The sequence below is a fragment of the Pan troglodytes genome, chromosome 10 (genome assembly GCF_028858775.2).
Source record: "Pan troglodytes isolate AG18354 chromosome 10, NHGRI_mPanTro3-v2.0_pri, whole genome shotgun sequence".
Classification (NCBI taxonomy): Eukaryota; Metazoa; Chordata; class Mammalia; order Primates; family Hominidae; genus Pan; species Pan troglodytes.
In genome coordinates this window covers 107,477,285-108,054,000 of record NC_072408.2, presented here as the reverse complement: position 1 = coordinate 108,054,000, position 576,716 = coordinate 107,477,285, and the positions used below count along the sequence as shown (strand labels likewise).

General features: G+C 39.3%; 2 protein-coding genes, 1 long non-coding RNA gene, 1 other non-coding gene and 1 pseudogene across 22 annotated transcripts; 3 read left to right on the top strand and 2 right to left on the bottom strand.

Annotated features, from left to right (window-relative positions):
- The first annotated feature begins 14,679 nt into the window (after positions 1 to 14,679).
- Positions 14,680 to 75,980, top strand: SLC5A8 (solute carrier family 5 member 8). Of its 2 annotated transcripts, XR_008538332.2 has the most exons (16): positions 14,984 to 15,421; positions 20,349 to 20,414; positions 22,706 to 22,757; positions 36,681 to 36,748; positions 38,063 to 38,217; positions 41,234 to 41,374; positions 44,321 to 44,450; positions 47,613 to 47,701; positions 48,913 to 49,025; positions 51,731 to 51,798; positions 63,636 to 63,722; positions 65,105 to 65,310; positions 69,731 to 69,834; positions 71,027 to 71,150; positions 73,446 to 73,525; positions 74,372 to 74,793. XR_008538332.2 is itself a non-coding variant. In XM_522508.8 (15 exons), exons 1-15 carry the CDS (start codon positions 15,071 to 15,073, stop codon positions 74,492 to 74,494), a joined length of 1,833 nt encoding a protein of 610 aa, XP_522508.2. In that variant the 5' UTR covers positions 14,680 to 15,070; the 3' UTR covers positions 74,495 to 75,980. The 2 variants fall into 2 exon arrangements, 1 of the variants encoding a protein (XP_522508.2); XM_522508.8 differs by lacking the exon at positions 71,027 to 71,150 and having other exon boundaries at positions 14,680 to 15,421; positions 74,372 to 75,980.
- On the top strand, positions 25,523 to 25,629 carry LOC112205061 (U6 spliceosomal RNA). The gene has a single exon (XR_002938926.1). It is a non-coding gene; the product is annotated as a U6 spliceosomal RNA (small nuclear RNA).
- Positions 75,981 to 97,856: 21,876 nt separating the features above from the next.
- Positions 97,857 to 511,263, bottom strand: ANO4 (anoctamin 4). 18 transcript variants are annotated; one of them, XM_009426095.5, is made up of 30 exons: positions 510,959 to 511,263; positions 494,629 to 494,712; positions 488,346 to 488,597; positions 326,834 to 327,028; positions 306,393 to 306,497; positions 289,310 to 289,446; positions 286,238 to 286,396; positions 257,375 to 257,475; positions 253,879 to 253,923; positions 241,152 to 241,283; positions 208,602 to 208,708; positions 191,035 to 191,090; positions 188,110 to 188,231; positions 184,505 to 184,639; positions 183,338 to 183,434; positions 178,575 to 178,635; positions 147,230 to 147,312; positions 142,699 to 142,839; positions 139,685 to 139,849; positions 132,150 to 132,186; positions 129,794 to 129,905; positions 128,731 to 128,788; positions 128,494 to 128,591; positions 126,720 to 126,862; positions 115,945 to 116,097; positions 114,791 to 114,938; positions 109,704 to 109,823; positions 105,897 to 106,002; positions 99,421 to 99,620; positions 97,857 to 98,638 (listed from the first exon to the last, which is right to left on the bottom strand). In XM_009426095.5, exons 1-29 carry the CDS (start codon positions 511,071 to 511,073, stop codon positions 99,429 to 99,431), a joined length of 3,459 nt encoding a protein of 1,152 aa, XP_009424370.2. In that variant the 5' UTR covers positions 511,074 to 511,263; the 3' UTR covers positions 97,857 to 98,638; positions 99,421 to 99,428. The 18 variants fall into 18 exon arrangements, with proteins under 18 accessions (XP_009424370.2, XP_009424369.2, XP_009424373.2 ...); XM_009426094.5 differs by having other exon boundaries at positions 99,425 to 99,620; XM_009426098.5 differs by lacking the exon at positions 142,699 to 142,839 and having other exon boundaries at positions 99,425 to 99,620.
- LOC134807592 (sorting nexin-5-like) lies at positions 157,691 to 158,759 on the bottom strand (annotated as a pseudogene).
- LOC107967614 (uncharacterized) lies at positions 368,997 to 376,082 on the top strand. The gene is made up of 2 exons (XR_001708215.3): positions 368,997 to 369,340; positions 375,677 to 376,082. It is a non-coding gene; the product is annotated as an uncharacterized LOC107967614 (long non-coding RNA).
- Positions 511,264 to 576,716: the final 65,453 nt, after the last annotated feature.

Below are 576,716 nucleotides of genomic sequence, written 5' to 3'. Positions count from 1 at the left end.
AAGGTAAAATATGTGCTCAATCTGCCACACTGTTTAAAAAAGTGGTTTTCTTTTTAAATTACCAAATATATGCATACAGTTTAATATATATTATAAAGTTAATGATCATTAACCAACACTCAAATGAAGAAATAAACATTGCTAGCTTCCCTAAAGCCCCCCATATGTCCCCACCTGATTACAACTAGTTCTCTCCCTTTAGATGTGACACCATCCTACCTTTTATGATTACTGCTTCCTTCTTTTCCTTTATAGTTTTACCACCTATGTATCCATTGTGAAACAACTGAGTTTAGCTTTGCCTGCTTTTGAATTTTATGTAAATAGAGACATATGGTGCATATTCTTTTGTGTTTGTTTCTTTTACTCAGCTCAGTAAATTCAACCACATTGTCATTACATACATCCACTTTGGTTAGACACGGATACCACAGACTATCCATGTTACTGTGGATGTACTTCTGAGTTGTTTCCAGTTTGGAGTAAATCTTAATTCTATGAATATTCTTGTACACACTTTGTGCACATATACACACATTTCATTTGGTATGCCACAAGAAGTGGAAATTCTGTGGCACAGTGCATAAACATCTTCATCCTTCTAGATATTATCCGTTGTTTTCCACAGTGCTTGTACCAGCAGTCTATGCAAGTTCCCAGTGCTCCACGTTTGTGCCAACATTGGTATTGTCTGACTTCAGTGGTGGCTGTACAACCTAACGTGTTTAGCTGGAAATACCTTGTTAAGTTTTCCATGTACCTTCTATCGCTTCATCACCGCACTTTTAGAAAGAGCTTCTAAAACTCCTTTCTTATAGAGGGCAGACCCATAAGGCAACCTACATGTTCCATTGTTTTTTCTTAGAGAAGATTTCAGGTAGAGCTTCTGACAACCTGCTCCAATCGGGACTAGCTGCTCACTAATTCTGCCTCGATCATCCGTTTCCTGAATCTCATGTCTTTTTTTTTTTTTTTTCTGCATTTTTCCCCTGTTTTCATAGAGCACATCTTCCAGAAGCTTCATGAGAAATGATGTGTAAGGAAATACTATTTTTGAGACCTTGCATATTTGAAAATATCTTTATTCTCCACTCATAGTAAATAGTTTGGGTAGAGAATTTTAGGTTGGAAATAATTTTTCATAAAAAACTTTGAAGGCATTTTTATTTTCCTCTAGCTTTCAATGTTGCTGTTGAGAAGTCTGATGCCATTCTGATTTCTGATCTTTGTATATGAACTATTTTTTTTGCCTCTCTATGGAAGCTTTTAGGATTGTCTCTGTGTTTCTGACATTTCACAACAGAAGTGAATTGTTAAATTCACTACACACTTGGTGAGCACTTTCAGTATGAAGAATATGTTCTTAAGATTTTTGGAAATTTTCCTGAATTGTCCTTTGATAATTGCCTTCCCTCCACTCTTTCTCTAGAATTCCTAGAGTCATGTTTTCAACCTCCAGCATTAAACCTCTAATTTTCTTTTCTTTCCACTTTTATTTTTCATCTCTGGGTATTTTTGTTCCACTTTATAGAAGCTTTCCTCAATTTTATCTCCTAACCCTTCCACTAATTCTGCTCCTATATTTTTTAGTTTCCAAGAGCTCCTTCTTATTCTTTATATGTGACATTTTAATAGGGAACTCTTCACATTTAATGAAAGCAAAATTGTCCTCCTTTTTTAGAAAATGATAACTAGTTTTAAAAGGTTTTCTTTTGCCTCTGCATTTACTGTTTTCTTAATGTTTCTTTTACAGTTTATTTTGGACTCTGTCTCCTATGTGAAAGGTTTTTTCCAAGTGGCTAGTGATCCCTAACTGACCAATTCATGTGAAGGGGAGAGGCACCATGAGCTAATCAGAAACTTATGCGGAGGGGGGACATACAGATTAGAGGGTCTCACTTTAGGATAACCAGGTGGGAGCCCTGTCTTTTTATAGCCTCTAAATGCCAGTTTTTGTTTTGTTTTGTTTTTTGTCTATTCTTTTGGGCTGCTTGGTTTTTCTAGAAAGGAATTCTCTCCAATCCTGCCTAAAATAGTGTAAGTCTGGTATTTAGCATTCTGGAAGCCTGGTAGGGGAAAGGGTGGATGGGTCAGGGATGGTGGATGGGTCAGGGATGGAGGAGTGTTGTCTCACTCTTCATTAGGCAAACTTCTCTAATTTTTATTTTCCAGTAAAATGCCTTGCTCTAGCCCTTAGCTGTGACTGGTGCCCTTAAGCCAGAGTTTTTTGGTTTTTGTTTAGTTTAACCTCTCCAGAAAGGGTATCTTTAGTTTTCTGTCAAGAAGAAGGGAGGAGCAGTTACCTGGCTGCCCAGTCTAGGAGAGGGGAAAGGATGTGGTCTCTAAGAACTCCGTATACGAGTCCTTGGGTTTTTCATTCTACCTCATATCTCTGCCTTTAGAGGTATACAGCATATCTGATTTTGGATATTTCTTAGGGTGTGTATTAGTCCGTTTTCACGCTGCTGATAAAGACATACCCTAGACTGGGTAATTTATACAGAAAAAGAGACTTAATGGGCTCACAGTTCCACGTGGCTGGGGAGGCCTCACAATCATGGTGGAAGGTGAAAGGCAGGTCTTACATGGCCCCAGGGAGAATGAGAGAGAAAGAGAGAGAGAGAGAGAGAGAGAGAGAGAGAATCAAGCAAAAGGGGTTTCCCCTTATAAAACCATCAGATTTCTTGAGACTTATTCACTAACATGAGAACAGTATGGGGGAACTGTCCCTATGATTCAATTATCTCTCACCAGGTCCCTCCCACAACATGTGGGAATTATCAGAGCTACAATTCAAGATGAGATTTGGGTGGGGACTCAGCCAAACCATATCAGGGAGCACTATAGCACAGATTGTTTTGTTCTTGTTGCCTTTCATCTTTTATGGTATTTAACAAATGAAGAAAGCTAAAATTGAAGTCAATTTCCACTTGTTTGTCTGCATTCATTCTTCCAAAATTGTATTGAATACAGTCGATAAATTGTATTTATCTGCAGTCACCCCTTGTCTCCTTCTCTTTGTCCCTATAAGCTAAACACCTTTTTTATTCCTTTAATGCCATTTTAGTGGAGTATATACAATCCATACATTTTCCTAGGTATTTTTCTTTCTTCATTCATACTTTCTATATCCAAAAGAGGATTTGAGCTTGTTGCAATAAAATATACATATGCAAAAAAGGTTGAAATTTGGGAAAAGTAGAAAATATCAAGTAGTAAAAGAAAGGAAACACCTGTGGTGGAAATCTAGGCTAAGGATATAGGCCGTGACTGTACAAAGGTTGGCCCTTACTAAACACCTTGGCAGTTCTGCTAAAAGGAGGAACAGGAGGAATTTCTCAGCCCTCATTATCTAACAGGAAGCACTCCAGGGCATCAGATAAAACTTCTGCTAAGTTTACTGAGTGAGTTGATTCTGTAACTGAATAAAAGTTCTTGGTGCTCCAACTTGGAATTGATTCTACTGAAGAGATTAGAGTGAGACCCAGATAAGAAAAATAAGTAAATAAAGATAGATGTGAGGGGTAGGGATGCTAAGTCTTGATTGATTGGCATCTTTCCCAACTCAAGCACTGTGATGACACCATCTGTTGTTACTCACTCTATATTCCCAATTTACTCAGGGTTTCTAGGTGGAAGGACATTAAGAAAGTACCCTGTAGAGGAATTCTTATAGTCTTCTCTTTCTTTTCCATTTCAACAGGATATTCTCAGAGCCCTCTAGCAACTGTGACTGTGATTTCAAGGCAAGAAGTAAACAGACAGTAGGGAATTATGTTAGGAGTATATATTCCTTTACTTTTCCTCTCAAAGAGAGAGAAAATAGGCTTTTTTTTTTTTTTTTCCTGATAAGAAAGTGTATGAGTAAGCCTAGATTCAGGGCCCAATAAGATCATGCTCAGATTTTCAAATTACAGTTTTAGAAATTTAGGGGGAAATTCTTGATGCCAAAAGGCATTGTGAAATAGTATCAATACAATTGCAGGTTTAGCATTTCCTTTATGCAATAAATAGTACAGGGCTCTGGGGCTTTACAAAGATGAGCAAGCAACAGTCCCTTTTCCCAAGGAGCTTACAGTGTCTCACAGGACATAATAAAATGACACAAGTGATTAATAGAGGAGAGAGCTTCAGAATGTCTAGCCAGCTACACATGTCTAGCCACCTGCCTACATAGAGACCCAGTCCCCTTTTCCCACCCACAAGGTGAATCTGGGAAGCCACAAACAGGAACCCTGCCCTTCTAACTGCAGCTGATTAAATTAGAGGTCAAGAGATACGTGACCTAAGGAAAACCAATTGGATTTCCTCTCCAAAAGATTTAAAATTAGAATTCAAAGGTGCTAATCAGTCTCTGCTGTCCACTGATTTAAGGGCGTAGAAGCACTGGCTTGGATATTTCTGACCAGGCACCAGTGGCAATGCAGAGAAAACACATCTGGAGAGAAAGAGGCATGCAGAGTGACTTTCCAGTCCTGCTTTTGGCCTCATGGGATCCATGAGATACTCCCATATTAAAAGTTTTGATTCAAACAACTGTAATACAATACTACTGTGAAGACTACGAAATATATGCTAAGGGGGCTCAAAGAGGGAGAGAAAGCACATATTATTGTGGAGCAGGTGGGATTAGAAATAGTGAAATATTACATGAAAAATTTTTACGACTGAGTTCACCTTAAATGATGGGTAAGATTCTAACAGGAGGAGATAGGTTGAGAGCATTAATTAGTGAAAGAACCATATGGGGGAGAGAGAAACCAGGTGTGTATGTTCCAAGGTGCCTGGGGGTAGTTAGGTTTTATGATGAAAATTAAATAGCTCTTGGAGTAGATTCTATCTTTGCATCAGCTATGACGCAAGTCAGCATATTCTAGGTCCTTTCTCCACTTGGAAAGAATTACTGCCAATTATCAGTCCATTTCCATCGGCTTCCCTCTAACTACTTTGCTTCAAAAAAAATGAAAAGTTCATTTATTCCTATAGTTCTATAAAAGAAATCTACTCAAAAAGATGTGAAATGACTTATAATGCAATACTGTAATTTTTGATATAAACTTCATCTTTGTTTCCTTGTTACAGGATAAGTGGTAAGTAAATATTGCCTAGTAATGTGACATGAGTAACAGAAAATACAAATTTATTTTCGCCCTAGGGAAGCCTGCTTACTTTTCTTGACCCTCTTCTCAATATCTATCTATAATCTTCAGATATAGCAAAGGGCCAGCAACCACTTTTCTGGGAAAAAAAGATATTTTGCCAAACTTTGAAAACACACCAAAATATGAGACTGAAAAATAGTGCATATATATCTATTGAGTGCAGTGGTCTGATCATAGTTCACTGCAGCCTCGAACTCTTGGCCTTAAGGGATCCTCCTGCCTCGGCCTCACAAAATGCTGGGATTACTGGTGCCTTGCCCTATTGTTTAAACTAATATTTTTCATAAAATACTAAATGTGAATATCTTCCAAAACTTGAAAGAACTATGCAGTTATAAAGCATTATAAAAATAGGCATATTAGATATTTTTATATGTTTTTAAGTTCATTGATTAGCAAGAGGAATAAAACTGAACTCAGTAGAAAAGTTTTGGAGAGAAACAAAAAAGTGAGGATTTTTACCTTATAGCTAACATTATCTACCTTATTTAGAGAAGGATCTTGTTTTTATACTATAATCCTTTTAGACAACAAGCCAATGAAATTTTAAATTCAAAGGCAACTCAAATGATTCTTGACAAGGGTGACAAGACTTTTCAATGGACAAAGGGTAGTATTTTAAGCAAATAGTACTAGGAAATCCTGAATATCCACATGCAGAAGAATCAAGTTGGACCCTTACCTAACACCGTATACAAACATTAACTCAAAATGGACCAAAGACTTTTTAAGACCTAAAATGATACAATTCTTAGAAGAAAACATAGGTCAAGTCTTGAAGATATTAGAGTTGGCAATGATTTCTTGGATATGACACCAAAGGAACAGGGCACAAAAGTCAATAAATTGGATTGCATAATGATTTAAAAATTTTGTGCATCAAAAGACACTATCAACAGAGGAAAATGATAACCCACAAAATGGGAGAAAATATTCACCAACCATATACCTGATAAGCGATTAATATCCAGAATATGTAGAGAAATCTTACAATTCAACAAAAAACAATTTAAAATGGGCAAAATACTTAATAAACACTTCTCCAAAGAAGATATGCAAATGGCAATAAGCACATGAAAAGGTGCCCAGCATCACTAATTATTAGTGAAATGCAAATCAAAACTACAAGATACCACCTCACACCCATAGGATGGCTACTATTTTTTTTTTAAAGAAAATAACAAGTGCTGACAAGGGTGTGGAGAAATTAGAATGCTTGTGCACTGTTGGTGGGAATGTCAAATGTTACAGCCACTGTGGAAAACAGTATGGCAGTTCTTGAAAAAAAAAATAGAATTAGTGTATGATCCAGCAATTCCACTTTTAGGTATATGCTCAAAAGAATAGAAAGTAAGGATTTATGAAACATTTGTACATTCATGTTCTAGCAGCATTATTCTCAATAGCAAAAACATGGAAGTAACCGAAGTGTCCACTGACAGATGAATGGATAAGCAAAATGTGGTATATCCATACAATGGAATATAACTCAGTCTTAAAAAGGAAGGAGATTCTGACCTATGCTACAATGTGGATGAATCTTGAGAGTATTATGCTAAGTTAAATAAACTAGTCACAAGAAGACAAATGCTGTATGATTCCACTTATATGAGGTATTTTGAGTATTCAAAACCACAGAGACAAAGTAGAATGGTGGTTGTAGGGGGTTAGGGGATGGGGCAATGGAGAGTTAGTGTTTAATGGATATAGAATTTAAGTTTTACAAGATGAAGAGTTATGGAGTTGGACGTTGGTGATGGTTGCATGACATTATGAATGTGTTTAATGCTACTGAATTGTACACTTTAAAATGGTTAAGATAGTAGATTTCATCTTATGTGTATTTACCACAGTGAAAAATATTGGGAAGGCCAGGTGCAGTGGCTCACGCCTATAATCCGAGCACTTTGGGAGGCCGAGGTGTGTGGATCACCTGAGGTCAGGAGTTCGAGACCAGCCTGGCCCAAATGGTGAAACCCCATCTCTACTAAAAATACAAAAATTAGCCAGGCATGGTGGCAGGCACCTGTAGTCCCAGCTATTTGGGAGGCTGAGGCAGGAGAGTGGCTTGAACCCGAGAGGCGAAGGTTGTAGTGACCCAGGATCGCACCATTGCACTCCAGCCTGGGTGACAGAGAGATACTCCATCTCAAAAAAAAAGGGGGGGGGAAAGTAAGTCATATTTCAAAATATACTCAAGAAATATTTTCTTCAAAGGATCTGAGCAACCAAGTAAGGGGCAGTCCACTGTGTCAAGATGCCATACCGTTCTGGTGCACTGTGTGTCTCTCCATTCTGGGTCTGCCTCTGCCTTCCACTTCACCGTGCTTCTGCCTCAGTGGTCCTGGTGCCAGTGGTCTTCTCAGTAGCTCCCTAGAAGAGAACAGCTGTTTGCCACAACAAGGGAAAAACTGGAGACTATCAACTTGAAGTAGAGAAGGTAACAGTAGGAACTGGTTATTGTCATAGTGTTTTTAAATCTGAGAACTTTTAACTTTGCCAATTAAGGATGATTGATGGGGAAAGAGTAAAATATCTGGGAAACTGGTCTCTGAGAAAGAAATTTGTTCGGTGGAGGTTGTGGGTGAGATGGATGCGGCAGAGACTGCTACTATCCCCTAGGTTCCATTCTCTCCTTCTTCTTTAGAAATAGGACCTTCAGTTTTTAGTTCAGCATGTGGTCCTCTGGTACAAAGGCTACATTTCCCAGTCTCCCTTGCAACTACATGTGGTCATGTGACTAAGTTTTGTCCAATGGGATGTAAGTGGAACTGCCTTGTAAAATTGATGGTAAAAGTTCTTAAAGGGCATAGCTATGCCCCATCAGCCCTTTCCTTTTTCATACTACAGTGGAAGTCCAATGTGAGGATAGCAGAACTGTTAAGAGAGGAGTTTTAATCCCAAACAACTTTCTATGGCCTCATCCCCTGACCTACTCCAATCCTGGGCTACCTATTTCTGTACTTTAAATTGAAAGAGAATACATTTGCATCTTGTTTAAGCTATTGTTATTTTGGTTTCTGTCACTCAGCCAAACTCAATACTACTTGATAAAATTGGTAAAAAAAAAAAAAAAAAAGATAAATTAGAAAACTGCTTTATGTCTAATGAAGCTTTAAAATAAAAAGTACTTCCTCATATGGGTTCTCTGTTTTTCCTCCAAAATGTCTATGAAGACACAGAAAAAGAGGAAATTTACAACATTAGAAATTAGGACCAGTGCAACTTAGTTGAGAGAATTTTCTAATAATTCCTTCTTTTGTCTATTCATTTGTTCAGCATGTTTATTAAAAAGTACCCCTCATGTGCTAGGCTGTTCTAGGCCCAGGGAATATAGTGGTGAACAAAACAGATAAAGTTCTTGTCTTCATGGACCTTCTATTCTAGTGGGAGAACAGAGACCACCATCAAGATAAAAAAAAATAAATATAATGTCAGTTTGTATATGTAGATGAAGAAAAACAAAGCAAAGGAAAGGAGTAGAAAATGATAGACACAAATTGTGAATTGAGTGGTCAGAGAGGGCCTCTTGGAGGAAGGTGACATCTCAGCAGACCCCTGAATGAAATGACAGTGGGAGTTCTGGTGATATCTGGAAGAAGAGCATTCGAAGCAGCGAGAACAACATGTGCAAAGGCCCTGAGACAGAAACAGGCTTGGCAGATTCCAGAAATGGTAAGGAAGATGATGCGCTTAGAGAAGAGTAAGTGGAGGAAAAGAAGTGGTAAGAAGAGATGTCAGAGCTTGTCAGGGGACAGACAGTGTAGGATAAATTGACAGGAGATAAGTTGATTAAAAATCATACTTTGTGTCCACTCTGAAAAGAAAATGTTGTGAAATGATGGGAAGACCTCTTGTCCCTCCATTACAATCTACACTGGGTTCAGAATCATAACACCTACTCTCATGAGAGAGATGGAGTATTAGTCCATTTTCATGCTGCTGATAAAGACATACTTGAGACTGGGTAATTTATAAAGAAAAAGAGGTTTAATGGACTCACAGTTCCATGTGGCTAGGGAGGCCTCTCAATCATGGTGGAAGGTAAAAGGCATGTCTTACATGGTGGCAGACAAGAGAGAATGAGAGCCAAGTGAAAGGGGTTTCCCCTTATAAAACCATCAGATCTCATGAGACTTTTTCACCACCACAAGAACTGTATGGGGGAAACCACCCCCTTGATTCAATTATCTCCTACTGGGTCCCTCCCATAACACATGGGAATTATGGGAGCTATAATTCAAAATGAGATTTGGGAGAGGACACAGCCAAACCATATCATTCTACTCCTGGCCCCTCCCAAATCTCATGTCCTCACATTTCAAAACCAGTCATGCCTTCCCGAGAGTCCCTCAAAGTCTTATTTCAGCATTAACTCAAAAGTCCACTGTCTAAAGTGTCATCTGAGACAAGCCAAGTCCCTTCCGCCTGTGAGCCTGTAAAATCAAGAAGCAAGTCAGTTACTTCCTAGATACAATGGGGGTACTGGCATTGGATAAATATACCCATTCCAAATGGGAGAAATTGACCAAATAAAGGAGCTAAAGGCCCCATGCAAGTCCAAAATCCAGTGGGGCTGTCAAATCTTAAAACTCCCAAATGATCTTTTTTGACTCCATGTTTCACATGCAGGTCACACTGGTGCAAGAGGTGGGTTCCCATGGTCTAAGGCAGCTCCACCTCTGTGGCTTTGCAGGGTACAGCCTCTCTCCTGGCTGCTTTCACAGGCTGGCATTGTCTGTGGCTTTCTCAGGCACATGGTACAAGTTGTTGGTGGATCTAAAATTCTGGGGTCTGCAGGACGGCGGCCCTTTTCTCACAGTTCCACTGGGCAGTGCCCCCGTGGGGACTCTGTGTGGTGGCGTCAACCCCACATTTCCCTTCTGCACTGCCCTAGCAGGTGTTCTCCATGAGGGCCCTGCCCCTGCAGCAAACTTCTGCCTGGACATCCAGATGTTTTCATGCATCTCTGAAATCTAGGCAGAGGTTCCCAAACCTCAATTCTTGACTTCTGTGCACAAGCAGGCACAACACCACATGGAAGCTGCCAAAGCTTGGGGCTTGCACCCTCTGAAGCCATAGCCCAAGCTGTACCTTGGCCCCTTCTAGCCATGGCTGGAGCAGCTAGAACACAAGACACCAAGTCCCTAGGCTAGACACAGCAGGGGGTCCTGGGCCTGACCCACAAACCATTTTTCCTCCTAGGCCTCTGGGCCTATGATGGGAAAGGCTGCTGCAAAGTTCTCTGACATGGCCTGGAGACATTTTCCCCATTGTCTTGGAGATTAACATTTGGCTCCTCATTACTTATGCAAATTTCTGCAGCAGGCTTGAGTTTCTCCCCAGAAAATGGGTTTTTCCTTTCTATTGCATCATCAGGCTGTACATTTTCCAAACTTTCATGCTCTGCTTCCTTTTTAAAACTGAATGCTTTCAACGTCACCCAAGTCACCTCTTGAATGCTTTGCTGCTTAGATATTTCTTCTACCAGATACCCTAGATCATCTTCCTCAAGTTCAAAGTTCCACAAATCTCCAGGGCAGGGGCAAAATGCCATCAGTCTCTTTGCTAAAACATAGGAAGAGTCACCTTCGCTTCAGTTCCCAACAAGTTTCTCATCTCCATCTGAGACCACCTCAGCCTGGATTTCATTGTCCATATCACTATCAGCATTTTTGTCAAAGCCGTTCAACAAGTCTTTAGGAAGTTCCAAATTTCCCCACATTTTCCTGTCTTCTGAGTCCTCCAAACTGTTCCAACCTCTGTCTGTTGCCAAGTTCCAAAGTCTCTTCCACATTTTCAGGTATTTTTACAGCAGCACTACACTGTACCAGTACAAACGTACTGTATTAGTCCATTTTCACACTGCTAATAAAGACAAACTCGAGACTGGGTAATTTATAAAGAAAAAGAGGTTTAATGGACTCACAGTTCCACACGGCTGGGGAGACCTCACAATCAGAAGGAGAACAGTATGGGGGAAACCACCTCAATGATTCAATTATCTCCCACTAGGTACCTCCCACAACATGTGGGAATTATGGGAGCTACAATTCAAAATGAGATTTGGGTGGGGACAGAGCCCAACCATATCAGTTGGGCAGCCAGCCGTCTGTTGTTGGGTGATTTTTACCAAAGTGCATCTTTCTCTGTACAATCAGAGGCTGCCACCTCCAGAGAATGTGTTATCTTAATCCTCTGGCTGGATGCTTATGAGGATAGAGTAAACTGGCAATGCGCAGTGAATCTTGGGAGGGGTCATCCTTACAAATAAAGCACTATAGTTTGGTAGAGATGGAAGAACTTCAGATGCAGTGGATGCTGTAACCGATGGCTTTTATGATGATATTTCATGGTGATAGTGTGAGAACGCCAGACAGAGGGAACAGGTGACGATATTGTCTCTGTCCAAAAGAGTCATAGTAAATGCAAATCTGCTTATCATGCTATTGAGTTAGGTACTAAACTTTGCTATGCCATCCAGTTGTAAAACCTAGAGCCCCAAAGAAGAGAATAATAAGATAGAAAACAACACAACTGATCTTTTGGCTAACACTAAGTCTGGAAATTACCCTTCCATTTGAGATGATTGCCAGAAAAATCATCAATATATATCCTATGAAAAACTGCTGAGGGGCAGAGGAATGGGATCAATGCTTCAAAGACTCAGAGAGAGAAAATCACTATAAAAATTATTTGCTCCTAGAATTTAAAAAATATTTTAAGAAAACTGCGTGGCATTCTAAAGGTGAAAAGACTTTAGAATGAGATAAAAGGGAGAAGATTACTTTTAAAAATTCAGCGACATTAAAAATGTAATGACAGAAGTAAAATCTACATCGGGAGTAGGAACATAGACTCATGTAGCATTACTATGACAGACACCAGAGTCAATGACATGAAAGACAAACTTAAGATCTCTTCAGGTATGTGGTAAAAGAAAAAAGGATTCAAGTGAATGATATAGAGGACTGGGGCTGGGCATGGTGGCTCACGTCTGTAATCCCAGCACTTTGGGAGGCCAAGATGGGAGGATCACGAGGTCAGGAGATAGGGACCATCCTGGCCAACATGGTGAAACCCTGTCTCTACTGAAAATACAAAAATCAGCTGGGCGTGGTGGTGTGCACCTGTAGTCTCAGCTAGTCAGGAGGCTGAGGTAGGAGGATCGCTTGAACCTGGGAGGTGGAGGTTGTAGTGAGCCAAGCTTACGCCGCTGCACTCCAGCCTGGGCAACAGAGTGAGACTCCATCTCAAAAAAAAAAAAAAAAAGAAGAAGAAGAATATAGAGGACTGGATAGATTTATTTAAGAATGATACATTTCTGAGGAAGGTACTAGAAGAATTAGAACAACAATGATTAAAGATACCACTTTAAAAAACAAGACCTGACTATTCAAATTGAAAGGACTCACCATTCTAGATGATAGTAATGAAAAGAGGGCTATTCTAGAAATACCCTGGCAAAGGTTTGGGAATGCAAGTATAAAGAAAAAAATCACATCTATTAGTATTCTGTCATAAAGCAAGTAATTTATGAGGAAACAAAAATCTAGCTGTTCTCAGATAGCTCTCCAGTAAGAAATGCCAGAAGACAACAGAAAAAATACTTAAAATTTTTTGAAGAAAAAGACTATGACCTAAGAATTTTCTCAGCTGAATTTTTTTTCTCATATGTGAAGACAACAAATGAACAATCCCATATATTCAAAGGCTCAGGAAATAGAGCATTCATGTATTCTTCATGAAAATATTATTTGGAGACATACATCAGACACCCGAAAGATGTGAAAGAAGAATAGGGTATGGATTACACATAGTTCATGGCATTATGTAAATGTTATAAAGCAAGATGACATAGCTTGGGAAAACAAAAGCTGTGTCTAATAGCAGTACTTCCAAGCCATAACTTATAGTAGCCCAATTCTCAATAAATTGGAAGGCAGCTAAACAATCATACAGTGCTAGTATTTTATAGTGTCAGGGTCTATTCACATATAATCTCATTTAACCCATTTTAATTCCGTGAGATAAAAAACAATATCCCCATCTAAGATATGGGAAACTAAGATGTAGAAGAAAGCACTTGGCTAAGATATGGCTCGTAGGTGGCAGTCAAAAGGTCAGTTTGCAGTCTACAGATTTAACCTCAGACTATTCTGCTTCTAACATGACTATAGAAATGTATTGATCATTAGCTGCCTGAAGTTCTGTTCTTAACTCTAGGTGTCCAAAAGAAGATGAATTTTGTTTAGATAGCATTTTCCCATATCTAGGGCTGTTGGCTTTAAAGAAGTTCCCAGAAGTGAATCCAATTCCCAGAAGGATCAAGCTGGATTCTTTTGTGTGTTATTCTAACAGGTTGCTTTATATATATATATAATTTCTATAATATACACATATAATTTATGTATTATATATAAGTATGTATAACATCATATGTAATATATAAATATAGTACATTTCACACTGGTAGAACATAATTCCAAACCACATATTTGTTTAACCAATTGAATTACTTGGATTTAGCTTCTATTTCCCTCTTTATTTCCTTCTGAAAATATTATACAAATAACATCAGTTTACAAAAAATAAAATCTGATATAGCTTTTTTATCATACACTAGGCTAGACTAAATGCATTCTGTGGATTGTTTACCTAGGACCAGATGGTATATTATAAAGTTGTATACAAATGAACAAGGACTGCCTGAAATGGATTGATAGCTGAGCACATTTGGCTGGAGCGTCTATTTTAGAAGGAAAACCTGAGAATCATATTATTTGAGTGTGATTCATGTGTTAATAGTATTTCAAGACAAGCCACTTAAAATATGTCCTGAGTGGTGATACTGGAAATGATCTTTTCTTCAGTGCTTTCAAGTGTCTTCATTTAAGTGTACACATTTTGCCTACCTATAACACTTATCTACACGTCGTGATTAAGAGAGCAAACTCTGAAATCAGACCTAGATTAAAGATCTTAATCTCTGCCAGTTGATTGGGCAAGTGACTTAATCATTCGACAGTAATTTCTGCATTTGAAAATGCCTATCTCAAGGGTAATGAGAATTACACTGGTTCACCAAAAGAATTACACTGACTAATATAAAACGTGCCAAGCATGTATGTGTCACATGAAGGCTCATTAAAAAGAGGTATTATTGTTAATCTTCCAATAACTACTATTTCCAACAACAGGCTGAAGGGGCTCAGAAACGTTTGTTGAGTAAAAACACAAGGAAACAGTAGCACAGATTTCCTGCTCTCCTTTATGATCGATGACCTGTCTAAGGACTGTGATCTCTGTTCACTACAGATTGTCACCTGCATTAATCTACTGTCACCCATTAACCTATCAAATAAGGCAGTCTAAAAACTCCAGGCGTCCCTTTCCGTAAGGACCCGGACTGTTGAACTGGAAAGCTAAAATTCAAGGCGTGACAATTGCCCTTTGTCCCACATTCCTCCACCGGTCGCCTGCTTATTTAAATGGTGCGTCCCCTCGGGTACCACTTGAACAAAACCTGCCCAGAGCGCTCCCTGTGTAGATTCGCTGGAAGCAGCTGGAGGCTCCAGTTCTCATTTGCTCAGGTGTCCCCCGCGCCTTGGCGAACTCGGCCACTCCAGTTCCTCACCTGGTGAGCACTCAGGGCACCGGGTCGATTTTCCGAGGTCCCATACCTGGGTTTGAGGGGCGCGGCTCGCAGCGGCGGGTGCAGGGGCTACTGCCAAGCCCTCACCCCGCCTCGGGGTGCGTTCGGAGGCCGACACCTGGAGGACGCCTCCAGTCCCCGCGGGACGCCACGCCTGCGCGCCAGGGATCGGGGATAAGAAGTGCGCGCCGGGCTCCGGCTGCGCGCCGCGGGGCCACCAGTTTGCGCGCAGGGCTCAGGCGACCGTGCGGCCATGGACACGCCACGCGGCATCGGCACCTTCGTGGTGTGGGACTACGTGGTGTTCGCGGGCATGCTGGTCATCTCGGCCGCCATCGGCATCTACTACGCCTTCGCTGGGGGCGGCCAGCAGACCTCCAAGGACTTCCTGATGGGCGGCCGCAGAATGACCGCAGTGCCCGTGGCGCTGTCCCTCACCGCTAGCTTCATGTCAGCCGTCACTGTCCTGGGCACCCCCTCCGAGGTCTACCGTTTTGGGGCCATTTTTAGCATCTTTGCCTTCACCTACTTCTTTGTGGTGGTCATCAGCGCGGAGGTCTTCCTCCCGGTGTTCTACAAACTGGGAATTACCAGCACCTACGAGGTAAGGGGCAGGGTGGGCTGGGACCATGCAGGGCGCGGGGGAAGGGGACTCTGCAGACCTCTGGAGGCGTTTTCTTGGGGGCAGACTGTCACTGCCACATCGAAATCTCTCCCCGTCCATCGTCATCATCACCCTCCCTTCACTCCTCCCCGTCCCCCGATCTTCACCTGGCATCTTTCCCTTCTACTGAGAGGCGTCCTCTAAGGGTGAAAAAATTCTTGGGATTTACTCTCCTGGGCTTAGTGAAAAAAAGAGGCTTCCAAAGTGAACGGATTGCAACAGTAGTGCTCGCTATGGTCCTTTCTACCTTTAGCATCTTTGATTCCCAGGCAAGAGGAAAGATTTTTGGGGAAGGTAAGTTCTTCAGGTCTCAGGCCCTGCTTCTTGAAAGGAATACTCTTGTTCCAGGTCCTCAGCCCCATTCACTCTTCCAAGATAGTTGGTAAAGAATTTGTACTCCCCTTCCTTCCCCTTCCACACCCACCCCCTTTCCACTGAAACAGGCACCCAAGTGGCTAAGGTGTACCAGTACCTGTATTTCGGACCAGATTCTACCACTTACTAGCTGGGTGACCTTGGGTGACTTACCCAACCTTTTGTGCCTATTCCTCAAAAATAAAATAATATCACCTACCTCATCCAGTTGGGAGGATTAAATAAGATGATGCAAGGCGTAGCATTTAGAATAGTGTTTGACACAGAGTAAGTGCCAGATAGGTATTGGCCATAATTACTGTGGTGGTGCTAGTTGTGATGGTGGTAGTTATCTTGGGATCAGTAGGAAAATTAGGCAGCAAGGTTCTCAAACAGCTCTGCCTTCTCTATGGAAAGACAATTAAGGAAAACTGTCTTTCCTCTATTGCATAGGTCCCCTGGCTATAGGTTTTCTCAAGTTGTCTGCAAGAAAGGGCTTTGAAAAGATGATGCACGTTTAGTATAAAGAGCTGTTGAATGGGAGGTGGGGGCGGGATCAAAGCTCAGGGGAGTGGCGGGGCCCAGTTCAGTGCCTTCAGTGGTCTCCCTCACCCAGCACTGGTCCTTGAGCTACATGGGACAAGCCTGCAGAAGTTTCCTCTCTATTAGGCCATTACCCAGAGGACTCCAATCCTGAGATTCTGGCAGGTGGTTTCCTAGTGAGGCTGGTTCAACTGGTGCTGGGGACAGGGCCTTAATGGCACAACAAACATTGGTGACACACTCTGCCTGGGCTCTAGTGACATCTTCCAGGGCGAGGCACCCCTGGGCAGCATTGCCTTCCATTCACTCTGGGGCTGTGTTTGGGAGAGCTCAATAATTATCCCAGAAGTGAGCAGGATGCAGTTTCTCAGGTTTGCTCAGAAGTGACAAACTGGCGAAATTCCCCAAACCAAATTCAGTTCTCAGTCTTTTTTTTTTTTACTTCTCCTTATAGTGAGAAGAAATAAAATATAATTTCAGACTACGACTTCTTTCGAGAACTCAAAAGGCTGGTAACACTGGGCCCATGCTCCCTGTGGCCACAGGAACTCAAGTTTATAGCTATTGCTCTCACTCTCTATTAAACTTCTATATTGAGGTCTTATCTTTGTGTTTTCATTGTTACTGTTTTTTTGGTAGAGAAATTTTTATCTGCATTTATGTCTTTATCAAAAAATGTGAAAGGCAAAATGGATAGGGGTAAAGGGATCTCTTGTTTCCAGGGAGATGTAAGAAAACATATATCTTAGTGGGTGGGAGGAATATTCCAACATGTTAATATGTGAACACCTGGCCACTGTCACTTATGTATGTTACCTGATGGAACCTGGAGGCATCTGAGTCTGTGAGCTGTGATCTATAGCTAACCAATTCCCAAACTTGGAAAGGGTTTGAAGAATCTGGCAGGAGGACTTCAGTCCCCACACATGAATGCTGCTCTCATAACCACTGACCCATGCCTCTTCGGGGCTACAACATTAACTCAACCAGAAACAGATTTCCCTCATGCTTGCAGTGGTAGAGGCTAAGTTAGCAGGGGTTCCAGCTAAAAATGTCAAAAAGCAAAAGTTCATTGAATGCTGAACACATGCCAGGCACTGGGCTGCATTGCATGTTTTACATACATTATCTGACTCACATTCAGAACAATCCTTGTGAGGGAAGTACTATCAAGAGCCCCATTTTGTGGACAGAGACTCAGAGTAAGTTAAGCTACTAGGAATGTGAAGCAGCGTAGACATATGCCTAGCAGCATACTGGCTGCTTCTGAAGGCTCTGATGAGTCTGTTATAACCCCAAGCAATGCTTACGCCAGTGCAGAGAGAACAAGGGAAGCAATACAGGACGCGTGAAGTTGTGGGCACACTGCAGGCATCCACCTCCAGGGTGCCAGGCAGTTGGGAACAGGGAAGTTAGGCAACATGCTAAGACCCTCCCAATTGGTCATGGCAAAGACTTTCCTGTGGAGTATATTGTTTATTATTTTATGCTGAGAGGTACAGAATCTATACAGAATATGCTGTACAGTGTTGAGTGATTGATACCCTGGCATTCTTGCTCAAGTATGAAATCTCTCCCTGTTGACATTTCTTTAGTGAAAATTAGCTGTTCACAAGCATTTTTTTTCATCCATCACTGCCTTCAAAATGTAGTCCTGATAGGTGTTTAGCAACTTCCAGACCCAAGTATAATGCAGGAATCCAATTTAATCCACCAGTTCTTCAAGATCCTTCTGGAGCCAACTAAATCCGTGTTTAAATTGAGTTGCTTAGACCTTATGTTTCTTTGTTATTTATATATTTATTCGTATCAACAGAAGCGATTCAAAGTTCTGAGGACCACGAGAGATCTTGATTAATTTAGGCACCTATCATTACTCTGTAATTATGTCTAGAAATCTTACAAGTATTCCCTAAGGCTGCTGCACAGTGACTTGGGCATCTGGTCCAATCTCCGGGTATTTCTTCAGCAGCCTAGTAATTGATGGCTGAGATCGTAATAGACTTCTTGGTTCTGTCTTGAGTTGGTCCTTGGGCTTAAATCACAGGTTTCCCTGGATCAGTTGATCAACTTACTTGCTTCAGTTTGGTTCAATTTATTTGGGTCTCCAGCAACTTGGATTCATGTACCTAGAAAAAACAAAGACTTCTCTTCTATTGATGTCCATTCACATGTTTAGTGATTCATAGAGATTTACAAAACAAACAAACCAAAAATAAACTTCTAAAGAAATATAATAATACTGCCTTGTTCCCAGACTTAATAAACTTCTCCAGTCTTCTAAAAAGGCTTCCAAAATATCCCTGAATTATTTTGACACTTGTATTTTATTGAGATTCAATTTTATTCAGGCCCATTGATTTGGATACCACTAAGTTCTTAATATCTTACTTTTTGAGTTTACATTTCCCCACCCATTTATGTCACTGAATAGTCTCCAAACCCTGCAAAATGAGAGGGAAACAAATTATTATTATGCCCCTCATTTTAAAGAGAAAGAACCTGACATTTGGAGAATGATTGCCACAAGCTGATGGAGTCAGGCGTGGGACTGGGTCAAGGGCTGGAACTCTTCCTCCAGTGTACTACAAGGCACTGTGTATTTGTCACTGATCAGTGATCTGGGAGTGGGGTCTTACTCTGTGTTAGTTTCACCCATTCACTTATTGAGTCTTAAATATGTAGTCAGATTATTTACTTATATATGCAGAATAATGTGCACAGATTTTGGCATCAAAGGTTTTAAATGTGTACTGTTGCCATGGCAAGTTTGCAAGGTTTTCATCTTGATGTTCTATCTGAGGCCCAGTGTTCTTGTCTCTAACATGGGTTTATACACAGTACCTGGCTCATAGAGTTGTTGGGAGGACCATGCATACAGCAAGTACTCTGTATGTGTTAGCCGTGATCACAGGGCAAAAATATCGGATGTCTTTTCCTCTGATTATTACCTAATGCCAGTTTTTCCTTCCTCTTCTTTTCTGCTCTATGAAGATTGTTGTCAGCCTTAAACTTCTTAGTAATTATATTCAATTTAAAGAAAATCTTAGCTCCCAGCTCTGAAATTCTATGATCCTAACTCTGTAATATGTATATTATAATACATTATATAACATAGTAGACAAGCAGACTATGTTATAAGACATAGCAGATTTCAAGTAGAATAGGAAAAATTGGCATGGTCATTGGCACTGAACAGAAACTGATTTGGGTGATTTAAGTTTAAAAAAACAATTGTTAGAAGGACATGGGGGTAGCTCATAGAACAGAGGGACAAGCTGAGTAAGCAAGCCTTGGAAAGGACAGAAACCAGGGCAGCCTTTTCAGGCCACTCTGTCAGGATCAGTCATTTTTTGTCTTTGTATCCTGCCTTTAAGATTCAAATACCCAATGGAAGGAAAAGCTGATTGGCTGAGCTGGGATCATGTGATTTCCTCTTGGTCAGAAGAGGCAGGGCAATTGGCTGACTATTCCATCACAATAGTCTGCAGTCAGAAAGGGTTGATGCCCCAGGTGAGCCAAGAAAAATGTATGGAGTAGATACCAAGAGAAAGAGAACAACAGATTGCTCGCTCTAAAAATACAGAAAGTAATTTCATTTATATGACATTCTGGAAAAGGGCAAACTAGAGAGGGAGAGCAGATCAGTGATTGCTAGGGTTTGGCGGGGGAGAAGAGGGCTTGATCATGAAGGGGAAGCCCGAGGGAGTTTTCTGGGTGATGGAACTGTCTTGTGTCCTGATTGTGACAGGGGTTACATGAATCAGTGTGTGTTAAAATCCATTGAACTGTACTCTAAAACAAGAGTCAATTTTGCTGTGTATAAATAAAAATAATACTAAAATAAAAATACAGAATACAAATCAGTTATGAAGTTGCTTTACATTTCTAAATTTAAATTTTCTTCTTGAGCTGCTGATTTTAAAAAAGGCATCCAGAGGATTCGCATAATTTTTTTTTTTTGCAACAGTATTTAGAACTTCGATTTAACAAATGTGTTCGTCTCTGTGGAACAGTCCTCTTCATTGTTCAAACAGTAAGTAGCTCTCCATTTATTTTATCTTTTGTCAGCTAAAATGTTTTTAACCATGGCATCTGGATTAAGCTTACCTGGGAATCACATAAAAGACAAAAAAGAGATGTTGAAAAAATGAGGGAACAAAAAAGGAAAAACACTTGTCACTGTACAGCATCAACCCTTAAGATCATCAAACAGTGTTTCAGTAAATGCTTTACTTCCTGGGATTTAAGTGAATGTTAAATATTATACTGATAAAGCAACAGTCGGAAAATATGCTTCCCTTTATCTGACCTCCCTTCACCTCCACCAAGGTGACAGGAAGGGCATTACTACATGACAAAGATATTTGTTGCTGACAGTGGGAATTCTAACAAAAGGAAAACAAGTAGCATGTTCACAGTATTTCTGTAACATATTAATAGGTATGAAAAAATTAACTTCCATAGGAAGACAGTAGGAAATAATTTTCTTTGAAATCGTACTTTAAAAGTCAGTGCTCTTTTAAAAATTAGACTACAAGAACCAACTAAAGCAGTCCTTAGAGTGTAAAACAACAGAATCATAAACTCTGGAGGACTCTTTAAAGCCAAATACTCAATCCAGTAATTCAAGAACATGCACTTATAGATCTACTGATTGACACAAAGGGAAAGCAAGGATTTGCCAAGTGGTCAGTGACAGAGAATGCTTTCCACTGTTCACCGTGCTTCTGGAAGATTGTAATGATCATTGAAATGACTATTTATATACACATTTTCCTTTTGTCAGTTAAGCACTTTAGGGCTGGGTTTGCTAATGGAGGTTGTGGAAGAGATTTGCATTCTTGTCTTTAATTGCAATTCCACTTCTCCAATCAAAAGCTACCTAAGGGCCAGCCGCGGTGGCTCATGCCTGTAATCCCAGCACTTTGGGAGGCCAAGGCAAGTGGATCACCTGAGGTCAGGAGTTCAAGACCAGCCTGGCCAACATGGTGAAACCCCATCTCTACAAAAATACAAAAATTAGCCAGGCATGAGGGCAGGTGCCTGTAATCCCAGCTACTGGGGAGGCTAAGGTGGGAGAATCACTTGAACCCAGGAGGCAGAAGTTGTAGTGAGCCGAGATCATGCCATTGCACCCCCAGCCTGGGTGACAGGGCAAGACTCTGTTTTAAAAAAAAAAAAAAAGAAAAAAAAGCTGCCTTAGGATTTGCTGCAGTGAGACAGAGTGCCTTTGTAAATTATGTAACTTGACTCCATTTTATATCTTTGCAAATTATATAACTTAAATTTTATCAGTCCTTAACAACTGCAGTGTAAAAGGAAGGAATCCTTTGGTGTCTCTTAGAGACTTGAGCCTGGTAGCTTGCATTCACCAACTGTTCAGAACCTCATTGGATCTTTGTTAGAGATGCCAACAGAAATCAGAAGTAGGGATAAGTGTTAGGAAGGTGGCCTGTGGTCATGTTTTTAAATCTTCAACTTGGACAGAATAATGACTGTGGAAAGTTAGTTCATTTTTGCAAAAAGAGGGGAGCTTTACCACCTCCCATTTGAAGGACTTCATAGCTCTACTCATGTAATATAATCAAACATTCAAAGGTACTGAATAGATTTTTATTTTCATAATATGCTTTTATGGAATAATCATGGAATTTGCTTTTATGGGATATATTTGAAAGATCAAGTGCAATCAAAATTATATTTTGAGAAAAAGGCTGTATTTATCTTACTCACTACTGTACCCCAGATCAATAAATAGTTAAGTGTATGAATGAAAATAATGAATAATATTAAAAAGATTGAATGTGGTTTTCATTGGCTTTCAGGATTTTTTTTAGTGCAAATTTATACTTTTGTTTAATTTATGAACAGTAAAAGTTTAGAAATAGGTTTTCCAAATTTTTACTATTTTCTTGATTAATTATGCAGGGATTAACAGTTTGAAGACATAATTGAGGGGTCATCCTCTTTTATATTATTATTCTTTATTTTTTTCTAATTATTTTAGATGTAAGAAATTTTATTTCAAGCTTGAGTTGGTGGATCAGTGACCATTTGCACTAAGCACCATATAAAAGTCCGTATTTTTACATAAGCCGGTCACAAAAAAATATTTGTAACTTATGACCGGTCATACCATAAACAGAAGAGTCAACTTTACTTAAATATTTTGCAAGTTACAAACAAATTTTATTAGGTGTTTTGAAACTGTTGTTTTAAGTCATAATTGAAGTTATAGGAAAACAATCAATATTTTATAACTCAGATGTAATTCATTAATTTTATAATTCATATAATTCATTTGGCTTTCTTTCTCCCCTCTAGATTCTGTATACTGGAATTGTTATTTATGCCCCTGCCCTGGCTTTGAATCAAGGTACATTTTAGAGTTGCCAGTTAGGTAACTCACATTTTGGGGTTCACTTTCAACAAGCCTTATTTTCTCCTTGGGGAGATGGGGAGATGGAGGAATGCTTCTAGTAACCTGCATCAGCTTTACTTAGCGGGGCAGGATGGGTTCAGTGTCTACACTAGCTTCTTTGGGTTTTTGGATGGACAGCTCCAAAGTGTCTGTAGACCACAGAGGTGGACTTCTCCAGGTGGTACTTCTCTGGGATGTGCCCATCAGCCCATTCACTCCTTTAGAATTAAAGCTCCCTGTAGCCAAAGTCAGGATTGACGGCATCCCCTCCTGTGAATCTATAACCTGGAGCCCATCTCCAGGAAGCTTCCCTGTAATTCTGCTCAGGCCTGTTGTAAAATCTGGCAGGGAGAAAAGCTTTTCTTCTCCACACTTCTAATAAGGCCCAAAATGAAAGAGAAAGAGAGCCATGTGATTTGAATGATCAGACTGCTCCTAGTGACAAAAGGACAGATGTCTGTAGTGCCCTTACAAATAAATTTAGGAAGATTGTGCTGCTCAACAAAGTATCTATACTCTCTAGATTTGGGAAGATAAATGCAGTGAGGCTGGGATAGTTTACTGAAGCAAACGTTCATGCTAGTCATAGTTTCAAAAGGCTTTGGGGAAACACCATGCCCTTTGAATTCTTATCTATTAGAAGTGAATTTCTCTAAAACGTCCTTGTAAAATGGACATGTGGACTCTGTGATGGGAAGAATGTGGTACAATTCCTGGGGTTAAAATGACATGAAGAAAACCTACTAATTCCACACTCTGTTTTCTTGATTTTATGATAGACATGACAGTAGTTACCACCTAAGTTTCTGAAGTGAACAATATTATTACCAAGAGGAACTTCATGTGTAAGGTGCTCTTGAACTCTGAATTCTGGGCATGTTCCACATCGGTATTACCAACATCACAAGTGGATCATCTCATTTGTCGAGAACTGAGTTATAAACTTCATAAGTTACCTATTTAGGACTTAAGTGTAATTGAACATATTATGGTTTTAAAGTGCAGTTCCTGGAATTACCAGAGGACTGACTTTAATCTGTGAAGAAATCAAGCATTCTGTTCTTATCAGGCTCAAACCACTCCCTGAGAGTAAATTAGAATGAAAGTGAAGGTGTTTTGATGACTAGAGTGTCAGTTGTGTGTTTTACTGTGACCAAAGCTGTAGGTACAGGCATAGACACAGAACTTAGTGTGCAATAGATGCTCAAAAAAGCTTATTTAACTGAATTGAAAATTAACATTCTCTAGGTCTAACCTCTTTTTTTCTTTTTTAAATTTTGGAAAACCTCAAACAAATACTAAGAGAGAATAGAGCCCCTTAATGTGCTCATTCATCACTCTATGTTAATATTTATCAACTCATGGTCCATTTTAATTCACTCCCCCTTACCTCTAATAGATTATTTTGCTGCAAATATGTTATGTCATTTTATCTGTATTTCAGTATGTCCTTTAGAAATAAAGACTTTAAAAACCATAATCATACCATCATTGTACCTAAAATATTAATATTAATTTCTTAATTTCATATCAAGTCAGTGTTTACATTTCCCTGATTTTTTTTCAGTGTTTGTAAGAATCAGGATCCAAATAAGCTTATGTGATTGCAATCAGTTGATGTCTCTTAAGTTTCCCTTTTCTGCTTTTTAAAATTGAAAACCAGTTTTTCTTTCTTTCTTTTTTTCCTGACCACCTGATGCCTGTTGAGAAAACTAGTTTTTATTGAGGTATAGTTAACATACAATAAAATGCACAGAGCATGGGGAAGTGTACAGTTGGATGAGTTTTAGTAGTTGCCTAATAGCTTGTGTGACTACCACCCAGCTCAAGATATAGACTATTTCTGTCATCCACTCTCAGAAATTTTCCTTGCATGTCTTTCTAACAAATCTCCTATGGGCCCAAGAAATCATTTTCTGAGTTATGCTACCATAAACTAGTTTTCCCTGTTGTTAGATTTTATATAAGTGGAATCATATAGAGCCTTTTCATGTCTGGTTTCTTTTGCTTAGCAAAATGTTTTGAGATTCATTCATGCTGCTACATATATATCAGTAGTTCATTCCTTTTTTTTTTTTTTTTTTTTTTGCTGGTAGTACTTCATTTTATGCCTCTACCAACATTTTTTTATCCATTCTCTTGTTATAGACTTGGGTTGTTTCCAGTTTTAGGCTATAGTGAAGTAAGGGTGCCAAGAACATTCTTCTAAAGGTTTTGTGCATTTTGTTTTTCTTTTTCACACCTGTTTTCACTTCCATTGGAAATGAAATACATGGATGTAGTATAAAATTAAAAATATAATTCTATTTGGACCCAGCTGAGGATAGAAATATGTGCAAATTTACAAGAAATTGCCAAACAGTTTTTCCAAGTGGCTATATCGTTTTACATGTCCACTACGCAATATGTGAGAATTCTAGTCATTCCACATCCTTGCCAGCATTTGATATTATTCTTTTATATTTCAGTCATTCTAGTGGGTATTATCTATTATTTTATTGTTGTTTCAGTTTTCACTTTCTATATGACTATTATGGCTTAGCTTATTATTAGACTATTATGGCTTAGCTTATTGGCTTCTGAAATAATAAAGTGAATAAAGACAAATAACCTAATAAAAAGTGAGCCAAAGACTTGAACACTTCACAAAAGCAGATATTCTTCTAATACATTACATGATATATCTATTCATTTACCTAGGCCTTTAAAAATTTCTCTTAGTGCTCACTTTGGCAGCATGTATACTAAAACTGGAACAATACAGAGAATATTAGCATGGCCCTTGCACAAAAATGATATGCAAATTTGTGAAGCATTCCATATTTTTTAAAAAAGGAAGAAAAGAAATAATAAAATAAAATAAAATGTCTCTTAGTAATGTTTTGTAGCTTTGGATGTTGAGGTCTTTTACTATTTCTTAGATTTATTCCTAGATAATTGATGTTTTTTATGCTATTGCAAATGTCATTGTTTTATTTTTCAATTATTCGTTGCAAGTGTATAAAAATACAACTGACTTTTATATGTTGATATTCCATCCTGAGAACTTGCTGAATTTGCTTTTTAAATCAAGCAGATTTTTGGTGATCCCTTAGGATTTTCATGTTGTTTATGGATAGTGACAATTTTACTTCTTTTCTAATCCTTATAGCTCTTAGTTCTCTTTCCTGTCTTATTGTAATGTTAATGTGGAAAGTTACATTGACTGAATTTTGAACATTAAACTAATTTTTGCATTCTTGGGATAAACCCTGCTTGCTCATAATGTATTACCCTTTTTATATATTACCGAATTCGATTTGCTAACATTTTGATAAGGCTTCATAAATGAATTGAAAAGTGTTCCCTCCTCCATTTTCTGAAATAGTTTATATAAAATTGTGTATTTATTTCTTACATGCTTGGTAGAAATCACCCTGAAGGCATCTGGGCCTACTCTTTGTTTTTGTAGAAAGATTTTGGTTTATGGATTCAGTTTATTTCATAAATATAGAGTTATTCATATTTTAAAAGACTTGTTGGGTCAGTTTTGGTAAATTGTATTTTTTAGGGAATGCTTCCATTTGGTCTAACTTATCAAATTCATTAGCATAAAACTGCTTATTATACCCTCTTGTTATGCTTTTAATGTTTATAGTATCTATAGTGACATCCCTTCTAATTATTCCTAATATCGATAAGTTTTCTATCTTCTTCTCTTGATATATCTTTCCAGTATTCTATTGATGTTTTAAATTTCTTCTAAGAATCAATGTTTTGGCTCATTGATTTTCTTTGTTTTCTATTTCATTAATTTGTGCTATTTATTGTTTCTTTTCTTCTAATCACTTTGGGTTTTCCAGCTTCTTTTTTTTTTTTTTTTTTTTAATTCCACAAATATTTATTGAGCAGTGAATAAGACCAAAGATCCTACCTTTGGGTTGGTGCCATGCACCTATAATCCCAGCTACTAGGGAGGCCAAGGCAAGGGGATTGCTTGAGCCCAAAAGTTCAAGACCAGCCTAGGCAACACAGCAAGACCCTTGTGATGGTTCATACGGAATGTCAACCTGATTGGATTGAAGGATGCCAAGTATTGTTCCTGGATATGTCTGTGAGGGTGTTGTCAAAGGATATTAACATTTGAGTCAGTGGCTTGGGAAAGGCAGACCCCTCCTTAATCTGGCTGGGCACCATCTAATCAGCTGCCAGTGCGGCCAGGATATAAAGAGGGCAGAAAAACCTAAAAAGGCTAGAGTGGCTTAGCCTTCCAGCCTACATCTTTCTCCTGTGCTGGATGCTTCCTGCCCTTGAGCATTGGACTCCAGGTTCTTCAGCTTTGGGACTCGGACTGGCTCTTCTTGATCCTCAGCTTGCAGATGGCCTATTGTGGGACCCTGTGATCATGTAAGCTAATACTACCTAATAAGTTCAGATATATATATATATATATATATATATATATATATATATATCTGTCCTATTAGTTCTGTCCGTCTAGAGAAACCTGATGAATATAACCCTGTTTCAACAACAAAAAATAAAACCAAAGATCTCACTTTTGTAGAGTTTATATTCTAATTGTCATTAACTGATTATAAAATCCACTCAAGAGGATTTTAAAATTAAGCTTGTCAACGATCTAACATGGTGAAAAAAAGACTGATGCTTAAAGTATAAATTCACTAGTTTCCCAACATGTTGGATGTGAAGTGACTTCAGGTGTTGAACTTTTTTTTTTTTTAATTTTTTTTTTTTTAGTATTAATTTTTTTTTTTAAATTATACTTTAAGTTTTAGGGTACATGTGCACATTGTGCAGGTTAGTTACATATGTATACATGTGCCATGCTGGTGCGCTGCACCCACTAACTCATCATCTAGCATTAGGTATATCTCCCAATGCTATCCCTCCCCCCTCCCCCCTCCCCACCACAGTCCCCAGAGTGTGATATTCCCCTTCCTGTGTCCATGTGATCTCATTGTTCAATTCCCACCTATGAGTGAGAATATGCGGTGTTTGGTTTTTTGTTCTTGTGATAGTTTACTGAGAATGATGGTTTCCAATTTCATCCATGTCCCTACAAAGGACACGAACTCATCATTTTTTATGGCTGCATAGTATTCCATGGTGTATATGTGCCACATTTTCTTAATCCAGTCTATCATTGTTGGACATTTGGGTTGGTTCCAAGTCTTTGCTATTGTGAATAATGCCGCAATAAACATACGTGTGCATGTGTCTTTATAGCAGCATGATTTATAGTCATTTGGGTATATACCCAGTAATGGGATGGCTGGGTCAAATGGTATTTCTAGTTCTAGATCCCTGAGGAATCGCCACACTGACTTCCACAATGGTTGAACTAGTTTACAGTCCCACCAACAGTGTAAAAGTGTTCCTATTTCTCCACATCCTCTCCAGCACCTGTTGTTTCCTGACTTTTTAATGATTGCCATTCTAACTGGTGTGAGATGATATCTCATAGTGGTTTTGATTTGCATTTCTCTGATGGCCAGTGATGATGAGCATTTTTTCATGTGTTTTTTGGCTGCATAAATGTCTTCTTTTGAGAAGTGTCTTTCATGTCCTTCGCCCACTTTTTGATGGGGTTGTTTGTTTTTTTCTTGTAAATTTGTTTGAGTTCATTGTAGATTCTGGATATTAGCCCTTTGTCAGATGAGTAGGTTGCGAAAATTTTCTCCCATGTTGTAGGTTGCCTGTTCACTCTGATGGTAGTTTCTTTTGCTGTGCAGAAGCTCTTTAGTTTGATTAGATCCCATTTGTCAATTTTGGCTTTGTTGCCATTGCTTTTGGTGTTTTGGACATGAAGTCCTTGCCCACGCCTATGTCCTGAATGGTAATGCCTAGGTTTTCTTCTAGGGTTTTTATGGTTTTAGGTCTAACGTTTAAATCTTTAATCCATCTTGAATTGATTTTTGTATAAGGTGTAAGGAAGGGATCCAGTTTCAGCTTTCTACATATGGCTAGCCAGTTTTCCCAGCACCATTTATTAAATAGGTAATCCTTTCCCCATTGCTTGTTTTTCTCAGGTTTGTCAAAGATCAGATAGTTGTAGGTAAGCGGCGTTATTTCTGAGGGCTCTGTTCTGTTCCATTGATCTATATCTCTGTTTTGGTACCAGTACCATGCTGTTTTGGTTACTGTAGCCTTGTAGTATAGTTTGAAGTCAGGTAGTGTGATGCCTCCAGCTTTGTTCTTTTGGCTTAGGATTGACTTGGCGATGCGGGCTCTTTTTTGGTTCCATATGAACTTGAAAGTAGTTTTTTCCAATTCTGTGAAGAAAGTCATTGGTAGCTTGATGGGGATGGCATTGAATCTGTAAATTACCTTGGGCAGTATGGCCATTTTCACGATATTGATTCTTCCTACCCATGAGCATGGAATGTTCTTCCATTTGTTTGTATCCTCTTTTATTTCCTTGAGCAGTGGTTTGTAGTTCTCCTTGAAGAGGTCCTTCACATCCCTTGTAAGTTGGATTCCTAGGTATTTTATTCTCTTTGAAGCAATTGTGAATGGGAGTTCACTCATGATTTGGCTCTCTGTTTGTCTGTTGTTGGTGTATAGGAATGCTTGTGATTTTTGTACATTGATTTTGTATCCTGAGACTTTGCTGAAGTTGCTTATCAGTTTAAGGAGATTTTGGGCTGAGACGATGGGGTTTTCTAGATAAACAATCATGTCGTCTGCAAACAGGGACAATTTGACTTCCTCTTTTCCTAATTGAATACCCTTTATTTCCTTCTCCTGCCTGATTGCCCTGGCCAGAACTTCCAACATTATGTTGAATAGGAGCAGTGAGAGAGGACATCCCTGTCTTGTGCCAGTTTTCAAAGGGAATGCTTCCAGTTTTTGCCCATTCAGTATGATATTGGCTGTGGGTTTGTCATAGATAGCTCTTATTATTTTGAAATACGTCCCCTCAATACCTAATTTATTGAGAGTTTTTAGCATGAAGGGTTGTTGAATTTTGTCAAAGGCTTTTTCTGCATCTATTGAGATAATCATGTGGTTTTTGTCTTTGGCTCTGTTTATATGCTGGATTAGATTTATTGATTTGCGTATATTGAACCAGCCTTGCATCCCAGGGATGAAGCCCACTTGATCATGGTGGATAAGCTTTTTGATGTGCTGCTGGATTCAGTTTGCCAGTATTTTATTGAGGATTTTTGCATCAATGTTCATCAAGGATATTGGTCAAAATTCTATTTTTAGGTTGTGTCTCTGCCCGGCTTTGGTATCAGAATGATGCTGGCCTCATAAAATGAGTTAGGGAGGATTCCCTCTTTTTCTATTGATTGGAATCGTTTCAGAAGGAATGGTACCAGTTCCTCCTTGTACCTCTGGTAGAATTCGGCTGTGAATCCATCTGGTCCTGGACTCTTGTTGGTTGGTAAACTATTGATTATTGCCACAATTTCAGCTCCTGTTATTGGTCTATTCAGAAATTCAACTTCTTCCTGGTTTAGTCTTGGGAGAGTGTATGTGTCGAGGAATGTATCCATTTCTTCTAGATTTTCTAGTTTATTTGCGTAGAGGTGTTTGTAGTATTCTCTGATGGTAGTTTGTATTTCTGTGGGATCGGTGGTGATATCCCCTTTATCATTTTTTATTGTGTCTATTTGATTCTTCTCTCTTTTTTTCTTTATGAGTCTTGCTAGCGGTCTATCAATTTTGTTGATCCTTTCAAAAAACCAGCTCCTGGATTCATTGATTTTTTGAAGGGTTTTTTGTGTCTCTATTTCCTTCAGTTCTGCTCTGATTTTAGTTATTTCTTGTCTTCTGCTAGCTTTTGAATGTGTTTGCTCTTGCTTTTTTAGTTCTTTAAATTGTGACATTAGGGTGTCAATTTTGGATCTTTCCTGCTTTCTCTTGTGGGCATTTAGTGCTATAAATTTCCCTCTACACACTGCTTTGAATGCGTCCCAGAGATTCTGGTATGTTGTGTCTTTGTTCTCGTTGGTTTCAAAGAACATCTTTATTTCTGCCTTCATTTCATTATGTACCCAGTAGTCATTCAGGAGCAGGTTGTTCAGTTTCCATGTAGTTGAGCGGCTTTCAGTGAGATTCTTAATCCTGAGTTCTAGTTTGATTGCACTGTGGTCTGAGAGATAGTTTGTTATAATTTCTGTTCTTTTACATTTGCTGAGGAGAGCTTTACTTCCAACTATGTGGTCAATTTTGGAATAGGTGTGGTGTGGTGCTGAAAAAAATGTATATTCTGTTGATTTGGGGTGGAGAGTTCTGTAGATGTCTATTAGGTCCGCTTGGTGCAGAGCTGAGTTCAATTCCTGGGTATCCTTGTTGACTTTCTGTCTCGTTGATCTGTCTAATGTTGACAGTGGGGTGTTAAAGTCTCCCATTATTAATGTGTGGGAGTCTAAGTCTCTTTGTAGGTCACTCAGGACTTGCTTTATGAAGCTGGGTGCTCCTGTATTGGGTGCATATATATTTAGGATAGTTAGCTCCTCTTGTTGAATTGATCCCTTTACCATTATGTAATGGCCTTCTTTGTCTCTTTTGATCTTTGTTGGTTTAAAGTCTGTTTTATCTGAGACTAGGATTGCAACCCCTGCCTTTTTTTGTTTTCCATTTGCTTGGTAGATCTTCCTCCATCCTTTTATTTTGAGCCTATGTGTGTCTCTGCACGTGAGATGGGTTTCCTGAATACAACACACTGATGGGTCTTGACTCTTTATCCAGCTTGCCAGTCTGTGTCTTTTAATTGGAGAATTTAGTCCATTTACATTTAAAGTTAATATGGTTATGTGTGAATTTGATCCTGTCATTATGATGTTAGCTGGTGATTTTGCTCGTTAGTTGATGCAGTTTCTTCCTAGTCTCGATGGTCTTTACATGTTGGCATGATTTTGCAGCGGCTGGTACCGGTTGTTCCTTTCCATGTTTAGCGCTTCCTTCAGGAGCTCTTTTAGGGCAGGCCTGGTGGTGACAAAATCTCTCAGCATTTGCTTGTCTGTAAAGTATTTTATTTCTCCTTCACTTATGAAGCTTAGTTTGGCTGGATATGAAGTTCTGGGTTGAAAATTCTTTTCTTTAAGAATGTTGAATATTGGCCCCCACTCTCTTCTGGCTTGTAGGGTTTCTGCCGAGAGATCTGCTGTTAGTCTGATGGGCTTCCCTTTGAGGGTAACCCGACCTTTCTCTCTGGCTGCCCTTAACATTTTTTCCTTCATTTCAACTTTGGTGAATCTGACAATTATGTGTCTTGGAGTTGCTCTTCTCGAGGAGTATCTTTGTGGTGTTCTCTGTATTTCCTGAATCTGAACGTTGGCCTGCCTTGCTAGATTGGGGAAGTTCTCCTGGATAATATCCTGCAGAGTGTTTTCCAACTTGGTTCCATTCTCCGCATCACTTTCAGGTACACCAATCAGATGTAGATTTGGTCTTTTCACATAGTCCCATATTTCTTGGAGGCTTTGCTCATTTCTTTTTATTCTTTTTTCTCTAAACTTCCCTTCTCGCTTCATTTCATTCATTTCATCTTCCCTTGCTGATACCCTTTCTTCCAGTTGATCTCATCGGCTCATGAGGCTTCTGCATTCTTCACGTAGTTCTCGAGCCTTGGTTTTCAGCTCCATCAGCTCCTTTAAGCACTTCTCTGTATTGGTTATTCTAGTTATACATTCTTCTAAATTTTTTTCAAAGTTTTCAACTTCTTTGCCTTTGGTTTGAGTGTCCTCCCGTAGCTCAGAGTAATTTGATCGTCTGAAGCCTTCTCTCAGCTCGTCAAAATCATTCTCCATCCAGCTTTGTTCCATTGCTGGTGAGGAACTGCATTCCTTTGGAGGAGGAGAGGCGCTCTGCGTTTTAGAGTTTCTAGTTTTTCTTTTCTGTTTTTTCCCCATCTTTGTGGTTTTATCTACTTTTGGTCTTTGATGATGGTGATGTACAGATGGGTTTTCGGTGTGGATGTCCTTTCTGTTTGTTAGTTTTCCTTCTAACAGACAGGACCCTCAGCTGCAGGTCTGTTGGAATACCCTGCCCTGTGAGGTGTCAGTGTGCCCCTGCTGGGGGGCGCCTCCCAGTTAGGCTGCTCGAGGGTCAGGGATCAGGGACCCACTTGAGGAGGCAGTCTGCCCGTTCTCAGATCTCCAGCTGCGTGCTGGGAGAACCACTGCTCTCTTCAAAGCTGTCAGACAGGGACATTTAAGTCTGCAGAGGTTACTGCTGTCTTTTTGTTTGTCTGTGCCCTGCCCTCAGAGGTGGAGCCTACAGAGGCAGGCAGGCCTCCGTGAGCTGTGGTGGGCTCCACCCAGTTCGAGCTTCCCCGCTGCTTTGTTTACCTAAGCAAGCCTGGGCAATGGCGGGCGCCCCTCCCCCAGCCTCGCTGCCGCCTTGCAGTTTGATCTCAGACTGCTGTGCTAGCAATCAGCGAGACTCCGTGGGCGTAGGACCCTCCGAGCCAGGTGTGGGATATAGTCTCGTGGTGCGCCGTTTTTTAAGCCGGTCTGAAAAGCGCAATATTCGGGTGGGAGTGACCCGATTTTCCAGGTGCGTCCGTCACCCCTTTCTTTGACTCGGAAAGGGAACTCCCTGACCCCTTGCGCTTCCCAGGTGAGGCAATGCCTCGCCCTGCTTCGGCTCGCGCACGGTGCGCGCACCCACTGGCCTGCGCCCACTGTCTGGCACTCCCTAGTGAGATGAACCCGGTACCTCAGATGGAAATGCAGAAATCACCCGTCTTCTGCGTCGCTCACGCTGGGAGCTGTAGACCGGAGCTGTTCCTATTCGGCCATCTTGGCTCCTCCTCCGGGTTTTCTAGCTTCTTAAGGTAGGCGCTTAGGTCATTGATTTTAAATATTTCTTATTTCATAAAGCAAACATTTAAAGTTATTAATTTTTTTGAAACACTGCTTTATCTGCAGCCCATATATTTTGATACCTTGTGTTTTTATTTAGTTCTCAAAATATTTTCTAACTTCTCCTGTCATTTCTTTTGCCCATGGGTTATTTATAAGTGTATTGCTTAATTTTCAATATTTGAGGATTTTTCTATCATGTCTTTTTGTTATTTATTCCTAAATTAATACTGCTTTGGTCAGAGAACTAATATGATTTTAATCATTTGAAATTTATGGATTTGTTTTATGGCCCAGGATCAGGTCTATCTTGAACATTCCATATGCTCTCAAAAAGAATGTATATTGTGTGCTTTTTGGATGTAATGTTCTATAAGGTCAAAGGTTTAGTTGGCTAATAGTGTTATCACATCTTCGATATCTTTACGGAATTTTTTTTACTTGTTCTATCAATTGCTGAGAGAAGGATGCTAAAATCTCCAAATATAATTATCGATTTTTCTATTGCTGCTATTTCTCTGTCAATTTTTACTGAATGTATTGTGAGGCTCTTTTAAAGTCTCTTTTTAAATTTACAATCTCCCTTCTATTCCTTTTCATTTAAATTGCAACATATTTGCAGAAGAAACTGGGTTATTTGTTCTGTCCAGTTTTCCAGATTCTAGGTTTAACAATTACATCTGTATGGGGTCATTTAATATTTACCTTTCCTCTGTATTTCTCGTAAACTGGTAGTAGTTTACTGGTAGTAGTTAGATCTAGACTCTTTTTCAGACTCCACTTCAACTTTTTGGAAATCATATTTCATAGGCAGTATCTATAAGTTTATTTCCTTCAGGAGTCCCAGAATGTCATTTGAAAAATTATCAGCAGCTATTGATGATCATTCTAGATTCATTATTTCATTGAGGCTTATAAAATGGAGTATTCTAGTTCTGTGAATTCTTCTTCATTAGTTAGATGGAATACTGCTATAAAGAGAAACTTCCTCTTATCAACTATTTGCTTTCTCTGAAAAATAGTTTGTATAGGAAAGGGAGGATAAATGTCAGATTTTTCCCCTTATGAATTTTAAAAATAATAAATTGGTTTCCTACTATCCCCCAAGGGTGACTGAGATTTTAAAAAAATTCTTACGAACTCGTGGATTTAAAGGTTTGCTGTTATTTCATAGCATTATCGTTAGTATTATTATTGATGCTCAAATTGTCCCATTTTTATCCAGCCGGAGCCCCCTTAAGTTCCTCCTGATTTTAGCCTTGGCTGCATATTGGATTCACTTGCAGGAGGGGGCTTTCAAAAATACCAATACCTCAGTCGCCATCACCAGAACTCTGAGTTAATTAGGCTGTTGAGTGGCCCAGTTATCAGGATTTCATAAATTTCCTTTGTTGATTTTAATGTGCAGCCACAATTGAGAGCCACAGGTGTAATAGTTTTAGAATAGCAACTCTAAGCCATAATGAATAATATAATGGCCTAACACAGTTAAAAATATTATTCTTTGTTGTTCTTTTTTCTTGGGTGTATCTCAGTAGGAATGTATGTTAAATTACTGTGTTAAATATTTTGTGACATGTTTCCTCTGTGTGGTAATGTCACAAACTTGATATACAGTTAGGTTCCATTTATTTCATTTTGCAATTGATTTTGAGGAGTTTTTTTTCTAATTTAACTTTATAATTATGTGGAATATTTATGCGTTCCAAAGTGAAATCTATACATCAAAATATGTTTAAAGTAGCCTGACTTGTATCTCTGTCTTCTCTACCCTGTTTTCTCCCTCTCCTAGGAGTAATTTTTTGGCTTTGATTTATCCTTTAATTTTAGTATATGTACTGCTGAAACAAGCACAATTCTTTTCTTTTAAAAAAATGAAATAAAGTCCCCACTTCTTAGATAAATAGGAGCAAATTATAAAGACTTTTCTCCATCTAGATCCCATTTTGGTAGCACATATCTTAGTAACGCCTTCTTCAAGGACTGGTGAAATTGTGTGTTTACATGGACACACAGAGGAGAACGACACACAGTAGGGCCTATTGGAGGGTGGAAGGTGGGAGGAGGGAGAGGATCAGGAAAAACAACAAATGGGTTAACGGGTACTAGGCTTGATACCTGGGTGATGAAATAATCTGTACAAGGAACCCCCATGACACAAGTTCACCTATGTAACAAACCTCCACATGTACATCTGAACTTAAAAGTTTTTTTAAAAGCATTACCGGCCAGGCGCGGTGGCTCACGCTGGTAATCCCAGCACTTTGGGAGGCTGAGGCAGGTGGATCATGAAGTCAGGCGATTGAGACCATCCTGTCCAACATGGTGAAACCCGTCTCTCCTAAAAATACAAAAAATTAGCTGGGCATGGTGCTGCGCGCCTGTAGTCCCAGCTACTCGGGAGGCTGAGTCAGGTGAATTGCTTGAACCCAGGAGGTGGACATTGCAGTGAGCTGAGATCACACCACTGCACTCCAGCCTGGTAACAAAGCAAGACTTCGTCAAAAAAAAAAAAAAAAAAAAAAGGAATTACTATTACCTTTATTAAATTTCTGAAATCAGATCCGCAATCTGCAATGTTATAAAGATTACATTTGAATCCTTTCGTGTTGTCTTCATTTGAATCTATACATGATAGCAATTTGATATTGTCATTATATTGTCAGTATGATACATTATCCTCAAATTCAGGTATTTGCAACATTACATAAAAATAGAGTGTTTATTTGAACCGTGTCTAATCGGGATAGAGATAAGAAATACCCATCACAGTATCAAGGAGTTTCTTAGCTTAATTACAATATAAATGCCTTTCCATGTATTGAATTAAGCCAGTGTCAGATCTGTGTGTCTGAGAGTAGAAAATTATCAAATACAATTTTAAACTCCATTTGTTTTTGAGACATTTATGAGATTTGGAGCTAGTTTTAGCTTTAGGCAAGTGGGTATAGAGGAAGGTGCCTGATAAATGGTATAGCTTCCTTCTCTGATGATTTTTGAGGATTATTTTTATTGTGCATATTTCACAATTATATATGCATTCTATTTTTTTCTACAGTCACAGGATTTGATCTGTGGGGCGCGGTAGTGGCAACGGGGGTGGTCTGCACATTCTACTGCACACTGGTACGTCCAGGACATATTTCCCTTTTCACTCTACCCACTTGCTTTGCAAAATTGAAAATTCCAGTTGTTGTATACCGCAATCTCGTTTGTCCACACCTACTCTCCTATTCCCGACCTCCTGCAGTGTAACTTTTTGTGTGTGAGAAATAATCTGTAGTATAATTTGATCCTTTGTAGAAAAAGGAGCATAACTGAAATTTTTTCTTCTATCTGATCCATTGCAATGGTTCCTAATCTTGTCTCTTGATTCATCTGTACTGTTGCCAAGTTATTATATTTGTGCTCATACTATTCCTCAGCTTAAAAACCTATCATAGGTCATAGGCACAGTGGCTCCCACCTGTAATACCAGCAATTTGGGAGGCCGAGGTGGAAGGATCACTGGAGCCCAGGAATTTGAGACCAGCCTGGGCAACAAAGTGAGACTCTGTCTCTACAAAAAAACAAAAAAAAAATTTTTAAATTAGGAGGCATGGTGGCATACACCTGTAGTCCCAGCTACTCGGGAGGCTGAGGTGGGAGGATCGCCTGAGCCCAGGAATTTGAGGCTGCAGTGAGCTGTGATTGCACCACCGCACTCCCGCTTGGGTGGCAAAGAAAACCCTGTCTCAAAACAAAAACAAATCTGTGATAACTTCCCCTTGCTTATAGGTAGGGGTGACAAAGTATGCAAAATCAGTATGGCATGGCACTGATATTATTATGTGTGCTGGTCCTCAGCGTGAGAAAATCTTATGGAATCCTTGACACTCTATGTCTTAACCCTTTAGGTGCTGGATCTTGTAGAAGATGGGGCCCTCAGCCAGGTGCTGGTTCTGCTTAGGTCATAGAGAAACTTGGGAAATTTCTTGTGGTGGCTAGTACAGATCACTTATAGTATATAACAGTGGAAATGACCATCTGAGTGAAAACCAATTAAATATCACCTCTGCCTGTAGGATAAAATTCATATTATTTACTAGTAATTTGACTTGGATTTTTCTTCCCAACAATCTCCCGACACCACTCCACTTCATTCTGTGGAATGTATCTGGCCACATTCAGCATGCCATGTAGTTTCACTCCTTTATGCTTTTGCCCATGCTGTTTTCTCTGCTGGGCGGAACCTCCATCTTTGCCTCTGCTTTTGTTTGAAGACTTGATTTAAATATATCCTTCTGTATGAAGATTCTCCCAACCTGACTGTTTCCCTTGAGTGCACTTCTTGGCCAACATTCATGTTTATATCATTTTTGTCCAGTATAGTGTATAAGTGTGTAGACGCTTAATAATGTCTAATAGAAGCATTAATCCTAATATACTTTCCCCTCAAAGGGTGGTCTTAAAGCAGTTATCTGGACAGATGTTTTTCAAGTTGGGATCATGGTGGCTGGATTTGCATCCGTGATTATACAGGCTGTGGTGATGCAAGGTGGAATCAGCACTATTTTAAATGATGCCTATGATGGTGGAAGATTAAATTTCTGGAAGTAAGTGTCTAGTACTTGGGTAACTGAACACATCTTTTGTATTCTATAAAAATAATCTCTTTATTGAAATAGTAGATTTACATTAAAAAACAAACCAACAAATTGCTAAGGATGTGGTAGAGCAAATTGAAGCAGAGAAGTAAATATGTAAGGAGCCTCCCTCTGTTCTTTAAGGGATTAAACCTGTCAGATGGTACTTAGCTACATGGTGCTTAGAGCAATGTTTCCTTCTGAGAAGGGACTTAAAGCAAAAAAAGTATTTTCTTCTGGGTATTAAAGTCCAGAATAGGTTGAAAAGTGGGACAGGGTGATAAGGAAAGAGACAGTGGAAAGTTAAGAAAAGGCAGCTTCTGGCCAGGCACAGTGGCTCACACCTGTAATCCCAGCACTTTGGGAGGCCAAGGTGGGTGGATCACCTGAGGCCAGGAGTTCGAGACCAGCCTGGCCAACATGGTGAAACCCCATCTCTACTAAAAATACAAAAAATTAGCCAGGTGTGGTGGCAGGCACCTGTAATCCCAGTTGCTTGGGAAGCTGAGGCAGGATAATTGCTTGAACCCAGGAGGCAGAGGTTGCAGTGAGCCGAGATCACGCCACTGCACTTCAGCCTGTGCAACAGAGTGAGACTCTGTCTCAAAAAAAAAAAAAAAAAAAGAGAAAAGGTAGCCTCTTAAGAGACAAACACTAGCATATTGGATTAGCACCTGCCATAAAAAAAAAAAAAAAGAGACAGAGACAGACACTGAAAGACAGTGATTTCATTTTGACAATTCTTTGTTTTAAGCAACTTTGAGAGTTTCTCTTTTGATATTGCCCTGGCAATCTATAGTATATTCACATAGTAGCTTATGATTATGTATTATAATTCTATGTATGTGTATGTATTCTATAATGAACATTATCTAATATGAAGTATTATTTCTAGAGAATTGACTAGGAAAGTTACAGTCTATGCTTCAAATGACAGTACAGCACATGATGTAACATGTTTTAAATAGTCATTCAGTTTTCCTAAAGAAAGAACAATGAAGAGACTAGATATTTCATCCCAAGTATATCACACAATTCAAAAGAATATTGAAAACGCCTTCCGTTTTGGATCAATAGTGTTGTCCTTTTGCAATATGGAAAGGACAACCCATGTTGTCTTGAACTAGCCTATCTTCTCTTTGAGATCGCAGCCCCGCTTTAACATAGGCAGTTTGAAGAAAAAAAACCCATTTTGCACTTGGTGGCTCTTTTCTGGTCTTCTGAAAATAAGCACCAAAGTTTGAGAAAAAGCTTTTTCAGAAATCGGACAGGGTCAATGTGTTAATTTACAGGAATAAATTTTAGTGAATCAACTTCAACTATTTTCAATATTTCTTTCCTTCTTTTAGCTCAAGATTCAGATTCTAAGGAAAAGAGTCTCTAGTTGCCTAGCTTGGACCATGGTTCCACCCCTTGGCCAGGGCAGAACAAGATATTTTGACTGATCGTCAATTGAGACTATTTAATGGAGAAATGGTAGTTTCCCCAAAGCAAACCTGGGTTGCTTTTACCAGAACAGGGAGAGGGGAAGTCCAGGAAGTGGAAACAACCAATGACTACTCTTGATTGCTCCCAAATCTCTTCCTGGTAGGCCAGGCTGAGGAGAGAGGGTATGGAACCAATCATTTCTCTGCAAGATAGCTGTCACTTTATATGAAGGATACATATATTGGAGCACCGAAGTGATAGCTTATGTACATTAGTAAGAGATTTTAAAAAAAAGATTAGACATTTTTATGACCTTAGTTTTGAAAGTCATTAAGTAACAATAAAAAGCCTTATTTGTGTTTCATACTTTTCAAGAGTATCCCTTGTTATTCTGATATGTTTTGAGAATATGATAGACAAAGTATTGCTCAAGTTAAGATAAATGAAGAGAAGAGGGATATTGTATTGGTATTTTCTGTGTTGTCTGCCATTGGCCTATGTATTCTGTATGGCCTAAACCACTAAAGTGAGTGTTTTAAATCTTGTCATACTTCCCTCAGATAGCTTACTGACTCCTTTTGGCTCTTCAGTTAGCTAATATAGTAGCTTCTCTCTCTTGGGGAGAAAGGGTCAACAGTCTTGAAACTCTTACACTTTGATATGAAATGTTAGACATGAAATACAGGCTCTCAGATTTCCATAAGAATGCCAGAATACGCATACAATTAGAGCACTTAACTGATCTCAAATATAAGATTTGAAATGAATTTGCAAAATTTCATAATTTTAAGGAAGTCTCCATGAAAGCTAACTTTGCAGAAAGTTTTCTAGCTCATATTGTATATCAGAGATGAACAAAATCATTCCTTCCAGTAAAAAAGATTAAAAGATCTTTCAAACATGGAAGTTGAGCTTTCTCTGTGACAATGTTTTGGACTTATGTACATGATGTCATAAAGTGGCTTTAAACTATTAGTATTTAGCTTGCACGCACAGCATTTTAATAAAGCATGATTACAATGACATGCAGTTTTTAGAAAATGCAAAACTTTAAACTGCATTAATTGACTGATTTGTTGAACGTGAATATAGATTAGAACTATGATTTCATGTGCTGGGAGAGGAATTCTATACATAAAATGTGTTGATTTCGTGTTCATTTTAGTGCCATCTCTTCTGCTGTGGTGCACTTAGGAATGTTTTTCTCTTTCTCTTTCTCTATGTTTCATGTTCTTCTCTGATTGTATCATGTCAGATTTGTTTAAATGACAGTTTCCTTAGATCACAGGAGAACAATTTATATAAATGCTCAGAATGATTGCAACATTCATTTCCCCCAGTCTCTTCTAGTATTTCCAGATCTCTGAAAATAGTATTTTTTATTTCATTGAACTTAAGTTGGAAATATTTCTACCTTTTAAATTAATTAATAAATTTTTACACATTTATGTATGTGTTGTGTATATAAATATACATTGCTTGCTTCCAAATATAGTCTAAGAATTTTTTTTAGTCTCTGCTAATAGTTCAGATTTGTTTTCTGTTTCTTGTCATTTAGTTTTAATCCTAACCCTTTGCAAAGACACACCTTCTGGACAATTATTATAGGAGGGACCTTCACATGGACCAGCATCTACGGTGTCAACCAATCCCAGGTGCAGAGATATATTTCTTGTAAAAGCAGATTCCAGGCAAAATTGTAAGTCACACACCATGGTATATGAAACATTAATAACCATGAATTGTCTTTATGGAGACTCTTTCATAAGTCACGTTTAGCTCCTTTATGTCTTTTGTGTCATGAAATTCCAAGAGATAAATGATATATTTGGTTACAAAAGGACCAAGAACAAATTGTTACTGTATGTTTTAAATCAGCTATTTGAAAATATTTATAGGAATTATTAGTGAAAACAAATCAGCATTTATGGTGCATCTGTTTGCATAAGAACCTATGGGGGATAAATATATATGGCCTTTGTCTGAAGAAAGTTAACCTCAAATTAGGAAAATACATGCAAGTATGTGAAAAAATAAAATAATACTGGAGATATATAACAGTTTCATGAAACAATATAACAATGGAGAAAATGTTCCAGAGTATATATAGTGCTTTATATTTCATTTTCAGACACAGTCATGGATTTATAACCCTGCTCTAATATTTGCTACTTGAGTGATCCCTGGCACATTCTGCAGTCTCTTTGAGCTGCAGTTTCTAAACTTGTAAAAGGAGCATAAGAAATACGATACACCTCATGGGAGGTGTCGTAAAATACTGTGTTTGGCATACGCATGGTAAAGTCCTAGTAAATGTAAGTTCCTTTTTCCACTTCAACTGATGTGATGTGAAGATGGAGGATGGATGAGAGATTCATATGGAACTGGCAGAATGAATATGAAGAATGATCATAATTTGGGCAGGTGGAGAAGAGTAGGAAGGCATTCTAGGTAGGTGGAGTGATTTGGATGAACGCACAGAGGTAGGAAGGGCAGCATGGTCCGGAACTCTCAGCCCATCTTGGCTTGAGCAAAGAGTGTGGAATGGTGGCTGGTTCCTTCTCTGGAGGCCTCACGTCACTGCAGTGCTCACCACTCCCTGTGCTGATAAATAGGCTGACTCTGCTCACATGCTTTTAGGGGCTTTAAAGCTCTAAGGAGATTGAATAAGAGTCCGGGGTGGATAGAGTGAGGGAAGGAGGGACAATTCTATTTCTATTTAAAGGAGAAAATGAAAATATTGTGATGTCATATGTCAGAACTCAATATATTGAGAGTAAATTGGTTTAGTGATTACCTAAATCTTTGAAGAACTCACAGTGAAAAATCTATATGAATATGGATATAATAACTGGATATGGGATCCCCCAAAATGAACTTAGGAATTCTGGTATTTTATGGAATATTGGAGGAATGTAATTTATAGATAGAGTAGTCTATTGTACTTTTAAATCTATACTAGAGCTGATACCTCTCCCAGAGTAATTGTGGACAAGCTCTTCTTCTCTTCCCTTGGGAACATGAAACCCAAAAAGCCCGACTTGATAACTTAAATAACAGCATTAGAGCTTTCTTGAGAAAAATCAATTCCCATAAGCATAGTGGATCTCCTGCATGAAGCAGACTCTCGGAACCCAGGGGACTCATTTTCATCTGCCTTCTCACACTTACGCTATGGTAAGAATGAATCCCTGCTAAAAAACCAAGACCTACTGATATTGATTGACAAAAGACAGTATGAGATGTTGATAAGTGGTCAATCTGAACAGCATCAAAGTGAAATAAAACAATATATTAAACTCATATATAAGAGAGAGGAGGTGTTTGGGCAAGAGAGTATCTGGGCATAATTTTCTGGTGATTTGGAGATGAGCTAGCAATAGCAAAACATACTGCAATGTTAGTCAATTCAAGGGAGAAGGATAAATCTGATAAATCCACCTTTGGTTCTTCTGGAAGCAGACTCTGAGGTTGAGGTTAGCATGGAAGAGTTTATCAGAGAATCGCTATATGTAGAAGGGAAGAAAAGGAAACAGGATTGACGAGAGGGAGACGCTGGACTGTAATGCAGTCTGAACAGAGGCCTCAAAGGGAGCTCTAGAGCTAGGGTGGCTCTTCAGACTAGTCCCATGTTAGGGTGAGGGGACTGGGCCTTTAAACCTCTGAATCCGTTTGTCATTGGATGCAGACTTCCTGCGGGTGTTGGGAAGAAGGAGGCATGACTTCAGGGATGGTACCTCTTTTCCACCTAGGGCAGCTCATCACTGTCCACTACGGCACCAGTGGAAAAAATATGTAGCCATCTTAGCAAGAGAAATGTTTGCTATTCAACTGACTATTAAGACATAGGATTCAATAACATTAACACTAATATCAATAACTAGTATTTAACAGGGGTTTATTATGTGTAAGTACCATGCTATATGATATATGCTGTTTTCGTTTAGTTTTATAACTTTGTGACATAGGCTTTGCTATCCTATGCTTCAGTGAAGAAACTGAAGATCAGAGAGGTTGAATTACTTGCCCAGGGTCACTTATGGTACAGCCAGGATTTATGCTCAGGACTGGCTCCAGTGCTGTGTGTAAACCTTTATTCTCTACTGGAGCACACACAGTATATTACAATGCTGAACATTGTTTGAGAAGATACCTGTCCAAGGAATACAGATTTGCATTCCTACTTAATGTATGGTCTTATAAACAACATTTAAACAAGTTTCATGAGTTACTGTGTAAATGTTAACAATGTTCGCAGTTTACAATTGCATTACTTTTAAAAGGAAAATGAGTAATAGTTAATGCTCGATTGATTATTAAAATCTTTATTTCATGACAAGAAGACCTGAAGTAGTATAACTAGGTACCTTTATAAAGCTAACAATGCCCCTGGAGCTCCGACCACGAGCATACACTCTTTCATGGGGAAATCCCATCCATTCAAATATTTCCAAATACACTGTCGATTGGTATCGTAAGCAGAATATTAGGCTAGAATAAAATAAGTAGAGTTTTCGATAATCAAAAGATAATGTACATTTATTGAGTCTAATCATGAGGGTCTCTTTTGATCATGTAACAGGTTTCCTAATCTTTGGGACAGAAATTACAGTTGTCTTTTGCTGGTTTGTTTTCACTTCTTTAGGTCGCTCTACATCAATCTTGTGGGACTCTGGGCAATCCTCACATGCTCAGTGTTTTGTGGGCTCGCCCTATATTCCAGGTACCGTGACTGTGATCCTTGGACAGCCAAGAAAGTGTCTGCACCAGACCAGGTTCAGTACCATGTCTTTCTTACAGGTGTATTAATAATATTCAAAAAGCTTATTAGTTGAGAGGAAAGAGCATTCATATTCTTGTAGAGAAACGGAAAGTGGACATGCCATCATCATCTTACATTTCTATAAAACTTTGTTAAGAATTTATTTCGGCAGATATAGCAAGAATGAAGAGTACTGCATCTAAAATGAAAATATGGAAATACCAGGAAAAAATCAAGTAGAGTGTTAAATAGGAATAGCTCAAGGTTGGGAGTAGGAATGTGAACACAGTTTTTTGTTGTTGTTGTTGTTGTTGTTTGTTTGTTTGTTTTTTAAACTACACAAACCATTGTACTATAGAACATTTTATGGGTGTTTGTAAGAGCATTCATTTATAAGCAATTTATCTTCCAATTTTTTAAATGATGGAGAGATGGATCCAATAAGTGAATATTTACTGAGTACCAACTATGTGGTGAGATTCTGTGCCAAGAGCTTAACATGCTTAATTTAATTCTCACAACCCTGCAATCCTGATTTTACAGATGAGGAAATGCTTCTCAGAGAGGTTATATAACTTACCCAAGGTCACATTGCTAATAAGTAAGAATAGCTATGAGCAGTTATCAAATACCCACCATGGGCCAGGCACTACCATAATGCTTCATATAAATTTCAACTTTTAATCTTCACAGTCACCCTCTGATGTAGGTTCTATGATTATCTGCCTTTCAAAGATGAGAGAACTCAGGCCTAGAGAAGTTAAGTGAATAACTAGCTAGTAACCTGGAACCAGGATTTAAAACCAAGCAAGCTGCCACCAGAGTCCTAACTTTGAACCTCTGTGCCATTTATTGTCTTTCAAAAAGGGGAACTAGAACTCAAACACAGGATTGCCCAACCCTAAAGCCTGAGTTCTTGCCAAAATTATTTTCTAAGACTCGCTTGCGGAACAAGTTCCTAGGGGATTCATTAGAATGAAAATAGATTGAATTTCTGTTGATGCAAATGCATCTCATGCTCCCAGAAAAATACAACTTGGTGGGCCGAGAAAATAAAAACACCCTGGAGCTGTTTCTCAACCCTATCTTAACTTATGCCCTCCTTTTGATAAACACACCCTCTCTGTTCTCTCAGAGAAGGTAAGAATCACGTTTACTATGAAGATGGAGTCACTCTTCTGTTACATCCCTTCTAATAAAGAATATTTTGTGACTGTTATCAATCTGTATTGTCTGTAGTTTGTATCATGAAGACAGTAAGGACTTAAAAAAAAAAGTTTTTAATATACTTTGCCTGTACCCTGGGCAAAAAAAAAAATCCCTACAACTTCCTACCTTTGAGACATCTTGTAGAATACATTCAGGGTGTCTTGCCTGCACACGCTTAGGGAGTCCGTGAAGGTTTCTCCCCAACTGATATTTCCAGGACTGTGTTAGTTAACAAGTTAATTCAATTAACATTTCACTGGGGATACCATGCAAATAAGACAGTGGAAGATTGTGTCAAAACCTTATCCTCGCCCAGTCGCAGTGGCTCACGCCTGTAATCTTAGCACTTTGGAAGGCTGAGGTGGGCAAATCACTTGAGGTCAGGAGTTCGAGACCAGCCTGGCCAACATGGTAAAATCCATCTCTATTAAAAATACAAAAATTAGCCGGGCGTGGTGGTGGGCTCCCGTAATCCCAGCTACACAGGAGGCTGAGGCAGGAGAATTGCTTGAACCTGGGAGGTGGAGATTGCAGTGAGCCAAGATCGAGCCACTGCACTCCAACCTGGGTGAGAGAGGGAGACTGCCTTAAAACAAACAAACAAAAAATACAAAAAAAACCCTTATCCTCAAGAGAGCAAGGATATGTTTCTCTATGCTCTGCTGGCATTTGCCCAGAAGAAGCAGGCCAGTTTCTAGATATAGTTTTACTATTTTCCTCTCCATCAATCCTATTTCATTGGTTCTACCTATACTTGAGGGGGCCACTCAGATATGAAATAATTACACCGCAGATTTTTGAGAAAGTTGAAGATAGGATAGAGGATTTTGGACCTTTTTATAACACTATAGATGGAACCTACTTTTGCTATTTGTGGGACATTGTTTAAAGTTAAACCTTTATGATAACTTGGAAAAATTGGGTCTTGATCTCATATAGGGATAAATGCTATCCCGTTTTTCTGAGAATAAAGATTGAGTAAGCTTTGGAAAAGTGGAGAACACAGTCCTAAAAGAACTGAAACAATCCTACTGTTGAAACATTTCTTTTCAACAGTGGAGGAAGTTCTTCCATATCCCATGAGCACACTATTGTTAAATGAAATTGAAGAGGCTATGGAAGCCAATAAAATAGGACATGTCATCTACTCTGTACTGTGGGAGAAGTAATCAATAAGGTTTTAGTGCAAATGAGAGGACACTCTTCGAGAAAATTGTCCACTTAGGACTCTTTTGATTCGGAAACTGATTTTGTAGAAAAACTGCCATGCAACAGAGTCCTGAAGTCACACACTTGATTATCCTAATTTGATATTTATTTTTTAAAATATAAGTTATCAAAAAGCAAGTTAGTATCAGGAAGTTTTTTAAAAGAAGCAAGTTTAAGGGATTTCCTGAAGTCATTCTCCACCCATCATTATGTCTCGTACCTGATGCACCTAAAATTACATCTTCTGTCCTGGGCAGTGACTGAAGTTCACAAAATGGCCTTGCGTCATCAAGTAAAGTTAAGTGGATGCTGCTTACTTAAGCACAGAGGTGTGTCAAATATTTCCTTAGAGACAACTTATTATTCTCAAGAATAGCAACTACTTTGTTTTGAGCATTTATTATATTCCATATACTATACTATGAGTTTTACATAAATTATCTAAATTAACTTTTACAGCAACTCTGTGAGGTTAGTATTATTACAACTATTTTATAGATGAGGAAACTGAGGCTCAGAACTTCAGTTACAAAAGCCATATCTGTGTGAATCCAAAGCCTCTTTACTTAACTACTGTGCTATTCATTTGTCTAAGTGTTAGTAGTTAAAGGGTTTACTTTTAGGTATTTGAAAATTTCAGTTGTGTGGAATAGCTCCTTTCAGTTCCTGAAGGAGACAAGATAAATGATAAACTAGGCATTCATTAATTTTATTCAGTAGCAAAAAGTACTTGGAAATAAATTTTGGAATTTTTCAGCTCATGCCTTATTTGGTACTGGACATTCTGCAAGATTATCCAGGACTTCCTGGACTTTTTGTGGCCTGTGCTTACAGCGGGACGTTAAGGTATGAACTATGACTCTAATAACATATGATTTCCCTGTTGGGATCTTTCTTTTATTATTACATACTTTAGCGGGATAATGTGGAGTTCTGGGCACAGATACAGATGGCCCAAAGTAGGCAATCTGCTGCATGTGTCCTCTCTGTGGTCTGACTTATCTCTGTAGACTAGCGTCCTGTTGTCATCGGCTCCACTTTTAACTAGGTCCCTGCTCTCTAATACACCACCATACATCCTATGATGTGATACTCTATGGTCACAATAATGACGATCGGTTGATGGTAGCTTTCACTGGTGATCAAAAATGGGTGCCACAGTCTTGATTGAAAACACACATGGGGCTAAAGCATGGTCAACTGGAAAATTAGAATGAAATCTTCCATTTACATGTTGAATAATATATACTGCCCAAAGAATCTTACATTTTGTGATCTATCATTGCCCTTTCTTCTTGTGTTTGTTCCAGAGAATTGTTATTATCAACATGTACAGTGTGTGTTAGTGGGGATTCAGGAAATTAATATTGTTGATATTTACAGCACATGGTAGGGAGGACTTACGACAGTCCTTTCTATGCACAAAGAAAAATATGTTTTAAAGTTGCTATGCATAGGAATATGGAGTAATCTATGTAGACTCTTTTAGACACTGAGAATTAACTGCAAGTGGAAGCAACACTAACATATCCTTTCTCTTTTACTGTCAAACCTGTAGATATTGCCTGAATATCATTTTTGGATGATAACAGTTTCAAGAAAGACAGTGCTGTGATTATTAAAAATAGCATAGTAGAGCCTGGCGTAGTGGCTCACGCCTGTCATCCCAGCACTTTGGGAGGTCGAGGCGGGTGGATCATGAGGTCAGGAGATCGAGACCATCCTGGCTAACACAGTGAAACCCTGTCTCTACTAAAAATACAAAAAATTAGCCAGGCGTGTTGGCGGGCGCCTGTAGTCCCAGCTACTTGGGAGGCTGAGGCAGGAGAACGGCGTGAACCCGGGAGGCAGAGCTTGCAGTGAGCCGAGATCATGCCATTGCACTCCAGCCTGGGCGACAGAGTGAGACTCCGTCTCAAAAAAAAAAAAAAAAAAAAGCATAGTAGAAATCGGGTTATATTTTAGAAGTGACAATTTGTTTCCCCCTTTCTCATTCCCACTTAAAGTATTATTAAAGGTAAAATATTATAAATCAAAAGTTTTATTTTCCCTTACAGCACAGTGTCCTCCAGTATTAATGCCTTAGCAGCAGTAACTGTGGAAGATCTAATCAAACCTTACTTCAGATCGCTCTCAGAAAGGTCTCTGTCTTGGATTTCCCAAGGAATGAGTAAGTTTCTGTTTTCATAATTCCATTTTAGCTCAGAGAGATGATTTTTTGAGACACAAAAAATTCTTTTCCACTGAAGCTACAGAGGAAGAACCTCTGAGTATGACTGGATATCCACATATGTATGCCTATGACAATGCAGATTTTTAAAAAATGTTTGTATCAATGTTTAATGTTACCATATCTGTAATCAAGATTTGGGAGACGCTTCAAATAATTAATTGTCAGTGAACCACAAAGGACAATTTCCAGGGGACCGATTTAGCTGTCCTTTTTTCCTGTGCCTTCGCCCTATCCTAAATTTGTGTTAAAATTCTTAGCCACACACACAAAAACATTCAACTATTTTCCTTTTCAACTGTAGTCCGCAGTTCTGAGAAATATCCCTAGTTTGCAACCAAGAGCCACAGTTTTTCTGTTACCTAAGAAGGCACTGTCAGTTTCAGTTACATAGTCTTCCCATAAACGCTTCCCAAATGTTTACAGAGGATTAGATTAAATTAGATTAATAGATTAGATGAATTGAAGATAAAGAAACAGAGTGTTACGAATTTTGACTCGTCTTAGTTATCTGTTCTGTCTGCTTATGTACACTGTCCTGGAGATGAACTATAAATTTGTGCAAGAAATTCTCAACTTCTGTTCTGTTCAATTGTAGAGCCTCATTAGGGGTTAAATACCAGCTTGAATAGAGTGGTTTAAGCATCTTCAGTTCCTAGATGTCTCAAATGTAATATCCAACTCAAAGAAATCTTGCCAATGTACTGCATTCTTCATTTTGACACCTTGAAATGAATGACTAACAAATTCCTTTTCGAGAAAGAATCTTTAACCTCAACACAATAACATTAATAGACTGTCAAAGAAATAGTAAATTATACCCTATTAGGAGCCATAATTCTATGTAAAATTGCCACACCTGTAGCCTGGAATGAGTCCTTAATTTATATCCTTCAGTCTTCCCTAAATTTAAATAGCAATGCATCATTTTATTATGTACCCAATTTTAATCCTGGAACATAATTTCAGAATGATGCAATGCTTCCTAAAGGGTTTTTAGACTGGTTCATTATGGGATTATTGAAGCTGTGTGGTTTAGTAGAATGAATAGATGAATAGATGCTTTTGAAGCCAGACAAACCCAATCTTGCTTTGTTAATTTACTAGCTGTTAACCTTGAGAAAATCCAGTTACCCATACAAGCCTCTATTTCTCTATATAGGAAATGGGCACACAAATGCTTTGCAGAATTGGGTTTTGAGATAATGCATACAAAACGGGAGGCACTGGCTGGTGCTCATGGAATGATGTTGATGAATGACAAATCAACTCTGCTAATATAGACGAGACTTTCATTCATTTTAAAGGGCACTATGAAATCACAATCTTGAAGTATATGCAGTAAGGACATAGAGAAGAATGTGGCAGATGATTTGAATGTGTTTCCAATAACTTTGAATTCCCAAAATTATAATGGTGACTATTCATAACCTATCAAATGGAGAATCAAACCAAATATATTGAAAATATTATTTACATTAAAATTGAGAGGCGTAAAAATCACAGCAATGAGAACTCTTCAAAAAAATCAATTTAAAATTTTTCATTCAGATGCATTATTTACTCAATACATTTAACAAAAGCATGAATGCTAAAATAAGATAGAAATAACATAAGGAATACATAAATTTTATGATGGACAAATTTCCCATTCATTTTTTTTCTGTATATTGAGTTTTGCATTTGGGAAATTACATCAACTGATTTCAGGTGACTTTTGCTGAATGGAAGTATTAAAACAAAGGGGTTTTTTTGCATGATATTTCCTATAATTTAAAAGGTAATACATGTACCTGGAGAAAATTTGGAAAATACTGAAAGTCAATAGAAAAAAATATTCCACAATCTGACCACCAGTGGTGGCTTGAAAACTTTTATAAAGAAGTTTGGGCTGAGCGTGGTGGCTCACGCCTGTAATCCTAGCACTTTGGGAGGCCAAGGTGGGAGGATCACTTGAGCCCAGGAGTTTGAGGCCAGCCTGGGCAACATAGCGACACCCCGTCTCTATGAAAAAAAAAAATTTTTAAAGAAGTTTGGGGAAAACAACTTAGCATTAGGGCAGTGTGCTACTTATCCAGAAGTTGCCTTTCTTTGCTAGTTTAATAGGAAGGGCTTGAGGATACTGATGGAGATTATGAGGGGGCTAAAAGTCGTCCAACACCCCATAGTGTCCATTGCCACTTCCCAAGGGAAATGAATGCTTAAAGTCAGAAGAGTCTAATTTCTGTTTATTACTCCCTCTCTCACCTCGTACAGAGCAGAGCTGAATAGTATTCTATTTTTGGCAAGCTGAAAACAGAGACCTGAACCTTTCTTTATATACAAATGTTTGTGGATGATTAGATTAATAACACAATATAGTTCTTAGTTTTAAATCCCTATAGTTTATTCCAGGAATTCTTTACTTATATAACCTACTGTTGTAACTAATCCTGGGACACAATGTAAGGGCTTCGTCCTCTTGCAACACTGCAGATCCTAGAGGAAAATAGCCATTTCCTTTATTCACTGGCTCTGATGTGTGTGGCCATTCTTCACCACAGTCATATTATCCACTTTGAATCAAAGGTGTGGTGGATTATTCTATTGAGAATTCTAATTCTCTGGGTGTGGATTTTACACTGGCTTTTATGTTGTCCATTTAGGTGTGGTGTATGGAGCCCTGTGTATTGGAATGGCTGCGCTGGCGTCACTTATGGGAGCTTTGTTGCAGGTGAGAGCTGGCCCCTGGAGGTTTAAGTCATAAATCACTAAATCTTTTTTCAGTGTTGATGGGACCATCCTTCCAGACTTCTCTCAATATATACCGACACCTGGACATATCAAGTGGCAGGGATGACTACACTTTTTAATTTTTTTTGATTAAACTTTGTGTTTTGAGATAATTGTGGATTTACATGCAATTGTGAGATATAATACAGACAGATCTCATATACTCTTTACTCAGTTTCCCTCAGTGATAACATCTTGCAGTGGTAACATCTTGATAGTACAATATCAAACTCATATATTGACATTGATATAGCCAAGATACAAAACATTTCTATCACTACAAGAATCCTTGCTGTTGCCCATTTGTAGCCACAACCACTTCCCTTCTGCCCCCACTCCCTCCTTAATCCCTGGCAACAACTAATCTGTTTTCCATTTCTATAATTTTACCAGGTCAAGAATGCTACATACATGGAATTACATAGAGTGTAACCTTTTTCACTTGTCATAATTCCCTGGAGATTCATCCAGGTTGTTGCATATGTCAATAATCTGTCCTGTTTTATTATCAGATAGTATTCTCTGGTAGGGATGTATCACAGTTTGTTTACCTACTCAGCTGATGAAGGACATCTAAATTGTCTCCAGTTTTTGAGTATTACAAACAAATCTGTTACAAACATTACATAAATGTTTTTGTGTGAGCATAAGTCTTCATTTCCCTGGGATAACTACCCAGGAGTGCAACTGTCAGGTGATTGCTAAATGTCTACTTTTAAAAGAAACTGCCAAACTATTTTCCAGAGCATGTCATTTTTATATCACTAGCATAGACAAATGGCCCAGTTTAAACCTCATTCTTTCCATCATTTAGTGGTCTTTTTTTTTTATATTAGCCATTCCAATAGGCATATAGTGATATCTCATTGTAGTGTTAATTTGCATTTCCCTAATGGCTAATGATGTTGAAAATGTTTTTCAGCAACTTATTTTTCATCTATATATCTTCTTTCATACATTATCTCATAATGTCTTTTGCTCATGTTCTAATTCAATTGTTTGCTTTTTTACTGGTGAGTTTTGAGTGTTCTTTATGTATTCTGTATACTAGCTCTTGGTCAGATGTGGTTTACAAATATTTTCTTACACTGTAGTTTGTCTTTTTATCCTCATAACAGGGTCTGTCAAAGTGCATTTTTTTTTTTAGTTTGGATAAAGTCTAGTTTATCAATTTGTCCTTTCATGGATTGTGTTTCTGGTGTAAAGTCTAAGAACTTTACCTAGCCCCAGCTTTTGAAGATTTTCTTCTATGTTTCTTTTCAAAGAGTTTTAGAGTTTTACATTTTATATTTAAGTCTACAATCCCTTTGGAGTTAATTTTGTATAAAATGTGAGACTTAGGTTGACATGCTCTTTTCCTCTATGGATGTGCAACCAGACCCATTTGTTGAAAAGGCTATCTTTCTTCCATTGACCTGCCTTTACACCTTCGTAAAACGTCCATTAGGCATATTTGTGTGAGTCTATTTCTGAATTCTCTGTTTTCTTTCACTTATTTATGTGTCTGTACTTCTGCCAATACCACACAGCTTTATAATTTGATTATTGTGATTACTGCAGCTTTAAAATAAGTTTCAAGATCAGGTCGATCGATTCCTCCCACTGTATTCTTATTTTTCAAAATTGTTTTAGCTATTCTAGTTCTTTTGCCTTTCCATATGAAGTCTAGGATAATCTTGTCTGTATCTACAAAAAAAATCTTGCTTAAATATTGATAGCCTGAAAGCTGTTTATCCATTTGAGAAGAAATGACATCTTTACCATGTTGAATTTTCTAAAACATGAACATGGTATGTCTCTTCATTTATTTAGCTTTTCTATGCAAATCGTATTTTTTATGTTGATGTCTATGTGTTCAATGCTAAAATATAGAAATAAAATTGATGTGTTTATATTTATCTTCAATCTTGTGACCTTGCTGAGCTCACTTATTAGTTCTGAGAATTTTTTGTTTCTTTGTTTTATGTTTTGGTTTGTTTTGGTATATTCCTTGAGATGTTCTACATAAACAGTCATATCATCTTCGAATGGGGCAGTTTTATTTGTTTCCTTCTGATCTGTATGAATGCCTTTTATTTCCTTATTGCACTGGCTTCAACTTCCATATCATGTTGAATAGAAGTAGTGAGAGTGGAAATCCTTACCCAGTTCCCCAGTGTGAACAGGAAACTCTCTATTCCTATTCTCTATTCCTATTTTTTTCTGAGAGTTTTCACCATAAATGGGAGTTGAATTTTTTCAAATGCTTTTTCTGTAATCAATTTATATGATCATGTGATCTTCTTCTTTAGCCTGCTTACAGGATGGATTACATTGATTGGTTTTTTAATGCAGAACCAGCCTTGCATACCGGGAATAAACCTTGTTTGGTCATGGTGTGTAGTTATTTGTATATATTGCTGAATTATATGTGCTAATATTTTATTAAGAATTTTTACATCTATGTTCATGAAGGATATTGATCTGTAGTGGTGTGTGTGTGTGTGCATGCGTGTGTGTGTGTGTGTGTGTGTGTGTGTACTGCCTTTGGTTTTGATAGCAGGGTTATACTAGCTTCATAAAATAAATTGGGAAAGATTCTGTTTTCTATTTTCTAGGAGAGATTGTCTAAAATTAGTGCTAATTCTTCCTTAATTATTTGGTAGAATTCTCTAGGGAAAGCATCTGGGCCTGGATTTTTTTTTAGTTTCAAAATTATGAATTTAATTTCCTTAATAGTTACAGAGCTATTCAAATTATCCATTTCATATTCAATGAATTGTGACAATTTATGTTTTTGAGGAATTGTTCCATTTTATCTAAGTTTGCAAATTTATACATGTATAGTTGTTCATAGTAGTTCTGTACTATCCTTTTGATATCTGCAGGACCTGTAGTGATAGCCCCTGTTCCATTCCTAATATTGGTAATTTGTATCTTATTTTTTTCAGTCTTGCTACAGGTTTGTCAATTTCATTGATGTTTTCAAAGAACCAGCTTCTTTTTTTCATTGATTTTTCTGTGTTGTTTTTCTGTTTTCACTCACTGATTTTTAACTTTTATCTTTATGATTTCTTTTCTCCTTGCTTTAGGTTTTAATTTGCTGTTTTTGAGGTGGGATCTTAGATTATTGATTTGAATCTTCTCCTCTTTTCTAATGTGTGCATTTATTGCTGAAAATTTCCTTCTTGGCACCAGTTTAGCTGTGTTCCACAACTTTTGACATCTTGTATGTTTGTTTGCATTCAGCTGAATGTATTTTTACGTTTTCTTTGAGATATTCTTTTGATTTATGGATTATTTAGAAGTATGGTACTTAGTTTGCAAGTATTCAAAGATTTTCCTGTTTTCTTTCTGTTATTCATTTCTAGTTTGATTCTATTGTGATCAGAGAACACGCTCTTTATGATTTCAGTACTTTTAAACTTGTTGAGGTCTGTTTTATAACCTAGGATATGGTATTTTGGTATATGTTCCATGAGCACTTGAAAAGAATGTGTATTCTTTTTTTATTAGGTAGAGTGTTCCATAAATATCAATTACATTCTGTTTGTTGATGGTTGCTGATTTTCTGTTTGGTTGTTTTATCAATTGTTGAGAGAGGGGTGGTGAATTCTTCAACTATAATTGTGTATTTGTCTATTTCCCTTTTAGTTCTATCAGTTTTTGCTTTGCTTCATGCATTCTGTCTTAATGAAGGATTAACCTTTTTGTTATTATATAATGTCCCTATCTGTCTCTGAGAAATTTTTTTGCTGTGAAGTGTATTTATTTGATATTAATATAGTTACTTCTACTTTCCATTGATTAATGGTCGCATAGTATATTTTTCCATTTTTTCACTTTGAACCACCTATGTTGCTATATTTGAAGTGAGTTTTTTTGTAGACAGCACATAGTTGAGTCTTTTTAAAAAATCCATCCTGTCAATCTCCGTCTTTTCATTGGTGTACTTAGACCATTCACATTTAATATAATTATTGGTATGTTATGTTAGGGCTTAAGCATCAGTTTTTGGTTTTCTGTTTGGTATTTCTGTTTTTTGTTTTCTGCCTTCCTGTGAGTTGTTCTGTGGTTCCTTCTTTCTACCATTTCCTTTCTGTTTAGAAAACTTCTTTTAGCCATTCTTTTAGCGTTCCTTCACCTGAGAATGTCTTGAGTTTCCCCTTTATCCCCAAAGGATATTTTTGTTGGGTATATGATTCTGAGTTGCTAGTATTTTTTCCCCCAGGAGTTAAAAAATATTTTGCTACTTTCTTCTTGTCTCTATCATTTCTGATGATAAATCTGCTACTATTCTAATTGTTTTCCCTTACAGGTAAGGAGTCATTTCTTTCTGAATGCTCTCAGGTTTTTTTGTTTTGTTTTGTTTTTTCTTTAGTTTTCAGAAGTTTAATTATGATGTATCTTGGTGTGTATTTCCTTGTTTTGAGTTTTTGATGTGTCTTGGCATGTGTTTCTTTCTTTTCCTATTTTTTTAGGGTTACTCAGCTTCTTGAATCTTCAATCAGCTTCTTTCATAAGTCTGAAAGAGATTTATGTCTCTTATCAAATTTGAGAAGTTCAGACATTAATTCTTTGAGTACTTTTCCACCCCATCTTCTTTCTCTTTTCCTCTGGGACTCTCATGACATGAATGTTAAATTTTTTTGTTATAGTTCTACAGATCCCTGAAGTTTATTTTATATTTCTTCATTTCATTTCTCTCTGTTGTTCAGTTTGGGTTATTTCTGTTGTTCTGTCATTCAGTTCACTGATCTTTTTCTCTGTTCCCTCTATACTGCTGTTATGCCCATTCATTTAAAATTTTTTATTTCAGTTATTGCATTTGTTCAGAGTAACAGTTTCATTTGGTTCTTCCTAATATCTTCTTTTTTTCCCTGAGATTTTTCTCTCTATATATATTTTTTCCCTCTATTTTTTCATTAGTTTCAAGTGAGTTCTAATTGTTAAAGCATTTTTTAAATCATGGCTGTTTTAAATTTCTTTATCAAATAATTCTGTTTCTGTAATCTTTATATTTAGTTTGAGATCTTCCTGGTTCTTTCTATGAAAAGTTAATTTCCGTTGAAACCTGGGCATTTCAATATTATGTGATGAGTCTTTGAATCTTACCTTCTGTTTTAGCCAGCTTTCTCTGACACTACGTCAGTAGCATAAGGGAGGGTGCTGCCTCATTACTTCAGGTGGAGGTAGAAGTCCAGAGGGAGGAGCTCCTTGTTATGCTGGATAGGGGTGTGTAGTATACTATGAGACATATTGTGGCTATAAGATTAATGATAGTGCGTAAGGCCCACTGAAATATCTTGCACGGCTGATACTACATGTCATGTAGGAATTTACAACCCTGGCTCAGGGATTTCCAGGAAAAAAAAAGCCACCTCAGCACAGATGCAGCTTTCATAAACCTTAGAACAAAGCTTACTTTTACAATAATAGCTTAAATACCCTTTATGAAAGAAACACCTGGTAACTAACCTGGACTAAATACAGGTATAAGAAAGGGAGAAGGACCCCCAAAGTCTGACAATGGTCTCTGGATGAAGACTCTCTGGTCAGTTCATGATCTGACCCCCTGACTGTATCTGGCCCATGACACCAGCTTATTCTCACTATCCATCTTCTAAGAGTGCTGCCAGAATAAACCGATTGAGCATTAGATGGTGCCTAAGACTCATCTTTGATGTGAGGTGAACAGAAAAGGAGACATCGCCCCTGGGGAAGCTGGTTAACTAGGTCCACCTACAACCTCTGAACACAACTGGCATTGAGGATAGGATAAGTAAGTGAGCAAGTAAGTAATGGCACCCATTTCTAAGGAAGGACTGGGAAAGGGTGACTGGGGACTGGTTCTGATCAAGAAGTCAAATGAAGCCCTCCAGAACACTCCATAGTGTGTCTGGTAGTTTTTATTTTACTTTGTGTCCTGTTGCTGCCTTCTACATACTTTGTCTGTGCCTCTGTTGTGAAATTGCCACCGTGAAAAACCTGCCAAAATTATTCTTAAGACCACTCTGGTCCCCAGTAACTGGGGACAGGCTCTAAGGAGGAGGAAGCAGAGGTGGAGGATGTCCCGGCTTGAAGAGCTAACCACTGGCTGGTGTGTCTCTGGCTCCTGCTGTGGGAGGGTTGCTCCTTGCCCCCAAGGATCTTGGCATTGTGATGCCACAGACCAAGAAGGCAAAGGTGAAGCTTACCTGCTGAAGGGTTATGTGCTGTTGCCCACCAGGTAGGGACTTAGAAGCATATTTCCCAATAGATCCTTGGACTAACACCACCAGTGAAGTCCACAAGAATCATCAAAGGGCATGTCGCAGCTGTTCCCAGCCCACCATGCACTCCAGCTGAGACAGCGTGGCTTCTCAAGGGGTGTGCCCCAGCCTGTGATGCCTGCTGAGTGTTGCTGGCAGCAGCCCACAGGCAACGTGCCCAAGTCACGCGGGCTCACCTCAGAGTCGTGTCATTCTGTGTGGTCGATCCAGAGCCCTGTGAGCTGTGGAATGATGATCCTGAGTGTGCTGGCTTACCGCTGGCCACACCACAGGTGTCACCAGTCATCACCTGGGCTGAGAAAGCCGCTGCCACCTCCACAGCTGGCTGAGATGAGGAAGTGTGTGCTAGACACCATACGGTCCATGAAGAGGTTCACCCCTGATGTGGACAGAAATTCAAACCCTGCTCAAAGACCTGGTGCAGGAACCCAAAGAGAAAGGCACCACCTGGCTGTGCTGTGCGTACCTAAGAGGAAGTGCTTTGCAACTCGTAGGCTGAGAAATACAAATACAACAGCCAGCGGCTATCTTTAAAGATAAGAAGATCATTTCCTTATTTCAAGACCCTGTCGAGCTTATCCAGGCACAGAGTAGAGAGGGTAGACGTAACTGTCCCTGCAGTCCGCTGCAGTGGCTATTCAGGCCTGACGAATAGCACCCCCAGCATGAGCCTCTATTCATCAAGGGCTGAAGGTGGCTGGTGTACACTGAGGAAGCAGGGGAGCTACTGTGGCGCTTAGGCATGCTCCAGTGAGTTTGCACAGCCGCCACTCCCATGGGACAGGGGCACAACTGGGAGACCTTGGAACAGGCCACCTTGCACCCAGATGGCTTACAGATGTTTTTAAGGAGAGCCCATCATAAGCCAAACCAACTCTCCTGGCCCTGATGGCCACAGTCCCTGAAGTTAATTGAGCTCTGTAGGTCCTCACCACCCTGGAAAATGCTGAAGAATAGCTAAGAATCCCTAAGAAAACTTAGGGAACTCACCCTGTACCACTCTTCAGGTCCAGGGTCCCTAGCGGGCTGCCTTCTTTGCACCTTTCAGACAGAACCATCCAACAGTGTTCGCAACAGCTCCTCGCTCCCTACCCACCCCCCAGGACCTTGCAGCCAGAGGTCTCACACTGGGCTCTGCTCTCCCTGGCCTTCTCACACCCATCACCCACGGGATGAGGCCCAGTCCAGCTGTTCACAAGGGCAGAGTGACCTCTACTGGCAGATACGCTGAAGGGTGCTTCCAAATTGGCTCCTGTCTGGCAAGCCTCATGAATTCCTGCAAACTCTCCTTAATACCAATGTCGCCCAGTCATCCCACCCACTGACCCACCACCCATCTGGATGGCTGAGCATCAACTTTCACCTTTGGGAAGATGTCTTCACTGCTAACATTCCTGCCCTGTGTCCAGGATGACCCACCTGGACTGTCCCACCCACCCTACCTATATCCCTCCCTGGCAAGACCTTTACTGGTATATTTGCCTAGGGGTCTCTTGGGCCACCACTGTTTCTGCAGCCAGTGCCTCCTAGAGACACTTGGTGCCCCAACTGTGCCTGACAGCCATCTGGAATAGACAACACCTTGAACTTTGGCTTCATCGGGCTGTGTTCAAGATCACGATTTTGGATCTTTGACAGCACCTCAGCACACACAGTGTCCCCAGACCTAATTGCTTAGTTCTGTGTCCTCCTTATCCTTCTGTTCCATTTTCACCTGTCATTGCTCTGTAATCAAGCAACTCTAAGCCTGCTACCACTGAGTCCATTCAACTCCTTTTACCTGCTCATGTAATCGTGTTTCCAAGCCCGTGTGCCCATGTTCTTTTGCTGCTACTCCGGGTGGCCTGACTTTCTACATCCAACTGTGGCTTCTCCAGACCTATTCATCGATTACTTGGCACTGAGGTCACTGACAGCCTCCACCACATTTTGGCCACCCACTGAGCAGCCAACCTTCCAGCCTGCTGGGCACACCTTCATTGGCCTGCCACACATCCATTGCTTCCCGTCCAGACTTGGTCGCTACCTGTCCTCCACTCTTCCCTCATCATTGGTGAGTCTGCCCCAAAGCCACAGCCGAACCCCATTCTCATGATCTCCCCTAACTGCTCAGCTGGACACTAGATCTACTGTATCCTCTCTGTGATGATACAGTTCAATTCCAGATTTTTCCAAGGGCGCCACCAACTCCTACTCACCGTCCTACAGAAGATCCATTTCTCAAGATTTGACTGACCATGGAGCGCACTTTCAAACTTGGGCAGCCTCTCAATTATTGACCCCCTCAGGGTCAGGGGTGGAGTGTGGTATACAATGAGATATATTATGGCTATAAGATTAATGATAGGCATAAGGCCACTCAAGCAACTCAGAGGGTCAGTCCTATCTGTCAAACTTAGCAGTATGAAGCAACCTGACCGGGGATTTCCAACCAGATTTCCAGGAGACCAGGTCACCTCAGCACGATGCAATTTTCACAAACCTTGGAACAAAGCTTACCCTTACAAGCATAGCTTAATCTCTCTTTGTGAACAAAACACCTGGTAACTGACCTGGACTGAATACAGGTATAAGAAAGGAGGAAGGATCCCCTAAACTCTGACAATGGTCTCTAGATGAAAACCCTCCTGGTCTGTCAGTCATCTCACCTGTGACTAAATCTGGCCCACGACACCATCCTGCTCCTGCTATCCTTCTGGTAAGAGCACTGCCAGAATAAAATGCATGAGCATCAGACGGTGTACAAGACTCAATGATGATGCAAAGCGAACTCAAGGGAAGAGGCTTCCCTGGGAAGCTGGTTAACTAGGACCACCCGAAACACGCGAGCACCACAGGGTGGAATTCACTGACATCATGGAGGAGGTGGCTTTGTCACTGCTGGGCCATGGTGAAAGTCCCGATTCTCCACTAGGCCTCCCATGTCATTGCCAGCAGGGAGGCAAAGGGTGCCTGGTGACAGTCTGGGGGGATGGAATCTAGGCTGGCATGGGTGTGGGTGGGGTGAACAGATTATTCTGTGGTGTTCGGATGGAATGGAGTGGTTGGGGTCTAAGAGTTTTCTATCTTCCTAGGCTGCTCCTTTCCTGGCCCTGTGTCTAGAGAGAGAACAGAATTTTGTGAGGGCTTTTTATCTTTTTTAATTTTTTTTGCTTGTGTCTGTTGCCATTTCCAGGCTGGCTGGCTTCTTCAGTTCTCAGGCTGGGATACATGAAGCAAAAAGAAAACTTAGGGAACTCACCCTGTACCACTCTTCAGGTCCAGGGTCCCTAGCGGGCTGCCTTCTTTGCACCTTTCAGAGTCTTCTTATGTTTATTTTATATGGAATGTCAGGATTTTTAATTTTATTAGTAGGAGGAATAGAGAAACATATGTTTATCTTCTCAGAAGTAGAAATACTTCATTAAAAAAAAGAATTTGTTTATTTACCTGAAGGGTCTTTCACCTCCTGTGGCGTTTGCTCTTCTGATTAGAGAGCATTTTTGTGTTGGAAAGCTCCCTCCTGTTCCTGTGGAGCTGTGGGCCTGGAGAGGACAGACCAATCTTTACAACAGTGTCTTCTTCCTGAACCCTGCGGGCACCTCACTGTCTTCAACACGCAGGCCTTGGCATAGACTTCTCCCTCTGCCTGCAACACCTTCCTCTCTACCTGGTCCACTGCCTAAGCCTTAGTTATTCTTCAGTTTTCATTTTAACACATTACTTATTTAAAGAGACTTTTCCTATTACCTGGATACTTTTGCATTCCCTTCTGCTAAATGTTTCTAGAGCACCTTGTACTTTCTTTATCATCTCCATTATCAAACTGTATTACAGTTATTTATTTAATGTCTGTTTTACTGAATAGCCTGTAATTCATGAAGGTGGGGAAGATGACTTCGTTGTTCAACCCTGTATCAAATATCTGGTTCCTACTGCAGTGCCCAGGACAAAGCAAGACATTAACAACTTTAGCTTGAATATTAACTAATAATGTAGTTAGGCTCATAAATATCCTATTATCTGATGACCCCAAGTGCTCCCTGAAATTTCCTTGGCCACTTGGGCTGCTCCTCTGGGATCCTGGACCTCCCCTTGACCTAGAAACTTAAAGGCTAATACTGGCAAAGCAGGGGTCCTCCAGGATCTTTCTTCAGTCCTAAGGCTTGGGGCCATTCTGGTTGGTTGTTGTTTAGGACATAGCAGTTGTTAAAATAGTTTGACCTCATCCCTGATTATATGAATGAATGAATTAGATCCAGAAGCTCCAAGCCTGCCCAGCACTCCTAAACCACAGCCAGTCATACAGAATTTGCTTTCTTCATAGTCTGCATTAGTGCTTGGAGCTCTTATTGTGGTTGATTCCCCTTTTTCCATATATCAGCTATGGCCTGATTATATACAATGACATGTTCTAGCAAAGTCATCATAACTCCAAGCCAGTTCATCCTTGCTTCATCTCTAGCCAAGGTCTTATTTCCTCTTGTAAATCTTTTTTGGGTGTCTTTGTTATGTCTCCAAAACTGCTCACAGATCACACAGTCATCACTTGCTTTGTGGGTCATATGACGTCTTGCAGTGAAGTCTATCTCCCTTCTGACTGGACTGTGTGTAAACTGACTCAGGATCACATCCTTGAGTCCACATCCTTTTAAACACTAGTTCTCCTCTCTACTCAGTACCACATCCTTTTCTTCTTCCATGAAGTAGGCCTATTTAAAACAACAACAACAACAAGAAGCACTATTTCCTCTAATATTTCCCTGACTTGGTATTTTCTCTTTGATTCATTCATTCTGCTCTATTAATCCCCTTTACTCTCTGGACAAACCAGTGATTCCCTGCTCTTCTTTTATGGTTCTGTCCATTCTTAAGAACAGGGCATTAGATTATTGGGAACATATATCTCTTGGAAGCTTCATTTAGTTGCTTTGCCTCATGCGATGTTTGCACTGTACATCTTTTTTACTATCATGGATTTGGTATCTCTACATCAAAGCAAAGGTTGCAGTTATCTAATTAGATTTTAAATCTATTTCTACACGATTTGATCAGTCTTTTTAAAATCATATTTCTCATTCTAGTTTCATCCTTAGGGAATCAAATCAGGAATGGCAAATGGGTTTCATCCTCCTCTCTGGTCACATAGGAGTACTCGTCCACAGTTATGAGAGGATTTTGAGATTATTAAAGCACAAAGGAGTGCTGTGATTTATAAACACCTGCAAGAGCAATGCTAAGAGGAGAGGTATCATTCATGATTTATACATTCACATAGGCACTACCATTGTCGCAGACCTCTCTATCTTCTTTGTATTGTGTGGCCTTTTTTGAGGCTACTTGCAGAAACAGATGGATACTTGAGACTGAGATGCTGAAACTTGTAAGTTCTAATGACTTCTTTTCCAGTGATAAGGCTATCATGACTGAAACTATGATTTTCAGAAGGAGGCTGAATACTTTAAGTCATTATCCTGATGAAATGACTTTGAAATATTTGAGTTTCGATTTGAGATTGCTAATTGCTGACGTTGTATTATTTTTGTAGGCAGCACTCAGCGTATTTGGTATGGTTGGTGGACCACTTATGGGCCTGTTCGCTTTGGGCATTTTGGTTCCCTTTGCCAACTCAATTGTAAGTACAAAGAATGAATATGCTTGAGGATTACTTTTTGAACTATACTAGCAGCTCTACACTTTTTTCTCAGTTGGTTCCTTTGAGATTTGTCATTAGCTACTTGTCTTGATGACTTAAATTATTTCTGTTGACTTTGGTGGAGTGTACAAGGAAGTACTATGTATGGGGACCCTAAATGTGTGAAGCTCAATGGAAACTTCCAGAACCATATAGGGCAATTTTAAATATTCATAATATAACTAAAGGAGCAACATTTTTATGCACTTACCTACTTGCCCTTCTCAAAAATTAACAGCTAGGATTTAAAAGAGATCAATAGGCTCAGAGATGAGAGATTTAAGGGCAGAAAACTTAGGATTTCTGTGAATAGCCATAGCACAGCAAAGAGAAGGAACACAATCTTACCACCTTGGCCAGGAATTTTCTACTCCTGACATTTAAAGCTGTAGCTCCCACAATATGATTTAGCCCCAAAGGGGTGATCATAATTGGGAATATTTTCCAGAAAGACGTAATATCTCTGTCCTTCTACCTAGACATATCTGTGCTTAGAAGTGCTAACTTCTGTTTGGAATAAATGAGCTAGAAATTATTTCTCTGAAACCAAGAAGAAAGTCCACTGGTTCAGTCTGGCTATAAGATGTAGTTCAGGAAAAACTGATAATGTATGTGCAGTTGCTTCAGATATAGAATAGCCATAGAACTCTGACTTCATATTTGGAATTCTATTTTCCTTATAAGGCATTAGGAATTGGTAAGGCAGATATTAATAAGGACTATTGTGGTTATTATTTATTATCCTCAATGAAATGTCATATGAAAAGCTGCTTTTGTAGGAATTAATCACAATGAAAGAGATTTGTTTGTGTCCACCTCAGAATGTTGAAGCTTGGATTAGATTCTTTGCATGATGAAATGCATTAGTTTGTTAAGTATTAGAAAAATGTATTTAAAAATCAACTTTTGATATTTGGCATTTGTTGCCAGCGTGTATTTCCTCCGGAAGAGCTGTAGCTGACTAAGCTAACATGTCCTTTTCTGGGGGTGGTAACGGAAGAATAACATACTATTCTTCCTGCCACAAACAGTATCTTTTTTTTTTTTTTAAACCATGTCCAGGTTTTTCACCAGCAGATTATCTGCCTTCCTTAAAAGTGGCCTTTCTCACTCCTTTTTCTCTCCCTGCCTCAATACCTTTCATTCATTTATTCAATAGATTTTTATGGGCTGAGCACTATCTTGGGAGGAGAGAGCGTTGAATGTTTCTGCCCTTGTGAGTTTTATAATTTTGTGCCATGTTGAACTTGGCTTTCTAATATTAATTTTGACATCAAAGCAAATTGTATTATTTTTCTTTTAAATGCATTCTTGTTTTACAGGGAGCGCTTGTTGGTCTGATGGCTGGATTTGCCGTTTCTCTATGGGTTGGAATTGGAGCTCAAATATATCCTCCACTTCCTGAGAGAACATTGCCATTGCACCTTGATATCCAAGGCTGTAACAGCACCTACAATGAGACAAATTTGATGACAACCACAGAAATGCCATTTACTACTAGTGTTTTTCAAATATACAATGTTCAAAGGTATTGAATTAAGTTTTATTACATTATACTTTAAAAAATTTACGCAACAAGTAGAGAACCCGACTTGCTTTTTGTCTTGATTACAACACTGTGATTTTGCCTAATTCTGAAACGAGTAAAACTCATGTGGTTAGCTATAGTATTTTCTGCAGCAGTAACAAAAAATGTCATATTTTCATAATTTCTCTAGAAATTTCTGCCTTGTCTACAGATCTAAGAAAACTTAAATATTAATGAGAAAATTCTGTTATGTGTAAACTCTCCTAAACACCAGCTCTTAGCTGCATGAAGAATTGTCTTTGTCTTGGAAAAACTTTTAAAATGGAAAGCACAATTATAAAATAAATGTTGCTTATATAGTCTTTGAAAGATAGATTTTACTGACCAAAAGCTACAAATATTTAAACATGTTAAATAACTGCCATTTGTTCAGTTGAAGATTCCAAATCTTTAAAGCATTAGAAGTCATTGCAGCTGTGATCTTCATGCTACAGATTTCAGTTATGCAGTACACTTTGGAGCCTCTAGATGCTGAAGTTGTCTGATTTAACGTACTGAAATAGTGGGTAGAGGCATGCTTTATTGTACAGTGAATGTGAGGTCAAGACTTTCTTTAGTGGATATATAAGTGTCCAGCTTTAAAGCACAAACCCTGTGAATACGTTCAAGGAATGCAAAGATGATGCCATTGCCCCTAGAGTATTGCCCCAGTGCCAGCTTATCTGGAATGACATCAATATAGTCATACCTTTGGGGTCAAGACACGGCATACCCCTCTTAAAATGGACACACTCCTGAGAGAAGGAACGTGATCATACATATAGCCATTATTAGCAATTTGTGTTCTGGAGAGAATTCAGCTCTGAGAAAGCTAGCCAGTGGGACTTCCAGGGGCGTTCCAGGCAGGTAAGCTGTGTATGGTAGAGTGGAAAGGTAGTTCCAGAGCCTGAGGCGTATTTGAGGGAAGTTTTACTAGGTGAGGTGCTGTGGAGAGAGGGGCAAGGACATGTGGAGAGCAGTCTGGACAGGCATGAAAGCACTAATGGGAGGGGACTGGGAGAGTCATCAGAGTCAGAAAGGGAGAAAAGATTAATTGAAGGTTAAGTGAGAAGACACAGGATGTTCTTCTTGTTTTATGATTTTGCTTAGCGTTTTCCTAATTATGTAAATATTTGCCCTTAAAAGTCTAAGGCAAAATGGTTATTTGGATTCCTGAAACAAATAAATTAGCTGAAGTTTATTCTATGCCTGGTACCATAATAGTTTTATATGTTAGTTTACTTATCAAATATTTCAGCTAATAAACAAGAATTTTTGAGCATGGACTATGTACCCAGCACTGTGCTGGCCATTTATTTAGTATCCATGGAAGAAAATCTTCCTCTCCCAGCCACTGTTTCCTGCCTTCCAGAAAATTCTAATCTAGCAGGAGGGAATGTGCAAATATACGCAAAACAATAAACTCTGTAAGCATGCTAAGTATAAAAACTAAGACATAGTAAATAAAAAATACTTGATACATTTTTGTTAAAAGAGTGAGTACAAAGTTGGAGTGTAAGTTAGCATGAAGACTTCAGAGATATACTACTACTTCAAGAATGCATAGGTTTGGCTAGATGAAGGGGAAGATCTGGAAAGTCATTCTTGTCACAGAAAATGACCAGAAGGGAAATTGGACAAGAAAATAAATTAAAACATGCATTGTGGTAAGTAATATTCACAGGATATCATGGGAGCCAGAAGGAGGAAGTCTGCCTGACTGGAGTCAAGGAAACCTTCTTAGAGGAGAATTGCATGGGCTGGAGTTAGTCAGGTAGCAGGATTGAGCACAGGGACACAATCTGTGTCGCAAGGAAGGAGGAGTATGTGTCACAGAATGAAGAAACGACCGGTGCAAAAGCATGAAGAACTGAAGAATCAGGGCATCTTAGGAAATCATCCTAGTTCCATAGGGCTGGAGCACAAGGGTTGTGAGCCACCCAGCTGAAGGTTGAATGTGTGACGCTTTGGTTGCCTAGATACAAATTGTTTCAATTGCCTAGATTCAGTTTTGATTTTTTTAAGTTTACAATATTTGATGGTTACATTGGTAGCTTGCTGTGGTTTTAATTTGTATTTCCCTTAAGATTAATGAAGTCAAATACATTTTCATTTGTTTGTTGGCCATTTGGATATTTACTTTTGCGACTTAGTTATTGAAGTCTTTAGTCCATTTGAAATGGATTCTCTGTCTTTTTCTTACTTACATAGGAGTTCATGACATATTCTAGATATGAGATATGTTTTGAAAATGTTTTTCTCCCATTCTATGGGTTACCTTTTTACTCTTTTAATGATACTTTTTTTGTCAGTCAAAATTTCTTAATTTTAATTTATTTCTGTTTCTCAGTTTTTTCCTATATGGTTAGTCCTTTATGTGTCTTGTTTAAGAAATCCTTGTCTACCCTGCAATCATAAAGATATTCCACTAATTTTTAATTTAAAAGCTTTATTGTTAACCATTTCCATTGGGGAAGCGTAATCCACTTTGGAATTGATTTCTGTGGGTGGTGTGATCAAGATTATTTTTCCCCATGTGGATACTCAGTTAACCAAACACCATTTATTGAAAAGACTCCCCTTTTGCCCTATTGAATGCACTGGCAATGAAAGCGATGTTAACCAAGTAACTATTTTTCTGTGGGTCTATTTCTCAATTCTCTACTCTGTTCTATTTTGTCTGTCTTTGGCTCAATATCACACTCTCTTAATTTCATTAGCTCACCTCAATGTGTTCCCCTTCTTTCTGGGCTCTTGCCACCTCAAGTTCTCATTGTTTTGTTTTTGTTTTTGTTTGAGACGGAGTCTCGCTCTGTTGCCAAGGCTCGAGCTCAATGCAACCTCCACCTCTGGGTTCAAGTGATTTTTGTGCCTCAGCCTCCCAAGTAGCTGGGATTACAGGCATGTGCCACCACACCTGGCCAATTTTTGTATTTTTAGTAGAGATGGGGTTTCACCATGTTGGCCAGGCTGATCTCGAACTCCTGACCTCAGGTTATCCACCTGGCTTGGTCTCCCAAAGTGCTGGGATTATAGGCGTGAGCCACCGCCCCAGCCAAGTTCTCATTGTCTTGATCTCTCTGATAGCTTCAAAAACCTGCCTCCCTCCCCATGCCCCAGGTTTTATATATTGTTCTCAGCAGAATGATTGGTCTAAATCAAGCACCTATCAAAACTGAAAGTGGAATCCTAGAGCAATCATTGTAGAAATGATCATAGAATGTTCATGTTACTCTTTCACTTAAAACATTGCAATGAGTGCCATTGCCTATAGAGTAAAATTCCAACTCATGCCCGGTCCCACAAAAAGCCCCCTGCCTATCTTTCATCTTGCAATCACTGTCTTGCTCACTGTGCCTCAGTCAGCTGGTGTTTAGTCTCTGAGATGTTTTCCTCAAGAACATTTTGTTCTCAGATCTCAGTTCAAATGTCGTTTATTCCCAAAGATTTTCTCTGACCACTCGTAGTGTAGTTCCTTCCTCTTCACCCTGTTAATAGCACATCATCTTGTTTTACTTTCCTTACAGCGCTTTCTACTAGTGGAAATTATTATATTTATTAATTTGTTTATTGTATTTATCTCTCCATTAGAGTATAAACTTTACGTGAGCAGGAATCTTATCTACTTTATTTTTAAAAAATAATTTCAACTTTTATTTTAGATACCTGTGCAGGTTTGTTACTTGGGTAAACTCTTGCCTGTCTCCCTTCACCCTCTGGTAGTCCCCAGTGTCTATTGTTCCCTTCTTTGTGTCCATAAGTACCCAACGTTTAGCTCCTACTTATAAGTGAGAACATGTGGTATTTGGTTTTCTGTGCCTGCATTAATTTGCTTGGATAATGGCCTCCAGCTGCATCCATGTTGCTGAAAAGGACATGATTTTGTTCTTTTTTCATGGCTGCATGGTATTCCATGGTGTATATGTACCACATTTTCTTTATCCAGTCCACCATTGATGGGCACCTAGGTTGATTGCATGTCTTTGCTGTTGTGAATAGTGCTGCGATGAACATATAAGTGCACGTGTCTTTTTGGTAGAACAATTTATTTTCCTTTGGATATATACCCAGTAATGGGATTGCTGGGTCAAATGGTTTATCTACCTTATTTATGGATGACTGTCCAATCACAAGAGCAGTGCCTGGGACATCATGCAGAATTGAATGAATAAACATGACCTTCAAGTATTTTAGTATATAGTCAAGGTGACGTTTTGCTTTTGATTCCTGATCTGATAAGATAAAATTAGGACAGCAGGTTATGACATTAAAAACATTATTAAGTGTTATATTTTGACCTTGCCATGAGAATCACTGGTATATACTGGTAGTTGCTAGTGGCATTACATGAAATCTTACCATTGTGTTTTTGCTCTCTTAGGACTCCACTGATGGATAACTGGTATTCTTTATCATATCTGTACTTCAGCACTGTTGGAACTTTGGTAACATTATTAGTGGGGATACTTGTCAGTTTATCAACAGGTAACTATCTAAAATTAGTATTGTTGTATTTACGTCTATATCAGTTTTTACTGTATCTGTTTTATAGCTATTTGTGTTATTTTACTATGATCCTATTGACAACTAGTTTAATTATTTCTTCTGTTTTACTCATGGGAAATCTGAAGGCCTAGACTTGAAAGCAGAAGACTCATTTCTATTTGAATCTTGGTTCTGCCCTTTAGGGGCTGCATGAACTTGGGCAAGTCACATAGCTACACTGAGCCTCAGCTTTCTTATGTATAAAATGAGGACAATAATAATCGACCTGCCCATCTCACAAGTTGCTGTAAGACAAAAATAAGATGCTTGAAAAGAACTTCATAACTGCTATGATGTTAGAGATTTTACACATATTTTTACAATAACCCAATATGCTGTGATCTTTACATGGTCCAGTGTTCATTCTTTGTGAACTGTAAAGAAGCATACACAGGTTATATCTAAACATAGTGTGGAGGCTTTTTTTTCAGATGTTTATCATTTTTTTAAAAAGTGTGTTCATTTTTAAAAAATCAAATTGATACACATAGTATATAAATTGCTCTCTGGGATTGCTATAGAATGGTTATCCTGGGACTCCATTTTGTCCTCATTCTATGAATTCTCTTAGCCCCTGTTCCTGTGTTGGGTTTTCTACTGCCTATATTCATTACTTCTCATTCTCATTTACTCGCTTAATTGAATGAAACACATCCTATAGCATATTCTCAAGAATGAGTAGACAAAAGAAGAGGTTTTGGAAACTTTGTGTGTCTGAAAAAAAATTATTTAATCTATCTTATGCTTGATTGATTGTTTGAGTAGAAATTCCTAGGGTTGAAAAGAACTTTTCTTTTTTCTGAGAGGATGTCTGAATTTTTTTCTAGCTTGCTATGTTGCTGTTGTGACAGTGCTCTGCTACCAGCTGACACTTTGCGTGTGTCCCATTTTCACAATGACTGCCTTGGCCTAGGCCTTCAGTAGGGCCCATTCAATCTGAAGATCCATGTCCTTCAGTTCTGGACATTTTCTTTTTTGTTTTCTTTTCTTCCTTTTTATTTCTATTTTTAATAATTTTCTGTGTTCTCTCTCTGAGAACTCCTATTAGTCAAACATTTGAATCAGAATCATGGACAGTTCCTCTAATTTTCTCGTTTTTTTCTCTCTTATTTTTCCTCTCCGTGTCTTTTAGGTCTACTATGTGAGATATTTTTTCACTTACTTTTCCAATAATTCTCAAAGGAGTGCTCTGATCCAATTTTGAGAATAGTCTGTAGGGGAACGAGGGCAGGGAAGAGGCTATTGCAGTAACCCAGGTGAGAGATCACAGTGCTGGGGCCGGGGTAGTGTGGAGTTGGTGAAACATGCTGGGCTCCCTGACTCCCTACATCCCCTCACATGTATGCATCCATAGCAGCCACACCAGGGGAAGGGTGCAACTGTCTCCTTCAACATGTGTTACAACTAGTCATGTTCAAGGATGTCTGATGTCTTTGTTTGCTCCATGCTACAAAGCTGCCAGCACTGTGCCACTTTACAGAATCCTGCTATCATTTTCTGTTTTTTTGGCACTGAGATAGCACCGTCTCTCAAACTTCTGTGACACTTGTATTTATAATTATAAAATTTGTTGCTATTCATTATTTCTCAGTTGTTGGAAAATATTCTTTCTTTTCCAAAAGGACTGTGCTCTTTCTCAAAAATAAAATTCCCAGTACAGTAGGTTTATTAATTTTTTTGGTCCAGTTTGATATGTTTTCAGACAGATTTTTGTTGTTGTTGTTGTTGTTGTTGAGATGGAATCTCGCTCTTTTGCCCAGGCTGGAGTACAGTGGTGCGATCTCAGCTCACTGCAACCTCTGCCTCCTGCGTTCAAGGGATTCTTCTGCCTCAGCTTCCCGAGTAGCTGGGACTACAGGCACGCACCACCACGCCCGGCTAATTTTTGTATTTTTAATAGAGATGGGGTTTCACCATATTGGCCAGGCTGGTCTCGAACTCCTGACCTCAGGTGATCTGCCCACCTTGGTCTCCCAAACTGTAGGGATTACAGGCGTGAGCCACCATGCCCAGTCTTAAGACAGATTTTCATCTTTTCCCAGCAGTTATTCAGTTGTTCAGGTCTGGAATACACCTAACCAGTCTCCCTGTACTATTTGCCCTTTGGTCCTTATTTAGCTCATTTTTTAAAAGAAAGTGGAGTATCAGAGTAGCTCCTTTGAGTACTCCTTTTTTTCTTTTAAATGCTTTGATTCTGAAAAACCATATACAGCTATATCTTTTGTTTCAAGAAGTAATACTCTACCTCAGTGACTGGGATCCAGTAATAGAAAACACTTCAACTTCATTAACTTCACAAATAACTTATTCCTACTTCACAGAAGCAGTGAGTACCTTGAAAACTATGAGAAGCACACACAATTTTGATGCTCCCTGGGAAACAGATTTTAAAACCTATCATAGTATACTAAAACTCCCATAAGAGTTCAGGCCTTACAGACTTGGTTGGCGTTTCAGCACTCCCCTGATTTTTACTATGCAGAAGGCTATGTTTTCATCAGGAAAATGGGGGCAAATAGTTTTCTAAGTAGATCACAAACTGTGGGCATAGAGATTGTTTTGTTTCTCTGTTTCTCTAGCACCTAGCAGCATCTCCAGCTCACAGTAGGTACTCAATAACATTGAACGAATTCATTTAAAATTGATTCTATCTCCAGAACAGCAGAAGTTCCCATAATTAAAAGTCTAGTATCTGTACTAAAGTAGTGGTTCTTAAACTTTAGAGGGCATAAGGATCCTCTTGGAAATTTTATAAAAATCAGGCTTCAGGGGTCCTACCTGCAGAGGTCCTAATTTGGTCAGTCCAGGCTAGAGTCTGGGAATCTGCATTTTAAGTACATTCCTTGAATGATTTGGGGAAGGGTAGTTTGAGGACCACTCTTTGAGATACACAATTTTTAAAAGCATCCTCTTTGATCCACAAAAAATACCAAAGCAAAATAGAATTTTTTTTTTTTTTTTTTGTAAAGAAAACCTTAGGGAAGAGGATTTGGATCAAACGTCAGTCAGCATACTAATTTTCATTTAAATAATTTATTCAGCAGTTCCGAATTTCCTGCATTTCTTCATAGACATGTATATTTGTAGCCAACAAAGTGGGGAAAAGCAGCTCCACTGTCTGAAGCAGGGGCAGATGGTTTGATATTTTACTGATGGCATGGACGGTGCTTTTAAACCAGTTTTCCTACCAGCATTGGGCCAGATGACTGTTTCTCTAGTTGAGTACCAGATGAAGCAGTTGGCTTGCGTTTAAGCTCTATCTCACACACATATATATGATACATATATATATATATATAAAGAATATGTATATATATATATATAAAGACTCATATTTATTATAGTGAGAGGCTTTCAAGACCTGGGGCTAACTAAGGAAAGGGGAATTGTGGGCTAAGTGATCAGTGCTTTTAAGTTTCCCTTTCTCTTTGTGTTTTTTGAATGTATGGAGTTGAACGTGAACAAGTTAAATGCCTGTATAATGGAATGTCTCTGTGTAGTTACTGGTGTCCTTTTTAACAACGTAAGTCATGTACATTTTTTTTTTCCAGGAGGAAGAAAACAGAACTTAGACCCCAGATATATACTAACCAAAGAGGACTTTTTATCCAATTTTGATATTTTTAAGAAAGTGAGTTGGCTTTCATTTACCTTGAGTTAGGAAACTGGGCTTTATTACCTGGATAGAACACTAATTAGTTCTCAACCTCTTTCTTGAAAAGTAATGGACAAGGAAGGTATAGACCCTATATAATCTGATGATCTATATATGTTGGATAGCTCTCTATCCTATGATGATCTATATCTGTTTTATAGCTCCATATCCTCTGATACGCTATACCTATTGCTTATCTGTCTATCCTCTGATGAGCTATATCTGTTGCATATCCTCTTTCCTTTGATGATCTTTATCTGCTGTATATCTCTCTATCCTCTGATAACCTATATCTGTTGTATATCCCTCTATTCTCTGATGAGCTACACCTGTTGTATATCTATCTCTCTCTATCCTCTGATAACCTATATCTGTTGTATATCCCTCTATTCTCTGATGAGCTATACCTGTTGTATATCTCTCTATATCTGTCTATCCTCTGATAATCTATATCTATTGTATCTCTCTCTATATCTGTCTATCCTCTGATAACCTGTATCTGTTGTATATCTCTCTATATCTGTCTATCCTCTGATAACCTATATCTGTTATATCTCTCTATATATCTGTCTGTCCTCTGATATTATAAATCTGTTGTATATCTATTATCTGATGGGCTATTTTGTATCTATCTTCTGATAACCTGTGTCTGTTGAATATCTCAGTATCCTCTGAGGAAGTATACCTGTTATATATTTCTCTCCCTCAGTAGATTAGAAAGCTGATGCAGAGAAATAAAAATAGTAGAAACAATTATTTAGAATTACATGAATGAAGAGCTTCTTTTTTCCCCCCAATAACCATGTTAACATTTTCTTTTAGAAGAAGCATGTTTTGAGCTATAAATCGCATCCAGTGGAAGATGGTGGAACTGATAATCCTGCTTTCAACCACATTGAATTGAACTCAGATCAGAGTGGCAAGAGCAATGGGACTCGTTTGTGAAGCTGCTCTGATACTAGATACCCTTAAATGATGTTTCAATTTTATATGTTTTCTAAGATAATTGGATCAGGTTTTCTTTGTGTGTGTGTGTGTGTTGTATCATGAGTGTTTGGGGGATAAGTTTTTGTTAAAACAAAGTCTGGACTATCTTCATTTACTACATCATTAATTGATGTTACTCTGGAGTTTAGAATTCTGGCATTGACATTTCCCTCTCTTTCCTTTATTTCGATGAAGCTATAATTGTGAAAATTGTAACTACATAGATGCTGAAAGGCTAATACACACATATGCACATGTATTTGATTGTCAAAGGTATATTCTTAAATTTGGGTATTATTGAAAATATTTTCCATGCCTTGGTGCTAGCATATAAGTTTGGAAGTTTGCCAACATCACAATCCATCTTGAAAAGAGCTTTTTTCCCTCCTACCACATACACCATTCTTGGGGAGCAATGAGGTAACAGGTCTGTGTTGTCTCGATCTTTGCTTTTTATCCCCCTATCAGCCCAGGGCATATACTAACCTGCAAACTGATTCTGAATCAGGAAGGTGGTAATCAATAAGTATTCTGGCTGGGAAAGACCATGGGCCCAATGATCAAAGTCTTCTTGGTACTGTTCATTAATTCTTGTGCCTTTTGGCTTGTTTTGTAGAGTTTCTGGACTTTGGCTGCTGATACTGCCTTTCTTAGACTGTAATTTTTATCTGCATGCCCAGTTTCTGACCTATCAACTTGGGTTTTGTTGTGCACTCTAACTGAGCTTGTCTTCATAATTTTCTGTTTATTGCCCTGGGCTTGGATATGTCTCAAGACACTCATGTGAATCATGCCACCCCAAATCCTGGCTTATCAAGTCCCAGACTATAAATTATGAACTCCCATTAGCTTGGTACTAACATATACTTGATGTAGGTATTTATGGACTTGATGATCCAAGAATATTATATTCTTCAAAATGGTTAAGCTCCATGGAGTGAGATGACTACACTTAATGCTATTAAGTTGAACTTTTGAATGTCAACTAATTTGCAATCAATTAAAGATACATATGCCTAGAAATTTTGAAATTTCGGTATATTTATCCAGTTAAAGAGCTAAATTATATAAGCAAACACTACTTTTTTTAAAATGTCTGGACTCAAAAAATGCTTTGTTCCATGTTTTAAAATTTTTAAGTAGCAGTCTCAAAGTTGCTTAGCTGTTTATTTTGCTATGTTCCTAGCTAAGAGTTTGGTTATAGGAGTTCATCAATAACTTATTTTTTGTACAGTTCCCACATTAGATACTGTTTAAAAGTTCTTTTTTAAACTCAAAGTTTTAGCAACATAAGAGAAATATTTAGATACATACAAATGTTTTTATGATTAAATAATTTTATGCTTATTTTCTGATACGTGTTATTTAGGTAATCATGCCCTGTACATTTAGAGGTTGCTAACTGACAATGTTAAGAAATTAAAAAAAAAAAAATTGACTTGGCGATGCGGGCTCTTTTTTGGTTCCATATGAACTTTAAAGTAGTTTTTTCCAATTCTGTGAAGAAAGTCATTGGTAGCTTGATGGGGATGGCATTGAATCTGTAAATTACCTTGGGCAGTATGGCCATTTTCACGATATTGATTCTTCCTACCCATGAGCATGGAATGTTCTTCCATTTGTTTGTATCCTCTTTTATTTCCTTGAGCAGTGGTTTGTAGTTCTCCTTGAAGAGGTCCTTCACATCCCTTGTAAGTTGGATTCCTAGGTATTTTATTCTCTTTGAAGCAATTGTGAATGGGAGTTCACTCATGATTTGGCTCTCTGTTTGTCTGTTGTTGGTGTATAAGAATGCTTGTGATTTTGGTACATTGATTTTGTATCCTGAGACTTTGCTGAAGTTGCTTATCAGCTTAAGGAGATTTTGGGCTGAGACAATGGGGTTTTCTAGATATACAGTCATGTCGTCTGCAAACAGGGACAATTTGACTTCCTCTTTTCCTAATTGAATACCCTTTATTTCCTTCTCCTGCCTAATTGCCCTGGCCAGAACTTCCAACACTATGTTGAATAGGAGTGGTGAGAGAGGGCATCCCTGTCTTGTGCCAGTTTTCAAAGGGAATGCTTCCAGTTTTTGCCCATTCAGTATGATATTGGCTGTGGGTTTGTCATAGATAGCTCTTATTATTTTGAAATACGTCCCATCAATAACTAATTTATTGAGAGTTTTTAGCATGAAGGGTTGTTGAATTTTGTCAAAGGCTTTTTCTGCATCTATTGAGATAATCATGTGGTTTTTGTCTTTGGCTCTGTTTATATGCTGGATTACATTGATTGATTTGCGTATATTGAACCAGCCTTGCATCCCAGGTATGAAGCCCACTTGATCATGGTGGATAAGCTTTTTGATGTGCTGCTGGATTCGGTTTGCCAGTATTTTATTGAGGATTTTTGCATCAGTGTTCATCAAGGATATTGGTCTAAAATTCTCTCTTTTGGTTGTGTCTCTGCCCGGCTTTGGTATCAGAATGATGCTGGCCTCATAAAATGAGTTAGGGAGGATTCCCTCTTTTTCTATTGATTGGAATAGTTTCAGAAGGAATGGTACCAGTTCCTCCTTGTACCTCTGGTAGAATTCGGCTGTGAATCCATCTGGTCCTGGACTCTTTTTGGTTGGTAAACTATTGATTATTGCCACAATTTCAGCTCCTGTTATTGGTCTATTCAGAGATTCAACTTCTTCCTGGTTTAGTCTTGGGAGAGTGTATGTGTCGAGGAATTTATCCATTTCTTCTAGTTTTTCTAGTTTATTTGCATAGAGGTGTTTGTATTATTCTCTGATGGTAGTTTGTATTTCTGTGGGATCGGTGGTGATATCCCCTTTATCATTTTTTATTGTGTCTATTTGATTCTTCTCTCTTTTTTTCTTTATTAGTCTTGCTAGTGGTCTATCAATTTTGTTGATCCTTTCAAAAAACCAGCTCCTGGATTCATTAATTTTTTGAAGGGTTTTTTGTGTCTCTATTTCCTTCAGTTCTGCTCTGATTTTAGTTATTTCTTGCCTTCTGCTAGCTTTTGAATGTGTTTGCTCTTGCTTTTCTAGTTCTTTTAATTGTGATGTTAGGGTGTCAATTTTGGATCTTTCCTGTTTTCTCTTGTGGGCATTTAGTGCTGTAAATTTCCCTCTATACACTGCTTTGAATGCGTCCCAGAGATTCTGGTATGTTGTGTCTTTGTTCTCGTTGGTTTCAAAGAACATCTTTATTTCTGCCTTCATTTCGTTATGTATCCAGTAGTCATTCAGGAGCAGGTTGTTCAGTTTCCATGTAGTTGAGCGGTTTTGAGTGAGATTCTTAATCCTGAGTTCTAGTTTGATTGCACTGTGGTCTGAGAGATAGTTTGTTATAATCTCTGTTCTTTTACGTTTGCTGAGGAGAGCTTTACTTCCAAGTATGTGGTCAATTTTGGAATAGGTGTGGTGTGATGCTGAAAAAAATGTATATTCTGTTGATTTGGGGTGGAGAGTTCTGTAGATGTCTATTAGGTCCGCTTGGTGCAGAGCTGAGTTCAATTCCTGGGTATCCTTGTTGACTTTCTGTCTCGTTGATCTGTCTAATGTTGACAGTGGGGTGTTATAGTCTCCCATTATTAATGTGTGGGAGTCTAAGTCTCTTTGTAGGTCACTCAGGACTTGCTTTATGAATCTGGGTGCTTCTGTATTGGGTGCATATATATTTAGGATAGTTAGCTCTTCTTGTTGAATTGATCCCTTTACCATTATGTAATGGCCTTCTTTGTCTCTTTTGATCTTTGTTGGTTTAAAGTCTGTTTTATCAGAGACTAGGATTGCAACTCCTGCCTTTTTTTGTTTTCCATTTGCTTGGTAGATCTTCCTTCATCCTTTTATTTTGAGCCTATGTGTGTCTCTGCACGTGAGATGGGTTTCCTGAATACAGCACACTGATGGGTCTTGACTCTTTATCCAAATTGCCAGCCTGTGTCTTTTAATTGGAGCATTTAATCCATTTACATTTAAAGTTAATATTGTTATGTGTGAATTTGATCCTGTCATTATGATGTTAGCTGGTGATTTTGCTCGTTAGTTGATGCAGTTTCTTCCTAGTCTCGATGGTCTTTACATGTTGGCATGATTTTGCAGCGGCTGGTACCGGTTGTTCCTTTCCATGTTTAGCGCTTCCTTCAGGAGCTCTTTTAGGGCAGGCCTGGTGGTGACAAAATCTCTCAGCATTTGCTTGTCTGTAAAGTATTTTATTTCTCCTTCACTTATGAAGCTTAGTTTGGCTGGATATGAAATTCTGGGTTGAAAATTCTTTTCTTTAAGAATGTTGAATATTGCCCCCACTCTCTTCTGGCTTATAGGGTTTCTGCCGAGAGATCTGCTGTTAGTCTGATGGGCTTCCCTTTGAGGGTAACCCGACCTTTCTCTCTGGCTGCCCTTAACATTTTTTCCTTCATTTCAACTTTGGTGAATCTGACAATTATGTGTCTTGGAGTTGCTCTTCTCGAGGAGTATCTTTGTGGCGTTCTCTGTATTTCCTGAATCTGAACGTTGGCCTGCCTTGCTAGATTGGGGAAGTTCTCCTGGATAATATCCTGCAGAGTGTTTTCCAACTTGGTTCCATTCTCCCCATCACTTTCAGGTACACCAATCAGACGCAGATTTGGTCTTTTCACATAGTCCCATATTTCTTGGAGGCTTTGCTCATTTCTTTTTATTCTTTTTTCTCTAAACTTCCCTTCTCGCTTCATTTCATTCATTTCATCTTCCATCGCTGATACCCTTTCTTCCAGTTGATCGCAGCGGCTCCTGAGGCTTCTGCATTCTTCACGTAGTTCTCGAGCCTTGGTTTTCAGCTCCATCAGCTCCTTTAAGCACTTCTCTGTTTTGGTTATTCTAGTTATACATTCTTCTAAATTTTTTTCAAAGTTTTCAACTTCTTTGCCTTTGGTTTGAATGTCCTCCCGTAGCTCAGAGTAATTTGATCGTCTGAAGCCTTCTCTCAGCTCATCAAAGTCATTCTCCATCCAGCTTTGTTCCGTTGCTGGTGAGGAACTGCGTTCCTTTGGAGGAGGAGAGGCGCTCTGCATTTTAGAGTTTCCAGTTTTTCTGTTCTGTTTTTTCCCCATCTTTGTGGTTTTATCTACTTTTGGTCTTTGATGATGGTGATGTACAGATGGATTTTTGGTGTGGATGTCCTTTCTGTTTGTTAGTTTTCCTTCTAACAGACAGGACCCTCAACTGCAGGTCTGTTGGAATACCCTGCTGTGTGAGGTGTCAGTGTGCCCCTGCTGGGGGGTGCCTCTCAGGCTGCTCAGGGGTCAGGGACCCACTTGAGGAGGCAGTCTGCCCGTTCTCAGATCTCCAGCTGCGTGCTGGGAGAACCACTGCTCTCTTCAAAGCTGTCAGACAGGGACATTTAAGTCTGCAGAGGTTACTGCTGTCTTTTTGTTTGTCTGTGCCCTGCCCCCAGAGGTGGAGCCTACAGAGGCAGGCAGGCCTCCTTGAGCTGTGGTGGGCTCCACCCAGTTCGAGCTTCCCGGCTGCTTTGTTTACCTAATCAAGCCTGGGCAATGGCGGGCGCCCCTCCCCCAGCCTCGCTGCCGCCTTGCAGTTTGATCTCAGACTGCTGTGCTAGCAATCAGCGAGACTCCGTGGGCGTAGGACCCTCTGAGCCAGGTGTGGGATATAATCTCGTGGTGCGCCGTTTTTTAAGCCGGTCTGAAAAGCGCAATATTCGGGTGGGAGTGACCTGATTATCCAGGTGCGTCCATCACCCCTTTTTTTGACTCGGAAAGGGAACTCCCTGACCCCTTGCGCTTCCCAGGTGAGGCAATGCCTCGCCCTGCTTCGGCTCGTGAACGGTGCGCGCACCCACTGACCTGCGCCCACTGTCTGGCACTCCCTAGTGAGATGAACCCGGTACCTCAGATGGAAATGCAGAAATCACCCGTCTTCTGCGTCGCTCACGCTGGGAGCTGTAGACCGGAGCTGTTCCTATTCGGCCATCTTGGCTCCTCCCCCCGTATTCCTGCTTTTCTTCCACTGTGAGAGTTACTTAAAGCTCGGCGTCCCTGATGGTCTAGGGGGCTTCCGAGGCGATCGGGCAGTGTCTGTCTTCAGCCGCTAAGCCGAGAAGATCTGGGAAGGAGTCGGTCAGAGAGCCTTGGGCCAGAGTTCCAGGGGCTCTGGGAGTGGCTGCCAGGTGAGTTGAACAGTCCGATTTTCAGTGGGGTCCCACACAGATGGGACAGGGCTTAGGAGGAATCCCAGGCTGTGGGCATTCCTTGGCCCAGTGGCCAGATTCGATATATGTTATTTTTAAATCACTGTATTTGTAAGCAAATATCAAATTTAGGGAAGTCTTTCTACAATGTTTTAATAAGTAGAAAGATATGTTTGTTTTACATGAATGTGTTTTGAACTATGGTTATTTGTTTAATAATTCTAAATGCATATGTGTGTAAAATGCTTCAATTTTGGAAATCAAAGTCAGGTCATTTTTTTGTCTTACCTGATTGCCAGGGAGTTACGCCATGTATTCTTAATGAGAAACATGATGTTTCCATTCTTGTTCACTTTCCTTTAGACAGAATATATTTTTGTGACATTTAGAACTATCAATATTTTAGTTTTATAAACACAGGAGAATGCCTGATAGAATTCTTAAGAAAGCAATGTAATAGTATTAGCTCAAAATAATTTATCTTAATTTCTAAATTTTTAGATAAAACCAAATAAGGGTTAAATGTTAATCCATTTTCACTTAAATTACATAATCTGCTGCTCTTAGTTATTTTGAATGACAAAAACACCAGTGGGGGAAAAGCCGTACAAGTTATCAATGTCTGTTTTGCTGTTGACAAGTTATATACCCTTGAATTGACCCCTAATCTCCTCTAACAATGGTACATAGCACTAAGCTCCTACCTACCTCACAGAAATAATGTCAGTAGAAAAGATCAGGTTGAGTTCTTTGGCAGAATAGCACTTTACTAACTCAAATAGTGTTACTGAATATTTCAATATGATTGGGAATCAAAGTTTGAGACAAAAGTCATTTGCCAGTTTTAAAAAATAGAGCTGTTAATTTGCAATATCATGATGTAGAGATAGTGCCTTCTCTTAAAAACGTGTGTCATGGAAATAGTAAAATATATTCAGGAGTCAGCAGGATTATTCCAATAGAGGGAATGTAAACTTTAAAGAAAAATATGATTTGGGAGGCTGAGGTGGGTGGATCATGAGGTCAGGAGTTCGAGACCAGCCTGGCCAACATAGTGAAACCCCGTCTCTACTAAAAATACAAAAATTAGCTGGGCATGGTGGCACACACCTGTAGTCCCAGCTACTCGGGAGGCTGAGGCAGGAGAATCGCTTGAACCTGGGAGGTGGAGGTTGTGGTGAGCCGAGATCACACCACTGCACTCCAGCCTGGGCAACAGAGCGAGATTCCATCTCAAAAAATATATATATTTTTTTGACATATATAATATATATATGTCAGTAATATTCACCCCATAGAAAATGAAAATTTTATAGGAAAGATGTAAAACAGCATAAATTCACATTCATCTAATTAGTTGCTTATGCAGTCATTTTCTCTCCAGATCATTGGTTCTCAAAGGGGACAATTTTGCCTCTCGGGATATTTGGAAATGTCTGGAGACATTTTTGGATGGCGCTAGTGGTATCTAGTAGGTAGAATTTAGGGAAACTGGTAAACATCTCCTGAGGCCTGCAAGGGTGCTCTCCTCCTCCACAACAAAAAATTATCCAGCCTAAGATGTCCATAGTGTAGAGTTTGAGAAACCTTGCCCTGGAGAATAAGGTTGATTTTCTTGAAGTCACACAGCCTGGTTGTGTTTCTATAGGGAAACGGCCTGAAAATTCTATCTGAATGTTCTCATCTACAGGTAAGGATGAAAATGCCACTGGCATATCTAATGTTATGATGCAGAACAATGACCATGTATTTTCACAGCATTATGAAATTATTAAGGACCATAGAATTGTGAATAATTATTTAAAGAAGTCTTAGGACAGTTTAGATTCTCCACATGACTTCTAATATTGACACACATTAGGATGAAGGAAATATTAAATACATACATGTAAAGATTTTGAATTTTTTTTCAACTGAGCGTCCATGATATAAATACAAGGAACAGGGAGGGGGTTGAGATGGGGGAAGTAACTCTGTATTGATTCTTATAGGAAATTCTGAGTTTTTCCATAAAGACAAAGAGTTCATTGAGTACATGAGCATTTAGTTACTGAAAATTCACTGTATGCTTTTCTGTTTAAGTTTTGAGCTTATTGTTTATGAAATGCTTGAGGAAGTTGAACATTTCAATGTAAAAACATGGTTGTGAATCTGAATTTTCAACTTGCTGATTAAACTCCCTACAAGTTTCTTTGCAGTTGTCTGTTTTGGGGGGATAAATGTCAAATTGAATACAGTTAATTTTATCAGCCTTTACAAAAAGATACTTCCACCCTATTTACAACATAAAGGACTATTCCTAAGTGCTGTCTGTAGATTACAAAAGGTATAAACATGTAGAATTTTTGTCACAGAAGACTATTTTGTTTTTTAATGAATTAACACCGTATTGAAAAATAAAAAGTACAAAAAAGTACAAACTTTTCTGTCCCAATACATTATAAAACGTTTTATTTTAATAGCTTTAGAGGTACAGTTTTTGGTTACATGGGTGAATTGTATAGTGGTGAAGTGTGAAGGTTCAGTGCACTGGTCACCTGAGTAGTGTACATGGTGCCCAATAGATAGTTTTTCATTCCTCTTCCTCAGCCTCCCCACCTTCTGAGTCTCTAATGTTCATTATACCACTCTGTATGCCTTTGTGTACTCATAGCTTAGCTCCCACTTACAAATGAAAACATGTGGTATTTGCTTTTCCATTCCTGACTTATGTCACTTAGAATAATAGCCTCCGGTTCCATCTAAGTTGCTGCAATAGACATTATTTCATTCTTTTTTATCCCTGAGTAGTACTCCATGGTATGTATATATATATCTCACATTTCATATATATCTCACATTTTTTATCCACTCATCAGTTGATAGGCACTTAGGTTGATTCCATATCTTTGCAATTGTGAATCGTGCTGCGATAAACATGTGCGTACAGGTGTCTTTTTGACATAGTGACTTCTTTTCCTTTAGGCAGATACCCAATAGTTGTTCCAATCCAATTTTTAATTGGGGTAATTTAATCTTTTAAAAGTTGGTCCAAGTTAATTGTTGATAATATCAGGACTTTAAAAGAGAAACAGAAGTTCTTAACCTGGGTGTTTTTTCTTTCTTTTGAAAAAATATCAATTTGAAGTTTTAAATTTCTATTTTATATCTCAAAGCTATAGTTTTGCTTGTGGGGTATAAAATTAAGTGGACAACTAAGACAGAGAACTTAGGTGCCAAAGATGACCATGTTTATACTCAATCACCCAATTTGGAGCCACATCATCAAAGAAGCAGTTGCCAGTGTTCCCCCTAGCGTGAAGTTTCCACTTCTCTCATTTAAAGCACCTGTCTGTCTGTCATCTCATTTAAAGCACCTACTTACTTCCTACCTATTCAAGTCTTGATTAAGCAAAATGCAGATTTTCCATATACAGGAAATTTGGCATAACCTTTCACTTTAAAGGTCAAATCAGGCCTCCGTCATTTAAATTCATCAAAGAAAGAATATTTTGAAGTTGTTGACTTTGCTACTCATTCCCATTTTGCAATCATGTATTGTTATTCCCTTCTTCATTTAAAAAGGCTTCTTTTACCCCTTACCCTTGTTTAGGCTGCACCACCAAAGGTCATTGGATATCAATGGATGGGATTCACTCCTGGAGCTCCAGACCCACTCACACATGTGCATCAAGGATTCAGGATTCTCTCCATTTCTGCTTTCCTTAACTTTCCAAAGCCAGACCTTTATTCTCTTCTGTATTAGGATCTGGTCTGTCACTGGGCTTTTCTCATTCTATTCTAGAGCTTCTTAAACTTCAGTGTTCATCAGAAGCACCTGGAGGGGCTGGTTAAAACACAGATTGCTGGGCTTCACCCCAGAGTGTCTGATTTAACAGCTCTCAGGTGGGTCCTGAGAATTTACCTTTCTCAAAATTTTCCTGAGGATGATGGTGCTTCTGGTCTGGGAGTCACACTTTGAAAACTACTGTTCCAGTCCACAGTTGTCTCTTTGGAAACCGAATCTGATGATTCACTCCTCTGCTTGAAGATCTCTATGACTACAGAATAAAAGCCCCATCCCTTAGCCTGATGGGCTTCTCAGAAGTATTTATTGGTACCCTCCTTCACATGTTACATAGGCTTGTCACATTGAGCTTCTCATATGTGCTAAATATACCACTATTTTCTTGCCTTCTTGTTATTTTACATGCTATCCTCTTTGTCTAGGCTACCCATCCTCTGTCTACTTCTCAGATCTTTGAAAAACACCTGCTCAGTTGTTAGAACCCAGCTTACCTATCACTTCTCTAACTCTTGACACATTCCATGGGTGATCGTGATCTTATACTTACCTCCGGCTCTAGTCATTTTGTTGTACTGTACGTGTATTAATGTACACAGCTATCTCTTAGGTGGCACATAGTCTCTATTCCTGATGTTTCCACCCGGGTGGATGAACTGTCCATTAGAGTAACTTTCTGGATCTCTCTCTGCCCCTTTCCTGCTTATTCTCCCTATGTAAACAGGAAGTGACTTTTGTGATCAGTAAGTCTGAGAGAGGAATCAGACATGTATATCTTAGTCCATTTCTTTTTGGCATCTGCCTGCTTAAAGAATATGCATGATCTGTGCCTTACAACTCCTTGCTCCCATGATCTCTTTGACCTCTATTACTCCACACCAGGTCTTGCCATTCCTTAAAAACATGTTCCCACCTCACGGTCATGTGCATTGCTTACAACACCCTACTCAATATCCATTTGGCTCACTCTTTCAGCTCCTACAGGTCTTTATTCAGATGTCATCTTCTAGGTGAGGTATTCTCTGATCTCTATTTAAAATTGCAACTTTCCTCCGCCATGCACCCTATCCCCCTTGCTTGCTTTATTTCTCTCCCATCTCTATTATCACTGAACACACAATATTTTACTTGTTTGTTGTATGTCATTCCCCAATAAAATAAAAACTCCAAGAGGTGAGGATTTTTGCTGGTTCTGTTTAGTAATTTCTCTAGCAGATGTAGAACATGGAAGGCACTCAATACAAATTGGAATACATGCTTTTGGTCATGAGATAAGGGTTAGTGATAAAAATAGCCTGCTTCCATAGGGATGGTTGGGGTCTTGACACCAGCCTGTGACTAGATGTGTGTAATTCTCAGATTTAGTGTTAGGGAAACTTTGTTGACTTGTAGTTAGTCATGTCTTCCAATCATCCATTACCAATAATATTAGTAATATTGTAATAAATAAGAGACTCATCTCTACCATCACTGAGTTTATTGTCTAATACAGAAAATGGGCAAAATACAAGTAGTTACAGTAAAGTGTTGTAACCTGAACACAGATGTGCCTGCTCGCCACTTGAAAACTAAAATAAAGAGAGAAGAGAGTTGGTGGGAGGAAACGCAGGTTTATTTGGAGAACCAGCAGACCAAGAAGATGATAAACTGTTGTCCTAAAGTACAATCTTAAGTCAGTACAAATTGCAGATTATTTTTATGTTAAGAGCAGGGGGATGGAAAGGTGGGTGGGATCAAGAGGTGACTGACAACTGCAGACATCTGGGCACCAACAAGGGTCTGAGGAGGTTGAGAACTTCTATTTCCTTGGTCAGGTCACAATGCTTCTATCAATATTTAACAAAACAGTTGTTTACATACTTTCCCTTTAATCACGGAGTTAGTTTCGAAAACTACACGATTGTTTCTTTGCATATGATATGGTTTGTATTTATGTCCCCACTCAAATTTCATGTGGAATTGTAATCCCTACTGTTGGAGAAGAGGCCTGCTGGAAGTTGATTGGATCATGAGGCCGACTTCCCCATTGCTGTTCTTGTGATAATGAATGAGTTCTCATGAGATCTGGTTGTTTAAAAGTGTGTAGCACCTCCCCTTTTGCTCTTTTGCCTCCTGCTCCAGCCATGTAAGATGTGCCTCCTTCCTCTTTGCCTTCTGCCATGATTGTAAGTTTCCTGAGGCCTCCTCAGCCATGCTTTCTGTACAGCCTGCAGAATCATGAGCCGATTAAACCTCTTTGCTTTATAAATTACCCAGTCTCAGGTAGTTTCTTACACTTAATAGCAATGCGGGAACGGACTAATTCAGCATATTATCTCACTGCTCTAAAATAATCCTAACCTACATGCAGGAATGGGTAAAGGCTCCTTAAACAAAAATGGAGTTAGATATGTTAGTTCTTTTGCTGTTTCACTGTTACAGTGTGGTAAGTATTGCAATTGGAGCATTGCATGTGCTATAATCCAAACATGTGCTAAGTGACATAAGTATCAAACAAGGGAGTAACAGGGATGGACAAAAAGGGACCAAATCCAGCTATAGAATACTTTCCTGACTAGATGAGGAATAAGCTCAGATTTGAAAGATGTATAGTCATTAGCTAAGCAAAGGAAAGGAAAAGAAGAAGTGGTTTAGGCAAAGGGAACCACATGTTCTAAAGCCTAGAGGACTGAGGGATCATGGTGCATAAGAAGAGTATGTATATAGGGTAGAGTGAATGATAACATGGGCACCAGCCAGACTGTGGGAAGTCATGCTTGAGGTTTTAGACTTTATCCTTATGGGGATAAGAAACCACTGAAGAGTTGTAGGAAGAGATGTACGATATGATCAAATTTGGATTTCTGAAAGTTCAGTTCACCATAGCTATAAAGTGAAGAATGGACAGGTGGAAGGGAGTATGCCTCAGGATCAGGAGACTATTTAGGAGTCTGTGTTGTAGTCTTTGTGAGAGAAAATGGTGGCCTAGATTATGATGGTGGTAATGAGGATGAAGAAAGATAGATACATGTGAGAGGATTGAATTGACAGGACTTGGTATATTATTGGAAAGAAAGATGTCAGAAATTACTTATGTTTTTCTGCTTAAGCATTTTGGGTGGACATGGAGCCATTCAAAAGGTAGTTACCATAGAAAACTTGGTGTAGGATAGGATGCTCAGTTTCAGACCTATTGGGTTCCAGCAGCAATTCTCAACCTAGGGAAGTTCTTAAAAATAAAATAAATTAAATCTGTGAGTTATTAGTGATATTAAAATCATAAGCAATTTGTAACCATTCCATTTATCCTTTTCTTCTCCTTCTTCTGCTCCTTCTTCATCATTGTCCTCATCTCCTTCTCCTTCTACTATTGTTTTATTCATGTTGGGGTTCCACAGACTATTAGTAGCTGATTATTTGTGGGAAGGGAAGGTATTTGAGTGTCTTACTCGTTTTCTTTTATTAGGTTGGTACAAAAGTAATTGCAGTTTTTGTTAATATTATTTTTCTGACATATTTTCCAGAAACTTCAAATTTTCTGCTAAATTTTTCAGAACATTTGTTAATCTGAAAATATTAGATTAACTCTCATATGACAATTTATCTGGTTAACAAATTTTAGTTTGAGAGTTCACCCAACATTTTTAGATATTCTTCCATTATCTTTTAGTATCTATTCCTGATGTTGAGATGTTTGCTGTCTGCCTAGTTGTTATCCCTTGGAGATACAGTAGCCTTCGATATACGTGGATAATTTGTTCTAGGTCTCCCAACGTAACCAAAATTTGCATATACTCAAGTCCTGTATTCAGCCCTGCAGAACTCGTGTATATAAAAAGTTGACTCTCCATATATGCAAGTTTCACCTCCTACAAATACTTCATTTTCTGGTGTATTTTCGATCTGCATTCATTTGAAAAAAAAATCGATGTAAAAGTGGAACCTTCCAGTTCAAACCTGTGTTGTTCCAAGGGGCAACTGTAATCTCTCTTTTCTTTGTGAAAGCATTTAAAATTTACTCTTTATTGTGCTTTTTCTCTAGTTTTGCCACAATGAGTCTAGGTATGAATTTGTTTTTATTTCCTCCTTGGGACTTTCGTTTCTTCAATCTAGAGTCATACCTTTAATATTGGAAATATTTTTGGTATTATGTCTGAATATTTCCCCTTTCCCATATTTTTTCTATTCTGTACCTCTTTAATTCCTGTTAGATGTATGTTGTACCTTTTAAATCCTGTCCTTCATATCTCCTAATTTGGTTCATCTTTTCCATCTTTTTGTATTTATGTGATGCATCCTGGACAATTTTCTCAGATATTCTCTTTCATTCCCCTTCCCAGCTGTTTCTAATCTGCTATTAATTTGTCCATACAGTTCTCCATTTCAGTGACTTAACTTTTTTTCATTTCTAGAGTTGGATATGCTTCTTTTTCAAAATTTGCTATTCTTTAATTCATAATATTGGATTTTTTCATTATTATTTTCAATCATTATTTTATTACTTCAATAATTTTAACCATATTTATGACCCCTTAATTTTGTTATATTATCTGAAGTTAGTGGGGTGCTAGTTCTTTTATTTGTTCATTTGCACACTCTCTGTCTTGGTGGTTCCTTTTCTTATGTAGTTGATCTTTTTCATCTGGGAGTTTATCTTCAGAAGAGGCTGCATTTTTTCTAGCGACAGTTCCTTGGGCTGTGGTTAATGAAAGAGTCCCTACGTAGTTTTAAATTAGATTTTGCTGTGCCCTAGTTGTTTCAATGGCCTTCAAACAATTTTACATTATCACCTCAGGTTAGGGCTTTTCTCTTAGGTTCGTAATATAAATTTGCATCCTAGACCCATGGCACAAAACTTAAGCACAGGGCTTAAATTTTGATGCCTCAGGTAACTTTTGTTTGTTTTCCATCCAAAGAGTTGGCTAGAAGCAAACTTTCTTAATACTTAATTAAGCCTTTTGGTATGCTTTTTAAAATCCCCTTTTAAGTGATCAGGCAGTTCTTTAAGATATCAGGCTTTTGGTGATACCTGGAATCAAGTTCTAGCTTCTTTACATTCTGTAGGCAGAAACCTCATTTTTCCTCCCATGAAAACATAAGAACTCAGCGATCTACACCTGCACTTATTCCTCAACATCTCCTGGCTTCATTTCTTTGCTTTGATTTCCTTTTCAATTCTGGGATTGGAGCTTTTCTTTTATTCTTATAAATTTGACTATGCATTAAAATGTTTATTTTGTGACATTTTACCCAGAATTTCAATGGTTTTGTAGCAGCCAGGAAAGTCTAGCTCTCTGTTATGATTCTTTTAACTTGTTCAATCCTGGGTTATGGAGGTATGGGAGCTATCCATCACACATGGCAACTTCAAAGCAACATGCAAAATACAATAATATAAGTGGAACACATGAAAGCTGGAGGACAGTGAGAGATTTTTGTTTTTGCATAATAGCTTTACTGAGACATAATTAACATGCCATACAACTCACTCATTTATGTGCAACTCAATGGTTTTTGTATTCACAGAGTTGTACAATTATCACCACAATCTTAGAAAATTTTCATTACCCCCAAAAGAAACCCCATATCCATTTGTATTCAGTCTCCATTTTGTCCTATTCACCCCCTTTAGCCCTAGGCAACCATTAATCTACTTTCTGTCTCTGTAGATTTGTCTATTCTGAACACTTCATATACATAAAATTACATTCTATGTGGTCCTTTGTGATTGCCTCCTTTCATGTAGCATAATGTTTTCAAGGTTCATCCATGTAGCATGTATCAGTATTTCATTCATTTTTATGGCCTAATAAAATCATGCACCACATAATGACCTTTTGGTCAATGACAGACCTCACACTTGACAGTGGTCCCATAAGATTATAATGCAGTTGAAAAATTCCTATTGCCTAGCGACATCACAGCCGTTGTAATATCATACAGTCATAAAGCAACTCATTACCTTTTCTGTGTTTAGGTACATACATATTTACCATTGTGTTATAGTTGCCTACAGTATTCAGTATAGTAACATGCTATACACGTTTGTATCCTAGGGACAGCAGGCTATATAGCATATAGCCTAAGTGTGTAGTGGGCTATACTATCTAAGTTTGTGTAAGTACACTCTATGATGTTCACACAATGATAAAATTACTCAACGATTAAATTCTTAGAATGTATCCCAATTGTTAAGTGACATATGATTGTATTCCATTGTATGGCTATCCTATATTTTATTTATGCATGAATCAGTTGATGAACATTTGCGTTGTTTCCACTTATTGGTTATTAAGAAACATGTTGCTCTGAACATTTGTGTACAAGTTTCTATGCGAGCATATGTTTTCAGTTCTTTGGGAGATATATTTAGCAGTGGAATGGCTGGGTCATATGGTAATTCTATGCTTAACCATTTTGGGAACTGCCAGACTATTTTCCAAAGCAGCTGCACCATTTTACATTCCTATCAGCAGTGTATGAGGGTTCCAATTTCTCCATATCCTGGACAACACTTATTATCTGTATATTTTATTTTGGCCATTCTAATGCATGTGAAGTGGTATCTCATTGTGACTTTGATTTGCATTTCCCTGATGGCTAATGATATTGACCATCTTGTCATGTTTATTGGCCATTTGTATATCTTCTTTGGAGACATGTCTAATCAAATCCTTTGCCCATTTTTAAATTGGCTTATTTGTTTTTGTTAATTATTGAGTTGTAAGAGTTCTCAGAAGTCTTATGTTTAAGACTTGCAATTAATATATTTAAGATATAATCCCCTTAGATACATAATTTGCAAGCCTTTTTTTTCCCATTCTTTGGGTTGGAGAGGTTTTTTTTTTTTAATTGAAGTTCTCTGAGTTACAGAGAAAAGTCACAGAAGTAAAATATAATGGGACTTTTGAAGTACAGAAATATAAAGCCTCCTATTCATCCATTTAAGTCGCAGTAGAAACATGACATTTTAGTAAATAAGACATACAAAATACAGTGCAATTTATAACAGGACCAGTTGTGGAAGTGGACAGAGAAAAAAAGGAAACAGATGAGAGAGGTGGAAAGTTAAGAGGAGAGATAAATGCATAGTTCTGCCTTTTTGCTCAAACCAAGGATGGCATCATTATATAACACTGGGTGGAAGCCAGGATACCCAGGAAGAGCAAGACTGAAAATAAATGGTAGGAGAGATTCAAGGAATGCCTTGTTTTATATGCCTTTGGAGAGGCAAGGGTCTGGCCCAATGAGGTGCGAAGGGAGTCTACAAGGGAAGTGATCAACCAGAGAAGAGTGTGAGAGGGTTCAGAGGAAAGTATAGTGGTGGGATATTCGGAGTATTAACCAATGATCCAAAGTCTAGCCTCTTATGTTGACAATAATAAAACAGCTTGGGTGGTAGGAGCTAGGTTTCCCAACCCCAAACTGGAAATAGATTTCCTGTGCTGGGAAAGTTGGAGGGAACAGGTGAGCACCAATGTATTATCAAGTCTCTGAGGCCTATATCCCCACTGGTTCTTTGTGTCCTAACACCATATGCTGAGCTCTGGGATGGTGGCAGCAAACCACCATCGATTTGTGGAATTTAAAAGCTGACAAAATCTGTTCCCCATCTTTTGGATAGAGCTTACAGTCACAAGACCCCAGGAAAGACACAGCTGAGTGGTGTTTCTAAGCAAACATAGGGCCTTGGAAAGTTAGAGAGACTTTACCATGTTTGGTGAGCATTAGAAGAAGAAATTGCTGCCTGAAGTATCCAGGGGAATAGGTCTCTAAACAGCCTCACAATTTTCCACCACCCATGGTAGTGGAAAAACAGTATAATGACTTTCAAGCTCCCAAGGGCAGCATGGAGGTAGGGAAGGAAACCTGCATGGCAGTAAAGCTCAATCAGGCTGAGACATGCTTAGGAAATCAAGAATCTGTGGTTGCAGAATAGAACATGAATATTATAAACTGAGGCAATTTTAAAAAGGCGGATGGGGAGTGGTGATGAGAGGAAGAGATACTATTCTTTTATTCTCTTTTTATATCAAATAGTCAATCAATACTGTACCTAATGATTGATTTCAACCTTAATGCTCTTCCTAATTGTTTCCCTTCAAGTTAGACATCTGTGTTCACTGCTGTATTCTTAGCATCCAGAACAGAACTGGCTAGCTCAATAAATATTTAATGAATGAACGAATTCATAGGATTCCCACATCTTAGAGTTTTTGTCCACTTTTTAAAAAAAATTAATGTTGCAGGCTTGATTCCCTGGGAGGCAGACTCTAATAGGGAGGGTAGTGTGCTTAGCATTTATTTAGGATCAATATCTATGGAAGAAAGAAGAAGGAAGCAGGTTTGGGTAGAGGTGGAGGTTGAGCTACAATGCAGGTTCAAGCAGAGTCTCCCCACAGAGAGCACTGAAGTGAGGGAGCCCTTCACAATTGTCCTAATATTGCCAGGCTTTCGTATTCATGCATCGATTAGTCATTGACATGGGCTGCCACAGAAAGGGGCAGGTCTCGGATCAGGTGACCCTCTGCAATGAAACAGTCTTGAGGAGCCTGACAGCTGGAGGGAGTCTACCAACAGCACTCCCAAAAGCTTGGGCAAGACATCTTTCATTGAAGAGGGACCTTGGCAGCATACCATGGTGTCCACCCCATGAAGCAACTATATCTTAGAAAACTTAAGTCCTTTGTCTTACACCTTGGATCCAAACTTAATTTTGTCTGACTCCAGAGCCCATAATCAGAATAGAGTTTCTCTATTGTACATGGTGATGTAAACTCAGTCCTAAACTGGCGAGGGTGCTGGTTGGACTTGGGAAGAGTTATTCTCAGTGTTCTGGGTTAATGCAAAATGCAGGCCAAGGTGAAGGACCTTTGTGTGGCACTGACCCAATCCATCAAGATGAGTTCATGTCCTTTGTAGGGACACGGATGAAGCTGGAAACCATCATTCTGAGCAAACTATCGCAAGGACAGAAAACCAAACACCGCATATTCTCACTCATAGGTGGGAATTAAAAAATGAGAACACATGGACACAGGAAGGGGAACATCTCACACTGGGGCCTGTTGTGGGGTGGGGGAAGAGGGGAGGGATAGCATTTGGAGATATACCTAATGTTAAATGATGAGTTACTGGGTGCAGCACACCAATATGGCACATGTATACATATGTAACTAACCTGCACGTTGTGCACCTGTACCCTAAAACTTAAAGTATAATAAAACAAAACAAAACAAAAGAAACACCCTATGCTCCACTCAGCTGGGAGGCCTGCACAGCAGTGATCTGTATTGAATGGTATGATTAACTGATAATTGCTACTGTAACTAAGATTACAGTTTGACATTGCTGCCCACCTGCCTTTCTACCAGGGTGGTAGTTCACTAAAATATTATACAATCAGATAAAATGAATTAAACTCAGCTTGAATTGTAGAGTATATTAAAGTGATTCAAATTATGGCTATAAGATATTGATTAGATCAGTAGTTTGCAGAATGTGGCCCCCACCCAATAGAATCAACATCATCTAGGTACTTTATCAAAATTGAAATTTCCTGGTCCACCATATACTTACTGAATCAGAAACGGTGGTGGTGGTAGGGCCCAGGTGATTCTAATGTATGGTAGAGTTTGAAGAATACTGGACTACATGAAAATTAGTAGGAAAAAATAAAAATTGGGTTTATAATTAGCAAATAAATGTTAAATAAATGATTCTTTTAAAAATGATTTGTAAAATGACTACTCAAGTCAAGAAATAGTACATTGCCAGCACCTTGGATGCCTGTTTATCCCTTCTCACTCACACCCCAAAGCAAACACTTCGTTTTATTTTATGCTTTTAATATCTAGGAATACATCCCTGAGTACAAGTTTTTGAAGTTTGTGTTAATAAGCAAAATAGTAATAAATATTAAAAAATGATTGAGGCCACACGCAGTGGCTCACACCTGCAATCCCAGCACTTTGGGAGGCAGAGACGGGCATATCACCTGAGGTCAGGACTTCGAGACCAGCCTGGCCAACATGATGAAACCCCGTCTCTACTTAAAATACAAAAAAACTAGCCAGGCTTGGTGGCAGGTGCCTGTACTCCCAGCTACTCGGGAGGCTGAGGCAAAAGAATCGCTTGAACCTGGGAGGCGGAGGTTGCAGTGAGCCGAGATCAATCGCGCCACTGCACTCCAGCCTGGCCAACAAGAGCAAAACTCCATCACACTCACACACACACACACAAGATTGGACTATTTCCTTTACTTTGTTCATAGAACTTGTTTTGCATAACGGACCTCAGGCTATCCAAATGATCACAACTTCCTAATTAGGAAGGTCTGAATTAATGAAGGTTCAAGATTGCCTCCTTGGGGGCTAATGTGTATGCAAGCTGCGACCCCCTGGTAACAGCTTTACTATTTACTCTTCCCTGCCAGGGGATTAGTGGAATCTAAATTGAACAGTTAAGTATTTAAAACCACTCATGTGGTTTTAACCACTATAAAGGGTTGTTAAGCAAGTCTTCTTTAATTTTTTTTTGTTGAAAATATTATAAAATTGGTGTCTAAATGCTGACAGTCAATGGGCAACTTGGGAAATTACTCAATGTCTGTTTTGGGAAAACAGTAACTGGCACTTACATATCACATGTGATCTGAGTAGCGTTAACTCCTTCTCTAGAGTACAGGATTGTATGAAGTTGAGGTCCTACCCTTAATTCTTTCACATTGAAATATATAGTTACAGGAAAGTGAGTTTAAATTGATTGCATGTTACTGTCTCCCTTTTAGAGTCATTTATTTTAAGAAGCACTGAAAGGCCGGGCGCGGTGGCTTACGCCTGTAATCCCAGCACTTTGGGAGGCCAAGACGGGTGGATCAGGAGGTCAGGAGATCGAGATCATCCTGGCTAACACGGTGAAACCTCGTCTCTACTAAAAATACAAAAAATTAGCTGGGCGTGGTGGCAGGCGCCTGTAGTCCCAGCTACTCGGGAGGCTGAGGCAGGAGAATGGCGTCAACCCGGGAGGCAGAGCTTGCAGTGAGCTGAGATCGCGCCACTGCACTCCAACCTGGGCGACAGAGCAAGACTCCGTCTCAAAAAAAAAAAAAAAAAAAAAAAAAAAGCACTGAAAAAACTTGCGTAAAGGCATCACACTCTGTTGGGCAATGGGGAAGGGGAAGGTGGGTTTCTCGCCCTCTGTCACTGATATGGTTTGGTTGTGTCCCCACCCAAATCTCACCCTGAATTGTGATAATCCCCACGTGTCAAGGGCAGGGCCAGGTGGAGATAACTGAATCATGGGGGCGGTTTCCCCCATATTGTTCTCATGGTAGTGAATCAGTCTCACGAAATCTAATGGTTTTATAAAGGCCCCTGCACAAGCTCTCTTGCCTGTCATCATGTAAGATGTGACTTTGCTCCTCATTTGCCTTCTGCCATGATCACGAGGCCTCCCCAGCCATGTGGACCTGTGAGTCAATTAAACCTCTTTCCTTTATAAATTACCCAGTTTCGGGTATGTCTTTATTAGCAGCATGAGAACAGACTAATACAGTCATTTACAAGCTATCTGGGGCTATAAGAAGGATATGCATGTCCTGGGTGAGGAATACTGCACAGGGGAAAGAGTCTGAGTGAGTAGAGCAGATTGTGCGATGTGAGGCTTTAGGGGATCCCAGGGGACAAGACTTGGGAGACACATTTGTAGAAAGGTTGGAGTTTTACAGTGATGCCACTGAATTATCAATGGAAGGATATGATTTCCTTCGTACAAGAAATCTGGAAAGTATATGGCATTTATAGACAGGTTTCCACTTCAAAAAATCAGGCAACATATTATTTTGCCAGTTTAAAAGTTAACCCTGCTTGCTTTTTGTTTTGTTTTGTCTTGTTTTGTTTTGAGACAGTCTCACTCTGTCACCCATGCAGGAGTACAATGGCGCGATCTCGGCTCACTGCAACCTCCAACTCCTGGGTTCAAGTGATTCTCCTGCCTCAGCCTCCCAAGTAGCTGGGACTACAGGTACCTGCCACCACACCTGGCTAATTTTTGTATTTTTAGTAGAGGCAGGGTTTCACCATGTTGGGCAGGCCAGTCTCGAACTCCTGACCTCAAATCACCCACCTTGGCCTCCCAAAGTGCTGGGATTACAGGCATGAGCCACCAAGCCCAGCCTGGTTGCTATTTGGATAACTGTTTGGAATCACTACATTCCTGAGTGAGTGATTCAGACAACAGAGGTTTTTTTAAAAAAACTTTAAAAAATTTTTTATCTTAATAGTTTTTTTGGGTACAGGTGGTTTTTGGTTACATAGGTAAGTTCATTAATGGTGATTTCTGAGATTCTGGTGCACCTGCTACTCACACAGTGTATACTGTGCCCAATATGCAGTCTTTTTTCACTCACCCTCCTTCCACCGTTTCCCCTGGAGTCCACAAAGTCCATTATATTATTCTTATACCTTTGCATCCTCATAGCTTAGCTCCCACTTTTAAGTGAGAACATATGATATTTGGTTTTCCATTCCTGAGTTACTTCACTTACAATAATGGCCTCCAGCTCCAACCAAATTGCTGCAAAAGACATTACTTTGTTCCTGTTTATGGCTAAGTAGTATTCCATGGTATATATACTATTTTCTTTCTTTTTCTTTTTTTTTTTTTTTGAGACAGAGTCTCGCTCTGTTGCCCAGGCTGGAGTGCAGCGGCGCGATCTTCGCTCACTGCAAGCTCCACCACCCGGGTTCATGCCATTCTCCTGACTCAGCCTCCCTAGTAGGTGGGACTACAGGCACCCACCACCACGCTCAGCTAATTTTTTTGTATTTTTAGTAGAGACAGGGTTTCACCGTGTTAGCCAGGATCGTCTCAATCTCCTGACTTCGTGATCCACCCGCCTCGGCCTCCCAAAGTGCTGGAATTATAGGCGTGAGCCACCGTGCCCGGCTATATACTACATTTTCTTTATCCACTCCTTGGTTGATGGGCACTTAGGTTGGTTCTGCATTTTTGCAATTGTTAATTGCAGACAACTGAGGTTTTAATGAAGATTATAGTGTTGAAGTAGGATATTTCTAATATTCTAGTCTTATGAGGACTTATAAAATTGGGTAGATTATCAAATCCTCAAATTATGGCATATTCATTTTGGCTTATATTTAAAATATTCCACCATCAAGACTGGGGAAAAAAGTTCATCAGAAACATACACTGATATTTGGTTATATTGTTTGTTTTTGCATGCATTTATCCAATAAACATCTGATTTCTTGCACAGTCCCTCAGATAGTCCCCTCACATTAAAGATTCCACTTATTCTGTGATTTCTCTTATTCTATGAGACAAAAATACAACAGAATGTCAGAAGAGCCAGCTGAAAATATTCCATGTGCAGAAATTTATTTTAAATTTTATTGCATCACATTATACAAGCATTAATCATGGCTTCATATTGATGACTATTTAAATGTGAAAATTCACTCATGTCAGTACTTTTTGGCTATTTACAAGTAAGGAATTTCTATGTACTTTATATATCTCTGTATTTGTATGTACATATGCAGGAATACATGACTATACATATGTACACACAGAAATACATCTATGGCCATACACATAGCTATAGATATGTCATATATAATAATCTTCTCAGAAAGGTCTAAAATTAAAAAAAAGGAAAGAAAAAGTTGTAAACAGGGTCTTGTCTGTGTTGTTGGTGACATGGAATTAGGACCATATGATGACATTCTAGGAATGTGTGTCCATGTGTCTGAATACCCTTTTTAGCCCAGTGTCTGTAAAATTCACATGGGATAGAATGCAAAAAAGGTAGCAAACAGGCTGAAAAAACAGGCCCAGTATACAAGTTCCCCTTGATTTTAAAAACTTGAGAATGTAACTGCCCATAATGTGCATGCTTGCTTGGTCAAGAATGGTCTATGGATAGATAGCAATTGTGCGCTGGACTGCAACGTGATTTCACAGCAGTGTGACTCCAACGCCAGTCCTCTACTGGATGCTGCCCCTCCTGCGGCCACCGGTATCTGCAACATGCACTGCGGTTGCATTTTTAGTCATTCACTTGAGTGTGCTTTTGCACAGCCAGAAGAAGTAAACAGAATTCAGGTCCTTGGCCTGGAAAGGGACTATTTTCTGGAAAGAGAAAAGAAGGCATAAAGATCTTATGCATACACAATTGCTTTAAAACATGAGGTGCAATGGTTTGTACTTACCATGCACCAAAGGCATTCAAAGAATTTGTAACCCCAAACGGAGTCAGGGATGGTATAAACATTTTTATGCTTGCTTTATGGGTGAACAGACTGAGTCAGAAGGGCAGTCTGAAGCAACATCACATCCTGCCAACTATTGGGGAAATAGAAACAGACAGGCAGATACTATGCTTTCAAGCAAAAATTAGAAATGGCCTTTTTGGGAAGAAAGCAGCCAGTAGTGGTGGGGCCAGAAGAAATTCTTCATCAGTTACTGGTCCTGCAGCCCAGGACAGCCCTGTTGCACCTTGGTCTCTGGCCGCTGAGGCTTTCAGGAAGAATTCTCTTTGCTAATGTCTGCCTCCCACCCACCTAGAAAGAAGGGGCATGTTTCCCTGGGGATATTAAAGAAAACAACCCGGCTGGAGGAAAAGAGAGAGGACGCTTTGTTTCAGGGAACTCCTAGGCCAATTCATGAAGACCTTGACTGATAGGCCAGAGTCTGGCAAGAAGGCAGAGAAGTGTTGCAGAAGGTATGTGGGAGGGGAAGATCAAGCAAAACTTGCAACGATTAAAGTAAAAAACAAGCTTCTTTTGGATTGGGAAGCTTCTAAGGAGTTTATTTTGATCCCTGTTACTGCAACAATGGTAAGCTTTGCTTCAGGGAGTTTAAAGCACCCATTTAACCTCGGACTGGCCTCAGACGCTGAGCACACCTCTCACCTACATGGTCACGGCCACTCGTTGTGGTGTGCTTTTCCATTCTTCTTCCTCTCCTTTCGTTCCTTCTGGAGACGTTCCAGTTCTGCTTCATACATCATCTCCTGAATCAAGTACTTCTCTCTTCTCATTCGATCCCTTAGGTCTTTTGGGAGGTCTGGGATCAGATATGAAATGAGGTGCTTTATACAAAACACGAGGTGCTAAAAACACAGAGGAGAATGTAACAGCGTCAGGTCTACTGTGCATCCTGAATGAGGTTAGAGAGTTGGCTGAAGAAGGATGTGGACCCTCTGGGGTATGTGGAGAGTGCAAAGCGGCCAGGGGAAGCGTGTGTAATGCAAGATGATAGGACAGGTGAGGCCTGAACTGGTCTGATGGCACCACCTAAGGAATAGAAAGAGGAGTCTGGAAGGAAGGTGGGAAAAGAATGGTCAGATAATTAATTCAAAGGAGAGCCAGAAGAATGTATTGTGTGGAGTCAGAAAACCCAGGTTGAAGCGGGTAGCTTTCACTGCTTAAGGGCTGTCTGTCTACCTGAGGATGAATTATTTAATTTATCTGAGCCTCATTCCACTCATCTATAAAGTGAGTATTGTGAGAATTATGAGAAAATGTTTAAAAATGCCTTGTAGACTGTCAAGTGCTTTACAAATCTTGGTTATAAGAATTATCAGTGGGCCTAGGGAAATGATCATTTCAGGAAGAAGCTTTTTTCTTTTTGGTAAACAGTCACAAATTCTTTACTTGAAATACTAATAGCTGGAATTCTAGAGTCACTGTCACTTCTGCTCATCTATATAATGGTGACCAATAAAGTACTAGATGACAATTTAAGGGCTATTACAATTCTAAAGTATTAAATAGAGACTAAATCATGTTCAAATGATACTGCTAAGTATTCTTCATTTTATTTAAAACTTGATAAATTTGGTGATGCATGGATGGCACAAAATTAAGAAGTTTTTCTGCATAGTTCTCATATTTTCAAATAGTTAATAACAAAATATTAAAAGAAAATGGGAAATTCTATTTGAAAAGCCAAATAACTTAAGGCAGCCTTTTAAAAAGTTTTGTCTGACAGATTTACAGCAGAATTCTACCAGAGGTACAATGAAGAGCTGATACCATTTCTATGGAAACTATTCCAAAAAATTAAAAAGGAGGGACTCCTCCTTAACTCATTTATGAGGCCAGTGTCATCCTGATACCAAAACCTGGAAGAGAGACAACAACAAAAAAACTTCAGGCCAATATCCCCGATGAACATTGATGCAAAAAGCCTCAATACAATACTGGCAAACCAAATCCAGCAGCACATCAAAAAGCTTATCTACCATGATCAAGTTGGCTTCATCCCTGGGATAAAAAGTTGGTTCAACATATGCAAATCAGTAAATATCACATAAGCATAAGTAATTCATCACATAAGCAGAACTAAAGACAAAAACCACATGATTATCTCAATAGCTGCAGAAAAGGTCTTTGATAACAATCCAACATCCCTTCATGTTAAAAACTCTCAATAAGCATTCCCCTTAAAAACTGGCACAAGACAAGGATGCCCTCTCTTACCACTCCTTTTCAACGCAGTATTGGAAGTTCTGGCCCAGGCAGTCAGGCAAGAGAAATAAATAAAGGGTATTCAAATAGGAAGAGAGGAAGTCAAGTTATCTTTTTTTTGCAGATGACATGATCCCGTGTCTAGAAAATCCCATCATCTTGGCCCAAAAGCTTCTTAAGCTGATAAGCAACTTCAGCAGAGTCTCAGGATACAAAATCAATGTGCAAAAATCATTAGTATTCCTAACCACTAACAACAGGCAAGCAGAAAGCCAAATCATGGATGAACTCCCATTCACAACTGCTGCAAAAGAATAAAATACCTAGGAATACAGCTAACAAGAAAAGTGAATGACTTCTTCAAGAACTACAGACCACTGCTCAAGGAAATCAGAAAGGACACAAGCAGATGGAAAAATGTTCCATGCTCATGGATAGAAAGAATCAATATTGTGAAAACGGCCATCTGCCCAAAGTAATTTATAGATTCAATGCTATTCCCATTAAACTAACATTGACACTCTTCACAGAATTAGAAGAAACTCTTTTAAAATTCATGTGGAACCAAAAAAGAGTCCAAATAGCCAAGACAAGACTAAGCAAAAAGAACAAAGCTGGAAGCATCACACTACCCAACTTCAAATTATACTAAAAGGCTACAGTAACCAAAACAGCATGGTACTAGTACAAAAACAGACACATAGACCAATGGAACAGATTAGAGATCTCAGACATAAGACCACACATCTACAACCATCTGATCTTTGAAAAACCTGACAAAAACAAGCAATGGGGGAAAGGATTCCCTACTTAATAAATGGTTTTGGGAGAACTGGCTAGCCATATGCAGAAAATCGAAACTGAACCCCTTCCTTACTTACACCTTATATAAAAATTAACTCAAGATGGATTAAAGACTTAAATGTAAAGCCCCAAACTATAAAAATCCTAGAAGAAAATCTAGGCAATGCCATTCAGGATGTAGGCATGGGCAAAAATTTCATGATGAAAACACCAAAAGCAATTGCAACAAAAGAAAAAATTGACAAATGGGATCTAATTAAATGAAAGTACTTCTGCACAGCACAAAAAAACTATCATCAGAGCAAACAGTAACCTATAGAATGGGAGAACATTTTTGTAATCTATCCATCTAACAAAGGTCTGATATCCAGAGTCTACAAGGAACTTAAACACATCTACAAGAAAATACCAAGCAACCCCATTAAAAAGCGGGCAAAAGACATAAACAGACATTCTTCAAAAGAAGACATTCATGCAGCCAACAAACATATGAAAAAAATCTCAACATTATTGATAATTAAAGAACTGCAAATAAAAATCACAATGAGATACCATCTTACACCAGTCAGAATGTTGATTATTTAAAAGTCCAGAAACAACAGATGCTGGCAAGGTTTCAGAGAAAAAGGAACACTTTTACACTGTTGGTGGGAGTATAAATTAGTTCAACCATTGTGGAAGACAGTGTGGCAATTCCTCAGTGATTTACAAGCAGAAATACCATTTTACCCAGCAATTCTATAACTTGTATGGCAAAGGACACAAACAGATACCTCTCAAAAGAAGATATACAAGCAGCCAAAAATAATATGAAAAGATGCTCAGAATCTCTAAGGAGATTAGAGAAATGCAAATCAAAACCACAATGAAATATTATCTCATACCAGTCAGTATGGCGCTTATTAGAAAGGAATATAAATCATTCTATTATAAACATACATGCATGCATATGTTCGTTGCAGCACTATTCACAATAGCAAAGGCATAGAATCAACCCAAATGCCCATCAATGATAGGCTGGATAAAAAAATGTGGTACATATACACCATGAAATACTATGCAACCATAAAAAGGGATGAGATAATGTCCTTTGCAGGGACATGGACAGAACTGGAAGCTGTTATCCTCAGCAAACTGACAAAGGAACAGAAAACCAAATACCACATGTTCTCACTTATAAGTGGGAGCTGAATGATGAGAACACATGGACACACGGTGGGAAACAACACACAAAGGGGCCTGTTGGGGGTGGGGGTGGGGGAAGGGAGAGCATCAGAAAGAATAGCTAAGGGATGCTGAGCTTAATACCTGGGTGACGGGTTGATCTGTGCAGCAGATGACCGTGGCACACATTTACCTGTGTAACAAACCTGTATGTCCTGCACATGTACCCCGGAACTTAAAATAAAAAAACCCCAAACAAACAACAAGAAGTTTTAACAAGAAGTTTTGTCTGAAAAATTTTAAGACAGTGATGGGTTAAAAATATCTTCTTTAAAGAGAGAGTGTGCCATTGGTAAGATAATTTCCAGGGAAGAGCAGCTTAATATTTTCTTCTTTTGGTTCCCTGGACTGAAGGAAAAAGCAGTGATAGAATAGTCTTGAAGAGGTCTAGGAAACTTTAGATCCAAGCTGAGAGGCAACCTTGGCTTTTATTAATCCGGCTTTAATATATGTGACAAGAGATGAAATTTCCATTTATGACTAGAGTCATAGAAATGCAAACTATTTTTACAGCAATTTTCTTAAACCCTGAAAGAAAATAGATAATATATTTTTATTGACATATAATATAGACAATTGCTAGACAGATTTTACTTTATAATTCCATTTTGAGTCTTAGCTAATAAATATTTACTTGGATGCTTGAATATAAATAATTCCGTGATGATACACAACCAGAAATACCACTTGTAATACCCAGTCCCATTGGAAAATGCTTATGATCATGTTGGGAAATCCTGATAACTATTTGAAAATCATAAATTAACTATATGAATCAGTATATTTCAATATGTGTGGTAATGATGGCAATAATTGGAGACATTTAGAAAGAGTGAATCTCCAACTTGACAAAAACAAGCAGTGGGGGAAGGATTCCTTGTTCAATAAATGGTGCTGAGATAACTGGCTATCCATATGCAGAAGAATGAAACTGGACTTCTACCTATCATCATAAACAAAATTTAACTCAAGATGAATTAAAGACTTAAATGTAAGACCTCAACTATAAAAATGCTAGAAGAAAACCTAGGAAATACCCTTCTCAATACTGGCCTGGGCAAAGAATTTATGGTGAAGTCCTGAAAAACAATTGCAACAAAAACAAAAATTGCTAAGTCAAATCTAATTAAAGAGCTTCTGCACAGCAAGAGAAACTGTCAAAGAAGTAAACAGACACCGTACAGAATGGGAGAAAATATTTGCAAACTATGCATCCAATAAAGGTCTAATACCCAGAATCTGTAAGGAACTTAAACAAATCAACATGTAAAAAACAAATAACCCCATTAAAAAGTGGTCAAAGGACACAAACAGATACTTCTCAAAAGAAGATATAGAAGCAGACAACAATAATATGAAAAAATGCTCAGAATCTCTAAGGAAATTAGAGAAATGCAAATTAAAACCACAATGAGACACCATCTCACACCAGTCAGTACAGCTCTTATTAGAAAGTCAGGCCAAGTGCAGTGGCTCACGCCTGTAATCCCAGCACTTTGGGAGGCCAAGGCGGATGGATCATGAGGTCAGGTTAAGACCAGCCTGGCCAAGACAGTGAAACCCCGTCTCCACTAAAAATACAAAAATTAGCCGGGTGTGGTAGCGGGTGCCTGTAATCCCACCTACTCAGGAGGCTGAGGCAGAGAATTACTTGAACCCGGGAGGCAGAGGTTGCAGTGAGCCAAGATTGTGCCATTGCACTCCGGCCTGGGCGACACAGAGAGAGAATCAGTCTTAAAAAAAAAAAAAAAAAAAAAAAAGTAAACAAATTAACAGATGCTGGCGAGGCTGCAGAGAAAAGGGGACACCTGCACACTGTTGGTGGAAATGTAAATTAGTCCAACTACTGTGTAGTCTGGAGATTTCTCAAAGAACAAAGGGCTTAACTACCATTCAACCCAGCAATCCCATTTCTGGGTATATACTCAAAAGAAAATAAAGCATTCTACCAAAAAGACACATGTACTCATATGTCAATCACAGGACTATTCACAATAGCAAAGACATAGAATCAACCTGGGTGCCCATCAATGGTGGACCAGATAGAGAAAATGTGGTATGTATACACCATGGAATACTATGTGGCCATAAAAAAGAATGAAACCATGTCCTTTGCAGCAACATGGATGTAGCTGGAGGCCATTATCTTAAGTGAAATAATGTAGAAACTGAAAACTAAACACTGCAAGTTCTTATTGTACGTACTTAGAGTGGAAGCTAAACACCGGGTACACATGGACATGAAGATGAGAACAACAGACACTGGGGACTACTAGAGAGGGGAGAGGGGGAGGGGACAAGGGCTGAATAACTACCTATTGAATACTATGCTTGCTACCTGGGTGGTGGGTTCAGTCGCACCCCAAACCTCAACATCATGCAATGTAACTTTGTAACAAACTTGCACATGTACCCACTGTATCTAAAATAAAAGTTGAAAAAGAAAAAGAAAAAAAGAATGAATCTTACTGGGCTGATGTTTTCCAAATGTTTCCAAATTATGGTCCCAGAATGCCTATAGTCAGAATCATTACAGCGAGCTCATGAAAAACAAGCCACAGACATGGTATGTCAGAATATCTGGGAGTGAGGATGGAAAAACTGCATTTTTGCTAAAGTTTAAGAACTATGGCCCCAGAAAATTACATTTAGGAGCAACGAGTTCAGATTTGTCCATTAAAAACCAACTATGGACTTTCAAATATGTCTTGGATAAATCAAATACTTCAATTAAGAAAAAAGATCAAAAAGAGGTTACATAATATGACACTACTACTTCTGGAAGTATAGATAATCACATTCAAAATCCCCATCACTTATTTTTATTCATTACTCCTACTGACTTCATTATGTGAAAGGAAATAAAGAATTTGGCTGAGGAAACTTACCTCAAAGACAATGATAAAAGCTAATCGAGCAGCTAGGACATGCCAAAACTGCAGTGTGTAGCCATAGGGCACCAGTGAATGAGGCGGGTCACGGTAGTCCCGGTATCTATAAAGACACAGAAAAATGTTGCATTCAAACTATGATTTTTCTGATTCTCAAATCTCTTCCATTCTCATTATATAGTCCTCATTCAATAGGAGGGAAGTTTGAACAGTTTCTCTATACTAGATATCTGTTGTTTTGCTTGTCCAGCATTTTTCTTCTGATAAAATAATATCTCTTCTCCTCTGGGGAATCAGCTGTGTGGGTTGACTAGGACTTCCCCCTCCACCTGCCTGATCTCAGCTCAAAAGATGAGCCAGACCTGATCAGTGACATCATCAAGATGTCTGCCAGAACTATCACTTAGTGAATGATCACTAAGCCCACAGAAGGCAAAAGCCTGGGACTCCTGGTGGCCTTGTATGGAGAGAGAGAGCCTGCTTGAGAAGGAAGTCAAGAAAGCAAAGCAGAGACAGCAGAGAGGCAGCGTCCTGCTGACACTGCTTGAGGCCTGGGATCTGGCCATTACTGAAGCTCATATCACCCCTTGACTCTCCCAGTTAACTGAACAATTTTTTGTTGTTTAAGTCAGTTTACCCTGGATTTCTGCCACTTGCCACTAGAAGAGTCCTTCCTAATGTATCCTCCTGCTATCACTTTTGAGTCGGCATAAAGTTCCACAAATGTTTGCTGAATACCCGTTGGGGGCCAGGCACTATTCAGAGAACTTTAATCCATGTGACTCCATTAAAGTAATACTTTAATAATACAACATGCTCTCATAAATCCACTACGAAGCCCAATAACTAAAACATTACCAGGAACTTACATCAATTGCTTCCCTTACCCTGAATTTCATTTTTATCTTTAACTTATATATATATGCACTTGTCTGAATATGAATATAAACTAAATAGTTTGTTTTTGAACTTTATAGAAAGGGTACTATACTATATGTAGTTTGCTGGGGCTTGCTTTTTTTACTATTATGTCACTAAGATTCATTCACATTATTGCATGCAGTTTATTTTTATTGCTGTATAATAGACTCTAGTGTGACTATATTATGGTTGTTTTATATAGTATGTAAGTATACACTTACAGGCTGGTCATTCCTATATTTTCTTTTCTTTTATGTTGAGACAGAATCTCGCTCTGTCACCCAGGCTGGAGTGCAGTGGTGCGATCTTAGCTCACTGCAATCTCTGCCTCCCAGACTCAAGTGATCCTCCCACCTCCTGAGCAGCTGGGACTACAGGTGTGCACAACAATGCCTGACTAATTTTTTTTTGTATTTTTGGTAGAGATAGGGTTTTACCATGTTGCCCAGGCTGGTCTCAAACTCTTGACCTTAAGCTATCTGCTCACCTCAGCCTCCCAAAGTGCTGGGATTACAGGGTGAGCCACTGCACCTGGCCTCTATATTTTCTTTCACTTTCCCTAACCATGGAAAGCTTTGAAAAAGAAAGCTCCATCAATGATAGACTGGATTAAGAAAATGTGGCACATATACACCATGGAATACTATGCAGCCATAAAAAAGGATGAGTTCATGTCCTTTGTAGGGACATGGATGAAGCTGGAAACCATCATTCTCAGCAAACTATCACAAGGACAAAAACCAAACACTGCATTTTCTCATTCATAGGTGGGAACTGAACAATGAGAATACTTGGACACAGGAAGGGGAATATCACACACCAGGGCCTGTCGTGGGGTGGGAGAAGTGGGGGAGGGATAGCATTAGGAGATATACCTAATGTAAATGATGAGTTAATGGGTGCAGCACACCAACATGGCACATGTATACATATGTAACAAACCTGCACGCTGTGCACATGTACAAAGAAAGAAAAAGAAAGCTCCAGTCCAGTCACTTCAGCAAATTCCCTTTGGGTAAAAGTTAGCTGCAATGCTCTGTATACCACTTCTTTCTGCCTTAGAATACCAAATATTCTTCCCAGGTCATTAATGTATTTGAGAAGGTGTTTTTAAATTTTTCTCTACATGTTTATATATTTTCAGCCCGAGAGCTGATCCGGGTGCCTCACCTGCTATATGACTGAAAACAAACCTGAAAATATTATTTTACATGATTTTAATTAGAAATTTAAAAATGTTTTCTTCGGGGGACTTTTAAGAAAAATGCTAAACAAAACAATCATAATTTAACTTAATGGTGCCAGCATTAATACCTCCATTCACATTAATAATTTCTGGAATATACTTTTATGTTACTATGTGAGACAGGCAGGAAGGATTATGAGCCAGGAAGCAGAAGACGAGAAAGACTCTGTATTTTTATCTTATTTTCAAATGATTACAAAGTTTTTAACTCCAAATAATAGTTGGCATTTTATTTTGAAGCACTTCATACTTAGGATCCTGTATATGTCTAACAATGCTTGCTAAATAATTTCATGTATGAAATGGTCTGGACAAGCAAGTGGAAAATCTACGGAAGAAAGCATCAATTGTTGCTTAATTGCTTGCTTCTCCACCAGACCCCAACAGAGAGCAGCACTAGATTATATTCCAGCCAGTCTTTCTCCCCATCTTACTTGTTACTCCATGTGGGAAAGGAAATAAGCCATCTGATGAGATGTGACAGCCAGTGAGACCTGGGAACTTGGCATGAGTGTTTAAAGGGGTGGAGGGTATGCTGTCACTGCACAGAAATGGGGAGCCCCTGGCTTCTCTCACCCTCACCTTCTGTAAGATGAGGGACTGAAGTGGATCATTACAAAAGTCCCTATGTCAAAGCATCTAGGACTCCATGGCTGTTCTTCCTTGTGGCTTTGATTACAGGGAGAACATAGAATGTCATGATGGGAAATCTCCAAAATTCTTTGTTTTGTTTTTGAGACAAGGTCTATGCTCCATAGTTTGAATGCAGTGGTGCTATCATAGCTCACTGCAGCCTTGACTGCCTGGACTTAAGTGATCCTCCCACCTTGGCCTCCTCAAGTGCTGGGATTACAGGTGTGAGCCCACAAAATTCTTATAACGTCAAAGTATTAAGAGAAAAAGGTGCCATCTGGACTCTTCAAGAACTGTGCACAAGTAATCTCACTGAGCTTTTAGTGAATGGTTTTATCATTTGTCGGATGAGATAATATTGCCTAACTTAGAAGGCTGATGTGACGATTAAATGGAGTAACAGTTTCTGGCACAGAGTAGGTGCTCAACAAATTCTCCTTCATGTATGTTTGTATAGATACACATCAAGAGGCACAGTTTAATTTCCTTTTAGAGGGAGAGAAAGAAAGAGAGAATGAGCACATGTTGCAGAGGCTACTGTGGTGGAACCTGAAATGAACTGGGCCTCTTTCCACAGGCTTCTGAGTTGTTTAACATTTAGAAATGTGATGTGATATACTCTGGGCAAGAGAGAGAAGCAGAACAAAGACAAGTGCCCTCAACAGCTGTCACTCAACCCGCCTGGGGATTGTCTGTCCCTGAGTCCCTGGAGCAGGGGTATAACCTTCACTACTATATTTTTAGTTTTTCCCTTTAAGCCAGCAGTTCTCAATTCTGACTGCACCTGGTTTCTGAGTTCCACCCCCTGACATTCTGTTTTAATTGGTTTGGGTTGTATCCCGGGCAAGAGAAGGCTTGAAAATTCTTCACGTGCTTTTAATGCATTGTTGAGATTGACAGTCACTGCTTTAAACACACTCAGCCAGAAGGGGCCTTCGGAGTAAAACCTCCCCACAGTGGAGCCAGCCCAGCTCAGGCAGAGCCACGCTGGGTGCCACACTCACCTGCAGTACTTAAGAGGAGTCCCCGAGAACTCACTGCCATCAGATTCAGGCTCAGATCGGTTCTCAAAGTCAGAAATTCGAAATACAGACAAGCTGGCATTCACATAGCCAACCATGCACCTATAAGAAGAGGCACATTCTACCATTAGAACACTCATCACCTTCTCTGTATCCAGTTCCCTGAAGACCCTGCTTCCCAGACGTCCCTGCAATTGTAAATGCCTTTAACTGGCCCTTCCTTGTCAACCAGGACTCAGGTTGGGATACGCTGGAAAGCCCTGGGCATGTTGAATCAGGAACAAGTTGCTTGTTTTGGTTCTCATCCTTTTTCTGCAGAATCATCATATAGAACATCTCTACCCCAATTAATGTTTCAGTGAAATAGGTAAAAAGCAGCATTACATGATGGGCATAAATTGTATGTAAGCCACAGCTTCTTTTGTTGATGATACACATAAACACAGTTCCTCATTAATGGTTTCATATATATTTATAGATATTCTCAAAATGTTCCAAATATGATTGGTGTGCATATGATCCCCCCAACTCATATCCCATGCTACAGTCCTGTTAGACTATATTCCCTGAAAGCTTCTGATGTTTTCATGCCTCTGCTTGTTATCTTTTCTGTTAGAATTCCCTACCTCTTCCTTTACAAGTGGAAATAGTATTTATCCTTCAGCGGCCAACTGAAACACCACTCCTACTAGGAAGACAACCTAATCACTCCAGTCACAACATCTCACTCCTTTCCCTCTCTCTGTAGTGCCACCATACTTACTTAGTTCACCATTACCAGATCGCTTGTACTAGAGTTGGCAGCATATATGTATGCCCTCTCCTTTGGACTGCAATTTTTTGGGAGCAGAGCAGGTATCTTAGGTATTTGTGTATCCTATGACTTAGGACAGTCTTGTGCAGTGTAGGAATCCCATAAATATTGAATCGATCTGATTGGAGGAAACTAAAGCATGAGATTCTATTGATCATTCTAGATTGAATGGGTAGATAAAATCAAGATTTAATCATTCTGTCAATAATTCCATTCAAGAAAAAGCCCATTTTAAAAGTATCATAGCAAGTAGCACTCTTAGAAACATCTTTTCTCCAAGTCTCTAAACAGTTTTACATATTGAACATTGTGGTGAACACATGCACTTACTGAAATAACAATGTTTGAAACTTTGGGTGAAATTAGCACTTAGATACATCCTGTATACATTTTTCTTTAAATAGTGTTTTACATACAAAAGCTTGGGTTTTGGGGTCAAATCTTAGTTCTGCTGGTTTCTAGTCATGTAATATTGGCACGTTATATAACTTCTTACTTCTTCTTTTTTTTTCTGAGACAGGGCCTTGCTCTGTTGCTCATTGCTGGAGTGCAGTGGTGTGATCATGGCTCACTGCAGCTTTGACCTCCCAGGCTCAAACGATCCTCCCACCTCAGACTCCTGAATAGCTGGGACTACAGGCATGTGTCACCACACCCGATTTACGTAACTTCTTAAAGTGACAGAAGTTCCCACCTCATAGGGTCCTTGAGGGGATTATATTAAACAATGAATGTATAGCATGTGATAAGATCTTAGCCTATAAGTAAGATAAACATGAGTGGTGATTATTCATTTTATTTATTTCTTGCATCTAGCAGGGGGTCAATAAGTAATTACTGATTGAATGAATAAATCATGATCTTCAGATTCTCTTCATTAACAAGTCTGGCATGATTATTCCAAGCTGCTGAACACTAAACCAAAATGATGACATGAACACAGTTCTGAGAACACATGGGTTCTGCGTGTTATCGTGCTCAAGACAAATCACTGGCTTTATCATGGCCTTAAAAAAAATGAACCAAGCTGAAGGACCCATTTGTCAAGTCACTCGTGGGTGAAAACAAATGGTCAGGGAGTGTGTAACATGCCTTAATCCAACTGGCAGCAGGACTCCCCTACTGAAAGGGTAATTTGGAATGATGTCTCCCTTACCTAGGAACTGTCTAGACCTGGACATGAAAATAAATTAGTGCCTTGAGGATGATTAGCTGTCACAGAGAGGGAGTAAGTTTTAGCAGAGTCTTTCTAGAGATCTGAGCTGTGGGAAGGGAAAGGTGTTCTGGGAACTGGTGAAAAAAAAAGGCCCAGCACTGAAATGGAATATTCATAACCCCTCCTGCACTCTTATCTCACAGACCAGCCCCGAGGCTTTATCAAGACTAACGCTACTGTCCATTGGTTGTTTTGCTCAAAAACTCCATTAAGAAAATTTAAATTTAAATAAAACACCTGTCTCATGGACCTAATGCATGTAATGACAGTCATAAATCCAAGTTGAAAATGTGTCTTTAGAGGGTGGTTACTCCTGAGTGCAAAGCATTAAATGTGTACCTAGTACAGGAACACACAGTTATCAGCTGTGTACATCTTCCTTCCATATCATTTCCATAATGGGGGAAAAGATGGACGGACGGCTAGACGTTTCACTAATTCCTTTCACCTTTTGTAGACTGTTAGCTATTGTCAATATCAAATAGTGGAAGTTGTCATCAATTCAGGCAAGTGAGATTTATCACATTTTGCTGTATAAAATTCAGCTAGTGGCATGCAAGTGTCAACTCACTGACCCATTGTTATAGCAGGAAGGTCACAGGTAGTAGAGAGCCCATGTCTATCACTGGGTTTACTGACAGGAATGCTATATACCCTCACTGTGACCCACCACCAGCTCTCAATGAGACAGAGGGAGATGAGGCTACACTGATGATCAGGGAGAATTGAGAAGTACCAAGAAAAAAGTAACAGACGAAGGGTTTCCTGTGAATATAAAGTCAGTTTTCTTAAAGGAATGGTAGATGGCCTCTGTAGGCACTTCCAAGAAAGATCTAGAAAATGTCTTCTACAGGGTAGTGCCATTTGGATTAGGATGCATATCTCTTCCATGTAACTTCTGAGAAGACCACACACTCATTTAAATGTGAGAATTCTACCGTAAAAGCCACTCACCACTTATTATTTTCAATCCTTTAATACATAAGAAAGGGATGAGCCAGCAATCACTGTACTACCCTAAAGGCTTATGACTTTCTATACCTTGACAATTCTGCTACTCTTATGAGTTCAATAATTTCTAAAGCATTTCTAAATTGGAAAAATAAAAAAAAATCTGAAAAGTAATAGAGTGGCCAGTGAGGCAGAAAATAAGATTCATGAAGAAACATACATAAATTTAACTACTTGAAAACATGAAAAATGACTAATGGATTAGAAAACAAAAGGCAGATCTATAAATTGAAAGTGGCAGAAGGCTCCTAAGTCAAAGAGAAAGGTTAAAAAAGAAAGAAAGAAAAGAAAAGCTCCAAAGAGCCCAGTAAAATTGATACAAGGAGGCTATGAGATACGCTTTAATCACTGTGGACATTGTCTTAAATCTAACAGGTTGTTAAAATTCTAAATCTTTGATTCACTATCAATTGTGCATAAAGGTTCCCATTTTGTTTTTGGTTCCCCCTAAAACAAGGTAGATTTCACCATATTTGAATTTGGGAAAGAACTGAAACACCATTACGACGGAAAATCCAGGGGGTTTACTGTTAAGGGACAGCCTCAAGGGCTGTGAGGTGCAGGATGGAGAGTGAGTCGAGGCTCCACCTTCACATGGGCTCCCAGAGTTACTATGCCTTGTGATTCTGGACTTAACCTCTTTTAATCTCTTCCTGCTCCTCAAAGTGAAGATTATAATGCACATCCCACTCCCAGGGCTGTTTTGAGAATCAACTAAAAACACATGTGAAAGTGGTTTGAGTGAAAGTAAGCTTTTTCAGGCTAAGCCAAGCAGAGAATGTCAACGATAGTTGCAATTAGAAAGAAATGCCTGGGCAAAATAACATGTCTTTACATTTCTCTTAAAATGGGATGGTATGCTCACTAAAAGTTGCTAGATAATTAGTGTGTCATGGCCACATGCTTATAGTAGTCAAGAACTTTATAGAAGCCTTTTCAAATAACTGGATTGTGAGCTTTATGACATTCCTCAATCATCCACACCTTAGCCCATTTATGTAGGCTTCATAATGAATTGGACCTAGGCCAGGTTTGCATGAGTTCAGTTGATTTGCTTTGGTGGCACTTAACTCCTTGGGGTCGATCAGCTACAATGGCTGTAGAGGATGAATCAATCTGGCTCAGGCTAGTAAACCAGGGCTGCTTGTATAAGTAGACAGCAGCCCATGTAGGGTGATTTCTGGGTTATTAAGAAGACCCTGTGATCCCCAAACACACCTCACTCTGACCTATAGACATCAAAATCCCATAATAAGAGTTTAATTATTTTGGCTTTAACCAAACAGGGATTTTTAAAGCACGTTAAGACTTCTTGCCCTTTCTCCAAGGTACAGGAATGAAACTAGGGGATGTTAGAATTTTGACTTATCTTTATCTGACCATATATAGCGTGCCCTGGCTTTGCAAACCATTGAGGCAATGCCATAGAATTGATCCTCCCAAGGAGTTTAGTCCACTCAACTTGCTTGGGGTAATATAGGCATTGGTCAGGTCAATACCCATGAAAAAGTCATTCACTTACTTATTCCACGAATACTTATTGAGGACCTACTGGGTACTCAGTACCTAGTTCCGTATTTCCTATGTAAGATCTGCAGAGTCTACACATAATGACACAATGTAAATCAGATTGTAACTGTCCTTTTGCAAACTCATAAAATGATATAACTATATATACATCATATACTACTGTTTTGGTATACACATTAGCATATCACACATTTCTAAATTCATAGTGGGCAGAGGTCAGGGGTGGGGAAAATGATTAATTGCCACTCTTACATTGGATTCCATCTAAAACCTGTCTGACTTGTATGTCCTCCAACTCTTTGGTAGATGAGGACATGTTTTCTTTGGCTGACAGTGTTATTATTATTTATAATAAATCATAATTCCACCTCCCCTATCACAGGCCTCTCCTTCTGGGCATGTATTCCATATTCTCCAGTGCAGTCTTCTGTCTGAGTGTCCAACCTCAAAAAATGGCTAGGAAATAGAAACTGTATAGTGGTTTTATAGCAAACTTACTTTTGCCCAGCTTCTCCTTGGCCTGCACAAGGTCCATACTTATAAGCATACACCAAGCGAGGGATAAAGTCAGATGTTATCGCTATGACAAATGCATTTGTAATAACAGAGAGAATTCCAATGCCTTCAAGAATTCCATACCAAATTCCTATTCAAATAGAAGTGTTGTATTAGTTCCATACACAAAACAGAGGTGATAATTATGAAAAAATGGAATTAATTTTTAAAAGTCCTTTTCATGGGTCCTTTCTTCATCTTTCCAAATACTGACAGTTGCAACCAGGAGGAAAGATTTGTGCAAACAACTTGGCATTGAGGGAGTTTCTATGGGAGTGTCTATATGCTTGTGACTTAATAGTCAGGATCAGACATGAGGCAGAGAATTCTGGTTAATGATAAGGCACCAAAATACCATCTGATAAGATCAGCACACATAATGTCAAGTCCCACCAGACTGGGAGCTCCTTAAGGGTATGGATTTGGTCCCTTCTGTTCATCTTTGTGGGCCCTGCCAATAACACACTGACCCAGGGTAGGTGCTCACAGAATGTGTGCTTGTTTCATTTGGAGGTTAAAAGACGTCATTAACAATAACATCCACATGCAATTCTCTTCCACACATATTGGCTGGGTGACTGCCTGCTCTGTGCTAAGCACTGAATGCAGAAATGAATAAAAGACAGTCTTTGATCTCAGGCAGCTCTCATGCGAGCTGCATCTGATTCAACTTAGCATCTCTAGTCAAAGACCAAAGTTCATCTCTGCCATTAGAAAAACTGGATTATACTTCATGTAAATCAGGCAAACATTTAGGAAAGAACAAATCAAGGTTAAGCAAATGGAAGATCTATTTTAAAAAGGATATAAGTGATAATAAATCTAAATTTTAGATTCTAGAATCTTAAGATAGAAATAATCAAATTGAGACTCTATTTAAGCACAAATTCTCTAGCACTGGAAATTATAAACTTCCAAATAGGTAGCTTTATTTCTTGTCTAATATTATTTAAAACTAATATAATTATTCTTTGCAAAAATTAGGTGAATTATATTAAATGGAAAACATAATTAAAAATCTAAAGTTTGTGGCTTTTAAAATTTTATCCACCAGATGTTTAATATGTTTTTTAAAAACATACCCAAATCCAACTTACCTATGTCTTTGGCCCTTGAAGCTAAAGGTCTCCTCCACTGTGTGACAAATTTGTAAGCATCAAGTCGAATTTCAATTATGTTATTCAGTAAGGCCAGAAGTGGTGCTAGGGGAAAAGCTGCCACAAAGATAGTTGTGAATCCAAACTGAAGAACTAGAAAAGAAAAAAGGAAAAAGAGCAGAGAGTATTGGTTTTCCATTACTATTTTCAAAGGGATCATAATCTGAATATGTTATTGTCTTAAGTCCCATTTTTCCCAATACAGACGCACAGGGGATATCTCTTCCAGAAAGATGGCCAGGAGACTGGAAAAAGAGGCACTTCCTGGGCCTGGAAGCAACGGAATCCTGGGAGCTATGAGCACACCTAGGATCCAGATCTTGTTTCCTAAATATCATTCTCTAACCAAAGGAATCAGTGTTCCTTGGAGGACGGTTTGATTCCAGAGCTACGGTAGGGACAATACAAGAGAAGCCTGGGACATCTTGTGATGCCAGAAAGGAAGGAAATGCTCAAAAAATGATGGGGACGTGCCAATAGGACACAGAACAAACTTGAAGGCACCCCTAATGGCCAAATCTGGAAAAATTTATATGAAATAATATTAATAATGAAAGCATGGGATTATGACCCAAAGACTAAGTATCTAAGTCCAGACTGATGTAAATATATACTTACATAAATAAGTGATTAAATAAATAAATGGGAGATAAGGAGTGGCTCTTCCTTACGGTAGAATTCTAATCAACATAGGAGGAGTGATGAAAATTAAAAAATCACCATTAGTCAAACATCACAGTAATAATTTTTGTAGGCAAGAAATATCAAAGAATGCTAAAATTAGTAGGGGGAAGTGTATTGAAGAAACTAGGATATTTGTAGATTCTCAAAGTATCTCCTCACATAACTTTTACAAATTACAGAACAGAAACTTTTTAGCAGAGGAACCTGGAAAACATCTTTTTTGTTTGTTTGTTTTGTTTTTTGTTTTTTTTTTTGAGACAGAGTCTAGCTCTGTCCCCCAGGCTGGAGTGTAGCGGCACGATCTCGGCTCTCTGCAACCTCCGCCTCCTGGGTTCAAGTGATTCTCCTGCCTCAGCCTCCTGAGTAGCTGGGATTACAGGCGCCCGCCATCACAACCAGCTAATTTTTGTATTTTTAGTAGAGACAGAGTTTCACTGTGTTGACCAGGCTGGTATCAAACTCCTGACCTTGTGATCCACCTGCCTTGGCCTCCCAAAATGCTGGGATTACAAGTGTGAGTCACCGTGCCCAGCCGAAAACATAATTTTAACCAAGTGATCAAAGTAAATATCACCAGTAACAAGACATAATGATGTTACACACCCCGATATGATGCACTGAGGAGGGTATAACATCACTTAAGTGGTATTCTTGCCAAAAATGAATAACCCCAACCCAATTATGCAAACGCACGAGACAAACCTGAATTGAAGGAACTTTTCCAAAACTACTGACAAATACTCTGCAAATATGTCAAGATCATGAAAAACAAAGACAGACTGAGGAATTGTCATTGATTAAAAGAAACTAAGGAGACAACATATCTAAATGCAATGCTGGATCTTGGAAGTATTGTGAACAAGAAAAAAGTTATTACTGGGAAAATGCAAAATTCAAATAAGGTCTGCGGATTAGACAATAGCATTGTATTCTTAACTTTTCTTGTTTTAATAAATATGTAAGATGTTAACATTAGCAACAGTAATGTATAGAAACTACTCTTTTTGCAACTTTCAAAATAAAAATTTTTTTAAAAGGAGGTGGTTTCTGATGCAAAACAACCAGTCATCATAATGGAAAATAAAAAAATAAAATTTACTGGGCATCATGGACAAAAAGTATTTGGCTGTTTGAATGACTATGTATATATACATATATGACTGTAAAAATAGTAAAAAATATATTTACAAACTTTATTTTAGAAAGTAACAACAACAAAACAATGACTACACATATATAGCATTTTCTATGTAAAAACAGGCATTGTTCTAATTACTTCATATACACTAACTCATTTAATTTTCATGACAACCTTATGTGGTGGGTAGTACCATTACCTCATTTTACAGGTAAGGAAACCGACACACAAAGAGGTCAGGTAACTTGCCCAAAACAAGTAAGTAAGAAAGGACTCTAATCCCAGCATTGCAGCTCCAGAGTTCTGCAGAGTCCGTCTACCTCATCTTGGTTACACTGCCACCTCCAGGTGTCCCCTGTCTTTGGTCACATTCACACTTAGTGCTTGTGCTAGGTGGCTCTTTACCCACCAATAGATGTGGGCATTCCCTTCTGTTTAAACCTTGGTTTTATTTTTCTCCCGCCTTCTCTCTTTCCTTGGTAAGTCCATCTACTTCCATGACTTCATTATTATCTCTCTGATAAGGGTTCTCAATTCTCTATCGCTAACCCTGACTCTTTTCAGGGAATTTCCAGTTGTCTGTAATGCTACAGAAACAGCGCTCCCCAAACCAATCTCTGAACCTCATCCTTGAACGTATTTATCCTTTTATGTCCCTTCTCGTTTCCTCCCTTCAGAATCAACCTGCATAAAAACCAGGTCTCAGCTAGCTTAGCCTTCAGAACCATCAGCCTCCTACTCCTGACAATTACTCTTCACAAATGTCTCTCATTTCTCCCTCCTCTCCACTGTCCCCACTTGAGTTCAGACTCTGATTTTCTAACTGACTTTTTTTGCCTCCAAACTTTCAGCTCCCTTCCCTATCATTCTGCTGTCAGTGTGCCTAAAATGTTGGTTCAACCCCATCACTCATCTCCCTATACAAAAGGTTTCAGTAGGTTCTCATTGGCTGCAGAATAAATCCAAAACTTTTCACCATGCCATTCAAGGATCTCAATAAATTGACTCCAAGCAAACTTCCAAGCCTCATGTCCAAATACACCCCACAGAGAAAACAGGTTTCCCAAACAATCCTCTACTCTGGCCACACTAGTCTTCTGATTTTATGGGGATACAACATATATGCACTTAGTGTTGCTATGACTACTTTGATGAAGTAGTCATTCTACCTTCAAGAGTACTCAAATGTACCCTCTTGAGTCTTTCATAATTGTAATTAACTACTACCTCCTCTGTAGCCGCCACAACTCTGCTCACCACCATAAAACTTACTTTGTCTTGATTTTACGGTGTTTTGCCTTTTTCTCCTTTTGCAGTGAGCTTCATGAAAGTAGAAACAGCAACTTCTTTATGTTTCTTTTTCCTACATACTCACTACAGGGGTTTTGTGTATGGGAAGGACTTGTCAGGTACCAAATAATGCTGGTTCAATGACTGACATGTAATTACAATGAAGGCCAGAACACAAAGAAAACCTATCAGGTAGAAATAAAACTGACAGAGATAATTCTTACAATCACTAACAGTACTGGATGTTATGGACAGAAAAAGCAACTAGAGTTTAGTTCTTTCAGGTTGTATTTATAATGAAAATAACTGCAAGTTTAAAAAGAAAATGTGTTTAATTCATTGGTAGTTTTTGTTTATCTGACACCTAATGAGTTTCATTATCTAGTTAAATATTATGGCCTAAAACCAAACCAACCAATCATTTTTACATAGCACAAAGGTGACCCACATGATATTGGTCTTGAAGTGATTAATGCCCATTAACTGCTGCTTTTTTTTTTTTTTCAAGGGAAGAGACTTGTAGCATAGAGGTAGATTAATTTTTTAAAATTCTTTGGAAAAAAACTTTTAAATATTGGAAAGCATAAAGAATGATATAACAAACTTCCATATACCCATGGAAAAGTTAGTATTAACTCTTGGTAACATTTTGTCATACCTGCTTAATATCTTTTTATAAATAAAATAAATACTATATAGATAAAACTGAATTCTCCTCTATTTTCGTTCTTGAGTGGTTTCCTCTCCCTTCATAGAGACAATTGCTGACATGAGTTTTGCATGCATCCTTCCAGTTCATTTATATATATATATATATATATATATATATATACACAAACACATGAATATCCATATATCAATAAATTATACATAGTGCATATATCATGTAAATACTTTTTTTGTGCCTAAACTTTACATAATGATATCATTATTTATAATTTTTTTGCCCTGTTCATATCACATGATAATTTTGAGATATTATCTTGATCTATATAGACCTAGTTCAACTTTTAACTGTTTTATATTCTAATATATAAGTTTACCTCCTTTTAATTTACCCTTTCTCAGACATTACATCTTCAAATATCACTTTTTCTCATTCTTTATTCCTTTCTAGGACTTCTCTTACAAATATTTCAGCCTTTTTGGCTGTTTTGCATGTTTCTTATGTTTTCTGCTCTGTTTTTCTGTTCTTTTCTCTGGGCTTGTTTGGATTTTCTTTTTATTGACTTGTCTTCAAGTTCACTAATTTACTGTCTTACGCTAAGTCAATCTGCTCATTTTTCTTTTTCTTTTTTTTGAGACAGAGTTTTGCTCTTGTCGCCCAGGCTGGAGTGCAGTGGCATGATCTCAGCTCACTGCAACCTCCACTTCCTCAGTTCACCTGATTCTCTGCCTCAGCCTCCAGAGCAGCTAGGATTACAGGCATGCACCACCAAGCTAATTTTTGTATTTTTAGTACAGACAGGATTTCGCCATGTTGGTCTCGAACTCCTGACCTCAGGTGATCCACCAACCTTGGCCTCCCAAAGTGCTGGGATTACAGGCATGGGCCACCATACCCAGCCTCAATCTGCTATTAAACATATCAAATGAGTTCTTAATTCCAGATTTATATTTTGCAATTCTAGAATTATTTTATAGATTTTAATTCTCTTTCAAAAGTCTCAATTTTTCAATCATTTTTGTCAATATTTTCTTCGGTTTTTATATGTAAATCGTAGCTATTTGAAAGTCTCTGTGTGCTAAACCCAATTTCTGAATCATCTTTGGGTCTCCTTTTTCCTCTTGATTATTAGTCACATTTTCTTGCCTTTTTGCATACCTAGTAATCTTTTTATTGTATGCCACACATGTAGAGGCTCTAGATCAAGGGTCAGCAAACTATGGCCTGTGGCCAAATTTGACCAACCATCTGATTTTCTTTTTTAACCATCTGTGAGCTAAGAATAGTTTTTACATTTTAAATGGCTATATTTTAAATGGCTGTAAAAGTGTCTACAAAATAGCCTTGATTTTGCCATTGGCTCAAAAAGCCAAAATTATTTACTATCTAGTTCTTTAGGAACAAATTTGTGATACTCTGCTTTCAGTGATGTTCTTTTCTACCATAAAGAAAGAATTCCTCCTGGTGATGTTAGGCAGATAAGAGAAATCACTTAAAGCTGGTCACAGATTAAGCTGGGCTAGTGCTGGCATAGAGTGTTTGTAAAGCTTACTCCACCTTTGATTTGTTCTTGTTCCTTTGCTGTGATTGAGAAACTGCTGGGTCCCTATCTCCTTAGCTCTGAGAGGCAATAAGAGGCTCACTTCTGCCCTTTGAAAGGTTTTAAGGTTAGCTCTTCAGCCTCCTGCCCATCACATCCTCAAAGTGTTGCATTATTCAATAATTACTTTACATAATGATAAAAACATCAATTCAACAGTAAGTCAGAATAATCCAACTTGTATGTATATAATAACCCAGTTTCAAAATACATAAAGCAAAAGTTGACAGAACTAAAAATAGAATAAGACAAATCCACAATCATACTTGGGGATTTCAAGTATGTAACTAGTAGATAAGAGGCACAATATTTAACAAGGACTTAGAAGATTTGAAAAACACAATTAACCAATCTTGCCTAATTGACATAAAAATGTAGAACATTATACCAAACAACTAACTGCAGAACATACTTGAAACATATATCAACATAGATGGTATAAAGGAGCATAAGGTAAATCTTTATATATATATACGTATATATACATATATATACGTATATATATACATATATATATTATCAAAAGCCTGAAATAACATAGAGAATATACTCTGATACCAGTGTAATTAAATTAGAATCAATGACAGAGCAATATATCAAAACTCTTTAGATGTTTTGATACTAATGCATTCCTTCAAAATGCATAGTCGAAAATAAATTACAAGGGAAATGGAAAATGTTTTGCTAATAAAATCAATATATAAAAACTTGTGGGATACAGCCAAAGCAGTATTTATAGAGAACATTATAGCTCTGAATGCCTATATTAGAAAAAAAGAAAATCTGAAAATCAGCATCTTGAGATGCTGAGAAAAAAAGTGAAATTAAGCCCAAAGGAAGTAAAGGAAGGAAATAAAGATAAGAGCAGAAATGAATGAACCAAAAGGCAAATGTGTAGTAGAGAAAAATCAACAAAGACCAAAGTTAATTTTCTTTTGAAAAGATTAATAAACCTCTAAGGTACTGTTTTAAAAAAGGGAGAAAAGCACAAACTATGAAATTATAAGTGAAAGAAAGGGCATCACTATACACCCTAGATACATAAAAAGTTAATAAGGAGATATATAAACAATTTTATGCTACTAAGTTTGAAAATTTAGATGAAATGAACAAGTTTCTTGAAAAAATACATGACTAAAACACAGCTTATGAAAACAGATGCTAGAAGAAACAAAAAAATGAAATTGTCCTATATCTATTAAGTAAAATAAATCTATAATTAAAGTTCTTCCTGTGAAGAAAATTTCAAGTCCTGCTACTTCATTGTAAATTCTTCCAAGTATGTAAGAAAGAAATAATAGTAATCTTATGTAAACTGCTTAAGAGAAAAATAATTACCCAATCATTTTAAAGGGCTATCATAAAAATGATACCCAAATCTAAATGAAACATTACAAGAAAGAAAAACTACACTATAATATCTTCCATGAATTTATATATAAATATCATAAGCAAAATATCAGCAAATTGAACTTAGTAATTAAAAAAATGCATCGTGACCCAAGTGGGCATTTTTTCCAAGTTTGCTAGGTTAGTTTAACAACTTTTTAACAACAAAAAATAATCAATGAAATCCACCACATTAGTAAAATTTTTTAAAAATCACATAATCATTTCAATAGATTCAGAAAAATGACATGATATAATGTAATACTAGTCATGATAATAACTCTCAGCAACCTAGGGATATATGAAAACTTCTTTAAGGAAATAATAAAAAGTATGTACAAAACAATACAGCTAGCACCACACTTAATGGTAACATATTGAACACTTTCACCCTCAGGTCAGAAACAATGATGTCCAGTATCATCAATTTTATCCAGCATTATATAAAAGGTCTTAGTGCATTTAGGCAAGAACAAAAAGATATATATATAATGACTAAAAAGGAAAATGTAAAGTTATCATTATATGTGGATGATACAATTATGTATATATGGTAGAAAATCTCAAAAAATATATAAGCAACTCTAATTGATATTAGATGCTAGCAAGTTTGCATAAGCAAACATATAAAACAACAATATTTCTATATATTATTAGTAACAAAACATTAGAAAATAAAACAATAAAAACATCATTTGCAGTTGCACAAAGATTCCTAAGGTGCCTAGAAACTAATCTAAATTTTACAAAACCTATATACTAAAATCTACAAAAAGTATTGCTGAGAAAAATGTAAAAAGACATAAATAAATGCAAAGGTACACCATTTTCATGGACTGGGGAAACATCAAATATCTTCAAATTGATGTAGGAGTTCAATTTAATCCCAACTAATATTTCAGTAAGATTTTTATAGAAATTAGAAATCTGGTTCTAAAACTTATATGGCAACAATTTTGAAGAAGAATGAAGCTGAAATTTCTTTTCATTTAAACACACCATTAGAATGAGAAGTCAAGCCAACCACTGAGAAGTGATATTTAATTTTCAACATATATATCTGACAAATAATTGATATCCAGAATATATAAATAACAAATCACTAAGGAAAAGACAGATACCCACAAAAAAAACATGGGCTTGAATATAAATTCACAAGTTTATCCAAATAACTATAAGCATATGAAAAGGTGCTCAGCATTATTAGTTATCATAAAATTTCAAGTTAAAATCATGATGAGATACTGCTGCATACCAACCCAAATGGCTAAAATACGAACGCAAGTTTTAGTAAGTTTGTGGAATAACTGGAACTGTTCTACTATTAGCCAGAGTATAAACTGGCACAGCCCAGTTTTGAAGACTGTTTTCAAGTGTTTATTAAAGACAAACAAATGCATATCTATGGCCTCCTAACTCCACTCTTATGTAAATTCTTAATAAAAACATCTACGTATGTTAATCAAAATACATGTACAAAAATGCCGTAAAGGTATTATTTATAAGAGCCTAAATTTGGAAACAACACAAGTGTCTATCAGCAGTAGAATGGATGGATAAATAATAGTACATTCTTTTTTTTTGAGATGGAGTTTTGCTCTCTCTCCCAGGCTGGAGTGCAATGGTGCAATCTTGGCTCACTGCAACCTCTGCCTCCCAGGTTCAGGCAATTCTCCTGCCTCAGCTTCCCAAGTAGCTGGGATTACACACGCCTGCCACTGCACCCAGCTAATTTTTGTATCTTTCAGTACAGACGGGGTTTCACCACATTGGCCAGGCTGGTCTTGAACTCGTGACCTCAGGTGATCCACCTGCCTTGGCCTCCCAAAGTGCTAGGATTACAGGCGTGAGCCACCACGCCTGGCCAATAATAGTACATTATTATTCAGGAGCCTAGAAGATCTGCAAACTCACAAAATAGCTCATCTTTTGGCTCACTGATGTCTTCACTTCTACAAGTGAATTTGCCTTTTTTTTTTTTCCTGACTCAAGCTTGGCAGAGGCTTTGCTTTTGTTAAAATGCAGTTACCTAGCATATTATTATTTAGAGTGCTCAGGAGTACATTTCATGATATGTGGAGGGTTGAGGGATTGATGGTGATATGGGGGTCTGTGTGCTGTGTCATGGCAGCAGGGGACAAAGTTGGGGCTCATCTGGGAGTGGAAATGCAAACAAAACAAAACAAACAAACAAAAAAACCCACATGACTAAGGAAAGATGAGGGTGGGTGTCAAAGACAAACTCCTGTTTCGTAATTTGGCTCCTGGTCTACATTCTAGGAATACTATACAGCAATAAAATGAAGTTCTACTACCTGTAGCAAAATGGGAGAATGTTAGAAAGATGATGTTGAATGAAACAAGCCAACTACAAAGGGTATGTACTCTACAATTACATTTAAATGGAGAATAACAAAGGTAAAGTTAATCTATGGTGTTAGAAGTCAGGAAAGTGGTTAGAGAGGGTGTTATAAATGGAAGAGGGGACAAAGAAGTCTTCTTTGATATTGATAATATTCTATTTCTTGATCTAGCTCACTGGATAGCAACATTTTCTAGAAATAAAGAAGGCTTTGCAGACCAGCCACTTTCTGACACAACTACCCAACTCTACTGTTGCAGTGCCAAAGCAGCCACAAATAATATGTAAATAAATGGGAGTTGCTGTGTTCCAGTAAAACTTTATTTACAAAAACAGGCAGTGGGCTGAATCTGACCTGCAGGCAATAGTTTGCCAACCTCTCATCTACATATATTTGGTTACATTTGTGTGTAAATTTGCAAAAACTCATTGGTCTCTACACTTATATACACTTTTCCACTATTATACTTCAGTGAATACATTTTAAAGTATATAACAAAGTGGGGAAGTTATTAAGAAAATAGCAAAAACAAAAGAACAGAAGTGAGCAGTTAGAACTCATCAGTCTGCTTGTGATACTTCTGAGATTTGTTTTGTGTTGCAAAGATACTTCAGGATTTGGAGCACTACCAAATTCTAGCCACATAAAAGGTTCTTTTTAAGCACTCAATATACCAACATTATTGTTCATTGTCTTCTTTATGGGAGAAGAATCCATTAAGGATCTCAAAGTGGTTAGTTCTCTTAATGAATTCTCTTTATTAAGTTTTATTTTTAATGTCCAAATTGATTTCTTCCCTAGGTTATATCATTCTGCCATTCTATAATTGAAACTCTAAAGACATAAGTAGATACTTAGAACATAAGCAATTTAAGAAACATTAAGCATCAATTCTACTATTCCTTTAAATTTCTAATTTGACCGGAAAGAACTGCTACCTTTAGAAGAAATGGATCTTGCCCAGCCCTTCCCTCATTTCCACTCCTATGTTAGAGCTTAAAATGAAAGGAAATATATACATATTCAATTTAATAATGAAAGAAAATATATTCATACTTAATTTATCTAAGATATTTTATTTGCCTTTCCCTCCAGAAGACAAAAAGAATAAGAGAATAATAATGATATAAGTAACATATACCAAGTACATAGTGAGCTAGGCATTGCTCTAAGTCATGTTCATGCATTAACTAATTTAATCCACACAAAGACTTTATGAAATGGTTCCTCTTATTATTATTCCCACTTTAGAGATGAGGAAACTGAGACAAAGAGAGATTAAGTAATTGCCCAAAGTTTCACAGTTAATAAATGATAGGGCTGGGATTTGAACCCAGATAATTTACTTCCAAAGCCCATGGTCTTAGATACGTGCTAAGAGAAATAGCTTTGGTTTGATTCCAGAGAAATCTGATTCCTTAAATGTAAGTGTAGCACAGTTTAAGCAGGACATGCCTTCCTCTCTGTTTGGCTTAGGAATCCCTACGCACTGAGGACCTTGATGATAATGGGTATATGTTTAGTTGAATATACCTGGAGATCTAAAATTTATAATTAATAAGATAAAGTAGAATATTTCCATACTCATTTCTAAGTATTCATCGAAGAGTCCATAGGCATTCATCGGCTGAAGGTTATAGTCCTTTTCCCATTGTGGGAAACTTATTTTCCTTTCAGGTCCATGTTCTTGTCGTACTTTTCTTCTAGTCCACCAATTCTGAATTAACCTGGGCAAAAAGATCAATTTCTTACAAAAAATGTAACTGATCATATGACTTAGGTAATAAGAAAAAGGAGAGTTTGAATACAGAAACAATAGTTTGAAAAAATTCAGGACAGGCTATCAAAGAAATAAAGCCTCAGGTTAGGAAGAAAATAACAATGGAGTCTATACTTCAAGTATTTATATTTGCAAGTAAACAGAATGATTGATGAACTTGTTTTAATCATTCATGAAACTGTCTCATGTTGGGCATTGCCTATGAGGGTTGAATAGAGGACTGAGAATATCTATAAATGGATACCCCAGTACAAAGGCAACACCAAGATATCTTGAGGAATATCTGGCTTAAGTGGCTTGATTTAGGACCCTTGAGCAGTCTTGCTACATGGGTGCTGAGCTGTATACTCTGACATCAGGGGCCTAAAGATCTGCAAACCCACAAAATGCTTCCTCTCTTGGCACACAAACACCTGCAGTTCTGCAACTGGACTTGTTTGCTTTTGGCATGAGCTCTCCACAGGGACTCTGACTCCCAGTAAAATGCACCCGGCATTGGTAAGGTTAGCACAGGAACCCTTAGCAGTGTTCAGGAGTGCATTTTGTAATATGAGAAAGCATTGAGGAAATGACAGATTGGAGGCAGGTCTGTGTTCTGTACAGGACAAGGAAAAAGTTGAAGGATATCCAGGAGTAGAAGGGCCAAAAAACAAAACACATGGGAAATGAAGCAAATAAAGGGATGAACATCAAAGACAAACTGCCTACTTTACAATTTTGCTCTATGTCCTTATTACCAGAAGATAAAATATAATTCTCTTGATGCCTATGACATTTTAATTGTGATTTATATCTTAAAGTAGAATACAACGCTGATAATTTTTGTTTAATGTTTTATTTTTAAAAAGTTTTATAGAAAACATCAAATACTTGGAACAAGATTTCTAAAAATAAATCTAAGAACAGAAAATTACTGGCTTTGGTTCTGACAGAGAGCTAAGAAAGATTTTCTGAAGTGAACCAAGTTCCCACTAATCGTTCTGGCTGAGTGGTCCTCCCTGAAACCTTGAGTTTTCTTTGTCTCTACAGAGACATTGAGCTGACATGGAAACCAATAGGTGTGGAATTAAAGCAGAATAGAAGCATTGTTGATTTATGTCCCCATTAAAACTTAACTGACCATAACTGAGCAAACACAGCAGAATTCAAGGTCATCCTTACCAAGTTGATGCAAGGTTTTGCTCATTGTTGTCAACATCTTATCACCAGCCTTACCATGAGGATGGGAGAGTGGAGATGTAGTTAATGTGTCATACATAGCTAAGGACTTGCAATGCTGGAGCCCGAAAGGTCAGAGGTATTTAAAGTGGCTCACAAGCAAATATCCAATATTTAGGGGCCTAAAGAGTCTCCTTAAAGAACATTCACGTTTGTTCATGTGAATTGTGCTAAATCTCCCAGAAGAGCCAATGTTTATGATTTTCATGGCTGCCTTTGGATGTCTAAATGTGAGCACTTCGTTCCAGGTGCATGCACTGGCTTAACTGCTGAGTCTGCATTGCTTATCTTACTTGCCACACCTAGAAAAGCCAATAATGAGCAATGCTGCCTCTCAATTATTGATACTAAGGTACTTACGGGTAGCCAAGTTCCATGAAATTATTCCAGGTCTGCTTTAGCACCATTATAATACCCATTTGCATACACAGATCAATAAGGCATCCACTAGGGTGGCACTGCAAGGTAAGCAAACACAGAAATTCCAGAATCAATGGAGAGGAAGAAAGGGTGTTTGGTTTATAATCTACACAAAGTTGCCCTAAGGCTGTTTAATGCAAGTCTGTCGGAAACAAGGAATGATGGGAGAATACAGACCTCTTCTAGTCTCCACCTGTTTATCAGCCTCAAGTAGGCACCTGGGTGTCCTGTAAATCTTCAACACACAGAGAAAAACAAGCCATTAGTGCTCTAGGTCCAAGCTTTCAGTGAATATTACGTTTAGTTTAGCAAATTCTCCAATGTGAATGACTGCTACTATAAGTAGTAGGTCTGGGGGAATTAGGAAACCCTCCACAGATCTGTCATAACCATAGCTTCTGGAATTCTCCAGGGCACATGTCTCTTCTGGCCTTTCTGTCAGGCTGCCTAAAGCAGAAGCTAGTTCTTGCTGCTTGCTGTGGACTTTCAACATTTTCTGCTGCATATCAATTGCTCTGGCCTGTGTAAGCAGAAGTTTTACTCCTGGATTTAAACACATTTGATTTTTCTGAGTAATAGTCATGCTGTTAAAAAAATTATTGAACTATTTGCCTAGAGTTTTGTGCTGCTGGAATAGCTAGAAATGAAGGAGAGACTGCTGTGTTGATTTCACCAAAACCCTATACCTGGTCCTTCCCGGGTTCCCATCTCCTCTGAAATGCCTCCAGATGTAAGGGAATTCATGCGACATTACCACTACCCAGGGAATCTTTCCCAAATCCTCATAACTGCTGGATTTAAAAGTTACCCAGCATCCTCTGTATCCCGTTTTTGCCCCCTTTCCTGTCAGGATGTCCTTCCCTTTTAAGTGAAGTCAGGAATCCAGGACATGCTACAGCCCCCTCCCCGTTGTACCACCTGCCGTCATAGGTGGGAAAGCCAGGGGCCTGATTCAGGTGCAGACAGAGGCCAGAAGTTTTCAATGCATCATTCACATGCACAAACTATTTTCCTCTGCTTATCTTAGCAACAAAAGGTGCACAGACAGTTTTGAGTGGAGATGATTTCCCTGGGATGCCAGGTGGTTTTGAGATTTGGGAAGAGAAGGGAGGAGGATGCTCTTCCCTTTTTACACTTTGTATAAATCACCCTAAGGGAGGGCTTCTCTGTCCCCACGAGTCAGTGCCTTCTAAGTGTTCTGTCCTCAGCTTGGGGAGGTGTGCAGGGGTCAGGTTCTTACCTTCCGAGGAAGAATGCGATGTAAAATGTGGAGCTGTTCAGATTGACAAACTGAAAAAGAAACATTTTCAGGGTGAAGCTGTTCTCCCACTCAGACTCTGTGCGAGGCTGTTCTGTGGACAAAAGGTGAGCAGAGTTTGAAAGGCTGAATCTCATCCCCTCTCAACTCCCTCTCTTTCCCTCCCCACACACACAGGGTGGGGACGCAGGAGTCCTGAGGAGGCTGCAGGAGACTCCAGTTTACCCACGGATGGCGTGTGGTGGAACAGACCACTCATAGGATCCTCAAGCTCACAGACCAGACCCAACAAGGGTCTCATGAGAAGTGGCTATGGAAGAATCTGAGAGAATTGAATACCTAGACTGTTCCACTCTTACAGGATACCCGGAGAGCCAGCAGCATAGACAGCCAGGCTGTCGAGGCCTCATTCCCAGTCGTGGCTCTCTGCAGTAGCCTTTTCTTTTCCTCTTAATCTATGCAGGCTTAGTTCCTCCCAGCTCCAAAGAGTTCCTTGGTCTCAACTTCCAGTTCTCATATTATACCAACCTACTGCTTAAGAGGGAGTCAAATGCCTATCATAGAATGCTAAGAGCACTTGACTCATTTGCTTTTACCCTTATCCCCCATTTTCCATTCTCATGGACAAATATCAAGGAGGTGGCATCATCTTTAGAGCTTTTAATTCATATCACCATCTGTGTCTTATAATTTCCTGACCTCAGTCAGGGGCCAATCTCATCTCCATATATTTCAACCTCCATAAAGCAAATGCTCTCTGGACATAATGGTGTGAACCAAAACATGGATCCATTTGCCCCCAAGACCAAACCTCCAGATTTCATTCGAAATCTCATGTCGAATGAATTTATCCTTTCACAGGAGCTACATTCTATGAGCAAGCAATGTCTAAGGAAATGTATTTAATACAGTAGCATTTTGTCTGCTTCCACATTCCCTGAACTTCTAATTTCTCATTTAATACTTCACTTAATCAATTCATTTCCACAAATTATAACTCAAAATGCTTTTTGGGAGCATGTCTGAGAAGGGAAGGGAGAATGAAAGTAAATCTGATTTAAAATGGTTTAAAACGTCAGTTTTAGGACAAGGCCATACTGTTGTTGAGGGCCAAAAAGACACAGGATTCTTAAAGGGTTTTCTTAAAGTGTTTCACTTCTGCTACTGAACTCCTGGCTACATGGAAAGGTCTCCTGGTCACCAGCTGGGTTCCCAGGTGTCCCCACCGTGGATGGACCAGGACTGTACCTCCAATGGCATTTCTGCTAGCCTGGATCAAGCTACCACAGGGTACATTGTCTACCAATGGGCAGTTATCTCTTCCATGGACATAAACCTCTTTCTATCTTTTTGGGCAAGAACTGGTGGTGATGGAAGATTTCAATGACATTAAAAGAGATAAGGTAAAGTGCCTAGCTCTGTATCCAGCTCATAGAAAGTTTCAGTAAATGCTATCTGTTGTCATAATGATGATTAAAAATAGGAACACTTTTGTGAGTTTTTTCTCCTCTGGACAAGCTTCTTATGGAATGCATTAAAGCAAGTTGTGGATGGGAGCATGTAATTTTCTCAAACTGCATAGAGCACAATGACCAATACCTTGTTAATAAAATTGGGACAATTTCTTTATTTTGAAAATGTGATAAAAGTTATTACTGGTTACCAGATTGTTCTGGAGTGCAGTGGCATGATCATGACTCACTGCAGCCTCAACCTCCTGGGCTCAGGCAATCCTCCTGCCTCAGCCTCTGGAGTAGCTGAGACTACAGGTACGTGCCACCATGCCTGGCTAATTTTTTAAATTTTTTGTAGAGACAGGGTCTTGTTATTTTATCCAGGCTGGTCTTGAACTCCTGGACTCAAGGAATCCTCCTGCCAAAGCTTCCCAAAGTGCTGGGATTACAGATGTGAGCCACCATGCCTGGCCTTCCAGTCTTCAAAGAAACTAACTTTGCTGTGAGTTTATATACCATAAAAACTTGATACATTTTTAATTAAACAAAAATTATAGGCAATAGCAAATTAACACTTTCCTAAATTATACTGGATACTTTATACAAATGTACTTTTGTAATGCTATTTTTTGTGCATGAAGAGAAAATCTACCTTAAATTACATTAGCTCATGACAGATAATGTTTGTGACAGATTTTAAAGCTTTATATAGAAAAATTACTAGACATATTTAAATTATTCTGTTGAAGGCAAAGAAAAAACTTGTTGTATGAATTTTAAAATAAAGGGACTATTTCTTTCCAGCAGTATTAGAGAAAGGAATCTTTGAAACATACTCTCTAGCCCACAGTACAGTTCTATGAAATAGAAAGGATTCCACTCACCTAAATTCGTCAGAAGCAGGGCAACTTTTTCATAGAGCTGTAAAATAAATTTCATGCATTTAATAAATGAACTGCACGTATTATAAAATCTATAATCACAAAGGAAATAGGGAGTCAAATCACGAGTCAAAATAATTTCATTAAGCATCCATTGCTCAACCAATGAAAACATTGTGTATAGAAATCTCAGACTCTTGGAGTCCATTGGTAATGGAGATTAGCGTAATTTTCAGGGCAAGAAAGAAATGTACAAGGTCCTATCTAACTATTTATAAAATCTCACTTCTTATTTTGGGGCGAATAATTTTATGGCAACAAGGCTAGCTGCTATTCATTACCAGCTTTCTAGGCAGTGCTGGGCAGTCATAATATTGCTGAACCTCTGCATCTTGAACGTAAAATCTCTAAGCCCGCTTCTGATGGTAAGATCCTGCAATCCTATCCTTTATGGACTGCTGTAAACTCTAGATTACAGCATTCAAAAGCACTGAAGTGATTAAACATTGCTGGAAATTCCCAGAGCTTATGGTACTCCACTTTTCCATTGGTGGACCAGATGCCTCCTTAACTCACGCATCCTTAACTCACCCAGCCATCTAGTCAATAGATGGTTCTGAGGGTGGGGTACATGTATGCATGTGTGTATGTGTGTTTGTGTGTGCGTGTGTGTACCAAGGAGCAGAGAGTATAGTCTAGGGTAAATCCAGCTCTAGGAGATTCCCCAGAGTGGGTATAATTGAAACATCAAGTGCTGTTTCTAAAACAAAAGACGGTAAGTGAAAATGAAAAGGAAAAGTAGTTTAATAGACTGAACAATATGAAGATTAAGAACACATTTAGATTAAAGTAGTGAAAACACACTGGTTAAAATTGCCCAGGCTGGAATTACAGCTTGACCATCCAGCAAACTACAGGACTTGGGCAAGTTCCTTATCTCTTCTTCAGACCATCCTTTTCTTTATATGTGGGCAGGATGGGTATTGAACTTACTGACCTTCCTGTCCTGCTTAATTTTTGAATTCTCTTATCTGAGATTTCTGCTAATTACAGAAATAAACAACATAATCTGTATGTATGACTCCAAACTTTCAGCAACAACTATGGTTTGCTATATTAGGATATATTAATATGGCATAGGAACAAATCTTGTGTCTAGAAATCTCAGACTCTTGGAGTCCAGTGGTAATGGAGATTGGTGTCACTTTCCATAAGAAACCTTGTGACATAGGTTAGTCATACCCATTTGATCATAAAAACAAAATCCTAGTAAACAACAGATAAGAACAGATGTTCTAATCAAATATATTTTAATATTACAATGTATTACGAAGGCACTGTAACCTTACAATTATTTAATTATGTAATTATCAGGGAAAATTAATTTGACTGATGAGACAACCTTTCTCAAAAATACAATTCTTGATTAACTGGTTTATCTTTTATGTCTTTCACAATGATGTGTATGTGTCACAGTACCTCACTTTGCACACTTGTCTAAAAGGCCCTCGGAGCTGAGGATATGCCTTTGTTACATGGGTGTGAACACTGAAAACATTGTAATTTTAAAAAAAGGAATAACATAAGAGTCAACATATGAGTAATATTAACCTTGTGAAAAATAAGGTAAAACATACGGGGACACAGTAGGGATCCATGGCATCTGTGACTACTTCATATGTATGTTGAAGGATATATATATATATATATATATATATATATATATATATGGATATGGACTGTGAGACGTTGGACAGGATGCAGGAGGGAAGGGCACACACACAGAGGGACTCACAGCCGCTCAGAGATCTCCACGAGTGGTTTCTGGAAAAATGTCTGATTTCTCATTAGACGGTTGAGAGATAAACCACGGGAAGTTTGTTCTGCTAAGAGCAGTGGAAAATCTAAGTTTCCAAACTAGATGCTGCAAATTCTCATTGTGAATATCTGTAACCGGCAGAAAGCTTTCTGATCTTACAGATATGTCCAAAAGGAAGCTATGTGTACTTCTACTTTTATCTTGCCAGGCTGATCAATAAATGTGGACTTGCTCTGATGCAAGCTATATTATCTGGTTTACCTTTTTTTTTTTGGAAGATGAGATGTGTTTATAGTATAATTAAATATCTGATTCAGATTGGCATGGCTGGATAAAAAGGATGATAATAACTTTTTAGTCTATTCCTGGGATATAGCCTTTGTTGGCCTATTTGGCTTGCAACCACCATATTGGGATGTTTTTTGCTCACTAGTGAAGCAGAACAGAATTGAGACAATATGATCAGGAACAAGAAATTCCATCCTATTCACTTCTATTCACTCTATCTTTGAAATATTTATTTTTCAAGACATGGAATAAAATGTAAACTACTAAGTGCCCCTTAACCAGCCATTAAGAGGCATAATATTTCATTAGGACCTAGAGGGCTTTTGTAAAATAATATAAATTTTAAAGTAAATACTATATAAAAGTAAACATATATCATCAAATCTATCAGAAACTTGGCATCTGATAAAGATCTGTTATTTTACTTAGCACTGGACAAATCTAGCAAAAAGTCAGAAATGGGATATGTGATTTATAATAATTATATTATTAAAAAATCAGTCTTTAATCTAGCTCTCAAGGTTTTTATATTTAGTTGATAAAAATTATTAATAATTAATGTCTAAATAATGATTACCTTTGGAAGAAAAGTATGGTCAATATGTTAAGTAGTTGAAAACAATAGACAGCTGTAAAAAATCTATATTGGATCACGATAATATCTCACATTGAGTAATTTCAGAAGCCACTGGAGAGTTTACTTCTGAACTGGTCAAAGCTATATTACAACCAGTAGTCTGTCATCCCTTATGCTGATAGAAAGGACTTAAAATTTTTTAAAGATATTCTGATGAAACCATTCCAACTATATTACACATTTGGTTGCCCTCATAACGGTACCCACAAAACCTCAGGGGACAGGAGTGTAAATGTGTGTGTGGGGATGAGATATCATCACAGATAGCTGAGGAGAGTAAGGTAACTGGCCCCTGCACAAAGAGGTCCTGGCTGATGCTGCTTTTAGAGTTCTTATGTATATTTTTTCTTTTCTTTCCTTCTCTTTGCTATGGCTTGTCATTCCCTGTTCTCATCAGTATTCTTGCGTTAGCAACCTTATGTTATTCTAGTTTGATGTTGGCTGAAAATCAGAGTACCAAAGATGTTCATGTTACATCTAAAATAAATGAAAAACCACAAGGGCATCCCTAAGAATAATATGTGTTAGCTTTGGAGTGTGAACTCTACCTCATCCGTGTTGGCTAGTCTAAAACACTCTGGGAGACAAAAGATGTAAAATGCCTAGCAGCCTAGCTCCCAGCTTATAGCAGGTGCTTTGTAACATCAGCAACTACGTACTTTTGCCACTCCCTATGCTCCTGTCTTCGTTTTGAATTTGTTTACTTCCTCTTATCTAGGCTGTGTCTTGAAGTAGATATTGCTGGATCAATGATTTCCAGTTAAATGAAGTGTTTTACTCTGACAACACTGGCACCTGCTTGAAACATATGGGCAAGTGTGTATTTACAGATTCACTTCCTGTACATAGGCATTTCTTTCTTTCTTTTTTTTTATTTTACTTTAAGTTCTAGGGTACATGTGCACAATGTGCAGGTTTGTTACATATATATACATGTGCCATGTTGGTGTGCTGCACCCGTTAACTCGTCATTTACATTAGGTATATCTCCTAATGCTATCCCTCCTGCCTCACCCACACCCCCGGCAGGCCCTGGTGTGTGATGTTCCCCACTCTGTGTCCATGTGTTCTTATTGTTCAATTCCCACCTATGAGTGAGAACATGTGGTGTTTGGTTTTCTGTCCTTGCGATAGTTTGCTCAGAATGATGGTTTCCAGCTTCATCCATGTCCCTATAAAGGACATGAACTCATCCTTTTTTATGGCTGCATAGTATTCCTTGGTGTATATGTGCCACATTTTCTTAATGCAGTCTACCATTGATGGACATTTGGGTTGGTTCCAAGTCTTTGCTATTGTGAATAGTGCTGCAATAAACATGTGTGCATGTGTCTTTATAGCAGCATGATTTATAATCCTTTGGGTATATGCCCAGTAATGGGACGGCTGGGCCAAATGGCATTTCTAGTTCTAGATCCTTGAGGAATCGCCACACTGTCTTCCACAATGGTTGAACTAGTTTACAGTCCCACCAACAGTGTAAAAGCTTTTCTATTTCTCCACCTCCTCTCCAGCACCTGTTGTTTCCTGACTTTTTAAGGATCGCCATTCTAACTGGTGTGAGATGGTATCTCATTGTGGTTTTGATTTGCATTTCTCTGATGTCCAGTGATGATGAGCATTTTTTCATGTGTCTGTTGGCTGCATAAATGTCTTCTTTTGAGAAGTGTCGGTTCATATCCTTTGCTCACTTTTTGATGGAGTTGTTTGTTTTTTTCTTGTAAATTTATTTAAGTTCTTTGTAGATTCTGGATATTAGCCCTTTGTCAGATGGGTAGATTGTAAAAATTTTCTCCCATTCTGTAGGTTGCCTGTTCACTCTGATGATAGTTTCTTTTGCTGTGCAGAAGCTCTTCAGTTTAATTAGATACCATTTGTCAATTTTGGCTTTTGTTGCCATTGCTTTTGGTGTTTTAGTCATGAAGCCTTTGCCCATGCCACACAGGCATTTATTTGTTAAGAAGATGTATAAATTAAATTTTAAGACATTGGAGGAAATAGATGATAACAATATAGTAGGCATTAATTCATTGCATCCTAATGGGATGCAAAACATTTCACCTATGGCTGTTTGGTTAATTTCACTAGGAATCACTCTCCACCTACAATGTGTATTCCACAGTTAACACTGTGACCGAGTCCTGGTGGGGGGTCAAAAGGGGGAGGTACAGGAAGTGCTAACCATCTACTTTCAATCTCCACTTGCTAAGCTGTCACACAAACATCACGTCAAAATGATCAGCAACTGCTCTTTTTTTTTTTATTACTTCTGAGTCTTGAAACTTTTTTCCTAAAATAATAAAGATGTTTTATGTATTTTAATACTAATAATGAGCTACCTGCATTTAATTAGCTCATTGATTACTAGTTAACCTAGTGATCATAAATTAAGTTCTTTGTTATTGGGTAGGTTGAATTCTCTCAGGAATCACTCAAGTTTTATTGGTTATGGAACTCAGGATTGTTTAAAGAACTAGAAATGATAAGCTAAATAGATAAACCTGTATGGATAATAGTATTAAATTAGTTGGCCTTTGGAAAATCTTTTTTCAAAGATGTAAGCATTTCAGCATTATGGCCCAGATTTAAGATGCAGTATAAATAAGGATAGGGGAACTATAATTAACTGAACATCTACTCCATGCCTAACAACTGTCCTTGGCACTCTATGTACATTGTTTTACTTATTTACACTACAAACCTTTAAGGTCAGCTTTTAAAATTTTTTTAATTTTTTACAGGTCCTTGCTCTGTTACCCAGGCTAGGGTTCAGTGGTGCAATCATGACTCACTGCAGTCGTGAACTCCTAGGCTCAAGTGATCCCCCCATCTCAGCCTCCCAAGTAGCTGAGACTACAGGTGTGACACCTGGCTAATTACAAAAAAATTTTTTTTGTAGAGATGGGGTGCTGGGATTACAGGCATGAGCCACAGTGCCTGGCCATATTTTTATGTATAGGTTGACCTCAGCAGCCGACCATGTCAGGCACTACTTTTGTTCTACAAAAAATAGCAACAACAATTTACAGAGCATCTACTATGTGCCAGGCCCTGTTCCAGACACTAGGGAATAACAACAGTGAAAAACAAATAAACAAACAAACAAAATAAAGAAAAGCTTCTGCCCTTATGGGCCTACATTCCAAAAGAAATGGCAGATAAACAAAATAAATAAGTAAAATATATAGCATATTAGATGGTGATAAATGCTATAGAAAAAACACAGGCAAGCAGATGGGAAATTGCCAGATAGCAGGAGTGGGCTGCAATTTAAAACAGAGTGACCAGGGAAGCATTTACTAGAGCAGTGACATTTGAACAAAGACTGGAAGGAGGTGAGGGACTAAGCGATGCAGACCCTGTGGGAGGAAAAGGCTCCAGTCAGAACAGCAAATAAAAAAAGTCCTGGGGTGAGAGCATCAAAAGGACAAGTGCGGCTGGAGCAGGTGAATCACAGTGAGTAAAAGAAAAGATGAGGTCAGAGATGCCACACAGACCAGATGAGCGAAAGCCCGTGAGGCCACTGTGTAGATGTGGCCTCGCAGGCTTTTACTGTGAGAGAGAGGAAAGCCACTACACCTTGTGAACACAGGAGCCATGTGAACTGACTTACATGTAAGAAGCTCTCTCTGGCTTCCATGTTGAGCCTAGATTGAAGGGAGCAATGTGAAAGCTGGGAGACCAGTTAGGAAGCTGCTGCAATAATCTCGGCAAGAGACACTGCAGACTTGGACCAGGCTGGGACTTCGGGATGTGCAGAAAGTGATCAAATTCTGGATACATTTGGACAGCCAGAGAAATAGAGGAGTCCAGTAGAATGCCAAGACTTTTAGTCTGGGCAAGTACAATTAGGAAGGCTGTGGGAGGAGCTGATTCTGGAGGGAAGATGGGGAGTTGGGTTTGAAAGTGTTAGGTGGAGACGGTCAAGCAGGCAGTTTAACGTGTGAGTTTGGGGATTCAGGAAAGAAATCTGGGCTGAAATATGCTATCTGAAAAAGCCTGGAAATCAACAAAAGCAATATGTACCAGCTTGACGGTTTCCTTGCAGGGTTATATCAAGGAATGCTTTGGTTTTTGTTTTTGTGTTTTTTTGAGACAGGGTCTCCCTCTGTCACCCAGGCTGAGTGCAGTGGCCCTGTCACTGCTCACTGAAGCCTTCACTTTCCTGAACCAAGTGACCTTCCCACCTCAGCCCCACAAAGCAGCTGGGACTACAGGGGCACACCACCATGACCAGCTAATTAATTTTTTTTTTTTTTTTTTTTGTAGAGACAAGGTCCCACTATGTTACCTAGGCTGGTCTTGAACTCCTGGGCTCAAGCGATCCTCTGGCCTCAGCATCCCAAAATGCTGGTATTACAGGCATGAGCCCCGTACCTAGCCAGGAATGCTTTGGATACTGTCTATCTTCCTATCATTGATAATCAAAAAGAAACAGGAACCAACATTGCAATGCTGTGTCACAGGTTCTGAATGTTCTAAATTCTTTCTCTAAATTTACTTAAGGGGTGTACAATATAATCTTATTGGATAAATAAGGGAACTAATGTTCAGAGAGGTTATGTGCTTTGCTCAATCTTACACTGCAGAAAAGCCCGGAGTCTAGATTTGAATCAAGACTTTTAAGCACTCAGACCCAAGTGCATCTTCATGCCAGGCACTTTGCTGCCAGGACATCAGTGCTATGTGAATGGCCCACCTCTCTGAGGCCAGATCCCCTTAGCAACAGAAGAAAACTGTCACTTGCAGCCCACACATTTTGATCCGTTTGGCTAGCCACTGCAGCTCACTTACCACGTTCAGCAACATAATGATACAAAAGTTGATGCACACAGCAGTCCCTGTGGTTGCAACCTGAGAGTTATTCCTGATTAACGCCCATTTAAAGGCAGCGAAAGTGCTGACAGTCACCACACGGTAAATGACGATCCCGAACACGGCAGCAATCACCACGCAGATCTGGCAGGAAGACAAGACACCCGGTGAACCTCTTGGTGGAATGTTACAGGAAGAGGATTCACATTCCTGGAACATCCTCTGATGGGAAAAGGAAGTAACACCATGGCAGTACTGCTCAAGAGATCACAATCAAATGCATACTTTCCATTGTGGTTAATACTTTCTCTTGCCTTTTTCTATTTTTTAATTAAAATAAAAGAACTACATGCTTGAAAGTTGAGAATCTGTGTAAGCTATGGGACAACACTTTTTAATGCAGAATATACATTGAGCAGATGGACAAATATTCATATGGAAATCCTATCATGTCACTCTTCGGTTTAAAATTGTTTATTAGTTTCCTATTATTCTAGGATAAAAGCAAAACCTTTAGGCAGCCTGCAAGACCCTCTCTCTAGCCCCTTTGGGCACCATTCTTCCTTCCCTCTGGGGTCCCCACAGCTTCTCTCATTACATCAAACGGGCTAAGCACCCTTAATCGTCAAGACTATTTCCTTTGCCTGTAATACCTACCCACCCAATCTCTTGCCGAACACACACACACACACACACACACACACACACACACACACACACACACACACATAGCCTAGTTAACACCTACTCATCCTTCCTCACTTCTCAGCTCAAACACCATTTCATAATAAAAGTTCTTCATGACTCCCAGACTATTTGTTTTTCGTGTTGTCATGTGGTAGCCATACCATATGGTTACATCTTTTTCAGGACACTACTTATAATTTCTAACAATCTGTTTGACTATTCTCAGGCTCCCCTACTAGAAAGTAAGCTCCATAAGGACAGGGAAGGAGTCTTTTTTGCTCACATGGTTTCTACAGCACCTTACCATAATTACAGGTGCATAGTAAGTGCTCAGTTATTTGCTGTTGAGTGAACCAACTACGTGATAGGTACATATCTTGTTAATCCGATATTCACACAGACTGAAGCATGTTTCCCTGAAGATTTCATGGCATTTGAGAACAATACAGCATATCTTCTTTCTCTATGAAATGCAGTTGTCCCTCAGTATCCTCATGACAGATTGGCCCAGAACCACCCCCCAACACCATGATACCAAAATCCACAGATGCTCAAGTCCATTCTATAAAATAGTGTAGTATTTGCATATAACCTGTACACAACCTCCTATATACTTTAAATCATCTCTAGATTACTTATAATACCTGATACAATGTAAATGTTATGTAAATAGTTATACTGTATTGCTTAGGAAATAATGACATGCAGCTGTACATGTTCAGTACAGCTACAACTAACCATTTTTAAAAAAAATTTCCATCTGTGGCTGGTTGAATTCATAAATGCAGAACCCACAGACACATAGGGCTGACTTTAATGCAAATCTGAGACTCCAAAAAGTTTTGTGACTTTCATTAGGTGATTACCTAATATTAACATGTCTTAGAGACCTTAACCCACTTAATTATCAAAGGCTAGACCTTGAAGCCAGGCCTCAGGAAGGCCTCTGCTGATTTAGAGATTCCTTTCTTCACAAAAGTATTCCTGTTTTGCACATAATTTACTTTCTGCTTACTTTTAAGGGAGATATGTTCTAAAAGCTCAAGTACAAGTCCTAGCTCAGACTGGCCAAAATAACAATAAAATAAACAAAAACCTGTTCAGATCTTAATTGTAGTGCTGTTGATCAGGAGACAGGTAAAATCTATGCTGAAATTCAGACAAGGATGGCAATGAGGTAGGATGGACAGCTGGCTGGATTCAAAGTCAGAAGAGAGATTAGAGCCCTAGCTCAGCTATCACCCAGCAGTGTGACCTTGGGCAAGCTTGTCCTTTCCATAGCTCCAGCCTCCTGTGTTCCAAGTTCCCCATCCATAGAACAGGAAAAGCTTAATCTATGTCTACGGGTCTTTGTAAGAAACAATACAATAAATATGAATATGTACATAGAAGGCAAAGCATGACACAATTGCTTAAAAGCAGTATCTGTAGACAGGCATGGATTTGAATCTTGGTCTGAGCCAAGGAGTCTGGGTAAGCTGCCCAGCCCTTCATCTCCCCAGTTTCTTCACTGGAAAAAGGGAGTAGGCTGTCTGAATTTGCTATAGTCTTGTCCTTCCTACTCTAATGGTCTAGGCATATATTTATATACTCATCATTTGAAAAAAGGAAAGGAGGATCCTAATCATCCTTTACTGTTCTAAAATGACATTTCAGAAACATCTGCATATGTTTTGTTCAGTAATTAACAGTGTTAAAGTTAATTACTAAGACTGCTTTTTAGGAAAAGCTAAAAACTGAGGTCTGTTTTTCAAACTGACATGATCATTAGTGAGTCAGGAAATTAATTTTAGGAGGCTAATCTGTCATTAAAAATATACTATAATAAAACAAAATCAGAGCTTACGCATATTATAAAAGTGAGCACTGTTTTACTTACACTGTTTTATACATCTACTTGCTTGGCATATTCGGGGTTATGACAGAGAATATATTTCTTACTGTATGGGCATGGTGAAAAGTTTGAAAAACACTACTGTAAATCCTGTCTCACATTTTTGACTCCTTTCAGCATCACATAGTAGAATATGGCAAGAGGAAAGAATATCAGATTAGAGGGTCTCAGCTCTTAGCTACCTACTGGCTGACCTTGGGCAAGCCCCATAACCTGTTGGAGTCTCAGTTGTTCTATCTGTAATATGGGGATAGCAATACCATCCCTGACCACCAGACGAAGTTACTGTGAGGAATAAATAACAAAGTGCAAAAATATTTTGTAGAACAATGCAAATGCCCAATATGATTACTGTTATTATGCTATAGGTTTGTATTTTATGAAACAAATATTTTTTTTTAAAGTTTCAAACCATAAAAAATATTCCAGATGCAGAAACGATAAGTCTGCTGCATTTATCTGTAAATGCTTGATAAGGTTCTGGCTTTCCAGAAATTGGATTCATCCGCTCTTTCTTGGAATACTTGGCTTCAAACTGGGGTCGTATTTCTTCCTAAAGGACAAGCAGACACATTTTAATGCACTAAAGAGGTGCTCACACAATAAAAAAAGAAATATCATTTTACCCCACCATAAAACAGAGTCAACAGCTGCCACACTAATTAGTCAACCAATGAAGTGGGTTTGGGTGCCCAGGCTTAAATGTTTGAAAATTGGCCACTTGAAGAAAATCTAAAGAGTGAAGATCAAGATTTACTATCATCAAAAGCAAAGAAATTTGGACTAACAGTTACATTTATCTGTTATCTTATAAAACTAACCTTGAAGAAAAAACCACCCTGAGAATGGTATTTTAAAAGGGACAAGCTGTCCTGTCCTAATGGTTTGGAACAACTAATAAACTTTTACTTTTATTACCAGAGAGTGATAAGAAACACCAGGACAAAGAAGGCTTCTCTACAGGAAAATGTTCAAAATCCATTTTGTAAGTTATAATGACAATATAATTCTTAGTTTTCTCCAGCAATTTTTTTTGCATTTTTAGATTTAGTTCACTAAAAACATGGTGCATCTACTTTTTAATAAGTTCCTATAGGAGTCATCCATCTTTAACCAATAGACTTTAGGTATATTCTTAATTCTTAATTGAAAACAAGGTAAGCACCTTTCAAAACCAGTTAAAATCAAGGTTCCTCCAATTCTAAATCAAACTGAGATTTTATTTCATTTAGCTGAGCCTCCTGAATGTGAAAAGCTTCTGACTAAAAACCAATTATGAGATTAGGAAAAGGCAATCAGCAAGATGGTACACTGATGTGGTTCCCGTTAATTAAGCATGCATTATGTTTGAGAGTGTTGGGAGAGGATGGCAAATGAGCAGAAACTCTGCTGAAATGGAGATTGAGTTAATCCAGGCAGAAATGGTCAAGATTCGGATGAAGGTACTGACAGAAAGCAAGGAACGAGCTGACAGAAGAGAGGTCATGGAGAGAGAGCCCAGTTTGGCAGCAGCCTGCCCATGTAGCATGAAGGATGGCCTTCACATGGCTCAGCCTGGCTCCTGCCACTGAATTAGCCCAAGGCTGGACTTCCCTCAGGGGTAGGTCATGGGTAAGATCAGCAGGAGATACATTAGGAGCAGGCTCTGTCTTTCATTTATTTTAGGCAGTTATACTTGAGGAGATAAACATAGCAGACCTAGAATCTTCTGCTTCTTTGGGAAACTTTCAATTTATTGGGCCATAAGTGTCATCAAGAGCCCTTGAGCTAGTCATCCGAGAACTAAGGCCAATCATGGAGACAGGTCTGTGTTCCTGGATGTATCTGTCCATTTTCATACTGCTATGAAGAAATACCCAAGAATGGGTAAGTTATAAAGAAAAAGAGGGTTAATGGACTCACAGTTCCACATGGCTGGGGAGGCCTCACAGTCATGGTGGAAGGTGAAGGAGGAGCAAAGACACATCTTACATGGTGGCAGGCAAGAGAGACCATGTGCAGGGGATGTCCCCTTTATAAAACCATCAGATCTCAAGAGACTTATTCACTATCATGAGAACAGCACAGGAAAAACCCACCCCCATGATTCAATTACCTCCCACCAGGTCCAACCCCCAACACATGGGGATTATGGGAGCTACAACTAAAGATGAGATTTGGGTGGGGACACAGCCAAACCATATCACTGGGTGTTATAGGCCAAATTGTGTCTTGCTTCCCCCAAATTCATCTGCTGAAGTCCTAACCCGCAGTACTGAATGTGACCATATGTGGAAACAGGTTTTTTTTATAGTGGTAATTAAGTTCAAATGAGGTCATTAGGGTGGACCCTACTCCAATATGACTGGTGTCTTTATAAGAAGAGGAAATTTGGACACAGAGACACCCAGGGGGAAGATGATGTGAAGACACAGGGAGAAGATGGCCATCTATAAGCCAAGAAGAGATGCCTAGAACAGATCCTTCCCTGATGGTTCTCAGAAAGAACCAACCCTGCTGACACCTTGGCTTGAACTTCTAGCCTCCAGAACTGTGAGCATGTAAGTTTCTATTGTTGAAGCCACCCAGTCTGTGGTACTTTGTTATGGCAGCCCTGACAAACTAATGTGCGAGGTTGCCCCAGAAGGTCTGCAGCAAGTCTGGGTTTTTCTGCACAATAAGGTGGAAACCATGGGCTAGAAGTGAGGCATTTCCACAAGGAATCCCAAGCTGGGAATGGCTACGTATGTCGGCTCCTGTACAAAGGTATGCAGAGTGAGAGGACAATTCAGCACTCCACACTTTTTATCAGGGGCTGGGAAGACAGAAGGCTCCACACTTATAAGGGATACATAGGTTCCCAAGAAGGGTGCCCACATCAGGGGCCCACCACAAACGCCAACAATGATTGTAGACTGGTTTGGTCAAAGTTACTCAAATAGGGCCACACTTTACAGATAGAAGGGGAAAATTTAGTCCCACTTCTTTTCATTAGAGATTTTTAAAGTCCAATGAAGTAAATTGCCCAAGGTGATTCCCAGGAAAGAATATTTTCCACCCCACTGGGAACTGTTCCCATGAACACATGTAACCAGAAACAGCAGAATGGCACCACACAAGAGGAATTTCTGAATGCAGTCCGGCTGCTACCAATAGATGTCATAGTCAGCCTGGGAAGCTTCTTCAAACCTAGAATATATATGTATACACACACACACACACTCACATACATATATATATGTATATTTTTTTGACTAGGTTCTAGGTATATAAACACATATATATATGTTTGAAAATTGGCCACTTGAAGAAAATCTATCTATATATATGTATATGTGTATGTGTATATATATATATTATATATATATATATATCTAGAACCTAGAAAAAATATATATACACATTATTTATTTGAGACAGGGTCTCACTCTGTCACTCAGGCTGGAGTGCAGTGGTGCAATCTTGGCTCACTGCAACCTCCACCTTCTGGGTTCAAGCGATTCTTGTGCCTCAGCCTCCCAAGTAGCTGGGATCACAGCTGCGTGCCACCACACCCAGCTAATTTTTGTGTTTTTAGTAGTGATGGGGTTTCACCATATTGGCCAGGCTGGTCTCGAACTCCTGGCCTGAAGACACAGGGAGAAGATGGCCATCTATAAGCTATCCTCAAATCCTCCTCCTGGCCTGAAGTGGTACCCCTTCCTTGGCCTCCCAAAGTGCTGGGATTACAGGTGTGAGCAACCGCACCTGGCCTGGAGAATATTTATAAAAACATGAAAGAAAGCCTTATCAGGAGAACAAGGATTGCTGAAAATCTCAGTGTCATGTATCAAAACCTCCTGTTGTACACCTGAAGTACATTCAAAACCAAACCAAACCAAACCAAAAAACTACCCAAACATGTTCATGGGAGAAGGGGAACAGGCAGCCATTGAGGAGGCATAGTGTGAAGGAAACAAACAACAACAACCAAAATACCTCTCAGAATTACTTCCCCCACCAAGTCTACCACAGGGCTAAAATTCACATCGTTCATATTTCTGAAAGATTCTTTTTTATACATGAAAATATATACATGTGTTCCCTTCAAGGAAAACACATATTAATAGCCATGATCAAAAAAATATTACACATATGAGTGGTTTATCTGATTTACTGGCCCAGCAAGGCTCTGAGGAAATGAGACTCAGGAGGGGTAAGAGATAATGAACGAGAGGGAGGAGAGTGGGGCTGAGGCCTGGACCAACTGTCAAGGGAAGCAGGGTCCAAGAGGGGACCATGGTGACCACGCCTAGTGTGGGTACTTCAGACTTCCGACAGGAATAGGGGCAAGAAGAGAGTACTAGAACAAGACAGGTCAGGAGGAGAACAACGGACTGGCCTAGAAGACGCTGAGGGACAGTGGTGGGGCTGAGCCTGGCCCTCCTTGGCAGTTTTGTCTAGAGCTGGCCCTCCATTTAACCACGACTCCCAAGGTGGCCGCTTCAGAGTGGATTGTCCCCAGCACGGAACACTTGATGTCATACTTCAGAGCCTGTGCACACCTGGGCACGGTCCTGGGTGCTGCTCACAGACACACTGCCTTTGGGTAATTCTCTTGGAAGGATTGCTTCCATGTACCTGGAGATGTCAAATGAATGCTCTTTTTCTGCTGAAGTTAGAGAAAAAAGGATGATTTTTAAGAAAATGGAAAAAAAAAGCTACACCACCAATTCTTCTGGTGCCTCTACCTACAAGTGGAATTCTTCACTTAATCAAGGGATTTGATTCCACTAAGGAATCAAAAATTTACAAAAATTGTCAGTCCATTTTTATACTGCTTGAAATTTTCTGAAAAGGCAATTGAAAATGCTTTATGAGTACACCTGACTTCCGTCACAGAACAGAGAGTGACAATTTTGGGGGGGGTCGTGTGGTTCTGGGTGATTTGCTTTTTACAACATTCTGAGATAAATGATACAAACCTCCTCTTCTTCCCAGTCTATCAAATCCCAGTCATAAGCAATTACTGCTCGCCGTCTTTTCCAAAACTCCAGGAAAACTGTTGCTGGAACAAGCAGAGAAAGACAAAGACATTTTTGAATAAAAGTAAAACAAGGCTCTTAACTGTGTCACTGAATAATGAAGCCATTGCCAAGAATGACAGTTGTTAGTGTAAGCATCATCGAGTATCACAATTTCCAGCTGAACTTCACTTCACAAGGACTATTTTCTGAGAATTACTAAGCTTGTGTCAGACATAATGAAAAACGAGAGATTTCACTTAGAATTGAATTAAGCTGATTTACAAGTTGAGGCAGAACAGACTTATTAGAATGACAAATTCTTACATTCTGGGATGTCAGGATTCAGAAAACTGGGTTACCGACATCTATCTAATTGATACAGCATTTATTTTTTTTATCTTATTTTTTCTATTGCCTAAACATGGGTAAGCAAGCACTTATTTTTTAAAGTGAGAGGCAGGTAGGAGCAGAAAAGTCAAAATGAAACTTGGCAGTTCACATGTATTTGGTAGTGATTTCCTGTCCCTTCAAATCCTCCTCACAGCAAATACCTATGTAAAATATATTTTCCTGTTTTACTGGAAGGAGTCCTGTTGTTTCTCTTTTCTCCAAACCATTTCTTTGTTGCCACAATGAGGGTAAAAGTGGGTAAGTCTATTAAGAACTTTCTCCAGTAAGTGCAAGGTGGCTGGCCTCCCCATGCAGAGAAATCTGGGAGTTATCTTCATTCAGCCAAGGTAATTTTCTACTCAATTCAATGAAAGCATATCAACTTAAATGAATTATTGAGCATTATGCAATAAAAGAGAAACAGAGAGAAAATAAGACACACTCCTGCTGCCTTGGAAGGCAAAATGCAAATACAGGGGCACACACACACACACATGCATACAGAAACACACACACTCTCTCACACTCTGAGAATGACTATAAGGATATAACAGACATACCCTAGGAGAGAGAATGGGTGGATATTTCTCTTTTGGGCCTTGTCATGCAGTTAGACTTACAGAAGGTAACAATAAATATATATTAGGAATCCATTTCATGAAGGAAAGTAAATTATGTAAATGGCCATGTCAAAAAAATATAATTACTTTCTTCTTTTCTATTCTCCCTTGTTCACACATTACTTCCTCCTTAGTAGTATGCAGACACTGAAGACATATTCTTAAAATAAGTAGCTAGAAAGACAGTCTAGAGTGATAGATAAGAGTTCTCGGGCATGTAGCCTAGACAGTCCTAAATTTGAAATCCAGATCAGATACAAGCTGTGCTACTGTTGGCAAATCAATTAACTTTTCTAAGCCTTAATTTCCGGATAAGCAAAAGAAGGAGGGTAATACAGGTCCACAATCCCTTATCTGCAATGCGAAAATTCAAAATGCTCTAAAAATTTTAAGTGTTTTTCCCCTAAGTTTGGCAGAAACTCATCTGGTGGTGAGCCCTGACCTGGACTGATGTGAGGCTACATATAACCTCTATTTATTCTTCTTAGTGAGACTTTTCATGTATTAAAAGCAGCCATACTAATGTATTTGAGTACATTAGTATGTATTCCCCAGGCCTCCTGGGGCATTTAATAATATATGGTATATTCAGTGCCTTCCTAAAATCTGAAAGATTCTGAGTAGTTACAGTTGTTAAGGAAGATACACCTAAAATAATCAAATGTCTTATTCTGGAAGATAGAAATTAAAACAAATATATGTGTTTATCTGTGTCAATGCTGCGCAGCTGTTTTCTACTGGAGTCCTTCCAGGGAGTCTTGCTGTCTCAGGAATCCCCAAGACCATCCCCAGGTTTGATTTACTAGGAAGATTCACAGGACACAGAATACAGTTGTACTGATGGCTAAGATTTATTGCAGTGAAACACTATAAAGCAAAATCTGCAAAGGGAAAAGGTGCATGGAGCAAAGTAGGGAGGAAACAGGACAAGCTTCCAAGTCGTCTCCCAGTAAAGTCACACAGGATGTATTTAATTCCTCCGCAATGAGCTGTGACAACACATGTGAAATGCTGTTTGACAGGCAAGCTCATTAGAAACTCAGTGCCCAGGGTTTTTATTGGGGGCTGGTCACATAGGCACCAGCTGCTTAGCACGTACTAAAATTCCAGAGTTCCAGGGAGAAAGCATAAATTGTATTGTTGGCACATGTAGTTTATGCATCACGAGTTACCCTTAGCAGTCAGGGTGGTGGAAACTGTCTTGAAAGCCAAGTTCCCAGACACCAGCCAAGGGCCACCCTTGCAAGCAGGCCTTTCTAAAGCAGGCCTGCTGTGTTAACTCTTTGCTGCACACTTGCCCTCTGCCTCACCAAACTGTCTTTGCACAGAGTCCCTGGGATATTTCCTTTATCAGGTCCTCTAGCCCCTCAAGCAAATGCCACTTTATAAAGACTTTCCCTCCTTGATCTCTAGGGTCTCCCTGTTCTTGAAGAGACAAGTGGCCCAGCCCCTGAATATGTGGCTATTTTCCATAAAAATCACGAAGGTACCTCCATGAGCACAAAGACACTTGATGGGGGATCATTCTGGGACAGCCTCAGGCCATAGGATTCACATCCAGTCTGTCTCACTGGCAGCTGCTGCTCTCACTACGCCCTACCAACCCTCTATGGTTCTCATCTGAGGGAACTGACTTCTAAGATGAGCTGGTGGCTGTCACAATTATTCCATCACCCTTCTTCAGTATTCCTGCTGAATCCTGCCTGGAGGAAACAGAGATTCTAACCATTAATTCCCTGTGTTAGTCTGTTCAGGCTGCTGTAACAAAATACCATAAATTGGGTAGCTTCTAAACAATAGAAATTTATTTCTTACTGGTCTGGAGACTGGGAAATACAAGATCAAGGCACCAGCAGATTTGGTGTCTGGTGAGGGTTGCTTTCTGGTTCTTAGATGGCACCTGCCAGCTGTGCCCTTACATGGTGGGAGAGGTAGTTAGCTCTCTGGGGTCTCTTTTATAAGTACAATAATCCAACCATGATGGCTTTGCTCTCATGCCCTAATCACTTTCCAGAGGCCCCCCTTACTAATACCTTCACCTTAAAGAATAGGATTTCAACATATGAATTTGGGGGAACATAAATATTCACACTATAATATTCCCTTTTTTGGCTAATAATGCTCTCCCTTCTTCCATTATAGTACTCAAGAGGAAGAGAAGAAGAAATTAGCTGCTTGTGCAACTGCCATTCCCTTGTCGGTATGTTTGGGTGAAATGCCCATTCATTTGAGGAAGAAGAATCTGCCTCTATTTGTACCTATGAAACGTAGTCAAACCAAGACAGGTTGTCTCTTTTCAAGGCCAAGTTCCAATCCCTCATTATGCCATGGTTTAAACTCCCTCCTCTGAATACTCACAGCCTTGGGAGCCCCTGCACTTTCAGTGTGCCTAGTTATACACTGTCTTATGTCATGAGCTCACACTTTCTTGTCTCCTTCAAAGGCGGTTTATGCTATACATATTTTTGTTATATATATATATAAAGATATATATATCTTTGTTTTATATAAAGATATATGTATCTTTATGTTTTATATAAAGATATACATATATCTTTATGTTTTATATAAAGATATATATATCTTTATGTTTTATATAAAGATATATATATCTTTATGTTTTATATAAAGATATATATATCTTTATGTTTTATATAAAGATATATATATCTTTATGTTTTATATAAAGATATATGTGTGTGTGTGTGTGTATATATATATATTTCTCTTATACTACCTGGCACTATGATAAATTTGATTAAAAAGTGTATTTCTTTTATGACTTTGTTCTCAAAAGACGAAATTCCTAAGAGTTTTGTCAAGTGTTTTTTTTTTTTTTCTTTTGGCACATGGAACTCTTTCCACAAGAATTTTCTCAGCTAAAGCATCAGCATGTTTAGCCTTACTGCTGGCATTTTGAACTCCTTAGATTCCAATCTATCATTTTACATTGCTAATGATTTCTCTAAATCCAGATCCAACCAGGTGTCTTGGGAATCAGTGGAGCCACATCACCTATAGAATAAAATCTGTTAGCAGCTCACGATGCAAAGCTCATAAGCCCAACTCGCTCTGCCCTGACTTGCACCTCAGACTCCAGGCTAACTCACTAACACTTTCACACATGAGCTGTTTTATACTTTCTCAGTTTGCCCACACCATTTCCTTAGCGAGTAATGTTTTTCCCTATTTGGGTCCATCTGGTCAACTCCCACCCTCACTTTCAGGTTTAGCCCCGTGTGTTCTGTAACTACGCCCCCTGAATCATCCCTGTGCACCCATGCTGAGTTGTGCACACAACTCTAGGTCAGTGCTAATCACACCATTCAGCACTGTAAAAACAAAACCAATAAAAACCCAAACCCAGATCATATCTATGACTAGTTTGTGGAGAGCAGAGCTGTATCTTAGTTGTCTTTATACCTTCAGAGTCTAGCACAGCAACTGGCACGCAGAGAGGCTCCATAAATGCATAAATGAAATGCTGTCCTGAGAATGAAAGCAAATGTGGAAAACTATTCTTAATTTTCTAAATATTTTCATATGCTTATAAGAAATTAAGATATGAATTTGAAGAATATGCAGCTACACTTTCTGAATGCTTTACACACCAGGGCCTATTAAATAACTTAATAATAGTATCAACGTTTGAAGCTTATTATGCTTCTCTTTTGTCTTGCAATAAAAGTGTGATTCCGTTCTAACTATCACTCTCATTATTTGGTTGTATGGACCCTGTGGCAGAGACTACTGACTGTCCTCTAAGATTCTTTCTTGCTTTCCTCCACAATAAAATGATTGTTGCTGAGAATATGGTTGCCTATATATATTGTATTTTCCAGATACCCTTGCATTAGATGTGACCAAAGGATAGTTCTCAGCAGTGAAATATGAGCACAGGTGATATGATGTGTAGTACTTGCCTGTTGACTTCTTAAAACATTGTGGGGTGCTTTTTCCGTATCCACTTTCCCCTTCTGGATGGGTAGAACCCAGGTGACCCAGTGAGACCGTGAAAGTGATGACAGGCTCTGGGGTTATGGGAAACAGCTCTTTTGTAGGAACATGAGTCCCTGAGTGACCATGTGGAGTGGAGCTGTCTGCCAGCCTGGAATGCTCACTTCATACTTATACATGTGATAGAAATTAATTTCTGTGTTTTTCAAAGCCACTGAATGATGTTAGGCCTTTGTGCTACAGCGATCTAACCTTATCTTAATGAACATAGGCATTTTACCTTAATGGAGATGAAGTCACCTGGTCACTAAGACATTGCATTGAAGGCATGAAGAGGAAACAACCTGTCTACCATTTCCCTCACAGATCTTAGAAAAGGACACTCTCAAGCCACAACATCTGACACTCGATTAATTGTATTTACAAGACAGAGTTTTGCATGCTTTTTCTGCTCCATTTTCTACCTTCACCTCCACCATGTACCTACCTATCCACAAATAAAATCTACCCACAAATAAAAATAAAAATAAAAACCTACCCACAAATAAAGTTCATCTGAGGTGTTAATAAGGCCAATCCCAAATAGCAATCTTCTCACAACGTTAGTGGACATATTAGGAAAATCTGAGGATTCCACTCTCTAAGTAAAGGTAGGATCAGGGGTAGTGTTCAGGCAGGTTAGTGTTCAGATACCAGGACACTCTTGGTTCAGAATCACAGACCGTTGAGAAGGGTGTCTCATAAGGCCCATCACAGACACAAAAGGGACAGGGCTGAATGTTCTTCAGGCCACACCCTATTATTTTCTTTTATTATTATTATTATTATTATTATACTTTAAGTTCTAGGGTATATGTGCACAACGTGCAGATTTCTTACATATGTATACATGTGCCATGTTGGTTTGCTGCACCCATTAACTCGTCATTTACATTAGGTATTTCTCCTAATGCTATCCTTCTCCCTGCCCCCCACCCCACGACATGCCTTGGGGTGTGATGTTCCCTGCTCTGTGTCCAAGTGTTCTCACTGTTCAATACCCACTTATGAGTGAGAACATGCAGTGTTTGGTTTTCTGTCCTTGTGACAGTTTGCTGAGAATGATGGTTTCCAGCTTCATCCATGTCCTTGTAAAGGACATGAACTCATCCTTTTTTATGGCTGCATAGTATTCCATGGTGTATATGTGCCACATTTTCTTAATCCAGTCTATCATTTGGGTTGGTTCCAAGTCTTTGCTATTGTGAATAGTGCCGCAATAAACATGTGTGCATGTGTCTTTACAGTAGCATGATTTATAATCCTTTGGGTACATAGGATTTGACCCAGTAATGGGATTGCTGGGTCAAATGGTATTTCCAGTTCTAGATCCTTGAGGAATTGCCACACTGTCTTCTACAATGGTTGAAATAGTTTACACTCCCATGAACAGTGTAAAAGCGTTCCTATTTCTCCACATCCTCTCCAGCATCTGTTGTTTCCTGACTTTTTAATGATCACCATTCTAACTGGTGCAAGATGATATCTCATTGTGGTTTTGATTTGCATTCCTCTGATGGCCAGTGATGATGAGCATTTCTTCATGTGTCTGTTGGCTGCATAAATGTCTTCTTTTGAGAGTGTCTATTCATATCCTTTGCCCACTTTTTGATGTTTTTTTTCCCTTGTAAGTTTGTTTAAATTCTTTGTAGATTCTGGATATTAGCCCTTTGTCAGATGGGTAGATTGCAAAAATTTTCTCCCATTCTGTAGGTTGCCTGTTCACTCTGATGTTAGTTTCTTTTGCTGTGCAGAAGCTCTTTAGTTTAATTAGATCCCATTTGTCAATTTTGGCTTTTGTTGCCATTGCTTTTGGTGTTTTAGTCATGAAGTCTTTGCCCATGCCTATGACCTGAATGATGTTGCCTAGGTTTTCTTCTAGGGTTTTTATGGCATTTTCTTAAATAGAACAATTATTATCAATTTCAAATAAATTTTTGGCCGGCTGCTGTGCATTTACCAAAATGATTTCTTATCCTCCTAGGCATAGTTTGGTTATATTTTTGCAGCCTTTATCTCAGATGTGTCCACAAACCAAGTTTAGGCTAATAGAAAGTAAGAAGTGATATATGTCATTTTCGGACAAAGAGTTAAGAAGTAGGTATATCTTCCCTGTGCTCTCTTTATACTTTAGCTGAATGAAGAGAGAGAATGCTGAAGATCCAGAAGGGGATGCAGCCACAAGATGGAAGGAACTCATCCACCCATATGAAAGATCATAAGGAAAACCATCTGCCAACCAGGAACATCTGACTGGGCTCTATCAAACACCAGGTTGTGATGTTTGTGTATTATAGCAGCTAACTTTACTCATCCTAACTAATATAGAGTTTTTCTGGAAAACATAGCAATGGTTAACATTCTGCAAATAGGGAGGAAAAAACACTGAGTTACTATAATTCATCACGTTACTAAGGCATTTAGACAGACTTATACAGTTAAAAACTTCCCTTTCAGATGCATAGCTTAGGTTCCAAGGAAGGGTTAAAATGCTGTACCTTTTTTAATTTAATTTTTTTATTTGTAATTTTTGTGGGTACTTAGTAGGTGTATATATTTATGGGGTACATGAGATATTCTGCTACAGGCATGCAATGCATTATAATCACATCATGGAAAATCGAGTATCTATCCCCTCAAGCATTTATCCTTTGTGTTACAAACAATCCAGTTATATTATTTTAGTTATTTTAAAAAGTACAATTAAATTATTATTGACTATAGTCCCCATGTTGTGCTGTCAAGTACTACGTCTTATTCATTCTATCTCTTTTTGTACTCATTAACCATCCCCCCTCCTCTTCAGCCCTCCACCCCCAACCACACTATCTTTCCCAGCCTCTGGTAACCATCTTTCTATTCTCTACCTCCATGAGTTCAATTGTTTTCACTTTTGGATCTCACAAATAAGTGAGAACAACATGTGAACTTTGTCTTTCTGTGCCTGGCTTATGTCGCTTAACATAATGACTTCCAGTTCCCTCCATGTTGTTGTAAATGACAGGATGTCATTCTCTTTTTTTTTAACGGCTGACTAGTACTTCATTGTGTATAAGTGCCACATTTTCTTTATTTATACATCTGCTGATGGACACTTAGGTTGCCTCCAAATCTTGGCTATTGTGAACAGTGCTAGAGCAAGCATAGGAGTGCAGATATCTCTTCAATATATTGATTTCCTTTCTTTTGAATATATACCTGATAATGAGATTGCTGGATCATACAGTAGCACTATTTTTGTCTGTGAGGAACCTCGAAACTTTTCTTCATAGTGGTTGTACTAATTTATATCCCCACCAACAGTGTAGAAATGTTCCCTCTTCTCCACATCCCTGCCAGAATTTGTTGTTGCCAGACTTTTGGATAAAAACCATTTTAACTGTGGAGAGATGATATCTCATTGTAGTTTTGAGTTGTATTCCTATGATGAGCAATGATATTGAGCACCTTTTCATATGCCTGTTGGCCACTTGTAGGTCTTCTTTTGAGAAATGTCTATTCAAATTTTTGGCTATTTTTAAACAGTATTATTAGGTCTTTTTCCTACAAAGTAGTTTGAGCTGCTTATATATTCTGGTTATTAATCCCTTGTCAGACGGATAGTTTACAAATATTTTCTCCCATTTCTGTGGGTTCTGTGGGTTGTCTCTTCATGATGTTTCCTTTGCTGTGTAGAAGCTTTTTAACTTGATGTGATCCCATTTGTCTGTTTTTGCTTTGATTGACTGTTCTTGTAGGGTATTACTCAAGAAATCTCTGCCCAGTCTCATGTCTTGAAGAATTCCCCAATGCTTTTTTTTAGTAGTTTCATAGTTCGAGGTTTTATATTCAAGTCTTTAATCCATTTTGATTTGAATTTTTGTATATGCGGAAAGATAAGGGTCTAGTTTCATTATTCTGCATATGGATATCCAGCTTTCCTAGCACCATTTATTGAAAAGACTTTTCCCCAATGTATATTCTTGGCAACTTTGTCAAAAATGAGTTCACTGTAAGTGTGTGGATTTGTTTTGGGGCTCTCTATTCTATCCCATTGGTCTATATGTCTGTTTTTTATGTTAGTACTTGGCCTTTTTGGTTACTATAGATCTACAGTATAATTTGAGGTCAGGTAATGTGATTCCTCCAGTTTTGTTGTTTTTGCTCAGTATAACTTTGGCTATTCTGAGTCTTTTGTGATTCCACATAAATTTTAGGATTATTTTTTCTATTTCTGTGAAGCACATAATTGGTATTTTTATAGGGATTGCATTGAATCTGTAGATTGCTTTGGGTAGTGTGGGCATCTTAACAATATTGCTTCTTCCACTCTATGAACATGGACTATTTTTCCATTTTTTGTGTCCTCTTCAATTTCTTTTTTTTAGTAGCGTGATTATTTTATTATATACTTTATAAAAAAAAAACGCCAAAGACATACACCGTCCCCTCTCCCCCCATCACCTCCCACAGACACTATGGAAGGAGCTCATACTTTTCCTTATGTAGATCTGGCCATCTTATAAAGTAGACCACATTATCAGTTTCCATATATACCCGTAGATACTTTTCTCCCCTCAAATATTTATATCTCGATTTAAAAAAAGGAGGTGCAAAGAGTACATAAAGACAAATGAGATTTTCTTGCTGTTGTTATAGTACAAACACCAGATGACTACCAGGGGAGTAACAGGGGGCAAAACAAAAACACAAACCCCACCTTCAGTGAGGAATGGAAGGTCTGTTACCTGCCTCAAGTTGCTGAATCACCTGCTGTAACTGGCACCTCCCTGACATTCATGGGTTTGTAGGACATGGGCCAGATGATTGCTTCTACTTGTTTCCAGAAGGCATATGTCTCCTACATCCTTTCTTAGTAACTAAAGACATACTACAGAGGAACTCAGTATTTAGATTATTCCCAGAGGTATTAAATGCACAAGGAAAAATTAGTTATGTCCAAGTAGCAAGCAATAATATTTTTAAACCAACATGGTTAAATGTTAAGATTTGTAGAAATCAAAATATTTATTCACATAATTTTAAACTAAAGTTGAAGACAATAAATCTTCCGCTGGTAATGATTTAAGTGTGAAAGGAGCGGGGCACATTCCTCAGCCCCGGGCTCAAAACAAACAAGCCCAGTACAAACACATCCCATCCTCCCATCCCACCACATATCGCCATATATCTCCCAAACTTCCTGAGCCCAGTACAAACACCACCAGGAAAGTCTCCGATAAAGGGACAGCCATTCAAAGAGCGGGAACCAAAAGAATTCCTTTGTTCCCCTGTAACTTTCAGGCTATAAAAAGCAAACACTCGCCTTGTTCAGGGCCCTCTTGTATGCTGTGGAATGGAGGGACCAGGTTCGAACTTGTAGTAAAGATCCTTGCCGCTTGGCTTTGACTCTGGACTCTGGTGGTCTTCTTTGGGGAACTAACGGTCTGGGCATAACAAGTGCAAGTGATGCTTGGCTTTCTTTCACATTCATTTCTTTTCTTCAGAGTGAAGGCATATCAGTTATTCTTGAACAAGTCAATACAGCTCTGCAAAAGGGAGACACTGTTCCTCGCATGTTTTATTTCCAGTTCAGACATTTCAACTAGATTCTTTCTAAATGCTGCCACTTTCTTCCGTTTGAAATTTATCAGTTCTTCCTTTGCAGATTTGGAAAGCTATTCAAATTTCTGGCAGCACTCCTCCTAGTGTACCTTAGCCAACTTGACATCTTTGCTCTTTAAACTGGGCCTTATCCAGAGCTTTGTTTGATTTTTCATAGTCAATGAGGGCTTTGGTGCATCTGTGTAAGAGATCCTTAGCAGCTTCGATGTTGAGCATGTAGTATCGGAAGAGCTCTGTTAGCTTTAAATCTTCATCTGATGAGATTCAATCCTCTACTTTCCTAAGTTTTTCAAATAGCTCAGCAACCTTCAATAGATACTTTTTGATGACTGTGGGCTCTTCTAAAGCCAGGCTATGTAAGCAGGCTGCAGTGTGAATATAGTCATCGGCAACATTTTTATGAGATCTGGTCATTTTGTCAGCTTTCACACAAGAATCTTTGATCCTACTCTAATAGTTAATAACAAAGTCATTCTCTTGCTCAAAGAAGTCATCTACCTCCTTAACTCCAGTAAAAAGGACTGCATCAGCACTTTCACCACACTTTTGAAGAAGCCACCAAACATCTCTTTAGTATTTTTCCACCTAACACTTAGATTCTGATCATATTCCAGGAAAACATGAAAGTTGTGATCTTTACCGAGAACAGGGTGAGAAGAAAGCCACTAAAGAAAGGCTTCATGGGAGGACACAGTCTTCTTAAAAACAGCGAGATACTCAGCTTCCAGTTCTTATTTCATCTTGGCAAATTCTTCTTTGGTCAAAGACCCTTTACCTTCTCCCAGTTTCTGCATCTTCTCTCAAGGACCATTGAAGTCAGCCTTCGTAGGAGCAGGCGGAATCTGCAGCAGAGGCAGGAACTCATGAGCCTCTTGTCCCAGAAGCGATGTTTTCTAGTTGGTGCCTCGTTCTACTCTTGCTGGTCCACAGGAGACAACCACTCCACTCCTATGGGGCTATTTAAAAGTCAACTCCTGTTTTTTCTTAACCTTCCTTATTTCTTCTGGCCATTTAAAAGGAGGTATCTTCCTGTATTCACTTTGATGGCAATCATTTGCCCACTTTATCCATTACAGACAATCGTTCAGAGCACAACAGTGTCTATACTGCTTCAATGTTGGCCTAAAACTAGTACAACAAATGCTAAACACCAATGATTAGCCATCAAGATTATGAAGTCTCCAGTATTCCAAAGGATTTTTTTCCTAATCCCAAAGGATAATCAAGGACTCTGATTTTGAATGAACAGAACATATCTAAATATAAGCTTCAGTACTAATTTTGTTCAATTATTAAGAAATTGTCATTTGGACAGATTCTTCAGTCTGCATGGCAGGACAAAATGCATGGAAATCTCCTTTAAAATCAGCTAAGCCTCTGTTCCTGCAGCCAAGAATTAACAATCAAGGGCTGAAAACTGCCTCCTTGAGCACTTTTTTTGTTTTTGGGAGACAGAGTCTCACTCTGTCACCCAGGCTGGAGTGAAGTGGTGCAACCTCGGCTCACTGCAATTTCTACCTCCCAGGTTCAAGTGATTCTCATGCCTCAGCCTCCCCAGTAGCTGGGACCACAGGTATGTGCCACCACGCTCAGCTAATTTCTTATATTTTTAGTAGAGACAAGGTCTCATCATGTTGCCTAGGCAGGTCTTGAAATCTTGAGCTCAGTAATCCATCCACCTCAGCTTCCCAAAGTGTTAGGATTACAGGCATGGCCTCCTTCAGCACTTTTGAGAAATCTTATCACATACTATTACCAATACTAATGTTTCCTAGAAATCAATTCTACTGACATTGGAAAGAACATACCAGAGAAAAACCAAACCTAAAGGTAAATAAGACTAAAGTCATTACACTGTTTATACCACTTTACAACATAAATAATGTAAGCCTGTATGCATTACCTCAAAGCTGTAACACTATTCCTTCACATATTTTCCACTCACCCAATAGTTAGCAAATACTCTAGTAGGTAGATGAAATCAAAATTTTCACAATCCATTATAAAAAGTGGATATAAGTCTCTTTAAACTAAATGAATAGCAAGGCAGAAAGAACTAGCTTATTTGATTTTCTAAAACACTCACAATAAGCCCAGCATGGTCTGTTCTTTTTTTTTTTTTGTTATACTTTAAGTTCTAGGGTACATGAAGAGTGTCATGTAGTCACACAAAGTCCTCATGTTGCCTTGTAACAGAAAACTCTGGACTCTGAAATGTGGGCAGTGTGGTCTTTGTGTGCACTGTAAATTTGACCTTATCTCTCTCACTGAGCGCATCACGTATGTCAATCTGAAGTGAGGGATCAACATTCAGGTCCACAGATACAGATCTCAGCTTCCTGTGGTCCTCCTCCTGCTGCTGCAGCAACTCAGGAACTGTGGCCATGGCAACGCAGGACTCAAGCAGGTGCCACCTGACCTTGCTGTGCTCCAGGAGGAGGCCACCGACCGCAGGGCCACGATGGGGATGCGAAGCCATGGATACTCTCCCAGCAGGGCATCTCTAGAAAAAGCCTCTTCCATTTCTTTCGTCAGTGTTCTATAGTTTTCATTGTGGAGATCTTTTGCTTCTTTGGTTAATTCCTAGTTCTTTGATTGTATTTGTAGCTATTGTAAATGGGATTACTTTCTTGATTTCTTTTTCAGATTGTTCACTGCTGGCATATAGAAATGCTACTGATTTTTGTATGTTGACTTTGTATCCTGCAACTTCACTGAATGTATCAGCTCTAATAGATTTTTGGTGGAGTCTTTAGGTTTTTTCCAAATATAAAATCATATCATCTGTAAACAAGGATAATTTGATATCTTCCTTTCCAATTTGGGTGCCATTTATTTCTTTCTCATATTTGATTGCTCTAGCTAGGACTTCCAGTACTATGTTGAATAACAGTGGTGAAGGCGGACATCCTTATTATGCTCCAGATTTTAGAGGAAGTGTTTTCACTTTTCCCCACTCAGTATGATACTAGCTGTTGGTCTGTCATATGTGGCTTTTATTATGTTAAAGTATTCTCCTTCTACACCCAGGTTTTTGAGGGTTTTTATCATGAATAAATGTTGAACTTTATCAAATGCTTTCTTTGTCATCAATTGAAATGATCATATGGTTTTCATCCTTCATTCTGTTGATATGATGTATCACACTGGTTGACTTGCATATGTTGAACCATCCTTGCATCTCTGGGATAAATCCCACCTGGTTATAATGAATGATCTTTTTAATGTATTGTTGAATTTTGATTGCCAATATTTTGTTGAGGATTTTTGATTCAATATTAATCAAAGATATTGGCCTGTAGTTTTCCTTTTTTTGATGTGTCTTTGTCTGGTTTTGGTATCAGGGTAATACTGGACTCATAGAATGAGTTTGGAAATATTCCCTCCTCTTCCATTTTTTAGAACAGTTCAAGTAGGATTGCTATTAGATCTTCTTTAAATGTTTGGTAGAATTCAGCAGTGAAGCAATTGGGTCCTGGGCTTTTCTTTACTGAGAGACTTTTCAGTATGGCTTCTATCTTGTTACTCATTATTGGTCTGTTCAGATTTTGGAATTCCTCATGGTTCAATCTTGGTAAGTTGTATGAGTCTGAGAATTTGTGCATTTCTTCTAGATTTTCCAATTTATTGGCATATAGTTGCTCATAGTATCCTCTAATAATTATTTGAATTTCTGTGGTATCAGTTGTAATGTCTCCTTTTTCATATCTGATTTTATTTATTTGGGTCTTCTCTCTTAATAATCAATGAAATTTAGATAACACTATAATTAACAACAGCAGAATATACACTAGTCCCCTTTTATCCACAGGTAATACATTCCAAGACCCTCAGTAGATGCCTGAAACCACAGATACTAATGAACCTTATATATATATATTGCACAAATTTCTGTTTCCTTCTTCACAATTTCATGCATAGAAGATTCTTACCAACTGTAAGAATATATCTTACAGTTGTATATCTTAGCAACTTCAGTGTAAGATTTTTTCTTTTCTTCTTTACTTATTAAGTTGAGAACTTTCACCTTTTCACTTAAACAAAGCACTTTACAGCTTCTCTTTGGCATACCCAAATTGCCAGCATCACTACTCTTGCACTTCGATGACATAATTAAGTAAAATAAGGGTTACTTGAATACAAGTACTGTGATACAGTGGCAGTATCTGATAACCAAGACGGCTACGAAATGACTAATGGGCAGGTAGTGTGAACGGTGTAGATATGCCAAACAAGGAATGATTCACATCTCATGTGGGAGGGAGCAGGACAATGTGAGATTTCATCATGCTACTCAGATTTGTGCACAACTTAAAACTTATGAATTGTTTATTTCTGGAATTTTCCATTTAATATTTTTGGACCGTTGTTGATAGTGGGTCACTGAAACTGTGGAAAGCAAAACTGTGGAAAAGGGGGAACTACTAATCTTTTATTATTATTATTATTATTATTATTATTATTATACTTTAAGTTCTGGGATACATGTGCAGAATGTGCAGGTTTGTTACACAGGTATACATGTGCCATGGTGGTTTGTTGCACCCAATAACCCATCATGTACATTAGGCATTTCTCCTAATGCTATCCCTTCCCTAGCCTCCCACCCCTCAACAGTCCCTGGTGTGTGATGTTCCCCTCTGCGTGTCCATGTGGGGAACTACTAGTCTTTTCAAATGTGCTTGGAACATTTTCCAAGATATCATACTGTGGGTCATAAAACATTTCTCAGAAAATTTAAAAGAACTGAAACCACACAAACTATGTCCTTTGAATGAAGTTAGAAACTAACAGCAAGCGGAAATTTAGAAAATCTCCCAAGCATTTGGTAATTAAACAATACGCTTCTACATAGTAACTCACAGATCACAGAAGAACTCACAAAGGAAATTAGAAAATATTTTGGACTGATTAAAAATAAAAACACAATTTGGGGGATATAGCTAAGCAGTGCTTAGAGGAAATTTATAGCATTAAACTCATATTTGAAAATGAGAAAGACCTCACATAAATAATTAAGCATTTACCTTAAGAAATTAGAAAAAGGAGCAATTAAATGCAAAGCAAGCATGAGGAACAAAATGAAAGATAACAGCAAAAATCAATGAAAAATGAAACATAAAAACAATAGAAAAACATCATTAAAACCAAAAGCTGGTTCTTTAAAAGATCAATAGAACTGATAAACTTTTAGACAGAATGAACAGGAAAAGAGAAGACATTAATTACCAATTTCAGGAATGACCAATATGATATCATAACACATCCTATAGGAATTAGAAAGAAGATAAGAGAATATTATAAACAAATTTATGCCAATAAATTCATAAATTGACTCTTTCAAAGGCAAAAAAAAAAAAAAAAAAAAAAAAGATAACCTGGACAACCTTCCATCCATTAAAAGACTAAGATTGCATTAAAAGCCTTCCTGCAAAGAAAACTCCAGGCCCAGGTGGCATCACTGGTACAATTTACCAAACATTCAAGATGGAAATAACACCATTTCTACTTTCTAGAAGAAAGTACATTTCCTAACTCACTTTATGAGGCCAACATCACCTCAATAACAAAAAGACACTAGAAGTAAAAAGTTACAGGCCAATAACCCTCATGAAGATAGATGGAAAAATCCTGAAAGTATTTTAGCAAATCAAATATTGCAACACTCATAAAAGGTAATATATTATGATGAAGTGGGATCCTTGGAATGCAAGATCATCCTATTATTTCATAATGAATCAATTTAATTAATATATTGTCCAGCTTTTAAGAAACAGGATTGAGAACAGAAGATGGCCGAATAGGAACAGCTTCAGTCTGTGGGATCAGTGCAAAAGGTGGGTGATTTCTGCATTTCCAAATGAAGTGGTTAGACAGTGGGTACAGCCCACGGAGGGCAAGCCAAAGCAGGCTAGGACACTGTCTCACCCAGGAAGCACAAGGGGTCGGGGAACTCCCTCCCCTAGCCAAGAGAAGCCCTGAGGGACTGTGCTGTGAGGAATGGTGCACTCTGGCCCAGATACTATGCTTTTCCCATAGTCTTCATAACCTGCAGACCAGGAGATTCCCTCAGGTGCCTGTGCCACCAGGGCCCTGGGTTTCAAGCACAAAGCTGGGCAGCCTTTTGGGCAGACACCAAGCTAGTTGTAGGAATTATTTTTCATACCCCAGTGGTGCCTGGAATGCCAGCAAGACAGAGCTGTTCACTCCCCTGGAAAGGGGGCTGAAGCCAGGGAGCCAAGCAGTCTAGCTCAGCAGATCCCACCCCTACGGAGCCCAGCAAGCTAAGAGCCACTGGCTTGAAATTCTTGCTGCCAGCATAGCAGTCTGAAGTTGACCTGGGATGCTCAAGCTTGGTGGGGGGAGGGGTGTCCACCATTGCTGAGGCTTGAGTAGGTAATTTTCCCCTCACAGTGTAAACAAAGCCGCCAGGAAGTTAGAACTGGGTGGAGCCCACTGCAGCTTGGCAAAGCCACTATAGCCAGACTGCCTCTCTAGATTCCTCCTCCCTGGGCAGGGCATCCCTGAAAGAAAGGCATTAGCCCCAGTCAGGGGCTTATAGATAAAACTCCCACCTCTCTGGGACAGAGCACCTGGGGGAAGCAGTGGCTGTCGGGGCAGCTTCAGCAGACTTAAATGTTCCTGCCTGCCAGCTCTGAAGAGAGCAGCAGATCTCCCAGCACAGTGCTCGAGCTCTGCTAAGGGACAGACTACCTCCTCAAGTGGGTCCCTGATGCCCATGCCTCCTGACTGGGAGACACCTCCCAGCAGGTGTCGACAGACACCTCATACAGGAGAGCTCCAGCTGGCATTTGGGGGGTGCCCCTCTGGGGTCAAGCTTCCAGAGGAAAAAATAGGCAGCAATCTTTGCTGTTCTGCAGCCTCCACCGCTGATACCCAGGCAAACAGGGTCTGGAGTAGACCTCCAGCAAACTCCAGCAGACCTGCAGCAGAGGGGTCTGGCTGCTAGAAGGAAAACGAACAAACAGAAAGGAACAGCATCAACATCAACAAAAAGGATGTCCACTCAAAAACCCCAGGTGAAGATCACCAACATCAAAGACCAAAGGTAGATAAATCCACGAAGATGAGGAAAAAACAGCACAAAAAGGCTGAAAATTCCAAAAACCAGAATGCCTCTTCTCCTCCAAAGGATCATAACTCCTTGCCAGCAAGGGAACAAAACTGGATGGAGAATGAGTTTGATGAATTGACAGAAGTAGGCTTCAGAAGGTGGGTAATAACAAACTCCTCCAAGCTAAAGGAGCATGTTCTAACCCAATGCAAGGAAGCTAAGAACCTTGAAAAAAGGTTAGAGGAATTGCTAACTAGAATAACCAGTTTAGAGGACATAAATGGCCTGATGGAGCTGAAAAACACAGCATGAGAACTTTGTGAAGCATATACAAGTATCAATAGTCGAGTCGATCAAGCAGAAGAAAGGATATCAGAGACTGAAGATCAACTTAATGAAATAAAGTGTGAAGACAAGATTAGAGAAAAAAGAATGAAAAGGAACAAACAAAGCCTTCAAGAAATATGGGACTATGTGAAAAAACCAAACCTACATTTGATTGGTGTACCTGAAAGTGATGGGGAGAATGGAACCAAGTTGGAAAACACTCTTCAGGATATTATCCAGGAGAACTTCCCCAGCCTACAAAGACAGGCCAACATTCAAATTCAGGAAATACAGAGAACACTACAAAGATACTCCTGAGAAGAGAACCCCAAGACACATAATTGTCAGATTCACCAAGGTTAAAATGAAAAAAAAAAGTGTTAAGGGCAGCCAGAGAGAAAGGGTTGGGTTACCCACAAAGGGAAGGCCATCAGACTAACAGCAGATCTCTCTGCAGAAACCCTACAAGCCAGAAGAGAGTGGGGGCCAATATTCAACATTCTTAAAAAAAAGAATTTTCAACCCTGAATTTCATATCCAGCCAAACTAAGCTTCGTAAGCGTAGGAGAAATAAAATCCTTTACAGACAAGCAAATGCTGAGAGATTTTGTCACCACCAGGCTGGCCTTACAAGAGCTCCTAAAGGAAGCACTAAATATGGAAAGGAAAAACTGGGACCAGCCACTGCAAAAACATACCAAATTGTCAAGACTATTGACGCTATGAAGAAACTACCTCAACTAACAGGCAAAACAACCAGCTAGCATCCTAACGATAGAATCAAACTCACACATAACAATATTAGCCTTAAATGTAAATGGGCTAAATGCCTCAATTAAAAGATACAGGTTGGCAAACTGGATAAAGAGTCAAGACCACCCATCTGTGTGCTGTATTCAGGAGATCCATCTCCATGCAAAGACATACATGCGCTCAAAATAAAGGGATGGAGAATATTTACCAAGCAAATGCAAAGAAAAAAAAAGCAAGGATTGCAATCATAGTCTCTGATAAAACAGACCTAAACCAACAAAGGTCAAAAAAGACAGAGAAGCGCATTACATAATGGTAAAGGGATCAATGCAACAAGAAGAGCTAACTGTCCTAAATATATATGCACCCAATACAGGAGCACCCAGATTCATAAAGCAAGTTCTTAGAGACCTACAAAAAGACTTAGACTCCCACACAATAATAAGGGGAGATTTAATACCCCACTGTCAATATTGGACAGATCAATGAGACACAAAATTAACAAAGATATTCAGAACTTGAACTCTGCTCTGGACCAAGTGGACCTAATAGACATCTACAGAACTCCCCACCGCAAATCAACAGAATATACATTCTTCTCAGCACTACATTGCACTTATTCTAAAATTGACCACATAATTGGAAGTAAAACACTCCTCAGCAAATGCAAAAGAACGGAAATCATAACAAACAGTCTTTCAGACCACAGTGCAATCAAATTAGAACTCAGGATTAAGAAATTCACTCAGAGCTGCACAACTACATGGAAACTGAACAACCTGCTCCTGAATGACTACTGGGTAAATAACGAAATTAAGGCAGAAATAAATAAGTTATTGGAAACTAACGAGAACAAAGGCACAATGTACCAGAATCTCTGGGAAACTGCGGAAGCAGTGTTTGGAGGGAAATTTATAGCACTAAATGCCCACAGGAGAAAGCGGGAAAGATCTATAATTGACATCCTAACATCACAATTAAAAGAACTAGAGAAGCAAGAGAAAGCACATTCAAAAGCTAGCAGAAGACAAGAAGGCTGACTAAGATCAGAGCAGAACTGAAGGAGACAGACATGAAAAACCCTTCAAAATATCAAATAATCCAAGAATTATTTTTTTAAAAAGATTAAAAAAATACATAGACCACTAGCCAGATTAATAAAGAAGACAAGAGAGAAGAATCAAATAGGCACAATAAAAAATGATAAAGGGGATATAACCACTGATCCCACAGAAATACAATCTACCATCAGAGAATACTATAAACACCTCTACACAAATAAACTAGAAAATCTAGAAGAAATGGATAAATTCCTGGACACATACACCCTCCCAAGGCTAAACCAGGAAGAAGAAAAAGAAGAAGGAAGAAGTCGAACCCCTGAATAGCCCAATAACAAGTTCTGAAATTGAGGCAGTAATTAATAGCCTACCAACCAAACAAAGGCCAGGACCAGAAGGATTCACAGCTGAATTCTACCACAGGTAAAAAGAGGAGATGGTACCATTCCTTCTGAAACTATTCCAAACAACAGAAAATGAGGGACTTCTCCCTAACTCATTTTATGAGGCCAGATCATCCTGATACCAAAACCTAGCAGAGACACAACAAAAAAAGAAAATTTCAGGCCAATATCACTGATGAACATCTATGCAAAAATCCTCAATGAAATACTGGAAAACTGAATCCAGCAGCACATCAAAAAGCTTATCCACCACAATCAAGTCGGCTTCATCCCTGGGATGCAAGGCTGGTTCAACATATGCAAATTAATAAACATAATCCATCACAAAAACAGAACCAATGACAAAAGCCACATGATTATCTCAATAGATACAGAAAAGGCCTTCGATAAAATTCAACACCGCTTCATGCTAAAAACTCTCAGTAAACTAGGTATTGATGGAATGTATCTCAATATAATAAGAGCTATTTATGACAAACCCACAGCCAATATCATATGAAGGGGCAAAAGCTGGAAGCATTCCCTTCAAAAACCAGCACAAATAAGAATGCCCTCTCTCACCACTCCTATTCAACACAGTATTGAAAGTTCTGGTCAGGGCAATCAGGCAAGAGAAAGAAATAAAGGGTATTCAAATAGGAAAAGAGGAAGTCGAATTGTCTCTATTTGCAGATGACATGACTGTATATTTATAAAACCCCATCGTCTCAGCCCCAAATCTCCTTAAGCTGGTAAGCAACTTTAGCAAAATCTCAGGATACAAAATCAATGTGCAAAAATCACAAGCATTCTTATACACCAAGAACAGATAAACAGAGAGCCAAATCATGAATGAACTCCCATTCACAATTGCTACAAAGAGAATAAAATAGCTAGGAATACAACTTACAAGGGATGTGAAGGGCCTCTTCAAGGAGAATTACAAACCACTGCTCAAGGAAATGAGAGAGGACACAAACAAATGGAAAAATATTCCATGCTTATGGATAGGAAGAATCAATATTGTGAAAATGGCCATACTTCCCCAAGTAATTTATAGATTCAATGCTATCCACATCAAGCTACCACTGACTTTCTTCACAGAATTAGAAAACACTACTTTAAATTTCATATGGAACCAAAAAAGAGCCCATATAGCCAAGACAATCCTAAGCAAAAAGAACAAAGCTGGAGGCATCACGCTACCTGACTTCAAACTATACTACAAGGCTACAGTAACCAAAACTGCATGGTACTGGTACCAAAACAGACATATAGACCAATGGAACAGAACAGAGGCCTCAGAAATAATGCCACATTTCTACAACCATCTAATCTTTGATAAACCTGACAAAAACAGCAATGGGGAAAGGATTCCCTATTTAATAAATGGTGTTGGGAAAACTGGCTAGCCGTATGCAGAAAATTGAAATTGGACCCCTTCCTTACACCTTATTCAAAAATTAATTCAAGATCGGTTAAAAAATTAAATGTAAAACCTAAAACCATAAAAATCCTAGAGGAAAACCTAGGCAATACCATTCAGGACATAGGCATGGGCAAAGACTTCATGACTACAACACCAAAACCAATTACAACAAAAGCCAAAATAGACAAATGGGATCTAATTAAACTAAAGAGCTTCTGCACAGCAATGGAAACTATCATCAGAGTGAACAGGCAACCTATAGAATGGGAGAAAATTTTTGCAATCTATCCATCTGACAAAGAGCTAATATCCAGAATCTACAAGCAACTTAAACAACTTTACAGGAAAACACAAACAACCCCATAAAAAGTGGGCAAAAGATATGAACAGAAACTTCTCAAAAGAAGACATTTACACAGGCAACAAACATATGAAAAAAAGCTCATCATCACTGGTCATTAGAGAAATGCAAATCAAAACCACAATGAGATACCATCTCATGCCAGTTAGAATGGCAATCATTAAAAAGTCAGGAAACAACAGATGCTGGAGAGGATGTGGAGAAATAGGAACGCTTTTACACTAATTACACTTTTGGTGGGAGTGTAAATTAGTTCAATCATTGTGGAAACCAATGTGGTGACTCCTCAAGGATCTAGAACCAGAAATACCATTTGACCCAGCAATCCCATTACTGAGTATATACCCAAAGGATTATAAATCATTCTACTATAAAGACACATGCACACGTATATTTATTGTGGCACTATTCACAATAGCAAAGACTTCGAACCAACCCAAATGCCCATCAATGATAGACTGAATAAAGAAAATGTGGCACATACACACCATGGAATACTATGCAGCCATAAAAAAGAATGAGTTCATGTCCTTTGCAGGGACATGGATGAAGCTGGAAACCATCATTCTCAGCAAACTAACATAGGAAGAGAAAACCAAACACTGCATGTTCTCACTCATAAGTGGGAGTTGAACAATGAGAACACATGGACACAGGGCAGGGACCATCACACACTGGGGCCTGTTGGGGGATAGGGGGATCGGGGAGGGAAAGCATTAGGAGAAATACCTAATGTAGATGACGATTTGAAGGGTGCAGCAAACCACCATGGCACATGTATACCTATGTAAGAAACCTGCACGTTCCGCACATGTATCCCAGAACTTGAAGTATAAAAAAATAAAAGAAAGAAAGAAACAGGATTGTCTTAGTTAATACAGGAAAAGCTTTTGGCAAAGTTCTATACCCATTCATGATTTTTAAAACCCTCAGTTCCTAATAATAGAAGGAATGTCCTTCAACTTGATAACAGACATATATGAAAACCTGTGGTTTCTATCATACTTAATGGTGAAAGACTAAACACATTCCCCTAAGACTGGGCATAAGGCAAGGATGTCTAGTACATAACTTGTATCCAGCATTATTCTGGAGGTCCTAACCAGTATAAGGCAAGAAAAAGAAATAAAACTCATATAGATTAGAAAGAAAACTTATTTATTTCATAAATTTCTTAATCATCTATGTTGAAAATATTAAGGAATCTATAAAAAAGCTAGAAGCACTAATAACTGAGTTTAGTAAGTCACAAGATATATGGTCAATATACAAAAGTTAATTGTATTTCTATGTAGTAGCAATGAATAACTGGCAATTGAAATTACAGGAAAATACTATTTGTAAAAAACTCAAAAAATCCAATATATAGGCATAAATTTAACAAAATATCTGGAAGCCTTGTACATTGAAAATAATAAGACATTGCTTAGAGAAATTACAGAATATGTAAATAAACAAAAAGCTAAATGACACTCAATCTTTCCAAACTGACATTGATTCAACTTAATCCCAATCAAAATATCAACACTTTTTTTGAAGAAATTTAAGTGCTGATTCTACAATTTTTTTGGAAATGCAAAGAACCTAAAACAGCAAAACAATTTTTGAAAAGAAAAATATGATTTTAACAGTTATTATGCCATAATAATCAAGACAGTGGATTATTGCCATGTGTACACATACACATCAAACATAATAAAAATTCTGAAAACAGACCCATACATATATGGCCCATTGATTTCAACCAAAATGTACCAAGAAAATTCAAAAAGGAAAAGAACGATGTTTTTGACAAATGGTACTAGGAAAACTGGATATCTACATGGAAAGAAGTAAATCTGCCCCTTACGTTATGCCATATACAAAAACCAACTTGAAATAAGTCATAAACCTAAACATATGAGCTAAAACGATAAGCTTTTTAGAAGACAATATAGACGAAAATCTTAGAAACTTTGAGTTTGGCAAAGATTTCATAAATAAAACAAAAAATGAGTGCAGAAGAAAATTTAAATTAGACTATATAAAAAGAAAAAACTCTTGGTTTTCAAAAGGCACCATTAAAAAATAAAAATGCAAGACTCAAACAGGGAAAAAAATTTGCAAACACATGTAAGATGAAGCATTTCTATCTAGAATATATAAAAGTACTCTTTTAACTTAAAAATAAGACAGACAACCCAATAACAAATGGACAAATGATCTGAGCAAACACTTCACCAAGTAAGACGTGCAGATTGCAAATAAGCTCATGAAAAGATGTTCAACATCGCTACTCATTAGGGAAATGCAAATTAAAACTGCAATGGGATAATACTATATACCCACTAAAATGACTAAAATTATAAAGACTGACAATTCCAAGTGCTTGTGAGAATGTGGAACACCTGGAATTCTCATATCATGCTGATATTGACTACAAAACGATATGGCCACTTTGGGAAACAATTTCTTACTAAGTTAGGCATTCACTTATCACATGATCCAGCAATGCCACTTTTAATTATTCATCCAAGATGAATGGCTACAAAGGCTTTTATGAAAATGTACAAAAAAAAAAAACTAGAAGAGCCAATAGTTTCTAGGTTTATTTATAGTAGTTAAAAACCATACTGAACCCAAATATTCATTAACTGGTAAGTAGACGAACAAATTATGACATACCCAGGCTCTGGAATACTACTCTGTACTAAAAAGAAACCAGCTACTGACACATGCAACAGCATAAATGAATCTCAACAGCATTAACTGAAGTGAAAGTAGCCAGACACAAAATGCCATATATTGAATAATTTAATTTGCATGAAATTCTAGAACAGCTGAAACTACAGTGGTAAAAAGCAGGTTTCAGGTTGCCAAGGGACTGACTGCAGAGGCATGAGGAAACTTTTGAGAGGATAAAAATGTTCTCTTAGGCCGGGCATGGTGGCTCACGCCGGTAATCCCAGCACTTTGGGAGGCCGAGGCGGGCGGATCACAAGGTCAGGAGATCCAGACCATTCTGGCTAACACAGTGAAACCCCGTCTCTACTAAAAATACAAAAAAATTAGCTGGGCGTGGTGGCGGGCGCCTGTAATCCCAGCTACTCGAGAGGCTGAGGCAGGAGAATGGCGTGAAGCCGGGAGGCAGAGCTTGCAATGAGCCGAGATTGTGCCACTGCACTCCAGCCTGGGGGACAGGGCGAGACTCCGTCTCAAAAAAAAAAAAAAAGTTCTCTTATATATCGTCATTATGGTGATGCTTCCATGACTATATATATTTGACCTAATTTGTTGAATTGTTCACTTAAAGTTGCTGGATTTTATTGCACATAAATTATACTTAAAGTTGAAAAAAATCTTCCCACAATCCCACCACATAAAGCAAACCACCATTAATATTATGACATCATTTCTTTCTGTTTTCATTTACATTTAATATACTCAAAATCGTGTTTTACTTGTATACTTTATACCCTACTTTAAAAAAAAATTTAAATACAAGCTTTGTATTATCACATGCTTTGAAAGAGCAATTTATAATAGCTGCTTATAATTTACCAAACTGTTCTTCTATTGTTGGACATTTACGTTGTTCACAAATTTTGCATATTATAAATAACTAAAGCTAGGAAAACATTTTACACGTGTGGTTTTTATTCTGGAAATTGGATCTTTTCTGAAGCCAAGTTCTGCGTAATATTTTGACTGAGTACTAGAATGCCTTCTAAGGGGCCTGCCTGCCACCAGTTGGCCTCCACTCTCACCTCTCCCTGCACTGTTGCCAGAGTTATTTCCCAAATACAATTGATGATGTCCCTTCCCGGATTATAACTCCAGTTGGCTTTCTGTTGCTTACAGCGTGAAGCCATGTTCTGTTGTAGCACAAGTGGCCTGTGATAAGTAGCTCTCAGCCTTCAACAGGTACTCTGCTATGGGTTGAACTGTGTCCCCTCAAAAAAGGTCCCAGTACCTCACAATGTGACCTTATTTGGAAGTAGGGTCAGTGCACATGTAATTAGTTAAGATGGGGTCATAACTGGAGTAGGCTGGGCCCTTAATCCAATATGACCAGCGTCTTGAGAAGAAGATAGCCATGTGAAGACACAGAGACACGGGGCAAATGCCAGGTGAAGACAGAGGCAGAGATAGGAGTGATGCATCTACAAGCCAAGGAAGGCCAAGGACCATCAGCCATCACCAGAATCCAGGAGACTGGCATGGAACAGATCCTTCCCTCACAGCCCTCAGAATCCCACTGACACCTTGATTTTGGACTTTGAGCCTCCAGAACTGTTATGCAATAAACTATTGTTTTAAGCTACCCAGTTTGTAGTACTATGTTACAGCAGTCCTAGGAAACTAATACACACTCAACCTCCCTATCACTCTGAACAGCCAATTCTTCCTTTTCAGAGCTTTACAAATACTCTTGTCACCTAAGAATGTTATCTACGTCTCCCTCCAACCCCACTACTTTGCCTGGCAAAGCTAAGACTTCTTTCCAATATCTCTTCCTGGGTGAAACTTTTCTGCTTTTCCTTTTGCCTCAGGAAGTTGACTACATAAACCCTCATTGGCCTATTGTAAATTGGACTTGCCCTGTATTATAATTATCAATGCTTCTTTAATATACTGAGATTTTTGAAAGCAGAGATCACATCTAACTCATTTTTGTGTATGAGTTAATGAGATCTTAATTGACACACTTCACAGAAGATGCACAACATGGTGGACACACTTTGGAATGACTCTGGAGTGAAACAGACCAGATCTGGTTTAAAGTTTAGGCTCCACACCTTATCAGCTACTGGAATCCTGGGCAAGTTGCATAACCTCTCTGAGCCTCAGTATCCTCATCTATAAAATGAGGTTAGTAATTTCTTTCTAATGGGTGATGAGAAATTGATGAGGTATCCTATGCGAATGTACATACAAACATGGTAGGCCTTTAGTAAATGTGTACCTTTTTCAACATACAATTACCATTTTTTTGTTGAGCATGTAGATAAGACTATAAAATATAAAGTTAGCATAAATATCTAGAAACAAAAGGCTGATTCTTGCAAATTTCATTTTTTTAAATGAGACATACTTCATTCACCAATTACTAACAGGATCACACTAAATAATTACCATCTTGTCATTTTGATTAAAGAGCTTTGTGGATCTTGCTTGGTGTGTTTACTGGGGATAACTTAACTTTCGGCAATCCTAGAAGTAAAAAATGAAAAACAAGGGGGAGAGAGAGAAAAAAAACAAACCAAACCAGAAACAGAACAGAGGGAAATAATCTGCTTCCCCGACAGGTCTCTGCCAACATCTAGTTCCCTGATGACTCATTTTTTTCCCTCGGGAGAGGAGTTATTTAGTCCATAATCATTCTGCCCCTTGGACCTTTCTGAACAAAAATGAGCATTGAGGAATGGGCCACACTGTAAGTCCAGCCCAGACCCAGGCTCACAGCATACCTCAGGGATCCCGAGGGAGCCCTGCACTCACACAGACGTGACCTGAACAAAGGTAGTAGAGTTCTGTCAGGATTCCTAACCCAATGCCAAGGCCTTCCCAGTTGCTACAAACTGGTTACAGATGGAGCCTTATTATTTTTTTCCGGTGAACACACAAAGCAAAGGTAACAAAATGAACACGTCAAGCCCAGCCCTTCAGAAGTCTTGTAAACCACTTACATCTGTTCTCATCAGCTCCATATCCAGCAATTTCCTGAAAATAGAGTGCATTTGTTTTCTTTAATGCTGTAACTTGTCAATCATAAGAGATGATCCTGAGACCATTAAACTGAGCTCCATTAGAACTGACACATTTTTATAGAACATTACTGTCTCAAAGCAGGATAAATGAGGCTCAGGACAGGCATAGCAGTCCTTTATTTTAAGGTTCAGGTCTCTAAAACAGAAGGAAATGGTAACAAACAATACCTGATTCTAGCAGTAGAGCAGAGGAGCTCACACTGCCCAGTTTAACTCTTGGCTTTGCCACTTTCTAGCTACTGCTGCAGTTTCCTTATCTGTCATATGAGGATAAGAACAGTACCTTTTTAAAAGCTTGCTGGAGAGATTAAATGAGATGATACATGGGCAATGCTTAGGACTGCATTTAGTACATGGTAATCCCTCAGAAATGAATGCTATTAATATAACTGTTAATATTGTTGACTCTTTCAGATTTCTGCAAAAGGCATTATCTCTATCTACAAAGAAACACTTGGGGCAACTCATTCTTTTTCTCAAACTAGCACATTTCTGGGAATAATATGGGATTTAAGCAATAAGTTGTCATCTAAGACAAAGCAATTCAGAGGGTGAATTATTCCAGGCATGTCTTGCCTGGAATGGCCCTAAAATGTTCCTTTGTGCCCAAAGTTTATTATAAAACATCCATCAGAGTCTTACAAAGTATACTCCAAACCACAAGGGCTGTTAAATCTCCAATCCACCCACTTTCAACCTCAGAAACTTCTCAACTCCATGCTCCAGGCAGCCAGCACCAATCAGCTGAGGTTGGCAAGGGGATAAAACAAAACCTATTTGTCATCTATAACATAAAACACAACTTGCAAAGAGGGCATGCAATCCATTTTATAATGGAGGTAGTGGGGGAGAGTAATAACCTCTGCCTTATGAACAAATGTCATCATACCAAAATTTACTTCTATGTAGTCTCAGGAGGTAAACTGTGAGAAGAAACCATTATTTAATTCAAAGTATATTTGAAATTGGTGAAATATTGAAGTGGGTAAGAAAGTTTTGTGTTTTAATTCTTCCAGGATACCACTCTTATATAGAAGCATTAACTCATTGCACAGTAAATTAGCAGCCCAAGGCAGAACTTCCAAATGACTATGCCAGGAATAATAATAATGCCCCTTTCAACCCTTGTGGCTTCTGAGGCTAGGGTGTTTGGGACAGCCCTATCCATGGCCATGAGGAGGCTCCTCCATGTACAGCAGCATGCTGTGTAAATATTTTCATTTTTATGTGTGCTGTGACCTGAAAAGTTTAGGAAATGAATACATTTAGGTTTACAATATACATTTAGTATTTAGGTCTACAGAATACTATATACATTAAGGTTTACAGAATACATTTAGTATTTATAATACTGGTTTAGGAAATGAATACATTTCCAAAGTCCCCTCATTTGTGACCATGGCAAAGCTTAAGCATTATATGGCTTATCCGAATCATAGTGTACGATACTAATAGATACTAGTAAAACTATATACGCATTCTTTATCTGAGAGCTCAGGCCTGTAATCAAAATTCTGTTAGGGTTAGTTTGTTTGCAAGGGACAGAGAAGCATTAAGGGTAGCATGAACAGTGAAAGCTTTTCACAAGGTCCACCAAGGGAGGCAGGAATCCTACAGGAAAAAATACATGGCCTATTCAGAGACAGGATATGGAAGCCCGAAGCTTGAGAGAGGCCTCAGCCACAAGAGAGTCTGGGTCTTCATCCTGACACTCCACTAATAACATGACTTGGCTATATTCTCTCTTTGCTTCCCTCTGGTTGTCTTACATTTTCTCCCAGTTGGCTTTTTCGCCCTCTAATTTTTCCACTAGTTCTTTGCTTCTATCTATTTCTAGGTTCTGATTCTCATAACTTCAGCCTCCTAATTCCTCCTGGTCCCTACTTCTACCCAATGGTCAATTTTAATCTTTCTTTTTCTCCCTCCCTCCTGCCCTCTGTATTTTTCAGTGTCCGTTCCTGCTGCTAACTCCCTATTTCACTTTACATTTTCTAGTCCACATTCTGGAGAATAAGAATCTGGGTGGCCCTACCAGTCCTTGTCTGGGCAGAACCTCAGGCCTTTTCCCAGGCCACTCACCAACCTATGGTTTGACTGATCTTGGTTCAAATGCTTACTGGCTGAGAGGGACTGGAGTCATGGGGTTCAAAACATGTCCCTTCAACAGAGCTGTGATGGGTGGGACAATTTTCCTTTGACAGTCTCTAGGTACAAAAGACACAATATATAAAGAACAAGCTCCCTCAAGTGAACAAGGTTTTATGTTTCCACTTATCAAAAAAGACCTCTTAAATACATTCACTGTATCATAAATAAATACTTTTGGTAATTTCTTTTTCTTTCTTCTTCTCTTTTTCCTTCTTTCCTTCCATCCATCCATCCATCCATCCATCCATCCATCTATCTATCCATTGACCCACCCATCCATCCAACAGAAACTTACTGATTCCATCTATCTCAAAAAAAAAAAAAATGAGATCTCTGATAATCATAATGGTCCTCAAGGACCATAAATCTACTAGGCAAGACAAGTTATGTGTGAAAATAATTTTAAGTGCCCTAAGAACAAAATGCCATGGAAATTCAAAGGAGAAAGACATCTTTTGGCTGGAGCAGATGACATTTCAGCTGGGGCCTGAAAGATGGGGAAGATTCCAATATTCATAGCAGACATAATGAACAAGAGGAGCCTAAGTCTAAAGTTAGTAGAATTTTGTTACATCAAAATTCAGATTTTGGCAATTAAAGTTATAGGAGAAAAGTAAAATTGTAAAAAATTCAAACCAGACTAAAAATATATAGCATAAAGTTTGTCTCTCCTCGTTGTTCACTTACTCTTCCATGAATCTTCCTTTCCAAAGGTAACTGCCATTAACTGCTTTCCATGAATTTGTGAGATGTTTTTCTATATCATTAAATTGAAGCTTTATAATTATTTGACTATTATATATTAACCCATTTTACAAAGAGGTAGGTTAAATAACTTGCCAAAAATCACACAGCCTAGTGTGTAAAGGGAGTTGAGATTTCAATCAAGTCCTGTTACTTCCAAATATTTGACTGTTTCCATCACATCTTGTGTGATGGGGCTGTTAGCTTGAAATGATATCAAAAAGCTCAATCAGTCCTGTGAATAGACCTTGTTTTTAGGGGTAATTTTGTACAGAGCTAGAAGAAAGCTAAAGGTGGGTACTCACACATTAGCCACTTACAATAGAAAGTCCTATATATACTGAGATGGTGTTTCAGTTCTCCCCTGACCTAAACTAAAGTTGTACCATAAGCTTTATTTCTGTGTCCAACAGAAAGTAAATTCTACTCTAATAACAGAGTGCTAATGACATTGTTGAAGGTTTAAGAGAAATCAGACATGTCTCTCTTCTACAATATCGTTTAAAATAAACCCAATAAATTATTTACCAACTTCCTACTAATAGGAAAGCTAATTCCATTTACTCAAGCTTCTTTCTTTCACATCCAAAGTGAAACTTCTAAAGGAATATATCATAGGGCATATGAGGAAAACTCAAGTTTTATGGTTATAGAACACTTACCCCAGACTGCCATGAAAACAGCAAAGAAGACAGTGGCTCCATTGTCAAAAAGGTGGGTTACCTGTGAATAATAAGAATCGGTGCTGAGTTAATTTCTCATATATGATATTCCAATTCAAATTTTTTCAAATTCTGTAAAAATAGCTGTGATTATATGATGAGTTTTACAGGCTTTGTTTTGGGTAGGGGGAATATTCCTTTTGAACCATAAATAAGAAAAGGCTTCCTCTAATTGCAAGGTAGTTCATATATAGAGGATACAATTTGTTCTCTTTATGTGGTTATCATCTAGTTGAACATTTATCAGCATCCTCAATAGTGCTACTAAGAATTCCCTTTTGTGCACAACAAAACTCTTATACACGTACATATGTGTATGGATATAGTTATATTTAGGACCAGGAAGGTATTGTTAGTGCTGCTTTAAAGGTTTTCAACTTCCCAAGCACTGTTTTTAATGCCTCATTTATTCACTTTGAAAACATGGCTATTTTGTTTATGCAGTTTTGAGCAAACATTTTCTGGGCTGCCCTCTGGATTTCAGCCTTATAAAAAAGAGCAGAACCATTAACTAAATCCAACTCTACCCTTATTAAAGCCTTGGGTAATCACTATATTTACCTACTGCACATAACACAAAGACAACTAGCAATACTTTATTGCTAGAATAATATATTCTATTGCAAACACCACAGAAGAAAGCAAAAATATCCATTTTTACTGCAAAACTGCCAAGCTCATTCCTGCCTCCAGTATAAATAATACCAATGTCCACGACAAATTGAAATGATGACTGATAGGTTCATAAAGAATAAACTTTTTTGGGGGTACTTTATAGCTACCTATAAAGTATACTTTATTGTTCCTTCGAGAATGCACCAAATATAAAGAGGTTTTTCATGTTATATCAGAACGTGAAGTATTTCAGATTATTCCAGAAGTTTCTCTTTCTTTGAATAGAGGAGAGATGGGCAGCACTCAAATACCTACTGTGAGACAAATGTCTGAAGCTTATCTATTTCATATGCCAGAGGGAATGTTAAGCTGTATATTGGGCACTCAGTATCAAACCAAGCTTGAAGGTTCTAGTGGTATTTGACTGGACTGTGCTCTCTATCAGAGTTTGTTGTTGTTTGTTTGTTTGTTTTTGAGATGGATTCTGACTCTGTCACCCAGGCTGGAGTGCAATGGCGCAATCTCGGCTCACTGCAACCTCCACCTCCTGGGTTCAAGTGATTTTCCTGTCTCAGCCTCCCAAGTAGCTGCGATTACAGGCACCTGCCATCATGCCCAGCTAATTTTTGTATTTTTGTAGAGATGGGGTTTCACCATGTTGGCCAGGCTGGTCTCAAACTCCTGACCTCAGGTGATCCGCCTGCCTCGGCCTCCCAAAGTGCTGGGATTACAGGCGTGAGCCACCGCGCCCAGCCTCTATCAGAGTATTTACTGAGAGTTGCTAGAAAGTGTAGCTTGCACCATCAGTGTCCATTCTGGAATGGACTGCAGTTATCATTGTTTTGGCTACCCAGATCATCTGTCTTCCATTCTCCTTTCTCCAGGTAACTCCTGCTGGTCCCAAGGGACACATGGCTCAAAATAGAACCAATCAGAATACTGCCCTGGGGCTGATACACAAACATTTGGAGACAGACAGCTTTCTACTGCAGTTATCAATTTGACAATATATGAATGAGGAGGGGTAAGGTTATAGGGGCTCCGGTTCCCAATGAGATAGTCAGTTAGCTTAAGCTGATGACACCTTCTGCCAAAATCAGTCCTGGAGAAGCAAGGTAGTAGATTCCAGGAACTAACAAAACACAAAAACAAAAAACAAAGACCCTGAGAAACCTCAGGGGAGATGGGAGGTTATCTTGAACTGGTATGTGTGTGATGGTGGTGGTGTGTGGGGAGAGGTAGGTTGTAGATACCAGGTAGAGTGAGAGCACAGGTTAGAGAAATACATAAGCTCTACTCTAGCCTCTCTCCCTCAAATGGCCATTGGACAATTAGTTTCCCCTCCCTCAGAAATCAGCTAAGCAGGCCACACCACAGGTGCTGGTGTTCCTGGAGCAATATCAGGGAATGCTCAAAGTCCCGCTCTGTTAGACATGGGTGAAAAGCAGGTGCTACCTGGATAGCTGCCCTGGGGCATTCACTCCATAGTCCACCTCCTCTTAAACCCCAGCATTGGCAGATTATAATCAAGGGAAAGTGCCCAATTCTGCTTTGTTCTAAGCAGGTTTAAAAATGAAACTGACCAGAAAAGTCCTCTGATAGAGTAGTAGCACTCAGTCGTGCCTGGGGCACGCTGTCCTCTCTGTAACTCACCAGGACTGACAAACTTGGCCTTGGCCTCTGACCCTTACTCAAAGTGGCTGACGCCTCCAGAGGACAAGTACCCAACAGGCCAAAATAATGAAATATATGGGGAAGACAACAACCCCTCCCCTCCAAAGAAGATTCCCATAGACATACTGTAGCAGCAGACCAGGAGTTTAAAATAAGCACAAAAATCCACTTAAGGAGACAAGGGAAGGAAAACGTAAGCCTGGAGCCAAGGCAGCTGGTAGCCATCTTTTCTATTGTACAGAGAACTAGTCTACAGAATGATCATGTGGGCAGGGACACCGGGGTCCCTGGAGGAACAGTTCCAGGCTGTGAGGCCCTCATGATCCCACAGTGTGAGCCACCCCAGTATCTGTTCTGGCAAAATGTACCATTACATCACTTTCTGACTAAGCCAGTTGGAGTTGGGTTTCTGATTCTTGCAAACACAAGAGTCAAGGATACAGCATCCCTATCAGCACAACAGCCACTGATTGGACTAGATCCCAGCTCCAATCTGATTTAATATTTCTATGTATCCACAGTCCCATGAAATCACTCTGACATCTCTAATAAATATTTCTAAAGGAAACCCTGTATAACTCCAATTCTGTCATTCTAAGGCTTTTTATCTTTCATTTTACTAAGTTTCTAGGCAAGGCCAAATGTTAAATTCAGAATCTAAACATCTTGTGGCTCAGTAGGGCACAGTGGTAAAGAAGGCATGTTTTGCAGTGCAATAAACCAAGGCCCAGCTAGTTATTGCTGCATGACCATGCATGAGTAATTTTTACCTCTTTGAGTCTCTGAATAAAATGGAAATAATAACACCTATCTTGAAGTTGCTGTAAGAATTAGAAATAATCAATGTAGATTGTCTAGCTATTATTATAGCTGTAACTATTATAATTATTATTGTTCTAGGTCTTAAGTTAGGGAGAATAACTCCCAAAATAAGCCCCTATAAAATCTGAGCACTCATAAACTATTCATGATGATTCTTTAAAAGAATTATTAAGGATCTCCTAAAAAGAGAATTTTACTCAAGCATATCTTTCCACATTAAAAAAATACTAGGCTTCTGCTTTTGGGGTTTCCCCAGAAGCAGAATTTTAAAACCTGAGTCATTCAGGTTTATATCTGACCTTTAAACAAAATTATATTACTGACAAAGCTCTTGATGCTCACCAAATCTCTATGTCCTAAAGTCACTCTGTTAAATTTATCCTTATCCACTCAGGTCTATCTGAGTGTTTCCTAAAGATAGGGCTGAGAGCATTTTGTGCTTTTTTTGTCCCTTGCAACATAAGAGCTCAAATCTTTCTAAAACCACAGCTCACTGCTGCAGTCTGGGCTCCTCCCACACAGACCGGCCACCTGCAGTACTAAAGACATTATAGATAGGCGGGATCCTGGGTTGCCTATCAAATGTTCCCTTGTTTAAAATGAACAAAACTCTGCAATGCCAAGAGAGTAATTAGATAGATCCAGGCTTCAGTGATTACAAAAGCTGGATAAAAATCTGCCAATGCCATTTATATCTGAATCTGGGCAAGCCAAAAGGCAGTAGCTCTTGGAAAAGTCTTCGCAAACTCAAACTCCAGCTATTGTTTTGTGTTATGGACACCACCACCTAAGTATCAAAAAACTCTAGGAATGTGAGGAATATGTCTAAGAAATGAAGTAAGGCATATCACGAGAAAGAGGTATGCAATAACACATAATAGAAATAGTGGTGTCATGTATTTTTTTTTCTCATAGCACTTTCACATATATTCTCTTCTTTAGTCCTCACGTCATGCCAATAGGGTAGGACAGAGAGGACACATATTTCCTGTATTTTAGAGACAAGAAAGCTCAGAAGACTGAGCTTCTTTCTATGAAAAAAGAGTTTCTTAGAAAGGGGGCACATTTCAGGGCTAAAGAGGTAAGTGGCAGAGCTAGCCTTAAATGGAGGTCATTTTGACAATAATGATGATGAAGAGGAGGCAAATGATGATAGCTGTCATTTACTGAGGTCTATTTACCAAGCACTATGCTCAGTATACACCTTAACTCCGTGTGAAAGAAGCATCATGGTCTCCATTTTGCAGATGAGAAAACTGAGACTCAAAGAAGTTAAATATCTTATTCCCAGATAGAGAAATGGTAAACAGCAGAGTCAAAATTTGGACCTAACTTTCTCTGACTCCAGCACCGTGCTCCTCACACTGTGCCATGCTGCAGCTCCATGGATGATGTCTAGAGCCATGCCTTCCAAATACATGGACAATTAACAAAGATATGGGAATTAGAATACTGAATGATGGAGATAAGTCTATCCTACAACATTCACTTGAAAATCAAAGACTGGAAATGACAGAATAGAATTACCCACCATCCCTCAGGAAGGTGTATGTTAAATTCAATTCATCTAAAATGCTACAGTTTGAAATTACCTTGGCATATACACAGCTGTCTGACAGCCTCATGAATGGACAGTATTTATCACACACAGGACACATGATGATATCTGTAGCTTGGCAGACTTCTTTACTGGAAAAGAGAACAGAAAGGACTGCTTTTTGATGACATGGAACATTTTTTTCTAACTTCACCAGAATGTTCAACTAGTAAATAAGATCCAGTAGGTTAAATGTTTGCCCTTAGAAGCATCTTAGCTTTATCTGTTATTAATGTAAACAAGTTCTTGCCCATTTAAATAATTTGGTAAACCTACTTATGAGGCTGTTCCTTATCTTTATGTATTAATAAGTTAAACTCAGGAAAATACATGAAGCCAAACATTGATTGTTATATCCCAAATTATAGAAATGTCCTTCACTTTTCAAAGGTCTGAAGCAATTTCATACTGAATTAAGGGAGTAAGAAGATATATAAAGATACTTATCTTGATCTCTATGTGTATAATAAGTTAAAACTAATATGGAAAACAAAACATAAATGACTAGAGATTCTAGCCCTATCCTGGGGGAAAACTATATTTAAGTAACACATTAACAATTTCACCAGAAAGTAAAATGTTTTCGTAGGTGGGAGGCTTAATCACTCACTTTTATTTTTGCAATCACATTTAAAAGGCATATTTACAATTTAAGATCATTGTCCAGCCTTGCAACAAGATCTCTGTGAGTACCTTGACCTATATTCTGGTGAGACAACCAAGATAATGGTCATTGACACTGAACCGCTCCCAAGATACTAGCAAGCTGGTGAGATGTCTTTCTGGCTCAAGTTGTAAAAACACAGAATTCATAAGAGAGAATTGTTAGTTCACTATTTTGCAGTATCAGCTAAGAAAAAAAGTAAAAAATTAAAAAAAGAGAGCACTTATAGCCAGTGAATGAAGGTGGCTTGTTCTGTGGATATATAGTGGCTTGTATGTCTGAAAAGGTAACTTTTACTTGCATGGTATCTGAAGACCATGGCAGCAAGGACAATGGATGGAGAGGTCCTAGTGAACTGAAACTTTGAGTTTTTCCATGAGAGGGTAGGAAGTTTGAGTGAAAAGCTAAATGTCTCCACAATCTGTGAATACCCCCAAAGTGCAAACAGCCACCTCTAAGTACTAAACAAAGGCAAACGCATCCAAGAGCTCCCCGTACCTGACTTGGCTGTGATCCAGAGTGGTGACGCCATACAAAAAGACAAACAATCCAATGAAGGCAGCTGGGAAGAGCATGCCGGTGTACCAGCCCAACCAGGCAAAATATAACCCAATCTTCTCTCCAAAGTACCGCCTGTTAAAGACACAATGGCCTTGCAAATTACAGTGCAGTGTGTAAAGTTAAGCATTATGAAACTTCGTATAGTCATTTTACTTTGTAGCGGCCTTACGAGGTAAGCTGCAAGCAAGGTAAGCCAAGATAATAGAACATCCAATCAAATCTAGGATCTGGGCTTACATTTCTTCTACTACTACTCTATAGCAGAACTAGAATTAGCCCTTCCATAAAATAACCTGGTTGTATACAAGCTTATTCTGAGAAGACAGAATGGACTGGAAGGGGCCAGAGTGGGCAAAGGGAGACCAACTAGGCACACGGCTGTCATAGTCCAGGTAACAAGTGAAGGCAGTGGAAATGCTGAGGTGGGGCCCGATTCGAGAGATATGGTGGAAGTAAAACCTATAGGATGGGAACTGTTTAAGAGATGACATTCCCTAGATGCTCCACAACTTTCATTCTACTCAAGGCTTGGTTGTGCTTTTCATCCCCCTTTGTTTGCCCAACATAAATGCCACTGTTCTTCAGGGCTCAGCTCTCCAGAGACTTCCACAGGGGTGCTGCCACATCCGTTCTTTCCATTTTTCTGAATTACTGTAAAACTTATGGCCTCTGTCACACATTTTACCTAATTATGCATGGCCTTATATTTTCTTTTTTTTTTTAATTTTTTTTTTTATTATACTTTAAGTTTTAGGGTACATGTGCACATTGTGCAGGTTAGTTACATATGTACACATGCGCCATGCTGGTGCGCTGCACCCACTAGCTCGTCATCTAGCATTAGGTATATCTCCCAATGCTATCCCTCCCCCCTCCCCCCTCCCCACCACAGTCCCCAGAGTGTGATATTCCCCTTCCTGTGTCCATGTGATCTCATTGTTCAATTCCCACCTATGAGTGAGAATATGCGGTGTTTGGTTTTTTGTTCTTGCAATAGTTTACTGAGAATGATGATTTCCAATTTCATCCATGTCCCTACAAAGGACATGAACTCATCATTTTTTATGGCTGCATAGTATCCCATGGTGTATATGTGCCACATTTTCTTAATCCAGTCTATCATTGTTGGACATTTGGGTTGGTTCCAAGTCTTTGCTATTGTGAATAATGCCGCAATAAACATACGTGTGCATGTGTCTTTATAGCAGCAAGATTTATAGTCCTTTGGGTATATACCCAGTAATGGGATGGCTGGGTCAAATGGTATTTCTAGTTCTAGATCCCTGAGGAATCGCCACACTGACTTCCACAATGGTTGAACTAGTTTACAGTCCCACCAACAGTGTAAAAGTGTTCCTATTTCTCCACATCCTCTCCAGCACCTGTTGTTTCCTGACTTTTTAATGATTGCCATTCTAACTGGTGTGAAACTGGATCCCTTCCTTACACCTTATACAAAAATCAATTCAAGATGGATTAAAGACTTAAACGTTAGACCTAAAACCATAAAAACCCTAGAAGAAAACCTAGGCATCACCATTCAGGACATAGGCATGGGCAAGGACTTCATGTCCAAAACACCAAAAGCAATGGCAACAAAAGACAAAATTGACAAATGGGATCTAATTAAACTAAAGAGCTTCTGCACAGCAAAAGAAACTACCATCAGAGTGAACAGGAAACCTACAAAATGGGAGAAAAATTTTGCAACCTACTCATCTGACAAAGGGCTAATATCCAAAATCTACAATGAACTCAAACAAATTTACAAGAAAAAAACAAACAACCCCATCAAAAAGTGGGCAAAGGACATGAACAGACACTTCTCAAAAGAAGACATTTATGCAGCCAAAAAACACATGAAAAAATGCTCATCATCACTGGCCATCAGAGAAATGCAAATCAAAACCACAATGTATTTTCTTTTCTCGATGTTTCAAGTATGCGGGGCCTGTGTTGCTGAGGAAAACTGAGTTTTTCAGAGCCAGAGACCATTTGGCGTCTGTTTGGCTTTGCCAATAGTACTTAGCACAGTACTAGAAACACAATAGACAGTTAATTAATATGCATTGACTAACCAAAACTGCAAAATCTTAATCAAAATACTGTCATGAATGGGAAATGTGTTGCCTATGGCAATTATCTGTGATTTCTAATCAGTGCAATCCTGTAACATGGCACTGAGGCTGGGAAGAGAATTTACTTTTGTTTTCCCCCCCACTGTTTATCATACATTGAGTCTCACCAAAGGAAAATGATCTTATCTCAGAAAATATTTTCCATTCACTCAGATTATCTGGATTATTTGTTACCAACACAAGGAATGGATCACAATTCATCAATGCCCTTGGAACACTTGGTGATAAGGGCTCAAATATAAAGTGCATTGTCTTTTGTTTGTCCTCCCCTCTGGGCTCATTTTATTTTATGGCCCTGGTATTTAAGTGAAACAACACATCTAGCTAGTCTAGGAAATGAGACATGACTTTCTCTTTAATAAGGAATCCAGGAAATGTGGGTTGTTATTACCCAATCTTAACCAGCCTCTAAATAAATAATGAGATGTCAGAGAATAATGCTGCCAAGGCAGAAGGTTAGGCAGATATAGATGGTTAAAAAAACACACACACACATATTTACACACATATACACCATGGGATACTATGCAGCCAAAAAAAGGATGAGTTCATGTCCTTTGCAGGGACATGGATGAAGCTGGAAACCATCATTCTTGGCAAACTATCATAAGATCAGAAAACCAAACACCACATGTTCTCACTCGTAAGTGGGAGTTGAACAATGAGAACACATGGACACAGGGAGGGGAACATCACACACCAGGGCCTATGGGGGGTGGGGGGCTAGGGGAGGGATAACATTAGGAGAAATACCTAAAGTAGGTGACGGGTTGATGGGTAGCAGCAAACCACCATGGCACATGTATACCTATGTAACAAAACTGCATGTTCTGCACATGTAACCCAGAACTTAAAGTATAATAATAATAAAAAAACATACATTTCCACTTCACAATTATCATAGGTTAAAAGCTGATATACTTTTTGATCTGCAGATTAAAAGAATCTTTAAAGGTTATTAGTTTTGAATGAAAACTAAGCCTGAAATGTATTGGAATGACAGTACTCCATTTGTCCTATTTGCTAACACTAGTAAATATTTTACTTTGTCAGTAATATGTGTAAGCAGTGTTACCTTTGTACAAGATGGTTTGTCAATAAGACTCACATGGGTGACTCGCTTCTTACGAAGTCTTGTGACAGGCCTGGCTGATCTCACATGCCCATTCCTGGGCCCCTCTCTAAGACTCTTTTTGGGGGAAATTCCATCCTCATCAGAGCGATGGTACGTTTACCAAGAACAGCTGATGTCCTCAGATGAGTTTCCCCCTTGTGAAGAAGCCAGATATGAGTGAGAGCTGTACACTTCAGGCTCTTTTTGCTTCATTGAGAGCTTGTCCCAGATGACAGTCTGCCCTAATCATTCTGTGCAAGCTTTATATTTGCAGCTGATTAAAAACTCACCTTACAAGATCCAAAGGTTGGTATTTATACCACACGCCCCAGGAGGCCCAGCACTCATAGAGTAGATGTCGGTGGTTTTCTGCTCCATGGGTTCGAATGGAGTTTTTACTTCTATAACTTCCCTGGGATAAAAACACCACTGCCAGTGAGGTAGTACTCACAAAAGTCACAAGGAAATGCTGATGGTAACGTAAGTGTCTTACAGCAGGTGTTGTGATAGGAGTGGTATGAGAAAGAAATGAATCCTCTCTATTAAAGGGCAGGCAGTTTGATGAGTTATTCTGGACATTGTCTTGCTACTGCTGATATCTAGTAAAATGCACGTGCTTGCTATAATCAGGAAGGTTAGAACTGAGTTCAAATTCAATTCTGCTACTTTTCAGCTAGAAGATCCTGGACAAGTTCCCTAAATGCTCTGAGCTTTGTTTTCCTAATCCATAGTGGAACTAATATTTGTCCCATTTGGTTTCTTATGTGGTTTGAATGAATAAAGTGTCTGGCCCAGGGGCCATGCCCAAGACTTATTAGTTCTCTTCCCTACTTCTTTTTATTTATTTATTTATTTATTTTTTGAGACTGGGTTTCACTCTGTTGCCCAGGCTGGAGTGCAGTGGCGCAATCTCAGCTCACTGCAACCTCCAACTCCCAGGCTCAAGCAATCCTCCCACCTCAGCCTCCCAAGTAGCTGGGACCATAGGCATGTGCCACCATGCACGGCTAACTTTTGTATTTTTTGTAGAGATGGGGTTTTGCCATATTGCCCAGGCTAGTCTCGAATTCCTAGACTCAAGCGATCTGTCCCCCTCGGCCTCCCAATGTGCTGGGATTACAGGTGTGAGCCACTGTGCCTGGCCTCTCTTCCCACTTCTTTCAAGATAGGATAGTTGGTAAACAGCCATAGTTGTAACCTTGTCACAATGTTATCGACAAGAAAATTCTAGAATGTAAAAGCTGGAAGTCACTTCAGAATTCTTGTAATTCAAATTTAATTCAACCTCCTCATTGAAGAAGTGAGGAGACAAAGGGCCAGAGAGGTGCATGTTTTTCTGAGGTTAGTTTGTGGCAATGATAGTTTCACAAAGAGAAACGGTACTTTCTGGAGGCAAGCTAATTATTCATATTAAGTGGAGAAGCCCTTTCTTATTTATTTATTTATTTATTTTTGCTAGAGACAATGTCTCAATATGTTGCCCAGGCTGGTCTCAAACTCCTGAACTCAAGCAATACTTCCACCTTGGCCTCCCAAAGTGCTGGGGTTACAGGCCTGAGCCACCACACCTGATAAGAAGTCCTTTCTTAATGGAAAGAACACAGGGCTAGGAGAAAGAAACTCAGGTGAGTCTCAGATCAACCACCAACTCATTGTGTGACTTAAGGAGGTTTCACCTTTCTCTAAACCTCTATCTAAATCTTTAACGTGAAACAAGAGCAGCAGTATCTGACCTTCTGCCTTTTTGCCTCTGAGGTTAAATAATATAATCAAGTTAAACTGAGAGTAAAAAGTCAGAAAAGCAATGATGCAATGATTGCTGCTGCTATTACCAATTTGGAACTTCTCATGGAATACAGGGCTTTACTGAGATAGGAAAGTCATTGTGAAAGGCATGAGTCACTCTGTGGGGCTTTGTAGCTGCATCTCCTCAGACACCCCCATGCCCACCCACCCACTCCCCTGCACAGACGCTTCTGCCACTTACCATCTCAGACACTGCCCATACCATGAGCTGGGGCTGAGAGCAGGGAGGATGCAGTTCTCACAAAACCCTTTTCTGGGCAATGCCAACTAACAATGACATGATGAAGCCACATGATGTTTTGGGGAACAGTATGTCTTTAGAGTTCAGAAACACCTGCGTATGGCTCTAGCAACCTTTGTGTCAAAATGTTTGCTTCTGTCATAGTAAATGGAGCATTCCAAACATGTTTCCTGGCAGTCTAAACAGAGTTTCAGATGGCAGCTTCTGGTTTTCTTAATAAATAAGGTTCTGAAAATTCTACCTCATCTTTTGTACCCTCTTGGTGTTTAAAATTAAGAGAAGTACCACTGTAAGCCAAAAAAAAGTATGTTTTGGAAAGACTTGCCATTTACGGAGAGTTGGAACCGTGTTCCAAAGTCTATTGAGAAATTATTACCATTGTTTCCAACAGAAGGCTGTACTGAACATCAGCTAACAGTTGCTGCACATTGGCTACTTTGTGAGGTCCCAGAGGACAGAGGCTATGACATTTATCTTTGTATTCTCTGTGCCATAGAGTGACCACAGTAGGGGTGCAACACCATGAAAATGACAATAATTTCTCAATAATCATGAGGGATTACGTTCCTAAAAACCCAGGTGTAGGGGAATTCTGGATTAAATAATTCTGTGGAAAGTAGAGCTGGGGTAATTAGTTACACTTGCGAAAGTAATTTATATGATGGAGACTATGTAGGAAATAGAGTCACAGTATTTATACATCTTAGGTGAACAATGATGAGTACATTATTAATTTTTATTTGTCACCCGTTGGTTACCACAGACTTTTCAAGATGGCTTCCTCCCACTCTTTTAAGGAATAGCTATACATTTATTTGTTGCAAAGACTATATATTTCAAGAACATTCTTCTTGTGGATTTGGTGCCTCATGCAAATTGTCAATGCCTTTTTAATTTTATGACTTAAAGTCTCTAAGCCATTCCTATGAATTCATGCTGCATGACTACTGATTTAAGTATTCTCGCAATTACATAAAAAGATATATAGAAATAAATCTATGCTGAGGAAGAGATATAACAATTGAAGCAGACCCTCCCTAATTACCCACTGAACAAATTAAATTCATTCTGAGCAAATGTCAACAAATTCAATTATTGACTGTCTCTAGAAGCTGATTTTAGTAACAAACAATTGAAAGAAAGATAAGGATTAAAGACAGCACAATACCTCATGCAGGGGAAACGCAGCTTCATAGGAGCCATTGGTAAGCAAACGATTCAGACCTAAAACAGCAAATAAGTCCATTTGAATTAATACAGAGTTTGAATACTCACAATGTTCAAAACAAATGTAAGTGTGGTGCTTTTTGGAGGAAACAATCTAGGCTATCAACCCTCTTAGGGGCACCAAGAGTTAGAAAAAAAGCTCTGCTGCCGTGAAATTGGGATCAAGGGCTGGGAAATTCACTAAAAAAATTAAAATATTTGACCGTCAAATAAAGATCGAATATATTCAAAGTGTATAATGTGATGACTTGATATGCATATACATTATGTAATGATTACCACAATCACATTAACACATCTATCTCCACCCATGCTGTACATTAGATCCCCAGAACTCATTCATTTTATAAATGAAACTTTATACTCTTTGATCAACACCTCCCCATGTTCCCCATCCCCAGGGCCTGGCAACCACTATTCTACTCTCTGTTTCTAAGAGTTTGGCTTTTTAAGATTCTACATATAAGTGAGATCATGCAGTATTTGTCTTTCTGTGTCTGGTTTATTTCACCTAGCATGATGCCTTCCATCCAAGTTCATCCATGTTGCAAATGGCAGGATTTTCTTCTTTTTTATGGTTGAACAATATTCCATTGTATATATGTACCACAATTCCTTTATCCATTCTTCCATCAGGGGACACTTGGGTTGTTTTCATATCTTGGCTATTGTAAATAATGCTGCAATGAACATGGACGTGCAGATATCTCTTCAAGATACTGATTTCAATTCCTTGGGATATGTACCCAAAAGTAGGGTTGCACAGGATTGCTGTATCATACGGTAGTTCATTTTTTATTTTTTAAAGAACCTCTATATTGTTTTTCACCACAGCTGAACCAATTTACATTCCTACTAAGAGCGCACAAGTGTTTCCTTTTCTCCACACACTTGCCAACACTTACCACTTTTTGATAAGAGCCATTCTAATGGGTGTGAGATGATACTTCACCGTGGTTTTGATTTGCATATCTCTGATGATTAGTGATATTGAGCACCTTTTCATACACCTGTTGGCCATTTGTGTGTTTTATATGGAAAAATGTCTATTCAGTTTCTCTGCCCATTTTAACTTTTAAAATTTTTTTCCTTCTTTTATTTTAGGTTCAGGGAGTACACATGCAGGTTTGTGACATGGGTAAATTGTGTGTTGGGGGATTTGGTGTAATTATTATGTCACCCAGGTAATGAGCATAGTACTGACAGGTAGTTTTCCAATCCTCATCCTCCTCTCACCCTCCACCCTCAAGTAGGCCCCAGTGTCTCCTGTTCCCTTCTTTGTCCATGTGTACTCAATGTTTAACTCCCACTTATAAGTGAGAACATGTGGTGTTTGGTTTTTCTATTACTGCATTAATTCACCTAGGATAATGGCCTTCAGCTCCCTGGAATTACACCAGGAGCTCTTCTATTTTCATTCAGAAGCTTCATTATGGACAAACCTAATGCCTCTGCATTGGACTAGTGGTATGACTTTGGAAAAGTTCTCTTGTCCTCAGGACTCAATTTCCTCATCCATAAAATGGGAAGGGATGCGCAGATCTTTTTAAAAACAGCTTTACTGAGGTATAACAATCATACAATAGATAGCATAAGTTGTTTAATTAGATGTTTCGACATAAGTATATACTCATAAGACCATCAGTACGACTAAGAATCTAAACATATCCATTGCCTCCAAAGTTTTATCATGCCACCTTCTAATCTGCCACCCTTCCCCGTGCTATCTCCAGGGCAAACACTGATCTGCTTTCTGTCACTATCAATTAGTTTGAAATTTCCAGAGTTTTATATAAATGGAATCATATAACATTTACTCTTTTTCATCACTCAACATAATTTGAGATTCATTCATGTTGTTGCAAATTCCTTTCACTCAATATAATTTGAGATTCATTCATGTTGTTGCAAATATCAGTAGCTCATTTCTTTTTATTGCTGAGTAGTATTCCATCACATGTAATAATTTGTTTATCTATTCTCCTGATGATAGACATTTGGGTCCTTTATAGTTTGGGGGCTATTACAAATTAAGCTGTTATGAACATCCATATACAAAACTTTGCATCAATATATGCTTTAACTTTCTTAGCAAATACCTAGAAGTGATTCCACTAGATCATATAGTAGATGAACATTTAACTTTTTAAAAAACTGCCACACTGTTTTCTTAAGTGGTTGTATAATTTTACATTTCCATCAGCAGCATATGAGAGTTCAAGGTCCTCCACATGGTATGGTCAGTCTTTTAAATTTTAGCCACTCTCATGGGTGTGTTGTGATATCTCATCGTGTTTAATTCTCATTTTTTAATGTTTTAATTAAAAAAATTTTTTTAATGTTTTAATTAAAAAATTCTCATTTTTTAATGTTTTAATTAAAAAATTCTCATTTTTTAATGTTTTAATTAAAAAATTCTCATTTTTTAATGTTTTAATTAAAAAATTCTCATTTTTTAATGTTTTAATTAAAAAATTCTCATTTTTAATGTTTTAATTAAAAAATTCTCATTTTTTAATGTTTTAATTAAAAAATTCTCATTTTTTAATGTTTTAATTAAAAAATTCTCATTTTTTAATGTTTTAATTAAAAAATTCTCATTTTTTAATGTTTTAATTAAAAAATTCTCATTTTTTAATGTTTTAATTAAAAAATTCTCATTTTTTAATGTTTTAATTTAAAAATTCTCATTTTTTAATGTTTTAATTAAAAAATTCTTTTTTAATGTTTTAATTAAAAAATTCTCATTTTTTAATGTTTTAATTAAAAAATTCTCATTTTTTAATGTTTTAATTAAAAAATTCTCATTTTTTAATGTTTAATGTTTAATGTGTGCTGTTTGCCATCTGTATATCTTCTCTTGTGAAATGTCTGTTCATATCTTACGCTCAATAAGATTTTTGGATTCACTGAGTTTTGAGTGTTCTTTATGTATTCTAGAGGCAAGATATAGATGTCCTTTACTAGCCATATTTTTTGAAAACTTTTTTCTCCTAATGTGTGGCTTCTCTTTTCATTCTATTTATTTATGTATTTAAGTTTTGGGATACATGTGCAGATGTGCAGGTTTGTTACATAGGTATACGTGTGCCATGGTGGTTTGCTGCTCCTATTGACCTGTCCTCTAACTTCCATCCCCTCACCCCCCTACTCCCCAACAGGCCTATTGTGTGTTGTTCCCATCCCTGTGTCCATAGGTTCTCATTGTTCAATTCCTGCTTATGAGTGAGGGCATGCAGTGTTTGGTTTTCTGTTCCTGTCTTAGTTTGCTGAGGATGATGGTATCCAGCTTCATACATGTCCCTGCATAGGACATAATCTCATTCCTTTTTATGGATGCATAATATTCGACAGTGGATATGTACCACATTTTCTTTATCCACTCTACCATTGATGGGCATTTGAGTAGATTCCACAACTTTGCTATTGTGAACAGTGCTGCAGTAAACATATGTGTGCATGTGTCTTTATAGTAGAATGCTTTATATTCCTTTAGGTATATACCCAGTAATGGGATTGCTGGGTCAAATAGTATTTCTGGTTCTAGATACTTGAGGAATCCCCACACTGTCTTCCACAATGGCTGAGGTAATTTACACTCCCAAGAACAGTGTAAAAGTGTTCCTATTTCTCCACAGCCTCACCAGCATCTATTGTTTCTTGACTTTTAAATAATCGCCATTCTGACTGGCGTTAGATGGTATCTCATTATGGTTTTGATTTGCATTTCTCTAATAATCAGTGATGTTGAGCTTTCTTCATATGTTTGTTGGCTGCATGTATGTCTTCTTTTGAGAAGTCTCTGTTTATATCCTTTGCCCACTTTTTCATGGGGTTGTTTTTTCTCTTGTAAATTTCTTTAAGTTGCTTGTAAATTCTGGATATTCGATTTCTGTCAGATGGCTAGATTGCAAAAATTTTCTCCCACTCTGTGGACTGTCTGTTCACTCTGATGATAGTTTATTTTGCTGTGCAGAAGCTCTTTAGTTTAATTAGAACTCATGTCAATTTTGGCTTTTCTTGCAATTGCTTTTGGCGTTTTTGTCATGAAGACTTTGCCCATGCCTATGTCCTGAATGGTATTGCCTAGGTTTTCTTCTAGGGTTTTTATGGTTTGGGGTTTTACATTTAAGTCTTTAATCCATCTTGAGTTAATTATTATTGTTATTATACTTTAAGTTTTAGGATACATGTGCACAATGTGCAGGTTTGTTACATATGTATGCATGTGCCATGCTGGTGTGCTGCACCCATTAACTCGTCATTTAGCATTAGGTATATCTCCTAATGCTATCCCTTCCCCCTCCCCCCACCCCACAACAGTCCCCAGAGTGTGATGTTCCCCTTCCTGTGTCCACGTGTTCTCATTGTTCAATTCCCACCTATGAGTGAGAATATGCAGTGTTTGGTTTTTTGTTCTTGTGATAGTTTACTGAGAATGATGATTTCCAATTTCATCCATGTCCCTACAAAGGACATGAACTCATCATTTTTTATGGCTGCATAGTATTCCATGGTGTATATGTGCCACATTTTCTTAATCCAGTCTATCATTGTTGGACATTTGGGTTGGTTCCAAGTCTTTGCTATTGTGAATAGTGCCGTAATAAACATACGTGTGCATGTGTCTTTATAGCAGCATGATTTATAGTCCTTTGGGTATATACCCAGTAATGGGATGGCTGGGTCAAATGGTATTTCTAGTTCTAGATCCCTGAGGAATCGCCACACTGACTTCCACAATGGTTGAACTAGTTTACAGTCCCACCAACAGTGTAAAAGTGTTCCTATTTCTCCACATCCTCTCCAGCACCTGTTGTTTCCTGACTTTTTAATGACTGCCATTCTAACTGGTGTGAGATGATATCTCATTGTGGTTTTGATTTGCATTTCTCTGATGGCCAGTGATGGTGAGCATTTTTTCATGTGTTTTTTGGCTGCATAAATGTCTTCTTTTGAGAAGTGTCTGTTCATGTCCTTCACCCACTTTTTGATGGGGTTGTTTTTTTCTTGTAAATTTGTTTGAGTTCATTGTAGATTCTGGATATTAGCCCTTTGTCAGATGAGTAGGTTGTGAAAATTTTCTCCCACTTTGTGGGTTGCCTGTTCGCTCTGATGGTAGTTTCTTTTGCTGTGCAGAAGCTCTTTAGTTTAATTAGATCCCATTTGTCAATTTTGGCTTTTGTTGCCATTGCTTTGAGTTAATTTTTGTATAAGACATAAGCAAGCAGTCCAGTTTCAATTTTCTGCATATGGCTAGCCTGTTTTCGCAGCACCATTTATTTAATAGGAGATCCTTTCCCCATTGCTTGTTTTTGTCAGGTTTGCTGAAGATCGGATGGTTGTAGATGTGTGGTGTTATTTCTGAGGTCTCTGTTCTGTTCCATTGGTCTATGTGTCTGTTTTGGTACCATTATCATGCTGTTTTGGTTACTGTAGCCTGGTAGTATATTTTGAAGTCTGGTAGCGTGATGCCTCCAGCTTGTTCTTTTTGGTTACGATTGTCTTGGCTGTATGGGGTCTTCTTTGATTCCATATGAAATTTAAAGTAGCTTTTTCTAATTCTGTGAAGAATGTCAATGGTAGTTTGATGGGAATAGCATTGAATCTATAAATTACTTTGGGCAGTATGAACATTTTTACAATATTGATTTTTCCTGTCCATGAGGATGGAATGTTTTTCCATTTGTTTGTGTCCTCTCTGATTTCCTTGAGCAGTGGTTTGTAGTTATCCTTGAAGAAGTCTTTCACATCCCTTGTTAGCTGTATTCCTAGGCATTTTATTCTCTTTGTAGTGATTGTGAGTGGGAATTAATTCATGATTTGGCTCTCTGCTTATCTATTGTTGGTGTAAAGGAATGCCTGTGATTTTTTCACATTGATTTTGTATCCTGAGACTTTGCTGAAGTTGCTTGTCAGCTTAAGGAAATTTTTGGCTGAGATCATGGAGTTTTCTATACATACAATCATGTCATCTGCAAACAGAGAGAGTTTGACTTCTACTCTTCCTATTTGAATACACTTTATTTCTTTCTCTTGCCTGATTGTCCTGGCCAGAACTTCCAATACTATGATGAGTAAGAGTGGTGAGAGAGGGCATCCTTGTCTTGTACTGGTTTTCAAAGAGAATGTTTCCAGCTTTTGCCCATTCAATATAATATTGGCTGTGGGTTTGTCATAAATAGTTTTTATTATTTTGAGATATGTTCAATCAACACCTAGTTTATTGAGAGTTTTTAGCATGAAGGACTGTTGAATTTTATTGAAAGCCTTTTCTGCGTCTATTGAGATAATCACGTGCTTTTTGTCTTTGGTTCCGTTTATGTGAGGGATTACATTTATTGATTTATGTATGTTGAACCAGACTTGCATCCCAGGTGTGAAGCTGACTTGATCGTGGTGGCTAAGCTTCTTGATGTGCTTCTGTATTCGGTTTGCCAGTATTTTATTGAGGATTTTCGCATCGATATTCATCAGGAATATTGGCCTGAAATTTTCTATTTTTTGTTGTGTCTCTGCCAGGTTTTGGTATCAGGATGATCTGGCCTCATAAAATGAGTTAGGGAGGAGTCCCTCTTTTTCTATTGTTTGGAATAGTTTCAGAAGGAATGGTACCAGCTTCTCTTTGTACCTCTGGTAGAATTCGGCTGTGAACCTGTCTGGTCCTGGGCTTTTTTTGGTGGGTAGGCTACTAATTACTGCCTCAATTTCAGAACTTGTTACTGGTCTATTCAGGGATTCAACTTCTTCCTGGTTGAGTCTTGGGAGAGTGTCTGCGTCCAGGAATTTATCCATTTCTTCTAGATTTTCTAGTTTATTTGCGTAGAGGTGTTAGTAGCTTGTATTTCTGTGAGGTCAGTGGTGATCTCCCCTTTATCATTTTTTATGGGATTATTCTCTCTTTTCTTCTTTATTAGTCTAGCTAGTGGTATTTGTTGTGTTATTTTTTTCAAAAAAACAGTTCCTGGTTTTGGAGGGTTTTTGTGTCTCTATCTCCTTCAATTTTGCTCTGATCTTAGTTATTGCTTGTCTCCTGCTAGCTTTTGGATTAGTTTGCTCTTGCCTCTCTAGCTCTTTTAGTTGTGATGTTAGTGTATCAATTTGAGATCTTTCTAGCTTTCTGATGTGGGCAATTTAGTGCTATACATTTCCCTCTTAACACTGCTTTAGCTGTGTCCCAGAGATTCTGGTATGTTGTCTCTTTGTTCTCATTGGTTTCAAAGAACTTCTTTATTTCTGCCTTAATTTCATTATTTACACAGGAGTCATTCAGGAGTGAGTTGTTCAATTTCCATGTAATTGTGTGGTTTTTAATAAGCTTCTTAATCCTGAGTTCTAATTTGATTGCACTGTAGTCTGAGAGATTGTTTGTTATGATTTCAGTTTTTTTGCATTTGCTGAGGAGTGTTTTACTTCCAATTATGTGGTCAATTTTAGAATAAGTGCCATGTAGCACTGACAATGTATATTCTATTGATTTGGGGTGGAGAGTTCTGTAGATGTCTATTAGGTCCACTTGATCCAGAGCTGAGTTCAAGTCCTGAATATCCTTGTTAATTTTCTGCCTTGTTGATTGGTCTAATATTGATGGTGGGGTGTTAAAGTCTCCCACTATTATTGTATGGGAGTCTAAGTCTCTGTGTAGGTCTCTAAGAACTTGTTTTATGAATCTGGGTGCTTCTGTATTGGGTGCATATAAATTTAGAATAGTTAGCTCTTTTTTTTTCTTTTTTTTTTAGACGGAGACTTGCTCTTTCACCAGGTTGGAGTTCAGTGGTGTGATCTAGGCTCACTACAATCTCTGTCTCCCGGGCTCAAGCAATTCTCCTGCCTCAGCCTCCTGAGTAGCTGGGATTACAGGGATGTGCCACCATACCCAGCTAATTTTTGTATTTTTAGTAGAGATGGGGTTTCACCATGTTGGCCAGGATGATCTTGATTTCCTGACCTCATGATCCACCTGCCTCATCCTCCCAAAGTGCTGGGATTATAGGTTTGAGCCACCATGCCCAGCCAATAGTTAGTTCTTCTTGTTGAATTGTTCTCTTTATCATTATTTAATGACCTTGTCTTTTTTGATCTTCATTGGTTTAAAGTCTGTTTTGTCAGAGATGAGGTTTGCAACCCCTGCATTTTTTTTTGCTTTCCATTTGCTTGATAAATTTTCCTCCATCCTTTATTTTGAGCCTATGTGGGTCTTTGCACATGAGATGGGTCTCCTGAATACAGCACACCAATGGGTCTTTAGTCTTTATCCAATTTCCCGTCTGTGTCTTTTAATTGGGGCATTTTGCTCATTTACATTTATGGTTAGTATTGTTATGTGTGAATTCGATCCTGTCATCATGATGCTATCTAGTTATTTTGCATACTAGTTGATGCAGTTTCTTCATAGTGTCATCGGTCTTTATATTTTGGTGTATTTTTGCAGTGGCTAGTACCAGTTTTTCCTTTGCATATTTAGTGCTTCTTTCAGGAGCTCTTGCAAGGCCAGCATGGGGGTAACAAAATCCCTCAGCATTTTCTTGTCTGGAAAGGATTTTATTTCTCTTTCGCTTATGATGCTTAGTTTGGCTGGATATAAAATTCTGTGTTGAAAATTATTTTCTTTAAGAATGTTGAATACTGGCCCCCAATCTCTTCTGACTTGTAGAGTTTCTGCTGAGAGGTGCATTGTTAGTCTGATGGGCTTTTCTTTGCAGGTGACCTGACCTTCCTCTCTGGCTGCCCTTAACATTTTTTCCTTAATTTTGGCCTTGGACAATCTGATGATTATGTTTCTTGGGGTTGATCTTCTTGTGGAGTACTTTAGTGGTGTTCTCTGTATTTTCTGAATTTGCATATTGGCCTGTCTTCCTAGGTTAGGGAAATTCTCCTGGATAATATCCTGAAGTTTGTTTTCCAGTTTGTTTCCATTCTTCACGTCTGCTTCAGGTGGTACTCCAATCAATTGTAGGTTTGGTCTTTTTATGAAGTCCCATATTTCTTGGAGGTTTTGTTTGTTCCTTTTTATTCTTTTTTCTCTAATCTTGTCTGCATGCCTTATTTCAGTGAGGTGGTCTTCAAACTCTGATATCCTTTCTTCCTCTTGGTCAATTCAACTACTGATACTTGTGTATGCTTCACAAAGTTCTTGTGCTGTGTTTTTCAGCTCCATCGGGTCATTTATGTTCCCCTCTAAACTCTCTCTAGTTATCAGCTCCTGTAACCTTTTTTCAAGGTTCTTAGCTTCTTTGCATTGGGTTAGAACATGCTCCTAGAGCTCAGTGGAGTTTTTTGTTACCCATCTTCTGAAGCCTACTTATGTCAATTTGTCCATCTCATCCTTCACCCAATTGTGCCCTTGCCAGAGAGTCGTTGCAGTCATTTGGAGGGGAAGAGAAACTCTGTCCTTTTGGGTTTTCAGCATTTTTTTCATTGATTCTTTCTCATCTTTGTGAGTTTGTCTAGTTTCGACCTTTGAGGCTGCTGACCATTGGATGGGGTTTTTGTGAGGACTTCTTTTGTTATTGATGCTGTTGTTGTTGCTTTCTGTTTGTTTTTCTTTCACTGGTCAGGTCCCTCCTCTGTAGGGCTGCTGTGGTTTGCTGGGGGTTCACTTTAGGCCCTATTTATCTGGTTTGCTCCCGCACCTTGAGATGTCACTCAAGCAGGCTGGAGAAGGCAAAGATGGGTGCCTGCTCCTTCTTCTGGGATCTCTAACCCAGAAGGGCTCCAACCTGATGCCAGTAGGATCACTCCTGTATAGGGTATCTGACAACCCCTGTTGGAAGGTCTTACCTATTTGGGTGACAAGGGAAACGGGACCCATTTAATGAAGCATTTTCACTGTCCCTTGGTGGAGGGAGTGTGTCTTGCTGGGGGGCAATCTGGGCTAAGTCTGCTGGTCTGCAGAAACTGCAGCCACTCCTCCCACTAGGGGCTCAGGCCCAGGGAGATCCAGGTTCTGTCCCTGAGTCTCTGGCTGGAGTTATTGGAGTTCCTGTAGGGAAGCCCCACCATATAGGAAGTGAGGAAGGATATGTCAGTGCCTGAAGAGGCGCTCCTGTTGCAGTCTGCCACAGCCAGTGTGTTGAGCTGTGGGGGACCACTCTTGGGGACCAAGCCATCCAGCCTCCCTGGCTCCAGCAGGGGAAAAGCATGGCCTGGAGTTATAGAGATGGATGCCATCCTTTCCCCCACAGAGAGCTTAGCTTATTAGGCAGTTATGAGTCCCAGTGCTGGCTGCTGCCCCTCCCCCAAGGAGCTCAAATGGCTTAGGCAGCAGGCAGCAGGCAGCAGCAGCTGTGGCACTGGTCACCCCTCCCCCCAGGAGCTCTGCAGGGTTAGGCAGATTCCAGCTGAGAGGTTGTTGAGAATCTGTGCAGCTCTGGGGTTGGCATTCTAGGTCCCAGTGGCATGGGTTCCTGAGTGGGATCTTCTAATCCGTGGGTTGCACGGTTCCATGGAAAAAAGCACAGTTTCCCCCGCTGGGTACCACACTCACTCCCTGCCTCCCTTGGCTGGGGAGTGGGGGCTCCCCTGCCCCGTGTGGCTCTCAGATGGGCTGCCGCACCACACTGCTCTTCCTTCCTCTCTGTGGATCAAGTCTAGCCACCTAGTCAGTTCTGATGAGAAGATACCTTGGTTGCCAATGAAGGATTCACACATTAATGATGGTTCTTTTTGATGGGAGCCTCTGATCACTTCTGTTTCTAGTCAGCCATCTTGGCCCCACCCTTCTTTTCATTCTCTTGAAAACATCATTTGAAAAGGGAAGTTTTAATTTTGAAGTCTAGGTTATCCATTTTTTTCTTCTTTTATGAATTATGCTTTTACTGTCATATTTAAGAAACCCTTGGTTAACCCAAGGTAACAAAGATTTTCTATTTTCTCCTAGAATTTTTATGGTTTTAAATTTTACACTTTGAACTATAATCCATTGGAGTTAACTTTTGTATATGAGTTTTCCTAAATTCATTTTTTTGCATATGGGTTTGAATTCAGTATCATATGTTGAAAGGTCAATTCTTTACCCACTGAATTGACTTTGACCCTTTGTCTCAAGTCAAAGACTTGACTTTTTGTTCTTTTTCAGAGTTGTTTTGGCTATTCTAGGTCCTTTCATTTCCCTATGAATTTTTGAATTCATTTGTCAATTTTCACATATACACACACAAAACACCTTCTGGGAATTTGACTGGATTGTGCTGAATCTATAGATCAATTTGTTAAGACTGACCTCTTAACAATATTGAGTCTTCTGACTCATAAACATGGTATATGTCTCCATTTATTAGGTCTTCTTAAATTTATCTCAGCAATGTTTTGTAGTTTTCAGTGTACAATTCTTAAGTATCTTTTGTTTGATTTATCCTTAAATATTTAATATTTCATATTTGGGGGCTAATTATAAGTGATTTGGTTTTTAAAATCTCAGTTTCTCACTGTTTGTTGCAGATTGACAGAAATACAATTGAGTTTTTATATCAATCTCATTTTTTGCAACCTAGCTACATTCACCTATTAGTCCCTTTTTATGGATTCCATTGTGAGTTTCTTTATAGGTGATCATGTCATCTGATAATTAGGACAGTTTTAATTCTTTTTATTTTATTGCACTGGATAGTAAAATGAATACAAGTGGTAAGTGCAGACATACTTGTCCCATTCATTATCTTGGGAGGAAAATATTCAGTCTTTTATCATTAAGTATAATTTTAACTATAAGCATTTCATAGATGTATTTTATGAGGTTGAGGAAGATAATTTCTATTAGTAGTTTGCTGAGTTTTTATCTGTAATGGATGTTGAACTTTGTGAAATGCTTTTCCCATGTTCATAAATATGATCATATGGTTTTTCTTTTTTAGTTTGCTACTATGGTGAATTATATTGATTGATTTTCATATACTAAGCCAACCTTGCAGTCCAGGATAAATTCTACTTGGTCATGATGTATTACCCTTGTTATACATTGTTAAACTTTATTTGCTAAATTTTCTTTATGTTTGCAGGAGGAAAGACTTTTCTGAGTATTCTCCTCACTGCTCTGTGAATTATGAGGTGTTCCAGTCTTACTGGAAATTCTTTTGGATGGTTCTTTCTCTGGCCTTGGGTATTCTCCGGACATGTATGCACTGATCAGCACTTGCTGAATACTTGAGGGAGACCCTCTGCAGATCTTCAAGGTTCTAGCCCTGTGCAGTTCTCTGCTTTCTGGTACTTCTTTCTGTGAACTCTCGCTGCCTTCCGGTACTTCTTTCTGTGAACTCTCGCTGCCTTTGTTTCCCAACTCCTAGCAACAACTTCTCAACTTAGAGAGTCTTTCAGGTCCTGCCTACATTCTCACTTTTCATGGTGCTGTCTAGAAACTATGTCAAGGTGGTAAGATAGGGCCCAGCAGGGCTCATTTCATTTGTTTTCTGTCTCTCAGAGATCGTTGTTTTGGGTTGCCCAATATTCAGTGTCTTGAAAATAGTTGTTTCATATATTTTGTCTGTTTTTTCTTTTGTGATTGCTTCAGGTGGGAGAGTAAATCTTGTGCCTGTTGCTCCATCTTGGCCAGAAGTGGAAGTTTAACATGTTGATCTTTAAAGCTCCTTTCAGATCAAGATTTCTGCTACTTCCTAAAATACACCTCAAAGGAGATGATCATAATTTCTCAAGTGGCTTGAGAGGAATGCTACCTATGCTTTAGATCCTTACCAGAATCTAGAGGTTTAGCCTAACTGGAAAATGGCACATGCACTGATTCACTTCTCATTGATGGAGGATCAATCAATATTTAGATGCTTTTAATCATAGTAACACATTAATATGTTTTAAGATGCTTCACATTAATACTAAATATCTAAGAAAAACATTTGAAATCCAAATATCACAAGGCTTTATAGTTTGTCTAGCACACCAGAGGCCCTCAATAAATACCTTTGTAATGAATTACTATGTAGAAAGCTTTGATTCCCTGGAGTCTCTATTGGGAATTCTACGTATCTCATCAATAACTTTCAAACATCCCAGATGTTAGAAAAAATAGGATTCATAAGGACCTAATAAGAGACTCGCATGATAACTTTTTTTTTTTTTTTTGAGACAGAGTCTCACTCTGTCGCCCAGGCTGGAATGCAGTGGTGCGATCTCGGCTCACTGCAACCTCTGCCTCCCGGGTTCAAGCAATTCTCGTGCCTCAGCTTCCCAAGTAGCTGGGATTACAGGTGAGTGCCACCATGCTCAGCTAATTTTTGTATTTTTAGTAGAGATGGAGTTTTACCACGTTGGTCAGGCTGATCTCGAACTCCTGACCTCAACTGATCCACCTGCCTTGGCCTCCCAAAGTGCTAGGATTATAGGCATGAGCCACCGTGCCTGGCCTCAGATGATAACTTTTATAAGCTTATCATAATTTATCAAAGTCCTGCAAAGTGAGAAAGTAGCCAATATTTGAAATCTTTTTCACTTTACTAATTTCTCCTCTAAGCACTAAATTCAAAAATACAAATCAATTTCAAGATTTATTGTATGCACCCACATTGTTAAATAAATCTTTGTTGAGCTATTAAATGGCTCTATTTTGAAAGAGGGTTTCACCAGGTTTGATTTTTACAGTTGAAATAAATTCAGAGTGAAGTTGAAAAATGTACATAGTGGCAGTTTACATTCCACTAAAATATCCTTATGAATCATGTCTACAAATCAGTATTTTCATGTTATTTCTAATCGATGTTGGCTCGTGCAAGATGCCACTTTCAGAAAGAGTTTCAGGCAGAAAATAATACTGGATAAACATTAGTTCTATCAAGAAATTAAAATTTCTTCTAACATATTATTTCTTTTATTTACAAAACCAAAGATGATAATGAAATATTGAATCTACAGGCCATTATTAGTTTTGCTCCATGTTTTTCAGCATAATGCTTGGTTGTGGCTTAATAATTTACTATCTGATTGGTTATTTCTAATTAGATATGATTCCAGTTCATCATTACCAATTTTCTTTTATTATTTTCTTTTTCTTTGTTGTGACAGACTCCTGTTCTGTTGCCCAGGCTGGAGAGCAGTGGTACAATCTCAGCTCACTGCTGCCTTGACCTCCCAGAAGTAATCCTCCCATCTCAGCCTCCTGATAGCTGGGACTATAGGTACTCACCACCATGCCTGGGTAACTTTTTGTATTTTTTGTAGAGATAGGGTTTCACCATTATGCTCAGGCTGGTTTCAGACTCTTGGGCTCAAGCAATCCTCCTGCCTCAGCCTCCCAAAGTTCTGGGATTCCAGGCGTGAGCCAATGTGCCTGGCCCATTACCAATTTTCAACACATGGAGGTCTTTGAATAGAAAACTCCTTATTTCATCAAATGAAAGAAACTTTTATAAAGACCCTTTCTGACTAGCAACAATACTACACTTCCTGTGCTTCTTCAGAACATTTAAAAATCACTGTCTCTGTCCTTCTTTTGCTTATAAAAGCATCCCACGTTTTGAGATGCAAAATTAGGCACAATAATTTAAAAGCTTTTCAGTTCAGCACGCCTTTATTGAACTCCTACTATATGCCAGGCGCTGTGCTAGGCAGTGATGATATAAAGATAAATGAGGCAGTTTATTTACAGTTAAGGATCTTATTATCCAGATGAGCAGCATTCAGCTGCAGATTCTTAATACACTAGTGTCTTATAAAGAGTCGTTTTGAGAGGCCGACGCAGGCGGATCACAAGATCAGGAGTTTGAGATCAGCCTGGCCAACATAGTGAAACCCCGTCTCCACTAAAAATACAAAAAATTAGCCGGGCATGGTGGCGGGCACCTGTAATCCCAGTTACTCAGGAGGCTGAGGCAGAAGAATCACTTGAACCTGGGAGGCAGAGATTGCAGTGAGCTGAGATCTTGCCATTGCACTCCAGCCTGGGTGACAGTGCGAGACTCCGTCTCAACAAAAAAAAAGAGTCATAAGTTGTACTGCAAATGATAACACCATTATTAATGAAGATGCCATTTGGAGTTATTTGCATTTTATGAAGTGATTCAGAACAGCTACTGCAATAATAACTTCACTTTCACTCACTTGCTTTCTAGTATGTTTATGGTACAATGTTAACTGAAAAAAGTACGATAAAAAGGATGCATAGCACATCCTAAGTTTGTTTCTAAAAACCATATGAATGAATAAGAAATTAAGATAAAAAAGTAACTAAGGTAACATTTAAATTATTCAGTATGCAAATGTTATGAGTGGTTCTCTTTATGTGGTAGATTTTCATAATGTTATTGAATGTAGTTCAAGACAACAAAAGAAGAGTTGTATATGACTAACTATCAAATAGACTCCAAAAATAGTTGCCATAGGAATTCAGAAGAGGGAAGAATTCATTCAAGCTGGAATGGTCACAGAGGACTTTATTGAAGGAATGCGTTTCAAGGAAGGATGACTAATGCAGAGAAATGGGAATGTGTTTAACTAAAATCCATCAAAGTTAAGAAAGACCTAAATCAGGTTTGACTTCACCATACCCCCATACATTGACTCTCACAAAACATAATATTCCGGTTGTAATCAGATCTGGACTAGAAAGCTATCTATTTCTCCATGTGATATTTTAATTTATGCAGCTTGGGATCAAAGTAGGTGTTTTTTTTTTTTTTGGCAGAGTCATTATGCTAGTGACTCACACCAAGCTTGCATTCAGCTCAACTCTCAGATCTGTTCCTCTTATGATGTTGAGCAACATTTCTCCCACACTGTACCAAGGTAGTTGTTTTGCTGAATTTGACTGTAAGACTTTACCTTAAAAATTATTTTTTTAATTTTTTACAGTGATATTAATGTAAAATTTTATGTACTTCCTTTTCTATTCGAACAAATGTAAATGAATAAAATAAGCATTTGAAAAATCTCAAATCTCATTAATAACCAAAAACATTTTCACTGAATTAGTAAATATTTTTTAAAAGACTGAAAGGAAAAGAAAATACACATTAGAAATGGTCAACGCAAAATTATTAAATGTCATCTTGCTGGATTTGGCTGAGTGCCAGCTACTGAGTCTTGTCATTTAATGCAACCTTCTAGTTTCACCCTACCCGAAAGCTTGATGAGCAGGTCATCTGGGCTATGCACCAGATATTAACTTATTTCCCCTCAGCTCCAAATGCACCTTCATTGCCTGCTTTGCAATAATGTAACTATTGTAACTATTTCTCCTTTTGTCAGCTGATTCAATGTTAAGCTTTGCCAGCAGAAGACACTGGGAGGGACACTGGAGGAGGAAGGGGTTTCTCTTCCTGATACCAGTATGATATCTCAGCAGGCTTCTGCAGCACATACTTCTACAGTACCCAGCTCCTGCAGTGCGTGGTGGCTGGAAACACATGGTACTCCTCAAAGGCAGATTTTCAGTATCCCCTTGGGGGGCTTCACAGAGTAGTGCTGCTGATGTAGCAACTCCCAAAGAATGACTTCCTTGGAGCCACTCCAGGCAGCTTCCCCCAGTACTCCAGAGGGCAGATTTCTAGAGCCCCCAGCAAACTGCACTGCCATGGCTGTACCTCTTCCAGCAGGATCTGCAGCTTAGCATTGCAGCGAGGAGTCTTCTCAGGGGTGGTAGCTGCTCCTAACATCTGCTATTCCTGTATTCTTTAGAGTTATTTTTACCCTTGACTAGCCAACCCTCCATTACTCCAATCCCCTGTCACAGTTAATTATTTATATAAAACTTTCTCTGTTCAATTTACTTGTGCTTTTGTCTCCTGATTAGACCCTGACTGATATAGGTCATTATTAAAACTATTGATAAAAAACTTGCTGGAAAAAGAGATAAGAACAAAGCCACCCAACCCTTCCTGATATATAATAATCTGTTTAATAAGGCAGGAAATGTGTAATATAATATGGACACATTCTCATAAAAATGCCTAAAATATATATGGTAGAGGCTATTTAATGGAGGAGATGACTGGAGAAGTTGCTTTTGTGGGACAGCTCATCTCCGTGCTTACAGCTCCCTCTGCATGGAACATCCTACCCCTCGATCTTCCCACACTGGTTCCCCAGCATTCAGGTCTCAGTTCAAATTTCAGCTTCTCAGTGAAGCTTGCCCTCATCATCAAATCTCAGCTTGAACTCACTCCCACCTTTTACCAGCCTATCTCTGTATCATCATCCAGTTTAATTTCTTCATGTTATTGTATTTACTTATTGGTTTATTGTCTGCTTTTAATCTCTTGAACACAAGCTCCAGATCAGAACTATGCATATCTCCCCAACATCTAGTTCAGTGCCTGGCACACAACATTTTCTAAAATGAGAGAATTTCTCCATGATCTTAGACAAATGAGACAACATGCTATTTAAAGAAGATATTTAAGGATGCGACGAAGATTTTACACTTGTGAATTATTCATCAAAGGATTAGTTAGGGGTTTTATAAGTGACAAGCATTGCTAGAATTGATACAAACTTAATAAAACCAAGGGAAGAAATCTGTAATTCCCAAATGCCAAATGTAGTTTGTTATACTAACATACTACTTACCAATCTTGTTTTTTCCTTCTTCATATTTTATTCTTTGTAAAATGTGATGCACGATTCTACTTCTTGTGGCATTGTTGAAGAACGTTTCTTTGTTGTGTATGATGAAGCTGCATACATATATTAAAAATACAAGTTGAGAATTAATCAGAGGTGAAGGATCTAATTTTTGTTATAATTTGGTGTTGCTCAGATGCAGATGTCTTCAGTCAGTCATAGACAGGGTGTGTCTGGAACAGCCTGAGGGAGCCAGAGATCACACCAGGATAGTAGGCTCATAGGTATGAGTAGTTTTGGTTTTCAGCATCAACATCATTCATGCTAGGAAGGAGCTGGAGCTAAACAAAGTTAAGAAACCTAAAAATAAACTAATAGCAAGTCTAGGTCTTGTATCTTGTTTTTTCTCAGTAAGCTCATTATATTAATTCAACTAAAAATTCATTTTGTTTTTCTCTCCTCTTCCCTCCTACCTCAGGCTCTCCCATGGCATAATCAATGGATTTTCAGAAATTTTAAGATATAAAACTGGCTTGGGTGGTGGATATAGGAGTTAGGTAATGAGCTGTGGTCTGGCTCACAGGTGAGGTGAGAGGCCAGTCTCTGGAAATCACCTCTGTCCTTACCTTTTCCATGTTCTTTCGTGAATAGGATCTTTCTTCTAAAGCACATACTTAAGATTGAATTTGCCTCCCAGCAAGTGCCCTAGCCAGTCTCTACTTTGTCAAGGGTGCATGTGCAGGTATGTGTGTGTATGTGTGTGTGTGCACACACACACACACGGCTTTCCAGTAGGTGCTTGTACCCTACTAAGAGGTTTTCTAGGTAGCAGATAGAGCTTCCAGGTTTACATAATCCAGCATGAAATGGCCGTGTTTCCCCTTTTTACGAATGCAAAAAAATGGTAGAATATTAGAGATACTGTATATGTAACTCCTTCATAAATTATAAAGTTTATCAACTCTGCAAACTTTCCTTGGGCACCTCCTATAAGCTGGACATCATGCAAAGGCATATAAATGTAGGCATTTTCCCCAACACTCAGCTCAGAAGTCACCTCCTCCAGCAAGTCTCCCCAACCCTCCAACTACACTTCTGTCCCCCAAAGCATTCAGTTACTCCTTCCTTTGTGCTATTTCTTATTTTGCAAGCACATCAATTTACTGATCATTCCATATTGTCATTTTTTTTCATTTGTTCATCAAATGTTTACTGAGGATACTCTTTTAAGGTACAAATTATACAGTGGTAAACAAAACAGATAAAATCCTTGTCCTTGAGAAGCTTACAGTATAGTGGGGAAGCAAGAGCATCAAGGAAATGAATGTGAGTGTATGCCAGAGAAAGGCAAGGTCAACCTCCTTCTGCATGCCTTTCCTTCCATGTAAGACCATGAGCTCATTCAGGACAAAGGGCTGAATCATCACTTCTGTAGCCCAGGGATCCGGTGAGTGGCTGGTACACAGGTATGTGAGGGTCATGGTAATTTATGATGTGGAATTTGCTAAATGTTTTTCTTCAAGGAAATGAATTCTCAGGAGTGGTTCAAATAATGAGAGGAAGAGAAAAAATTGGCCTCGAGAAAGAGTAGTCCAAGCATGGGGTTTGGTTTGGAAACAGGGCTGGAAATGTGACTTTGGGATAACAGATAAAGGAAAGAAAGGCCAGGGAATATGGAGACAAAAAGTAAATCATGAGAACTGATTTACCGAAGTATTTTTCTCTCACTTTTACTTCTCTTGGATTCTCTTACTGAATACCGCTCTTGGAGAAAGGTAATTTGAGTTGGTGGATGAGCGATAAACGCTGTGTGGGTAAATGAGGATGCTGCAGCATTTATCTGACATTTATCTCTGAAAACATTTTACAGCATCAAAGAGGAAGAGGAGAAAACCGAGAGTCTCATTGAATGTGTTTCTTTGTATTTTATCTTCCTCTGCTTTTTCACCTGATTTGAGACAGGCCATTATATTTTAACACCAAGTAAAGATGTCATAAAGAAATAGACAATAAATAAAAAGCACATTTTGCCTCACAATTCTAGATGATAACTGAAAGCTGAGAAGCACAACTATGCTTGACAAGAAAATTCAAGGCCAAAAGCCCATGTCCGTCCTCCATTAAATGGTTTTCTGCTTCCTTCCCTTTTTATAGCATCACATTACATTTTCTGAGCACATGTAAATGTTCTCCATAATAAGCACCACAGACAAGCTTCAAATTTTTGTTTTTCTTTTCCTTACATCTAGGCTGTACCTGGAGCCTGGAGGTTCTGTAGAGGAATACACACACAGGGCATGTGCCAGACACTATTCTAAACAGTCTCAATACATGAACTTATTCAATCCCTATTTCAACCCATAAGGGAAGTAGTACTTATTAGCCACATTTTACAGGTGAAGAATCAGAGAGGTTAAGTGATGCATCCAACATCACTGAGCTAAAAAAGGGCTGAGCCAGCATTTGAACTCAGGCAGTCTGGCTCCAAAGGCTACCCCTGTGGTGACTCTGTTTGCTCGCTTGCCTCTGTCTGCCAGCTACTTCCTGAGGCCTGGAGGCTGGGTCTCCTGGAGGTCAGCTGAGAGTTCCTCTGTCCAGATTGCTCGTTTCCAGGTTTTTATTCATTTGTTTCCAAATCTCAGCTCAGGCCATATCTTCCCCAGAGGCCCTGGCTTGACTTCCATGCCCTCACTCTGAAATGCAGTGTGGTGCTTGATATGGTTTAGCTGTGTCCCCACACTCTTCTTGAATCACAGTTCCCATAATCCCCATGTGTCATGGGAGGGACCTGGTGGGAGGTAATCGAATCATGGGGGTGAGTTTTTCCAGTGCTGTTCTTGTGATAGTGAGTAAGTCTCATGAGATCTGATGGTGTTATAAAGGGCAGTTCCCCTGCACATGATCTCTCCTGCCTGCCACCATGTAAGATGTGCCTTTGCTCCTCCTTCATCTTCCACCATGATTGCGAGGCCTCCTCAGCCATTTGGAACTGTGAGTCCATTAAACCTCCTTTCCTTTATAAATTACCCAGTCTTGGGTGTGTCTTTATTAGCAGTGTGAGAACAACTAAAGTGATGCTATAAAGAGAGAAGGAAGCAAAGAACCACTGATGGAGGAGGAGGAGCGACTTTTAGCTCTGAGTATGCTCAACACTCTGATTTATCTCAATACTCTGCAGTCAGACAGACCTCAGCATATACTCTAGTAGTGCCATCTATGATGTGGTTTTAGGGCTATCCTTCAACTTTTCTGGGTCTTGGTTTCCTCATCTGTGAAATGGGGATAACACTGTAATCACCTTCACAGGGCTATTGTACAATTAAGTGAGATGACACGCAGTGCTGAGCCCACTGGCTGGCATTGAAGATGTTCTCAGAGTTAGCTGTCATCATTGCTGTAGTTTCTATTGCATTCCAGGAAAGCTGTCCGCCCACATGGCCCACTTCCTTGGGTGAGCTTCTTGAGGGCAGAAACCAGCCATGCTCATCTCTGTATTTCCAGCACAGGTAAAGGGCTTAGCACATGATAAACACTTAAAGTTGGATCAAATGAGCTGACCATCTGAAGAACACTAGCTAATGTTGGTGGCTGATATAGTTTGGATGTTTGTCCCCTCTAAATCTAATTTTGAAATGGAATCCCCAGTGTTAGAGGTGGGGTCTGGTGGGAGGTGTTTGGTTCATGGGGGTGGATCTCTCATGAATGTCTTGGTGTTACTCCCATGGTAATGAGTGAGTTCTCACTCTGGTAGTTTATGTAAGAGCTGGTCGTTTAAAAGAGTGTGGCTCCCCACTTCCCCCTGCCCCACCTTGCCCTTGCTCCCACTCTTGCCATCTGACATGCTTGCTCTCTCTTCACCTTCCACCACAATTGGAAGCTTCCTAAGTCCTCACCAGGAGCAGATTCTGGTGCCATGCTTCCTGTACAGGTTTATATAACTGTGGCCAAAATAGACCTCGTTTCTTGATAAACTACCCAGTCTCAGGTATTCCTTTATAGCAATGCAAATAACCTAACACAGGGGCTATGAAACTAAATCTCATCTCCTTATACCTTGGCCTCTGCTCTTGCTCTTGCCATCTCTTCCAGCTATCAGCTGAACTACTGCCTCCACACTGCATGTCTAAGGATCTTCCTGAGGGGTGTGGAGCACTTTCATTTTCTGGGTCATTCTTTCAAACTGGAGGATTATGAGAAGGAACAGTGATGATTCCCCATATCATGGTTCTCACAGTTAGCCACAGCTTTCTCCAAATGAAGTCTCTCTCTCTCTCTCATACACACACATATCCCCCATCCCCTCATGCACACAATGTAAGCTAAGCAACTCTGACAAACATGAGACTTGGGGCTCAGTCTCTGACCAGGGCTTCACATTGGCTTGTAAACTCATATCCACTCCCATGCACTGCTGGGGGGAGAGCAAACATACAAACTCTTTAAGGGCCATTTGGTCAGGTCTATCAAAACTACGCATATATCTTCACTACATACCATCTAATCTAGGGATTTCTTTTTTTAGAAATGTATTCTACAAATATACTTACCCGTGTGCAAAGTGACAGATGTACAACAATGTTCATTATGGCATGGGTTATAATAGCAAAAGCCTGGAAATAACCTAAATTATTAATCAGTGGGGGATAGGATAAGAAAATTATGGTGCAACTCTACAGTGGAATATTCTGCACCTGTAAATAGATTAAGGGCCCTTGGTGTAGATCTAAAAAAATCTCCAAGACAGGACAGGGAGAAAAGGTTCAAAACAGTCACACAGCTATTTGTGTCAGAGGAAAATGTGCACATATTAGGAAGTACATGCATATGAATATGTTGATAGGCATATTTGCTTGTGCATGCACAGAATGACTATGGGAGGACACATACACCTCGGGAAACATTGGTTGCCTCTGGGGAGAACTGGGTGGCTGGATAGACAGGAGGAAAACTTCATTGTACATACTTAGGAAATTTTTACCATGTGTAAGTACTATTACACAGTTTTTTAAAAACTGCAATTTTTGGCTGGGTGCAGTAGCTGATGCCTGCAATCCCAGCACTTTGGGAGGCAAATGCAGGAGGACCGCTTGAAGCCAGAAGTTCAAGACCAGGGCAACATAGTGAGACCCCATCTCTACAAAAAAAAAAAAAAAATTAGCTGGGTGTGGTGGTGTGAGCCTATAGTCCCAGCTACTCAGGAGGCTGAGGCAGGGCAATCCCTTAGGCCCAGGAGTTAGAGGGTATAGTGAGCTATGAACACAACACTCCAGTCTGGGTGATAGAGTGAGATTCTGCCTCTTAAAAAACATTTGAAATATTTTTAAAAAGAAAACTTAAAAGGAAAGCACATTTCTGTTTTAGGTTTGCTCTCACATTCCCCCTGAAATTCAGTGAAGAGGGGAATAAACTGCTGAATGGGTGTAGCATCAACTCTGTGATCAAGGCCTATATCCACACATCTCCTTATCCTGCTACTTTGACGGGCTAATGTAATTTGCCCAAAGTCACACAAACAGCAAGTGGCAAGGAGGAATTCAGAAACCATCTGTTTTGCTCCAAATTTTCTCCTGCGTTTGTGAAGGGAACTGTGAGGGGCCCAGGTCTGCCTGTGTGCATGTGTGTGAAGGGCTTTCTGCATATCTCCATCACACACCTTGAGAAAGACCTTGCTGGCCTGCTCATGAAGTAATGGGCAGACCAGGGCCTGAACTTCCCACTGACTCTCCTCTAGGCTCGACCTTTATGCTTTCTAGGGTAGTGAGCAACCTCGTTTTCACCCGGGGTGGTGGAAGATTGAGGTCCCAATATTCCTTTTGCTAGGAAGGGAGAAATGAGAAATAAATACGCTGCGCAATCGGGTTTTAGTTACAGACCTCCTGGAGTTTATTTGCTCTGATTGATAGGTTCTTCCTGTGGCCAACTGTCCACAGTAGTGTTGTAAAATGCTGTGATATGCTGGGTCATTTAACAAGTAAATATTATGTTTGTTCTGTGCAAAGCAATATGTATTGAGGGTGTGTATATATGGGCATGGGCATTGTATATTTATATATTTTGAGAGGGGAATGCAAAGGTGAAAAAAACCTAGTTTCTCTCCTCAGAGGAACCTACACCTTAATAGATAACATGAGAAACACACAAATATTCAAGGGTGTGAGCTGGGGAAAGGTGCTCATTAATGCTGGATCTAAAATCAGCTTATTATAAAATATGCTAATTTTAAAGCAGGTAACTTTCTTTTTTTCCTAAACTTTCCTCTTAGATCACAGCTTTTAGGATAAGACTACACTTTCTTCACAAATTAATATAACTGAAGGGAACATTAGATTAATCTAGACTCCAGCACTGTTTAATAGAAATTTCTGAGATCATGAAAATGTTCTTTATCTGTGCTATCCAATATGGTACTCATGTAACTATTGAGCACTTGAACTGTGACTAGTAAAACTAAGAAAGTGAATTTTAACTTAGTTTAATTTTAATTGATTAAAAATTAAATTTAAGTAGCTACATGTGGCTGGTAGATACTATATGAACAGCACGGATAAACAATTGCCTAAGTCATGGGTGACATTTTGAGGATGTGGCACACCCACTGCCTCCAGAATGGTATCTTAAAACCCTGCATCTCCCCTTGATTACAATAAGCAGGAGAGTAGAGGAGGGGTTAGCAATGCCCTACAGGACTATGTGTAGGTTGCCAGAAGACCTGGTTCAAGCCCTGCTCTTCCACTTTAGTTGTGTGTCCTTGGGTAATTCATTGAGTCTCTACTTGTCAGGAAATGAGGGTCCCCATGTCTTAGTTGCCCAAGGATAGGGTTAGATAGTCACAAAGAGAGACTATAAAGTATTGATGAGGCAAGTCATCAAGGCTTGCTGGTAAATGACTGAACTCCCACATTCAACTGCCTGTTTGACATCTCGCTTGATGTCTAAGAAAAAACTCAAACCAAATATTTCCAAAACAGAACTTTTGATCTGGACCGTTATAAAGGAAAAACCTGTTCTTCCCCTAGGCTTTTCCATCTTAAAAAAGGGCACTGCTGGGTCAAATGGTAGTTATGTTTTCAATGCTTGGAGAAATCACCAAACTGTTTTATACAATGGCTGAACTAATTTACATTCCCACCAGCAGTGTATGAGAGTTCCCTTTTCTCCAGATGTACCCTTGAACCTAAAATAAAAGTGGAAAAAAAAGGAACTGAAGTGCACCCAATTTCACAAGTCACAAACTTGAGATGCATCCTTGACCCTCTCTCTTATGCCCAACATCCAATCCATCAAGGTCTCTGGGCTCCTCTTCCCAAATATTATCCTGAATCTGACCCTTTCTCACCCTTCTACTGCAAAGTTGTTTCTAGGACTACTACAATAGCTTCCCTAACTGTACTATCTAATTTCACTCTCTCTTTTGTCCATCCTCTACACAGCAACCACAATGATTTTTTTAAAAAAATGAATAAGATCTTATGCTTTTCCACTTAAAACTCTTCAATGACTTCACCTTTCCACACAGTCCTTCATGGTTCCTGCCCATACCAATGACCTTATCTCCTTTCTTCCCTTTGCTCATTGTAAACAAGCAACATTGAATTTGTTTTCTGACCCTGAACAAACAAACCCAGACTGTTACTGCCCAGGGCTTTTGATCATGCTTTTCTTAGATTCTTGCACAACTTGTTTCTTCCCAACATTTTGTTCTCAAATTAAATGTCACCTCTTCATCATCCTAGCTAAGATAGTCACTCTCCTGCCCCAATAATCTCTCTTTCTCTCTCACTCTGTCACTCATTCTCTCTCCTCCATTACCCTGTTTTATTCTCTTATGTTTTACTCCCTAAAATTTTTAAAAATAGAGCTGGGATGAGGTGGGGATGTGTCTACATTTTTGTTGTCTGCCCCTCTCCCCCTACAGACTGCAAGCTCTGTGAGGGCAGGGCTTGGTCTGTCTCATGCTCTACTCTAGGCCCCAAGTAAATAAGTAAATCATGTGATTCCCATAGAGAACCACTGGGTGTTCCAGAAACCGTCAGGTTATATTATAGATAAATTTTAACTTTTTTTCTAATTTGAAGATTCTCAAAATCAGTATCATTTTATAATGATGCTTTGTATGTGGTACTACTTTTGGGGAAGTAAAGGCAAGGAAGATGGTTTTTCCATTTTTTTTTTTACATATATTATGGAATTTCTGAGGTGGGTCAAACAAACAAGTATTCTCAAAGGTATGAAAATCTGCATGGTTAAAAACTTCAGGAGGAAGGGGTAACTTTGTCAAGAAGCACTTAACTACCTACAGATGGTTTTGTACAATTATTTTAGAATTATAGTCACATTATTGACCTCTGTGAATCTAAAAATTTAAGGCATGTGGCAAAGTAGGAAACAGAAACAGATAACTAATCAAGGTAGGTTTTTTGACCCTGGAGTGAAGGAGCCTGAAGCATGTGACCAGCTGGGTTTCAGATTAATGTGAACGAGTGACTACTACAGTCTTCCTGTTGTTCCCCATGTTGAATGGCAGTACCTATTGTAATTATTCTGCCTCTGTTCCATCACCATGTGTTGGAATTGTAGGGAGCAGGTAACTTGTCTTTTTCATTCACAGGTCTCTGGCTCACAAAGAGTGTACACCTGAGGAGTTGTAGCCAAGGGTTTTCATCCTCAACTCACCTGATGCAGAGCATGAGATCTAAGACTGTGAACCTGATGCAATATTTGGATGAGACCCATGGAGATCCTGGAATGGGAATGAGAATATTTTCTATATGGAAAAAATGTGAATAAGTTTCAGCCAGACAGCAGTCTGTGGTAGATTGCAAAAAGAAAAAAAAGAAAAAAAGAAAAAAAGGCCATGATTCCTCCTATGTCTGTATATACACTCCTTTGGGATGTGAATTTCTTGCTCCTTCTATCAAGAGGTAGACTGAGCTGGATTTGTGAATGGCTTTAATCTACTGTATACAGCAGAAGTAATTTCCATGATTTTTTGGCATAGGTTCTGCAGCTTCCATTCTTGCCCACTTGGAATGCTGCCCCAAGGCTGCCAGGGTAAAGAAGCCCAAACGAGCCTCTTTGAAGATGAGCCATGTGGAGACAGAAATGCAGCTATGTGAATGACAGAGACCATTTTGGACTGTCCAGCTCATTGAGCAAAGGGACAACTGCAGCCACATGTTGACTCTAGGTGAAAGCAGTGGAAGAACTTCCCAGCTGAATCTAGCGCAAATTGCTAAAACAAAAGAATAATAAGCAAATAAAATGTTTAAGTCAGTAAGTTTTGTAGTAGATTGTTATGTAGCAATAGATAACCAACATACCAGTCTTTTCTGATGTTTAAAGTTGTATTATTCCATAATATAATAAGGGAAGGTTAATGCCTTAAAAATAAATATTTCAGGAAACTTTCTTAATTAGACTTTTAAATAGGTATTTCTTTTTTAACAAGGAGAAGCAAAGGTGATACAGTTAACTGTCACTTATATTATGTCCTCAAATTAATGAAAATCTAAGTAGGAACAAAGCAACCAATTAATTTTTTATGTGACAAGGCCTATTTTGAGAGTTTTCTGGGCCTTAGGCAACTGCAGCACAATATCTAACTTCTAATCTTGAGTAGACATTTTATGAGCAAAAAGATGAGAAGATTGTCAGGCCAAATATATAAGATTGAAAGTTCTGACTATTTGGTAAAGATTTTAAAGTTTCTTTTTTTAGATCAGGATGACAGGTTACTGAAATGTAAAGGATTGTGAGTCATTTTCCTTATTCAAATGGCCATTTCTAATTGTACTTCATGATATCATCTTCGTTATCTAAGTGTTAAATACAAATTAAGAAACATTTGCTCTTGAGCTTCCAAGTAAAGATGGAAAATTAAACATTTGCATACAATTTTTCTGTCTCTCTCAAAATCCCATGAAAATGATAGTAACATGCATAGTGGGTGTGTATGTTTAAATAACAGTAAGAACACTCAAAGAACAAAGATAGCACAAAACAACAGCATCAAAATGTTGGAATGTGCCAAGCAGACAGATCTATGTAATAATAGACGTAGAAACCCAGAAAAAACTGAATGCTAAACCAGTTCTGGGGAAAACCCAAGAACAATAATATTTATACTATGAAATCCCAGAAAATCTTAGAACTGGGGCACACAGTGACCTAAAGAAGTGGGGTGAAGGTCCAGAAAATAAATTGAAGAATTCTCCCAGAGCAAAAACATATAGATTATCAAAAAAAGAGGAAGATAAGCACATTAGAGGATCAGCCCAGGAAGTCCAATAACTGAAAAATAGGAATTCCAGAAAGACAAAAAAGGAATAAATCAGCTAAAACATTCAAGAATTATACAAGAAAATTTTTCTGAACCGAAAGACAAGACTATACACGTTGAAAGGGTTCACTGAGCATCCAGTAATATAAATAAACATAGAACCACATCAAGATACATTCCTATGATATTTTAGAACACTGAGGCCAAAGAGACAATTATATAAGGTTCCATAGAGGAGAAAGGTTACACACAGAGAATTAGGAATTGGAATGTTTTTGAAGTTCTCAGCAGGAATATTGAATATTAATTTTAGAAGTTAAAAGATCAAGAACTTAAAAATTGTGAGAAAAACAGATTTTGGTTTTATACAGAATTCTATACCTAGCCCAACTATCATAATGAGTGCAGTATAATGAACATATACTTCACTGCTTGGGCTGTCATAACAAAGTACCATACCCTGAGTGGCTCAAAAAACAGAAATTTGTTTTCTCACAGTTCTGGAGGCTGAAAGTCCAAGATCAAGCTGTCAGCAGAGTTTTTTCTTCTAAATTTTCTCTCCTTGACTTGTAGATAGCTGTTTTCTCTATATGTCTTCACATGATCTTCTCTGTGTGTATGTCTGTCTTTTAATTTTCTCTTATATAACAGCACCAGTCATAATGGATTAGGGCCCATCCTAATAACTTCATTTTAACATAATTACCTGTTTAAAGACCCTATCACCACCTAAGGCCACATTCTGAGATATTGGGGGTTAGGATATTAACATGTGAATTTTAGAAGGTCACAATTTGACCCATAACAGTATGCATGATCGCAAAAATAATATCATCCACGTAATCTTATTAGGAAGTCACTAGAGAATGCAAAATGAGGGTACAATAAAAAAAGTGTAAGAAATGATACACAGGAAACAGAAGATGCCACAAAAGTGAAAGACAAAGAGAATCCTAGGATATTGGTAAAGGAAGATACCAAGATGATAATTTATAACAGGAGCGGAAGGCAAGAGTTCAGATTGGAACTTGTCAGAAGGCTCCAGAGTAATTTTCTCAGGAAGATGAAATTGATTACATATGATGCATCTGAACATCTTGAAATTTAGACAATTTAGGTAAACTCTGCCAAATAACTGGCAGAATGTAAGATGGAATTAGTAATACATACATAGAAAATTTTGAAAATTAAAAATCAAGAGAATGAGTTACTCCAGTTCAAGCAAAAATAGCGCAAAAAAGGAAAATGATTCATATTGTACCATATGACCTAGCTCTGGGTAGCATTTGTATAGTCATTATGTAAATAGTGATCTACATTATGATAATGTAATTAAATTGTAATATAACTACGTTGAAAGGATAAGAATAGGTATCTACTGTAGTAAGAATTGTAGGGAAGAAACAAACAGCAAATTCTTATTCTCTATGGGGGAAGTAATAGATTCTGCTATAACCGAAAAACAGCAAAGTAATAATAAAATAGTTTATTTAGATATGAGCCATTAATTGCCAAAATAAACAGGTAAAAGAGTTGAAAGGGGCTGCTTCTTGGGAGGGGCAAATATAAAGGGTTGAAGCATGGGATTGCTGTTTTTCAAAACAAACCTTGTAGGGCTATTTAAAATGTATACATGTCTAATTTTAATTTAATTTATAAGGTGGTAGGAAAGGAAGGAAGGAAGGAACTCTTTGGAATAACATATTTGTCAAAGATAACTAACATTTTAAAAAATTGAATTATTTTCAAAAATAAAACATCCACGTTGAAATAAAGTCAGAATCTTCACAATGATTCTTATTGCTTTTAGGGCTCAGTATTTTATGCACTAGATTAGACTGACAAATACTGATGTTCCAGCTTGAAGGTAGACTTTTGAGGGAAGTCGCCTCATAGATAGAATTTACCTTTTGTGAGCCCAAGATATTGTAAACATGCGGGCAGCTCGCAATATTTTTTTTTAGAAACTCAAGTTGAGTGTGCTGGCACACACTTGTAGTCCTAGCTACCTGGGAGGCTGAGATGGGAGGACTGCTTGAGCCCAGGATTTCAAGGCTGCAGTAAGCTATGATCACGCAGCTGTGCTCCAGCCCGTGTGACAGAGCAAGACCTTATCTCCAAATGAAACAAAAACAAAACTCTGAGTTCTGGGTCACTCTTTTGCCCCCCAAATAATATAGCTAGGTTATATCTTATTGGTTGGAATGACAACATCTTGAAGGAATACAATAATATCTACTTTGTTGGTTAAAGAAAAAACAAACCTGGGTTAGAATCTTGGTTCTGCCAAGCACTAACTATTTGAATTTAGAAAAGTAACATCTCTAAGCCTTAGAATTCTTATCTTTCAAATGGGGACAACCATAACACCCACTTCAGAGGATGTTTGAGGATTAAGAGATACTGCATGCAGTGTGGTTACATACACATGATGCTCATAAATGGTAGTTTCATGATTTTTATTATCATCTATTTGTCACTTAAAATTTTTCATTTAAATGTTTTTGAGATGGAGTCTTACTCTGTCCCCCAGGCTGGAGGGCTGTGGTGCAATCTCAGCTCACTGCAACCTCTGCCTCTCGGGTTTAAGCAATTCTCCTGCTTCAGTCTCCCAAGTAGCTAGGCCTACAGGCGCATGCCATCACACCCAGCTAATTTTTGTATTTTTAGTAGAGACAGGGTTTCGCCACGTTGGCCAGGCTGCTCTCGAACTCTTGACCTCAAGTGATACACCCACCTCGGCCTCCTAAAGTGCTGGGATTACAGTCATGAACCATGGTGCCTGGCCCACTATTTGTCACTTTTTATAAGCTTACTGATTCTCATGGTTCAAACAGGCCCCCAGTGTATAAGTTCCTGCTATTTTGAAATAAGATCTTGTGAACATCTTTTTCTTTTAATAAAATATGTTTAAACATACAAAAATGCACTGGTGAATGACATCAAACACCTATATACCCACTAACAAACTTAAGAATCAAAAGTTTGCAAATATAATTGAAGTTTCTCTGTGTCCTCCTTTTTAATTGTATTCCCCTCCCCTAGAGGTAACCACTATCAGGAATGTTTTATAATCCACAACATGCAGGTATTCCTAAAAATACAGTATTGCATAGTTTAGAACTTTATAGAAATGGTATCATGCTATAATTACTCTTCTGCAAGTTGCTTTGCTTGCTCAGCATTGAGGTTCATGATGTTCATACAAGGAGCTCTAGTCCATCATGTTCCCTGCTGCTCAGAAGTCTACTGTATGGGACACTACAGTTTACTGGCTCATTGTCTTGCTAGTGGATACTTAGTCTATTTATAAAGTTTTATTATTATAAACAATGCTCTAATGAACATTCTGTAAAATGCACATGTGCAAGTGTTTTGAGGAAGTACCTACTTTAGGAAGAGCATTACTAGGACTAAGGGTGCATGTCCAATAGGACAGGTCTTAAGAAAGAAGCAATAGTCAAATTTTGGGGTCTTATTCACCCATGTGTCACAACATCCTAATAAGACAAAATGGTGAGGTGTGTATTTGACAGTAATGATGATTAGAATGCCAAAATTTGGGAATGATTAAAAAAAAAATCAGAATGGATTTAAGGTACCTTTATAATAGGATCATTTTACTCTCAGGTATTCTAACGTGCTTTCTGCAGGAACAGGAAAACATGAGGGAGCATGTTGCATAAGTAAAGTATCACAGTAGAAAAAGGCTGGGGAATAGCCTTTTTCTTTTTATTTATTGGTTGCCATCAATAAATATTTTAAAGAGTCAGTTATCTAACAAAAGGATATGCATTAATTGAGCCAGAGGTTGAAAACCTATTGATAAGACACAGTAGGCCAAACAGTACCTTTGACATTGGCTAGGTATACACAACCAAGAGAAATGGAGAGGTGGATAGCAATCTGGATAATTCTGGAAGAAGAGGAGGAGGCAGGAAGAGGAAATGACAGGGGAAAAGAAAGGAGAAAGGATGCTATAGAAAAGAGAAGAAAAAAGTAAGAGAAAAAAGTAATATCCTAGAATTGGGAAAACTTCCCACCAATCTTAAACTATCTACCTTTAAGACTGGATCATGAAAATCAGCATTTCTAGAATTCACATATACTAAAATTATCTATTTATATATAAGGTTCCACCAAAATTATCAACAAAATAAAATACCTTTATCGAACATACACCATAAGCACTGATATACTGTGTTGTTAATTTTCACAATATTATATGGGTATTTTTTATTATTTCCAATTTACAGATGAAGAGGTTGAAGCTCAGAATCACATACCTTACAAGTTACAGAGCTGGGATTGGGCACCCAGGCCCTGTGTTTCCAACCGGAGCTTGAGTGAGCTCAACCATTAATCCTTAAGGTCAGAAAATGATTCATTCATCTTCGTCCAGCTCTACACAGTTCTTGCCACAGAACTGGTACTTGATGCAGACTCAACTGAAATAGACACTCAAATATGAAAACAATGCAATATTCAAATTTATTAGAGATTAGTTTTATTTGCTATTCAAAAGTGAGCCAGAATAAAGAGGAAATCATTTTTTTTATCTATAAAACAAGTTTGGAAATGTTTCCTAATTAATCCTCAGACCAGAAAAATCCAATTTAGAATAAGCTAAGCTCTCAGCGTTCCACTAATTAGGGCAATACTGTAATTCAGTCAATAGTAAGGTTTTGCTTGAATTACCTAGGCAATTGTCCCTGCATAAGTTTATTATTCAGCGACTCAACCATGGCTCCCTCCATCTTAGTCTGATCTTAGTCATGGGTCTCATTTTTATATGAGCTGAGTTGTTCTGAATGTTGACCAAATGGACAGATCCATCTCTGTCCCTGCTGTTCATTTATATTGCTGGGAGCAGCAAAGTCCTAGAAACTCTGCCAAGCATCTGCAAAATCTGGAAGTTGGTAAAATTTATCTTCCATGATCCCCCTGTTTTCATTGCTCTTTTTTGGCCCTCCACCATCTTTGTGGCATTCTCTATCTGCCCCTGCTACGGCCAAAATACCTCATCTGTATCTCTTGCTTCCTCTTCTTATTTTCAATAAACTATTCATAACGGGGTGTCAATAAAGAAGGACATTAAAATTTTCATCTTTCCAAGGGACATTTTTATTTTAATTGAGGATGACTTTAGCCAAAGGATTAAAGTTCAAATTGTAAAATTCCAGGTATTAGGGAGTGTGCTGTCTATTAAGTTATCTCTGATTTCCCCTTCCTTACTCTTTTCTATAATACAATGCCAGAATAGAGACTCTGCAAACTACATTTCTGCATTGCTGTCTGTCTCTCTGATATGCTCTGTCAGTACAGGGCATGAGAGGGAGACTGGAAGGGAGAACAGGTGAAAGGACCTTGGTCCTTCTTGTTTGCCTGCCTGTTCCTGTCAGCAATGATCCTCTGACCTCACAATGGCAGCTGGTTCCAGTTTCCAGCTGAAAAGCAACACTCCCCAAACTAGGCTCACTCCGTTGCCCCATATCCTCGAGGGCCCAGCACCACAAGGGCAGAATCTCCTGCCCAGGAGTCCGAGGCTCAGCTCCACAGGGCCTCTCTGAGCATCTTGGTTCCGATAACCCCAACCTCTTCATTTTGCTCCCCCAACTCTAGAGGCAGTAGCTGCTTCACTTCCTGCAGTTATCATCTGCTTGACTTCAGTGTTTCCTTTGCGACACTATAGTTCTTCACTTCCCCACAGTATCCTTTTTTTTTAAAAATAACTGCCAGGTTTCAGTTTTCCTGAATGGAACCTAAGTAGTATAGGGATCTAGAGAAAGAAACATTCTTTGGAGAGGAGACCTCCTTCTCTGAGAAACTACACACCACAGAAGCACCCATCTACCTATCCTGCTTGGTAATCTGATAGGAATATCACCCAAGTATAAAGATAGATTTTTGATTTGGAATTTTCAAATATTCCAGTTTCAAGTGTGATTTCTACCCTACAGAGATCTCTCTTCTGCCCAAGTCTTTGTTAACTTGCATGGAAAATTCCTTTTCTAAAAATATGCTAGGTGTTCAGAACAAAACATTTACCATTTCTTTCTAATGAGAATATTCAAAAACTTCTCTTCTAGATATTTTGAAATATACAATACATGATTGTTAATTCTAGTCATCCTACTATGCAATAGATCACCAGAACTTATTCCTCCTATATAAATATGTGCAATTACATGTAAATCATAAAAAAAAGTATGAGACATCATCTGAGCCCCGTAAGCTCACAGACTGTTGTGCCATGCGAATGTGACAAAACAAAACAATATTAATACGAGGTATTCCTGAGCATACTGTCTTATTAGTCCCAATTTGCTGCTTTGAAAATATATCTCTACTCATTACCATGTTACTGACATTCTCCCTGCCTGGAGAAAGAGTATAATTCCCTACCACATTGATACTATGCTTGGTCATAAGGCTTGTTTTGGCACACAGAGTATGAGGAGATGTGATGTATGCCACATCTGAGCAGAAATTTCAAAAGTCAATGTGTGGTTGTGCCATTACTTTTTCCCTCTGCTATGAGAATGCATGTCTTACAGACTGCTTCTTCAGTCCAGATCCCATGATAAAGGAATCATGTGAGGCAGAGCCTCAGTTGACCCGTTGCTAATATGTTATGTGAGCTATAAATAAACCTTTGTGCAGGCCACTGAGATTTGAGGGTTTGTTGTATCAGAACCCAGCAGAACCTGGCTGACACAGTCTCTAACCCAACAATGATAATCCTGTAATTTATGGCTTCGCCTGAAGAAGATGAGTGTTTTCTTTTTTCCTGATGGAGAAGCTGTGGCAATCCATATAAGAAAGCAATAGGAGAGAGGGCTGAAGTTTGTGGGGAGGAGAGCAACATAGGAAGAGGAAAGAAAAACTGTATAGGCTAGGGCAGAGGAGGAATGCTTTTGTCAACAGTAGGAGGATGACGTTTGACTAAGGAAGGAGAGGAAAGGATGATAATAAATGGATGCTGAGGATATGGTTTCCCTTTATGTCCTTTGAGAAACTTAGTCTGGAGCTCCCTTTAATTACTTTTGGCTGCTGAATTGGGCTTTGTGTAGAACACAGTCATGAAAACAAGTAACTGTGATATAATAGTCAGTGCCATAATTAAAGCATTTACAGAGGCTAATGGGCCCAGAAGTCTAATGCTGCCTGCATGAGACATGAGACATAAGATGTTTCATAAAGAAGATGACACCTGAACTCGTTACTGAGGGAAGAACAGGATATTACCAAAGAGTGAGAGGAAAGAGAGCACACCTTGGGAAGAGGAAAAATAGTCATGGAATATTTAGGGTCACTTCCATTCCCATGCTGCAGGAGCACCAGCCCAAAAGGCTGGGGGGAGAAGGGAAGAAGCTAAAAAGGCAGTTTTGTGTGCCATGTGAAGAAATTTAAGCTTTATCCCAAAGGCCCTGGGGAATCATTAAAAGCTGTTAAGCAAGGAAGCAATGTTACTACACGTGGCACTACTGTGCATTATTCACTCCTGCAGGTGCACAGCCAAGGGCATGATGAAGGGTTGACCCTGTCCATACTCTGCTTGCCAATCCATGTGCTATGAATATTCCTAGAGGAAGGATGTCCTTCTTCTAACTGTGCACAGGTACTGTAGGAACCAGTGCCAGCAGCCTTGCAAATGTCCTGTGACATGAGTGGGATAGACAGATTTGGGAGTGAGGAAAGACAGAGGTGAAGAGACTGTCGTAATTGTTCATCTAAGTGGCTGCTTCCGCTAAGGCAATGGCAGTGAGGTTAGAAAGGAGGAGAAGGGCCGAAAGGATTTGGTGGTGATGGTGGGCAGCGAGGAAGATGGGAGCGTCAAGGTTGGTCAACACGCAGTGGTGAAATCACTCATCTACAATGGGAAACACCAAACTGATGGTGTGGGTGTTGTATCAGGGGTGAGGAAAGTGGGAAGTGAGAAGAATCAGGTTTTTCCCCACAGACAAAGACATTTCTAAGACATGGTCTTGAATTAGTGGTTATTTGAATAAACTACCATCTTCACAGTTTACAGGTTTAACAACTCCTTCTCCCCAGTGCCACTCCTGGATGTGAGTCAGAAGCAGGCCCAGAAATGACCCTCCCCCAGCTGCTCAGGGTGTTTTCCTACTTTGACCAACTGTGCAACTCAGGTAGGTGACTTACTCCTCCGTGTTCCATTTCTCTAAACGGAAATAACAATACCAGTAGCCTCCCAGGTAGCCCGGTGTCTAGTGGGCAGTCAATATATGTCAGGTTGTATTATGGAAGGAGCATGGGTTTGCAATGAGACAGATTTGGGTTCTAACTCCAAGTCTATTTGTTACTGGGTAACCCTGGCTTAAAGTATTTAATGTTTCTGAGTTTCTGCGCCTCCTTCTGTAAAATTATGTTTCAGGGTTTTTGCAAGGGTCAAAAAAGATAATGTGGAGGGCGTGCAGTGCACAGCCTGGCACAGAATACTGACCAATGGGGCACCAGAGTGTCTACCTGCCTGTGAAGCACTAGGTTTTCCTCACCTCTGCTCTTCCTTGTCTCCTCTCACCACTGTTGTTTCCTAAGACTTAATGCACAGTGTGACTACATACGTATACTATAGCAACAGATGGGATCCTAGTTCCCTTCCTTCCTCTTAGGTTAACCCCTCCCTATTTTACTGTACCTAAATTTGACAACTCTTTCCCTTTCCTATAGGTGTTTTAAATTGCCTTTTACCATTCTGATGAGGAAAATAGCCTCTTGACTATCGAACTTAACATACTGAAGTTAAAATTTTAAATGAAAATATACATGCACACATAAATATACATCAACATATTGTATATATTTTTCTATTATAGTACAATATGTGGCACATAATAGGCATTGAAAGTGTTTGTTAAATGAATGAACTGATAAGCAGAAAAACAAACTATGTATTTACAGATAGATAAATGTAATAAAATATTTCCAAGTGACTTATTCACAGATGTTCTCACAAATATTAAGATAACAGACCCAACTAACTACTGGGCCTCCAGATACCCAGAGGTATGCTTTTCCCACCTGATTAGGTGACCTCTTTGTCCCTTTAAAGTCATTAAATTATGTCCTACTTAAAAGGAGCTGTATGATCTTGAGAAGCACAAATCTCAAGATGCGTGGCTTTTTTCATTTTCATTTCAGTTTAAGACTTTCCAGAACATAGATATGTTTCCCCTGACTCTAAGGATCAATACAAACAAACTGAATATTGAGGATCCTAATGCCGAATAAGTAACTGCAATAAAACAAGTGTTCAGAGACTGCTTTAAGTCATTGAGGCACTAAAAGAACCTTAATCCTACGTAAATCAATCTTGGTACCTCTGCCTGAAGGATTCTCTAAAGATTTCAGGTCGATGAAAACAATAAAAAAAAACTCTCAGTTCTTTGAAACAAAAATACAGTAAAAGGCACAGGTTAGAAGAATGACTATCTTCCGATATCTATGCTGAGAGTTTAAAAGTAGTCATATGTTACTGACACATAAAATGTTAAATGGCAAAGTATCTGGAACACTGAGTAACATTTGGCTTAAAAGCAAAGCAATTCCAGTTCAGGTCAGTTATGAGCCTTTGCAAAATCAGTCTCTGTCACCTCAAACTTTCCCATTACACACCAACTGCAACTTTGCAGATTCTCCAAAGGATTCTCAGTATACTGCTGGTTTGTGGTAATAATGATAATGATAGCTATCATTTGTTGATTTGTTGAGTGCTTTCTATCTGCCAGGTACTGGACTAAGCCTTTTTTTTTTTTTTTTTTTTTTTAAGATGGAGTCTCGCTCTGTTGCCCAGACTGGAGTGCAGTGGCACGATCTCGGCTCACTGCAACTTCTGCCTCCCAGGTCCAAGTGATTCTCCTGCCTCATCCTCCTGAGTAGCTGGGACTACAGTCTTGCACCACCATGCCTGGCTAAAGTTTTTTTTTTTTTTAGTAGAGAGGGGGTTTCACAATGTTGGCCAGGCTGGTCTCAAACTCCTGGCTGCAAGCAATCTGCCTGCATTGGCCTCCCAAATTGCTGGGGTTACAGGTGTGAGCCATCGCGCCAGGCCCTAAGTCTTTTACATATGTCATTTCATTTAATGTCCCCAAATCCTATTGCCACCTTCCTCTCTCCCTCTCTCTCTTCTTTCCTTCTTTTTTCCCATCAAAACTTTCCTGTCCTCTGTCCCAACCCTTGGCACTTTTTGGATTGGCAAATTTGTACAGCTGTGATAGGCAATATTATGGACCTCCAAAGATATCCACATCCTCATCCTCAGAATGTTAAGCAATATGGCAAAGAGGAATTAATGATGCAGATGGAATTAAAGTTGCTAATCAGCTGACCTTAAGACAGGGAGATTACCTGGATTATTCAGGTAGGTACAATATAATCACAAGGGTCCCTAAAAATGGAAGAGGAAAGCAAAAGAGTCAGAGAAGAAAAAGATGTGAAGACAGAAGCAAAGTCAGAGTGATGTGATGTGAGAAGGACTCAACTACTGTTGCTGGCTTTAAAGATAAAGGAAGAAGCCATGGGCTAAGGAATGTAGTAGCTTCCAGAAATTAGAAAAGGCAAAGAAATAGATTCTCCTCCAGAAAGGAGTGCAGCCTTGACATACCTTAATTAGCTCAGTGTCACCCATGTTGCACCCTAGCCTTCAGAATTGTAAGATGATAAATTTTGTTGTTTTAAACAATTAAGTCAGTGATAATTTGTTATAGCAGCCATAGAAAACTAACATGCAATGTTAAAAAGATAAGACTGGGGCCAGAATGCTTGGCCTTGAAATCCAGGCCCTACCTCTTACCAACTGTTTGACATTGGATAAGTTACTTAACCCTTCTGTGCCCCAGTTTCCTCCTCTGTAAAAATGGGGATAATGACGATACCTTACTCACAGGACTAAATGAGTTTATAACCGTGAAGTACTTGGAACCCACTAAGCACTATATGAATGTTAGCTATCATATTCCTATAATAAATTTCATATGGTTCTATTGAAATGACCTTTTCTGAAATTGAGTTTTGAGAGGGGCCTCCTGGAATGACTGACTCTAATATTGACAACCTGAGTTTCCATAGCTGGCTAGTGTGAGAGAGCTTTCTGTGGGGTCAGATGTTTAGGTGACCATACAATCATGGCTGATGGGCAGCCTGTAGGCCTAGCTCTTGTGATATGATATAAAATGACCAAGGGCTTCATGCATTGACGTATAGAGATGTGTACCCACTGGTTAGCTTCTATTGTTTCTCAAACATGGAACCATTTTCAACTAGAACGTGATGTTATTTGCTTTTTGATCAGTTTTCAAATTTAGTTTTTAAAGAATATAGTTCAAACAACAAAGACAACTAGATTAGTTTGGATGTTGTATTAGTCAGGGTTCTCTAGAGGGACAGAACTAATAGGATAGATAGATAGATAGATAGATAGATAGATAGATAGATAAAGGGGAGTTTATTAAGTATTAACTCACATGATCACAAGGTCCCACAATAGGCTGCCTGCAAGCCGAGGAGCAAGGAGAGCCAGTCTGAGTCCCAAGACTTAAGAACTTGGAGTTTCGCGTTCAAGGGCAGGAAGCATCCAGCACGGGAGGGAGATGTAGGCTAGGAGACTAGGCCAGTCTCGCCTCTTCACGTTTTTTCTGCCTGCTTTATGTTCACTGTCAGCTGATTCGGTGGTGCCCACCCAGATTAAGGGTGGGTCTGCCTTCCCCAGCCCACTGACTCAAATGTTAATCTATTTTGGCCTCACAGACACACCCACGATCAACACTTTGCATCCTTCAATCCAATCAAGTTGACAGTCAGTATTAACCATCACAGGTATACTGCAGTATTTTGCTGGATGCCTTGCCTAAACTCTCACAGAAAGTTATGGCCATGAGCAGTTAAGTCTTCAGAACCATGCTGATGGGACTACCAGAAACAGCCTTCAGAAAAGTCCTGCAAGGCACCTGTGATAAAGAGGTTACCAGGGATACTGTCCACCATATCACTATTTCACTGTCCACTCGAATGACCCTGTGCAAGAATTTTATTTCAGAGTCAAAAAGCAACCCATTACCTATGGTATTGGTTTTCTTCGTCTCCGACAATCAGAATCACATGAGTTACTACGTTTCTCCCTTCTGCTTGGCCCCTTTGGTGTAAAGGCCAATTTTCTAGTTTATTCGTCAACCATTACAGATACACAGGCCACTGAGGCCTGCAAACCTGAGCCTACTTTTTCCCTGAACTTGAATGCCTACTTTAACTTATATTCTCCTTGGTTCAGAATATTCATTTATATTTTTACCATTTTATTTCATGTCTGTTTAACGCATCTCGAATGCTTTAACAATAAATTCCAAAGGAAATCTGATGTCTTCACATGCACAGGCTTATCCCTAGGGTAAGGCAGTTGAAAAATTGTATTTAGGCTCCATTTATGTGGCACCTACAGGAGGTGGCAGCACTGTGGAGAAAAGTCACTTTTTTTTTTTTTTTGAGACAGAGTCTTGCTCTGTCCCAGGCTGGGGTGCAGTGGCGGGATCTCGGCTCACTGCAACCTCCACCTCCAGGGTTCAAGCTATTCTCCTACCTCAGCCTCCCGAGTAGCTGGGATTAAAGGCGCGCGCGACCACACCTAGCTAATTTTTGTATTTTTAGTAGAGGCAGGGTTTCACCATGTTGGCCAGGCTGGTCTCAAACTGCTGACCTCGTGATCCGCCTGCCTCGGCCTCCCAAAGTGCTGGGATTACAGGCGTGAGCCACCACACCCAGCTGAAAAGACACTTCTTTCTGTTCACTCATCTAACAGTGACCAGAGCAACCATGAGCAAGTCACTCAGCCTCTCTGACCATCATCATTCGACCCTTACCCTCACAGACTTGTAATATACCTATGGTGTAACCCTGGAATGAAGGAGTTGTTTAGTAAACAGTGGTTGCTATCATTTTTTTATTGTTGCCATTGGTGCTACCACTGTTTGATTGGCTGATCCCTACTGGCTTTAACTTGCTGCCTTTTCTGCTGAGAACAGTCAAAAGATAAGAAGACAATCAAAGGGATGTTACAGAGAATCTCAGAGAATCTCCCACTCACTGTCCCTCCAGCAACAATTTCCCATTCTTCTCCCTGCCCCACTGCCTTTTGAGACGGAGTTTCACTCTTGTCACCCAGGCTGGAGTGCAGTGGCACAATCTCGGCTCACTGCAACCTCCGCCTCCCAGGTTCAAGTGATTCTCCTGCCTCGGCTTCCCGAGTAGCTGGGATTACAGGCATCCATCACCACGCCCAGCTAATTTTTTGTATTTTTAGTAGAGACAGGGTTTCACCATGTTGGCAGGCTGGTCTCAAACTCCTGACCTCAGGTGATCCACCTGCTACGGTCTCCCAAAGTGCTGGGATTACAGGCATGAGCCACTGCACCCAGCCAACATTTTCTCATTCTTACAAACCCTCCATGACCCCAGCACCAACATTTCCATTGTTAGTGCTTTTTCTTAGGCACAAAGAGCTATGTCATTTTGTTATTCTCTAGACTTTTTTCTTATGCCCTAGCTCACAGCATAGAAGCAGAAAAAGGCGTGCAAGCAAATTTTGTGTCAGGTGGTCTTTTTATAATGCCCATTTTGTATACTACACATCACACATAATTAAAAAGTGTGATGCATGAATTAGATATCTTAGTGTCAGATGTGAATCCTGATAACAGAATTTAATGGCCGTAAAATGTTTGATAGAGAAGATAGATTATCAGTTAGCAGAACTAAAGCCAAAACTGAATCAAGTCAAGGGAAAGTTCAAGTTGGACATGGAAACCACAATTGACCATTGTGGTTGACCGCATTTTTCACTTCTCTTCTAAATATTCTACAGTTTTTAGATGCTGCATCAAGATCAGAGAAGCTGGCTCCAGAGCCCTGGCTCTGTCCCCCAGCGGTAACAATGCCAATTCTGCCTTGCTCCTTTCCTGTTCTCTTTGGTCTCACAAACATTCCCTGGGTGCCCCTTGCTCCCAGGCACATAGCTCCTGCCCTCAGGTAGCTCACGGTCTAGTAGGAGATGAAAGTAGGAGTCTAAAGCCATGTGATTTTATTTCACATAAAATCTGTGCCTTTTAAAGGCAGACTTTATTTCAAGGGGTCTTTCAATAATATCTGTTTCATACATGCACAGTACACGAGTTAAAACATTTTGTGTACAACACAAAAGCTTTGCAAAGAAATGGGTCAATGCTGAGTTACATGTGGCATGTATTTTCATTATTGATTTTGAAAAGACAGAAACTTGAAAAAATATAAATACATCATGCTTCACACGGATGACTGCAGTTGCCAGAGCCGTCAGAATGACACTGTCAAAAGTTAAGTCAGACCACGTCATTCCTCTGTAAAAGCCCACAGGCCTTACAGGATCAGGCTCCCTCCCACGCCTCTAACTCATCACTATTGTTGTTCTCCTTGGTATTTCTGTTCCAGCCACAAGGTCTTTGTTCTCTTCCCCAAACACAATCAGAGCTTCTCCCAGATTAGGGCCTTGGTTTTGTTTTCTGTTCCCCTCTTGGAACTCTCTCTGCCCTTCTCACCTCCTGCAAGATTTTTTCCAATCACACCTTCTGTAGGAGGCCTGCCTTGAAGAACTGAAACACTGTCTTTTGGAAATACAACCTGCACCCCCACCCCCATGCAGTCCTCCCCATTCCCCTCACCCCACCCTCTTTTTCTCTGTTCCCATAGCATTTATCCCCTTTTCACTTGCTTTTAAATTGACTTCAAAAAATGTTTACCTCAGCACACTAATAGTGACTTTTGAGGCTGGATAATTTTTTGTTGTGGGGAGCTGTTGGGTGCATTACAGGATGTTTAGCAGCATCCCTGGCCTCTACACATTAGACACTAGTCGCAATCTCCACTCCTAACTTGTGACAACCAAAAATTTTTCTAGACGTTGTCAAATTACCCCTCACTGACAACTGCTGGTTTATAATTTATCACCAGTTACACCCAGCTACAATGTAAGCTCCAGGAGGGCAGGAATTTTTGCCTTTCTGTTTACTGTTGATCTCCAAGCACCCAGAGCAACAACTGGTATGGAATACGTGGATGAGTGAATATATATTTAAACATATGTGCACGTAGCATAGCATAAATTTCATATTCTTCTCTTAAGAAGTGGTATTTAATTTAACCTCAATTTTTATGGGCGTTTACAAAAATAAAATAATGGTAATGATAAAAATACAGAATATGCAGGGAAGAACATTTTTCTGTCTATATCTAGCACATTTTTCTGAAAGACAAGTAGAATTGATCTATTTCCTGAAAGAATGTCCTGTATATCTATTATAAAAAGTAACATGACTCTTTGTGCATATTTCCTTTTTTCTGTCTACCAGCAGAAAACCTTTATTATGGGTATTGACCTTAGAAAGTAATTGCCTCAAAGGTGTCATTGCTAATGCCATTTTAAGAACGAAGGGCAATGATACTTAAGCAGGGCAACATTCATAGGCACAGAGGTGAAGAGAGATAAATTAATTCTTAAATGGACTTGGCTGTCATAGTCATTAGATTCAAATAGAGTTTAATTTATCACAGAGAATGGGTGGCACTGCCTAAAGGGTGTCATGTGATGAAAGACAGTAGAACCATGGTTTTCAAGGCTGGAGGAAAGGGATGTGATTTTGTACCCATCCCACCACTACCACCAGGGAAAATTTGGCAGTGTCTGGAAACATTTTTGATTCTCTTACAACTAAAGGGTTGGGGAATGCTACTAGCATCTAGTGGCTAAAGATGCTGCTTACTATCCTACACTGCACAGGACTCTTCCCTACAACAAGGAGTTATTCAGCCCCAGTGCCATTAGTGCTGAGGCTGAGAAATCTCACAATAGAGCGTAATGCTTATGAGGGTGAGACCTAGAGCCTTCCTGTTCGAACCTGAATTCCTGCTCTATCACTCAGACAGACTGCGACTATTTATTCGGCAAATCTGCTTCTTTTTTTCTTCTGGGCACACAGGTAGACTAGTTATCCCAGCATTACTACATGACTAAGCTCTAGACTACGAAATGTGTGTGAAAGTGCTATATACCACTCTTAGGCCTGGCCCATAAAAATTTCCTAAAAAATCACTCATCTCTCTTTTTCCTTGTCTGTAAGGGATTTAGGGGATGGCAGAATAACAAGATAACAGTAGCCTAGGTACCTGAATGACTACATGAATCAGAGACGTATGCCTCCTTCCCCCAGAGTGACCCACACTAGATAGTGCTGTGAACAAGTAAACTTCTATGCTGTTCTACTGCTGATATTTGGGGGTTGTTTAGACAGGTAGCCTCGCCTAGGTGTACGACCTATAGCAGGTTCTTTGACCATTTTGTTCCTCACTTTTCTCATCCGTAAATTGGTGATAATAATAATACCTCAGCCCTCAAACTATTGTATTAAAGTTCTTAAATAGTGTCTGGCATACAATAAGAATTTTTCTACCTGTAGGCCCACCTTGGTAAGCTCATATAAAGTGACCAAGTAGCATTTGTATGTTGACTTGTACACCCACAGGTTTGCTTTCTTCCTCCTTAAATACAGATATATTTTCAAATGGAATGCTAGGCTATCTGTTTGTTTGCTTGTTTGTTTGCTTTGAGAGACAGGGTCTCGTTCTGTTGCCCAGGCTGGAGTATGGTGGCACAATCATAACTCACTGCAGCCTCAACCTCCTGGGCTCAAATGATCCTCCCAGCTCAACCTCCCAAATAGCTGGGACTACAGGCGTGCACCACCACGCCCTGCTAATTTTAAGTTTTTGTAAAGATGGGTGTCACTCTGTTGCCTAGGCTGGTCTTGAATTCCTGAGCTCAAGTGATCCTCCCACCTCAGCCTCCCAAAGTGCTGGGATTACAGGGGTGAGACACTGTGACTGGCAGGTATTTGTTTTTTAATTGATTCTCAACTTTAATATTTTTGTACGGTGCAGTTAAAGAATAAAGGTTTACAATTAGATTATTCTGTGCTGTCTTTCTGACTTCAATCCTCACTCCTTCATTTGAAGACCAGCATTGTGTGCCAATTTTATGCTAGGTATTGTGTTAGGTATTGGAGATACAATCATGGGCAAAAACAGATATGGCCTATGGCTCCACAGAGTATACCATTTACCTAGAGAGACAGGCATTAATCATATGCTACTCAAATAATTATAGCATTTCAATTGTTAAAAAAATGTTATCTAGGAAACATTAACTACAACAGTATAGAACAGAGACCCAATCTTTGGAAGGATTGGTGGGGAAGGAGAGGGTCAGGGGAGGCTTCCATAGCAGGAGTCTTTGGAGCTGAGTTCTGGAGGATGAATAACAGCATACTATGTGAAGAAGGAAAGAACTGGAAGAGAATTCCAGGAGAGGAAACAACATATGCAAATGTCCTGGGGCAGAGTATATCCAAAGAGCTGAGAGAGGAGAGGCTGCATGTGTCTGGATCACAACAAATGAAGGGTGGGAGGCAAGAAAGGCAGATGAGGCTGGAGAGGGGATGGCAGTGCAGGTAGGCATTTAAGAGCTTGTAAGTCATAGTAATAATTTTGGTGTCTAAAGTTTTTAAAGAGAATGAAGTGACATGATTAGATGCACATTTTGAAGACACCATGCAGTATGCACCTGAGAGAATGGATTGGTGGTGACAAGAGTAAAACCAGGGAGACCTGTTATATTATTTCTGAATTTCAAGTGAAATACAGTGACAAAGTCTGAAGTATAAAGATATTTAGGATGTAAAATCATCAATCCGTGGAGATGTATAACTTGTAAGAAGCAGAGATGAGAGAGGTGTCTAGAATAGCTTCCAGACTCCAGTTTCAGCAACTGGACAAATATTAGTGCTGTTTACTGAGACAGGGAACAATGGAGGTAGGCTACATTTGAAAAGAAGGTATCTTGGATTTGGTTTGAGATGAGTGTGCAGTCAGCTGACTTCACATCACCTTTATTCTTTACTTACGTGATTCTCCTACTTTTGTTTCTATCTATTCATTTATTTTTTCATTTAAAAAATCATTATTAAGCACTTACTATGGGATTCAAAAATGAGTGAGAAAGGCATAGTCTTTCAAGGAGTCTCTAGTCTTGGAGAAAGTAATTAAAATGGGTGGTAATATTGGTTAAGGAAAAGAAAAATATTACTAAAACATAGATGAGTACATCTCAACCAGAATTGGGGGTGGAGGTTGGAAAATCTCGAAAGGTTTTTCAGTGGGAAATGTCTCTGATGAAACACTTATTAAACTTTCAATGTTTTTCTCTTTTTTTTTTTTTTTTTTTACTATTTTCATGCCCTCCTCCCACCTCACCCCCTAACGAACACACTTACATTTCTATTATTAGCTTGTATTCCAAGAAAAACACAATATGAAACATTCTGGAAAACTAAGAAGTCACATGGGATTTTGGACTATATTTGGAAAGCCAGGAATATCATGCTATAATTCCCAGAGCTTATTAACCAGCTACTTCTGATTAATTTAAATCCATTAATGTCACTCTCAAAACATCCTTAGGGAATTCTTTTCTGATTGTACCCAACAATTGTTTCCAATTTGACAGCCAGCATTCTTCAAGTCATACTTTTACACACCCATCAGAGGGATGCTATCTATGTGACATGGCAATTTTCAAAGAGAAATAAATCCTCACTACTCATAATATTCAAGACACTTATTTAATTTTTCACCTCTTATTTACACGATAAAACTGCCTCTATTCTCTTGGTCCCACTGAGGTCTGGTTCTTTGGTTTGCTTCATTCCAGCTGTCCTCTGCTTTTTCTTCCTTGGTTCTCCTGTCTTGATATCTCATCTTCCATTGACCACTCTCTTTTTTCAAACAACACTAGGTCCTCCTCACAAACCTATGCTCTTACTCAGAGAAGGCTACTTGTGGTTCCTCAAAACACTCCATCCTATTTCACGCCTTCGTTCATTTATACACACGTTACTGTCTCCTCTTGGGATGCCTTTTGCCCCTTATCCACTTGGGCAAGTCTTATCCTTCAAGACCCACATCAAGCATTCTCTTGTGATCAATCCTCATCACTTACCAACCTCCCTCCAAATCTGGAGAATTGAGTATTCCCCCTCTTAAGTCACACCCATCATACTGTTTACAATTATTTAAAATAGTCTGCATCTTTACTACACCAGGGTCCAAACTGAGTATTGTTTATCTTTATACCCTCTGTACCCAGACAGTGCCTGGCAAGAAGTGAATACTAAATTAGTGAGTATTGAATAAATCAATTATTTGACAAATTAATACCAAAGCATGTCAAAAGGGCTTCTCAAATATGTGAGAGAGTTGGCTGAATATCCCTAATCTAATCATCCCTCATTTATTATATATTTTTAAATACTTCCAAAAATATGATTCTCAGTTCTAGTCCCTAGAAATTCTACTGGGTATCCAAGGGCTTCTGACTTTAAGAATCACGCTGAGAAGTATTGTTCTAAAGCAAGAACACCGTAGAATATATACAGCATGAAAAGAGGAGGTGGGAAACCCTACTCTTCCATACACCTATAACCCTTTGAAGTGAAACAAAATACCAGAGCACACATCACATACTTCACTAATTTATCCATCCATCTATCCATATATTCATTCATCATTTTTTTTTCCATTTACCTATATCTCATATATCCTCCCTTTGAAGTGAAATAAAATCCCAGAGTGCATACCACTTACTTCATTTATTCCTCTATTCATTTATACACCTACACAACCACTCCTATACCCATACATGTATCTATTCATCCATCTGTCCATCCATCCATCCATCCATCCATCCATCCATCCATCCATCCATCTGGTGACCTATCCATGTATATACCCATCCATTCATTCAGTGACCTATCCAGGTACACTATCTATCCATCCATCCATCCATCCATCCATCCATCCATCCATCCATCCATCTGGTGACCTATCCATGTATATACCCATCCATTCATTCAGTGACCTATCCAGGTACACTATCCATCCATCCATCCATCCATCCATATATCCATCCATCCACCCATCCATCCATCCATCCATCTGGTGACCTATCCATGTGTATACCCAACCATCCATTCAGTGACCTATCCATATACACTATCCATCCATCTATCCATCCACCCATCCATCCATCCATCCATCCATATATCCATCCATCTATCCACCCATCCATCCATCTGGTGATGTATCCATGTATCCACTCATCCATCCAGTGACTTATCCATGTATGTATCCATCCATCCATCCATCCATCCATCCATCCATCCATCCATCCATCCGTCTATCCATCCATCCAGTGACCTATCCATGTATCCATCCATCCATCCATCCATCCACCCACCCACCCACCCACCCAGCAACCTATCAATGTATCCATCCATCCATCCATCATCCAAAATTGGTGATACCCTTCTGCAATGTGCTAGGAACTCTATCATAAACAGGCAGAAGCACAGGGAAAACCTGCCTGTAAACCAGACATCATTCCAGAAGAATTAGGGAAACAACTCATTGTCTAAAAAACTTCCAAGATGAACAAGAGAGACATGGTAGGGGTTTAAATTAAGAATGGGAATGTATCAGCTTTTTTCTGTCTTTTTCTCTTAAGAAAACACCCTGATCTCTGAATTCACATTATGTCCCTTCCAGTTCCCACTTTCTCTTGAGGATCGAACTAAGATTTTGAGGCCAGTCTGTGAATTCCATGTTTGCTTCAATGACCCTTTCAAATGTTCACATACTGCAGCTGGGTTGGCTTTAATCTGACCTGTGGGGATCAGCTCGGCTATTTCAGAGGCGTACAGAGTTGCTTGCCCTGCATTAGACTGCTCTTACTGTTACACATTTTTGATTCAGAACATCTATTCTTTGATTTTTCTTTTCCCCTTTGCCCTGCAGAGCTCCACAGACTTTAACCGTTTTTCTGTTGCTGAAATATGTCCCCACCTGGCACTCCCTGCAACTTCTTGAAAACTGCCATTTGGCTTACCTTCGTTTTTTGTTTTTCTTTTTTCTTTTTTTTTTTTTTTTCTGAGACAGAGTCTCACTCTGTCACCCAGGCTGGAGTGCAATGGCACAATCTTGGCTCACTGCAACCTCCGCCTCCCAGGTTCAAGTGATTCTCCTGCCTCAGCCTCCTGAGTAGCTGGGATTACAGGTGTGCACCACCATGCCCAGCTAATTTTTGTATTTTTAGTAGAGACGGGGTTTCACCATGTTGGTCAGGCTGGTCTCAAACTCTTGACCTCGTGATCTGCCTGCCTCTGCCTCCCAAAGTGCAGGTATTACAGATGTGAGCCACAGCACTCAGCCTGGTTTACTTTCTCACAAAATCAGCAACCTTTTTTTTTTTTTTAAATCCATCACCCTTTTCTTCCCTCCAGGTAAGTCATTTTTATGCAGGCTGTCACTACTGCTGGAGCAAGAGGGCCTGGAATTCCTGATCTTGTTGCAAGGGAGGTGGGGCTGACCTGATCTCTGCCTCCACTGAGAGGCTGTGTTTCTCCTATTGTTTACAGTCTCCAGCACGCGGCAGGCTTTTCTGTCCTCCTGCCTGCCCTGCCCTGCATCCAGCCATCATTTCTTGTCATCTCAGAAGCTTCAGAGTAAATTCTCTTTCATTTTTGCAGTTCCTCACAGGCTCAGTGACTTAGCCAACTTGTTTTTCCTCCCCCCATGTCAAAAGTGACAAATAACCATTCTGAGACAGTCTGACAGATGACTCAGCAAGTGGGCTGCCAGGTGATGTGGCTTTTCCTAAGGCAACCCAGTGAACTGCTGAAGAAAGGGGAACTGAGAAGTGAACCAAGATAAAACAAAAACCGGAAAACAAAAAACCCTCTTTTCAATGGGAAAAGGTGTAGGCCACTCCTCCTGTCTGCTGGCTAGATGCAGATGAGCCTGCTGGGGGCTCCGTGCACAGGGAGTTGGCAGAGCAATGAGAATGACAGAGCCTGGGTCACTGCCTTTCTGTGGAGATCATTTACCCAACACACACATGAGCAAGCATTGTACCATCTTAAGCCACTGAGATGCAGGGATTGTTGGTTACAGCAGTTATCTTCCCCTGACTGAAATAAAAGGGATATGAACACTCACAAGACTTTTAGGGGAGAAGGGCACTATGCTGTTCCTTCCTCATGCCCAGGAATCAAAGGCGTGCAGGGTGAGGCTCTACCACAGCTGCACATCCTTAGTGAGACGGGGCTTTAACATGGAACACTCACTGATGGATCCTTTGCTGGCTGAAAGGGGCAGTGTAGCAGTCATTCTCCTCCAGGTCTGGCAGTGTCTCCTTGTCCAGCCTCATTGGCTTCTTAGGTAACCATCTCCGAAACCTGCTTATTTGTTTATCGATCCTGTGGTACATGGAAGGCAAGACCAAAGGGTACAGCATGTCAGCAATGCCCTGAAACACAGAAGGAAGGTCTCCGCAGAGCCACAACTATCATACCACACATTCCAGGCCCTCTCACTGCACTCAGGATATCCTTGTTTTATAGATGGAAAGAAGACAGCCAGAACTCTAGTGTTGTTTTGATTTCACCAAGTGGCCTCAATATTATTACTGTTTGTGAAATAGCAGCTGTGAGTTAGATGTTCACCCACATGCCAATAATAAATGACCAAGGATTCCAACAGTCCCTTAAGCAAGCAGCAGAGACCTTAACTTACATTCTGTAGGTTCTAAAAAATTCATTTGTGTTTGGAAAACATCTGAGGTCAGAGAAGAGCTCTAGCTGTAATTAACTTTGGGGAGGGGGTGCTGGCAGCACATCCTGGGAGTTGTGCACAGAGAGGTCCATGCCATGATTTGCTTCCTGCCTCTCCCACCTCCCCTGAGCAGCCTCTCAGCAGGCAGCCCGATTTTTGGCTTTCATTGATCTCTTTTTAAGCAGGCTCCATGGTTCTCATGGTGCTAGGGCATCGTGACACACATGTGTCACTCTAATGAAGCCAAGTCAATGAAAACAACAGTATCCTAAAAGTGGTTTTCAGCTACAGTTTTCTCTCTGGCTATCTCCCTAGTCCCTCGGTTCCACTGACTTCTGCTGATGAAAACATCTGGCTTCCAAGTGAACAGTTCCCAATCACTGTTCACAGAAAAACACCAGAAGGCGCAAAAACCACACCAAACTTTAAAATGATAGCACTACCTCAAGTGTGTATACTACTGGAAAAAATACCTTCTAAATTTATTAACTGAAAACACGTGGAATTTGGTCATGCTTTATTTTTTTCCTAATTAAAACAATATATTTACATGGCAATGTATTCTTTTCAGTGAATGTTATGGCTAATTTACTGTGTCAACTTGGCTAAGTTAAGGGATGTCCAGATAGCTGGTAAACGTTATTTTGAGGTGTGTCTGTGAGGTTGTTTCCTGAAGAGATCAGTGTTTGAGTTTGTAGACTTAGTAAAGAAGTTGGCCCTCACCAACACAGGTGGGCACCATCTAATCCATTGAGGACCTGAATAGGACAAAAAAGTGGAGGCAGGGTGAATTTGCTGTCTGCTTGAGATGGAACATCCATCTTCTCCTGCCCTTGGACATTGGCCTTCCTAGTTCTCAGGCCTTTACACTGGAAATGGGACTTACATCATCAGGTTTCCTAGGCCTCCTTCTTAAAAACTGCAGATTGTGGGACTTCTTGCCCTCCAGAATCTTATGAGCTAACCGTGCAAATCCTGGTCCAAGTCTGAAGGCCAGAGAACCAGGAGCACTGATGTCTAAGGGCAGAAGAAGAGAGATGTCCCAGCTCAAGCAGCAGCAAATTCACTATTCCTCCATCGTCTAGTTCCACTCAATGGGTTGGATGGCACCCACCTGCACTGGGGAGGATCAGCTTCTTTACTAAGTCTACTGATTTGAATGCTAATCTCTTCTGGAAACATTATCACAGATGCACCCCAAAATAATGTTTTACCAGCTATCTGGGCATCCTTTAGCTCAGCCAGGTTGAACATATAAAATTAACCATCACAGTGAAACTCTCAGCTGAAGATAATATTATTTATATAACCAATCAATTCCAAACTAAAAAATAATGGTAAACTTCTCTTTCACTATCTCCTTTATTCTCAGCATTGTTCCAGCCTCACCATGATCCCAACTCTGCTTGGTGGTGGCTGTCCTTCTTCAGAACTCCCAAAGGGTCAAACTGAAAAGAATCTCACAGTGGCTCTAGGACCCTCCTCCCCAAGAGAACCCTCCGCCCCAAAAGAAATATACTTAAAATATAGTGAGATGATGGGCTTTAGAGAAGCAGCATGACACAGTGGTTGACAACATGAACTATGGGGCTGGAATGCCTAGATTCAAATCCTGGCTCTGTTAATAGTAACAGCAAAACCTTGGGCAAGTGATTTAACTTTGCTGAGCCTCAGTTTCCTTATCTATAAAATGGGCATGATAATGATACCCAATTCGTAGAGTTGTGATGATGAACTTATTAATACATATATAAAGTCTTTAGAACTGTCTGGTATACAGGAAATGCTGGCTATTATTACTGTTTTTCTCTTTTTTCCAAAAATAAAAATATTGAGCAACCAGCTTGCCACTTAACATTTCTGTTTTTTGCTTTTTAATTCAAAGTTAATTGTGTTTCACCAGCATCTATCACTAGTCTATGCTCAATGATTTAGTCCTTATATGGACACATAAATTAGACTTCCTCAGCTAAGATGGTGGCCTTCCCCATGGCTCTTGGCTTTATTTCATTTGATCGCCTTAAAACTCATTCAAGAAAGAGGCCATTGGCCCAAAGGTTTTTTATTATAGAGCTTTTACCTCCCACACATCTCCAGTCTGCAGGACTAATCAGATCACACTTTGTAAAATTCACATTCCCACAGAATCTGGGCTCTGTGTGCAATGACTATGAATTGAATCCAGCTGGGTACAGTGCTCAGCATGGATAAAAACAAATAAAGCTGTAAAAAAAAAAAAATCAGGCATAACTACTCTATAGGAGTGAAATGGCAGCTTTCAGCAGCCAGCCTGTGGCACCACAATTTAATTGAAATGTGGAGATGATGAAAAGAGAGTAGAACAGGGTAATTAAAATGATTAATTAATTGAAATATGTGAAAAAGAGGAAGCAAGAAGGAGGCAAGAGGATGCTGCTTGGCATGGTAAAAGGAAGCTGAGATTTGTAACTGGGGTGGCTCTCTTGCGCCTCAGCTGTATGACCTTCCACAAGTTATTTACCCTTCAGAGCCTTCTTTTCCAAGGTTATAAAATAGAGGTAATAGTAACAATAATCATCATTATCATCATTATCATCTTACTGACCTTACAGAGTGGTTAGTGGGCTCGTAAAACATGGTGAGTATGAAATGCTTTGGAGAAGCTGCCAGACAGATAGCAAGCATTATTAATAATTTCTTAAGGACCACACAGGACTAACATAAAAGTGATGGAAAGCAAAGGAACTGGGCTTTTTAAAAAACTGTGGTGGAAGAAACACATTCAAAAGAACATCTTAAAAATAAAATCCCCGTGATCTGCCTGCCTCGGCCTCCCAAAGTGCTGGAATTACAGGCGTGAGACCAGCCTGGCCAACATAGTGAAACCCCATCTCTACTAAAAATACAAATATTAGCCAGGCATGGTGGTGTGCACCTGTAATCCCAGTTACTTATGAGGTTGAGGCAGGAAAATCACTTGAACCTGGGAGGTAGAGGTTGCAGTGAGCCGAGATCGCACCATTGTACTTCAGCCTGGGCGATAGAGTAAGACTCCGTGTCATAAATAAATAAATAAAATCCCCGAGACACTGGTTGGGCATGGGGGCTGGAGGGTGTGAACTGGCCTTCACTGAGGAGCCTGAGAAGAAGCAGGTGGACAAGGCATGTTGTCCAGGTTCCATTACACATGGCTGTGCATGCTGTGTGCACTTCACTACGACTAAACCAAACACTCAAACATGGTCAGCAGTTTGTGTCTTCCTCTGGTTACCAGAGTTGCCCCCACAAAGATGTACACACCAGAACCTGTGAATATGTTATGTTACATGGCAAAAGGGACTTTGGAGATGTAAGGAAGGTTACAGACCTTAAGATAGGGGGAGCATCCTGAATTACTCAGATGGGCTTAAGTTAACCACAGGAGACCTTTAAAAGCAGAACTTTCTCTAGCAGGAGGGATGTGGCAGAAGGAGACTCAGAGAGATTCAAAGTTTGAGAAGCACTTGACCCACCATTGCTGGCTTTGAAGATGAAAAGAGCTAGGAGGCAAGGAATGCAGGCAGCCTCTAGAAGCTGAGGAAGACTTTCAGCCAATAAAGAAATGGAGATCTCAGTCCTATGATTACATGAACTGAATTGTGCCAGCAACCTAAATGAACCCAGAAGCAGATTTTCCCCAGAGCCTCCAGATAAAAGCCCAGGGTGATCAACACCTTGATTGCAGCCTTGGGAAACCCTGAACAGACAAACCAGTTGAGCCTCCTCTCCCTGGACCTCTGACTTACAGAATTGTGAGCTAATACATTTGTGTTGTCTTATGCTGTTAAATTCGTCGCAATGCGTTATGACAGCAATAGGAAATGAATACACCTCTTAAAACACTCTCGGTCTGAGCCTCTCCTCAAGACCTGGCAACAGCTAGCCAGGCTCCCAATGTTAAGGCTGCCATTCCACATGCTCTTCTCACCTCCCAGTTAGGTGGCTCTCGGAACAAGAGTCTATCTCTCTGCGGCAGGATAATAAGTGAGTGCTCCCCTAGTCTGCTCTTCCACAAACACATTCCTGTCTCCAAACTTTGCCACACTCAGACTTCACTTAGGGCCCCCTTCAATCATGCAAGACAGAAGCACATAGTGCAAAAGCCACTAGGCTGGAAAGCATAAGACTCAAGTTGGACTCTTGATTCTGTGGTCATACATCAGTGTGGCCTGGGACAAGCCCTTTATCCTCACCTAACCTTAGTGCTCTCATCTCTAAAATGATGATCAGCCAGATATTCTTTAGATACTACAGGTTGTTGGTGATTTGGGTGATAATATCTTGATTATGTCACTTATGTGATTAATTCAAACTTGAATTAATGATAACCTTTAGTATACAATGTTAGATAACCTTTAGTATACAATGATGGACTTTGGAGTCAGCTGGAAGCTGATGATTCACATTCCAGTTTTATAGACCTTGTTGGGCAAGTAATTAAACCTCTATGAGCCAACAGAATCCATAGAACAAGGCAATGGTAAGGATTAAACATGATCATGGATATCAAGTGCTTACACAATGCCTTGGATGCACAAAGGGCTCGATTGAGTGACAGTTTCTAGGACGAAGAAAATTATGGTGACAATAATGATGAACTTCTACATAGATTGCTCTTTTCCCAATAAAAGTTCAAAATCTGTGAATCTCCCTAGTAGATTGATGTCTGTGTTCCCACCTAATAAACATCCCTAAATAGTTAACCCTGAAATTTACTTAGATATGTTAAAGTCTGGAAACCAACTAACCAGAAAGCACCCCATTTGTCTCTTCAGTATAGGAGTGGACTTTAGTATAGACTTTACTTAATGAAGCCTCCACCAATAGGGAATAGAAAAGAGAAAACATTGGCTTAATGATTTAGCATTGATTTTGGTTGGGTATGTTGTCACTTTGTTCCATTTTTGCTATTTACTGAGCAAAAGCCCTCTTACACACTACACAGGCAAATCAATAAAGGGAAAATGGATCAGACACTTGGGCATTTCTGGCCCTAACTTGTCAAGTTAATATCTGGACTACAAGGTGAGTTATTTTTATAGAAAGTTGTTCTGATGGTAAGCTCAGGTTTCCTTCATGCTGATTCATGATAGGTGAAATTCCGGGTACCTGGGAAGAGCTGACAATACAGTATAAGCAAATGGGCACAGACTTGCCAGCTCTGCGATGCCTTCCCAAGTTTGGTCTTGGGAAGGTTCTATTTGATCTCTTTGACCCTCAGTTCCCTCAGCTCTAAAGGGGAGATAATCCTACCCAACTTAGGAGAGGTGATGATTAAGGAAAAGGCCACATATGTGCAAAGGATCTTGCTCCCAACATGCTAACCTGTCAGGGGACCTTTATAAACTGCCTACAATGTACAGAGTGCCAACCTGCATGCTGTGGGCATAGCCTGAGGAAGTAGAAGAAAGGTCATTTCCCTTGAGCCACTAACAACCCAGGAGGGAATGGACACTAATGATAACCTAATCAGACTGAATTAAATGAAGCAGGCCTACTTTGAAGACACCTACTTTTCCCCAGTAAAGAATATTATAATAATAGCATCATGTTTCTAACAGATTACATTATCAGCGATGATATGCCTAGAGGGAACCTACAGATGAGCTTTCTTTTCTTTTCTTTTCTCTTCTTTTCTTTTCCCTTCCTTCCTCCCTCCCTCCCTTCCTTCCTTTCTTCCCTCCTTTTCTTTCTTTCAGTAGCGCACAGCTCTACATTACAGTAAATGACACCCTCTTGGAATGATAATAGACAGCAGGAGGCATGGATTTGTTTTTCATTTTCTTAGAGCCAAGTCTCCGGATTTACAAGCCTCTACCTGGATAGGATTTAGAGATCTTAGAAAGCTAATGTTATTCTTTTAGGTCACAGGGGTACTATTTGGAGCATAGCCTAAATACCTTATAGAAGACTCCAAAGGCTTTGGAACATTTACATGTATTAGTTTTTTAAAACGAGGATGAAAATACACAAGCCATTTTGTCCTTTTGCCTGTATGCTCATCTGATAAGTTGTGACTGCATTGAATGTATAATGCAATACAGTCCAGCATTCACACTGTCAAGCCTCACCCAGGATCAAGTCAGGCAGAATGCATATGGGGGGTGGAGGGAAGGAGTAGTAATGAGACTCCACCTACAAGCCACCCATAATAATCAGATTTGTTATTTTGTAATCATATCTTCCACAGACTATATTTGCAATATTTTGTGAAGGCAAAAAAAAAAAAGGGCAGCCAAAAGATGATAAATTCCTCCTTTTTATTGGATACGTAATTTATAATGGCTATAAGCCTGTCCAAAGATAAGAAAGAAAGCAGCATTTAATAGACCAAGTACATGGATAAAAAGAGCATTAACTCCAAAAATCCATGTCTGAACTATATGAGTATGCTTTATGAGAGTCAAGTGATTTTTTAAAATAAAGATATTATGAAGAAGTGCTCTATTTCTCTGCCTGCTCAGAAACCTTAGAGATATTAATTCATTTATTCTTAGGGAATAGGTTTGTTTCAGAGATGCTTTCATGGATTAATAAAATTCAATATCACTTATATAAATGAAACTCCAAGCTAACTTAAATATCAATATTTCATACGACGGGAATTTTAGGATATTGGAGGTCAGTGTTTCATTATTGATGTACTACTAGATGGCAAGTTGTATATGTGGCCTTCAATTTAGAATATCAGAGCTGGCTACAAAGAAAAAGACACTCTCCATCATCTAAATCAGTCTGTTCTGATGTGAAATGAAGAGTTAAGGTAGATGCAACATTTTCTGACAACGTGGATTTTAAATGTACACCATACACTGGGCTTCAGAAAGTCACACATCCCAGTGATATCAAAGACTTAATTCTATGTGGTATGCAATGAAGCCTATTTTGAGAGGCCATTCTGAATCAACTATCTTCACTGGGATTTCTTTTTCCTTTAGCTTGGCCCAGAGTCTTCCAGTACCTTCCAATGCCTAAATTCTTCTGTAGTTGTGATGTGTGCGCTAGAAGTAGCATCAATGTTTCCAGCCCAAAGACTAGTGTTTTGTAAGCCATTCCTTCAGCTTTAGAAAGAAGGATTTCTCGGCCGGGCGTGGTGGCTCACGCCTGTAATCCCAGCACTTTGGGAGGCCAAGGCGGGAGGATCACGAGGTCAAGAGATCGAGACCATCCTGGGTAACACAGTGAAACCTTGCCTCTACTAAAAATACAAAAAAAAAAAAAAAAAAAAGTTAGCTGGGCGTGGTGGTGGGCGCCTGTAGTCCCAGCTACTCGGGAGGCTGAGGCAGGAGAATGGCGTGAACCCAGGAGGTGGAGCTTGCAGTGAGCCGAGATCGCACCTCTGCACTCCAGCCTGGGCGACACAGTGAGACTCCATCTCAAAAAAAAAAAAAAAAAGAAAAGAAAGAAGAGTTTATTTCTCAAGCTCTTATTCACTCAAAGCCTCTCCTCTGCACACATGGAGAACATGTGATGGGTCACAAGGTCATAGTCTCCTCTGCCTTCCTCCTCTTGGCTCCTGTTTTAAATCCTGTCCCCTCTTTCTCCTTCCTCTACCATGAAACTTATCAAAGTAGCAGTGAACCCTCATTGCCTCTGATTCATCCAGCCCTCATCCTTCCTCCACTGGCTGTAATTTGGTTTCCATTATCCTCCACTCTATAGTGATGGTTCTCAACATGTGGTCCAGGATCAGTAACATCAGCACAGGTAACACTTGGGATCTTGATGGAAGTGCAAATTATCGAGCCCCACCTCAGACCTACCAAATCAGACACACTGGGGATGCGCCCAGTGATCCGTGTTTTTAAAAGCCCTCCAGATGATCCTGACACACGTTTGAGAACCATCACTCCATGGAGACTGCTGTCACAGAGATTAGTGAAACTTCTAAATATCCAAAATTGATTCTCATCTCTGATTGATCATCAGAAGCTGAAGCACAGCCCTCCTTGTGGAATCTCATTCTTGGTGCCTTTGACACCACCCTCTCTTCATTCTCCTTCTACTTCTCTAATTGTTCTTTTTCATTCTCCTCAGGTCTCCCCCATCCCATTAATGCAGATTTTCAAAGGAACTGCCACAGGCGCTCTTCTCTTCACCCTTTACATCTCCTCCTGGGAAATTCCATACACTCCCCTCGCTAAGGTCATGCTGACTCCCACACTGGATTCTCTAGCATTACCACTCTCTTCAGCTGCTTTGCCATCAGTTCCAAAGGCCTTTAAGACACCAACACCTAAGAAATCTACTGTTGAGTTATAATACAGAATCAATTTTAAAAAGTCAACTTCCTCACCACACCTGTATCTCCTCTCGATTTCCAGTCTTCTTTTACCTCCAACAGTATTTTCCCTAGCCCTTAGGTGTCAGAACCTCATTCTCCTCAACTCTGAATTTCCAAATAGCTGCTAAGTGCTAAGCCCTTTTGCCTATATTTCAGAATATTTCTCACATGCTTTGCCTTTTTGCTCTAGATTATTTTTTTATCCATCCAGGGGGCAGAACTCCAATCAAAGAGTGAAAGCTAAAGAGATAGAGATTATAGCTTATTTTAAGGAAGAACTTTGTAACAGTCACAGCTGCCCACAGATGGGCCAGGGAGTTTACTATCTCCAGAGATGTTCAAACATAGACTGGCTGACCAGAAAGCAGAAGTTTAAGTATCTGATGAATGGTTGGACTTGATGGCATTTAATATCCCATAAAACCTTGAGATTCTATAGTTCCTTTTATCACTGTTTTCTTTTAAGCCCTTATTGTCCATCCCACCCCCATTGTTTGAGCAAATGTTTTCATCCCAAGGCTGTGTCTGAAACTTTAGGCAGACCTGGTTTTTCTATGCTTCTTTTCTTCGTGATTTCCTTTCTCCCTACTCCAATCCTCATACACGCATGTGGAGATGCATTTGTTCATTCACTCCATCTCCTATGTGCTTGGTGCTGGAAATATAGAATTGAATGAGTCATCCTTGCCTTCAAATACCACCCAGGTAGAGAGCTAGACACCTACATCATAGATTACAGCACAGGGTGATGGGGCCATAGGATTCTAATGGAAAAGCAGAAAAGAGATCATTTGACCTGGGCAAAAGGCAAAAATGTGGACTGAGTTTTGAGGACTGAGTAGACCTCACCTTGGTGAACAATAAAGGAAAGGATCTTCCAGAAGGACCACTATATGCAAAAGCACATAAACCCACGTGAGCATAACATATGTTTGGAAATGATGAGCTCAATATGGATGGAGCAAAGAGTGGTGGGAGGGAAGTGATGGGCGAGGACAGTTTATAAAGGGCTGTAATTAAGCTAATGCTTTTAACCTTATTGTGATCACTCTATGGTAGCCACCAAGTGACAATAATCAGATTTGCTACTCAGGAGATGAATAGAAGAGAGTTTGGAAGGGGTCAGAAAGGAGGCAGGAAGATAAACTGATGTTTAGGCAAGAGGTGATGGGAGCTCAGCCTAAGTCAATGGCAGTGGGAATGAAGAGTAATATATAGACTTTTAGAAATATTCATCTGCACTTGCAGAATTTGAGAGACTGACTAGATGAGCAAGCAAAACATCCAAAATGACCCTTAGGTTTGGTTTTTTTTATTTACATTTTTAGAGATGGGGCCTCACTATGTTGCCCAAGCTAGGCTTGAACGCCTTGACTCAAGTGATCCCACTGCCTCAGACTCCCAAGTATCTGGGACTACAGGTGTGTGCCGCCACACCTGGACCGTTAGGTTTTAAATTAGGTGACTGTGTGGGAAGTAGAGCCAATGCCTGTATAGAGAATATAAATGGAGAAAATGACTACTTGGCAGATAAACTCAGAACAGTTAGTGGACTAGTTGCTAGAGGATAGAAGAAAGGAGAGACTTACAGATGGATAACAAATTCAGAAGCACAACAGAAAGAATAGAAGGATACCCTTCTGCAAAGACATAATTATTACATGTAATTATTAATTATTACATGTATTATTACATGTAATAAGTATTAATAGATACTATTTGTGCACATCAGCTACATACTAGGCACTAAACCTCACATAAACCATACAGGGGAGAAGTTAATATTATTTTATAAATGTGAAAAACTCAGGCTCAGAGAAGTGAAGTAACCTGCCCAAAGTCATCCAGTGCCAGCATAGGTTTTATGATCCCAATGTGCTCTGTTCCACACATACTGACCTTGCTGACTTGGCAAGTCCGAACAAGAATAAGACTTCTCCCAACCCTACATTCTTTTTAGAATCTAGAATACTGAAACAGTATCATGTACAAACTTGATATTTCCACTTAGCCCTCAAAGTTGGGAGAAACCTCTCTTCACCTTGCTGTGTTTCCTTCAGGTTTTCTTTGATATTGGTTTTTGTTTTCCTGTCCCATAGTCAGTCAAATCCATATTTTAATGAGAAGATGGAGCTTGGCCTATCATACAGACCAATGGTTTCCAAAACATCGTCCCATGACCAGCAGCATTAGCTGCAGCTGGGAATCCATTAGAAGTGAAAATTCCCCATCCCCACTGCAGATCTACTGAACAAGACACTCTGGGGTTGAGGCCTAGAAATCTGTGCCTTAACAAGGTGATTCTGATGCTGGCTGGAGTTTGAGAACTATTAATATAGGCTAAACTGTTATATCAGGATTGTACAGATGATTACAATGTGACAAGGTAGCAATCTAAATCATGGTGAATCCAAATGTCATGTCAACTGCTTAATGAAAGAACTGCCAATAAGCTTGCTCACAGGCAATTTTTGAGAAACAACGTTTTCACCTCTTTGGAGGTCAGTTCTCACACTGTACTTCACTGAGTAAACATGCATTTGAGTAAACCCACCATAATGTACCAACTACTCTTTTATTTATCACTCAACATAGCATATAAACAGAGGGAACCTGAATTCTAAATTTCATAGAGTTGAACTAACTAGGATTTTCAGAGAAATTTACTAGTTTCCCAGTTTAACCATCAGCTCAGCTCAGCTCAGGGTGAATGAAAACATAAGATCAATTAAGATTTTGAAATTAGATTCTCCAATGATCACAACAGAATCAAATTAGAGGACATCATCATTGATGCATTCCCCTTCTCCCTAGCTCCTCAAAAAACAACAAGGAAAAACAAGCTTTCGGAGGATACAAAGTATAGTAAATGCAATCTTCATCTGGTGGGGTTTGTTTTTTTTTTGGCAGAAAAGAGGGTAGGAAGGGCACCTGAGTGAGGCTATACATCTGCATATGTTATTAACAAAATATTACTAACATAGGAGGATCCCACTCATGAAGTCAAGTAGCCAGCAGCTAAGGATGACTATCTGCACTTCAAGCTTTCAAATTACATATAGTGGAGGGAGGAATTTTTGTAGAAAAAAATAACATTGGCCAGGCGTGGTGGCTCACCCTGTAATCTCAGCACTTTGGGAGGCCGAGGTGGGCAGAATGCCTGAGGTCAGGAGTTCGAGACTAGCCTGGCCAACACGGTGAAACCCTCTCTCTACTAAAAATACAGAAATTAGCTGGGCATGGTGGTAGATGCCTGTGATCCCAGCTACTCAAGAGGCTGAGGCAGGAGAATCGCTTGAACCCAGGAGGCGGAGGTTGCAGTTAGCGGAGATGGTGCCACTGCACTCCAGCCTGGGTGACAGAGCAAGACTCTGTCTCAAAAAAAAAAAGAAAGAAAGAAAGAAAAAGAAAAAAGAAAAAGAAAGGGAAGGGAAGGGAAGGGAAGGGAGAACATCTAAGCCAAAGATATTGGGATTTTTGATAATTTATCTAATAGAATGGGCTAAAAAGAGGGGGCGAGGGATGAAAGCCTGCACATTGGGTACAGTATACATTGCTCAGGTGATGGGCGCACCAAAATCTCAGAAATCACCACTAAATAACTTATCCATGTAACCAAAATCCACCTGTTTCCCAAAAACTATTGAAATTTAAAAAAAAAAAAAAGAATGGGCTAAAAAGCAATGGCCCCAGCACACTTGCAGATGAATGGCAATCCCCCCAAGTGGGAAGAAGTTACCGGGAAGACGCGGAGAGGGACGTTTTCATCTTTTTTTCTCCTCAGACTAATCAGACACAGCTGATTTTAAAATGTGCATGGCAGCCAACTTTCCCATGTGACACAGGCTCATCTTCCCCAGCTTATAGCTCCTTGTCATTGTTGGAGCACAGGGGCCAACAGAAAGACAAACACTGTCAGGACAGAGCGTGCTACTGACCTGCTCATGAACTTGTAACGGCGGGGCAGGTAATAGATTTTTCTCCTGGAAGAACAGCAAAAATGAAGCCAGTCGAGAAGAAAACCCATCGTCAGTTACAGTTTGAACTAGCAAGGAAGGAAAGGAGATTGAAGATAGAAGCCTGTAAGAGGTGAAGAAGAAAAAACTAAAAAGAGATTAACAGTGAGAAATACACTGGGAACACAGGGCATGCGTTTTTGAGTCATGAAATCTTATGAAACAGTTTCCATTGATATTTCTTCCTCTACCCATTACCATAATGTTTTTTTTAATGGTTGCTCCTTGCCTACAAAGCATGTGAAGTATGATAATTTGGAGTGACTGGTATTTGCACAGCTTCAGCTGAGGTCAGCTTTTTTCCCCAGGAAAATGCAAAGATGGATCAGAGGGCAACATTCATAATTTAGTGGGCACGCTATTATATTAACTAATATTTATATAGCACTTTAAGTTTACACAGGACACTTCTCTCATGGTATAGACAGGAGTAATATAAATATAAATATATATATATATATGTATTTCACAACCAGTATGGGAAGGACACTCACTTGTCAGCATCAACACCCAGCTGTACATAACCACACCGGGGCACACTGGCTAACCACTGGCCCTGGCTTTAGGTGAATTAAATAAGTAAAATCAAGGAATTCTGGAAACTATACAAAAATCAGACTTATTCTGTCAGATTGCTATATATCTATCTTTTAAAAATGTTAAAAATGAAAATTCTTGGTGTAGTTTGAATGGAGAATACATGTATTAGATTCTTTATTAAAATGCAACCTCACTTTCCATATTTCAGGCTTCAACCGAAACTGAATGGAATAATAATGAAACAGGTGCTTTTTATGTATATCCTGAACTGTTACTGAACTCTCTGACTTCTGTAAATGGTAAGTTTATATACCACCAATTTTTTGGCGTATTTGTGAAAGCTTTAAAACACAGGCAAAACTATAGAGACAATAAAAAGATCAGTGGTTGCCACAGGTACAGGTCGGGGGAGAAGGAAGGTGGTGAAACACAGGAGACTATTAGGGCAGTGCAGCTATTCTGTATGATCCTGCAATGGTGGATACATGATATGCCTTTGTCAAAACCCACAGAACCACACACACATAAGAGTCAACCCTAGAGTAAACTATGGACTTTAGTTAATAATAATTTATCAATATTGGTCCACCAACTTTAACAAATATATCACGCTAATGCAAAATGTTAATAATAAAGAAACTGTAGGCTGGGGGAGAAGGGGTATATTGGAACACTAGTATCTTCTCAATTTTCTATAAACCTAAAAATTTCTCTAAAAAGTAGGGTCTATTAGTTATAAAAAATATCCATGGACATATACGTATTTAAGAAGCAGGTTTTACTGTAATTTCTCATAAGAAATCTATTCCTATATTTCCTTTTAAACATTATAGGGATAAAAATCCATGGAGACTAAACTTGGGATTCAGAAGTACAGAAAATTATGAATCTACAGAAAATTATGAATACAGGTAAGATTCTTTGCGTATTTAAATTCAGCTAAAATGATGTTTGTACATTTTGTTGAAATGATGTAGTAGGAGAATTCCTCCTTTGGAAATGCATGTATCTCCTTAGACTAGAGTTATTTGTCTGAAACTGTGGACACAAAAATAGCAAAAGTTTTTAATCCATCAGGTTACAACAAGTGAAGCCATGCTTAGTAGGTAAACCTACATCAATATTAATGAGGTCAATTAGTGTCACACATTAACAATATTTTCTTCTAAAATTGTCCTGCAGGAATTCCTATATCTAAAAAGAAGATAATTGTTCATGTTCATTTTCATTTCATTGCTTGGTTCACATTCTCTCAATGCTGCATTAAAACAGTATTAATGCTGCTTGGAGGCAGCACATTTCTGCTATGTAGTAGGCATGCAGAAGTGTTATTCATGATGTGGCCAGGCCCTTCAGATATAAAATCCTTTGCAGGTAGTAAAAGAATTGGCTTTGCATTAACATTGCTCAAGTTTCCATCATCTCCCTGGGTTCTTTGTTACAGAAGTGTGTTCTGGCAGAAGGTTTTATGAGATTTATTTATACTGGAGAGGGGTGTATAAATTTCTATCTAGACATATTTTGTAGGGTTTTCTTTCTTTCTCTTTTGGTTCTTAGGTATAATATGGTATTAATCCACATTAGACACTTATTATATCATTGATAAATATTTGGCTTTAACTATTATAGTATAAAAATTTTCAGTGGAATCTAAATTGACATTCCTTATCTCTCCCTAGTGGATATATATATGTATTCCTTTTTTTAATCCTTGAGTTCTCAGATTTTCTTTTTAACAGTTAAATACAAAAATAAATCATAAGATCAGAACTATATTTATTATCCATTTTGAGAATTTTGCCTCCAGGAAAACAGATGCTAGAAATCACAGCCTCTATTTTGACTTGGTATTAGGACATACAGGCCAATGAACAAAGAAGATAAGATGCACCAGGGAGATACATTACAAGCCTGTGAATGGAAATTGCCTTTCTCTAAATGAGTCCCTAACCCTTCTCTCTGTCTCTATAAATGTTCTTTGTCTCCACAACTTTCCACAGCTCATTAAGAGACAGACTGTAGAGTTGGTACCAATTTGCCTCATTTCTGTCACCTAATGTGGTCTTACTGGCAAATTGCAAACCAAAAGTACATTATTCTTTGAGTCCCCTCAGAACTGTCCTTGGGACTACATCCATCCATCTTTTTAGCAGATTCCATTACAAAAGACCCACATATCTTGGCATTTCTAATTTGAGGTTTAATATTTTATTTCTGTATAGCAAATGCAGATCACTTTTCCATAATCCATAGGGAAAATAAAAATATTCATTGTGAAATGAAGGTAAATTAATCCTTTTAAATAACTAAGGAATACAAAGTATTTTCTATTCCCCTTGGAACAAATATCAATATTCGTGTTTGCAAAGTATTTATGACTTTTTAAAATTAAAAAAAGTGTTGTTTTTTTTTTTTGTTTGTTTGTTTTTAAAAAGAAGATCACACTGTCATGAAATTTCTTGCACTTGTATCTACAGAAATACATTTTAATGTTTTTCTGGAAGGGACTAGTCAGTAAAGAACATGAAAACATGCCCCTGTGCAACTGCTGCCTGTGGTCTGGCTGTTCAAAGCAGCAGTACACAGGACTTCTAAAAATGGCACTTTGGAAATAAAAATGCCACTTGGAAAATGCTTCTTTATTACAGGCTCTAGAAATATCTACCTGCTAAGAACTAAATTAGCCAGAATTTTTCACAAAAAGCCATGAAATCATTATTGGCCATGAAGGCTTATTTGCATATCCTAAACATTTGAAAGATTCCCTCCTCTAATGGCCTTCCAATCTGCATTTCAGTTTTATTTGTTCTGAGAGAGGAGAACATTAGATTTACAGTGAAGCAGCAGAGAGAGTGGAATAAAATACATTTCCACCTACCTGAAAGGCATTCTTACATTCATTTGTTCTGCATATCTTCCAAGGACTTCCCATGGGGCATGCAACTTCACAAAGATAATGTCACTATTTATTAGAGAGGACTGAAACAGAAAAAAGAAACTAAATTGAAAAGTATATTCAAGGCTCCCACAGTTTAAGTTGAGTTGGAACTTAGAACGCATGGACCTGGACAGAGTTTATGATTTGGGGCATTCCTCACCAATAGGCCAGACCCTTACAAGTGCAAGTATTCATTTAACAAACATCCCACTGTGTGTGTGGCACTCATGTCAGCTGGAGACCCAGCTGTAAACAAGGGAGGTATGAATAACATTTACATTCTACAAAAATGTTAAAGAAGATAGGCAAAAACAAGTTGAAAAGCAAGGATAGGCCAGGCGTGGTGGCTCACGCCTTTAATCCCAGCAGTTTGGGAGGCTGAGGCAGATCACCTGAGGTCAGGAGTTCGAGACCAGACTGGACAACATGGTGAAACCCCGTCTCTACTAAAAATACAAACATTAGCTAGGCATGGTGGCAGGTGCCTGTAACCCCAGGTACTGGGGAGGCTGAGGCGGGAGAATCGCTTGAACCCGAAAGGTGGAGGTTGCAGTGAGCTGAGATTGCGCCACTGCACTCTAATCTGGGCAACAAGAGGGAGACTCTGTCGAAAGAAGGAAGGAAGGAAGGAAGGAAGGAAGGAAGGAAGGAAGGAAGGAGAGAGGGAGGGAGGGAGGAAGGGAGGGAGGGAAGACTCAGATAATATTGAGTGTTCTGAAGATAAAGTAATGACAGAAACAGTTATGGGAGGGGGCTACATACTCATCTGGACAAGGGGTCAAGGAAAGTCTCCTCTGTGGAAGTGACATGTGAGCTAAGACCTAAGGAGGAGAAGGCACCAGCTGGGGAAAGAGCATGGGATGAGCGCTCTGGGTGCAAAGGCCCTGAGCTGGGAAGCTTCCTGGTATGTTGAGGGAGAGAAAGAAGAGCAAAGGGCTAAGGCATACTAAGGAGGGAAGAGTGGCATCAGAAGAGGCTGAGAAAGTGAGCACAAGACAGGACGTGCAGCGGACTTTATTCTAGGAACACTGGGAAACCACTTTGATTTAGGTTGTCAAAGGTCACTGTGGCTGTTTCATAGAGAATAAATGATGAGGGAGAAGAAGGAATGTTCTCAGTCATCCAGGCAAAAGCAAAAGTTGGTGGTGGTGGAGATGAAGGGAGCCAAAAGATGTGAGATTGCAATCTGGGTGGGTGACTGGCAAAGCTTTTTGAAAGAGCTGTGTTCTTTGGACAAAGACCTTTGCCTCCTTCAGGGCTTTTTATCAACCCAGAACATAGGGAAGTAAAATTAGGACTTCACACCCCAGTAACCATCCAACAGATTTTGGTCTATGCCTCTGGACAAAAGGACATGAAAAACCAATTAGGAGATTTCTCTTTGGAAGTCACTTTCCACAAGGAGGGATCAGTTGTAGAAGGAAAGTGAGAAAATATGAGCCAAGCTAGTTTAAATTAGTAAAGTGGCCAATTACTTATCCCCATCTTTCTCATAGAGGATTGATCTGGACTGCATGGCATTTAAGTTTTTATAGTTTAGGAATGTTGACAGATATGTTAGGATTTTGTGCTTTGTGGCTAGACTTTCCTTATACTAGTATTGTATAACAATCCTTTGTTGTTTCTTCTTCTTGTTTTTGCACAACTGACAAAAATAGAAGCTCAACTTTTTCCTCTAGCTGGGGTAAATCTGCACTCCGGGAAATTGTTTTCAAATTGCAGATGGATGTAAAGTTGTAATTCATTTATCATACTTTAATTCAGAGTCTTTTTGACCTGAATTATAAACATTCAAGGGTTATAAATACTCTACGCAAATCAACTCATCAAGATATTATGAAAATCAAACTGGCATCAACTGCAGTGTTCTCAGAGACTGGTGTGATGCTGAATTTCCTAAGGGTAGGAAGGCCAGGGCCCATCAGTAGTGGGAGGCACTCTCTAATATTGGTCTGAAAAGTCTAACTTTCTGGCAGTTCAGGCTGAAATGAGGTTTTATCTTCTGGCTTGGGACAAGTAGTGTCCTGAGTATAACCCTCCTGAGAACAAGGAATATTTCTGTTATTCATAGTTGGATCTTTTGGGCCTAGCACAGTGCTTGGCACGGAGGGACCACACACACAATATTTGTCTAATCCATGAACATGATTAGCGAAATGTGGGCCGTTAGACCTGGCCCAGGTGGATATTGTGATTCCTGTGAAGCAGGAAGTGACTGTCAATGAAGTGACTCTTAGAGTGAACACTGCAGGTTACTGCAAATGAGGTGCCTGTCCAGGGAGTGGACAAACCAGTAACAACTGAAAATTTGATGGCCAATGCTTTGTCTCTTTGTAAACACTGTTTTCTTCTATTGAGTAACCTATTATGGTCAGTCCTCCCGGCACAGCTGCTTAGATCAGAGCTAAGTAGTTAGGGGTATGTGAATGAGCTCACAGGCTGCGATGCCCATAGAGAACACACAGAAACATCACACACACACAGTCAGTCCTGCCCCATTTCACGCCTGTGGATGCAATGATGCCTTGGGGATCTGAAATGGTCTCACAGCTTTTCAGTTGAGCATTTGTTGGACTTCAGAAAAGATTGCCGCTTGCTTTTCAATACATAGTACAGTTTTCCAAGTTATAAAGCAGAAGAAAGACTGTATTTCCTAAAAATAGTTCTTTTTCTTTATATGAAGATATACTTCAGATCTGGGAAGGCTTTGTGGCTTCCTAAGTTGGAAATTTTAATCATGATAATGGGATTTATTTAAATTCACTTAGCTTTCCTATAAGGTTCTATATTCACTCATCTTCCTATGAGAGAAAGAGTAAAATTGTGCAACACAGAAGACACTATATGGAAATGTGATAGAGTCACTGAATTAAACAAACGATTTAGAGCAGAATATAGTGCTTAGAGTATACTCTCTCCATAGATTTACTATAATTGTTAGGTCTTACAGAAAATAAACAATCTAGTGGGAAAATAATCATTCGAAGACTTTTCATAAATGTATGTAAACATTAAAAATATATTAAAATATTCCACTCAGAGAACAATATAAATACCACATTTCTATATGTAGAAAAGCTAAGTTCATTATCTGAACACATACTGAATCAACTAAAATTCTGATTTGGGATCTCAACCATTTTATGCATAAAAGGATAGCTGTTTTGATTTATTCATCCGGATAAAAATCACTTATTATTTAAATAATAACAATATTATTTATTTATTATTTATTTTTCATGTTTTGCCATTGTCAAAGCACATTCACATGTTACCCCATCTTATTCCCATATGAACCTTGTGAGAGTGGTTTTCCTTCAGTTTCTTAGAGGAGGAGAAAGAGAGGTGACAAGTGGCTCACCCACAGCCAAACTGAATGTTTACCCCAGACAGAGCTGATTCCATACCCTCACCTTTTAACTTCCTTTTGAATTATACCTGATAACTTCTGAAGTTTAAATAAATCCATGGCTTTGCAAATGCATTTAAGATGCATAGACTGAATTGTTGCTTTATCAGTTTATACAAATTCATCTTAAAAGAATTTCATATTTTAGAAAACAAAGCAACAAAAATAAAGAGGCTTTCCTTCATGTAAAGCAAAATTAAGTTACTAATGAACTGAGATTTTATTTGGGGCTATTAAAGGTTTTTTTGATTATCTTGAGACAAAATATTACCTGAATTCTCTTGAATGGCGATGAATATCTATGAGTCCTCTCTCTCTCTCTCTCTGTGTGTGTGTGTGTGTGTGTGTGTGTGTGTGTGTGTGTGTGTCCTCTTTACATACTTAAGGGAAAATATAGTGTATGGGGCTTATTATTTATATTCAGTTTTTCAAGGAAGAACTGAGAAGGCATTACCTACTGCTTGTTACTGAATGCCTTCTGAACTTCAGCCCTGAGAAATAAATGAGAAACAGATGATTGCTAATTATATGGCCCATAAATCATTCTTTTCTCTACTGCCAAATGATTACACCGCTGTTTCTAGATAGGTCTTTCCGTATTATTAAGTATTCCTTGCCACATAAATCCAAGTGCACAAGAGCCAAAGTGAAAAGAAATGAAAATGATTTTTATGAAACATAGAGTTGTTTCATTAATATACTGCAATACAAATTCCTGGGAATAAAACCTTGGGGAGAGAAAAATTACCACTTAGAGAAGTTTGGGAAAATATTCTTAGAAAAATGACTGAGAAAATTAACGAGTATCATGGGAAATTACCTGGAGTAAAAAGAGATAAGATTCACATACAAATTTTTTTTTCTTTTGTTCAGCAAGAACATACTGAAAACCTTCTATTTAATAAATTTTGGTCCATGCCTTGGTATGTAACAGTCACGGTCCTTGCAACAGTAAGGCAGGAGAAATGCCATGCCACTATCTAATCCAAGCAGTCCATCTCTCAAAGGAGTGTGTATGCATATATGTGTGTGTGTGTGTGTGTGTGTGTGTGTATGTGTGTGTGTATATATGTGTGTGTATATATATGTGTGTATATGTGTGTGTGTATATATATATACGTGTGTGTGTATATATATATATAGTATAAACACACACATCTCCACATCTCATGATTCCTGTTGCCATTTATTGAGAAGAGGAAATAGAGACAGACCAGGTTTGGGCATGGGGGATGGGGGTACAGAGGTAGATCATAAACTCAGTTTTGGAAAAGTTAAGTTTGACATGCCCAGGAGAAGATGTCTGTGGGTAGTTAGACAAATGAGTCTGGAGCTCAGGGTAGAAGTCTGGGCCAGAGATACAAAGTAAGTGTGTCCAGGATAAACATGATATTTAAAGGGCTGGTAGAGGCCACTATGGGAGTATAGGTACAATGCCATGTGGGCATCTGTGCCTCAGAGGTTAGCAATTCGGACTTTGAGTTTGGACTTCACATATTTATATTCATTTATCTACCTCTTACCAGCCCTGTGATCTTGAACAAGCTATTTAACTTCTCTGTGCCTCAGTTTGTTCAAACGTAAAATAGGAAATGATAGCAATACATATCTTATTGAATTGTATTAAATGGCATAATGCCGGTAAGGTGCTCATAGTAAATCTAAAAATATGCTTGTTATTATCTCCAAGAGGGGCCACATCATATTGGTGGTGTGGTGAAAAGAACACAGCATTCCTACTCACTCAAATTATAACCTGAGAAGGTAATAAATAAGAAACCAGTATTTTGGAAGGATTTATCAGTCTTTGATTACAAGCCCCAACCACCAGAAATCCTGAGATCCAAGCACCCAATTCCTGTCTTTTTTCCCTCAGTATCTTCAGGGTTTCCTGCAGGTTCGTCTATGACATTCATTCAATAACACCCAAAAATGTTCATTAAGTGGCTACTCTGTGTCAGGGACTCTTCCAGGTGATGGATATACCACAGTAGATAGGATTTACAATCTAGAGTGGGAGACAGACATCAGACAACAAATAAGCATGATTTAAAATTATGAAAAGTATTTAAAAAGGAAAAGAATATAGTTCTGTGGCAGAAAAGAACTGGAGGCACCTGATTAAGATTTGCTGGTTGATCTGTGATTAGGTGACATTTAACCTGAAATCTGAAAGACGAGATGGTGTTAGGCATAGGAAGAGTCAAGTGAGAAGCGTTCCAAGCAGAAGAAACAGCAAGAACAAAGGCCCAGAGATTGTTCCGGGAACTAAAAGGCTGGGGTGATTGAACATTGTAAAGTGTGAGGTGGAGAGAGTTACCTAAGATAGGATTAGAGAAGAGGGCTGGGAATGACCATGCCAGGCCAGGTACAATGTGGTAAGAAGTTTGGATTTATTTTCCAAGGCCAATAGGAAGCCGCTAATGAGTTACAGGCAGGGATCACTTGTTTCCAAAAGTGTGTGCTGCATGTTTTGCAGAGAATGGCCCACAGGAAGCATAGGAGTGGGAAGTTCAATAAGAAAGTTATTCTAGTATCCAGGTGAGACAAGATGGTGGTTAGAACCAGAACGAAAGGAGACATAGACGGACTTGAGATCTAGTGGAGGTAGGTGTGAAAGAACTTGGGACTGAACAAATAAGGAGGGTGAAAAAAAAATCCAGTGCCTAGAATGATGAAGAGGTTATTTGGCCTGGGGAACTGGACAGATGGTAGTACTCTTAACTGCAGTGAGGGGCTGGAGCTGTCCAGTTTGTCCCAAAGTTGTGTAGGTGACAATGCACCTGTAAATCATGGTGGTCTTTGCAGATAGCCATGAATCCCATTGTGTGAACTGTAACTTAGCATTCACTCACACATCCACTCATCTATTCTGCAAATCTTTACTGATGGCCTATGACGTTCCGGGGCCTGTCCTAGGTGCTGGGAATACAGCTGTGAACAAAACAGACCAAATCCCTGCTCTTGCGGAACTCAAGCTCTAATGGGGAGACAGACCCTCAATAAATAGACATGTAATACTTCTGATGATGTGCTTTGAAGAAAAATAGAGTAAGAAAATAGAAAGTAATGGTGGGAAGGAGATGCTATTTTAGATAGAGTGGTGTGGACAAGCCTTTTGATAAGGTTACATTTGAACAGAGACCTGAAGAAATTACTCAGGGAGGCTGTTCTATTACACAGGGAGAGGGCATTCCAGTCAGTGAGAAGAGTAGAAGACAAAGGCCCTGAGGCATAAATATGCTTGACGTTTCAATTTACTGAGCGTGAAGGATCAAATCAGGTTAGCCACTTGCATCTGCTCTGTATCCCCTTAGGTAACTATCTGGGCATCACTTTCTCATAACTACACTGTTAAGAGGACAAAGCAAAACTCTAAAATTCTGGGGCTAGGAGGAGATATTAATTTCTAATTGGAAACTCAGATAAGCCTTTTGGATTAAAAAAATCATAGTGAATGCAAATGAATAGTAATGGTAGAGACGGGACCAGCTACATAGTGCCACTACACGTTAGGTGGTGTTTTAAAGCTTTTGCATACATTAAATCATTCAATTTTCACAGCAACCCCGGTATTATTATTATTCTAATTTATTGCAAATGAGGAACTAAAGCACAAAGAAGTCTGGTACCTTGGCTAAGTTTACTCAAGTAAGGAATGGAGCCTGGTTCTCATCAATGCAGTCTGGCTTCAGAACTGTTTCACAAGAAGAAAGCTGAGAGGCTCACACTATATATTTGCTCATGAACTCAATTCCACTGTAATTTTATTTTTTGAAGGAATGCTTAATTATATATTACAGTCAATGCACAATGTATACAGTTGGCTTTAACATCCTAAATATTAATGTAAGGCCAGTAGTAAGAGCAAATTTCAAGCTTGGTTCTGCCATCTGTGGGCACATTACTCAATTCATAAGCCTCACTTTCTTCATTTGTAAAATGAGGAAAATAATATCTGCCTTGCAGCATCATTCTGAAGCTGTCATGGTTGTATAGTACTGGTTCAATAAGTGAGAATTTCTTTCTTCCACTCACAGGTACTGAATGCTTGGGGGACATTTGGGTAACCCCCAATAGCTGATACTAGAATTCCTTGATGTTTCTGGAATCTAGCCTGTGAAACTGATGGATAAATGTACATTCCTCGAGGGTTAAAGGGCTCCTTTCACTCCTCTCAGTGGGGCTATCATCTAGCCAACTGTGTAGCACTGGGCAAATGACTTGTACTTTTATGAGCTCCAGTTTTCTCTAAAAAATGAGGGCATGTGTCTCTAAAAAGAAATTTTTTGCATCTGTTATTCTTTTCCCTTAGGGACACATTGGAATTTGTGAGTGTAGTTTACAAATGCTCTTCAGCTGATTCGGATGCAATTTCCTCTCTGCAACACATACACACACACACACAGACATACACACACACACAGACACACACACACAGTGTCCTGGTGGAGACAAGCCTCTTGAAGTACTATATGTTCCTAAATGATTACAATATTCATTCCCTGAAAGTGACATTAGTAACAGCAACAAGAAATTGGTGTGTGTGAAATTGCCACTCCCTCCCCCTTAGTAGACCTTTAAGTGGAGGTCCCTGAGGACTTTATCCAGGCTCTAGTCTCATTCTACCTGTCCTCCCTGGATGATCTCATCCCTCGTAATGGCTTTAGATGTCACCTATTAGCTGATATCTCCAAGACTCATATCTTTGGCCCACACCTCTCTTCTGAGCTCCAGATCAGTGTAGCCAGTGGTCACTGTGGCACCTGGTACCTGGTGTCTCACATCAATGTCTATAATGGATCTACTTCACTGGCAAAATTGCTCTTCTTCTCAGTGTCCCCAGACCAGGAAATGGCACAATCCATCCTCTTAGTGGCTCAAGTCCAGGAGCCATCTTTAACTTCTTTTTTCCTTATGTCATATCCAACAAATCACCAAGTCTTATTGATTCTACCTTTTAAACTTCTCTCTAATCTATCCACGTCTCTCCATCTCTACTGCCACCACCCTCCTTTAAGCAACCATCATCTCTCTTCTTGAATACTGCAACAGCCTCATGGCTGGGCTCCTTCCATTGCAGCATGGGTTGGGCCGAATGCATTAGATGAGTCCTTAAAAAAGAGCCTAGAGGTCAGAGAGATTCTCCTGCTCGCTTTGAAGAAATAAGCCACTGTGTTGTGTGAGGGTCTCTGAGGGGTCTCTAGAAGCTGAGAACTGTATCTGGCTGAAGGCCAACAAGAAAATGAAGACCTCAGACCTACAACCACAAGGAAAACTAAATTCTGCCAATAACTATGTGAGAGGACCTTGAGCTGCAGAAAAGAATGCAACCTGGCAGACACCCTGGGGTGGCCTTGGAGGGATCCTGATTAGAGGACACAGTTGAGCTGTACCCAGACTCCTGACCCACAGAGACTGTGGGAGCATAAACATAGGTTGCTTGAAGCCTTGAAGTTTGAAGTAATCTCTTCAGCCGCGATATAAAACTAATGCAGGTCATATTCCAGCTAATGAATACTCTAATTATAGATTTCATTGCTGTCTTTGTGAGACTGTACACTTCTCCACAGTTGTATTCCCAGCACCCAGCATGTTACTGAGCACACGGTCATTGAGAAGGAATGCTTCCTAAATGAATTTATGAACATCTTGCGATCGAGACTTCGAGTAGCTTTCTCACATTATTGATTACCTTGTTAAAACACTATTATCAGGCAGAAAAAAATTCATCCTCTTACCACAGAGGTTTCAATGTGGCTAAATTTATGAGAAACTAAAGTAAACTCTCCTCTAGGCCACAATTAGGAGATGTTCAGTGCTGAGGGGCTGAGCACAAATCTTCAAACATTTCATTAGAGGTTCTCTATGTTGCCATAAAGTGAATCCCCTGATGCAACATACTCTTTGTCACTTTGTACCAACCCTGGTGATCCCCATGTCAAGTCTGGAAGACTTACTTCATCAGGGTATCCAAGGAAAATCAATGTTTAGTGTAGCAGTCAGGATGGGCTAAGTTATGTTGCAGCAACTAATAACCCCCAAATATCAGTAACTTCAAACAGCAGAGCTATACTGGCAGTACAGTAGGCACCTGGGGCCATTAAACACTTAAAATATAACTAGTTCAAATTGAGATGTGCTGACTGTGGAAAGTACACACCAGATTTTGAAGACTTAGCATATATACAAAAAAAGAATGTAAAATATCTCAATAATTCGTATGTTGATCATATGTTTAAATGATATCTTAGATCTATTGGATAAGCAAAACTATTATGAAATTCATCTGTTTATTTTTACCTTTTATATGTGGCTCCCGAATATTTTAAATTACATTATTTCTATCGGCTAGTGCCATGATAAAGGTTTATTTCTTGTTCATGCTACATGTCTACTGCAGGTCAGCTCATTGCAGTGATTTAGTGGTTCATGCTGATGGGTCACTCTGCCAGAGGGAAGGCAGAGCTCAGAGGGCCTCATAAGGATACATAACACTTCTGTGCCCAGCCCATTGAACAGAAGTAGTCATATGGCTACATCTATCCACAAGACCACCGGCAGTGGGAGTATATCTGATACTGCTAATTAATACACACTGATATAGACAACCTTCTTCCATCACCTTCTTAGATCTATTATGAAAAGCAAATGTTTTATCTGCCTCACAACACAATGACTCATAAAATCATTCAGCAAACACCTAAAGATGATTTAACTACTGTGCACTGTGTTGCCTAGTGCATAGGCCCTAATTGGACCCTCGGGATACAAAGAAGGTTAAGACATAGTTCAAGATCTCAGGGAACTCAAAATTCAGCAAAGCAATGATGACCCTAATTATAAATAATGTAATTAGTATGAACAGAGGTTGGTCTAATATCTATTGGGAGAGAAAATACTTCCTTTGTAGGTAATCCCAGCACTAAATCTCTCCTTAGAAGTAAGCAATGTCAGTTCTGATCTATAAAATTCCGAACGTCCCTTCACTTCTTACAGACCATCATAATGTTTTCCCTACTCTTCTAGATGGTATATGAGATAAACTGAACTTGGGGACAACTTTATCATCACAGTATACTTTTTATTATCACAAAACATCAACCCACTGACAGCCATTCACAGCTATGACCCAATCAGTAACCCATGAATCGCTATGCCCTTAGTACGCTGCAGAGATTAACAGCCATGAAATAAGCAAGACCCAGAAAAGACAGAAGAATTTGGTGTCTTCTGCTAGTGAGGAAGCAATTTAACTTTGCAAATACTTTCTTTTTTTACTATCTGTCTTTTTATTTTTTTTTAATTTTACTTTAAGTTCCAGGATACATGTGCAGCATGTGCAGGTTTGTTACATAGGTATACATGTGCCCTTGGGAAGGGTTATGACATCCCTCCTCAGTCTGTTATATTTATGTCTTGGTGAAATGCTGATCAAAATTAGAGGATGTTACAGGGCATACAGCGGTATAGTCTATCAAGTGTTTTTACCTAAAGGTTATACAAAACTGTCAATAAATGGGGCTCTTATGATTTTTAATAACAGAGAAATCTGATAGGTTATACCTCAACTCATATCACTTCCTCATTGGTATAATGCTGATATAACTACCCTCACCTACTTTATAGGGTGTATGTGTGTGCATGTGTGTGTGAATATGTATGTACATGTATATATAAAGTACATTTGAAAACATTTTCTGTGGGGGTCACTAGTGTGTCCCTGGCATTGGTTCTCCTCTCCTTCAGGCACAGGGAAATCTGAGCTCCTTGGCCCACTAGGATAGGCAGGAGCCATATGATGGGCTCTAGCCATTGAGCTGTGAGCAGAGCCTTGAAGTCTGGTGTGTGATTTGCGTTTCCCTGCCCCTGAGGCAGGTGTCTGGATGCAGCTTCTGTTATTTGGGTCCCTGGTCGCAGCAAAGAGCATTCCTCCTCCTCCTCCACTTCTGCCATCCTGAGATCAAAAACTAAACCCTGCTGCCTGAAGCCTCTGAGATGACAAAGCCTCGAGTGACAGGCAGAAGCTATATAAAGCTATGGAACTGGACAAAATTCACAGGAAGATGGAGATACAGAAAAAAAGGGGACCCAGGATCAAGTCTTAAAAGACTAATATTTGAAGATCAAACAGAAGAGAAGGTGAGCAAAGGGGATTGAGAAAGAGCCAATGAAGAAGGAAGCAATCCAGGAAAGCATGAGATGTCACCAAAGCCAAGAGAAGCATGTTTTTCTCAAGGAAGGAATGACTCACCATGTGGAGGAAAGCTGCTGGTGAGGCCAGTAAGATAACAGAGACGGCATGACTGCTGGATTTGATCACAGGCCACCTTTATAAAAGGGGTTTCTGTGAAGTGGTGAGGGAGAAAGCCCAAACTGAGAAGTTTGAAAACAGAATGGTAGGTGAGGAGATGGAGACAGGACACTAGACAAATCTTTCAAGAAGTTTTCTGTGAAGTGTAGAAGAGAAACGGAGTGGTCATTAGAGGAGAGTATAGGGGTCAAGAGATTTTTCATCTTGTGAGTTACGGGGGCATGTTTGTAACAACTGAGTAGAGAGGAAAAATGATGATGCAGGAGAGATAGAGGAAGACAATTACAGGAGCAAAGTCCTTGAGAAGGTGAGGTGAGAGGGGATTCAGCGAATAATAGGAGAGCTCCCGCGACAGCACACACAGAGTGGTGGTGGGAGGGAAGGTTGAGGGTGGGGAGTCACAGAAGATCCTGTCTGAGCATTTTCATTTTCTATCAGAGTATAGGCAAGGTTATCAGCAGAACTGTGTGTGTGTGTGTGGAGGGGGGTTGAGAGGGATGAGGGTGCAGAGAAAACAGGTGAGAAGGTTGATTGGGCAGAGAGAGGGCAGTGTGAAGTAACAGTGGGCCAACTCCCCCACCTATTCGAGATCTTGGTCAAACATCACCTTCAGTGAGCCCCCACCCAACACCCTATTGAAAATGACTATCCTTTTCCCTTAGTGCTCTCATACCCACACTCTGCTCTGGTTTTTCTTGTGCCATGTCATTTATCACCTTCTTTTCTTTCTTTTTTTTTTTTTTTTTTTTGAGACAGGTTCTCACTTATTGCCCAGGCTGGATCGCAGGGGCGCAATCTTGGCTCACTGCAGCCTCAACCACCCAGTCTCAAGTAATCCTCCTGCCTCAGCCTCCCAAGTAGCTGGGACTACAGGCATGCACCAATACACCTGGCTAATTTTTTGTAGAGACAAGGTTTCACCATGTTGTCCAGGCTAGTCTTCAACTTGGGACTCAAGTAATCCTTCCACCTTGGCCTCCCAAAGTGCTGGGATTACAAACATGAGCCACTGCACCTGGCCCTCTATTTATCACCTTCTAACATACTGTATTATTTACTTATTTATTATGTTTATTGTTCACGGTCTCCCTCACTAGAATGTGAGTTTCACAAGGGTAGGGGCTCTCTGATTTGTTCACTGATGTATCCCAAGTGCCTTGAATTGTGCCAGGCACTATATGATTATTTAATGATTGAAATTTTAAAATTGAATCAATGAAAGAAAGAAGCAAAGAGAGAGAGAGTGAAACGGGAAAAGAGGGAAGAAGAAAGTTACTTGATTTTTATAGAGAGGACGAAGCAAAAGTACCAGGCTCACTGAGCATTCTCTGGTACCTGTGTGAGACTGTGGTCATGATGTAAAGTGAACCAGTCAGCATGTTTTTTCCAGCAACATTAAATCACTCAGGGGTGGGCATGAACAAGATGCAGTTTAACCAAGGTCGGGGCTTTGCCCGGCAAATAAGTCAAAGGAATAAAGGAGAGAGAGAATTCAGGTGCTTGTGAGTGGTCATGATGATGAACTACAGAATCAAAGCTAAGTAATGAGGGACATGAAATAATGATTTAAAAAAATGGTTGTGGCTGGGCATGATGGCTCACACCTGTAATTCTATCACTTTGGGAGGCTGAAGTGGGCAGATCACCTGAGGCCAGGGGTTTGAGACCAGCCTGGCCAACATGGCGAAACCCCATCTCTACTAAAAAAATATATAAAAATTATGTCTTAGTTTATTTTGTGTTGCCACAACAGAATACCCGAGATGGGGTAATTTATGAAGAAAATATTATCATTTAGTTCATGGTTCTGCAGGCTGGAAAGTACAGGAAAGTAGCCAGGCTTGGCGGTGTACGCCTGTAATCCCAGCTACTCAGGAGGCTGAGGTGTGAGAATCGCTTGAACCTGGGAGGTGGAGTTTGTAGTGAGCTGAGATCGCGCCACTGCAATCCAGCCTGGGCAACAGAGCAGACTCTGTCAGAAGAAATAAAAATAATAAATTAAAAAATGGTTGGGATAATTCAACAGCAGGCTTATTATCACAGTCAATATACTCCCCAATGACATTTTTGGACAATTTAAACCCACTGGCCATGGTTTGGATATGGTTTGTTTGTCTCCACCAAAACTCATGTTGAAATGTCATCCCCAGTGTGGTAGTGTGGAGAGGTGGGGCTTTGTGAGAGGTGTTTGGATCATGAGGGTGCTGCCTTTGTGGGTAGCTTGGTGCTTGGTCTCACTGTGGTGAGACTGCACCTGTTCCTGCAGGAATGGATTAGTCCCACAAAAGTAGGTTGTTATGAAGCCAGGACACCTCCCAGGTTTTGCCTCTCTTCGCATGTGTCTACTTCCACTTTGACCTTCTGCCATGATGTGACGAAGCACAAAAGCCCTCACCAGAGGCCGAGCAAGTGTTGGCGCTGTGCTTCCTGTATTTTCCAGCCTGCAGAACCATGAACTAAATGATAATATTTTCTTCATAAATTACCCCATCTCAGGTATTCTGTTGTGGCAACACAAAATAAACTAAGACATCATTCAAAGAAAGTTTCAGTTCCAAGTATTTAAGAGTTTATTTAGAACTCCCTTTCCCTAAAAAGAGTTAATTTTAAAAAGGCATTAAGGTACAGCTTTGCTATGTACAAATGGGACCAGAGAAAAAAAGGAAATGACAAACTAAAATTCAGTACTTAATTGATGGCTTAACTGTGTTCTGTCAACTAAGTAAAACATTATGTGACATAAGGAATCAAGACTAACAGTTTTTCAGTCGACTGGAGTTTCTACAGATACATGCAGTTGGGGGAGATCCCCTTGAACAATCAGAAGCAACAGCGAACAGCGAACGCCTCTAACAGGTTACCCTTTTATAACTACATGATGTTATCCATGAGTCACTGATAAAAGACTAGATTTCAGAAGATTCTCATTAGAGTCTGAGAAACTGAATCAAGGCAGCCTCAGATGAATGCCAAAGTGATTTACTGCTAGACAATCCAAAGAATATTCTGGCTGAAGAAAGGAACCTACAGAATGAGGAGGAAGAGAGTCCCCAAGAGGCAACATAATGCACTTCTGAAACTCTAATGGGCACAAGGTCTCACCACATGTACTTTTCTTTCCTGCCTGCTGGACTGCTAAGGTCAAGGAAAATCATGTGTAGTATAGTTTCATTTTTCTGCCTGCTCTACTCCTGGTCTTCTAGAAAACTCTTTTTAATTTCAACATGTGTAGAAAACAGAGAGAAAGAAGAATGGAGCTGAAAAACAAAGTACTCTAGTGAGCAGTAACACCACCTTCTTGGAAGACCATCATGATCTTGGCTAAGTTTGTAGGTAATGGCTGGTACAGTTAGTTTAGTAAAATCCTTGGCCTGAAAGAAATTGGCATTGAGATGATTCTTATTTAAATATAAGTACAGTGTGATGGATTTGGTTGTAAAGAGGCTAAATGATATTTGGTTGCAACATTTTGGAAAAAAATTACTATAAAATGCACATCTTTCTAGCTCTGTCATTAAGGTCTAGAACAATTGTATCTGATGTCAATTATGTTCATGGGAAATTGCTAAGTGAGCATATATAATGTGAAAGTCAAGATGACATGATGAGTCAGGCACTGTGGACTAGGGAGAAATCCATGCAGTCCTCATGGGATTCACACTGTGTCTGGGAAGCAGAGGTGCACAGAGGAGCCCTGAGGCCTCAATTCAAAGTCTATCATGCCATCGTTTCTGTTGTTTCCCATCTGGAATGCCATGCCCTTCTACTTTCTGACTTGGTGAATATCTAATCATCCTTTAAGTCCCAGGTCACCTCTCTTAACCCTCCTGCAATCTCTGCAGAGTATGAAATTCCCCAGGGCTTCCATAGAACTTTTCAAACTGCATTCTATCCGTTTCACATCTGCCTTCATTGCTAGTTAGTGAGCTCCTCAAATACGCTGAGCATATTGTGGCAGCTAATATTTTCCAAAGATGGCCCCAACATTACTGCTTATCCCACACATCTTCTAGAACCTTATGACTCTCCATCAAGAGGTGGAATCTATGTCCCTTCCCCTTCATTCTGCCTTTCCCAGTGGAGTACAGCAGAATAAATGCTTCTAGGGCTAGGTCATAAAAGTTCACTTTTACCTTGTTCTCCTAGAACCCAGCCACGATGTCATGAGAAAGCCTAGGCAGCCTGTGAAGAGGCCCACAGCCCACAACCCTGACTGAGCTTTCAGCTGACAGCCAACACCAACATTCCAGCCATGTGAGTCAGCCACCTTAAAAGGGGGGTCCTCCAGACACTACTAGTGCTGCTCTGACTGATGTCCTATGGAGCAGACGGAAGCTGTCCCTACCAAGTCCTGCTCAATTGCAGATTTGAGAGCAAAAAGAATGACTATTATTTTAACATACAAGTTTTGGAGTTGTTTGTTATACAACAATAGATAACTAGAACATTTATTTTTTTATTCTCCAGTGCCTGGCACAGTGCCTGGAACATAATAGATGCTCAATACACGTGTGCATGAGGATTGATACTCTCACTGCAGGGGCTGGACGCGACAAAGGGAACCTTCTTTAATTCCTCTGTGGGCAGTTATGGTGGAAGGAATTTTTAGCTTGTCTTTCCTTGTTTCTTTTCCCTCCCCTGCATCACAAACACAAGGACATTTCCATAGGCAGGCTTGTGGCTGCTGCTGACTATCCAATTAAATATTGGGTCCCAGTGAATTCTGCTATGCTTTGAAAAAAGACAGTTGCCTAACGTTAGCATCAGAACAAAGACGTGGGTTTCTGGGAGGAACTCTGACTGGGTGATTTACTCAGCCATGCGCATGTTAAAAAACAGAAATAGCTGCTCCTCCGTCTCAAAGGCAGGTGTTAGATTTCAGACCTTACAACTTTTAGACCATCTGGGTATTACAGAGATGGGGCTAGCATAGCCTCAAATGAAGGGACAGGGAACAACCTGTTAGGAGGGCTGGTGGCTGCACTATATTGTTTGTTGTCACCTTAGCACCTCCTTCTGAGTCCTCTGCATTGCTGAGAAGCTGGGACCAGAACCTGGTTCTGGTTTCCCAGAATCCCCTTCTCCATAAAGTTCTGGGTTAAAGTGTACAATGATGGGTGCTCAGATGGAAGGTGGGAAAGGAAAGGCTGTTTCTCAGGCAGGTAGTTACAGGCAGATTTGAGGTTTGAAGCAGCTCCAGGTAAGTTTTGAGAATCACGTGCTGCAGAAGGGCATTAGTGAGATCCCAGTGGCTTCCACGCCGGCACCTGAGACCTGCTGCTGTGGTGCTTCAGGCTGAAGTGATGGGAAGTGGATTCCCTGACCTTCATGCCCAACCTTTTAAGTGGTTTTACAGTGCTGTAAAATTCTTTATTGAACACTTCATTCCTGGAGGACACAGAGTGGCTTTCCTGCACAACCCCAAATGAAAGAGGGGCTAGGCAATTATAAGTACTAGGGAAGAATTTTAAAGAAGAAACTTTGGGTTTCTGGGTAGGCAAAAGTGAAGAGGTAGCACCCAGAATGAGAGTTCAACTGATTAATGGAAAAGGACAAGTTAGGGAGGTGTTTGCAACTAGGTCGGGCCTCTCCAAAATCCCAACACTGCTCGTGCACTTGACTTTTTTCCCTGTTCCGTGCCCCGTAAGAGTTCATTTAGATGCAAACACCAGAGCTTACCTCTATCCCACAGCCAAATCCAGCTATTCCCCCTGTTACCATACCTCCCGATTCAGTTACTCCACTTACTCTTCCTACACCCATGCCAGCCTGCATAGGAATGCACAAAACAAAGGAAACCCAGCAGTGGGAAAATTCTGCAATGCTTTAGAGAGTTGGGTTTAGACATGCAAATTCCAATTTCTCTTTGTGCTTAGTTCACCCATTATCATAGAGATTTTTCTTGAACTCCTGAAATGAAATAGTGACTCCTTCCCAGCATTCCTGTATATTTCTCCACAATACCTATTACATCTGATATATTTATTTAATGCCTCCCTTCCTTCAATAGTAGTAGATATTCATCAGACATTTGATGAATGAATGAATGAATTACTTCATCTGGAAATGGAGTTATTAGATACCACAGACTGCTCTTAAAATATGCCTAAGATACAATAGGAAGTGAGCTAAGCCAGGGCCCTTGCCTCAAGAGGCAGTGCTGCATCATCACTTTTGCAACTAAGGTATGTCAAGTTCAATTAATAATACTCAGCTTACACTTCATCTTTTTCAAATTTTTCACTTGTAAGGGTTACAAGCTGGAGATTGTAAATGGATTTACAGTTCTCCAGGCTGCTTCAAAGCTTTTAAATCTCTCCATGCCATTAATGAATAATTAGTGTCATATTCATGATATATACTTTGCATAATTTTCAGCAATTTATCATAACAGCAAAAACAGCAGGAGCAAAAATATCACAAAGAAAGGACTTCAATTCCTTTCATAAATATAATACAATGCCCACATGTGGCACATAATGATGATTATGCAAAACGTGCTTTATATCAGAGAAGTTAAATTTAGACTGCTGAGAAAATCTTTTAGATTAAATAAGTTTCTTTTTGTGGGATGACAACAGTTCATAAAATGACTTGAGTTTTTCGGCTGTGCCTTGTATAATGGGCATTTTTTTCCCTTAAAGTTGGTCTGTCTTGACTGAAGTAATATGCGTGAGTTATATGAAATACGTGTTGATTTGGAATAATCCTTTGAGTAAATCAAGATAACTTTGTACTGGTCATCTTGACCTGGCAACAGAAATGTTTTGATTAAACTTTGTCTACCTAAATAAGCAAAAGCAGTTGAGGCAATAATGAGGCCCTGAGATCTTTAAACCGGTCTCAGAAATTAGAGTAAGACTAAGGGAGGGAGGGAAAGGAGGGAGAACACTTTCTCTCAAACCATCATCAATTTGATAAAACTGCCCTAACAAGATGAACCAGTAAGAACACAGCCCTGATTCTACAGACTGATATGGGGCAGTGGTAGGTGGACTGAGTCCTGGTGATGAGGTGGGACTTATCGTTATATCTCTTGCCATCTACCAGGTCCCCTCAGCTTTCCCTAGACACACAAGGACTTTCAGCCCAAGAGGTGACAGGATTGAATGCTTGAGCTTCAGGAACAGGATGACCAGTGGTTGAAATCACTCCCTTCTTTATCAGTACCATCAATGCCAACAACAGCCATGCGTTAAAGCTGTCAATATGTCCAGACTCTTTCCTAAGCATATTGTAATTTATTAACTCATTTTATCCTCATAATAGCCCTTGAGATAGGAATTATCTGGCACTTAACAAACAAAGAAACTAAGGCACAGAGAGATTAAAAGCTTTACCCAGTTATTCACTTAGTAAGTGGTAAAGTAGTAAGTGGATCTAAATCCCAGCTGTCTGGCTTGAGAGCCAGTCTTCACATACTCTATTCTTCCCCTCAAATACACAGGCCTCTTTTCTGATTCAAGAGTCTGATGTTAAGAGTGCTGAAATAAGTTGGTTGAACATGGATAAAAGAATGGAAGCGCTACCCCCTGGACACTACAACAAACCATATAATATTGGATCAAGGGTCAAACCCAGGGATTCTCAGCTAGGGATGATTCCTCCCTCCCCCCACACCAGGACATGTGACAATGCTTGGAGATATATTTGGTTGTCATTACTTGAAGGAGGTGCTACTGGCATCTAGTGGGTAGAGGCTAGAGCTGCTGCCAAATATCCTGTAAAGCACAGAATAGCCCTCTACAACAAAGAATTATCCAGCCCTAAATGTCAATAGGGTCAATGTTGAAAAACCCTGGAGATGAATTGACTGTTGTTACCCAGACTCAGCTGTGAAAATCAGCTATCCACAATCTTTTGTAGCAAACTCAGGATTCCACAAGCTAAGCACTGTAATAAGTCTTTGGAATGCAAAAACCAGTAAGACAAAGTCTCTCTCTGAAAAAAGAAGAGACATGTGTCCATGTGTTCTCATCGTTCAGCTCCCATTTATAAGTAAAAACATGCAGTATTTGGTTTTCTGTTCCTGCATTAGTTTGCTAAGGATAATGGCCTCCAGCTCCATCCATGTCCCTACAAAGAACATGATCTTGTTCTTTTTAATAGCTGCATAGTATTCCATGATGTGTAAATATTATGTTTTCTTTATCCAACCTGCCATTGATGAGCATTTAGGTGGATTACATGTCTTTGCTATTGTGATCAGTGCTGCAGCGAACACACATGTGTATGTGTCTATATGGTAGAATGACTTATATTCCTTTGGGTATATACACAGTAATGAGATTGCTGGGTTGAATGGTAGTTCCGTTTTTAGCTCTTTGAAGAATCTCCACACTGCTTTCCACAGTGATTGAACTGACACTCCCACCAGCAGTGTCTAAACATTCCCTTTTCTCCACAACTTTGCCAACATCTGTTATTTTTTTACTTTTTAGTATTAATAATAGCCATTCTGACTGGCGTGAGATGGTATCTCACTGTGGTTTTAATTTACATTTCTCTAATGATTAGTGATATTGAGCTTTTAATATGCTTGTTGGCCACATGTATGTCTTCCCTCAAAGTGATTACACTAGCAACATGGAATCTTTACCTTTGAGAAACAGTATCCTAAAATTAGAAGAACAACTTGACAAATTAAAACAGAAGAAATTCCAATGTGTACTTGTTCTCTCTTCACTTGGTCAAGGACCCCCATGAATTTCATGTTTGCTGGCATCTCAAAAAGTGCTGTCTGAATACCACAGATTTGGCAGCATCTCTACTACTAACTCAATACCAGTGGTAATGTATGCTGATGGTACCCAGAATGACCCTCAGCCAAACGGACAGTGCCTACCTCTCACCACCTTCACAGACCTCAGCCAATGACTGACTGACGTAGGGGCCCGTGTCTGAAAAGTAGACCAGCTCTGTGCTGCACCTGCTGATTACCGAGTTCCCCTGTGGGATCAGGCTGAAGGTAGTGTCCAGCTGAGGCCATGCTTTTGGCTTAGCTGTTCTCTTCTGCTCCTCTCATGCCCCTTTCTCCTGAGATTGCCCCACCCAACAACAACCTGAGGAAGAATTTTCACCTCAAGTTCTGCTTATGCTTTGGAAATCCAGCCTAAGACTCAAGTTAACAGAAAAGCCACCACAAGTGTGGACTGACATTGGTAGCTCTTGAAAGACACTCAAGGAATCGCCAGGGCTCTGAGGTTCAGAAGAAAATCTGCTTTCTTCCTTCTTTGGTTATGACTGTCCTAAATTCTCCTTTCTTGTCACCTTAACTTGAGACCCTTGGTAATACAAGTGTGTGACATATAAGAAGATTGACTGGAGTAAAGTGGAGATTATTGGGTGGAGAAAAGTCTGATTTTCTTTTTCTTTTTTTTTTTTCTTTTCTGACCAGAAAGCCCTAGAGGACAGAAATCTGGGTAGTGCACATAGTCCTGACACTCATTTATTTGAGACACTCATCATCATGTTTTCAACTGTGAAGGAAGGGAGGATGTTGTCGTTCTTGTATCCTCGGAGTTCTGGATGCTGAGAGAGCATCTACAGCAACAAGCTGGATGTGGCTGCAGTATATAAATGGGGATGAAATTAGGGTAATTTGGGCAGGAAGTCTACAAGGGAACAGAGCCATCTGCATGAGATTAGCTCTTTAAGTGGGGAAATCTTTGTGAAGATTTCCTTTGAACGGGGGTAAAGAAACACTGGGTTGGACAATCAAATACAGTTTTTGTTGTTGTTGTTACTATTGTTGTTTAGCTCTGAATTGATCTATAACTTTATACCCAGATGAATCTAAAACCAAATCCTCTCCAAGCAGATAAACATCTGAACCTTGATCACGCTAAACTTGTTACCAAGTGTATTCCGAGTTCTTCCAAGAGCGTTAAATTATAAATCTCATTAATGCATACACAGTAACAATATATGACCCACTGATGTTGCTATTCCTAATGGTTGCATTATAAAGAATTTGTAAACTGGATGAAAATTTTTCTTAAAGTTTACCTTGAAAACTACTCCAAAATAAAAGTGTTAACACGTTGTATTTAGCTGTTATGATAACAGTAATGATGATAATAATGAAGTTTACTAAATGCTTACCATGTAAAAGGCACAGAGATAAGCACTCGATATAAATGATCTCACTTAATTAAAATAACCCATGAGATAAATCCCATTATTAGCCTCATTTTGCAGATAAGTTAACTTTTACAAGGGCACACAGCTTGTAATGGTAGAACCAAATGAACACTCAGAATGTGTGATCCCAGATTTTTAATCACTGTATTAATTATCTATTGTTGCATAATAAATTACTATAGGCTTGGAGACTTACAACTACACATATTAATTATCTCAGAGTTTCTAGAGGGTGGAAGTCAGGCACAGCTGAGTTGGGTTCTCTGCTTTAGGGTCTCACCAGGCTATGATGTAGGTCTTGCCTGGGGCTGTAGTCTCATCAGTGGCTCAACTGAAGAAAGACCTGCTTCCAGGATTCCCAGTTATTGGCAGAATTCAACTCCTTGTGGTTGTAGGACTAAGATCCCTGCTTGTTGCTGGACGTCAGCTGGATGCCAGCTCCTAGAGGCCACCCCACCTTTCTTTGCTAGGTGGCCCTCTTCATAGGCTGTCTCACAATATGGTAGCTTACTTCTTCAAAGCCAGCAAGGAGGGTCTCTCTGACGCCAGTCTGCTGAGATGAGATCTTATATACCATATAAGATAATCACAGGAGTGACATCCCATTAAATTTGTCATATTCTATGATAGCAAAAGCCATATTCTATTGGTTAAATATAAGCCACAGGTCCCACCTGAACTCAAGGGGAAGGGAAGATGTGAAAAGGAAGCAGGCATCACAGACTTTAGAGTCCGTCCACCACAAGGGACTAGCCAAGTAACACAGAATGCTATCATTCGCGGGCCATCTTCACAATTTTTGTCAAATTTGTAATACCATCTACAATATCTTAATTTTGTATATTTCTTTAAATAACTCACTTTTTAAAATAATCATTTTATAAAAAGATTTTATATCAGTCATAAAGGGAAAACAAATATCATTTGCCATAAATAGAAGGTAGCTGAACAACTTACACTGGAAGTAAAACAATAATATGAAATTTAAAAGTAAAAATTAGGAAAAACAAAGAATGGCACTATATATAGGTCCACTTAATCTTCATCATTTACGATAAATTATATCACCTTCAGGATTAACAATGGAAACAGAGATCCATAAAAATCTGATAAATTGCCCATGACCACTCAGCTTGTAAGTGGTTATGTACCAAGATTCAAGTCTATGGCTACTAGAGGCATAAGAACCACAGTCTGGGCAGCACCCAACTTCATTATTCATCCCAATTTTCCTTGTTCCTTTACCTTTTCCTTTTCATAACACTACTTGTCTTCTCAGCCTGTCTCCTAACTTTTTTTTTTTTTTTTTTTTTTTTGAGACGAAGTCTTGCTCTGTCACCCAGGCTGCAGTGCAGTGGCATGATCTCGGCTCAGCCTCCCGAGTAGCTGGGACTACAGGCGCCCGCCACCACGTCCGGCTAATTTTTTTTGTTGTTGTTGTATTTTTAGTAAAGACAGGGTTTCACCATGTTAGCCAGGATGGTCTCAATCTCCTGACCTCGTGATCCGCCCGCCTTGGCCTCCCAAAGTGCTGGGATTATAGGCATGAGCCACCATGCCCTGCCTCTCCTAACTTCTTTAACCCTGAAATTCACCTTTAGATACCAGAAATCAACACAATATAAGGGCAAAGAGCAAGTATGCTTAGGTTTTAATACTGGCTTTATCTCTTACTACTTATGTTGTCTGGGGCAAGTTACCAATGGTCTCATCTGTTAAATGGAAATTATAATAGTAAGTGATTAATAAATGTGAGCATAAAAATTTTGATAATGTAATTTGTATCATATTACACAGAAGTATCCAAGATATTCAACCTCGACTGTGCACCCACATGTGCTCACGCATGTGTGTGTGTGTTTACTGCAGTTGGATTTTTCACTCCTTCTGAGAGATGAGTGCAAACAGAAACAAACTACTTCCACAAATTGTATTGTTTGTGCATTTCAGTTTTTAAAGCATACTACATTTTATCTCTTTTGGAAGCAATGTATTTGAGTGGGACTGAGAAGGTATGGGGTCTTAGAAGCAAAGTGAAGGGTTGGCTTTACCAATGAGTATGGACAGGACACCCTTAGCACTGGGGAAAGGTGGCATTTGTGGGCACAGAGGCAGATAGGTGAGTCCATGCAATGGGAGATACTTGTGGTCATTCTTTTCTTATTGCTTCAAGGACATTTCTCTAAAAATTCTTCCTCCACTCTTTCCCAACATCAATTTTCCATCTCAAATATATAGTTTGTATTAGCATAAAAACATGTATTTATTTCTCCCATCTAAAATAGAAAGAACTCTTTATTGACCAAACTTCATACTCCAGTTATCATTCTATTTCTCTCCATTCCTTTACAGTGAAACATATTGAAAGAACTGTTTGTATTCGTTGTCTCTGTATTTTCTCTTCCCATTCTTTCTTGAAGACACTTTAATGAAGCTTTCACCCCTGACTTCTCCACTGAAACTTCTCTTGCCCAGACCACCCAAACCTGCCATATTGCTAAATCCAATAATTAACTTTCAGCCTTGATCGTACACACCCCATCAGCAGCATTTGACACAGTTGATTCCTCCATCTCTCCTGAACCACACACTCTAGATTTTCCTTCTAGCTCCTTGGTGACTCCTTCTTAGTCTCTTCTGCTGCCTCCTTTTTATCATCCAAATTGTAACACTAGTGTTCCCCATGGCTCAATCCTTGGACCTCTTCTCATTTTTATTTGCAGTTACTCCTTTGGAGATCTCATTCAAATGTGTATCTCTAGTCCAGATCTCTCCTTGAATCCCAGACTCTTCTATCTTACCCAACATCTCCATTGGGATATCTCAATCTTAACAAGTCTACAATTTGACCTACTCTTTTCCGCATCCCTGTAAGTGGCAACTGTCTTCTCCCAACTGCTTAGATAAATACCATGTGTCAGACAAATAGTCTGTGACTCTTCTTTTTTACACGCCCATTCAATCTGTCTGCAATTCCCATCAGCGCTACTTTCTACTCCTCTCATCTTCCTCTCTTCTATGTGCTTGACCAAGCTACCATCATCTCTTTCCTGGATTCTTGCAACGAATCTCCTAATTATTCTCCCTGCTTCTGCCCTTGCCACCTCCACCCCTCACAGTCTAATCTTACCAGGCAACCCGAATGCCCTTATTAAAACAGAAAACAGATCTTATATTTCTGCTCAAATCTCTCCAGTGGCTTCCTATGTCACTCAGAGAAAAGCTAACATCCCCCAGTGATCACTAAGGCTTCCACTGCCTTGTTGGTGTAATTTCTCACTATTCTTCACCTTGCTCAGTGAACTCCAGTCATACTGGCATCCTCACTGTTCCATGAACACACCAGGCATGCTCCATCCTGTGGAGCTGTTCTCTTTGCACTTGCTATTCTCTTTCTGTGGAAAAGAGGCCCACTTTTGCTGACTTTTATAAAATTGCAAGCCCCTCTCAACACTTCCTGCTTTACTTTTTTCTCTTTAGCACTTACTGATATTTGTATATGTTGTACTTATTTTTTGTTTAAGTTCCAACAAAGCAGGGATTTTTTTTCTGTTTTATTTGTTGCTGCTGAGATCCTAGTCCTTAAAGCAATGCCTGGCATAGAGTGAGTGTGCAATAAATATTTTTTGAATGAAATAACCATCATCAAGATGATATGATTTACCTAATTATATTAGTTTTGTAAGGACTGTAATGATAAAGGTCTTCCCCAATGTTTCACATGATTCTGAAGCGGGAGGGTCCTCCATTAGTACAACTGTTACTCACACATTCCAAATAATTCAAAGTTAACTCATCCTCTTACTAGTTATACAAAAGAAAAGATAAATGTCTTATTGAGGACAATGATTTCAAAATAGGTACCCAAAGATCAATAATGGACATATAATTAAAAATGAAAAAAATCAGAAATAGAAAATGTTAATTAGTAAATATGAGCTTACCTTTAAGAAGGGAATCACTTTAAGTGGATAGATACTAAGAAGTAAATCACCTGGACTTCAATGATATTTTGTTTGGGAACTTTGTGGTGAATTGCTTTCTCTGGGCTATTATGAAAGTTGAATTGCAGAATATTAAAGACCCAGGGTACCAAAGCAAGCACTTATGTGTTGACTAATCAGCCTGGAGCAAAGGTTTTAAGAAAGATTAAACTTGACTATGTCCTCACTTTTATCGTGAATTAAAGATTATCCTAGTTGTGTTTCTTGAAATTCAATGTTAAAGAGATAAGGCTGTTAAACTGAACTAGAAAGCCTGTCTTTGTCTATTTGGAAACATAAGCATCTGTCTGTGAAACATGTTTTTCATAATTGTTAGACATCATGACAACAGCTAATTAAGAAGATACTAATAATTCATAAAATGTACATAGTGTCAAACGTTTCAGATATACAAGGGTCCCTGGGGTGTTTCTTCTTTTCCACCCTGAACTAAGTTCTTCATTTTATGTCCTATAAAAGGTTGAATTAACTCCTGGAAGCTGAAATCGCCATTAAAATTGTCTTTCTGCTGTAGCTGCTTATAAAAAACTTGATTTAAATAAAAATACTTCCAACGGTTTCTAAATTTAATAATACAATGTAGATACTTCATATAAAAATTCTGCAACTTATTATGAGAATAAAGGATGAAGGTTTGTTTATTGTTCAGCCAAGGGATATTTTCTTTTAATTATTTATGGCAGGGAAAAATTAATTTATCTATAAGAGAACCTGCAAAGGCCCTTTTCTTGCTGAGCTGACTGAGTCCACGAAGATGCAAAGCAGAGCTGGGAGGTTGCATTAGAGAGAAATTGCACCACTTATGCAAAGTCAGGGCAAGGCTCGAGCCAGGCAGCGGGAGAGGTCACTTGTGAAGAAGGTTCCAGAAAGGGGAAGGCCTAACTGTTTGTAGTGTCTAAAAGATTGTGGAGGAAAGGAGAAATATGGAAGGTGATGCCCAGAGAAGAACTTTTGGGGGAAAGTGGGGAGGGGGGAAATGCTTAGATAAGTTTTTATGATATTTTGCCATATAGTGATAATTCCCTTTTTCCAATTGCTATTTTTTCCAGTACACATTAAAATAAATACCTGTTAAAATTTTTTTTTAAATTCCAACAAACAAAACTATCTTGTATATAGACAAAATCGTACAAGCAGTCCATTCTTCACAGCATGCTCCACACTGTACTGTGCAGCACAACTGTACAACAGGCAGAATGATCCTCCTCAAATTCTGGTAGCTAAACACTGCAGAACAGGTGATGCTTTAGGATACACAACAGGACACTTTCCATCACTTTAATGTGTGCTATTTGGAAAAGCGTTAGGCTTTTTGAGTTCTAACGAATAAATCATGAAATAACATTGAAAAGATCTATACAGAAGAAGCCCTAGGCCTGTAGAGAATACTTATGAAGCTTAAAATATAAATCTTGCATTAATTGAACAAAGCTATCTAGTTTTGATGGGAATCAGAATTTTGACAGAGTCAGAATGGGTCAGAGGGAGGACTTCCATTTTTTTAGATTAAGTAGCAATTCAGATCTTTTATTTCTTCATATAAAAATTCTACCACTTAGGAATGAGAATAAAAGAAGAAGGCATGATTAAGGAGAAAAATACGAATGTGCTATTAATGTTAAGAAAAAAATGCAATCGTCTTACTGAGACAATTTAGAACTTAAAGAGTAAGATTTATCAACTATACGCTCAGTTTGTATAGGAAAGATTTTCTGGAACTCCACAAAGGTGGAAGAAACAACATTTTTAATTCTGTTTGTTGTGCCAGGGAACCTCTAATTAAGATGGTCTTTGAGAAAGCTGGTTCTTCTTTCCTGAGAATAAGAACCTGTTTCCTTACAGCCACATTCATCTCACCATTTTTCCAATTCTCTTGGAGACATTCCAGAAAAATGCTGCTTCCGTGTTATAAACATTCAAGAGCTGAGGTCAGCCTAACAGATCTGAAAAAAATCCCATTTATCTGAAGTGTCCCAAGATCAGATAACAAGTATATGCATATTATGCTTCTAATATTTGATACCTTGGCACAACTCGCAGGTTGTACGAACTGCAACTGTATCATACAAAGAAAAACCTGGATGTCTGACTTCAAAGATCTATCCCCTCAGCCTTGAGGAGCAGAATCAGAAGTAAACATCTTAAATTACCAATGTGTTGTTCTTATTGACTATGAAAAGCTCCAGAAGCTTTGCACAATGTTTAGGGAGAAGCCGAGAAGAGTTACATAATTCAGTTAACGGGCCAAGTTCTACAAATGTGCACAGTATTCCTGGGAACACCATAAGCCCATCATGGATTACTATCAGAGGCCTGTCTGGCCTCTTGTACATTCCTTACTTAGTTCTTCCTTGAAGCTCCCCATGCAGAGAAGGAGGGAAGGGGAAGAACCAAACACTGGTAAGGCACTCTTGAGCTTGGGGACCTGAAAAAAATAGCCTGAATGTCTCTTAAAACTGGAATCTTTTTTGTAAGTTCCAGCTGCTTTTGGCCAAATTGGCCAGGCAGTCTCCTCTGGTGTACGAGGATGCCCAAGCTCATGATATTTCCTGAAATGTAAAAAGAGCCTCTAGAGAGAGTGACTGGATTTCACTCAAAGTTTTCTTTAATCCATGCGAACAGAACCCTCCATTTACATATACAGAGAAACGGCAGACGTAGGAAGTTAGATAAAGAATCACACTTTGAAACAATCCATTTAATTGGAATAGAATATTTTGATTTTCATGGAATCATTTGGCATTAAAATTATCTCAAAAGCAAACTGTGCTGTCAAAGTCTAAATATTGGAACATTCCCCAAACTCTGAAGACTGGAAAACTCTGACCAAATGAAATGTTTGGTTAACATTAAGACTGCTTGCTTATTTCTTATTGCCTCTTCATATGAATAGATATGTATATATTTTTTTCTCATCCAAGCAAACTATTTACCTCTTTCTCCATTTGCAATCCTTCTGCTCTAATGTTTCTTTCAAATACTTCTCTCTTTTCAGTCTGGGGGTTGGATTTTCTGTACACAAGGATGTAGTCAATTCGACACTTTCCATCTCGAAAGTAAAGTCCATTTGATTTGTTTCTTTCTGGCACTGTCTGCACACAAAGAGAAAGGGGCCAGTTTAAGTCATTCATCAAATTGAGGTTCAAGTGAGTAATGTTAAAGAGCAATTAAAACTAAATAACTTTTTTCAGTTCGGGTGCGGTGGCTCATGCCTGTAATCCCAGCACTTTGGGAGGCCGAGGCAGGTGGATCACGAGGTCAGGAGTTCAAGACCAGCCTGGCCAATATGGTGAAACCTTGTCTCTACTAAAAATACAAAAATTAGCTGGGCATGGTGGCGTGTGCCTGTAGTTCCAGCTACTCTGGAGGCTGAGGCAGGGGAATTGCTTGAACCTGGGAGGTGGAGGTTGCAGTGAGCCCAGATCGCGCCACTGCACTCCAGCCTGGGCAACAGAGTGAGACTCCATCTCAAAATAATAATAATAATTATTATTATTATTTTTTTTTCATTGTGTTCAATTACATATTCATTAGCGAAAAATGTAATCAAGAGGAAACAAAATAAAAATTGGAAGAAGCATTGAGTTAAGTGCGCAAAATGTAAAACATCTAAAAATACCGTGTGTAGCCAAGAATGTGATGCAACTAAGGATTTTCATATCCTGCAGGTGAGATGAGAGTGAAAATTGATATGCTCACTCTGGAAAACACATTAACATTATCTTGCAAAACTGAATATGTGCATAACATGTAAGCCTAGAGAAAAAATTCTTGATAAGGCAAGTAGGAGACATGTATATGAATATTCATGGCAACATTACTTATAATAGTAGAAAAATGTTTAAAGTTGGAGTCAACTCAAATGTCCATGAACAGACAATAAATAGATAAATAAATTATAGACAGTTCATTCACTGGAATATTATACAGCAGTGAAAATGCATAAACTATAGTTGCATCTAACAATAAAAATGAATCTTAAAGACAACACTGATAAAGCAAGTCTCAGAAGACTTCATACCACATGATACCATTTTTTACAAAGCATAAAATAAAGTAAATCTAAATATAAGTTGTTAAGACTACGAATCTATGTGGTAAAACTGTCTTTAGAGCAAGAGAATAAAACACAATAAAATTTAGAAAGATGATACCTCTGGTAGGGTAGAGGTATGGGATTGAAAGTAGCTTCAGTGGTTTTAGGAATATTCTAGTTCAGTGTTTCTCTTTTTTTTTTTTTTACCCACAACAAGAAAAACATTTTACCTTTGTGTGCATATATGTAAACATACATATACAAAATATGAGACAACTTTCACAAAACAATTGTTTACCCTTTCTATTTTCATACACTCCAATATTAATTTTCTAGTCCATTAAAAAACAACTGGAGTTAGTAATCTACAATTAGGTTTGTCACTATAATTTGAAAAATAGCATTCTGGTTCATAAATCAGATGGTGGTTCCAGGTGTTCATTTTATTATTATACTTTGTAACTTACATAGAAGTTACAAATATTATTTTGCAGTAATATTAAAAAGTAAAGAACAAAAGGAGTGGATTGAATTTTCATCCAGGCTCTTCGGGCTTGCTGTACAACATTGAAAGAGACCATCAAGTATGGGCTCATTGGGCTGGAGCCAAATTTCTCAGCCTAACAGATTTCAAAATTGTGTCTATAAACCCAGCCAAGTGGATGGGTGGATTCTATCTTTTCCAATGGTAGTATGAAGAAGGTAAACATGCCAGACCTAAAGGGCCATTGCTAGAAACCACATTCTTGCACAAACCTTAATAGAAAAAAACATCTCAGCTGGGGAAATGGAACGACCATGTACCATGTCTTGATGTAGACATTTTCAATTGATGACCAATCCTCACTATGTTTTGGCTTTTACATTAAGAGACACTCAGGAGTCTACCTGAATAAGCACTTTAGTTAACACTCATTTGCCAAGCAAGAAGGCTGTCCTGTGAATTCAGCATATTAGCATCTGCCTTCAAAAATGGCTTCAGCCTAGACATTAGGAGGGGTATTGGCTCCAAGCAGAACAATGAGCTGTGCCACCTTTGGCAAAACCCTAATATTTCTGATACTGTTTCCTCATCTGTAAGTTACAGGGATGAGACAAGTTGCTGTCTGAGGTCCCTTTCAAAGTCCATTCTTTACGCCACATTATGGTTTCCAAAGTATCTGTGTAAACAGATAATAACAGAATGAGTTTTTTTTTTTAATGAAACAAACAGGAAAAAAAAAAACAGAAAAAGAAACATGGATAGCTGCATATGGTGTTTGTGGGGTGAAGTCTGCCAAGCTTGGTAAGAGTAAACAATTTTCTCTGTTCCAGGTGTCATCCTTTCAGCAGTTAACTAGCTCTGGAATATAAAAAGCATTAGGAATATGCAATAAATAAATTACTCTGATTCGGTGTGCCTATTACCTGTACCCAGCACATGTACAAAGGAAATATTAAACTCTATTGAGACACAACCTGAACAAAGGGGAATGCCTCCAAAAAAATACTAATTTTTCCAAAATGGCACACAAATAGATAGGTCTATTTACAGTTGCAATGAAGTTTCCAGATTACAGAGGCAAATGGAAACTCAGAGAGACTTCAGACAACACAATCAACTGAAGGCTGGTGCATTTTAGGTCACTATTCTACCCACTGGGGGATCTATACAAGGAAGCCCATCCCTGTAAAGTTTATTTTGTACCAGTGGGAGACACTCAAGAATGTAGGCTATCTTAAAATGACGGACAGTTTAAAAAATGGTAGGTTTAAGAAAAACTGAAACTTTGTTTTGTGTGTAGGTAGATTTAGGATCCTTGAAATATGCCTAGACATGGGGGATGTCAAAGGAATATAAAACCTGTCCCTTGTTTTACAAGAGCCTACAGTTCAATGAGATTATGACTTTAAACAGTCCATTGGAACATGCTTCACAAGTTCCTGCCTGGATCACGAATTACATTTGTAAGAAATCATATACTCTTACCTCTCCCCCGGCTTCCAATCTGCTGGCATCATCTGAAGTACTAGTCAGGTTTCCAGGGTGAAGAAGAGAATCGTCATCTTTGCAAGGACTGCTGACAGCTTCTAATTCATCAAAAAGAATATTGACATCCTTGGCCACTAGAACCAAAGTAAATACATTATAAGGTGGGTAAAAATCTGGGATCTTGAAAGCAATGCTAAAAGAGAAAACATCTCCCTTTGGGTTCATATTTTCTCATCATTTCATTAACTCCTTGAGTGACAAGCATATTATTTCCTAAAAGAAAAGTATGTCAGACATAAAACATGTTTGACCAAACAGTGTATTCATTAGGCAAGATTAAGGAAAATAAAAAGCAAAGTACCTCCGTAATGTAAATATAATTTGTCTTTCATGATAGCAGGAGGTGTTATATTTGTTTCGCTTTCCTTCACATAGTTGTTTGGCATAAGGTACTTTGATTTAAGACTTCTAGGTTGGAAAAGGGTTGGAGATGACCTATACTTTTAAATTAAATTTAATTTTTTCATTTAAGTGTCGTATAGCTTGCCAAGTGAACCCATAAACGTGCCACTTGCACTGTTCAGTAAGAACTGTGATTTTTTCCTCCTTTGTTACTTCTCTAAGACAGAACAGAGAAAACCTAATGCAACAATAAAGCATGCACTTAGATTTTTGGCCTTTTTTCTTCCTCTTATCCTGAATTGAAATAATGAAGTGAGCCATTCAGAAGCTCTCTCAAAAGACTGTTGACGTTAATAACATGTCAATATATAAAGTGCTGTATATCACGGTTCTAGGTACAGGCTACCACGTTCAAATGCAGAGTGCCTTACAGCACGCCAGAAATTTAAGTTCATCACCAGCAGAGGAAAGATATGGGTTGAGTCCCTTCTGTTTTATCCACTTCAATTATGGGCCAGCATTGCAGTTCACTTTTTCTTTTGATGCTTTAAAAATGGCTGAGGGTTTATAACCTGTCAGAAGCCACTGCACAAAATAATTCATGAGGGATTGGGTTCTTCTTACCCAAGCACGTAATACCGTATTCATTCTTTCATTCAAAAACATTTTAGAGATGTGCACATTGTATGTCAGGCATAGAGCTGTGTGATGATTGCACCTTGGTGAATAAAAGTGACCTGGCTTCCTGCCCTTGTGGCAATAACTGAAGAAAACAAAGACACGTAAATTGTGGTGAATTCTCTAATGAAAAGAGCAAAGTTTGGATATAGAGAGAATAGAGATGATCTACGTAGATGAGATGACCAGGTATAAAGCTATATCCAAGCATGTGACTTTAGGCAACACTTTTAGCTTTCCAAGTTTTTCATCTGTAAAATATAATGGGCATAGAAATAAAGTTAACATTTATTGCTAACTACGAGAGGGTGAATTATGGCCCCCCCAAAGGTGATCTGATTCCTAGAACGTGTTAATATCTTACCTTTTTATCACCGAAAGGATTTTATAGATGTGTGAAACAAAGGATCTTAAAATGGGGACATTGTCTTAGAGTATATAGGTAGGCCTGATGTAATTACAAGGGTCTTAAGAAGAGGGAGGCAAGAAGGCCAGAATCAGAGAGAAAGATTGGAAGATGCTATGCTGCTGGCTTTGAGGATACAGGATGCGGCCACGAGCCAAGAAACGCAGGTGGCTTTTAGAAGACAGAAAAGACAAAAAAGCAGATTCTCCCCTGGAGCCTCCAGAGAGGAGAGTCTTGATTTTGGGACTTCTGACCTCCAGAAGTATAAGATAATACACATATTGTTTGAGGCCACTAAGCTTGTAGTCATTTGCTATAGCACCAAAAGGAAACTAAAACAATGTATTATAGGATTTTAGACCTATAAGGCTACAAAGAAAAAAAACCATGGTCTTTTCATACAGCCAAGGGTTGTAGCACCTACACTGTGCCAGGTACTGTGCTAGGTGCTTATGGAGAGGAACTAACACTTTTGAGGAAGACTAATATGTCCAGTGTTTTGGGAGCTGTCAAGATCAAAGACAACTTCCCTGACCACTGGATGTAAAAAGATCTCCCTCCCGTAATTGTTGTCCTCTCATTGTTCATTTCATTTCCAGCACTTAACACAATCCGTAATTATCTTATTTGTTCATTTATTTATTAGACTTGTTTATTGGATGTTTACCTTATTACAATGTAAGTTCCATAGGGCAAGGACCTTGTCTGTCTTGACTGATGTACAGAGGCTCTGGCATAGGTAAGCCTTCAACACATATTTGTTAAATGACAGAATGATGACCTGAAGATGGTCACAATGTAACGATATCTGAGAGCCCTTTTCCTCTAACATTCTATGGTTCTGGGACTTGGCATATGGTTTTCCTAACATGATTCTTATTCACAAGCCAGGGTTCCATGGTTTCAAGTAATGTGATTAAATTTTCAAGCAGACAGTGATTAAATTAAATTTCAAGTCGATGTTGATGATATTTGAACAATAAGATAAAAGTATCGTTTAACCAAGTCAGAGGACCTGCTCGCTATTCTGAACTCTGCCACTTAGCTGTGTAAATATGTGCTTCTGTTTCCTCACTGGTGAGACAGGAATAGCAAACTTCTCTCTCAGGGTGGCGAAGAGGATTACATCAACGTGCATATTAGCAGGGTGACTGACACATGGCAGACCCACAACAAATGCTGATTTGTCGATTCTAGCTAGACTCTGGGAGCTTAAAGTGAGTATTTTGGTCTTATCAATATGAGAAGGCAGAAGAGATATTTACAAGTTGGAATGGTTGTTATGAGAAATGGTTTGGGATGGGGTGTGAGATAAAGGGGGAACAAGGACACTGAGGTTCATGTCTAGGTGACTGGCTCATACTAAGGAGAAACTCTTGATATATGTATGTATCCCCTTAGGCTTTTGCCAAGGATAGAAAATATCAGGTCATCTTCTATCAATATTACTTTCTGGCACTGGCACAATCAGTTCAACAATGCCCTCTATGTCCGTGGTTCTCAACTGGGACCAGTTATGTCTCCCAGACCATATTTGACATTGTTTGGAGATATATTTATTGTCATTACTGGGGAGAGGGGGACAGTGAAAGTGGTATTCAGTGAGTAGAGGCCAGGGATGCCGCTAAACATCCTACAATGCACAGGACAGCCCCTACCACAGAGTGATCCAGCCTAGAATATTAATTGGTGCTGAAGTTGAGAATTCCTACTCTTCATGAAAAGCCCAAGGGATTTGATTCTAGAAGGAGCAGCTAACTTGGGAAAGGGAGAGAGCTCTTTCTTTCCCATCAGAATCACTGTCTGGAAGTCATGGGGCTGCTGCCACTTGAGCTCAGGGAAATCAGTCAGTCATGGCAATCTATTAGAGAATAGGTGATACTAAGCCAACCTTATCACTTGCCAGCCTCTCAGTATCTTCAGCAGAGATTAGAAAGTCTGCTGTGAGAGAATGTCCAGCTGAACCCATGGTCAGTAAGAAGACTGTAGACCATATAAACACTCCACAGGCATAAAAAGTATGTGCACTTCATCCATATTTCATCACTGTTTCTGATATTATCAGCTATAACTATAAGGTAAGTTTTAGAAACAAAATAAAATCTTTGATTCAAACTTACATTGATTCTCTAAGAAGAAAAAAGCAACTCTCAACTTCCAACACTAACCAATTTTTAAAAATAAATTTTAATCAGTAAGTATTTATTCAGTGCCTACCACGGGCAGACACTGAGCTGAGCTAGGAACCGGGGCTGAAGTACTGGAGAGCCCAGGCACGGCCCTGCTCTCAGAGCTCACTGTCCAGTCAGAGTGGGAGTGAGGCCTTTCTATCCATGGGCACGAACATCACAAAGATGCTGTTCATCCAAACAGGGTCACTTGTGAATGAATCCCATCACCTTCCTTAGACTTCTTCTCCTAAATAGAAAAATGTTTGATAATTATCTGCCTGGTAGAATATTGCTGTTAGGTTCATTAAATGAGAAAGAGAGTCGAATACTCTGAGAAGTCCATTAAGAATGACAGGAAGGATGGGAGGCAAGGCTGGTTCAACATATGCAAAACAATAAACTTAATCCATCACATAAACAGACTCAACGACAAAAACCACATGATTATCTCAATAAATACAGAAAAGGCCTTCAACAAAATTCAACAGCCCTTCATGCTAAAAACTCTCAATAAATTAGGTATTGATGGAATGTATCTCAAAATAATAAGAGCTATTTATGACAAACCCACAGCCAATATCATACTGAATGGGCAAAAACTGGAAGCATTCCCTTTGAAAACCAGCACAAGACAAGGATGCCCTCTCTCACCACTCCTATTCAACATTGTATTGGAAGTTCTGGCCAGGGCAATCAGGCAGGAGAAAGAAATAAAGGATATTCAATTAGGAAATGAGGAAGTCAAATTGTCCCTGTTTGCAGATGACATGACTGTATATTTAGAAAACCCCATCGTCTCAGCCCAAAATCTCCTTAAGCTGATAAGCAACTTCAGCAAAGCCTCAGGATACAAAATCAATGTGCAAAAATCACAAGCATTCCTATACACCATTAACAGACAAACAGAGAGCCAAATTGTGACTGAACTCCCATTCACAATTGCTACAAAGAGAATAAAATACCTAGGAATACAACTTACAAGGGATGTGAAGGACCTCTTCAAGGAGAACTATAAACCACTGCTCAATGAAGTAAAAGAGGACACAAACAAATGGAAGAATATTCCATGCTCATGGATAGGAAGAGTCAATATCATGAAAATGGCCATATTGCCCAAGGTAATTTATAGATTTAATGCCATCCCCATCAAGCTGCCAATGACTTTCTTCACAGAATTGGAAAAAACTACTTTAAAGTTCATATGGAACCAAAAAAGAGCCCACATTGCCAAGACAATCCTAAGCAAAAAAAATAAAACTGGAGGCATCATGCTACCTGACTTCAAACTATACTACAAGTATCAAAACAGCATGGTACTAGTACCAAAACCAAAATATAGACCAATGGAACAGAACAGAGTCCTCAGAAATAACACCACACATCTACCACCATCTGATCTTTGACAAACCTGACAAAAACAAGAAACGCAGAAAGGATTCCCTATTTAATAAATGGTGCTGGGAAAACTGGCTAGCCATATGTAGAAAGCTGAAACTGGATCCCTTCCTTACACCTTATACAAAAATTAATTCAAGATGGATTAAAGACTGAAATGTTAGACCTAAAACCATAAAAACCCTAGAAGAAAACCTAGGCAATACTATTCAGGACAAAGGCATGGGCAAGGACTTCATGATTAAAACACCAAAAGCAATGGCAACAAAAACCAAAAAAGACAAATGGGATCTAATTAAACTAAAGAGGTTCTGCACGGCAAAAGAAACTACCATCAGAGTGAACAGGAAACCTACAGAATGGGAGAAAAATTTTGCAATCTACCCATCTGACAAAGGGCTAATATCCAGAATCTACAAAGAATTCAAACAAATTTACAAGAAAAAAACAACCCCATCAAAAAGTGGGCAAAGGATATGAACAGACACTTCTCAAAAGAAGACATCTAGGCAGCCAACAGACACATGAAAAAATGCTCATCATCACTGGTCATCAGAGAAATGCAAATCAAAACCACAGTGAGATACCATCTCACGCCAGTTAGAATGGCAGGAAACAACAGATGCTGAAGAGGATGTGGAGAAATAGGAATGCTTTTACATTGTTGGTGGGAGTGTAAATTAGTTCAACCATTGTGGAAGACAGTGTGGCAATTCCTTAAGGATCTAGAATTAGAAATACCATTCCAGCAATCCCATTACTGGGTATATACCCAAAGGATTATAAATCATGCTACTATAAAGACACATGCTCATGTATGTTTATTGTGGCACTATTTGCAATAGCAAAAACTTGGAACCAACCCAAATGTCCATCAATGATAGACTGGATTAAGAAAATGTGGCACATACACACCATGGAATACTATGCAGCCATAAAAAAGGATGAGTTCACGTCCTTTGCAGGGACATGGATGAAGCTGGAAACCATCATTCTTGGCAAACTATCACAAGGACAGAAAGCCAAACACCGCATGTTCTCACTCATAGGTGGGAATTGAACAATGATATCACTTGGACACAGGACGGGGAACATCACACACCAGGGCCTGTTGTGGGATGGGGGGCTGGGGGAGGGATAGCATTAGGAGAAATACCTAATGTAAATGATGAGTCGATGGGTTCAACAAACCAACATGGCACATGTATACCTATGTATCAAACCTGCATGTTGTGCACATGTACCCTAGAACTTAAAATATAATTTTAAAAAAATGCAAAAAAAAAAAAAAAGAATGACAAGAAGGAGAGAAAATGCAAAACTACCATGCAACTCAAGTAATAGATCTGCATTTCATTCAGACCCAGGAAGGGCTGTGTGAACAGAATTAGGCAGCACAGATTGGTCAGGGTAGGTGTATACCATGCATTTGGGAAGGCAAGGGAGATACTCAAATGATTCCCTATTGCAAAGATTAGAAGCTCAGCCTAAAAAACGACTTGGGAACAAAACAGCAAGGACTCACATATTATAACTGAACAACGAGGATCAAGGACCTTAAATTGCGTGGGAGACGAAAAATCAGCTAAAGAGTCTGAGTAAAGCATTAAACTCAGAGATTTATGACGGCTGGCTCAGTTTAAATCATCCCAGGATGGAGGCAGAGCAGAAAAGTCAGGAGAGGACCAGCAGGCAGGCAGATCATGGTGATTTTTACATGATGAAAAGGTGAATTTACTTTGGTAATACTAAATCTACTAATCAAATCAACTATTTGCAATTATTTCAATTATTCCTCCAGTGAAAATCATTTGAGATGTTAGCTATTGTTAATTCCCTATGGATAAGAGATCACAAATATATTTCAAGGACTCAAATAAATGAACAAACTAATTAATGAATTATTTTCTGCCATTTGTTCTGTTAAGTGCTGGACATGACATGAGTGGGAAGCCCTCACACTTCCAGGCAAGAGAACAAAGTTTGGGAATCAATGCTATAAAGGCAATGAAAAAAAAAAAAAAACGCAAGTGTATTTTAGATATAGCCTAGAAGACAGTAAGAAATACAATAAAAAAAATCAAAGACTTTGATTCATTGCTCTTTTCTTTACTTCTCTATTTTCCAAATGCAGCAAAATAACTCCACCTTGATATTACAGTATAGAAGTTTCAGATATATAAATTTCAGATGCAGAGAAAAGAAGGTGAAATTACAGGTCATTGAAGAAGACACAAGAGGGCTTTGCAGCATAATCCAAGTATCTATATTCATTCTCTAGAGCGCCAGTTAATTATACTATTTTTGTCCTAAGTTCCAAGTTATTGCATCTGATACTCAGAATTCTCAAGGGATTACATACTGACCTCAAAGTATCACTTAAAAAAAAAAAAAGAACACCTCCGGGAATATTTTAGAATGCAAAAAAATGTTTATATCTCAATTTTAACACTTACCAGATTGTTTTATAATAAGTCCATCTCTATGTCTTTAGACTAAGGTCCCTTTAAGGTGAAGAGCTAAGGTAGCTCCAATTCGGCTTAAGGGCTACCAAGTAGGAGACACTCAGTATGCATTTTAAGATAAATAAAAGCTAATTGTAGGATGATATCAATTTTCAGTTTTTTCTTATTCTGATTACCTTAGTAAGATGGCTTGAAAATGTCTACTTCTCTCTTAGAATCACAGAGATTAAACATGAAGGAAGTGGGAAAGGAGACAAAGATAGGAATTACAGTTTACTGACAGCCTGCTGTGTGTTAATGATTTTCAGGTCTATTTTCTCATTTCATTCTCAAAACAACCTATGAGACAAGTATTATTATAAAGAAGCCAGGTTCAGAAATGCTAAGTGTGGCCATGCAGCTAGTAAGTGACAAAGATGAATTTTCATTCAATTCAGACCCCAAATCCATACCATTTCTAGCTGGCTTTTGTTTTTGTGGGAAGCATTCTACTGTTCTTAAATCATGTTTGGCTTTCAAGAATGGAAGTCATTTAACCACCAAGCAATTATCTTGTTGCCATTTCAATATTTATCTGAATAAAGCTAGACTTTACATCTGTAGCCTGACAGCTCTGACAACTTCCTAAAATTTAACAAATAGATCCATTATTGTCTTAAAAATTCACGGAAATACAAAGACACAATACAGCTTTGAATACCTTAGGCTGGGATTTTAAGAACTAAACACTATTTAGCATGTATATGACATGAGCAAGCCCAAGACTCTCTAGATGCTCATTACTCTTCAAATGCATCTTGACAGCATCCCTAAGGCAAAGGCTGCCTGGTTTACCAATAAGAAAAAAGGGGGTTTAAGTTTAAAAACTCAAAATAAATAAATAAAGCAATTAGAAAGGACATAATGCTTCCTTAGCCGATTTTACTCCCTTCTAATAGGCCAGCAGTTTTCAATCTCTGTTCTCTGGAACCCTACGGCCCTTTTGAGGAGTTTCAGGGGCCATGGAGAAGACAAAGAGACAACTGAGTGGGCAAGGCTCACCTTCTACCCCTACCTATACCAAACAACTCAGTTTCTGTTTTGTATATTGAAGTTATATGTTGATCATATATTGGGGAAAAATACATTTTACTGCTTTTACAAAAGTTTAGAAACTTCTGCTAGTGTGTTCTGGCAACAATTAAATGGTTGTGTTGACATCTCCCTAAAGAACCTGGGGTTCTAGTTATTACAGACATGACAGCAGGAACCTTCCTTCTGCCACAGAAAGCTATTGAGATTTAAAATATGCCTTTGCAAACAAACAAAAAGTCATGAGATTTAAAATATATATTCATTTAAAACTAATTTCTGTATGGAACTGGCATAAAAACAGACACAGATTAGTGGAACAGAACAGAGAACCCAAAAACAAATCCATACATCTATAGTAAATTCATTTTTGACAATGGTGCCAAGAACATACATTGGAGAAAGGACAGTCTCTTCAATAAGTGATGCTGGGAAAACTGGATATCCATACACAGAAGAATGAAACTAGACCCCTATCTCTCACCATATACAAAAATCAAACCAAAATGGATTAAAGACTTAAATCTAAGGCCTCACTCTAAGAAACTTCTAAAAGGAAACATTAGAGAAACTCTCCAGAACATTGGACTGGGCAAAGATTTCTTGAGTAATACCTCACAAGCACAGGCAACCAAAGCAAAAATGGACAAATGGGATCACATCAAGTTAAAAAGCTTCTGCGCAGCAAAGGAAACAATCAACAAAGTGAAGAGACAACCCACAGAATGGGAGAAAATATTTGCAAACTATCCATCTGAGAAGGGATTGATAACCAAAATATATATGGAGCTCAAACAACTCTAGAGGAAAAACATCTAATAATCCAAATAAAAATGGGCAAAATGTCTGAATAAGACATTTCTCAGAAGGAGACATAGAAATGGCAAACAGGCACATGAAAAGGTGCTCAACACCACTGATCATCAGAGAAATGCAAATAAAAACTACAATGAGAAATCTCATTGTAAAATGTTCAGATTTCATAATGAGATATAATTTCATTGTAAAATAAAGTTGGAAATCAGGGCTCACCTCAGTTAAAATGGCTTTTATCTAAAAGACAGGCAATAACAACTGCTGGCAAGGATGTGGAGAAGAGGGAACCCTCATACACTGCTGGTGGGAATGTAAATCAGTACAACTACTATGAAGGACAGTTTGGAGGTTCCTGAAAAAATTAAAAATAGAACTTCCATATGATCCAGCAATTCTGCTTAGGGGTATATACCCCAAAGAAACGAAATCAGTATACTAGCTATCTGCACTCTCATGTTTACTGCAGCACTATTCACAATAGCCAAGATTTGGAAGGAACCTAAGTGTCCATCAACAGATGAACAGATAAAGAAAATGGTGGTACATATACACAGTGCAGTACTATTCAGCTATAAAAATATGAGATTCTGTCATCTGCAACAATATGGATGGAACTGGAGGTCATTATGTTAAGTGAAATGAGCCAGGCACAGAAAGACAAACTTTGCATGTTCTTATTTGTGGGAACTAAAAACTAAAAACAATTGAACTAATGGAGATAGAGAGTAGAATGGTGGTTACCATATGCTGGGAAGAGTAGCAGAGTGGAAGGGAGGTGGGGATGGTTAATGGGTACAAAAATATAATTAGATAGAATGAATAAGATCTAGTATTTAATAGCACAACAGGGTAACTAGAGTCAATAATAACTTATTGTACATTTAAAACTAAAAGTATAATTGGATTGTTTGTAACACAAAGAAAGAATGGATGTTTGAGGTGGTGGATACCCCATTTACACTGATGTGATTACTAAACATTTCATGCCTGTATCAAAATATTTCATGTACCCCATAAATATATACACCTACTATGTACCCACAAAAATTAAAAATTAAAATAAAAAAAGATGTCATTGTCATCACCTGGCTCAATAATGGCAATGTTTATAAAACAGCACAGATGATGGTATTGTATATAACCCCAGTACACCACAATGGGGTTGAGATCATTAACTTGTTTCTGATTTAGCGTATTTGCTAAGAAGAGCTTCTCTTACTACTACTTCATTGTAAAGAAAAGGTGAACACCTTGGTTACTTCTATAACAAGGCAAATAATGATGATGGCACTTCTTACAGCCCTGGGAATGACATTTAGAGAAGAACTACGTGCCTAATTCAATCTTTGCTCATTCATTAGCCTTGGCGACCTTTCCATAACATAAAGTGAGGTCATTCATGCTCTGCATAAAAGAGCCTCCAAGTCTACTGACCACAATTTCACCTTCTTTGGAAAGAGCATGAACTCTGGATTCAGACAGACCTGAGTTCAAATGCCAGCCCTTCCACTTATTAGCTATTAGATTGGGATATTTAACTTATTCAAGCTTTAATTTCTTTATCTTCTAAATATTTATTTATCTTCTAAATATGGAAATACAATTTCCCAGACAGAATGAATGATTGAGGAATAAAGACAAAGGTGGCAGTCAACACTTATACACCCCTGACTGTGTACTAGGCACTATGTTAAAGGCTTTACATAGATGTACTATTACTATTTTCCTTTTACATATGTGGAAATTAAGGCAAAGAGAGTTAAAGACTAAATAAAATAACATAGGTAAAAGGTCAGCCACAAAATTGCCAGACAAGATTATCTGCTCAATATATGCCAGCCCCCCACCACGCCCCACTCACCCCCATACCCCATACCCTGCCATCTGCTCCTCTGAAATGGCATGACCATGCAGGTTAAAAATAAAATTGGAAATCAGGGCTAAAGAATTAGATTCAAAGTGACTCACTCAGTGTCACTGAGAAATGACTCAGTCTCCTCAGCCACAAAAGTATACACCACCCCTAATGTAGGCACAGCTATATGATTATGTAGACACACGTGCAAGCACAAACAGACTGCAGGATAACAATGATCCCACAATCCTTTTAACTCCTCAGATCTCATTGCAAACACTATCTTGTGCCCTCTTTCCTTCATCAGAACCTGATGGAATACAACACAATCATGTGTTTCAGGGTATGGATGCCATTCAAGAGTGTCCCTACAGTATATATCCAGATATGCTGGGAATCATGAAAGGAAAAACTAGGAGCAAAACAAGAGGGGTGGGCAACAAATGGTAGGGGGATGAATGGTCTCTAAAGAGGGCTGGACATTGAAAATAATTTAAAGCGAGAATGAAAAAGTACAGTATAACCTTTGAATAACATGCTTCACAGTAGCTAGCTAATGTAATAAATGCTCACATACATACACACACACATACACCTGATTCATGGACTGCAGAGGTTTAAGACATGATTCTCAATCAAGTTTCAGAAGGAAATATTTTAAAATGCTTACCTCTTAAAATGTTCGGATTTGAAAACTTTGGTGATTAAAAAAGCAGTGTTTTTCTTTTTGTTTATTTTTGTTTTAATAGATGCTACTGTACATAAGATTTGAGTAGGCACTCCACTCCTTAAACTATGGATGGAGGGTTTGAATCTTACTGGATGAACTCAAGAGTAGGAATTGCACTGTAATGTTGTTATCATTGCATCAAACTAAATCTATCTGCAAGTTCCCATTCCACCGGCTTCGTGGACAATTTAATTTCAGTTATTGCTGACACTCCCACTTTCCTGCCTCATGTATCCAGAACTGTGCAAAGGTCCTAGGAGTTTTGTAAAGAGCAGAACATTTAGAAAGAGCAGTCAGGTGTCCAAGACACACTTGGTTACTACTGAGCTGCCCGCTTTTCAAGTCTCCAGTGATTCCACACGTTCACTCAATCACTAACAGATATTAGTAAGCACCTACCACACTCCATGCTCTGTTCAAGGCACTGGAGATAAAACAAAGAAACAGGAAGATGAGACTGCCCCCTCCCAGAGACTTCTAAGTTCTCTTCTCAGGCCAGGAACTCTCTGTGTGACTGACAGTTCAGGTGGCTCCCCTGCAGTCTCCCAGGCATGCAACATAGCCATTCCCTCCCTTTCCATTCCCCCTACCAGAAGCCTGGCTCCCTCTACAGGGCATCTCTCTTGCAATTTCTTCTTCCATCCAAGCATCATTCTTGGAAGCTCAGGCTTTCAGAACAAAAAGGCAGGAACTTTACGTAACGCAAAACTCTGCTGAAACAAAGGAGTTCAAGGGACCTGGCTACCATCTTGGAATGGAGAGTGAAGGGTGAGAATAGAGAGGAAGGGACAAATAACATCAACGAAAAGAAACAAACACACATACACACACACACACACACACACAAACACACCCTTGTTATACTTTCACATGTAAATGCCTGTTCCTAAAAAGCAATCAAGTTGTTTTCCTATTGAACACCAAAACAAGACGTGATCTGAAAATGTTTTCATTTTTCCTGAATTAGACTTTGTACCAAACATTCACCACTGCCTTAAGGTATTATGCCTAGCACAGTACCTGACACATGACAGGCAAGATGGATGGATGGTTAAAATAACTCTTTTCTTTTTTATAAGCTGTACATCTAATATGGAGGATCTGAAAAAGCACTTGAGTATGGCCAGCCACTCTGAGACATCTTTAGAAGAGATGAGGATATACTTAGGGTATACACACTAAAAGATAAAATACTGTAAATGTATTTTACAATGTAGAAGCATGGTGGCAAAATTCTTGCATCAAGATGTGAAAATATAATACAACTTTAAAAACGCAAAGTAGTTCATTTTTCCTAATCATTTTTATTTAATTTAGTATTTAGCAGAACAAGGATGAACATACAATTAAATATTGACTCTATCACATAGTAACCATATATCCTTGGGGAGCTATATTCAGTTTTTTCACCTTTAAAATGGAGAAAATCTTATCTATTATTACTTAGGGTTAAGATTGAAAAGAGATACTTTGGGAAAACACCATCATGGCCGGCCTACCCCAGACACTCAAGAAATGTTTGAAATACACACATGTAAGCATGCACATACGCACTTCTAGCTTGATCTTGAAGGTCTCATATATATGTGTGTGTGTGTGTATATGTATGTATGTATATGTATGTATACACACATATACACATGCATACATATATATATACTATATATAAATAGTCACAACATTTGAAGAAAAAAGTGAAAATTTTCCATCATCTTGTTAATCTTAACAAAAAGGAGAGGAATTATACTGATGTTCAGAATTCTGTATTCTTTTTTTTTTTTATTATACTTTAAGTTCTGGGGTACATGTGCAGAACGTGCAGGTTTGTTACATAGGTATACACGTGCCATGGTGGTTTGCTGCACCCATCAACCCGTCATCTACATTAGGTATTTCTCCTAATGCTATCCCTCCTCTAGCCCCCCACCCCCCGACAGGACATGGATGACACTGGAAACCATCATTTTCAGCAAACTAACACAAGAACAGAAAACCAAACACCGCATGTTCTCACTTATAAGTGGGAGTTGAACAATGAGAACATATGGACACAGGGAGGGGAACATCACACACTGGGGCCAGTCGCAGAACTCCATATTCTTTACACACTTAACGATGGTCTCGCAAAGCTTTCCAGAAACGATAATCTAAGCTACAGTCCCTTAAAGTACCAAGCTACCTATTTTTATGCTTGGAGATTTCCATGAACTGGCTAAAAATTTCGATCATATTTGGAACCTAAATAGAGACTGAATGGCCCAAAATCTTTCCTTCCAGAAATGACCCAGCCTGTGTGGGCAGCTTCTCAAATCTAATTAGCACAAAACTTGTTTGCAACAAGAAAATAAATTAGTTCCAAAGCAATAGAAAATGCATAAACTTATAAAGGGCTGGATTTGCATTTTAAAGTCAAGTAACATTTCCTTTTTCTTCTGTTAAGTACTCATAAATTAATACTCCTCTACTTGTTCATAGAAAGATCACCCTTCTAAACTACAGAACAGTTAACATCAGATACACACGTCTTTACTAAGATCTGGTAATAAAAATTAGTATAAAAATAGTACCTTACTAACCTTTAGTTCATTTTGATGCAAGTTCATTTTAGCCCCCACTCCTTAAATTTAAGTTCACCTCTAGCACTTGCATGGAAGCCAACTTTTATCATTTATTGAAAAAAAATTTGAACTCTTTGAGCACTGTACAACCTATCATCTTTCAAATCAAGTGAAGTAATTACATAATTTTATAACTTTCCATGAAAAGTTATTTTCTCTCCAATGTCTAATAATCTGATTTTTATTCTCTTGTGGAAATTTTTTCTCTTTTATTCATTAATGTAATATAAAGGGATTGTTCAACCGGAATAAATAGCTGATCCCCTTATATTCTCTGCTAAAAACATTTCTTTTAAAAGTAGCCTAATCTTCAGTTTCAGGATCCTTCACCTCAATGTGTTTAAATCCTGTACTGAGCATATTCATGAAGGAATTAAATGAAGGAACAAACAGCCATCATTGCAGTCTGGTCTCCATTATTATCATCTTCCCCTGTCATTTAATTTCTTCCACCCTCAGTTGTTCCATCTGTAAGGTGGAGGTAATAATTATCTCATAAGGTCAAGAGGACAGTATAATGATAAATGGGGATAACTAAAAAGCATAAAATTATTCATAAGAAAATTAACAAGAAAATGCAATGTCCCTAGGCATGGGCAAGGACTTCATGACTAAAACATCAAAAGCAATGGGAACAAACGCCAAAATTGACAAATGGGATCTAATTAAACTAAAGAGCTTCTGCACAGCAAAAGAAACTACCATCAGAGTGAATAAGCAACCTACAGAATGGGAGAAAATTTTCACAATCTACCCATCTGACAAAGGGCTAATATCCAGAATCTACAAAGAACTCAGATAAATTTACAAGAAAAAAAACAACCCCATCAAAAAGTGGGCAAAGGATATGAACAGACACTTCTCAAAAGAAGACATTTATACAGCCAACAGACACATGAAAAAATGCTCATCATCACTGGCCATCAGAGAAATGCAAATCAAAACCACCATGAGATACCATCTAACACAAGTTAGAATGGCGATCATTAAAAAGCCAGGAAACAACAGATGCTGGAGAGGATGTGAAGAAATAGGAATGCTTTTACACTGTTGGTGGGAGTGTAAATTAGTTCAACAATTGTGGAAGACAGTGTAGTGATTCCTCAAGGAGGTAGAACTAGAAATACCATTTGACCCAGCAATCCCATTACTGAGCATACACCCAAAGGATTATAAATCATGCTACTATAAAGACACATGCACACGTATGTTTACTGCGGCACTATTCACAATAGCAAAGACTTGGAACCAACCCAAATGTCCATCAATGATAGACTGGATTTTAAAAATGTGGCACATATACACCATGGAATACTATGCAGCCATAAAAAAGGATGAGTTCGTGTTCTTTGCAGGGGCATGGATGAAGCTGGAAACCATCATTCTCAGCAAATGATCACAAGGATAGAAAACCAAACACCGCATGTTCTCACTCATAGGTGGGAAATGAACAATGAGATGATTTGGACACAGGGCAGGGAACATCACACACCAGGGCCTGTCGTACGGTGGGGGGCCGGGGGAGGGATAGCATTAGGAGACATATCTAATGTAAATGACGAGTTGATGGGTGCAGCAAACCAACATGGCACATGTATACCTATGTATCAAACCTGTACGTTGTTCACACGTACCCTAGAACTTAAAGTATAATAATAAAAAAAGAAAAGAAAATGCAATGTCCCAAAACTAGAAGTAAGAAAAAATTGCAATGGTTGTTTATACAATGTTCTTCACATCAAAATCCCTCAAATCCAACATGAGATAAATTATTCGATATTAAGAGGAGCTTCATCATCTAGAATTAGAGCTCTGATAATGAAATATCAATGGTAATGACTTAGTATGAGACACCGCATCACCCATCCTCAATGCTAAATATTTAACTTGAGTAAATGTGTTGATTCTGATAAAATTCTGAGTGAAAGCTATAAAACAGAAATAAAATACTCGAAGAAGAGCAAACCTTGATTACTCAAAATGCTTAGAAAATGAGGGTTCACTTCTGGCATGCAGTCCATCATCAATGACTCCAGATACTCATTTTGGAGAAGAAGTTCCTGATTTCACCTTGCTCCACTAACATTTCCCTCTTATTACTTCCATTTGAGCAGAGGAATTGTATTTTGTTTTCTTAAAGGTTTTTCTTTGATTATGATTAATCAAGAAATCTAAAAATTTACAATACTCCAAGGTTTACTAAATATTATTACATGAAATACAATATACAGAATTGATCATTCCATTATAGCTTTTTCAAAAATTCCACTATTATGTGATTTAATCTCACAAATTAAACCTCTTTCACTATCTCTTCTAGTTTCAAAATTATTTTGCACAGTATCTCTTTCAAGACATCATTTTGTTAATATTTTTTAAAGCTTGACATCTAAGGTTTCTAGTTTATTACCCCTCCCAAGTATTATAATAGCTTCTTCTCTCACGGCGAATTTAAAATTTGAGTGAAACTTACTTTCTTGTATTGCATTAAGAATCTCTGAAAAGTCCACATCACTCTTTGGCCCGTCAGGTAGTATTTGCATATCCAGCTGGTAGCCTTGCAAATCCACACCTCCTTCTAGAGAAATGAAAGATATTCATGGAGTTTGCACTGGTTATCAGAGAGTCTGTCATTAGGGTCCCAAGGAGAAGCTATGTCAAAATCCAAAGTGAATGGCTAGCTGGTTTGCCAATGATCCTCCTTCTTAGACAAAGGACTTAAAAAAAAAAAAAAAGGAACATATACAAGCCATTTGCATTTTATGGGACCAAAAAGGTTCACTTGTATTTCCAATGCAAAATAAGGCAACTACTTTTTTACAAGGAAACACACTTCATAGTATTTACTGATAATTCCCTACATAAAAAATATAACATAGCCTCTACCTAAGGATATTTAAAATTATTTTCAGTTTCCACATGGATTAAATGTGACATTAACACAAACACTTTATGATATCATCATCTTCTTATAATAATTAATTCTTAAGGATGGATTTAATATTCTTGATATTACAGAAACAAGGTATTAATACTTAGGTCCCTCATAATTAGACCTCCCCGATTCATCATTTATTTTTCAACTGTATCCGAATTTGAAAATTTATTCTATGAAGTAATTAAGCCTCTTGTTCTAGGTTTGTCTGATGTATTTTTGGCATGTTCTAAAGAAAGAAAGTTTTTATGCTGCTCCATACACCTATAGAACATTTAAGGAAGTCAAAGAAACCAAGGTATCAAAAAGTAGCTTTATCACGAACAATAAACCTTCCAAACCTTCTAAAAGCTTCTTAAAGTAATCAGTAAGAACGTCTCCGATTTGAGGAGTCTGCCAGGGCTAAAAAGCCAATGCTAAAATAAACAGCCTGATGCATAAAATGGAACATGCCCTAGCTTCCAGTATTTTGTGGAAATTTTGTAGAAATCTCATAAGCTTAGGAGGTATACTCAGCCTCATACAAAATTTCGGTTACGTTCCTAAAGCTCAAGAATAAGATAACTCATAGCCTCACAGGAACGCTTATTCTAGGAGTAAAACACCTGAAAGTAACTTAATATTCTATTATATTTAATAGAAAATAAGCCTTGGGAGGGCAGGGACTTTGTCTGCATGCTATAACCCAAGCACTTAGAACAGGAGCTGGCATGAAGTAGATTCTCAACAAAGTAGATTCTCAGGCTGAATAAATGAATGAGGCTATGCAGTAATTATAAAACCAAAACAACAGAGCTAAGAGCAAAGCTACAAGCTCAGATTCGGGAGTCTGAGAGACCAACGTTGAAATTCTTATTAGATAATGCTGAACCTCTCTAAATTTTAGTTTCCTCCTTTGTGAAATAGGGATGATGATAACAGACTCACAGAGCAGCCACTAGGATTAAATGAGATAATCCACAAAAACCTTAGTTGTCACGTAGTCAGCACTCAGTAAATAGCAGCTACAGGTATTACTATGATCATCCATAATAATTTATTAAAGCAACACTGGCATTTATATAGAGACAGACTAGGTATTGAACAATGTGAATAACGAAAAGGAAGTCCTAAGTCCTTTCCTTGAGACCCCAGGTATGCATTTCGGGCACTGTCAAGAACTGCTATTTAACATTCCAGCCACAGCAGTGAACTTTCCAGATGCACTAATGCAGCTGCCTCATTGCAAAGTCTGAAGCTACTTATGAGAGTTTCTTAGACAGGACAGACAAAGACACCTTCCTGCTGGTCCAGAATTAAAATGGGTTATTTGCTTTTTTCTTCCATGGCCAGTTACTTCTAATGGGTAAAGAAAAGTTCTGACGCTTTTCAATCTCAACTAAGGCTAGTCAGCTTTGTTCTATTTGATGGCCAAAGACCTCATAATTACAACAATGACAGAAAAATAACAAAAATATTCAATTATCAGCCTGGCTCTGGGCTATGTACTTTATGATATCATTTAGGCTTTAATCTTGAAAAGAAGGTGCGATGCAATGGAGTAATTTGCCCAAAGTCACACAGCTATTGAGGTGTAAATATGTAATCACAATCCATGCTCTTCACTAGTCTTTAAAATCACCCATATCCAAGCAGTCACAAACACAGGCTATTGGAGATAAGAGAACTGGATCTGCCAAATAAATCCAACATAACCCAGTAAAATGATCCTGTGTTCTAATACTTCAGATCAAGACAAAACACATTACATAAGCTAAAAAGCAAGTGACTTCCTAAATAGACTAATAAATAGAAGCCCAATTTATTTATTTGTTATTTGTCATAAGCAGGGGCTCATAAACTCAGGTAGAAGTAGCTATGACTACTAGATAACTAGAATTTTTAATAACAAAGATTCCAAAAACCTTTAATAATTTTTTTAAATGTGAGAGGGCAGTATAGAAGTATAAGACACAAAAGAAGCACCATAAAGGAAGCATACAGGCCATTAAATTCTGTCTTCAAAGAATACTTAATGATGTGGGAAAATGCTCGTTTATAATGAAAAGGTGAGGAAAACCAATACAAGAATATAGATAGATAGATTAGATAGCTAGCTAGCTAGCTAGCTACATACATACATACATACATACATACATACATACATACACACACACACACACACACACAGACATGTCCCAAGTACAGTCATATCTCACTTAAGGATGGGATACTTTCTGAGAAATGCATTGGTAGATATCATCATTGTGCAAAGATCATAGAGTGTACTTACACAAACGTAGTTGGTATAGCCTACCACACACCTAGGTTACATGGTGCAGCCTATTGCTCCTAAGCTACAAACCTGTACCGCATGTTACTGTACTGAATACTGTAGTAACTGTAATACAATGGTATTTGAATACCTAAACAAAGAAAGGGTACAGTAAAAATAGAGTATAAAAGATAAAAAATGGTCTCTCTGTATAGGGCATTTACCATGAATGGAGCTTGCAGGAATGAAAGTTGCTCTGAATGAGTCATTGAGTGGTGAGTGAATGTGAAGGCCTAAAATACTATTGCACATTGGTAGACTTTATAAACACTGTACACTTACGCTACATTACATTTATTTAAAAATGTTTCTTTCTTCAATAATAAATTTATCTTATGGTAAGTTTTTACTTTGTAACCTTTTAGATTTTTTTTAACTTTTGACTGTTTTGTGATAACACTAAGCCTAAAACAAAAACACATTTTATAGCTCCACAAAAATATTTTCTTTCTTTATATCCATATTCTATAAGCATTTTTCTATGTTTTAAATTTAAAAACTTTTTAAAAACTTTTTTTGTTAAAAATGAGGATACAAACACACACATTAGCCTAGGCCTATACAAGGTCAGGATTATCAATGTCACTTATTCCACTGGAAGGTCTTAGGGGCAATAACATGAATGGAGCTCTCACCTCCCATGATATAAATGCTCTCTTCTGGAATACCTCCTAAAAGACCTGCCTGAGGCTATCTTAAAGTTAACTTTTTTTTTTAATCAGTAAAAGGAGTAAACTTTAAAACAACAATAAAAGGTAGAGTATATAAGCCAGCAACATGGTAGTTTAATTGTCAAGTATTATATACTGTAAATAACTGTATGTGCTATATTTTTATACAACTGGCAGCACAGTAGGTTTGTTTACACCGGCATCACCACAAACACATGAGTAATGTATTGCACTATGACATTACAACACCTGCAACATCACTAGGCGATAGGAATTTTTCAGCTCCATTATAATCTTAATGGGACCACCATGGTTTATGTGGTCCATCACTGATGAAAAAGTCATCATGCGGTGCATGACTGCATATTAAAAAACATACCCATTTATATGACTAGAAAAATGTAACAGGAAGAAAATACTCAAAATAGGTACAGAAGTTATCCCTCAGCTGTGAAATGATGGGTAGATTTTGTTTTATACTTTATCTTTTTTATGTTTTTCACAAAAAGAATAAAAATATTTTTTTGAGAGAAAGTCTCACTTTGCCATCTAGGCTGGAGTGCAGTGGTGCGAACACAGCTTACTGCAACCTCAATCTCCTAGGCTCAAGCAATTCTCCCACCTCACCTCCCAAGTAGCCAAGGGCTACAGGTGCGCACCACCATGCCTGGCTAATTTGTGTATTTTGTATAGAGAAAGGGTATTTCCATGTTTCACAGGCTGATTTTAAACTCTTGACCACAAGTGATCTGCCTGCCTCAGCCTTCCAAAGTGCTGGGATTATAGGCGTGAGCCATTGCAACTGCCCTTAGCATAAAACATTTTTACAACTTTAAAGACATGTAAAAATTCAAGAGTGGGATTGTGGAGATTAATAATTATTTGGAGTTCAGGATTTAAGACTGAAAACAAAGACTGCAGATATTAAACCATAGATGTGAAATATCCAATTTAATATAACAGATTTTCTAAATTCATGTAATTTTTAAAAATGTATAAACCAAATAGCTTCAAAATGCAACATTCTCTTCATGCTAAACATTATGATCACACATAGAGTCCCCCAAATATAAGATATTTTTCTGTCTCTGCTCTAGAAGAAATACAGAATACTCTTTCATAGAGTATAATGTAATGGTCTGGAACTTCTGACAATAAGCCATTCATTAAGTCTAACACTACAAAGGAGAGGGAGCTGTAAAACAAGGACTTTTGTAAGCTTTCCTAAATGGAGAGTGATCAGTGTACCAATGAATCTTCAAAGATGACAATCTCCACCTTTACTTATAGTGCCCAAGTGAAAGAGACTAAATGACTTCAATGTAAAAAATGTACTATGTCTACTTTGTACTACTGATTTTATTTATTTATTGTTATTCATATAGCTTTTTGTTATAATTTCTGAAAACCTAAGAATCTGAGTTCTTTGCCATAGCCACAGATATCTTGGCCTTTGGGTCAGAACACAAAGATTTGAAAAACTAGGCAAGATGGTAAAGATACTATAGATTCAAACTGAAGATTCTTTAAAATACAGCCCCACTGGGCATCAGTAATTAACATGCAATTAAGTACAATCCTAAGGAAACTAAACAAATAAATTAAAGAGGGAAGCTAAGAAGATCCCTAAATATGTGGAAACACATTGAACAATTAAAAAAAAATCAAGAATAGCTACAAAATCCATGTGATCTCCATTTTGTCTTTAAGTTTCCCCACATTTTATGGACAGAAGTTATACTCAATACTTAATTGTGATTAAGTACTTAATTGTGATTCTGTAACTCTGGTAACAGCATTTACATTTAATAAAAAGTCTTTAGCTGGACAAGCAATATTTTTAAAATTCATTCTGTACCTAGCTTACAGCTAGGATTTTTTTTTTTTTTTTTTTAGACAGTCACACTCTGTCACCCAGACTGGAGTTCAATGATGCAATCGCAGCTCACTGCAGCCTCAACTTCCAGGGCATCAAAGCACTTTTATACAAGAGAAACAACAACAAAAAATGAGTTTCAAACATAAATTTCTTGATTAGCAAATATGTCAATGCCTTCCCATCCCATCTTTGTCCATAGAAATCCCTTCTTGCTTTCAAGGCCCACCTAGAATTCTCTGCTTCAGGAAGCATTTCTTGATCCTGATAAGTAAAAACCATTTTTCTATCCATTGAACTCACATAGCTCTTTATATTTTGTCTTTTCTATAGTATATGTTTTCTATGAAAAATGAGTCAGAGTACCTAGCACAGTATGAAGCAGACAAAGAAAATGTTTAAGTTCCTAGTTTTTCCATATCTAGATTTCTTCCTCATTGCTAGCACCTTCAACTAGACAGTAACACATTGAAGCCTGGGATCAAACTGTAGCCCCCTTTTATCTCCTATAAAACCTAGAACAAGGCCTTGAACATATTAGTTGCTCAGTTAATGCTCTTTCACTGCAATTTCACATTATGAATAACAATAATGAATATAAACTAAGAAGACGCTCTGATTTTTTTTTAGTCTACAATTTAAAGCATCTTGATAGGTTATCAGTAGATTACTGTGAAAGACATATTATAGATCATAACTTTTTGTTTTTCAGTAAAATCTTGTTAAATTTTATCAAATAATAAACAAAATATCAAAGTACCAAAGGGCTTACAATAAAAATCAATAGCTACCCTTTTTGCAATCCCTGTCCTCTTCCTCAGTGGAAAAAGGACTTTGAAGAGTCTCTGTTGGATCCTTCTATGTGTGTGTCCCATTGTTTCATGATTTTCCAATTTTATATACTATATATGGTTTTTCTGCTGTGACACATGACAATGTAAGTTACATTACTACCACTCTCCACTTGCCCTCCACTCTCACCAAATCACTATTCTTAGTAATTTCATTAGATTGCCTTAGTTACTTTAAATAAATCACTTAAAATTCCTTTCCTTGTTCAATCAATTATAGACACATGTCATATGTGTAAATTAACACAAGTGATTGAAAAAGGAGATACTGGCACTAAACTAACCTGGATTTGAATGCTACTTTTAGGTGACCTTGACTCATTAAATAATAATAAGCCTTATCTTTCTCATTGAAAAAATGGGAAACTAAAATTTTTTGGAGGCTGTAGTATAAATTATAGACATTATACATAAATAATTTGGCCCATCATGTTAGATCTAGGTGCTTCACTACAAATTTTATATGATATTCATTCTCTGCAAAATGAGGGCCTACTCCACGTTTGGGGCCTAGGCTAAGTAAAAACAATTCCACTTTAAAAATCTTGTAACCAGGGACTTGGAATAGTTACTTCATATTGAAACCAAAATAAAGGAAAGCCTGACAAATCAGCTCTTACCCTCCCCATGTCACAGAAAAGATGGGGAGTGTGTAAAACAGACTTAAGAGGACAAATGATATTTTCTATGATAGCCTCATAATAACTGTTGCTAGAGCTGAGCTTCTGTCTACATTCTATTTATATTCTACAAATAGTTTTATTTGGTAGTTCCTGTCCTGAGAGGTATACTTAATACAAATTCTCAAACACAGCATTTTTTATAGAATAGGTAGCAGTGATATTTCAAAACTTGAGCTACATATCTAAAATAAATCCTCACATGTAATATTTTTGGACTTAAGAGGCACCAAAGACCCCATTTTCTAAACTGGGAGTTTTGTATTGAACTCCCCATAGGTGAATTCTGTGTTCCTATGACAGTACTGAGATGGAGAATGGTGTTAAGAAAGAAGGGAGGGCTGGGTGTGGTGGCTCACACCTGTAACCCCAGAGCTGCAGGAGGCTGAGCCAGGAGGACTGCTTGAGACCAGAAGTTCAAGACCTACCTGAGCAATATAGCAAGACCTCCATCTCTAAAAAAATATATAAAATAAAATTAGCTGGGCATATTGGTACATACCTGTAATCCCGTCTACTTGGGAGACTAAAGCGGAAGGATCACTTGAGCCCAGGATTTTGAGGCTGAAGTGAGCTATGATCATGCCACTGCACTCCAGCCTGGGCAACAGAGTCCTTGTATCTTAGAAAAATAAAAATAAAAATAAAAAAGAAGGGAGGGAGGTCCATTCTGTCTTTACAGACTTTCCTGGCATCAGCCAGTGTTCAAGAAAAGTCTTTGAAGAAGAGAGAAAGGAAATGAATTCAGCTCTTCTGGAGAATATGAAATTGGAAACCACAGATTTACATGTAGGAAATGCTACTGGTTCTGAAAAAAAAATTTCCATCTTGTTTTTTTAACATTATTTGTAGTACTTACCAAAATCCTTTTTTTGTGTGTGGCATAAACTAAAAAAGCTTCACAATAGAAGATGCTTCATAAGTGTAAAAAATATTCATGTCATTTTATTAGTATTGTGTAAAACCATAAATCTTATGATGTTGTAAGTTCATTCTTTTACAGAAGAAAGCTTGGCTCATATTAGCAGGAATAAACATATTGATTCACCCACACTAGTCACTATAAGGCTAAAGCTATTCCCTCAAATGATTAATGCTGAGTAGTCCTAATGGCCAAGTTCTTTACTGGGTCCTGATGGGAGAACCACATTTGGCTAACAGCAGGCAGATATTTCTCAGGTCTAAAATGGAAATAATAATTCTACTGCATCGGCCAGTAATGGCTCTCCTTCAGCAGAATTGCTTCTATGTTTTCCAGGATTGGTAAGATCATGATCTCCTAAGTTATAATGCATCCCTGCACTAAAAGTTCCCTAGAGGGCCTGGAAGTCAGAATTGCAAAGCTTCAAATAGCAAGAAGGATTTGTGAATCACATAGGCAGAATTCTGTGGTGTCTTCCAATCTCCTAGATGCTGAGGTCTGTTGTGATGACAAGGACTCTTGCAGATGAGGAGAAGAGACAAACTCAGGATTAGGAGGCGTTACAGAACAGAAACTGTGCAATTTTCAGCCTCACTAAATGTTGTTTACCCTTTTGTCTTGAATAAGTCTTTATACATGAAGGGCTTGAGATAAATGTGAGAAGGAATATTGCCCTTGCGAAATGACAATCCTCAAAAAAGCTAGGACTCTGCCCCTCTTGTGCATCGGCCTGTCAGCTCAAACTCAGACAATCAAGCAAAATAAAAGCTCACTATTAACTGACTATCCACCATGGCTAAGGGCTTAGACTTTTAAATCTCAGCTCTACTAGTTATAGTTGTATAATCCTGAGCTAAATGGTTAAAGCATCCCACCCTATCTTCAGCGGATACATTCCAAGACCCCCAGTGGATATCTGAAACTGTGGATAGTACTGAACCCTATATATATGCTTTTTTTCCTATACATACATACCTATGATAAAACTTAATTTCTAAATTAGGAACAATAAGAGATTGATAACAATAACTAATAACAAAATAGAACAATTATAACAATAATGATAGAGCAATTTCTCTCTGTCTTTCTCTCAGAATTCTTATTGTAACTGAAACGATGAAAAACAAAGCTATGGATAAGGGGCGCATTGCTGTACTTAAATCTCTTCAAGCTTCTAAAATATAAAATTATTTTAAATAGCCTCAGGCAGAAGAAGCAGTTTTAAATTCCACAAAACGCAATGCTCTTTTCCAGAAATTAACCATTTGCTTTTCTTTGTGGCTGCCTTTTTATGGCTCTTCTTCATTCACTTTCTGTGCTCAAAAGGTTCTAAAATGATTTTTCAGAAAATTCCCTCTAAATGCATCCTATAGATCAAAATGTGTGTGTATATGTCCCTCAGTAAAATGAAAAGCAAATGCAAATAAGAGAAGAATGTGGTATGTATTTTTAGAAAAAAAAATGTTACTCAGCAAATGATAGCAAGGAACACAGATACCAATGCCCATATTTGCCAAGGACCAAAATAGCTTATTTTCCTAAGCACCCCCACCTATTGACTAAACTCACATCACACATCTAAAAAAACCCACTTAAAGAGGAAGAGATTCAAATGAAGGATAATTACAGTGTTATTTCTAAACCACAGCACTAACTGTTCTGAAAGGCACCACATTCACCTTCAATGCAATGAGAAATAAAACAGAAGTCCAAAGTAGCCCTTGTCGCTTTTTCCATACAATTTTATCTTCCAGCCACCCCAAAAATCCATTCACAAATAGGAAGACTGATTATCTCATCCACGCTTCAGTTCTGTTCAAGAGAACAGCCAGGTTCCTTAGATCCTATAAGCAAACCTCAGCCACACTTCTCAATAAAGTGTCTATTTTCAGAAAAGGGGATAGAAAGCCCCCAAAATTTCACTCTTAACTAATGCTCATCTTCAAGAAAAAAAGTTGACACCGTGGAAAAAAACACCCATAATAAGTTTTTTTGTTTTTTTTTTTGTTGTTTTTTTTTTTTTTTTTTTTTGAGACGGAGTCTCGCTCTGTCACCCAGGCTGGAGTGCAGTGGCACAATCTCAGCTCTCACTGCCACCTCTGTCTCCCGGATTCAAGCGATTCTCCTGCTTCAGCTTTTTTTCTTTCTTTCTTTTTTTTTTTTTTTTTTGACAGAGTCTTGCTCTGTTACCTGGGCTGGAGTGCAGTGGCATGATCTTGGCTCACTGCAACCTCTACCTCCCAGGTTCAAGCGATTCTCCTGCCTCAGCCTCCCTAGTAGCTGGGATTACAAGCCTGCACTACAATGTCTGGTTAATTTACATATTTTTAGTAGAGATGGGTTTCACCATGTTGGCCAGGCTGGTCTCGAACTCCTGACCTCAGGTGATCTGCCCACCTCAGCCTCCCAAAGTGCTAGGATTACATATATGAGCCACCGCGCCCGGCCACATAAGAAATTAAATACCTGGGTTTTAGTTGGGGTCTGTCAATTGCTAATTTTTTACTTTTGAGCTAGTAACTTCATTTCCTATGCCATAGTAAAATAGGCATAATTCCACCTCACAGACTGCTATGAGGACTAAATGAAATGCAGAGAGAAAAATTTGTGAAAGCCCTTTGGAAACAACAGAATATCAAGTAAATGTAGGGTTGCAGTATTATGGTCGTTATTCTAAAGATTGGTCATATATTTATCTTTTCCTTATTTTTGTTTCCCTAAAGCATAAGTTTATCCTGACTCTTGGCAGAACTAGGAACAAGTCTTTCTTGACTGTCCTTCTTCTTTTAAAAGTCTCTCCTTAATAGTCCTCTCCTCTCCCTCTCCCCACATCTTCTGGTACTGCTCTTTAAAGGGAGAAACAGGAGACAGTCTGTTCCCTAATTTGAGACCAGGCCTTGACATTGGTTCCAGAAAGAAATCTTTGAAACTCAGGGAAATAGGAATGAATTTTATTATATCAGAACCCAAAAAAGGGAGGATGAAAAACAAAAGTCCAGAGCATAGTAGACCAGAAAGAGAAGCTACAAAGTGGACATCACTTACACTGAGGGAAATAATAAACTTTGAAGACGATTACACAAGCAATCAACAGAACCTAACTGGTCCCTTCTTTAGTATGGTTTTCTTACGCTAAGGTTTGAGCTACTGCAGGGCTTTTAATTTAAATTTTCCAAGGCTTTTTAATGATAATTTGCTAGAAATGTTTCTGCCAAGTTGTGTGAAGAAGAAAGTAATAGCACATTAAACAAGAGAATAAGAACACCTGAGCTAGAATCTTGCCTTCACCATTTACTGGCTGTATAACCTTAGGCAAGGTACTTACCCTTCTTCATGCCTTAGTTTCCCCACCCATCAAATAAGGAAAATAGCATGAGAATATTATGGGAATTAAATGAGATAATGAATGAAAACAGTTGAACAGTTTTTGAGGTTGGGAATGTGGTAGAGGGCTTAATATATTGTAGTTATAATTTTATTATTATCAAACTATGCATTTAATGCCTAAGTATACAGACAGTACTAATCATTCTAGCTGTTTGGAAACAAGAAAATCCTAATGTTTCTCTCCTGGAAAATCAATTTTGTCCTAGCATTTAAATACTAGATAGATTCTTAGGGAACAATAATCATGCATAAATGTGGAAAGGGCCATAGGTTTTAAAAAGTGAGATAAAAGAATCTGTATTAGAAATTACTTGGGAATAACCCATATCGGCAAAACATTATTTTACAAATTCTAAATGAGACTAAAGGACATATTCTGTGATTAATGACACTTCTCTAGGATTGTATGATGGGTCTAACAGATAAGGAAAAAGCAATAGAAGAAGTATTTTAGATTTCAGAAAGCTTCCAATTCTATTTTATATGGCATAGTCATTAGCTGGGATAATTTGATCTATATCCACTAAGCTTTATAGTTTCAAATTCAAAAAAACCAAAATCAGTGCTTCAGTTTACTATGCTCTTGAGTCTTAAATTATAGTCCCAAACCTAGTACCATTTACCACTTATATTTTTGGTCCATAAAGGAAGCAGAAAATAATATTCATTAATTATGAGTGTCTAAAGGATAAGGTCAAAATGAAATTGATAAACAGGAGAAAGAATTGAAACAATCAGAAGGAAAGAGAAACCATACAAATACAAGATGAAGATGAATGGCTTCTGTATTTATATAGCATAATGAGAGACCATCTTATTGGTATTCTAGCACAAGTTAACTGGGAAACTGCTAAATGAAGTGGTAACTGAGATAACAAGGATTCTGGGGCATAGGTACTTTCAGGGTTCTGAATTTTGCTTATCATGTTGGTGACAAGAAAAATGATTTCTTTATTTATCAACCATTTATTACTGAACACCAAGTATGTGCCAAAAATCAAACTGGACATTCTACACAAATTATTTAATTGCCATAACAAGGCTATGTAGGATTGCCAGACATAATACATTACAATACAGGATGTCCGGCTAAATCTGAATTTCAAACGATATAATTTTTTATTATGTGTGTCGTATGCAATATTTAGGACATACTTTCAAAAATACTTGTTTATCTGAAATTTAAATTTAATTGGGAACACTGTATTTAATTTGGCAGCCCTAATACTATAAGGTAGGTATTAATTTCCTCATTTTACTGATGTAGAAACTAAGATTCAGAGAAATTAAGTAATTTGTCTAAGGCTGTAATAGCCATCAGGTGACATACCTAGCTTTTAAACACCTAACGATAAAGCTTGCTTTCAGAACCAGTGTAATGCACCGTTCCTATCATTATGCTCTTTCCTGCATCTGAATGGTCATGCCTCTTCCTTCTGTTGAAATCCTAGTTGACCTTCAAAGTCAAATTGGTATACCATATGTGTTTTGAGTCTTTCTAAATTCTCTTCAGCATAATAAGGTTATGGCAGCATAACCTTATTTATTTCTGTGTTCCAGCTCTTAATACAGTTTGACTTCTATCATAGCAGCTTAAGCACATGTCCCTGTAGTGGGCATTCTTCCACATAAAGTTGTTTCCTAACATCACCTCTATTTCCTTTTGGGGAAGTCCCTCTCCCTCGCTGTGTGTAGTCAAGGTGGCAGAAGAAATCAAGGAGGCCTACCCTCCCACTATGAAGGCTGCAGGGAGAGGTCTTCTGTCCTATCATTTGTCTCAGCACTGTCTGTCCAACCAAGGGAAAGGTGCATAGCCAATAGAACTGTCCTCCTAAATCTTCAAAACGTGAGCCAAACGATGCAAAACTAGAAAAACCGGTAAGAATTCAATCATTCCAGATAGTCAAATAGAAGATATTCTATTCTAATCAAATAGCTATTCTTGATTTCTCTATTCCTTTTCCAAGGCTGGCTCTTTAGGTTTTCCATCCACATTCTTCAAATTTAAATTCCTTCTTTGTTTGGATTAAATGATTAGTTTCTCTTGTTGGTAACAAAGAACCCTGACTGATTGTCTCTCTTGGACATGACTGAGTGCCTTAAGACCCATGTTTAATAGAGTTCTGCACCATTTCAAAATACTCCAAGGAGGGCAACTTCCCAATAAATCCTTGTTAGTAAATAGTAGGCACTCATAAATGTTTGTAAACTCAAAGGGGGATAAACATACTGAAATTGTTCAGGCAGATGGAACAGAAAATCTACAAGACTCCCAAATTCTCTCTTTTTGTTCTTAGTAACCAATCCGAGTGGGTCTTAGAGAACACTTCGGGAACAGGGATTATTAACTTTGTAAAAAATAGATGGATGACTTAATAGGCCTCAATATGACTAAATTGTCCAAGTTGCTACTAAGATCTATGACTCACTGCACATAAGAAACTCAGTTTGAGAGCTCTTCCATAATCTCCCAACAGAGAACTATGATGCATTTGTGCAAGTACACTAAAAATAAAGAGAATGGAACTGAAATCATATTCTACCTTGCCAGAATAATATGAGTTTTAAAAATACTTTTTTTAAATAACAAGTTTCTAATTGTAACTTAATATATTTTTCTCTTAATTATAATTCTAGGCTAGAAGATTGGCTTTATATTTTCAACCAATACTCGACATATGTAGGGTTTAAGGATCTATGATAAAATGATGGGTAGATAAGTAAAGTGATGTATTTTTGTTTAGTTTTTTGTTTTTTTGAGATGGAGTTTTGCTCGTTGCCCAGGCTGCAGTGCAGTGGCGCGATCTTGGCACACCGCAACCTCCGCCTCCCGAATTCAAGTGATTCTCCTGCCTCAGCCTCCTGAGTAGCTGGGATTACAGGCATGCACCACCACGTCCGGCTAATTTTGTATTTTTAGTAGAGACAGGGTTTCTCCATGTTGGTCAGGCTGGTCTTGAACTCCTGACCTCAGCTGATCCACCCGCCTCGGCCTCCCAAAGTGCTGGGATTACAGGCATGAGCCACTGTACCCATCCAAGTGATGTGTTTTTAAGGTGAAGGAAGAGACTTGAAATATTAACTCACAATGTGGGCTGAATTAGCCCATGTTGATAAAACACCATTAGGAATATCTTAATAACATTCATTTAATTGTATTATAGTAATATCAACACAGGATATCAATTAAAGGAAAGGACAGACTGAATCTACACTGCCTGCATTTGACTTTAATGGAATACTCAATTCTGGGCACTGCATTTTCAAAGAGATAGCAATGAAACAAGAATGTTTCTAAGAGTGGAGAGGGTACAATGGTAAAGAAGTTGAGTATCATGTCATTCAAGGAAGCACTAAAGACACTAGGAAATGTTTCACCTGGAAAATAGCTAGGGATGAGTTTCTTAAACAACTGAAGGATTGTCATATGAAAGAAGAGTTAAGATTTACGCCATATAACTTCAGAATGCTAACCTATATCTGCTGAGTAGAACAGATTTTGACAAACAACATAAAATCATTTATTAAGAACCTACTAGGGACAATGCATGATGTTAGGAGTGACGGAAGATACAAAGATGAATTGAGGAGAGTTCCTGCCTTCTGGGAGAACTATAAGACCATAGAAACAGATGGACTTTGATAAGGCTTCTAAGTTCTGTGGAAGCACGGGGAAGTAGGGGAACAATTCTGACTATAAGATCTAGAAAGCTTCTTGGAGGAAGCGGAATTTGAGTTACATTTTGAGGAATGAGAAGGGCTAGTAGACATTTATTAGGGGAAGGGATATTCCAAGATGAGAGAGGAGCTTGAGCAATGGCAAAGAAATGGAAGAGTAAAAGCCTGCTTGAGAAATACTAAAAAGCCTGTGGATGCCTGAAGCTGAATAATATGGATAATGACAGTGTAAAATGAGATAAGCCTGGAAAAGTAGGGAGAGGCTAAATTGGAGAGGGCTTGAAAAGGTGGGCTCACAAGGCTGCACTTTCTTCTGGATAGCCATAACAATTTTAAGAAGAGGAGGGCTGATGCTAATTATCCTCTCTGGAGGAGAACCTTGGTGTCTGAGAGAACCACTGAAGACAATTGTCCAACATCTAAAACCTTCCACTGGGCTCTCCAGAATTCTCTGAATGTCGTCAATCTCTTCTCAGATTGCCCCATTCACCTTCTTGCTCTAAGGAAAACCTGGATCTTCCCAGTGGTCATGCTTCCCTGTGGTTCTTTCACTTAGAACTGTTTTTCTCCAATAGCCCTGGCACCAACGCATCTGAAAGAGGAGTAGATACCTTTCTTGAGTCTCAAATCCACCTTCAGACCATTCTTCTTCCCTCTTCCCCAAAAACCTTCAGCCTTGAATCTCAAGTTGTTATACTACATCATCTTCTACCCTTTATCTTTGTACTCTCCTGCTACCTGCCAGATCATGTTCCCTTATTTCTCAATAAAGTTAATGCCTGGCTTATCATTCTTCCCAAAACTACTCAATTCTTGACTCAATCATTTTCACATCTTGGCCTCTCAGTCCCTAGGAATTTTTTCATTCAATGATCTTGCCTTCTACCCTTTATAGTCCCTTATTTTGTACCTTGGCCTAAACCTTGTCATTACCAGTAACAGCATCTTGTGTTGATATTACTATAATAAAATTAAATAAATGTTATTAAGATATGTGCCACAATATTAGTGCCACACATTCCATTCTCTTACCACCTCTCTTATCCTTCCAGATCCTCCTTCTATTACCCTAACCCCCACACTTTTTTGAACCCTCTGGGAATTTCAACCAATTGATCTTACCAACTTTTCACTGTACCTCCTTCCCTTGATGTCTTGTACCCTCTTTACCAAATCACAAAATGAATCACTATCATCACTCCCTTCCATGCACCTTTGATTCCCTTTCTCTCTTTCCTACTTCCTTTGCAAAACCACACTGCTGTTCAAATCCAACTCACCACCAACTGTATGTCTTTACTCATGTAGCTACACAAAATTAAAAACTACACAATGATGATAACTAGTCCTACTTTAGTTTCATGACTATGAATCTCAAATCCCTTTTAATGTGAGTTGGCAAACATATTTCCCCTCTGCATATCTTTCTTTCTCTCTCTCTTTCTCCCTGTGGCTCCATTCTCATTCTCAGAGATGACCTTGCTTCTCACATTAAAGATAAAGCTGACAACACACGAAAAGAACTTATTAGACCCTCAGCACACCTGCCAATATCTACATACGCCTCCTTCCCACCAGTTATCACAGATAAACTATCCATGGTCCTATTGTGCATAGCTCTCATCCTCTCACTGATGCCCACATCACAAATTCTCCCCTCTCTTGAACACCATAAATTATCTGCTGGAGAGCTGCTATTTTTAAAAGAAACTCTTGACCTTACTTCTCCTCCAGCTGCTGCCCTATTTCTTCACTACACTTCATAGCAAAACTGCTCAAAAAAGTTGCCTATATTCAGAGCACCTAATTTATATCCTCTCATCTCCCTTAAATCCACTTCAATCAGGGTTTCATCCCCACCACTCCACTAAAACGGCTCTTATCAAAATCACCATTGACCTCCACTTTACTAAAATCGACTAATTCTCAGTCCTCATCTTATTTGACTTTCAATAACATTTAGCCTAGAAAACCATTCTTCTCTTCTTGATAAACTTTTGTAATTTCTGAGATGTGGCACTTCCGGGTTTTCTCCATCTTTGCTGGTGGTTCTTTCTTGGCCTTCTTTGCTCGTGGTTCATGTCCTCTTTGACCCTTTATTATTGGAGTGTCCCAGATCTCAGCCCTTGATGCTCTCCCTTCTCCATTTATACTTCTTCCCTTGGTCATCTCTTTCAATCTCATTTCTTTAAATAGCACTTATATGTCAACAACTATTAGTTTTATATCTCTTTCACAGACCAATCATCTTTCAAACTCCAGACATGGAGGTCAAACTACCACCCACAAGATCTTGCCAGCTCTCAATATTATCACATCTATAATCAAACTTCTGAACTCAGCCCCACCTTTGCCCTCAAACCCACCAAATCTGCTTCTCTTGCAGCCTTCTCCATCTCAGCTGATTTCACTCAGGCCAAAAAAACTTTTCAGTCATCCTTTGCTCTTCTTTCTCTTTTACCCTACATCCAATCCATTAGGATATTTTGTTGGCCCAGCTTTAAAATATATCCAGACTCTAAATTCTCACCATCACTTCTGCCGTTCCTAGTCAGAGCTACCATCATTTCTCCACTGGATCATTCTGGAGGCCTCCGATCTGACCTTTCTCCTTTTATCCTCTCCTCCTATAATCTATTCTCCCCATAGTCTATATTACATCCTGTTAAAATATAAATCAAATTATGGAATTCTTCTGCTCAAAACCCTGTAAGAGCTTCCTTTCACATAGGGCTCAAAGTCCTTACAATGGCCTATAAGGTCCTGCCCGATCTAGTCCCTACAACCTCACTGAGATGATTCCCCACCTCACTCATTCCACTCCAAGTTGAGGAGCCTCCATACTATTCTTCAAATTGCCAGACCCACTCTTACCCTACAACCTGTCCACTAACTGTCCCTCTGCTGGAATGAAGTTGCTCAGACATCCACATGGCTGTCTCAGAAACTTCTAGTCAGTGATTACACATCTTCATGACTCAGCCTACCCTGATCACCATGTTTAATATTGCAACATGCTACCCTCTTCCCCTACTTTTTCTTTTATCCATAATACTTATCCTTTCCCTAAACACTATATATTATATATAGCTTACATATAACTATAATATAGATTATACAGTTGGTCTCTTTAATAGATTTATTTATTATCTCTTGCAGCTACTATGTAAACTCCCCAAGGGCAGGGACTTTTGTCTGCTTTGTTTACTGATGTATATCAGGTACTTGTTGAAAGAAAGGCAGGCAGAAAAATTCAGAAGCTATTGTAGTAGTCTAAAACACAGCTAATGAAGGTTTTGTTCGGTCCTGCCCCACAAATATTTATTGGGAGTACAAAGATAAATAATCCAGAATCCCTGCCCTTAAAGACCTTTCAGTGGACAGATAGACAAGTAATTTCAACATGTTCAAGGATAACAGAGCAAAACCAGGGCATCCTGGGAAGAAAGAACAGCAGGAGCAAAGGTTGGGAGGCATGAAACAGCATCACATATTTAGAGAAGTGAAAGCACATTGATATACTCAGATGTGATGGTCTATTTGATGAGCCAACTTGGCAAGGCTACAGTCTCCAGTTATTCAATGAACACTAATCTAGTGCTGCAATGAAGGTGTTTTGTAGATGCAATTAAAGTTCATAGTCAGTTGACTTTATGTAAAGGAGATTCTCCTTGATAATCTAGGTCAGTTGAAAAGCCTTAAAAGCAGAGCTGAAGCTTTTAAGAGCTGTGTCCAAGAGTTCCAGCCTGCCCTTGCAGATAGCCTGACCTATGAATTCAGACTTGCCTAGCCATCTCCCACAATGAAAGCCAATTCTTTGTAATTAGTCTCTAGTACATACTTTCTACTGGTTTTGCTTTTCTGATTGAACCTTGATTGATGCACTATAGTAATAAAGCTTAAGGAAAAAGAGGGCAAAAAATGAAGGGTGAAAGCAGTAGAGGCCAGATCACAAAAGGCATTTGTTTTTAACATGCTAAGAAGTTTGAACTGGACGCTGTAATTGGTAGAACAAGCACAGTAACTGATTAGGGGTACAGATGAATCATTCTGGATTTGGTACGTACTGGGAAAGGAGGCAAGAGGAGGAAAGAGATGCTGGAGTGGGAGAAACCAGGAAAGTTACATGCGAGAGAAATAAGAGAAGAACCCTAAGATTGTCATGGAAGCCAAGGGAACAGTGTTTGGGAAACAAGTGGGTTGTCCACCTTAGTCTGGTGCATCAGGAAAGTCTGGCAAGCATCCACTACATTGTGATAAAAGGAGGTCACTGAGGGCCTCAAAAACAGCCAGAATGGAATGGAGGAGCTAGAAACCAGATTGTGTTGGTTGCTCTCGACAGAACAGAGCAATCAAAAGTAAATTATTATTTTCAGAAGTTTGGCTTGGAAGGGAGGAGGAAAAAGTGGCAGAAGAGGGAAAAGGGTACAGTGTTAAATGATCAGAATGGTAGAAGCTTGAGCCTTTTCATAGACTGAAGGTAAACAGCTAGCAGTGTGGAAGGGTGAAAGAGATGAAAACAAGAGGACACATTCTCCTGAGGAAGCTTCAGAAGAGGTGAGAGGTGACCATGGCTAAAGGACACGGGTAAGAGCTTGGTCAAAGACAGTGGGAGGCCCCTCATCTTCTGAAAACTGGAGGAAAGTGGGGAATGATGCGTAAAGAGCAATACATTTGAAGAGAGAGGATAAGGGACCTCCAGTAATTCATGCCCAACGGCCCTGGTGTTTCTTGATGGGTTAGGAAACAAGGTTACATGCTAAGAGAGAGAAGATGGTGTGACATGAGTAGAGATGGAGGCTGGCTTCAGTAGCATTTGTGTGGTCATCCACTAGGACATTACAGAGAGGAATCAGGATTGGGTGAGAGTTATTCTAAATGACTTATGAATTCTTTCGCAATTTGATGTTTCTATAAAGTCACTTTGCAGGAACATTGCCTTGGTCACTGATATTTCCTTGAACCCAAAACAATGCCTAGCATGTAGCTGGCACTCAATAAATATTTGTTCAATGAATGAATGAATACTTAAATGAGCTTTTCCCCCAAATAAGCACATAAGATGTTTTTACTTCATTTAATGTAGAATCATTTTAATATTTTAAAGAGATCACAGATGCTTCCCAGAAGACTAAAAACAATATAATATAATGACTCCAGTCTTCTCTCCTGATCTCAGGAGGATGTGGGCAAGCCAACACAGATAACCTAGGTTTCAAAGTGGGTGTTTTTTGGCTTGAAATTTTTTCCTGACCAATCTTAGAGCAAATTATCACGAAAATGACCAAATCTCTATTTTGTTTTATTATATAATGAGCTTTCCTGAACCAAGCAAGAGTTTATGCACTCTGATTTTCATTTAGATTCTACCAGTGTGCACATAGCCTCAACCTTCTCTGAACCACCAAGCTCTCTCCCCTCTTATTTGTCTTGGTGATATTTACCATTGACTGAGGTGAGCAGAAGGGGAAATAAAACAAGACTCCTAACAAAAGCAAGCTTAGCTGAAAGTATGGCATATTTACACAATAAAAATATAATGCAGACTGTGGTCAGGTTGCTACTGAAATGGGTCCCCGTTGAACTTCCCCATGCATCACCTGGGTGGAAGACTTTGGTTTTTCCATTAGTGATTCCAGAAGAGCTCGCCTCCATTTTTATTGACCTTCTGCCTGGTGGGAGTGAGGAATGCCTGACCACAGGCAGGCGACGACGTGACGCTGGGCGGCTTGCCACACTTCGCCGTTGATGGATTTGCAAACGCTTTTCAGCCCCATGAATAGATAAACTTAAACCTGGAATGAGAAATGGCACTATCAGACTGAAGAAGTCACTTCAGAATGGCTAAAAGGCTGTTACGCTCTCATATGAAGTCCAGAGAACAGAAGCAACCATGTTTCAAATTCTTAAGGTATGCATCACTCAAAAGTAGACATTCTTAGTTACCAAGATAAGACTTTTATAAATCAGGATCCAATCAGTCAAATCTGAAAATTCTTATAAAAATTCTTTCCAAAATGCTGGGAAAATGTGCACATATTTGACATGCTGTTGTCAAAGCAGTAGGGCTTAGGAACTACTGTTGGGGTATCTGGAATTTCAATAAAAATCAAGAACTTTCTCCACAAGATTCACAGATAGGCCAAAGTTGTTGGCTAAACTCACATTTACACTCTTGATAACCTTAGAATTATATGCATCTTGAGAACTATTTTATTTGGAAATATTTCAAACATACCAAAAGCAAAACGAACAGTATAATGAACTCCATGTACTCATCAACCAGTGTCAACAAATATCAAGATTTTTCCAATTTTTTTTCATCGATCCCACTCCCTTTGTTGTTGATTTGCTTTTTAGATGCTGGAGTATTTAAAGCAAATTCCAGACATCATGTCAATCTCCTCAAAAGTAGTATTGATTACATCAGCTTATATAGATTACATCATTAATATGGACTCCATCTACTGATGCATATCAACTGTATAAAGAAAGGCTGAGTTCGATGTGTATTTTTTTAAAACACTCATTGATCACCATTGGAGGTTCCTAAGATACCAATTAGTTACTCAGAAGATTAATAAATGGAATAAAGCAAGCATTTATCCTGCCTTTCCTTTACTAGCCATTTTTTATTAGTTGATGAGGGAAAATTCTTCACTACAGAAGAATTCTTGCTAAGAAACACCAATAAGAAAGAGAATTAAAAATTATTTTGGATTTTTTGGTTTTTTGTCCCTGTGATAGTTTGCTGAGAATGATGGTTTCCAGCTTCATCCATGTCCCTACAAAGGACATGAACTCATCCTTTTTTATGGCTGCATAGTATTCCGTGGTGTATATGTGCCACATTTTCTTAATCCAGTCTATCATTGACAGACAGAAAAAACCAAACACTGCATGTTCTCACTCATAGGTGGGAATTGAACAATGAGAACACTTGAACACAGGAAGGGGAACATCACACACTGGGGCCTGTCATGGGGTGGGGGGAGGGGGAAGGGATAGCATTAGGAGATACCTAATGTAAATGACGAGTTAATGAGTGCAGCACACCAACATGGCACATGTATACATATGTAACAAACCTGCACGTTGTGCACATGTACCCTAGAACTCAAAGTATAATAAAAATAAATAAATAAGTAAATAAAAAGAGAAAGAAGGAGGGAGGGTGGGAGAGGGAGAGAGAGAGAAGGAAGTAGAGAGAAAAGAAAGGAGGGAAGGAGAGAAAGACAGAGAGAAAGGCTGGAAGTAGGCTGGATGTTACTATTCCTGACACCTGTAATATTAGTATTTCTGGGCTTGAAATTCTTTTTTATGCAAATCCTTCTTTCTTTCTGAGTGAGAACTGTACTTTTTAATAAAAATTGTGTAACTGTAAGGATTACATTAGATAGTACATGTGAAACATTCAGAAAAGTAGCCGCAGGTATGTCTTAAGTATTGGAATCAGAGTGCATACGTTTGAATCATAACCTCTTCCTTTACTGGCCAGGTATTTCTAGGCAAGTTCATTAGCCTCTGAGTCTCAGGTTTCTTTATATGTAAATGGGATATAAAACAGTATCTACCTTATAATGTTGTTGTATGCATTAAAATGGATATTGAAACATAAAAAAAATGGAAAGTAAAAAAAATTATTTTAAAGCTACAATAAGAAGTCTACTAAAAACCCAGAAACAGGGAAAATAACAAGTCTGCTAAGAGGTAAACTGCAAAATCACCAATCATAGGTCATGTCAAAGGTAAGAAGGGTCACCTTAAATTTTCCTAGGGGAAAAAGAGGATATGACCTGGGCCAATTTGTAAACTCTAGCAAATCTTAAGGAAGGATGACTCAAATCAGATCAGGGCTTGTTAAGCCAGGAAATCATTAAAACAAACTGTAACAAATATAGGCAGCACTCATCTAAGAAACAGACTAAGTTCAAGAATTCCAGTTGCACCGCCAGACAGTCCTGACATACGGTTTTACTCTCCTTTATCCATTTAACTGCCCTCATTCCAACAGTGCTCACCAGATAACCTATGGATTAGGATTGGGCTTCCAGTACAGGAAGAGAGTTTTCACACTAGTGTTCCTGTCTACCTGGCAGCTAGGGTTCTCAGTGTGAGCTAACAGATGGACATCCTGGGCTTTCACACATCTACCTCCACATGAATTGCTTGGTATGAGTCTGCCCCCAAGATGTTGTTTCTAAGCCCACAATGCTCACAATGCTGTGAGCCTAAGCCTTGGTGTCAGGAGATTCACCCAGGTTAGGACTGTCAGGCTGGGTGGCCCCTTGGGAGATAGGCTGGCAGGCTGCCCCCAGGCACTCTGATGCTCAGGTGCCTAGGCAAGTATGAGCCTTCTACTCCCAGAGGTCTCTCTCTATAAGTAGGACAGACACCACAGCATCAACCACACATGCATCATCCACATCATGGTGGAGTGGTTTTCTTCCACTCCACCATGCTCTGTGCCACTGGTGCATGTTCCCTGTTTCCACGGAGGTACAAACTGAACCATCTGTAGACCCATCAAGACTCCAGAAGAATGCAAACAGCTTTGTGGATGACAGATGAAGGGAAGGGGAGAGACATTTTAAGTCAACATCAGATGATACATGCACTCTCAGTCTGCAAATATGAAATAGACTGCTCTCCTGAAAAAATTTCTTCTTTTCCTTTTTGCAGAGGCTTATTGGGCTGAGGGGAACAGGATTCTGACTCAGCACAGCACTTTTAGCTTTTATATAACTTTTCTGAAGGAAGCACAAAATGACGTAAATGAGAATAGAAATTGTATCATGGAAATAAACGGCATGTTTTTTTAAATATATAACTTGAAATTGTGTTTTTAAAATATAATAATGTAGATCATAGCAAAAAATGTTAAAAATAAAAAATAATTCAAGAATATTACCAGGAGAAGATAGGTATGAGGAAAGTGGGTATGTTACATGGAAATTTGGAAGGAATCTTTCATGCCTGAGAAAAATCCATGTTCTTCCTCTAGGAATTAAGGGTCCTCAAAGTACAGATAAAGGGCCTAGCCTAAAAGAGCTCTCCTCACACAAGGGCTAAGTCAATGGGAGAAAGAGAGATTTGTAAATAAATAGCTAGTATGCAAGATAGAAAATGTACTCTGGGCATTTGAAAATGTTAACATTTATAGAACATTCTGAAGTCACATCTTTAGAAATGAATTGTCAGCCAATAAATTACATCATCCAATTTGTTCTTAGTCTAAAAAAAATTGTTGACACTATCTATTAAATGTCAGGCACCACACTCGATATTGATCATTATCCCACTAATGTATCATCACAACCATAAGAGCCTGAGAATTGGTATCTATGTTTTACAAATGGGAAATCTGAGGCTCGAGAAGTTACTTGACCAAGGTCACACAACAAAGTGATTAACTGATATTTTAACCTTGCCTTTTTCCACTATACCATGCAGTCTAATGGATTCAATACCAGTATAAACACTCATTGTTTTAAGCCTGCAGTGGTTCTGAATAGTAACTTAACAGAAAGCTATCCTGGGTGGGGGATAGATTGGAAGCCCAGAATGTTGAGAGTCCTTTGGCCTAAGCTCTTAAAGACCCATCTGTTTCTCCCCTCTCCCATGCTTGGCCCATGGCATCATCCAGGCTGAAATGTCCTCCTGATTCTTGATCAGCTGTCAAAGACCTTAGTAAGAACTATCTAGAGCTGTACCTTCCCCTTGACACATTTCAGTTCCTCTGACCCACTCCAGTCTCTAGTCTTGCAATTAGCCCTTATCATGTAATGCCCTTGAACTCTCATTCATCTGCCAGTACATGGATGGTCCATTTCTCAAACGTTCAAGAGTCTCTAATGACAAAGGTCATATTGTGCAGTTTTCTGATTCCTTCTTCATCTCTGAACAAAGTACTTTCCATAGGGCAGCTGTGGGGCGATGATCCCCCTTCAGTCCCTTTTCCCTCTGCACTTGGCACGCTACATGGTGCAGAAACCTTGGGCACAGACGGCACAGTGCCAAAAGCCAGTCAAGGAAATAACACTGAGCATGCTTCACTGTGCAGCAAATTTTTCATTTAGTGCTTCCTGTTTTATTGTATCCTCACTGTCTTTCCTAGGCTCCCTGAGGTCAGAAATTTAGCTGCCTCCCTCAGCCTCATCAGATAGCCTCCTCTCCAACTCAGCTGAGAAGATGGGGTCCAGGTGATGTAAAGTTCCTAATCTTCCTCCTTTCAACCTCAAATAATCATTACAAAAATACCTTTTCCTCTTGAGACACATCGTCTACCTTACTTGATAAAAGACCCAAAGTCAGAACCTTGGGAAACACACACCTTGGGGGATAAGGTGAGGTTAGTACAAAGTAGTGGCTAAAATGTGGATCCTGTAGCCAGAATTCTGGGCTCAAATCTTGGCCACACCATTTACTACCTATGTTACTTAATGCATTTATTTAAATTTTTGCCTCAGTTTTTTCAACTGTAAAATGGGGTAACAATAATTCATACCTGATAGGGTTTTGTGAGAATTGAGTTTATATCTGCAGAGTGCTTATGGCAATGTCCAGCATAATGGGTGCTCAGTACAAGTTAGCTGCCATCATTAGCTTCTACCATATCAATGATTCTCCTCAATCTTCATTTTTACCCATTAGGCTCTAGCGTTTATACCATTGCCTCTGCTCATCTGTTTTTAAACTCTTGCTTTGGCTTTCGTTTTCATGACACTTAAGCTTCTTGCTACCTCTCCTTACTTTTTTAAACTCTTTCTGTTCCTGTTCCCAAAGGTGGGTATATTAGTTCCCAAAGCCCAATTTAACAAATTACCACAACCAGGATGGGTTCAAACAGGATTTTATCATCTCACAGTTCTGAAGGCCAGGTATCTCTCACCACGGTGTCGGCAGGGCTCTGTGTCACTGCTGTATGTTCCCTGTTTCCACAGAAGTGCAAGCTGAACACCTGTAGGCCAATCAAGACTCCAGAAAGGTAGACAGAAGCTCTGGGGAGAATCCATTCCTTGCCTCCTTCAGCTTCTCATGGGCGCCAGCATTCCTTGGTGTTCCTCGCCTTGTGACAACATCACTCCAATCTCTATCTCTGTGATTATATCACCTTCTCAGTGTTTGTGTCTAATCTCCCTCTGCCTCTCTCTTATAAGGACGCTGGTTGTGACATTTAGGGATCACCTGGATAATTGAGGATAATCTCCCTATCTCAAGATCCCTAACTAAATCACATATGCAAAGACTCTTTTCAAACAAGGTAACACTTGCAGGTTCTGGGAATTAGAATGTGGACAGATATTTGGGAGCCATTATCAGCCCACCACAGTGGGCATTTTCCAAAGTTTTGATTTTGGCCTTTTCTTCTCTCCATCCTGTCCATCCTTGGGGATGTTATGCACTCCATATCTCCATCTGTAATCTCTGTGTGATCAGCTCCCCATGTCATGCCTCCCACTTTACTTTGTCTCCTAAACATCAAGCCTATGTTTCCTGCTTGGTCTGAGTTTTCTCTCGAGACACTTGATGAGTATATGGGAACACAATAAATGATTAATATTTTAATAAATAAAAATCAAAGGCCAGGCACAGTGGCTCACGCCTATAATCCCAGCACTTTGGGAGGCCAAGGCGGGTGGATCATCTGAGGTCAGGAGTTTGAGACCGGCCTGGCCAACATGGTGAAACCCCATCTCTGCTAAAAATACAAAAATTAGCTGGGCATGGTGGTGGGTGCCTGTCATCCCAACTACTCGGGAGACTGAGACAGGAGAATCGCTTGAACCCAAGAGGCGGAGGTTTCAGTGAGCTGAGATAGCACCACTGCACTCCAGCCTGGGCAACAAAGAGCAAAACTCTGTCTCAAAAAAAAAAAAAAAAAAAAAAAATCAAAGCTCAGATTTTCTTTAAGGCTCTCAAATATTTTCTTTACTCCTCAAAAATCCTACCGAAAAAGTGAAAAATTTTTCTGAATAACATAAAATTCTTAGGTGTTCTTTCTCTCTGGCCCACTTCCAAGGCGCACTATTTCTGGCTTCACTGCACAGTTAGCAGTGTGCCTATGTAAAAATGATTTGCTTTCATCCAAATGTCATTTCTGTGATTCAGAAGGACTCTATGCCACAGGAACATTTGTCGTTCTGTCAATGTTTTACAACTCATAGCAATGCTGTCTATGTGTTGCATTACTCTTCTTGTCATTTCTTAGGTAAATTACTTTTCAAAACACTGAAAAACTATGTTTTGAATGTCACCACCACACACAAAACATAAGACTCATCTATTCTTAATTAAAAAAAAAAAACCTGTAGAAGGGAATATTTATTTCTAGTTTCCTCTTTAACTGCAAAGTGGAGGGTAAATCCAGTGCTTCACCTTCCTGGAACATTGACCAGAAGGAAGGTGGGAACTCTCTTGGTTACTCTCAGGTCTGAATTTACTTTTCCAAACTTTCTGGAGCTTTTCTAATATCCTCTCTTATTTGACTCAAAGGACACTTGACAAAATGTTTATAAAATAGACTGATACCCTCCCACATCCAAGGGAGGAAAAAGCTCAAACACATAGGTATACATGCGGAAGAGGAAGCACCTCATGTGTCATTAGCTTAGGTATGTTCCCATGAGAGGGGGCAGAATTTGTGCTACCTTAGTTAAGTGAGCTCAGGTGGACCCACAGAAAACAGGTTTGGAGGGGCTTTGAGCATCAGAATTGGTGGGTAACTGAAAGTACGTGCATTTCTGAGAGTGGTATGAGTTCTAACCCACGTAGGACCGCCCCGCTCCCCCCCACCGCCGAACCCAGAGACCTGAAGATAGGTTGTTGCTTAGTCTCAGTAGGGCTGATGAGAGGATTTGCTACCGCCCAACCATCCTCCACTACACCAGGTCCTTGGCCCTGTCATGCCTCCTTTTATTTCTCTTTTCACTTAGTGTCAGGCTATTTGACAGATAAGCATCAGCATGTCACAAAAATCTGGCAGTACCAACACATCAAAGCCAGGAAGAACTTTCTGCCAAGGTGCTGTCCTTTGTAATTCTGTTACAATTATGTCTAAAGCCACGTTAACTGAGTGTTTAAGCGCATTGAAAAGAAACCAACATGCTAAGGACTAGATATAATATTTTCTAGATCTAACCTTTGGCTCAATATCTATATGAAGAATTTATAGATCAGAAAGGGTAAGAGCCTGTAAGAATGTTTGACCAGCGTTACTTAAATTCAAATAAAGTGCTGCAGTTAGATTATTGGTGCTTTCTCTCCTTCAAATCCTCCTTTAGATTCTTTACAGGCTTTTTGTAACTTATTTCTTTCCTGTTGCTGAGGCTGAGTGAGAATCTCCCTTTTAATCCCCCTGTGACCGAATTCTATCAGGACTTCATTTCAGGAAACCACAGTGGCAGAGTAGATTATTGCCCCTGATTCGTAATTCATAACTTCTCTCTGCCATGTGACTTGTTAGTACTTCCCAATAGAGAGAGAAGGTATATTCCCTGCTCCATTCGTTTTGGACTTGGCCATCATGACTTGCTTTAGCCAAAGGGATGTTAGCAAACAGATGAAAGCAGTAATGTGCTTGTGTGGTTTAGGCTTGGTCTCTTTTGCTTCTGCTATTATCATAAAAAGCACATGTCCCGACTAGCCATGGGTCCCAGAAGGAGACACTAAGAACAAACTCAAACCTGATCTGCAACCTGGACCAAGCCTTACTCAAACCAGCCAATATCAGGCAAACAACAGCTGCCTGAAAAAACCCTGAACAAAAAGACAAATGTTTCTGGGTGTGAACCACTGAGATTCGGGTTTGTTGGTTCATAGAAAAAACTTGATGAACACAGCTCCAATAATGGTCTCCATAAGGTGAAAATGAAACAGTGCTGGTGCTTACAGTTTGGTCCTAAGTAGTGAGCTCATGAAAAAAAAAAAATCCTCCTTCTTGCCTGAAATGCTCTCTTTCATAGCCCTAATCCAATATATTCTCCTAAGATCAGCTCATTCACCACCCTTCTGAAGAAACCCCATTATTCCCAACCCCTAACTCTACCAAGCATCCCCAGAACCCTCAGCTCACATGTCCCTCCCCTGCACTCTGTTAGCACCTGGTACATAACTACACCAAGACCTACCCACCTGCACTGTAATTGTCTATATATATGTCCCCTGAATGCGGGGCCAGGACTGTGTCTTATTTCATGCCTATCACAATGCCTAGCTCACAGTAGACATTAATGTAAATAGTTCTAGAAAGAAACGGAGGGTGCCGGGTGTGGCAGGGAGCCAGCAGGACAGGTATCAAACAAAGTACAGACAGCCCTCCTTATCTGCAGGTCCCATGTCTGTGGAATAAACCAACCTCGGATAGAAAATATTCAGAAAAAAAAAAACTACAATTAAAACAATAATAAAGGAAAATAAATTTTAAAATACAGTATAACAACTATTTACATATCATTTACATTGTACTGGGTATTATAAGTCATCTAGAGATTATTTAAAGTATATGGAAGGATGCACATAGGTAATATGTAAATACTTTGCCATTTCATGTAAGGGACTTGAACATTTTGGTATCTGGGGAAGAGAGGGAGGTGGTTATCCAGGAACTAATCTTTCTAGGGATACCTAAGGAAGACTACAGGTAACTAAACTCAAATATTTTCAAATGCCAGACTTCTGTTACACTGATTTTGTCTGGAGAGTGTTCAGTTCCTGGGAGATTAGCTAAGACCTTGGAAGAGGGGGTGAGTAAGGGGAAGTGGTCATTGAAGACAACCTTGAATAGCTTAGCCTTCCCACTCTCCTTTCCTCAACCCTACTAGCCCATCTACAGTGAAAACAACCTGAGATTTTTTTTTAATTCATAAAGAGTGATTTAAAACTCTTTAAATGTTGTAGTATATAGCCAAAGGAGATGAAAGTAGTATGTCCAACAGCTATCAGTACTCCTGTGGTCACTGCAACTTTAGACACAATAGCCAAAACACAGCCATAATATGGAATCTAAGTATCTATCAATGGAAAAATTGACAAAGAAAATGTGTGGTGGATATATTCAAAGACATTCTATTCACCCTTAAAAAGAAAAACAAGGAAAATCCTGTCATTTGCAATAATATGGATGAACCTGGAGGACATTAAGTAAAATAAGCCAGGCACAGGAAGACAAACTCCCCATGATCTCAGTTATTTGCAGAATTTTGAACTCATAAGTAGCAGAGAGTAGAATGGCAGTTACCAAAAGCTGGGGGGTGGAGCTCAGTTGTGGAGATGTTGGTCAAAGGATACAACAGGAGAAATAAGTTCTCGGGATCTATTATACAAAATAGTGGGTATACTTAATAATCATGTATTGTATTCTTAAAAATCACTAACAGAGTAATTTTAAGCGTTCTCACCATAAAAACTGACAAGTATGTGATATAACATATGTATTAATTGCATTGATTTAGCTATCCCACAATGTATACACATTTCAAAACTTTATGTTATAAATGATAAACATATACAATTTTTATTTGTTAATTGAAAATAAGTACATAAATAAAATATTAAAATAAAAATAAATCTTAAAAAATAATGTAGATGTCATTGTGTAATTAATTGCAAATTAAAACAACAATGAGATACCACTCCACATCTATTAGAATAGTGAAAATCAAAAACACCAACAACATCAAATGATGGCAAGAATACAGTGCGACAGGAACCTTCATTCACTGCTGGTGGAAATACAAAATGGTATGGCCACTTTGGAAGACAGTTTGGCAGTTTCTCACAAAACTCAACTTACTCTCACCATACAATCCAGCAATCATGCTCCTTGGTATTTACCCAAGTGAGATGAAAACTTATGTTCCCACAGAAACCTGCGCATGAATGTTTACAGCAGTTTTATTCATAATTGCCAAAACTTGGAAACAACCAAGATGTCCTTCAGTAGGTAAATTGACAAATAAACTGTGATACATTCAGACAATGGAATATTATTAAGCATTAAAACAAAACAAACTGTCAAGCCATGAAAAGACATGTGGGAACCTTAACTGTCCATTTACTTACCTTAAATGTTCAAGAACCATTACTAAGTGAAAGAAGCCAGTCTGAAAAGGCTATATATTACTTAGTTCCAACTACATAGCACTCTAGAAAAGGCAAAACTATGGAGACAGTAAAAAGATCAGTGGTTGCCACGAGGAAAGAAGAAAGGAGGGAGAAATAGGCAGAGCACAAGGGATTTTTAGGGCAATAAAACTACTCTGTTTAATGCTATAATGGTGCATACATATTGTAATAAATTTGTCAAAACCCACAGAATGTACAACACCAACAGTGAACGCTAATACACACTATGGACTCTGGGTGATGATGTGTCAATGTAGGTTCATCAATTGTAATAATTGTACCACTCTGGTGTGGGAAGGTCATAATAGAGGAGGCTATGCACATGTAGGGGCAGGAGATACACAAGGAATGTCTGTATTTTGCAGTCAATTTTGCTGTGAACCTAAAACTGCTCTAAAAAATACAGGCTATTAAAAAAGATGCTCTTCACTGCTGGTAACATAAGAAAATGGGGGCTCTCAGACATGGCTATCTCACCATTCTCAATCAGATCATTTGACAAAACTAAAAATTTCATACCCATATAAGGTTTCTCTCACAGATATTTAATATATTTCAAATTGCAACTAAATGTTATTTCTTACTACTTAAAAATAGGATCATCTCTTTGGACCCAATAATTCTACTTCTAGGAAGTTATCTCAAGAAAATGATAAGACATACTAAACAGTTACGTAAGAAAATGTTCCATTCAAAATTTTTATTAAATAGGGAAGCAATAGAGAGATGGACTTTTGTGTTGAATGGATATTTGTGCATATTCTGGGTCTATCTTGTAGTAGCTGTGGAACTTCTGATGAGTTATGATTGAGTTACTACGTGAGCTTCAATTTCCTCTTTTACAAAATGGGAGTTTAAATTCATACTTCAAATATTCATAATAAGGGCTAAAAAAAGTATATGTTTTCACACAGCATGGTGCCTGACATACTCAATAAATAGTACTTAGTATCATAATTATAATTAATACTGACATAACTATAATAATTATGATTATAGTAATATTAGAAACTAGAAAAATAACTGTTAATAGGGCAATAGTTAAATATATTATGGTCCACTGATAGGTTAGAATGCCACCTAGCAAACATGTTGGTGAAAAATGGATTTATGATATGAAAAATTCATTTATTCTTCAAATTAATTTATTCTTCCATTTATTTATTCAGTCAGTCCTTATTGTCTTTCTCATTTGAACACTGATTTATGAGGATATAGAACATTAAGTGTTGAACTAGTTTACATCCCACCAACAGTGTAAAAGTGTTCCTATTTCTCCACATCCTCTCCAGCACCTGTTGTTTCCTGACTTTTTAATGATTGCCATTCTAACTGGTGTGAGATGGTATCTCATTGTGGTTTTGATTTGCATTTCTCTGATGGCCAGTGATGATGAGCATTTTTTCATGTGTCTGTTGGCTGCATAAATGTCTTCTTTTGAGAAGTGTCTGCTCATATCCTTTGCCCACTATTTGATGGGGTTGTTTTTTTCTTGTAAATTTGTTTGAGTTCATTGTAGATTCTGGATATTAGCCCTTTGTCAGATGAGTAGTAAACTAGTTCAACCATTGTGGAAGTCAGTGTGGCGATTCCTCAGGGATCTAGAACTAGAAATACCATTTGACCCAGCCATTCCATTACTGGGTATATACCCAAAGGACTATAAATCATGCTGCTATAAAGACACATGCACACATATGTTTACTGCGGCACTATTCACAATAGCAAAGACTTGGAACCAACCCAAATGTCCAACCATGATAGACTGGATTAAGAAAATGTGGCACATATACACCATGGAATACTATGCAGCCATAAAAAATGATGAGTTCATGTCCTTTGTAGGGACATGGATGAAATTGGAAATCATCATTCTCAGTAAACTATCGCAAGGACAAAAAACCAAACACCACATATTCTCACTCATAGGTGGGAATTGAACACTGAGAACACATGGACACAGGAAGGGGAACATCACACTCTGGGGACTGTTGTGGGGTGGGGGGAGGGGGGAGGGATAGCATTAGGAGATATACCTAATGCTAAATGACGAGTTAATGGGTGCAGCACACCAGCATGGCACATGCATACATATGTAACAAACCTGCACATTGTGCACATGTACCCTAAAACTTGAAGTATAATAATAATAATAATAATAATGAGACTACCTATAAAAAGAAAAAAAAGAACATTAAGTGTTAAGGCTGAAAGGGACGAATTTCCAAGGTGTTCATTTCCCCCAGTCTGGGCCTCGTTTTCCTCATTTGTAAACTGAAAGGCTGGAGATGGTCCCTGTGCTGGTGACGTTTTGTGGGCCTCCACCTACTTCAAATCCATTCTCCACCTGTTCTGTGTCCTGGGAAGGTGATTCCTTCATCACCTGGGCTCCCTCACAGGCCTCCAGTTGGCCTCAGCCAATGGAGGCACAAGAAGGAGCTAAAGGTTGGGAGGAAAAACAGGCTGAGTTACTTCTTCCCTGCTCCCTTCCTGTGTCAATACTTGTGAGGGCCCTAGCCATTTGGAAAGCCCTCTGCAAGGTCTACTCCTATTGGGTAGCCCCTTTCCCAGGGCTCCTGCTCTTGCGCGGCTCCAATATTGCCCTTGCCTCTTGAGGCATGTTTTATAAAGGCTCCTCACCCTTGCTAGACCCTGGGTGCTTCACCATCTCTTGGCAATTTCCATAACCCAGCCACTCCTTTGTAACATCTTTATTAAAATCTGTTTGTTTGTTGGAATTCTGATTCCTAACTGAACCCTCACTGTGAGAGTCTTGAAAATCCACCCCTTTCCATTTTAACACTTAATGTTTCTACATCCTATAAATCAACTGGAACATACTGAAAACCTCCTTGTAAGGTTCTCAAATACATCACATTTGCTACCGTTTACTTTTATTTCCCAAGATTTTCTCATTTTGTGTCAATTTGGGTCATCTTTTTTTCCTTCCCTGCTCTGAATGCCAATCTAAATCCTGAATTTCTCACTTTGTCTCGCCCTGTGATACTTAATTTATCTTAAACCTTTACATTCTCACTCAGGGAAATACTTAGGAAGCAGATATTTATTTCCTGTCACCTCACAAAAGTTTAACGGTTTTCCTTGTGTTCTGTGGACTTAGGCACAATGTAGCCCCCCCTTGACCTCCCACAGCTAGACATAAACTCTATATCATCACAACAGGAAATTCTCCCAAGTGATATTTAAGGATGAACTAGATAGAAGTAGGCAATTGTAAGTTTATAGTTTAAAAGTAATACCTTGGGGAAAAGGTTCTTTCTGAGATCTTCAATTATTTATTGACTTATTCATTTAATAAATATTTGTCAAGAGCTTTCTCTGTGCCAAACACTGAGGATTCAGAAATTAAAAGACAGAGTCCTTGCACTCATGAGCTCACTGTCTGACAGAGGCATTCCCCAGTACTAAAGCAGCAAAGGCAAGGACAGTTAATGCACTTCGCAGGAGGACATGACATCAATACTTCTTGGGTTTTAGAAAGAAAAAAAAAAGAAGAAAGAAACCCAAGGTCATTTGGTTTCTCCTTTAGGAGCAAGAGAGGAATCTCTGGTTTTCCTAAAACAAATTTAACTATTTGGCATTTTTCATAAGAGAGTAGCATGGTCAAATATTATCATACCCTAGGCAGTCAACAAAAATAGCTGAGTAGGAACTAGATATCTGCCTCACATGGTGAAACCCATGCATAATGAAAAAGTATACTCTGCAATCCTAAATTTCAGTGGACCACTTATTAAATGAGATCACCAAGTGAGCTGCTTAAATGGCTTAGGAATATTATTTCTTAAGATCCTTGGACTCAATTTTGCAGCTTATCTTGGCAGTCAAAAAAGTGCTTCTCGAAGTGAAACATGAAATGGTTTACTACCAGAAACATAAAATGATAAGCACTAACCCCCTAAAGGGAACACTGCTTTATATAAGATTTCGGTCACTTAGCCAAGTGAGCAAAATGTAGTTTAAAAAAATTTTTTACAGGCAATCTATTGTCCCCAACAACTACTAAGCCCTACCCCTGCTAGGCCCAAGGATAGAAACGAGGATGAAAAAGGCAGAATCTATGTCTACAAGAGGAGATCGTTCTTGCCAGGAAAAAAGTTGTGCAGAAGTGACTCTAACAGAAGGAGACGTCAAAGATGCACAAGGTAGACTATGTAATCTCTGAGGGGAGAAAGGGGTCAGCATGTTTTTTTCTGTAAAGAGCCAGACCATAATTTATTTTGGGCTTTGTGGGCCATATGGTCTCTGTTGCAGCTACTCAACTCTGCTATTGTAGACCCAAAAGCAGCCACAGACAATACATAAACGAATGAGTGTGATTGAGTTCTAATAAAACTTATAAAACTAAGCAATAGGCTGGATTTGGCCTGTGGGCTGTAGTTTGCTGACCTCTGACTTACACGGTTCAGGGAAAGGCTACCAGGGAAGGCTTCACAAAGAGAGTGGTGGGTATTGTCACTAAGCCTCATTGCTGGGTAGATTTCTCATAGGCAGAGATGGAGGAGAAGAGCACGCCCCCCATGGTGAAGGTTCAGGTATGAAAGAACAAGGCTCATTCATGAAAGGAAAAGATGTCCTGTTTCAAGCATGTTTAAGATGCGTGAGCAGTGACTGGTTGTTGAGACTGAAAGCAACAGTCTTCACAACATACTTTTGTATGAAATTTTTAAATTTTTAGGGAATTCCTGAAGAAAACTCACTTATATGCTACACTGGATGTAGTCTCCATGCTAAGACAGCGGGGAATCACTTAAGATGCTGGAGCAAGGTGGAAGGGAGGGGCGGGTCTGGGGGTGGGGGTTGCATAATCAGAGCAAAGGTTTAAGAATACTGTTCTACTTCAACTGGGGCAACAAATCAGGGTAACGGTCATAGAAGCCTGGATCAGAGCAGTGGAAGTGGGGACACAAATAGATTAAAAGATAGTTTGAAAGTAGATTCTTTAGTATTTGATAACTTTTTTGATGTTTAGTGGTAAATGAGAGGGAAAGAATAAAAATTGACTTCGGATCTAAAGACAGTAATAGAAAGAAGAACACGGATGGAATATTTCGGTAGGCAAGATGTTAAGTTCAGCTTTGTGGCTCCCCTGGGACATCCAAACAAAAATGTTCACCTAGTACTGCCAGAAATAAAGGTATAGAGCTTGGAAATGCGTCCAGCTGGAGTTCTTTGCCTAGGGATGAATGCTAAAGCTTTGAGAGAGGCTGCAACTTCTGAAGAAAATACAAGAAATCACAGATAAAATCTTGAGGGAATTTCTACCAGCAACCAAAAGGAGAGTAACCAAATTCACAGCAACAATGGTTAGCATGTATTGATGGTTTACTATGTCTCAGGCATTGTTCTAAGAGTGATGAATATATTAATTCATGTAATCACCACATCAATCATATGTAGTCCAGGCACATTCTTTATCCTCCTTTTACAGATGAGAAAACTGAGTTACAGAGATATTGCATAACTTACCAAAGGTCATGTTTATGAGGCACAGCCTAGCTTTGAACCCAGGCAGCCTGGCCAGCAATACTGCTCTCAGCAGAAGAAGGTCCACTGGACTGCATGCTAAAGGAAGGTCAGAGAAATTGAGAACTGAGAAGAACAAGGTTTAAAGTGGACTGAGATAAAAATGGGTGTCAGGACACAAGAAGCTGAAACATAAGAAGATGGGCTGGTAAACAGAGGAAGCGGCGACAGTGAATCCAATACACTGAATGTCGGTTGTGTGGTAGACAGAATGATGGCTCTGCTAAAATGCCCAACTCTTCATCTCTGGAACCTGTGAATATGTCACCTTACATGGGACTAACAGGGACTTTGCAGATTTGATTAAGGACTTTGAAATGGAGGGGTTATCCTGGGATATCCAAAAGGAAGGGGGGCAATCTAATCACATAAGACCTCAAAAACAGAGAACCTTTGGTGGCTTGGATCAGAGAGACATTATGTTGCTGGCTTCAAACATGAAAGAGGGACCATGAGTCTAGGGATGTGGCAGCCCTAGGAGCTGGAAAAGGCACCGAGGCTGGGTATGGTGGCTCATGCCTGTAATCCCAGTATTCTGGGAGGCCAAGGCGGGCGGATCACCTGAGGTCAGGAGTTCAAGACCAGCCTGGACAACATGGTGAAACCCCACCTCTACTACAAATATTAAAATTAGCTGGGCATGGTTGCGCATGCCTGTAATCCCAACTACTCGGGGGGCTGAGGCGGGAGAATTGCTTGAATGCGGGAGGCAAAGATTACAGTGAGCTGAGATCGCACCACTGCACTCCAGCCTGGGTGATAGAGCGAGATTCCATCCCAAAAAACAAAGGCCATAAAACAGATTCTCCCCTAGAGTCTCCAGAAAGACAGAAGGAACACAGCCCAGCTAATACCTTGATTTTGGCCCAGTGAGACCTGCACCAGACATCTAACTCACGGAAATGTAAGATAAATTGGTGACATTTTAAGGCACTGAGTGTGTGGTAATTTGTTACAGAAGCAATAAAAAACTAATACAGGTCCCCACCTCTCCTTAATCTAATCAATATTCTCAAAAATGCCCCTGGTCCATCAGCTTAACCCAGGTTACAGCCACTGATAGGCCTTCCCCAAAGTCAGCACAGCCTCCAAGGCAGTGGTCATGGGGGGCCCTGTGGAGGAGGGAGGCTGTGAAGCTGGCCCCGTCTGAATTTCCTTAACCGATATTTAATTTCCTTAACTGACCATAAGACAAACGTTAATTCAGAGAAGCCTAAAAATTTATCAAAACTTCACAATGCAAGCCACTAATTATCTACTGACTACAGTTCTATGCTAACAATTGTGCAATTAGATCTTCAGCCATATAATGTGCCTCTATAGACAGTTGGTTTAACAAATGTTTGAAAAACAGAAACAACATGACATTAAATTGCATGAACTTTGAAATGTAACTTTTTAATCAAATCTACAATGATTAATTCATAGAACCCATATATGTTATGTGATTTGAGTTATAAAGCTGATCTTGACTAATTTCAGCACTGACTTAATTACATTTCTGATATGGTTAATAATTAATGAAAATCCCTCTAGAGGACAACCGTTGTATTTTAAGGCCCATTTGAAATGCCTTAAAATATTTAAAAATTGTGTTCCATTTTCCCCATTTAAAATAATTTACCCCCTACTTATTTAGCAAAAGGATTTGAGATAGCTCAAAACAAGGCACATATCCACGTTTTCATTCTATATGATCTTTTTTAAAAGTTGTTTTGTCAACATTGCTTCCTACTGCTGAAAGTCTGTCCTTAAAGTCAAATTTCAATATATTGAGTCAAGTAGCAGATAGTAATGTGAATAGTGTAAGCCTACACTATCACATTTTGCCAGTACCTAATTTAGTAAATGTGGAACAGCAAGATCAGATCTCATTAAAAATGAGGAGGGAAGGAAAAAATAAACATGTCATTACTATTGCTTTTATGTACCTACAAGAGGCCACTTATCCCAAAACTCATTGGCATTAAATACTTTATCAGTAGGCTATCTCTCTCTTAGATTAGAGATCAGTAAGCAATGGCTTCTGGGCCATCTGGCCTACCATCTGTTTTTGTAAATAAAGTTTTATTGAAACACAGATACATTTGTTTACTATCATCTATGGCTGCTTTTGCACTTTAACAGAGTTAAACAGTCATAACAGAGACCTTATGGCCCTTAAGGCTGAAAATATTTACTATCTGATCTTTAAAGAAGTTCTCCTACTTCACTCTTAGATCAATAGGTGCTAAGGTATTTGGAAAACATTGCTCATATAATTGGAGCTACTGAAGTAAACTCTCTCTCAAATGTTTTACGGACTGTATTTGCTGTTTGAAATTTTAGAGCTTACTGGCCTGAAATTCATAGACTTTTGTACTTACCTCCTCTTGTTTTATTTTACAAGACATGGCAAAATACTTGTGTAGCAGCTTGGCTTTTCCATAAACGAATGTGGTAGTTAGGAGCACAATAGGGAATCAACAAAGAGCATAAACAGAGCTCCAGCTGGGTGCGGTGGCTCACACCTGTAATCCCAGCAATTTGGGAGGCCAAGACAGACAGATCACCTGAGGTCAGGAGTTCAAGACCAGCCTGGCCAACATGGAGAAACCTCGTCTCTACTAAAAAATACAAAACTTAGCCAGGCACAGTGGCGGGTGCCTGTAATCCTAGCTACTCAGGAGGCTGAGGAAGGGAGAACTGCTTGAACCCGGGAGGCAGAGGTTGCAGAGAGCCAAGATCATGCCACTGCACTCCAGCCTGGGGAACAGAGAGAGACTCTGTCTCAAAAACAAACAAACAAAAAAAACAAAAAACAAACAAAAAAAACAGAGTTCCAGAAGACTGCCAAAGGCTCACATCATCTAGTGGGTGGAGCTATAATCATCTTACATCATTCATGGACACAAAACTGAACTGGATGTAGGGTAATAATAGCTCATACTGAGATATCATCGTTAAAAATATGAACTCAGGAGCCAGACTGCAAGAGTTCAAGTCCTGCCTCCACTACTACCAACTATGTGTTTTTAATTAACCTCTAGACGTCTCAGTTTTCTTATCTACGAAATAGAGATGATGATATCATCTACCTCATAGGATAGAACAGATTTGGGCATATAGCAAAGGCCATAAAAGATGCTGGTTATTCACAATTATGTATTAACAGTGTTATTATTGAGAAACATTAATGGTTCAGAGTGTAGGCTCTGAAATTGGCCTATGTAGCTCGACAAGTATTCTGGTTCCACCCCGTTCAAGTTGTGTGACTTGGGACAAGTACGTAACTTGATCTAATTATGAGATTAATAGTAACATTTACCCCACGGGGTTGGTTTGAAGATTCCATGAGTTAATACATTTACTAATGCCTAGCACAGAGTAGCAATAAGTAACTCAATAAACATTAGATATTTTTAATATTATCTGTATTGGTATTATTATCATTAACATTTTTGTTGTTGTGCATCAGGCCTGATGCTCCACACTATGAGGTCAGTATTCTTATCAATACCACTTTTAGAATAAAGCAATTTAGGCACAGGGTGGTTAAGTAACTGGTTCCATGCATTGAATTCTTAAGTGATGGAACTGAAATCTGAGCCTTTCTAAAGGCAGAATTAGGAGACCTTTGGGCCTGTATCATAAGAGAAGCAAATTTCTTCAAGGAAAACAGGCTGATTAAGAAACAGTGTTATGTATTAAATAACAGTTTCCATGACAACTGCTTTTCTCTCTTTTACATAATTGTGTTTGATTATAAAAACTCTATAAGTAGAGAATGTTAAGAGTTGGGAGAAAGCTCACTGATCGTCTGCTCCAACACCCTCATTTTCCAGATGAGGAAACTGAGGTTGAGAACAGTGCAATGACTGGCTCAAGATCACACAACAATTTCAGCAGCAGAGTAAAAACTAAACTCAGATCTGGCCTCAACCAGATACCATCACAATCCATGGCTAAGGCTTAATGGAAAAACCTAAATGAAAATCCTGTTACATTATGGTTTATTTGTTATCCAATAGTGGAGAATTTGAGAAGCAAATGCTTGGAGCATATTCTTTTTTTTTTTTTCCTAAAGATAAAAACAGTTTTATTATAATGTTAATGTTAAAATTCAGAATATGAATATGCATTTGTATTATAATATAAAGGAATGGGTTTTTTTCTTCTTCCATTTCTTCCTGCCTTTCTTCTTTTTTTATTTTATTTTATTTTATTATTACTATACTTTAAGTTTTAGGGTACATGTGCACAACGTGCAGGTTTGTTACATATGTATACATGTGCCATGTTGGTGTGCTGCACCCATTAACTCGTCATTTAGCATTAGGTATATCTCCTAATGCTATCCCTCCCCCCTCCCCCCACCCCAAAACAGTCCCTGGTGTGTGATGTTCCCCTTCCTGTGTCCATGTAGGGACATGGATGAAACTGGAAACCATCATTCTCAGCAAACTATCGCAAGGACAAAAAACCAAACACCGCATGTTCTCACTCATAGGTGGGAAGTGAGCTTGGAGCATATTCTATAAATAAACTCTGAAGGACACGCATCTATGTTCACAAAATCTGGCCCCTTCTAAGAGTACACTAGACGAAAATATGCATTGTTGTGGGGATACAAAGAGGGCGATTTTAGAGCCAATGGTCCATGCATAGATATCTTCAAAGATCAGACAGATTAAATACTCTCATAGCGCAAAGACCTGGCTAAAAGTTACATTCGCCATATAGACATCTTTTACTGAGGTCTTGCATATGGGCAACAGCAGTGAGGACCTAGTGGCAGTGACCTTAACTTGCCCTCCTCACATAATCAAATCATCAGGAAGACAATGATCAAGCCATTAAAAAACATATGAAAGGCAGAAGCAGTGATTCATGCTGCTGTTTGGATTTAAAGTGAGAATGAAGTTCTAATCCTTGTGATTGTATTATTGTATAAATTAACTTTGGAGCATTACGACACTATATTTTCTGCGTTGTAATATAATATAGTGATTAAGAACAGATTCTGGAGCCAGACCCTCTGAGTTAAAGTCTGGACTTGCTCGGTGACCTTGAATGAGGCACCTCTATGCTTTAATCTCCTCATCTGTCAAATGAGGATAAAGACAATATCTACCTTATAAGTTATTATGAAGATGAAATGCTTAGAAAGGCACCTGTCTCTAACAAACGCTCAATAAATATTAGCCATTGCTATTACTACCAGTATTACTGAGACATGACCTATAGAATTTAACTTCAGCCTTCTAGAAAAGCTCAGATACCAGTCAGTATTTCCTGTTTTTAGATGTTCTTCAAACTCTGACCTCTAACAACCTCCCAGAATCATCCCTGTTTTCTCAATTCTGTCCATACCTCCTTCCCCTATGTTACCCACTTCTTCCTATAGCCATGCTAAACTACCCCTACAATGTGTACTGTGCTATATCACAGCTCCAAGAACATGTGTGTGCCATCTTCTCTAACTGGAGTGTGTTCTAATACCCTCAAACCCCGGTCCACTTTAACAAATCCCATTCCTCTTTCAATAGCTCAACGCTCATCATCCTGGAGTGTCTTCCCCAACTCCCGAGCAGATGAGGTTCTCCTCCCTGTGAACTTCAGTGAAATTTGACATACTTCTATTATAACCTGTATCCCATTACTTTGTAATTGCCTATACAAATAAAACCACTCCTCTGGAATGTGTTCTTTCATTAATATAAACCAAGTTTCTGACACTTAGAAGGCATTCAATAAATTCCTGTGGAAGGATGACAAAAAAGGGTGATTGGAGGAGCCAATTAACAGTTGTTGGATGCCTACCATGTCCCTATCATTTTGCCTGATGCTAGGAATACAAGATAAACTAGAAGTGGTTGCTGCCTTCATTTTTGCTGGTTGGCAAAAACATCTGTGTATCTTTCTCTAAAGAATAAATAGAATACTTCACTTTTAATTCATCTAGTATTTATTAAGCATTTACAATGCACTGCGCTAGGTGCTGAAATAGATGCAAAAGAGGAAGATCTGCTCTCAACCCTGAGGGTCTCCCAATTTTACAGAGAAACAACAATTAGATTTACAAATTCTAATCCAATCCCTAATCCCCAAATGAAACTGGAGCCAACAGTTATCCAAAGTCATCTTCTCCATTAGTGGAAGTTGAATCTAACCTATAGGTCTCCACACTGCTTAATTTCTTGTTCCTTTACCTAGAACATGATTTCCACTTGGAGAGAAATTATATAAAATAAAAAAGCTAAACTGAGTGCATAATAATACACCTAATATTCACACCACAAACATGTTGCAATGGCTTGCTTCACTGTCAGAAACTTTAATAGTGCTAGCAATTTTAGAAAGTGAGATTCATGGTAATAAATTCAAACACATTGATATCAAGCAAGCTCCTTTTCCCCACTGTGGGTCCATTCCTTTATTCATTTAACACTCTTTCCTGTAATAGGTACCCCAATATAGAGATAAAAGACAAACATCTCCCCTCCAGGGGCATAAAATCCTGCCTCATTTGTGTTACAGAAATTAAACACCTTCCCAGGGGTTGGTTACTTGAGATGCACTAACTCAGGTACCATATAGACCTTTTTGAGATCTGAAGGCTTAGAAATAAATATTGACTGGTGAATCAGAACATGCATCATTGAGAAGGTAAAATTTAAGATTCACCAGTGGTTAATTCGTCATGTTTAAAGAATTCTCTTTGCTTTTTGAAAGCAAATAATATAGGAAAAGGAAATGCCCCTTTCATTTAAAAAATACATTTCAATAGAATAAAATAACTTCCAGCCAGAAAACAGCACGCCTTAGGGAGATTATTCTAGTATTGCCAGTAGACAATCATGCTAACTTGTATTCATTCCAATAGCTTCAGGAAAAAGCTATATACAGTATATTTTTATGGGTAGAGGAAGACTCAACTCAGTAAGGGTCCTGCCTTCACTCAAAGTTGCTGAGATTCTGATTCAGTGGATGGGAACTAATTTTTAAATATTAACATCATTGGATATTTACACATGAGTGGGGCCCTCATTTAGTATCTCAGTGAGTGTTGATATTTTCATCAAGAGGTGTCATCAGGTACTTGAGGACAAATGGATAGAGAAGGCAAAGAGAATTAACACCTATTAAGTGCCCACCCTGTGTTGGACACAACATTGTGCATATACTATCTCACTGAATTCCCTGGACTATAATTCTTAGGAGGACAAAATTCAGTTTCATCAATATCTCCTCAGTATCTTCCTTACTGCTTGGCATACCATAGGTGCTCAGTTAATGCTGAACAGATTCTTACAACCATGCTGCAAGTCACATGGCCAGCAGGCAGGAGAGATGGTGATCAAACTCAGTGATACTTTTTCTATCCCATGAGCATATCTTCAATGCACAATATTGCTTTGTGATTCCCAAGGCTGGGATTTGGTAACTAGCTGAGATACCCTTTTTAGATAATGCTAGTAGGAAAAAAAAAGTTGAGATAGAAATTACAGTATTGCTTATTCACCTGCTCGCCACTAGGGGAAGGGATAGAAGTTTGCAGAATCTACACTTTTTATTCCATGATATTAAGAACAGCTCTGAAATATGACATACTGCTTAAGAGCTTGGAGTCGAGGGTCAGAGAAGATTTATGTGCAAACTCTGTCCATTACTAGCAAGTTACTTTCTTCTCTGAACCCTAGTCCCTTCATCTGTAAAATAAGAGCCATAACAGAACCAATCACGTCTAAACTCAACTATCCCTCTACTCTGTACTTGCACCTGAGCAGCTGAAAGATGCTGGAGAAAAAAACATCACTCGACGATGTTGACAGCAAATGGATATTCACAAAATCTCAAATGGCAACTCAGCACAGGATTGCCCAGCAATCTTACCATCTTCTAGTAAATTAACCTTTCAGTTCTCTGAAGTTACTCTTACCAAACTCATGACTCCTCCCACCACCTCAGCTGCTGACCTCACCTCATATTCCATTAAGAAAAAAAAAAAGCACGTGGTCTAGAACCAACCCCAAATTGCCAACCTTCTGGAACCCATAGACTCTGCTTTCTCTGTTTCTTAAAAATTAAGGTATATTTGGAAAATAAAAACTATATATATTTATGCTATAAAATGTGATGATTTGATATATATATAATATCATATATTATAGAATGATTAAATCAAGCTAATTAGTATATCCAGCACCTCATACACTTATCTTTTTTTGTGATTAGAACATTTAAAATCTAATCTCTTGGCAATTTTCAAATATACCATATATTATTATTAACTATAGTCATCATGCTGTACAATAGATCTCCAGAACTTAGCCTTCCTGTCTCACCAAAACTTTGTGCCCGTTGAACAACAGCTCTCCTTTATCCGTCCCCTACCCTCAGCCCCTGGCAATCATCATTCTACTCTCTGCTTCTATGAGTTTTATTTTTTAATATTCCACATATAAGTGAGATCATGCAGTATTTGTCTTTCAGTACCTGGCTTATCTCATTTAGCATAATATCCTCCAGGTTCATCCATTTTGTCACAAATGACAAAATTTCTTACTTTTTTAGATCCCGAACAACCAAGGCAATCTTGCGCAAAAAGAACAAAGCTAGAAGCATCACATTATTTGATTTCAAAACATATTACATAGCTAAAGTAATCAAAATAGTATGGTACTGGCATAAAAACAGGCACATCAACCAATGGAAGAGAATAGAAAATCCAGTGATAAACCCATGCATTTATGGTCAACTGATTTCCAACAAAGGTTCCAAGAACATATGTGGAGAAAGGATAGTCTCTTCAATACATGGTCTTGAGAAATCTGCCTTCTCTGCTTTTGAAATGGAATCACATGTCTATTCTTACAGCCAACTCCTCCACATGTCCTCCATTGTCCTTGACTTACGTACTTTCCCTGTAATTCTTCCCTTTCTCCACTGCATCATCAGTTTCTCCCTCTCTCCTGAATCCCTCACATCAGCAGACAAACATTTTTAATTTCTCTCATTTTTCAAAAACGTGCTTTGACTCAGCACAACCTTCCAGCTATCATCCCATTTCCCTGCTCCCTGCAGGGGGAAACTGTGGCCATAGGCAGCTCTCCTCTTTTCAGCTCATTCCAACAGGATTTTTATCCTCCCCCACTCCACCCTTGGACATGGCTCTTGTCGACATCACTAGCAATTCCATCTTGATAATTCCCACAGTTTTTTGTTTTTTTTTTTTTTTTTTGGTCTTTATGTTCCTTGATCTCTCACAATCTCTTTCTTCTCAAAAGGTTTTCTTTTCCTTGCCTTCAGAACCCCACACTTACAAGTTTCCACTGCCTCAAAAAGAATTCCTCCCAGGACAAGCTACATAATTTGTAGGGCCTGGCGAAAAATAAAAATACGGAGCACTTACTAAGTAATTTATTAAAAATTTCAAGACTGCAACAGTAAACCATTACATCAAGTATGGGACCTTTCCATGTAGGAGAGCCCTGTGGGACTGCATGGGTTGCCCACTCATGAAGCTGGCTCTGGTTGTACTTTGTTTAAAAATTAAGATTTGTTTATTCAACTGACTCTTTGGCATCTCCACTAGGATGTCTAAGAGGTATTTCAAACTTGACATGGCCAGAGCAAACTGTTAAGTTATCCCCACCCCCCAACCCACAAAATGACCTCTCTACCTCAGTGCTCTGATTTCAGTAAATGGCATCCTTTATCCTCCCAGTTGCTCATGCCCAAAATCTGAAAGTCATTCTTGAATCCTCTGTTGCTCTTATATCCCAGATTCAGTCCATCAGCAAATCCTATTGGCTTTACCTTTAAAATATATCAGTAATCTGATCAACTTTTTACCACGTCTACTGTCTCCACTCTGGCTCAATGTCTCTGACACATTACAGGAGAACAATAAATATTTGTCAATAGGAAATTGGGTGAATGAGGTTGTTGTGAAAATTTTGAAGCAGTTTAGGGGCAGTTATAGATAATGTGATTAATTTTTAAAAGTTTATCATCATTGTGGTTAGTTATTCACCAAACCCAGTTCCTTCTTTTCCTCTGGACACACAGCTAGACGACATTTCTAGGCTCCCTTGTAGTATGTGTCTGAGTTCTGGTCAGAAGTGATGTATGCTGCCCTGGCTCATAGAACATTCCTGCGTGAAATCACCTACCCTTTCTCTTCATGGCTTCCTGTCTGGATGGTGTACCCCGGGTTTCACTTTTAAACAACCAGATCTCACAAGAACTCACGCACTATCACAAGAACAGTAAGGGGAAAATCCACCGCCATGATCCAATCACCTCCCACCAGGTCCCTCCTCCAACACTGAGGATTACAATTCGACATGAGGTGGGCAGGCACAAAACCCAAACCACATATTCCACCTCTGGCCCCTCCCAAATCTCATGTCCTTCTCACATTGCAAAATACAATCATCCCTTCTCAACAGTTCCTCAAAGCCTTGACTCATTTCATCATTAATTCAAAACTCCATGGTCCAAAGTCTCATCTGAGACAAGGCAAGTCCCTTCTGCCTAGGAGCCTGTAAAATCAAAAACAAGTTAGTTACTTTCAAGATACAATGAGGGTACAGGCATTGGGGAAATACACCCAATCAAAAGGAGAAATCAGCCAAAACTAAGGGGCTACAGGACCCATACAAGTTTGAAACCAAGCAGGGCAGCTTAAAACTCCTGGCTGGGTGTGGTGGCTCACGCATGGAATCCCAGAACTTTGGGAGGCTGAGGCGGGCAGATGACTTGAGGCCAGGAGTTTGAGACCAGCCTGACCAACATGGCAAAACCCTGTCTCTACTAAAAATACGAAAATTAGCCAGGCAGGTTGGTGCATACCTGTAATTCCATCTACTTGGGAGGTTGAGGCAGGAGCATCACTTGAACCCAGGAGGTAGAGGTTGCAGTGAGCCAAGATCATGCCACTGCATTCCAGCCTGGGCAGAAGAGTGAGACTCTGTCTCAAAAAAATAAAAATAAAAAATAAAAAAACTTAAAACTCCAAAATAATCTCCTTTGACTTCATGTCTCATATCCAGGCCACCTGATGCAAGGGCTAGGCTCCCAAGGCCTTAGGCAGCTCTGCCCCTGTGGCTATACAGGGATCAGCTCCCATGGCTGCTACCAAGGATTGGTATAGATTGCCTGCAGCTTTTCCAGGCACATGGTACAAGTTGCCAGTGGATCTACCATTCTGGGTTCCAGAGGACAGTGGCCCTCTTCTCACAGCTCCACAAGGCAGTGCCCCAGTGAAGGACTCTGTGTGGGGGACTCCAACCTCACATTTTCCCTCCACACTGCCCTAGTAGAGGTTCTCCATGAGGGCTCCACCCCTGTAGCAGACTGCTGGCTGGACATCCAGCCATTTCCATACATCCTCTGAAATCTAGGCGGAGGTTCCCAAGCCTCAACTCTTGCCCTCTGTGCACACGAAGGCTTAACACCATGTGGAAGCTACCAACGCTTATGGCTGGCACCTTCCGTAGCAGTGGCCTGAGATGTATCTAGGGCCCTTTTAGCCACAGCTGGAGCTGGAGCAGCTAGGACACAGGGAGCAGTGTCCTGAGGTAGCGCAGGTCAGCGGGGCCCTGGGCCCAGTCCGCAAAACCACTCTTCCCTCCTAGGCCTCTGACCCTATGATGGGAGGAGCTGCTCTGAAATGCCTTTGAGGCATTTTCCCCATTGTCTTGGCTATTAACATTCAGCTCCTTTTCACTTATGCAAATTTCTGCAGCCAGCTTGAATTCTTCCCCAGAAAATGGATTTTTCTTCTCTACCACATAGCTGGGCTGGCATATTTTCAAAATTTCTACACTCTACTTCCCTTTTAAATATAAGTTCCAGTACCAGGTCATTTCTTGGCTCACAAATATAAATATGGGCTGCTAGAAGCAGCCACACCACATCTTCAATGTTTTGCTGCTTAGACATTTCTTTCACCAGAAACCCTAAATCATCACTCTTAAATTCAAAGTTCCACAGATCTCTAGGGCAGGGGCATGATACCTCCAACCTCTTTCCTAGTGTATAACCAAAGTGACCTTTGCTCCAGTTCCCAATAAGTTACTCATTTCCATCTGAGACCTCCTCAGCCTGGACCTCATTGACCATATTGCTATCAGCATTTTGGTTACAACAACTTAACAAGTTTCTAGGAAAATCCAAACTTTCCCCCAATTGTCTTCTTCTGAGCCCTCCATACTCTTCCAACTTCTGCCCATTACCCAGTTCCAAAGGCACTTCCACATTTTCAGGTATCTTTGTAGAAATGCCCACTCCCAGTACCAATTTGCTGTATTAGTCTATTCTCACATTGCTATAAAGAACTAACTGAGACTAGGTAATTTATAAAGAAAAAAGGTTTAATTGACTCACAATTCCACAGGTTGTACAGGAAGCATGGCTGGGGAGGCCTCAAGAAACTTAAAACCATGGCAGAAGGCAAAAGGGAAGCAGGCATGGTCTTACGTGGCCAAAGAAGGAGGAAGAAAGACAAGAGGGAGGTGCTGCACACTTTTAAACAACCAGATCTTGTGAGAACTCACTATCACAAGAACAGCAAGGAGGAAATCCGCCCCCATGATCAAATCACCTCCCACTAGGCCCCTCCAACACTGGGATTACAATTCTACATGAGATTTGGACAGGGACATACATCCAAACCACATCAGGATAGAATATACTTTACTTCCCATGGGAACCTCAGGAAAACATTGGATTATGATGTGATAATTACTTTCAATGACTTGTAGAAGTTATACAACTAAGTGCTTTTCAGATGGCCAACATGTTCCATTTTTACAAAATTATAGCTGCTGAAATATAAAGTAAAAAGCAGGTCATTTTTGTGGCTTTTTCCTAGCATCATACAAATGAACAAGGTTCTTACTGTAACATGTTAATTTACTGAAGCTAAAGGAGGAGATAATTGTACTTGCATTTGTTTTTAATGACTTGCTTAGCTGAAAACGTATGTTAATTCCATAGCTAATCATCATAATCACTTAGCTTCATAAAATGAAATGCAACTGGCTACCTAGACACATAAATATATGTTCCTGACCACACTTGGTATATGAGAATTGGTCAGAAAATAAAGCTGATCTTGAGATCACGTTTTCACTCTCCCTGGGGGCTGGTGGGCATCTTTCAACTCCCCTGTCCCACTCAATCTCCTTCTGTTTCCACTCTGACTATGACAGGATCTATCATGTTGTGATGCAATTGTTTTATTATGTCTGTCTTAGGAAAGGGAAGCTGAAGGGAAAGGTGGGAACAAAGTCTTAGTCTTCTTGGTTTCTCAAAGCTTAATTCAGAGCTTGCCATTTAGTAAGGTATTCAATAAATGTTGAATGAATGAATGAATAATACTGAGAAAGTTAATCCAAGGCCATTTGGCTACTAATACTAAGACTAGGAAAACAGCATCATCGATACATCATAAATTCAGTAATTTGAGTTATTAGTGGCAATCATATATAAATGCAATGGCATACCAGGTAAGATTGCTACTCAAAATTTATTCAGTGGCCATGATACACCAAGCAGCCCTTTTTTATAAATTAAATGTTTATGACCCTCCAAAATTCATATGTTGAAAGTTTAATCCTCAATGCGATGATATTAGGAGGTAGGACCTTTGGGAGGTGATTAGGTCATGAGTGCAGAGCCCCCACCCCAAACCAAGAATGGAATTAGTGCTCTTATAAAAGAGACTCCAGAGAGCTCCCTCATCCTTTGCACCATGTGAGAATGCAGTGAGAAGATGGCTATGTATGAACCAGGAAGCTGGCCCTCACCAGACACCAAATCTGTCAGTGCTTGGATATTGGACCTCCCAGCCTCCAAAACTGCAAGAGATAAATTTCTGTTGTTTGTAAGCCACCCAATCAGAGTGTATGCAGAATGGTGAATAATTAACAGTCCTTGCTGTCAGGGCATTCAGTCTACAGAAGGAAAAAGACTTGTAAAAAGATACATTACAAACCACCAGGTGTTCAGTGCTATAACAGAAGGGCATATAAAGTGCATTGGGGCACAGCTCTAAGAACAGCCGATTGCCTTTAGCAGTCTTAAAAATCACTGTGCAGAGAAGCTGACTTTCATGCTGTAAACTGCAGGGTGCCAACAAGTTTGGCACAAAGTGGGGTGGGGGGTTCTTACCAAACAATATCTCATTTATCTTATACAGAGTTTGATTAAAGAAACTGCTATCTATTTTGGAATACGGCCTAGAAAGCTTCATAGGCACACTGAATTATGTAATACCTCTTTGTCTCATCTTGTCCTTCTTTCAGTAAAACAGACATGATAAATGACCTTCTTTCTTTGAGGAACAGCTCATCAAAGATTTAAGGTGATATGAAAACTCAGCAATCACAAAGTGATGAATGCAGACAGACCATCAAGAACAGCCCTAGTAAAAGGATTTCCAAGGAACAATTAATATTTGGAAATAGTGATGTTAAGAGGTATAAGTGACACCTATTAGATGAGGTTTTTTGTCATCTCCTACCACTAGGTAGGAATAACGAAATGAAGGCAGAGAATAAGTATATCTATTCTCCAGATAAATAAGGACACATCTCAATAATACCTGAAAAAATATCACTTTGAAGAAGACTTCTTTAAAACCAATAAGCCTATACTATTAACTTATGGAATCCTATACAATTATACATTTGGAACTCTAATGTGACTTCAAAAATAAATAAGAAAATAGTTCCTGCCTTGAACAGCTCCTGCATATAGAAGCCTAGATATTGATTTTCTGGACTATAGATCACCCTGCCATACTACAAACGTTTATTTATTGTCCTCCAGTCCATAAAAAGAGTTTGCAAACCCCAATTAAAATTTAAATGAAAGCAATCATCAGATAAAAGTGACCCACAGGATAAGGGATTAAAATAAATTATACTGTGATGGTATTTGAAAGTAAGAAAATAGAGAATCAGGATGGTTTTCTTAAAAAAAAATCCTGCAAATATATGGAATGACAAACTGTCATGTTTCAAGGGCTATGATGTAAAAAAAAATAATGAAAACTTAAAATAAATCCTCACTATATTAATTTAGTTTTGAATAGACAACCAATGCTGCTTAACTGAATTCCATCAGCTGTAGAATATGATAAGGATAACTAAAGAAAGGAATGTAATTATTTTGCAGACTTTTAAAAATAGGAGTCATATGATGCTATGGGGTTTTAAATAAGGTTTACCTTTGAAGTAGAATTTGCTGCATAACTGCACAAAATATTAGAGGAAAATGTCAAAAGTGATGACTGTGTTGCTTAACTTAGGATCCCAGCTTCTTTCCAGCAACCCTTTCCACAGTTATGCCTGTCTCCAAGTCCCAGTAACTGCTCCCCCTCATCACTGGGTTAGGCCTCTATAACCCTTCATGAATTTTTCCTCAACTATCCCAATTTGAGCATTCTGTTTTCTATTGAGATCCTGAAGTGGGATTCCAGGATTAGATTGATCATGTTGTTGAGAAACACAGGTAGAACCACTTTGCCAGGAAAAAACAGAAAACAAATAATCCAGGACAAGTGGTGACATCAGTTACTCAAGTTGTCTCTAGCAGTGGCAGGAGATGAAATGCAGGTGGAAGGGGAAATGCTGGGAGATCAGTGGCAGAGGCACTTAATTGCTATGGTTACAGCAGTGACTATAAAGACTGTTGAGTCTCTTGGCTTCTTCTCACAGCCTTAGAAGGTGTACAAAAGGAAAATGAGAAACTGAAATCTCTGAATGTACAATTGAGAGCATGCATAGAAAAAATCAGAAAGTCCCTGTAGCTATTCAGATGGTATAACTGCAGCAACCCCTCATTTTCCAGAGTCCCATGGCAGATATGGCTGAGGACAAAGCTCAGAGCCTAACAAAAGTTGCAGAGCTGCAGCACCAAGTACATGATCAGCTCATACCAGGGGTCTCATATCAAGGGAATGTGACCCTGATAACTGGATTGCGATCATTTGGGCAGACACGGACAAATATGAAAACTTCGAACCCACAAAATCTTCTTGCCCGTGGGGACAGATTTGTCCTCCCTGTCTAAGAAGAACAGCTTTTCCATGCATAATAACCTGCTGGTCATTCCCTCAGGACTCATTCCTATCACCTCTCACTGCCTCTTGATCTAAGACTCACGTCCAAGCACAGCTCAGAGGGAGAAATATGAGACAGCCTACATCCCTTACATAAGAAATCTTTCATAAGATTTATAGAACCTCACACCAGTCTACATTGGCAGGAGCCAGGAGAGAGTTTTGAAAGGCATTGGATCAATGAGGACAAAACATAAGGCTTGATGTCATTAAATTCACTCATGGGATATACTCACCCGGGATTTAGGATTCAGTGTTTTAGGTTGAGTACCAGGGAGTAGCATCAGTAATCTACCTAATTGGACAATTAAAGCCTGGATTCAAGGGTAGTCTGTGTTTATGTGGTTCAACTGAACTTCTGTGGCATCCTGTGGAGAAGGGGGTTGGCAAACTACAGCCTGTGGGCCACATCTGGCCTGCTGTCTGTTTCTGTATGGCCTGAAAGGTAAGAATGGTTTTTACAATTTTTAAATGTTAAACAAACAAACAAAACTATCAGCCTTTGGCAAGAATACCTGTTGAATTTTGCCTCTTGGCTCACAAAGCCTAAAATATTTATGATCTGGTCCTGAGCTGATCCCTGCTGGAGAGGAAGAAATCTCAAGTCTCAGAAATGGGAGTGGTGAAGTGGACCTAAGATGAGCAACAGCCATTCTCTAACCACAACTCCCACAAAGGGGAGGAGGAGTACTCTTGGAAAGCTTGTGGTGGCTGCCCTGGGTGTGGTGGCTTTCTTCTGCAGCCTGGAAAATGGGATGGGGGTGGCTGAAATGGAATCAGTGTCTTTGTTATCAATGGAGATAAAGGAACCCAAGAGTGAGGGAGACCAACTGGTTGGCGGCATTTAACTATCAGAAATAAGGTAAATGGAACAAACCACAGGGATGAGTGGTAATCAAAATCTTATTCCACAGGGATCTGTGGTGGTGACTAAATAATCTCAGAAATAGAAACAGAAATAAATGGACCACCTACTAAGGTGCTACTTGGCATATAGAAGAGACAAAATTCTACTCTCGTGGGCTGGGACCTAATGCAGTCACCATAGTAAGGATTTTAGCCTCTCACCAAGTTCCACTGACCTAGAGCCTCTCAATAGAGAAAGTGGCTGGGTGTCTTTGAGAGAGACCCAACAATGCTGCCTCAGGTGCATGCTGTGACTCGCCCTTCAAGCCTCCCACACAGCATCCTATGGCTGTTTCCAGGGTGACTATGCACTGAAGAAAGAAAGGCTCAGGCTTTCCCCAGGTTAGCTGTGGGTCTAGACTTAAGTTGCTCTCTGAAATATTGCTATGGCACACCATTCAAATGGGAGGCTTGTGGAGACAGGTGACAGAGTCTTGGCCTGAGTCCATCTCAGAGTGGGTCCAACGGCACCAGAGATCCATCCTGATGTTATTTCCCCAGTACCATATTGTATAGTAGAAGCAGATATATTTATCAACTGGCAAAACACTACATCGGTTTACTGATTCATTGCATGAGGGCAATGAAAGAGTGCAAAACGACACTCCTAAAACTGCCCCTCCCTGTAGAATAAACTAAGAACAAAGCCACACACCTGGAGGAATTGCAGAGCTTGGTGCTACTATCCAGGACTCAAAGAATGTAGGCATAATTCCTATCTTATCTTCATTTAATTCAGCAACAGTCAGACAGATGTGTGCTGGTTAATTTTATGTGTCAACCTGACTGGGCCATGGGGTGTCCATATATTTGGTTAAACGTCATTCTGAGTGTGTGTGTGTGTGTGTGTGTGTGTGTGTGTGTGTGTGTGTGTGACAGAGAGAGAGTTTTTCTGGATGAGACTAACATTGGAATGGGTAGACCGAGTAAAGCAGTTTGTCCTCTACAGGCCTTATTTAACCCACTGAAACACTGAATAGACCAAAGGGACTGAATAATGAAGAACTAACTCTCTACACCTGACTGTCTTTGAGCTGGGGCATCAGTTTTCTCCTGCCTTTGGACTCAGACTCAGGCTAGACCTTATTCCATTGGCTCGCCTACTGCTCAGGCCTTTGGACATGAACTGAAAATATACCACTGGTGGTTCTCCTGGGTCTCCAGTTTGCTTAATGCTCATCTGGGCAATATACTGATTCTGGTTCTCTGGAGAACCTTGACTGACACAAGATGGTCTGAAGACATGAAGACCGTTAAGCAAGAGTCATAAACTGAACCAAGTGATATTGCCAATCACAACTATGGCTCCAGACGTGATATTTTTATTGCAGCAATCAACACAGAGTGTGGTGCCTGGTATGTAGCTACTGACCAGACTAATGTACTCATGCCCTCACCTCCCACCTCCAAGCCCCATCAGTAAAGAAAATCGGGATCCATTTGCTTACTGCGGATAACAGTACACCTTTACTGTATCAGGCCTCTCTGTCTTGTTAGTGTCTAGAGCAAAGGCTCAATTACAGTGGGAGCTAGGAGAGGAGACAACTTCTACAAAGTTGGGCTGCTGTCCCACAGAATTTAGTATATGCATTCAAAAAGCATTTTACATAAACAGTATTTTGTATAACGTATCTCCTCCTCAGCCAGAATGCACAGGACCAGGAACAAGGAGAGGTATCAGTGTTCTTATCCTAACTCTAACCCTAATCACTAACTATCCACTTACAGAATTTTTGCTTCTCATCTCTATGACCTTGAGCTTGACCACATGACCTTGGAAGTCCTCATGTTTAATGTAGAAATGCTTCTATCAGGAAACACAGCCACAATTCCATTAAGTTGGAAGCAAAGACAGCCCCTAGGTAGTTTGGATTCATCATACTACTGAACTAACACAGAGAAAAGGACTTACAGAGTAAGCCCAACTACCAGGGAGCAGCTGGGTTGCTGATACAACATTGAGGACCATGCTTGGAACCAAATAACACTGAAGCTATCCAAAAAGGTGGGGGCGGGGGTGGCATTGAGATTCTGCAGAACGAAGGTTTGGGTCACCGCCATCCAGCCACATCTAGCTGAGTAGCTGGAGAAGGTAAGGGGAACGTGGAGTCATGGTGAGAGTAGATGCCTTATGCTTCAGAATCAAGAACTGCAGGTGCTATGCCTTCCATTATTCCTTTATTCCCCTGCCACTGGTTTGAAGAGGCAGTATGATTAAAGTAAAATTATCCAACATACAGCCATAGTGATGAGACTTCCTGTGTCCTCTGTGAAGGGAACAGGAACTTTTCACTTAAAGATAAGCACATATACTGAGAGGACAAAGAGATGGACTCTTCTGGATAACATCCACTTCCCCTCCGTATCTTCTCTCCTCTCTTGTCAACCCTGCCCTCCACTCTAGAGGCTGACTGGAATGGACTCTGTCAATGGGCTCCCCTGCTGTGTGGCTTCTGCCAATGAAAGGCACTTGTAGAAGACAGGAAAGATAAGGGAGAGAGATGTCAGAGTATTATTACCCCAGTGGCTTTCCTATGAAATCATCCACAGCTGGCTGTGTCTCCCCACCAAGTCTGGTAGCTCTGGCAATGGCTATCTCCTCCCCCAACCTTTTTCAGACCTGGGGGAGATAAACAGAGCTTCATTTACTAGTCCCACAGCACTGTAATGTCCCTGTGCTTTTCTCACACGATACCCACACCTTTGCAAATAGTCCCTTTATTATACTCTTCTTGAATTATCCTAATTTGAGTGTTCCATCTGTTTCCTGCTGAGACCCGGATTTATACAGCATCAACAGGGTAAAATAAAATGCGAATTTTGTTTCCTGACTTTTTAATGATCACCATTCTAACTGGCGTGAGATGATATCTCATTGTGGTTTTGATTTGCATTTCTCTAATGACCAGTGATGATGAGCTTTTTTTCATATGTTTCTTGGCCACATAAATGTCCTTTTGAGATGTGTCTGTTCATATCCTTCGTCCACTTTTTGGTGGGGTTGTTTTTTTCTCATAAATTTGTTTAAGTTTCTTGTAGATTATGGATATTAGCCCTCTGTCAGATGGATAGATTGCAAAAATTTTCTTCCATTCTGTAGGTTGCCTGCTCACTCTGATGATAGTTTCTTTAGCTGTGCAGAAGTTCTTTGGTTTAATTAGATCCCATTTGTCAATTTTGGCTTTTGTTGTCATTGCTTTTCGGAGAAATATAAACACTTTTATACTGTTGGCAGGAGTGTAAATTAGTTCAACCATTGTGGAAGACAGTGTGGCGATTCCTCAAGGATCTAGAATCAGAAATACCATTTGACCCAGCAATCCCATTACTGGGTATGTACCTAAAGGATTATAAATCATTCTACTATAAAGACACATGCACACATATGTTTATTGCAGCACTATTCACGATAGCAAAGACTTGGAACTAACCCAAATGCCCATCAATGATAGCCTGGATAAAGAAAATGTGGCACATATACACCATGGATGAAGCTAGAAACCATTCTCAGCAAACTAACACAGGAACAGAAAACCAAACACTGCATGTTCTCACTCATAAGTGGGAGTTGAACAATGAGGACACATGGACACAAGGAGGGGAACATCACACACTGGGGCCTGTCAGGGTGTCGGGGGTTAGGGGAGGGATAGCATTAGGAGAAATACCTAATTTAGATGACGGGTTGATGGGTGCAGCAAACCACCATGGCACATGTATATCTATGTAACAAACCTGCACGTTCTGCACATGTATCTCAGAACTTAAAGTATAATAAAAAATGCCGATTTTGTGAGGAATTATTTTTTGCTTTACTGAACGCACACAATATGAAAGCTCCTTGAGCCAAAAGCAGGGCTTATGATGAAAGGTGTCTGTGTGTGGGTGTGTGAGTGAGAGGCTGAAGAGGGGATTCCTGCTGAGAATCCTACGAAAGGAAGAGGAAGCTACAGTGGCAATCAATGCGGGGGTGAGAACTTCATATCTATGTACCTGATTTACCAAGTGGGAACACTTTTAGGACAGAATTCTGGATAGGAATCAGAAATAATTGCTTGTAGTACATGGATGTAGCTTGAATATCCCGTATCTATCTCCTCTTTTTCTGCTAACAGCAATCTTAATTTTTCTTGGGGGCCTGCCTTCCCTCCTCTACTTCCATGTAATTCGTGTAAAATGGACCTACCCCATACCCAGCTCCAAATGGGGGCAAGTGACCCAAGCCTGTCAGAATTAGAATATTGACTTTCAAAGGCCAATTAGAATATTGCATTCCTGTGGCCACTGTGATTGGTTCAAGTACGGGCATACGACATTGTTAGAGTCATATTTTGGGACTTCTGCTGCAGTGACCTGGAGAAAGGCATTTGGATGGTTGGAGTCACTGTCAGTCATCTTGCAACTAAAAGTGGACAGCCTGCTGTAGAAGGAAGCCAACCCAGAGGAAAACAGATGGAAAACAGATTGGAACAATTTGGAGGAGCTCTGATGACACTGTTCGAGCTCCCTGGATCAAACCGTGCCTGAAGGAATTTTCTTTTGCTCAAGGCACTTTGAATAAAAGATCTTACCATCAGTGATATGTCAAGACAAGGCAGTGAGATCAGTCCACTGTGGGTATAGGCATTACAGGGTACTTTATAAAGAATTTGAAAACAATAATAAAACCCATCATGAGTCACTCTGCTTTTTATTATTACCATTTCTGGCAATTTTAAACCTTATCAAAATAGTCCTGTCCCAAAAATCTTTTTAATGGGCAAAGTTTTAAGTAATTGCTGCAATTATTGTTAAGTTTTAATAATATAATGCACGTATATTTGTACATAATGAATATATAATACATAATATACTAAGTTAGCCCTTTTACTTATCTATAAATAAACTTTATTCTAATTGTAAACTAATTCGGAGACCTCTCAACTATATAGTCAGCTTCCAGATATAAGTGAACTCAGCCGAAAGCCTTCATTTTAAGAGTAAGATTGTTACAGAAACTCAAAAGAGGTAGACTCAACTCAGCCTAGGGGAGTTAGGAGAGGCTTCCTAGTTAGAGTTAACACTTGAGCTGAGTATTGAAAGTCAATGCCTTCGTTTCATGCCTGAATTATTATCTAACAGATGTCTAACTGGTCACCCGTTTTCTGTTCTGGTGACCAGTTCTTACCATATCAGCCAGATCCTCTTAAGGCACCCTCTGCTCAAAAACTCACAACAGCTTCCCACTTTACTCAGGCTAAAGACTAAATTACACTGACCAAAAAGCCCTACAAGATCTGTATAATCCACTTCAGCCCACCCTGCTCTGATCCCCAATTACTCTGGCCTGCTTCCCCTTCTTTGAAGTTGCCAAGCATGCTCCTGCCTCAGCTCCTGCTGTCCCCTCTGTTGGGAACCTTTCTAGCTCCTCTTCACCCCATGTGCTCATGGCTTTCTTCATCACTTCCTTAAGGTTTCAGCTCTGTTTACCTAACACCTTATCAGTTAGGCTTTTCCTGTCCTGAAATGATTAGTAACACTGTCCCACCCTACTTCCACAAACATAATACCTCTTCCCTCTTTATTATTCACTGTAGCACTTACAGCTGCCTGACTTACCGTATACAGTCATGCACTGCATAATGACGTTTCAGTCAATGATGGGCAACATATATGATGGTGATCCCATGAGATTATACCGAAGCGGAAAATTCCTATTACCTAGTGATGTCATAGCCATTATAATGTCATAGGGCAATGCATTACTCACATGTTTGCAGTGATACTGATGTGAACAAACCTACTGTGCTGCCAGTTGCATAAAAGTGTAGCACATACAATTATGTCCAGTATATAATACTTAATAATGATAATAAAGGCCAGGCACAGTGGCTCACGCCTGTAATCCCAGCACTTTGGGAGGCTGAGGTGGGCAAATCACTTGAGGTCAGGAGTTTGAGACCAGCCTGGTCAACATGGCGAAATCCCATCTCTACTAAAAATATAAAAATTAGCTGGGCATGGTGGCAGGCGCCTGTAATCCCAGCTACTTAGGAGGCTGAGGCAAGAGAATCACTTGAACCTGGGAGGCGGAGATTGCAGTGAGCCGAGATTGCACCACTGCACTCCAGCCTGGGCAACAAAGCAAAATCCGTCTCAAATAATAATAATAAGGATAATAAAAAACTATGTTACTGGTTTATGTATTTACTGTACTACACATTTTACTGTTATTTTAGAGTATACTCCTTCTATTTATTTAAAAATTTAACTGGGTGCAGTGGCACATGCCTATAGTTCTAGCTGCTACTCCAGAGGCTGAGGTGAGAGGATCGCTCGAGCCCAGGTGTTTGAGGCCAGCCTGGGCAACATAATGAGACCCCCTGTCTCTAAAAGAATACAAATTTAAAAATTAAAATTAAATTAAATTTAAAAGTTAACTAGAAAGCAGCTTCAGGCAGATCCTTCAAGAAGTATTCCAGAAGGCATTGTTATCATGGATGACAGCTCCATGCATGTTATTGCCCCTGAAGACCTTCCAGTGGGACAAGATGTGGAGATGGAAGACAGTGATACTAATGTTTCTGACCCTGTGTAGGCCTATGCTAATGTGTGAGTTTGTATCTTAGTTCTTAACAAAGAAAGTTTAAAGAATAAAAATTCAAAATAGAAAAAAACTTATAGAATAAGAATGTAATGAAAGGAAATACTTTTGTACACCTGTGCAATGTGTGTTTAAGTGAAATATTATTACAAAAGAGTCAAAAACATTTTTAAAATAAGTTTATACAGCAAAAAGAGTAAGCTAAGGTTAATTTAACAGTGAAGAAACAAAAAAATTTAACCTTAGTGTAGACTAAATGTAGAATGTTTATAAAGTCTACAGTAGTATATGGTAATGTCCTAGGCCTTCATATTCATTTATTACTCACAAACTGATTCATCAAGAGCAATTTCCAGTTCCGCAAGCTTCATTCATGGTAAATGTCCTATACAAGTGTACCATTTTTTTATCTTTTATACTGTATTTTTACTGTACCTTTTCTATGTTTAGATATGTTTAGATACACAAATACTTATTGCTGTGTTACAATTGCCTACACTATTCAGTACAGTAACATGCTGTACAGGTTTGCAGCCTAGGAGCAATAGACCATATCACATACCCAAGGTGCATAGTAGGCTATACCATCTAGGTTTAAGTACACACTGTTGAGAGGTGAAGCCAGCTGGACATCCTGGTCGAATGGGGACTTGGAGAACTTTCCTGTCTTACAAGAGGTTTGTAAAATGCACCAATCAGTGCTCTGTAGCTAGCTAGAGGTTTGTAAAATGGGCCAATCAATGCTCTGTAAAATCAACCAATCAGTGCTCTCTAAAATGGACCAATCAGCAGGACATGGGTGGGGATAAATAAGGGAATAAAAGCTGGCCACCCAAGCCAGCAGTGACAACTCGCTTGGGTCCCCTTCCATGCTGTGGAAGCTTTGTTCTTTCGCTCTTCACAATAAATCTTGCTGTCGCTCACTCTTTGGTTCTGTGCCATCTTTAAGAGCTGTAACACTCACCGCGAAGGTCCGCGGCTCCATTCTTGAAGTCAGCGAGAACACAAATGCACCAGAAGGAACGAACTCTGGACACACTGTGATAGTCATACAATGATAAAATCACTTAACAATGCATTTCTCAGAAAATATTCTCATCGTTAAGTGATGCATGACTGTATTTACTTTTTTTATTTATCATCTGTCTCTTCCAATGAAATAGAAGTTCCAGGAAAGCTGTACTCACAAGGCTTTGAACAATGCCTGGTATGGAGGAGGCTCTTAAGAAATATTTGAGAATGAATTAATGAACCTGGGGAATTGCATTTTGGGTAATGGAGAAACTGCTTAGACAGGACAGAGACATAGGAAAGTAAGCTCCATTTAGAGAATCTAAATTTAGGAAGAAGGAAGTAGGCAAGCAGGGACCTGATGACAACAACCTTGTGTACATGTATGTTCCCAGATGCCTGAAATCCTTCCTGGGAAGAAACAGATAAAATAGGAGCGGGCAGGGGCCAAGGAGTAAGGTGGAACTTTCACTGGACCAAGGAGAGCACACAAAGCAGCCACACTGATAATTTCCCAACACCTCACAATAACATGTATTAGGCAGTTTTAAAACCAAATGAAACTCTTCACAATCCTGGTGAGATAATCAACTTTGAATTAATAACTATACACTGGCCAAGCTTTAGCATCAGAATTTCCCCCTAATTATAATGTCCAGTGGAAAGGTGGTCACGATGCAAGCTCAGCATCAAACTCCAAACCAGTTTACGTGCAAATGTATCATCCCTCCTGCCAAAGTTGAAATAATGGTACTTCCTTAAGTAAGGCTTTAAAGGCCCTGGTGGCAGGAAAAAATACAACTTGAGGGTCCACATTAAACTGCTTCTTTGTGCCTGAAAAATTAGCCCAGTAGCTACCAAGGGGATGAAATGTTGAAAATGCACTTTGTACAATTATTTGTGATTGTACAAAGAGAATTTCCAATGCTAATTAATTTTATGATAGGTGATGAATGAATTTTAATGACAGGTGCTGAATATTTGGTACAGATATTAACAACATTAATATCTGTACAAATATTTATTCAGTACCAATCATGTGCCAGGCAGTTTTCAGTCCTCTTCACTAATCTAATAGTATTAAGTACCCACTAAATGCCACACCTAGTGCCAGGTACCAGGATTAAAAAAGAACGAGACCTTATCTCTGCCCTCACAGAGGCTCTGAAGCAGTGGCAGATCTATTATATAACACAAAACTATTGTGCGATAGGTTAGATGCTACTATATGGATGCAAACAAAATACATTCTTTTTGAGTGAATGCTTTAAAAACACTTTAAATGTTTGTCTTCTATTATCTTTGATCCATGTATCGGAGGAATTATGATTTGAATCTCTTAACTACATGAGATTATACATGCTAAAACTTTCAGTGTATTAGTCAGGACAGACTAGATTCTGCCACCATAACATTACTCCCCAAATCTCAGTGACTTAAAACAACAAAGGCTTCTTTCTTGCCCATGTCACCTGGCCATTATGAGTCAGCTGGTATGGGGAGGGTGCTCTGTTCACACTGTCACTTAAAGACTCAAGTTGATAGAGCAACTACTGTCAAAAATAAGACATCAAAGTATGCTCTTAAAGCCATTGGCTTTTAAAGCTTCTTCTTAGAAGTGACACCTGTCACTGCCACTCACATTTAACTGGCTAAAACAAGTCAAGTCATATGGCCATATCTGAGTTCAGTGGAGTGCAGAAGAGCCTGGACCGAACTATACTAGCACGGAACGATACTGTACTATAGCCCAAAAAAGGAAGGGAGCCATATACTTGTGAACAGCCTGAAAGACTACCACAAGATGTAACAGAAATGGTAATGTGAAAGTGTCATTCTCTAATTTGTTTATTATGTTACTTTTTTGCCCTGAGACTTGACTTCCTCAAGCATTCCTCTTCTTCTCTGGCAGATAAAAATCCAGATACATAATGACTTCTTTTGTGAAAACCTAGTACGTGGCACTTCCCTGCTCCTATTTGGCAACTGTGGGAATCTTGCTTCCAATATATGTTTGAGTCACTCCTGTTGGGAGTAATTAGAAAATGAGGGAACTGGGGGTGGAAACAGAAAAAGGAAGCAGGGCAGATGGTAGAGTGGTTTTGCAATGAAGCTACTGGCAAGAAATAGGAAGCTGAGGGAAAATGGACCCCAAATCCTACTATGCCACTTCATATCTGTAAAAAGACAGAAAGCTAAATCTTATGAGAATTCTAAGTCACACAGGCATTAAATTTTTGAGTGGAGAACCAGGCAAAGAAAATAAAAACAAAAGCTCTTTTACATCAAAATATCTTTAAAAAGCAAAAGAAATCAAGAAGGATTTTTTTAAATTGAGGGAACTTAAAGTTTCTAAGAAGCAAAGGATACTAAGTAGAAATTAATTATACAATCCACACCCATATACATATAGATATTGCCAATCTTCTCTATTTGGTATGAGGCCTACAGTTTTATCTTAGACAGTCATGAGCCTCATAATGACGGACCACATATATGATGGCGGTCCCATAAAATTATAATATCATATTTTTACTGTACATTTTCTAGGTTTAGACACAAAAATACCACTGTGTTAAAGTTTTTTACAGTATTCAATACAGTAACATGTACAGGTTTACAGCCTAGGAGCAACAGGCCATACCATGTACCCTAGCTATGTAGTGGGCTATACTAGCTAAGCTTGTGTAAGTGCAGTCTTTCATGTACCCACAGTGATGAAATCAGCTAACAATGCATTTCTCAGACATATCACCATCATTAAGCAATACATGACTGTATTATTTATACAGGCTTTTATCACCTTCATTTAAGAAATCGCTGTTCCCAACTCATGAAGTCCTCAATATCAAATTCTCCTATCACCAGGGATAGAAATTATGTTTTCATACATATATCTCTGCTGAGGAATTAAATAGTCACATTTCATTTTCTTTTCCGGTTCTAGTGGTTTGATTTCAAATGAGGTTTGAATATTATCAATATTCAAATATTATCTTTGGTGGTTTGGTTTTGTCTTCTCACATTAACGTATTTAGTAAGAAAATTCTTTCAGAAGAAAAACAGTGATGTAGGTTATTTTATAATTTTGGTTTGAGGAGGCTGTAGTTCTATTACAAATTCAGAGGGCTTCAGAGGCAATCCAGTTTCTTTCTTTCATCCCACATCCTGCCACTCCTCAAACACAGCGGGTATAGAGGACTCAACTTCTTATTTTACATGGATAATTTAATGATGTCATTGTTTGACAGCTGAACCCAGAGAATCTCAAAGTGGCACCACACTTGCCTGCGTATCAGCTTCATGGGGAGGCAATATGGCCTGGAGTTTATAAATGAGGGCTTTGGAGTTGGCATGCCTCAGGGTTTGCATTGGAGTTAGTGACCTTGTGCAAGTAATTACGTGCTCTGTGCCTTTGTTTCCTTGAGTAGGGATTATGGTAAGGATTAAGTCAGATCACGAATGTAAAGCATTTAACATCTTACATGGAAAACAGTGAGTACTCCATAAATATCAGTTGCTATTATTATCACCTAATGTTGTAATTATTCTGTACTAATGAGATATACCATCCAAAAAAAATCTGATTCTGCTTTGTCTGTTGTAATTTGAGATTGTCCACTTAAGAAGGTTTTCTGAACATTATTAAATGCATTCTGTATATGTTCAAGCTTCTTAGCAACGAAGAGGAACCACTGAAAACTGGACAATGTGCATGGCCTCTGGCAGTGACCTCCAAATGTCCCTGGATGTCCTCTCAGGCATTTCAGGAACATTTGAGTCTCCATACGCCCCATGATGGTTTTTCCACTGCCACATGACACCACACTGCACGGCTTCTGCTGAAACAAAACCACTACCATCTTAAATCTTGATGAACTCACTAACTAGAGAAGAAAGAAGTCTACCAGAGAATCATATTTTGCTCTTCTCTCCCTCACATCCTTACTCCCACATCCAGTCAATCAGAAAGTCCTGCCAAGTTTCCCTCTTAAATATTTTAAGATCCTCAGCAGCCCTAAAAAAATCAAGCCCATACTACTTACCATAGCAAACACCATCTAGCCCTGGTTTTATATCCTGCCACTCTCTGCCTCACATGTGATGCTTCCACAATGCGAAGCTGCTCTGATTCCCACATCCACCATGCTGATTCCTACCCCGTGCCTTTGCTCAGGCTGAAACTCCCTTCCCTCACCATGGGTGAGGTATACCTGGCAAGCTTCTTCCTATCCATCCTTTATGATTTAATAGAGCCACCATCTTCCACTCTTCATCCTTCTTGCCAAGCTGAAATAGCTTCCCCTCTTCTGTGTTCTCAAAATACCCTTTACTCATTTCTATCATTGTCTTATCCTGCCATTTTACAAATATTGATTTGTTTTTCCCCCAGCTGGCTACAGAAGTTGACCCTATACTGTATTTACTTTCTATCCTCCAAGCACTTACTACTGAGTTACAAACAGATGCTAAACAAATTTTTCTTGAAAAAGGGAGTAAGTGTGCCTTCAGATACACTCCTAGTGTAAACTTGGAAAATTTTCTTAATTTCCGTAGAAATTGTTTTCATCTATAAAATAGGAGACTGGTGGGTTCTGCCAACCACAAGCTACCATGAATCTACAGTGCATGCTTTTCTCAAACCAGCATTTGCAATTAGTGGCAGAAATGAAAATTCTGGCTGATTATAACCAAAATCCTTCGGCAAAGTACTTCAAGTCTCCTACAAGCTCCTTTCTCTCACCCATTGTTCCAGCCACACCATCGATTTCAATAGTTTCCAAATGCACTGTAGACTTTTTCATACCTCTTGCTGTTTGTCCGTTAAGTTCTCTCAGCCTGGAATATTATCCAGCCTCCCTTTGTACGGGGAAACTCCACCCCTTCCTCTATCCCTGGCTGAAATACAAGTTCTTCTATAAAATTCCTTCTTTGATTAGATTTTGACTGTACCACTTGCTCCATTTATCCTAATATTATAAAAGTTGATAGTATATCTATATCCTTGATTTCACTGTAAATTCCTTGAAACTTGAAGCAGGTCCTATTTGTCACTATGCCACTCAAAATGCACAGAACTTCCCACACAGTAGGTATTAAATTTATGTCGGTATGTGAATTTATTCCTAATGTCACTGTAAAATGAGAAAAGCCATTCAAAGGTCAAATTGGCAACGCATGGTTAAGAATTTTTAATTTAACATCCTCTCTTCTGAGATTTTAGCCGCAGAAAATAATGCAAACACTACAAATGCAAAAATATTCTGGGGAAATTTGTATAAACAAGGAAAAACAGAAAACAAACTCTGTAAGTATGATAGAGTACACCAATTCAAGAGGCTATCATAGAGCCATTAAAATGGTAATTTGAAGATTACAAAGAAATACGGGCAAAATGTAAACCAGAAGAGAATTATAACACAAAATTAAATATATGGCATGACTGTAACAACAGCACCCTATGAATAAAGATTTGAAGGATATCTAGAGAATAAAAATAGATCATTTTGTCTCAATATGGGATTATGGGGAAATTTTTCTATTTTTTATAAGCCTCTGATGTTAGCATAAAGTTGTTTTAGTAACTAATAATAAAAGCTAAAGGCAGAAAGTAGAAGTTATTGACAATAAAACAAATAAAGGGGAGAAAAAAGGATATGATGAACCAAAATGACATTACTAACACATTTAAATGATGCATGCAAATACAACAAAGAAAGCATTACAAAGCCAAGCTTGAAACTAAGAAATGGAATGCCCCAGCTATAGAAACAAAGAAGGCATTTGATTCCTGACCAAGAGGCAGGAATTGATACACTTCAAATGGACTTTAGATTTAGACTTTAGAACACAGGGGTTTGGGCCATAAAGCGTATGAGGAGAAAAAAAAAATGAACTTGGGACCACATGAGGTGAAAGCTAGCATTCGGTCTCCCTACACGAAGCCACAGACCTCAAAATGCCACCCAGTCCATGAAAAGCCAGGACACATGGAATCCCCTCCTCAAAAATGTACATACAAACAACAACTATCAAAACTCCTGCAGAAGAGGAACTCACAAAGAAAAGCTATGAAACACAAAAGGAAATGGAACATGATGAGGAAGATTAAGCAGATAAAAATAGACAATAATTTGTATCCCCACAACTGAAGAAAGGAAAATCTAAAATGGACTATTAGATAAATACAGTGAATGAGTAGAAAGGACTAGGTTATAACTCTGTGGGAATAAAAGGTTGCTTTGAAAAGGAACAAAAAAGACACCAACTAAGGAGGGAGGTAATAAGGGAGGTGATACACCTGGGAAAATCATGCAGAATGCAGCATGGAGAAATGAAGAAATAAAAAATATGAAAGATTCATTAAGAAACATGAGGCATAGAATACTCAATGCTGTGTATACATAAATTCTAAAAATAAAAGAGGAGAGAATAAGGGAGAGAATATTCAAAGTAATGGTTGAAAACTTTCCATAATAGAAGGAAAACACGGGTCTCTAGTATTTCTAAACATACCACAGCTAACACAACAAGTAAAACTGCACTCTTCCAAAGAAAAGAGGAAACAGCTAAAGCAAACAGAGAAAACAATTATTGACAAGGAAACCATAATTACATTGACAGACTTCTCTCATCAGCTACATAAGATGACAGAAAGCGATGAAAAAATATCTCCTAAGGAAATCCAAAAAGATTATCTTCTAAGAACTAAGAAAAAATAACTATCACTTTAGAATTCTATACTTAGCAACACTATATTCATGAATGAAGCAAAATAAAGATATTTTTCAGAAAATAAGACAGAGAGATTTTATCACTCATAGAAATGTCCATAAAAGATGCTCCTTCTTAGAAGCCAGACAGAATCCGGAAGGAACATGGAAAATGCAAAAACAATAATACATAAATAAACTGGTTGTCATGTTGGTAAGTCTACCTATAACTACTGACTGGCTACAAAAACAACAACAAAATAGTAATAATGGTTTATTTGGGGATTATCAGAAAGCAAGTATAAGTAAAATACTGAACAATTGTAATATTATATATAAGAATGGGAAGATTGTAGTTAAATGGTATTTAGATCCTTGCGTTATTTGGGAAGAGGACAGAGATACTACCTTTAGCCTTTGATAAATATACACGTAAAACATTTATGCATACTTCAGTCAACATTGGAAGTTAATAGGTCAAGGAAGTATGCTGTAATTTCTAAAGTAAAGGTAAATGAAAGACTTTATAGGTTCTGAACTAACAGGAAAAAATGGGGAAGAACCTGCTAAATTTTGGATATCAAAAGTTATTTAAAAACTATGGTAACTAAGAGAGAGTAGTACAGGTGCAGTGATTGACAAATAGACCAAAAGAACAGAAGCAAAAGCTCAAAAAGAAACCAATGCATATGAGAACATTCAAATTCGGGCAAAGGTAATATTACTAAGTAATTGTAGAGGACAGTCTTTTTAATAAATATGAAGGTAAAAACAAATCTCTAGAACATTATATTAGAAAATATCTTCATGAAGTTGGAGTAAGGAAATATTTCTTAAACAGGACATACAATGTACTTAACAATAAAAGAATGGTAAATTATATAATATTAAAAACTTCTGTTCACAAAATAAATTATTAAGAGAGCTTTGAAAAGGCACGCTACTTATTAGGAGAAGATGTTTGCCATGCATATTCCAGACAAATGGCTTGTATCTAGAAAATATAAAAAACCTCTTCATATTTATATAAAAAGATAATTAAGTAGAAAAATGGTCAAGAGACTTGAACAGGCAGCTCATCAAAGGGGAAATTCAAATGGTTAGAAAGTTGTACAAAGGTCCTCTACTTCATTAGTCATCAGGGAAATGCAAAGCAAACCCTCAATAAGATACACTTACATACACACCACATGAATGATTAAATTGTTCCCAGGAAGGTTATACCTCTGGCACCATAAAACATTCCCATTTTACCTATTCTTGCTAACTTTGAGTGTTATCAATTTATTTAAATTGCCAACATGACAGACAAAGTGGTAACTGACAGTTTTAGTTTGCGTTTTGGAATATTACAGATTTTGTAATTTTTATGTATATTGACTAGGACATGTATATTTGTATATTTTTATTTTGAGACTCATCTATATCCATTTTTCTACAGGCTATCCATTATCACAAACACTGTTAGTTCCATCTTCCTTAGTAAGAAGGTATAGCTGGTATTCAAGGCAGCAACGTGCCCACGAGGAATAGTGGTATGACCCAGTTCTGGCCATGAAGTAATCAGAAGCCTACTACTGAGGATCCAGGAAAATGGTTTGTTTCCTAGTGAAAGGACAGTTTCAGCTGTCTTCTGACCATCTCCTTCCTCCTGCCTGGGATGCAGAATGTGGTGTCTGGAGGAAAGCATCAATCTTGTCAACATGAGGATGATAGCCACATACATGTTTAGGACAGTAGAAGAAGCCTGTATCCTGGAGGCCTTCCTTGAGCTGCTGAACTAGTCCTGAATTGTCTTCCTCCAGGTTTCCTGTGATGTGAGAAAAATAAAGCCCCACTGGATTCAACCTCTGCAGCAGGGTTTGTTACATACATCCGAACGCAACTGAACTGCTGCATCCATCTCTTTCTTATTTATTTGAAATATGTTTTTAATAGATTAGGTATAGATTATAGCAAGTTTATAAGCAAGAAAGCACAAAGTTCAAAAGGAAGGAGGGTATACATAGGATCCCTGTGCCTGGACATTTTCTTTTAGATATCTATGCTTTCTCAAGCAGTTAAAGTAATCCTTTTTAAAAGTAAGTCATGTCAGGTCACTCCCCTATTTAAGTCTTTGCAATGATTCCTGTGTCATTAAGAGTAAAAACCCAAGCACCCAAAATGGTTTATGAGAGGCTAGAATGCTCCTGCCCCCAGCCTATTCTGAAATTCAGGCCTCATTTCCACCTGCTCTCTCCCAAGCACTCATTCTGCTCCCCCAACACAGGCCTTCCTGATAGCCCTTGAGCTGAGCATACTCCCACTAAGGACCTTTACATTTGCTGATCCCTCTGCTTGGAGCATCAGGTACATTGGCTTGTCTCCCTCCCCTCCCTCCACAGGTCTTTGGTCAGGTGCATCTGGTAAGCGAGGCCTTCCTTCACAGCCCACACTTCACATACCCCCTACTTGATTCACTTTGCTTCTCTGCATTTCCCACCACCTGATACATTATAGAATTACTCCTTTAAGAACTTATCCTTTAATGAAATTATTTTTAAAATAGGAGAAAATATGGATGAATATTTGTCATCACTTTGAATATAGAAAGGATTTCCCAACACAAAAGCAAAGAAAGAATTCACAAAGTAAAAGATTAGTAGACTTCATATAAATAAATTCTTAAATTTACCCAGTCTGAGAAAATTAAAAGGCAAAAAAGCTGGAATTGCCTGGAGAAAATATCTGTGACCATTGAAATATAGTTTGTATAGAAAGAACATTAAAATCTCTGGGAAAAAGCAGCAAGTCTCCTAAAGACAGAAATACAAAAGGATAGGCAGGGATAGATATTTAACAAAAAGGGAAAGAAAAATGAGCAACAAACTTTTAAAATACTCTACTTCACTAATAATAATGTTTAAAATGTAAACAAGAAGATATAATTGTGCATGTTTTTAAAAAATGGGGGACAATGTTAAAAGAATATATGATATGGACAACTTCATAAATTGATGATGGAGGTATAAATTAGAGTCTTACTCTGGAAGCATCTTGGCATTTTTGTATCTAGAGTTTAAAAAATATTGATACCCTTTGATCTGGTATTTCCACTTGCAATATGCATAGCAAGATAGTCATAGACTAACATTCACAGAAAAGTTATTAGCTGCAGCACATTTTAAAAGAGCTAAAAATAGAAACACAAATATCCCACAATATGAGAATGGTTAAATATGTTATGTTATATGCATAATATAGAATATTAATATCTCATTAAAATCATTTAAAATAATTTTTAACAACCTGAAAAAATATGTAATTTTCATATAGTTGAAAATTCAGGATGCTACATACATTGCACAGTATAAGTGTTTAAGAATGTGAAGAAATCTATATAATCAAGATCAAAGAAGACATACCAAATATCAATAATTTCTGCATTCATATGATAAAGGTAGAAACATTTTCTTTCCTTTTCAAAATATAGTTCTGAATTTCCTAAATTTTTATCAACAATTTTAAAAATCCCGGAAAAAAATGACTCTTACTTAAAATAAAAGCACATTTAAAGCGTGGTGTTCATGATCCTAGGTTCTGCCAGTCTCAATAGAATGATTAATATTCATTGTTCATAATAAGTATTTCAGGTAAAATGTATGCCTGAGAAAATTTTCTGATGCCAGAAAAGTTACCTAAGAAAAAAATTTAGATCCTCAAGACAGAAATGGAAACCAAAATAAAGAAAATGATGGTGAACCTGGCTCCAGTACTATGTGAAATTCTATCAGAAAGTGCAGCCTGTTATGATCCTTCATCAAAATGGAAAGCATAGGAGGAATGACTCTCCTCATTGGGCATGACCAGTAGGTGTACAAGGAAGAACCATGTCCTCCTAGACCTTCTTTTAATTATTTCAGTCAACTGTCAACTTTGCTGTTACTTCCTATGATTTCCAAATTCCTGACTCTAATCATATATAAGTCCCCTTTCCAAGGATCAATGGCAGAAATACTGATAAAACTCCAATGAGAAAATGTTTACATTTTATTTTATTTATTAACTAAATATCCCTAAATAAACGATTAATTTAATAGATAAACACTAACATTCTGAAAATTCAGCCTCAATGGTTGCTTCAGGTAGCTGAGGTAGCTTCAGAGTTCCAGGTACTCTCAAATACTTTCAACTCATTTCAACCAAATGTACACATTACAGAATACATTGCACGGTCTGAAAGACCACCTGCTTGATGGCCCGAGCCCACAAGGTCCCAGGTATTTGAGGCTGGTGGTGACAATTAACAGAACAATTGATCCCAAGCCCACAAGGTCCCAGGTATTTGAGGTTGGTGGTGACAATTAACAGAACAATTGATATAATCCCCATTTTGGCAGTTTGGTAATATTACAAGGCACACATTCAATGACCTAGCAAATATAGCTCTAAAAATTTTCCTACATATACATGTGCATGCACAAAATGACATGGGTGAAAAAATGAATTCACAGATATGGAATTTAAAATGGTCACCTAAAAATCCATCAATAATGGACTAGTAAAATGAATTGGAATATATCCATAGAGTGGAATACTTTGAAACTATGAAAGAGATAAAAAGAATCTCCTTGTGTACTCACTCATTTATATAGATGTTTGCCAATAAGACAAACCAGTAAGTAAAAAAGCAAACAGACAGCCTGCAGCCTATGTTACCATTCGTCTTGTGAAAGGTATAAAACTAAAACGTTGACTGCCTCTGGGTTGGAGAAATTGGTGGCTGAGAAATGAGGCAGGAAGGAGACTCTTTCTTCCCTGTATACTATTTTATCTTTAAAATTTGTAACATACGATGGTATTACCTATATGAAAATAAAATAAAACACTTGAAAATACATACAGAATAATTTAACTGTATGTTTCTCTGTTTTTCTATTAATATTACCAATCTCAATTACTGTTTATGGCCCAGGTTCTTTTCTATTCTAGTAAAATACATGTCTATTGTAATAGGCAAATGTTTTCCAGCTCAGAACATTAACTACTGCAGGATCTTTTACCCAAAGGACAGGATTCTTTTATTTTCAATATCAGTTATTAATTTACATGTTTAACTATGATTTGTTAAGTGCTCTCCACATGCTAACACGTGCACGAGGCCTACAAAGTGGAAAAGATGCACGTCTTATTTAAAGGAGCTCATAATACAGTAGGAAAGACAGAAAATTGAGCAAGCAACTTATTCCATTCATAACTATCTATTTATTCCCACTATGTGCAGGACAAATCAACACAGTGTGATAAGTAGGAAAAGAAAGGGAAGAGACAAGGCACCAGGAGAGCCCAGACAAGCCCAGCTCTATCAGAGTAGGTGAGAGAAGTCCAAAAGACAACAGGAATTACCCAGGACATGGAGGGGGCAAGACATGTTCCACCATGTCCAAAAGTTAAGAAAATCCACTGAGCAATCAGTAACCTACAGGTAGTTAGCATGGCTCAGTAGAAGAGTGTGAGGGGGTCACGTGCAGAAAAGAAGCTGGAGCAATGGACCACGAGAAGTCAGACCACAAAGGACCATGCTCAAGGTTTGGAATTTTAGCCCAAAGACACCAAAGACTCACAAAGGGTTTCAAGCATTTGGGATTCCCAAACAGTAGTTTCCAAACTTGGTTATACATCAGTATCATCAAAAGAGTTTGATTTTCAGTCCCACCCTAAACTTACTGAATAAGAATTTTAGGGCATGGGTCCCAGAATCTGCACTTTTTTTAAAAGTTTGCCTGGTGATTCTGATAGTAAACCAACTATAGGATCTAGGTATCTAGGATCTCTGATATATACACCTCAAGGCTCAAAATACCCTCTTAGTGACTAGAAATGAAACAAGGAAAAGTCTCTGCTCCTCCCTCCCAAAGCAATTGCTGAGTATAGAAGAAAGTTGGTTTTATTGGGCTATCCCAACACCAGAGACAGAGAAAGCAAAAGGCAGGAACAATGGGATAAATCAAGGCTAGTACTCTGAAGGGGAACATTTATAAGTCCTAATCTACAGGAAGAAAAAGAAAAAAACAAATGAAATCTCAGTTGACATAGGTACAAAAATTTCTTCTTACTTTGATTATTTTAAGTCATTATAAGACACCAAAGCAGAGAGTACAATTTAACATTACTTTTAGCTCAGCCACATATTTGGAGTTTAAGACTCATATTTGGCATTCATAGCCATACAGCACATACAATCTCAATTGGCCTAAAATGGGAAGTTTTTCACCACCTGAGGCAAAATGAGAAGTGGCTATTTGCTTCCTGTACCAAGATAACTTGATGTTACTAAAGACTGGGGAGAGCTTCACATTCACAACTCTTTAATGCTTTAATGCACCACAGTAAACATTCATCTCTATTTTGGGTTTGTCTTCCCTATAAAAATTCATCTCGGCTCACGCCTGTAATCCCAGCACTTTGGGAGGCCGAGGCAGGCGGATCATGAGGTCAGGAGATCGAGACCATCCTGGCTAACACGATGAAACCCCGTCTCTACTAAAAATACAAAAAATTAGCCAGGCGTGGTGGTGGGCACCTGTAGTCCCAGCTACTCGGGAGGCTGAGTCAGGAGAACGGCGTGAACCCGGGAGGCGGAGCTTGCAGTGAGCCGAGATCGCGCCACTGCACTCCAGCCTGGGTGACAGAGCGAGACTCCACCTCAAAAAAAAAAAAAAAATTATCTTGGCCACCATTTGAGGTGTTTTGCAAGACATAATTACACAGTAATTCTGACATGAAAACAAAAGAAAGAAATAAGGAAAACCAAACTACCATACAAAGATATATTTTAAACATTTAACAGCCTTCAATATAGATGAGTCAAATACTTAATAGAAATACCACCCACAGTTCCACCTGATCTGCACAGCATTTCCTTCCAAAAAAGCAAGTGTATGTTTATTAAATGTATTCATTCACTCATTCAATGGGTATTTACTGGGCATCCACTCTGTGGCAGACACTGTGATAAGTACAATGAAGTGGTGAATAAGGCAATCTTCTCCCTGCCCTCACTTCACATACTGGTAAAAACAAACATTAGACAAAGCACAATAAGGACATGGGGTAAAGTGCTGTGAATGGAGGCCCAGGATGTTAAGGGAACACACCACTGGGACCTAATCTGGATTGGGGGTTATGCAGAGCTTACCCTGAAGATTTTGTAAAAGTTGTGATTTCAAAAATTAAGTAGAAGTTGGGGTGGGTGTGGAAGGAAAGAAGAGGAGGAAGAATAACTGTATGTATAGATTGGGAGGCAGGGTAGGAAGGGAATAAGATAGACATGGAGGAACAGCATTAGAAAATGTATAGAAACGAGATAAAACATAGTGTGCTTTAAAAACTGAGAAAATCATTATGGGTTGGCAAAGAAGGAAAAGGAAAACATAGACAGTATATAAAGAAAGGTGGCAGGAGAGATAGCCAGGGGATACATATACACAGTATCGAATTAATCTGGAACACTCCCCTGAATTAAGCAGAGATGAGTACTTTTGTCCCAATTTATAATTAGCTCTAGAGCATAAAAATTAAGTGCCTTGGCCAAGGTCACCAAGTCAGAGCAAAGTCAGCTGTCTGCGGCACTAGATCCATTTGTCTAATGGTTCCAACAGATACTGAAATTCAGGATATTGCTTTAGTCCCAAATTACATAAAATTGAATTTTCTGATGTTTTAATAGATATTAGCACCAGTAAAATATTTGTTGTTCATAACATCAAATTATTGAGTGATATTTTATTAAGTTTTTCAAAATGTTACCATTGGGGGAAACTGTACACAAGTTCTTTCTGTGTTATTTCTTATAACTTTATATGAATCAATAATTATCCAAATAATTTGTTGAAAAATGGAATTACTGGTTTACCCAAAAACTAACAGTAAGAAGACAAGAGAGGAAAGTATGATTTTTATATACTAGGATGATCTTCATGTTTTTCAGCTTACTACTAATTCATTCAAGGTTTTGGGACACTACAGATTTAACACTGATCAAGGGATTTCTATGTGCTAGACGCCTTGCTAGTTAATTTGCAATCTCATATATGCCTCATAACTACAAGATCAATGTCTTATAATTTCATTTTATGGATTAGAAAATAAACACAGAGCAGCTAAATAATTCACCCAGAGTTTCAAGGGTATGGGTAGCAGAGGCAGAACTCAAACCCAGGTCTGTGTTACTCCAAAGCTCTGGTTCCTAGGTTGAAAGCCAGGTCCTAGGTTCTTTCCTTCCATGGGTCATTCACTCCCTTTAGGCATCCATTTCCTCTACTCAATGAAACTAAACCAGATGAGCTCTGATTTCATTTCAAGTTCTAAATGTTTGCCAACTTACAATGAACTGGTAAAGTAAATGCTATATATGCTATCTAAAAACAACATTATGATAAAATGTTACTTTTTTCATTTATTCCCCCTTTCCTTAGTTTAGATAACTATTAGGGTGAACTATAGAGTAATTGTGCTTTTTCTTAATTCTGAGAAACTCCATGTAGACAATATATTTATATGATTATGTAGCCATGTATCACATAGATACAGACATATGTACCATATAGACAATAAAAAGACTCTATTGCAAACATCTTAAGCTATAAAAATATAAGCAAATTTATTGGCTCATGTTACTAAAATGTACAAGGACAGGCAAGTTTCAGTCATGGATGGATGCTCAAACAACGTCCTCTTGGGAGGAACAAAAGAGGAAGAGAGATTGTCCTAAGCTAAAAAGAGGTCAGAGACCTTAACCTCAAGCCATTCCTACCCTTTAAACCCCAGAGTAATTACTATATGCCAGCCAGTCCTCTCCCAGGTCAACTTTCCTTTCAGGTGCCATCTCAGAAATGTCTAATATTTCTGTGATGACTCATATCCCCTCCAGGTTCCGCCCATTCACAGCTTCTTTGAAAAACTATGTGCACTCACCATCTCCATCTGCTTCCTCACGTCCCATTCACTCTCTCACTCCCTGTAATCTTTTCTCCACCCACCTACACCGCACTCAAAACACTTTTGCTTACAGCACAATGACTTCCATCTGGCCACTATGATGGGCCTTTCCTGCTCTCCGGTTCTTAATCTCCCAGTAGAACTTCACATGGTGGACAACTTTCAGAACTTCTGAAAGCTCTTCTCTTGGATTTAGCAATAAAATATCTGCCTGGTTTTCCCAACTCCTCTGCTGTTCCTTTTCAGTCTTCAACATCCTCTTTCTCTACCCACTAATTAATTTCTCCAGGGCTTTGTCCTGGGTCCCCTTTTCTTCTCTCTCTACGTTCTTCCTTGTTGATCTCCCCTATTCCCATAGTATTAATATTATGAACATGCTAATGCTCCCTAATTTCCCTCTTGCTTTGACTATCCCTCCGGCTGACTATTTTATACCTCCACGTGGATGCCTCATAGGCTTTTAAAGCCCTGACTTTAATTTTTCATTCCTCACTCTCTATATCTATCCTCTCCAAAAATCCAGCTCCTCTACCTTTCTAATTTCAACAAAGGGTTCCACCCTCCACCAGACAGGCAGGTCAGAAACATCCCTCTACCTTACCACCCCACAGAGCTGTGTCTGTTGGGAGTTCCTGTCACTTCAGAACCCAAAATAAATCTTGACTCTAGTCACTCTTCTCCATCCCCACTTCCCCAACTCTCATCCAATCCACCACCCTTTTTCTCCTGGACCAGACTCTTAACTGGCATCCTCACATCCAGTCAGATTTATTTCCAATACATTATCCTAAGAACACAGGGGAATTGCTGTGAGATGAAATCCAGAACATGTTACTCTCCTGCTTGCAACCTCTAAATGGCTTCTCAATCCACACTGGATAGAATATAAAATCCAGTTTCCCCTCAGAGAATGCTCCCCAGATCTGAAACTTATCATCATTCTTGTCTCTAAGTATCTCATTTCCTCCCTCTTTGCACTACCCATTCCATTGGCCTGTTCTCTTTTCTTCACAGGCCTTAACACTATCTGAAATTATCTTTCTGGCTTATTCTCTTGCTTAAATCTAATCCCCTCCTGTACAGTGTACACTCCATGAAGGCAGGCACCTTGCATTTACCTCTGTAATTCTAATGCCCAGAACAGTACCTGATATACAGTGGATACTCAATAAATAACTGCTGAATGAATGAATGAATGAATGAAGGACAGACATCTTTGACATGCATCGTCTTGACTTTAGATGAAAGGAAAGGAAGTAAACAGGAAGTTTATTTTTAGCTCAGCTTCTATCGGAAGAGAATTATCTAATAACTCCAACAGTCTTTCATCCTGGTCAGTTTTTCAACATGAACAACTCATTGTATATTTCAAATTGAAGTCCAAGCTCCCACAATCACTCTCAGATTATTCCATTCCACTCTATCAGCATGGGATAATTATTTATTCTAAAATGACTGGTTGAGCCATTCCTCTCTCCTTATTCAAAAGCCTAACCAACTTAAAAGTGACTTTGTATGTATTTGAAGGAGTAGTAATCATTCCTAACAATAACAGGATTTTATGTGGTCATGTCGTCGTCTACCTGTCTTCTAAATTACAGGATAATTTTACAGAGCACTTTTAAAGGGTGCTTGTTTGATATTGGTAAGGCCCTTTATTCTGTTGAACATCTTGATGAATGTTTGAATATGTAAGTTTGGGGCGAGAAGTTGAGGACAGTTAAACTGCTGTATAAAAAGACATTGAAGCTCTCAGGAACAGAAGGTGTGAAGGATATTTTCTGAGTATAGATTAGAAATATTTTTACAGAGTTACAATATTATAGTTAGGGGAATGTCGACAGTCCAGATACTTGTTTAGTGAATCTATTCATTCTTGACTTAGCTTGACAATAATTTCTTATCTCAGAATCATGATATTGATGCTGATAATGATTATGGTAACCACTAGCAATTATTGAGGACTAAAAATATACCAAGCACATTCCTAAAGCACTTGGTGTGCACTATTTCAGTCTTCATAACAATTTGCCTACAGCCAACCCAGAGAGTAAGCGGTGGTGTTGGACTTGAACCCAGATTTTCCCATGGTCTCAATTGCTATGCTATAAAAGAAGATTAACAGCTCCTCTATCATAATTCTAACAAGAAGAAGTCACTGGAAGGTGATGCTGGTGTGACAGAAATTTTGGAGGAAATAAATTATGTCATCCTGGAGTTTGTGAAAGAGAAAGGATGAATTAAGACACAAATTTAGAATATACCGTGGTTTGAAAGTTTGTGTCCCCTCCAAAAGTCTTGTTGAAACTTAATCCTCCGTGCAACAGTATTAAGAGGTGGGGCCTTTAGGAGGTGGTTAAGCCACGGGGGCTCTACTCTTATGGATGGAATTCGTGCCTTATAAAAGGGCTAAAGGGATCGAGGTAGGCCCCTTTACCCTTCCACCTTCTACCATGTAAGGACAAAACAACAAGGCACCATTTTGGAAGCAGAGAACAGCCCTCACCAGACGCTGAATCTGCTCATATCTTGATCTTGAACTTCTGAGCCTTGAGAACTGGGAGAAACAAATTTCTATTATCTTTATATTACCCAGTCTAAGGTATTTTGTTATAGCAGTGCACATGAACTAAGACAGGATCTTAATAAAAGTGTTCATTAAAATTAGAAGTAAACTAAGCATGATGTTAGGCTCAGAAGTTCTAAATAGGAACCTACCTACCTCAGAAAGGAATGAGCCTCTAAAAAACATTTCAAACAGGCACACACACACACATACATACACATACACACACTTGCAAACAGCTGCGGAGGGGAGATAAAAGAGCAGGCTTCCAGAGAAAATAATGTGGTCACAGAGGAAACTTTCTGAGGGGTTCAGGCTTCAAAACAACCACATAAAAGATGGAAGGAGAATCATATAACAAAGAATGAAATATAAGAGTAGCACTGACCTATATGAAGAATGTCAGAAAAGTTCAACTAAAGCCAGGAATGAGCTGGAGCCTGTGAAAAATGCCAAAGATGACAAAAAGGTTAGGCTGCAAAAACAAAAAGAAAAGATACTCAGAGCCAGAAAATGAAAAAAGAATATTATTGTCCTTGGCTTTCAGTGGGGGGGGGGGGGGGCGGATATTTACCAGTAGTTTGGCATTTGTCAGAAGCTACACAGAGAATTTGGCTGAGACATGTGCCAGTGTTGGGCCCACCAATCTTGCTGACTCGCTATCAGGAAGATTCCAGATCCCCAAAGAGGCAATGTACCTCTCTTAAAACACAAGTCCAAAAATGTCATAGAAGATGCATCCAACTTCTGCATTGTCGTCTACAAAGAGCAAACAGCAAAAGTAGATTAAGTATTGTTAAGAAGTACCTGGAGCTAACAGAAGAAAATGAGTTCATCCTTCAGGCCCTGATCAATTATATCCTATATTTCTGAAAGGCTAGTATGTCTTATAAAATCAAACAATGATTTTAAACTAATATGAAGGCTAGCAGTCCAAATTTGTCCTCAGGACTTTGACACTTGCTGTTCCCTCTGCCTGGACTACCGTTCACCCTGGATCTTCCTATGCTCCGTCACTTTATTTAGGACTGTCAAATGTCACCACCTCAGCCTTCCTGACCATTCTGTTTTGGTAGCTTGCAACCCCCTATTCATTATTCTATATCTCCTCACCCAGCTTCATCTTTCTTTGTAGCATTTACCACTACCTAAGAGATGTTTCTGCTTATTTATTTGTTGCCTTCTTACCCATTAGAATACGAGCTCTGTGGGATATAGACTTTGTCTTATTCACTACCTTATCCACTGTACCAGGTACTCAATGAATACTTGTTGAATGAATGAATATGTACATGAGTAGGGAGACCTGGGTCAGTTATAATTTTGGCGGATGTCATGACAATATCAAATGATGACAAGATTTGTATGAGCCAATAAAAATAGGTGGTAGCATTTTTTTAAATGTCATTTTAGGCTTTAGTGGTATGACAGTGGTATCTCAGGGATACATTAGAATTTCCCAAGTGTATTTACCATCATAATATCCATCTTTGAGACCTTCTCCCCTCATTTCTGGTTCAGTAACTATATGATGAGGCACAGGCATCTTTTTTTTAAAGGTGTTCCCATTGCTCACCTCCTATTAAGACTCACTGGCTAGAGAAAAATAGGTGGTCATTTCATTGGATTTTGTCAACCAACGTTCCAGGCATGTCTAAAAGATCCTGATGAGGGCTGGTGACCTAACTCAAAAACAACATGATCTGGTAGTTTTTCAGGTGAGTTATGGTGCATTTAGAGAAGGCTAGCCAAAGACAAATGCAGGAAATAATTAACATTCCATAGCCTAATAGATGTCTTTGGCCAATTCACAGGTAAGAAAGCTGACCTCTGACTCTAGTAAATGTCTTTACCTCTGTCACATCAGGGATCTTTGAGGGGGTCTCTATGTTACTACAGTCTGGAAAAGAGATATGTTTGGCTGGAAAACAAACAACAACTCATGATTGCTGCCTTCACATGTCTGAGGGACTGTGACTCAGAAAATGGGATATAGGTTTATTTTGTTCCTAATTCCAACCTCTGAAACAATTCAATATGAACAGGAGAAGTAAAAATAAAAGAGCACTGAACAAGGAGTCACCCAATCTAGGTTCCATCCCTCCTCTGACATTTACTACTAACTGCTATGACCCAAACAAGTCATTTACTCTCTCTGTGTCTCAGTTTCCCCAACCGTAAAGTGGCACAATGCCTGCCCTTCCTGCTTCATACTGCCTTCAATAAAGAAAGTCCTCTGAAAATCGTAAAGTTATATATAGATGGTAGGATTACTACCAAGTTACAGGATCAAGATTTAATTTGTAATTAAGAACTTTCAACACTTACAAGAACCAATCTAGTAGTGCAAGCTGTTTCAAACTGGGCAAGTTCAAACTGGGACAGAAAGACACGGATTGTTAATTGCACTGAAGTCATTCCTCCTTGAGAAGGAAAGAGAATGGGTAACTAATGTTTTCTAAGCCAGTGGTCCCTTTATTGTTATTATTATTATTATTATTTTTGGTTTAAGGACTTCTTTTTCATGTCAGAAAATTTCACTGAACACACCACTCATAAATATGTATGAGAGAGGAGGTGGGGAAAAGGCCACAGCCTCAGCAGCATCTGATTACAAAAATTCAAAATAACCAGAAGTACGATGTACTAGCTGATGCAGTCAAATAATTTCCATTTCTCAAGCACTATAGGACTCATGTCCATATGAAGACGGGCAGTATGATTATGTGTGTAAGACATTACTCAGACTTCTAGGAAGGCAATACACTTTTTAGATTAGTGCACATTTTACAATAATGCATTCATTTTTGCAGACAGTGAAGCCCAGACACAGAATTCTTATTTTTTGCCACACTAAATTAACTAGTGGGCACCATCCAAGTCCAGTCAGCCTTCACAAATGAAATAAGGTTCTGTCTAAAGGAAAAAAAAAATCTTTAAAATGTTCACTTCTCTTAACTCCAGCAAGCAAATTTCAAACAAGCAGTGGGTCCTGGATGTTTTACCTTATTTATTTGAAAATGCCACTGATTGTAAGATACCCCATTGCCATATGTACTGCGAATGAAAAAAAAGGCCAATTAAACTATGAAAGAATACTTTATCACTTAAAATTTTTTTATCTTTATTAAAATGTGCTTTTAAACTTGCCCAGATTGTTTTTTGTAATATATATTCTTGTACCTACATTACAAAGAAATAAACTGGTTAAGGTATCCCTAAACTTTCTTTATTTGCAGTTGGAATCTACTAAATAAATTGTGACTTGGTGTTTTCAGTTTCTGTGCTTCTCCACACAAAATCATTCTCTCTGCCATCAAGAGGGAGGTACTACAGCATCTCCTCAAAGAGAGATCACATATTATCTCCGAGATTTTCTTCTGAGCCACTGGCCCCCATTCTGCAAGTTCTGGTACAAATCCACAATCAAATGCAATGATATCACAATTACGGCCTGGCCAGCAGAAGTATAAGACACATCCCAAAGACAGAATGATGTACATCTTGAAAACAATACAGTATAAAATTCTTAGGAGAATCAATTCAGAAAAAAAAATAGTTTTCTAACTAATAATGAAAATAGGCTTATCTTCCTAAGTACCTCATTGGTGATGTCCTCAGTCTTCTAATCCTCAAGGCAAGATAGGGAACCTGCTTTTAGTCTCCCTTCTGTTTCATCTAACTATACTGCCCATTGGACTTGCTCCTTGCTTCTCAGTCCTCCATCCACATCTTCCTTCAGGCTTTAATCCATCTCAAACACTTGATAATTACAGTTTTCTAACTGCCCTTCCTACTTGCAGTCTCTCTGCAATCCAACATATTAGGATTAATGACCTTCAAATACCTCTTTCATCATTAATTCCTAGTTCAAGCATTCCCACCTGCCCCATTTTTCCCATGGCTAAAACATCGAACTCCTTTGAAGGCCCCATAAAATCTGACCTCACTTTATTTATGAAACTTTATTTCCCACCTTCCTCTCCACACATCTGACCTGATGCTTGGGCCAGTCTCCTTATCTTTTGTTTTTACCATATGTATTCCCAACAGCACATTTTTGATCAAGCTACCTTCTCCTCCACCTATTCAGCTGTAACCTCTTTCCCTTGACAAAGTCTTTTCTGACTTTTCCAGGCCCTGTGGACTTCTTATTCTGTATTCCTGCTATGCTGATAGTGAGTATATTTTGGTTTTAGACTGAATGTGCACTCTTATTCTTTTTCCCTATGAGATTGTCAGCTTAGAATCATCAAAAACCAAACAAACCTTGAGGCTCAGTCAACTCCTGCCAAGGTGGCACCCCATACCCCCATTCAGTTTTAGTCCATGCTCTTTACAGTCTTTTGCAAGAGTTACCACCTGCTGCTATATCTTTTTTTTTTTTTTTTTTTGAGACGGAGTCTCACTCTGTCATCCAGGCTGGAGTGTAATGAAGCGATCTCAGCTCACTGCAACCTCCACCTCCTGGATTCATGCTGCTGTATCTTCTCACCTTCACCACCACCAGCCTCAGCCATGTGCATCTTAAATTCATACTCAATAATCACAAGGATCAGCAAGTCCACTATGCCCCCTACCATGGCCACCAACAGGCCCTATAGGGGCCTGTGGAATATTGAATAGTCAAGGCTCACTCATGCTGAGCAGGCTAAGCTGGTCTGTTAAAAAGGAAGGGGCAGTTATAAGAAGAAAGGGGGCTTTCTGAGAAATAGAACCACTTAACCATGGCATCTATGATGTTTGTATCAGACAACCTCATGCTGACTTGAAAATCTAAAGAAAAATAATCTGTTGAAGCTCTACCTTTATGTGACTTTGACCACTCAAACCTTTATTTGACCACTCAAACCTTTATTGCCCTGACTTTGGGTATGAGCGAGCTTTTTTTTTTTTTTTTTAGAGACAAGGTCTCCCTCAGCCACCCAGACTGCAGTGCAGTGGTCCAATCATAGCTCACTGAAATCTTGAACTCCCAGGGAGAGAGCACTTTTTTATTTAATTTGTTTTAACAGAAGTGGTCTCACTATGTTGCCCAGGCTGGTCTCAATTTCCTGGGCTCAAGCAATCCTCCTGCCTCGGCCTCCCAACGTGCTGGGATTACAGGTGTGAACCACTGCACCCGGTCGAGAGAGCAATTTTGATAAGACATCTCCCAAACAGTTGTTAGACTATTTAAAAGATACGATAGCAGATAGGGAGTGTAAACTCTGAAGCAAGACCGTTGAAGTCCTAAACCCATTGCTTATTAGCCGTGTGACCTTGGACAACTGACTTTAAAGCCTCTGCATCTTGGTTTCCTTATCTGTCAAACGAAAATGATATTATAACAGTACTATTTATCTCATATGGTTGTTGTAGGATTAAATGAAAAATTCTTAGAGCTGTGCCCAGTACAGAGTAGGTGCTCAATAGGTATTAGCTACTACTATCATTGTCATCATCATCAACATTTTTATTAACAATAAAAGCATTTCATTTATTGTTATTTATCTTTTACTATAAAGGCATCTACTGGCAGGCCTGTTCCAAACACAAGGCAAAGCCTGGCTTCTCTGATATCATTTCTTCAACCTACCCATTAAAATATTGCTTTTCTCTAATGTCTTGTCATCAGCCTTCCTCTTTCAATGTAAATTCTCTCCTTTGGGGATGTTATCAAGCCAGCTTTCCTTGTGAGTCCTAGACCTGCAGTCAAAGTTAAGACTCTTACTGTATTCTGATGTCTTCACCTGGATGGTTCATCCACAGGAACCTGGAATATCACATATCTCTCCTGGCTCCTCACTACCTATGGGGCAAATGCAAATCCCTCAGCCCAGCATTCTTGTATGCATCTCTTCAAGTGCCATCATTTTCAAACTCCTAGACCTTGGGTCATCCTATTCCCTTCACCTAGAATCCCTTTTCCTTTTCCTCCATTTGAAGAAAAACTCCCTTGGAAGCATTGCCTATGACCTCATTAGAAGACCTCCTCTTTCCTGTAGGTTCTCAAAGCACTCCCAGATATTCTATATCACAGCCCGTATCACACTATATGATAGTTTGTGGCTTCTCTCCTGTTCAGAAAGAGCTTAAAGACACAGGAAGGGGAACATCACACACCAGGGCCTGTTGTGGGATGGAGGGAGGGGGGAGGGATAGCATTAGGAGATATACCTAATGTAAATGACGAGTTAATGGGTGCAGCACACCAACATGGCACATGTATACATATGTAACAAACCTGCACGTTGTGCACATGTACCCTAGAACTTACAGTATAATAAAAATATATATATATAAGACTTCATATTTTATTCATTTTTGTATGCTTAATGCCTAGTACAGTGGCAGACACATATTTTTCAAATAGATTAATAAGCTTCTGAGCCCAGGCAAACTTTTACTAGATTTTCTAAATCCCTAACAGATCAACATTTTCACCCACGGGGACTCCAAAAACTTATTGATAAATGAAATATAAAGGAAAGGAAGTAAAACGTATATGCAAAGACTACTGACTCTAAGATTACTAATAAATATTAGTTTAGCAGTTCAGCACACAGAATATTATAAGAAATGAATTTGCATTTTTCCCTGGCATTGTCATATTTTCTACCCAATGAATAGGGCCTTCAGGCACTGGTCCTGCTGTCACTAATTGAAATGTGTTTTCCTGATATTCAGCTTGTGTTGCTTTGTTGATTCATGTAGCACCTTGCTTAATTAAATAATGTAAGTGCTTGGTTACATAAGGGTACCAAATTTCCACTTCACAATTCAAGAAGTCATCATGGAAGGAGCCACTCAGTATTAGATAATACTAGATGGCAGTAGCAGTTGCAATAGAAAAATCCAAATTATCAGCCTCACTGATATCTGTCTACAGCTGCTATACAATGGTGTGGTTCTATTTTACATTTCGGTGTTCCTTGCGTGCCCTGTAGAGAAAAAGTATAAATACAAGCACAAAACCGTCCACATGGGGAAAAAACAGCACAAATAAGCCAGTAAATCAAATCCCTAAATTGCAGTAAAATGATCAACTACCTTGATGTTGCAGATCATGCAACTAATACAGACATTATGCTTACCTCTCAAAAAACTTTTATAGTAGTTTATGTGGTCAATACTTTACAACATCACAGCAATGATGCCAAGGACAGAAAAAGTACCGAGTAGAGAGAAGACTGCAGAGATTCAACTCTTGGCTCTTCAACCGTCTGTGGCTTTCCTATTTTCCTTAATCTCTTTCCCTAAGCCTCCTGTGTCTGTGATTAAGGAAAATCCTGCTCCTTCTCACACATTATGCCCGTTGTATCTGTAATTCAACCACTCAAAATGAATTCAAAAATATATACAAAAGGTATTTGCCAGGCACTCTACAAGCCACCCAGGATACAAAATGAATAAGATACATCACTCCCTCAAAGAGCTCACAGACAAGTAGAGATCTAACCAGGCCCATCCTCCTGCCTGGGTGCAGTTAGCCTGCACCCTCTGCCTAATTTTGGTGCTTGCTGCAATGTACTGAAGTATGTCCTATCACATCTGTGCCTCCTCTTAGACCACAAGGCCACTGGAAGCAGAGGCCACATCTTGTTCATGTGTCGCATCTATGGTAGTCTGGTTCCCTCCTACATTTCTGATCTCATCTCCCACTACTTTCCTTCTCCTTCATTCCACTCCAGCTGCAATGACCTCTAGGCTGGTCCTTAACGTGCCAGGGGAACACATGCACCTGTGTTTGCACTTGCCATTCCCTTTGCCTTAATCACTCTTCCCTCATATATCTGCATTGCTAGCTTCCTCACATCCATCAGTTTTTGTTCAAATGTCCCCTCCTTAGTTAGTGAGACCTTCTCCAATCACTTTTTAAAACTTCAAGTCATATACCATAGCATTTTCTATTGCCCTGCCATGTCATCTTTTCCTCCATCACACATCACTAATACAAGCTGCATTTTTCTAATCTTGCTCATTGTCTGCCTCACCTTGCCACCAAAATACAAGCTCCAGGAAGACAGGAATGTTTATGTATACACTGCTATATACACGGCACCTCAGATAAATGTTGGTACATGTATATTGAAGGGTTAATAAATATGTCATGAATATACAAACTTAGGAACTCCAAAACCTAGCATAATTACAATCTATGCTCTTCAGGAAATGAAAATTTCCAGAGTTTGAAGGGTAAAAATGGTAGGGAACGTTTTGGTGGTCTGGTCACTGCAATTCAGTTTCTCCTTCCTAACAGCATCCAGACTTCCTTTCAGGGACTTCTCTGTCTCCTGCTGTGTGAAGTCTTTGGTGATAATAAGTTCAGGTGCCTGGGCTCGTACTAGGGCAGTCGAAAGGGCAGATCCTTCCACTAACTGCCCTGGTGTAGCTGGGCTGAGCCCATCACACAGTCTCTTCTTATTTGCACCCTAAGCAATTGCCACAACAGTGGAAGAAGCAGTCGGAGCTCATTCACCTCGGTGGGGGTGGCTTGCTCAACAACTGCTCCTGTTATAAGACTGTTCACCAGATTCCTCGTCTCTCACCCATGTGATACCTCTTTGCTTCCCATCCATTCCCAAGCTTGGTTCTCTAGACTGGTGAACCAAGTGAGCTACCTTAGCCCTCCCAAAAGATCCTCTCTTTACCCATGTCAGCCAAATCCTTTCTATTGCTTGTATCCAAAAACTCCAATGATACAACGTGAAAAAGAAAATAATAAATCAGAGTATTTATTAAGGGACAAATACGTTTCCTTATTTGGCTCAGAGAAGAATGCAAGTCCCATGGGGTCCATGTAAGAGAAGTGATCAGATCTAGTCTTTGAATAATGAACAGGATCATCTGGATGGGTGGGGAAGGATGAGGCTCTGAGACAAGGAAAAAAGAAACAATACTTTAAAATCTCCTACTATGAGCCAGACACTCTGCTAGACACCTTCCTCAAGAACCCACAACTAGTAAGACAAAGGTGGAGCTTAGACTTGAGACAAGATCAAAGTGTGGTTTCAAGGGAGTGTAAGCAAGACTGAGATAGAAGATCAAATGACTAATAGAAGAACCTCTTAATTGGAGGGGTGGTGAATAAAACTTGAGATTAATTATGAGGTAGTAAATGGTAGAACATCTAAATTTAAATCTTCAGGCTATGACTATTCATCCTGACTATGACTCAGGAATGGAAGTGAGGCTAGAAACATGAATTGGGTAAGAAACACAAATTTGAATATAAATTAGTGAATCAGTGCTCTAAAATAGTAAGCTAATCTATTTATACATGTGAATGACAATATGTTCCATTTGTATATTACTCTTTTCATACAATGTTTATCTTGAGCTGCATCAAACCCTAATGATTACATCAGGTGTTAGAATGGGGGTATTAAACTAAGAAGTAATTACTCTTTTGCTTTTCAGTTTTTAATTACTTTTTGAAAAGATAGATTGGAGGCCATAAGTTACATTTTTTCATTTTCATTACCCTCTCCAGTTCCTGAATAGTTTTTCAAACTGTGTGCATCCTCTCCCCCAGTCCCTTCCATATGAAGTTCTAGTGTTCACAAATACGTTGCGAAAATAAGCTACAGAGCATTTTAAATATGCTTATTTTACTTGGTCAGAAGTGTCAGTCTCAGGCAATCTGTCTGCTAGAAAGCAAAAAAACCAATTCCTTACACAAGAGTTGAAATATTAACTGAGTATAAGTGTTTAAAGTGTTAGCAGAAAATAAACAATATATTAGAGGTGGAGAAAGTGGCTCTGGGAAAGAAACTAATGATTGAAACCATGTTTTCTTCACTTTCTCTTTATTTAAGATGGCATCTTTAAGACCATATGTAGCTCAAAATGGTGAGTTCCTTTCCATTGTGTTCAGATAAAATTGGTTCCACAGATCTTGAGAGGAAAGTGATTTTGACATGGCAGGTGGCCAGCCGAAATCATTAAGCAGCAGGTCTGAACAAATACGTAAGCAAAAGCACAGCAAAGAAAAGAACTATTAGCTGACTATTCCTCAACTAAAGTAGATGCTCCCTCCCAACATCAGCAACATAAAATAATATTTCCCTAAGCAGATACTTTACACGTTTCCGAGAAACCAGAATGACCCCTGAGGTGATGGGTAAAAACTAGCAAATGTCATCGGTTCTAGGTGGATTGGGGTGTTGGGTTATTTAAGGAAACACACGTTCACTTACTGCTAATTCTCTTTAACATGCATTTTCACAGAAACTATTGTTTTGCTTTTTCGTCAACTCACCCCAACACCTGCCAATACCCATCCTTTAGCAGAGACAGTTTTAGTCACGGGTTTTACAGAAAGGATTCCTGTATAGAACAAAAAATAATTTAGGACCTTAAAGGGCCTCTCAGGTACCCTGAAATATAAGACTACATAAATATTCTTAAAAAGTCATCTGCGTTCTTTCATGACAGGTAGACTCTTCCAGAGTGATCTTCAAAGCTTACACAGAGGATTGGGGGGTGGGGAATGAGCTTCCCTGTCTTCATCAGCCTTCATTCTGGAGGCTGTGTTGCATAAACATGTGCATACCTGAAACTGGTGGATCTCAGTTCAAACCCTGGCTCTGACACCAGAACAGATTTAAGGATTGTTAACTTACAAATGGAATCATTTGTAATATGGGAATAAAGATGGTACCAGCCCGCTACATTTATACTTCTCAATAAATACTAACAATCAATATTTTCATTAAAATGCAAGTGGCATGCTTCAGGAAAAAAATTAGAAGAGTCTGGAATTTTAGAAATCATCTAGTCCCACTCTATCACTCTACTAATAAAGAAGTCACAGCCCAGAAAAGTGAAATGGCTTGTTCAAAGGGTCACAGCTAAGTGGCTGGGTGGCAGGGCTAGCCATGCAAAACCCATGTTTTCTGACACTCAGGACACTGGCCCTTCCAACCTTATCACAACCTAATGAAGCTAGAACCACAAGTTTATTTTAATACATTTTCTGTAATAAATACATATTAAACATCTCCTACAGTCAAAGTTTCATACACTCTTTTCCTCTCCATCAGCCTTGTGTTACCACACTGAGGAGCCCAGTGCCCTCCCCAAATTGTTTTCTTTCTCCCTATCCCCATCCAAACAAGCTAATTATTTTTCCACAGGTGGAAGTGATTGACTATAGACCCTACACGGGACTTGTTATATAATAGGAACACAAGAAATACTCATTGAGTGACTTCACTCATGAAATAATCTGTTCAAAAACAGAAAATCAAAAGGAATTAACCTGGAATTGTAGCAAATGTCTATAGGAAAACTGATGGAGAAAACTTTTTGACGGGGGAGGAGTCCTCTCTAGGTACTTCTTAAATGCACAATACGCAAGTGTCAACATACTCATGAGGCCCATGCAAGACACGTGCCACCAGGAATAGCAACTAAACTAAATGTCGACTGTGGAGTGTCTGCAACAACCTCAAAGAAAAGTCATCCAGTACAGCCTGACAATTTTAAATGTCACAGCATTTTCTATCAAGTACTTTTATCAATAACCACAGGATCTTTATACAGTTTTAAATATCAGTTCAAAATGGCATATTTAGCCAAGTTACAAGGCATTATAAAAGGTACACATATGTTAAACTCTTAGTGAGGCAGAAATAGATTTTTACGCTAGTCACTGAGGAATGGGTCTAGCTTACTTTCCATAAGAGACAGATTTCTATATAATATTTATAAGAGCTTATGGTATACTCATTAAAAGTGAAAAAAATAACTTTAAAAATCCACACTTTTGTGCTCAAAGTGGATACTTAAGCTAAAAGTGAGCTCACAGTACACTGATAAACTCAAGTCAAATTAACCATTTCTTAAAAATATGCTAGAGTAATGAAATAAAATGTAAGAAACGTTATCTCAGCAGCTGGATCACAATGACGGCAGGAGAAGTATCTGGTATGAAATCCCTGTCTGAGCAGGAAGGATGACATAAGAGCCAACAGAGAGTGGCTGGATGGCCCATGTGATGTCCATTATTACCCAAGAAGCAGTCCCGGGGCAGTTCATCTGCTGTAAGAGCAGAGGGCTGATGGTCTGTGATGACAGAACCTACACTTTGGGCTTACCCAGAGTAAAGAGAAAGGCATGTTGGGATAAGGTAAAATAATCTGTCTAGGTTCTACTCAACGAATACACTGGAACACTCAAGTAGAAAAATAAAATGGACTCCCGAGCACTGCCTAATTCTCAAAGCGCACTAAACATCATTCATCTTCTCAGGCAAATGTAGAATCATCTTCTAATTAATCCCCTATTTTCCCATCTCACAGACCTCTTACTGCTGCCATTTAGAAAAGAAAGAAGAGAAAGATGGCTTTCCTACAGCATCGCGGGCCCCTTAAATATTCTCCCTTTAACAGCAAACTGTGTTGCTTCAGGAATGTGGTTTGACAAGTGAAAGCAGCAGCCAGAAATGTGGCAATGAGAAACCATCTCCCATTTGGAGAACACTTGAGAGCTCATAAACTGCTTTCATGTATATTCTTTCACTTAAGCATCAATACAATGATATGCAATAGGCATAATGACTGTAGTCCTACTCTTTATATGTCTAAGAGCTGTATCTCAAACAGATTAACAGACTTGTTCAAGATCACACAATTATTGAGTAGAAGAGCCACGATTTCAATGCAATTCTGTCACCACTCCACCACAATGCTGGTTCTTACACAAACTGTGAACACATGACCTCTGAGACCCATAAAAATATGCTGGAGGAACAATGATTTTACATGAATGATATTAACGTCACTGAAAGCTATGGCACCCACTTCACAAAGAATTAGGTCTTGGCATTTATCAAGCCAAAGAAAGAATTTCATATAAGGTTTTGTGCGCAGCTCACTATATTTTAATTGATTTTGCCCATGCTATTACAATCAGGCATAATACTACAAACATACATTTCAAGGAAATATTAAGGGATTACCTTGTACTGATTTCTTCCTTGACATCCACCCAGAAGTAACAAAAATATCTTATTCATAAAGCAAAACATTAACTTTAATTTACACTTTAAAAATTCTAATGACAGAATTCCTACTAGTGATTTACATACACATTGTACTATGTTAAGGGAGGAAAAAGTCCAGTTCAAATTCTTCCACTAGGACTGAGATGAGATCATCTAACAGCTAGGTTAAAAATATTGACATGAAAGTGGAAAGGAATTAACTTCTATAGAGCAACTATTGCATGCCATTCTTTGTGCTGATGGTTATTAAATATGTATATACATATTTCCCAGGAATCTTCACAATAACTTTATGGGATAGAAGTTATTAAACTCATTTAATGATAAGAAAACTGAGGATTGAGAGTTAAAAAGTAATTTCTCTGAAGTTACCCACCTAATAAGCAGCAGAGTTTAGTTTCAAACCAAGGTCTATTCACACCAAAGAACATGATTTTAACTCCTTTATATGATAACATATGTCGATTCAGCTTTTCCATCTACTAATTTATTTAAAGAAACCAAGATATATGTTTTTCCCACATGAATCTCTAACAGCAGAGCACACTATAAGGGTATTTCATCCTAAGAGCAAAGTTTAAATTAAGATTTTTTTTTTAAAGACAGAGTCTCACTCTGTTGCCCAGGCTGGAGTGCAGTGGCACAATCTCAACTCACTGCAACCTCCACCTTCTGGGTTTAAGTGATTCTCATGCCTCAGCTTCCCAAGTAGCTGGAATTACAGGCACATGCCACCATGCCCAGCTAAATTTTTTGTATTTTTAGTAGAGATGGGGTTTTACCATGTTGGCCAGGCTGGTCTCAAACTCCTGACCTCAAGTGATCCACCAGCCTCCCAAAGCTAAATTAAGGATTTGATAAGCTATATGAAGTTGGAGAGAAGAAGAATGTTATTCATATATGTATTTCTATCTCCACCTTCCACCCTTTGCTTTTATCTGATTCCTGCTTACCTCCTGGCAATGGATACTGGTATCCTCATCGCCTTTACAATCAATCACGTGTAAAAGATATAAAGAATAAGGTGGCACCGCATGGGCTGTTATTTTCCTAAAGTGGCATGAAACTAAAAACTTGAAAAGATAGGGACTCATACGTGTAAATACTAGTCATTTTGAAAATCATTTTTCTTAAAATCTTTTTCCAACACCCACAGACAGAATCACTGAAAAGACTTTTACACTTTTTAGCAAAGTGAAGAAATGCTAACGGATGGGGAAAGCACTAGCAGAGACCCAGGGCCTTGACTCTCCCCGCATGAGTCACTGCCACTTGGAAAATAGGAATGAGGTTTCCATGATTAAACACAGTTCCTAAAAGCAAGAATCCAGATGCCTCCAAAATACCCCTCTCCAATTGGGGAATGTGCTGAAAAAAGGAGGAATGGAGGAAATATTTAATAAATGTTAGTTTTACACAAAAGGCTAAAAAGAATACAAATAATGAAATGGTCTGAAGGTAGGTAGACCAGACTTCTTGCCAAGCCCAATGAGACAGTGGACCCTACTCTGAATATGAGTGTCTAGCATCCCCTAGTGGCTGGTGCACATTAATCAAAAAAAATTTTTTTAACAGGAGTATGTATCACAACCTTGTTTCTGGAACTAAGACTCTAGATATAACTTACCCCTATCCATTTGAAATGGTGTGAAGGGACACCCGTCGTAGCCCCCCACCACTGAAAACCTTAAGCTTCCCCTCAACATATATATGTTAGAAGTGGGGGTGAATAATGAAGGCCAGAAGCGTAGCATCAGGGGATCTCATGTGAACTTTTTCCTGGGGACCCCAACAGCTCTAGAGCTTCAGCTAAAGGCCTCTGCATCTGCAATGGCTGGACTTCTTACCCATTTTAGCACCTCCAAATACAGAATCCTAACCATAAATCAAGCAATGCTAAAAACGCTTTTATTATCTAAAATAATAATCTGATAAATGATTATAATCTAATATATATATTTATATCATCAAATATTGACATCTATTTCCGCTAAAATCATTCATCTGTTAACATAATTCCATTCATTTAGTCAGCTGACAAATATTTATTGAGCTCCTACTATGCAGGCATTATTCTAGGCATAGCAGTAGACAAAACAGAAAAAATTCCTACTTTCATTGAGCCAACATCTTAGAGGGATAAAAAAACAACAAAGATACATTTAATTTAAAATATAAGCTGTTATGGGGGGTATTTCTTTCTTTTTAACAAGTTTAAATAGAAAGACCAGGAAAAATATCAATGAAAAAGATATTTTTAAATAAAAACCTGAAGAAAGTAAGGACATTAGCTATGCATATAATGATGGAAGATCTGTATTGGCACAGGGAATCGCGAGTACAAAGGTCTTAAAGCAAAAACATAATTGGGTGTGTTCAAGGATCATCAAAAGGGCCTGTGTGGCTGAAATAGGGTACATGAGGAAGAGTCAAGAAGGCCAGATGATGTAAGAGCCATTATAAGGACTTTGTCTTTTACTATCTGACTAAAGCAGAAAGCCATCAGAGGATTTTCAGCAAGGGAGTAATAGGACCTGACATGTTTTACAAGACTACTCTGGTTACTATATAGAGAACAGGCTTTAAAAGTTGGCCTGGGGAAGTAGAAGGACATAAGTAGGACGGCCAGTTAGAAGTCCATTACAGGGAGAGATGATGGGGGCTCACACAAGGATGGCCACAGTGAGGTGGTGAAAACTGGTCGGATTCTGAATATATTTTAAAGGCAGACCTGACAGATGTGGGATGTGAAAAAAAGAGTGGAGTCAAGGATTATAAGATTTCAGCCTCAGTAACAAAGGATGTAGTTGCCATTGACTGAGATGGAAGAGACTGCAGGAGGAACTGGTTTGGAGAAAAATAAAAGCTCAGTTTTAGCCAGGTTAAGTTTGGAGATCTCCACTGAGATCTCATACTTAGAAACTACAATAACTAGAAATGTTACTAATAAATTCACAAGTTGCATTACAATTCAAGCACAGTGTAAGATAAAGGAACAGGGCATTGCGGTTGGGAGGAGGAAACCATCCCTAGAATCTCCCAAACACCAGGCCCTAGCAAGCAACACTGGGCCCAAACACCAGGCCCTAGCAAGCAACGCTGGTCCAGTACCATGGACAGCACCCAACACGCTGGTACGGACCAAATACAAAAAGAAAAACACAGAAGGTGTTAGAAATAATACATCCATGAATACGGTTAGTGAAACTCAATGCATCAATATTAATGGATACCACTGGGCTTTTTGTAGACATTTTATTAGCTGCATCCATCAAATCACTATTATATCACATCAAAAGAATAAGCTTAGTGAATCTTTTTCTGTGAGCAATGACCATTTTCCATATCTTTTTTTCTCAATTCCATCTTCAAACATATTTATTTATCTGTCTTTAAACACAATTTCAGAAAATCTGCTTTCTGAATGTTTCCATCTTTCACAATTTTTCATATTTCAATTTTTCACTCTGTTACACTGTCTTTTGCTTATAAATATTGCTCCTTTCCCACTAATCTACGTTCATTATAAAATACAACACCAACCACAAAAGAGCTGAGAAAAGTGCAACTAACTTGCCCATAATAAGAGCTTGGCTGAGTTATAAATAATTACATTTCTCTGGCTAATGATTTGATTGGTTCAAATTCCTCAGTGATGTGCATTCCCAAGCCAATTGATTTTGGCAACAGCTTCTATAATAAAGTAATTTTGTGCAATTTAAACTTGTTATTTAAAAATTAATAGCTAACATATTATACATAATAACACTTAAATGCTCCATGGAAACATCAGAAAATGTCCAGTCAATAGGTTGCGCATAATTGAAAACCCAAAATCACATAATTCCCTTTGTAAAAGCTGAAGATATATGCAGGAATATTTTTAATCATTTACCAAAATGGTATTAGTGTTAATTATGTGTAAATATGTTAATGTCCATAATTAAGTGTTCCAAATTTTCACACCAAGCTGGGATGCTAGTTACTGAAGACTAACTCAAGGTCTAACTTGGTCCAGAAGGGGCCGTCATATGTGAGGCCTGGACATCTTCCTAGTTCTTCTTACTACAGAATCAGTTATGTCTTATCTATCACAAAATGTCTGTTCTGCTCCTTAGACATTTGTGTCTAGTTAATTATATGACATGAGGCAGTGTGGTGCCATTTTGGATGTTGAAAAAGTTTAAATTCCAGATTTTCCTTTTTACTGAGCATCACGTAATGTTTCTTAGTCTCACGTTACATATCAAGAAATGAAATAACTTATATTTCAGAGTAGTTGAAGGACCAAATGAAATCATGTACATAGAGAATCTAGCACAGCGAGGCCCAGAGCAGTCCCTCAATAAATATTAGCTCTCCAGATAGTTAAGGGATTCAGTATTTGTTTGTTTTCCTAAATGTTTGACTTCAAGTAGATTGTGAAACTAATTATTAATTTTCCTTCCTAAACCAATAGCAGCTACTATCAGATTCCTTAAGTAAAAGAGTCAGAATAAAAATGTAGACAGTTGGGATATATAGCTTCCTATGTTACTAATTGATACCAGTGAAGTTATTTTGATGATACCACAGTAAAAAGATAATTTATGATAAGAAATAAACAGGAGAAAACACACCATTTTATAACAAAAAGTTTCAATGCCATATTGTTTTTCAACAGAAATCTATGCACAACTTGCATGAAATACTTTTGCCCTTCTAGATATTAAAAGTCCTTTTGAAAACAGATATCAATTAAGTTAAAAAATAAAATCAGCACACTCAATTTCAACATTTTTAATATTGCTCCTTTGTCACTGAGTCCTCTTAATCTGCCAATACTCAAATTAAAACAAAATATATGGCATGGGGGTTTCTATGACAACTTAAATTTTCCGGTCTGTGAAGCCATTTCCTCTGCGAAGTAAACATTCAGAGCTTTGTGTACTTCATTGATAAGATCTTCCCCACTGGCTGCCAATGTTGCTTTATGCATCACACATTTGGGTGTTTTGGAGAAAATCTGATTTCATCCCCATCTGTGACAAACTGGCAATATTCAGAGTCACATTTCTGTAGAATACAACACTCTCCCTAAACCAGCTAATGTGACACTGTACCCTGAGTCCGGAAGTCATCTTAAGTCCATTTGAGGAAAACTGATATTTAGAAAATCTGTATATCTACAAATTTAAACTAAATAGAATGTTTGGCTAAAGTTTTTTTGTTTGTTTGTTTTTAATTTGCAATGCTGTCTTTTTATTGCTTGTTCAAGTTCCTAGTGGAATTTCAGAATCTTGGAAAGGAATCTTTAAAATCTTTGTTCATTCTTTTACTCATTCAACAAACATTTATTGATCTCTTACTCTGCAGTACAGGGTTCTTCTCTTTGAAAATGAGAAGTGTGAGACTAGGGGGATGAGTCACATGACTGACTGACAGTACAGTCAGGTCAAGCACCAGATCTTCCTGCTTCTAATCCAGTACTCTTGTCTCCAGCGGTCTCCTGACAGAGCCTCAAAAGCTCCAAGTTGCACAAAACAAACTCAGGAATCTCCCAGGCTTAATTTTTATGTCAGTGTTATTTTTCTATTACTCATCTGCCCACTCAGATCCAGAAAAGTGCTCAAGCAACATTAGAAGGGATTATCTTTTAATGGCACTTTTTATAAATAAGATTTGTAGCATTTTTACTCCTATTGGCTGACTGGTTACTGTATGAAAAATCTAATTATCTTTGCTATATGTGAACTATTCTAATACAGTATGTGTTTTTGTGAACTGTAATTGCCTACCCATTTCATCAAATACACATTGTGCATAGATAATAGCTCCTTCTCCAAATAGATTTTATTGCAGTGGCTACCTACAGAGTCATCACAAACTACAAGACATAGGTTTTTCAGATTTAATAATTATTTGAAGATTGTGGTTTGTAGTTCCAATCCAAGTGCCCAATGGGGGGAAAAACATGATAGGACATTTATGAAAAAAATAGATTTACTGGCTTATACAAATACTAGTTTTAAAATTGTTTAATATAAAATTGTTTTAAAACATCTGGCTTGTGATTTTAGTCTATGGGAAGACTGTAAACCTTTTGCAATTTCCCGGATTTCTATCTTTTATGTAAAAGTGATAGATAGAAGCAATATATGTCCCAACTCGCTTGCATGCAAAAACAAAGCAAGAGGGAAAATGAAAGGTATGAAAAAGGAGAAGAAAATTTAGCATTTAAATGACAAAAAGGGGTGGCCTTTCACCTGTAAGTGAAATAACAGATATTTTACCAATCCTTTTCTTTCTTGTGATAATACACTTATTATTTCTTGTGATAATCCTTTTCTTCCTGAATTTGGCACAGATTTGAGCTGGCTTGCCTTAGAATTTGCCATATATATAAGTAAATGAATTTTAAACTATAAAAAAAAAGTCATTTGGCTTCCATTTCCTCATAAAGTACAGTGAAAGGTGGTATTTTTATGCCTGCAATAAATGGAATATTTACATAACACAGGGAGAAGGTGGCAAAGATGACATTGAACCTAAGTACAGTTGCAGCATAAAACAACTTTTGTGGTGTTATTCATTATCTGTAAATATCTGATTTTTTTTTTCAGAAATACACACTTGAATGAAAAGGTTGAGGTTACATTTCTTTAGTGTATATGTTGTTTTAAAGCAAATAATGCAGAAAGAGAAGGAAAAGAAAATATTACGCAAAGCAAAATATAGCAAACGGTGAGATCTAAAAAGAAATAACAAAACAAATGGAAATATATCAAATTTTGCAACGTCAAGGAAGAGAAACATGAGAAACCTAAAGTTACCACAAAGGAAGTACGAGTAAGACAAGAGCCCCAAAGATAAGGGGAACATCTAATACAATTTTTATTGATTCCTACTGGAAGGTCAAGTTTCTTCTACCATCTTCCCCTCCTCACCTCACCTTATCAAGTAATAAGCCATGGCTGATCAGATTTAAGACTTACTTTTGTTTTCCTCCCAGTGGTTAAGGTAATGCCCAGTTACCATTCTCTCTTTTCCATCCTCTTTACCTATTGTTTTGGATTTCTTTGGAAACAATTTGCCTCCTGCCTTTCTGTCTCACCCTGTGCGTGTGTGTATGTGCGTGTGTATGTACAGCTTTCTCTCTTCCACCATCTTTCTCACACTCTGTGGCCAGGTCCAGGAGCTGCTGTCTCCCTTAAGAAGACCTGAACAGGGTGACTGCTAAGTCTTAAAACAAATGGTCTCCGTCACTTGTACACTGCAGCTCTTGATTTTCTTCGAATTGTAGTTAGACTCGAGTTGGGACTTTGGGGAAAGAAGTGAAGAAAAACCTTCTACCTGCTGACTGGTCAAGGAAATCCAGCTTTGTTGAGTAGTTCTCCACATGATCCAGCCTAGCTCACTGTGGCTCAGCAACACAGAGGAAGCACAGGCCTTTGCTGATAACAAAGGGTCACTTTATTTGCCTTGTTTAGGTTTTGGTTAAGCTGCTCAAAAGATCCACATCTCTTGAGCTGTTTCTTGTTATTTTTATTTTATTTTAATTTGTTCTGTTCTGTCCATAAAGTAAGATTCTATTTGGTGAGTGTGGTCAGGATGGGAGCTGTGGACCAAAACACTAAAGATGCCCAAAACTGTTTTTCCATCAAGCAAAGGACTGGGCATTGATGGGGATGTGGAGGAAATGAGCACTTTCATATAGTGTCTCTGGGGAGGGGCAATTTGAGAATATCCATCAAAATTTAAAATATGCCTAACTATGGAATGATCAGTTCCATTTCTAAGTGTTAATACTACGGCAATGTCAGCCTACATACTGTAAGATATATGTACAAAAATGTTCATTAACTTGCTGTTTATAACTGTAAAACATTGGCAATAACCTTATGTTTATCGATAATGGAAGGCTTACCTAAATTACGGCATGTTGCATCTGTGGTCTGGAGTACCACACTGCTGCTATGAAGAATGAGGTGGACCTATATATCCTGACACGTAACACTCTTCAAGACAAATTCATTGAGAACAGTAAGTTGGAAAATCATATATATTATGATAAATTTATATTTTTTTAACCTCACATATGTGACTCTGTCTTCATCTCTATTCTTTCTCTGTCTCTATGATTACCTGAAAGCATATTCTCCAAGGCTGGTATTGGGATAGCAGAAAAATGAACTGAGTCATTTTATTTTTATTCTTCCATTCCAAATCGATTTTTTAATAATAACCATATATTGCTTTTATAGTTTAAGAAATTAAGTACTATTCTGGGCATACCTGTTTAAAAACTTCTGTCTAACAAATAGCACTAAGAGAAAGGCAAGGCCTTCCTCATTGCTCCAGCCACTGATATCTACCATCCCAAATGAAGCTCCTCCATCACAGTTCTTTTATTAGTTCCTGAAAATTTACTACTAAGTTTTGATTACCATTTGGTGGCATATTAGGGTACCATATGGCAACTGACTAGACACGACTACACTGTGTAAGCCATTTCTATAAATAAAGCCAGTGAAAATTACCTCCAGGGCATCAACAGGTGAATTCGTGAGCCAATCCAAAATATAGGAATGTCCCTTTAGTTCCGACAACCATCAGCAGTTTCATTAAAAAGCGTGCTGGCCGTGGCATAGCCAAACAGAGAGTGCAAGGGAAATCAGTTCCAACAACTAGCTATAATGCTGACCAATAAAAATAAGACACAAGAAATGATGCCCAGCTGAGCACAGTGCAAATCACCGGACTTTGCATCGTTAATGAGAAAGTCCACCCAGCACAATCAGGGTCAGGATGACAAAGCAGAAGGAAGAGCAGCATCCATCACTTTATCATTTTCCTCATCAGCACATGAAAAAATGATTAACACTGCAACCCAGCATTGCAAACCCAGGATGAATAGGCCTTCAGGAGACATTTTGGGGTGAAACCCACTGGTGGAGGTAGTTCAGAATCTCAACTGCTGGCTTACATTTTGCCTATGCACTCGTTTTGTTTTGAGGGAGGAAATATTAACTGACATAGCAGTAGAGAAAGAACTGCGCAAGTACTACTGACAGCTCTAAAACACACTCAATTTATTTTATCATGGGGAGTTAGAGATAAGCTTGCCGACTTACATTTTTCTCAATTCTGAGGCACGCATTTGGCTTTCCTTGAGACAGTAATGCCACAAATACATTTCAACACAGAGTTTTTAAAAATGTTTTGTAATCATTCCCTGCTTGTGCTCTGTCAATTCTCATGCTACATAATAATCAGGTAGGGAAAGAAGGGCATTTTTTTTTTTTTTTGAGAAACCGACTTTCTTGCTGGGGTGAATGGGGTAAGAATAAAACCAGGAGAATCATAAATTAACTGTTTGAAAGAGTTTATTTGGTAATAAAATGGAGTAAGATTTTAATAGGTTGAAGAATGAATGGATTCCAACAATGTGGTAGGCTGAGGTCAGGTGGGAGGGCCCCCTCTTCTGCTCTAAACATCTAGAAATGTTAGATGAAAAGTAGCCACACAACCACGAAAACTATAAATGCCAAACTAAACTGGAAGGAAGGGAGAGAGAAGCAGAAAAAAGGGAAATAGAGGGAGGGAGGAACCCAAAGACAGAGCTTATAATATGCAGAAAGGTCAAGGGCAGAGAGTTTACTTAAAGACTCTATATGCCAGATACCAGGGATCAAAAGACAAATAAGACACGGCCCCACCAACTAAGGAACTTGATTTGGGCTTCAACTTGAGCACCATTCATGGTGATTCAAGTGTGCATGGAGTTGGAGTAAGCAAAACAGAGAAGGAGAAATAGGGAGAGGAAACAAGACAAGAAGAGGAACTTACTCAGTTTCTCCTTCTACAGCCACCTCAAGTCTCGCATGCTTTCATCACAGTTTTTTTTAAAAAATTTTGTCAACAAATTAAAAACTCAGAAAAAATGTGATTGGTATCTATGCGGTTACTTTTGAAACCTGTTCTCAGGTTCTTTAAGTCAAACTTTATTTCATAAAAAAGTATAGAGCAGCGAACCTATCATCACTAATTACCACCAAGAATTTTAAAATATACATTTCCTCCAAAATAATTTAGAATTATACTAGCAGTGATGCTTGTTTTGAACTGGTCTCAAGTCATAAAATTGAGCACACTAAAATATCATTTTTATACCACTGATGAATCTTACTTTAAATCATAGGGATATACATATATAAATCCCAAAGTTGCTATTAGCTGAAATATAGTTTTCAACTGAATTACAGTATTTAAGCTCTCCAACATTACATAGCTTTTCCCCTTTCCTATCTATATTGCTGGTACCTATCTACCTGACACCATTGGTAAACTGTCCCTTTACTGAAAGAATAAATATTTTAATCTACTGTGGGTTTTCTACAGTTATATATTTAACTTACATTTGGGAATGCTGAATTAGAAAAAGTACAGAGTAGTAAATTTTGGCTATATTTATTCTTCTCTGTTTATGTTACATAAGACATTGAAAATTACTATTGCATCATTTAAAGACCTACTAGACAACAAAATTCATCTAATGTCATTACTCAGGTTATTTAAAATAGAAATATATATATATATATACACACATACATATATACATACGCATATATATATGATCAGCCTAAGTTTGAGAATGATAGATACATAGGGAAGAGGAAGAGACCATCATAAATTAGCTAGCCCAAGGATCCTCAGTTTTAGCACTACAAAAATTTTGAACTGATAATTCTTTCTTGTTAGGACCTGTCCTGTGTATTACAGGATCTTAGCAGTAGTGCTGGCCTCTAGCCACTAAATATCAGGAACATTCCCCAGATTATGACAATCAAAAATATCTCCAGATATTGTCAAATGTTCTCTGGGAGGCAAAATCACGATTTGTTGAGAACTACCAGCCTGTAGATTTGGAAGCTGAATCCAGAAAGGTTTAGCAATTTATTCAATGTCACAAACCTAGAGTAAGGCATCCCTGGGCATAGAGCTAAATGATCTGAATCTTAGACTGTTCTCTCAACAGTGCCTATTTCTCCCATTAAACATTCTATTATTATTTGTTTTAATTATTTATCTAGTTTATAATGATGAAGCTCAGAGCTGACTGCTAAAGTATTATTATTGACACTATTTAATATCAGGAGCTATTCTAAGCAGCACTGTAACTATCTGATTTAGTGAATAAAGTTGAAGGGTAATGAGCTGAAACCAGCACAAAAAGGGGGCTCTGTTACTTGACCTCAACTTAGCCAACAATCTCCATTCCCTTTATTAAACATAAAGACTGATACCCACAGCTCACCAAGCCTCATAGCTTAAGTTGTCTAATCTTTAGAACAATGGTCCATTTCCCTTCACTTTTTTAAAATTATAGTGTTTAACAAGAATTACTTGTGCTCATTTCCAAAACTTTTTATGTCATTCATACTTATTATTGTAACTATATAATTTTAATTAAGTTCCATGTAAACCAATGAAATGTAAATGTAAAAAGAAAGTTGGTGTTTCTGTTTTTAAAATAAGCTAAAAGTTTAGGAAACACTTTATAAGGCTGAGTCATACATTCAATAATAAGTAATAATAATAATAAGGGAAATCATGAAATCTTCAATGAAATGATTCATTAAAGTTAGATGAATTCTGCACTAGGATTGTCTTCACAAGTGTCTATGTCCTTATAGGTAATGAATTCCAGGCATGCTTATGCAAAAAAGAAAATGTAAAACAAAAAAATTAATGAATTATTACTTGAAGTAAAACCCTTAGCCCCCACCAAAATATCAGCAAATTAATTTTTGTTTTAGGTTAAAATAAATTGTTCAAGAAATGCATGTATCAATTGTTTTAACTATTCCCTCATTTAACCATCTTTTTCCACTGGCCAACGAAATTAGTCCTAAGCATTTAGGATAAGAGGGCTTCTAACTGTATACCTGGCAATGTTAAGAAAGTTCACAGTATGAAAATCAATGACCAGTTTAGCAGACATAAACATGGAATCCAACAACTGAACAATAGTTTCTTTCTGTCACTCATGGCTATAAAGTTTTCCCATCCTTTGGTAAGGAGACTCGGTAATTATATTACAGTAAAACCCACATTTTACATATATTATTTTTTTAGATAAATGGCTAAGTTGGCTGTTTAGTAAACCTGCATATAGCTTCATTAGAATACTGCTTTGAATCTCCTCAATTATTTTCTTTTCAATATCTCAAATCATATCCAAACCCAAGAAGACCTAACTAGGCTCTAACTAGGCTAAGCCTAGGCAGGGATTACCCTAGGTTGTGTCTGCTGGAAACCAGTTATATTATTAATATACCATAGATACAGCTAGAATATAAAATACATGCATGCCTGTTTTAACCTTACCAAATAGGCAAGTTTTACAAGTACACCCCAGAGCCAGATAATCAAGCATTTTAAAATCTTTTAATATATATGTTGAAAGATCTACATAGCATATACTTAAGGAATTTTATAAATGCCTAATCATATTGCTCATTGAATTTTATATCTTCCCACATTCCTACAAAATAATGACCCAAAGGCAAATTGGTATTTCAAATCTCTACATTCAAGAAAACTGTTCCTAAGTCATTCCCCACAAGATAAATATCTAAGTTTTTTAAATATCTGAAATCAGATGTTCTAATCTCTATTTTTTAAAAAAATAAAATTTACTCAACAACAACTGAATTTAGAGGGCTAAGAACTCTGGACATATACCAAAGAAAGAGAAAACAATTCTCAATTATAAGAAACTTACAATTGAAAAGTTTAGAAAAGTGAACAGTATTGTAAAAATATACACATCAAAACTTGAAAATAAGTGCAGAAACTTCCTTGCAATGTTCACAGAAGATAAATTATGGTATAACAATCACAGTACAATGTGCTAGAATCCAAACCATCCACCTTTACAAATAGCCTTATTTATCAACACCTTCTCCTTTCTCCTTTATAAACAGTTGACGTCCTATTGACTCTAATTTCTACTATTTCTTAAAATCCACTCACTTCTAACTGTACTGCCACTAACTTATTCTAGTCTAATCTAGTGTCTAGTTTACCTCATTTCCAGAATGAATTATTCCCACTGCCTCCTAAATGAGGCATCTATACCCACTCCTTGCCTCTTCCTCAAATATTTCATACTCCTTCCTACCACAGGGCCTTTGTAATATGCTGTTCCCACTATCTGAAATATTCTTTGACCCATTCTCAACTGATAATGGACCACTCATCTTTCAGATCTTTCATCAGAGAATCATTCCCTCCAATTAAATTATGCTTCCACAGTTATTCTCTCATGCCATTTGCCTGTAATTCATAACAGTGATCATAATTTGTAATTATATATTACTCATGTGTCTGTTTCATGTGTCTATCCCACTGAACTCTAGACTCCATAAGGACAGAGATTGTACCATACGAGTTCACTACAGTCATTTTAAATAAATTAATGAATTAATGAAATAATACTATGCCACGCATCCAGTACTACGATAGTTATATATTTTAAATGCTTTGGGAACACAATTTAAAAAATTAAAGAACACAATTAAGAATAAATAAGAGTTGAGTTTAAGAGGTTTTAAAAATTAACTTCATTCTCTTTAAAAGTTTATCAAACTTCACTCCATAGATCCTACCTGATAATCTACAAGATCTGTTTCTGTACAAAAGTTGCATAAATGGATAAAAGTATTATTGCTTACTGCAATATTTAAATATGCCAAATTTTTAAGTTATTTATAGTTTTGTGATGGCAAATACTCAATTTTGTCCTCAAAAGACTTTCATGTTGGCTGGAAAAATACACATGCATAAATTCACACACACACACACACACACACACACACACACATATATATGTAAAGTTATTTGCTAAATAAAAAATATTATTTATTAACAATAGTATCTAAAATAATATTATTTGAAGGCTGGTAAATCTGAATTGTATTCTAGAGAAAATCAGAATTACCATTTATATACAATCATTTTCACACACTTTCAAAGTATATGAAAACAGGCTTGTACAAATTTATCACCTACGTAATCCAAATAAGAAAGTAAATGGCAGTATAGTAAATGAAATACCATGGATTTTGCAAAATATTGAATGTTATATGTTACACGCTTATGGTACCTAACAATGACTTTTAGATCTCTAGCTACATCATAGATGTTGTCTATATAGAATATTCATATTTATCTACTCATCAGTGTCAAATATCAAAAAATACTTTGAAAGTCAAGTTCCAGGACTTATCAAAGTCAATGATTATATCATTACGACAAATACTGGCCATGACAACTCTGAAAGCTCAGAAAAATAAAGTAACTTGCTGAGGGTCAGGGAGAGATTTAAATTCAGGCTTATCAGATTTAAAGACTATACAATAATGTCTTCCAGATGGTCAAATGGCAAATGGGTCATTTTTCTGTCTAATCTCTAAGCACTACATTCTTACGTATCCAGAATAGTTAGGTAACTGATAACCATCCCCCCTACCATCACTTATGCACTTGCTCATGCCCTCTCTCTCTCTGTTTCTCCCCTATTCCCTCCAGGCATCCCTCTTGAGTGCATTCCAAAGTTAAAATGATCCCAGAGCATCCACCTGATCCATGATAAAATCTCACACATCTTCGTCCCACCAACTTGCAGCCATCTCCCTGCAGCCCCCTCTCCCACTTTGTTCTTAGCGGCAGCTCTCATCACAGCCTTCCACAGGTTCAGGTGAACCTCATGTCCCCAAACTCCCATCAGGGGATAATGTCAAGTTCAATAAGGATTCCTCTCACTTGGTTTGAAGTGAAGATGGAGTACCCTTCTCCCACCCCCACATTCACCAGGGCCCCAACATCAACCTCATACATATTATGGAGCAGACAATAACTAACTCCCATACAATGTTTTGTATGTTCTAAATGGGTAACTGATATGGGGGAACCTAATCTAGTATTCTTGGCCATTGGGATCTTAGCCAAAACTGAGATAGACAGAGTCCTGCCTTAACATCTGGTTACATTTATATCAATAAAAACATATAAGGACTAGAAGAACAGCAGAGTGGTTTTTTAAAAATAAAAATAGAAGATGCTAGCGCTCATGCTTCCATAAATGATAAAATTCTGGCCCTGCCCCTCTTGTTTTCCTCCGTCCTTACTGCTCTCTACGCATGTTGTCATATGAACTTGTAGCCCCTTAAATATTAGAAAAACATAGGAACATTCACGTAAATGGGCATGATAAATCATATTGGGGTGACAAAAATGTTCTAAAACTGATTTATGATGATGACTTCACGACTTGGTAAACTTACTATAACTTATTGAATTCTATACTCGAAATGAGTGAATTACATGATATGTAAATTATATCTCAATAATTTTTTTAAAGTTTGCCTTTATATAAGGCACCACAAAAAAATTCCTGGAAACTACAGAGTATATAGTATACCGTTTTCAAGAATTAAAGATCTTCCTATTTGGTAGAGGAATCATGGATGCAATCTGTTAGACTTATATTAAAGTAAATATAAAGTAGTGGTAAGAACAGGGAGGGGAGTTATAGCTAGAGGCTGACCTAACACTTGAGGTCGATGCAAGAGCTAGAGGACTGATTGAGAGCCATATTACATGCAGTAGATGAGTGGTCTTCAAACATGTTTGCTCATGCATGGCCCAAAGATTCAAAACAAAACAAAACAAAACAAAAAGCTATGTATCCCCTTCTGAAGATCTGCCCCAACTCAGTGAAGTTTTAAGTTGACTTCATCATAAGCTTATAGGATTACAAAGAATATAATTTATAGCATACATAAACATTGAGGTTTTAAAACACAACTGTCATATCCCACGTTCAACCATTTTTAAGATATCTGACCAAGCTCAAGCTCCTTTTTATCAGTTGGAAAATTTACATCACTAGTTTTTCTCCTTTAACTCATATCCAGCCCACTTCCCCACAGAGTTTTATCCCAATGTAGCATATGTTTATATTGGAAAGTCTTTTATTGTTCACACTACCATACTTCTCTGCAAAGAAATATTTCCAATTGCTGCTCTGTTTGGTGCCCAGGCTGTTTTTACACCCCTGCACAATGCACTATAGTAAGATCTGAGATGGATAAGAAGGATGCCTTGCTTTGCTAAAATGGAAAAAGAGGGATTGTAAATGGGAAGGTGAGAAATGAGACTGAGCATACAATCCAGACTCTGGGAATTCATTCCCTTCAAACCTTCTGTACTTTGCTAAGTGTTTGGGTTCCCTGCCCCAAAAGGACCTATTTAAAGCCCTTGAAGAGGATCACCCATTTGTCTGAGCAATAACGTGGGTCCAAACAATTTTCTATGCATAATCCTGGCTGAGCTGCTTGGTTCTCCCATGCTTCCCTTGGAAATAAGGAGGGCAACCTGCTATTCAGGTAAATGTCTTTGCTAGGCAAGTCAGCTTCCTCATATGGATGCTAATACCAGCTTTCATTTGACACTGCTAGGATGCCAGGTCTCTCCTTAACTAGCTACACAGAATAGTAGCTACACTGTAGGCCCTTATTTGCTGGAGAGTAGTGCCACTTCAAGTTCAATGTTAAAAAACAATTTTCAAAGCTTTATTTGAGATAAACAATACACAGGAAAGATTGCTTAAAGACAAGCAGTCCACCCACTTTTCATATCCCTGGGTCAAACTGACCAGCAGAGAACTGATTCCTAAACAGAACCTTGCCGATTGCTTTTACAAAATTTTGCCTTGAGGCAATGCTATTAACACAAAATTGTCTTATGAGAATCAGCCCTGCAAAGCTTGATGATTTTCATAACAAAACACAATGTACTCTTCATGGGGACTCCTGGGAGAAATTCTTATCTGATGTTGGTGCTAAGAGTATGGTTAAAATCAACCTGAGCAAATGGTTTATCTTTACCCCCATAGGCCTGTTCTTTTCCCTCTGGCTGATTGAAAGCTTAAAGCCTTTAAAGGTGGCCTCTGTATCTTACATGTAAGTCATTCTGACATGCAATTTAATTGTATTCCTGCTTTCATTTTGTTCCCACCTCTTCTTTACTTCTGACCTACTTTTACTTCATATTATTATGTATGTATACACATTATTATGAATAAGGTAATATATATATACATAAATACAAACATATTGGAGTTTTATCCTATAATCTCATGCTGCTTCTACATCCAGAAAGGCAACAGAGCTACTTCCCTATAAAATATTGCCTGTTTTGTAAAGCTTGGAGTTATGAATATGCTGAAGACTGTCACATAAAATCAAGTGGCCAAGAACAAAAGGCACAATCATCAGGGTCTCTAAAGCAATTCAAACCTAAACTAGGTATAGGATTACTTAATCAACAGAACAACAACAAAGCAATAACAAGAAAATGCAAAACCCAGTTCTAGATTTCAATCGACAACCATGTTTTGAGCTCCTACTTTATGCCAGATGCTGAGCTAAGTGTTAATAATTAAAAGGAAAATAAGAACGATTCATGATTCAAAGTGCCTACTACAGTCTGTGGGGGAGAGGAGAGGAATTACGTGTGTGTGTGTGTACACATATATGTGTGTGTGTACACATATATGTGTATATGTGAGTAGGTATGTGCATATGTGTACACACATGTGGTATATCATTAGCACTATGACATAAGTCTGTATAAGGTTATACAAAACAGGGGCCAGTTAGTGCTAACTATGGGGGCAAGAGAAGAAAAGCTTTATATCAACTACCATGGTTTAGGGGAGTCTATCTTATCCATCACTCTGGCTACAATAATAACTGAAGAGTTATTCAACTTTGTGACTCATGATGACAACAGCAGGTAAAATTAAGAAAGAATGAACTCACCTAATTACAATGAGGACTGTGCATGGTTTACTGTACAGTTAACTAAAGAATAATAATCTGCGTCAAACTAGAATCTTTGGTCAGGTATGGCCAAGAGAACAGTGGCCACTCTCATTCAGTTCTGATTTCATCTCACACTGTGGAAATGTATCCAGTCCACAGTGACTGGCGCAGACTGTGGGTATGATTTCCAACATCAATTTTGCAGGGGAACTCTGAATCCTTATAAGTAGCCCAAAATCCTTCAAAAGTCAGTGTCTGACAAAAGGGGCACCTGGCTGGGAGCCATAAAAAACTTTTACAAATGTCAGTTTTGTTATATAACATCACCTGATTTACAAAAATATACTTATTTGAAACTGATAGCACTGCATCACTCAAGAATATCTTCCAAAGATAAGGGAACTAGCCTGACTCAAGTCTCCAGAACATCTTATAACCCTTTGCTAATGGAAAAAAAGTATCTAGGCTTTAGAAAGCCCTTTCTCTTGATTTTAGCTAAAAGCAATTGGATATGTGAGATAATTCGTAATTTTCAGCCATATTTAATTCATTGACCCCACATTCCCAAGATCTATGATCTGTGAGTCCGTTTCTGTGACCACCCAAATTATTCCTCTCCCATGTCAGTCCAAAAAGGATGTCAATTTCTTGTATTATCAGGGCTTTGATTACTATTTCCTGAAAATTCTCAGGCTCCGAAATTGCTTAAAGCTAAATTTAGATGTGGCTTCTATAAATTTTATTGCTCAAGAGTAGACACCATTTACATACTTCTGATTGACCCTATTTAATACATCCTCCCAGAGGCGATTTCAGGAATTCTCTATTTAGTCATGTCACACAATCCAGTGTGGCTCATAAGTATACAAATAATAAAAGTTTAGCCTGCAAGAGTTCATGATGGTGTACTCATCATATTGACCTATTGACCATATGGACTGCTCTTGCTAAAGTGACCCTCCCTGGCTATACTTCCCTCATCTCCCTTTAAAATATTGTATGTCTACAGTTAGCAGCTATCTAATCTACACTTAGCAGTTATCTAATCTACACTTGCCCATTTTACTTCCTATGCACACTTTCCTGTATCCTTCTAGTACCAGGTTCAAGACAGATCCATAGTTCTACCACCTCTCACCACCTCCAGAATCACTATCCTGGTCCATCAACACCTCCCTTTCTGGACCTCTGCACCAGCCTTGTAACTGACCTACTTACACCCTGACTCCCTCTATTCTCCACAAAGCAGCAGGTGAGATCCTTTTAAAGGCTGCCAGTCAAATCACGCTACTGCTGTATGCAAAATAATGCCCTGGCTCCCCATCTCATTCTGGATAAAATCTAAATACTTAAGCCACCTCCTCCACCACTCTGCTCTAGCCCTTTTGGCCTCCTCATTATTCCTTAACCATGCCAAGCACAGTTCCTTCTCAGGGCCTCTGCACTGGCTGTTCCCTCTGCTTGGACACCATTTTTCTTTTGGATACTATTTCCCTGTGCTTGGACACCATTTCCCTGGCTCATACCCTCCCTCCCTCCCCAGCTCATGTCCTGATCAAACATCACCTTGCCCAGAGGACTATCCTGATCAGCATACTCCTAACCACGTTCCCTTTCCCTTTCATCCTGCTGCATTCTGCTTCATCATATACCACTGCTTAACATATCAACTTACATATCACCTTATCAGGCTCTTCCCATTTGAATGGGATGTCTTTGGGAGCAGGGAGCATATCTGTCTGGCACACTGCTGCATGCCTAGCATCCAGCACAGAGCCTAGCATACAGGTGATTCTAATAAATGATTGTTGAATGAATAAATCTTCCATAGGGGCTCTCTGTCATTCCTAATGTCACTGTCCTAGTTTAAGAGAAAACAGTCTCTAACTGGGCCCACTGTTATCATCTCCATACTTGTATTCCTGATTTTATACCCATACCCTTCTAATTTGCTCTCCATATGGCTACCAGAGTTATGTAGTCTACAATCTGACCTTTTCTTGCTCACAATTTGCTCCAGTGCCTACAGAATATAGCACAACCTCTTGTGCATGTCATATAAAGCCTTTCAGATCTGGCAGCTGCCTACTGGCTAAGCCTAATCTCCTAAGCCCCATAGACTGAATAACTTGTAACTGATTCATGCCCCAGTGCCTTTGCACTTGCTAGTTTCTCTGTCTGAAGAAGCCTCCCCCTTATCTGCCCACCTGGCAGCAACTCATCCAAATGGTCTCAGTTCAGATGCTGGTTGCTCAGTAAAGCCTTCTTTGATTGCCCCAGGACAGCTTGAGGCTCTCCCACTCCATGTTCCAACTCTGCCTTGCACATATTTTCATGAAAGCACATTACCCTTTTTTTTTTTTTTTTGAGACAGAATCTTGCTCTGTCGCCCAGGTTGGAGTGCAGTGGGGCGATCTCTGCTGACTGCAATCTCAGCCTCCTGGGTTCAAGCAATTCTCCTCCCTCAGCCTCCAGAGCAGCTGGGACTACAGGCGCATGCCACCACATCTGGCTAATTCTTGTATTTTTAGTAGAGATGGGGTTTTGCCATGTTGGCCAGGCGGGTCTGGAACTCCTGGCCTCAAGTGATCCAGATCCACCCGCCTTGGCCTCCCAGAGTGTAAAGCACATTACCTTATATTATTATAATTCTTTGTTTTCATCATTTCATTCCATCTCTGAGTAAACAGCAAATCTTTCAATGAAAGGGATCATGTCTTATTAGTCTTCATATTTCTAACATTTGGTCTATAGTAAGTATTCATTAAGTGCTTACTGAGCTAATTAATTAATAGTCAAATGAATTAATATAAGACGATATGGAACACTTTGCAAAAGAATCTCAGCAATTGGTGCTTTGAATTTGTGGGTGTGAAAAACACTAAATTCAATTGCAAATTTAAAACAAATACGTTTTTATAGTTAGATCAACAATTCGAAATATAGGGTCAGAAGAGATAAAAGAAAAAATGAATCAATTACATTTACTTATGAAAAGTTTCAATATTTTTCCCCAGGTAATCTATTTTACGGTGTCAAAGAAACACTTCCATTCCTTTTTCACTCCTCAATACCTCTGGAAATACGTGAAGACTAAACAAATACTTATAAACCATGTCAAATAATGTTTTAAAAAATACGTGCCAAGATATATAGGAAGAATATCTTAAAACATTAACTAAGGAGATTCATAAAAGAAGATCTGAATAAATGGGAACATATACCCTGTGTGAGCACAGGTTGGGTCAGCATCATAAAAAATTCTCCCAAATTTTTGCAAACTATACATCTGGCAAGGGTCTATATCTAGCTTCTGTAAGAAACTTAAACAAATTACAAGTAAAACACCCCCATTAAAAAGTGGGCAAAGGGCATGAACAGACACTTTTCAAAAGATATACATGTGGCAACAATAATATGAAAAAAAGTTCAACATCATTGATCATTAGATAAATGCAAATCAAATGAGACACCATTTCACACCAGTCAGAATGGCTATTATTAAGAAGTCAAAAAATAAAGGATGCTGGTGAGGTTGTGGAGAGAAAGGAATGCTTATACACTGTTGATGGGAGTGTAAATTAGTTCAGACATTATGGAAGTCAGTGTGGCGATTCCTCAAAGACCTAAAGACAGAAATACCATTCAACCCAGCAATCCTATTACTGGGTATATACCCAGAGGAATATAAATCATTCTACCATAAAGATACGTGCATGTGAATGTTCACTGCATCACTATTCACAATAGTAAAGATACGAAATCAACCTAAATGCTTATCAATGACAGACTGGCTAAAGAAAATGTGGTACATATATACCGTGGAATATTATGCAGCCATAAAAAGGAACAAGATCATGTCCTTTGCAGGGACATGGATGGACATGGATGGACATGGATGGAGCTGGAAGCCATTATCCTCAGCAAACTAATGCAGGAACAGAAAACCAAACATCATGTGTTCTCACTTATAAGTGGGAGCTGAATGATGAAAACTCATGGACACACTATGAGGAACAACACACACTGGGGCCTGTCAGGGGCGGAGGGAAAGCCTCAGGAAGAATAGCTAATGAATGCTGGGCTTAATACCCAGGTGATAGGTTGATCTGTGTCACAAACCACCCTGGCACACGTTTACCTATGCAACAAACCCACACTTGTACCCCTGAACTTAAAAGTTAAAAAACACTCTCCCTAGATTAAGCTATAAATTTAATTTAACCCTTTCTCCAAAACATGATTTTTTTTAGAATGAGACAATTTCTAAAGTTTATTCAGAAAAATAAACATGTAGGAAGATCAAAAAAAATCCTGGAACAAAAGAGTAATAGGGGTGAGGTTAGCCATATCATATATTAAAATTCATAAAACTAGAGTGATTAACACAGTGTGGAACTGCAACAAACTGGAAGTCAAGAAAATGGAGCAGACTCTCCAAAAATAGTTCTAACTACATAAGGGGATTTCATAGATGATGATACCCTTCCATGTCACCCCTGCCTTGGCCCAAGTAAAAATCATCTTTCTCAAGAGTCACCAGTTAGCCAGCAAGGAAAAGATATATTGTGCATGAAATGTTTGGAGAGAACTAGGTAGTTGTTGGGGGAAAATAAAATGGAATTTCTATTTCATTACTAATCCAAAATAATTATGAATCAAATAAGCATGATTTTATTTACATAAAAATACAAAAGGAAATTGTAGAAGCATGAGTTTTCAGAGTGGGTTAGGCTTTTCTGATTATTACACAAAACCCAGAAAGTACAAAAGAAACATGTGACAACTTTATATAAAAATTTATTATGCCTCAAATACCATAAACAATATCAAAGACAAATAACAAAATAAGCAGAAACACTTGGTAAAAAAATCATAAGGAAATGTGAATTTTTCTAGTATATAAAGAGTTCCTGGACGGGCGCAGTGGCTTACACCTGTAATCCCAGCACTTTGGGAGGCCAAGGCGGGCAGATAAGAGGTCAGCAGTTCGAGACCAGCCTGACCAACATGGTGAAACCCCGTCTCTACTAAAAATACAAAAATTAGCTGGGCATGGTGGTGGGCACCTGTAATCTCAGCTACTCAGGAGGCTGAGGCAGGAGAATTGCTTGAACCCAGGAGGCGGAGGTTGCAGTGAGCCGAGATCACGCCACGGCACTCCAGCCTGGGTGACAGAGCGAGACTCTGTCTCACAAAAAAAAAAAAAAAAAAAAACCTCCTAAAAATCAAAATCAAAACTCAATATTTGAAAGTGGGCCTGCAAAGGGCATGAACAAAGAGTTAGCTCATAGAAGAAGAAAATACAAAGTAAACACATGAAAAGATGCTCAAATTAAACTATAAGATGCTACTTTTCACCCAGCAGATTAGCAAAGATCAAAATGTTTGCTAGTGGGCATAGGTGTGAGGAAACAGGCATTCTCATTCATTGCTGATGGGAGTGTAAACTGGCGCACTTCTGTTAATGGTGATTCAGTAAGAGCCATCAGAATTTTTAAACTCGCATACCCTGTGAACCAGGCATTCCACTTTTAGAATTCTTTCCTACAAACTTACTGACACCTAACTATTCTTCCTTAGCCTCCTGCCCGTTTATACAAATCACACTCTCCTGGCTATTCCCTCCAGGAAACTGCAAGCTGTAGCCTGTCTACACTACACACCACCTAAGGAGCCTTCATCCCTAAACCCTCCCGAATGGCAACAGAGAAAAAGAACATTGATCATATTTGCTGTTAGGTTGCTCCTTTTCTCATCCACTCTACTTTTCTCTTTTCCTGCCACAACACCACTTACTGTGACTAGTGGGTCCTCCTCCCAGGGACCTTGTGGCCACATGGTCCTCCAATTCCACTGCTTAGGTTCTATGATACAGACTTAAAATCTAAGTAAATTCCAAATTATAATAACTATCTAAGAGACTGAATAAAAAAAAAGTGAGATCCCTCCAAAAAGATTTACCCTAAAATCATTAATCACAAACAGGAAGAAGAAAGTGATTGCTACAAAGAGAACAAAATACCTAGGAATAGAGCTAGCAAGGGAAGTGAAGGACCACTTCAAGGAGAACTACAAGCCACTGCTCAAGGAAATAAGAGAGGACACAAACAAATGGATAGGAATAATCAATGCTCATGCTCATGGATAGGAAGAACCAGTATCATGAAAATGGCAATACTGCCCAAAGTAATTTACAGATTCAATATTATTACCATTAAACTACCATTGACATTCTTCACAAAATTAGAAAAAACTATTTTTTAAATTCATTTGGAACCAAAAAAGAACCCAAATAGCCAAGACAATCCTAAGCAAAAAGAATAAAGCTGGAGACATCACACTACCAGACTTCAAACTATACTACAAGGCTACAGTAACCAAAACAGCATGGTACTGGTACAAAAACAGACACACAGACCAATGGAACAGAATAGAGAACTCAGAAATAAGACCACACCCCTACAACCATCTGATCTTTGAAAAAACCTGACGAACACTAGCAATGGGGAAAGAATGTCCTATTTAATAAATGGTGCTGGGAGAACTGGCTAGCCATATGCATAAAATAGAAAATGGACTCCTTCTTTACATCTTATACAAAAATTAACTCAAGATAGGTTAAAGACTTAAATGCAAAACCCAACTATAAAAACCCTAGAAGAAAACCTAGGCAATACCATTCAGGACACAGGCATGGGCAAAGACTTCACATGAAAATGCCAACAGCAATTGTAATGAAAGCAAAAACGGACAAATGGGATCTAATTAAACTAAATAACTTCTGAGGAGCAAAATAAACTATCATCAGAGCAAATAGACAACCTACAGAATGGGAGAAAATTTTTTCAATCTATCCATCTGACAAAGGTCTGATCTCCAGAGTCTACAAGGAACTTAAACAAATTTACAAGAAAAAGAAACAAACCACTCCATTAAAAAGTGGGCAAAGGACATGAACAGATACTTCTCAAAAGAAGACATACATGTGGCCAACAAACATGAAAAAAACTCAGCATCGCTGATCATTAGATAAATGCAAATCAAAACCACAATGAAATACCATCTCACGCCAGTCAGAAGGGTGATTACTAAAAAGTCAAGAAACGACAGATGATGTCAAAGTTGTGGAGAAAATGGACTGCTTTTACATTGTTGGTGGGAGTGTAAATTACTTCAGCCATTGCAGAAGACAGTGTAGCAATTCCTCAGAGACCTAGAACCAGAAATACCATTTGACCCACCAATCCCATTACTGGGTATATACCCAAAGAAATATAAATCATTTTATTATAAAGATACATGCATGCATTTGTTCACTGCAGCACTGTTCACAATAGCAAAGACATGGAACCAACCTAAATGCCCATCAAAGATAGACTGGCTAAAGGAAATGTCGTATATATATACCATGGAATGCTATGCAGCCATAAAAAGGAACAAGATCATGTCCTTCTCAAGGACATGAATGGAGCTGGAAGCCATTATCCTCAGCAAACTAACACAGGAACAGAAAACCAAACACCATGTGTTCTCACTTGTAAGTGGGAGCTCAATGATGAGAAAACATGGACACACTGTGGGGAACAACACACACTGGGGCCTGTCAGTGTGGGCAGGGCAAGTATCAGGAAGAATAGCTAATGGATGCTGGGCTTAATACCCAGGTGGTGGGTTGATCTGGGCAGCAAACCACCCTGGTACACGTTTACCTATGTAACAAACCTGCACATCCTGCACATTACCGCAGAACTTAAAAGTTGAAGAAGAAAAAAAAAAAGCTCTGCTAAGGGGGAAAATACATATATACATGTGAGAACTTCTCTAAACCACTAACACCAGAGAGACAAGTAATGGTAATAACAGGTTAACAATTGTTAGATAATGCAATCATCTTGCAGGCACTGAGCTAAGGGCTCTCCATGGACTATTTCATTTATCACTCATAACAACTCTGAGGTAGGGGTTATTAGTTAATCTCATTTTTATAATTGAGGACAATGATGCAAGGAGACCAGCTCACTTGCCCAAGGTCCAAAGGTGAGTAAGTGGCAGAGTAAGGATGGGTACAATGTCTGCCCCAGAGCCCAGGCACTCCACCGCTAGGAGACATTTTCCTTTAAATCCTAATTATTTTAGAAGCAAGGTAGAAAGTATTGACTAAAGGCTTGCTTGCAGTAAAATGGAACATTGATGCTGAATTAAAGATCCCACAAAATATAGGATGGGAATGTTGGGAAATCCCTAAATATTGTTTTTTATCTCGAGGCACCATTTCCACTAACCAGCTCACTCAGATGTTCTATATTGGGCAGAATTTGTTCTTGTAAATGTTGTTTATTCACTGACATTTATCTCACTGGTTTTATCCTCCCTACCTCCCTTCCTCCCAAAGACAAATTCCTTGCTCAATTTTTGCATGTTCACTTCTAATTCACTCCCGTCTCTTCTCTGAATGAGCTCTGCTCATGGGTGATCCCACCATTTCTCTGCTCCTGGGGTTAGAGTTCCCTATACTCCAAGCTCCCATCCTCTCAGAACACCCCAAACTGTTCCTCTCAGAGTCAAGTGAGGGACAGATCCATTTCCATCCCATGTTCCTCTAAATTCTGACAACTTTAGTCTTGAGAAAAATACTAGTGGGCTTTGATGTCCGTAGTACTTTTCTTTAAATCAATTCAAGAAGTAAATGCTTCATTATAACTTTTGTTCACAGTACTCCAATTATTTCAAAAGCTGCTTTTATCTAGGAGGAAAAAAACCCTCAAGATGGTGGTTTATCATAGAATTGTCAGAAAGTGAATATAAAAATAGGCAGCTAAAAACAATGAGTGGAGAGAAGAAAATAACCTAACCATAATGCGTAAGTTAAATAACTTTAAAGAGAACCAAATGTGAAGATAATAGCAGCCAAAGCATTCTTCATTTTTTTTCCCTCCATAGCACCGATCACCATCTGACTTGCTTCGTATTTGCTAATGTGTTTTTCTGTCTCCCCCTCCCACTCTGACCAGAATGTTAGCTCCATGAAGGCAGGAAGTTGACTGTTTTGTCCACTGCTGTTTCTTGCCCCTGAAACATAGTACGTGCTCGATAAGTATTTGTGGAGTGAGCAAATGAATGAATAAATGAATGAATGAATGCAGCTTCTTTTCTACCACATCATCTCTCACTCCACAAGCAAAATTTATTTGCTTTCATGCTCTGGTCAAGATATCTAGAGATCTTCCTCCAAATTCTTCAATTTTTTAGACTAATTTCAAGGTGGAGAGTCATCTGGTCAGATCTAATTATGAGATGCAGAAAACCTACCAACTTACCATTCCCTAAGAATATGTTCACTCATTCTTTTAGGAAAAAGAAAGGAGGGACAAGGCAAGCAGAAATCATATTTTGATGATGAATTGAATCTATCACAGACAGAATTTTCCAAGCCACTTTTTCACCTACATGAAACAAACTTACACATGCATATCTCACTGGTTCATAAAACAACTGTATTCCTTGTAAATAGCACAAAGTTAATTGTCAAATAAAAAAATAACTAAATTTTTACAGTAGAAATACAGCACCAAAGACCCAGGGGGTTTTCTACACCCTGGACAGTTTGTTAACAGGCACCTCAGTGATCTCAATGCTGAACTCCCTTCAGGTCTAAACTGATTGATTTAAGTTAGACTTCCCGGCTTCACTTCCTTGTGATGACTTTGAATGGCAAAGTGTACCCTCAAGGGCAAAAGGGATGGGTGAGAAAAAAACGTGTTATGCAGTTATGTACTGCGCAACTGCTCTCCTTCCCTGCAGAATACAGACTTTTGATTTAATTAAACCTGAGAAGAGATTCCAAACAAATTTCCATTTGGCATTTTCCAGACCCTATTAACTATCCTCCAACTTTCAAAAATAATAAACAGCATTTAGAGTTCCTGATACCATTCCCGTCTCCCCACACAACGTTCCTCATCTTTCCTTGCATTTTCCACCTTCCCTCCACCCCACCCCCCAGCCCCTGTTCCATCTAAGTCACCTGATTGCTGGCACGACCATCATAACTTTAAGTTCCTTCTCAAGCCAGCCCCTCTGTCTAGAATGCCCTTTCTACCCCCTGCCTTATCTGCAAGTATACAGCTGACTACAGTCTCTGTTTATAGCAGTCAGCCTCATTACCAGTCATTGACACATGGGACAAACCCTCACTAGTTTGTGGCTTTCTGGAGGATAGGAATTGTGCTTTAAAAAAAAAAAAAAAAATCTTTCATTCCTTGGTACTTAATGCAATGCTTTGCTTATAGAAGGCACTTAATAAATTTTCATTGTTTACTTTGCTGAAACTCATTTGAAAGCAGAAACATTTCCTGGGGTTTTGAATAGAATTTCTAATGAACTACATCAGGATGTCTGCCAATCTCTTTATCCTTCTCAGTATAATTCATAGTCACATCGGTTTGAAAAATTAAACTCTCCACATAGAGCAGAAGCTGCCAATGACAGCACCATAGGTTTTAGATGGTGATTCCCATCTGTTTGTTCAAGGATTATTGGTTATCTGCTCTACAGCAGTCACTAAACCAAGATTTGAGGTACAGAACATATAGTCCCTGCCCTCAAGAAACAAAAAGTCTGTTTGAGAGAGAGAGAGAGAGAGAGAGAGAGAGAGAGAGAGAGAGAGAGACAAGTAGACAAACAGTCTGTAAGGTCCTGAGGGATACAGAACAACAGAGATAGTATACCTAGCTCAGCTCTGGGCAAAAGAAGTCAATAAGGATGGCAAGTGTCAAAACACTTCCAAGGGAGATGACATCAAATTTGCTTTGAAAGTTTAGTCTGAAGAGAGAAGAGGAAATAGCATGTGCAAAGGCACTGAGGCAAGTGAGAGCACTGTAAATTTCTGAGTATTGCAAATGGTTTTGGTACTCCTAGAGCATTCCATGGAACTTCGGAACCAGACATAGAACAAGGAAGCAAGGGCTGTACACTGTTATGGGCCTGATATGCAAGGCAAAGGAGTGTGGTATTTAATCTGTGATTTGTTCCATGGACACTGTGCTATCCAGGCTGTCAGTTTAAGATTCTAGGAAACAGGTAAGTTTTATCAAAGACACGAATTGTCATTTCATGAATCACAACAATAGTGCAAATAAGTTTAGCTAATTTGTCTCTTCTGTTCAGTCAGGTCACAAAATCAGAAGCTAAAAATAATATCTTCGGAAATTGGAAGATATATGTCACCACGACAGCAAAGGTGCCCTTCTACGAAAAGAATTTCTCAATGGAATAACCACAGGGAAAAAAATCTGCCCAAGCAAACTATTTTTCAACCAGATTCTTTGAGAAATTGTGAATCAGTAAATAGAACACTGGCTGACAATGAAAAGACAACCAACTCCATGAAGTATAAGTAGACTCTGAACTCCTCAAGAGGAGTGGATGTGTCTGGCTGTCTCACCACTAGATCTCTGCTGCTTGGCAGTAGGGTGGACACAATAGGTGCTCAGTAAGTAACAGGTAAATGAGTGAATGGTGAAGGAATTAATTCACAAACATCACCCCCTCTATACAGAAATCAATGATCATTTAAATAGTTTAAGCAAAGGGGAAAAACTATGCATAGTTTTTGTAAAATTCTTTAAATGTTTATAGGAAAAGCAGAATTTCAACATAAAAATGAATTTCCACACAAGCATAAACAAATTACCATAAACATTTGCTTGATATGACTCACTCTGACTGGTACAGCCACGTAATCTGCATGAAATGAACCCAGAAATAGTGGACACCAGTGAGACAGATGCCACAAAGCAGATTTGTGAACAATGAATGGCACAGTGTCAGCTGTGTATCATGGAAGGAGCCCCACACTGGGAATGGAGCAGGGTTCTGAGTAAATGAATGCACCTTACACTAAAGTCATCCTGCCCAGGTGCTATGTGAGTCTCCAGCCTTGGGGAAGTCATATCACTTCCTTAACTTCTGTGGAATGAGAGGATTAGGTAAATTGCTCCTTAAGGTTCCTTTTGGTTTTTTTTGAGACGGAGTCTTGCTCTGTTGCCAGGCTGGAGTGCAATGGCGCAATCTCGGCTCACTGCAACCTCCGCCTCCTGGGTTCAAGTGATTCTCTTACCTCAGCCTCCTGAGTAGCTGGGATTACAGGCGCGCCCCACCATGCCCAGCTAATTTTTGTATTTTTCGTAAGATGGAGTTTCACCATGTTGGCCAGGATGGTCTCGATCTCTTGACCTCATGATCTGCCCACCTCGGCCTCCCAAAGTGCTGGGATTTACAGGCATGGGCCACCGCCCCTGGCCAAGGTCCTTTTTGATAATCACAAGAGACTTTCCAAAATGTGCCAGGATAAGCAGATAGTCATCATATACATATTCGCCCTGTTCATGAAGGGTACCATGATCACACTTTTCTGAGTAACACTGATGCTCACGTCACTGTCACAGTTCTGGGGGCTTTGCAGGGTCAAAGGAAGTTACAGCCTACTCCCTCCAGGAATGTCTAATATGGGTCAATTGTCTTAGAAATAATCGTTCATCTAGTAGCAAACAGAAGTGAATTAATACTTCACAATTTTTAATGGCTGGGTTACAGTCCTCTGGGATTATCTGGTCCAAGCTTCATGTAGCAGATACAGAATTTGAGTCACACAGCCAGTTAGTGGTGGGGGCTGAACTGGAATCCAAGGGGCTTGAAGATATCTCTCTGTGACTGGCTGTGGTCTCTGATGGTCTCCAGACACTCCCTCTCTGACACTCACAGGAGGTCCCCTGTGGGGGACCAACAGGAAAGATGTAAGTAACTGAATTCCTACTGTATTACATTATGTCTGCTTTCTATAAGAATGGCTGCTGGCTCACACACACCAAAAGGTCAGTCAGCAGATGCCTAATTAAGGGTTAAAGATTTCTATTAGAGAAAAAGCCCACAAAACCTGTCATTATGTGTTTTTACATTTCTTCGCTCTTCAGACTTAAGAGCAAACAGCCTGACTGGAGAATTAAATGCTAAACATAGGAAGAATGTTCCCCTTTCGTCTTGCATTATTTTGGGGCTGTGATTTGGTTCTCCTCCAAAATTCTGCCATCTCCCTCCAACTTCTAAGAAGTATAACTTGCAATATAAACATTTATGACAGTCTGGATAGATTATTATGCTACTGAGGACATGTTTTTTTCCCTGCAAAACTGATCTAGTAACGACAGTCCTAAATGAATTTAGTAGGGAGGCACAGATCAAAAATACAGTATTCAACACAGCTCATGAAGCATTTCTCCTATTTTATACAATCTGCCTGAGTTGCCAATTGAATTGCAAGTTCCTTTCCAAGTAGATTACCAGAGCTGGTGCTAGAAGTAGTTCTGAATCTCTGCTGAAGAACAGTCTTCCCTCTAAGAAGCCTCATGTGGGAGTCGCACATAACTCTTTGTACTCTGTAAAAGGGGCTCAAAGAGATGGTAAAAGGGATTATATTGGCTAAATAATATTGGGAAAAGCAACATAAAAATTCAGCCAACATTCTAATGATATGGTTCATTCAGTTACCAAAGAAAAGCTGTATCACATAATCAAATGATTTTACTTTATAACACCCATAAACTCCCCCTCTTAACACAAAGACCTTTTAGACAGTAAACATATCAAGGTTTGAGGGCAGTCCAACCTAGACAGATCCAGAATGTCATTAATTAAAATGCAAAATCAATTCTATTTCTGGTCCTGGTAATCAACTATGGAAAACAGTTTCGATGATAAGAATGCCTGCAGAAGTATGAGGTTATATTTATACTAACAGAAACAATTTCTTCCCTCAGTTACATGATTACGGTTTCAACATTTGGAGTTTGGTTACTAAAAGAAAAGCTGTAATCAACTCTTCATTAATTGTTGTACATTTTTCACTGTCTGAGTTTGTCTGTGTACGTGTAGGCATGTTCACATATATAAAATGGCAAAAGTGAAGAAGAGAGAAAGCAGAAGGCAAGAGGACTTTAAAATGGAGACTTGGTTTATAATTTAAGCGGCAAGTTTCAAATTAAACCACCACCAAAAGAAACAGTGAAAGCACAGTTTTGATGATAGTTGTAATTAAAGAGTGTAAAAAAAAAAAAGAATAACTGCATCAACTGCATCTACACCAATCTAGGTGTTTCCAGACCCATTTTAAATAACTTCAATTTGCTAAGTCTGCAAGCAAAATCAGTTGCAAGGCATAGCAGCAAAATAAATACACACAAAATGTTGCAGTGACTTCATCACACCAAGAGGCTACAGGCTCCGCTCAGCACAGCTTTTATCAATTTTTCCTGCAGTAGTTTTCTATACTGCTTTCAGAGACCCTGCAAAGGAATTAACATGACACCATGCTGTGAGACAAGGAAATGCTGAAAAATGCACTCTCCCAATTCAAAGAAATTCTTAAAGGCATTATCTGGAAGTGGGGTCTAGGAAGTGGGGAAATCCTTACCAAAAAAAAAAAAGCCAGTTAAAGCAATATCTGAGGAATTTTCCTTCTGTTCTCTAAATGGGCATGCTACAACAATTTTTTTAAGTATATACAATTGACACAGTACAAACAACAGTACATTTGTATACACGCTTGTATATGTGTATATATATATATATATATACACACACATATATATAAACAATTGCACATATATATACAATTCTGATTGCATAGGTACACAATCTGTTTAGAAAAATAAAGGAAACCTAAATAATGTTTTTTCTCAAGGCTAAAGTTGCTACTAATTAAAATGAAATATGTTCTAAATGACTCTGAAATTGCCTGCAGTGGGAAATACTGAGTCTATTTCCATGACACCCAAGCTGATTCTAACACTTTCCATCTTAATGAGTATCCTCAGTTGAGTTACCAGGCACTATATAACATCCTTTCAATTAGAAAAAGAAAAAAAGATTAAGCAAAGTAAGAACACTCCATTAAGGATGAAAGTAAACAGCTAAACATTAAATAATTAAAGAGGAAGCAGAGCAGTATGACAGTCAAATTACAATACAGTATTGCCGCGAACCACAATCGACTGTAGGGAAGAGTGGATATTAGAACAGCTAAGCCAAGCAATGCTGATAATACTTTTAAAATTGTTTTGAATTTTTTTTTTTTTTTTTGCTGTTAACCTCTGTGCTGGTTTTACTCTTGAACAGGGCTAACATGTAAACATCTACAAATTCTTGTTTTTTATTTAAACGTATGCTTTTACAAATGCAAGGAACCCTTCACTGAAATAAAAAACAAACAAAAACAGAACAACAACAATCGCATCTACTTTGGACCCAGAGAAGAAGGTAAAGGCATATGTCTGATGTCATCACCACTATTTTAAGAAAAATCCACATGAACAGGGCACATAAAAGTAGTGAAAATGAGCAAGACAGTTAAGGAACTTTACATTCCAAACTCCCAAAGAGCAGGAGGAGAGACTGGAAATTTCACCCCACATTCTCTCCCCTCACTTATCACAAAAAATCACATTGTATTAGTTCAGTACCTTATGAATCAGAGACACAGTACCTTATGAATCAGAGACTGAATTACATTTGGCAAGACCCCTCTCTAGAGTGAAATGGACCAGAATGGAAAAACCTACACAAATAAGATAACCCACCTCCGGTCCAAGACTTGAAAATAACTAAATAGAATTACAACTGCGAAGCTATTCTTTGGAATGATGATTTGACCAAAATAGTTCGACACACCTGCTACCAAAAAAAAAAAAAAAATCCCTGTTAAGAGAGACTCCTGCAATGCACAGGAGTGAAACTACTAAAATGTTCTTGGTTTCCTTTGGGCGTCAAGAAGCTGCCAGTAATAGACTTGAAGTTGTGATGCTCTTTGCAGCAAACCTCAGGAAACCAGGTGAAAAATTAGGGCACTATTGTAAGAGTAATGCCCCTGGAATAAACAATCTGCCACATCCACAGTCTTCGTCAGAAACCTGCTTATGTTCTCCTAGAAAAGTCTAACCATTCTAATAACCTCAAAGTATTTTATCTCCTAGCAGGAGGACAAAACTATGTTGTCAACTCAAAAATGTTCCTGTCATCACTGCCCTACCACTCTCTGAAGAGCCTGCAAAATATGGTTTGCAGAACTGGGTACCCTGAGACTCAGAAGGGAAAGAAGCAATGAGGTCATGCAGTCTACTCCGTCTGCCAGCTCAGGATTCCTCCTGCTGAGAATGTTCCTGCCCAAGTTGTAAACCCCACAAGATATAGGGTCATCCCAGACCCACACGGGCAGGTGCAGAAAACACAGCTGCCCACAGCAGACTCAACATAACTCACACGTGTGTGCTCATCTTTACCCAGAAAGATGGAAGAGTTTGCTATGTGGGCAGGTCACCCCTGGCCCTTCTGATCCTGAGTGAGTGCCCCTGGCACACTGAGGATTCATCCTGCCCAAATTTGTCAGTCATCCTCCACAGATTCCCTGCACGCTGCTGCAGTTTACCATCGTGAACACATTTCCCCGGCTGCTGCTTCAAGGACAAAGACAGAGCACTTATATTCGTATCACAGCAGAAGAGCTCACGTTTATGGAAAAAGGATAAAAAGACAAACACTCCAGGCAAATGACCCCTGGCATTTTTGAAGCTGGATCATCCCAGACAAGATCCATGAAAACAGAGGAAATGCAGAAGGAAGGTCACTAAGCTTAGCTGGGAAGAGGGGGAACGAACGGTTCAGTTCACTGCAGCAACAGAGCAGCTCATTCAATGTAAGCACTTACCATAAAAATAGAAAGAGTCAACAGAAGGAGAAGGGATCCTTCCTCAGTGCCTTGGTGTCTTCGGCAGAAAGAAATCCACTGTGAACCTCCAGGCTCCAGTCGGGAGGAGGCCAGCAAAGTGATGACAGGCAATAAAACCACCACACACAAGTCCTTTTCAGCCTCCCCTCGGGCCGTATGCAGTTGTTTGTGCTGTAAAAACCCTGAGAAGTCTGGAACAGGACTCTCCCGAGAGCGAGCCGGAGTGAAAGCAGCCTGGTGGATTTCACCACCATCTCAGAGCATCACGCCCAGGACTGGTCCTCCCCCCTCCCCAGGTGCAGGGGAGGCATGGTCGGGGGAGGGTGGGCACTAGGCTGGGCTAGGAAAGGCGAGAAGAGGGATGAAAAGGAGTCTCTTTAGAGTGGAAGGAACTGCCGGAGAGAACATCAGTATTCCATATCAGTTATTGCCAGCGACCAATCAGCCCAGCCAGGGGGCCGTGTCAGTGTGACAAGAGAGCAGCAGATGACAGCCAGTTCTGAGAGCGGCAGGACAACCCCCTGCCTGGAAAAGAAATTTGGGAGGATTGGCAACTTATCCTCTCCACTGCTGCTGTTAATGTTTGCTTGTATTTAACAAAGATCTAAAGCCCCATAGTTACACTAGCCATGCAGGAAGTTTTTGAGGCATCCCACAGCATCTCTGCAAGAAGCCAGACTTGAAGTCCCCTAAATGATGTCTGATGGCATGTCACAGTCCAGACAGCCCTACTGATGTGCCTTCAAGGGGTCATCATGAGTACAGTAATGGCGCTTTGGACCTAAGCTTCTTTATGCCCAAAGTGCAGGATAAGATGACCAGTGACCCGGCTTTCTATTTCAGAAGTGAAAAATTTAAGACAGAGAAGGGTCAAAGGTCTCTCCAGGAATTTGACTGTCAATCTTCATTAGTTTTCTTGTATAATATAGGTATAGAAATATTGTTAGAGGTGAGCTTCTGAAGATAGTTAACATGTCCCTTTTAGAGCTCTTAAATCACCTATAAGACAAAATATGTGTTTGGGATAAACAATAATAACAATTCATAAGCACACTGAAAATTGAGAAATTCTGATTTACACTAACAGAAGGAGCAAAGGAGCAAATCTCTTGGTGATAAATGAAGGATGCGTGGAGGACTCTAAACTTTTCCTACTTCCCTTTTCCCCTATTCTAATATTGAACTTATAAACTTTGTCCATATATATTAATTAATTTGTATTTGGTTGTGATGATTACATTATATAGGGATGTAGTTTCTGAAGTTAAATGCCAGTTTAATTGGACTCCACAGTAAAACTTCAGAACTTTTTGTAAGATGGGGAGATTGTCTTGGGCCACCTTTTTATCACTGCAGAAAAGATAACTCCCTTTAGTCAGTCAAGAGTTAACAGGAATATACAAATGCCCTCGGGTTTTGTTTTCTGTTTTTTTGTGGGTTTTTTTTTTCCAGGTGACTTACATGATGTAGAGTTTTTAATTTTAGTTGTCTGTTTTTACCTAGAAGCTGGAATACCATTTGCACATTTTGCTGTGATCTCTACCCGTAGGCAAGCTGACTTTGGGGAGCCTGAATACCGCAGCTTAAAAGGAAGGGCTGGGCTCCAAGGAAGCAGATAACTCAGCACCAAAATGAGTCACAGCAGAAGGCCATAAAAAATGTTCCACATCAAAGATGAACATAATAAAGTGAAATTTTTTAAACGAAGAAGAAAGGATAGTTTGCCAGGGAAGTCCTTGTAAATTATATAAGGAAAACCTGGGAGACTTCGATTCTCAAATGCTGTTTTGTTATTCTCCTCAGTTCAACTCAAATCAGCAAACATTTGAAGAACATCAATTATGCACCAGGGCTACAGAGATGAGTCCTTGCCTTCAAGAAGTTTACAGTCTCATGGACAAATTTAAATCTTCTTCTTGAAATTTCAACACTATGATTCTTGCCAAGACAGAAAATGTTCTACTATTTTAATGTTCTTCAGATTAAACCAATCCATGAGGCTGGACTTTAGCCTCAAAGCTCTGAATTAGCCTAGTTAGATGTTTGTCATAACCGAAGCCATTCAGGAAATATAAATGCACAAATAATTTTTGAAATCTAATTAATATATGAGAAGGTTCTTTAACTGAATGTTTGTTTTTATCTGCATTAACGGCTTCTGACACCGTAAAAGCATGGGCAGTATATCAAGAATATACTTAATAAGGGAATATTATTTAAAGCTCCTAAATGAATTGAGATTAATACTGTTGATGAAACGGGTTCATACCTTGAATACACAGCATTATAATGATGCATGAAATGGAAAATACTGCAGAAATACAAATTATCTAGTGGATTAAGTAACTGCACATCTATATGACAATTGATCAATAAAAATAGGTATTCCAGTTATTAACTCAAACGCCATTAATTTTTAAAGTTTGGTCTCTTTATTCCTCTCTACTAAAAAAATGACAGAAAATGCCTCCCATTTCAGATAGCAACAACATTAATTTTTGTAATGTACAGATTGTTTATACAAGTCAATTAAACTTGGGATGATATCAGCGATTGTGTCTTGTTCACTGGTGTAGAACTGGTGTAGTACTTAACATATAATAGGTTCTCAATCAGTATTTGTTGGATCGATGGCCATTTGAATGGCCAAAAGAATCTGGCTAAAATTCTACAACAGCACGATTTAATGCCTTTTTCCTGACTACAAGATAAACTGAATTATGTACCTGTATCTGCCACTTATTTAAAAAGAAATAAGATAGCTTTTTCAGGAACTTTGTTTCACAGAAGCTTGTTGACAGAACTTTCTAAAGGCTAAAAGACAAGGATTCTTCAAGCTCAGTCTTTCAACACCAGGGCAGACACAGTTCATGGGAAGTGGGTTCTGTGTTCTGTAACTAGCCTAAGGAGAAAAAGTGAAAATATGCCTATTTTCCAGACCACCAAGAGGGTAGGTGGCCACATAATTCCATTTTTGACATCGGAATATTTTAACGGAGGTATGAGAATTGGGACTTTTAAATAACTTTCTGCCAATTAATGGTTTTGAAAACTAAGTTATAATCTGCATAAGGAAAAGTCTGTGTCTCTTCCATCTAACTTCTGAAAGCAAGTGTCTAAAATAACTAAACCCCACCATGTGCCAGAGTTGACTCCAATGGCTCCACCTATCTTTCCAGGCCTTTGCAGCACCCATAATGTAAGTATTATGTACACTGGGGCACCTGGGGCTCAGGGAGGCTGAAAACGCTCACCCAAGTGGCAAAGACAATGTAGGAACAACTGGAACAGCCTCAGAGCTTCCTTTTACATGGAGACACTGATTTGAACATAGGAGGGGGTCCCCCAAGAATGCTTTTAGACTAAATGTATGAGACAATAGGGGACCCTTCCCACCATGTTACATGAATTTGGATGAGGTGGGAATGACACAAGTCCAAGTTGAAGCCGAAACTTCTTTTACCTCAGAGATTAAATGTAAATCTTTTATGTAACAAAAAATGAATTCCTAATGCTTATAAATTAAAGAGAAAATAATTTGTATTTGTTGATTTTTGTTTCTCAACTCTGACCCTATAATTACCATTTTTTTTTTTTTTTTTTTTTTTGGAGACAGAGTCTCGCTCTGCCATCCAGCCTGGAGTGCAGTGGTGCGATCTCGGCTCACTGCAACCTCTGCCTCCCGGGTTTAAGCAATTCTCCTGCCTCAGCCTCCCGAGTAACTGGGACCACAGGTGCATGCCACCATACCCAGTGGGACCACAGCTGCACGCCACCACGCCTGGCTAATTTTCTGTATTGTAGTAGAGACAGGGTTTCACCGTGTTGCCCAGGCTAGTCTCGAACTCCTGAGCTCAGGCAATCCACCTGCCTCAGCCTCCCAAAGTGCTAGGATTACAGGCATGAACCACCACACCCAGCCTTGAATTACATTTTAAGGCCAAGAAGAATAGTCCTTACTTACTAGAATAATACTATAGAGGGAAAGAATATTCTAGAAAAGTGTGGGACTGACACACATATTAAAGTATGGTCCCTCACTAAATTCTAAAATCCTAATTATCCTTCAGCATTCAGCAGGAGACCTGAAATGGAGAGAGGATAGGTTGAACTGCTAATGTTTCCCTATCAGAGGTCACTGGCTGCTAATAATTCCCCCAAAGTGCTTAGTAGGCAGGTTTGCAAATAGCAACAACCATTCCAAATAGTAGGTATCTGCAGCACATAAATATAATGAGAGCATCCAAGTCTTCAAAAATTTGTTTGCACAGTCAGCATTCCTTAGCCTGAAGAATCCTATGGGATCATCAAAATCAAATCATACAGAAAGAATCCATAAGATCACAGACCTATAATTTTTTCTTTTTTTTTTTTCTGAAGATAGAAAAATAAATCAGTGGCTGACTTAAATAGTCAGGGAGAATTAGGCTGAGTCTGGTGAAGCCAAAATAAGAAGTATGTGTGTGTGCACCAATGTTAGAAAATTAGCGTGTGCATTTAAAATCCAACTGGAGTGTCTGCACATCCAATCAGTACTTAAGTCTTACCAATGTTACCTCTAAACTTCTTCTCAACACAGAATTAGGGGCTGCAACCAATTTTTTCTTTTAAACTATTATAATGGTTTCTAAACTCTCCTTGGTTCCAATCTGACCTACCTTAGCCATTAGAATTTTCTTTCTAAAATACAACAAATATAATCATGCCATCCCCTTGCTAACAGGTCTGGGATGATCAGGCCAAATACACCCACTTCTGCACCTGACATTCAAAGCCCTCTGCAACCTGACTTCAGTCTACATTTCCAGCATAATTTCCCACCATTACTTCCTATATTATCTCATGCTCTGGTTACACCTGTTGCTATTCCCCACAGACACTGTATTCTTCTATTGCCATAATCCTTTTTTCCTAGAATAGCCTTCCTGCTTCTCTCCCTGGAGAATCCCTCCCCACCACTATCAATAATCCTTCAAGGCCCAGTTCAATGCCATCTTCATGGTGAGGCCATCCTCAAATTCCCCAGAATGACTTACTTAATCGCTTCTTCCTCTGTGTTTCCGCAGTGTTTTTTCTCGTCTTTTTATCAAATACAAATAGCAGATAACACTGTGCTAAATTAGTACCTTTTAACCTATTTAAGTGGGACCCTTTGATATTTCCAGTGTCTGACACACAATAGGAGCTCAATAAGTACACAAAGAATGAATCCACCTTTCATGCCTCTTCCTTACAGTCCAAAGCACTTTGAAGAAAGGACAAACTTGTTTTCCAGGAATTCATGCCTACAAGCTTATGAACCATATATATCTCCTCCTTCAACCAGGAGTTTCTATGGTTTAAGTAAAGAGCACTGAATTAGAATCACAACAGCCATGTCCCAGCTCAGTGCCCTGTGTCACCTCAGGCAATCTCTTAACTTAAATGAGAAGCATAAAACTTGTTCTGCTTATCTTTGAGAACTTTTCTGAGCTACAAATGAGGTGCTGTATGATAAAGAACTTTACAAACTATAAAAGCATATGGTAGTAGGCATAGTTATTGTCACCGTTGTCATCATTGCTTTATAATTGTTATTGTTGCTAATATACCAAAAAAGCCATTGCAAATTTTGTTAAGATAGGTATTCGATGCAAGCAGCCTAGGAGGCCAGTGACTCAGCACTTATGTCATTCCAAGTGCCTTGCTTCAGTCCTGCTGGTCTGCAGTTAGGATGAGGTGGAAAGAGTGGAGTGGGAAGGCCTTGACTCTGCCTCACTCTGTTACTCCCTAACTATGTAGACCTGGTCTCTGAGACCCAGTTCCCTCATCTAGGAAATGAGAATAACAATGCCTACCTGACTATGTAGCATGAGATGGGGTATATATATTTTTATATGGTATGCATACATCCATTATATTTATGAGCCTCTAATAAGCATTCCATGAGTGGTGGGAAGAAGGTAGCCATTTCTCCCCATCTCTATCACATCTACAAGCCCTAATCACTGTCCTTCTGTTTCTTGAACTCACCAAGATCATTCCCATCCCAGGGTCTGCATATCTGTTTCTTTTGCTTGGAACCCCTTTTCCTTAGATCCGGGAATGGCTTCTTATCAGAAACGCTTCCCTGACTCCCCACCTCAATCATTTTCCAGCTCATTACTCTCTTTTTTTTTTTCTCATTACATTTATCTCTATCTGTAACCACTGTATTTGATTGCTTGTTTAATGTCTATCCTCTACACTATCATGTACGCTCCACTCAGGCAAGGACTGTTTCTTCTGTGCTCCTCACTGAGCCCTCAGGGCCTAAAAAGTGTCCAGAACATAATACACACTCAATATACACTCAAGATGGATTTCTTGAATATTTACAGCGTGACCAATGTTTATGCAACTGTTCCCATGTTCTCTACATCTGTACAAAATTCCAACTATCTCTGACTCTTGAGTAGGAATGAAATCAAGGAGATCACTTAGTATGGAGCTCAGGGTAGTATAACAATGTTCAAGTTTATATAGATACGTAATAACGTGTAACACCCATTAACAAAGATTAAAATGCTATCCAGTGACAGGAAAACCTACAAATAATATGCCAACTCTTGCGCCCTACAGAAACAGGAATGACCAAGAATGGCAAGCTGATCCTCACATCTATAACTGGAACTAAGGTACTGAGTAAAAACATTAAATTACATTTATTTAATAAGTCAGGAAGTTCAATAGATCCCATTTCACATTCTTCTTCTCTTATTTTATGTTAAAATCGATCTGGTCCAAGTCTATCCTGAGAAGACTTGATCCCTGAATTATCAACTAGCACAAATGACTTCAGGGAGCCCAGAAATCTAGGCAACTTTTCTTTCCTCGCAGGGAGCTGTCTCAAAGGTGAGATACACAAAATCCTCCCAAGCCTGACCACATCATCCCTCTTTTCTCATTGGCCTAGCCTTAGAGGAGGCCTAATAAATAAATAACCATGGCAATCAGGGATAAAGTATGAAGGTTATTTTCTAACAGTCATTTCAATTAGAGCATTTTCAATTAGCAACAGCATGTCAATCTACCAAATAGGCATATGAATGTATTTGTCATCAGCAGGAAACAGCTAGCTTTGTGTTTTAAAGGAATAAATGCCCTAGACCCAATACCAAATCCAAGCTTTTTTTCCTCCAAGCTTGCACTTCCTCTGACTTTCCATTTTTCCATGTAAATGCATTGCTATCTACTCTGTGGCCCAAAGAAAATGACATTTATCAAAATCCTACATGGATGACTGTTTTGGCCACATTACAGGGCAGCTAGAAATCTCAGTGCCATCCTCACTTTAACCCATTTGTCCATATCACCTCATGAACATTTCTTTCTTCTTTCTATCCTCACTGTGCTGTCATTGCCCCAGTCCAGCTATTACTTTTCCCCAGAGCGAATGTCATAGTCTCAGAAGCAGCCTCCCTGCCTTGAGCCTCACTCTGGCCAACCCCGAGGATTTTTAAATGAAGATGCCATCGTGCCTTCTCCAACAGAAAACTCTCCTCTGCGTCTTACTGTGTGCAGGATGAGACCTGTCACAAGCCCCATGACTGCTCTCCTACCCTTCTTCTTGCCATCATTCCCCACTTGCATCCTCTCATTCACTTACATCCTCATACTCAGAGTTGCAAAACTCACCAAGCTGTTGAAAACTTCAGGGTCCTGGCACAGGCTTTTTCCAATGCTTGGACTTTCTTTTCTCTGCCCTCCTCCTGTGAATCCTTATTTATTCTCCAAGGACCACCCAAGCATCTTTCTCCTCTTTAAAGCATTCCTTGACAGTCCATCTGCATGTCCCCAGTGGAGTAACCCATCTCCAAGTTTTGGCACTGATCACACAGTAGCGTAACTGTCTTACTATGTGTTTCCTTCAGAGAAGTCCCCATCCTGAGTTTTATTCATCTTTGTATCCCAAGAGATAAACTCTCTCTGGAGACACTCAAATACATGATTATAAAAAGACTGGATGTCTCTGTGTGTCTGGCTCTCTTACTAGACTATATGTTTCCTCAGGGATGGGAGAGTGTTTTTACCTATCTTTCTAACCTCTCAGCTTATTGTGATGCCTGGTACATATGGATCCTCAGTGTATATCTGTAGAATTATTTAGAGTATGATTGGCTAAAAAGAAAAAATTCTTCAGTACAAAGAATTTTAAAAATCCCTCTGAACTGATTTCTAATGAGCTCATTTATTAAAATTTAAATCTAAAACATCTCCTTCTCCTTGAGATTATAAAACACCACAGGCATTAATTTATTCCACAAAGATTCATCCTCTGAAATCCTTGGCTTTTAATGCTAACCCAAGTAATTGAGGCACCTTGGGGATAGTAAAGCATTCCAAACACACTTTCTAGTTGGAATTGCCTGGCAGAGAAATAGGTATTGATTCTTCCAGGCAGAAGGGGCTTGATGGAGAGATTTCACCAGCATTCAAATTTGGAGGGAAAAAAGCCCTGTCTTCCTGAGCACAAAATTTCAGTGTAGAGACTGGGGCTATCCCAATGGGCTGCTGATGTTCCTTGGTGGCCCAGTGCCCTGCCCCAGTGCAGACGTACCATTCCAAGAACAGGTGTGGCTTGAAGAAGTAGGGCAAGACTGGGGCTTACAAGCGACCCTTCACACCAGCTTGAGGATTATTTAATTCCCCCCCACCTTTTCCTACCTCACAGGAAGTTAGCTATAGTGCATCCAAAGAAGTGGAATAAATTAAATGCCTCTGCTCATAACTGCAATAACCATCAGCGCCTAAAGAACTACACTCCCCTTGGTCGGGTTAAATTCAAGCAAGCAAGAAAGCCCACTTAGCCAATTGCAGGGACCCAGCCTGCTTTCCCCATTCCTTCAGTGTTGCTGATCCATAAGCAGAAAATTAAGAATGAACTCTAATATCAGTGCTACAGGAGTGATTAGCTAGTGTGCCATTGCTATAGAATTTCCCCTCATTTCTCTGCAACCAATTTCAAGTTCTATTACTTGAGCTGAGAGGAGAAAGCAGAATGAGCATTTTAAAGGACTGTGACATGCTCATATTTTGGTAAAATAAAACTAGGCCATCCACTGAACATTCTACACCTTTATAGGGATGAATTTTTCCTTTTATAAATTTTTAAGAAGTCGTTTGAACCTCCTAAATCTGCATTGCTGGAAGGAATGCAAAATGGTACAGCCACTTTGGAAGATACTAGCAGTTTCTTACAAAACTAAACACACTCTTACCTTACGATCCAGCAATCATACTCCTTGGTATTCTCCCAAACGAGCTGAAAACTTATGTCCACATAAAAACCTGCACATGAATGTCTATAGCTGCTTTATTCATAATTGCCAAAACTTGGAAGCAACCAAGATGTCCTTCTGTAGAGGAATGAAAAATAAAACTGTGGTATATCCAGACAATGGAATATTATTCAGCACTAAAATAAAATGAGCTATCAAGCCATGAAGAACATGAGGGAATCTTAAATGCATATTACTAAGTGTAAGAAGCCAATCTGAGAAGGCTACATACGATATAATTCCAACTCTATGACAGTCTAGAAAAGGCAAAACTAGGAAAACAGTAAAAATATCAATGGTTGCCAAGGTGGAAGGAGGAAGGAGGGATGAACAGGCAGAGCACAGGAGATTTTTAGGGCAGTGAAACTACTCTGCATGAAACCATGATGGTGGATGCATGTCTTTATAAATTTGTCCAAACCCATAGAATATACCATACCAAGAGTGAGCCCTAAGGTAAACTATGGACTTTGGGTGATAATAATGTGTCCATGTAAGTTCATTGGTTGTAACAAATATACTAATCTTGTGGGGGATGTTGGTAGTTGGGGGAGCTATGCATATGTGGGAGGCAGAGGGTGCGTGGGAAATCTCTGTACATTCATCTCAACTATGCTGTAAACCTAGAAAATAAAGTCTATTTAAATACAACAAAACTGAATTTCCCTGAAGACTAGGTAGCCTTTTTACTAATTTAAGTTGTCTTATGAAGTAGATACCTCTAGAAAACAAAGGGCTTTGTTTAAAAAGAGAAAGAGAGAGAGAGAATAGAAGAAGAAAGAAAAGATGAAAAAAAAAATAGTGAGAGGATTCCCCACACCCCACATAAAACAAAGTCAAGTTCTAAGGAATCCACTGGGGCAAGCACATAGACAAACGGCATAGCCCTGCTTTTACAGCACTGAATCCAAACATGAATGTTAGGGGAATTGAATATTCCTGTAATACACTTACCCTGGTCAAGGCCTAACAAACCAGAACACTGGGAACATATTGTGAATTCCACTGAAAAAGTAAAAAGAAACCTATAAACAAGAATTCTTCCTTTTTCCTTTGGAGGATCCTCCCATTTTAGATTTATTTTGTATTTCTGTCTAGGGCTAAAACAGGAACTATGTTAGCAGAGGAGAAAAACTGCATGTGGAGTTCTACGCAAGAGTAAAAACAAGAGAGAATCAGCTACAAAAGATTTAACTACATCTGTAAATTATTGACTCTCAACTGCAATTACAACAATATGAGAGAGGAAAATGAATATCCTTAGAAGAGAACTGCAGTTGCTTTGCCTGGAGAAAAGGAGAAGGAAATACTGAATAAACCCCAAGGTAAGGGTAGAGGAAGAGTACCATATCAATGAAGGAAACAGTCGCTGTGTTCCAAAAGGGGACAAGGGGTGTTCCGGGGGTGGTTAGAAGATCCCTACAAGAGGGAAGATTTGGTTGGGACTTAGAGAAAGAGTAGGAGGATTCTGGCAGGTAGAAGAAGTTGGTACAGGCCAGGAAGGGCATTCCTACTAACATTATGGCCAGAAGGTAAGAGAGAATTGGGTCAGGAGTGGATTCCTTCGTTCATTAATGCATTCAACAAGTATCTGTTTAGCAACTGCTAGTGACAGAAACAGATGGCGGAAGACAAGGGGTTAAGCAAAATACAACAGTGAAAAACCACACACGGCTTTGAACATTAGATTGCATTTGCCGTAAGCAGCAGACAGCCTGGCTAGATGGAGGCCATGGAGTGTGTTCTTCCACACTACACTCCATGGCCTCCACTAATTAGGTTAGGTCCCACTAATTAGTTGCCCTTACCTGAGATTTGGAAGTTGGAAATGAGAGGGAGACCATCTTCCTGATCTTTATGGACAGTTTTCTACTTTGACAAGTAAGATCACAGAGATGTGAGGTTTTTCTGCAGCAACACCCAGGGTACATCACCATTCTGAAGTGAAGAAACGCAGTTGTGGGCTAGTAATATCATTGCCTTCCCGATCCAAGAACAGCAGATAAAGCTGCAAGTTCCTGACCTCTAGACTTGCAGATCCTTGGCACATGGTTCTTGTGCCTGCTCATCTAGCCACCCTTTGATTTTATAAACCTACACCCCACATTAAATCCTTTCCTGATTAAATACTTAGAGTGCCTTCTCTTTCCTATACTGAATCCTGACTGGTATAACCAATAAGGATTTTTAACAAGGGAAATAAATGATCAGATTTGTGCTTCAGGAAGTGATCTTGACAGCTTCTTAGAAAACAAATTGGAAAGGAGATGGATTGACTAGAGACAGATTTGGGAAGGTCTTACGAATGTCCAGCCAAAACGAGGTACCTGGAATACTTGGATTGAATGAAATAGTTATGGTGGGAATGAAAAAGAAGGATGGAAACAAGATATTTCATAAATTGAAAGTAAGATCTATTGAAAATGGGGTGGGTAGGAATAGGAGAAGAAATGTAAACTTGGCCATTACCTCATCCCAACTCTGCTGAGGATCCTCTGAAGTGCCCCCACTGCAGTCTGTCCTCCTACCATCAGCACCCACCACACTTCCTCAATCAGATCGCCTTTGTCATACTCCTCATTGTACCGTAGGTGCAAAGCACACTGGATGGCCCATAACAGAGTGCTCAAGACACAGTGGTTGGGTAGATAGAAGAGAGAAGGAAGGAAGGAAGGAAGAGAGGGAGGAAGAAGCCTCCAACCTCGGAGCCACTGTGAGGATTCAGATTCTGTTAACAATGAAAGTAATCACAGGCTGAGTATTGCTTGAATTATGTTGAGTTTTGGATTAATGAAGCATCCAAGTGAAGAAAATTAGCACCTGGTAGAAATATGTGTCTGGAAGTTGGGAAATATGTGAGCTTGATACAAATTTTGGAGTTAATATACAGAATGAAAGCTGACTGCTTCGTGGGAAAGAGAAAGCCTCAGTACACTTTGGATAATACCCTTAGTATTACAAACTACAAAGGGAAGGAAGTCTATAAAATATCAGTTACCACATCTACACACTGATTGTTCTTTTAATCCTTACAGCAACTTACAAGTGAGGTATTATTATCCCCATGTTCCAGATAAGGAAACTGAAGCTGGGCAAAGTTCAGCATTGCCCAAGGTCACACAACTGGTGACGAAAAAGCAGAGATTCAACCCTATGTCTGCCTGACTCTAAAACCTATGCTCTTCATTATGCCTCCATGAAAAAAAGAAGGTAGAGAAAGTGACTAAGGACTGGCAGAGGGGAAAGAAGAGAAGCAGATAAATGCAATGATGCAGAAGCCAAATAAGTAGACCCAAAATAATGAGAGCAGACTAGGAAATGCCAAGAGGAATCCATGGTTTTTAACCATAATCAGGTGACCTTAGATAGGGCCAAGTAGGAAGGAAGTACAGAAGTAAAACACAAGGAGAGAAAGAATAGGTTCTTTCTATGGGCCACATTCAAAAACTTGTGTGGTCATTGGAAGGATAGAGATTAGATGATTGTAAGAGGGAGAAACAAAGTCAAGCATGAGTTTCTTTAACATCGGAAAGATGTGAGATGCATATGGGTCACAGAAATAGTGAAGAGTGGAGATCAGAGATGTAGGAAGTAAAGGCAATGAATAAGGAAGGTCCCCAGGAGATACTGAGAAGGGATGACCCAGCTTTTGAGAAAGGAGAGAAGACAGTCTAATGATAAGATTAAGTTGTGGTCCTGAATCTGATGTCCACAAAGGAAGTGATGAAAAGCTGATGAACAGTTTCCAGATTGCCAATGAGACTCAAAAAATTATGTATTTGCCTCTGATCAAGCTGCACACAAACAGAAACCAGTTATTTCCTTTTGATTGGAATTATATCAACCCATTTGTAGTACTGATTATCTCATGCTGATGAGAAGCTCTGATAGACAGTTGAATTTGTCTTTGGTTAACCAGAAGAAAGTGATCACAAATTAAACATCATTAATTAAATGCTGTCCTTTTTATTAGTCTTCAAAACATGCATCCACGGCAGGGGATAATGAAAGGAGCCCTATGTAGCAAAACAGTTATTAACTGTCATTAGAACTAAAGGCCATTTCTCCAGAGCTATAGAAATACGCAATACCATAAGACATTATTTAAATGTTGTGGCCAAAAAACAGAAACAGAATACAATCAAGCAGTAAATAGATTAATTAAATCCAATCTAGTAGGGAAGCAAGCTGGGTGGATGATTACAGACTTAAATCAGACTAGACAAGGTATAACCAGAATCCAAAGCAGGGGGACTATAAGACCATTCTATGGGCACACGCATATATGGAGACCTCACTGATACAGCATGTAAGGAAGAGGGGTCTATGCATTGCTTGTAGTTGTAAGAAAAATCTGCCTGGATACCTGAAGCCTCTAACCTCAAGAACCAGCAAAACAGCTCTGTGGTTGATAGTGGAAATGCTCCCACTACAGTGAGTAAATATCTACTGAGCCAGGGAGCGCTCCAATACTGTTATAAATAAAATCTTTCTTATCAATATTTTAATGTTTGATATTAAAAGTGTTTATAATATTTAAGAGAGTTTGGCACATTAGAGTATCTAATAAATAAGCATTGTGACTCTAATGTAAATTGAGTGATTGAGTAGCTGAGACTTGTGAGTTCAAGTTAAAAGCTATGACAGAATTTTGCTAAATTTGTTACAAAATCAGAATGTTTAAGAGAATCTAAGTTTCACTGTGTTCATATATTTAATTTACTAGATTTATGAGAATTAGATTTTGTTTGCTAGGCAGGCAAATGAAGTTTAAAAGACAGAATATTAGAATTATTAATGCCTTAAAATAATTAGGATAATTTTATTAAATAAATGAAGCCAAACAATGACCAACAGATTTCTTATGACTATTAACACTTAAAAATTTAAAATTGCGCCTGGGCACAGAGGCTCACACCTGTAATCCCAGCGTTTTGGGAGGCCAAGGTGAGAGGACTGCTTGAAGCCAGGAGTTCAAGACCAGCCTGGGCAACATAGGGATGAGGTAGGAGATCAGCAGTACTTGTGTTCCGACCCTCAGTCAGGACTCTATTGATCAAAACAGGATGTAGCAAAGAAATGGGCCAAAACCAGGATGGCAACAGAGGCAACCTCTAGTTGCCCTCATTGCTCATTATACACTAATTGTAATGTATTTAAGACATTCCCACCAGTGCCATGACTGTTTACAAATGCCAAGGCAATGACCCAGAAGTTACCTTATACAGTTCTGGGAGCTACCTAATCCTCTCCCAGACCAGAAAGTTCATGAATAAGCTGTCCCTTAATTAGCATATGATTAAAAGTAGGTATAAATACAGCTAGCCAGCAATCCACGAGTGCTATTGGCTGCTACTCTGTCTATGAGATAGCCCTGCTCTGTCTGTGGAGCAGCCATTTTGCTGCACCCCGTTGCTCTAATAAACTTGCTTTCTTTCAGTGTCAGCTTGCTCTTGAATTCTTTCCTGAGTGAAGCTAAGAAACCTCCTGAGCTAAGCCTCAATTTGGGGGTTTTCCTGCATTAGTGAGACCTCATCTGTCTATGAAATTTTAAAATTAGCTAGGCGTGGTATCATGCTTCTGCTACTGGGGGGAAGCTAAGGCAGGAGGATTGCATTAGTCCAGGATTTCGAGGCTGCAGTGAGCTATGATTGTGTCACTGCACTCCAGCCTGGATGACAGGGTAATACCCTGTCTTAAAAAAAACAAATTGAAAATTGGAAAATAAAGTTTGTAAGTTAAAAGCTTTAAGAAAAACTAGGTTTTTGAATTTGTAACATAAATGAAATAAATATTAATTTTTTAATGGCTGGGAAATACAAAGTATTTTTGGAGCATGAAAGCCCTATCAAGGATACCAAACAATTCGCAATGACATTGATCACTGATATAAAGGGACAATATCTACAGCCTACATGGCAAGCACCTACTATGTGCCACCAACTGGGGGTACAAAGATGAATGGGACAGCATGGTGGAGATGACAGAACAGACAAGCAATGGCAACTACGTGTCTGAGAAAAATACTTTAAAGGAGGAAAGGCTAGCACATTTGGGGAGTCTGGCATACCAACCTACATATGAGGGGTAGAGAAGGTTCTCCTGGAGAGAGCCACACAGTGTGACTGGGGAGCCACCTACAACCGTGGCTGGCAATGGTGTCAATTGAGGCAAACAGATTATTTATAAAGAGATAAAAGAGGTGGTTTTAAGGGCTCAATAATAGAGGTCTGAAACAGCTGCCATGGTAGAATCAATAAGAATAAAAAAGAAATTGCCAAGAAGCAAAGCTGCATCTCATGCTTCTGAGGTTGTCTCCACCTACACAGTTCCTTCGCTGGCTGCAAGCTCATTGTTATGCCAATAGCAGCATTCGGCTGAATGCCCAGTATGAACCAGGAAGAATCTGGAATCAAACTAGAAGAAGCTGGAATCAATCTACTACAGAGGGGAGCTTCAGGTTGTCACTAAAGAGATTTCATAAACTCTGTGACTATGAAACCCCAGTGGCACTTCAGAGAGGCATAGTCCTGTGTTCTCAATCCTGGCTACACTTCAAAAAATACTAAGCCCCATCTCAGATCTACTGCATCACACTCTCTGGGGGTTGGTGGCCCAGGAATATATGCATATGTGTATTTGTTTTGTTATGGGTTTTTTTGTTTTTTGTTTTTTTTTCTTTTGGTCGTAGTAGTAATACATGCTCACTGTTAAACAAAAATCTCAAACATAAGTATATAAAGGAGAAAGAGAAATCTCCCTTCTTCACCCTGCCTAATACCCCAAAGGTATATATTCTACAACAGATATGAGTGTGTTAGTGAAGCTTCCCAACTAATGGATATATAAATTGGTATGTGATAAAAATAACTTTAATACGATGCTAATGGTAGAATCTACGTGGCGGGTGTTCACTGCAAAATTCTCTCAACATTTCTGTGCGTTTTAAAACTTTGTGATGAAATATTGGGAAATCTCCAACTGATTAGGATACATAGCTGTGCTGACAACCACTGGTCTAAGCCGTAACCCGAATTTACAAATGAGAGAACTTTGGGCAAGAGAGGTAACATTAACTGTCCCAAAGCACAGGTGGAGATCCCAGGAACCCACATCTTTGGATCTTCTGTCTAGTGTTCTTTCTACCACCCCATACAACCTCCAGCAGCAAGAGACAGCCCTAAACCAGATCCGGAAAGGAGGCTTATGGGAGGTGTCTTTGCTGGACTTTATCTGACCGGGATTCTTGTGTTTTGCTTCTTCCTGGTAGCAGAATGCAACACTAAATGTTCTGGAACTAGGCTGCCATAATATTTAGTTTTTATATAGTTAATTAAATTATACTTGTCTACCTTACTACCTCACACTGCCTTCAAGAACCTTAAGATCCCAGAAAAAATTCACGCATACATTCACCCCCACTTGTCACAAAAGGTATTTAAGTCCACTGAAACTCTTTCTATGGCAAAGAGAAAGGAAAATGATGTTTCAAAAATTTTAAGCATTATCGGCCGGGTGCAGTGGCTTACACCTGTAATCCCAGCACTTTGGGAGGCCAAGGCGGGAGGATCACGAGGTCAGGAGATCGAGACCATCCTGGCTGACACGGTGAAACCCCGTCTCTACTAAAAATACAAAAAATTAGCCGGGTGTGGTGGCGGGCGCCTGTAGTCCCAGCTACTCGGGAGGCTGAGGCAGGAGAATGGCGTGAACCTGGGAGGCAGAGCTTGCAGTAAGCCGAGATCACGCCACTGCACTCCAGCCTGGGTGACAGAGAGAGACTCCGTCGCAAAAAAAAAAAAAAAAAATTGTAAGCATTATCTTCTAAAGACAAGAAAGAGTACTAAGACCATTTAGCTTGTGAGAGACTCTCACAATGTGATAAGAACATTCCTGAACAAAGTGAATATCAAGACAGCAAATCACAACTGTTGAATAGAAAATTCTAATATGAGTAAAAGGTTGTAAAATAGTCTTTATAAATGCTAAAATTTATTTTGTGAGAGTGGAAAGATGAAGATTAAATTTATAAATCTGAATTCCAAGCAATAATATTACAAAATAATGGCACTATTTATTGCCAAATTTTATATACAACTTTTTCCTTTTCCCGTATAAAACTTAGAAAAAGGGTTTTAACTAATGGAATCTATAAAAGAACCCGAGCTTAGGCAAACTGAATCTTCGGGCTGTGTCTCCCAGCCAAGGGGAGTTTCTAAGGGCTGCCTCCTTCTCATGGCTTTTTACTCTACCCAGCAGCAAACAGTATAAAAAATAAAAAGGCACAGAAATCAGGATACCTGGGCTGGGCGTGGTGGCTCATGCCTGTAATCCCAGCACTTTGGGAGGCCAAGGCAGGCAGATCACCTGAGGTCCGGAGCTCGAGACCAGCCTGGCTCACATGGCAAAACCCCATCTCTACTGAAAAAAAAAAAAAGACACAAAAATTAGCTGGGCGTGGTAGTGTATACCTGTAATCCCAGCTACTTGGGAGACTGAGGCACAAGAATTGCTTGAACCCAGGAGGCTGAGGTTGCAGTGAGTCGAGATCACGCCACTGCACTCCAGCCTGGGTGACAAAGTGAGACTCTGTCTCAAAAAAAAAAAAAAAAAAATCAGGATATCTGGTTTCTAGTCCTGGCTCTGTCACTAAATTGCTTTTCTTCATCTTCCTTAGCTGTAAAAATGAAGACTAAATTGTCTTTGGGGTGCCTTATAACTCTAAAACTGGATTGAATACCCATTGTGCCACCTAAATGACATTTGGTAAGCAATGTCCCTAAAGAGTCACTGTAAATACCACTACCTGCATATTTCCTCATATTCTGTCACTCTTGCACATCATCCTCTCATCCCCAGCCAGTCATCCAAAGTTAATCTACAAGGAAAAATTACTCCCAATGCAAAAGAGCAGGAAGTCTTTGTAAAAGGTATTCTCTTTTCCTCTTGTTGGCTTAGTATTTACAAAATATTTTAAGGCAAAAGGTCAAGTGACCAGCAGGTGGGCCCTAAAGGTGAAGGAGATTTAAACAAGAAAAATCTTAATTAAATTAATCCTTAGACTAGCTTTTAAAGGCTACCATTATTTTTATGGCAAATTCAAGCAGCCCCTTCACATTAAAAGTTACTCTTGCTCAAACAGTGGTCCATAAAAGAGATCTCAACAGATTCTAGCAATTATACTAGAGCCCTTGCCCCTGTATCCCCCGGTGAAAGGTCTAGAAACAAGAGTAAACTGAAATGCAACTCTCTCATCTTAGGCAGGAGGGGCCCTGGGTCATTTCTGATGCTGAATCCCTGGGGTGGTTATGAACCAAACAATTAACTTATCCAAGCTCTGGGGTCGGTCTGGAGAGCTACAAAGAGCCCTCGCGAGGTGGTTCTGAGAGCCTCGGCTCCAGCAAGCACTCCAGTCACTGCCCAGATCAGGCTGGGGAACCTGGGCATCCAGGACATAGGACAAGCCCAAAGCAAGCGTGAAGCCAGACTGCCTGGCCTGGAGTCCTGGTTCTCCTCATTCCTGGCTATGAAAACTGTACAGGTTACTTTACCTCTCAGTGCTTCCATTTCCCCTCCTGTATAGTGGGGATAATAACACTGCTACCTTATAGGGTTTTCTGAGGATTAAAGAAACAAATTCATGAATGAACAGTGCTTGGCATATAGTAAGCATTCACTAAGTATTAACTATTATCATCATTCAGCCTGTTAGCTTTTTTTTCAGTGCTGCCTATATTCATCAATTGGTAAGAAAAATCAGTGGCCACAGTACACATTAGTACAGACTGCAAATTAAAAAAAAGAAATCATAGGTACTTAAAAACACAACAGCTGGGGGAAAGCCACTAGGTTGTTTTTTTTTTTTTCTTAAAAAACAAACATACAAATAAAAAGCTCTTATCTCCAAGAACTCATAATGGTAATAAGAAAAAAAAAATCTGGACTAGGTGTTAGTGGCATCATTTCTAGCCTTGGAGTGGCTGCTAACAAGCACATGAATGCCGTGCTCTTATTTCTCATCCTTTTACTACATTCCAGGCTACACATTAAGACTTTTTATAGGTATTATTTCATTTAATACTTCAAACAACATAATGGTAAAGATCCATATCATTTTCATTATTCAGGTGAGATACTTGAGATTCTGAGAGACAGACATATTCCCAAGGTCACACAATTATAAAGCAGTAGATCTAGGAATCCAGCCCAGATCTGTTTGATAACACTGTTCCCCAACCACTTGTCCCACTATCAGGTATCATTTATATTCTGCTTTAATAAAGAATGCAAAGCAACTAATAAAAAAAGAAATATGCATTCACACCCATGGACTGGTTTTCTCTTAGATGAGAGGGTCTCAGTTTGGGTCTATGGTCTCCTTCTGATATCAAATTCTGTGAGTCTATGCTCTACATGCCATTTTTAACGAATGTATTTTCAAGGAGGTACACTTCTAGCAACCTCCTCTGGGGATGAAAAAATAATTTTCTGTATGTTTGAAAGACTGCTATTTCAGTGTGCTCAGTTTTTCACTTGGACAGCCCCAAACAAGCATTCTTTAAATGCAAATTTGAAAAGCAAGATGTTTTTATATAAAATTATTTTTCAGTTGGGGAGGGAAGATTTAAGGAGGCGGTGTAATCAGGCTTTGAATAGTGTATCTCTTTCTCAGATTACAATTCTCTCTTTGCCTCAAAGAAGTACTACAAAAGGTACTTCCTTATGAGCATTAGAGATCTTTAGACTGAAATACGGTTTGCATAAGAAATTACACTTGATTCTTAAAAAATGAACTTTATACAATCATTTGTCTTCAAATGCATTTCCCCTGTAGGCAGTTAAGTTATTTCCTACTTTTCATATTCATTTACAAGATTGTCCAAGAAAACAAAATCGGTTTTGCTATAGGGAAGGTGACTGATGATTATAGAAAAGAATTAAAGCCAAAAGTTTCTGTGTTCATAGTAGAAAACACGTGGACAGTGGCCATCTCATTTTTGTTTGTCTTTGACTAAGCATCATTTCTTGTGTCTGTGTGTGTTCACGTGTGTGAAAGTGCAAATTCGCATATGTTGTGGGGGAAGGGTAACTGTGCAAATGCACTTTCCAAATGTCAACTAAAGAATGATGTGTGCTCTACTCTATTTCCTTCTAGGTCTTTTCATCTACTTGGATGTTTAACCTCTACTCACTAAGGAATAAGTTAATCAAAAAACTCAATCTGTTTCAGGTGCTGCCTTCTCCAGGGATATAACCTCAAGATGTTGATCTCTTTTTCTATTCAATTAGTTACACCCCATGACCTAAAAAAATATTGGGTTGCTCCAGTCTTCTAGCTATAAAATGTTGTTGATGCAATTCAGCAGACCCTTAAGGAGGTCAAGATTTAGAGATAATTTGCTTTGGGTTTAGTTTCTGGCTATTCTTAAGATTTCATTAAAATAGACCATAGAGTTTAATATTTTTGAATGTTATAATTATTTAACTTCCTTTTCTCAACCAGAGATTCACTAGACTTGTTTTACTGAGAGGATAAAACCACATAGGATACACAGACGGTTATATTTTTTTCAAGACAGACTTTAGAACAGGAGTTGGCAAATTTTTATATAAGAGGACTTGGCAAACTTTTTATATAAAAAGGCCAGACAGTAAACATTTCCTTTGCAGGTCATTTGACCTCTGATGCAACTACTCAACTCTGCCATTGTAGCATGAAAGTAGCCATAGACAATATGAAAACAAATGAGCATGGTTACGTTCCAATAAAGTTTTATTTACAAAACCAGGAAGTGGGCCATATTTAGCACACAGGTAATAGTTTTCCAACCCTTTCTAGATCATATCAAGGGGCTGAATTTCTAAAGGGCTGAACTTCAACCTGGCATCACAATAGAGGTTATTTTAAAATTTACTTGGTTGCTACGTAATCATTCATTATAGTGTACATTTATGTTTTATGCACTTGTCTGCATATATGTTATATTTCACAATAAAGTTGGGTTTTTTAAAGCAAAGAACCAAGGGATCCAGGGAAGCTGGTTGGTCAAGACTTAAAGGCAGTTCCCTCTGTATACTAAAGGGAACTTTTCTGCATAGGTCAGAGATTTTCCCAGAGATTGAGAAATGTTGGAGTTGGAAGAAACTTATGTAGCACAAGATCCTTCCCAATGTAGGAATTCCTCTTGCAACATTCCTGGCAGGTGTTCAGTTAACCACTGAGGAAATGTGTCTAAATGTGGGGTGTGGGGGAAAGGATAATGCAAAATTGACCCTCTTTAATTATTTCATTCAATAAATATTCTTGTGCAATGACCAGGTTCAATCTGTAATGCCTGGCTCTCTGAGAACACAAATATCTAGGACACTCTGAGTCCCTTATTGAGCTTGTAGTCTAATTGAAGAAATAAGACAGAACATAAACCCTAAGGTGATAGTATTTGAAGGCAAGGCATTTGGAGATGGGGCTCAGCCTTCATGACTGGCATTAGTGCCTTTATCAAAGAGGCCCCAGTTTCCTTGTCCCATCTACCATGTGAGGACACTCTGAAAAATACCATCTATGAATGAGGAAGCAGGCATTCACCAGACACTTAATCTGCTGGTACCTTGATCATGGACTTCTCAGCCTCTAAAACTGTGAGAAGTAAATAAATTTCTACTGTGCATAAGCTGGTCAGTTTATGATATTTTGTTATAGTAGCCCAAATGGGCTAAGACCACCTCAAATTTAGGAGACTGGATACCCCTAACAGGAGAGAAAGAAGAGGATAGAATTGGGGACAGGAAACAGGAGACTTCAAAGGCAACATTCACGTTCTTTTGTTTAAACTGGATAGTGCATATACAAGTGTTTGATGTCGTGTGATTTTTTACATCTTCGTTACACATCATAAACAATTTCTATCTACTCAATAATTAATGAAAACCCATTTTTAAAAAGAATTCAAGGGGGTTGGGAAGTTTCTTCTGACCAGGAAGAATGAAAGGCTGAAGGTCACCATGGCAATATGATTTTTCCTTTGTATCTACTTAATCAGTTGGTAGTAGTTTACTGATGAGCTGCCTTGGGATCTGCAGCTGCGTCAGGCTCCAAAGGAAAAATTTTGCAATCAATTAGCAGCATCTGCCCTGGTCACAGATTTGGGAAAGTATCAGGACTCCCTGAGGATTTGACATCCCGGGGTTGAGGTTTTCCTGCCCCATGCTCACTCCACTATGCCACATGGACTCCCTGGGAATCACATGTCGTCTGTGTTGGGTTTTGAAGGACAAGCAGAGATTTGGTGGTGAGGGGATGTAATGTGCCAGGCAGAGGAGTAGAAGCAGTAGAGGCATTTAAAGAAAAGAGGTAGGGAAACAAGGGCCTATGTGTAATTCTATAATTTGAATCCACACTAAACGCCCTTTCAATCTTCTAAACTCATCAACAAATACATATTGCATAACTCATACAAGCACATGATCATTCCTTCACATATCTGAAGACAGCTGTAGAGCTATAGTCCCATGTCGTGCTTCCTCAACTAGTACCAACCTGAATGTTCTCATGGTGATAATAATAGTGGCCTTGAGTTCACCACCTACTATATCTATGACAGGCCCTACTAAATGTTCTTTAATTGCTGACATACCTGCTTAGCCCTGATATAGTCCAGCTCAGTTCTGGTCCTCCAGGAAGAGTCAGTTTCCCACTGAAGGTCTTGAGGAGTCTGGCTCCTACCAAAATCCTATGTGTGATTTTTCATGTGTGATCATAGGCAATGACAAAGGCTTTGCCTAGAAGAACTCACAGGGAATGCTGCCCTCCCCACACCAGACTTGGTGCACAAATGATGTATGGCAGTCTCTGTAGGGAGCTGCAGTCAAGGACTCAGGCCCTCCTGCCTGACCACACTCACGTATACCTGCATTCCTAGCCTAGGCATCTTCATGCAGAAGCCTATTTATCTATGGCCATTGGTCACCCAGGCCTTCCTCAGGTCCTTCTAACAAGACCTCCTTGTCAGGGGTAGGGAAAACTTTGAAGATGCTTTTCTCCATTCTGACTCAGTACTCAGTAGCTTTTCACTCCTATCCCTTCCCCCTCTCCCTTCTCCTAGCCCCTGGGTCCATAAAACTGCAGAAGTCTTTTATTCAGGGTTCCATCAGCAGTGAGATAGCCCTCATGTCTGCACTGATACACCTGACCCTGGACAAGTATACCAGTCCATGGGGGAAAATGGAACTGGGGTGGGGGGTGTGCTTTCTCTAGCTTAGCTGCTTGCTTACACTATTGCAGTAAGTAGATAAAGGCTTGACTGTTGCTTTCATTTTGGCTTGTTAACTTAATCAGCTACCCTGACACCTGACAGCTCAGCTATCTCCAGCTCAGTTAAGATCGATCATGACAGATCCGTCTGGTCTATGCAAGAGTCAGTAGAGTTGGTTCTGCCTGTCATTTCCATGGTCTAGCTTTCCTGTCCACCCACTGATCTGACCCTAGATGAGCTCTGATGAACAGGTCTGCCATGGCCCCCATCAAACCCTTCTTTCCTGCCCATACCTGCCTGCAGCAGGTCGGTTCACTGGCCAAAAATTGGTAGTTCCAATTTAACCCGTTCCTCTTCAATATGACAGTGATATGAAGAGTATTTGATCATATTTTTAAATAACTTAGATTTGGCTCTAAAATGTGTATTTTTAAAGATCGGCATATTCAATGATACAAGAATTCTCAGTAACTTAAACCAATAGGTTAAATTCGGATTCTCAATGCCCACCAGCTCCACTAATTTACCTTCCATTTTTCCATCCTTTCATCTTTCCAACTGTGTTCTAAGTGCTAAACACTGTGCTATTTCTAAGAGGTATAAAACAGAGTCCCTGCCCCTTTATAAGAAGGGATCCTACAATCAAACTAGATACAGATAAGTAATGCAAAAAAAAAAAAAATCAAGCCAAGGCCTCTTCCACTCTGTTAATTCTGAAATCTATGGATCTCCAGGGCCTTTTGATATCTGCATCATCAATTCTACCAGAAACAGGGGGTTAAATATGAGCTCGCAGGTCCCAGCTACAAGTCCTCCTTCTCACCTCCTTCAATGCAAGAGCTGTTTGTGTCCCTTACTTTCACCTAAGGAAAGAGAAAACAAGGAAACTAGCAGAAACTATTCTCTTTAGTTTGACTCTATCTTGGTTTCTATAACCTTTTCCCATTGAACTTTTATGTTTTCAGCTATTCTGTCCTTCATACTTCTAAAAAGGCTATGGATGGTTTAGGATAAGATAGCCAATATAGCTACTAAAATAGAAACAGAAAATCAAAACCCATGTAATGGGAGGAAGAAGAAAGAATCTGAAATCTTAGGCCAGTAATTTTCAAACTTTAGTGTCTAAGAATAAACAGTGTTCTGTCTAAAATGCAGATTTTCAGGCCCATAATAGAAAAATTCTACATCAGTACATCTGGGGTAAGAACCTGAGTCCACATGAACAAGCACTCCAGGTGATTCTGATGGCAGTAGTCTAAGGACAGCCCTCTAAGAAACACTGACACTGGCTAAAACATTCTATAACTGAAAGTTGAGTTTTGAGTGTCCTGGTAGCCAAAGCAAAAAGGAAAAACACAGTGTTACATAGCTATTGCAATATTTAACCAGAGACAAACATTTTTATAAATTCTAAAAGTAATATATAACGTGTTTTATTGCTGTCTGCATAATGAACAATCTCTATGCTGAATTACTTGGAATCAATACATGGTAACTCCTAAAACTTTAGAAAATTTGGCTAAGAAAAAAATTATGTGAAAGTATATCAAATAGTACTCAATAAAATTCAGTTTATTTTACTACTGGAAATATGTGTTAAGCAAATATCTTATAACCAACTATTATAATTTTGCCTCTGGCTCCTAGGCTTCCATAAGAGACGGCTTGTGGTAAGTGTTTTAAGTTCAAGCAACTTAATGCAGCTCTACCACACAGCTATGGGGTGGGAGAAGTAGAGGTCATATTAGATATAATGAGTGAAAATACATCATTCTAGAATGCATCTGCACTTAACTATGTCCAAAGAACTGACTTAATTATTTCCTAGGAATAATCTATAATCCAGATGACCTGCCCTTCTGTAATAATCCTTTACCTTGTACATCCTTTTTAAGCATCATAATAATACTATGCAAATTTATAACAGCCTCATTTCACAAATAGAAAAACTAGGATCAGAGTCTATGAGACAAGCCCATGGACAACAACTGGTAAGGGTAGAGGCAAGACTGAAACCCCAGGGTATCCTCTTTCCACCCCAGTGGGATGCCTACACTATAAACTCTCCTTGTTAGATCATAACACCAAGGTAACAGTTACATTTCTATTACCTTCATGATATCCTATTTACCTTTCTGCATTATTTATTAAGAGTTCGGATCAATTTCAGGAGTCAGCTAGATCACTAGCATCTTTCCTTTATATTAAAATTACAAATGCATACCTCTCAGGATATTCTTTCATCCTTGATGAGGAAAGTGAGGATGAATAATTTTGTAATTAAATGAATATAATCCAAAAAATGATTTCAAAAATCCTCCTGTGACAAAATATGGATTTTTAGGCTGAAAAATGATTGTGTGAATAGGTTTTTTTAAAATAGGTTTTTTGTCATTGTATTTTGGTTGTTTCCTGGTTTCAACAGAGAAGCTACTTGACACATTGTAAATAGCTACCTGAACAGATGGTTTTTCACATGTTAGATGCTATCACAGGCACAGAGATTCATGACATGACATTTTTAATATCTACTAATTACTTGAATCTAAGAGAGTCAACATGTCTTTGAGATTTTTATAAAAACAGAATTGTGATGCCAAACTTAATTCTACACCCACACTCCCTGAAAGGTCTAACTGTGATATCAACTCACTATGGGAAATATAAAAATTCAGGAAAATTATACCATTTTAAGTTTCACAAAAATATCAAATTTTCTGTTGTTCAGAAATACTAGTAAAACCATTAACATAAAAGTATGGCATTTATGACTCAAAGCCATAATAAACCAAGTAAAGCAATTAAATTCAACAAATACACTGAAGAATTACTATGTAGGGGCACTGTGCAAGACACTGAAAATAGAGAAATAAGAAAAAGTTCTTGACCCAGAGGCACTCAGAAACCAAATAAAGAGCCAAATATGTTGGCATATAAATTTAAACACAGTATGGTAGAATGATGTTCATCAGATGGCAGAATAGGACACTCCAGTGCTGGTCCCCCCAAAGAAACATCAATTTAAACAATTATTCACACATAAAAATACCTTCACAAGAGCCAAGGAATCCAGGTGAGAGATTATAGCATCTAGGTGTACCACAGAAAGAAGATTTAGAAAGAGTAAGAAGGACAGTTTCACATTATCCATGTCATCCCTCTCCCAAGCCCAGCCAGCACAGTGTGGAGATACCCTCTGAATGGTGGAAGAAAAAGGAAGTGGGCACCCAACTTGGCTACGGACCCTAGCACCAGTGAAACCTGGCACCAGGCCAGCCCCTATGGCCCCAGGATCCAAGCTTGTTTTCATGAACTCATGCCCCAGGCCTATGCCAGTGCCAAACCAGCTCCAGAGCCCTAGGCTTCAGGCCAACTCCCTCAACCCCAGGCTTCAGAACTGCCCCAGTGCCAGGTCAGCCCCCATGGCCCAAGGGACCAGGGCGGCACCCACAGAGACAGGCTGACTGATGAAGCTCCACGTTCCACTAGATCCAGGGTCCAGGCTTGCCCCACTAGCTCCCCACTCAGCTTCCAGGACTGCTCCCTCAGAACTAGTTTCTAGTCCATCACCCATGGACCCAGCCTCCACGTGAGGTGGGGAAAGTGTAAAGTTTTTGTACGTGGTCAAAGTAAAGTTGTTATCAGTTTAAAATACACTTTTATAACTGTAGTGGCTTCCCTTCTCCATGGTTTTGCTTTCCAAAGTTTCAGTAATCCATGGTCTAATATGGTCCAAAATTATTAAATGAAAAATTCCAGAAATAAACAATTCATAGGTTTTAAATTGCATGCCATTCTGAATGTATGATAAAATCTTGTGCTGTTACACTTTGTCACACCTGGGAAAATGAATCATCCCTTTATCCAGTATATTCATACTACTGTATACACCACCTGCCCATTAGTCACTTAGTAGCTGTCTAAATTATCAGATTAACCATCATGGTATCACAGTGCTTGTGTTCAGGTAACCCTTATTTGACTTAATAATGGCCCCAAAATATAAGAATGAGATGCTAGCAATTTGCATATGCCAAAGAGAAGCCATAAAGTACTTCCTTTAAAGGAAAAGATGAAAAAATATTTTGTGTATCTACTACACACATGAAAAAAGGAATCAAAGTATACCACTAAAAAATCAAAAATCAAATCACAAAGAAACACAGTTAAGAGAGGAAGAATGGAACAAAGAAACTACAAAACAGTCAGAAAACAATTACAAAATGGCAGTAGTAAGTCCTTACCTATCAATAATTACTTTAAGTGTAAATGGATTAAATTCTTCAATAAAAAGACATACAGTGGCTGAATAAATTTAAAAAGAAAAAAATATACCTATATGCTGCCTACAAGAGACTCACTTTAGCTTTAAGGACACACATAAGCTGAAAGTATAAAAATGGAAAAAGATATTCCATACAAATGGTAACCAAAAGAGAACAGGAGTGTTCAGAATATAGACTAAATCACAAACTGTCACAAGAGACAAATAAGATGATTATATGATAATAAAGAGGTCAATTCATCAAGAAGATACAACAATTGTAAATATATATGTACCCAGTGCTTAGCACCTAAATATATAAAGCAATAGTAACAGAAATGAAGGGTGAAATAGAGAGAAACACAACACTAGTAGAAGACTTCAACACCCCATTTTTAATAATAAACAGTTTATTCTGCCAGAAAATCAGTAAGAAAAGAGCAAACTTGAACAACACTATAGATCAAATAGACTTCCATCCAACAGCAGCAGAATTCTTTTAGGTGCAGATGGAACATTCTTCAGGATAGATCACATATTAGGCCATAAAATAAGTCTTAAAAAATTTAAAAATATTGAAATCATAACTAGTATCTTTTATACCACAATAGTATAAAAATAGAAATCAATAACAAGATGAAATTTGAAAAATTCACAAATATGGGGAAAGTAAACAACACACTCCTGAAAACCAATGGGTCAAAGAAGAAATCAAAAGGGAAATATAAAAATATCTTGAGACAAATGTAAATGGAAACACAACATACCAAAACTCATAGGATGCAGCAAAGGAGTTCTAAGAGGGATGTTTATAGCAATAAATGCCTACATTAAGAAAGAAGAGAAAGATCTCAAATAAAGAAGCTAACTTTATACCTCAAGGAACTAGAAAAAGAAGACTAAACTAAGCCCAAAGTCAGCCAACGGACAGAACTAAGATCAAAGCATAAAGAAATAAGAGCACAGACAACAGAATGCTATATAGCTTTAAAAAGGAAAGGAATTCTATCATTTGCAACAACCTGGATGAACCTGGAGGACAGAATGCTAGGTAAAACAAGCCAAGCACAGAAAGGCAAATACTGCATGATCTTACTTATATGTAGAATATTTACAAAGTCAATCTCATAGAAACAGGGAGTAAAATGGTGACGACCAGAGACTGGGGATAGGGTAAAGGGAGATATTAGTCAAAGGGTACAAAACTTCAATTAGATAGGATGAATAAATTTTGGAGATTTATTATATAGCATGGTGACCGGAGTTAATAAAAACACATTGTATATTTCAAAACTGCTAAAATAGACTTGAAATGTTCTCACCACAAAAAAAAACTAGTTGAGGTGAATAATATATCTATTAGCTTGATTTAATCCTTCTACAATGTATTCATATATCAAAACATCACATTGTACCCCATAAATATACATAATTATTATTTATAAAATCTAATTAATTAAATTTAAAAATAGAAAAGATCAATCTAAGAACTTTTTTTTTTTTTGAAAATATAAACAAAGGCCAGGCGTGGTAGCTCACATCTGAATTCCTAGCATTCTGGGAGGCTTAGGCAGAAAGATCGCTTGAGCCCAGGAGTTCAAAGCCAGCCTGGCAAGACCTTGTCTCTACAAAAAACAAAATTAAAAATATTATCCAGGCATAGTAGCCTATGTCTATGGTCCCAGCTACTCAGGAGGCTGCAGTGGGAGGATTGTTTAAGCCTGGAAGGCTGAGGCTGCATGAGCTATTGATCATGCCACTGCACTCCAACCTGGGTGACAGAGTAGAACCCTGTCTCAAAAAAAAAAAAAAGAAAGAAAGAAAGAAAGAAAGAAAATATAAACAGAACTGACAAATCATTAGCTAGGCTTGGAAAACAAGAGAATACTCAAATAGAATTATAAATGAATGAGAAAGTATCAGGACCGAGACCACAGAAATACAAAGGGTCATAAGAGAGTACAGATAATTATACACCAATAATCTAACAGAAATAAGTTCCCAGAAACATACAAACTACCAAGACTGAATCATGAAGAAATAGAATCTTGGAACAGAAGAATAACAAGAAAGGAGATTGAATCAGCAATCAAAACCTTCCAACAAATAAAAGCCCAGGAGCTGATGTCTCCACTGGTAAAGTCTACCAAACATTTAAAGGATTAAAACCAATCCCTCTTAAACTCTTTCAAAAAAATTGAAGAAGAAACAATTCCAAACTCATTTTATGAGGCCAGCATTACCCTAATACCAAAGCCAGATGAGGACACTACAAGAAAAGAATATTGTAGGCCAATATTCCTGATGAATGCACATGCAAAAATATCAACAAAATATCAGCACAATGAATTAAACAGAACATTTAAAGGATTATACACCATGATCAAGTCAGCCTCTAAGGAGACCTAATATACTTAACTGCAGGCTGCATTTAAACTGTGGGAAAAGTCTCCTAACAGCCATGGACAGCTAAGGTAATTACCAGGTGACCATTTTTGTTTATATGCTTCCTTGGAGCATCATTTAATCAAACATGTGCTGATTATGTATAAAGTAAAAACAAATACCGTTGCTCACACTCTTATTGGAGAATGCAAGAGGTAACTTCAGCAACCATTGCTGATTATATGTGTTAATGGTATTGCTTGCTTGATTATACTGTTATTGTTGCTATTAGAGTTTGCAAGGAGAAAGTGTTCAATCTGAGAAGGATAATTAAAGTGAGTAAAAATGTCAAATTGCTTTATTTACTTATAAAAAGAAATGTCCTGAGATGAAATAAACATTTAGCAAAATCTTGAGTTTTCTTAGAACTCTGAGGCATAAACACATTACTGATGTCCTGACAGCAGAGCAAAGTAAACTTCTTGTGGAGGGAGTCAGGATCTTGAGCTGGGTTCCTAGATAGTTAAGTTCCAGTTCCAGAACTGCTTTGTCAGAGAATCTTAGACAAATCTAAGTAGTTCATCTCCAATAATGCCATATTGCACTGTATATTAGCTGCCTTTGAGAACCATTTTTATGATAGAAGCTGAATGTTATTAATGTAATGAAATTGCATTTAAAAATGACAATAGCAGAAGATATTCAAGCTCTTATTTGCAGAATGCCTAGATACACACTACTTGAGATCTTGTGGAATTGTAGCAATGGAAAAATATGAGTCTTGACATAGTGCTCACCCAAGTACTACATCCTGCTATTCTCTACCCCAACAGGAAACAAAGGCAAGAATCAAATCCTAAAGGGACTTGAGATACATAACAGTTGGTCTTTGATTTAAAAATTAAAAAAAAAAAAAGTGGTTCCTAGGCCTTTTGTTTAAAACCCAGAAAACAAGCTCTCCATGTGACTATGGGAGTAAGTATATTCACCTTATAGTGCCAGGACATCATAACACAAAACCCAACATGTCCTCAATAAAGAAGGATTGATGGATGAATGGGAGAAATGGGGTTATAAGTGGTGGCAAAATTCAAGGTCAATTCATGAAAGCCCACATGACCCGAAATAAAACACCCAAGCCTATGTGAACTGAAAAGGGAGCAGTATACCAGACACCAGCAGCTCCTGCAGCAGGACTGGGGGAGATTAAGGAGGCTCTGGCAAGAGCTGCCCATTTGAAAGTCAGCCATTTGTAAACAGGTGACTGTGGATGGAGAAGGGGAATGATGTGTAAGGAGCTGGAGAGCTGGGCTAGCACAGCAAGGGCTAGTCAAAAGCACTAGAGATTCTGCTTACCTGAGTATCAAATACCCTCTGGAGTACTTGATCTTTAGTGTGAATTATCTGTGTCCATTTAACCTTTTTGCTTGGTGGAAATATGCCTACTTTGTTTCTGTTATGGCTCAACTGCTTCAAAATAAGAAAAAGTCTGTTACTCAAATCTGTTGCAGGGGCAGTACCCACTGGCTCCTGGGGTGATAGTGCTGCCAGGCCTGTGGGTTTCTGTTCAGTGGGTACAGACCCTTGTGGCCATATGGAGTCCAGAGAAACTAGGCTCCAATGCTGACACTGAGCAAAAATTACACAAGACAAACTCCCTGCCAGTATAGTATGCCATATCCAGAATTCTAAAGGCAAGCCAAGCAGGCACGGTTTTTGAAGACCCCTATGACTATAACCAGACAACGCTGGTTCAAATCCCTGCTCACCCATTTACTAGGTTCCATGTCTTGGGCAAATTATTTAATCTCACTGACTTAGATTTCTCATCTGTAAAATGAAACTAATATCTCATCTAGTACTTCAAAAGGCTGTTCTGAAGACTCAGTGGAATAAATGATTCATTCAACAAACATCCACTAGGCGCCTACTATGTTCTGGGCACTATTTTAGTGCTGAGGACTCAGCAGCGAACTAAACAGGAAGAACTCCCTGCCCACATGGAAACTGCATTCTAGTGGATTAATGCATGTCCACAGACGAGGCATGGCACAGAGTGTGTGTTCAGGACATGTCAATATTAGAACTTCTTGTTTTTCTAAGGCCTGATCCAGAGAGAAATTGGGCAGGTTCTGGAAGGGCCTGAGACCTCCGCCAGCCAAGCAGAGAGCCCACTTGCACTTTCCTTTGACTACAGTATCATCTAGTGTTGAAGATGTGCACTTGTCCCCAGGGAAGTAAGCACTTGTTCTCATGTCTCTGGGTTTTCATGTGGAGAACTTTCTAGAATAACTGATCCTTCTGGTCACCTGCCCTTGCCAGGGGAGCCTTGCTTTTCAATTGGGAAAAGGTAATCTAGTCAAAAGTCAAAAGCACTAGAGATTCTGGTCTCCTTTCTTCCCTCTCCACTGGGACCAGCACATATCAGTGGTTGCTCTATTGGCTCGAATTGTGCCTGAGGTGTCTAGTTCTGGGGCCTGGATGGAAAGCGCAGAGGGAAGCATTATCCAATTCGGGCCACATTCTCCCAACAGCTCTATCAGGAAAAAAGGTGGTATTTTCACCTCCATATGCTGAGCATCTGCACCTGCCTCTCAACTGTTCCAAACTCTGGTGGGTTAGTTACTGGGTCCTGAAAATCCCAGCATTTAGAATCATCTGGAAAGCCTCCAGCACCTTATAAAAATGACTTTTGAAGAGTAAGAAATGGAAGCAGGATATGCTCACAATTAAGGGAACTTTGTAAGGTTTCTACTACTTTTGTTACAGCCCCTTTCCCCCTAGTGATTAATAATAAAGCCTCTGTGTGCTCAGTGAAGGAGAGGCAAGTACACTGGAGGGCAGGAGAGGTCATAGCTTCTTCCACTATGAGCTCTGGAAAGGAAAAACCCAGAAGCAGAGAAAGAAGGGCAGCTTTGGAGCCATGGGTACAGGTGGGTGGGGAGAGATTCAGAGAACAGCTGAGAAACTAGGACCTAGGTAGGGAAAGAAGACTAGAATTGTGCAGAAAAGTCAACATAACAGGCCTGAGATTGCTTTCCTTAGGAAGTCTTGCTTGCAGGGTTGGCACATGACTGGCATCTAAGAACTTAGATTTCAGAAGGCTTTTCTCAAATCTCTAACTGATAAGAGTGGCTCACTGTGCCTAAACAGTTTGTGCAGGCAATGTGGTTTATGTTGAACACCCACTTTCCTGGGATTTTTGCACATGCTAAGCAGAGGTACCTACATGGCCGATAAAATCCCTGGGTGCTAAGTCTTTAAGGAGCTTCACTGGAAGACACTTCACACATGTTGTCACAATTCATGCTGAAGGAATTAAGCTCATCCTGTGTGATTCCACTCTGGGAAAACTTTTAAAAGTTTGTTCCTGATTTCCTCCAGAATTTGCCCCATCCACCTTTTCTGGAAACTTGGCTGATTTTGTTTTGTATTATTTTGTTATGATAAATCTTAGCTGTGAGTATGTGCTGAGCCTTGTGAGTCTTCCCAGCAAATCACCAAATCTGGAAGTGGTCTTGGGGACCCCTAATGCTAAGGATCCACTGGAAATCACCCCAAGAGATGAGACATAGGCCTGGGGCTTAAGCAGCCAAAACTTCTTCATGCCTTCTAGACAGATGCCTTCCTTCCTCCACCATTGAGGATCTAGGGAGAATTGGGGTTTTGCTTGGAGTGGGGGAAATACACAGTTAGCAGTTGGAAAAAAAGAAAAGGAAAAGGAGGGATGGAGCAAAAGGCACCACAAAGATAGGCTTTGCCATTAATGGCTAGAGGCATTAAGGAAGTCCCTGGTAGCCAAAGGGGCAAGAGAAAGAACTCTCCCAGAGAAAGAAGAAGGGAGAAAGTTAAGATACATAGGATGAGAAGCAGGAGACTGCCTACTTCAAACTTAGCCTGAGTCTCTCTTTACCCAGAAAGGACCATGTTCCACCTTGATGAGTTTCTCCACCTTGACTTCGCTATCCAAACAAGCCCAAAAGGTACAGATGGCAAGGAGAAGATGGGCAAGCCAGCTTGAGTATTTGGCATTTCTCACCTCTTGGGCTGGCCCATGATGATGTATAGAAATCTTCCTCCAAGCCTGCAGAACAGAAGAGGAGCTGCAAACTGACATGGGTGTAACCAAAAGGAAGTTCTGAGTGATAAAGTGATATCTACCTGAACGTTTTACAAGACTAGAGGGGAAGGGCCTGAAATGAGACTCCACAGCATAAAGCATTTGTAAGAGATGGATAGAATTTTAAAACAGGAAAAGTCTTAGGGATTGACTCAATACTCCTCATTTTAGAGAAGAGGAAAGATCAGAGAGGTTGGACACTCAGTCTAAATCACACAGCCAGCACTCCTGACCAGCGTCCTCTTCACCTCTCACTGAGAGAGAAAGGAGCTTCAATTTGAGGAGAAACACATGAGGGAGTCAAATAGGTATCAGCTGTTAGACTTTGGGGAGGTTATTCACCATCTCTGCTTTCTATTTTCTTGGCTGTCAAACAAGGATAATGACTCCAAACAGAGAGGGCTGCTGTCAGTGAAAGCTCATGGAAAACACAGAAGGCAATACATAGTAGGTATTCAATGAATATTAGCCCCCAAAATCTCTCCTAAACGTCACTCCAAATGACCTTCTTTAAAGCCTGCTGAAGTCCAGTGTTCCTTTGGGATCAAGACTGTGTCACACAAGAATAGAGGCAATGAAGTAAGATTGTAAAGAAATGCGTGGGAATGGCAAACTCCAAAGTCAGAACAACAGTTACCTCTGACAGGGAGGAGAGGGGTACATGGGGGCCTCAAAGCTATCAGTCATGTCTGATGTCTGCAGGTGAGTGCTGGGTATGTGTGTTCTTGTCATATTGTTTTTATGCCCTTTCACATGTCTGAAATATTTCATAAAATGTTTACATAAATAAAAAGAAACAAATGTTTGACAAAGTAGCACATGAGACTATAAAGTCTTTATATGGGGGGAAGAAGAAAGGAAAACCTTGGGAGCATGGGAAACTACCCCAGCGGGGGAGGCCCAAAGAACAGGTTAGCAAAAGACACTGGGTGTTCCATGGGGAAACGGGCTCAAAATGGTACATCACAACCTTGACCTCTAGCACAGTTTCACCTGGCCCTCCTAAGAAATGTGCTAAGAAACTGAAAAAGTAGTTCATATTTACACTTCCTTTCAAGCTTTAGGCTTGGCATGTAGGTACCTTCTGTCCAGGGAATGAAGGAAGCAGCATAGCTCCCGTTTAGCAGGCATGTGGGAGGGTTCTCGGGTCTTACCAAGTTAGCTCAATCACACTGACCACATAACCCTAGAAGCTAAGCTGTGCCCAGTCCCTCTTGATATCCCTGAAGATGTGGGAAAGAGAAGAACAAGGAGAAAGAAATGACTGAGCCAAGATAAGAATTCATCATTGACTTGCTTTCTCCTGATTCTAGTCTCAGCCACGAAGATAAGAAAGCTCCAATTTTTCAGTCTGTTCTTAGTTGAACAAAAATATATATACTTCATCAGGCATGTAGTAGGTGCTAAATAAATACACGAAAGGAAAGCAACATTCTCACCACACAAAAACACCCACATATTGAGAGACTAATATGATGCAGCAGAAAGCATGTAAGATTTGGCATCCAAAAACTTGAGTTAGAGTCCATGGTCCAATGTGTCTCTGTGTAAAACACCTACCATCTCTAGGTTTCCATATCCTCAAATGAGGATACTAATACCAAGTGTGGTGAGTTAAATAGTGCCTCCCAAAATATATGCCCATCTGGACCCTCAGAAAGTGACTTTATTTTGAACAAGGGTCTTTGCACATATAGTTAAGATTAAGGATCTCGAGCATCCTGAATTAGGATGGATTTTAAGTCCAATGACAGGTGTTTGTATAAGAGACAGAAAAAGGGAAGACAGACACAAAGAGAAGGCCATGTGTAGACAGAGGTAGAAACTTGAGTAATGTTGTCACAAACCAAAGAATTCCAGGAGTCACCAGAAGCTGGAACAGGAAAGAAAGGATTCTCCCTCAGAATCTTCAGAGAGAGCAGAGCCTGTTGACATTTTTATTTCAAACTTCTGGCCTTCAGAACTGTGAAGGAATAGATTTCTGTTGTTTTAGGTCATCCAGCTGGTGGTCCTCTGTTGTGGCGGTCCTAAGAAATTAATATAACTCCTTTACAGGGTCAATATGAACATCAAACAGGATCATGTGTGGGAAAGCACACTGTCAATTCTTTAGAGTGATATAAGTGTCAGCTGTCATTATGGGATCACAACATTTAAGAGAATAACAAATCCTCTCAGGAACCAAATCCCAGACTTGCACCTAAGGATACATCCCCAGCAATTCTCTCCAGAGAGGACAGAATGCTGGTGACTAGCTCTAAGGTTATGCCTCCCCTTGCCTTGCTGGCTCCAGACTGCCTCACTCCACTTGCACTTGTGCCTTTGAGGAAGATTGGAGTGTCATCTGGTGCAGAAAGAAGGTGCCCACCTGCTCCCAGGCACCAGTCACATGGCAAGCATTACACACCAAGGCCACCATCTGCACTAACAACTCACATCCAAGTACAGTTCAATGTCAGCCTTACTCTAATTCTGAATGAGCCAAGACCGCGGGCAGGTGACTCTGGGGCCAAAATCTTTCCATGAGCAGTGCAATTCTGAATCAGAGCACTGCAGTTAGACAAGGTGGAGGCTGAAGAAGGAAGAACCTGTCACATGGCCCTCAATTGCCAGTCTCTGATCCAAAGAGCCTGTTTAGGACATTTCTGGGTATGGTGTGATCCTCACGATCTTTTCTGCCTTTTCTTTTTAAAGGAAGTTTTGAGTGTTGAATTTTATTTCTTTATATTAAAATCCACAGTCCTTGAAGGAGTGAACAATACATACAAATTGATCATAGCAGATGGGCGAAAAGAGTAAAATAGACATAGATGGATGAAGACCCACAGAGGAGGAAAAACTCCTACAGAAACCATAAAAGCAAAGGAATCCAAGAGAAAGGTGAGACAATTGCCCTTGATAAATTTAACGGCACTTTAGACTTTACAATATGCTTGTGTGAAAGTTGGTACTGTTCCCATTTTATAAAGAAGAACAAAGAACAGTGGGCAGGTTGGCAGTCTGTGTTCAGAGACTGGACATCCACTTATCAGGAACTAATGGAGCAAGTGGACTCAGTGGCCTTCAAAGGTTTTTTCCAATATTGAAATTCACTCTCCTTGAATGCAAAGTCAGCAGTGGATCCACCCTCCATAAAGTCAAGTTCATGGTATACGGTATCCAAGGCCTTCACAATCAGGCCCACCTTTGTAGTTACGAGAGAGAAAGAAGAGTATGTAGGAGTAATCGAAGATAATATTGGGCAGAGGCCCAATCATGAAGCATTACAGAGAATAAACTTTGTTCTCTAGACAACACAATTGGGAACCACTAAAAAATTTTACAAAAGGAAGTGACATACCAGATTTGCGCTTTAGAGAGATTAAGTCGACAGCCGTATGGAAAATGAGAGGGACTCCAAGGAAGACAAGTGACAAAGTAATGGTCCAGTCAAAGGTGACAAGGCTTTGAACCAAGGCAGGGAGATTGGGGATAGAAGGAGATAGACTCGACAGGCTTACCACCTGGATGTGAGGAGCAGGGCAGAGGACAGCCTATGATTCTGTCTTGGGCAACTGGGTACATTCACCAATTTTTATCTGTCCCTTCTGGAAAATGCAGAAGGGACAGATTTTAAAAACCGTCAGACTAACAGTTCCACATTTTCCAGAAGGGACAGATAAAAAAAAACTGAGGCAACAGGACGATTTTTGGCTAATCTGAATCAGAGTGCCTGCAGGACATCCCAGATGGAAATGTCTAGAAGGAAGTCAGAGAAGTTCAGGTTGGAGGTCTGAGACAAAAGTACAGAATACAGATTGCAGGTGAAATAGGGGTAGTGGTGGACAAGACCAGGAAAAGCAGACAGAGCAAGAAAGAAGAGCCAAGGACAAGCATTTGAGACACACTGACATTTAAGTGACATGAAGAAGGATTAGGCAAGGAAAAGAAGAAGTAGAACAGAGAAGTGGGACAGAACCCACGTCTGAAGAGCTTCAAGGAGGAGATCTCCCAAGAGTTGAAATATCCACCAAAGAGTCAGAGAAAACAAGTGAAAAAAACAAGTTGAGGCCGGGCGCAGTGGCTCATGCCTGTAATCTCAGCACTTTGGGAGGCCAAGGTGGGTGAATCACAAGGTCAGGAGTTTGAGGCCAGCCTGGCCAACATAGAGAAACCCAATCTCTACTAAAAATACAAAAATTAGCCAGACGTGGTGGTGGGCACCTGTAGTCTCAGCTACTCAGGAGGCTGAGGCAGGAGAATCACTTGAATCTGGGAGGCAGAGGATGCAGTGAGCCGAGATCATACCGCTGCACTCCAGCCTGGGCAACAGAGCAAGACTACACCTCAAAAATAAAAATAAATAATGTTCTATACATACATTTAAAATGGTATCTTCAATTTCTTCCTGAATCTTCACTAATCTGCTTATTATGTAGGAAGGCTCCAAGTAAAGTGGCATTTCAGGACACACAATATTGAAATATTGGCCCTTTTAAAGCTTTCAAAAACATTTTAACAGCCCTTACTATGTTGAAATTCGACACCAGCAGTATAGATGGATAATATAAAGCATTTAAAAGCACTTCAATATAACTTTTAAAATTTTGTAATTGCATTTTAATTAATAAGAAAAATGTATCTGACACTTGAAAAAATAATAAAGGTAATTAAAATAATGACACGTGAAGACTCCCTGACTTGAGATTAAAGAAGGAAAACTACTTTATTTCTCCTAGTGATAACTATTCAGAATCTCTTTGCAAACTATGTCATCCTAAGACCCAAAGATCCTCTAACAAAACAGTAGAAGACTCGTCCTCTGTCACATTCCCCCTAGCACAGAGAAAGTGGTTAAATGTTAAGGTTTCAAGGGACTTTGGATAGCAAAGGGAGAGGAGAGAACATCAGCTGCACTGTTAGCAAACTTGAAAACAGGTGAAAGCTAAGTGAGTGCTCAAACTGCCAAGAAAACAAATATTTGGGTTAAGCAGGTGCAAGCAAACTAGGAAGAAATTTGTTATTAGCTAAGACAATTAATGGTAATTAGATGAAGATAATAAAAAATGATCGTAATCAAAGTACAGGCATAGTGATCATTACAGCATTTTAAATTAAGGATTAGGGACACAGCATTAGCTTCAGGATAGAACCTAGACTTAAATAATCAAGTCATTTAATTCAATAAATATTGATCAACTATTATGCATCAAACACAAGGCTAGAGGGATCCAAATTCAAATCAGACATTTTCCCTGCATGGTGCTCACCATCTGGCAAGGCAGAGATACACACTCAACTATGATTCATGGCAGCTAATCATCTGAATAAGGTGCTATGGGATCACACAGGAAGAAGCATGGGGTATGAAGAAGCCCTTGAGGAGGAATCGGCATCTGAACCAGACTTTGGATTTCACCAAGCAAGAAAGAAGGGAAACAAGGCACTCCAGGTGAGGGATAAGCATAAGCAAAAATGTTAACAGTACACCAGGAAGAGCTGGAATGCAGGATGCTTGAGAGCAACAGAGCTAAAAAGATAGGCCAGGTTAGACCATGAGGGGCATGAACCCCACACTATGAAATCTGGACTCAAACTACAGGTTGCCAGAGATCATTGATGGGTTCTGCAGGTATAGAAGGACACACATTTATTTTATTGTGATAAAATGCACATAACATCAAATTTACCATTAGTGACATTCAGTACATTCATAATGTGCAACCATCATCACTACCCAGTTCCAAAACATTTTCATCACCACAAAAGGAAACCCTGTACACATTAAGCAGTCATTCCTCATTCTCCCCTCCCCTGGCAACCACAAATCTGCTTTCTGTCTCTATGGATTTGACTACTCTATTTCATATAAATGGAATCATACAAGATGTGGTATTTTGTGCCTGGCTTATTTCACTTAGCACTATGTTTTCAAGGTTCATCCATGTTGTAGCATGTATCAGTACTTAATTCCTTCTATAGCTGAATAATATACCATTGTATGAATATATTATACCACATTTTGTTTATCCATTCATCCATGGATGGACATTTGGGCTGTTTTTACCTTTTGGCTATTGTGACTAGTGCTGCTATGAACATTTGTTACAAATGTTTGTTTGAATACCTGTTTTCAATTCTTTTGGATATATACCCAGAGTGGAATAGTTGGGTCATATGGTAATTCTATGTTTTACTTACTGAGGACCACCAAGTCCATGATGGTTTATAAGCCAAGGAATCACAGATTCAGATCAGTGTTTTAGGCAATGACAACACGTGGTGGGGGTGGGGGTTGGAATAGACTGGGAAAAGAGTGAAGATAGGAAGGCCAGCCAGGAAACTACTACCCCTGCCCCGGCAAGAAAGTAGAAAGACTTGATCCATGCAATGACCACAGGACTAAAGAAAAGAGCATAGACTTGAGGGACATTTGTGAGGCAGAGTGAGCAAGAATTGATGAGCAATTAGATGTGGGAAGGGTGGAAGAGAACACTGTGTTCATAGGTGCACATTATATTGTGAGTTATGTGTTCACAGTTCACCTCCTTTGCTAGATACTGAACTTCTAAAAGAGAGAGTCATGTCTTAGTCACCCTCACATCCCCAGTTCTTATCATAGAACCTGGCCCAGTAAATGAACAAAGAACAATTTCAGTGTCTGGTTGAATAATGGTGCCAGCCATTATTCACAAGAGCAAAAGAACTGAGGGATGATGACTGCAAATGAGTGGTTGGTTAAAGATGACTCTTTGCTCTGTGTTTCAGAAGCAGGATGTATGATGACGCAGCTTGTTGAAACAGGGAACACAGAAGTGGCTTGGACAGGTGCTTGTGGGAACATGTGGGAACACGTCCAATAGACAACCAGAAATTCAGAGCTAAATATTAGGGGAAAAGTCGGAACAAAAGGCTATTTTTGACATGTACTGTACTATTGATAGCTTTACGCATTAAAATCTCTCATTTAGGTATCTAATTTCATGAATCAACTAAAACTACTATAGTATAATGCTATAAATCTTTTCCAGGGAAGAACTGAAAAATGGGAGTAAAAAATACAGTGTGGGTTATGGCTTAATATAAATTTTGCCTGTAGCTAGGGTGCAGGTAGGCCAAGGCACATCTCAGATATTGGCAGAGCAGGCTGCCTGCAAGTGTCTGCCTTCCTAAAGTGATGTACACTGAGGAAGAGAGGGCCTTTATAGGCAACTTCAGGTTGGAATAGGTAAAAGGAGGACAATCTACCCAGGGTATGAGGAGGACAGCATGATGTCTCTTTCAGATAAATATTCCTGGCCCAGCCCAAAGGACTCAGAACTGAGCCCACTTGAAAAAAAAATGGCCTCTTTGGGGTAAAAGAGATCATGTATGTGAGATAGAGAGGCTGTGATAGATTGTGTCTTTGGCCCCAATTATTCACAGTTCCCTAATTCCACAGCCTTTCATCATGTGGCTTAGCAGTGTTGTTCCACTGAGAATAAGACATTCTGCCCCATCTTTAATTTTGGGCTCATCCATGTGGCATGGCTTTGGCTGATGAACTATTAGCAAATACGCTGCCATCAGAAGCTTGGAGTGCTTGCATGATTGGACTGGCCCCTTCTCTGGCACTTCCACCACTGTCATGAGAATGTGCCAGGAAGCACATTCCTGTGCCTACTGGAAGAGGAGAGACTTATGGAGCACAGCTGAGTCATCCCAATTGCTCCCATTGAGGACAACCTAGATCAGCCAAGAGCCAGCCAACTCCAAGATACTGAGTGAGCCCAGCCAAGATCAGCAGAGCTCTGGCCAAGCCCCAGCTGATTCCAGATAAATGAGTAAATGCTTAATCCTGTATGCCACTGAGGTTTTGGGGTTGTTTGTTATTCAGTATTATCATAGTAATGGCTAATGGATATAGATCCTTTGCCACAGTTCTTCACTGACTCCAGAGATGTCAGAACTGCAGGGAATACAGAGCCCTTTTGAGGGATCACATCTTTGCCAACTCTGGGAGACAGTCTCATTGCCATAGGCACCATAGATGTTTTGAAATGAACATTAATAATCAGTCTCAAAGAGAAATAATTTCCTTGTACAACAGACCTCGCACACACACACATTAAAAAAAAATTGTGTGACCCCTATAAGGTTTCCAAAGGATTTCAGGTATTATATTATCTAGATCAATCTTGTTCAAATTATGAGTTGCAATTCCTTCGTAAGCAGTGACATCTGTTTAATGGATCTTGACTTGTACTTTTTGGGGAACAGAATGGAATGGAATGAAAAATATCAGAGTATGTAACAAATAATAAGAATTATTTCCTTAAATATTTTTTCAGGTTTGTGTGTGTGTAAGAGGGAGAGGGAGGAAGGAAGGGATGGAGAAGTAGTAGTAGTAGTAGGTCACAATACATAAATATTTCTTACTTTAGGTATTGTTCAAAAATGTTGAAAGCCATAGGCTAAAAGAAGGTAACTACATACCATTTTACTATTAACTAAACCTCAGCATCGAAGCCCAGCACAGGAAATATGAGAAGGAGACAGTTAAGAGAAGGGAGAGAAGGAATGCATGGGCTACAATAATTAATAGGAAAAGTAGCTTTCGCTAACATTTTAGGATTTGAAAAACACTTTGCTTATTTTATCTCATTTGAGTCTTATAACTGCACCATTTTACAGATGAAGAAATTGAGACTCAAAGAAGTTAAGTCTTTAGTGTGAAGGTAACATGATAAGTCACAAAGCTGAGAAGACAAGCCAGGTCTTTGTCTCCTATTCCACATTCCAACTATATCTTCGCCAGCTCCAACACATCCTTGAGATCTCTCTCAAATTACTACCACATCCTCAGTCTTTCCCCATCTTCAAAATCCAAATTAAATGCCCTCTTTATACACCCCCTAATAGTGTCCTTTGCCTTCACTGAGCTAATGAAATTTCCTTATTTGGGTGATTATTTCATATCTCTCTCTTCTACTAGCCTATCCCACTGTCATTCCATAAGAAAGGAGCCTTGTCTGCTTGGGTCACTCCAGTACACCCAGCACCTAATGTAGTACTGGGCACAAAGTAGGCACTCAATAAATAGCTGCTGAATAAATGAATATGAGTTACACGACCTGGGACAAGGAAAGTGAGCCAACTCTTCCATTCTCCAATTACAACCACAAATCGGTTGTATCCTTATTTGCCTGAAAAAGACAAAAACTGCATAGTTTCCAAAACATATACCCACATAACCAGGAGGAATAGTGACCAGAGGGTGTTTCCCAATCTGTTAGGTGCCTCTTTGCTGGAGAGAACTACAAACTGAACCAGAATCCAGATACTCAGCAGTTCCTGGGGGTTGGAAAACCTGCTCAGATTCTGGGCCTTTTTCTTAGGTCGGCAGAGATTTTCCATGCTTGCGGTCGAATTGAGAATTCCACCATGCTCTCCCACTTACTTTCCCGCGTAGATCTTTCTAAACACTTCACTTCCATCAGCTGATGTCATGGATGCTGTGGGCCCCATGGTACACCCCCAGCTGCTGATGGCTCTCGGCTGAATCTTTCTTGGGAAACTGCCCGCAAAGAGAATTCCCCAGGGTCACATTCATTCCTCGTGGCAGCTTGCATCCAGGCAATGATGGCAGGTTACAATAGCTTTGTTGTGGGACAATGTTGAAGGACTGTCCCAGCTCCAGGTATCCCTCTGTGAGGGCTGAGGCCATGTTTGTGCATCATCACAGCTCATATCTTCCCTCTGCCTGGTTATGCTTCCCTCCATCTACCACACACACACACCATACACACGGATCCCAACTGCTCTCCCCAGGAAACTTCTTGCATGCACATCTCTGGCTCAAAATCTATTTCCCAGAGAACCAGAACTAAGACAGCTAAGCTCCCTCTTGAGTCAGTACCATGGTTGCTGGGATTTTCATTTGGTTTTTAATATCAAAACAATGTCTATGGAAACGTTAGGACACTTATATATCACAGACAAATAATATTCCTGTAACAGGGCATAAGCAGACTTCCCACTTATAACTGGTGGTAAAGAAAATGTTCTTTATGGAGTGCTGTTTTGGGAACTCAGAGGCGTGTTTTGATAAAAACAGTATTGCCAAGAATCTTTAAGAAGAGGATTATTCCTATCCTTCAAAGCATCTGCCTGTTAGTGACCACAAATTATTTGGTATAATATTTTTTGTTACCTGTGTCTTGTACTGAATCCCAAGCTCCATGACTGACAGCATGGGCATCACTTGGAAGCTTGTTAGAAATGCAGAATCTAGGCCAGGTGTGGTGGCTCACGCATGTAATCCTAGCACTTTCAGAAGCCGAGGCAGGTGGATAACTTGAGGTCAGGGGTTCAAGACTAGCCTGGCCAACATGATGAAACCCTGTCTCTACTAAAAATACAAAAAAAAAAAAAAAATTAGCCAGGTGTGGTGGTGCATGCCTGTTATTCCAGCTACTTGGGACGCTGAGGCACAAGTGCTTGAATCCAGGAGGCAGAAGTTGCAGTGAGCCAAGATCATGCCACTGCACTATAGCCTGGATGATGGAGTGAGACTGTCTAAAAAAGAAAAAAAAGAAAAAAGAAAAAAAAAAAAAGAAATGCAGAATCTCACCACCCCTTGCCCAGACCTACTGGATGAGGATCTGCAGTTTAACAAGAAGCCCACTGGGCTTATATTGACACTAAAGTTTGAGAATCACTGGCCTAAACTATGAAGCTTCAGTATCATATTTTAACCTTATTGAAAATATAGGGGACATCCATTCAGTCATATATCAAATCCCATTAATTACGAAGTGCTATTGAAGCTATCTCTAAAATGTCCCTCGCATTATCCCTTTTGGACGATATTGTTAAATCCAAACTCAGGCTCTCTTAGCCCTTGTGGACCACACTTTGAGTAGCAAGAGTTTAGATGACTAGAAGAATGGATGACTTTATTGGAGCATCTTAAAGCCATCTGATTTTATGGCTGAAATATATAATTATTTGCAAATCAGATTCAACACAGCTGTAATTCAAGTTCTTCAGTCTCTTATATTAGAAATCCCCAAGTAACTTCACAGCTACATCATTAAATTGACTTTGTCTTCATCATTTGCCACCAATCATTCCCTGATTGATTGGTGTTTTCAGTCTTCTAAAACTAAATAACCAGCACACATGGAGAAAGAATGAACAGGACTCCGCTGGAATCGATAATTAAACAACAAGAAACGTTCTTGAATTCTGAAAAGAACAATATAGGCAAGTTTAGGAAAATAGGAAATTTGAAGAAAGCTCAGCAATGTATTTCTCTTAGCCAATGCTCTTGTCAAAATGAACATTTCCAACGATCCTCTTAGTTCTAAAGTCCAGGCGGTTCCCAACTTAGTTTTTCACAGAGAAGTAGTATACATGGAGGTTAAAATTCTGGGCTTGCTCACAAATGTCCATTAACACATGGAATGCACCATGGAAGACCAGAGTAACAGCCCCAGAGAACCCAGCCACCCTGTGCGGCAATACCTCTATTGATAACACATTCAGCACTCAACTTCAATGTGAAGGAGACATTTACCCCCAGCTCCTCTGGAATCAGCCTTTGCACACTGTCCTGCTGCTTGTAACACTGGTCCCTCACCTGAATAGCCTCAACTCAAATTTGCCTTCCCCCACTGTGACATCTTCTACCCAGCCAGCATCTTAGGAAACCACAAATCACCTTCCAAAATGCATAAAAATGCCCTACTTGTTACAATATCCTAACTTAAGTAAGTTAACCCTCATATTCACACTCCATATAAACCAAACCGGAAAATTTATTCCATAACATATGATTAAAATCTAAATACCTCTTCAGGGCTATTTTGACAAAAGGGAAATTTTTAAAAGCAGAAAGGGAAGTAGGAAGATGACATCCCATTTTTTAAAAATCATATACAATGCTCAATTAAAATCAGAAAAGGCAAGAGAAAAAGTAGAAAAAAAAAGAAATGGTGAACAAATGTAATAATAGAAAATGGTTACAAACATGGCAGATACTAATTCAACTATGCCAATCATCACTTTACTTGTGAATGGTCTAACGACATCAATTAAAAGAAATTGTCAGAATGGATAAAAACACTAGACCCAACTCTATGTTCTCTAGAAGAAACCCACTTTAAATATAATGGTTTAGAGACTTTCTAATTTATATTGCCCTGGTTTTTGTAGAGGGTAGCTGGTCTTCATTACTCTGTGCCACAGATTTAGCTGAACTAACACTCTAGCAGAAAGGCTCAGGCTGGCTGGGCACATGGTGTGCAAGCAGGGACAGGTTAAGGAGTGTCTCTCGGCTTCTCTACAAGGGAGCACATGAGTCTCCTGGTGAGGTCCAATTACTCTGCATCTCGTGGTCACATCAGTTGTTCAGGTTGCAGGGTCACTATTTGCGGCACTCTATCTCTGAAATCAAACCTCTGTTTCCTTTGGCATCAGTTCTGAAAGTATCTGGTCACAATTTGTTATAAGACATTGAATTCATGCTATCAAATGGGCACCTCTTCTAAGGTATTCTATACCCCAGGCAAATTCATAGCAACATAACATTGGGCACCTAAGTTTTCAGAGCTTGCATATATAGAGTACCAGTAAGCTCGGTAAGGTCACCAGGAAAGGTGAGTGAACATCTTCCCCCTCAAGACAAGACACCATGCTCTGCTCAGACCTTAGGTGCACAGGTAAAAGCTAGACTCCTGGGAAGTGATCTGGAACAGAAGATAGTCATTTCTCAACTCCTTTCCTGATGAGGAACATATTTGTAAAGTCCATAAGGAATGTTTGGAATTCATTAGTATTGTTTGTTTGTTTGCTTTTAAGACAGAGTTATGCTCTTGTCACCCGGGCTGGAGTGCAGTGGTGCAATCTCGAATCACTGCAACCTTCACCTCCCAGGTTCAAGTGATTCTCCTGCCTCAGCCTCCCAGGTAGCTGGGACTACAGGCACATGCCACCACACCCAGCTAATTTTTGTATTTTTAGTAGAGACAGGGTTTCACCATCTTGGCCAAGCTGATCTCGAACTCCTGACCTTGTGATCCACCCACCTTGGCCTCCCAAAGTACTGGGATTACAGGCGTGAGCCACTGCACCCGGCCTAGTGTTCTTTTTTAGAAACACAATCCCACCAGAAGACCACTAAAGGGAAGATGGTGAGGCCGGAGAAGGAGGGCACAAGGCAAAGGGAAGAGTTCTCAATGATTCCTGCTTATGGAAATGCAGGGAGATTATCAATGGTCTTGAACACATACAGAGGAGGTTTGATTCATGACATAATTTCACAGAGAGGTGGGGTGTAGGGAAGCAGGCAGGGCAAGTGTCAAAGGTGTTACCTGTAGTCTTAAGGGGGAAAAAAATCTTCCTCTTTGGAAAAAAATTCCCCCCATGTTTTTGGTTAGAGTATGGTTGGCAAAAGGCCCTTGCTAAAATAGGATCAAATGCATTAAAACCCATGAACCCATTATCAATGATTAGGGTACCAGACTTCTGCCACTAAGCAGAGCTTCAGAGAACAGGATCAGACTTTGGTGTAAGTCAGTGGTTCTCAACTGGGGGTGATTTCGCCTGCAAGCATACATTTGGCAATGTCTGAAAACTTTTTTCAGCTATCACAACTGACGTCTGTTGGGTGCAGGCCAGGGATGCTGCTAAACATCCTACAATGCACAAAACAACCCCCACAGCTAAGAATTATTCAGCCCAAAATGTCCACGGCACCAAGGTTGAGAAACTGGTATTAGCAAAAAAGAAAGGCCTAGGCGCAGCATGAGATACAATTTAGGGAGAGTTAAAGAATACAGAAACCTGAGAAAGGGGAAATCAAAGGTGCTAATCATACTTCACCAAGCACAGCCCTAGGAGAGAAACGAGAGCCCTGGGAATGCCGTAAAGAAGGGGACCCATTGCAAGGGCAAGGTACTACACACAGGACAAGAAACTCCCAGGGAGGAAGGAGAGTTAAGAATTGACAATGAACATGGGACAATGAGTTAGGGACCACGTCTTGTGCATGTAGGATGTTTAGCAGTATCCCTGGTGTCCACCCACTAGATGCCTGTGATACCTCCTGCCAAGTTGTGTCAACCAAAAATATCTGCAGACATTGCCAAATGTCCCCTGTGAAACAACATCATCCCTGCTTGAAAAATCATTCTTCTAAGTGGGATCTTTTGAATTTTTATATACATATTTTTCTTATTATTTCATCGTTTCTTCTAGATTCAAGATCATTCTTTTTTTTTTTTTTTTAATAATAGAGTCTCACTCTGTTGCTCAGGCTGGAGTGCAGCAGCACCATCTCAGCTCACTGCAGCCTCCGCCTGCTGGGTTCAAGCAATTCTTATGCCTCAACTTCCCAAAGAGCTAGGATTACAGGTGCATGACACCACGCCCGGCTAATTTTTGTATTTTAGTAGAGATGGGGTTTCACCATGTTGACCAGGCTGGTCTTGAACTCCTGACCTCAGGTGATCTGCCTGCCTCAGCCTCCCAAAATGCTAGGATTACAGGCGTGAGCCACCATGCCCAGCCAAGACCCTTCTTTTCTAAACTAGGTTGTTTAGTCATTCTTTCAGGAGGTGTGCATAGAATACATTTTTCCCAGTCTTTTTCCAAATAATTTCTTATGCTGACCTCCCTCTCCAGTGATCACTTAGCTGTATCTGGAATTCTGAATTGACCTTCGTTTCCTTCAGCACTTTGAAGATATCAAGCTGCTGTTTTCCAGCCTCTATCATTACTACTTGAAAGTCTATCCACAATTTGTTTCTCACTTGCAGGTAATGTGTCTTTTCTCTCAGGTTATTTCTAAGATGTTTCTGATTTTTGCTGACTCACCATATATTTACATATGGATATATTTTTATTTATTCTACTTGGCACTCATCATGTTTCTTACATCAAAGAATTTGTGTCTCCTCACCAATTCTGGGGAAACTTCCAGTCATTGCCTTTTTAAATATTCCTCATATATATACATTCTATTATCTTAAAGCAGGACAGAATTTCTATTAAATGGATGTTGAGCTTTTTCATTCTGCTTTCTACATTTCAACCTTCTCCTTCTTGTTTTTGTATCTCATATATCTCTGTACTGATAATGGGGTAATTTCTTCAGCTCTATCTTCCAGGCCTAGTTCTCTCTTCAACTGTGTCTAATATGCAGTTTCAATGGTCATAGAAAACATACTTCTTACATGCCAAGCTCTGCACTGAGCAAACAAGTACATGATCAAAACATTAATTCCTAACTCAAGAACTTTATTTACATCTATTATGGTAGCCATATGAAAAAACTGTATTGGAGTACAATAAGAGCAAAATTAAATCTGTGCATAAGAATTGCCACTGGAAACAGAAAGAATAACAAAATATGCTGAGGCAAAAAGGGAAAGAATTCACAAACTCTTAATTGAGTTTGAAGAATAAGAATATTCTAGGAGAAGAATGTAAGGAAAGGTATCAAAGTAGATGGCACAGATGTGCAAAATCATGAGCTTTTAGGGAACAGTAAAGAATCAAGTGTAAGTACTATGCTGACACATCTGTACAGAGTGGTGAGAGATGCTGGAGAGTCAGTTAAAATTAGTTAGGAAGGCCCTTATGTACCTGTACCCTGTATGAAGTGTTTAGACTTTATTCTATTGTCAATGGAGAAGCAACAGAGATTTTCAAGTGGAGGGCAGGAGGAGGTGGAAAAAGAGGAAGAAAAGGTGGGAGAGGGAGGGAGAGAGAAAGAGCAAAAGAGAGAAGGGGAGAGAGAGGAAGGGAGAGACAGAAAGTGAGGGGGAGTGAGGGAAAGGAGGGAGAGAGATGAATTGGGAAAGCTAAACTATGGTCATGGAAGAATTAAGATTCAGGAAGACTTGTAACAAGACTGCTAGCAGCACTAGTCTAAGGAGAGATAGTGAGAGCTTGAGCAGAAATAATGTCAGTAGGGATGGAGACAAAGCTTTGAAGTAGCAATATTTCTAAAATAGACATAATTAATAAGTTAGCCAGCTGGCTGTGGAGGCTGATGGCCAACAGAAGGTTAAGCATGAGGGGGTTAACCCAAAACACTGGATTAGGACTGTGGATGATGCAATTAATTGAATGTTTGTGTCTCTCCAAAATTCATATGTTGGAATCCTAATTCCAGCGTGATGGCATTTGAAGGTAGGGACTTTGGGAGGTGATTAGGTTATGAGGGTGGAGCCCTCATAAATGGGATTAGTGCCCTTATAATAAGAAGCCAGAGAGCCAGCTCACTCTCATTCTATCCTGTGAGGGTACAGTGAGAAGACCAGCCAGCTAGAAACCATGAAGACAGCCCTCACCAGACGCCAAATCGGTCAGTGCCCTAATCTTGGACTTCCTAGCCTCTTTTTTTTCTTTTCTGTGAGAAATAAACGTTTGTTGTTTAAGCCACCCAGTTGTATATTTGCTATGGCAGTCCAACTAACACAATGAGACTATGCCAGCATTAAATAGAATAATAATTCAACTTTGAGAGCTACCAGAAGGAAGTTCCATTTGGGATATATAAGTTTTGATAGTATGGGATATATCCGGGTTGAAAGTTCCAGTAGGCACTTACAAATACACATGTAAAACTTGTCAGAGAAATCAGACATGAAAATATGGCTTTGGGAGCATCAGTACGCAGCTGGGATTGGATAGAAAGGAAGGGAGTGATTGAGGATCAGCTGGGGATATAGGAATGACTAGAAAGAGAAGTTGTGAGGCGGAGGTGGTAGTGGTGATGGAAGTTACAAATCTTGGTTATCAAAAATTGCATGTTAACATAGACACACAGAAGGGAACAACAGACACCAAGGCCTACTTGAGAGTGGAGGTTGGGAGGAGGGTGAGGATTAAAAAACTACCTATGAGGTACTATGCTCACTACCTGGGTGATTAAATAATTTGTATAACAAACCCAAGCGAAATGCAATTTGGCCATGTAGCAAACCTGCACGTGTACTCCCAAACCTAAAATAAAAACTGGAAGGAAATAAAGTGACAATAGTTTTACTCTTTTTCTATGACACTTACTAAGCAAGAAGGAGTTATTTCCATTTTAATTTTTAAAATACCTTTCATGCCTTATTTTTGTCCTCAAAATATTTCTTGATTTAACCAGAATTCTTATAGTATATCCCAAAGTCCAGTATCTAGTAGCAACTTTTTGAAGTGTAAAGTTTCTAATTACTTTTCTCTTAAACCAAAGCTTATAAATTATTTGTAATGAATTTAATATCAATTAAATACTATCATCATTTACTTTTTAAAAAATTGTGTGTCAAACCTACTAAAAGTATCTGAGACAGAGATCATTTCCAAGCTTTCCTCCTATGGTTGTCTCAAATTTATCTTCTTTTAATTGAAGAAATAATTTAATAATATATTCTGCATTCAATGTATTTGTACTAATATTTTAGATATATATTTTAAAATATTGTAATACTATTAGTATTTTAATAATATATTAATTAAATAATTTAAAACAAAAACATATGTGATCACGTCTTGTGAAATCATCTTATCTTAACACCACACTGAATCAGAATGCTTGCCTTACTTGTCTGCCTCCTCCACTAGACTCTGAGCTCCTGAGATAGAGGCGATGCCTTACTTAATTTTCTCTCCCAAGGACTTATCACAATACATAACATGGAGTGGTAACTTAGTGTATATTGGATGGATGAATGGGTGAGTGGATGGATGGATAGATGGATGGACCAAGCTGGACACTGGAAACAGTTTTTCTGTCATAAGGAAGAACTACATTCAGGACCACTATGCAGTTTCACAAGTTGTTCACTGCACAAGGTGACAAGCAGGGTTAAGTAAAGTCTAATACAAGAGAATCTACTATAGAAGTTAGTCACACAATGAAGGGAGAGAATGATGGAATAGGATGGTGACAATAGCGAACACAGCTAAATAAAATGAGAGCTCAAGAAGCTCTAGTCATTTAGTTAGTGTTCTGCTATTAAGCATTCTTTCTAGGATTGCAGAATGGTGGGATTTATAAAATGGAAAAATGATTTTATAATGTGTTTGGGAAATTCTTAAACATAAGAAAATTCTCACAATCCATGAATAATTGTATAGTTATATTGTGCCTAAAACTTGTCAGCTCCTCTATATCAATCCAAAAGTTTATAGAGAAGAGAGATAGCTTAGAATTGTGAAGGGATGTCTGGCAAAGTCTGGAATTTGTAGGGTATCCTAGTATAGCTGAACTGACTTATCTCACCTCAGAGTTTTCTTTTAACTAGCAACAGAAGCAAAAAATTAAGTATAAATGAGTAATAAAACTGTATTTTTTAAACAAAATGAAATTAACTTTATTCTTTAAAACACAAATAAAAAGAAAGGAAACTATAAGCTTTCACACAAAAATACATATTAAAATCAACAATTTGTTCTAAAAAATCAAATAAATGTAATAATTGGCCTACACATAGTCATTGTCGAGACTTACAAAAACTATACCAGCATCTATAACTTTCTATGATAAAATGATTATCACATGCTTGTGTAGTATATATTTGGATGTCCAGGCTTACTTTGTTAGGATACTAATAGTAAGAATAATAATAAGCAGTTGCTTGGAACAAATCAATATTTTATTGCTAATGGAAAGTCCCCAGGAATGAAGAGAATTATAGGCTTTTGTTTGTGAAAACCTCCAAGTTAAACATAGAAACCTTTATCCAAAAATCAGATTGACTCTGAGTATAGTGCTCTATGGAGGAGAAAAAAAGTCAACTAAGGGAACCATGATAAAATGTTAATCTAGCAGCTGCCATTTCACACCCCTCTTTGCCAAAAAATGCCATAAGCTTTCAGCTACCCTGGGTTAATATATAAAGGAGGTACTTTATATATTAACTTCTGATTTTATTAAACTAAAGCAAGAAGAGTCAGCTTTCCTTCACAATAAAAGCAAAACCCAGAAAATTTTAAACTTACTATACAGAAACATTTTCAAGCCCCAGATAGTGATTTCTTTCCGCTGTCAAACTGACCTTCAACAAGGACAGTCAGAAAGATGATTACTTTTGCCATGTGCAGAGCTGATGGTATGCAAATGTTCCCCAGTGCTCTTCGTTACCAATCCCTGATATTTCAATTCAGCCATTTGACTAAAGAGCCTTTGGAGGGGGTCCTCCAGGTATGTTTGTGAACCGCAGGAATCAAAATCCCAGGAAGGAAAAGCCTGCCAAATGCAGATTGCTGAAGCTCATCCTGTACCATGGACACAGCATCCCCTGGGGTAAGACCCAGGAATCTTCATTTTTAACAAGTGCAGTGCTGATTCTTAACCTTTAGTGAAGTCTGCAATCTACTGCTTTAAAGATTAGTTTTGATAATCTGGAACTTCTGCAACCTCAGCATCTCACCTCTAGGTGGCAGCATCTATAAATTGTTGAGTGTCGTGGTATCCCAACATTCAAAGATTTATTTCCAGAACCAGAATTACACATTGGATTTGGCTGACTAAACCATTATCTCTAAGTGCTGTATCTATAGAAGGAAAACATGGCAGGATAGATTTTGCATAATTTAAACCTCCAACTCAGATTTTAGAAATAAAAACAATTAACTGGCCATCCTTGCATGGCCATTTCTGCAGCTATTTCCAGTGTGATGTAAGCGATAAATTTTAAGGCAGGATGTTGTAAGCATTCTTCTTGCCCTGACTGTTTAACTCATGACTTCCAAGGATCACATAGATCAGCAGTCAGCAAACATTTTCTATAAAGGGCCAGATAATAAATATTTCAGCGTTTGCAAGAGGACAATTACTCAACTCTGCCACTGTTATGTGAAAACAGCCATAGACAATACAGAAATGAATCAGTGTGGCTGTGTCCCAGGAAAACCTTATATATAAATACTGAAATGTGAATTTTATGTAACTTTCATGTGTATCAAAATATTGTTTAAAAACTTTCTTTCCAACCATTTAAAAATGTAAAAACTACTCTTAGTTCTCGGGCTATACAAAAACAGGTAGCCAGCCAGATTTGGCAGTAGTTTGCAGACCCCTGAAATAGATCAATTTGGTGGAGCAACATGAATTGGTATTAACTACGGTATTCAAAGATGACTTTTTGATGACTTTTTTTAATACACGAGTTTAGTCCAAGATAGATATCTTGTCACTAAATAGAGCATTCAATAAATTAAAGCCATATGACATATCTTGAAATTCTGATTCAGAGTTGATTTCTAGATAACATTTTACCAAACAGAACTAGCACTTAAGTCAAATATTTCTATACACATTCAACCTTCCTTCTGGTATAGCAAAGCTATTAAAGGCCAGTGAGAGCTGGGCATGGTGGTGTGCATGCCTGTAGTCCCAGCTACTCAGGAGGCTGAGGTGGGAGGGATTGCTTGAGGCCAGGAGTTCGATACCAGCCTGGACAACAAAGTGAGACCCCATCTCATTAAAAAGAAAAGCCTGTATGAACATAGAGGTATTGTTGGGGTCCATCACATCACACAAGCAGAAATACAAATGCAATTTATTCAGCAGGCAAATGCATGAAGGAATCTTATACACACCCAGTCCTGAATCTCCAACAGGAAGCCAACACTTACCTGTTGTGTCTTGACTCAGGGTTTCCTGGCTGCTACTGCTGTAAGAAGGCACTGGAGTGATAGACAGTGAGGCTGGACAGGACAAAGGTGTGGCCTGGTCAGTCTTGCGGGTGAAGGATCGGTGGTACACAGGGATGCCTGCATCTTTGGAGACGAAGAGAGGCAGATCTGATGGGAGGGTTGGTCTGCCTTCTACGTATGGATTTTTCCAGTGGGTAAGCCCAATTGCCACAGGCCCCGCAACGTCATAACCTGGTGAGATAAACATATTAGGTTAGTGGCAGCAATCAAAGCCATATAGTGTGCTTATTTTCATACTTCCCCAAAATCTTAGCTGTTAGTCAAACCAAATACCATTTGAGCTAAGAATGCATGTTCATAATAAACAGGCAGGCATCATCCCTCTTGATGGCTCTTGTTCACTTAATCAACTTATGTTTACTAAGCGCATGCTAAGTGCCCACTCTGCCTTCAAGGAGCTCAGAGTCCAATCAATAAAGGAAATAAGACCTGTCTTCATAATAAAAAAAATTACTTAAGGCCTACTATAAGCTAGAAACTGCAGAACTGATCTAGAATCCTCACAGCAATTGTACAAGGGGACTATCACAATTTCAGTTTTACAGATGAGAAAACTGGATCTCAACCTGGCCTACATCAAGTTCCAGAGGCAGAACTTCAGCACAGATTTGACTCCAAAATCTATGTTCTTTCCCATAAACTACAACTAACTACAGTACAAAGCAAGATGAAAGAAACCATTTTAAAGTAGATCAGAAACTGCTCCTCAGGAGTTCAGGGGAGGGAGGCTTTCTAGGGATAGGGTCTGAGACATGGGGAAGGTAACATGAATTTGGATGAACCTGGGGAATATTATGCTAAGTGAAATAACAGAAAATAAGTTTATGATCTCACTTATACACAAAATTTTTACATATATAAACTTTTATATATATATAAATTATGAGGATTAATTTACATGAAATTATAAAGATTTTATATATATACAAATTATATATATATAAAGATTTAGATATATATATATTTAGATATATATAAAGATTTAGATATATATATAAAGATTTAGATATATATATATAAAGATTTAGAGATATATATATATATAAAGATTTAAATATATATAAACAAAGAGTGGACTGGTGATTACCAGGAGCAAGGAGGATCAGGAGACGTAGGTAAAAAAGTACCAAGTTGTAATTAAGTTATGTAATATGAATAAGTCTAGAGATTTAATACACAGCATGAGAACTAGAGTTAATAACTTCATATTGTGTGAACTGGAAATTTGCTAACAGTAGATTTTAGGTGCTCTTACCACACACATGTTAAAAAAGGTAACTGTGATATGATGGTCATGTCAAGTTGCTTGACTGTAGTAATCATTTCACTATGTATACCAAGACATTATGTTGTGCACCTTAAATATATGCGGTTAAATATATAAATATATAGTATCTGATTCATCATAAACGCTTAATAAATAAATATATGTTCTTTTTCCAAAAAAATAAAGTCTCTAAGGAACTTTGGACTCTCTAAGATTTCAGGTTTTAGCATTTCTTATATAAAATTATAGCTAATTTATAGCATATACTTAATTTTGAAAAAATATAGTTCACACAGCTAACAAGTCTTTTTTGTTTAGGAAATTTCTACATCATTTACTCTGAAAATGGAGTTCATTAGCAAATATTTTAATCCGCATTATTGATATAAATGAGCTATGACAAGATCTGCATAATTATGATGGAATATAAATAGATGAGTCTCAATTTAAAAGCAACAATGAAGCCACAGTATTTTGAAGAGACAACCATCCCAGAGAACAGCTGATACCCAAAGGGCAAAGAATAGAAATGTCACATTGGCAGCATTGATAGCCTGCTCATCCTCCCTCACCCACCATCATGTGCCCTCTTGGGGAGGGAGGCAGGAACAGGGGTCTCAATTCCCACTGAACCCAAAATTGTGAAGAAAGAGATAGAAAGAACACCCCAAATTGTAAGCTGTCTTGAGAAAAAATAATGTTAACTATGTGGTTCTTAAATCTCTCATACATGGCTAAAATGGGAATTTATCTAGAAAATAAGGAGCTAATCAAGTATCTCATGGATAAATAGAATAGTTTTAGGAGGAGTCTTTCTTCTGTTCCCTGGATTTTTTGACCCCCCTGCTTTGGACAAGACATAGGTTCATCTAGGAACCACATTACTAGGAAATCCACACATATGCTATTTTCCTAAATGGAACACCCTCACAAATGTGACACTTCTGTGTGAGATGACTATTCTGTAAGAGAAGGACTGAAGTACAAGAAATGAAAGAAAACAAAGGAGATTTTAGAAAACACCTCTTGGATGATCCATAGATCTGTCCTCCCTCTAGTGCTTTGAGTCTAAGGTTGTAAAGTATTTTTGTTCTTACTATAAATATTGCAAAAGTGCTTTGCACTGGACAGACTGTGAGCAGTGGATATTGCCCATTGCCTATGCAGAATCATTCCCCTCCTCCCTCCCAACAGAGCCACAGCTTCATTTGGGAATCTGTCCCACCCCAGACAGCCTTGTGACCCAGGACACAAGGCTCCTTCCCGTCCTCATCCCTGTCCAAAAGCCTCAGGTGGGCCTGATAGGGCTAAAGATAATGCTATCTCCCTTGTCAATGATTGGCTCAAGGATGGGGTCTTGGGACGCAGCCCTGCCCAGTGAGATAGGAGGAGTCTGTCAAGGAGCTGCAGGGGAAAGTTTCTCAGCTCCTAGAGCAATGGCCTGAGGAGGGCACCAAAACTTCTTTCCCTGTGATCATTGTCAGGTCTGAATGCAGTTCCTGAAACCCTGCAGCCATGTGGCTGCCACCATGAAGATAAATTGAGAGAGGAAGGCACAGGGGAGAAGGCCTTTCACAATGTCACTGAGCAGCCTAATCAAGCCATCCTAAAGACGGGCCTGCCTCTGGTGTCCCTGTTATGTGAAATAATAAATTTCCTATCGTTTCAGCCAATTTGAGCCAGGGAACTGAAGCAGTATTCAAGAGCCTTCTGGTTACGCCGGCACCTTCTGGGAAGATTAAGCATCTGTCATACCCACCTCCCCTTCAGAGGTTAGTCTTCTAGGGCTGCTGTGACAAAGTACCACAAACTGGGTGGCTTAAAACAACAGAAATTTATTCTCTCGTGGTTCTGGGGGCTGCGAGTCCAAAATAAGGTGTCAGCAGGGCTGTGCTATCTCTGAAGGCTCTAGAGGAGAATCTGTTCCATGCCTCTCTCCAGGCTTCTGGTGTTGCCAGAAATCCCAGGGTATTCCTTGGCTTGGAGATGCATCACTCATATCTCTGCCTCTGCCATCACACAGCTCTCCCTGTATGGTCTCTGTGTCTCTTCCCTTCTTATAAGGACACTAGTCACATTGGAGTAGGGCCCACCCTAGTCCAGATGACCTCATCTTAACTTAACTACACCTGCAAAGACCCTATTTCCAAATACAGTCACAATCACAGGTACTGGGGATTCCAACTTCAAAGTACCTTTTTGGGGGATACATTTCAACCCAACACCCTGACATGGTAGCTAAAGCTGACTGGACCAGGGAAGGCCACTTGGCCCAAGTCTGCAAGATGTCAGGTAACAAGAGTGTCATCCAATAGGAGCCCAATGACCTGGGCTCAAATTGCAGCTCTTACTCTCATATGTCCTTAGGCAATTCTTTACCCTCTCAGGGACTCCATCTCCTCATTTATAAAATGGGGGAAAATATCACTGTTTACCTCAGGATCTTTTTGAGGATTAAATGAGTAAATACAGAAAAAGTAGTTAGAACACAGTGCTTGGCAAAAAGAAAGCTCCCCAAAAGTGTTTGTTAGCTACTGAATCATCCTCACACTATCTACCCCGCCATTTTCATTGAAAAAAGCACCTTAAAAGAGAAGTCTCTACTCACAGCCTCCCCTCCCTATTCAGAGCTCTGCAACGTGGCTCCCATCCCACCACCCACTCACGTGGCTCTCACGATGTCACCAAGGCAGACTTTAATTTTCAACCTCCTCAGTCTGTCCTAGAAATTCTCTGGGCTTTCCAAGAAAGGTGCTTGCTTGGTTCTCCTACCTCTGTCATTATTTCTACCCTCACCGTGCTTCCCCCAAAGATTGGTCCTTGGTCCTCCACACACACACAACGTACTAATTCTCACTCTTATTATCTCATCTTCTTCCAAAGATTTGACTGAACTCTCTGTGCAGATAGTGCCAATATCTTCATCTCCTGAACATGTTCTCCATATTTCTAATTTTCCGTGAGGCATTCTGACGTGAGAAGTCTCACGGGCACATCAAATCAACACATCTAACATATCACCATCACATCCTCCCTCTTCCTGACTTCCACATTCCTGGGAACAGCTCAGACTCTGTCACCCTGATGCAAAATCTCAGGGAACACTTACTATCCCCATATCCAGCCAATGACTAGTCCTGCCAGCAATTCCATCCCTCTCCCCACAGACCTGCCTCTTCATCCCACCTCCCTAGTTGATTTCTGTCTCATGTCAAGACCACAGTCACAGCCACTAACTCTGTTACAACACCAGATTCTCCCATAGGAACTCCATCCTGTTCACCACCATAATAATCTTCTCTCATCCATACATTTGTCTTGTCATCCCCCTACTGTGAACCCTAAATGTCCTCCTACTACTTAGCTAATGTTTAATGTCTCACTGATGTCTCTGGGAATGGCATTTTAGGTTGCTCAGTGTTTTCAAACCAGGGTCTGCGAGCTCTCCACGAGAATTTTTAAACTCTGTTTCTCATTTAAAAGTTAATCATTTAAAAATTAATACAAGCATATTCTGAACCAAGTCCTGCCACTTAATTTTAATGCCTGGGTTTGCTTTTGTGTTTCTATCAGGTTTGGCACCAATTGGTACAATGAATGAGAAAAGGGAAGAGATGGATATGCCGAGGTACATTCATGGCAAATGAAGATTCAATAACCTCACATCAGTGAGCATTAACATTGATTTCACAGGGGGTTGAACTCAGAAAGGTGGCAGCAATGCAGAGTCATCATGAAGTACCTAGCAGTAAAACTGTACTGCACTCAAAGAACCAACATCACTGCAGCCAGTACCCCATTGCATTACAAGCAGTGACTGCATTTCAGCAAAATAACAACATACATCATATTCAATTAGTGTGGTAAATTTGTATTTTTATTTGGGTTACTGAATTTTAAATCTCATCTGCAAAATCAATTTTAATGGCTATTTGGAATGCAAGGTGTCTATATATAGTTCTATGTTTGAACATACTTAAGTAACCTCATAATAAAAATAATTTAAATCCATTTTAGAGGTTCATCATTAATGCTTTGCATAGGCATCCACATTGCTGGAGTTTGAGAAGCCATGGCATAGTGTTTAAGAGTATAGGATTTAGTGTCAAACAGACCTAGAATGAAATCTTGGGTAATTAATTTCTAGCTGGGTGGCAAAGCGCAAGTTTCCTCATCTGTAAAATGGAGAAATAACAGTAACTTGCTCATAGAGTTCTGATTAAGTAAAATAATGTATGCAGGGAGTCAAGAGCAGCTGGCAGGCAATAAGTGCAAAATAAGCATAAGCTGTAGCTATTATCTTCACTTTTCTTTTCTGATCTGTAAGTCACTGCCCAACATTCTAGAATCAAGAAAGTTTTGAAAGGAAATGGAAAGGAGAAGAAGGATTCAACCAAAAGAAAAATGGCACGGCTCACTCTTCTACTTTCGACCAAAGTAACCAGTGTTTAAGGTTGAGTGAGCATAACAAGGAGAAAGTCTCACTTTGATTTTCAGCATCACTCTAACACTTGCTTAGCATGTTCTCCAAACAGCAAAGAGTAGACTTTTACCATGCATTTTCAATTTGCACTTATTTCTTTTAAAAATAGATTAATATAAATCTTTAAAAAGTAATTCGATTGTACTATCAAGTGCATAATAGTACAGGTGCTACAAAAACGAAAGGGTTAAAGCAAATGATGAAGATCTGGGAACAAGAGATGACTTCTTATCTCCCTGGACATTTCCTCCATCTAATTCCATGCAAAAGCAGTAAAAATCCACAAGAGGGCGATCCAGAAAAGTGAGTCCACAAGCAATTGCTCTGATTCTGAAAATAAATGCCTATGCATTTATATTTTCTTCCCTCTCCTCCCCAGCCACCCCCTTGACCTCCAGCTTTTCCAGGCAATAATATTTTTTTTTAAAAATCAAAATGACACTAGTGCTCACCTATGGTGATCTGGCTGACACAACTGTAGTAGCTGCCCGTCGTTGCAGAGGAAAGGTTATAACTTCCGCTGCTCACATCTTTGTCTGTTAAGAAAATAAAAGACAAGAAGGTTAATTATAACTTAGTAGACACCATGACCACAATGTAAATATATGACTGGTGGTAAATAAACCAGCTCTCCTTGTCTATGACACGGGTAGTCTCATACTCATTCATTGGTTCACCCATCAACGTTTAGGGAGAGCCAGGTGCCAGACCCTGGGATGGGCACTTAGAACATATCAATAAACAACCCAGACAGCTACACACAGGCAATTGCAGTTTCATGTCATCATTATTACAATGGGAGAGTGAAGGGTGCTTGGGCAGTTGGGGGCAGGGAGTTAGACAGGAGAGAGGGTGCCTGACCCAGACTATAGACTAAAGAGTATCAGGTAAGGTTTCCTGGAGGAAATTTAACATCCTAATGAAAACCTAAAAGGTGAGTACTATCTGACTGGGCAAAAAGTGGATGAATTGAGGGAAACGACGCAGGCAGGGGAGCTATCATCCCCATCCTCCATCCTCTGGAGGCTGAGAGGCCACAGGCAGCTTCGTGGGTTAGCAGCTGAATGCAGTAAGGGAAGGAGAGATGAGCAGCAGCCAGGTTGCAAAGGGTCTTGTAAACCAAGTTAACAAGTTTGGCTTCTGCCTAGAAAGCAGGATCCTATTTTTGTTTTAGGAAGATCACTTTGTGGCAGTTTCCAGGATAGATTGGAGGACACTGAGATGAGAGTAGAAGGACTTATTTGCGAGGCTGCTGCAGTATTCTGACGAGAAATAGTGGTGGTCAAACCATGGGAGGAGTGGCAGTGGAGACAGAGAGGGGCAGATGCAATGCCCTCAAAAGCTAAAAGTGCAGCACAGGCATCAATTTCCTCATTACCGTGAACAGAAAATGTTCTAGGCAGAGGGGGGCAAAAGAAATCAAAGCCTCACAGGTGCATTGCATATCAGCATTTTCACCCACAACATTTCGTGCACGAGGTAGGTGCCACCCTTATATCTCTGATGGAAAGGCTGAGAATCCAGGTGGCTGAGTGCCGTGCCCAAGGTCACACTGACAGCATGTGGCAGAAGAGAGCTCAAATCTAGATCAGGAGTATTTGAAATTGTTTATGAAACATTGCAGGAACACAAAATTTAAAAACTCCTAGAAGATAACATAGGAAAAACATCTAGATGGCAGTGATGTTTTAGATATAACGCCAAAGACAAGATCCATGAAAAAAATAATGGATACACTGGATTAAAAACTGCTACTCTATGAAAAATAATACAAACAGAATGAGAAGACAGGGCACAGACTGGGAGAAAATATTTGTAAAACACATATCTGATAAAGGATTGTTATATAAAGTATACAAAGAACTCTTAAAACAACAATAAGAAAACAAATAAGCTGACTTAAAAAAATGGGCCAATCACTTTTACAGACACATCACCAAAGATGATACAGATGGCAGATACACACATGAAAAGATGCTCCACATCAGACACCAGAGAAATGCAAATTAAAACAAACATAAAATACCACTACACATTTATTAGAATGGCCAAAATCTGGAACACTGACAAGACCAAATGCTGGCAACAGGACCTCTATTGCTGGTGAGAATATAAAATGGTACAGCCATTCTAGAAGACAGTTTGGCAATTTATTACAAAACTAAACATACTCTTACCATACCATCCAGCAATCACACCCCTTGGTATTTGGTATTTACCGAAAGAAGCTGAAAACTTACGCCCATCCAAAAACCTACATACAGATGTTTATAGCAGCTTTATTCATAATTGCTATAACTTGGAAGTAACCAAGATGTCCTTCCGTAGAGGAATGGAAAATAAAACTGTGGCATATCCTAGCAGCTTTATTCATAGTTGCCATAACTTTGAAGCAACCAAGATGACCTTCCATAGAGGAATGGAAAATAAAACTGTGGTATATCCAGACAATGGAATATTATTCAACACTAAAATGAAATGAGCTATCAAGTCATGAAAAGACATGGAGGAACCTTAAATGCATAATACTAAGTTAAAGAAACCAATCTGAAAAGGCCAAATTCTTTATGATTCCAACTATGTGACATTCTGGAAAAGGCAAAACTATGGAGACAATAAAAAGATTAGTGGTTGCCAGGGGTCAGAGTGGAGGGAAGGAATAAACAGGAACACCACATAGGATTATTAGGGCAATGAAATTAGTCTGTATGATACTGCAATGGTGGATACAAGTCATTATTAAATTACCCAAACCCATAGGATATACAACAACCAAGAGTGAGCCCTAATATAAACTATGGATTTTGGGTGATTATGACGTGTTGATGTAGGTTTATCAATTGTAACAAATGCACCACTCCAGTGGGAGATATTGATAACAGGGGAGTATATGTGGGGACAGGAGGGTTTGGGAACTCTTCTGTAACTTCCTTTTAATTTTGTTATGAACCTAAAACTGCTGTAAAAAAAATTAACTCAACATAGGGTATAAGTGATTTTAAAATATTACAATAAATACATGTTGTCTAATATAAGCCACTACAGGTTACAAGAGTCATATTAAATAGTTGCAACACTGGTCTAAAGGCAACATTTGAACATTATGTGACAATAAGAAAATTCTGATCTATAATGGTGGAAAGTATAGGTCTGAGGGGAAGAAATAATTATTAGGATTTAGTCAAATGCATCCAAAGAGAAAAGGTGCCTAGAAACGTATCAATTCAGACTTTAATGGGAACACAATGTGGATTGACAGAGAAGATGGCTTTGTAGGTGAATGTTCTTAGCAGGAAAGAACAGCAGGTACCTGGACAGAGAAGCCAGGAAATAGGAGTCATCTTTAAGGGGTTTTCTATAGGTGCCCTTGGTTTGAAAGCAGTTGGGAAGTATTGACAAAAGCAGGTGGCAAGCCAGAGGACAGAGAAACAGTGGTGGCTCTCAGAGGCCAGTGCACATTCACAAACAGAAAGGTAAATGCTAGGAAATATTTTTAAAACTATTTTTAATATGGGAAAACTAATTCTAGCAAGTGTATGTGGCCAACTCTTTCCCTAAGAAACATCTCCAAACCATCTCCAATCTCTAGAATGCTTCCTGAACAGCTGGCCACACCTCCAATAATAGCACTGGGCATGCAAGATTACACTGGTTTACACATCTCCTCAACCATGAGCTTGTCCAGGGAAGACCCACATGTTATCCAATTTGCAATTTCCAGAGTTTAGTGCTGTGGCTGGCATAAGGTAAATGCTCAATGAATGTTCGTTGGTTTTAAAAAAGGAAGGAACAAAATTAAAGAAGGAACAAACAAATAATTAATTCTCCTTCCTATTAATTTCAGAGAGGTTGCTGTGATCAAAGAGAAAGCACTGGGATGAGAGTCAGAAGACCTAAGTTGGAAGCCCAGCTTCGCTACACATAACCTCTTTGAACATGGCCAAGCTGTTTAATTTCCTTAAGTACTGATTCCTCCACCTGCAAATGGTAACAATAGCGCTTATCTCACTCTTGGGGGGCAGGGGAGGAGGTACGGTTTAAAAAAATAAATCAGCTACATGAAATCCATAGTTAGCAAATAATTCTGTATATATTTGTGGAATTTGCTGAATCAATAAAATTCAGACTTAAAACATATCAAACTAAGTACTCTAAAGTTGTCATTCCTCATTCTTTTTAAACCCTTCTCTAGGGCCCTATCCTGATCTATACTTATAAGATTTTGGAAGGAAGAAGACTTTCACAGGACAGGTCAATGGCACCAAAAAATGTATACAATCAGAGAGAGAGAGAGAGATTTATAAGCACAGAAATGACTATGAATGGGGAGGAGAAAAGGAATGAAGAAGAAAAAGCATAATGAGAAATCAGTAATCAACAAAGAAGCAGAATGCTTGAATTAGGAAATGAATGCCTAGGAAGAGGCTATGAACAGCAAAACTATGGCAATTTGAATCAAGCCTGAATGGTAAAACCAGGGCAACAATTTTGGTGGCAGTATTTTGAAAAGACTCCAAGAGCAAAAGTACAAAGAGCCGTGGCAATTGCAAGTGCAAAGTGATGACCTGGAGGAAGGTGTTCTTACCTACTGGAATTAAAACAAAAAGGCTAGATTTTACAGAAGAGCCTGAATATCCATTTAATCCTTTAAGAACCACCTAGAGTTAAATGATAAAATCACGTAACTAGTGGGAAAACTTGAGACTATGAATGAGATTAATGAACATTGTGGGTTCTAGAGTCAGTATCCAGATTAAACAGTCTATTCCAACCCCTGGACACATTATTTCTTCTCTATGTGGCTTTGTTTCCTCATATGTAAAATGGGAATAATAAAGGCACCTATAACATTATATGAGCATTCAATTATTTAATACATGAGAAAGTATTTATATAACAGGACCTACCACATAGAACGTGTTCAATTAGTGTTAAACCTTTTTTTTTTTTTTTTTTTTTGAGACAGAGTTTTGCCCTTGCTTTTATTGCCCAGGCTGGAGTGCAATTGTGTGATCTCAGCTCACTGCAACCTCCAGCTATATTTTTATTTCATACTTATAAGAAACAGGATATCCATAAGATGGAATCCCAGATAGCAAAGAAAATTAAAGTGAAGCTACACAAAATATTATGAATGAGTCTCACAAGCAAAATATGGAATGAAAGGAGCAAACTGAAAATAATATCTGTGAATCCACTTATAAAAATTTCAACAACAAACACAACTGAATTATATTGTTTATTACTGCATAATGGATGGTAAAACTATAAAGAAAAGCAACAAAATAATTAGCACAAAAGTCAGCGTGGTGGTTCCACTGATGGGGAAGAAGTGAGTTTGCGTTATGAAAGAGTATGGGGCAGGGGTGGGTTCGGGGATGCTGGAAGTGTTCTGTTTCTTAACCGAGGTGGTGGCTACATGGCATTCATTTTATAATTATATATTACATTACACATTTTTCTTCTTCACTTGTCTACATGTATATTATAGTTCACTATAACTTTTTTAAAGAAATAGAGAAGTGCGGAAATTATGGCAGGGCAAACCTAGAATACAAATTCTGTAAAAGTACCTAGGAAAAAGAAAAGGTGGTGGAATTAGACACCATCAGTTACTGAGCACTCACTCTTTGTCAGGCACTATGCTGAACATTTATTATTTCACTTATACCCATTATTTAAGCTTCAAAACAACTCTTTTAAGGTATAACTCTATTATGCAGATGAGGAATTAGGGGCTCAAAAAATTAAAGAATTTGCCCAGAGTCACACTCACAGGAAGTCACAAAGCTGGAATCAGAATCCAGGTTTGTCTTACACTAGAAAAGCAATTGAGAGCAGAGGCAAAGACAGGAGGAGGACAGATTAATATCACAAGTTGGGTCAGGCAGGTTCCTCCTGTATCTGGTGTTACATCTTTGACAGTCAGTTATCTGATGTGCTAAGCATTGAGGCTCCATACAGAACAAGATCTACTGTTTTCAGAGGAATGCTTAGCGAAAAAGTGTGGACAAAAACTACACACATTTTATTTATCTCAAATTATTTGGGGGTGTGTTCATAAACAACACAATCTTATAACAAAAGAAAATAAAGCCCATCTCAACAATTAAACTATCTTACCTTTCATCCTAACCGCCACGAAAAAGAAAACACAGTGCCTATATATGTCTTTCCACTGAATGTGGAATTCTTGTAAATATGTGGGCAACTCTACTGTCAATATAAAATAATAATTTTAATGTCTAATATAGGAGGGTTTAAAAAAAGAATAAAAGTAAAATACTAAATAATAATAGAATACAAGCCAGGAGCTGGGTGCTCAAAGTATTGTTTGGAGGAGAGGTTAACATATTAGAGTTAGTTAAACAAAATATAATGAACAGGTGTAGAATTTGTTAAGTAAGATTGAAGTAAAAGTACAAGGGCAATTATTAAAACAGCAGAAATAGACTACATTTCCAAACCAGTTAGTTGTGTTCAAAGGGGTAAGGATGGGGTAGGGTGGTGAGGAACAGTGGGAGAAGGAATATAACAAAAAAGTTCAACTTTGATAAAGGAAATAAATGAGGGGGAAAATCATAGGAAAAATACAGAGAAAGAACAAAGTAAAATGGTTAAAAATAAGTTCAAATATATATAATAATAACAATACATGTTAATGGTCTAAATTTGCTATTTAAGAGACTATGAGATGGATTTCTAAAAACAACAACCAAAAAAAACTAAATGCTGTTTGTAAGAGAAACATCTAAAACCTAAGGACACAAATGTTGAAAGTAAAATATTTATAAAGATGCAGCAAGCAGATACTAACCAAAATAAAGCCAGGGTACCTATATTACTTTTAGGAAAAAGGCTTTAAGACAAAAAGCATTATTAAGGATAAAGGTGGTGAGTAATAATGATGAAAGGTTCAGAGTTCAATTATCCAAGAAGGTATATACAAATGTTAAATCTATATGGCCAGAATAAAATAATCTGAAACCTATGAAGCAAAAATTAACAGAACTACAGGGAATAACAGACAAACCTACCATCAGAAGAATGATTTTAACATACTTAATAACTGATTGCTTGGGCAAGAAAAATTTTAGTAAAAACACTGAAAATTTGAACAGTACAATTAATCTCAATTTAATGGACAGTTATTGAATGCTTCATCTGACAGTCAGGGAATATATATTCTTCTTAAGCCCATGGTGAAGTATTATAAAACTTGACCATACTTAAGACGATAAAGCAAATCTCAACAATTAAAAAATAAATCAATATCATTACAGGCCATGTTTTTCAACCCTAATCTGTGATGATAAAAATCAGAGTAGAAATCCTTTTTAGGGAATGGGCGGGGGGGGGGGGGGTCCCGGGGCAACTATTAAATATTATTATCTGCACTTTTCTGTGTGTGTGTGTGTGTGTGTATAAATTACCAATTTTTTTCAAAGTTATTTTAATGTTGCACTACTGGCCAAAACAGAGAATATAAGCATATTTCTATCAAGCAAAACACAACCAAAAATGTCTAAATTAAAAGAACAGAATTCCAAGTCTAGTTCCTTTAACCAGGGCCACTTTAAACAGTTCACATGCATAAGTCATGGTAGCGTTCACTATATAAGCACCAACTACTGTTCTCTACCACCCTGCTCCTCCGAGTGCAGTCTCTTGAACAGCAGCAGCTGCACCACCTGAGAGTCCATTAGAAATGCAGAATTCCAGGCTCCCCCGAAGCTACTAAATCAGTATTTTCATTTTCACAAGATATCCAAATGATTTGCAGTCTCATTAAACTGAGCAGCACTGATCTACAGCTTAACTTTAAGGCCCATAAGCAAAACTCTCAAGGCCTTAGGAATCAACCAAAGACTTTTTAAGGACCTGTATGATCTGCCCTGCGCTAGGAATGGGAGAATTACGAGCGTAATCAGGAAGGGAGAAACACAAGAAATAGATTAGTTCAGAATATTCATAGACTGAGGCTGAGAAGAGAAATGGCATGCATCGTGTGATTCAAAGAGCTTCTTTTTAAGAAAGACCTGCCCCAAGGCAGAAGGTCCTTAAAAATAAAAAGAAAGGACTTTTTTTTAACTGAAGTTTAACACAGATACAATAAAATGCCCAAATCCCAAGTACACAACTCAGTGAAAATTATCACAAAATGAACACGTCACGTAACTACCATGAGAAGTCCATCTCCAAGTAATTTCAGGTGAGAGGACATTACTTGAGAGAATTACCTGACAATCATAATAGGAAATGCTGAGTGGCTTTCACATCACGAGGTAAATGGCAAGTTAGACTGGGAGCCAAACCCAGGCTGGGTTCTGAGGGGTGACCGCTCAGATTGCTAGAAATACAAGAATGATGGGCTCCTTCCCTTTCTTTTCTATTAAGGCAATGGTACCTGGAGGGTTAAGTCATTTGCTCTTCATCACACAACTAGAAAGTGGGAGAACCAGAACTGATATCCTGACATGAGTCTAGCCCAAGAAGTAAGTAGCATTTACTGAAGCAATTGTTTTAAGTTATTCATCTTCATGTCATCCATTTCACTCTGATTTGGGGAAATTTCACTAATTCTTATAATTGCTTGATTATTGTTTATAAACTATGAAGCTCCAAAGTCCTTATTTTAGGCATAGGCCAGGTTGACAGTTAAGATAGCAATTTCTGGCCGGGCGCGGTGGCTCATGCCTATAATCCCAGCACTTTGGGAGGCCGAGGCGGGTGGATCACAAGGTCAGGAGATTGAGACCATCCTGGCTAACACAGTGAAACACCGTCTCTACCAAAAATACAAAAAATTAGCCGGGCGTTGTGGTGGGCGCCTGTAGTCCCAGCTACTCGGGAGGCTGAGGCAGGAGAATGTTGTGAACCCAGAAGGCGGAGCTTGCAGTGAGCAGAGATCGCGCCACTGCACTCCAGCCTGGGTGACAGAGTGAGACTCCGTCTCAAAAAAAAAAAAAAAAAAAGATACCAATTTCCCTGAGAAAGACACAGGGACTAGAAGCTGAGGTAAAGCCTTCTCCTGGAATCCACAATCCACAAAGGCTGAGCAAACAAACATCTCACTCACAAGAAAGTAAGGAGAAATTTTACAAAGAAAAGGTTTTCATTAAACCTTTCAAAACATATTACAAGCCTGCTTATATACAGGGACAGATGAAAGCCAAGAACTTACCAAACAGAAGAATGATGCATAACTACTGACTTTGCAAAAATATTCACCATCTGATTCCTTTAATAACTACCTACACTGGCGCACTAGAAATACCATTTAATTTACAAAATATATGTTCATTGTATAGAGTGAGTTATAACTACTTACTGCATCTGATTTTTTAAAAAGCAATCTAAATTGTTTATAAAAGGTTCTAAAGAACCGACTAGTAAGAAAAAAATGTAGTTCACTTGTGTATGTACATGTATACATGTGGGTATTCCTCAGAAATATCAATGTGTTGATTTAGTCCATGTTTGCTGTGTAAGTTAATATTCAAGTCCTATTCTTTCCTCCTAGCTGGGTAATCTCTATCTCCTCACCTAACCTCCCTGGGCCTGGACTTTCTTTTTGTTGTGACTGAAATTCATCCATTCAAAAAACATATAGTAGACACAGGCTGGTCCCAGGTAGAAAGTGGTGGCTTGGGAGGTCTCTCCCTAAGGTGCTGAAAAATCAATCAGAGGATATAAAGTGTGTTTCCACTGGAAAGAGCTTTTCCTATGCAAACAGATCTCTTTGTTACTATCATAAAACAAAGACAGTATTGCTGTTTTCATAACGTTTTTTCATTTATTATGTGCCACTTCACTAGAAGACAGGCAGGAGAGATACTAGTTGAAGTAGTAATAGTTCTAGTAGTATTCTCCTCTGCAACCTGCATCAGACCTGAGTGAGACCCAGACTCCCAGAGGGCAAAGCCATCTTTTACTCATCTTGCATCCTCAAACCCTGCTCTCGGCCTAATGCATAGAAGGCACAAGAAATGTTTGCCAAAGCCTCCCGTAAGCTTTCAAATACTTGAATCACCTTTCCTGCATTTTAAATACTGTGTCTGGTGCTCATTATCCCAGCGTCCCTTTGATTCCACTTCTAGCAGCAGGCACTGTGACAAAAGCCCTTTCATGAACCCTAATTAGAGAAAAGCCTTTCCTTTCCTACTTACACCTACTTGATTCACTGTTGAAAATCTTATATTCTGTTTTCATTATCTTCAGGAGGTAAAGATTCATGCCTTATTATTACATCGTAAGATCCATGAAACAGGCAAGGTTTTTTTGTTTTTTTGTTTGTTTTTTGTTTGTTTTTGTTTTGCTTCCTGAACCTACAACAGTGCCTGACACACAGTAAGCACTCACAAAGCCTATTTTAAATTGTTTGTTCTAGAAACTTCCTTGGGAGCTGTGGACTGTGTGTCTAGGACTACATTCTAGTAGAAAAATCCACATTGTTACTTATTATGAGCTGAATGTGTCCTCCCAAAATTCATATGTTAAGGCCCTCACTAACCCCCAGTGTGATAGTATTTGGGGATGGGGCATTTGGGACATAATTGGGTTTAGATTTTAGATTTTTAAAAGCACTCTAAATTGTTTATAAAAGGTTCTAGAGAACTGACTAGTAAGAAAAAAAATGTAGTTTACTTGTGTAAACTTGTGTATGTACATGTATACATAAGTGTGTTCCTCAGAAATATCAATGTGTTGATTTAGTCCACGTTTCCCGTGTATTTTACAGGTTTACGAAAAAAGTTAATATTCGAGACCTATTCTTTCCTCCTAGCTGGGTAATCTCTATCTCCTCTATCTTCTTATTCATGAGGATGGGCCCCTGGTGATGGGATTAGTTCCCTTATAAGAGACAGAGATCCCACTCTGTCCCTGAGCACACACCAAGGAAAGGCCACGTGAGCATCCAGCAAGAAGATGACTATCTACAAGCCAGGAAACAGGCCCTCACCATACATTAAATCTGCCACCACCTCCAACAGGGACTTCCAGCCTCCAGAACTATGAGAAATAAATGTCTGTTGTTTAAGCCACCCAGACTTTGGCATTTTGTTATATAGCAGCCCAGAGCAGACTATGACACTGTTACAAAAAAACATAACGTTTTTAAAGGAAAGAATTAAAATGCTGCTTCTCAGAATCAAAAAAATTTTTTAATTTAATTTTACCCCACAAAGAAATTTACAAAATATGAAGGGCTGAAGGTCAAAAAATAATCTGTACATGCTTTGCTGCAGCTTCTTAATCAAAAGGATCCTAATCAATGTTGACCATGAGTGTCTTGGTTGCATAATAACAAGCATGTCAGGTGGTGTAGGGAAAAAACAAGAGAAGTCATTAAAGAGCTCCTTGGATTTATCTAGTAGGTAAAGCATAAGTCCCAGCCAGCTAGCATGTACCTGATCTCACCATGTAGTCTGGATGCTTTTATTCTTTTGCTTGTTTGTCTTTTCTGAAGGGTAAAAGTTATTATGCTTATTATTTGCAATAGGAAAAAGGAGTTTTTAAAACTTCCGCATGGTGTACTGCCCCCTACTATACTCCATTCACTCCCTCAGTCACACACCCAAGTACTGGTCACCTACTATGTGCCAGGCACTGTGCGAGGCACAAGGAACACAAAGATAAAATAGCTGGTCCTTGTCATCTGAGTTTTACAACCCACAGAGGGGATTACTCACCGCAATACAAAATTAGAACCTGCTATGGAAAGGGCTTACCCTAAGAAGTCCCAGAGGAAGCACCAAGTCAGACAGAGAATGTCAAGGGGAAAAGAGAGGGGGCCTTGTAAAGAAGGAGGGAGTTGTTCAGAGCATGCATCAAGGTCCAGAAACCTGAGAAGGCCTCAAACAACCTCCCGCCCAGAGGGTGGGATGCTAGGGTCAAAGGCAACAAGAGAGAAGGGCAGGAAGTTCAATTTTTAGCCCTACACAGAGAAGAGCCACTGAAGAATTTTAAACAAGGAACAACAGGATCAGATTTGCAAGTGTAATTCAAAGAAGCCAGGACTAGAAGCAGAGGAACCAGTTGGGAGGCCACTGTTGCAGCCAAAGTGGGCAATGATGGTGGCCTGGACTAGCATAAGAGCAGTAGGCAGGGCAAAGAGAAAGCAAAGTTGAAAGATGTTAAGGAAAAAGGACCAACAGGACTTGGTGATTGAGAGTATACTGGCTAGGAGCAGGAGTTGATAATAATACCTAATGCTTACTGAGTACTACATACTGCTCCTGCGCACTTGACAGTACTATTGCATTTTAACTTCTTAGTGACCTCATTTTACAGATGAGAAAACTGAGACACAGAAGGTGAATTAATTTGCTCAAGGTCAGGTCAGGCGTGGTGGCTCACACCTGTAATTCCAGCAGGGATTTGAGAGGCCAAGGCAGGAGGATCACCTAGGAAAGACCAGCCTAGGAAACATATCAAGACCCTGTCTCTACTTAAAAAAAAAAAAAAAATTAAAAGTTAGCCTGGCATGGTGACCCACACCTGTGGTCACAGCTACTATGGAGGCTGATGAAGGAAGACTGCTTGAGCCAGGGAGGTAGAGGCTGCAATGAGCCAGGATCATGCCACTGCACTCCAGCCTGGGCAACAGAGTGAGACATTGTCTCAAACAAACAAACAAACAAACAAAAATTTACTCAAGGTCACTGTTAGTATGTGCTGGTAATGGAGGACTCCACAATGACTTCCAGGATTCCAGGGTGACTGGGTAGAGCATGCTGGCCCCTTTCAACCTCTAGCCACTCTGTTTCAGATGTCATGTTCCACCTACCAGCACCATGCTACTAGTGGCTGCCTTCACACCCCTGACATTTCTCCCCTTCATCTTTGTTCATGTTGCTGTTGCTCCCTGGAATGACCTCCTTCTCCCAGTTGGCCTTCTCCCAATCTCCTCCTCCAGGAAACTGTTTTGGCCCATCCCTTACCCTACCCAGCCCTTCCTTACAACACTGCATTATAATTCTCCATTTAGGAGTCTGTCTCCTCCAGCTGACTCTGCCATCTGTCACAGAAACAGCGGGAGATCTTATTCGTTCTAGTAACCCTGGGTTAAGGCTGGAGCCTGGAACATAGTTAGAGCTCAGTAGTTGGAGATACTCTATAGGAAACAGGGACAGGAGAGGAAGATGGGGGTTGTTTTGGACACACTGAGTTTGTGATGCTAACACAAAGAGAGAAGAGCATACAGATAGTCTGGCAGCTAACTATACAAGCATAGCACATGCAAGAAAGAAGTTCTAACTAGTGATTTCTATGTGGGAGTCACCTGAATAAAGATGAAGTCATGGGAGGGGAAATGATGTCCTAGGCTCTCATGTCTTCTCACCCCATTTGATTCCCACATTCCACAGTTAGGCTTAGCTCTCATTACACTCCCTAAATAAGTTCCTTAACCTATCTGTGCCTCAACTTCTTCAAATGAATATAGAGCTGACTTTGGATCAATGTCTTAAAAGTTGCTGTGAAGATTAACTGAGCTAATTCACATAAAGTGCCATTATTATTATCTTCATGTCCAGGCACACCCCACACTTCTACTTACAACTCTGAAAACTTTCTTGCTCCAGTTTACAGGTCTCCCACTACGAGACTGACTCTGCACATGGGGTCATTGTTTAGCATCTGGGAGGTATCTAACCAATGTCATCCAAATGGTTGAGAGTCAAATTATTTAAAAGTTTGAGAGAACCCAGGCAAACATCAGCATTAGCAGAAGGAGTCCACACACAAAAAATCAAGAGGTAGGAGGAAAATGAGGGGAGAGGAGCTATATAACAACACCGGCTCAGACTGCACTGTCTTCCTGTCTTCTGCTTGCTCTCTCTGCTCTAGCCACAATGACCTTCTAGCTAGCCTTGAATATGACAGGCTCATTCCTGACTTAGGGCCTTTGCACTTACTGTTCACATTGCCAAGAATCCTCTTTCCCCATGTAATGGAATGCCTCATTCCTTTTCTTCATTTAGTTCTCTGCTCAAGTATCTCCTCAGAGAGGGCTTCCCTATCTGAAACAGCCATCACTGTGCTCTATCAGCTCTTTCAGCTCCTTATTAAGCCTCATCACGGCTGACAGGTCCAGGCCAGGCCTGTGAGTCTAACCACAATGCCCTTCCTGGTTCAGGTGGGGACACAGCCTCTGTGCCTTCCTTTGCATGGCCAAGAACAATTAAAGTCCCAGTCATTTCTCTCTAAAAAATACTTGTCTCCCATCCTTAGTCTCATGCGCATGGTTATTTAATGAGTTAAAGTGGTTAAGAACCTAAACCATTTAAAGGACAAGAAAATAAATGTCAGTGGTGAGTATAAAGGGTTGAGGCCTTAAAAACCCGGAATTCTAAAAATAACATCATTCATTGAACATATTTTTACCGGTGGGGATTACAGTTACTGATTACCCTAATCTCATTTCTCATTTCTAGAATGTGAGTCTAGATGGTGGCCTGAAAGTAAAAATTCATACTAAAATGCGGAAAGAGCAAGCTCAAAATACAAAAAGAGCAGGATCAAAATGCAGAAAGAACAGGATCAGAAATGCATATTAGAAGGGAAGCTAATGAGGATTACTAGAGGCTGCTGCTAATGAAATGCCTACATAAGCCAAATTTCTCTCTCATCTTGTGAACCTAAAACACATGGTCTACAGTGTAACTGTTCATTCTCTTGGCAGCCCCTGTGCTAAAGATAAGAATAAAGCATTTATTAAATCAGTCAATTAAATACAAAAATTGAAACCTATAAATTCCAGGCAAAAAGTTTAGATCATCCCCCATCATGATGCCTAAACCCAAATCCAACAGAATTGGCAGGGGACATTTTTTACAAGGAATTCAATTGTCAAAGAGAAGATTTGCGGACGGTTCCAGGGCTGGGCGAAGCTCTCATCAGATAATGATCTCAATAGTATCCAGTGGGTGAAGAATGTATTAAATGTGCTCAATGTTTTTCTCCTTAACTTGTTCACTAGGTTGAAAACCCTGATGGACTAATTTATTCTGTCATGGTTTAGCTCACACTGCTACAGATGTAAGAATTAATGTGGATTTTGTGGCCAGGTATATGCATCATTTTAGGGATGGATGCAGGAGGAGAATGTGTCAAGCAGAAATTCTAATTGATATTTTTATTGAAATATGCTTCAGTTCTCTTTAAGGGTCTAATGAGAAACCTGTGTAATTCTTAATCACCAAAAACAAAGATCTGCCACCTTTTTCCTTTAATTACTGAAATATACTTCTTTTCAAAATGATTTCACTTTTTCTGACTTCATTTTCTCCACCTGGGTGCTCAATTAAGCTTTTAAAGCTTCTAGAAACGTACAGAACTGATCATTATGTAAACCTATTACTGACAGTATCCATGGGGCAGCATACAAAATCTAAATGATGTAAAAAAACAGAAGTTAGATCCCTCTGATAGGAAAAGGTGTAAAAATAGATGTTTTGCCAATGAATATGCCTAAAATGCCATCAGCATATTGAATTATCCCCAGATGGTAACCCAGGAACCACAATGTTGAGTGTTAAATGTGCATGCAGGTAAGAACAACTTAAATCCCAGCAAAAATGTTCTGAGCACGGGGGAAGGGGGTTGGAGGAAAGAAAAAATAGGCCACCAGACTGAAATTTGTAATCTGCTCACAATTTGTTACTGGTTCCCAGGCATCAATTGCAAACCCTCTGAGCCACCTAAATGATCATTTTAAACAATTTAAATCCAGAGAAAGAGACTGACCCTGTTAACCTTGGTAAAATGAGCAGGGGACATCACTGGCCTAGAGAATGAAGATTCCACACCAAAGAATAGCAATTTCGGTCCCACCCATCCCAGGCTTTGAGATGTCCCTGCAGAACATTCCCCATCAATTGCTCACAGCTTTCCCCTTTAAAATGCCAAATCTAGATCTTATCGCAACAACTGACTGCAAGCAAGAGGAAGGGAGGGAGGTCTACTTGAGTTTCTGCTTCCTATAACCAAGTCTCAGCAGTATTTCTGATAAAGGGCTAAAGAGAATTGCTTTATCCACACAAGCAAGAACGTTGATAAGAAGCCTTGCTGGCTTCCCCAGCGCGCTAGGATTTCTAGCTGAGCCTGAAACCTTCACACAGTGATTTTGTTTTCCTTCAGAACCATGCAATACCACACATGTATATATGTATATGTCTATTCATATATATTTATTTAACAAAACAATGGGCAGGGGAACGATGAATGCCTTCCTTTTTCATAAACTTTTATTTCCAAACTGATTTCTTTGTTTGCATTAAAAACATGTTACAGTGCATATTATTTTAACTCCACAGCATCTGTCAGAGAGATGTTCTCATCTCTCTGATTTACAGACGGAGAAATGCAGAGGCTGAAAAGTTTAAATAACTTGCCCAAGGTCAGTCAGGGACAAGATAAGCGCTGGCTGAACGCACATCTCCCAACTCCAAGCCTCACCCCGCTAGAGGAGGACTTAACACCCGCGTCCCTTCCCCTGAGTGGTCGGAAGCGAGGGGAATGTTTGTGGAGTCCCGAAGCTCCCAGATCCTCCCAAATTTTGAAGCGTTTTTCCCGCAGACACCCGGTTCCCGGGTTACCCGCGGCCCGAAACCCCGCGGAACATCGGCCCCTCAGGAGCGGCGCGCACGGCCGCCGTCTCCCTCCCTTCCAGACCCCTCCGCAGAGGCGAACCCCGAAGTTTCCCCGGGTGTTTCGACGGCTCCCTGGGCCCCTCCCTTCCGCCCCGCCGCCCCAGGAACCCGCGACGGCCCCAGTTACCGTATGCGGTGAGGGAGGCCATCCTGGCCCGCGTCCTGCCCAGACTGGCCAGGGCGTCGGCTAGAGCGGCCCCCTGCGCGCTGCGCCCCTGGACGGCCCGGCCCGGCGAGTGCATGCGCTTGGCTCCAGCGGCGCCCGGGCGCTCCGCGGCTGAGCACGCCCAGTCAGCGCGCCGCGCTCGCCCCTAGAGCTGCCGGCGCGCAGGGGCCCCCGGCCGGGCTGCGCTGCGAGAGCGGCGGGAGAGAGGGCGTAGACCGGCAGCCGCGCTCCGGGTCCCAGCGGGGATTGAACCAGCCGCGGAGGACGCGCGGCCGGGAGAGGGGAGGGGCGAAGCTGGAGGTGGGAGGTGCCCGGCAGAGGCGCGCCGCGGATTTGGCCCAGCGCCGTCGGCGTCGGGCGGGATCCCCGGTGGGTTCACGCCAAAAGGGGTGGCAGGGATGTCGTGGCAAGGGTCGGGGAGTCCCAGGCGCGCCACAGCCTCTCGTGACGGTCTCCTTTCCTAGGGAAGTTCCACTGGAGAGCGCGCCGGGGGACACATGGGGTGGGTCTGGCCGCCCGTGACTCTGGGCGCGATTCCCAGCCCAGGGGACAGTCTGGAGAAGGCTTTGCCTGTGAGACCAAAGCACAGGGGAGAGTAGCAACCTTCTCCTGCGCACTTCTATTAGTGAAGTCGGTGACTACTAAGTACCGAACTCTGACCCCAACAGTTCAGACGTGTCCCAGTACATCATCTTATCATCTCTATTTGTGCTTCTGTCTTACCACGAGGCGCTCACCGGTGTCCTATTCCTGCCCAGCATCTGATGAGGGCGCGAGTTCACACAAGGTTGAGTGATGGAATGTCCGAGCTGGTCTCAGCCCGCCTTCCCTATTGTGCTGGGTCTCCGTCTAGAATCAGCTGGCTGAGGAGAGGGAAAGGAGTGGGAGAGCGAGAACGAGACCCAATAAGTCGGTGGCACCCATTGCGGGATGAAGCAGGGGAAAGAGGAAGGCCGCCCAACGCCTCCTCGGGTCAGGTGCAACCCCGACCCCGTCCCTTGCCGCGAGGCTTTGCCATTCCCAAGTGTAAAGTTGAGACCACACCAAAAGGAAGGCCCAGAGGCCTCCTGGCTCGGGGTCGAAGGTCGTGATCACCAGGCCTTGTAAAACGCCCGCGCGGGAGGAATTGGGGGGCGATGGTGTCAAGGCATTAACTGCATTTGGGGTTGCGCCTACTCGGGTGGAGGCACCGAGGGCAAATAAATCTGGCGGAGACAAAACCTGGCGTTTGTCTGGGAAGCTTCCCGCGCTCTCCAGCTCTCCAGCCCTCAGAGTTGGGCGCTTCCAACCTCCGCGTCCGCCTGCCTCCCCACTCTTCGGTGAGGGCAGCCAGGCGGCGGCGGGTGACCGGTGGACGAGGCTCTAGGATGTAGTGTCGGGGCCCACACTTACCCATGTGAGCGCAAGGCTGAGACTGCGGCCGACCGGAGGAGCCAGCCCCTAAGGAGGGCCAGGTCTGCCCAGGATAGTGGGAGCGTGGGATCTGGTCCTTTATTGGCCCTCGGTCAGCCAGCCAGCAGCCGGGTGACCCATGGTTAAGACACCGTCTCTAAGGTTCCATTTCCCCATCTGTAAAATGGAGCTAAGCATTGCAGCTGTGCTCACCTCGCAGGGCGGTTGCAGGGATCTGGTGGGACAGGGACACTATCAGAACTGAGGCTCTGTCTTGGTGGCTGCTCCCTGCCTTGACCTTGCCCCTTGAGGGCCCCACTGGCCTCTCCCGCAGGTTTTTTCAGCCTCACACTCTACCCAACCCCAGGCTGAAATTGCAACCGCCCACCCTTGAGCCTAAAGTGACTGGGAAACCTGCTCTCAGCTCCTGCTCTCAGCTCCTGCTCTCACCTAGCCTGGGGGCCGATGCAGGCCAGGCTTGCCTTCCCCAAGCGCTCCAAGCCTCCCCCAGACCTGGGCAGCGCCTCTGTTCTCCCTTCACCATCCCCACACCTCAGCAGCCCTGTCTGGGCACTCGTCTTAAAGTCTGTTCCACCTCTTGTGCCCCTTCCTAAGCCTGGAGATGCTTCCCCAGTCTCCTCTATGCCCGCGCTGGGCCCCAAGGCCGTTTGTAACTTATCTTCTGACATCCAGCGCTTTCTCCTCCATTTACCATCGCTGCCGCTCAGATGGAGTCATGAGGAAAGGCCATCATAATGAGTTACGAATTGCACTTTAATTCTTCTTGGCAGTTCTTTCTAATTAGCAGGAACCAAAAAGTAGCATTTAATTAATTAACCTCTCTTAAGGCTACCTGAACTTGTCCCCACGTAACACCATTACAAGTCCTTGAGATATTCAGTGCCACAGTAGAATTAAGACTGAGGGGACCTGCCTGTAGTCCCAGCTACTCGGGAGGCTGAGGCAGGAGAATGGCATCAACCCGGGAGGCGGAGCTTGCAGTGAGCCAAGATCGCCCCACTGCACTCCAGCCTGGGCAACAGAGCGAGACTCCGTCTCAAAAAAAATAAATAAATAAAAGACCGAGGGGACCTGGCCTCTTTGGGAGGAATTGACGGACAAATAAACCTCCTGCCTTCATGGGTTTAAGAGCCTTCCAGTTGTTCTCAGCATCTGTGTTGTCAGGTGGTAATGAGATCTTTAAGCCGCTACCTGTGTCCTGGTCTGCAGTGGGAAGGGGTGGTCTCCACCTACCTCACATTCTTGAGGGGGACAAAGGTTAAGGAAGAATTATGACACCAGTGATGAAATACAGGGTGTTACAGAAACTCCAGGAGGAACAAGTGGTTCTGTCTTAGCAGGATTCACACACGACTTAACTAAGGCAGTGACATTTGAAAGATGAGGTCCAGGATTTGTGATTTTGCCAATAAAATTTCATAAAGACAAGCTTGTCATTCAAATTTCCTTATGTTTTATTCATTCTCCATGTTTTCAGGAGTAAAATATGAACTGCCACAACTTTGATGAAAGCTGTGTTCTAAATCTTCCCAAGAAAACACTTTTTTTCAGATGATAGATTGAAAGAAACTAGTTCTTCTTCCCTTTTCAGCATGTTCTGAACTTAAACTGACTTTTATTAACTGCCTTAAACATTGCATTGTATTGATGGTAGAAGAGGCTGACTCTCTGCAGTTAACATTTTTAATAATTCATTTCAATTTTGTGGCTTAGTAACTATTCTGCAAATACTCATTTTTAAATATATCTGAAAAGTATTTTAGTTTCCAATTGCCCACAATCAACTTGATGTAGAATTTGATCCATTATTGAAAGTTTACTTAAACATTTTAAAATATTGCTGCTGTTGGACTCTATATTCCCATAAGTTTTAATATCTTTATTATAACACTTATCACATCATACTGTAATTTATTTATTTATCCATTTATTTCCCCCTCCCCTGGAAAGCAGGAACCATGTCTTATATTTCAGGCTATCCCAACACCTAGCACATTACTTAGCCCACCTTGGGTACTCTATAAAATACTAATTGCATGAAGCAATGTATGGGAGGAAAAAAATATTTGATTATAGGGGTTAGGAAGGGATCATTGCTTAGGAAGGCTGAATTGGGGTGAGTTTTATTCTGTAGAATAAAAGCATCTTCCTCACTAAGGGAAGACTATTGCATGGAAATCATTTTACAAAACACTTTGGCTGGGGCCAGAGACTGTCAGAATTGCAATGTCTACTCTGACAAAACATCAAAAAAGGGGTTCTTATCCTGAAAACTCCTACCCTGATCCATGAAACTCTCCCTGAACTAGAGGGTTGGGGAGAGGGCCCATGAATGGGCTTCCTGAGGTTCGTAAGTCACCTGAAAATTACATTTGAAATAGGTATATATATGCAGATATATATACATCTATCAAAACATCTATATATACACACCTATTTTGGTTTTCTCAAGTGCATCAGGGCCAGCCAGTTGGAACAAACTGCAGAAGAAGTAAACATGAACAGCAAGTTCTTACCTCAAGGAAGAGAACGGATTATTCTGGCTTCCTGGTCTCCATTTCTCAAGTTTTGTGAAAATCTCTCTTCAATTTACAACAGAAAACACTTTTACCTGTAAGATAGGTTTGGAGACTGATTCATGAATTCTGTCCTTGTACGAAAAGCCTTTTGTAACGATAATTATACTCATGACAATTTAACCCAATTTAAAATTGAATATATATATATAATTTTTTTTTCTGAGAAGAGGATTCATAGTGTGATGACTAGTTTCTGTGACACAGACCATGGGATTCCCAGATATCTGATTAAACATTATTTCTGAGTGCATCTTTAAGGGTGTTTCCAGAAGAGATGAGCATTTGAATTGGCAGACTGAGTAAAGTAGGTGGCCTTCTCCAATGTGGGTAGGCATCACCCCATCTGTTCAGGGCCTCATACAACAAAAAGACAGAGGAAGATTGAATTCTCCCCCCCTCTCTCTCTCCGACTGTTGAGCTGGGACATGGATCTTTTCCTGAAGCCCTCAATGCTCCTCGTGCTCAGGACTTCAGACTTTTACTGGAATCTGTAACATTGGCCCAGTGGCTCTCAGGACCTCGAACTACACTGGCTTTCCTGGGTCTTCAGCTTGCAGATGGCAGATCATGGAACTTCTTGGCCTCCATAATCACATGAGCCAATATATTATAATAAATCTCTTTGTGTGAGATTTTGTGTGTGTGCATGTATATGTATCCAGCATCCATTAGCTATATACATACATATATGTATATAGCTATATATACATATATACATGCACACACACAAAATATATATGCATATATACATATACATGCACACACGAAATCTCACACAGAGATTTATTATATACATGTGCACACACAAAATCTCACACAAAGAGATTTATTATATATGTGTATATATACACATGCATATCCCACTGGCTCTGTTATATATATAAATATCCTATTAGTGCTGTTTCTCTGGAAAACTTAGACTAATATACATAGCTTTCAGCAGATTTTTAGTAGTAAGCCTGACCCAATAGAGATAAAAAATATAATGAGATAGCAAGTATTTTGCATCTGAAATGCACCGGTAAGGAAAACTAATTATAATGATGGAGTATTATAGCTAAATATTATATCCTTTTGTTATAACAATAATAGCCCCCTTGGATCCATGCTATAATTTGCTATATCTGAAGAAAAAGATAAAATAAAATTACAACCTTTGCTTTTTAAAATCCCAAAGTTAAATGCATTTAAATTATGTGAAGCAGTTAGCCCCTCTCAGTTAGAGTTCTCAAAATGGAAATGTCCTAAAATCCTCAATTAAACTATTGCTCTATTTAAAAAAAATAAGATGTCAAAGAAGCAGATACAACAAGTTTATATTTTGAGACTTTAAGTGTTTTTGTAACATATTCTCATCAAATTTCCCAGATTTATAACAATGAAAGTAGCTACAGTTTATTGTGTACAATATAAAACTTAGAAGTCATATATATATATGCTTTCATTACACACCTATTTCATAAACACACACACTAATGAAATTAACACTATTGTTACCACTATTGGCAGACATGAAAACTGAGGGATAGCATGGTTAATTAACCACTAGTAATGGATAGATCCAGGATTTGTAACTGGACTCCATATGGCCCACGTTTCCTAGTCTTGTTGAGTATACATAAACCATCCGATTGTTTTGCCTTCTAAATCTTCCTTTTATTTAAAATATCAGTTTAGACAATTTTCTTTAAAAATGAAGAGGTAGGCCAGGCCTATTGCCTCACACTTGTAATCACAGCACTTTGGGAGGCCGAGGTGGGCGGATCACCTGAGGTCAGGAGTTCAAGACCAGCCTGACCAACATAATGAAACCCCGTCTCTACTAAAAATACAAAAATTAGCTGGGCATGGTGGCAGGCACCTGTAATCCCAGCTACTCAGGAGGTTGAAGCAGGAGAATTGCTTGAACCCAGGAGGCTGAGGTTGCAGTGAGCCAATACCACGCCACTGCACTCCAGTCTGGGCGACAGAGCGAGACTCTCAGAAAAAAAAAAAAAAAAAAAAAAAAGAGATAAATTGTACTGAAAGGAAGTAAGGTGCACTGGTAAAGAAAAGGCTAAATAGCCAGGCACGGTGGCTCATGCTTGTAATCCCAGCACTTTGGGAGGCCAAGGTGGGTGGATCATGAGGTCAGGAGATTGAGACCATCCTGGCTAACACGGTGAAACCACGTCTCTACTAAAAAAAAATACAAAAAATTAGCTGGGCATGGTGGTGGGCGCCTGTAATACCAGCTACTCAGGAGGCTGAGGCAGGAGAATGGCGTGAACCCGGGAGGCAGAGCTTGCAGTGAGCCAAGAGCGTGCCACTGCACTCCAGACTGGATGACAGAGCAAGACTCCATCTCAAAAAAAAAAGAAAGAAAGAAAAGGCTAAATAAGATATTCCCAAGTACATCAGGGTCAACCAGTTGGAACAAACTGCAGAAGAAGTAAACATGAACAGCAAGGTCTTACCTCAAGGAAGAGAACAGATTATTCTGGCTTCTTGGTCTCCATTTCTCAAGTGTCATGAAAATCTGTCTTCAATTTACAACAAAAAACACTTTTACCTGTGAGATAGATTTGGAGACTAACTCATGAATTCTGTCCTTGTATGAAAAGCCTTTTGTAACACTGATTGTACTCATGACAATTTAACCAAATTTAAAATGGAATTTTTTTTCCTTCAACTTTTATCTTAAGTTCAGGAGTACATGCGCAGGATGTGCAGGTTTGTAACATAGGTAAACATGTGCCATGGTGGTTTGCTGCACAGATCAACCCATCACCTAGGTGTTAAGCCCAGCATCCATTAGCATTATTCCTGATGCTCTCCCTCCCCCTCCCCCACCAACAGGCCCCAGTGTGTGTTGTTCCCCACCATATGTCCATGTGTTCTCATCATTCAGCTCCCATGCAGTGTTTGGTTTTCTGTCCCTGTGTTAGTTTGCTGATGATAATGGCTTCCAACTCCATCCATGTCCCTGCAAAGGACATGATCTCATTCCTTTTTATGGCTGCACGGTATTCCATGGTGTATATGTACCACATTTTCTCCATCCAGTCTATCGTGAAGAGGCATTTAAGTTGATTCCACATCTTTGCTATTGTGAATAGTGTTACAATGAACACACGAGTGCATGTATCTTTATAACAGAATGATGTATATTCCTTTGGGTATATAACCAGTAATGGGATTGCTGGGTTAAATGGTATTTCAACAGATGCTGGTGACGTTGCGGAGAAAAAGGAACGCTTTTACACAGTTGGCAGGAGTGTAAATTAGTTCAACCATTGTGGAAGACAGTGCGGCAATTCCTCAAAGACCTAAAATGGAATTTAAAATAGATAAAGTAGAATTTGCTTTTGAGGAACATGCCCTGCATTGAGTCTCATGCATTGATATGGAGAAAATTTGTTATAAGATCCAATCTTATTTACCATATTAAATGTGCTTTATTGTATTATGTTTTATAAACAATGTATGTTTTTTTCCTGAAAACAGACACTTATATCTCATCCTCAAATTCTGGGTGTTGCAATGGCAAATGTCATCTTGAATTCCCATGTGTTGTGGGAGAAACCCAGTGGGAGGTAATTGAATCATGGGGGGGAAGTCTTTCCCTGCTGTTCTTGTGATAGTGAATTAATCTCACAAGATCTGATGTTTTTATAAAGAGGAGTTCCCCTGCACAAGTTCTCTCCCTTTTTGCTGGATGCCATCTGTGTGAGACGTGACTTGCTCCTCCTTGCCTTCTGCCATGATTATGAGGCCTCCCCAGGCATGTGGAACTGTAAGTTCATTAAACCTCTTTCTTTTGTAAATTGCCCAGTCTTGGGTATGTCTTTATCAGCAGTGTGAAAATAGACTAATACAATACCTCTAAATAGCTTTTGAGTCATGGAACAAATACAAAAAAATAGAAAATATTTTGAACACAATAAAAATTTTAAAAACATCATTATCAAAATGTGTATGGTGTAGCTAAATCAGCACTTGGAGGGAAATTTATAGGTTCCATTACTGATATTAGAAAATAAGAAAGATCTCAAATTAATGCTCTAAGTTTCCACCCTAAGATACCACAAAAATAAGAATAAATTATACCCATAGCAAGTAAAAGACAGGAAACAATAAAGATAACAGTAGAAACCAAAGAAATAGAAACTACAAAAGCAAAAAAGACAATCAATAAAACCAAAACCGATTTCTTGGAAAAGATTAATACAGCTGAAAATATGTAGCTAAACTGATCAAGAAGAAATGGAAGAAGACAATTACCAATATTAGGAATGAAAGAGGAACACCTTACAGACATTAAAAGGATAATTAAGGGAACATTATGATAAGTTCATACCAATAAATTTGACAACATAAATGAAATGGACAAATTCCTTCAGAGACACAAATTACTAAAACTGAACAAAAATTAATTCTATTTTTATATATCAACAATAATTTTTTAAAGTTCCATTTGTAATAACATAAATACTTAAAAATGCATTTAATGAAAGTTGTGTCAAGTATGTATTCTTAAAACTAGAAAACATTGCTGAAAGAAACTAAAGAAGGCTTAAATGGAAGGATAGACTATGGATAGACTCAGTATTGTTGAGATGTCACTTATCCCCAAATTGAATTGTAGATTTATGTAATCCACCATTACATATGAAAATCCAGCAGGACTTTTTGTAGAAATTAACATGCTAATCCTAAAATGTATATAGAAATGCAAAGGACCCAGAATAACCAAAACAATTTTACAAGACAAAAACCCATCTTGGAAGATTTACACTACCTGATTGAAGATGCTAAAACTACAGAATCAAGAGTGTGGTATTGGCATAAGCTTAGACATATAGATCAATGGGACATAATAGAATATCCAGAAATAGGCCCACACTTATACATTCAATTGATTTTCAGCAAAGATGGCAAGGCAATTCAACTGGGAAGGGATTGTCTTGTCAATAAGTGTTGCTGGAACAGTTGGACACCCGTATGAAGAAAGAAAGAATGAAAGAACAGAAGGAAAGAAAGTAAGGAGGGAAGAAGGGAGGAAGGGAGGAAGGAAGCAAGGAAGGGAGGAAGGAAGGAAGGAAGGGAGGAAGGGAGGAGGGAGGGAAGGCAGGCAGGCCTTACCTTTATGCATACCATATACAAAATTTAATTTGAAATGAATCACAGCCTTAAATGTAAGACCAAAAACCATAACATCTCTGGTAAACAGCATAGGAGAAAATCTTTCTGATCTTGGGGTTTGTAAAAATTTCTAAAATTAAACATAAAAATTATGAATCATATAAGATATCGATAAATTAGACTTTATCAAAATTATAAAATTTGCTATTCAAAAGACACTATTTAGGAAATGAAAAACCAAACCCCAGACTGCAAGAAAGTAAATATTCGTAACATTTATATCTACTGAGGACTTGTATATATAAAGAATTGTCACAACTCAATAACAAGGCAAATAACTCCCTAGTCGTCACCAAATGGGCAAAATATTTGAACAGACTTTTTCCAAAAGAAAATTGCAAATGGTCAATAAGTACATGAAAAGATGCTCAGCTTCTTCCTAGCTCTTCCCTGATGCCTACAATATTCAGCATTGGACTCAATTCTGGGGTCTAAAGACAGTGTCTTTCAAGTCTCCCTATTCATTTTAAGCATTTGAGAAATACTCCTTGAGTACGTACTTACAGGCACATTAAACTATCACAAAATTAGTATGTTTTAAAGAGAGCTAGAGAAAGTGTAAAAGGAGAACTACCAGAGCATGGTTGTAACTGGTAGCACTCTCTTGCTGGCAAGTGTATCAGTTAGCTTTTGCTGTATAACAGCCTCAAATCTTACTGATTTAAAACAGCAATCATTTATTTGTCTCATGATACTGCTGGGATGTATTCCTGGTGTGAACAGGGTTTGGCTGATCTCTGCTGGGCTTTTTCATGTATCTGTGGTCAATTAGTGAATTGGCTGGAGCTGACTAATCCAGGATGGGCCATCTGGAACAATTCTCCTTTGCTCCATTTTATCTCACATTATCCAGCAAGGTGACCTGGGCTTCTTTACATGGCAGCAGTGATGAGGGGTCCAAAGAGTGTCAAGAGAGAACAAGCCCCACTGTGCACATACTTTTCAAGACCCTTCTGTGTCATGTTGTGGGCACCTCTTTGTCCAAAACAAATCATATAAATAGGTCCAGAATCTGAGTGGAAAGACCCTCAAAATTATACAGCAAGTGGATATGAATACATGGAGGGGAAAACCTAGTGGCTATTTTTGAAATCTACCACTACAGGTAACACATCCCAGATCAAACCAGGTTAAGTAAAAGGAGAAATTATGGTTCGGGTTATTGAAAATTCCAGGGATCCACCAGTGGCTAAATCCAGGGTCTCAAATACTATCAGCAGAACTCATCTCATTCTCACCACTGCTGGGCTCTCCTTCTGCACTGGCAGCATTCCTGGAAGGCGCTCACTTTGGTCATATGCTGACCTTCAGCAGATGTGGATTTTTCATCTTATTCTCTCAGCAACCTTAACAGAGAAAAAGAAGTGGGTTTTCCCCCCTTTCCAGTGCAAGTCCTAAGACTGAGTCTTCCTGGACCAACTTAAGTAATGTACCCATCCCTGAACCTACCTCTGTGACTGGTAAAATAGAATAAATTGATTGTTAAGGCCTTCGTTATACGCCTGTCCTTAGTGGTTGAAGGATGGGAGAAATCCCCTATAAATCATATGGACTGAGATAAGAAGAGGTGAATTCCCCAAGAAGGAGCACTGGATCGTGAACTATCAAAACAATGGATGTCCTGGGCTATAAAAATGTCCTGGCAAAGAAGATATTGTTGATGTGATAAGACGATTGGTAAGATGCTACTGTCACTGCTGTTGTTAACCTCTTATCACTCACTGCTAGTCATCATGAATTTGCTTTTGGCCAGGCAGTAAGCACTTTATGAACCTTGTGTCATATGACTCTGGACCAAGAAAAGCCAAATTTGGATCTGAAGTATGCTTCATCGTGGACTCTGAGTGTGAAGTGGTGGTGAAATGGAGTTATTGGATTGTCTCCTTGGGGAAGGCAAAAATGGATTCTGTCTGCAGGAAAGAGAGCACATTGAAAAGTGATGAGGAAAGCAGACGGGAGTAGGTATTAGTGCCGTTTACCAGCATGTCCATTATGGACACATAGGAGCATTGCATTGTTCCAGCTTGTTGAAGTTAGGCATTTCCATGCAGCTGTTTATTCATTTAAGAAAAATGTAAGCACTTCTGAGTCACATGATATGTGTCACTACTTAGTTGCCATGGTGATCACACAAGAACATGTTAATACGCAGGTGCCATGAAATTAAATGCTGAGCCCTGGGGAGTCACCCAGACTCACAGCTGACTTTCCAAGAGTGACACATGGACTTGTATTACAGAGGCCACTGAAATTTTTTTTACTGCAGTGTATTTGCTACTGCAGTGTAATCAAGCCTAACTGACCATTATGCCCTAAATCATACTATAAGGCAAATGTATTTACTTCAGTTTTATAGGTGAAGAAACTGCAGCATAGAAAATGTAAACAAGCTGAACAGAGTCCCATATCTAGCAAGGGGCAGACCCAGGATTCAAATCAGTGTCTGTCTAATTCTCAAGTCCATGCATTGAAACTGTTTCCCTCCCACCCTCAGAAAAGAAAGAGGGAAGGAGGGAAGGAAGAGAGGAAGGGAGGGAGGAAGGGAAGAAGTTAGGATACAAAAAAAGAAAATAAAAGTTATAAATAAGGGCAATATTTTAAAATAGCTCATCTCCTCAACCTATCCTCAAGCAAATATACACAAAATATAAAAATACAAAATACAAAAAGGAGGCTTTTTAGATGAATGTATTTGTAGTTAACTTATGTGATCTGGACATCCATTTTTAGCGGGAGAACTCCTTAGGGTAAGGATAAGAAAGCTCAACTTCAAGTTCTGATTATGTGACCATCTCTGTGTTCTTAGTTGTATCACTTAACTCTTCTGGTTATAATATGTATTTACATATATTTTAAAGCTAAAGGCATACCAGGTCTATTCATAATAGATAAATGATCAAAATGCCTCTCATAGCTGCCTCTTCTGGCTTTTTCTTCTACTTTTCTGCCCTCCCTGACCTCATTCCCATTTTCAAACTGGCCTATAAATTGACTGCTCTCACCAAATGCATCAGTTGTGACTGGAACATAGTTGTATTTGTCCCAAGATTTAGGAAGGTGCTAGTATGTCCCAGGCACATTCATCAATGTATATCTGTGCATAGATCCATCTTGAATGGTCATTAGGGTTGAAACAAATAAACACTTATAAATGTATCTTAAATAGTATGAAGTTTTCTTTTTCACTTTTCTGTAGTTTCAAATTTTCCATAAAGAACATAACCTGAAATTTTCACTAACTTTTTAAAAGGAAAGGATAAAGCCTAAACAATTTAAAGATTTGAAGTAAAGGTATGAGGGAAGGGGGAAATTATATAATATAAATGTATGATACTAGACAAATAGTTCTATTCATTTTAACCATGATAAGCACATAATTAATTTTTAGTAGTATTTTAAAAATATAAATGAAAGCTACAGATTTAAATTGTAATTTCTGACAAAGGTAGTTAAATACCATACATGTGAGAAAAAGCTCAGACAGATACTCACTCAACTTCCACAATCTTATCTTGTTCTAAAGATGGATTTTTTTTGCAGAATCAGGGTCCAAAAGTTCACGTTGCAGGCATCTTCATAAGAAACTCCTGAGGCATGGCCTATTTTATATTGCACACCTCAGGACTATAAGATCTATTTATATTTTGAGTAAGCTCCTGATATAGTTTGAATATTTTTTAAAACTTTGTGAATTTGAGGACAATAAATTTCAGTGAATTACAACTGCCTTTCAAACAGATTCCAGCATGTACTTTCCCCTAAATATAACCCATTGTGTCAGAGAAATCAGAGAATTTAATAAGAATCTGTGTTATATTCTGTAATTCTATAATTGCAGGTAAATCATATTGCCAGGACATTGTTATACCAAAAATTTCTTCATGACTAAAAATATGATTTCTAAGTTTTACCACAAATATTTCTCAGTATAGTGGAAACTTAGAGCATTGTGGACATCTCTTGTAAGTTTGTTGTGATGCATTATAATTGCCAATATATTTACTACAGCATTCCTTACTCCTGTCTTTCTTCCCATAATGAAAAAGAAAGTGGATCCAAGTCATAAACATGAGTTACATTCCTAGGCTTGCCTCTGAGAACAGACAGTGTTGGTTGCCTTCCCAATATATTTTCTCTACTTTTCTTTACTAACAGAATGCTGTCTGTGTCCAGGAGAGGAAGATGCCCAGCTAAACACATAATTTCTCAGCTTCCTTTGCAGCTAGGTGCGGGCCACATGGCACAGTTCAATCCAGTGCTCGGGATCTGCTAGTTCTGCCTTTCCCTTTCTCCTTTCTTCCCCTTCTCAACTTGACTTTGGATATGATCATTGGAATTCCTGTAGCCATTCTGGGACAGTGAAAGAAAGGCCAAAACAATCTCTGGGACATAAAGGACACCATTAAGCTGATAAACCAACATAAGCAACCGTCTGTTTGCTGACTTCATTTTATATGAGAGAAATAAGCTCCTGTGTTACCCACTGAAGGCATGGGACTTTATTGCCTTCAGCTAACAATGGTCCTAACGGTTACCCTTCCTCAGTCCCATCTTTTTGTGCAATCAGGTAGATAGTGTAGCTTTTCCTTAATCCATAATAGAAATCAAGAATGGGGATTCCTGACACATTAATTAAAACAGCTGCCCTTGCACCTGTCCCACTAGTGAGGCACCCCATGAGACTTGCTGTCAACTGTAAAATCAGTGCTCCAATAAATAATTTCTATGATTCCAAAAACTGCTCTACCCCAAAACCTCAAACCCCTAACTGCCTGAAATAGTCATCTGTTTGAGATGGGGTTGTGTAAATAATAGATTTCTTCTATTCTTCGTGTTGCTAATATGACCCTAGTCTGAGAATTAAGGACAAATTTGTTGTGAAAGGATATTACACAGGGGAGACACACTAGGGACAAGATTATTCTCGACAAATAAATGAAAGCTCAGTTGGTTACAAAGGTCTAAGCTCAAAGAAGCAGGATTAAACATAGGATGCAATTTTTATAGAAAGACAAACCATATAATTTAGAAAAAGGAGAAATACTATCTCCCTTCCTGATAATGTAAGAGTCAAGGACATGAAATACACTATAAACAATCTTTTGGTTAGAACCAAAGATGAATACACAAGATGAAAGTAAGAATGACTAATGATAGCTGGCGCGGTGGCTCATGCCTGTAATCCCAGCACTTTGGGGGACTAAGGCAGGCAGATCATCTGAGGGCAGGAGTTTGAGACCAGCCTGACCAACATACCAAAACCCTGTCTCTACTAAAAGTACAAAAATTAGCTGAGTGTGGTGGCATGCGCCTGTAATACCAGCTACTCTGGAGGCTAAGGCAGGAGAATTGCTTGAGCCCAGGAGGCAGAGGTTGCAGTGAGCCAAGATAGCACCACTGCACTCCAGGCTGGATGACAGAGTAAGACCCCATCTCAAAAAAAAAAAAAAAAGAGTAATGATAATAATTCCAATGAACTTCCGTTTAGCACTTGCTCTGAGCCAGGCTAAGTAATTTACATTCATTTTTCTCATTTAACCTTCACGATTACCCTATAAAGAAGTCATTATGGACTGGGCACGGTGGCTCACGCCTGTAATCCCAGCACTTCAGGAGGCCGAGGCGGGTGGATCACAAGGTCAGGAGTTCGAGACCAGCCTGACCAACATGGTGAAACCCCGTGTCTACTAAAAATACAAAAATTAGCCGGGCATGGTGGTGCCTGTCTGTAATCCCAGCGACTCCGGAGACTGAGGCAAGAGAATCACTTGAACCCAGGAGGAGGAGGTTGCAGTGAGCCAAGATCGTGCCACTACACTCCAGCCTGGGCAACAAAGCGAGACTTCGACTCAAAAAAAAAAAAAGAAAAAAAGAAGTCTATGGCCAGGCACAGTTGCTCATGCCTGTAATCCCAGCACTTTGGGAGGCCGAGGTGGGCGGATCACCTGAGGTCAGGAGTTCAAGACCAGCCTGACCAAAAGGGAGAAACCCCGTCTCTACTAAATATACAAAATTAGCCGGACGTGGTGGCGCATGCCTGTAATCCCAGCTACTCGGGAGGCTGAGGCAGGAAAATCGCTTGAACCCAGGAGGCGGAGGTTGTGGGGAGCCGAGATCACATTGCACGCCGAAATCACATTGCACTCCAGCCTGGGCAACAAGAGCAAAACTCTGTCTCAAAAAAAAAAAAAAAAAAAAGTCATTATTAGTGTCTCCACTTTTTAGATGATGAAACAAAGGCTTGAAGAGGTTATGTTATGTTCAGTGTGGCTGAGCATGTGCAGCAAGAAGTAGCGTAAGGACTCAAACCCACATCCATCTGATGGCAGAGCCCAGGCTCTGAGCACTATTCTGTAACTACTGATCTGTACTGCCTCTACTGTGGATCAAAGGATGCCAGACCTAAGAGACCCTGAGTAAGCATCTACCCCAGTGGCTCCCAATATTTTCAAGCATGAAGACTCTTAGCAACCATTCTTATAAAATTCACCAGTTGAACACATACATAATAATACAAGTAGCTATAAATTCAACAAGGATCTGAAATGACTGCACTATATTTATAAACCATGTTCATTGGGAAAGTAGCAGTTCATATAAATGTGAGACCTAGGATTCATAGAAAGCTAGAATAAAGAGTGTCTTTTGGACACTGCTTGTTGAACATGGGAAATTTCTGAACCCTTGGAAATATTTTCTCAACCTCCCTGAGATGGACTTGGAGTCAGTTCTGGTTCTCTAATCAGCAGAAGCCAAGCCAATCATAGGATTAGAAGCTCAAGAGATTTATTGAGAGACATTTCTGTGCAGGATAAATTAGGTGGGGACAGGAGTAGGCTGGGAGAGCTTTCAGATCACAACATATGTCCAATACCAGGGAAAGAGAGAGGGAAGGCAGGATTGGGTAGCAAGAGCCTCAGCCTGGAGCACAGTTCTGAGAAGGCCTTGGCTGTTGATGAGGAGTCCTCCAGCCAAAACTGCTCATTAGAGGAATCGCATTGAGTCAACACCAGGACCCCTGCCATGCCCGGTCACTGGCTAGGAGCAGCCTGGTGTAAGTGTGGCCTCAGGTTGACAGGGCCAATAGCTGGGAGCTGTCAGTCAACCATGCTCCCTACAGGGGGTTAGGAGATGGAGTGGCACGTTTCCAAGGCAGCCACAGATTAGGAATCGCGGATATAGTCCAATACCCCCATCTTACAGATGAAGAAAATAAGGCCCAATTATGTTAAGTCACATAATCAAGATGAGAATTTACCTGCTCCAATTCTCATGTTAGCAAGTACTTAAAGACTTTAGGGTTAAATTCACCTGCAAAATGCGAGACCTTGGGCAAGTTATTTCATTTCTCTTAGCCTCATTGTGCTCCTAATATTAGAATGATAATAGCATCTAACTCATAATACTGTTATGAGTTTTAAAAGAGAAAATACATGTAAAAATGATTAGCACAGTACCTGGAACATACTTATTACTCAACAACTGGTAGCGATTATTATTTCCAATGCAATATTTTTTCTAGTTTTTCCTGCTAGATATAGATTAACTAAAGATGAAGAGAGCACTTATCATGTCCTTCTACTTCCTACCCAATGTGTCCTCTGCATTTTTTTATTGAAAAGCAAACCAATTCCATGGGAATTATTCCTAAATTACTCCCCATGTTTGCAAAAATCTTTAATGTTTCAGAAAAGTATCAATATTCCAATTATTATAACTCAAATGTCCTCTGTGCTCAGAAGAGACAAATGTATTACAAATAAACAATTTCATTTTAGGAATACTTATTCAACAAGTACAGACTGTCCCCAACTTAAATGATATTCCACTTATGACTATTTTCCATTTAGGATGGGTCTATCAGGATGTAATCTCATCATAAGTTGAGAAGCATCATATTTAGAGTTGAATCATTTTGTGCTTTCAATATTAATTCAGTTGTTTTACGAGAATAAAAACAAGCCTCTGGTGTTTAAAATCCACCTCAATGCCTTAAAATATTTACCAAAGTGAAAGAGAACAAATCAATGCTGCACCACCAAGGTCAAGGAGGAACGTCCATATTCTTGGAGAGTCACTGCTGCTCCCAAGAGCTCATCTCTGGCCTTTCACTGAGCTTCCTGAAAGGCAAAGGGAAGCCAGCAGAGCTTAAGCTGGGCTGTCTCTGGGGGTACTGTGTGATAATTAGAAAGGAGAGTTGTATTAAAGACTATGAGCTCTTGGTTCCAGGGAGGGCATGATTTTTCTCTTTGGCTTGAAGACCTCCTTTACTCTCGACTTTAAAAAATAATAATAATGATAATGGAGAAGTGTATGTTAGGGGTGCCGGAGGGATAAGGGACATCTGTACTTTCTGCTTAATTTTTCTGCAAACCTAAAACTCAAAACTGCTCTAAAAAGTAAAATTCATTAATTAAAAGATAAATCTAAGTGAAATAAGTCAGACACAAAGGGCCACATGTATAATTCCATTTATATGAAATGCCCAGAATAGGTAAATCTATTGAGACAGAAAGTGGAGAGTGTTGGCGGGGAATGACTGCTAATATGGAGTGTCTTCAGGGGTGATGGAAATGTTCTGGAATTAGATAATGGTGATGTTTGCACAATTTTCTGATTGTACTACAAATCACTGAATTGTACACTTTGAATGTGTGGATTTTGTATTCTGCAAATTATATTTCAATAATAAAAAAACAGTGCACTAGGTATAATGAAGATGATATCTTTTTTACAGTTAATCAGGAGACAACAGAATCTAGAAGAATGGAGTACAGAGGGAAGGAAACCAGCAAAGGTATTTTTCCCTCCTGCCTCAGGGCTTTGTCCACCACCCTCTGAAGAGCTGCCCTGATGCCAGCTGCTGAACCAGCTCTCAACTCTCTTCCCCTTTCCTAGTTTCTGTGGTTGTGTGTTGAAAGGGGCTGTGGTCTGCCAATGTAAATAGCTTTTTCTGTGTGCTCTCATTTCTCCTGCTCTCAATTTATCTGCTAACTACATTTGCCCATTATTTCTTGACTTCCCTTTGCCTGACTTTGTGAACTTTCATTCTAAGCATGAGCATCTTAGTATGCAGCAAAGACTTTACCTCTAGTTTTCTTTTTTGTTGTTGCTGTTTGTTTTGTTTTGTTTTGTGAGAGGGTCTCACTCTGTAGCCCAGGCTGGAGTGCAATAGTGCTATCTCGGCTCACTGTCACCTCTGCCTCCTGGGTTCAAGCAATTCTCCTGCCTCAGCCTCCTGAGTAGCTTGGATTACAGGCGCTCGCCACCACGCCTGGCTAATTTTTTTGTATTTTTAGTAGAGATGGGGTTTCACGATGTTGGCCAGGCTGGTCTCAAATTTCTGACCTCAAGTTATCTGCCTGCCTCGGCCTCCCAAAATGCTAGGATTACAGGTGTGAGCCACCTTGTCCCACCTACTTGTAATTTTCCACACTATTCTATAGAAATGCTGATACCCTGAATGCTTGATTACCTGTAGTCAGTGCTTACCTTTTGGTATCCATGTTTAGTCTTTTCTGACCTCTGCTTTAGTCAAGGGAGTGCCCCAGAGGGTAGCTCTTTTGCATTCATCATGAGAAATCCTGAGTCATCCATTCCCCTCCATTTCCAACCCTCTGTGCATTTTTAACATGATTTCTAAGGATAGCTCTAAGCCTAATAGAGACTCGATACTTTTTGTTCCTGCCAATGAGTGACAGTGGTTTGTGGAGTAGAGATGCGTGCACTCTGTCACCTTACTTCTTTGAGAAGGTGATTTTCAGATCAATAGGGAAGCTGGTAAGCTATTTTTCTCTGTTTGCTTGGCTAACTTCATTTGTGGACAAAGCCCATTCATCTTTTACTTTTTACTTCAGAAAATCATGCTGACAGAGGGCCAATCTGATTCCTTGCAGAGCAGTTCATCCCATCTGAAGAAAATGGTCTTGATTTCCCAAATAAAGACCCCTCTTGCATTTGGTGGTTTGGTTTACTAAATGGAAGGTTCTTAGCAGGGAACCGCTTAAGGAAAATTGCTGGGCTTAGCAACCATTACAGAAATTGGGGAGAGTTCAAGTTACATTCTGGATAAAAAGAAAAAGAAAAGCAAAGATTAAAAAGCAAACAAATATAGAACTAGCTAAGTGAACAGACCCATCAGACTATAATGTTTCCACGTGTCATTCCTACTCTGCCAGCCCCCATCTTCATCCCAATATTCCTTCTAGGCAAAGTGTAGACAGAAAGCAGTTCAAGCTTTATGTGACAACTTTGGACTTCTTAGAATGTTTATTAAATGCTTCTAAAGATGGTACAAGCTCCTCTCAGCCAGTATGGATAATGTTCTACCTGAAACATTCTGTTCAAGGTTTCTAACAGCATCTGACAAGACACTTCATGTGTATAATTGCAGGTACTCCCGTATTTTCCAGATTAATACGACTGTCTTTCAAACTGTTCCATTTCAATAGTAATGTCCTTATTCTTCCTGAGCCTTTCAAGATCTGTTAGGATCAAATAAGATGACTTGTGAAAGTCTTTTGTAAATGCCAAAGTTATAAAGAGAATTTGGTGATTTTTGGTATATGCATTAAAAATCTACCCGATGTAAAAGATAAGAGCAGGCAGGTCACACAAAAAGATACACAAATGGCCTTTAAATATGTAAATAATGCTCTGTTTTGCTCATAATAAAAGAAATGCAAATTAAAATAACACTGAGATGCCATCTCTCAATTATCCAGTTGGCCAAAAAAGTCAAAAGTTTGACAATGCACTCTGTGGCAAGGCTATGGGAAAAAAAATATTCTCACATGTTACTGGTGGGAGAGCAAAGGAATACAACCATATGGACAGGAATTTGGCATTTTCTAGCAAAATTACGTATACATTAAGCCTTTGACCCTACGATCTCACTGCTAGAAATTTACCCTAAAAATATACCTTCACAAATACAAAAAAAAAAGTATAAGTTATTCACTACATTATTTGTAACAAAAAAATTTTAGCAACAACCCAAATGTTCATCCACAGGGTGTGAACAAATTTTGGTTCCTCTATACAATGGAGCACTATACAGCTATGAAAAAGAATGACGGAAATCTCCATGAACGATAGGGAGTAGCAGGCAGCCAAGTGAGAAAAAGCAAAGTGCAAAAGAGTGTTCAGAATATGTTATTTTGGGTAAGAAAGATAGGGAAATAAATACAAATTTGTAAATATTTCCTTATTTTTGCATAAAGAAGGTCAGGGAGGATAAATTAAAAACTAGGTCAGGCACAGTGGCTCATTCCTGTAATCCCAGCACTTTGGGAGGCTGAGGTGGGAGGATCTCTTGAGTCCAGGAGTTTGAGATCAGCCTAGGCAATGGTGAGACCTTGTCTCTATATATTCACCATGCCCAGCGAATATATATAAATATTTTTTCATTATTTAAATATTATATATTTAATTGATTTAAATATTATATATAAATATATTATCATAGATTTAAATATTACACATATATATATTCGCCAAGCATGGTGGTGTGCACCTGTAGTCCCAGCAACTTGGGAGGCTGAGGTAGGAGGATCACTTGAGCCCAGGAAGTTGAGGCTGCAATAAGCTGTGATTGCACCACTGCACTCCAGCCTGGGTGACAGAATGAGACCCTGTTTCAAAAAAATAATAAAAATAAAAATAAACTAATGAATATAGCTGTCAACAGGAGGTTGGTGGATGGGATATAGGGAAAAGAGATGCAAGTAAGGCTTCCCTGATTAGAACTAATTTATGGTTTTAACTTTTAAGCCATATAAAATTTTATATATTCAAAATATAAAATTAAATAAAGATAAAAGAAAATCTTGACATTAAAGAAAGTACTCTTACTTTGTACCTGATAGATAACACAGTCACACAGTAAAATGAGTTAATTCAAATAACTTGTAAATACCATTTAGTATGATATATATAACGTATATCCTTAATAGAATATATCTTCTTCTGTTTTTTTTTTTTTTCTTTTTTTTTTTGGAGACACAATCTCGCTCTGTCGCCCAGGTGGGAGTGCAATGGCACAATCTTGGCTCACTGCAACCTCCGCCTCCCAGATTCAAGAGATTCTTCTGCCTCAGCCTCCCAAGTAGCTGGAACTACAGGTGCACACTGCAATGCCCGGCTAATTTTTTGTATTTTAGTGGAGACGGGGTTTCACCATGTTGCCCTGGCTGGTCTCAAACTCCTGAGCTCAGGCAATCTGCCCGCCTCGGCCTCCCAAAGTGCTAGAATTACAGGCATGAGCCACCGCTCCCAGCCTAGAATATATCTTAAAACCGGAAGAATTGCAAAGAAATCTTGAACTTTACTTAATAGGTTTATTGATAGCAGTATTATTGGTTATTGTATTCTGAAACTATTCTGTGTTTATTGTAAGATAGTATAAACAAGTAAATATATTAATGTTGGAGTGTTTTCACTGTGGAGTAAGGAAAATGCATATGTATATGAAATAGCGGAATTGAGGTTTTAAATTGTTTTCTTATTTTTATTTATATTTATTTATTTATTTTTATATTTATTTATTTAGTTATTTATTTATTTTGAGATGGAGTCTCGCTCTGTCACCCAGGCTGGAGTGCAGTGGCGCGATCTCAGCTCACTGCAAGCTCTGCCTCCCGGGTTCACGCCATTCTCCTGCCTCAGCCTCCCAAGTACCTGGGACTACAAGCACCTGCCGCCAAGCCCGGCTAATTTTTTGAATTTTTAGTAGAGACGGGGTTTCACCGTGTTAGCCAGGATGGTCTCAATCTCATGACCTCATGATCTGCCTGCCTCGGCCACCCAAAGTGCTGGGATTACAGGCGTGAGCCACCGCGCCCGGCCTTAAATTGTTTTTTATTTGAATTGATGAATCATTAGGAATTGATCATTTAATTGTTTCTGTAGCTCTGTCTATAAAATGTCCCAGAAGCAATCATACTTCAGTAGCAAGTAGTACACCTTGCATTCAGTTCTTTGGTTCTAAATTCCATTTCCCACTCAAAGAAACCAGGGTTTCTTAGATTATTAGTTTCTTGGCCGGCTCTAGGTCTGGGACAGGGAAAGTAAAAGGTGATATTGAGATATCTTTTGTCAAACATCAAGGAAATGTTCATAGATTAATGGAGCTATGTCAAAAGGACAAAGAAACATTGACTTTGAAAAAAAAAAAGGTGAGTCCATAGTAATACTCCAAAAAGAAGAGAGAGAGGAAGTTCTTTTTTATGAAGAATGCCAGCAAATAAAGCAAAGAAAGAAAGCAAGGAAGAAATATAAGAGAGAAAGGAAGGAAGAGAGTAAGCAATGAAGAGAGGAAGGAAGGAAGGAGAAAATGATAGAGAAAGAATGAAGGAAGAAAGGAAAAGAAAAGAAGAGAAAAGGAAAAGAAAGAAAGAGAGGAAGAAAGAGGAGAGGAGAGGAGAGGGGAGGGGAGGGGAGGGAGGGGAAGGGAAGGGAAGGGAGGGGAGGGGAGGGGAGGAAAAGAAAATAAAAGAAAAAGGGCAAGCAGGCCAGGCCCAGTGGCTCATGCCTGTAATCCCAGCACTTTGGGAGGCTAAGGCTGGAGTATCATTTGAACCCAGGAGTTTGAGACCAGCCTGGGAAACATGGTGAGATCCTGTCTCTACAAAATATTAAAAAATTAGCTGGACACAGTGGCTCATGCCTATAATCCCAGCACTTTAATAGGTGAGGTGGGTGGATCACTTGAGCCCAGAAGTTCATGACCCACCTGGGGAAGATGATGAAACTCCAACTCTACAAAAAAAAAAAAAAAAATTAGTTGGGTGTGGTGGCATGTGCCTGTAGTGCCTGTAGTCCCAGCTACTTGAGGGGCTGAGGCAGGAGAATTGCTTGAGCCCAGGAGATTGAGGTTGCAGTGAGCCAGGTTCACAGCATTGCACTCCAGCCTGGGCAACAAAGACCCTGTCTCAAAACAAAAACAAAAGAAATAAAAGAAAGAAAGAAAGAGCGGAAGAGGGAAGGAAGGGAAACAGAGATACATTTTTTAAAAATAAGAAATTATTATTTGTCCACCTTTAATATAGTCATCAGTTAAGGCAAGTATCCTCCGTAGATGTTAAAACCATTGGAAGAAAGATGTTAAGAAACAAGATATCTGCAAATTCTCAAAGTATCATCCCACAGATTACTTATTACAAAGGGAAAGTAACCTTAACAGTGAAGAGATCTGTGGTCATCATGTTAACAAACTGCATCAGCAGTAGTGCAACAACCTGACATCACATGCCTCCTGATGTGATGCAATAAAACATCACTTATGGTGTATTCCAGACAAAATTCTGGAGGCAGAATCTGATTATGAGAAACAACAAGACAAATCCAGAATGTGGGACATTCTACAAGACAACTGGCCCAGACTCTTTCAAAATGTCAATGTAATGAGGGAAAAAGTAGAAGTTTTTTTCTGATGTGAAACAGACCAAAGAGACATAATAAGGAAATGCAATGTGTAAACGTTGATTGGATCCTGGGTTAAAAATAAAAAATTTTCAAAAAAAGGGCCGGGAGCGGTGGCTCACGCCCTGTAATCCCAGCACTTTGGGAGGCTGAGGCGGGCGAATCACAAGGTCAGGAGTTCGAGACCAGCCTGACCAACATGGTGAAACCCTGTCTCTACTAAAAATACAAAAAATTAGCCAGGCGTGGTGGTGCATGCCTGTAATCCCAGCTACTTGGGAGGCTGAGGCAGGAGAATCCCTTGAATCCGGGAGGTGGAGGTTGCAGTGAGCTGAAATCACACCTGTGTACTCCAGCCTGGGTGACAGAGCGAGACTCCATCTCAAAAAAGAAAAAAAAGGAAAAGAAAGAAAGAAAAAGAAATGAATGCATGAATAACAGATATTCTTAGGGAAAAATGGGGAAATTTAAATACAGATTACATATTGGAACATATTTGAGAATTGTTCATTTTCATTCCTGTGACAGTAGTACTGCAAATGTAGGAGAATGTCCTTTTTCTTAGGAAATGCATGTTCAGTTGAGTGAAATGTCATAACATCTACAACTTATTTTCATATGATTTAGAAAATATCTATCTCTCTGCCAAGAACATAAATTGGGGAAAGGACAGTCTCTTCAATAAATGGTGCTGGGAAAACTGGATATCCATATGCAAGAGAATGAAACTAGACTCCTATCTCTCACCATATACAAAAATCAAATCAAAATGGATTAAAGACTTAAATCTAAGACCACAAACTATGAAACTACTACAAGAAAACATTGTAGAAATTCTCCAGGACACTGGACTAGGCAAAAATTTATTGAATAATACCCCACAAGCACAGGCAACTGTATTAGGCCATTCTTGCATTTCTGTGAAGAAATACCTGAGACAGGGTAGTTTACAAAAAAAGAGGTTTAATTGGCTCATGATTCTGCAGGCTGTACAGGAAGCATAGGACCGGCATCTGCTTCTAGGGAGGCCTCAGGAAGCTTCCAACCATGGCAGAAAGCAAAGTGGGAGCAGGCACTTCACATGGAAAAAATGAGCAATAAAGAGAAGGGGTGGATGGGGAGGTGCCACACACTTGTAAATGACCAGATCTGGCAAGAACTCGCTATCACCAAGGACAGCACCAAGCCATGAGGAATCTGCCTCCATGATCCAAACATCTCCCACCAGGCCTCAGCTCCAGCACTGGGGATTGCAATTCAACATGAGATTTGGGTGGTGTTTTAGTTTGTTCTCACATTGCTATAAAGAACTACCTGAGACTGGGTAATTTATTTAAAAAAGAGGTTTAATTGATTCATAATTCCACAGGCTATACAGGAAGCACAGCTGGGAAGGAGGCCTCAAGAAACTTACAATTATGGCAGAAGGTGAAGTGGAAGCAGGTAAGTCTTACATGGCCAGCAGGAGGAAGAGAGAGAGAGAAGTGGGGGGTGCTACACACTTTCATACATCCAGACCTTGTGAGAACTCTATCTTGAGAACAGCATGGGGGAAGTCTGCCCAGATGATTCAGTCACCTCCCACCAAGCCCCTCCTCCAACACTGGCAATGCAATTTGGATGGGAACACAGAGACAAACCATATCAGGTGTGGACAAATTTCCAAACTATATCAGTAACCAAAAAAAAACAATGGACAAATGGAATCAAATCAAGTTAAAAAGTTTCTGCACAGCAAAGGAAACAACCAACAAAGTGAAGAGACAACCCAAAGGATGTGAGAAAATATTTTCAAAGTACCTATCTGACAAGAGATTCATAACTAGAATGTGTAAGGAGCTCAAATAATTCTATAGAAAAAAAATCTAAGAATTTGATTAAAAATGGGAAAAAGACCTGAATAGACATATCTCAAAAGAAGGCATACAAATGGCAAATGGGTGTACGAAAAGGTGATCAACATAATTGATCATCAGAGAAATGCAAATCAAAACTACAATGAGGTATTATCTTATCCCAGTTAAAATGGCTTTTATCCAAAAGACAGGTAACAACAAATGCTGGTGAGGATGTGAAGAAGAGGGAACCCTCATACACCATTGGTGGGAATGTAAGTTAGTATAACCACTGTGGAGAACAGTTTGGAGGTTCCTTAAAAAACTAAAAATTGAGCTACCATTTGATCCAACAATCCCACTGCTGGGTATATACCAAAAGAAAGCAAATTAGTACCTCAAAAAGATATCTCACTTCTATGTCTATTGCAGCACTATTTACAATAGCCAAGATTTGGAAGCAACCTAAGTGTCCATCAGCAGATGAATAGATAAAGAAAATGTGGGTCATACACACAATGGAGTAATATTCAGCCATAAAAAGAATGAGATCCAGTCATTTGCAACAACATGGATGGAACTGACGATCATTATGTTAAATGAAATAAGCCAGGCACAGAAAACAAACTTCACATGTTCTCACTTATTTGTGGGAGCTAAAAATCAAACCAACTGAACTCATGGAGATAGAGAGTGGAAGGATGGTTACCAGAGGCTGGGAAAGGTAGTAGGAAGGTGCGGGGTAGGGGAAGTGGTAACGGTTAATGGGTACAAAAACTAGAAAGAACGAATAAGGCCTAGTACTTGCTAGCAAAACAGGGGGACTATAGTCAATAATAATTTAATCATACACTTAAAAATAGAGTATAAATGGATCATTTGTAACACAAGGTAAATGCTTGAAGGGATGGACACCAATTTTCCATCATGTGATTATTTGAATATATACACTTACTATGTACCCACAAAAATTAGAAATAAAAAATTGTAATAATTAATTCTACATTTTAAATAACTAAGAGTGTAAATGGATTGTTTGTAACACAAATGATAAATACTTGACATGATGAATACCCCATTTACCCTGATATGATTATTACACATCGTATTACACATCGATATTTTGCCTATATCAAAATATCTCATGTAACCCATAAATGTATACACCTATTATGTACCCACAAAAATTTTTTTAAAAATAAAATACCCATCGATCTGTTTAGAGAAATGGCACAAATGTGGCAAAATGCTGACAATTGATGAATTTAATGTTTACTACTTATTTTCATGTGATTTAGAAAATATTTATCTTTATAGAGTAAGAGTGCAAGTGTGCCAGTATGCTAATTGGTGAATTTAGATAAAGGATATGTGGGTGCTCAACTTTTCTGTAGTTTGAAGTATTTCAAAATAAAATGTTAGCAAGTTAAAAAATCCTGCCTGCTACAGAATCCATACCCTCACAGTCTAAGTTCACAAAAGGAAAGCGGATCCTCTTTAAATGCAGAAATACTTCTCATCTAAGGCGGTGGTTAAATGCTTGAGCTTTGGAGTCGAATCCAGGCTGAAGATGTATGCAAGTTGCTCATACTCCCTAAGCTTCCATTTCCTCAACTATAAAATGAGGTTAATAATAGTACCTACCTCAAAGGATTGTCATGTGGATTAGTGAGATTATCCACATCAGGTGTGTAACCTGATTTCCAGCATATAGTCACCACTCACATATACTGGCTCTGATTTTCAGAGTGTGATGTTTTGGCATGGTCTTGCATTTGCATGGGGGAAATAGATGACAGCAGTGCTTCTCAAACTTGGGTTACATACGAATCACCTGGAATTCATCTTGCTAAAATGCAGATTCTGATTCCACAGGTCTGGGGTGGGGCCCAAGACTCTGCATTTCCAACATGTTCCCAGATGATGTCTAAGCTGCTGATCCATGGACACACTTTCAGTGGCCAGGAATTAGAGGAGTTTCTTGCTCCATTGCTGTTCTCTAATTTATCCTTAAGCACATTATATGCCTTCTCTGCTAAAAATGACTCTCTCCTATCTACATATTGATTTTTTGGATTCACTGATTTCGTATATTTTTACTAATAAAAGTCGTTTTGGTAGCTTCTCATTAACACTTAAATATTTTTCCATGAAATGCCTTAGACCCAGATTAGAAATATTAGTTTCAGCTGGGCACGGTGGCTCACACCTGTAATCCCAGCACTTTGGGAGGCCGAGGTGGGTGGATCACGAGGTCAGGAGTTCAAGGCCATCCTGGCTAACACGGTGAAACTACATCTCTACTAAAAATACAAAAAAATTAGCCGGGCGTGGTGGCGGCACCTGTGGTCCCAACTAATTGGGAGGCTGAGGCAGGAGAATGGCGTGAACCTGGGAGGTGGAGTTTCCAGTGAGTCGAGATTGCACTACTGCCCTCCAGCCTGGGTGACAGAGCAAGACTCCGTCTCAAAAAAAAAAAGAAAGAAATATTAGTTTCAACACTACCCATTTATCCATTTACCTATTTTCCAAAGTTTTCTCTCAACAGTACAGAATTTAAAAAATAATAATAATGATAAATGATAAGAAGATCATGTTGAGAGAATATGGAAGAAAAGATGTCACGTCCACATTTCCAAGTGTAAGTTGCCAGTGGGGGCAGGATGACAAAAGAAGGGCATAGTTTGAAGTCAAATGCTTAAAATTTCCAAAAGATAGGGACAATTTCAGCAGATCTTAATATTCAGGTGGTGATGGGCGGTGGGGGTGTCACAGAGTCCATTTAGAATCTAATAGGCCCACTACCCAGAAAACTGAACACAGTGACATGATCCACTCAAGCTAGGAGTTTATGAACCCTTAGAAGCTTGTCCATGAACTAAGAGGTGAATATTACACCTTCATTCCCCAATACTTGCATGTAAGACATCTACAGCTCTGCCCTTGGAGCAGCACGGTGCTACTACAAGGAAAAAACAAAAGAATCTCCACAGAGTGTGTGTTTTGCAAACAAATTCAAAGAAAAGTGAGCTGGATCAAAAACACTAGGACCTTGGAACTGATTCTCTTAGGGAGCAGAGACATGTGAAGGAGAGCAGAAAGCAAGGTAAAAATGTCCTGCTTACATAATGCAGACAGACAGGATTAGGCCTCAGGTGAGATCAAATTCTGGGCTGGGGCTGATGGTCCTATATTGCTAACATGGAGAACCTTGACTCTCAGCCTCTCACAGGGTCCTCCAGATTGAGTATCTGTATTCAACAAATCTGAAGAGCTTCTTTAGCTCAAGAATGTTTGTAGTCAACAAGATGACTCATTGAGATAAACTGAACCTAATATGTCAGGAGAACTATTTATAGTTCTGGCACATACCCACCATCCGCACTTTACAAAGGATGCACAGTGGGTTCCATTAAGAGTTTCTACCCTTCTTCCTAAGGATGTGGTAAGAGAGCTTTCTCAAGGCAGGTTTTGTCCATATCCTCATCTGTGCATCCCACATTGCCCTCGTCACCACAGACCCCTTTTAAATGTCTTAATTGTTCCTCCAGCACTTGCTCAAATTACAGCTCTCATTGAATTGGGTCTTTATCCATTGATTCCCTTAGGAAGCACTGAGTTCCTTAAACGTGCCTGTAAAGTGTTGACCATGGATTTGTGACAACAGCACTTTCTCTTTATGCTCCAGCCCTAATTCTCTTGGCAAAATGGTATTTCCTCAGCTCCAGTGATGGCATTCTCTGCATTTTGTCAGCAGGAGGAGCATTTTAAACTCTCTTTGGCCAGAAGAGTTATTTGCTACTTGTGGTCTCTCCAAAAATGGATCGCCCATTAAAAAGGAACAGGAAAGTGATGGCACTTCCTATGTAGCTCCATTAAGTTTCCTCAGAAGCCATTGGTCAAGCTGTTACTCTTTAATCACTTCATGACCAACATCATATGGGTGCACTAGGTGTTCTGCTAGCTCTGACATGGTGTCATCCTAGGTGGAGCCAAATCCATAAAATCTGAGTGATAGGAAAGACAGTCCGAGACATCCTGAAGCTTGCCTGGAATGTCTCTTAGGCTCAGCCAAGTATATTTCACAGGTGTCCTGGAGCTAGCTCATATAATCTCACAAGAAGAGATTGCTAAATTTTCAGGAGTTTTGCAAGCCTATTGCTGAATTGTTGGTTGCTTAAAATCAGCCTGGTGGAAATATTTACATTGAGGAAATCGGCAAACACTAAAATTCAGAGCTTTTCCTCCCAACCCCTGCCAGCTAAATATTCACCAGCATACTATTATTAGTAATGGGATCTTAGTGCACTATAGCGTGGTGATTACACACATGATTTTACAGGTTGATTTGAACTAAAGTCCTAGCTGTATGCTTATTATATTACTCAATTTTAGTTTCCAAAAGTAAAAGTGATATTTAAAAAAAATAAATTTTACCAGTCATATTAAATTAGAGAAAAAATTCCTATTGCTGGATAACTGATTTCCCATTCCTCATGTTTCCATTTGTGGAACTTCCATTAGGGTAGAACTCAGGGATTTTCTGTGATTCCCAAAGAAGAAGGAGTGACTTACATGATTGATGAATTTAGAAGATCTCAGCATGGGCAACTGCCATCCCAGCACATGGCATCACACCTCATGGCCCAAGATAGTTGCTTGAGCATCCCTGTCATGTATACAGGACAACCAGCAGGAAGGAGGAAGGCACAAAGAAGTGCATGCCACTTTTCTTTAAGTACACTTCCCAAACATTACACATGACACTTGTGTTTCTAACCCACTGGCCAGAACTTAAGCATATGGCCACTCAAACTGAAAGGGAAGCTGGAAATGTTTTTATTCTAGCGAGCCACATGCCCAACTAAAAACCGGAATTTCTTTTAATATCAAAGAAATGCATTGAATAATGGAAAATGGGGGAAATTAATAATCTCTGCCACATCATGTAAATATTAGACACAGAGCTTTGCTCATAGTAAGCTTTCAGTGACTATCACCCATAGTTATTTTCTTATCAAAAGCATCCAAGTTACTCTGTGCCTATATGCCTATAATTATATGGAATGTTCAAAGCCAAAATCTTCCTTTGACTAAAGATTTTTGTGACTATTTTCTAGAGCCTGGTGTTTAAAATTCAAACACCCCTTAGAAGGGCCAATACACTGAAAGAGAGAAGTGTTTAATGTATTAGCATTTCATATGGTTTGGCTATGTCCCCACCCAAATCTCATCTTGAATTATAGTTCCCATAACCCCCATGTGTCATGGGAGGGACCTGGTGAGAGGTAATTGAATCATGGGGTGATTACCCCTTTGCTGTTCTTGTGATAGTGAATGAGTTCTCATGAGATCTGATCGTTTTATAAGGGGTTTTCTCCCTTTTCGTGGCACTTCTCTCTCCTGCCACCATGTGAAGAAGGACATATTTGCTTCCCCTTCCACCAGGATTGTAAGTTTCCTGAGGCCTCCCCAGACGTGCAGAACTGTGAATCAATGAAACCTCTTTCCTTTATAAATTACCCAGTCTCCGGCAATTCTTGATATCAGCGTGGGAACAGACTAGTACAGTAAACTGATACTGCAGAGAGTGTGGTGCTGCTATGAGGATACCTGAAAATGTGGAAGCAGCTTTGGAACTGGGTAACAGACAGAGGTTGGAACAGTTTGGAGGGCTCAGAAGAAGACAGAAAAAATGTGAAAAATTTTGGAACTTCCTAGAGACTTGGAGGGCTCAGAAGACAGAAAGATGTGGGAAAGTTTGGAACTTCCTAGAGACTTGTTGAATGGCTTTGATCAAATTGCTGATAGTGATATGGACAATGAAGTCCAGGCTGATGTGGTCTCAGATGGAGATGAGGAACTTGCAGGGAATGGGAATAAAGGTTATTCTTGCTTTAGCAAAGAGACTGGCAGCATTTTGCCCCTGCCCTAGAGATCTGTGGAACTTTGAACTTGAGATAATTTAAGGTATCTAGTGGAAGAAATTTCTAAGTGGAAAAGTGTTGAAGAGGAAGCAGAGCATAAAGGTTTGGGAAATTCACAGCCTGACAATGCAATAAAAAAGAAACCCATTTTCTGGGAAGAAATTCAAGCCTGCTGCAGAAATTTGCATAAGTAACAAGGAGTCAAATGTTAATCACCAAGACAATGGGGAAAATGTCCCCAGGGCATGTCAGAGACCTTGGCAGCAGCCCCTCCCATCACAGGCCAGGAGGCCTAGAAGGGAAAAATGGGTTTTGTGGGCCAGCCCCAGGGCCCCCCTGTTCTGTGCAGCCTTGGGACATGGTGCCCTGCATCTAAGCTGCTTTGGATTCAGCCATAGCTAAAAGGGGCCAAGGTACAGCTCAGGGTGTAAACCCCAAATCCCTGGTAGCTCCCATGTGGTGTTGAGCCTGCAGGTAGACAGAAGTCAAGAACTGAGGTTTGGGAACCTCCGCCCAGATTTCAGAGGATGTATGGAAATGCCTGGATGTCCAGGCAGAAGTGTGCCACAGGGGTGGAGCCCTCATGGAGAACCTCTGCTAGGGCAGTGAGGAAGGGAAATGTGGGGTTTGAGCCCAAACACAGAGTCCTCACTGGGACACTGCCTAATGGAGCTGTGAGAAGAGAGCCACCATCCTCCAGACCCCACAATGGTAGACTCATGGACAGTTTGCACTCGGCCTGTGAAAGCAACCAGGAGGAGAGCTGTGCCCTGCAAAGCCATAGGGGTGGAGATGCCCAAGGCTGTGGGAGCCCATCTCTTGCATCAGCTTGAGCTGGATGTGAGACATGGGGACAAAGGGGATCATTTTGGAACTTTAAGGTTTAATGACTGCCCTATTGGATTTCAGACTTGCAAAACTTTGTTTCGGCCAATTTCTCCCACTTGGAATGTGTGCATTTACCCAATGTCTGTACCCCCGTTGTATCTAGAAAGTAACTAAACTTGCTTTTGATGTTACAGGTTCATAGACAGAAGGGACTCAAAGGCAAAGTCTCAGCTGAGGCAGAGGACTTGGACTTTTGGGTTAATGCTGGAATGAGTTAAGACTTTGGGGAACTCGTCGAAAGGCATGATTGTATTTTGAAATTTGAGGACATGAGAATTGGGAGGGGCTGGGGTGGAATGATATGGTTTGGCTATGTCCCCACCCAAATCTCATCTTGAATTGTAGTTTCCATAATCCCCACATGTCATGGGAGGAACCCAGTGGGAGATAATTGAATCATGGGGGTGGTTCCCCATCATGCTGTTCTCATGATCGTGAATGAGTTCTCATGTGATCTGATGGTTTTATAAGGGGCTTTTCCCCCTTTGCTTGCCACTTCTTTCTCCTGCTGCCATGTGAAGAAGGATGTATTTGCTTCCCCTTCCACCATGATTGTAAGTTTCCTGAGGCCTCCTCAACCATGCTGAACTGTGAGTAAATTAAACCTCTTTCCTTTATAAATTACTCAGTCTCAGGCAGTTCTTTATAGCAGTGTGGGAACAAACTAATTACCCTTGTGTGTAAAAGTCTCCATAGGAAGCAGGGAAGGAACTTAGGCATTTTAATCAAGTGGGAGATTAGAGTTGTGGACTTGGGGTAGACATTGTCCAAAGCATGCATTCATAGAGGGTGAAGGAGAGGGATGAGAGTACCTGGGAAGGCAAAGACGACAGAGGCTGGATATTGAAAGGGGCGAGAACATGCTAATTAAAAACTCCTTCTAATTTCTTGGTTTGCATAAAGCTGGCCCTGAACTTTTAAATAAAACAGAATCTGGACCTTTGCTTTCTATTCTATAAAATGAGGTTTTCCCTTATTTTCTTCTCCTTTTATTTAGCTAAGACATGATTTTAAAGCCTTTCTTGACTTAGCCTCCACCATCCTAGACTGTATCTTTTACTGAAGGGAAGGCTTGCCATGTGCTACCTGTGTGAACTTGAGCAAATGGTAAAACTCTCTGTGCCTCTTTTCCTGGATGAAAATGGAGGTAACAATAGTATCTAGCTCATAAAGTTGTTGTGAGGATTAAATGAGTGAATACATGCAAAGCACTTGAAACAGAGCCTGGCACATAGTAAGTGCACATGGATTTTGTTGTTATTAGGATTAATTCTGGCCCATATCACATGGTACCATACTTTTCTAAAGGTAGAGATTTTTATCTCTTATAAACAGAATGGTGTCAAAATGATAGATGTAATCATCCTAATATTTTCTCCTAGGAGGTTATGAAGGTTAATCCCGTAAATTCCATCATCATCAATATGACATAAATGCATTAAGTATGGCTTGGAACGTTCCTGGGATTAGCTAAGTTCATTTCAGGTTCTATAGCATTCTACTACGTCCTTATGTAGAGAAAGGAATGACTCATCCTTTTGCTAATTCAACAAGCACTTTGCTAGGTACTAAAGAGATATTGAAGAACAGGACATGTTCCTTCCTTAAGAACCTCACAATTTTGTGGGAGAGAAGACATCCAGTATAGTGAAAATAGTGCTGATTATTGTTTATAACATCTATCTCTCTATATCTATCTCTATGTATCTATCATCCATCTATCTATCTCACAGTGAGGAAGGGTATATTTAACAGAATGTTCCCTATTGCAAATGATTGAAATCCAACTTAGACTCGTTTAAAGGAAATGGAGAATTTATTGGCTCATTCATTGATTCAAAAAGAAACAGCTGAGCTATCTCCAGGTAAACTTTTCAAGAATTTCAAAGTGGGATCCACATCTTTAGAAACCTGCCTCTCTTTCTGTCTCCCTCTTTGCTCTGCTTTCTTCTGTGATGGTTTTTTCTGATACGTTCTCTGCATGTGGACCAAAGGTGACCACTAGATTGGTCTGCTGGTCTACCAACCTCATCTGAAATGGGGAGATCCTTTCTCAACAGCTGTAGTAAATGTCCTGGAGCTGGTCTTCATTGGTCTGGATGAGTCTTGGGTCCATCCCTGAGCCACGCACTGGAACTCTGAACTGGGACTTTAAAATCAAGCACCCACCTTGTGAAGCTGGAGGCAGGATCAGTCTCACCCAAAACTTATGAACTAAAAGTGGGATAAGTGATTTCATTGATGAAAAGTAGAGCACTATTACCAAAAGAACGGCAATTAGACACTGGAAAGGCAAAAACAAAAAAAGTCCACAACTGTAGATCAGCTTATCAGTCCTAGGGGATGAAGTGGGGAATGGGGTTTCAAGGAAGACCCCATGGAGGAGTTGCTATTTGGAATAAGTTTTGAAGGGCATTTGGAATTCAGCTGACAGATCAGAGAATTCAAGCAAAGGGAATAACCTGAATAAAGACCACAAGCTGTAAGAACATGTGGCTTATTTAGAGAAATGTGTAGGGTTAGGATATGATTTGTGGAGAAAACAGGCAATGATACAGGGAAGATGAGCAAGTATGAAGCCAGCATGAACCAAGTATGAAGACCTTTTTGTGCCCAGATGAAGATAATGAGGGCACACATCTTCAAACCTGATGGAGATTTTTCCATATTATTTCATTCATATTTCAATAAAAGAAATTAACACAAAAAAGTTGAAGACATGAATTGTGATTTATTTATCTTTGCATATTCATTGCGTAGCACAAGGGCCTGATAAATGTTTATGGATTTGAAGTTGAAATGTAAGTTTGTGTAAATGTATGTAAATTTGTGTTGAACATACCCACATGGCATAGTGCCTGGTACATTTTAAGTGCTCGAGAAATGTTAGCTATTATATCTTAGTGGTCATTAAGTCAATTTTTGATAATGCATATTTATCTTTTATTATGCCTCAAACTTCAGCTAATTCATGTTACTTAATCTCAGAAAATTAGAGCAAGACTTTGTAATGTGTTTAATTCAAAAACATTATTTTGCAACTTGTACCCAAATCAGCAGACCCCAAAAAAAAGCTTAATACTACTGCCTGGTGACTTGCAAAATAAAATATATAAATTAAACTGTATTTTGAAACTCTAAGAGAAAAATGGCTTATAAAAATCACACAGGAAGTGGATCTTTAAGCTTGGTGAGGATTATTTTTCATTTGAGTAAGACCGAGGTCAGTTCATTCTTCCATGAGTTTCTCAGTTAATTAATTTTATGCTCTTGCTGGCCTACCCTTTTCACTTTCCTAGAACCCCTAGGACTATATGAAATAACAGATAATCATGCTAACCACTCCTCTTGGATTATTATTCTATATTATTTTATATAAATATTGTTATTATCATAAGCACATGGTTATGAAACTAAACTTTAACTTACAGAAAACACAGAGCCAGGAAATGGCATGTAGAAACTGGAACGCCATTCCTAGTGGGAATCCCCATCTGCCTGTGGCTTGAAACCTCATGTCCAAAGCCTTAATATAATAGAAAAAAGAGGGGAGAAACCACGTATTGTTTATTCAACAAATGTTTATCAAGCACCTCCTGTGTGTCAGGAATGATTCTCAAAACTGCAGTTACAGAATCTCTGCCTGGAGACAAGGCACAGAAGCGGGTAGGAAGTGGAGGGACTGGGCCGTCAGGAAAGGGATCTCTTGGGAAGGTGAAATTGAAGAAAGACCAGAAGGAGATAAGGGAGCAGTTTTGCTGACATCAGAGGGGAGACTACTCCAGAAATGGGAACAGCAAGTGCAAAAGTCCTGAGGCCCTTATGTACCTGGTAGGATAGGGGATGACAAGGAAACCAGTGAGTCTGGGGTAGGATGGACAAAAGGGATTAAGTAGGGGATTAAGTCAGAAGGTGGCAGACTGCATGGTCCCTGAAGGCAGCTGGGAAGATCCATCATTCTTTTTCTTTGCAGAATGCCCCGTCTCCTGTGTGTGCTGCTGTTTTCTCCTTCCCTTGCCTTTTCCTTACTCAGCAGCCATTTTTCTTTCTCTTTCTCAATACCATTTATTACTTTTAACTGCCCAGAATCCCATCTGCTGCAGAAGCAGCAAGGTGATTTGGTTTTGGGAAAAGTATCTCCTCTGTTGTTTGTGTCCATCTAAGTTCTCCTCCTTCCTGCATTGCAGCTCAGCCAATCAGATTATCTCTGTCCCTGGAATGAGACTCACCAGGATGGAGAAGGATCGAAGCTGAATCAACACGACTATAGAACCCTGAAAAGATTGCGTGTTTGTTTCTGGTCCCTGGTTCTGCAAAGCTGCTGTGGTTTCTGTTCTTTCTGGGACTTGCCTGTCCAACTTTTCTCTCAATTTCATAATCTGACAAAGGCCTTCCAGTAAATTCATTTTTAACTTAACAGAGAGCCCCTAACATTGTATATCCACCTGGGGCCCTCTTCCTGTCATGACTTATATCATATGGTGTCCCCATTAATGCTAGTCCATAGACTTGTGGAAACATGTCCTTGCACAACTATAATAAATTTTTCATTATAAACAATTTTCAGTCTGAAGAAATTGCTAGAGTTATGTATTGGGTTGTCAGCATAGTTTTTGTTTTAAATTTTAAAGCAAAGTAACTTTTTTTCTATGATTTGACACATTAGGAAAAAGTTGATCACTACTACAAGGGACGGAATAAAGAAAAAAATAAATTACTAAACAGAAGGAAAGAATTAGAACGTCATGATGAAGTACACAGGTTCTGGAATCAGGCAGTTTGCATCTGCAGCTCCGCTCTGCCACCTGGTAGCTATACCGTCTTAGGCAAAGACTTATCTTACTTTGGTCAGCAACTAGAAGCAGGTGCTGACATGAGGATTCTACTGCAATAGAAGGTTCATTATCAAGAACCTTGTTATGTGGACCACTGAAGTGTAATCCTACTAGGAACCTCCAGAAGCCAGTGTGGAAAATGGATCTCAGTACTCTCTCACCCAAGTAGCAAGGGAGCTGGGGTATTTATACACCAACTCCCGTTAGTCATTGGCTAAAGTCTGCTGAGATATGTGCCAGGGTGGGAAGTGGGCATTAATTTCCCAGCACTTCTAGCCTGCTCTGGTGGCCAGGGAAGGCCTTTAGGCAGAGAGACACAGATCCTGGCAGCAGGAAGTCAGCCAGTGTCCCATTGAAATGGGGAGGCCCTGAGGGACTTGGGAGAGGCACTGACAGTATCCACTATACTACTTAGCTCTGAAAGCATCAGTTTCCCCATTTTGTAAAATGGGAATAATAATAGCACCACACGGGGTAGTTATGAAGATTAAATGAGACATATGCACTGCATAGCACAAAGTTCAGTAAATATGAGCGTTATGAAAGACACAAAAAGAGAAGCATGTAGAAAGTCCTGGAGGGGTGAGTAGGAAGAAGTGGGAGGTGGTGAGTTAGAAAAAAAAATAACTTTCTTTTGAGACAGGGTCTCACTCTGTCCCCCAGGCTGGACTGCAGTGGTGCAATCACAGCTTACAGCAGCCTCAACCTCCTGGACTCAAGTGATCCTCTCACCTCAGCCTCCGAGTAGCTGGGACTACAGGTGTGCCACCATGCCCAGCTAATTTTGTTTTTTTGTTGTTGTTGTCTTTTTTTATGTTTTTTTAAGAGACAGGGTCTTGCTATGTTGCCCAGGCTGGTCTTGAACTCCGGGCCTCAAGTGATCCTCCTGCCTCCGCCTTCCAAACTGCTGGGATTACAGACATGAGTCACCACACCCAGCCAGAAAAAAAAAAATAACTTTTATGAGTTAAAAATACAAAACAGTCCTCGAGAAAGGAGAAATGCCCTTCATCACATTCCAGCAGCAAACAGCCTGCCTATAAACAACTTAAGCAAAGCAATTTTTTTTTTTTTTGAGACAGAGTCTCTGTCACCTAGGCTGGAGTGCAGTGGCGCAATCTCGGCTTGCTGCCAGCTCCGCCTCCCGGGTTCACACCATTCTCCTGCCTCAGCCTCCCGAGTAGTTGCGACTACAGGTGCCCTGCCACCATGCCCAGCTAAGCAACTATTTTTTTTACTATGGAGGCAGGAAGAAGGTTTGAGCAGCAAAATTCTCCATGCCCTGAAGGTTGGTAAATACAGTGGGAGGAAAGGGGAGAGAAGAGAAAGGACTGCTTTCCTGAACTGTTTGTTGCTCTTCCTTGCTGTCTCTACTAATGAGGAGGATAATCAGCTCTTTCCATACAGCAACCTCACAGGCTTCTGATGTTTCTAAAGATGAGGGAAGGGAATTTGGGTCATAAGGCATTAGTTCTATTTTAAATAAAAGAAATGAAATGAAAGCTCTTTTATTAATTTTAAATTAATTTATTTTGTTAATTTACTTTTGATGGGCCTGAGCTCTGATTTCTTTTGTTTCCAACAAACTCTGCAGCTCATACCTCCTTATTTGGTCTTACATCTGCTCCCTCCTTAGTTCAGATCCTCCTCGCTCCTGGCATAGACGCTTCATTCAATGTTTATCCACTTCACTAATATTTATTGCAGACCTCCATTGTACCAGCTGCTGTTCTCGGCACTGAGGGTTATCCCCAACAAAGTCCCTGCTCTGACGGAGTTTACACCCAAGAACGTTGTGGGTGTGGGTGTGGGTGGGAGTGGGAGAGAGGGCTGGATGGGGAGAGGAGAAGATAGATGATAGACAATTCACTATGCGTGACTCAGGAGGTGTCAAGCGCTAGAGAGCAAACCGGGGGCGCTCAGCAGTGTGAAGGTGGGTCTCACCTTTGAGAAAGAAGGTTCTCTGATAGGAAGACATTTGAGACCTGAAGGAAGTGAGGGAGGCAATCGTGCAGGTACCTGGAGAAGAGTATTACAGGCAGAGGGAAATGGCAAGCACAAAAGCCCAGGGCAGGAAAGCGACTGGTGTATTTGAAGCTCAAGAGGAAAGCCTGCGCAGCTGGAGCAGAGAGAGCAAACGGGAGCCTGGAGGCAGCTGAAGATGACCACGGAGAGGCCGAGGTGAACGTCTGGGGCAGAGAGGGAAGGGCAGAGGGCAGACCAGGAGCAACTTGTAAAGATGTGGCGCTTTTACTGCACATGAGATAGGAAGTCAGGAGCATGATAACCAGCAGAAGAGTGACGTGATCTGACTTTTACACCTTAGCAGGATCCCCCTGGCTGTTTTGAGAACAGACTGACAGGAAGCAAAGGTGGAAGCAGGAAGCCCAGGTAGGGATGCTCTTACTATAATTCAGGCGAGTGATGATGTGGTTTGCACCAGGGTGGAAATGGTGGAGGTGGTAGGAACCAGATGTGTTCTGGATCTATTTTGAACATACATCCAACAGAATTTGCTGATGAATTGTCTCTGGGGTGTATGAGAATTGACAGGAATCAAGAATGACTTAATGTGGCCGGGCGCAGTGGCTTACGCCTGTAATCCCAGCACTTTGGGAGGCCGAGGTGGGCAGATCACGAGGTCAGGAGATCGAGACCATCCTGGCTAACACGGTGAAACTCCGTCTCTACTAAAAATACAAAAAATTAGCCGAGTGTGGTGGCTGCTGCCTGTAGTTCCAGTTACTGGGGAGGCTGAGGCAGGAGAATGGCATGAACCCGGGAGGTGGAGCTTGCAGTGAGCCGAGATCTCACCACTGCACTCCAGCCTGGGCAACAGAGGAAGACTCCATCTCAAAAAAAAAAAAAAGAATGAGTTAATGTATTCAGTAAAATGATGTGTACCAAATGTCAGGCACTGTCCCAGACACAGTGAATGAAACAAACAAAAATCCTGCCCTCACGAACTTTCTCTCTAGTGGGGAAAACGGAACACACAGAAATAACAAATTTTAAGTATGCTGGGTGGTGGTAAGTGCTAAGAAAAAAAACAAAGCAAGGATAAGATTAGGAAACATCACAGGTAGGGGTTGTGATTATAAAGAGGGTTTCAAAAAAGCCCTCACCAAGGAGGTAGGATTGAAGTAAAGACCTGAAGGAGGTGAAGGGGTGAACCACATAGCTATCCTGGGGAACACCATTTCCAGCAGAGAGAACAGCATGTGCAAAGGTCCTGAGGTTTTAAACACATTGACTTTGAGATATCAATTAGCCATCAAAATGGAGCTGTCTTGTGGGTAATTGTTGACATACAGTCTGGAGTTCAGGGGAGATCACTGAGACGATCTCCAAAGTAGTCCTCTTGGCATTGGGCCCACCCTACTCCAGGTAGTTGTGAGCAACTATCAAAGTTTCCCTGGGACTGATGGGTTTGCCAGGATACAGAACTTTCAGGGCTAAAACCAAGACAGTCCTGGGTAAGCCAGAGAGTTGGTCACACTAATTGCAGGTAGTCCTCCATCCTGCTGCCAGAGAGGTGCTTCTCAAATGTAATCCTAAAAAACAATGGCTCCTGAAAATCTTTGAGTTGTTCCTTCTAGCATGCAGGATAAAAGTCAACATTCTGAAGAGCTCAGTGCAAATATCCCTTCCTATTCTGGCTCCAGCATCTCTCCTGCCCCTCCCTCACTGCACCATCCCTTTCCCGCTGCCCCTGCCAGCCAGCATACCTTTCTCAACAACCATCCAGCTCTCTGGCATTCACGCTTCCTGAATGCATGGTATATTAGTTTGTTCCCTGCTAATAAAGACATACCTGAGACTGGGTAATTTATAAAGGAAAGAAGTTTAGTTGACTCACCGTTCCACAGGGCTAGGGAGGCCTCAGGAAACTTACAATCATGGTGGATGGGAAGCAAACAAGTCCTTCTTCACACGGCAGCCACAAGGAGAAGTGCCAAGCAAAAGGGGGGAAAGCCCTTTATGAAACCATCATATCTCGTGAGAACTCACTCACCATCATGAAAACAGCATGAGGGTAAGCACCCCGATGATTCCATTGCCTCCCACTGGGTCCCTCCCATAACGTGGGGATTGTGAGAACTACAATTCAAGATGAGATTTGGGTGGGGACACAGCCAACCCATATCACATGGGGATGTTTTAAACCACCCCAACCCCGGTCTTCTCATAGCCTAATTTCTTTGCCCACCTTTCCCCTGGCCTTCCGCTTCTGTGTGTAGTAAAAATTCTTCTCTTGCTTAAATCTCATTTTGAACACACCTTCTGGAAGCCTTCTAGCTCCACGACCAGGGTACTCTCTCTGTCCTGCTGAGGGCTGAATCCTGGCTTGGTGGATCCAGAAGCTTGTACAATTTGGGGGCAGCTTTAAGAAAAATAATAAGTTACAAATTTAGGTATAAAATGAGTACTTATTTAGAAGGGACACATGTAAATGAGGAGTCCTGAGGCGGAAGAATGACAGTAAATTGGCCTCTGATCCTACCTTTTCCATTCCATGCAGTAATTGTAGGTTTCTGGGGATTAAAAGACGTGAGGTGACCCACTTGTGTGAAATGGCCAGGTAGGCCTCCTGGCCAGAGTAAGTGCTTAATAAATATTTCTTTCTCCTCTTTTCCCACCGTGGGGTTCTGCCTGCCTTTCATCAGTCACATCCTCCAAAGGCTGGGCAACAAGCCAGGAAATGATGCTGTTTTCTATGAATACAGGAACTGATTTAGCTCAGCTGTCTTACATTTCAGAATCAAGATCCATGTTTTAGCTGAAATATTTTCCCTGCCACGGATGAGTTAAGATGACTTAATTGATCCTTTGACCCTTATATTTTGTCAGCAGGTCAGAATGTATGTCTCTAATGTGACACTGTGTATTCAAACTGAGTCCAGAGTCTGTAAATAAGGATGGGAGAGTGCTGTTTTCTGCTATTTAAGCAAATCAATGTTATTGTTTTAAAGGGACCAACTTCCTTCCTTGTAAATCTAAGTATATAATAAATTAATAATTCATCTTCCCTGAAATAGTTATTATAGGCATTCTGCTGTCTGAGAAAAACAAGTTGTCTAAGAATTGGATGCTTGTGGGTAACACCACCACCATCAATCACAGCGACTCTGTCTGTTGCTTTCAGTCATTTGTCTAATGCCCACAACAACCTTGGGAGGTGGTAGAGTGTCTCCATTTTAAATGTGAAGAAACACAGAAGATATCAAATAACTTATGCAAGGTTACAGAGCCAGTAAGTTCTAGAGGCAGTATTTTTTTTTTTTTTTGAGATGGAGTCTCACTCTGTCACCCAGGCTGGAGTGCAGTGGGCACGATCTCGGCTCACTGCCACCTCCACCTCCTGGGTTCAAGCAATTCTCCTGCCTCAGCCTCCCAAGTAGCTGGGATTACAGGTGTATACCACCACGCCTGGCTAATTTTTTTATTTTTATTTTTAGTAGAGATGGGGTTTCACTACATTGGCCAGGCTGGTCTCGAACTCCTGACCTCAAATGATCCACCTGCCTCGGCCTCCCAAAGTGCTGGAATTACAGACGTAAGCCACTGCGCCCAACCTAGAGACAGCATTCTAACTTGTCTCTTGTGGGCATGCCACCACTCTCTCTGTAGGGGAAACATTACAGTCTGCAGTGTCGGCTCTTACCAAGGACAGCAACCCCTTGAACTTCCTTCTAGATGAACCATTCTGCTTCTTTGTATTGCCTGGATAAAGCCCAATTCTCTGTGCCACTTCAGAAGCCAACAATCCCAACCAGTCCCTGGTCTCACAGGCTGAGGCATGTGTTTGGACGAATAAAGATCTTCAGATGATGCCCCTGTGCCCTCAGCTTTTGAGTTTACCTAGCTCACCTTGGTGTTTGTTAAATGTTGTTCAAGTGTCTGTAACATTCAGTCACTGCTTTTTTTTGGATAGAAATCGCCTGCTGATGATGATGGATGATGGTTAAATCTACATGGACTTACTTACATGCCAAGAATGTGCTAAGAGCTTTACAAATTTTCGTTTAATTCTTGCAACAACCCTATGAGTTAAATATTAATGTCCTCATTTTTATTTAACTGAAATACCTAAGGACTAAAAAGGTACAGGAAGAAAACTAGTTTTAGATCACCTAGGTAACTACTAACCAGAAGAGCTAGGATACACACCAGGATCTAGCCAATCCACAGTACAATGCTGCCCTTAGCCACTGTGCTATTTCTAGTGGGAGAAGGGTCAGTATTATTCAATAACTAGCATAAACTCTAGCCAGATTTAGGAGATACATTTATTTCTAGGCAAAGAGTATTTATCTATCTATCTATCTATCTATTCACTCATTGACACAGACTGTTCCTTTTTCCTGGAATATTATACTGCTCTCTCTTTATTTATGGAGCTAACCTCCTTATCATCCATCAAGTCTCATTTTTAAGTTTCACCTCCTAGCCTGACCTAGTGTCTTATCTCTGCACCCTCATGGTACACTGCCTATCCTAGCCAGGGGTGGCTCTATGTTTTGTGGGCCTGACGCATGAAGTACAGTCATTGAGAATGACTTAAAGGGTAAGCAAAGGTAGAAACTCACGGTAACTAGAACTTAACATGCATTTCCTCTTCAGGTTTTGGTTTTTCTGAAATGCTAGATAAAGCATCATCACAGCCCTATATTGCTTTGTGCTTAATCCAAGTATTTGGGTTTTATTTCTCCAGGATATGATATCATCTCACCTTGGTAGATAGATCAAAGTTCAAACAATTTAAAACTCTAATTGCTGTAATTCAGATTTGAGTTGCTGAGCTTTATATTCAGCACCCCCAAAAGTTGTATCCCCAATAGAAAAGTGGGAGCAAACAGTGCTGACCCAACCTGAGGCTCTAATTGCCAGCACCTGCCATTATAGTTTCAGTGGTCAGCTTAATTTACAATGTGTAATTATTCGAGCTATTTTTGCTTATACAGACTTTGTTGAAATCCGGTCATGACAAATATTGTACTGTATTAACCGATACTAAAACTTAGGGATGCTTTTTTCTTGCACACAGTAACAGGAACTCAGCAAGATGTTATTAGCCACATCTTACCTGTAAGAGAACTGAAGCTGAGAGGTATGATCTCCTAAAGCCACACAAGCTAGTGAAAAGCAGAACAAACCAGGTTGATTACAAAGTGAGTGTCTTTTGTAGTGTGCCACCCCAGAATCAAATCAGAAAAAAACCCCAAATCTTATGGCTTCAGCAATCACATTAGAGATTTACATTTCTGTGTACAAATTAGTCTTACTAGAGTAGAATACATTTAACACGGACAATAAGTATAATCAATATTTCTGCACGTGGTATTTCTAAAAAGCCTGCATTGGAGCTACCTGGGTATTATTGCCTCCCATTTACTTCACTTTGTTGCCAATCATGGAATTGACCTGCTATTGATACAAGTGAGCAGATGAATACCTTGAAACCTTTTGTGAATTTAGGTGTGGTAATTCCTCTTGTTAATATTTCAGCTCAAACCAGAATCTTTGCTTACAAATCCCAAGACGTTTCTAAAGTTAACTCTAGATTCTTGGTCCTCAGTGGGAATTGAAGTATAGCTAAGAGTTGACCTTCAAAGTCCCTTTATGATTCCTGGATGCTGGTCGAGGGCACCATGGCATTAAACCAGGCTTCCTCCAAATTCTCCTTCTCTGTCAATTAAGTGAAACAGCCCTGTGTCATTTCTCATTTCCCCTCTTCTGTGGCACAAGTCGTTTATCATCTGAATAAGTGGACTTGAAATTACAGATGGCACCTATGCCCCCTTTCTCCGTCTACCCCAGGGCACACTTCTTGGGAGTAAAACGGCGACAATGGGCTTACATTGACAGTAGGAAGACATATTTCCTTTACCTCTCTCCCACCATCCCCTCATTGCTATATGGTCATGAGTCCATCTTAACATTTCTCCCAATTATTTATGGAAAATCGGGGTTGGGGAGCTCATGGGCTCACCAGTTCAAGCTCCTATGCTATCATCTGATAGCCACCATGGAGGTCTTTGGGGAGGTCTCAGGCTCACCAAGCTGCACCAGCACAGTACTCCCGCTGGTGTCCACCAGAGGGCACTGGCTCCCATGGAGGCTATGGGTCCCACCAGAGCTGCACCCAGGGCCCTCCCTGTGGCCCACCACTGCGGCCACCTCCCTACTGCACCCTCTAGAGTCCCACCCTGCAGCTGCTCTGTTAGGAGGAGGAAAGGTTCTTTCTGTGCCTTTTAGCCCCCGCCCCACACCAAGTGTAGCCCAAAGGAAAGCTGACTTGTGTTCAGATACTCACAGATGTGAGATGTGTGAGAGCAGCTGTTAGTTTTTACTCGTAGCGCCTCCTCTAGGCTTCAGATGGGAGTGCCTGGGAGCTGGGCTGCACTATACGCAAACCACTCCTCCTGCCTGGACATTGTTGTTGGACTGAATTGTGTGCCTTGATCTCTGTCCTTAGGATGAACTCTTCCAGGAGAATCTAATAGCTCTTTAAGCAAAGAGACTCCGGCTAGGCCCACCCACCAGTCCCTGCCCTATGCAAGTGAATCCTAGCAGGGGAAGAGATTACTCTGCAACTAAGACCCTTGGAATTGCAGTACAGTGAAATCACCTGCTTCCAGCCCTCAACTCCAAAACATCTAGGATGATTGACCTCCACAAAGCAAGCCCAGCACTTTCTCCCGACTTGAGGCAGATTTTTCAGGCATGAGAGGTCACAGCTGCACCCTCACTCCCATTCCAACCCCACCAAGCAGTTGGCAGAAAGTCCAGGTCAGCTGAAAACCCAGCCGTGGGATAGCCTGCTCCAGCCAGCAACTGTGTGTCACCTCCACTGATCTCCTGGGCCTGAGCAAGTCAGGATATATGTCAGCTCCCACCTGGGGTGGCTACTTCTTAATGTTGCTGAGGTCCTTAGAGCAGGAGCCAAGAAAAATGCAGCAATTGTGAGACTCTGCAATTCTGGAATCTCTGTTAAATGCTTGAGTTGTGAAGGTGCAAACACAAACCTCATTATCTCTTTTCTGGGAATTTTGCTTTTCCAAAAGAGTATTTGCCACTAGCCCCTTTGACAGCGGCAAACATAAGGATATTGTGGGTTCTGACAGAACAAATTTCCTTCTGGAAATAGTTGCAGAAAGAGGACAAAGGAGGCCAAAATGAGTGCAAGTGGGTAGCAAAAACTCAACATACCAACCCCAGTGTTGTTCCCTGCCACCTCCTCCCCCTGCTTGCACTTCAGCTTGGGTTGGGAATGCCTGCTGCCAAAAGTGCCAGTGCAGTTAAATGCTGCTTAGCCTCACCAGTGGCTTCTCTCTCACTTGGAGAAATAATAACTAGTCAAATGCTGAAGATCCTCCAGGCATATTAATGATCTGTTCATGTTGTTTATAGGACAAATGGAATGACTATAACCAAGATGCTGACAGTGAGTGATGATTACTATCTGACAAAGCACTATTCTCAGTAAAGTCTGGTTTTCATCTGGGGAGACTGAGGGAAAATTCAAAGGCACAAAGCAAATGGCAGAAGCCTGGCAGATTTTTGTACCGGTTTCTAACATTCATGGATTCCCTAGCATGCTCCAGGCACTGTGAAGTGGTTACTTAGTTATCTCCTTAATCTACACAACAGGTACCTCTGAAGTGAGTACTGTGATCCTTACCTATAGCCAAAGAACCCTGGTAACTTATCTAGGCTTCCACAATGGCAAAGAAAAATATCCCTAAGGGATTCTGACCAAGTCCTTAAATCATTAGCACCATTGGACAAGACTCAGTTGCAAGAGACAGAAACCCAGCTCAACGTATGCACCATCTAACTAACTTCAGGCATGGCTAGATCCATGGATCTAACCATGTCACATGCACTAACTCCATCTCTCCTCATTGATCTTTTTATCTCAGTTTGCCACAGCTTCATTCTGTGTGTGTCGTAAACTTTATTCTCTTCTGCAGCAGAGCTTCCCCTTATACAATCGGGAAGCTGAACACAAATAGTTCCAGCCAACATTATCATTTATCTCATGATCCCAGAGGAAGAGAGAGCCTTTCTTTTTCAGAATCCATGTGTAATCTCTCAGGGGAGATGCTGGCTCCATTCAGGTCACATTGCATCTATCCTTAAACCAGTCACCACAGTGGGGAGTTGAGTCCCGTGACTGACAGCCCACCGAGATCACATGAAGAGCGAAGCGGTGTCTCTGTGAAAGGAAGGTTACTGGACAAAACCCAGATGCCTATTAGAAGCAATTTAATAGAACTAATTGGGACTTAACTTAGATGGAGTCCCTTATGAACTTGGGTCTGCCAGTTTTCATGGGATTAATTTCTTTTTGTTTTACAATCTCTCGTGTGTGGGATAAACTTGTTAAAATGGGATCAGAAGAACACACCAGGAAGCCCCAACCAGGTTTGTGTGTGTGTTAGAATTAATTTTAAAGTGAGCGGCTAGCAGTTTTCTTTCTAGAATAAAACTGGCCTGGACACTCCAAAAATGGTCATTTCATAAAAGGAAAAAAAAAAAAAATAACGCTGAGGAACCACACCAGATTAAGGAGACTCAAGAATCATGACAACTAAATACAGTCTGTGATCTTTTTTATTAGATCCTGGATTTAAAACTGTATATTAAAATGGCATTATTGTGACAATTTTTCAATCTTAGTATCTCTAGGTTAGATAATGATATTTCATTAATGTCACATTTCCTGAGTGAGACTGTGGTTATATGGAAGAATGTCCTTTTTATTAAGGGGCACATGCTGCAGCATTGACGGATGAAGAGTCGATTATGCAACTAACTCTCAAATGGATCAGAAAAAGATATATACACACAGATATAAGGAGAGAAAAATAGAAACTATAGCAAAATATTAAGAATTCATGAATCCAGGTGAAAGGTATGTGGGTGTTCATTATAACACTGTACTATTCTTGTAACACTTCTCTAGATTTCAAATTTTTCTAAATACAACATTGACGAGAAAAGAAAAAATTAAGGTACAGCCTCATAACAATCTAAAATTTAACTCCCCCACCCATAACACAGAAAGTAAAGTCAAAAAAATTCAATCGTGTAAATGTGAGGTCATTTAGTGCCAGGCTAATTATGTGACTGAGGATTTAACAGCCAGGGTTGCAGGAGTCCAAACTGTCCAGGTCCACTGCTGTTGGCGCCACCTGGTGGCAGTTATCCGCTGAAGGCTGGGGATTTGTTCTGGGTCCTATTGGTAGTGATGCCAGGAATCTGCAGGTGGTAGCACCCCTTTCCTCAATCAGATCCAGGAGCTTGCCCAGGAGTATTCCGACAACAAGGAGACCTACCCTCTTGTTTCCTGCTTCCAAGAAGGGTTGCAGGTCGTGGGCAGGGTTCGAGGTGAAACACTGTGGGTCTAGTCCACGTGGGAAGCACTGGCATCCAGCACCTGTTGTGATAGCAGGCGGTGGGCTCTGCCACTCTGCCTGCAACAAAGTCCCTGGCTATGGAAACCTAATGACCACTAGTTCAATGAGGAAGTGCTTGGAAGAGTTTGATGCAGTTGCCTGTATCAAATCATGGCTGAGAGGGGAACATCACTTTGTCAGTGCAGCAAGGTCAGAAGAAAGATCACACTACTAATTTCTAAAAGTCAACAAACAGTTGAGAGACCATTAAAATTATTGGATACATTATTTGCACTCCAACTTACATCATTTAAAGCAGTTTTATTACAGAATAAAAGGGAATGTATTTTAAATTTTTATTTATACTTTTTTATAGAATTTTTTCTTTTTCTGTTTTTTTGTTTGTTTGAGATGGAGTCTCACTCTGTCGCCCAGGCTGGAGTGCAGCAGCATGATCTCGACTAACTGCAACCTCCACCTCCTGGGTTCAAGCAATTCTCCTGCTTCAGCCTCCTGACTAGCGAGTAGCTGGGACTACAGGCGCACACCACCACGCCTGGCTAATTTTTGTATTTTTTTCTAGTAGAGATGGGGTTTCACCATGTTGGCCAGAGTGGTATTGAACTCCTGACCTCAGGTGATCTGCCTGCCCTCAGCCTCCCAAAGTGGTGGCCATAGATTAATTTTAATTTCAATACATCACACCCGACTCATAGATTAATTTCAATTACCATATTGTTTTAAAATATTTTAATATCACCTGTGCACGAAGGTATGTTTTATTTTTGTTTTTGTTTGAGATGGAGTCTTGCTCTGTCACCCAGGCTGGAGTGCAATGGCACGATCTCAATGCAACATCCGCCTCCCAGGTTCAAAGGATTCTCGTGCCTCAGCCTCCTGAGTAGCTGGGACTACAGGCGTGCACCATCATGCCTGGCTAATTTTTTGTATCTTTAGTAGAGACGGGGTTTCATCATGTTGGCCAGGCTGGTCTAAAACTCCTGACCTCAAGTGATCTGCCGGCCCTGGCCTCCCAAAGTGCTGGTATTACAGGCATGAGCCACTAAGCCCAGCCAAATATGTTTTGAATACCAACCTGTACACACACCACTATATATACATACATACATATATACACATATATACATACGTGTATAAACACCAAAAGTTATTCTAGCCTGTTTTCTGAATGGAAAATTGGTCATACGGTACCACTTGTAGGTGTCCTTTCCCTACTGTTTTATTCTTTTTTAAATCTTGTTAATCCAGATAGTGTTTATGGTATGATTTATTTAACAGTACCATCTGCGTATGGTATGACTTACGACTTATATCTTGCCTATTTTAAGAAAAGATTTGAGGTGGTTTATGATACTCAATCATATATAAATCAAGGCAATAGGGCCGGGCGTGGTGGCTCACGCCTGTAATCCAGCACTTTGGGAGGCCAAGGTGGGTGGATCACAAGGTCAGGAGTTCGAGACCAGCCTGGCCAATATGGTGAAGCCCTGTCTCTACTAAAAACACAAAAATTAGCCGGGCGTGGTGGCACTCGTGTTTAGTCCCAGCTACTCGGGAGGCTGAGGCGGAAGAATTGCTTGAACCCGGGAGGCAGAGGTTAATCGCCTGAACCGGGGAGGTGGAGGTTGCAGTGAGCCGAGATCTTGGCACTGCACTCCAGCCTGGGTGAGATTCTGTCTCAAAAAAATAAATAAATAAATAAATAAAACAAGGCAATGAAAAAAGATTAAGATGAAAAACCATAAAAGAGGGGTGAACATGAGGTAAGCTAAATAGTCACAATTTTAGCTTTAAATTTCAGGGGGAAACAAAATGAAACAAAATGAGCTCTTGCTTCTAGATCCTCACCTCCAAAGGACAGGCAGAGTTTATTCTGGCTAGAAGGACACCCAGGAGAGCAGGACAATTGGAGCCAAGGAGTCTCTCAGTAGCAGCATCTGGTGACACCAGAACCAGAGAGTGGCTTCATGAAGACCAAGAGACCAAGAGGCCAAAACTCCATAGGCCATGAATGGCTCCCAGAATGGGTTGGCCAAGCCCAGGGCCAAAGGCAGGAACTGCACCACTAAGGACACAAGCAAGGAGCAGCAGTGGGGGTCAGGAAAGAGCATTCCTGAGTGACAGCTGTGGGCAGCAGCTGGAACTGCAGGGCCGGCCTTGAGGTGGAAAGGAAAACAGGGCTTCAAGGACCAGGGATACAGAGGACACTGATATAACTCTGCATCATTAAAGAAATCTGTGTTTATCTTTCATCGAAGGGCATAGTAACGTGGCAACGATGAATTTTGTAAATGATACAGAAACATTCTTCTCATGAATGCTTCTCCTTGACAAAAGATAGGACACATAGTAAAAAAAAATAAAAATTTAAATTAAAAGGCTGAATAAGAGCTAAATGCATTTTGTGCAAATCAGTAGCATTTCTACATACCACTGAGAAGCAATTAGGAAATATAATGAGAAGGAGATTCCAGCTGCAGCAGCAAGAAAAAGATAAAGTAGCGAAGTACCTGGGAGTAATTTTTTACGAGAAATGTGCGTGACCTCTATAAAGAAAACCCAAAACTTTACTGAGAGAGTTAAAATTGAGTTCCATTAATCAATCCTTTGATTAATGGGACGGCATAAGAAATGTCTTAAGCTGTCAGTTCTTCACAAACTCACTTATGGATTAATGGCTCCCAAATGAAATTCCAATGGGGGAAAAAAGAAAAGGAAAATGTTTTAAAGTTTACATGAACAAAGATGAATAGCAGTTAACTTTAAAAAGTCAGTATATGTGTTCTTGGTAGGGTGGACAAATGATGGTGAAGAGTTCCACATTGTAGAAAATTCCAAAGCAATAACTGAAATAGTCTTCCAAGAACAGAGATCACAGTAGGGTCTATAAGAGATATAGACTGGATTATATATAATAATTTCATGTCTATTTTTTCAAAAAGTCACCACGAAATAATGTGGAAGAGAAGAATAATTCAATCAATGGTGTTAGAATACTTGGTTAGATATTTGGCAGAAAAGTCATTATGTCACACATTCATCCCAATGCATTTCAAGTGGATGAAGACTTTATATTTAAAAATCAAACCCTAAAAGAACAAGAGAAAATAAAATAAATATTTGTCAAATTTCTAGGGGCAGTGTAACTTTTCAAACTTGGGAGTAATTGAAGAAGTCGTAAGAGTTAAGAGATTTCACTGCACACAATTTAAAACACCTTCATATAAAAATACATAACCAAACAAAAGATAGGCCAGGCATGGTGGCTCACGCCTGTAATCCCAGCACTTTCGGAGGCCGAGGTGGGAGGGTTGCTTGAGCTCAGGAGTTCAAGACTAGCCTGGACAACATGGAGAAACCCCATCTCTACAAAAAATACAAAAGTCAGTGGGGCATGATGCCCTGTACTCCCAGTTAGTTAGTCAGGAGGCTGAGGTAGGAGGATCACATAAACCCAGGAGGTTGAGGCTGCAATGAGCTGTGATGGCACTACAGTCCAGCCTAGGTGACAGAGCGAGACTCTGTCTCAAAATAAACAAACAAACAAAACACACACACACACAGACACACACACACACACACACACACACAAGATAGACTGGGAAATATATACTCAACAAGGGCAAAGGCAAGGATTAATATATTTTACCTTTATGTAATAACGAGTATGCCAATTAGCAAAAGGACTACTAAGACGGGTAGGAATAAAAATGAGCAAAGGACATGAATAGAACTTGTCAGCCACAGTAGTCGTCAAGGAAATGAGAATAAAAAGAACAACAAAATAGCATGTTTTATTTCTTAGTTAAATATGTATATTTTACTACACAGAGACTACCCAGAGTTGAAGAAGGGGAGAGGTACTAGGAAAGACAAGTTCTTAACTCTACCAGTGGCATTGGAAATCAAGAAAAGACATTCAAGGCTGGGCATGGAGGCTCACTCTTATAATCCCAGCACTTTGGGAGGCCGAGGCAGGCAGATCACTTGAGGCCAGGAGTTCGAGACCCACCTGGCCAACATGGTGAAATCCTGTCTCTACTGAAAAAAAAAAAAAATACAAAAATTAGCTGGGCAGCTGGGCGCGGTGGCTCACGCCTGTAATCCCAGCACTTTGGGAGGCTGAGGCGGGCAGATAACCTGAGGTCAGGAGTTCAAGACCAGCCTGGCCAACATGGTGAAAAATACAAAAATACTAAAAATACAAAAATTAGCCAGATACAGTGGTGCGCGCCTGTAATCCCAGCTACTCGGGAGGCTGAGGCAGGAGAATCGCTTGAACCTGGGAGGTGGAGGTTGCAGTGACCCGAGATCGCAACACTGCACTCCAGCCTGGGTGACAAAACGAGACTCCATCTCAAAAAATAATAATAATAATAAGCTGGGCATGGTGGCACATGCCTGTAATCCTAGCTACTCTGGAGGCTGAGGCACTGAGGTTGCAATCAGCCAAGATCACACCTCTACACTCCAGCCTGGGCAAGAGTGAGACCCTGTCTCAAAAAAAAAAAAAAAAAAAAAAAAAAAGAAAGAGAGAGAGACAGAGAGAGATAGAGAGAGACAGAGAAAGCAAGAGACAGAGAAAAGAAAAAGAAAGAAAGAAGGAAGGAAGGAAAGAGAAAAGACGTTTAATAGCAGTTAGTGATATTTACCAAGAACTATAAAAACATTCTTTAACATTGACCAGTAATCCTAATAAAATTAAGGTATTTCTGACAAATAGAAATATTTTTAGATTAGTTGCACTAAAGGATTCTTTTGTTTGCAGCCAAAAGGACATGCTTTAAAGTTGACCTGCAAACTTTTAACATCCCTGTTGCTGAAAGTATTTTTCCCTCCAGGACACCATCTTTCTTCTGCCTATGAATGCATTTGTGGATGATTATAAGCCTGACGATAAAGTAGACTAACTGGTAAATCTCAGGGTGGCTTAGAGTTCTTTCTTCTCTTAATAATGTGACCAATCTTTCATCTAATAAGTATTTTTTGAGCACAATCTGTATGCATACCACTGGAAGAGGTACATAGATTTGTAAGATACAACTCCTGCCTCCGGGAAGCTTAGACCCTGGTAGAAGAGTTTATATGCCATGTTTAGGAGCATCCAAGCAAAAATCCAAAGTAGAAAACAAAAGTCACTCTTTGAAGTACCAGATGCATTGTGACATTTCTATTTTGAAATAGGTACTGTATGTACATCACACCATCTTCCATGCAAGTTTCTAGAATGAGATATATTGCTAGTCTCAAGTTACTTCATTAGTAGATGAAAAAAGTGACAGAAACTCAGTAGAGATTCTTTGCAAACAAGCATCCCCAAGGTGAACATCCTTGTCAGAGGCTCAGACACAGTAAGCAAGGGATAAACCATTAACCACACACATCGACAGTTCTAGGGGAGAAGCAGGAGAGCTGGAAAGATCCAGAAAGATAGCAAGCTGCTTCTCTACCTCCGGGATTCATTATATGGTAGCTATTCTGACCTGAACAAGAGTGAGTCTGGCATACTAACATTTGAACCAACCATCCCCAAGATCTAGGATCTGCGGATACACCTTCCTGGGCTCTCTAGCCCTGGTGCAAAATGAAGGGTCTGACTACAAAATCTTTATTCTCAGTTGAGAAATTTGTTAAACTTTTTTCTTCCATGAGGAACCACATTCTCTTTTCACGTGTGTGTTTGTGTAGGTTTTTATGTATAAAGTCTGGCATAAAGTAAGCACAAAAAAAAAATTTGGATAGAGTTAATCCAGGCAGCTGCATCTTAAGATGCTTTTTTTTTTTTTTTTGAGACAGAGTCTCGCTCTGTCGCCCAGGCTGGAGTGCCGTGGCATGATCTTGGCTCACTGCAAGCTACGCCTCCTGGGTTCATGCCATTCTTCCACCTCAGCCTCCTGAGTAGCTGGGACTACAGGTGCCCGGCTCACTTTGTTTTTGTGTTTTTAGTAGAGACAGGGTTTTATCGTGTTAGCCAGGATGGTCTCGATCTCCTGATCTCATGATCCACCCACCTTGTCCTCCCAAAGTGCTGGGATTATAGGCATGAGCCACCGTGCCCGGTCAAGATGCTTTTTTAAGGAAAGAAGCTCATGTCTAAGATTATTCCATAGAAACTGGTTTTTCCCCAAAACTTATGCTTCATCTTAGCTTTCATTTATGATCCTATTTCTTTTTTTTTTTTCTTTCTTTCTTTTTTTTTTTTTTTGAGACAGTCTTGCTCTGTCACCCAGGCTGTTGTGCAGTGGTGCGATCTCGGCTCACTGCAACCTCTGCCTCCTGGGTTCAAGCAATTCTCCTGCTTCAGCCTCCCAAGTAGCTGGGATTACAGGTGTGTGCCACCACGCCTGGCTAATTTTTTTGTATTTTTAGTAGAGACAGATTTCACCATGTTGATCAGGCTGGTCACAAACTCCTGACCTCGTGATTCGCCTGCCTTGGCCTCCCAAAGTGCTGAGATTACAGGCGTGAGCCACCGCATCCAGCCTTATGATGCTGTTTCTTACAACTACTGCATACTTGGTTTATATGGATTTTATTTTTCTCCTAGAGACCTAAGCAGTGAATAGAGGTTAATTTTTTATCTAGTCCATTGATTTTTCTCCTAAGAAAATGGGTTTCTTTTTCAGCATTTTCATCTATTAATTGCTACTTATACCATAAGTGGCTTCTCCAAGCTAACTTATGTTAATGTCTGTGGACCCAGAAAATCTGAGACAGGTCTCAGTTAATTTAGAAAGTTTATTTTGCCAAGATTGAGGACATGCACCTGCCACACAGCCTCCAGAAATCCTGACGACATGTGCCTAAGGAGTTTGGGGCACAGCTTGGTCTTATACATTTTACGGAGACCTGAGATATCAATCAGTATATGTAAGAAGTACATTGGTTCGGTCTGGAAAGGTGGGACAACTCAAAGTAAAGGCAGGAAATGTGGAGGAAGCTAGGAGGCGGCTTCCAGGTCACAGGTAGGTGAGAGACAAACCGTTGCATTCTTTTGAGTTTCTGATTAGCCTTTCCAAAGGAGGCAATCAGACGTGCATTTATCTCAGTGAGCAGAGGGAAAACTTTGAATAGAATGGGAGGCAGGTGGCCTAAGCAGTTCCCAGCTTGAATTCTCTCTTTAGCTTAGTGATATGGGCCCAAGATATTTTCCTTTCCCATGTCTAACATATTTTCTGAGTCATGTAACATTTCCTGTGGTTATTGTCATATCTGGCCATGATTGTTTGAACTCATACTTCATTCTTATTTCTAAACTCTCTAGAGTATTGCAGATATGTAGGAGGTCTCCAAGGGAACCCCCAATGAATAGGACCCTTCTCTGTCCAGGTTCTGAGCAATTTGGGAAATAAACTAATGACTAAAGATAGAAACCAAAATAACAACGTTATTCATTATAGAAGCTAGGTGGAAGGGCAAAGTTTAGGGTACTAACCGAATGAGCCTGCTGACAAGATTAGGAGATTTAAGCACCAAATTCCAGGCAGAAATGAATCCAAAAAGCTGTCCTATCCCCTTACCTTTTAGAACTGAAGAGCAGAGTAGAATTTCTCTCTGGTCAGACAGTCTCCTTCCATAGGAAAAAAAAGTGTGAAATTCTTCTCAAATTTACCAATCAAGGAAGTTACTACCTCCCTGGGGTGGGCTGAGAAAAGGGAAAGGAGCCAGGAGTTAAACTGACTGAGTGTTCTTCATAGGAAAGAGACATCATGAGATGGGAAGAAGGGTTCCCCACGAATAAGATGCACATCAAGAAGCAATAACAAGAAAGGGAAAGAGAAAGGAACTGGAAATCAAAATATTTGTCACTCATCCTGATTCTGCCATATTTTCTGGCTATGAGGACTTGAGCAAATAATATCTCCCTGAGCCTCAGTTTTCTCATCCATAAAATGGAGATAATAATATCTCTTCTTGACCATCAAGAATAATAATACAAGATAATAATTTTTGTATTATTATTAATTCATTAATTCTTGTATTAATAATAATACAAGAATAATACAAGGCTGTATTATTTCACTACAGGGCGACATGAAATAATATGGCCTAAAAAACTGTTGAACATGAGGACATGATATTAGCAAATGGAAACTTACACAAATCCTCAATGAAAATCATAAGATAACGAGTTTGATCCTTTAGTGGACGGTTTCTTCCTCTCAGCTTCCAAACAGAGCACAGCTATTTTTAGTCTTGCTTCCTAAAATGCTCCTATTTTTTTTCAGCCGCCTTCAGTACAGTTCTCAATACAGCTGTAAGGTGACCAGAGATTCCCCGAGGACTTCCTGGACATTTCCGTCTTAGGCCCTACATTTTGCTCCCTGGATTGTGTATTCTGCTTGCCCACAGCCATGGTACAGATGAAAGCTCTGAACTGGTTTGTCTAAGGAAGGAGATGCCTAGCTCCTTGGAGGCTTGTTCCAGCTGACCCTAACAATAGCTTGATTCTTCCTAATTGATAGGGAGGAGCTCGGAGGCAAACCTGTTCCTCCTCTGAGGTCCCTGTCTCCATGAGTAGCAGCAGCAGCCACCTCTCAGTTGCTAAGCTAGAAACCTGGGCTTCATCGCTGGCTCCTCCAGCACCCTCCACATCCCACATAGTTATTTATTGAAACTTTCTATGAGTTAGGTGATTTTAAAAATGTTATACAGATCTTGTCTTTCTTAATCATTAATACAACCCCATGAAGTAGGTCCTATTTTTACTTCCAGTTTACAGTTGAGGAAGCAAATGCCCAGAAAGGTTAAGTAACTTGCCCAAGTCCGACAGCTGTGGTTTTATTGGCATTCGAACTTCCACATTCTATCACTGTCAAGTACTGTATATTTTATCTCCCAACTGTTTTGAAGTCTTCTCCCAACTCTTCACTCCTACAATCTTTGTTGACTTGCATCCCTCATCGTCTCTCCTCCAAACTGTTGCAGCATCTAACTGAAATGCCCCTCCCTCTTTTCTTGGACTCTGCCCACCCTCTTCAAACACATTTTCCCTGCTTCTGCTCACCCCACATCTTCCACATACCCTGAGTATTTTCAATTCCCGCAATACAATACAATTTCAACTCCCGGAATACAATACAAGTGTCAAGTGTCCATGTCTTTGAATGTGGTTTTCCACTTGCCCTAAACTTTCCATTTAGCAAACTCCTACTCAGTCTTCAGGACCCAGTTCAAGTGTCTTCTACTATACAAAGACTTCCCAGCCATCACAAGCATGGTTGATCAGTCCCTTCTTTGTGTCTTAAAAGTGTTTGTGTGTGTCTTAAAAGTGTTTGTGTGTTTGAATATCTGTTTACCTGTTTGTGTTCAAAACTCACACGATCTCCATGATGACAAAGAGAATAACTATTGCATTTATTAGATGCCTACAATGTGCCAGGAAGTCTGCTAGGCAATTTATAGACTTCATTTCTGCTCTTTACAACCACCTTGCATGGACTATCCTAATACTTCCATTTTACAGATGAAAACGCTAGGGCCTGCTGGTCTTTGTATAACTATACTTAGTACAGTTCCATGCAGAGGCATTGAATAAATGTTTGTTGAATTTAAAAAAAAACAAGTGAGTGATTTCATAATTCACAATTAATTATCTTCAGAGAAACAATGCATTTAAATACATCTCATCCAACCAAAGAAACTCAAGTTTAGATAAAAATGTCCTAGAGCTATAATCTATATGTGAATTTTTTTCATTGTGTCCTATTTAACTTTATCCAAACATATTTGATATATTTTTTCTGCTTTATTTTTTTCTTTCAGACTTTTATTTTTTTAATCAAATAAGCTAATTTCCAGTCACAGTGAAGAAGTAAGAGCACATGGAACTTTTTTTCCAACCCAGATACATCAAAATAATAGCTTATATACTTTTGCATTTAAAAATCTATAATCATGGTTTTAAAAAGAGTCCTCCAAGTAATAAAAGAGGACTGAGGCCACAAGCTTACCAATTCATGAGTTAATCCAAATCCATGAAAGGGATCCAACAAACCCAACAAATAGGACATTTTATAGCCAAAAAAATAGAAATACAGCAATCCCCAAAGGACTTTGAACTATGTTTAAAATCTTGAAAGAGATAAAAGAGAGAATATCGAACAATGGTGGTTATAATGGAGAACAATGAGTTATAAAAAGGTACCAATAAAAAAAATCCTGGAAAGTCTGAATGCAGTTGACTGGATTCAGTTAAAGAAAGCATTAATGATTGAAAGTCGGGGCATCACCGAAAACAGCCAGAGACATAAAGTGGCAGAAAATATGAAAGTGAAGTTTAGAGACATGAAAGACAGATTGTTATAATCTGACCTGAGTCTTCAGGGTAAAAAGGTATATCAAGTGCCATGCAGGACAACTTTTAAAAAAATTTCCATTCTAAGCACATTGTAGAAGCACAATAACCAGAACATTAAGAAGAATGAGAAAATCCTTAAAAGCCACCAGAGAGAAACTACAGTGAGTGACAATCAGAATGATGGAAAATTTCTAATCAGTAAAAGTGGATGCCAGAACAAATAGAGTGATATCGATGCCTCAGGAAAGCAATATTCAATCTAGAATTCTATATCCAACTGAGACAACATTTAGCTTACTTGAGTTTTGTATCATGTGATGAGATTTCCTATTCACAAAGGTAAGCATAATTTTTTTAAAGTGAGGATGAAATGGACATCTTCATGCAAAGACTTACTTAGTTTATTATCCAAAGATCTTCTCCCACAGAATTACTAAAGGAGGAGAAATAAATCCTTGAAAAAGGGGAAGGATACAATTACTGACTAAAAAATAGAAATAATTATGGGCTGCAAAAAAATAGGAATAATTATTTTTCCTTATTTAAAGACAAGAGGGACCTGACATTCTAGATAATAATAATATGAAAAGATGGTGGTGGGTGGGGTTGAAAGAGAAGACAAGCATGCTAAGTTCCTTGTTTCATTTAAGAGTTGCATTTTGTATGTGTACTAACATTTTTAATGTAACCATCAAAATGATAGAAATGGAAAGTTTGCAAACTGTTGAAAAGAAAAAGGAGAAAGAAGAAAACAGAAGGCAAGAAAAGAGAAAAAAGAAGCAAAGACAAAATAGAAACAGAGCAATTGGCAGATAGTTCAAATACATCAGTAATCACAATAAATGTAGATGGGTTAAATTCACATAATAAAAAAGACTTATAGATGGGGTTAAACAAGCAAAATAGATAGTTGTATGACACACCCAAGTGGAATCATTCCATTTCCTCTGAGCTGAATGTGCATGTGCATGTGTGTGTGTTGTGGGGGAGGAGGGGCACTAATCTGGTTCACATGCTGCTTTGTAAAAGATTTTGGTGATGCTTAAAAGTTTTGTGGACTTAGTAGCACAATTTTAACCTTTGCATTTGTTCTTTTACAAGTTGTCATTCAATTAATTTTTTTCATTGAAAGTTCTTCATCTGAGAAGTGCAGAATGTTGAATATGAAGCAGATCATGGTGACTATTCAAGAGGATGATATCTATGAGAGCGATTGACAGACAGTCCCAAAATATCAGCTGGTTTATACACTGCATGAGTAATAGGTCAGCATTACCAGTTTATTCTAGATGCAGCCAATAAAATCCCAAGGAAGGAAAATTTCACATATCATTAATTATTCATTTGACAATTTTAGTCAGGAGATCTTCATTCTTTCCTGGGGCCTGTATAAATCAATTGTAACAAACTGTGCAATTATCATTCTTGCAACTGATTGCTTGTGGCAGATTTAAATTCCATTTTGCAAGAGAGCCAGAAAAACTCTTCTTTGCTTCCTAAGCTCAAAAGCCAGAAAGCAGCTGAAAGATGGTCACTGCTTTGTTCTTGAATGGAGCTAATTACAGAGTTGTCTGCTGCAGGATGGGCACTCTGCAGTCAGTGTGTAAATAGGGACAATTAGAGCTCATTTTAAGCAGACATGGCTTCCAAAAAAAGAAACAGAGCTTCAGACTTTAATTAGTCTCATAGGAATCGTTACATTAAACAGAACCTGACCATTTTTTTTCACAATTCAGTTCAACGAACATGACAATTCTCTGTCATAAAAATGTTCTAATTTTAATATTTCTACAGATGGTTGGGTAAGAATGTGAAGCTCATTCCTCCTGTCTTTCCTTACTAGATTTATTTTAATCCTATATCACAGTTTAAAATAATTTGCATGGTATTGAAATATGTATGCAATATATTTTGTTCCTATAATTTAGAATTAGTTTTTAATTTTAAAAAATTTTACCAATCAACCATATTAGGCGCAGCATATTTCCCAAGCATCACACTCAATGTTTTAGAAGCATTTTCTTGCTTGGTCTTCATATCTGCCTTATAAGGAGTGCTATCCTCATGTTATAGTTGAGGACATTGAGGTGTGGTTATTTTCCCAAGATCGCAGAGTTAGTGAGTGGTAAAATCATGATGTAAAGTATTTTCAGGGCCCTGGCTCTGGAGCACTCCCCTTCCTGCCAGCAGAATGTGAAGGTAGTGTCAAGCAGACCCTGCCCTCAGGGAACTCGGCTAAGAGAGACAAGAGACATTTACAAGTAGTTCAGGAAACTACTGTATGAATGTTGGCTCTGAGTGCCTAGTGCGTGTGTGTGTCTGTGTGTATGTGTGTGTATTTCCAGAAGCTCTGCAATCGTTGTACAGGTGAAAGGACTGGGAGGGGATGGTGGTGAGAGTGGAGGGAGAAATACTCAAAGAAACATCTCAGATGAGGTGGCTCTTGCTCTTGGCAGTTTTAAGGTTATGGTCAAAGATGAAATGATCGCCCTTTCTTCATAACCTGTTAAGTTCATGGATAAATAACTGCTTTGAGATACACTTTTTTTTCTAATTTATTTTTACTCTATTGGATCTGTGTTCCCAATCGGAATGCATTGAATTGTCTCACTCACATACTCATAATCCAGCTTAAGAAATAGAACATTACAAATTCAGCTGAATTATACCCAATATAACCTTGTCCAATCCCATTTCCTTCACTTCGTCAAGAAGTAACCACCATTCTAGGCTTAGTGTTTATCTTTTTCAGGTAAGGTGACCAACTGTCCTGGTTTGTCTGGGACTGAGGAGTTTCCCGAGATACAGGACTTCCTGAGCTAAAACAGGGAAAGTCCTAGGCAAACCGGGATGGTTAGTCACCCTATCAGGCATATTTTTTACTTTTATTACATATATATCAAGCCACAAATAACATATTGTATTATTTTCTATGTTTACACTTTGCAGAAATAGGATCTTGCTGAATTATCATTCTACAACTTGTTTTTCATTCAATATATTTATGAGATTGAGTTCTGTGAATAATTATAGCTCGAGTTTATTTATTTTCACTTTCAGAAGATTCCATTTCTGGATACAATCATAATTTACTTATCCCTTTTGCTATTGATGGTACATTTCGGTTGTTTTCTAGCTGTTCATTTTAAACAGTGCTGTAATTAGCATGATTGTACATGTCTCCATGTGCACACATCTGAGAGTTTCTCTATGTAGGACTGAAATTGCTGGATTGTCTTATATACACATCTTCACCTTTACTAAATAACTGAGAAAGCACTCCAAAATTAGAAAGCATCTAATTTTCCTTCCCACTAGCCATGTTTGAAGGTTGCTGTTGCTACCCATCTTCATCAAGTTTTGGTATTATCAGACTTTTAAAATGTTGAAATCTAAAGGACATAAAATTCTTGTTTTCTTTTTAACAAAAATGTACTGGTTATATTGTTCCCTACTGATTTTTAATGTGTGTGAAAATGTAAATATTCACCAGAATTTGATTCTGTAGGACAATGATTTTGTTCTCACTGTGAACTTTTTGAGGATGAACTCCAAATCTAATTATTTTTTTGAATACCCGGAAGCTATCACAATGCTTGTCACATAGCATTCACTCAGTACATGCTTGTTGACTCAATGCATGATCAGATTTACTAAGTGTTTTATTCTTGATAGTGTTTTCTTTGTTAAATTTTTATAAAGGACTTCATAGTCATTCATTCATTCATTCAACAAATGTTGGTCAAATACCTACTATCTTCCAAGCACTATTCTTAGTGTGTGAATATAGTAGAGGACAAAATAGACAAAAATTCTTTGCCTGGAGAAGCTTATTATAGTCTAGTATTATGCACTTAGCTCCAAGCTACAATAGATGAGGATACAGTGGAGCAGGTAGGCATGAAGTGGTCAGAAGGCCACATGAAGGCGATGAGGTTTAAACTAGTCTTGGAGGTTGGTGCACTTAGGATACCTAGCAAGAAGATAGCAAGGGCACTGAGATGAAAGAGGATAGAATGTTTGTTTAACAGTCAGAACAGGAGTGTTCAGATGAGTAGGGGATTTTAAAACTCAATGAAGATCTTTCAAAGGAAGTTCAAAAATTCACATTTGTGGTGTAAGAAACACTCAAAATTGGCCAGGTGCAATGGCTCACGCCTGTAATCCCAGCACTTTGAGAGGCCGAGGAGGGTGGATCATGAGGACAGGAGATCAAGACCATCCTGGGTAACACGGTGAAACCCTGTCTCTACTAAAAATACAAAAATTAGCTGGGTGTGGTGGCGGGCGCCTGTAGTCCCAGCTACTCAGGAGGCTGAGGCAGGAGAATAGCTTGAACCAGGGATGGGGAGGTTGCAGTAAGCCGAGATCGTGCCATTGCACTCCAGCCTGGATGACAGAGCGAGACTCCATCTCGGAAAAAAAAAAAAAAGAAAAAAACACTCAAAATTTTGGAGTGAAGATGCTACATGGCAAAAGATATGTTCAAAGAAGATAGACCTGGTTGTGGCCTGCATAATGTGTTTAGTATGAAAAGTCTGGAGTCTGGAGGTCAAATAGAGGCTGCTGCAAACAGACAGAAGTGTGAGAGCCTCCTAGACTCCTCCCTCATACACACACCCCCACCCACCCCCACCCACCCCCACCCAGAGAATGGCCAACTTACGTTGATCGTAGTTCCTGGAGTCTCAGTGCTTGTAGATGGTTTCTTAAAGGGCACACCCATTCATGTCATTCCTCTGTTTCACATTCATCAACCACCTCCATATGCCTCCCACTAAACCCAAACTCCATCACGTGGCCCACAAGGCTACACATGACTTGGCTTTGACCACTGTTCCCACACCTTCAAAGCACCACATTCTAAACTGTGAATGCTGTTTCCCATTTCCATGTCTCAGCATCCTGTCACTCCTTCAACTTAAAATGTATTTCTTCAAATATCCAGAAGCTCCTTCTCTTCTTTTGAGGTCCAGCTATTGCATTCGCTTCTTGGAAAAGCCTTGCCTGGGCACTCAGAGAGATCACCGCTCATTCCCAAAGCACACTTTCATGCACTCATCACATTGTGTTTGCAGCTGTGCTGACTATAAGTCTGTCTTCCCTGCTAAAGAATGAGGTTTTTCACAGCACAATCTGCACCAAACCACAGGTGTAGATGCCACTTCCATTAGAGTGTAAGCTCCATGAGGGGTCAACCCATCTTTATTTTGTTCACCATTAGACATAGCTGAACACATATAGGCAATTAATAAATCTTTGTTGAATTTATGGAAGATAGCAGGTGCTAAACAAATGTTAAATAAATAAATAAATAAATAAATAAATAAATAAATAAATAAATGGGTTATATAAGTTTTAGGTTATGGGGGAGGTTGGACTAAATTTTTCAACTACCTAGGGATACATGTATGTGAACTCGCTGCTTGTTGATTCAAAATGATGAAGTTAGCCATCTGCAGATGTCCAGTTTATATAATATATAGTGTTCCTTTTTGATATGCCTACTGTATGATTCTGAATCAGGCATTCTACATCTGTATTGTAGAAGATGTGAATGATACACTTGTGATTACATGGCAAGTATTATCAGTTTGTGATTTTAAAAATAGAAGCATCAAGGGGCTTAATAACTAGTCAGTCTTACCCCAAGAAACATGCAAAAATCTCCCAGTTTACTGCCCTCACCCAGAGACATTTTCTGTCTTTGTGGTCACTTCTTTTTTTGTGCACATTCCATCAATATTATTTGCAAGTCAGGCCATTTAACTTCAGACAAAGCCAACCAGAGCATATAACCTTGAGATTTAAAACCACACAAAGAGTACAAAGTGAACAACCTTTCAACCTACTTTCTGTACGCCTCAGATCTCTTTTCAGACAAAAGGTCATGACATGGGGCGCTCACCTGCACTTCAAAAGACAAGAGAAATATTAGAAAAGCCCAACAAATGGTTCATGTTGCCATCCTCTAAAACTCCAGCACAGTCCCCAGCTCATAGTAGGTTTTCACTTGAAGGAATAAAGGAATGTTCATTCCTGATTTCTGTTATCAGTATCCAGGATGGCAACCATACAAAAATTAGGAAACAAATCAACTCTTTATGGTATTGTAATTTTTGCTCTTTAGAATTATTTCATTTTGTATCTGGATTTTATTTGAGGTGAGTCCAAGTTTTTTTTTCCTGTTTCTGACATTTTTATAGCTATAACTTACCTTAACTTTTCCTTTTCTTTTGGTAACTTTCCTTTTGCATCCTGAACAAAAACCAAACTCCAGCCCAGTCCTCTAGGCTTTATGAAACATGTACTCCTATTTGCCACTGTTCTTCTGTAAGCACCTTAACACTGCGGCCCAAATAAATTCTCTGCTACTTCCATACACCTTCCAGACTTTCCCAGCTGGCCTTGGCTCACTCAGATGCCTCAGACTGAAATGCACTTTTATGCCTCCTTGCTGCGTGGAGGGGCAGGATTCAAAGCCCCAGCTATGGGTTCAAGGCCAGGCTCCACCACTTACTGTTGTGGGACTTTGAGAAAGGTATTTATGCTGGTGGTTGCTTGTTTGCCCTCATACCCACTCCTTTCGTTCCCCTGATCTGCTCTGCTCTGAGCCATGCAGCTGCATGTCCCAGACTGCAGGGTCAGCCAGTGGAAGGCAACAGTGAGCTGCTGGAGGAGAGGAAAAGGGAAAAGTGACAGCGTGTTCCTTCTGCTCTCATTACTGTGGCATCCTTGGCTCCAGCTGCCCCAGACAGGCCTTTTGTGGTTTCAGCTTCCTCAAATGGAAAGAAAGGGAGAGAATCCTGAGGATCTGGGGTAAGTCCACATCCAGCTATGCCTCAAGCAGTAGGATGTACTCTCTGCAAGGCTCATTGATGTGAGCCAATGCATTATCTTTTTAAACGTAA

Coding starts and splice junctions, on each gene's coding strand:
- SLC5A8 (XM_522508.8), top strand. CDS start 15,071: ATGGACACGCCACGCGGCATCGGCACCTTCGTGGTGTGGGACTACGTG. Junction 63,723..65,104: donor TTCCCTTTGCCAACTCAATT/GTAAGTACAAAG, acceptor CTTGTTTTACAG/GGAGCGCTTGTTGGTCTGAT. Junction 65,311..69,730: donor CAAATATACAATGTTCAAAG/GTATTGAATTAA, acceptor TTGCTCTCTTAG/GACTCCACTGATGGATAACT.
- ANO4 (XM_009426095.5), bottom strand. CDS start 511,073: ATGCACTCGCCGGGCCGGGCCGTCCAGGGGCGCAGCGCGCAGGGGGCC. Junction 183,435..184,504: donor CTGGATCACAGCCAAGTCAG/GTACGGGGAGCT, acceptor TCTCTTTTCCAG/TAAAGAAGTCTGCCAAGCTA. Junction 128,789..129,793: donor ATCGCATTCTTCCTCGGAAG/GTAAGAACCTGA, acceptor TGTGTGTTGAAG/ATTTACAGGACACCCAGGTG.